This window comes from Apis mellifera, linkage group LG12 (genome assembly GCF_003254395.2).
Source record: "Apis mellifera strain DH4 linkage group LG12, Amel_HAv3.1, whole genome shotgun sequence".
NCBI lineage: Eukaryota > Metazoa > Arthropoda > Insecta > Hymenoptera > Apidae > Apis > Apis mellifera.
Genome location: NC_037649.1, coordinates 926336 through 1371390, shown reverse-complemented (window position 1 = coordinate 1371390; position 445055 = coordinate 926336). Strand labels below are relative to the sequence as shown.

The following is a 445055-nucleotide window of genomic DNA, read 5'->3' as shown; positions in this document are numbered from 1 at the left end:
GCGCCGCGTATTATCGCAAGTATAAAGAACCACCACCACGCGCAGTAAATGGCCCTGATACAAGATGGATTTAGATTGAGCACCGTAGCATGACTAACTTTATTTATCCCTTTTAGGCAGGGTGAAACATATTACTATAAGAATAGCTTCGGCGCAGAATATAATCGGCCCGATTATAATTATATATCTCTTATTATTAACATCGCTAATGAACAGCTGATATTTTATATATTTCGTTGGATATGGAAGATGTGGTTTTTATGGAAAAAATAACGACTGTGTAATTGAATCGATTAATAACCATATATTCATATAATCGATTCATTAAAAATCGATACAATGTAACCACATGTTATGCAGGGTGTCTCGAGAGGAAACCTAATACAGTAAATCCCTATATCTTATTATCGATGTATGCATTATTGATCGTAGTGCGAAAAATGAATATAATTTTCTATTTCTATTATTTCGTTCATCAGAAAATTGTTAAAATTACAATATTGAAAATTTTTATTAATATAAAATGTTGAAAGATTTTTAAGATAAAAATTAATCAAAGATAAATTTTTTTTTAAATGAATAAAAAGCATTTGCTATTATCTAAGGGTTTTACTGTAATTCTAAATATTATCAACTTGTTTGCCAAATCATTTGAATGAATATTATTATACATATTATAAATTTTAATTCATTCATTGACACCTTGTATATCGGTCGATTAAGTATTGATAAAAATTAATACTTGTCGATAATGTTAACACAACGAATTTATATAATATGATGAAGCTTAATGTACTTATTGTAAAATGGTTTTACTCTTATTCTAAAATAAGTATTATCCGTATGTTTACGCAATTGCAATTACGACTCTCTACAAGTCCCTTTAAGGCAGGGTGCAAGACTCGAAATGTATAATTTCATATAAATTTCTACAATGTAGACGTTTGCAATTTACGTTAACAATAAATATTATTGATTCAATGCAATCTGGACTGGAATGTTTATTTTATTTTTAATTATCTTTTTTATTTGTGTTTCTAAATGTAATTATAATTTTTTTTTCAGTCTTTCATTTATTATATTATATTACCACATTCATCTACTGGACAATAACACATTAAGCTATTTAAATAAGCTATTTTATTTAAATTATTTAACAATGTAAAATTTAAATAAAAATTTCATTGATGTTATAAAATTTAATAATTAGAAAATTTGAAAAAATTTTAAAATTAAAAATTTTTAGCCATCTATCAAAAATTTTTAATCAATTTTATGATTTTAAGAGATAATAATTTAAAAGGAAATGATATGAAAGTTATTCAAGAAATTTTATTGTTATATTTAAATTTGTATTAATAATATAATATATTAATTTATATTATTTAATATATTTAAAAGTTTGGAAAATTATTTTAATATTTCTAAAAATAAAAATATTAATCATATATTTATCATTAAAATATTTATCTCTTATAAATACTTATCTCTTTAAATATTTATCTCTTAATTTTGTAAAAAATAAAGAGATTCTTCATCTCACTAGTATTTAATCATTAGTGCCATCTTTGTGAAACATGCTCAAACTTGTATAGTTTTGAACGTCTTTTGCTATTAACTCCATCTGTTTGAAAACTATTGAACTTCTTATACTTGCCGACAATAGAATAAATAAAATCGACACATATTTTTCTTTAAATAGGCTGTAATTTCTTTTGATGTCGTTAATATTCCAGGTAAACAATTAATGCATTATGCGTTATTAGACAATAAATTGTTTAATTGTTGGTAACTATATAAAGAATTTTAACAATTTTTCAGTAGATGGAGCCACTAATTTAAATCTATTAATCTTTTATGGATAATAGAATATTTGTTTGATTTTTCAAAGAAATTAACGCAATTAGTTAATTGTAATTTAAGATAAAAATAGATCATTCAATAAAAAATTAAATTATTTATAATTTAAAAAATAATCAGTAACGAATATTTTTGCATATCAATTTTTGTATTTGTTTTAGTTTTTAAATTCATTTTAAATTTTATATTTTGACTATATTTTTTTATATGTAAATATTGAATATATATGAATACCCTTATATTTAATAAAAATGTCTAATAGAAATATATAAAAATATAAGTTAGAACAAAAAGTAATAAGATGCAATAAAAATCCAAACATGGACAACTAGTATGTATATTTTTTGCATTATAATAACCATTATACATAAATGTTATTACAATATAGAAACATAAACCTTAATATTTCATCCATTAACATTTTACAACATCGTCAGTATGATACACATCTCAGTTTCGAGATTATTATTATGATTTCCTAAGATAAATCTCTTTTCTTGCTTATGCCTTATAAATACTCGTTAACCCATTCGAGGATTCGAGTGAAGGTTGTTCAAGAAAACGTTTACATCTCATTGAATAAAATAATCTCTCATTGCGCGTGATAGCAACGGACAAGATTCAAATTCGTATCTTTTATTAATTAAAATCGTTACAATTCGTTACTTCATCGTTAAAGACTTCGAAATCCATTTTTCAATATTTTATTGGAAAATGTATAATGTGCTGCTCTAGCATACATAGAGTTCTATAGTTTTCAATGATCTAACTTCGAAAAAGAACGATCGCGAGGTTATTACAATCTTTTTTTTTTTACTCGATGCTGGTTACTTATTTTCTAAATAAATATTTTTTTTATCATCATTACAGCAAATCTTCGAACTAACAAACTTTCGAGAGAACGAAATTTATTTAAATAACAATAATATTAAACAATATTAAATGGTCATTTTATTATTTTTTACAATTTATTTATTTATTTTTTTTTTCAATGAAATTTGGTATAAAAATTTTCGAGAAAATTATTTAAACAATATCAATAATACCAATAATGGTATAACATAACCTATTCTGGATCATTTAATTATTTTTCAAAATTTATCTCTCCTATTTCTCGGAAATTTTTATTCCGTTTTGGCGTCATTTTTATTAACTTTTCTTTTAATAATTTTGAAGTATTTCTACTGTATTTATTACTGTTAATAGATCGACCATCCAATTGAAAACACAACAGATTTAAATACAATAATTACATAACCTATCAAAATTCCTTAAAAAAAATTTTTTTACATTTATATTATAAATAATTACATAATGAAGAAATAATTTTCCTTCTATTTTCGATTTTTTTTTTTTTTACGTCTAAAGGAAGACAAGCAGAAGGAATAAAAAAAAAAAAATAAATTTACCTCGCAACTTGGAAATCCTAGTAAATAATTCTCGCATCACATTCTTCGTATATACTTAATTTTTCTTTTCTTTTCTTTTTTTTTTTTCTTTTTTTCTTTTTTTCTGCAACACGATATATGTATAAAGCATTCTGAGCGACATATCGACGTATTTACGTCTTTTCTTTTTCGTATGCTTATTATTACACAAAAATATGCACACGATTGATTGTCGAAGGAGAAAGTAACAATTTTATCTCAATTCTTTTCATTTCTTACGCATCTTTTAACAATACAACATTTTGGCACACAGACTGCTCGCTTATACAGATTCGTCGTGAATATCTCGCACACTGTTACAACGGTATAATTGCCTTTTCGTGAATTTTCTTTGGTGACGTAGAAACAGAGCGTATTAAGAATAATTTTCTTATCCTTGTTTAACCATCGAAACCATCGTTTCGTTTATAACGTTATAACAGGGTGGAATAAGATGAGGATAGAATATTTTTTGATTCAACGATCAGAAAATTGAATTAATTTAATTTAATTATCAATAAATTTGTCAATTTGTCGCAAATAATCTAAAAATTGTTATTTTTATAAACTTTTGTTCAATCTTTTTTTTTTTTTTTTTTTTTTTGATAATTTAATTTTTGTTTTCTAATGATTAGTTGGATAAAAAAAATTTAAGTTTAGATTTGGGAAAATTGAGAAATATTATTATTTTGTAAGAATTCTTTCCCTAATTTGCATATTTGTGAAAATTATTTTATTCATATAAAATGTAATAAAGAATGAATTTATGATGTAAGATTAAGGAAAGAATTTGAAATGATCGATATGATGAAGATTCTGAAAGATCAAAATCTTTGCATTATCATAAAAATTATTAATATTAATATTTCAGAGAAATTGAAAATTTATACAATTCTTTTCACTATTAGAAAATGCTTGTACAATTTTTATCTTTTTCATTCCATTTTATTGTGTAACAGTATTGATTACTATAAAAACAATTAGATAGAAAGTTTATAATTTTTTATAATTTTCAATTTCATTCTATTTTCTTTTTTTTTAATTCTCTCCATTGTAATATCATTGGATCCATTTAAATATGAGCGAAATTTCACTTTTGGATGTTTCGTCGAAGAGATAACTTTTTAACAATTATAATTTAAAAAATCTACAAAATAATTAATACGAGCCCTAAATTTTCTTATAATTTTTGGAAGCCTAGAAGAAATTTTAATGGATCCAAGAATATTAAGATTAAACATCGAGAGTTAATCGTTATATATTAAGCAACAATTTTAATTTATCCTCCTTTTAAGAAAAATTCGAAAGAAGTGAAGTTTTCGAGGGGAAAAACGTTCCAACGTTCCTTCAATTTTCATATAATTCGAGATTTAAAAATTTTTAGATTGTTGAAATGTAAAATTTAATTTATTCGTGTAAAACACGTATTTTATTAACAATTTACGTTGCTACGTCACCGTCTCATTGAGAATATATTATGGAATGTTACAAAAGAAGAAATCAGAGATTTAGAGGAGTCGTAGTGTTCATTAGAAGAAATAAAAAAAAAATTATTTATTCAACGTAGCATTAAAACTCAACACTTTTTATTGTAAAATTTAGAATAACTCGAATATTATTTTTATCTCAGAAATGCTAATAGAAAAGATAACTTCTAACTTCACTTTCTGTGAATAATTTTTTATTTAATTTGTTCAATTTATTTTAAGAGAAGAGGAAGAATAGTTAATTAAGAAAATCTTTCAGAAAATTATACATAAAATTGATGATAAAATATTCATGATATTTTCAAAAATTAAAAATATTTTATTTTTAAACGCAACAGAGTCTATCTACGTCACCTTTTTCCAAATTTACTTTATATTTGAAAAAGTATTCCTCACTATCTTTTATATCTCAAATGAATGGTTCACGTTCGATTAAATTTAATATACTGCCAGTATATTCCATATCTCTTTGAATTATTTCAATATTCAATATCGACAAGTTAATCGAATGCGAAATTAAATATATAGATTTTGCTATAAAATCAATTTCCAGATCCTACGTATATTAGATTAAACATTTCTTAATCCATAAACCTCTTAAATATCCGATTCCCACTTTCCAACATCCTTTTACAATGAGTCAAAATCGCATCATGGTGAGAGTAATCTCTTTTTTTTTTTTTTTTCAGTGATTCAGATTCACACTCGGATTGGAAGATGAGAATTAACGGCAGAAAATGTTCGCATTAGGCCAAATTATTTAATCCGCATCTGCTCGTTCCCCTTGAAACGAGAACGTTAAGAGGATTATTTATTCACATCCGAACCACTCTTAATATGTACACTCACACACGCACGCGTATACATACAGTAAGTACATACATACATACATACATGCACACATACATATATATACTTTATACACAAGCGGTGTAATGTTGTATGCACAAGTGAAATTTTCTTGTTTGGTTGGAAAATAAAAAAACTGCTGGCAGCCATATTGATGCCAGCCTGCCTGTGATGTTAACGCTTCCGTTAGAAAGAAAGTTCTGTAGTCTCTTTTGTTTGATGGAGGAATGTATGATGCAGGGTGTAACATTAATTTCAATATATCCAAGTAAGTTGTTAAGAGTTAAACGTATATTCTGTAAATAAGGTTTTTAAAAATGAGAAAAAAAATAAATGTTAAAATGTTGTGTAAGTATAGGTCGTTTAAAGCTTTATCAATCAAAAATGTGATAAAAGTGATAAAAATATGAAATGTATATATATAAAGGAACAATAGCAAACACACAATTATATTGCTATATAATTTAAGAATAATATTTATGTTCACTCTATTTATTCAAAGGTAATCAAGGTATTATTTGAATTTGTTTAACAAATTAAAATTTTTATTATTTTAATTATCATTACAGTATTGTATTTTATATCCATGATCAGTTTTGACATTTAATAATTTCTTTTGTCTCTCTTAGGATAAGATAATTAGGCTTTTCCTAAATCTTAAAATTTTATTTAAAAGATGAATTGTGTGATAGAATTTCAATCGTTTTATTATATATATATATCTTGAAAAATGAAACATGCTACAAGATAAAATATTTTGAGATAAATGATTGTTGAGACTTCGTCTTTAAAATCATGTTTAAAATAAAGAATAAAAAAAAAGGATGTTGAAAAAGAGTTTTTCACTTTTCAAGGTTGTAGATCTTTTATGAAATGGATATTTATAATTATTTTCCCGCTTCGAACAAAGTAAACATGGTTATTTTTTTTAATGAACAGAAATTTGTCTTCCACGTTTCTTGCATTCTTCTTTTCACATGGAAACGACAAAATTTTTTTATCTGCCATCTGATATATCCATTCATCATATTTATTACATTAGATATATAACAAAATGTTAATTTTCTAGCGAATTTAATGCACGAAATTAAATTGTAATTAACGTTCGATAAAATGTAAATGGATTATTAGATTATTAGATTAAACATAGTGAATTTGCATAATCGTAAAAGTCAATTTGCATCGTAATCATGAAAATATATGTTCATTTCATTATTGTATTATAAATTATTATTACGAGCAATCTTTGTAATTTCAATATTTTATGATTGGAAAGATGAAAAATACGAAGATGGATACATCAAAATAAGGATAAATAACTGAGAATAATCTAAAAAAAAAATTTATATAGATTAATCTTTTTTTTTTCTTTTTGGATATTGCTTCAAATTTTCATTTTTACGAAATAAATAAATAGTATAAAGTATCATTAAAATTATTTCTCATATACCATAGATACAAGAAAAATTATCTACAGAATGAAATTAATTTTAAAATAAAATAATTTTTCAAAGTTACGGTATTCTATCATCTAATGACTGAAATAAATATCAAATCAGATAATGTAAATACAAGAAAAAAGTGAAAAAAATTAATAAAGAAATTAAAAAGAAAATTAATTTAAAAATATAATGAAATTTAAATTTAACATCTATCATTGCAATTGAGATTTAATTTTTTTTTTCTATTCCAATAATTATTATTTTAAAAATAAAAAATTTAATGATTAAATAACTTTTTTTGTTATTGTAATTATTTTTTCAAGAAATATTATATTGAATTATTAGGTATTAATCAATTTTAGATTCCAAGTAGAAAAACCTGATGAATATTTCTTTTAGAAAATATGCTCTATCAAAACAAAATGAAAGTTGTTTCAACAAAATGGCGGCCAATAAGTACGAATCTATAATTATACTTGTAATTCTATAACTTTTCTTGTGTTAATGATTATTACTCGTACAATTTTATTTGCCATCTAAGAAATTGCAATTGAATCTGAGATTTTACTTTTCTATTGTTATGCGAATAAGAAAAATCTTTTTTCTTTTTTTTTTTTTCCTTCTTACGAAATCAATGATCCTTTTTTGCTTCCACTATTTCTACGAGATATAAGCATGGAAAAAATCGATGGTGGATTGTACGACGCAAATACAATTTTCGAAAGCTTCGATATAATACCTCGAGAATTGGCCATTCCTATATAAATTTTCTTTTAAAGAGTGCTATATTTTACAGCTTTAACTTATTTAACTTATCTATCAACAATTTTAAAAGATATTAAGATTCATATTCAGAGATTTTTTTTCAATTTGATAATTTTAAAAATTTGATATCAAAAGTTTGATATTAATTTGTATGGACAATGAAATAATCAAATGATTCGACATAAAAGTAAGAGAAAGATTGTTTTCAAGAATGTATTGAAAGTATTATTAATTTATTTTTTTATTAAGTGCAAATTAAGAAGAAATAAAAAAGAAAACAAATAATATTTTAAACAAATAAAAATGCTTGGTATTTAAATAAAACATTACAAAGATATATTATATCCATTGATTATCAACATAAGAGAAGTAATTATAAAATTAAAACAATATCTTTATATTCATTTATAAAAAGAAAATTTTAATTCTATAAATTAATGATTTTAGTATAGGATTTTAAAAAGAATCATTTATATTATACTTTAATAAATTTCAAACGATATTGTATAATGCTAAAGAAATAGATTTAATGCGAAACTTATTGCCAATAAAAAACTTTGGTTTCTTGTCGTTGAGAGATTAGCTTCTGGTCGTAAAATTTGCCAAGATTTTTTTGCACGAATCGTATCGAATTCCATCAACGTTTATTTTTTGAATTATTATTTGATGAAAACAACGTTGATAATTTAGAAAACCAAATATTGAGGATCAATTAAATTATAATCAATTATAATATAATTTTACAATTTACTTGTGTAGATTATAAAAGTACTAGTAAAATAATACATAGATAAAAAAAATATTATTAAATATCTGAAAATAATTTTTTTTAATTAAATATGATATATGTAGTTTATTATGTATTGTTAATAAAAGATTTGATGAAAAAGAAATGTTTGAAAGATTAATATTAAATTGAGAAGATAATTAAGTAGCACAACTCTAGAATTACGAAGTCTGTTATTTCGTGTATTACTACTTATTTATCCTGTCTTGTCGTTTTAAAGATATTTTTCAAAGAAAATTTATTAAACTTAGAAACAATCGATAAGATAAAATAAAAGCATGAAAAAAGAAACGATCTTGTAACATGTTAACATTTTGTAACAACAAAATTATTAATAATTTACTTTGTTAATTCTTATTTTGCATTAACACGATATTTAGATTTATTTCATAATATTTTGGGAATGGGAGCGTATAAAATAATAATATATAACAATCGCAAAATCAACTTGTTACTTTATATAAACTATTACAGAACATAATAAATAAATAAAATAACATACAAACTTATATAACCTACGATAAACTTAATTAATAAAATTAATTATATATCGCTTTATCACATTTTTCGAAATTATTCATTTCGTATAAATTCTCTTTTTGCATTTAACAATTTAAAAAAAGAAAAATCAGAAAATGTATAAACGAAATTCGTGAATTATTATTTAATTTCTTTGCATATTTATCAAAAAATATTCTCTGAATATGATCTTTAAATTTTTGGAGAATCATTATGCGATAAAAGCCTGTTCGAACTTTCCTTTCTCCTGAGAAGAAGATCAATCATTTCTTGAGGACGGCTGCCTTTAGAATAATAAGAGAAATAGCGTGTGTTTATTAGTAAAAATTCGGCGTAAAAGACGAAGAATTGACGAGATAGAAATTTGGTCGAGTATCGATGGATATCGATTCAATTCATCGAATTACGCTTAATTATCGTTTTACAGTGTGTGATTCCTAATATTTATTATGCTAAACTAAATAATGTTTATTGTAATGTATAATAATATCACTAATAACGCGTATTATTCGATATTACAAAGTATGCACGTATGAATTATAACCTAAAAGGTAAACGTTACCTTTCACAAATTATTCATGTTTCAATCCAATTATTATTTCAATATCATTTTCTTCTCTTTCTGTGTAGACAATATATTATTTTTCTTTTCTTTTCTTTCTTTCTTTTTTTTTTTTTATTTGATCGACTGATAAACCGAGAGATACTTTGTTGATATTCGCGTATACGTTTAATTGAGAACATTGCAGCAAGAGGGCAGATCCATCTTTAATAGATTTTGAGTTATTATTAATACATTTTCTGTATCTAAATGAAGTATGTAATTCTTTATTCTAAGGTACAAATAATTTTTTAAAGATTTTGAATTGTTTTATGAAATAGAGAATGCAAATTCTTTTTCTCTCTTGCATCTAACAAAAGATGATATTTTTGATTAACAAAGTAACCATAAATGATGTGTTGTATTGTCCATTAACTATTGTCTATTATTTTTTTTTATAGTTTAGTAATAATTAAAGACAGCTTCAAATTTGAATAATTTACCAAGAATTTAATAAAATTTTATCACTTATTATGTGAAAACATTTTTGTTTCAATTAGTGTCATTTTTCAAATATTAGAATATTAGGTAATAATTTTATAAATGAATGTGCCACGTTCTTTTGCAAAGTTCTCGAATTCAAATTTTAATTGCACATATATTAGAACATATACTAGAAATAATTGAGAAGCTTTGTAGAAAAGAATTTACAATTATTTTTAATATCTTAATAATCAAGATATTCTATTTCATATATTAAAATATCTTAATAAAACATTTTAAACAATTCTGATAATATAAGAACATATTATATAAGAACAAAGAATTCTCAGAAATAAGTTTTTGAGAAATAAATTTTTCTATAAAATTTATTATATTAATCAAAAATCCCAATTATGTGATATCGAATAGAAAAATTTTTGTTTATATCCTTTTCCAAAAAGTTTCTCAATTTTTATTTCAATTTGTTTCAAATTGAATTAGTTTGTTTCGTATATTTTGCATAATTCGAAGTTAACGAAAGATCAATTTTTTTTTCTTCGAAGAAAATTTTTATCCTTTCACAAATTAATTATCAATTATAATTCTTCTTAAACGAATTCTCGTTCGAGCCATCGGTTTCGACAATAGTTAACGATTCATCATTATTGTAAATCGTTTAGTCACTATTTTTTTTTTTTTTTGGCAAAATTATAGGAGATACCTTTTAAATTATTATTGTATTATTATTTCTAAAAGGCGAGGTCTCAGATGCTACGGCTTACAAGATTACACGACGAAAACATTAACGCTTGTTCAGATCCATCCTTTGACACTTTGACACTGCGACTAAATCTAAAATGGTGATGAGATCTAAAATGGCGGCATCGATAAGTTCGAGCAATACTATCGCGACAAAAGCTGTTCTTTGATACAGTCGACGTTGATACGCATCTTATGGACGTAAAGTAGTTTATTCAAATGAGTTTCAAGGGAAATCAAACAATTTTATCCATTGATGATTCGATCAGGCTTTGTTGTGTTGTAGGTGTTGTTTGCTTCGATTTCAATTTAAAATACAAGTATAAATGTCAACAGGAAAATTGTCACGATTATTATGAAAAAAAAAAAAAATTAACTAAAATTTAAAAATTTCAATTTTTCTTGCATTATTTTTTTATTATTAATTTTATTCAATATCATTATTTTATTGCACGATAACTTTGCTTGAGATCACAAATAGTCAAAATAAATAATCAAAGTACGTATTTGTTACATTATATTCTGTAATTCTGTCATCAAATTTACACTTCAATTTCTGTAAAACTAATTGACAAATGATGATTGCTTCTGTGATTAACATTAATAAAAATTTATAACTGATTTAAATTTAAATCTATTCAAAATTTGAATGCATAAAAATGTATACAAAAACAAAAAAAAGAAAAAAATTCAATTGTGATATTTGAAGAGTAAAACGGATTCTTTTAACATCAATCTAACGATGTTTCATGTTAAATCGTGACGATATTCTTGTTAACCACAATCTTCTTACCAGAATAATATAATTTTTTTCTCACGTGACAACAACAATTATTCTGGCATTTTTTTTTCTAACGATCAATGCTTCGTGTAATAAATATTCAATTCGATTTCTTCACGAGCATCTTCATTGGGGAGGGGGAAAAAATCGAGCAGTTCATCTCATTTAACAACTACTTGCCACGTTTCCTCTAAATTGGAAGACACTTTTGCAACGAAAATATAATAACCACTCTTACATCTCTCGGTGTACAACAAAATCAAATTTACACGATCGAGGATATAATTATAGAAAGAAAGAACGATAGACTAGGATCTATAATTTCGTTTCTTTTTTTTTTTTCTCTCAATTATTTACAATAATTTTTCTCCTAATAATAATAATTAACAAGCTTGCTCTTAATTTGAAATCACGCGAGTAACAAAGAGAGAGGGAAAAATAATTTATTCAATTTCGAGCATTTAACAGGAATCAAAAATATCAAAGTCTTTACACCTCTACTTACTTAATTTGAAAATAAAATTGCAAATATACAATGGCGTTCCATTATTTCCTCCTGGATTAAAATTCATTTTTCGAAGGAAAAAAATATTTCAAATAAAAAATTGCCTTGTTCCTCGCAATTTCAATTTATGCTAGAATCAATGAAATATTCAGATAAATAAAAAATTTGAATCACTTTGAATTGATCAAGTTGCACGCATCAGTTGTTTGAATCTTCGTTTTCTATTCAAATACACACGATTCCATTAATAACAAAATTCACTTTGTGAAATCTCATCCAACAGAATTTGAGATAAGATTTAATTTCGCGATCGTAAATAAAGTAATTTTCATTTGAAACATTCTTTTAAAAAAAAAAAGAACAGTTTAAGAGACGATTTCAAATGGAACACCCTGTATACATATATATATATATGTATCTACAACACACTTTCATTTACGCATTATCGATGGAACAACAGCAAGGTTACACTTTTGTCACTCTTGAATACTGAATTGTTTGGATTCCTTTTCTCAACAAGGAGTTTTTTTAAAATCGAGTTTCTCTTTCTTTTTTTTTTTTTTTTTAACATTCCTTTCTTCGTTGTCGATATTATACGATACGTGGGAAATTCGAAATTCGGTGTACAGCACATTTTTTTATTTTATTTGGAATAGAATTTCTCTGCATGCATCGAACGAACGATACAACGCAGTTTCAAGTAACAAGGCGTTCACACGGTCATCCATATTGCCGCGCCAATAACAACAACAAACTAACAATTGCGACTTGTAATCTATAATCCGTTGCGGATAACTTTTTTTTTTGTGTGGATTCTTATTATTTAATTTTTTTTTTTCTTTTCCTTTCTTTCTAGTATTCTGTATTTGACACGATTGTGCCAGGATGTTTCCAACTGTTAAGAAAACTGCAGGAACAGTGGTTCTCAACTAATTAATGGTGGATTTTTATGAAAAGTATATTTCCAATCTTAATTCTTGTTGATTCAATTTTGAGTAAATGAAAGTGTTACAAGAAATCAATAAAGATATTGATTTTCTTTTCTTTTCAGATAATATTGGAAAAGTATATATATATTTTTTGGCACAATTGTTAAAGAGAAAAGTTTGGCTTCCATTATTTTTAATTTTAATTTTGGTATGAAAATAACCGTTGTGCAAAAGTTGTACAATCTATAAATGAAAATGTAAAAGTTTGTTTAAAAATGTTACAAAGTTCTAGGCTAATATTAAACGCGTTTTAAATGCGTTTAATGGTAGAGTTGAATTGATTTTTGTTTTATTTATGTATTATAAATTTTTCCTTAATTTTTTTGACCGTTTAAATTGTTCACATTTTCATCTGAAAAAATGAAATTTCGAATTATCATAATGTTAATAAGTATTTAAATTGCACGTATTTTAATGCAACTCTATTTATAACTTTGTTTACTTCTAATATAATATTAATATATTCATGAGACATCTTTGGAGGGTTGATTCTAAGAGCAAAAAGAAAAAAGGAAAAAGTTAGTTAATTTAAATGAAATAAAATGGAAACACTCTATCTTTGCCATAAGAATATATTAATATCTATACATTTTTTTTTCTTTTTCTATTTTCATGTATAGATTGTGCTCCTGCAGTTTGATAGGAAAATAGGAAACATCCTGTTGTATTATTGGATTGTCTCAAAAATTCTTTTCATTATTTAAAATGTTATTTTTCATTTTTCGAAAATACTTGTATTTTTGTTAAGTATCTTTTCATAAAATTTATCAATAATATTAGAAAATTATCCAGTTACAAGTTGAATATATCAAATAAAATGGATTTGTTTTTAAAAAAATTTATCGTTTGATACCAAAAATCTGATATAATATTATAATGATTAATGACACAACTAATGATCATTGACTAATGATACTTAATATATTTATTCATTCATTCATTTATTCATTACTTTTATTCTTTAAATATTTGAAATATTCTTCCATAAAACATAACATAAAACATATTTTTACAATTATAAATCATGATTAAAATTAATCAATCGATATAATTTTAAGTCATCTTGAACATTTCGAACAAATCAAAGTTATTTTAGAAAAATAATATATATGGAATATTAATACCATCAATTTGTATATAAATTATATATAAAATTTTAACAAACGACAAAATATTAAATTTTCTAAAAAAATATAATAAATTCGTATAAAAAAAAAAAGAAAAGAAAAGAATTTTTGAGACAATGCAATATTCGATTCCTCCCAGAGAATATCAAATTATACACTCGAATGAAAAAAAGTGAGGTTGGACGTACCTTCGAAATAACGAGGACAGAATTACAGATGTCGACACCATCTTGTTATAGATCTAGTTCGAAGTTTAGTTCGACTCTATCGGCAAAGTGGACAAATTAGCCTCGTGTCGACATTGACAAATAAAATTTGGCCATTTCCTCGCTACACCTAACTATATACGTCTTGGATAAAATGGAATTGTAATAAAACTTTGCCCGCTTTTGAAAAACGATCCTTGATCTCTTCTTTTCTTAACTTCGAAGTTAAGCGATAGTTTTTCTTCTTCTTCTTCTTCTTCTTGCTTCAAACTTCTTCGAAAGACGCATCAAAACAGGCCACTCGTCTTCCTTAGAAAACAGTTTCCTCAGAGTGTCATTGTCGAGTTTTCAGTTACGAAGACTCTGTTGAGGGAATTCAACAGCTCCTCGTTTTCTCTGCGCACTGAAATCGATTAGAATATCACATTGTTAATTCGTGTAATTTCCAAGTGGCGTTATTAATTTTTATTTAATATTTACGTTTCATTTCATTGTAAATATTATTGGATGAAAATGACGAGTGAAATCAGATATGTTGTTAGAATTTTAACTTAAATGAAAATATTATTCTATCAGGAATACTCTTTTGAATACTTTTCTGTTTTTGTTTTTTTAATGTTATTTTCTATTTTCTTATAGAAATATCATTGGTAATAAATATATTGTAGAAAATTAAATTATATTTTTAAGATAAAAAAAATAATTATATTTGTAATATAGTTTTTTTCCATAAATTCTAATTTCACTCGTATTAATAACTTATTAGCGAAAAAGTCCTTTAATATTAAAATTAATTAGATATTCATTTATTCACAGAATCGATACTGTTATTATTTATTCTATTATTCTAATTTTTCCTTTGTTAATTAGACTAATGACTATTCAAATCCACATATTTTTTTAGATAAATTTCATTTATTTAGATAATTCTTATTCAAATAAATTGAACGAACATAAAATTTTTATGTTTTTTTAATTATTACATTATTTGAGATTAATTATTTTAATATACTAATTTTTAGACTGCAGATTTTCATGTAAATATATATATATATATTTCGTATATATTTTTCTTATTATACATGAGTGATATAAATACAGAAGCTTCTATTACGAAAAATAATAAAAATCGTAAAATCCGTTTTATCAATCAAAATAATTAATCCAATTGATTAAATAAAAATCCAAGTAACTTCAAAAAATCAATTTAGAATTTTTAATACACTTTTAATAAGATCGTAGTAAATGATATTTTTCCAGAAATAGATATATTTATCTCGTAATTCAACTTAAAACTCGATTAAACTCTATTAAAATTAAGAAAAATTTAAATCGTTACAACTCTGAAAATACTAATTCCCGGTTAATAAACGAGAGATCATTAGAAGCGCGGAAGCTTCCTCTTTAAAACTAATTTGTTTTTATCCCAATACGACTTCCGGTTCCTGAGATATCATCGTGTAAAGAAAAGAGTAATTTTTAATTCTTTACCATTTGTCCGACTTTTCGCTCGCACGTATCTCTTTACGAGCACGCATCGCAATACGATACTTTAGAAATTCTATTAAAATTAGGAAAACTTTGAACCGCTATAACTCCGAAGATAGTGATTTCCGGTCAACGAATGAACGATTATTGGAAGCGCAGAATCTTCTACTTTGAAACGCATTTTTTTTTATCTCGATACAATTTCCGGTTCCCGAGATATCATCGTGTAAAGAAAAGAGTAATTTTTAATTCTTTACCATTTGTTCGACTTTTCGCTCGCACGTATCTCTTTACGAGCACGCATCGCAATACGATACTTTAGAAATTCTATTAAAATTAGGAAAACTTCGAACCGCTATAACTCCGAAGATAGTGATTTCCGGTCAACGAATGAACGATTATTGGAAGCGCAGAATCTTCTACTTCGAAACGCATTTTTTTTTATCTCGATACAATTTCCGGTTCCCGAGATATCATCGTGTAAAGAAAAGAGTAATTTTTAATTCTTTACTATTTGTCCGACTTTTCGCTCGCACGTATCTCTTTACGAGCACGCATCGCAATACGATACTTTAGAAATTCTATTAAAATTAGGAAAACTTCGAACCGCTATAACTCCGAAGATAGTGATTTCCGGTCAACGAATGAACGATTATTGGAAGCGCAGAATCTTCTACTTTGAAACGCATTTTTTTTTATCTCGATACAATTTCCGGTTCCCGAGATATCGTCGTGTAAAGAAAAGGGTAATTTTTAATTTCCATTTACTGTTTTGTCGCTTGCTCGGATCTCTGATTCGCATCTAATCACTGACCAATGCCAAACAAATGACAGATACAATTCTTGGAAAAGCGTAGTACTCATTTCCAGGAAATATAGGTCACTAGGTCGCGGTCCCATTCATAACTCCCGCAGTGCCTTAAGCGACCTCCGAGTCCTTGTATCTCGGCAACCGATCCAGATATCGGGATAAAACAAAAACTGACTTCAATAGCACGATTTTCTCTATTTCTTGAATAAATTTTTCGCGTGTTTTTCTTTTTTTTTTTATATAAAAAATTTCAAAGTTTCATTATATAACTTTTATTACGATACAAAACACAATATGTTCCACATATTACGACATAGTTTCTGTATATATATAATTGAATATTTGAAGATATTTTTGTTACACAAAAACCCACAGTCTATCAGGAGAATATAAAAATTAACAAAAAAGAAATTATTTTTTTAAATATTGATTCAAGTCTTCTCCGACTTCTCAACTCCGTTTCTTAATCATTTCGAACAAATTTCGTCCAAGTTTAATTTCAGTCTCGAAACACATATTTTCAAAAAATTTCATTTCTTTGAAAATCACTCGTACAATAAATATATTTCAAAATGATAGTTTACGTTTGAGCTCGATGCTCGGCAAGCTCCTTGGAGCCCATAGGCGGGCTCAGAAACGTGCTGTGGGTTAATGTGACCACCACGACAAGTACGGAAGCCACCAGAAGGAAAATAAACGTTCCCACGATGATCATAGTGATCCTTCGATGGCGTCTCGCCTGCTCTAAACTTCGTTCATCCTCCACGATTTTCTGCGCCTCTTTCACTACCGTTTTCAGAGGCCGGACAGAATCCTTTCTACGAGTGGAGCTCGCCCTTCGTACTTTCGTCCTTCTACTCGAGCTACCTCTTCTACCATTCCCTGGACATTTTTTTTTTCTTTTGAATGGCCATTACAACCCTCTTTTGGGTTCTATTATAACACAACTTCATATAACAATATAACAGATATATTTTATTTTATATAATTGTGATTTTTTCTTCATTATTCTTACAGTTAATATTATTATTGATGAAGTTTGTGTTGGTTCAATGAGACCCAAATTCTTACTCTCAGAGATATATAAAATATTATAACCAAGTGCTTAATTGTTTGAAATGTGTGATACAAAAATTAATATTGAAGAAACGAGAATATTAATTTTCATTCTATCGATTACATATCTTTAAAGATTACATATGGAAAATGAATAAAAAATTATTTTAATGTTTCCTGATACACGATTCTCTTTTAAATAATGACAAAATGAAAATAGATAAGTAAATATATCAATCAAATTATTTTTAATTCTTTACTTCTCTTCTAAGAATTATCAATGTAATTCTTAACTTCAAAATTTGAATCAAACAAAATCGAAGAACAAAAATTCCATCCTATCCTATTATTATTGACTATACGATAATATATTATTGAAGAAGAAAGAAGAAAGGTGTGCAAAGACGCGTTTGCGACGAATTAAAAAACACGCCGTCTATTTCGCGTATCGGCATCGATCCATCGGAAAAGTCCGATGACCCAATTGTCTCTCCTACCTAACGGCGTTGGCCTGCCGCTGCCGCAGCTGTTTGCCCTCGAGCGGTTCGACTGAACGACGCTGGAACGACGCCGTTGATCGGCCGCCACCGAATTGCTTCTCCCCTGCCTCGAGATTTTTGACGCGCGCCGCGGTGGTTGCTCGCGGTGGGGCGGGCAGAGACGGTTCAAGCCCTGGTTCAACTCGTTCGTGTTGAACTCGACGCTCTCGATGTAGAAGGAGGCGGCGCGTACTTCTTGGCCGTCCCTTGGACACAGTACGTAGCAATTGTCGATCGATCGGTGGTAATTCAGGGGTCGGGGAGGGGTGTCGTCGTCGTCGTTGTCGTAGTCGTAGTCGTCGCGAGGGATTGTCGTACGATCGAACGGGTTTCCACGATTTTCCTCCATCATCTCTTGGCCCCGCGCTCGACCGTCGTCACCGTTGCTCCACGTATCTGCTGATCGATTTTTTTTCTCTCTTTTTTACTTGCTTTCTCTTACTATCCTCTCTGTTGCGTTTTAATTTTGGGAGAGGAATTTTGTTGGAGGATATTTTTTTTTTTTTAATTTCTATGAGGGAAAGGAATATATATATATTTGAACGTGTTTTTATTTATTGGTCAATTTTGAAAGTGTAAAAAAAAAAAAAAAGCATCAAGATATTAACGTGAAATTAACATGGAGCACGTACTTTCATATTACTTCATATTAAAAATTAAACGAGATATCATTAACACGACGATTTTATTTATTGGTCAAATTAATTTCTCAATGAAGAAACTTTGCAATGGAGAATTTTAAAAGTTTCTTTTAAATACAACGAGAATAAAGTTGAATTGAAAAGGAATTTGATATTTTATTGGCTTCTTAAAAATGAAGGAAAATGTTGATAATTTAGATAATAGGGTTGATTTCATCTGAAAGGAGTTGAAAGAGTTTGTCATCAAGAAAATTGTTCTACGTGTAATGCATTATGTTTTACATATATATATATATACAAATAATGGTTTAGAATTTTTAAATACAGCAAGAATAAAGTTGAATTAAAAAGGAATTTGATATTTCATTGGCTTCTTAAAAATGGAGAAAAATGTTGATAATTTAGATAATAGGGTTGATTTCATCTGAAAGGGGTTGAAAGGGGTTTGTCAGCAAGAAAATTGCTCTACGTGTAATGCATTATGTTCTATATATATATACAAATAATGGTTTAAAATTTTTAAATACAAGAATAAAGTTGAATTAAAAAGGAATTTGATATTTCATTAGCTTCTTAAAAATGGAGGAAAATGTTGATAATTTAGATAATAGGATTGATTTCATCTGAAAGGGATTGAAAAGGGTTTGTTTGTCATTAAGAAAATTGCTCTATGTGTAATGCATTATGTTCTATATATATATATATACAAATAATGGTTTAGAATTTTTAAATACAACAAGAATAAATTAAAAAGGAATTTGATATTTCATTGGCTTCTTAAAAATGGAGAAAAATGTTGATAATTTAGATAATAGGGCTGATTTCATTGAAAGGGGTTTGTCATCAAGAAAATTGCTCTACGTGTAATGCATTATGTTCTTTATATATATACAAATAATGGTTTAGAATTTTAGATGAATTTCTCTGTAAAATAAGAAATCTTCTGATCAAATTTTCCTCATGAATTTAACACGATGGTTATTGAAAAATAAATATATATATTCCAAGTGTAATTACACACACCCAATTTTGAATCTCTCTCTTTGTGCAATAAAATTCTATTGGCTGTGAAATGATATTGCAATTCAAAAAAATGATTCCTTATTTTTATATCATATATTTTTTTCCTATCGTAAAAGGAATCATATAATCTTCTCAATTACTTGATAATAAATTTGTTACAATTGCGCTCGTCTCTTAAAATCGTTATGAATTGTTTTGTTTCCATGAAATTCTTTCTTCTAGCATCTGTTAGTCCACGTTGAAAGAAACAACAAGAATTGGAGAAATAGTTGTTGGAGTGGAAAATACGAGCTTCGTACTATCAACATTAATCAATACAATGGGTGGTCGTAAAATAGGCTGAACAAAGTTTGGTTAGCAACTTTTATTATCCCGACTATTATTTTCTCGGACATTAGCCTATTATTTTATACATCTGCTGTTATTTCGCATTTTTCCAATACGCTTAATATCACGTAAAATTTTATAAAATATTTCTTTAAAAATTAATATTTAAAAAAAAAAGTGAACGAATAATGATAATAATAAAGTAAAAAGTAAAAAGTTCTTTTTTTAGAAAGCCACACAAAATTTTTTTTTTATAAATAAAATGATATGTAATGATTTATGAAAAAATTATTAAAAAACAAATTCAGAATTATATTTGAAATTTATATTTGAAGTTAATTTTTTTTTCTTTTAAGAATTCAGTAGGAAAATTTTTTTTAAAAAGCCATACAAATTTAAATCTAGATTTGTTAAAAAATTATTAAATAATTCTTGAAACTTGAAAAAAAAGAATAATATATTTTTCTTGAATATATTCAGTGTGTTCATATTCATATTTGAAATTATTTGCATTTTTATTTTTTTCAAAGAATTCAAAGAAATCATTAGATCTAAGCTCTCTCGATTTTGATTAATTAAGTTTCATTTTTAATGGCTTTAATATAATTACAAATTTTATTGGATTTTAATAAACTTTTTCGAATGGATGAAAATAATAGATGTTCAAATATCTGACCCATATTTGATAGAAGATTGTTGAAGAAACACGATATTGTATTCCAGATAAAATTCATATTCTTGGAAAATTTATCAGAATAGAAGTTCAATTATAAAATTGTTTATTTGCACTTAAACTCTATATCTTCTAAGCTTTAGAAAATATCAGTAATAAAGTGATAAATTTTAAGAGAGATATGAGATTTTTCAAAAGTGTTGAAAGTATCTTTTTTGCTGAAGCAAAATGGAACATTTTAAATCTGCATAAAGATACAAAATCTTTATTTTGAAAAAATAAAGTGAAATTGAAATTGTAAAAAGAGATTAAATATAATTATTACAAATAATAATACTAATAATAAGTTTTAGAACAATAATTACATTTATTCTTTCAACGTATAAGAAAAATGTATCTAAACAATTATATTTGTCTCCTATTTTAAAGAATGAACAAAGATACGTATGAATTTAAATATTCTCTATTATAAATATTCTTATATTATCCAATTAACGATATTTTTCAACGTGCATTTTTATATTTGATTGTACAAATATTAGAAGAGAAATTAATGATGATAGTTTAACATTTATTGCAACGTTGGATTGAAAAATTCTCTCAATGTTTTTTTAACAAAAGTAATTTCCCTGTTTGTACAAATTTTCCTTGTTACGTACAATTTTAATAACTTTCCAGCAAAATATAATATAATCTCACATATTCAGAAATAAAAATGATATAAAATTTTTAAAAATATAATTATCAAACGTTACTTAAAAAAATTATTAAACATTAAGAATATAAATACATTGAAGATTAACATTAATCCTGAAAAATTTTGAAATGAGAAATAATATTGATTTAATAATTTTAAAAAACACGAGTGAATTTTTATATCTCCAGTTTCTTCTATCTCTGAATCAAAGATAGATTTTTTTTTTTAATAGTACAATATCCAGAATCAAAAGTTTCCTACTAAGAAATATTTAAGCAAGGATACCATTGGGTCAAAAATTACTGGAATTGAAAGAATCGCACTTTTGCAATGACGCAGTGCATTTGAATGAACATTTCAATGGAACTTGTAAATATCCCAGTGGGACGAACGTGACGGAGTCTGACTTGGAACATCTGAAACTACTTTCTCGTTTATTAATTCTAAATGAGCTTCATTAGTGTCATCTAGTGGGATGCTTTGGAAGTTTATTCTTTTGGAAGTTTCCCATATCTTCTACTGCAACGCTGCGGCACAGCTGATCAAAGATTTTTAACTTAATAAATAATCAATGGTATAATATTACACGTCTTTTATAATATATTCATCGTTAAGATGAATTATTAAATTAACAAATTTTTAAAATTAAATCGAGGTAATGTCAATACAAAAACTTTTTTTTTTTTTAAATAAAATTTGTTCAAACGAATGAAATTACTGAAATTATAAAATAATTTCAATTTAGATATTTTTTTTAAAATTAATTTTGATAATTGATATCGAAATTGAAAAAAAAAAGTGAAAAAAGAATCGATATAGCTGCAACTAGGGAAAATATAATTCGAAACTTTTGGCAAATAGTTAACAAGAAATATTTAAATGTATGGAGTCATCGAAAAAGAAATAAGGTTTGTGCAAGGATTATTATTTCAGTTATGAGAAATAAATGGAATTTAATTATAGTTGAAAAATATACTATGATATTATGTTCTGTGTGCACACTTCATTTTGTGTAAATCTTAAACTTAGGAAGCAATTTGACTTACTGTTATTAATTACTCACGATCTACACTGACGCACTGCAGAGTCCAGATACGCTATATCAACAAACTAACTGTGAAGTTATCCATTTACATATCCAAACTTCATCCATTACGCTGAATTTAATCATTTATATATGTTTAATTTAATCAATTGATTATTTTTTCTTACAAGTATCGGAAATAATATGTTTCTTGCAACGAAATCGAAATATTTATGTATTTATATATAAATTTAATTTTTATGAAGATTTTATAACGTGCATCCTTTCTTGAACTGCTGATACTTTTCAGATCCAATTATATTCATCGCTTCTCTTCGAAGAAGAATTGAAGAAAATAAATCAAATAAAATGTTTTCTTTTTTTTTTTTTAAAGAAATATCATATCATATTATATTCTATGAATTCTAGAAATTATTTTATAATTTAAATGTACTTTAAATTGCTGTTAATCTTGTTTATCTTTCTTATCTATCTTATAAATATTATTTTAGAAATTAATATCAATTATTCAATTAACAAAAAGACAAGGAATGTGCAGTAATAATAAAAAATAAAAATATATCCCTTTTTTTGAATCAATAATAATGGTACAGTAATAACAAGGAAAAAAGGAAATCTTTAACTTTTAAATTAAATGTATCACTTTATAAATAGAAAAAATTTTTTAAATCTCGAATTAGAAATAATATTCGACAACGATTTTACTTTTATATTATTATTATATACGTGATACGATAATTGAAGTAAAATTACAAGAATTCAGAAATTCGAAATTCTCTCCGTTTTCTACTTTTACTTCAAATAAAAATATATATAAAAATATCACTCTTCATTTTACTATTTCAACTAAATAAAATAATTTTAAAAAGTGAATAAATTCACAAGTAATTTATTATCACCTAACCTAAAAAAATAAATACCAACAATTCGAAAAATGGATAAATTATTAATCTCCCTCGTTTTTCTCCCTCATTTCCCATTTCCATTCCAAATGAAAACTCTCCATTCATCGCATACATACATATACACATACTTTCAATCATCTTTTCGAGAACCAGCTTTTCGATTGCGACTCGGATTTAGCCTCTGTCGGTAAAAGGAAACTTTCTTTTAAACGGCCTCAACTCAAAAGAAGAAGAAGAAGAAGAAGAATAAGAATGAATGTGTAACTAAGGACAGCTAAATACGTCGTGTCTATGTAGTGGACGTCACCCTTGAGTTTATTGCGACGTGTATTTTTAGCGGCGGATCTAGCAGGCCGCCTTTCCATGTCTCTTCTCCTCCTCCCTCCCACCTCCCTTCCGCGCTGCATACGGCATCCCGCCTATGTGCTCGTGCCTGTTAACTCGCTCATACGTCCACCACCGACATGTCGATAAACACGCTCGGCCAAATATTTAGAAAATCCACGCCTACCGTCCGTGGATTTGAATTATTTGAATATTCGGCCGATGAAGAAGAAGAAGAAGAAGAAGAAGAAGAAGAAGAAGAAAATTCAAAAAGGATTTGTGCAGTGATGCATCGTCGATATATGTATTATCGATTATTAGAGATTCGTGTCTTTTATTTTTCGTTTTCTACTTTTATTGTTTTTCTTTTGCAGCAGTAAAAATGATTGTAAGGATTGGAGATACGTATTTTTTATAGTATTGTGAACTTTTTTTTGCAAAAATAATTTGTTATCAATATGTTCAATATATGGAAAATACATACTTGTATTATTATTTGTTTTTTGTTAGATGTAATTGATGCTTCTGTATATGTTGCATAAAAGAATTGAATGTGTATATAATACACTGTAGATGGAATCTGTGTACAAATAGTTTGAAGGGAGTTTGAGTGTTTAATTTTCTATGAATGCATTGTTTTTAATTAAAAATATGATGTAGATAGAATTTTAAGAATGTATTATAATATATACATTAATATTTTTGTTGAAAGATAAAGGAATCAGGTGTATTATTTTAATATGATTTATCGTGATTAATCTTTCAATAAAACGAGAATTCATCTCCACAAAGAGTTAGAGAAAATAAAATCCTTATTATCGATGCTCGTGATTATTCGTTTCTGTTTTGAAATTGTATTTCTCTTTGTTATTGTAAGACGAGTTAACAACAAGAACATGAGCTGCCTAGCTCTGCTCCAGGATATTTTTTGTCAAAAGGTTTCTTTTTGTAACTTCTTCTTTTTATTTTAATTTTTCTAAAAAAATATAATATGTAATTCATAATACACAAATAATTGTACAAAAATATTAGTTCAATCAAAGTTTCTTTCTTTGTAAAAGAGAAAAATTTGAGCAATGTAGAAAACTTTGCTAGAAAAGAAAAAAAAAATATAAATATGAAAGTCAAGACTTTAAAAAAAACTCTTCTCTTCGACACTTTTATTTTTAATTCTAAAAATAATTATTCTAAAAATAAGGTTTATTAAAGATTACGTACAGGTATAATAATTCAAAAGAGATTTTCAAAAGGGTGAACATTAAATAAGAAATCTTGAGACGATTTGAAAGTCTCAACTATCATTCGAATATTTCAAAATTTCATGAATAATTGTACATTTATCTATCATAAAAAGGAATGGCAGAATTTTCTTGATTGCCTAATATTAAAATTAAAATAAGAAATATCAAATCGCATATTAAATAAAGAACTTTAAAAGGTGAAAAGTTAATGAGTTATTTTTAAGAATATATTGTCCCATAATTAACTCGTTTATTGAATATTGTCACATACAATTTTTATCTTCCATATAAATTAAGAAATTAAAATATTTGCAGAAAATTTGTAGAAAATTTTCTATTCTATCAAGAAATTTAAATCAGAAATAGATTATTTCAATGATATTGTAGATTGCATAAATAAATTAGAAGAATATATATTTTTGCAGAAAATTTATTTTAAGAGATGGATCTGGAAAACTTGTATCAAAATTTGCATTATATAAATATTTTCAAAATGGATCAAGAATATTCATGGAACAAGAGTTGGATCGTTTCAATGATTGATCACACAAATTAATTCGAAAGTTTGTAAAATTGTTGGATCAAGTTTAAGTCGAATCGAGAATATTCGTAAAACAGATTATTTCAGAGAATTAAATCTTCTCGGCGCAGATTGTCTAGTCTACTACATTAGTCGCACGTTTCACTTGGGAAATTGATGGCGAGGAGAGGAAACTGGCTCTAATTGATTCATTCCTCCTCGGTTTTCAACTCTCATTCTATCATGCCAACCTTCTGTCATTCTTTGATTTACAAGTGTGAGAGATGGTGAATTGTAATTTGGAATTTTTAGAAATATTGGTTGATCTGAGATCACGTACAAATTTTTATATTAACTATTTCAAAAACTATTTACGTGGAAGATGATTTTTTTGTGATAATATTATTAATGATATCTATATATATCATTATTTTAATTATACTTACTTAATTTATATTTATTAATAATTTAGAATTTCACAAAGTATTAAAATTTATCTAAAATTACAACATATTATTATTTCCTATAAATGTATAATAATAATAGTAATTATTTTTAAAAGTTACGTGATCCATAATTGATTGCAAGATATTTAAGATAAATAGCTAATGAATATTTGAAACGACATGAAAATTTTGGAATAATTTTAAAATACTTAAAAAAATTTTTTTGCAAGATATCTCACAAATCTTTGATAGATTAATAATCATTTCCTTCTTGACAAATTGTTAAAAAATGAAATAATAATTTCAATTTATAATCCAATTTTTTTTTAGAAAAACTCTCACCATTCCACTTATTAATACCTTCCAACTATAATAATAGTAATTATTTTTAAAAGTCAATTCACGTGATCCATAATTGATTGCAAGATAAATAGCTAATGAATATTTGAAACGACATGAAAATTTAGGAATAATTTTTTTGCAAGATATCTCACAAATCTTTGATAGATTAATAATCATTTCCTTCTTGTGTGACAAATTGTTAAAAAATGAAATAATAATTTCAATTTCATTTTACAATCCAATTTTTTTTGAGAAAAACTCTCACCATTCCACTTATTATTAATACCCTCCAACTATATTCTTAGCACTTTTTTTAATAACAAAAATAAATTTCACAATAAACAACTGAATCAATTTCACCAATTTCACCCTAAAAAATAAAAAATTCCTTCCCATCCCGTCTCTCAAAGATATAAATATAGATTCACAATTTATATACATATATTTTCGTGAGGAAAGGAAATACAATTCTTTTTTTTTTTTTTTTTTTTTTTCTCTAAAAAAAACGCATAGATACCCCGCCAACATAGTAGGCGTATAGGCGTATTTGTATTTCCGGTTGCATTTCATGCGTTGGTTATATCACCTGTTACGCTTGTCGCTCGGTTGTCCCCGTTTCTCCACAACACACTGTTGACATTATTATGCGAATGTCCTTACAACGGCGAAACCTGCTATACGCTAATATTGGTAACGAGTACACGAGTACTATCGATTATCGATATCTGACGCAGTCAGTGCAACGAGAGGAATCACAGAGCAATATCCTAACTCGTAAAGAATTTCGATTTCTCAATCAAGATTTCACTTCCAGTTTTTCGTTTCTCGAGAAAAAAAAAAAATTTTTTTTCATTACGACATCTTTGTTGATTCGTGGCGATTAATAAGGAACGATGATGATGGAATTTCATAGACTTTTCTTTCTTTTTCTTTTTCACATAGATCGAGAATATTTATTCTTCCTCACGAAGATAAGGCTTCACCTTTGGGAGCAAATGTAAACAAAAGCTTCGACCTTCAGAGTCTTGAACTGATCATATTTCTGTTTATATTTCGTTTCACAGATCGTCGTGTGTCTTGACGAGAAAGCATTATATTTACGAATTAATATTGGAAAAAAAATTTTGTCAATAAGAGATGCACCTAATATCTTTTTCGTAAGTGCTTTGTAACATCGGTAAAACAGTTTCTTTAACATTTATTTCGTTCTTTTTTCACAAAAATATTGACAACTTTCTTGATTGATTCATTCGCTCGAGAAAGAAGCAAAAATCGAGTGAATTTTGATAATGAAATAAAATTACCTCTTCTTCCGCGATTCAATAAATATTCAGTGTACAATAATTTCGCAGAAATTCTTATTTAATCGGTCGTCATCCGTTCTTGTCGTTTCGACTCGTTTTCAACGGACGATCAAGCGAGATCGTATCAAGAATATTGCCGATCGCCGGTAAACCGATTTCACGATTCAGATTTTCATTTGACTTCGCTTGTCAATTCACCGCGTGGAGCCCTTCTCTCATTGGATTACGTGTGAGCGATATCGACTGTTGCCCGACCGTTCCACGAGTGATCCGACTGTTGGTGTGAATCAAGCTTTATTCACACCGCGGACGAATCAATCGTTTTACTGTTTTATGTAATTTTATATACGTGTGCGCGCGCGCGTGTGTAATGTACACAGTAAAATCAATGATTTGTTCATTTTTGATACTCAACGATCAGCTTTGTCAATAATCAGTGTGCGTGATGAATTCAATAATTAAACCATTAAGCATTGGAAATCTCGATAGCGTGTTTATATATATATTTTTATCATATATCCAAAAAAATATGGGAGGAGAAAAATTATAGAAAAAAATATTTTAAAAAAGACTTGAAGATTTTTTTATTTTTATTATAATAGCTAATTTTTTTTTTTTTAATGTAAATGTAAATGTCTCCATCTTCAAATTAGAATTTCTTTTATCTCGTAACTTGTGACTCTTTCCACAATTCAATAACAAAGTCCTGTTTATCAGGAAGTTAATCCGTATCAACTATTTTAACTTTTACGATTCTCGTTACTTTTAGCAAACTGAGCGGATCAAGCTCATGTGTTTAGATCCTCCTTTCTAATCTTTCGATTCAGAATTATTTCATTTGAAAAAAAATCTATACAAATATATGTCTTTCAAAAAAACTCGAAAAAATAAACGCTCAAAAAATGCAATTTGGAAATAATTGAAAATATATATATAAAATGTAAAAATATTTTAAGGGAAAAATAATTTCTATAATATTTGTAATAATAATTTGCAAGAAAAATTGATAAAATTTATTTAAAAAGAAGGAAGAAAAAGAATGTCTGGCTGAGAAAAATTTTACACAAAATTCACGGCAGTTGTTAATTTTCTAAATGAAATAATACGTTCGTAAAATTTATTTGAGAAGGAAAAAAGGGGAGGAGGATGGAATATCATCTTGACATATTGAAAGACATTTTGGAAACAAATTTTAAAAAATTTTTAAAATAATCTTCGACCAGCAGTTGAAGGGGAGGATAGAAACGAAATTTTATGCAGAGAAAAATTTGCGGTTCGAGAAATGAAAAAATACGCGAACTGTCGTTAAAGAAAGGCAAGAATAACAAAGAAAATTGTCTAGGTGAGGAAAATGTTAAAATTTATGTTACCGGAATACAACTGTAATTTATTTGCAATGGTAACTTTCGACGTGGAAAGATATGCAACCAGTCAGTTAAAGAAAACAAAAGTGATAAAGGGGGAAACATATCTATGCTAAAAGTTCTGACAAGATTTATGTACTATCTTTTAGAATCAATTGAAATATAGAAATGTTTGAACACAGAAGAGAAATGGCAAAAGGAGAAAGATCTTGATGCAAAAATAAAATAAAAATTATTTTATCCAACTCTGTATAAATTTAAAGAATAGGAAAGAAAGATAAGAGAAATATATAATGTATATACAATTTTAATAACAAATTGTATATATATATAGAAAAATGTGAAACAGGTTAAAAACATTTATCTTCAATGTTTCTCTATTCAATCGTTCATCGAATAACAAAAATGACAAAGTATTTTGGATCAATTCTTGGAATTTTTTTAATAATTCAAATTATTTCTGGATTTATTTTATCAATACATTACTGTCCAAATATTGATATTGCTTTTTGATCAATCACTAATATTATAAAAGATATAAATTCAGGATGATTATTTCGTCTAATTCATATAAATGGAGCATCATTTTATTTTTTAATAATATACATTCATATTAGTCGAAATTTATTTTATTGTTCATATAAATTAAATAGTGTTTGAGGAATTGGAATTATAATTCTTTTAATATCAATAGCAGCTGCATTTATAGGATATGTATTACCATGAGGACAAATATCATATTGAGGTGCAACAGTTATTACTAATCTTTTATCAGCAATTCCTTATATTGGTGATACAATTGTATTATGAATTTGAGGTGGATTCTCAATTAATAATGCTACATTAAATCGATTTTTTTCTTTACATTTTATTTTACCATTACTAATTCTATTTATAGTTATTCTTCATTTATTTGCCTTACATTTAACTGGATCATCAAATCCTCTTGGATCAAATTTTAATAATTATAAAATTTCATTTCATCCATATTTTTCAATTAAAGATCTTTTAGGATTTTATATTATCTTATTTATCTTTATATTCATTAATTTTCAATTTCCATACCATTTAGGAGATCCAGATAATTTTAAAATTGCAAATCCAATAAATACTCCAACTCATATTAAACCTGAATGATATTTTTTATTTGCATAATTTTACGAGCAATTCCTAATAAATTAGGAGGTGTAATCGGATTAGTTATATCAATTCTTATTCTTTATATTATAATTTTTTATAATAATAAATTAATAAATAATAAATTTAATATACTAAATAAAATTTATTATTGAATATTTATTAATAATTTTATTTTATTAACATGATTAGGTAAACAATTAATTGAATATCCATTCACTAATATTAATATATTATTTACAACAACATATTTCTTATATTTTTTCTTAAATTTTTATTTAAGAAAATTATGAGATAATTTAATTTGAAATTCACCATCAAATTAATTTAATTTAAAAATTATTAATTTTTTTTTAAAATCATTTTTTAAATTTTAAGTTAATGAACTCGAATAAGTATATATTTTGAAAATATAATATAGAAATAAAATTTTCTATTAACTTTTTTACTTATTTTAATATAAATTAATGTTAAACTTTAAACACATAATGTACATTTCAAATGTACATTTTAATAATAATAATAATATAAAATACAAATGAAATTCATTTCCAAAACCAAAATCAAAGAGAATAAAAATCTATATTAATTTTGATAATTGAAATAACATGTCTTTTAAATATTTATATACAAATATTTCTACAAACAACAAGTTCAGGAAAAATCTACTTTTTCCCTAACTATTAATCGAAAAATAATCATAAAAATAATATTTCAAATATATTCGCATCTCGATAACGAAGAAGACAAATCCTCCAAGACATCGTCCTCCTCTTTGTTGCAGGGAAAAATAATCAAGCATTATCGAATGACAAAGATCGGATAAATAAAAGAACACGAAGCTTTGAAATTCGACCATTCTCGAGACTTCGTCGAATAAGTAAATTCGACGGCACGGTACACATTTCTGGCGCGCGATGTGCGTCAATGGAGGCGATGCAGGAACATTTGGGGAATCGAGGAAGAAGAGGAAGAGGAAGAGGAAGAGGAAGAGGAAGAAGAAGAAGAAGGCTCGAGGCGCGTACGTGATCGAATTGGATATCGTCTGAACGCATAGGCGAAAAAGAGCAAGGTGGCGGTTGCTATCCGCTTTTATATACGATGTTTTAATGACGCACATCAAAATCGAACGATGGAGAAATGTGACTCGGCGCGCACACACACACATACATACGCGCGCACACGCATAGAAGAAAACACACGTACACAGGCTTGACCTGATTCTAGGTGAGTGCATAATGGTGTAAACGTATCGTGGAAAAGTGTCGAACCGTGAGGGGGAGACGTTATGCGAACGATTTCGCAGGTGCGACCTATACCTCTCTCTCTCTCGATCGATCGATCGATCGATCGATCCGAAAAGTAAGCAAACGAGTGTTTTATAGATGTTTTCGTTTCATGGTTGCCGCATTTATTACTATTTTTTTTTTTCTTCTCTATCTTCACATTTCAGATTTATTTATCGAATTTATATATAATTTTCATTTGAACATCTGATGAATTTTGTGAATTTTTGAATTTACATTTTTTTGGAATATTTATATATATGTTGCATTTTAATATTTTTTTTCTTTCTGGATAAGTTTAATTTTTAATTTTTCTTTCTTTTTCTTTACGATTATACGATTTCTTTCTTTTTTTTAGGTTAGGATTCGATGAATGTCATGCGGTCTCTTTGAAAATTTATTACTGAAAGATACTCTTTTTTCATTTTGATATTTAGTATTTTATGTATGGAATGTTAAATTTAAATTTTGTGATTATTAGATTTTTTTTTTAAGGAAGTATTGTTTAAGTTTGATAAATATTATGTCTTTTTCTGTGAAAAATTTCTATGTCGATGTAATCTATATTTAAATTTAAATTCTCATTCTAAAATTTATCGTTTTGGGATAATTAATCATGGCATTCTCCTATTTCTCTTGAATTGATTTACACATTTTTTTCACTTGAAAATATATAAGCTTGATTATTAGATGTTTTCGTTTTAAATTTATTATCGAAAGATGTCTCTACGAAATACTGCTCAAGTTTTATACACGTTGCTTGAATAACCAAACATTTTTCTTTTCAAGATATTAATGGTATTTATGTATCTAATAATACATAACCATCCTGTATATTTTTCATTATACTAATAACGGCTATGAAATCTCTTTTTCCAATTTTTCCCTTTATACTTATGATGTTTCTAATCTGTTGTATTTATAAATACATGAATAATTCGTGTTATACAAATCTTAAAAAAAAAGAAAAATAAACGAAATCATAAATTTACGAAAGAAATTCAATATTTTTTATTATTATTATTGTCGTTTAAATTTGCGATAAATACTGTCGAAACTTGTCAAAAACTTAAACATCCTTCAAGCTTATCTTTTTTATTTATCGAGTAATTTAAAAAAAAAAATATTTAACTTTGGAAAATTATTCAAATAATTAAGAAAATTCTTATTATGATAAAAAAATAATAAAACAAAGAAATCATTTATAAAATTTATGTAATATTATTTTACAGACAAATGATTGTTCCAAGTAAAAATTTATTGTGTTCGATAAATTTAAAATTCACAAAATTCGATCGTGTGATTCTTGTTTCGGACAATCATCTTCGAAATTAAAAATAGCGAGCGTTGAAGAAATGTTTTTCATTTTCTGGAATCGTATTCTTTTATCATTTCTTTCTTTCTTTTTTTTTTCTTTATTGAAGCAGGAAGAAAATATTTATCTCGACGGAATGGAAATTTCATTTCTCCTTACAAAAGAGAAAAAAGAAAATTACAGAAAAAATCTTTGATCGGCGCAGAACGTTGATTGCTTTGAATTTTCGTAACAAAGAAAAGATGCATTGAAATTACGAAGCTATCCCTTTCAATTTCTCAGAACGTGATGAAATAGTGAGTTCTTCGATAGTATTCTCTTTGAGAATAGGTTTCTTAGTATTGACAGTTTAATAGTAGCATTGGCCATAACTCTATTCCACCGTCTTTCTCATTATTTTGATTTCTTCTCTATTTCGTGAGAACGATCACTAAAAATCGATCAAAAGGAAATTGTTTTGAATAAAAGATTTACAAGTAATCGTAATTTCATCAACTAGATGATATAATACTTTTTAACAATCATTTTGATTCTTTCTTGAAAATAGAGAGATAAATATATTGAGTTTTGTAGAATATAAAATTTTTTGATTCTTCCAATTTAAAATGTGAAAGTATTTATCTAATGGATGGAAGAATAAATAATATTTATATTTGTTTATACTATTTGTTTCTAATATAATAATTGAGTAACTTTCAATGCAAATATTCATTGGCTTATGTCATTATAATGAACTTTTATATTTAGTAATTGTGATTATTAAATAACTTTTGTTCATTTAAAAAATGAAATGTTTATTCAAATTGTGAAAGAAAATCTATTTTTTATAGAGATTACAATTACTTATTATTTTTGCAATTCATGGCATGAATAATAGTTAAAAGTTAAAAATTAAGTAAGTTAAGTAAAGTAAAACTTTTTAGAAACAAATTAAAAATAAATTCCATAATATATGAGAGCACAATTTATTTTAACGTATAAAATGCTTTTATATTTTAGGAACTATGTTTCACTGTTCAACTTTTTATATAGGGTTGAAGAAGTTAGGGGCAAATGTCAGAATGTGCAAGGGTTATTTCAAAGTCATTTTTAATAATGGTATATATTTTTGTATGAAATGATCAAGTACAATGAACCAAGTTCAACTTATCTCATTATTTTTTTTCATTTAATTCAGAATTCAACAATTTTTCAATAAATTTAAAAAACTCTGTTGAATGAATTGTCAAAACTATTTTTATATTGAATCATGTCACAATAAATATTACATTACATATTTTTCAACATATAATAATTAATAATAATTAATATCAATTATTAAGTATAAAATGTCACTGGATCTTATTATTGAAAAATTCTTTTTAAATTTTCAAAAAGATATTTTGAAAACATTTATAGAAATTTAATATGGTATGATTAATTGATTATTATTCATAATTACCTGAAATCTTGAAATTCTTTTTAATTAAATCGTTTATTTTTTAATTTTTGAAACATGATAAATTAAGATTTGTTATAAAAAAAATTTTAATCACATTTTTTAAACAAACAAATAATACTGTGTATTTATTATGTATAAAATAACATATATTTCATTTTTTTAATAATATTTTATCTTATTTATTTTTTAGACTTAAAATTTAAAAGCATTAAGATTCTATCTTGATTCTTATTCAATTATATGATGATATTCATATCAAAGAACATTTTCAATGCTTTTTCAGATAAAGCGAGATATTCAAGAAGTGTGTTCGTTAAACTTGGCAAGAGAAGATGAAATACTCGATCATGATCAATTGAATGACGTTTGTAAAAGATACGTGACTTTGAAATTCAATTCATCGTTCTTTTTTTTTTTTTTTGGTAAAAATTTATCTGCTTAAAATATATTTAATGATATTAAATTAAATTTAATAATGTAATTAATCCTTTTATTTTGTACTTAATGAATTATTCTAATATTACTTTTGCTTTAAAATTTGGCGATTGAAATTTACAATATATATTTCAATTACTTTTAAAATAATTACTATAAAAAATATTCAAATAAACTAATAATTTTGATTTATGTTTTATATTTAAAATAAATATGCATAAAGAGATAAAGATATTTTATATTATATTAAAGCATAACATATGTATGTATATAAAAGAAATATGAAAAATAATTTTTGAATTAAAATTAAAATTTTTAATAATTATAACTATATAGTTACAAATACTTAAAAAAAAATAAGAGAGATATAAATCTATATATATAATAAAAATAAATTACATTTAATTTAATAAATTTTTACAATGTTCTTGTGAATTTAAAAAATTTTTCTCTCTTTCTCTTTGAGAGAAAAGTCATCAAAATCATTTTTTTATCAATATCAACAACAAATTCTCGAAATAAAACAAATATTAAATTTAAAAATTAATTCGATGCCTTTTTAAAATAAAATTATGATTTACTTGAAAAAATCACACAACTTTTATTCCTTTAAGATAAAAGATTCGCTATTATTTTCAATAACTTTGTTCTGGAAAATCATTACAGAAAAATTTCAAATCTTCTAACTAAAAAAAGAAATACTATTTTTAATGTGTTTAATCATCAATATTTTTTTACATATTTTCTAATCAGTCAAATGAAATTGAAATAATTTGAATACAATAATATAAAATCTAAGAGTAATCCTTGTGCTAAATGATTTCTTATTTTTTGGAGAAATAAATTATATTTTCTATTTTCTTTTTTTTTTTGTAAAATACAAGGCTTGTTGTATTCTGAAATCAGTAAATTATTATTTTTCCTTTTGAGTTCATTAATCTCTTAAGATTAATGTTGGTAATAATTTGCATTGATAATTGAGAACAAATCATAGTGAAAACAAGACAATTCAGACAAATAATCAATGTAATAATCCATAGACTTTTAGCATTTTGTACATTGAATCCATTGATCTTCTTTTTTATCAAGAAGTGGAAATTGCAACAAAGAATTGCAACTAACAATATAACATAGAAGTAATAATTCAAAAATGTATTCTTACTATAATTATATTATTAAAGCATGTAATAGCATCATATCTCATATTAGAAACATTCTAAACAGAAAAATTAAATTAATCTAAGAGCAATTTATATAAATTTATATAAATTTTTCATTTAAACAATAACAGAATGTTTATAATACAAAAAACTTGAAACTAATAAAGAAACCAATCAGAACTTACTGAAAGAACTTACCTTTAGTAGTTATATACATGTGTACGAACGAGTATAGATTTTTCTCGACGAAAAAGAAAAATAGATTTTAATAGTTTGTTAATGGAACAATCATATTCAAAATCATATTCATAGTTCCAACTACGTCTTTTTATAAAAATATTATAGATTCTCATACCTTTACTCTATCACACTCTTCACATCTTACGAAATATTTAAATCAAAAATTACAGATACCTTTAACCTAAAAAACGAACTAAGTCCTACCGAATTAAGTTTCTATACTTAATCTAATCAAAAAAAGCCTAATCAAAAAAACAAATTTCTGAATTTTTACATGCTATTTCCCACTGCACCACTTTCGATCTTTCGAATCCGTTTATAATTCCACCGATATCTCAGTTCCGATAGATCACTCGACCCCACTCCAACTGTACAAATAAGCCACAAAGACAAATACACCCATCCTCCAAAGCAACGGCCGTAACCAACCGCAATTGTAAAACTACACGTGACGAATGCGCGAATAGGAAACGTTGCTTGATCGAAAATAGAACATGGACACGAACGAAGCTGTTTCCACTCGTGAGCGAAACATTGGCCAATCCGGTATCGATGCACTCGTGATTCGCTTCGAACTTTTTTTCTCTTTCTCGTTCGATAGATATAGTAAAATAGTGAGATGCGGTTTCTTCACGGGAATCCGACGACTGACTGGAGAATTCGCAGACGTGCGCCTTTAATTTAGAGCCACGGAGCGCCCTCGAGTTTTCACACTGCATACGCCCCGCTCCTGTCTATGTGTACATCGTGTCTGCGTGTATCCCGTACACAAATCCCTGGCCAAAAGTGGCTTTTCGCGTTGGATACCGTTGCTCGAGTGCTATCGACTGGATACACAATCCCACCGTGTTAATTGGCCAAAAAGGTCGCGACTTCGCCGTTTTCAAAAAGTAGGATGTTTAAATTAGTCGATCTAACCTCTCGCGCGTGCTCTTCGAGAATGAATCGTGCACTGAAGATGAAGATCCTTTTCTCGGTATCCTCGTGTGCGTGACTTTTGACGAACAGCAGACGAACAGCGATGTTCAAGATGTTTGAGAGGTTTGTGAGACGTCGCAGAGTGTTTTTATCGATTTTTGAAATTTTAATTAAAAAACAAAAGTTGATTTTCTAAAACAATAATTTTTCTAAAGTAATTATTTTAATTATTGGAAAATTTTCTAATTTATGATATATTTTGGTTTTAATAGATAATGTTTTTAATAGATAATAGATTTTAATTTATATAATTACAATTATTCTTTTTGTCATCTAATTGTAAATTAATAAATATGATCTTATTATTACATAAAATTTGGAAAATAAAAGTTTGAAATTTATAGTATTCTAATATATTATTATTTTTCTTTAGGTAATGAACTATTTTTGATCATCGATTTAACATAATTTTATCGCTTGAAAATGATTCCTAAATATATATCTGTAAGAAAGGAAATCGAATACGTAATATGTAATCGTGATGCATTTTTTGGAACAATATTGTTGCGAATAGTTATGATAGTCAAAATAATGAAAGACTATCTACGTATAATGCAGCGTTCCATAACCTATTAACTGCATACATTTCAAAAAAGAAGATCGCGGGGTTACCGACCAAACAAGATCTATCATCAATCGTGCCATTGTCCATAACCTCTAAAAGCGAAGACGAAAACTAAATTTGTTAAATATTATAATTAACGTATAAATTTTATAAGCAAATTATTCTAAAATCTAAGTGATTGCATTTCTAACAAAAATTTTAATGTAGCTTCGAATATAATCAGATAGCAAATAAATAGAATTATACTCATTAGGAAAGATATTGGTACAGTAAAACATTAACACGGTATGATTGTAACTAGAGGTCATCTCTCTAGAGGTTGCTTGTATATTTTATCGTTAATTCAAAGAAGCTTCTCTGGAGACGTGCCCTAAATTTACTAGATTCTAAACTTCCTTAAGATATTATAAGATCGAGATCGAAATTCTTTTATATTATTGTATAGATATTGCGATATTCTATTGTTTTCTTCTATTGTTTTCTCAATGTATAAAATAAAATATCATTAATATACAATTTTTTATAAAATATTAAAAATATTATTTAATTTCAAATAATTTTATATTCGAAAAAATAGTTATCGAATATTTTCTGTTTACAAGAACAGAATATATTAATATTATCGATTAAAATGTGCTTCGTTATTTTATACATGCTTCAGTAAAAATTTACGATTATATTGTGGATTTCATAATTATCTAAGCAAATTAAGGTTACACGGTTTCAATCAATATTTAACAGTATCGATTCTGAGATTTATAATGATTTTAGTTTTAAACTCTATGTTTTATCGCATAATAAATATTTTAACCATTGTTGAATAAGTATTTTAACACTTGTGTATATTTAACTAAATGTATATATATAATTTAATCATTATCTATTTAAAAATTATCTATTTAAAAATCTTTAATTATCTTTTTTTTATTTATTTTTATTCTATATGATTACTGATATGAAAGAGTATAATAAAACAAAAATTTATTTTTAAAATATAATATTCAATAAAAAAATTTATATGAGTATTGCAGAATCTTACAAGTAAATTACTTTTAAATTTAATTTTACTATAAATTTATAATATTGTTTCTAAATATTTCAAAGTATTCAAATACTTATAAACAACAGTGTATATTATATAAAGTTAGACACGTATAATCAATTCTAGAGACCAAAATAAATATAAAAGTTGGTATAGAAAGATATAAAATTAAGATGTTTATTTACTAAGCAATTGAAAATTGTGTTTAATATTACAAATAATTTAACATTTAACATTTTTGAATACCAATTTTTATTTTTTGATCTCTTCTGATCCTTTAAATATATCCTTTGAATAAAACACTTTTATATATTTTTTTTTTTCCAACTGAATCAACAATATCTTTTCCAATATTTTCAAATTTTAAAATTGGACCAATAATTATTTTTCCAATACAACGAAATCCTATCCCAATTTTATCGCAAATAAAATTTTACGGAAATTGATGAGCAATTTTTTTTTTTAAATTACTCACCCATGTCGTCGATGATTGGCGCCATCCTGAGGGTAACCCCGACCAAGAGCAAAGACATGGTGAGAAGGAGGCAAGCTGTAGCCACGATCGTCCAACGCGCCCGCGGTGGAAGCTCTTCAGGATCGACGAGCTCTTCTTGAGGACCGGTATTGTTAATCTTGCGCCGTTTTCGCTTCCTCTTTCTGCGTGGCCGGTGATACTTCTCCCGAGGTGCCTCGATTTTTTCAGTACCGCTCAAGATCTCCTCTTCTTCCAGCTCATCCGCTATGTTCAACGCCACGTAATCGTCGTCGTCGTAGTGGATCTTTCTGCAAGATATGAAATTTTTTGCTTTCTCGTTATTTTTGTTTTATAAATGTTTGATTGTAATTTTGAAATGAATTTTGAAACTAGTAATGAATGATGTCGCAATAGAATTACATTTTAAGTGTAGTTAAAAAGCAAGTACAATAGAAAAAAATTACAAACGAGGTTATAATATAATAGTATAGTGATTTTTTGATAAGTGCAATATGTGATGTATTCACAAAGTAAGGTTATGTTGTCATGAAAAGATTTCTTGTAAGGGATACAATAGTTGATTATTTGTTTTGCAGTATAGTGATAAATTTAAAATTGCTTTCAGTTATTTGATTACTTGAAAAAAAAAGTATTTAATTTATTTAAAATCTTTTCATCTTTCATTCAACAGATGGAAAAAATATACAAAAAGAATCGTGCTAAATTATGCAATATTATTTTTAAAAGAAAATAAATATTATTAGACTTGTAATTGTATAAATGAAAATGCAGTTAGAATTTATTTATAAAAATTGATTATCTTTAATTTAACAAGTGTTATAATTTTTCATATGAAAATCTAAATACAATGCTTTGTTTCAAGTAAAAAATATCGAATTAAATAATTGTTGAAATAATTTTATCAACGCTACAAAATGTAATAATAAAAAAATGAAAAATTTCGAGATTCGTGATCCACAGATTGAGAATCGCTGTCCCAGTCTATCCAACTCGAAGATTAAAGGAAAGCAAAGGAAAAGCAAATGCCTCATGTAATCGTGAAAAGATACAACTCGTGGTCGTGTTCTCCATTATCCAGTGCAATATCTCACGATATTGAATACTATATTGTAGAGTAGAGATATAAATCTACAGGGAGATCCGTAAATTATATACAATTGCAGGAGTACTAGGTTAAGTTTAAGTGATTCAAGACGTAAAAAGAAATAAAAAATTCATCTTTTCCAAAATAATTATAAAAAGTGACAAAAATTTACATTTATCCAATCGATTTTTTTTAAGCTTTCATAACAATACGAATATATGCAAATACACGGATTCAACTTTACTTTTATTCTTAATTTTCTGGAATTAAAAAAAAAAAAAAAAATTAACACTTTTGCTTCGAGAGTTTTGATCAAAATTAATCTTTCAACTCAATGCAATTTTATTCTCTTTTCTATTTTATATTTTAATTTTTCTTGTATATAATCACTTGTTTTCAGGATATCAGGGAGACACTCTGTGTAAAGTTCCCAAAACTAAAATTGAAATTAATATTTAATAATTTCCTAAGATCTACGCCGAAAATACTTGAATGCAAGAGTGAAACTTTATAACATTGACGAAGTTTCGTTCAACCGTTAAATATTTCAATACACTTTTGCAATCTATGTCTTGGAAGAAGACCCACTATTAGCACAAAGTAAAATACTGTATTATACTTTGCAAACTAAATCGATATTTGTAGTTGCTCGACTAATAAATTAGAAGTTGTGATATCGACATTTGATATGTCAGAATTTTAAACATTATCGAAAACGATTAATTTTATTTAAAGAAAAATTACATTTATGATGATTATATTGAAATGATAAATTTTGATAAAATTTCTCTAAAATTTAAATTCTAGAGATGAAATTAATGAAAAATTTTAAACAGGAAGTTTAATTTTGAATAAAATTATTATCATAATGATCTTATTGAAAGTGAAATTCTAACAAATAGTATAAATAATAATTTCAATCAAAACTTTAATTTAGTGTTTGTTTAAATAGTTCAAAGAAATTTAAGATATAATTTAATACACGATATTTAAAATTTTAATAGGAAATCCGGATTTTAATCACGTGACAGATCGATTTCCTCGAGAAAGATTATTTATATCGTTTACGTATTCTTCAAAGCATTTTTTTTTTTCATGAAATATTTATTAAATTTCGCAAAGAAAATATTCCATGTGTCTCTGGGATAGGTGGAACTATATTGTATATTTTTACATTCATTACGTTTTATTTTTTAATTAAAATATCCTTTATACAACGCATAGATTTGAGACATTTTAAAATTTTGTTTTATTAAATGAAAGATGAAAAATGTATATCGATTATATGTTTCATTGAATTAACAAATAATAAAGTTTTTTAGGATTAATAATATTAACAAAATTATACATAAATAAAATACGATATAAAAAGATAAATATTTCAAATCAAAAGTGTATTAAAAAAAAAAAGATTTCTAAATAAAATTATATATTAATCCTCGAAAAATTTTCTGAATTACATTTGTTACAAAAATAATGGAACCTTTGAAATTGAATTATATAGAAAAAAATATTGCTATTTTATTTGATTAAAACCTCGATATATCTAATTATAATAAATTTTCCATTTAAATATAGAAATATATTGCAACTGTTATAAACAATAAAATATTTTGCAAATTTTATTATTGAAATTTGACAATTCGACAATTGCGAAAAATAAAAAAATAATAAAAATAAAAATAAGTTTTCAATTTGTTACAAAACTAATAAGCTTCAAATATAACCTATAAATGATCAAGAAATATAATTATCTTTATATACCTTGATTTCATTATTGAAATTCTCATTGAATCTTTGTATAAAGCTTTATCGATAAAATTAATCGAATATCAATTTTTTTGATATCAATGAATTAATTCACTTAATGACAACGTGTTTTCTTCGTTAAGAAATTAATGAACGCGTTGTTATATTTGCCATCGTTCCTAATCCTTTAACGGGTTAATCCATAATTAAAAGACGTTTCAACTTTCGTACAAGTGGCTCGATCCAGAAATGTGTCAGACAAAGCCGCCTGATAAAACATCTGACGTATTCGTAATATAGGTCATGCCATATTTTTCAAGTATTACTTTTTAAACTGAGATTAAATGAAGAAAAGCGTATATATATATATACACACGTCCTGTGTATAATCAAGTTGCACGTGTACATATTTCAACACGTCTTATAAACTTGAACAAGAGAAACCGATATCTATCTTATAGGTTATGTTATAGACCGATATCGATAAAATGAAAATGTCAACTCGTAAAATTTAAAGAAAAAAAAAAAGAACCTGAAGAATAATTTAATACATTTTATTTAATCTTCGCGAATTAAGTGAAATTATCAACACTGATACACTTTTATAAATATATAATAAATAAAATTTAAATAAATATATATATGTATGTATATATAGCGTGAGAAAATTCGCGATTGTATAACGAGAATAAAGATTAATGAGGAGGAGTAGAGATGAAATTGGAAGGAAAATCAAGGAATCTTGGAAGAGAATAAGATCGTAATTGGAGGAATCATGATAAAAATATGGATAGAGGTGCTTCAGCGTGCGGCAGCTTGTAAGGGGAGAGGAGTGGGGGAACCACATCATTACATCGAACAAAAGGAGGACTATTGTCGATCTTATGCCAACTGTATACGCTGTATATAAACATATTATTGCTTTGGCTCGTGAAGAAACGTGTTGTTTCTGTTGTCTTTTAAATCTGCTGGAATTGTAAGTGGTATATTCCAATGATAAGTCAGATTTTGGTATATATATATATATATATATATATATATTGAAACTGATAATGTAGAGAGAGATTAAAAATAATTTTAATATTTCTTTTAATTTCGTTCGAGAAAGGTATGAAAGTATTTTTTGAAGAAAATTTCTTAAGAAAAAAAAATATTCAATATGTAAATTTATAAATTAATGTTTCCTACACAAAATTCGAACTATTTATCCGCATGAACGTAACATAATTTCAAAGATAGAATAAAAATAATCAAAGACAAAACAAATTTTAATCGTTAAATAAAAAAATCATACATACTTTTTACGTTACATCGATATTTAATCGATATTCATAAACTTGTTTAAATTTTTCACTGCATAAAATGTATGAATTTCAAATTTTAGTTTTTTTTTTACGATCTTTCATTTCCAATAAAATATATCTTCGCTTTATTAATATAAAAATTAATCAACGAAAATTAAAATTATAATTACAAAAATTACTATGTAAAAATTAAATTAAAAACAACTGAAGTGAAATTTATCTTCGTATGTGCAAAAATCGTGCATATCCTGAGTAACGTTTGAAATGAAAATGAAACAGAAAAAAAAAAAGAAAGAAAGAAAGAAAGAAAGAAAGAAAGGAAGAAAAAACTCGATCGTCGAAGCGGATTGATGAAAAAGTAAATGCCTGCTGGCAAAATAACGTCTCTCCTCTTGATCTTTTCCACGTAACAACCGTCACCGACAATCTGAGTTTCATTACACGGTCGAATACGCTTTGTTCGCCTGGCGATCCTCCTATGAAATGGTATTGGATGGAACATCTAACGAAGAGACCAACGATGTGCAACTACGCACCGACGATGACCCAGTTCTGCAGTATATTGCACTTAAATCGAGTTCCTCCCCTCTCTCTCTCTATCTCTTTCTCTCTTTCTCTTTTCTTCGCAAACACGCCCACGAATGTCTCCTCGTCTCATCCTTTGAAATTGCAATGTTGCAAAGGGGTATTTGTACCAGACGGAAATAAACAGGGTACAGTGTGAAAGTTGAAGCGATATTTCCAGGGTTTTTAACGTTTGAGAATCGAAGAAAAATGTTTGATTATTTTTGTAAAACGTTTCGAATCACGATTTTTATTATTTCTTTATTTATGAAATTTTGTAATTGTTCATGATGAATGATTGGTGGTAATTTTGTTCTTGAAATTATCGTTCATAATCTTTCAAATTTTTATTTTCAATTCAACAAATTATTTTGCTATTTGTGAGTTTCAATAACTTTATCATCCCTAAAATTTTGGGACACGAAAATTGCGAAAATTTCTCGAGTCAAAATTACGAAAATTATTTTATTAAACTACTTCGAAATAGTTTTAATTCTAACCTACAAATTTCACCACTCTCTAAATTACAACGTTGGAATATTGAAATTGCAATTTAATAATAATTTCATAATCAAATTTTTCAATTCGAAATCGTGAAAATTATTTTATTAAACTTTTTTTTTAAATTAATTTTAATCTTAAACGATCATTAATATAATAATAACAACAAATTCTTTTTCTATATTGTAAAATTTTAACGTGACATTTTTTCTTTCTTATTGCATTTCTGATGAATTTAATCATCAGAAGATGATGAATTGAAAAAAATTCGAAAAAAAAATAATTAAATATTATCGAATGACGTATTAACATTTCCAATCATGAATGAAACACTTAATAAATACATCAATGCTGATTAATAATTATCATGATATAATTTGTTTCAGAGATACAAAGCGATTGTTATCAAGGAATAAAGATAATTACGTGCTACAATATACAAATACAATAATTTAGAAAATTAGATCCATCCATAAGGATCTAAAATAAGAAAAATAATTGAATAATAGAAAAATGAGCATCAAATATTATTAAAAAGATAAATCACTTTGTATTCTGTAAAATTAATCGATTTAAAATTTTTTTATTTTTCTCCCAAATCTCCACACTATCCCTAAAATATCGTTGCATAGGTTTAAAATTCTTAAATTTTATCATCATAGAAATTTTCTTGATGATACGAATGATTTGACACGTGTAAACAACACAATAAATAGTACGAGTATTAAACACTTACAATTGAGCGGTACTTTGGGGAAAATATGAGGCACTTCGGTGCAACTGTGGATATTCACAGGAATCGCTGAGAGTTTCTCGAGTCCTTTCAAAGTTTATCAATGCGAGGTCTTGATCACCATCCATCCCGAAAAGCTCTAAACGCGAATCAAGACCGGTCGGCACGTCTTGGATCACGCCGTGAAGGATGTGCGGGCTTTTCGAGTGTTTGCGCTTTTTTTTTGGGCGCCGTGGACTCTCTGACGCCCTCCGCCGTGTTTTACCTGCAACAATGCAACATTTATTTCCATTTATCACGATGAACAAATGCGTTTGAAATTGTTGATGACAATCGAACGTGCAAGTCGATTTTATTCCTCGAGAAATTACATTCAGAAGAAATAATGGTTTAAATTTTCAATCGACAGATCAACACCGAGTCAACACTGGAATTATGAGAGTAAATATTGATCGAGACTCAGAGGAAGAGGAATCTTTGAACTGTGCAAGTGATTTTCAAAGAATTTGTATACCGATCGCTCCCTCAAACCCTTGTGAAAATATTCAAGCATATTAATTTTTTTTTATTCAACAGAATCCCGATTATTGGAATTTCTATTAATGGAACAATCAATTATCATGTTTCGAAGATTTTTTTACCCTTTTGATGGAAAAACAGAGTCGATTTATTCGAATAACTGTGACATTTTCGATTCCAATTTTTTATTATTTCGATAAAATCATTTGAAATTAATAATTTACAAGATATAAAAATTGATGAAATATTTTTTACTTAACGCCAATAAAATTTTTTTTTGTATCAATTACATTATGATCTTTCATCAATAAAATATATATTTTTATTTGGAAAGAGATTGACATCAATAAGACAATTGAAAATGTTGGAAATTGAGTTTATAGAGTAGAAATTATGTGTTTAAATTTTAGGATAAATTTTATGGACGTTACAACGTTATCATTGTATTTATCGATTCAAGCTTTACACAAACTATTTCCTTGACGTAAGCCAACCCTACGTCAAAATATAAATTACATAGGCGCACTTTACATAGAGTGAAATTTATTTTTACGTCTAAGTTAAACTTAGACACATTGGAGGCATTAAAAATGAATATAATGTGTATTTAGAAATTTTGAAATTTCATATAAAAGATATTTATCATAAAATGTACAATCATTACAGAGTAATAGTTTTAGAGCAATTTTTCTATGAATACTCAATTTTATGTAACTTCTCATTTAATGGTATAATAAATTTTATAAACTATTCTAACAAAAGTTAATATTATGATGTATTTGATCTATTTTGAATATGCAGAAATTATAATTTAACAGTCAAATTATCAATCAATAATATATTTCCATATATATATTACACATGAATTATTAGGATTGAAACCTGGTATCGTGAAAATTATTATTATATAAATTATATATAATTATACTTCTATCTCACTATTATTAATTTTGTCAAAAGTCAAATTTTAGAAATTACGAAAATATCTGAAATCGATCAATTTGAATAACTCGATTAAATAACAATGTAATATAATGTGCAAATATGATTCATAAAATTTTCACTCTTTCGAATTTGAAGATAATTATTTGTACGTCACGAAAAAAATTTTTTTCTTTAAAACAATCTGCAACATTTGCAAAATATTCTTGTTTGAGCTGTATACTTTTTTTTCCAACCAGTGTATAACATCATAAAATAAATTCACAATTACTATGTCTCATCACGTTGCGCATTTACGAATAAACAATGGCGTGCTTAATCGTGCACACTCTCTCTCAGTATGCAAAACATGAATAGAACATTGATTAATGATCCATATATCTACAGTTGACAAAATGAATATTTAATTCTATTGCTGGTAAAGTTTCATTAAACACAATTTCCAATTACGATAATAACACGACTGTAAACTGTTTTGAAACTGTTTGCAAAATGTGTATAAAATATCATGTTTTTTTTTTTTTTCGTGATCTTGTTTCGTCCAAAACGAACTCACTTTTCGATACATTCTCGTCACGAGAGAGAGAGAAAGAGACTAGTAATCGGTCGATAATAATTTCACGAAGATCTAATGGAAAGCATGAATATTTGAATTTCTGTTGGAAAATGATTTTCATCAGATGCCCTTAATAACCTTTTTCGTTTGTGGCTGTGTTTGTGCGTGGGTCGATCGTGGGTCATTAGTCCTCTCTCTCTCATCCATTTTTCATTTTCGCTCGTTTTCATCCCACAAATCTCGTAAAGAAATTGTATCGAGTGATTGTCGCCATCTTGACAACATCCATATTGACGATATTTTTACGAATTCGTTTTTGTTCGTTCCATTTTCTTTTTTTTCTTTTTTTTTTTTTATAGGAATGAAATATAAAAAATTGTATTAGAATTGTTTTAAAAGTTACATTTGAGATTTGTTTTCAAAATCTTCATTTTGATTTTAATGATCGATTTTTTAGATATATTTTTTAGATAACTATGCTTATATGATTTAAGTATGATTTTGATTTTGATTTTTTTTTCTAGAAAATTATCAAGTCATCAGATTATTAATTGTAAAAAATAATTTATAATAATAATCGAACTTGTTAATTTTCTAATATTATTAATTAATAAATTTTATAAACAATTTAATAAGTAAAAAAAAATCGAATTTGTGATTAATACATACAATTAATAAATTAATGATTTTTATATTTTTACATTTTTACATTTCTCAAAATATAAATATTTGTGATAAAATATTTTAATTAATAGAATGATATTAATAATATTATATATATTTGAATATAGATAAAATTTGAACAAATTATCATTGTCAAATTTGATGATTTTACTATACTATTATCTAAACTAAAAAAAATATAAATATAATTCTTGGATCATCATCAGCCAATTCTAATATTTACTTGTACTACTTACTTATACTTATACTACTGAACAGACTTCTCACTTTGATTCTTTTCCACTTTGAATCGTCCTTTGATACTTTTGAGTATCTCCTCGAAGAGAATGCAATACTGATTTCAAGTGTCATTAAATTGAATCAGTAAATGAAAACCAATAAATTTCAAAAGGCAATACATTCTTAATGTTAAATTGAAGCGTTAAATTAATAATACGAGATGGAAAAAAAAAAAAAGAAAAAGTGTCATCCACTTCAATTTCGAATAATTTCTATATGCTCCACATATTGATTCGTCCATCGATGCAGTCCACCGAGAGAGAAACTAAATCCAATTAAATGATTTAATATTCGATAATCGCGGGGTTAATTAATGCAAATTTTCTTGCATGCGTCCATTATATTCCCTGCTCTCTGTTCTATTTCCTGTATTATTTCGTTCGTTCCTTTTTTTTCATTCAAGTGAACAAACACAAAACGTTGCAACTTTTCACAAGAATTATTGAACGTTTCAGAATTATGGGACAAAATGGGGAGAAAAGAGTTGTGAAAGATTTTCTTTAAGAAGAAAAATCTTTAAGAGGCGATTTAACCTTCAAACAAACACTCCCTTTTATGGGTATTGTGCTGTTTCAAAGGGATAAAGAGAATTCAGACAAAACACGAGTGAAACAGTCAATCAGACCATTAAAGTCTGCTGTGGAAACTTTTAAAGAGCACCTTGGATATTGTTGCAACCTTCTCAAACTGATCCCCTTTAACATTAATTTGTCAAAGATGCATAGAATAAGCCATACAGATATATTGATAAACGAATAATAATTGATCTTTTATATGAAAATACAGGAAATATATAATATAAATTATACTTCTGTTTTTAATATGATCATATTTTGTATAAGAGAATTATTGTAATATTATACAATATTTAGAGTTTAATCTTAATATGCTTTTATTATTGAAAGAAAAATCTTTGAACTTTAATTAAACTTATTACACAATAAAGTAGAAATTTTAGGTAAAGACAATTGTTAAGTTAATTTCCATCCTTCAACTTTTAAGTGAAATTAGAAAGTTTTTTTAAATACAAATGTGACATTTTAACTATAATAAAATCTCAAAGATGTACAGATTGATTATAAAATAAAAATGTTCACCTAACAACAGGTTTAAAATATTTAAGAAAATTAAATACAAAACAAGCATAATTTCTTTATATTATACATAAAACCAAAAAGAAATCTATGGATCCTAATTCCTCTAATATATGATAGATAACAAATCACTATATATTTTTTTTCAATGCTTAATCCTACTACTTGGCAATACACCTCATCAATTTCACACGAAACCTCTTCTATATCAAAAGAATTCTGGTTGTAAAACGTTCTGAATTGAAGTTCTCTCGTAAGAAAAAGGGAGCACAATCAAGTTATCTTAATGACTCACCATGATGCCCATTGTGCCGGTGATGATCGGTGGCCGCCTCGTCGATGAAGTCGTTGCACGGCGCCGAGTCGTGCCTCCTGCGATGATGATGGTGGTGGTGGTGATGGTGGTGATGATGATGATGACTCTTCCTTCGATGTTGGTGGTTAAGGGAGGAGGAGGCGGTCGACGTCGAGGTGAGTCTGAGCCGGCGAGGGCTGGCCGGCGCGCTACCGGAACGCTTGCCCAAGGCCGAGGATGCTTTGATCGCCTCCACCTTGGTCTCGACCAGGGCGGCGAGGACGGCCTCGAGGCGTGCCACCTCCATACCACTGCCACCATCGTCCGTGGACACTGCCTTGTCAGCGACATCGGATGTGGACGGAGTCACCGTCATCATCTCTTCGCCTATCCGGGCCACATTACGTTCACCGGCCTCGATTGCGACCACTTTGTAATAGGAACCGTCGCGGGACTTCTCCAAGGCCCGCTGACCGAACGGTCACAAAACACCGGAATCCTCCCCCTTCCCCTCCTCCTTCTTTCCACTTTCTTCCGCGGCACTATCCACTGAAAGATCTCGAATGAATCGGGACAACATGTAGCCGACTATCTTCTCTCTTCTTTCATCTTGCGGAGAATCTCTAATCAAGAATAGATTTCTCTACTTTACCGATTGCCTCGCGATTACCGACCGAGTTTCGAGAAAAACGATTATTATTATTATTATTATTATTGGTTTCATCCCTTCGAAAAGTTTTCTCCAAAAACTAATTTTTCTCAACGATTTTCGAAGTTGATTCGATGATTTGATGATGATCGATGCCTGTTCAGTAACAAGAGGATCGTTCCGCGTGCCTCGATCGATGGGGTTCAATGGGAGAAGTTAATTAGACCATTAAGCGACTCGAGAGGTTCCGTTCGACCGAGCCTTTCCAAGTAAATATAAGATAATTTCTTCCTTCTTGGTCGAAAAGATTCTTCTGTCTTTGTTTTGGATTAGATTTCCCTTCTCGAGACATCTAGTTGAGAACAATATTCTCTTTTCTTGATGTTGTTCCCATGAACAACAAAGTTTGTTTCGTACGAATCAATTTATTTTTTTCAAAATTCAAATTATTTATACATCTCCTATTTTCTTTACCTTTTCGCATCTCGTGGCTCGATTTACCACGAATTCGAGGAGCAACTCGAACTGTAACGCCTCGAACTTAATCCCCGTTTAAACACGAATAAAGAACGCGCTCGACGGCCCCTGAATAAGAGCTTTCCGCCGCGACCGCCTCAAAGAATCTTAACCGATCAACGATCCACCGCACTATCTGACGACAGTTATGAAAAAGAGGACGCGCGATAAATCGGCGAGTTCATGGCTGGTTACACACCGATGTTTAAGCGGATTTGTCCCCATCCCAACTCGACACTTTTCCGTCACTCTCACGTCATTGAGTTCTTCTCTTTTCGTCGCTCGAGCAAGACCCATTCAGCTGGTTCACCCGTCGCTTCTTCCAACCGATTGGCCAGAATTAGTCACACTCCAGACACACATCTGGTCGATCGATCATTCGATATTTCCGTTCCACTCGAAAGAGATGGAAGAATTAGTACCGTTGCAATCGGTTCCCCAAGTGTTTGCTTCGAGAGCGATTCAGACAGATCGAGAGAGAGCTACGAAGCGTTGACCGTGGTGACGTTCTTACGGAACGATGAAAGAAAGGAACCGGCAGAAGTGGCGGGGTGACTCGTTCTCGCGTGGCCAACTTCCCTCGACCCTTCCTGCCTTCTCGCGTACCTAATGACCTCGTTCCTTTGTGGAGCTCGAAACGTAGCTTGGTCGAAACACGTAGCCATGTCAGGCAGCGTTCGTTGTGGAACACACCAGTGTTCGTGTCAAGTGTGTTGTCGAAACTGAGAGAGAAAGAGAGAAGCTACCTACTCTAAATTATCACCGAGTATCCACGATGAAGATTCATTCGCGTTATTCTCATCCCTGGAACCTCGTTGACTCGATCGATCACGAGGATAGAGAAATTTGATCACAAGTCGACACATTTCTCTTTTTAGGGTCAACTAGATTGTCGAAGCATCCAGTCACTTTATATATATACATATACATCGACCAAGTTCGTTAATGCAAAACTTTTTTCAAGTTCGATTTTGAAAAGTAATTTCTTCTTCGTCAGCTGAGTTGGATCCTATGCATTCTTATCGGGTGATTGATCGCCTCTTACGTAGGGAGCACGTAATCCCATTTCACTCGCAAATATTCCCACTAAAATATTCTTTCTCTATCGCGTGACGATCGACACGGAGAGACTTGCGAGCTGGTTGCTCGTTAACAGTGTCCTTAACAAGCCCCCAGTGGCGACGAACGAAAGAGGTGGGACGTTGATGGGCAATCGAAACGAGCAACCCGTTGCCTGCGAGGCTCGAGCGCAAGAGTGCTCCTCGTTTGACCTATTAAACTCGGTAAACATTGATGCGGCCCTCGATACAAAACGATCCCGACCGAATCCCCAATTTACACGCCGTGTCCATTAATCACGTTTCGAGACACGCCAACGCATCACGAGCCATCCATCCATCCATCCTCGTTCCAACATCCGTTCTACCGATAAACTAGAAATCGTGTCGCAACGTGTATCGGCCGAATCTCGCTCGTCGAGACGCGAGCCGCGAAATCCGCAGCAATAATCGAGTTACGCACGACGGGTTGCGTCGTTCAGGGGCACTCGTGGCACACGAGTGATTCCCGGCGGATCCATAGCTGGGGTGGCGTGACGAACGTATTTCGGTTGCTCGTGCACAGGTGAAGATTCTTTTCTTTTCTTTTTTTTTTCTTTTTCTTTCTCCTTTTCCTTCCTTTTTCTTCCTTGCGACGGACACGTCACCTCGAGCACGTTGCCACTACGCTGGCTGGCACGTAATTCGCTAGTACGATGCGTGTCGGCGCGGTGGCGCGGTCTACGCACATCCCAGCAGGGGAACTGCGTGCGCGAGTAGTAGCGATCGCCCGAATACTGGGAAGCGTGGTGGAGCAGACAGGGTTGGTAGGCAGGTGGCCGGTCTGGCAGGGATGCGTTCAGCCCTACCCCTTCCTAATGCCACTTCCACCACCAGATGCCACCCTCCTTTCGCCTCCCCACGGACGCCCCCTCCGGCGACCTCCCTTTCTGCCCATAGTGCGGTCACCTTTGCCTGTAATCGCGGAGATTTTTTTTTTTCTTTTCTTTTCTTTTCTTTCTCTTCCTATCTTTGCAAACGGTATTAAGAGGTTTGAGGAAAATTGTGTAAAGGGTGGGATTCGTATTGGGAATTTGGGATATCGAATTTGTTCCAGTAATGATGCAGTGGATTCTTTTTTAAGGTAATGGATGATATTTGTGGGATTTTGCTGGGGATTAGAAAGGTTTGAGGGGATAAAGAGGAAATTAATGAATTTATTTGGTAATGTCGTGTATCTAGTATTTGATATTTGGATTCTTTGGACTCGTTCAAATGTGTATTAGGGAAAAGTTGAATTAATTGTGAATTATTATTGAATTTATTTGGAAATGAATAAATAGATTTGATATTTTTAAGATAAAATGGAGAATAAAAAGGAGGAATCTACTCGATATGAGATAGATTTTGAAAAAGAATATTTTTCCTTTCTTATTCACTTTTGTTTAAATATTGTGAATATCATTAAGGTTTAAGATTAATATTGATTAATATTGTTTGACATTATTGAATGTTTGTATTTAATAATGAATACATTAATTTTTTGTACAATAATTAGCATTAAATAAGTGGAATTTATGATTTTATTAATTAAAATAAGTATTTTATCGTATTGCGAATTATTGAAAATGAGATAAATCTTTGCAACTTGACTTTTCCTTAGATTCCTCACGTACTTTAACCTTTCATTCTTGTCGATATCTCCTTTCACTATTTCAGCAGGAACATGTTCAGCCTATAAAAATCAAATCACAGGATAAATCTTCTGGGATTATCTTTTAAATTGTATCACAGGAAAACAACTACCAATGTTAATGATTTTATTTTATAACCCATTGATCATAAAAATTCTAAATATAGAACACATATCAAATTTTAATTTATACGCAATGAAATTATTACTAAGGGAATTTTAGTGATTCTCTCTGCAATATTAAAATTAAAAATCAAAAATACGTCAGAATTGATAAAAATATTTAAATTAAAGGAATAATTATATTTATAAAATCCTTTTTTTTTCATTTTAGTCTAATTTAGTTTTTATTATATTTAATAATAATCTTAAGAGTTAAATGTAGTATTATAAAACACTTTGTAAAGCCCAATGAAGTATTAATTTTCATTATATCACAATTAATTAACTTCTTTCAAACACTCTTTTTTTACCCTTAAACCAGATAATCGAATGTATAAATAATGTGTAAATAAATTATTCTCTATTTTAAAATTTTTTCATAGTTGTAAACAAAAATTGTATAAAACTTAACAAATCTCAATGTGCTATTTAGTAATTTGAAAAATGTTATTCTAGAACAAATATTATCTCAGAGAAGAATATGCAGAAACAATGTCACAATTGTAAAATTATATATTTATATTCTAATAATCATAATTCTTTCAATATTTCTCTAATTGTGATTATTGTTTCATAATTTTCTAATAATTTAATCGCAATATTATAATAACAATTTATCAAATTAATAATGTTTAACAATATGTAAATAATACAAAGTGTCTGAAATGTAAGAAGCTACTTTAATTGTATTTATTTGTATAAATTAAAAATTAGAATTTAAATAAATAAATTAAATTATAATTAATATTATTTTTCATCATCTTATGTTGAAATGAGGATTGATCTTTTTTGTATACGATTCAATTATTTTTCAAAGCAACTTAAAAATTTTACAAAAATTAAACGTGCGTAAATTATGTGCTTAAATTTTTATGAGAAGGCATCCTTTGTTACATTCTTGTATCGTATGGCGAAGAATCCCAAAACTTTCCACGGCTATGTCGTTTATAATTTAATCCTAGAATTCCTTAGACCATGCTATCCTGCGGTATAAACTTTATATCTAACTACGTCACGCAACTTGTGCGTCATGAATAATAAAAGCTAAAAGAAACAATGTTACAGTTTTATTGGAAAAAATCTTTTCAACAAGATCAAGAAAACATTTCTCCAAATCTTTGAAAATTATTATGATTCAAAATATTTTTAATATTGCAATAAATTATTCCAAAATATATAATTCATGAATAAAAAAATATTAGTATTTGAAGTAATTATATAATAATTTACTATAATTTGTGATTTTCTTTCTTTCAAAATTATATAAAAATGTATTTTTGATGGAATAAAATAAATTCAAATTTTTTACCATAAATTAATTAATACCAGAATTAAATCTTTAACAATTTTTTTTTATTTGCTGCAATAGACTATATAGCAAAACAAATAAGTGTTGAAAATTTTCAATATCAAATTATAAATATTTTATTGTCTTTAATACAATAAATATAAACAATTGTAATAACAGCAAAAAAAATTTTCTTTATGGAATAATATTTTAATTTTATAATATCTTATAAAATTGCTGTTCACTAATCTAGTTCATTACAATTTTTTATAATACCTAATTTTGAAATTTTCATTAATTTATTAATTATCTATTTTATAAGAATAAATATATAAAATATATAAACAACAAACTTCTAGATTATTTAATTTCATTTATGAATAATGTGAAAATACTGAATAATAAAGTACAAAAATAAAATGATAATTATTATCATTCTAATAAAGATAAATAAAGAATTATTATTTGTAATCTCAATTTAGCAACTTTTATATCAAATAAAAAAATATATGTTATAAAAATATATATCACTCTAATAAAGATAAATAAAAAATTATTATTTGTAATCTCAATTTACCAATTTTTATATTAAATGAAAAAATATATGTTATTTTGAAAAACATTCTTCTTGGAAGAAGATTTACATCAATTAAAATTTACATAATAGATAATGTTCATTATATCTATCCAATTAAAAATAATTTAATAAATTGTACATTCAAGATATTTCAATACAAGAGAATTTCCAAAAAATGAAATTACAACATTAATATTAACAAGCTTCAATCCACAAACTTCAAAAAACTGTTTATTCCTTTTAACAATTTTGGAAATAAGATCGGAGGGATAAAACGTGAAAAGTATCTCCATTTTTCACTTTAAGTTATCGTTGCTGGAATTATACTTACATAAATGTGAATATTTTTCACCCTACTCTCTACAATTCTCTCAAAGTTCACGACGTAGCATATGGATGATATTGGCCAGTTTTATCGAATATTTTTTCAAAATAAAGAAATCAAAAAATTTCCATACACGAAATTTATTATTTTGTTGAATTTCTTCTTCTCTTTTTTATATATTTATCATGTTCGATTTTTTTTTTATTTGATTGGTCAAAAAGTATTATTTATTTTTTTTCTATAGAAAAAAGAAATCTATTTTTTTATGCTTATTATTATTTAAACCATTAAATTATAATAATATAATTAAACTATAATATTAAAACTTTAAGCAATAATATTTTATTGAATTAAATTTTTATTCAATTGGAAAGTTGGAATTCTATGTTGGCCATCAATATTCTATCCACGGCACGAAATATGTTAATATTGTTCAATCAGAAATTGTATTCTTTAGAATGTGACATTGTAGAAATACAAATTTATTCGGTATATAAATATAGATAGAAATTTATCAGGAAAATCATTGCGAAATTAATTTGATTCCAAGAACGAGGTCATGTTCATAAATAATACTTTTCTTATCTGAAAAAAAATATGGAAGACAATATTAAGTTCTTGATACACAATTGTACGATTCCTCATTTGCATTTGATTATTCAAATATCAGAATATTCCTAATAATATTATGCAGAATAATAAAATTAATTAATTCAAAAGAACAAAAAAGTCAGCATATATTTTAACAAAAAAATAAATATTCCTAATATACAAACATGAAAATATTCAATTTTTTTTAACAACATGTGTGTATTCTCAAGATATCTAAAAATTGTAATCAGAAAAATATTAAAAAATTACAAATTATTACGAATCATTAATTATTTTGAAAATTCAACACAAAAGTAGCAAATTTTATAAAATCTTTATATATATTTCTTATTGAAAGGAAAATAATTTTTATCACTCATGATATTTTACATTTTATATTATTCAAGTAGAAAAATTGATTGAATCAGTCTCCATCTATATATAATTTTCATTTTTAAATGCCAAATTCGAGATATTGTCGAGAATTAAAAATGGAGAGTTGTTCTAGACTTTTGCAAGTTAAACACGAAAACTTCATAGGATTCCTACCTGTTGCCTCATGCCGACGAATGCAGACTAATTAGAGGAAAAAAAATTTTTTTTTTCAGCATTTTTTTTTTTTAGCATTTAACTCATAATTTGACACTTAAAATCCTGGCAATGTATATAGAAGGAAATAGAAGGATTTTATTTTCTAAATAGAAAATTTTCTACTTCTATTTTTCTTAATATCACATTGATCATTAAATTTTTTTAAATTAATCCTCATTTTATGATTAATGTAAATTTTTTTTAAAACTTGATCTCACAACACGAAGATATAACGTTCTATTAGAGAACACATTTTGTTGAATCTATGTAAAACAACAATAAAATTATTGTTTTAATTTCTTTAAATCGTAATTATTTCGAAATTAAAAAAATATTCTTTGATGTTCTTCTTCTTTAGGAATAGATTTTAAAGAAGATTTTAATTTTTTATTTTAAAATTTCACTTTGCAGCGTATGCTCTTTATGAAATAATGGTAATTCTAAGAGGATGTTCAGACAGTTTTATCAAACAATACACAAGAATGTTTTTATGGTGAAATTAATTTTCAGAAACTTGTTTGAAACAACTCATGGTATAAATGATTAATACTAAATAAGAAATTAAAATTAATAACATTTCCAATCTCTACACCATTAAAAATTAAATTCATTACATTACATTTTATGTAAAAACTCTTTTTATTCAAGATAAATCTAGAAAAGATGGTATTTCAAAGGAGAAAATTTATATATTTATAATATAAAATCACTTTTTACATATACTGTTTTAAAATGTCTTTTGTGGACAGATATGGGAGTTGGACTGATCAATAAAAAGAAAAGAGTATGTTTTTTTAAATTATTATATAAAATTCAATCAAATATAAAAATATAATAAATCAATTGTGTACAATATTTTATTATAAAATCATATATAACAGAAAAAAATAATTAAAATAAAAATTCAAAATTTTATAATGAAAAATTTATATTTATCAAATATCATATTAAAAGGTAATGCAATATTTAAAAATAAAACAAATGAAGCTTTCAGAATAAAAAGTTGGTATAAAATATACATATATTGAATATATTATGAAATATTGTATAACAAAAGAAAACAATAAAAGTATATAAAATTTTATAATGAAAAATTTCAAATATTTATGTACATCAAATGTAAATTAAAAACAAGAAAGATATTTTCTTGGAGGAATATACGATAAACGTATATTAAAAGAGGAAATATATGATAAATGGAGGAAAGTTTGATGTCTATTTCACAAATTTTAACATAGCTAACAGATCAACAGCTCTCAATGCGCAATATCGTGCATACTTTTCCAATATTTTCCAACTTATTCCGTTCTTTGGAAAATCGATCTTGCGTGAATAAATAGATATCTTCACTTGCGTGATATATGTTAAAAGGAAAGGAACGTTCTGTAAATATTTAAATAGATTAATAATCTATTTAAAAATTTAACGATTAAATACATATTTTCACGATATTAACATCACTTTATTATTAATTCGTTATTAAAATTTGTTGAGAAATATTAAATAATCATAGAAATATTAAATATTTTACAATCGGATGAATTTAACAGTTTAATTAAATTGTTTAATTATTTATGAGAAAGAAGTGAACTTTAAAAGGGAAGAAAGTTAAATTTATTATCATAATTTAGATTATTTCATGTTAATTGTGTTCTAATTTTTAATTTTTTAACAATAATATAATATTTCTGATAATTAATTTTAAATCATGCTCAAAATATTAATCGTTGAAAAAATGCAATTTATGTACAATTTGTTTCACTTTTTAGATCTCATAATACTTTAATTATTGTGTCTTTTTTTTTTAAATACAAACTGTCTATTTATGTAAATTTGAGAATACATTTTCTATAAAAGTACAAAATAGAAAAAGATATCTACACATTAGAGATACAAGACAATTATATAATAAAGTATTGTTTATGAGAAGAAATGAAGAATAACATTCTTTTCGTTCTCAGGATTATTTGAATGGAAATTGAATGGAAAATGTTAAATCACCTCTGTGGACAGAATTAAATATCATATATCTATTGTTATTTTCTTTCTGAAATATCAGGACAATAAATAAAATATATCAATCCTTGTCATTCTGTTGTTAATTTTTACATGTGAAGTAAAAAATTATTTCGTATTATTAATATCATATTTCTGAAACATATATATATATAATTTCATATTAAAGTCAAATGAGCTATTTTTTTTATTATATATTGTAGATTATATAATTTTATAAATTAATTTGATAAATTAAATAGTATTGATATAATTATATATATAATATAAACTGATAAAAAAATTTTATTTTTAAATTTGATATTTAATTATTGAAGTTAGTAAAATGTTAAATCAAATAATTATTTAAGAATTAAATAATTTTTTATTGAAATTAATTTATTCCATATGGAATGAAATAAGTAATCTTACCACAATCTCTGTAAAGAGATTTATATTTTTGAAAAAAATATTTATTCAAGTATAGAATGTTAATTAACATTTGCAATAGCAAAAATCAAAATTACAGATATAAGATTTTTATGTAAGAAATACATAAAATATAAAATGCAGAAAATAAAATAAAATGATGAAAAATGCAAATGAAATTTTATTAATTTAAATATAATATCAAATACAAAAAATTGTATAAATATTACATAAATATATATAACTGGTATATAAAAGAAAATATTACCCTATCTCTTATTTATTGCTTCATTTATGTAGATTCAGTTTCTTGTCTCTCTTATTTCAAACTATATCATCAATATATCATTATCATATATTTTATAATTTTTATAAAATAAAATTTTTCATACAAGTATTTATAACTTTTATCGGTTGAAAATAAATTTATATTGACGCAGCAATGAAAAAAAAAAATTTGCCAAATTTATTTTATTTACTGCATAACATTTTTTTCTTTATTCATATTTCTACACAAATTGTTTTGTTTCACTTCTTTAATAATTTATTTTCTACAAAAGAATTGAAGAAAAAAATTCATTAACATTTTTATTTTTTCAGAATTAGAATTTTGAAAAAAAAACACGGTACAAAGTTCTGAGTATTCGGTATACAATAACCAGAGAATGTAATAAAAGAAGTAGTGCAGTGGTTGTTATTCAGAACAAATGAAAAACGTCAAATTTACGACGTCGAGACTATATCGTAAGCTAAAAAAAACAGCGAAGTAATTTTATTGATCGACTTGTGGATTCTGGAATACTGATCGTTAAATTGTTGTAAAATCCTATTTATATTTTTTATGAGGGAAGGGATATTTGGTCTTATGACGTGAAACGTGATATATTTCCAATTTGATTTTATGTTTCAAAATGTTGCAAATTAATTCAAACATGATTTGTAAAATAGCTTTAAAATTAATAAATTTGAAGAAGAAATTAATATGATATGTAATAATTAATCATATAACAATTTATATTTTACAATAGTATATGAGCAGAAAAAAGATATATATACTAAAATTATGTTAATAAATAAATTCATGTAATAAAGAAAATCTTTTTATTTTTCCATTACTTTAATTTTTTTTTTTTAGTTAATTTAAAAAAAATTAAAAAATTTTTAAAATAACTAGAAAAATATAAATTTTATATTGAAATTGTATGTTTTAAAAAAAGGATTTTATAAAAAAAATTATTTTATTCTACATTTTTCATATATATATACATCGTGTAAATATATACATATATGCAAATATTGCATTATTTTTTTATTTTATTATTAAACGTCAAGTGTGGACATATTTTTTTTATCTTTATAATTATCATTTTCTGGATCATCTACCTGTAAGAAAAAAAAAAAGAAGAATGATAAATTAAAATTTACAAAAAGAAGAACACATTCCTTATTCCTTTTTGATGAGAAATTCAAATAAAATAAATTCTATAGAATTATAAAGTATTTTCATAAGAAAATTATTTAAAAATATTAAATAGTATTTAATATTTATACTCGAATTTGATTTATTTTAATTTAAAGTTGAAAATGACTATATTCTATTTATATATTTTTTTTATTTTTTATTTCTCATTTTTTAAATATTGAAAATAGAATTTTTAATATCAATATATTCATAAAATATTTTTGATTCTAAAGCCTAAAACAAAAATTCTTTAAATAAAATGTCGATTTTATTTATTAAATTATAAACAATTTATCTCCATCTCATTTCATTTAATTAGTAAGTTTCAATTGTTCAATTAAAATCATTGTAATAAAGAAAATATTACTTGCAAAATCCTGTATTACTGGAAAAAGTAAAAAGAGTAGAATTATATTTATTTTTACATGTCATTCATCCATTTAAAAAATCTACTTTCTTCAAATTTGTATAATTTTCTTCATATGTATTATAATCTTTTATATTATTTTTATTATTCTTTCTCTTTTTCGAATAAAATAAAAATTGAATGTGTCACTGAATACTTTCACCGATATTCAACCTTTTGATACAATGAAACCACATCCACCATACATCATTCCTAGGTATCCTATAAAAGCAGGCTAACCTCGATTAGGATAGAAATCGATTTTCAAAGTTCCTATTACAATAAGTTTCTATCATAATATATATATCAAACTTCTTCAATTATACGATTAATTGCATCGTGATTAAAATTATACGCGAAATTGATATTCTATATTTGCAAATATAGTTTTAATGTTATAAATTATCATTGAAAATTGATTGAAGATGTTTTAATATTGAATATTGAAAAATTAATGAAATGAAAATGAAAAAATAAATTTTTTCTTAAAAAATTTTTAGATATGAATTAAAGATTAATTTAATGCAAACAATTTAATTTTATAAATATTATTTATTATATGATTCATGTTAGAAAAGTTATATTAAATTTAGTTTAAAAATAAATAGTCTGTTCTTTTAGTTATAAAAATTCTAAAAATTTACATAATAAAAAGCAATTTATCTTTATAAAATTTAATAAGATAAGTATGGATTATGTTAAACAATTTCAGAACAATGAATTATTTATGTTATTGCAAATTGAAACTTGATATTAAAAATAATAATATTAAATACTCAGTTTTTATTATAAATCAATTTCAAATAAAACATATTCCTTAGTTAAGAGATTAGCTCAGAAATGAATTACTAATCTTAAAAAAAATATTGTTAAATAGTCATAATAAGAAAATAGAAAAGAAATAAAATGTATACATACTTGTGGAATGAGATGAAATTGGTTGGCAAGATAATCCTGACTTTGTTTCTGCGAAGATGGAACGGACGGTGATTGTGACGAAGTTTTGTTTCCTGAATTGTTTCTTAATTTCAGAAACAATGAAGTCACCAAAATAAATGGCAGTGATAATATTGGCAATTTCAACTGCACAAAAAATTATTTGGTTATTCATTATGGATATCAAAAACCAGTTACTTTAAAATATATATGTCAACAATGAATGTGAAAATATTGTTTTTAACAAATTTATCAAAAGTATAAAATAATAAATTAAATTTAATTACATTTTTAAAAAGGAACAATATAGAATATTGTACTATCATAGTGTAGACAATTGCTACAATCGTGGCTGCAACCATTTGTCCATTAAACGTATAGAAGAATCCACCTAATGATATTCCTGTCAATAAAGTGTTGAAACCCCAAAAGCCACTATATATTTCATCAATCGATGCTCCAAATATTAAAGCTAAAAAAAGAAAAAAGATATATATATATATATATATATGTATTAGGGGGAAAAAAATTCTTCTTTTATCATTCATTTTGTTATTTTAACAAATAAACAAAAGTTGAAAATCAGAATTTGATTTGAAAAGTTTTTATAAAATCATTGCAAAAAAACTTGAAAATTATTATTTTCATTGATCTTATTCATTTCTGATTATAGCTTAATTTTTGTTTAAAGCAAATAATATTTTTTACTAATTATAAAAATAATTTTATAAACATCATTATATATTCATTTTGTAATACAATAAAAATAAGGAATAAAAAGTCAAAAAATATGTTTAAAAAAAATAAAAATCTGAAATTTTAAAACTTTTGTACTGCAAATAATTTTTAGAGAAAGTATTATTTAAAAAAATAATCATATATTTTTTATTTTTTCGTTCTATCCTATGTATATAGGTTAAATATTATTTACGAATAAAGTAAAGATTTGTAAAAATAATATAATACCCGTCAATGAACCCATAAATGCCCCCAAGAAAGCAAAACTAGCTGCCTTTGGCGAAAAAAGTAGAATAGCCAAATAAACGACGCAACCTGTAATAGCATTTTCGACTGCTACTACTTGCGACGCTGACACTATAACGCCATGAAAAATCTGAAAAGTATATATATATATATATATAATATATGGATCAAATTAGCTAAAAAATTCATAAATATTTCACAGTTAATAAATATTAATAAGCCAGTATTAAGTATTCCAAATTAAATTTAGATTTAAACTGATTGATAACTGTACGTTTGGAAGATAAAAAACGCAAGATTTTAAAAAATATTTGTACAATGATTAAAAATGTAATACATAAAAAGAACATAGTAGATTAACTTTTTTAATATTGTCTAATATAATATAAATTTAAATTTAAATAATATAAATTTTAATTCCAAATTGTAAATCCCTCAAAATTATAAAAAAATAATTTTTAATGATCTTTCACAATTTCTTTTATGTACAATTATTTATTTTTATAGAAAATTTTGTAATGAAAATTTTCAAGATTTATCATTCCAATGTTATATAAAAATTTTATATTTGACAAATATAAAATGACAATTATTTTTTAATTATTTCTTTTCTTTTAAGAAACCAAAAATCTTCTACTGCAAACACTTCCAGTTACCAGTATTTTTAAACAAAGTGATATCGTCACAATTGAAACAAAAAAAGAAACCAAAAAAAAAAATGAAGAAAAAAGAACAATGCGAAGCGTCGCCAAAGATTTCAACGGGAAATATTCGAAAATCTGGAATACTTTCACGTATCGTATGTGTGTGTGTATGCGTTGCATGATTGAATTGTGAAAAGTGGAGCACATACAAACTTTACCATTCCCCAGTCAATGTGCACCCCTGTCGCATTTTCTCCGATGAAACTGACATTGCTTGTCGTCGCATCACTTGTTGCATTGTCCTAAAAACAATGAGAATGCACCGTATAAACAACTGATCGTTTGTGTGTGCGTGTGCGTGCGTGTTTGTGTGAATGCAATACACGTAGTAGGCCGTGTACGTACACGATTCACGATATCTTTGTCTCGAGTGCGCATAACAAACCATGCTGAAAACTAGGCTAGTTGGTCCATTGATATCCACGACCACGAGAGAAAATTCGATGTGAAGTTATTCTTTTATACGAAAATTTGGCAAAAATCTCATCTTGGATCTAATTTATTCGATCCATTCCCAGTGCCATTATAAAAATTACACGATTATTTCTTGGAATGGAAAAAAATTTACTTTTGCATGTTTTCAGATTTTTATAAGCAAAATTTTTCATTTCTGTAAAATAATTTCTTTTTTAATATTTTTAATATTTTTTTTTCTTTTCTCTTATATTATAAATTTATTTTTGTTTGTAAAATAAATATGTATGATGTTTATGATATTAAAAAATTCAAAAATTATTTTTGAATTTATAATAAGAAGAGTTATTTATTGAAAATAAAAATTAAATTATAGAAAATAAATTTATAAAGTAAATGAAAATACAAATTTTTAAGTAATTTTTAAGTAATATTTAAAAATTTGTTGATCAATTCAGATTTTAATCAAAGCAATTTTGATTTAGAATTTTCTTTATTTCTTTTTTTCAATTAATTTTTTATATGTATTTATATATTTTTTTTTAATATTTTATTAGAACTCTTATTTACTTAAATGATTGATTGAATTTATAATTTTTTAAAAGAGATTGATCTTTTTTAGAAATTGTAACATTTATAATAACATTTACAATATATTTTAAAAGGAAGAATCCATTAGAGTATGATCTGTATAGGAGTTAATGTGTAGGATGATATATGATAATTTTTATGCAGCATACATAAATTAACATTTATATAATGAAGTCATTTATCTTCTGGAAATGCAAGAGATTAATTTTGTGTGACTTATTCTTGAAATTATGATTCTTGTTGACAAAAAGTTTATAAGGTTAACTTCAAAACTGAAAAATATTTTTAATACCTTATTCTGCAATAAAAATTATTATATACATATATATATATCATAATCTATTTTTTACATATATTTAAAACCAATGAAAATATCACAAAAATTGCTAAAGTTAGCATTTGAAAAATATAATATTATACATATAAATATTATTTAATTGTAATTTTTAAAATTTAATTCCATTTTTAAAAAATTTATCGAGAGAAAAATCGAAAAATTCTCTCAATGATAATATTTTAAGAAGTATTACTGAAATAAATCCACTGCAATTAACAAAAGAAATAAAGTAAGAAATAAGATTAGCTCTAACACTAGGAAAAGTAAAGAAAATAAAGAAAATGGGTTTTAGATGAATTAAACAGAAGTTTAAACAATTAGGATTATTATCTTATTTCTTCAAACAAGCATTAGAGAATTAATGTTTAAAATTTGTTTACTTATAATGAAAAATAAAATTCTTGTACAATAATGGAAAATATTGAAGATGATGATGTCATAAAGATATCTGTGCATAATTAAATATAAAGAAGCTTATATGATTTATTGATATCTACTTTAATTATCTACATTGAAAGAGATATTTCTTCTTCTTCAATAAATATGCATATGTGACTATAAAAAAAATATTTTTAAATATTTTTACTTTAATGAAATGTTTCTTTTCATAATCATAGTTCATGTTTCATTTCTACAAATTTTTGTAGTTATAATAAAAATGATACTATAAAAAAGTACTATAAAATAAAATGGACTAATTAATTAATATATAAAAATCATATAGTATAATAAATATAGTAGTTTGATTAATTGATAACATAATCATATATTACTTGATATTGTCTTGTTATTAAATTAGTAAAAAATTAATTTATAATATCCATTATTTCATACATCAAATAAACTTCATTGTAATTTTATCATTTTTCTATTACTCATTTGATTCTATCTGTTTTCTTTTTTTTTTAATATTACATGTTTTTCAATTGATAAAATGTTTAAAATTTTCTATTATACTTTTGCAATATTCTTCTTCTGCTGAAAAAAATATTGTACAAGTAAAAACATACAAAATTTAAAAAAATTTTAAAATAACGATTTCTCAATCAATTATTATTCAAATTTTTATTTAAACTTATAATTTAAAAGAGATTTCAAGATTCAAATTTTTTATATTTTTGTGATTTTTTAAATTCTCGAAAATTTAAAGAATAATTTATATAAAAGAATGTTGTACGATATGATTTTTCTTTAACTTAAATAATTCATTATAATAATTTGGATGAAGAAGGAACAAAATACAAAAATTTAATTTAAATATAAACTGAATTTGAAAAACTTTTTCAAAAAATTATAAAATTTCAATATACCTAATCCTTTTGAAGAAAAAAAAGGAAAAGATAAATATTCTGAGTGTCGAAATTTCCATAATTCCAAAAATTAAATTTCATCCCTATTAAAATTCCTCTATAATAATAAAAGAAACAATTTCTCAATATCGTTTCAATTTAAAAACAGATCAACTAATCCAACAACGCTATTTCTCTCTGACAGAGAATAATTTTCTCTTTTTTTTTTCAGCTCACACAATTTAAAGCAAATCTGTTTGAAAGAGATTTAATTCTAAAATTTCGTTAAAATAATCAGAAGAAAGGAAAAAGAAACAAATCTACGATTTCAAATTCAAATTTAAAAATAGATCCGATCCATAAACACGATCCCCATCTCGTTCTGGAAACAAACAATGATGATAGGCAAGAAGTTTGTATTGATCGTGTGCGTGCACCACCGCGACAACCCAGAGTTGGAAAAGGCTTTTAAGCTCCGCAGCTTAAGTTGGATGATACACACGATACGACTAAACACGAAATTATCGTTTTCATCCGTCTTCTACTGGTCATGTGAGCTAATGTCACGAATGTTGCTTCCTGATATTTCGTGATGATGCGAGCGAGATAAAAGATGGCTGCGCTTACTCTGTGAAACGTTAATCAAAAATGTCATCAAATATTCAACAACGTTACAGTTACACCGAGAGATCCACGTAACGAATATTTCTAAAAATAACTAGGTAAACGTAAAAAAAAGAAAAGAAATAAAAAATGTGTTAAGAGGGAGAATTGAAGTAGATTCTACGGTGTTAGTTTTCTTCTTGTTATCATTATTTTTTTTTTTTTTTTTAGTATGTAAAAGTTGCAAAAACATTTTCAAATTCATTATTTTTGTTTTTCAATTGGATCAATCAAACGAAATTTCAATTTTATATAATTTTACTGTTACTTTCATTTTTTTCAGCTTCAAACATGTTTTAAAAATTTAGTTTTGAACGAATGTGTTGAATAATTATATAAATAAGTGATGTTATAGATAAAATATTTTATATGATAGAAAGAAAAATAATAAATGTATTCAATTGTGAAAGGAATTGAAAAAAGAAATATGAATAGATATATTCATTTACTATTAAAGCTATAATTCAATGTATAATTTAGAAATATTACAAATGATGAAAAATAAAGTATATTGTTAAGGTAATTAATAAATTAATTAATAAGCAATTGGAAAGCTAGATAAAATGAGACAGAGTTAGAAAAATAACGTTCTGTCTTCACTTTATTTCATTTAACTTTGTTTCTTATTTAATAAAAATCTATAATTTTGCTAAAAGCTTTTGCATTATACACATTTTTAATAATTACAAGATAAAGTAAATTTGGTTTGGTTCACTGATACTAATTTTGAACTCGATTCAAAAAGAAAGATTTTATTTTCTTGGTAAATCGTTATTCGAACAAATATTTGCAGCCATTTTGTTTCTAAATAATGATTTTCTTCCTTTTAAAATGATCATAATATATTTTTTATTACTTTTTGGCTACATTTCAAGTGTAAAGTACGTAAGTTTCCGAAGAATATTCTTTTACTGCTTCTTGGCTAAATTTCAGAATTAAGAATTTAAGAAATATTCTCTCGCTACTTTTATGTTTTATGTTTTATTATTTTTTTATTTATCAACATTCTGATAAACTATATTTAATAACATACATAAAAAAATTTATATAACGAATTATATTTTTGTATTATCAAATTAATTATATAATGAAATTTCATTCATTTAAATGTATTTATTGAAAACTTTAGCTTCCATACAAATCGATTTGTATTTCTATCAATCGAATCCCTTTGAACGAAAAAGGCAGCAAACTTGTATTGTATATATTCTATGAAATTCAATTCTATGTTCAATGTTCTATGATGAATTTAGACAAATGAAATTTTATTGTATTATTATTATTCAATTTGACACATGTATTTATACATATTTATTTTAGTTATCATATAAAAGAGATAGAAAAAAATGTATAAAATATACAAATATAGATAAAATATCAGAAAAAGAATATATATTACAATATTTAGTATGTTGAAACATGTATAAACTTTCATAATAACCTGGATATATTTCATAATAATCTGGATATATACATATACATTGCTTAAGAAATAGTTATGATTAAAGTAATCAAAATAATAATTTTAATTTAAGATATAAGATATAATTGAAATATATTTTTATAAAAGACAAAATTAATTTTTAATAATTACAAAAAAAAATTTGCTCAAGAATTTAATATTTTTAATGTTAATATTTCTACTAAATTTTTTTTATTCTAAATTTTTATAATGCTATCAGTATTACAATATATATTCTTTTACTAATACATAAAATCTATAATAAGTGAAATAAATGCCAATCGATATCGTTCACATTTATAAGAATAAATAAAACCAACTAATTTACAGAGAATGTTAATCATTCTAATCCCGGATTTTGACATATCTGGTTTCTCATAGATAGGAGTAAGTTTTAATTCGAAATAAAAATAACAAATAAAGAGAGCAAATAATTATTTCAAATAAAATGAGTATATAAAATAAGTTCATGAAACAAAGATATTTACAAATAAGTCCTGAAAATTGTTCTTTAGACAAGAAATTATTTTTAAATAGTTTAATTATTATTATTTATTAATTTTTAAATATTAAAATCATAAAAAATAATTAATTGAACTTAAAAATAATGAAAATAAATTGGATAAAATTAATTCTATCAATAATAAAAAATTTCAGATAATATAAAACTCTTCCAGATTATTATCTCCATATTAGAAAAGTTATGATTTCCATTGATTTTCAATTATAAAAAAAAAGAGAGAGAGAGAAGTAGATAAAGAAACTTTATAAAGAAGGTAAACAAGAATTGTACGTTCATCGTCTTAAAGTAAAATATTTTACCTAGCCTTTTTTCATTTTTATAAAAATTTCAAGTTCTATGCATCTTTTATCTCTTTATAATAAAGTTACAAAACTCATATACGAACTTTGCAAAGATTTAAGTTGTAAAGTAAGACAGTTTAATTTATTTTTTCCTAATAATGATACGCTACAAACTTGTTAAAACTTCTTTCAAATTATTAGATAACAAATTTTAACTAAAAGTGGCAACATAATACATTCGTGTAAATAATGTTACATTTTTAAAGATTACTATTATTATTACTATTATTACAAATTATTATTACTTATTATTACTTATTTAATAATTATTATTAATTATTTATTACTTTTTTTTAAAGATTACTATACAAAATTAACAATAATTAACATAATATACAACAAACAAGATTACTATACTATACAAAATTCACGATTGTATATTTACGTTTTAAATAAAAGAAATAATATTTGAATAGCAAATATTTGAAAATATGAACACTTTTATTAATGCTTTTAGTAAGTCAAAAAAAAAATCCATTTACTCATTAATACTATGTGAAGAAGTGCAAATATGAAATTTTTTCAACTTGTTCTAATTTTTTACATATTAAATATTCAAAAGTATCTGGAGAAATTTATGCTAGAATTCTAACTTGAATTTGAGAAATATTATATTAATCCAAAATTAATTTAACAGTGTCTCTATAGGATTTTAATTAAATTTTAATTAAATTAATCTATGCGGTATCTCAAACAAATATGTATCCACGTATAATATCACGCGTTCTTCAATAAATATGCAAAACGTATATGTATTATTAACAAATGAAACGTGAAACAAATGATAATGTTATTTGGCGTCATCTGCACATATAAAATAATTGATGTCATCTGTAGCAAATGTGGTAATCATTTATCATTGTAAATCCAGATTGTGCCTTTGTATAATGAAGCACATAAACTATAGATGTGGATCCAAAAAATTTGATTCTTAAATTCGCGAAATTTTATGTGATTTCGAAATTTTCAAAATTTTCAAAAGTATCCTGAAACTGATCAAAAGAGAAAGTACGAATTTTTGATTTCTGAAATTTTTCAAAAAAAAACTTTTCAAATTTATATATAAGCCAATAAGAACAAATTCTATTGATTTGTAAAAAAAAAAAAATATTAAATTTTTATCTTTCCTCCATGTTTGCTTATTGAATTGATGAAATCAATATCGACTAAAATAAATCTAGGCATTAAATCTAAACTAAATCTCAACAACAAACTTAATTATCAATTATTATCAATTATTATTTATCTCGATTTAACGAGTTAAAAAATATTAATAAATATCGAGATTCAAAATGTGTTATCTATATAATATGATATCTTTCGTAAGGCAAACGAGACGAAATAAAAAAGAAAAGAAAAAAAAAAAAAATAAATAATCCTCGTGTATTGATAAATAATTTCATATTCGTATTATGTACATATCATAAAATCTCTCAAATGCAAGAATAATATTGGATTTAACGAAATTAATCTTCAGATTATGTGAAATTGAGTTAAGCTTGTGTCCTTTACGGGCTTTAAATTCATTATCTCAAAACAACAACATATTTTAGAAATATACTTTTTTATCTTTATATATATATATATATATATATATACTTACATAATATAAGATAATATCAATATATTTTTCCATGATTAAAATATTTCAAGAGCAATATTAGATATTTCAATGGAATTAATCTCAAAGTCATGTGAACTGTGTCCCTTACGAATACATATACGAATAGAAAAAATTTATATAACTCTATTGAAAAACATTTAAATGATTCGTTATTAAAGAGCAAGCTTAGTTTTAAAAAATAATTGCTTTTATCACGAGCGTAATAAAGATAATCCGAAAGAATTTATTTCTTTCCACGAAATTAATCTTAAAATCGATAAACATCAGTGTAAATATATAATAGAAAAGAGAAAATAATATGATTTCGAATTTAGAATTTATATTAGGCTAACCTTGGATTTTCAAAATGTCCGTTATCGTTATGCGTTGTGCACATAATGATGCAGATAAATCTTATCTTAATAACTCTCTTTTACTACATTGCAAATTGTTGAAAACCGTGTGGACACATTGTATATCGTGCATCCACGATAAATAATAATTTTATCACTTCTTGTATGCATGTATGAATTTGCAGTAAATAACGTTCATGGTTGGTTCATCTATCTGGTTAATTCATGTTGCGTACAATACGCAATACTAATACGCACACCGAGGTACGTTCCACGCTTAAACGATAGGCGTGCGATTAATTATCGACAGGAAATGTAATTAATATTGTGAAAGAATGGAAATTCTTCAGAGATTAATAAAAATTGCATGATGATTAAGCACGTGCTTAAAGAATTGATACAATGGGAAAGCTGAATGCTCAAAAACAAATTCTATTACCATTCTCATAAGTTGCAGTTTCTCCGCCGTATCAAGCCCATTGTGTTTGGCATAAAGGACCAGCAGCAGTGCAAATTCAGCTAGGTTAAACGGCCATGCCATAGCTGGTATTTTATTGTCTCTCATGGATCGGGTCATGTAAACACTGTGAACATTGATCGTTAACTGTAATAAAATTAAGGAAACAAACTTCCATGATTATCTTAAGTGTCCATTTCTTATATATATCTTCTTCGATTTTTCTTGTAAAATATTAAATTTTATCCAATAATAGGAATAAATGTAATTTCAATATTTGATATTTAAGTTCAATAAAATTTAAAATTTTTTCTTCCAATTAAAAAGAAACTGAAATAGAGATTTAAAAGAATTTTTAATTTTTATTTTAACAAGGAGATATATATAATTTTTAATAATAATGTAAATTAAATTTTTATGTATCATGACAGATATTACTTTGAGCAAATTTGGAAATCTGAAAATCTGTACATGTATAATGACAAAGGTGTACATAAAAATGAAATATTCTTAATATAATAAATATAATAAAAACACAATGAAAAAATTTATATTTTTACTTAATAAAAGCAAATAAACTGTAGGAATTTAATTTTGTCATCACTTATTAATATTTATAATATTCAATATCACTTATAATAATTATTAATATTAATGTTATCAAGCAAATATATTATACATATTCATATACTTGCTCTTATATATTTGCTTATAGAATTTTAATTATAGATTTAATTATCGTGTATGATAAATTTTTGCCTATTAATGAAAATTTCTTATTATTTATTATTCACACTTGCCTGAATATCGTCCCCAGAAGTATCAATAATATACTTAAACTGTCAAATGGTCCATAGACTTTCGGTATCAAAGCATAGGATACAGCTCCCACTAATAGTGGATTGAACACGGTCAACCCATTTGCAATATGTTCCTGTGGATCTCGCAACAGCTGCGAATGAAATATCCTTTCCAGAATGTAAATGTGCAAATTCATATGACACGAATGGGAAAAAAACTCGGTAAAATGTACCACCATGCGATCGAATTAATTCTCGCAAAAAATTCCGCATTGCAGTCATTTTGCCTGACACTTGTGTGACACGGTGTATTGTTAATAGCAAAAAAAAAACGAATAATAAAAAATGAAAAATGATCGTATTCCTATGCCACATAATAACAATTATGCAATATAATCATCTTTAATTTATATTGTTATATTTCTCAATTAATATTTTTATTTTCAAGGGAAAATATGATATTTGATATAATTATACGCACCATGGATAGCAGAAGGCCTAAAAATCCGGTGATGGCTGCGAATAATAATGTACCTGGTGAAGTAGCTCCTAAAGAAATTATTATCAATAGACCACTAATTGGATTATTCGAAAACACGACCTGTAAATTTACGGCGATTAAATTTGTACGAATTTGAATCTTTTAACCGATTTGAATAGATATGTGAATGTTTTTTTAAATGATTTTTATATTTATATAAATTGAAAGATACAAATAATTATTTATTTATCGCGTTTACTTTTATTTCTAAATTTTCTTATAATTTTTTTTTTTTAAATAAATTTTAAATTTAAACTTAAATAACATACTTGACCAAAACCTCGTAGCAAAAAGTCAAATAAGCGTACCACGCTCCATAGATAACTTTCTTTTTCTGACAGATATTCTTGCAAAATGCTAAAGTTTCCAATAAAAACTGGCCACGAATAATCCTGTATTTACAATTATATATTTATAAACATACAATACAATGATACGATATAAAAAATAATTTAAGAATGCACAATAAAGAATAATTTGCAAAAAAAAATACATGATTAATAATTGTTTGGAATAATAAAAAAAAAAAAAAACGATAATTGATTCTTTATGAATTGCAAATAATGTACACATTATTTTTCTTCTCCCTCTTACATCTTTTAATTCAATACTCACGTGGCGAGGTGATTCTTTTAATTGTTCATTCACAGTCATCCTGTGATAGAATCGCGCTAAACACTACAAATTCATCTCAAAAGTAAATTCTTTTAACCACGCTATACAAATTCCCCCACCATATGTAAACTAAGGTAATGATAAAGAGCAATGTGTTACTGTGAGTTGTGTCTTGATGAAGCTAGTTGCAAAACGTTAAAATATTTCTTCTGAAAGTTGTGTGTGATAATCTGTTTTAAATTTCTAAAATTTACATCTTTACTTTATATCATTAGTGAAGATTAATTTGAAAAAATATTTTATTATTATTTAAAATGATATAATATGAAATAATATCGATTTCATTTACTCTCAAATACTTTCAAACGAGTATAAGTCGTCTCAAATCATCTAATTTATACATCTTCGCTTCGTACGAATGTTAATTTATGAAAGCATTAGACTATATGAATGACATAGCAACCTATATAACAATTAACACAATTAGCAACTACTTCGTTAAGATATCGTTAAAGAGTTATAATGGTTTTAAAGTAGTTAAATAAACAGTCAATGAAATAAAATATATATAAATATAAATATTTATTTTAGACTACAAATTGTAAAAAAATGTAAAAATATAGTATCATTACTGTTTTCGAATTTTAAATTCAATATTTTCATTAAGTAAAAGTAAGTAGAGATAAATTTAAATATGTCAACAGATTTAAAAATGTAATTTCATTGCCTCTACTTACATTTACTTGATAGTAAGTATATGTTTACCATTTTAATTATATTACAAAAATTTAAACATCGATAATATAATTAGGATGCACAACAAGTAAAGGATCATCTTCTTCGTCTTCGTCTTTGTCTCTTAGATCTGTCGTAGTTAAAGGTATTATAATTTGATCCTAAAATATAATTAAGCAAAAAAGAGAAAAAAATTGAGAACTGAAGTACCAAAAAAAAAAAAAAAATAATAAAATTCGAACAATTTTAAATTAACAATTTTAGTACATACGTGATATGTTAGTCTATCAATAATTTTTTCAATAAAATTTTTTCTTTCCAATAATTCTTCCTCTGAATCTATTTGATCTTGTATTTGGTCTAGATACCATGCAACTAATTCTGATTTCTTTAATCCACCTTTAGCATCCTCTACATAAAAGAAAATATGCATATTGAAATAAATATATATTTATTTATAATATCTATAAACATACCTGAAGGTTCAGTTTCAGCACGAATTTCTTCATTTCTCATATATAACACTAACATGTTGGATAAATTTTTATATTCTTCAAAGGACATTGTTAATTTCTTTTTGGCTACCTCTTGCGATTCTATAAACGATGCGAAGAAGAGGAAATAAATAAGAATCGCTTTTAAATATTTCTATATAAAATATAAAAAAATAATAATTTACGTGGAGGAGTTTCCATTTCGCTGTTATCTATCGCATTAAGAGCAGCCATAAGAGGTGGAGCTTCATTCATATCAACGTCCATTTGCTCATTTTCATCTTCTTCCAAGTCTATATCTGGCTGTTCTACAGTAACAATACTTTTACTTAATAAACGTTTTGCTTCTTTAACATGTTTTACAGTAACTTCATCAGAACATTCTAACTTAGCCATTGCTTCTGATAATCTGATAAGACTTTCTAATTGTCTAACGGTAACTCTCCATTTGCCGGCATTAGTACCGGTCCTTTGTCTGAGCAATGTATAACTATCGATTAAAAATTCTGATGCTTCCTATGAAATTTAAAGAAAATCAATTCGAATACTTTAACAAATGATTAAAATTTAGAAAAGTATTATAATATCTACCTGACTTAATACAGGTTTAAAATGTTTAGCAAAATTAATGTATCTAATGATCTCTGATTGTGTATATACTGTTTCAATGTCTTGAAAATTATCACAATGTAGATCAATAATTCTTTTAGCGATTGCATTATCGATAATTTCGTTGCACTCATCAACTATAATAAAGAATAAATCAAATCTGGACATAATAGGAGCTGTTAATTGGACATTTTGCTGCAAAGACTTTTTTCTGTCATATCGTCCTCCAACAGGATTTGCCGCCGCCAATATTGACGTTCGAGCGTTCAAAGTTGCTCTTACACCAGCCTAAAAATTTATTTATTTATTAATAATATTTTATTAATAAACAACATTTAAAAATTTATATAATTTATTTGTATTAACAAACTTTGGCTAATGAAATTGTTTGCTGCTCCATAGCTTCGTGTATAGCAACTTGATCCCTGACATCCATTTTATCAAATTCATCGATACAACAAATACCTTGATCAGCAAGCATCAAAGCACCAGCTTCAATAACAAAATCAGGCGATTCTTCGTCTCTTACTACAGCAGCAGTTAATCCAGCTGCAGAAGATGCTTTTCCTGAAGTATAAATCGATCTTGGCACAATTTCAGCAACACTTTTTAATAATTGAGATTTTGCAGTACTAGGATCACCAACAAGACAACAATTTATATCCCCTCGTAGCGAGGTGCCTTCCATTGTTGTTTTTGGCACACCGCCAAATAACATTAAAATAATTCCTTTTTTAACTTCATCGTTACCGTGCACTGACGAAAATAAACTATTAACAAGATTTTGATATAGATTTTTATCGCGACTCATCTCATATATACGGTTCCATTCTGCTTCTGACATTCGTTTTTTCATCATTTCTTGAGAAAGTTCTTCCATATTTGTTTCAGTACCACCAAACTATAAAAATGTTAATCATTTAAAAAGATATGTAAATGCAAATATCTTAAGAAAAATATTTCAAGATTAATTTATCATACTCTAAAACTTGTTGGAGTAACACTACAAGCCAAAAATGCTGTTTTATATGTTAATTCACGTGTTCCTAAAGATTTCAATCCTGTTATACCATCTCCATCTTCTGCAGTTTTTCGACGTTTTGCCTTAAGATCAGCTTTTACACCAGGAAGTGAAAGAACTGATATATCTGGTATTACTATCATAGTTCCTGTAAAATCATACCTAAAAAATACGTGTAATATTTAACAATATTTTAAAGAAATAAATAGAGTTATATAAAATCATTTTTAATGAAATACCTATCACCAGCTTGAACAGTTTCAACAGCTTCAGCTCGTAAAATTATTTCAAGTGAACGAGGAATACAACCTCTAGGAAGTTCTGCTTGTGTTTCTTGTACTCTGACTTTTTGAAAATCAATAAATATAGAATTATCAACATCCAATAAAAAACGCCTCCTATTACTACATACTGGATTATGACAAATTGTTGGATTTGTGAACTGCAAATAATTGTATGAATTTGTAACAACTATTATAGTTTTATATATATTTGTATATTAATAAAGTTAATTGCTAAACTATACCTTAAATTGTTGTTCTACATTTTTTATAACAGCATTACAATCCATACAAACAAACGTTCCTAATACTAATTCTGGATGCACAGGATGTGTCCTTATTACTTGGCCAGATATACGTATTAATGTACCAAACTTTGATGCATTTAATTCTCTTAATTTTTGTCTTGTTGGAACTTCCACAAAACTTACATAACATTCTTTTTCTTTACTTAATTCTGCAACATCTTTGACAAAATTACACACTGCTTGACACAAGTATGGATAAACTCTAAAAGATCACAATTCGTTAAAGAAGAACAAATAATAAAATTAATTAAAAGATAAATATTGAATTATATTAAGAAATATTTTGAAATTTTACCTGTAATATTCTTCAACAATAGTTGTAGAAAGTACTTGATTATATTCATCTACATCATCAAAAGTCACTTCTAATGTACTATGTTCTGGACTTACAAGTTCTTTAGCTGGTTCAAGATACTTTACAACTCCATCTTCTTTAAATCTAGTTAATTAAAAAATAATAAATATAATTGATTTATAATGTATCTGAAAAATTTTAAATAATTATTTCATAAAATAAAAAATTTACTCTTCCAAAAAGTCTTGAAATAATTTTTGACACTTGATTCCAACTTCATCAGTTACACGTGCTCTTGTAATTTGCGAATCTCCGACATCCATTTTTTAAAATATTTATTTATCACTTTTATTTACAAAATTATAATTAAACAACGATATTCAACAATGGAACAACAACACGTGAGAAGAAATTGGCGGGAATTATATTTAGGCGAGTTTTCAAAGAGTTTTCAAAACATACGTTCTTTTTATAACCTTTGTAAAAATAAATCATTTCTTTATATAATATTTAAATAATATATTAATACGTAAAGAATTTTACATTACATTTTTAATTTTTAATTAATAATAAGGTACTAGAAAAATTTGAAAAATATCTAGTAAATATAGATAAAGAGAGTAAATAATGAAAGAAGGACAAAGATAGAGTAAAAATTGTGATAACAGCGCCATCTATAGAGTGCCGTAAATGAAACATATATAAAAAGGATAGCAAATAGTAGGCATAGAGATAAGATAAGAATTGATATGTGGCGTCATCTCATACTTAAAATATCTCTTTTAAAAATATTTTCAAGAGATGACGCTAGTTGTTAATTCTTACTCTATCTTATCCTGCTTTCAAAGAGGTATTTTTAATATTCGATAGATAGCAGTAGTAGACAATTCTTAGTATATCTCTATCTTTCTCTTACTGTTTTCTATTTTTTCTATATGTGTTTCATTTACGGTTTTCATACACTCTGAAGATAGCGTTGATTCCATAATTTTTAATCTATCTCTGTCCTTTTTCAACTATCTACTCTTTTTGTTTTATTTGTTGTCCAAACATCATATCAAAAGATTTGACAAGAACATTGACATCTAATTAGCTTTATTATGTTTTTTTCAAACTAATTAAAAATCTTAACAGAAATTTGTTTTATTGAAAAATTATAAGATATTTTATCATTTTTATTTATGATTAATTAATTATTTCTATAATTTTAATTACGATTTCACGACATTTAAATTTAAGTTTAATTTCAAAATCGCGATTATATAAACATGGAATAAAAGAATACATTGTAATTGTATTTTATATGCATTGTGTTGTGGAATGATATATCATCATGCCCTATTTATATCTCTTTTATGATATAATTTTTTGCCTTTCTTTATTTCTCATTTCTATGTAATTTTACATATGATCATAATGACAAGTAATTAAAAATAACATTCTTTCACATTTCTAATTCTAATATTTTAACGAATAATTAATAATTTAGTTACAGTATATTATTTATTAATTTAGTAAATATTTTAAATATTTCATTAATAGCAAATGTTATAAAACAAAAACTTTACGTATCGCAAATAAAATATTCATATAAAAAATTCGTAGAATTTCTCAAAGAATATCGATTATTGAAACACCTTTATAATACGTTTTACGACATACTTATAAAGCATCGTATATTTCAAAAAAAATTTCGTAAAAAAGAATCGTAATGAAGGGTAATTAGAGATTTCATCACATGAAAAAAAAAAAAAGAAGAAGAGAAAGTCAAGAAATCTCTTTTCGTATGTAAATAGATACGTACTTACTTACACGATGTATACACTTCCTGCGACGTACAAGACTTCGCTCTTAGAGGGCAGGTAGTGTTATAGGATATAAAAAGAACTCCAAGTGCATATTGTCGCTTTAGTTCCCTCGAAAATCTTCCAGAATGTTAGTCAGTGTCGTGGATATTCTCGTTTCTTATTTGGTAAAATTAATCTTTCTTCTTTTTTAAACCTTTTCAACTTCTTAGTAAACATATACTGTTTAACTTTATTCTTATACTTCAAAGATTATCAAATATTTCCTATGTATACATAATTAGTGTACCATTTATGTGAAATAGTATTTTTTCAAAATATAATTATCTCAGAATTTTTCTAGATTTTTTTAAAAAAGATCTAAAAAGATAAAAATTAGATTTGGATAAAAACAACCTAGTTCATTTATAATGAAAAATATGCCAAAAATTTAGGATTTTCTAGCAAGAGGAATTCATTCTTAAACAATTTTTCAATTATATAAAGAAAGCTATGCATTCTTACAACAATTTTCATGATTGATAACTATTTTAATAAACTTTGGCCTCCACTATTTTGTATCCAAAATTTGTGCATCCAATCTTTATCTTTATAAAAATTTTTTCCTTTCCAATCACACCACAAAAGAAACATCCTCCCTCTTCCTCTCCCAAAAAAACTCTTTACTCTCAAAATAAAAGCTTCATATGATAAAATTTACTAGAAAATAAAAAGTGAAAAGTGGCAGCATAATATATTCACATTGAGCACAGGGAAAAAACTATCCAATTTAGGTGATGGTTGCACATTTGACCAACGGTGTATTGACAACAGAAGCGCCTAGGAATATCCAACTAGTAACGAATTTACAACCACCGGTCCTTAGTTACCTTCCAACTACGGCCACGGTGTTTCCAAAACTTTCTCGACACGGTGTTTTCACCGGCCAAGCTTTGGACAATGGGCTAGAGGATGGAGACCCGAGTAGAAGCTTAAAGGCCGAAAGGCAAATACAAGCCGGGTATTCGTACCTGAAACCGTTATTGATCGATCAGTTACCATTGAAAGATCAGACGATTAAATCAATCGGCGATAAGCAAAGGTAAGAAATCACTTACTGCTCTTGTCGATTATTCTTATTTCTTTTTTTTTTTTAATTCGATCTATTTGTAATTTTAAAATTATCATATATCGTATTCAATCCCTGATTTCAATCCATTAGCTCGATTGTTCACTTTTCGATTAATTGAATGTGATGGAGGAAGCGATGTGCTTTTAGTTATAAATGAGACGGACATTTAATTGTGAGTGAAGAAGATCGATGTTGTTAAATGATTTATGTAATAATATCCTTTCTTTTCTTTTGTATTTATCAATTTATCAAATACGGATCTTTATTACGTTATAAAGAGAAATGAATTGAAAGAAATTTAATATTTGATATTTTTTTATAAATATCAAATAAATCTTATTTACAGTATCACTGTCTTTATCCATTTCGAATATTATCAATTGTAAGAAATATTCGTAGTTATGATTACAAGTATTAATGTTCAAATTATTTTTAAAATTCTTTGATTTTTAGATTTTATTGCAATTCTGTAGCTCTATCATTTTTACAAAAACGTAATTTTAAATAAAATTTTTTTTCTTTTCCAGATTTGAATCGTATGAATATTTATTATTCATCCAAATTTATATACGAATAATATTCATTAACATTTTGTTTTCTCAATAATTTCTTCGTTATCTTATACTTCCTTTGTCCGAAAATATGGTATACATTTATGCGAAAAAGAAATCTAAAATTAAATATAAAAAAAATATTAAATTCATTTTGTTATCGCGAAATAACTAAATACAAATAATTTTAATGTAATCCAAATTTAATTGAAATGAGAGATTTAGCTTTGTTGAAAGCTTCACGTCATCGCGACGAAGTTTTACCTTATTTATATGAGGAATTTTATAGGAATTTCCTCCTCCTGTCGACATAATTAATTCCATACACGTTTGTAATGTTATCAAGAGTATCTTTCTCTAATTTATTAAATGTATCTTGAACGCATTCAATTCATCAATTGTGTTCGACGAAACTTCGTATCGTTTGATTCAATAGATTTAAAAAATCCCAAATTGAAAATGTTGGTAGTTGTGACTTGAATTAATTATTCCAACCATCGGTAGAATCTGCAACAATAATATATCTTTATCGTTATTAGAGAAACTTTGCAACTTTATTAATAGCATGTTCGTTAAACCGTGTTCTAATTTTTCTTTGTTCTTATGTATACTGTATAATAGATGTTGCAAGATATCATGACTATGTTGTTCATTAATCAATTACTTCGATTTAGCATCTCCTTTTTCTAAATTCGCGTTTATTTAGATTAAAATTTTATTTTTCTTAAGAAAAAAAATTAATTTTTGATCTTCAAATTCCAACTTAACTTCAATAGCAACACCTGTCAAATATGTTAGGTTATTTATCTATGTATTATCTATATAAACATTACCAATATAACGAGTATTACCAATTGCTTTCGAAACTCTAAATAATCCAAGATTTTCTTTCAAATGTATACTATATATTTTCAAACAGAATGATTACAATATTTATCCACCGTCACTGCGAATATTCTTCACTCTCGTCACAAACGTCTACACATTTTTACACGTTTCCTCGAAACACATTCGAATATCCAATATAATTGCCAAAATTACGAAATATATGATTAACTAAAGTAAATCATAACCGATGATAATCGACCTGTGGCCGCGATAAACGCCCGTCTCAATATTTACATTTTCAGGTGGAGCGAAAGCCAAACTTCTGGAGCAACGGCGTTGAGGTTAGGTGAATCATGGCGGTCGGGAAACGAGACAAGGCTGTGGCACGAGGTCGGGTATCGCGCTCACGTACCACGCCGATCGGCAGGATACAGTGTCGTGGAAGAGGTCGGTGAATACGTAGCGGACGATTCGGATGGATTGGGGCATCGTGGGAAGGCGACGAGTCCCCATCGTAATTCGCAGGACATAACGGCGGCCATCAAAGCCCTCGATCGCTTCCTGACCGGGGTTCTGAACGATGATAGTTACAACAGCGTGCTACATCCACCGCCCAATCCTGTTCTGGCCCTCGTCCTGTCTCGATACGGCCGATACGTGCCCGGATCACGAAACTCTCGCGTGTACGCTCACATGGCCGTAAACAATATACACAACAACAAGCCTTTCGGTAGTTATAAGCTGGAGTGCGATGAATTGCCCGTTACGAGATAACGATTAAAGTATTGAATAGCCAATTGAATGGATCGTTGTTTCGTAGAGCGATTATAATTGGGCAGAGAAAAATAAATTTCGTTATTTGTGCGTTAAAAAACAGTATGATAATGATACTTAAATATGATATTGTTTATTTATTGTATATATATTAGAAATAATGCTGAGAAGCGTATCGGTATATTAGTGTTTACTTAATACAAATAAGACAAAATGCTTTATACTTTTTTTAACGAACCAACAACTCTATACGATTTTCCGCGTTCATTCGGTGAATTTCTTAGCTAACCTAAAATGATTTCAATGTATAAAATTTTTATATTTTAATATTTTATGTATCTTTATCACGTAAAGAGAAAAAATTTATCGAATATTAAACTCTATATTTTTGTTTCGTGTGATATTTTAATAATAACATAATTACCAAGATACATCCTCGATTTGTCAGGACAAGTATATAGCGATAAAATGTCGTTTGAAGTTTTTCACCTTTCTTTCTTATTTTACATCTCTATTTTCATCGCTATTCTCTATCGTCAATTTCTTAACGAATAGAAATAAATTCGTTATTTAATAACGAAAAATCAAACTCGTCTTCGTTCGAACTAATTTCATTCCACGCTTCACAAAACTGAAAAAAAACTTTGAAAATAATATTTTTATTTCCACCACTGTCAAATTCGAACCAATGCCGAAAATATAGATATCACGATCTAATTTGAGATCTAAGAAATCTAATCATACAATAGTATATTATACCACCACTTTATAAGATTAGAGGTTAGAACGTAAAGAGGTTAGAAATCTATTCGCGAAACGATATTTTATTTTTTATCGCGTCAAACCGACTGATGTCTGAAAGCCACCATTGAAGCACAAATACTTTTTACTTCAAACGTAACCACACTCCTCTTTTTGTTCGAAAATATCAATTTCCAAAGCGCGTAATCCCGCAACGAATATAATTCAATTCAATCCGAAATGATATTCGGCCAAAACCACCACCAGAGAGCAGCAGTGCCTAATTAACACTTCGCGCGTCATTGACATCCCGTTTAATCGAGAATGCCACCGGTTATCTAAATTCGATGCAACGATTCATAGGTGCAATTTCACTTAGATTAATTCGCTTTTCGTTGATCGATTAAACCGCAATCCCCCACTCCACGGGATAGAAGCTTCATCGAACGTCCGTCGACGTTTTCACTGATTAATTATCCAAACGACACTTCACTACCGCCAACGAGTATTAAAGAAAAGTTGGCTGACTCCTTCGTTGCCCATTCGAAATTTAATCAATATCACACGGATTTACCCTTGAATCTAACGGCAATCGGGGTTGGCGCGCGAAGTTAATTGGAGTAGTTCGAGATGCCGCTCGAGAAACCCCGATTAAGCACTAAACTACTCTCATTACACCTTCCTGTCTCCCAGGAAACCTCTCCAGATACTACTAACTTGATTTCATTGATGAAAGCCGGCCGAGACCGCTCTGTTCCTCCACTCTATATACGTCCATCAAAGTGGTGGCTCCATGTGCCAATAAACCTTTCTGATGTAGCGCGTTCTCCGACGAACTGATTGCTCGATCGGTCAAAAATTCTACGATTATTACCATTGGATTACGCGTAATACAGTTTTAAATAGCTGTTTGCAGTTAGATTTCGTTTAAGTGTGGATTGCGAATGTTTATGCAGATGATAAAGTTTTATGAGTGGAGATTATAAATTTATTAGAGTTTCTATTTTTTATTTTATTTTTAAATTTTTTTAACAGATATGTATATGAACACTTTTGCGTATAAATGTTTGCTATAAAATTTTAAAGACGAAATTATAACATCTTTGAAATTTTGAATTGTAAAAATTAATAAAAGTAAATATTATTATTTTTCTATGCTAAATTGCGACTTTGAAACGATAATTAAATCGATGAATTATTATTAGATTTTGATCACTTATACTTTAATTAAAATGTTTTATCTAAAATTTTGAAATATACAAAGTATTGATACATTCGTGGGATACTTTTGGCCGATTTTAAATATCAAAATGAATACAAAAATTTCGATTGAAATGTATTTATTAATTTATTAATCAATTAAATTTTTATACTTCAATTGTTTATAAGGAAAAAACTTTAACGTATTTTGTATTATACTATCTTTTGAATTTATTTCTTTTGATATTATTAGAATACATTAACATTTTCTATAAAAAAAAAGAATCAAACACTTGCAATATTTTTTTAATCACCATTGAAATATATTATTAAAAAAAATACGTGAAACATTTGTAAAATCCTTTTAATTAATTAAACATTAATTTATCAATATTTCATAAAATTCTATAAATATTTAATATTTATACGAGAATAAAAACTAGAGAGTCTAATTTAAAAATTTGGTTCATTGAAAAAATATTTTCCAAAACGTATGCAATCATTTTCGAATATCCTCTTAATATTGATTTAACGTAATAACATTTTAAAAATTATAACATTTCCAAATAACTATATAAAAATGATACTTCGTATACCTTTTAAGTTAAATTTAACGAGTTAAATTTAACGAGTCGTTAAATCCGTTAAAAGAAAAGAGAAAAAGAAAAAAACATTTTCGTACGCTTAATTGCATCACGATATTTTACGCTTATAAAAGCGTCGATGAGTTTCGAAATAGGGCCTTGTTTTATAAATAAATACGTCATAAACGTAGCAGTCGCGGATGTTTTCGAGAGATCGTTTAATTTTCCTGTCTCCGGTATACTTGTTGCGGGGATCATAAAACGAACGACGAGGGCTTAAGTGGTGCTTGATTGCCGTCCGTCCTCTAGGAAACCAGATTGTCTGAAAATTGTATTTTCAGGACGACAGTCTCCATTAGCTTCTTCGAGCTTTACCAAAGGAGATCGGTTGCCAAGTAATAGCTTTACTAATAGAGCGTCCAAGTACTTGGGCAACCTTATAATTAGTCGACATGTTCCTATAATCGATGCACGATACTTATTTTCTTTCTCTCTTTCTCTTTCTCTTTCCTTCTCTCTATTCCTTTCGAATTCATTGCTGGATGAAGCTTTATATATATATTTATTTTTAAATGAAACGAAATGTAAATCTTCAAAATCGATTAATGACAGGTACGATAAAGAAGCAAGAATTGTAACATTCATTCGTTTCAAAGAGATTTAATTTCCATACAACTTAACAACTTCGATTAATCGCGCTCGCGAGACACTCGATCCCATCGCTAGCAAATATCGAGACACACGTTACTCGTGCCATCTCTAATTAATTCTACATTAATCCTACAGGCAGCGAGAATGTCAAGTGTATTGTCATCCCTTCCCCTCTATTTCTCTTTTCTTCCTTTCTTTTCTTTCTTTTTTTTCTTCCTTTCATCTTTTCATTTTCTCACACATCCCCTTTTTTATTTTCTCTTTCTCCCTCCCTCTTCTCTCCTCCATTTCCCCTTCAGAATTTCAAAGAGAAGTGAGCGGGCATAGAGAATATACGCGGGCCAAGTTTCTCCAGTGTTATACATATATATATATGTATATTCGCATATTGCGTATTGTACAACATTGCCGGTGATTTGAAAAGAAATATTGCGTCGAGTGTGGGGAGGAGAGGGGAGGAAAAATGTAGATTTACAGAAGAAGACGGTGGAAATATTCGAAATTCACTGTTACGTGGGGATAACAAGGGAAGGAGGGGGAGGGGGGGGAGGGAAAGAGGTAATCTTTCACGTACCAGCGAAATACGATGGCGTCGTTCAACAACCGCTTTCTTTTCTCCAGTATTTCTCCCCTTGTTTCTCTTATTTCTTCTCTTTCTTTCTTTTTTTTTTCTTTCTCTCTTTCCAAGAAAAATAACTGGACCGGAATGTAGGACAAACGAAAACGGCTTGTTCGTCATTATTTCAAGCCGTGATGCGCGAATTTCTTTGCATTTTCCTTCCGTTCTGGTAATCTTTCGAATTCTCTCTCTCTATATATATAAATTCTTTCTCTCTCTCTTTCTTTCCTAGGGACTCTTCAAAGGTTGGCAAGCGTGGCTGAAACTGCGGGCTGCGCAGTCTGACATGAGCCCACAGCTCTCAGTCGAACCGCAATAAAAAGGAGCGAGGTTGTAGGAATAAAATATGAGAAATAACGCTCTTGGATCTTTTCCCCGTGACGGGGTAAGGAAGGAAACGAGATGAAGGCGCAAGATGGTGGAGGAAAAAGAGGAGACCGCGATGTTTTGTGAAGGGGAGATGGCGGACAGGTGATGTTATTAAACTTTATCCACCGTTCTATATATCGATCAATTTTTGTTTCCGTTGTTTTATCTCGTTCTATACCTTTTAAATTATAATTTTCGTTCTTCTCCGTTTTTTCATTTCTTCAAAAATTTTTATTTTTATTAATTTTTCCGAGTTTGGAGATAAGTTAGGTTATGTAATGTGCTTTCGTGTTTCGTTTTTCTTCTCCAATTTAAGGATTTTATTTGTTAAAATTGTATTATTATGTAGAAACGTGAATACTTGAAATGGAGAGCTTATTTATATTGGAGATTATAAGGTAACAAGATTTTTCGAGGCAGTGATTGTCAAGTAATAAAGTGAAATGTTATGTAGATGCTTTCTGTATTTTGTTTTGTATTATTAAAAGATTCTGTGCAGTGGACAATAATGGAGTATTTTTATTTTATATAAATTATTGCAAAAACTGAGACATTGAAGTAGAAGTGGAGATAAGAATGACGGAAACGTTGTTATCGTACAAATTTTATCTTTTTTTTTTTGTTTTATTTATTTTATTTTTAAAATCGTACGCATTAAAAATAGAAATGGAGATTTTATTTAGATATGGATGCTATAATTAAATTTTAAAATATCATTTCATTCTGTAACATCGATCAGTTTTTGTTTTTCGTTGTTTTATTTTATTTTTTTTTAAATTATAATTCCATTCTTTTTCATTTTTCATTACCTTTTTTTTTTCGATTTAACGATTTTAAAATTGCATTTACAGAATATAGAAATATAGAAATAAAATTTTATTATAGTAGAAATGAAAACATTATTACATTTTTTCCTTTCATTTTTCATTTATTAAAATTAATTTTATTTTTGAACTTTTATTTTTACTATTAGAGAATTTTATTTCAAAATAGATTCTTCTTTATAAGATTTTAACATTTAAAATTATACTAGTGTCCAAATACTGGAGAAGATTAAATGTACAAAAAAAAAAAATCTATTCAAAATTAAAATTCTATTCAATTCTATTCATCTTAAAATACAAATGAATCAGTGAATCAGAGATACACATACAGCTCTCTTCTCATTCTCCAAATATCTTCAAATATCACTTTATTCTCTGATCATGTTCGAATATATATATATATTTTCAAAGATAAAAGGAGAAAAGGAATAAAAATAATATATTTATAAATCGTGACTTTTATAATACACTAAAATTGTGTATATATAACAACGAATTCCATACCAGAAGCGAGACTCGTAACACGGCGGAATCGATACCATCAGAAGTGATTTATGTCGGGACTTATTGTCGAATAAAAATTGGCCGGTTCTACAGAAACGAGCTTTGTCACCGGCTATTTCTCACCCGAATGGCCCTTCTTAACCTTTCGTAGTTTGCACGCCCACATCTTTGTCAATTTTTTGTTTTATCCGTAGTTCTTAAATTTTCAAAAATCAAAAATAAAAAGCCAAGCCAGTCGACCATATTTTTTAACTCTCTCTCTCTCTCTAGAAAGTTATGCGTTCTTTTTTTTTTTTTTTTTTTTTTTACGTTTCTTGTTGCAAACAAATTTGTTGTATGGTTTTCGAAATGGAATCAAGCATTTTTTTTTATTTTTTTATTTTTTTTTTTTTTTATTCGAAATCAAAATGAACGGCGAAAAGAAGAGCAAACGCTTCGATAATAAAATTTCAAGTTTTTATTCGAAATGGTATAAAAAAGTTGTAAAATATAATAACTCAAACCGTACGATCAAATAATTTCGAATAATTTATCCTTTTATACGAGTACGAATAATTTTAAAGATGTATTTCAAGACGGAGCAAATAAATTTTTTAAAATAACAGGTGGATAGATGAGTGGAAAAAAGTTTACGCGTTTCCCGCCGCGACACGTTGTAAAATAAATATAATCGTATTTAATTTTAATACTTGGAAACGTTCAGAGATATTGCAATTACACACACATAAACACATCGCACATACACGTTGTAATTCCCTGGCCGCTGCTCTCCACGTTCGCGGTTAAATGTTAAATGATTCGTTTTCAAACAGGTTTTACATCTCAGATTATCGTACCGTAGGCGTACTGTGCTGCCACCATGATGCAATAAACACTACCGATTCAACGGAAGTCGCCATGTCGTGACGTTTCAAAGATTTATAGATATTTGTAGAAAACGAACCTATTTAACGTTCACATTGTTCATCGCTGTAAATTGAATCACGGTTAATGTATCGCCATTCAAATAATAACGCGATAAATCTTTGCGTCGTTTAACACTTGCAACCACGTTTCCAACTACGTTTATACGTGTAAAATCAACTTTGATCTCGAGATTAATAATTCAGAAATTTTTCTCGTTTCGATTTGGATTGAATTAGGTTAGGTTGGTGAAACTGAATTTCATCGGGAAACGGTAATAATAATTTTTATTGTTTTGATTAAATAAATTTTTAAAATTATAATTCACCGTGGAAACGAAGATAATTAATAATTTTATCAATCTATTGAATTCCATCGGAAAAGTTGTTCAACTCTTTCGAAATCGATATATTTCACGAATTTTTAAACGAACATAACCTAACCTATATAACTCGTTTATAAAACTCGTGCAATTCTACGCAAAGCTGTAAATGATTCTTCGATTCTAGAATTATTTATACACGTATCATTGGAAAAAAATTTTCCTTTCACATTATCAATGTGTATCTCATTAAATCTATATAATATCATCTCAAAATCGTGAAACTCGTTATTCGCAGGAGACAATCTTCCTTCAAATTGAAACAAGGATCTTCTATCATACTCACGGGTCAAAATAAACGTGTTGATATACGAATTAGCATAGCGTTTCGTTGGAAGGGAGGGGGAAAAGGAACAATATCCATTGAAATTTCGATCGGTCGATACTGTTCGATTCGCAAAGCCCGGGGGACGACCGAACGACGATTTGTTTTGGTGTCGAGCGTTTTGTTTTTCCCGGCCTCGTCCATTAACTTCTACATCAACTCAGAACACGATTATCCGCATCCGGTGATCCGTCTCTATCCGGCGATCCATGTCAGCTTCGAAATGCCAGTAAACGCGTTCGTGTGTGGTGGTGGGGGGAGGAAGGGAGAAAGGGAAGAGGAAGGGAGGAGGAAGGGAATATTGTTTCGCCTGTAAAAAAAGAAAAAAAAAATAGGAAAAAGGAAAAAATGTTATTTAAAATATTTTTTTTTTTTTTGCACGATCATGCATCGACACATACGCTCGCGTGTACAACAAGAATGCGTGTATCAGGGTGGAACGAAACGTAGGAATTCTTATTTGCCATTCATGAGTTTTACCATGTGGGACGAAACGAAACTTGTTTAAAAGTTTTCCATATATCTTTTCAATCTTGATCGACACGTTTTTTTCGAACGAGGTTAAAAATTTTTATTTTTCGGAAACAAGTTTTTATTAATTAAACGGATGTCTCCTTTCATCTATCACGATTCATGTCGATTGTTATTTTCTATTTCAAACGATTCAAACTTTTATTTTTCCATATTGATCTTTGAGCATTGCAGCTATGCATAAATGTTTCCATTTTATTTATCAAAAATCCTGAATTAATTACAAAATTCTTTTACCAATCCATTATTGTTAAATTAAATTTACTTACCTTGTTTATTTACTCATTAAAATAAATAACAAGATAATTATTGCATATACCTATCCTTAACTAATCCTTAAATTAACAATCATTTTTTTCATTTCTTACATTTATTGTATTTAATAAAAATAAATTGTCAACTATTTTATTTATCAAAAATCCTGAATTAATTACAAAATTCTTTTATCATTATTGTCAAATTAAATTTACTTACCTTGTTTATTTACTCATTAAAATAAATAATGAGATAATTATTGCATATACCTATCCTTAACTAATCCTTAAATTAACAATCATTTTTTTCATTTTTTACATTTGTTGTATTTAATAAAAATAAATTGTCAACTATTTTATTTATCAAAAATCCTGAATTAATTACAAAATTCTTTTACCATTATTGTCAAGTTAAATTTACTTACCTTGTTTATTTACTCATTAAAATAAATAATGAGATAATTATTGCATATACCTATCTTTAATTAATCCTTAAATTAACAATCATTTTTTTCATTTTTTACATTTGTTGTATTTAATAAAAATAAATTGTCAACTATTTTATTTATCAAAAATCCTGAATTAATTGCAAAATTCTTTTACCATTATTGTCAAGTTAAATTTACTTACCTTGTTTATTTACTCATTAAAATAAATAATGAGATAATTATTGCATATACCTATCCTTAAATTAACAATCATTCATTTGTTACACGTTGTATTTAATAAAAAGTAAATTGTCAACTATTCAATATTTTAATCATAAAAAAATCTTTTGCCAATTATTCCTTACATTTATCACTTATTATCAAAGATCCCAATTTAATCATCAAAAAGATCCTTTCAATCATATTTATAAATTGACAATTATTCGAACCATCTGTCTATGGTATTAAAAACCTATAAATAACTGAAATGTAGGAAGCAGCAATCATCGTTCCCTCTCCTCGTTCATCCATCACGTTTCACAGGGTATTCTTCGGACGGAGAAAAGGGAGAAAGGGCTGGAAATTCACGGGATTTTCGCGCGATAAGTGACCAGAAGCGGCGCATGCTCGACGATAATTTCCATCTGCTCGTAGAAAAAAACTCGTTCACCGAGGTGCGGAAACTCGTTGGGCCAGCGAGACATCTCGAGGATCTACGAAACGTAGCCCGATTTCGCGCGAGCAGAACAATGGCCAAAGGCAAGGCCACTTTCTTTCCATCTTGACCATCTCTCTCTCTCTCTCTCTCTCTTCCTTCTGTTTAAGTCGGCTCCGTGAAAACGCAGACTAATTTCTCCTGTCTCGCCCCTCCGCCACCCTCCTCGAGAGTCGACGACGACGACGACGACGACGACGGCGGAGTGGCCCGCAGCAAGCTGGAGGGAAAGGGTTACAGAGGCGGAAGGTTGAAGAGGGGATCCGCACAAAGAGCAGAGGAGTGTGCAACAATTATAAACACCGTGGCAATTACAGTGGCCTGGGTGCGTGCATGCTTTCTTCCTTTACTTCTTTCTTTCTCTCTCTCTCTCACGCTCTCCTCCCTCCCCCCTCAACTTGCCTGTGAATTGCACCGGCCGTGGAAGAGACCATGCGCCTGCCTCTTCAACCACGGCCGGATGAAACCACCACCACCACCACCACCACCATCCGCCATCCCCTGGCTGCTTTCACCTTTTACTCGGTTGTAATTGAGCTGGAATCATACAACGATGAGGAGGAACTCGGGTAGAAACGAGTGGCTACTTGGACGCGTCACGTGTGGGATCTCGAGATGCTTTCCTATTGTCAGCTGTTGCGAGTGAGATAGAGAGAGGGAGGGGAGAGAGAGAGAGAGATTTAAGAGGAATATCGAAAGTGACGTGTTTATATATATATATGTATATATGTATAGGGGACGATTATGGACAATTGCGTGGATCGCACGTAAGATGAGTAATTTTACACGTAGTTGTGAGTGGTTTATTTTGGAGAAGGAGGGTGGTGATGTATTCGTGGGAGAAGAGATCTTTTGGAAGATTTTTAGAAATAAATAAGATTATTTATCACATGCAAATTTTGGAAATATTTTATGGTGTAAATTCGTCAAAATTGTATGAATTGTATTTTGGAAATTTTGTAATTTATTAATTGTTAATTATGAGAGAAAGTTATTTTAAATTACTTTAATATCGAAAATGACGTATTTATATATATAGGAGACAATTATAAATAGTTATGTGGATCACACAACTAAGTTGAGTAATTATACATAGTTGTAAGTGATTTGCTTTAGAGAAGGAGGATGGTGATATATTCGAAGAAAAGAGATCTTTTGAAAGATTTTTAAAAATAAATAAATGTAATAAAGATTGTTTATCACATGAAAATTTTGGAAATATTTTATTGTGTAATTTTATTTATTTTATAAAATATTATTTATTAAATATTTTATGGGATAAATTCAAAATTGCATGAATTGTATTTTGGAAATTTTGTAATTTGTTAATTATTAATTATGAGAGAAAGTTATTTTAAATTTCTTTAATATCGAAAATGACGTGTTTATATAGGAGATGATTGTGAATAGTTGTGTGAATCACACAATTATACATAGTTGTGAGTGGTTTGCTTTAAAGAAAGAGGGTAGTGATATATTCGTGAGAAAAGAAATCTTTTGGAAGATTTTTAGAAATAAATAAGATTGTTTATCACATGCAAATTTTGGAAATATTTTATGGTGTAAATTCGTCAAAATCGTAAATTCGTATGAATTGTATTTTGGAAATTTTGTAATTTGTTAATTATTAATTAATTAGTACGAGAAAAAGTTATTTTAAATTTATTTAATATCGAAAATGACATGTTTATGTAGGGGATGATTGTGAATAATTGTGTGAATCACACAACTAAGTTGAGTAATTATATATAGTTGTGAGTGGTTTGTTTTAGAGAAGGAGGATGGTGATATATTCGAAGAAAAGAGATCTTTTTAAAATAAATAAATGTAATAAAGATTGTTTATCACATGAAAATTTTGGAAATATTTTATTGTATAATTTTATTTATTTTATAAAATATTATTTACTAAATATTTTACGGAGTAAATTCGAAATCGTATGAATTATATTTTGGAAATTTTCTAATTTATTAATTGTTAATTAATTAGTACGAGAGAAAGTTATTTTAAATTTCTTTAATATCGAAAATGACGTGTTTATATAGGAGATGATTGTGAATAGTTGTGTGAATCACACAATTATACATAGTTGTGAGTGGTTTGCTTTAAAGAAAGAGGGTGATGATATATTCGTGAGAAAAGAGATCTTTTGAAAGATTTTTAAAAATAAATAAATGTAATAAAGATTGTTTATCACATGAAAATTTTGGAAATATTTTATTGTGTAATTTTATTTATTTTATAAAATATTATTTATTAAATATTTTATGGGATAAATTCAAAATTGCATGAATTGTATTTTGGAAATTTTGTAATTTGTTAATTATTAATTATGAGAGAAAGTTATTTTAAATTTCTTTAATATCGAAAATGACATGTTTATATAGGGGATGATTATGAATAATTGTGTGAATCATAAATTGAGTAATTATACATAGTTGTGAGTGGTTTGCTTTAGAAAAGGAGAGTGATGATGTATTCGTGGAAGAAGAGATCTTTTGGAAGATTTTTAGAAATAAATAAGGTTGTTTATCACATGCAAATTTTGGAAATATTTTATAGTGTAAATTCGTCGAAATCGAAATGAATTATATTTTGGAAATTTTGTAATTTGTCAATTGTTATATAATTAATTAGTACGAGAGAAAGTTATTTAAATTACTTTAATATCGAAAGTGACGTGTTTATATATAGGGGATATTTGTGTGGATCGCATATAAGCTGAGTAATTATACATAGTTTAGTGAGTAGTTTATTTTAGAGAAAGAGGGTGGTGATATATTCGTGGGAGAAGAGATCTTTTGGAAGATTTTTAAAATGTAATAAAGGTTATTTATCACATGCAAATTTTGGAAATATTTTATGAAATATTATTTCATAAAACAGATATATTTTTTCCAATTGTTATATCGTGAAATATTCTTGCGCTATTTTTCACGAAATTAAATGTAAATTCGTCGAAATTGCATGAATTATATTTTGGAAATTCTGTAATTTGTTAATTGTTAATTTTTTGTTTACTAATTTGAAAATATTTTATGGTGTTATAAATTAGTCGAAATCGCATGAATTGTATTTTGAAAATTTTGTAATTTGTTAATTGTTAATTAATACAAGAAAAAATTATTTTAAATTACTTTAATATCGAAAATGAATGTTTACATATATAGAGGATGAATGAATAGTTGTTTGAATCGCACACAACTAAGCTGAGTAATTATACATAGTTGTGAGTGGTTTGCTTTAGAGAAGGAGGGTGATGATATATTCGTGGGAGAAGATTAGATAAAGATTGTTTGCTATGTTTAAAATACACGTATGAAGAAAAAAAAATGTGGCTATACAAATTTGGAAATATTTTATGGTGTAATTTTATGGTATTTGCAGATATATTTTTCCACTTGTTACACGTGAAATATATCTTGCGCTATTCTCCATGAAATTAAATGTAAATTCGTTGAAATAGCATGAATTATATTTTGGAAATGTTATAACCAACTAATACAAAAGAAAATTATTTTATTTAAATTCATATTATACTTTCAACTCTTAATAAAAAGAATTTTCCATTACTAGTTACTTATAAACTATTTTCAGATATTTTTATTTTAATAATTAAGAATATATTGTCAGTGGATAAATCAACAAGGATTATTATGAAAGAATGATAATTTGTTACAATTTGTTTATTAATCTCGAGTTAAAAGTTTAGCAGAAATATAGATGTAACACGGGAAATCCTAAATGGAATCCAATACGCGAGTGATGCAATGAAATTTCAACATTAAAAGGGATCAATGAAATCGAATCAACCAGACATCAATCGTGATGTTTCATGGCCATCAAAATCCCAAAACCATTGTCACGTGTGTGTATATATGTATGTCGTTTACTAACGGAACAATCGTGACACGAGTCATAAATCAGTAGGCAACCATTTTTTGATCCACGTTTGAATATCACGTTTGTTTTATTCGGGACAATACGGCGCAGGTAGAGTTAATGGAACTTCTAATAAAAACCACCGTTAAATCTCACTTATATTCGTTAATAAGACAGAAATTGATGAGGTATATAATTTGAGTGACCGATATGAATTGGCCAACACTGTAATTGATACAATGCCTATCCATTTTCAACGAATTGATCAATTGCTCGTACACTCACTAGATTATTATTAACAAAATTGTTTTGACGTAATAAATAAAGAAGTTGAGACTCGATTAATTGTTTATATTAAGGATAGATGATAATCAAGTTTTATCATATTTATTAAAATAAAATTATAGCAGGAAGGTATTCGTTGAAAATATTATCCTGTGAAATAAATTATCCATTCTTCTGATCAAAGAAAATTTGTAAAATAAATTATGGTGTAAAAAAATATTAATATTTTTATAAGTGAATATAATTTAATTTTTCTCTCTGTAAGACTGTTAATAATTTGGAATATTTATATATATTCTTATTATTTTATCCTTAACAAATTTGTACATCTATATGATAAAATTAAAATATACTTTTAATGGTTCACAATCACACTATTCTCCCAACATCTGTTTACCGTTCCAAATATATTTATCCTTCATCGCGTTCTCTTCGACGGGGTCTCTCGATTATCTTTTAAACCAAGGACGTCGAAAGTAAACAAACATGGAAACACGAATTCGCTCGCGGAGTCATTTACACAAGTGAATGGCAAAACTTTGTTAATAATTCCAGACATGTTTACTCTCCACGCGGAATTAAACAATTCGCAAATTAATTTTATCCGAATTTATCGAAATATTATCGATCAACGAGGCGACAAACCTCGTGTTCGATCGTCCAATAATAAGGGAGAGCGAGAAGGAGGCATCGATCGTCGTGGATCGTGTGCCGCGTGGAAGGCGGTGGAAGGCAAACGTCGTCGCTAATTTATTCGTGGAAGCACCAAGAGAGTACCGGCGACACCCTCTCCAAATTTCCTCTTCCGACGTGTACGCGATTCGATCATGTCGGCCTACGTTATTTTGCCGTCGTCGGAACAGAGCACAGGAACCACTTATATTTGTGTTTATTACGTCGAGATGTGACGTCATTTCCTGAGGGAAGGAGGACGGAATAACCTCATCACCGTATCCCACAGACTCGGCGGCAGTGATTCCCCTCTTTGAATGGAGCCAAGTGGTTCGTGTTCGCTCTCTCTCTCTCTCCCTCTCTCTCTCTTTCTCTCTCTCTCTCGCCTCCTCTTTGTCGTGGATCTCTTACTTTTCTCGCGCTTTTATGAGAGAACGGATTTCGTCAAGTTTCGTTCCATTGTGAGGAAGAATCGCAATTAAAGTTTTTAAGCTCCGTCGACGAGGGGTTAATTTTGAAAAATTAGATGTTTCGTAATCGTCCATTTCACGCGTGAAACATGTCTCTCTGGCGACGAGATTGAGATAATTTCTACGTGAGACGTTAATTAAATCTGGTGGGATTCTTTATTTTTTTTTTTTTTAATTTAGTAATTAAAATTCATATAAGAAGATTTTTTTCCATCAAGAGTTTCATCAAGAAGATGTGAAGAAAATGATGGATATGTGAAAATTGGCAAAGTTAATAAGAAGGTTGTAAAAATAGTGAGAATATTTACAACAATGGTAAAATAAAATATATATGTGTGTTGGAATTTTATTTTTGAAACAAGTGACTTAAAGAAAAATTGTATTAATTATAAAATTGAATAATCAGTAGAAAAATCATAAAGTTGGTAGACTTCTTTCAAATTAAAGAAAAAAATAATAAAAAAATACCTTTATATTTTATTTTCATGAAAAAACAGAACGAATAAATTCATAGCTACTTGTCCTACATTCTTTTAATATACTCTGAAACACCTAATTTAATCAAAATGCATTTAATTTAATCTTTTTCGGTTTTATTAAATAACGTCTGTAATGTTCATTGAAATTAATTAAATAAGTCTCATGATGAACAAATTTTTTTTGTCCTAAATTAGTACAGCTTCTCTTCTCAAATTTCGAAGCATACTTCTTTCGTTGCAAATTTTAGTTTGCAGTCCAACAGATCTACGAGACAAACCTAATTTAACTTGAAAAATAAAACTAAAGTCAACAATTATTTTAAGCATCTAATCTAATCAAGAAAATTGATTCTACAAGCCAAAACAAATATAAAAATATCGATTGCTTATTTATTTATCAAGATATTGGATATTTATGCAAAATAAGAATACAAAAATCCAAAAATTATCCCTAAACTTAATCTAATCCAAGAGAATTTTAAAAACAAAAATATTGATTACTTAGATATTTATGCAAAATACAAATATAAAAATCTATAACTTATCCCTAAATTTATCTTTTCTAAATTTAATTAATCTAATCTAATCCAACAGAATTGTGGAAAAATATCAATTGCTTATTTATTTATCAAATAGACATTTATGCAAAATATGAACACAAAAATCAACTATTCCCAAATAACATATTCAAAAAGTTATACCCAAAATTAACTTAACCTAACTTAATTCAATCACAAGTAATATATTCAAAACTTATTCCCAAACTTGACTTAATTTAATCCAACAGAATTGTAGAAAAATATCAATTGCTTATTTATTTATCAAATAGATATTTATGCAAAATACGAATACAAAAATCAATTGACGTTCCCAAGTAACATATTCAAAAAGATATACCCAAAGATAACTTAACCTAACCTAATTTAATTACATATCCAATATCCAAATTTATTATCCCCAAACTTAACTTAACCTATAATCTAATTCAACAGGATTCTACAAAAATATCAATTGCTTATTTATTTATCAAATAGACATTTATGCAAAATACGAATATAAAAAATCAACTATTCCCAAATAACATATTCAAAAAGCTATATCCAAAGTTAACTTAACTTAATTCAATCATAAGTAACAATATTCAAAATTTATCCCCAAACCTAACTTGACTTAATTTAATCCAATAAAATTGCAGAAAAATATCAATAACTTATTTATTTATCAAATAGAAAATTAATTGACGTTCCCAAGTAACATATTCAAAAAGATATACCCAAAGATAACTTAACCTAACCTAATTTAATTACATATCCAATATTCAAATTTATTATCCCCAACTTAACCTATAATCTAATTCAACAGGATTCTACAAAAATATCAATTGCTTATTTATTTATCAAATAGACATTTATGCAAAATATGAACACAAAAATCAACTATTCCCAAATAACATATTCAAAAAGCTATACCCAAAAATAACCTAACTTAATTCAATCACTTAATTCAATAACATATTCAAAACTTATCCCCAAACTTAACTTGATTTAATTTAATCCAACAGAATTATAGAAAAATATCAATTGCTTATTTATTTATCAAATAGATATTTATGCAAAATACGAATACAAAAATCAACTGATGTTTCCAAATAACATATTCAAAAAGATGTACCCAAAGATAACTTAACCTAACCTAATTTAATTACATATCCAATATCCAAATTTATTATCCCAAAACTTAACTTAACCTATAATTTAATTCAACAGGATTCTACAAAAATATCAATTGCTCATTTATTTATCAAATAGACATTTATGTAAGAAACGAATACAAAAATCAATAACATATCCAAAACTTGTCCCTAAATTTATTCAATTCAACAGCAATCGTACAAAAATATCGATTTATTCAATTATTTATTCACGAATAGACACTCTGCATATTAAAAAATACAAAAACTTACAGACAACGTCCATATCCATATCCATCGATCGCAAACTTTCACGCGAAAATTGCATCGTCATCGCGAACGACGATAATCGAAACGAGGCTCGCCTATTAACTCGTCCAGAACCGAAAGGCCGGTTCACAAATGTTCACGCGTGAGCCGATACACGCGGCCAGTTAACTTGATATTCGTCTGACAGCTCGGTCCTTCCCTTTAACCAACTCGTACCAACCTAGCTATTTGGCCGGCGTGCCTCTAACCCCGGCTATTTAACGTTCCAAGTGCAAAGTGTCGTGCCATTACAGGGTGGCGGGCGCGGCGCTCCATTAAGCAACGTACGGGCCTCGCCGTACAGAGACGCGCGCCGTGTATCCCGCCATGGCCGTGAAACGAACGGAAGGATACGAGGTGTGGGGGTCGTGGCGTGCAGGAATAGCTGCATTTCGTGCCAAGCAATGCCTTTAATTAAACCGAAGGGGGGACGTGTGTTGTGTCATCTCGATGCTGGACCACCGCTTGTATCCAACGGTGTACTTGGCCAGGGGCCCTTCTCCCTGCACGCGAAAATTTCCGCCATTTTGTTTCATTCGCGAAACTTCGACCGGCCAAACCCACCTAACGAGATCTTCCGCTCGAATTCCCCGCAGGGAATCGTTCTCCTCTCTTTCGCTTTAGCCATCATTCTGTTTACATTTGGATAATAAATATATTATTTCTTTCTTCGTTCTACTTTACCGTTGATGCTATATAAATCGTTTTTCATTATGAAATTGGTGTCATTGAATTTTTTGTTTCCTTTCTATTTTGGAAAAGCGATTTAAAATTTTAATTTTTAAATAAATATAATAAATATAATAATAAATATAATAATATAATAAATATAATAAATATAATAATAAATTTAATAATTTAATAAATATAATAAATATAATAATAAATATAATAATATAATAAATATAATAAATATAATAATAAATATAATAATATAATAAATATAATAAATTTAATAAATTTAAATATAATAATATATAAATATATAATATAATAATATAAAAATATAATAAATTTTTCGTTTGAGAATCGAATCTTGGAATAGTCATCAGAAAATTGCAAAATGTAAACGTACGGTGTCTGGTATCAGATTAAAGAAATAAGATTTTTTTTTCCATTCTATTTGGCTGTTCTGGAAAAATATGGATTTACGTCTTCGAGCTTTTAAATCGTTATTACGTGAAATATACGCGTGTAACTGGTAGTAGAATCGAAGAAAAATAAAAAAAATAAATTTTTTTTTTTAAAGATGATTCAGGTTTTTGATCGAAATCGTTATCTGAAAATTATGTAACTGATATATATATGCGACAGTACAATCAGAAATGATATGACTTTGCGTTGGAAATATAAGTTACGGAATGGAACGGGAATGCAATCTCTTTTTTCTTTTTTTTTTTTTTTATTTGAATTTTATTTTTATTGTTCCAATGGTATCTGATCGAATCCGTTCATGCTCGTTACCGTTATTCAACGTAAAAATTCGTATCATGCTACATCCGCTCGAATTTTCTTTTACCTTTTTTTGGAAAAATTTGATTCAGATCGTTGCATGTTTTATATATATATATATATACTTGTGTGAAGAGTGGATAATGAATCTAATTTATAAATGCAGTGTGTTATTTTTTATCTTCTATTTTATTCTCGATTTTAATTTTTAGAAGAATAGAAGGCAAATTCTCATAAAACGATGATGTTGAAGAAATCCAAGATTATTTAATATTTGGCAATTTAATATCGATGTAAGTTTCGTGATTTCGACTTTAAAAAGAGAAGGAATCATAAAGATAGCGTGGATGGAAAAAAAGGAATTTGATTCTTGGTCCACAAAAGATCCTCAACCGCTTTTGCTAATATTTTAATACCGGAGCCCGGAGTTCTTTTGCCAGTTTCGGAGGGCGATTCCCACCATCGCATGCATAATATGCATAATCTTGGATACGTAATAAACGCGTATACTTACAAAGGGAAGCGTTCGTGGCCGGAGCACAATTGAAAGTGATTGCAAGAAATGGATGAGAAACGGTGACCTTGATTGCTTCATTAGAGTTCTATAGAAAATCATTTCCTCCTCTTTATTTACATTTCTTTGGTTGAAATTTTAATTCCGTTACGATATTTCGAGTGGAAATTTTTATTCCTAACCAACAAATTTAGACGAGTAATTTTTCTTTTTTTTTTAAATAGAATTTATTAATAAGTTGGAAGGATTTATTCCGCGAGGAAATGAAAGTTTTTACGTTTAAACTTTAGAATGGTGGAAAAGCTAAATCCTTTCTCCAGTTACGGGGAGGAAAAAAGAAAGTTATTAAAAGAAAGCGATGAAAAGGATTTTAAGAAGCTAAGGTAAGAAAAGAGTTCAATAGCTGTTCGTTTACAATCACAATAAGGTATTTCTATTACATGTATAAAAAAGCATGAAAACAAATTTTATCATTGTCATTGAAATTGTCAGAATTTTCTTAAAATTTTCTTAAGAAAAAGAGAGAAGAGATTACTGTTTAATTTAATTCTTCATGATGTTGAATTATGTTTGAATGATGTTTAAACTTAATCCTTATCTACACTTAATTAATATATTAATTGATATATGATGTTGGATCATGTATCATATCTTTTAAACATTATTAACATATTGTTAACATTCAAAAAATGATGTTTAAACTTAATCCTTATTTATTACACTTAATTGATATATTAATTGATACATGATGTTGGGTTATGTATCATATCTTTTAAACATAACATTATTAACATGTTGTTAACATTCAAAAAATGATGTTTAAACTTATTTACACTTAATTAATATATTAATTGATATATGATGTTGAGTTATGTATCATATCTTTTAAACATAACATTATTAACATGTGGTTAACATTCAAAAAATGATGTTTAAACTTAATCCTTATTTACACTCAATTGATGTTGGGTTATGTATCATATCTTTTAAACATTTTTAATATTATTAACATATTGTTAATATTCAAAAAATGATGTTTAAACTTAATCCTTATCTACTTATCTTAATTGATATATTAATTGATATATGATGTTGGGTATGTATCATATCTTTTAAACATTTTTAATATTATTAACATGTTGTTAACATTCAAAACATGATGTTTAAATTTAATCCTTATCTACATATTTAAATTTATCCTCTATCTACTAAACTTAATCTTTATCTACTTAATTGATATATTAATTGATACATGATATTAGGTTATATATCATATCTTTTAAACATTTTTAACATTATTAACATGTTGTTAACATTCAAAAAATGATGTTTAAACTTATTTACACTTAATTAATATATTAATTGATATAAGATGTTGGGTTATGTATCATATGTTTTAAACATAACATTATTAACATGTTGTTAACATTCAAAAAATGATGTTTAAACATAATCCTTATCTATACTTAATTGATACATTAATGTTACACATTTGTGTAAAAATAGGACACGTATATTTGAATTCCAAAAGATATTTATTCGATATTTGCATCAAATTTCTGAACAGATATAGATAATAGCGCAGAAATGCGATGCAGAAAGTGAACTAAATTCTAGATCGAATATTTCAATAGATGGAGAAACAAAGGATCCGTTTCATCCATAATTCCGAATTAGCATGAGAATCGAAAATTGGACGTGTGTAAAACGAGATTTATTCACCAACAGATGTAGATTAACTACAAGTGCAATCAAGAACGTTTCAACAAACGATTTATTCCCAATGATATAATAAAAAAGAAGAAATTATTTCATCATAAAATTTTATACACCTAACCTAACAAAACAGAAATTTTCCTTCCTCCAATCTTTTCTATTCTAACCTAACTTAAACCCAGAGAGAAAATAAATAAATCCAGAGAGAATTTGAACGAAAATTGCAACGAATGAGTAATTTATTTCTTCCAAACAACTCGATTTCCTCTTGAAAAAAAAAAATCCAACCCAAATTCGACCCTTCAACTTCAACCTCAACTTACACTCTATCTTGGAATTTAACCTGTTGGAGGGAAGAGACGCAAAAATTTCCAGCAAGAAGCGATGCATAAAAGTTTTCTTCCGGATCGACTCTTCTTTTTCTCCTAACCTAACCTAACCTTAACTCAACAGAGACGGCTGGATGTAGAACCGAAAATTGCGGCAAATGAGGAGAGGAGGGAGAGCAAATATCTCGATTTCCTCGCGTAATCGCACCGCATTTTTGTTCGAGGCAAAAAAAAAAAAAAAAGGAAGCACGACCCAAATTCGACTCTTCAACTTCAACCGCACGCTTCCAACACACTCTCGCGGAATTTAACCTGTTGGAGGGAAGAGATATAGAAATTTCCAAGCATTGTCCAAGAATTATGCGAAACTCGTCCGGATTTAGCAAAGTCTCCTTCTTCTGGTGAATCGGATACTTTTTCCCCTCTCCTTCTCTCTCTCTCTCCCTCTCCTTTCTCTCTTTGACAGTCGACTGTCGTCATTAGGACTTTACAAGCTCGACGCGAACTCTTGGAAGGGATACGTGCCGGGAATCTGAGACTCTGCGCGAGAAGAAGAAGAAGAAGAAGAAGAAGAAGAAGAAGAAGAAGAAGAAGAAAGCTTTTTCGATTCTAAAGCGGCCGTTACACATTTTGTTGGGGGGGAGGAAGAGTGAAAAGGTTTCGTGACCTCTTATTCATTGGGAAATCGACGTGGCGTGGCCTGAAAGTAAACCTAAACCCGAAAGACTTGTAAATTTTCCCTTCCTTGCCGTCCCGTAAATACGATGTCGATCGATAATCGCTTTTTTTTTCTTCCGTCACTGCCACGCGAATTTTAATACAAATTGGATTCTTGGAATGGGAGGAGAGGGGATAAATTCGTTTCTCCCGATTAAAATTTAAGGAACCGGGCGAAGTTTGATTGGAAATTTTATTGTTATTATTTGTTTTTGTTTTTATTAATTTTTGTTTGTTTGTTTTTGTTTTTATTAACTTTTGTTTGTTTGTTTTTATTAATTTTTATTTGTTTGTTTTTATTAACTTTAGTTTGTTTGTTTTTATTAATTTTTGTTTGTTTGTTTTTATTAATTTTTATTTGTTTTTATTAACTTTTGTTTGTTTGTTTTTCTTTTATTAACTTTTGTTTATTTATTTTTGTTTTTATTAATTTTTACTTGTTTGTTTTTATTAACTTTTGTTTATTTGTTTTTCTTTTATTAACATTTGTGTTTTTGTTTTTATTAACTTTTGTTTGTTTTTTTGTTTTTATTAACTTTTATTTATTTGTTTTTATTAACTTTTGTTTGTTTGTATTGTTTTTATTAACTTTTATTTGTTTGTTTTTGTTTTTATTAACTTTTGTTTGTTTGTTTTTATTAACTTTTGTTTTTTTATAATTTAATTCATAATTTAAATAAAAACAAATTAATTATAATGCATATTATTCATAACTTTGTATACATAATTATTTAGATTAGTATGAAAATTTAAGTTAAATTTTTGAATTTTTTGAAAATTTAAAAAAAATATTAAACGATTCAATAAATATTTATATATATATAATTATTTATTAATTAATATAATATAAAATTTATATCTCGCGGTTATATAGTTGGCAAGAAATGTTCAATGTTAGTAATCAGTATTTATGAGATATTAATATTTAAAGATCTGTTTAAAACAAAATTCAAATAATTTCTGATAAGGAAGTTTTCCTTTTTCCTACTGCAAAGAGGAAAATTAAAGTTTCTTTTTATATAGAATATACAATTATTTAGAAATGACGTTAATTAATTAAACACTTATACGTACATCATCATATTCAAATATTTAATAAAATATTATCCAAAAATAAAACAATATAGCAAAGAATATATTTATCAAAATAAAAGAAAAAAATATTAAAAAATTTTAAATACACTTTAATTTTGAATTTGGAATCATTAACAGATTCCATAAAATCCACAAATTAAAAAAAAAAATTAGATTGGAAAATTATCAGCACACAAAATTAATTTCAAAATATAATACATACGTAGCATTAATTAATAATTAACAAAAAAATCTTTAACTCGATTCCTCCTTACACAATTACCAAATTTCAACGAAAAAAATTATAATATCGTCCCAACGTCGTCCTCCAACCTTGAATCCGCCATTCAAGGTCACGTGCTCGATAGACATTGTGCGGTACACCGAGTTGTATCGACTGGGCTCGGTGGAAGGAAGAGAAAAAGAGAAAAAAAAAAAAGAGGAGAAGGAAGGAGAGAGAGAGAGAGAAAAAGAAAGAAGTCGAAAGGAAAGAAAGGACAGTTTTACAATGGGCAATCACGGTGCTCACGATTTAATTATGCTAATGCAACGTTAGGCGTCCGGGCAGAGGTTTGCAGTACCCGCTGGATCGACGTAATTGTCGCTGACTTCTTAATAGCCCGAGCAATTATCCCAACGAAGTACTGGGACTTGAGGGGAAGTTAATTCAGGTCGACGTTGGAATACAATTTCGTCGTGTCACTGTAACGATTCGACCTCCTACACGTTATTCACCAGCCAAGAGATTCTTTGGTACGAATCTTATCGCCAAATACCCAGATTTGCTCGATAAAGTTCGTGAAACCCAATGTAAGGACGTGGTAGCAACTTTCGTAGCCCGCTTTTATTTTGTTTACTCGCTCGCTTCGAAATAATTCTGAAAGAAAAAAAAAGAAAAATAAATATCGTTCGATTGGAAATTGATAATCGATCACTCTGATTCAATAATCGTAAAATCATTATTCATTATATTTTCGAATACGTTGATCGTATAATATATGTACACATTGTAGTAATTTTATTACAAAGACAATATTTATTATTTGGAAAATTTATTATATCGTGGCCACGGTTTCAGGCGAATAAAAATCTTTCGTTGGGATATTCTCGTTTCAAAGAGAATTGAAACTAAGAATTTCCTCGCCCCCTTAATTTCCGGTCTCATAGACGCGTGGGTTGTCTTGGAACAACGTCAACCGCACGATACGTGGCAGATTCATGTGGAAATTCGATTTCTATATATATAAGATGTTGATAGCAATCTTATTTAAATTCATATATATTTATGAATGTTTTACCATAAGAATTGATTAATCTATATTCTTAATATTTATAACTTTAATCTAGTGAATTTGATTGTATTAACATCAATTAAATTGTTTATTTTCTTATTGTTATTCTTTTATATGATGAATACAATTAATCAATGATAATTAATTTTATATAAAATTTTTTGAGTTATTATGTTAATTATCTATTAGTTAGGAAATTTCTTACATTTAATTGAAAGGTAAATGTTTTAAAACTTTTATGCTGGAACATGTGATAATTATGAGATTTTTTTTTATTAAAGAATAACTTCATAATTATTTAACGTATGAAACAATAATGAATGTTTTAAAAAGTGATATTATTTGATCCTTTTGCTCGAAATTTTATTATTAAATTTACATGTATCAACATTTTATCCTTTTTATTCGTATTTAATGATTTTCCAAAACATTTATTTTGAACATATTAAAGGATATGCAAACATTATAACAGCTAATATTCATTTGATCGATCAAATAATTGTGTATAATATGTGCTTGATCATACGATATTTTGAAGTTCTTTTGTGAAGCACGATTTAATTACGTAAGTATTTTAAAGCAATGTAAACAATAAATATGAGCATAATTTTCGACGAATTTACATTGATATATTTTCCATGGATATTATTTTATATCCATATTATACATCAATTTGTATAATATATTTGAAGAGTGATGGTTTAAATAATTAAATAATAAACTTTTACTTTGCTTGTTGTTAATTTAACCTGAATGAGAATGTAATAAAAGACACTTTGAAGATCAATTTTATTTCATTATAATATAATAAGGAAAACAAATTTCTATTATTTTTCATATATACACAAAAAAAAAGTAGTATTAATAATAAGACGTTTTTAAGAAATTAATTATTATATTAAATTAGCAGATAATTTTATAACAATTTTAATAAACTTCCATCAAAAAATAAACTAGGATCGAATCGAAAATATCATTTTTTATGAGGACGTACGTTTCATTCGTTTTATCGACATGCAAACAATCCCAAAACCAGAGAACAGGAACATTTGAGATAGCAGAAAACGACAACCTCTCTTGTAAATATTGTACGACTACTACTGCTATTACTATTACCGCCCAAGTTTAATATTTGATGTTTATTTAAAGATATGTCAATATTTTATTACCGCAAAAAGATATTACCACTTCTACAAATGGGAATCATGATACGAATATTTGTTTATCAAACAAATATGTACATCTCTATAGCAATTTATCGGGTCACGTTGTTTTATTTCATTTTCATTATATTGAGAATTTAACAATAAACAATTTTAACAAAAATTATACAAGAAATTTTATTATTTTTCATTTATCTTCATACAACAGGCTCTTCTCTTATATCCAAAAGAATATTTTTATTAATTAAATAAATTCAATAAATAACAATTAACATTATTAACAAATATTATTAAATATTATTAAAAAATAAATTTCTTATTCTTTGGTCCAAATTTAAGAAATTATTCAAGAATTAAAAAATTCTATAATAAATACATTTTTTCATTATGAGATATTCATTTATTTCAAATAAAATAAATAATTTTGCAAGAAGCATTTCTTCTTAATTTCTTCCTCTTATTATAAGATTCTCAATTGAACGATATCATGAAACCCATTTCTAGAATGATCCGTTACATAAACATTGCCATGATTCGTTTATGATTTTCTGATTAAAGTAACTTTCCTTATCGCTTACCCAGTCATCGCAAACCTTATTCTCATTTTCTTTTATCCAACTAATTGGATCGTGTGCCACGTATATCGCGCACAACCTTAACGATTTACAGCGAAAGATGAAACCTTCCTGTATTTCCAATCATCCTCGTGCAGACACATTTATGCTTTTAACGTGGGTGGGCTAAATTCTTACTTATAAATGTCGAGTCGTTGAAGATTTTTAATCTTGGCGATTTTATTATTATTTTAAGTTATATCGTTTGAGCGAATAACCAGATGTTCAATATGAAATCTGTAATTAAAAAAAAATATATTGATAAATACAAATGGATTAAATTAATGATAAAGTAAAGACAAATGTAATAAAATTTTGTATTAAAAATAAGGAATTTATTAAAAAAATTATTGTATTTCAAATCTCTCATTATTTAATAAATTTCAAACGTGAAATTTTTAATCTTTCGAAATGGGTGAATAATCAGCTTATTTTCCTAACCTAATTTCCCTGCAACAAGAATTGTTTTCCTATTTTAATAGTCTTACCAGCTTCAATGTCATTTATCACTTGTAATATTCATTAAAATTGTTGGAATAATTATAATTAACATCCAATTTATAATTTTGTATAATAAAAATTTCAAAAGAGAAAGAAATAAAATTATTATATACGTGAAATTTCTTAACGTGTTCTCCAATCGTAATAATCATTATATACATTCTTTCCTTTTTCTTTATACATTATTAACTTTTATATTTTAAATTTATTTTTAAATACCTTAAGTTTAATTTTCTTTTTTCTTCTATTATCTGCGTTACGTTGTACAATTTTACTTTAGGAGTAAAGTATAATAATAATAACAGGACATGTGGACTTTTCTGCATATTTAAATATTTACGAATAAAAATTTCACGTTTACACTTTCGCGTACTATTTTTAGCTTCATAACACTATGATAAAAAAATTCGTGCAAAAATTCGTGCCGTAAAACACCTGCGTAAAGTTTATTATCACCATTAACAAACGCATACGAAAAGTATGCTCTTGATTTCGATGCAACCGAATCAGTGAAACCAATTTGATTGTGACCCGGCACAAATACACATTTATGACCCTCCTCTCTATTTACATACCATTTCCATACAAATATCGAATGCTCGAAAACGGTTTTAACGAATATCCCTTTTAATATTATGATAAATCTCGATTTTCATTTCATTGCCGCTTCTTCTTTCGACAATACGAAATCACGAACGTGTCGAGTTAAAAGTAGACGAATGGATCGAAAGCTGAATTTTAAATACGCGAAAGTCGAATCTAAAATTTTATTCAAAACTCACCCATTCTTCCTTGCATTCTCCCTTTTCTTTCATCCTTTTCTTTGTAAAATATATTATTTCTTCAAGAATTATTAACATTTTATTAAATATTAATATATAATAATTATATAAATTTTCTGGAATTTTTTCTAAAAGATTAATAAATTAAATTCTTATATTACATTTTTCGTATAAACAAGACAACAAAATCGTAATTAAAATGATTTAAATTCAGTTGTAAAATTTATATCGTTGTAATATTTCCTTAAATTATTTATACAAACTGAAATAATTATAATCTGAATTCTATTATTCATTCACATTTCCAGAGAATAACTTAATTAAAATCAACAGTTAATAATTAACTCAAAATCTTTCATCTTCTTACCGAAAGATATCGAAATACCAAATACTAACCTCATTTCCAGATAGTAACCGAGATCATATCATTGGATCATATCGATATAATCCATCGAATAAACGTTCACAACGAAACGTTAACAACAGTTTAAAAGACTTGAATGACGATAATCTGGCCGGCGTCGATTTCGTAAATTGCATAAACGCTTTATCACGTGTAGAAATTCCATTCTTTATGGGTTCGTGCACCGTATTGAATAACGTACGCACCATTACCTAAGGGGCCTGTAACTCGACCGGTAAACGTCGTCACCCTTTCCCTCTTTGCCTTCTGGTTGTACCAACATACGTGATCCCACGCGTAACCATAGGTTTCATTGATCGTGTACACCGTGTACGCCCGACCATGTATATTGCACACCGTTGACGGACGTTTTATACACACCACGTCTTCCATATACGCGACACTGCCTTTCGCGACTTTGGCAACAAGCGACCACTTGAGCTACACGTGCACTTGGTACTGCACTACGGGATACATGCAGTACTTGTAACGAACAAGATGGATCGAACGTAATCTTGGGAGGTTTGATGACAAAGGTTTGACGATTCGTGGTAAAGTTGTTGTACAAGATAGCTCGATGTGCGTGGAATATAATGAAGACTGGTAAAGAGAAATTTATTTGTAATTTATTGTAGATTGTAGATTTGTTGATAATTACTGTAATTATAGTGAAGTATATGAAATGAAACATTTTCCTTTATGAAAAATATACAGGATAGTTTATTGATAATATAGAGTTTATTAGTAAATTTTAGTATAATATTAGTAAATATTATTAAATTTTAATATAGAGTTTATTAGTTTATTAATAATAGTTTATTGATATATAGAGAGGATGAAAAAATATGGAATATTTTTATAATTTGAAACATGTTTTTGAATATCAAAAAATCAAGTTTGACAATTTTTCAAATACAAGTGAAATTAGAGAATGCTATATCATATTGTATATATATTAATATGATAATATAAATATTGTATATATAATAATTGTATATTGTATTCATTAATATATATTGATCATTAATATATATTGTTAAAATGTCTTTTCTTTCTTCTAAAATTTGATATTTTCTTTACTTTTAGAAATATATCATGTAAAAAGGTTTTATTGAATAAAAATTTTCTTGAAAACTATTTCAATGATATTAATTACTGTGTAATTTCCAAATTATTTGAATATTTGATTCATAAGATATAATTAGAAAACAACATTTAAATTAATACAAAATATATTAATACGGTTCAAATATATGACTTTTATATATGACTATAATAAAATTAGATAAATTAGAAATAAGAATATGCACAAATAATTGTATGTATACTGTATGTATATATACATAATTTTTATTATACAACAATATATGTATTAGATCAAGAAATAAAAATTATATTTTAAAAAATTTATATAATTTTACTTAATTTAATATTCGTTTATATATTGTAAATATTTTATATAAAAGAAAATTATATGAAATTATCAGATAACAAATATAAGATGCAATACAAATTATAATATTCAATACAAATTATATATAAATTTAACAGGTGTTTTATTTCAATTTTACACAATTTGAAATTGGAATTCATTAAATTCTACTAATTGTGTAAATGATTTTTTAATTGAAATGTGAAAATTGATTAGGAAATGTGATTTATTTTTATTTTTATTTTCACGTTAAATTCATGTAAATTACAAGATATCGTGTTACAAAATGGCTATTTATATTCATTCATTAAGAATAATTAATTCCTAAGAATTTGTTTAATGAGTCTTATCCATATATTTAGATATTCAAATGTAGAGAATTTTTCCATTCAAACAAATGACTTTCCATCACGATATCGCTTAAACGTGAAAGTTGTTCAGGAATTTATATGTCATCAGATAGTTTCATGCCTTAATCTCATTCTTGTTTTATGATATTTACATAAACCGAAACATACATTGATTGAAACATGTATTATTATTACAATAATCTGATAAAAACGAGTTTCGAAGAAAAATTATTAAATCACTTTCAATCGACTTTAAATTTTTTTAATTCTTTTTAAATTTCTTCTTCAATAAATTAACTATATTCGATAATATTCTATTCTTCAAGAAGCTGCTACTATACTGTAAAATATAAAAACGACATAGAAATTAAAAATGAATCAATTTTGATCATCAGAATAAATTTTATTGTAAAAATATTTTATATGAATAAAATGGCAAAAGTTTTAACATGCATATTGCAAATATATAAATAATTTGTGAGAGAGCAATCCTTTATTATCTTTATTGAAAAATGTTATATTACGTAATAAAATAGCTATTTATATCCGTTCGTTAAAAATTATAATAATTGCAAATTATTTTGTCGATATAACGATTCAACTATTTCGATTCATGGTCAAGGGATATGGAATCTCATGATGCTCTATTCAACGACGATCATACAATAAAATTATATTCATCAGAAAATACATTTGTCGCAATTTAATCTATTAATTTTATATTTGACTATTGCAACTCATGGCCAATATGATAAATATATTATATTTCATTATTCTTTATTCAATAATGATCATATTTCGATATATGTACAAACACATAATATATATACCTTTTTGACATCACATTCCGTTCAACCAGTCTCGTTCTCGAATCAAGGTTTTTTAAAATTTAAAGATGTATCGATTTTTCTTCGTCCAAATCAAATAAAAAGTTTCATCCACATATAAATCAGTCGAAAATAATAATTGATTCTATCATTTTAATTTGATATCATCCATATCTTATTCGTAATTTCAAATTTCTAAAAGAATATCTTTGTTATTATTGAACACAAATATAGTTTCAACTTTGACGTATATATTACCAATTAATCCTTTAGGAATTATTGTGCACTATGATATATATTCTATATTATTCTCAGAATTATATGATACATTTTTATCGTATATTTTTATCACTATTTTCCAAAATTATCGAAGATAAGTTACGAAAAGTATCAAAAAGTCCAAGTTATTAAAAGGTTATGATAACATTTGTAATGACACATACCGTACACAAAAGAAATTGATCAGGCATTATTTCTAAAGGTTTAAGTGAAAATGTTCAAAATAGATCAAGTATTAAAGAAGATTCTTGAAAATAACAATGGATTTTGATTGTATTGTAAACTTCAGAAATACTTCAGTAATCTAACTTAACTTAACCTAACTTAACATCTTGTATCTTCAGGTAAGAAAGTAAATCAGATTCAAAGGCATCATAGGACGTACGAACTCGGCTCTTTAACATCTCTCTTCTCCACGTACACGTATCCATATAATGGGCTTAAACCAATTCCGGCTAGCTCGTACAAAGTACTCGCTTGGAGCCGTCTGTACCACCCACTTAAAGTATCGTGCTTCTCGATGCGGTAACAACACTGGTACAGCTACATCAGAGATTGCGAGAGTGGCTCCCTGTTAATGGCATTACGTCGATATCGAAAGGTGATATCGATGTCTACCTTATCGGTCGAGGAGTCTTCGAAGAAAGTCACTCGTTAATCAATCGAACGTCGACAGGTATTTACATGGAATCAAGGGATTGACCTCGGTCAGGGTCATTGAGTAATTGACACTAAGCTTCATCGAGTTTGCCGTGCATAAGTAATTCGAAAAATTATTTTCGTCTTGCTTATAAATGTACTTTTCGCAAAATCTTTATGTATAAATAACTAATAGCGTCAGAATTCTATTATTTTTTTCAAAATGATTTTGATTTGAACAATAATTCGTATAATTTATTATAATTAATTATTTTTCTGATATTATTAGCAATCGATTATATCACTTTATACCATCAAAGTATCTATTTTACGTATAAATGATTGTTAATTAAAATCGTTTCACAAAAATAATTAGGTATTTGATAAAATAAATCTATTTCAAAATATAAATTAATAATAATATTAAAGGTAATAAAAATTATATAAAAAAATAATGTTACTTAATTTGCTAATTATAAATCGTATTAAAATTATCTCTGAAAAATCTTGTTTTATTTCAAACCATAATTGCGAATTAATAAAAAAAAAAAAAAGAAATTTAATTTCGATAATGATTTGCAATTTACATGGTGTACGGTAAACTGGTGACTAACAGCTTTAACTTTACCGAGCATTTTCGTCAGCGGGAAACACTGATCCCTTACTCTTGATAAGAAACAGCGAAAACAGCGTCGTATACGTATTACTCAGCAGAGACATGTGTAAGTACATACAGGTATGAACGAGCATACGTAATCCCGCTTTAAGCATGAACGACGACGAGAAACGACGCACGCACGCACTATTGAAAAGAAAAGTTGTATCTTTCGTGATGTGATTCCGATAAGAAAAATGTGGTAAATTTATTTCTTCCTTCGTGGAAAAACGCACGAAGGACACACGGTGGTTTTAGTATGTGAAGCGTGGCCAGTAATCTCGCCGATTTCTCACACGAAGATAAATCGAGAACGTTGTGAAGAATTTTACTTACACCATCCATTTTAAAAAATTGATTTTTTAAAAAAAAATATAAAATACTTCGTTCGATAAATTTTCTTTTTTCTCTTTAGACTTTATTCTACTCAAAAAATTAAAAATATCATTAATGACAGAGGAATTTTTGAATCATCCTTTTTTTTAAAGTATATTTTTATATTTAAAGTACATTTATATTTAAGTTATATTATATTTATATTATATTTATATTACAGTTATATTTAAAGTACATTTAAACATTCTAAACTTTAAAGTAATGTTGTGAAAATCAAGAATTTAAGGATATCTATTTAGAAAGAATGAGTATTTTAAAACAATGTGTTTTAAAATGAAAGAAAGGAAAAGAATATTTCATATTTTCATATGGAAATCATTCCATACATGGAATGATCTCATGCTCAACCATTGTACCACCCATGCAGCCACAGTAATAAAATTCATCATCATCTTATGACTTCCTACACTAAGTAATATGTTACACATACAATTTATTCTGTCATTTTTCAATCGCCTTGAATCACGAGCTTCTGCCACTTCATTATATAATATTACATATAATCTTCATTACATATCAATATGAAATAAGCGTTTAATATACTCCATAAATGGTGATCATGGCCGGAGTCATTGTGCACCGAATAATATATATTCTCATTATAAAAATGTGTCAGCGTGATATAATAATATGATATAATAGCAACCGATGGAAAATTCGTCCCAATGTGAAATTCAATGATTAACTAATATTTCAGAGGTCATAATAACGTTATATATAATCATGAATTTCAATGCACAATGTGGGACGAGAATTAAATATTGATTAATTAATTTATTTACTTCATTTAATGTTAAACTTTAGTTTCACCACAATGATTACACATTATCATAATAATTTAACTAATACACCATAAAAGAGGACAATAATTTACAAACATCATTACATTTGTAAATGACTTTTGGAAGAAAATTCTCAAAATTATGTCACGTAGCTTTTTAAATTATTTAAATATTGAATAACAATCAAGATCAAGAGATAAAATTCAAATGAATCCTCAAAATTGAAACGATAAATATAACCATTGAACAATAATGAAACTAGATGATAGAAATAAAAAAAATAAATGTTTCTAATGTTATTTCTAACATATATTTCAAATATGCAAATGAATATTTATATACACATATTCGCGACGAAGTTGACAGAACACGAGGCAATGATTTTCCTCGCGAATCGCGATTTAGGTAGATCCCATGATCCAGTGTGGGCTTAGAAAACTACCCTCGCCGATTGTCGGCGATTTGCGGTATTTACGTCGATTATCGTCTTCCTGCGATTACAGTACAAAGACCTTGTCCCAGCGATATCCGGACTCTCGTGGTTGCAGCTCTTCGAGAAGGCTGCGATTTTATGCGGTCACTTTGCTCGTTGCAATCGTGATCTGTCTCATAAACCCGAAAATATAAAATTCTCCTTCGTTTCACTTTTTAAATTTAAAGATCCAAATTCAAAATTTCTCCAGGTGTCACTGTATTCCTATTCTGAAACTTGGATAACAGATTTTGGAAAATGGAGAAAAATTGTAAATAATTTATTTGTGACACAAGAAAATTAAGTTGTGACTTAAAAATACGATCTTGTGTATTATTTTTAAAAATAAAAAATCTAATCTCATTCCTCTTAGAAAATGATAGATTGGTAAGAATAATGTGATTCATAAAAGTAGTTGAAAGAAAAAATAAATAGTCGATTAAGAGCTCGAAAGATTAATCATAATTTTTTTCACTTTTTAAATTTAAAGATCCAAATTCAAAATTTTTCCAGGTATCACTGTATTCCTATTCTGAAACTTGGATAACAGATTTTGGAAAATGGAAAAAAATTGTAAGTAATTTATTTGTGACACAAGAAAATTAAGTTGTGACTTAAAAATACGATCTTGTACATTATTTTTGAGGAAAAATAAAAAATCTAATCTCATTCCTCTTAGAAAACGATAGATTGGTAAGAATAATGTGATTCATAAAAGTAGTTGAAAGAAAAAATAAATGGTCGATTAAGAGCTCGAAAGATTAATCATAATTTTTTCTTTTCCATCCCGACACAATATCGAATGTTGTTTGCCGATGACCAGGAAGTTGCCCTCCATTAAAAGAATGCGTGTTCTCGAGACGATCGCTCCTTGAAACGATCTTTCAAGTGTACCACCAGCTTACGTATCGTCGAATGAAATTCTGATTATTATTATTGCTGCGGGCCGAGGTTCGATTCGATACCGCCGCCGTTGTTAAATGCCGATCGTAGACGAAACGCGATATCTCTCGCAGAGAGGTTTACGAAATAGACTTCTCAGTAGACGATACTTGACCCGGATAAAAAAAAACCTACTTCGACGCGGCCAGATTGACATTCTTCGCATGAATTTTCCACTCGAATTGTTATTATTTATTTATTCTTTAAATTTCGAAAGCAATCACCGCTTCGCTTTTCCTTGCTTATTTCTCTTATATTTTATCATCTCTCTCGATAAGTTTTAATACGATTTGTTAAAATTGTTATGTAAAACGAAATTAAACAATCGAGCAATTATTATAGGATTGAAACATTTCTTGAATTCTTTATTTTATTTATTATATACGTACAAAAGATGATCATGAAAATCTGTTGTGTTTGATATAGTTTCGAAATAATTAGGAAAAATTCGTAGAAATTTAAAGATTCGTCTCTTCGAGGTTGGTTCGACTAGGAGCCAAGTTAGCGAGAACACGCTCTTTGTCTAGTCAATAATGATCACGAGACCCCTCGTTGCCTCTTCATCCGACAGATCCGTACAGAGAGGGAAGTATCCACTTGTCTTGTCACCCCAACATTAGCCGCATCGCTTCGCTAAATCGTTCGCACGAAAATAAACAATCAAATTATTCCCAACATTCTTTCATTTTTCTTTCCTCCCTGCTTCTTCTTTTCTTGTTCGTTTCATTTTTCATTTTTCTTTTTTTCTTTTAATTGTACTACCACATCTGTGCGATTACACGGAGATATTGAAAATGTAATGAAGAAAATCTTGGAAAGGGGGAGGAGAAAATTATTTATTCTTCTTCGAATATTTTAATTCGTTTCCTCTCTCTCTCAAATCTATCTATGCATCTGGTAACAGAGTCATAAAGTCTCTGAATTTTTGTATCAAAACCTGTTGTGGAAATACCGTTAGATCACGGATACATATAATTACGTTGATTCGAACGTTTTCAATTCTATATTGAAATAACGTCTTTCAAGAGAGATTTTATTTTTGGAAAATATAATCCAATATTGAATATCGATTTTGATATTAATAATGATAATTGAAATTCGATTAGATTTGATTGAAACAGATTGAAACATTCACTCGTATGTTTTAAATAAATTAAAATATATTAAAATGAAATAATATCTTCAAGATCTTTCAAGATTTCAAATTTTGAAAAATAAAATAGTTTTTAAGAAAGGTATTTAATTAAATTTGTCGAAAGATGTTTGAAAACTAAATTCGATGACCTTATCTTCTTCCTTACTTTGATAAAATTAAATCTTAGATATTAAATAAATTATAAATTGATTGAATTAGAGATTTTTGCAATGACGAAAAATGCTTTGTGAAAATTAATATTTCGAAAATATAATTTCCATAATACTGTATTTACATGTATATTTAATATACACATTAAGTAAGTTGATAGTTTTAATGTATAAAGCTCTGCGATAACATCGAGTTATAACGTCATATTTAACATAGGCAACTCGTGAAATTATTCGAAATTATATATATATATATATATATATATATATAATACATTACGCGAGTAAAACTTTGTACAAATGAAATTAATCCACAATTATTAAATTCAAACATGTCTGCTGATCCAATTCTAATAATAACTTTCTTTCTCGAACTGAAAATCAAAAGCCTCTCACTTTTGAAAAAAATAATTTCAATCCCACAAATACGTACGTCATATAAACGAAACTTTGCATAAATTAAATTCGATCATCCTGATAATAACAAAAAAAAAATTCCCTATTATATTTGTAATTAAAAGCAACATAAATGTAATTATATGTGATCACATCTTCTAATAACACTAACAAATTTACTCTTTGTCAAAAAAAAAAAAAAATATTACGCGAGTGAAACTTTGTACAAATGAAATTAATCCACAATTATTAAATTCAAACATGTCTGCTGATCCAATTCTAGTAACTTTCTTTCTCGAACTGAAAATCAAAAGTCTCTCACTTTTGAAAAAAATAATTTCAATCCTACAAATACGTCATATAAACGAAACTTTGCATAAATTAAATTCGATCATCGTCCTGATAATAACAAAAAAAAAACTTCCCTAACCTGTTATACCTGCAATTAAAAGCAACATAAATGTAATTATATGTAATCACATCTTCTAACGACACCAACAAATTTATCTTTGTCAAGAAAAAAAAAGAAAAAAAAGGATCTCTTTTTTCTGGAAAAAAATTTGTATATACGTCATATAAACGAAACTTTGCATAAATTAAATTCGATCATCGTTCTAATAAAAAAAAAACTTCCCTAATCTGTTATACCTGTAATTAAAAGCAACATAAATGTAATTTATGTAATCACATCTTCTAACAACACCAACAAATTTACTCTTTGTCAAGAAAAAAAAAGAAAAAAAAGGATCTCTTTTTTCTGGAAAAAAATTCTTATATACGTCATATAAACGAAACTTTGCATAAATTAAATTCGATCATCGTCCTGATAATAACAAAAAAAAAACTTCCCTAACTTGTTATAATTGTAATTAAAAGCAACATAAATGTAATTATATGTAATCACATCTTCCAACGACACCAACAAATTTACTCTTTGTCAAGAAAAAAAAAAAAAAAAAAAGGATCTCTTTTTTCTGGAAAAAAATTCGCTTTCAAAAATTCGAAGACGTACCAGGTTTACTACCGCCGTGTCAGCGAAAGTCGTTGAAAACCGGTGGGGGAGTGGGGGTGGGTGGGAGGACATCAAATGCGATATTGCGTTTACCTTGAACGATAAAGTAGGGAGGATCCGATAATGCGTGTTCGTCCATGACGATATAGCGATCAGCTTCTTCGAGGCTGTCATAAAATTAAATGAAGCGTTCCAAGCTCCATTTCCTTCTTCGCTTTTTTTCTTCTTTTTTCTTTTTCAGTATCCTCCCCTTTCTTCACGAAGATTCTCCTCGAAGATCGTGGGACCGTTCTTTAAAATAAACTACAGGGTATTAGAGGAGGGGGAGGGGAGGATTGTAAAATATTTAACTAAGAATCCATCGTGAGATTCTTCCAGCGTCGAAACAAGGAGAGGAAATGAAATTCCCTATAAAAGGAAAGGTATCATCTGTTCTGTTATTGCCGAGGGATCAGAAAAAAGTAATTTCTCCTTTCCTTAAAGGGATGTTTATAAGAGCTTATATTCTCAATCCTTTCCGATTATTTACGAGCCGATCTTCTTATTCTTAAGAAATTTTTTTTCGAAAACTTTGTGGGAGACGTGGGGTTATTTTCTTCTTTTTTATTCCCATTTTATGCTAATGGCGTGTTTAAAATTTTAGAAGAAGAGTAGGATGGGAGGATTCAAATGGACACTTTAATTTATTCGTTTTTAAAATATGTATTTTGCGTAAATGATTATCTTATAGAATAATACAGTAACAATTTTTAGGGAAATAATAGTTGTAAAATTCGAAATTGGAGCAAGAGTAAGATTTCCATATTTATTACACAAAAGTTCAAAAATTGTTTTGTCTACTACATTTTCACGTTTGATGCCACTATTTTACATACAATGAATGCTCAAATCTTAAATATATATATATTAATAAGAAACTTTTCAAATTTATGAATTTTTACAATAAACAAACAGTGTGTGTGAGACTCAATATTTATTAATTATATATTTAACAAAAGATCAGACTTTTTGCGTTAATTAAAAAACTAATTTTTCGCCTTCCGACTAATAAACATTTGTTTACTTTCATTATCGAGAGTAATAAAGTCGAATTATAACAAAGATAACACAATTACAATTACTTCTATTACGTCATCAACGAATTTACTTATAATTCGAAAGAGAGAGAGAGAGAGAAAAAAAATTGGCCATTGTTTAACAAAAAAATAAGATTTTTCTCTTCTGTTGGAAAAAGTTTTCCAATCGACGTCAAGAGGCACAGCAATCAGTATTTACAAATACCATTCTAGCCTCTCGGTATCGGATGCTTCTCTGCCGAAGCGGGATCGTTATGAATACAAAGAAGAGTACGCGGGAGCAGAAGGTAGAAGAAGGAAGATATAAGGTCGAGGACGTGGACGAGGACGAGTCTCGTCGTGTACACATTGTAACGAACGACTATTTTCCGTCGAGCGGAATACAAACTGCACCATTGGCCGTCCCCTAGCCACCCTTTACACGTGCAGACACATTCGCGGGGGTGGCGTCGTGGATTCGTCCACGAAATGAGACGAATCTGCCTCGGTCTGTGTCTCGAAAACGTGTCTCGTACGTTACGCTGTCCTTCCCCCACCACTCGCGTCGCCGTTCGCTCGCTCGTCCCCCCACTCCCCCCCACTCCGCCGCTCCCGATCCCCTATCTCCGTTTCGCTCGCTCGCGTATCGCGCGCCCCCTCTCGCTCGCTCCCGTGTTCCGCTCTACGCGTGTTCTCATCCTTATCCGCAGTGTCCACGTTTTTTCTCTCCGCTGGAGAGAAGAGCACGGAAACGAGGTGCAGGCTGTGTCGTCCCGACTGCGCCTGCTTCCTGGCGGAAACGCGACATAATGCGTCCTCGTACCGCACCCCAACGATGACCAACGTGCCGTGAAGAGGGCATCGGCCGCGATGACTTTTTAATCACGACGCACGCTGCAACTTCACCCCTCGAACCGTAGCGGCAGAGGCTCTCAACCATTGTGGTCCATTGTCGATTCGGTGCCTGCCTCGGATGGGACGCGAGTGCTCTTGCACTCTCTCGTTCAAGCACGTTTCGTAAGGGATCCTCGCGTACGATGTTGTTGAGAGAGAGAGAGAGAGAGAGAGAGGTGTACTCGATGATGTTTCCGCGCGATTGGACAGAATTAGATTTTAATGAATAATTCGAATCTCGTATTTTCGAGCGTTCAGAAAATTTTTTTTTTTTTTATTAGAGGACATTGTTCGACAACGGTTACTTTCACTCTTTCGATTTTATCGAAAGAAATGAAGTTATTTAAAAAAACGAGGATAAAAAGGGAATGAAATATATTTATTTCTGAAAGGAATGTGGTAAATATTTTACGCTTTTTATTACTTCGTTTCTTTTTAATTTTCGCAAGATTTATTGATTTTCTGATAACTGGGGCGTTAATAAAAGTTGCTTATATTATTGAGTAAATGAGAAATTTTACCGCCTCTTTTGTAATGGAGAAATAAATAACCATGAAAAATAAGAAAATACTTTAGAAAGCTATTTCTGTGGGTAGCTGCAAATGATTTTTTGAGATTTAAAAATCGTGATTATATAACTTTATTTTCGTAAAAAACTTAACCAATTACCGATAGATGTTTTTTTTTTTTATATATATATATATATATATATGTATTTCTAACTTCCTTCTCTTTTTACATTTCTTTCTTTCCTTCGCAGAAAAGAAACTACCGATTCTCTTTGGTTACCTATAATATTTCAAATGGAATTGATATTATGTTTCGTAACGTTGCACTCCTACCTTTAATACACGGCAACGTGAAATTGATACTGGAAATCATCGAGACATGTAATTTAACATTCAACAAGGAGAAACGATTTACAGAATAATATGGAAATTTATGTATTGCCAGCGCGGGTATTGAAAAGGAAGGATTCGAGGCGTGCGCGTGCTGCTTCGGTCCTTCGGTTTTTCTAGATAAGAAAAACATCCAGATATTCCGGGCCAAAAAAATGAAGGTAAGATATTGGTGAAACGCCGAAGATAGATCTCTTCCCCGAATGCGTGTTCCGAATGGTTTTCACCGATTAGTCTTTCACCGAGGAAACGAGAGAAACTGTATAAGACGTACACGTATAGCGCTGTATACGAAAAGGCTCTGATTAAATTCAGCTCCGACAACGAGGACAGGAATGCTTTACGCTAAGACGAACGACCGGTATGGCGTTATTTCAACTTTACTTTTCCCCTTTTTCAACATTTAACTTATATCCCCTCGATAACGTTAATGGAAAGTAAGTGCGTCTAGATGACTTCACTGAACTGTTTGGAAAAAAAAAAATTATGTTAGTGCTTTCTATTTGCTCCTCGAGATTCGATATTTCTTCAATAATACAACTCCTTAAAACAAACCAATTGAATTAAATATTTGTCCGTACATTTCATCAGATTATTGATATACTCTTTTTCGATGTATATTCACGTTAATTATTTTCATTTTCGAATGAAAATGTCTTAATTATTAATTATAACGTTTTCTTACAGTTGTTACGATACAAAATAATTTCTATTTCACTTCACAGCGAGAAAAGAATTTTTTTCCGACTCGATGGATATGTTATAACCAAAAATTATTCGAAACGAATAAGATATAATAAAAATTGTTCCAACAATTAAATTAATTATTGAAAAATAAACTATTTTTCTAAAAAAAAAATATTCAATAATTAAATCTTTAGAATAATAACTTACTAAAAAAAGGAAAACCAGACAATCTTAAAATCGAAAAAATTAAAATTATACTTTTTAATGGATAAATATGATATATTCCATAATATATACGAATATCTTGATTTCTATATATATATATATAATGTATATATCTTCCAACACATATATAAATATTAATGATTTAAATATTGCATGAATAAATAAATGTAAAAATACTAATTCAGTTGAACCAATATTGACAATATTCTTATTATAAATCCTAATTGTCTAATAAGCAACAACTTTTTTTAAATCTAATTCAAAATTTGCAACCAATCCAGCAAATAATATATTGTTAATAATATCCCATATAACGATATTCGATATTTCGTTTGTAGATCAAATTTGACGGGTGTTGTGCATCGATGTTGCTCCATCAATTAACATTCCTCTATTTGTTTTCCTCCGTTCCTCCCTTTCTCCTCCTCGTCGTGTATCGACGATTTGTCCGCTTATTAGTTATACGATTAGCAGGTTGCTGCAGCATTCGATTTAGTATACGCGCAGAGGGCGAACAAGCCGAACGTACGTTCCAGGATGTAGTCTATAATCGCTTCCTGTGCCAGCGATTGGACGGTGGCAAGGGGTCGATTGTACGTATCCGTCACGTATATACACGCAGGGGATGTGTTTCAAGGGAAACGATCGATTCGCCGATCGATATTTCCTCATATAACTTCGTTTCGAGGATCGTTTCGTCATCGATCCACGTTCCAATCACGTCGAAAGTCGTGATTCGATGTCGGTATTTAATTGGTTTAATTCATCCGACGCGGGGAAAAAAAAAAGAAGGAAAGAAAGGAAAAATATTCGAACTCGGGTATCAATTGTCCGTTGCGTAAAAATAAAAAAATACGCGTGCTCTTTCTTTTTTATTTTTAAAGTTTAGATGCTTTAAAAACATGTAGTAGTGGTAATTAGGTTCGAGGCGAACGTGTCGAATAATTACGTACGTGACAAAACAGAGTTTTATGGAGAGGATTTGAAGGGGAATGTACGTTTTTTAAAGATTTTTTTTTTTTTTTTTTTGTTTGCAGAACATGGCTCGTTAGCGACAAGTAGAGATTATAAAATTAATCTCTTTTATGTGCGTAATTATTCGTTAGTCACTTTTTTTATGCTTGATTATTCGTGCAAATAATATTTAAAAAAAGGAAATTTTTATCAAATTTCCAAATCAAGAATACAAAAATTACGCATCTTTTAAATTTCGCGCGACTGATATATCGGATGTATAAAATAGTTTTAAAATTTTATTGGATTGCGAGAAAAGTTAATCGCCACGAAATAATCGGGCAGGAGAAAGAGACGGTGATTTTTCACACTCGATCAGCTTTTCATTTGGCCGTGTACGTACCGTTAACATCGCCCTCCCACGTAGCGGAATGAAAGGGTTGGAATTTAAAATAAGTTCGCACAATTTCGCACGGTCCGGTAGTCGCGCGACTCGAACGGTTAACAGAACGAAGGAAAAACAAAAAAGATAAATCGTGTAGCCGAAATCCAGTCGAATGGGGCGTATTGGAGGGGTAAATGGAAGGGCAAGGGAAAAGCAGGGTCGAATCAGTGCGAATGGAAGTGGACGTTAGGTCGACCGATCGTCCTCCACGCGTCCGGCAGCCGGTGGATGAGTCGAGGCCCGAAGACGGCCGAACATGGCCGAATATCGCCGAAGCGACGAACCCTCGGCCCTCGGCACAGCGTCGCCCCACCACATCCAGTCGTACTGCGAATGCCACGCTGTGTGCTTCGTATTCGCGGTATTTCGGTACTTTTCGTTCGTTCCAACAAATCGAACCTCGTTGTGTTTAACCCGTGATCATCGATGAGATACGCGTCGTACGAATCGTCGTTAGACTGACTCGATATCCCAGGAAATACGAGGTTCCTCGTTCTTTCGATGGTTTATAGTTTTTTCGACGGTTAATTCTGCCACTGTTTATCGGTTTCGTTTCTCACGTTCTCTAACCGTAAGCGTGTGCCACGAGACGTTCGAAGGGCAAATATACCGATGATCGAGGTAATCTTTCGCCGTTTACGATAATCTCGAATTAAGGAGAGTGTGGAAAGTGCGCAAAGCCGAAGGAATCGCGATGCGACAGCGCCGGGTGATGCTCCATTTGCACCGGCAACGGCAACAGAAAGGACAAGACGTTCGAAGAGCAAGATAGACGGAAATAGAAGGTTTTGTAAAGAAACAAGTTGGCTCGTGGTTAGATAGGATCGTGGTTAATTCCGAAACGGTCGGGTAGGGGGACGCTGTCATTGCTGTTTGAACATTTAAAACTAGCGCGCGTTTTACCGGAACACTCGTGTTCTGATTGGTGGCACCGTTTGTTGTTTACCAACGTCAGTGTGCGGTCAAACTGGGAACCTCGATTGCTCTAAGGAGAGAAGGAGGGATAAAAAAGGAGAGAAAGAGTCACGAGCGCGTTCCTTGAAGGTAATAGAGAGATAGAGAAAGAGAGAGAGAGAGAGAGAGAGAGAGTGTACAGGAGAAACGCGTGCTCTCGTGCGAGATAAAAGAAGAAGAGGGAGAAGAAGGAACGAGTCTAAGAAAGAGAGGTAAGCAATAACGGGCAAGTGGGCGCACGAGATGCATTCCAGATGGACGATGACGCCGCACAGTCTGTAAGACTCGCGTGGTTTCTCCATTGTATCGCGTTTATCCGTGATTGCCGTGTCAGGACGTATCGACAATCTTTGGGCGGGTTATGACGCGCGCTTAACGCGTTGCGTGTGCACGAATAGAAGCGAGAGCGTGTGTCGATCCTGTGTACAACATGGAGTCCGACACGGCGACCGACTGGTCGTCGCCGAGAAAAGGCTCCCTCGAGACATCGATGCCGAGGAAATTCCGCAAGGATTCCTGTCGAGGAACCGAGGGTGCAACACTCAATTGGGCGATGTGCGCCCTCTGTATTACCAGCTTGGCCGTGTCCGGTCTGCTGATGTACAGGGAACTGGGATTGGAGTCGAGGATCGCCAATTTGGAAACTCGTTGTCAGCTTCAAGAAACGCCGGACGTTCTTATCCAGAGGCTGAAGAGGGAAGTTCAGGAACAGTTGGAGGTGCAGCGGTCTGCGTTGGAGACGAGCGTGTTTCGGATCAAACGAGACGTTTCGGAGTGCAACTGTCCACCAGGTAAGTCTAGTTTCTCTTCTCTTTAAATCTTGCGCGGTATTTCACGTTGGCTCTCTCTCTCTCTCTCTCTCTCTCTCTCTTTCTCGAGAAGAGAAGATATTTGAATATCCGTGAAGAAGGTACTAATTTTTGCATAACTACGAGAATATTGTACGTATAAAATATTATGAATATAATCGTTCGGTAGAACTTAAGATAATCAGAATCTTAAGAAAAGAGATAAAATCGTCGTGATCACAGAAATTTCAAAGTTTTCAAGTAAAATTCGACGCTAATTATGAGAGCTTGAGGAAGGAAAATTTGCAAGCGTTATCTTTTGTTTTCGAACATTCGAGACAATTCTAGGTGAAAGAAAGGAAAGAACGTTGAATGGAATCACTGGTAGATTCTGATATGTATAATTATATCGAAAGTTAGTTTTATTTATATAAAGATCTTTTATATAAGATTGAGAAATTTTAAAAGATAGGTTATTAATTCGTGGATTATAGAAAGGCAAATAATTTGATTTTTAAAGTAAATCTATACTTTAATTTGTAAAGATTTTTTGCAATAATGAAAAGGATTAAACAAAATTCTGCATAATAAAATGCTATTTACTTTAAATAATAGGATTAGCATAGATATGATTTATAATTATTGAAGAAAGTATAAATATTCTTTTGAGACAAAGTGAACGATAAAAGCAAAAGATTTATATATAGCATAAATCAGCCGAGAATCCTTGGTCAATGGATCAGTAAAATAACTATAACGTTTGTCACAAGTCACATTATTATGCTCGTTCACGTGTAATAATTTTCCTTTATTGCAATATTTGTAGAAACTTTTTTTTTACTCATCAATATTATATCTTTATTAATAAATATTAGGATAGTTGTAAAAATATTAAAGAAATTTTCATTACAAAATTTTTGAAATCTTTAAGGATTATTATTTCTATTTTATGTTACTTTGTACAAACACAAATTTTTAAGTTTATAATTAATTATCTTGTTTCTGCTTGATTCAAAATTAAATAATTTCAAAATTATTAAATGATAGAAATCTAAACTTCACACGTATTATAACATTATAAATAAAATGTTTTTCAGTAATTTTTTTAAAAATCATAAAAGAAATGCTGATATAATTTTTCAAATGCTGTCACGCAACTGGTCATCAATAACTAAAGAAATAAAAGATATTCAGATAATTCATTGACATATCACTGAATTTATCTGAATATTATCCGCAAGAAAAAACTGATTTCCATTAAAAAAGACTTTTGACTTTACGTCAAAAAATATAATTTATTGGAAAATATCCACATTATGCAATTCCTTTACAATCATATAACATTCATTTAAATTAATTTCCATTACAGTTATCAAAACATCAAAATGAATTTCATGATATATAAATAGCACAATAGTAATCAAATGTAATCATAATTCTTGGATAAAATATAAATATTCCTTTATGATAAACTACATAATAAGAGATTTCAATATATATATATCAACTTTAAATGAATTTTTGCACAATGTATTCAATTTTGCTTTACTTTATTTAATATATGATTACATCATATATTTAACATTAAACTCATCTTCTTTATTCCACAGAGAAAAATATCTAAACCAATTTTAGTGTTTTTATTAGATTGACTCTTAGGCCAATTGTCTATTCATTTTGCATTATAAATCTTTTTTTTAAAGTTCAAATAACTTCTAATAAAACTTCTTTTGAAGAGACAACTTTAAAGTTAAATATATTTTCATAAATTATTAATTGTTCCTAAGAAATGCCAATCTAACATAAACATTTCTCTTTTTAGAACAAATAATATTATCATTCGCACGTTGCTTGTCCATCCAACGCAAACTTAACACAACAACTCTCGATCGAATTTTTTTTGTAATATCAACTTTGTGTTTATTTTAAAACGTCTCTAAAGATACATTCCACCATGGAATGTATCAATCACTTTCACGGTTAATATTTATTTTCCTCGTCGAGCATTTTCGATTCGCGTTTCGATCTCGTCGACCACTTTCACCGAACTAAACTCCTTCATTATCTCTGCTACTCATTTATCTTCCTTCCGCGCGTCTTTCGCCGCTTCTTTGACGCGAGAAAAAGGCACGCGTGGTACGTTGCAAGCAAGTACAAAGAGCTAGGCGGCTGTACCTAGAGATCCCGTTCAATTGTCATCGTAACGCGAGACGTCTCAGGTTTCTCTCCTCCCCCCAAAACTTTGTCGATAAAGGTTTGTTCGAGGAAAAGTAAGGCTGAAACGTAACGTCGAAAGTCGACCAATCTTACGTATTAATGAGTTAAAAGGTATGAAGAGATAGTGTTAGAAACGTGTTAGAAATAATAGATGATAGAATAATAGTGTATAATAATGATAAATGATATGATAGAAACGAGATATGATGATAGATGAAATATTCCAATTCAAAGTGTCGCCTTTATTATAACACATGCCTGATATCAATATACCAACGGATTGAATTGATCGTAGATTTAATTTGTTGTATATTGTAAAATATATATATATTAAAAAAGACGTGATATTATATATATTGTAGATAATTATTGTTTATTTATCATCAATTAGATTTGTAAAATTAGATATTTTTAATTTTTCAGTTCAAATTTTAATTTTTTTTAAAAATTGGAATTTTCCCTTTTCATTATTGAATAATTTATATATATATATATGTTATAGATATTATAGATAAGAAGTTGAGAGTTAAGTTAGTGATTAAATATATTAAATCTTAAAATAAGAATTAAATTGTAAATTTAAATTATTGAAAATTAAAATTTAATACTAAAATTATTGTAGTTTAAAAAAAACATTAAATTGCAAATTTAAAGATTAATTATGACTATAATAATTTAAGTAAAATTTAGTATTAGGAAGAATGATAAATTTATTATTAAAAGTATTAGTGAGAATAGCTTATGGAACATATATTTGTTATCTTTATCATCTAAAAAGTTTATTTTTAAGAAAATATGTTTTAAAAGAATTAAGTAATTTCAGGTTATTAGTATTCTTCTGTAAATATTAAAAAGAATAGAACTCAATTATAAATTTTTGTTGAAACTTTATCACAAAGATTAAGTTTCATTTAATAATAAATGCTAGTAAAATTGAATATATTGAATAATTAAATATTAAAATTAGAAATGTATATATTTGATACTTGTTATAGAATCTAATTAATAAGAAATAATTTAAAGTATATGAAATAATTATAATAAATATAGTTTTATTTAAATTTAATAATAAAAATTGAATTAAAAATTATTGAGTATGCAAATAATTTTTTTAATGAATAACATTTATATAGCATAAAATGAAATATATAATCTATTAATAATTAAATAAATTAATGATCATGAATTAATATTTAATTATTGAAACTATTATATAGATAGAAATAAATTTAATTAAATGATATTAAAAAAATTTATTTTCAATTCATTATTTCCTAAGAAAAAATTATTCAATTCCAATTTTCAAAAAAAATAAAATTTGAACTGAAGAATTAAAAATATCTGATTTTACAAATCTAATTGATGAAAATTAAACAATAATTATCTATAATATATACAATATAATGTAGAATTTATATTAAAGTGTTTACATAAAAATATTTGCCCATACTGTTTCACAATTTTATCATCGTGATTAACGTGACGTTTTATTTCTCATAGTTCTATTGAACGTTACGTATTCTTCGAATGAATTTATAGTAATTCCTTTTCTCTTTTTCTCTACACCGTACTTTTTTTTCTGTCTTTTAATCTCTCTTTTCACTTACGTAGAATTTAAAACAAAGCTCGTAAGGAGCTCGAAACCTGGAACACTCTGCGCACACGTACGTGTGCGTGCACGTGTGTGTTGAGGCGCAAGGCAGGGAGGAAAGTACGTAGACGCGTGCAAAAAGGAAGGAGAGAGGTGAGCTTTGTCTTGGAATGGAGCAGCTTCGGCACTCCCAAACAAAAGGTCTTGAGAATTTCGATCTTGGAGAATGCTCGAGAGAGCGCCTTTTTTCGAGATCGCCCTTTGCGCCGAGATATCCCCTGCATGGAGAGATCTTTCGAATGTATTTACTGGCTCGTGCTTTGCGTTTTCGTATACAATTTCGTTGTCTACGTTCCCCACTCATAAGGCTAGTTTCCAATTGTACACAATGTTTTAGGAAATTAGGAATGGAACCGTTTCTGAAGTTTAATTTTTGAAATTTTAAATTTTTATTACGCGTTACAGTAAGTAAAAAAGATTGCAAAAATCTTCGTTTGAAATTTTTATTTTTCTGGATATTTGTGAGCAAAATATAATGGATAATGGATCTTTTTCTTTTCTTTGCGGGTATTTAATGCACGTAATAACACAGGATCGAAAATATGCAAAGAATTTTATAGTGGTCGGAGTAAAATTAGGGAAATTAGGGATGGAATGAAATTCTCAACATTCTAGTGTTCATGCTCCACTGATTCCAGGATCGTGCTGTGTTACTGGTTGTTGATATTGCAGTACAGAAATCGATTTTGAAATGCTTGAATCTTGCTAATCACGTTTTTTTACATTACAATTTTTGTGTAACCTCACATTTCAAACAACCTGTTTTCTTTAATATTTTTCTATATAATTTTAAAGGAATGTACGAAAATTGACACATTTCGTTTCTAATTTTCCCTGTTTTTTTAAATATATATTGGGTAGGTTTGAACATATTATCTCTTCAGAGATAAAAATTTTCGCTCACGATATTTATCAATATTTGGCATTTATATTATCGATCGTGGCTTTTTTTAACTTTTATGCCAATATTTTTATTCAAGATAAAAAGTTAGAATGTTTTATCTTCTCGCGAGAAACTTTTTAAATCCTTTATTTTCCTGTCGAAAGCTTTTTAAGATTGTCCTTATTTGCCACGGGTAAAATTTATTTCAGAAAACAACCTCGAAGTTGAAAATGACGTTGGAAATTTTTTGAATTTTATTATCGTAAATTGATCGATTAATTTTTAAAAAATAATTATTTTAATAATTTATCTTTTATTTTAATCTGCTGCAAAATTTGATATCGTTCAGAGAAATGGCGTGAAAATCTGTCAAAATCTGGCAGCTGGAAATGAAATGTCTTATTTGTATTGAAAAGAAATTATGAAAATATATATTATTTGTATTCGTTCATTCTCACTGTCAAAATGTTTGAACAAAACTGACACTTTGTTAATTGATAAAATATTATATAATTAGCCTGAAATATACATATAATGGATACGAAATATCTACAAAATATTCATAGAGATTTAATTGCAAAAATCTACTCAATATAAAATAAGAAAGAAAACTCCATTTCTTTGATGCTCGTAAAAATTTAATTTATTATAAAGAAAAAAATCCTCGATAACTTTTCTAAAAATACATTTCTCTCTTAAGGAATTCAAGTTATAATAAAGATTAATGGATCGTAAATTTTCGTCGGACGAATCGAGTCAAGGTTTCACCTCATCGATCGTGCACCAACGAAATGTCACTGTTCACTTCGAGAACTATGCGAAACCGGCGCTCCTCCGTTTTCGCCAGCCGGCATTCTTCCCGCGAGCACGAGATCGTCCAACGATTCACCTCACGTCCGCCAATCGGTTAATGGCTATTATCAAAGATCGAGCAATGCGATCTGCATTCTCGATGAAACTGCTCCCTCTCTCTCTCTCCCTTTCGCGTTACGACACAACCCAGCACATGCAATTTCTTTAAACTCTTCAATTAAACGGCTATACGGTGCAATAACGTGGAACGAAACATTCTCTCCCGTTATTTATTACCTCTGAAACGTTAGAAGAGAAAAATCCTCGAGGATCAACTGTTCAGAACTGTTTGAGAATCAGACTTGTCATTAATTTATTATTAAATTTATTATATATTTTTAATTTCACAATAATCATTGATCTACTTCTAAATTTTCGAAATTTAAAACAAATTTGGAACTTTGAGCTGGAAAGTTAAAAATTATATTTATTATAGTTAAAATATAATCAATTTTCATTTTTTTCTTGGAGTATAATGGTTTATATTTATCGATGATGAAGTTTCTATGGTTTGGCACCAGATATCTTCGAGTTTCGAGATTCTACAATTCTTTCTTCGCGCGCCTAACCTGGCTAAAATTGTCCACGAGCTGTTTGCGTCCGCAGCAATGTGGATGCGGCATAAAGGTTCCAACGAATCTAATGCTGCGTCTGCACCGATTCGAACTCTAGTGTCGACACCGATACTTTTATTGTTTGTTTGCAGAGCAGCTCTGCTAAGCCAATCGAATATTTGCGAATAGTAGTGAGGATGCGGCATAAGACTTTTGACAAATCTAATACTGCGTCAGCATCGGTTAGAGGTGTAATATGAACACGATATTTCTGCTATTTGCGAAGCTCGTTTTCAAAGCTCTAGCCAAATGATTGCGAATGTGGTTGCAATGTGGATGCGGCAAAAGGTTCTAATGCTGCACTTTTGACTTTGATTTTTAAAGTGGATATCTATATCATTTGCCAAATATCTATATTTTTGCCAATCTACTATTAGTTCTCGCGAAACTAATAAAATACTTGCTAATTGTGAATGCGGCATAAAGATTCCAACGAATCGCATCTCTTATTAGAAATCTGATAGAAATATTTCTATTATTTTTCATATTTCGAATACAAAATTAAAAATACGTTTACGATTTGCAGTGAGAATGCGGCATAAGGATTTTAAAGAATCCAACGCTGCGTTAGAATTAGTTAGAGCTTTAAGTGGACACAATATTTCTGTTATTTGCGAATCGTTTCCAAAGCCAAATGTTTGCAAATTGCAGTATAGATACGATAAAAGATTTTAATGTTTGCAAATTGACTTTGATTTTTAATATGGATAGTTTTATTATTTGTCATGTGGATATTTTTATTATTTGTCAAATATATTTTGCCAATCTAATATTAATTTTCACAAAGCTAATCAAATATTTACAAATTGTAGTGTGAATGTGACAAAAGGTTCTAATGCTGCGTCTGGATTAAATCTTTCACAAAGTTAATAAAAATATTTATAAATTGTAAATGCGGCATAAAGATTTCAACAAATCTAATATCGCATCTGTTCTGATTAGAGTTCTGATATGAATATTTTTATTATTTATCAATAGCTTTCGAACAAAGAATTAAAAATACGTTTACGAATCGCAATGAGAATGCGACATAAGGATTCCATCGAGTCTAATGTTACGTCTGCACTAACTGAGTTACAGTATAATAATGTACATCGATCAGAGTTCTGGTGTGAACACGATACTTCTGCTGTTTACGAATAGTTTCAAAACACAACAACAAGTAGGCGAATAATTCGAGAATAGCAATGAGGATGCGGTATAAGGATTTCCATCGAATCTAATATCGCATCTATTCTGATTAGAGTTTTGGATATTTCCATTATTTATCAATAACTCAGAATTAAAAGAACGTTTATGAATTGCAATGCGGATACGACATAAGGATTTCATCGAATCTAATATTAAACATTTAATGTGGATATTTTTATTATTTGTGAAATATATTTTGCCAATCTATTATTAGAGTTTCTCACAAAACTAATAAAATATTTATGAATTGTGAATGCGGCATAAAGATTCCAACGAATTTAATATCGCATTTATTCTGATTAGAGTTTTGAATATTTCTGTTATTTATCAATAGCTCTCGAACACAGAATTAAAAATACGTTTATGAATTGCAATGAGAATGCGGCATAAGGATTTTAAAGGATCTAACGCTGCAAATTTAGAATTATTTAGAATTTTAATATGGATACTATATTTCTGTTATTTGCGAATCGTTTCCAAAGCTGTAGCCAAATGGTTGCGAATTGCAATGTGGATGCGACAAAAGGTTCTAATGCTGCATTTTTGATTTTGACTTTTAATGTAAATACCTATATTATTTGCCAAATATAATTTTGTTAATTTATTATTACTTCTCAAAAAACTAATAAAATATTTACGAATTGTGAATGCGGCATAAAGATTCCAATGAATCGCATCTGTTTTGATTAGATAGTTTCTGATATGGATATTTCTATTATTTATCAATAGCTCTCGAACGCAGAATTAAAAAAATATTTATAAATTGCAATGCGGATGCGGCATAAGAATTCCACCGAGTCTTCACGCTGTATCTATATTAAATATTTAATATGGATATTTCTATTATTTGTGAAATATATTTTGCCAATCTATTATTACTTCTCACAAAACTCACAAAACTAATAAAATATTTACGAATTGTGAACGCGGCATAAAGATTTCAACGAATCTATCGCATCTATTCTGATTAGAGTTCTAAATATTTCTATTATTTATTAATAGCTCTCGAACAGAGAATTAAAAATGCGTTTACGAATAGCAGTGAAGATGCGACATAAGGATTTCATCGAATTCGATTCCATCGAAACGCTGCATCTGAATATTAAATGTTTAATGTGGATATTTCTATTATTTGAAATATATTTTGCCAATCTATTATTACTTCTCAAAAAACTAATAAAATATTTACGAATTGTGAATGCGGCATAAAGATTCCAATGAATCTAATATCTCATCTATTCTGCTTAGAGTTTTGAATATTTCCATTATTTATCAATAGCTTTCGAATTAACACAGAATATATTTACGAATCGCAATGCGGATGCGGCATAAGGATTCCACCGAGTCTAACGCTGCGTCTGCACTAACTGCACTTCGTGAGCTACAGTATAATAATTTACAATGATCACAGCTCTGGTGTGAACACGAACGATACTTCTGCTGTTTACGAATAGTTTGCAAATACAAGCAAGTAGGCGAATAGCAGTGAGGATGCGGCGTAAGGATTTTCAACGAATCTAACAGTTCGCGCAAGAAGGGAGGCGTTCTTCGTGAGTTATAGTGCGAACACGATACTTTCATTGTTCGCGGACACGTTGTAAACGCAATTATAAGCAAATGTTTACGAATTGCAGTGTGGATGCGGCATTTCGTTTCGAACGTATTCGCTGGTCCGGAAACAACAATTGTTGCCTTCGTTCCCACGAAGAAGAACAATTTCTCTTCCGCGTTGCCTGTGTTTTCGAAATGGGCAAAAATACTACGTAACACAATGAATATTCAGGGGATAGGAAACGAACGTTCGATGCCTCGAAAGATATTAAAATGGATCGCATCTTTTCGCTACGGAATATTCAACGGCGATATTTTTCATCCATCGTTTAATCGTTGTTCGATTTCTTCCGTTTGATTCGGGGGAAATTTATTATTAGCAACAACTTTATTCCTCTTGATTTTATTTTTTAAATAAAACGCATCAGGGAATCAGTTGGAAAAGAAATGGATCTAATCTCCTAAAGGAATGAAAATATGACTGCTTTTTCTCATCTTTATCCGTTTTACCGTCTAAATATTTTTTTGTATAATTAAAGAATTTCAATTATAATATATTCACTAAGTTTTTATTATGATTGTAAATATTAAGGATTTTCTTCGTGTTAAAAAATCTATCGATCTAAAATTTAACGAAATTTCAAAATAAAAAAAAAGGTTAGAAGAATGCGGATTTCCATGTAAATACGATATTCTTCGTTTCATTAATTTCTCACTGCACGACAAATTTAATCGTATCCCAAAATTACAACAATTTTAAATATCGACTTGGACAAACAAACACTCATTATAAATATTGCCCAATATACTGGTTAATAAAAATTTAATCGATTCTAATTAATAAGATAGAATCGAAAGGAACGGTCTTAATACGAGAAATATAGAAGATAGGATTAGTCGATTTTAATACCTGTTAATTAAAAAAAATTTCTCCCCATAATTGAAGGGGTTCTTCCCGAAGAATGGTAGGCAAGAAAGACACAAAAGGTACCTCTTTTCCCGTTTTTCTTCCCGTGCCTTTCCTTGCCCGATCCCTATCCCCGTCTCTCTCCTTCTTCCCCGTGGCTCAGCCTCTTTCTTATCGCTCTTCCGTCCTCCAACAAAAGGGAGGGGAACCAGCGTGGTGCTCCTGACTCGCGGCATCCCCGAAATTGAGATGTGCGAGCTGACGCACGAGCATCATAAATCTTTCCGCCTCCCTCGTTCGAGCGTGGCATATCTATTCTCTGCGTCTCTCCCCGTCTCTCCCCGTCTCTCCCTCCCCTCTCCGTAACGTTTCCGCCACCCGGTATCTTGTGCGTGGGTGAATCTTGATTTCCAGCTGGGTTACGATTTCGATTTTTGTTATTAATTAATTTCTTAAGGGGAAAGCGAAAGTTATTTCGATATATATATGTATGATAAATATTTATTGTATTGAAAATTTCAAACGAGATTTTTAGAGAGAATAAACGAAACGATGTTATTATATTTTTGAATATAATAATATAAAATCTTTCGTTCTAATATAAAGTTAAAAATGCAACTCTGATTAAAAGTATAACTATTGAAATTAATAAATTAATTAATATCCAAATTATTATTTATTAAAATCTTTCGTTCTAATATAAAGTTAAAAATGCAACTCTAATTAAAAGTATAACTATTAAAATTAATAAATTAATACCCAAATTATTATTTATTAAAAATTAGTATAATTAAATCCTAAATTTAATGCACTTTTATGCTAAAATAATTAACAATTTATTTATAAATAATTTACAAATTAAAGTCCTTTCGTACAATTAATTTATTTTTTATTATAGATAGAAACCAATCTGACTTACGTCGATTTGAACTCAAATTATGTAAGATTTTAAAAGTCGGTTTTTATTTATAGAAATTTTAACATTGATTTCAAAAATTTTGACGGATGTAATTGAACTCAATAAATTAAAGTGGACGTTTTAAAATTGAAACGAATCTTTAATGAATTTCTGGAATATTTCTCTACTATTAGTTCAATTTGTTTAAAAAGAGGATTTAAAATTTTCATGTATATTTTATAAATTTGAAAATATACGTTGTTCGAATCAAGTTTAATATTTCTGAAAACATGGAGAATTTTATCGATTTTTGTCTTACTTTTTTTTTCTTGAATCTTGATTTTTATGATTTTTATGTTGTATTAATCAATTTCTTGGGGATTCATTCAAAATTTCAAAAGTTTTCACGAAATCGTTCGATCCATATAAAATGAAATAATAATAAATGAAACGATGTTATTTGGGTTTTTGTTTATAGAAATTTGAACATTGACTTCAAGAATTTTGAAGTCGGATGAAGTGTAATTATTTAAACTCAATAAATTAAAATGAACGTTTTAAAATTGAAACGAATTTTTAATGAATTTCTGGAATATTTCTCAAATTATATATTAGTTCAATTTTAAAAATAGGATTTAAAATTTTCATAAAAATATATGTTGTTCGAATCAAGTTCAATATTTCTGAAAATATGGAGAGTTTTATCGATTTTTGTCTTACTTTTTTTTTCTCGAATCTTGATTTTTATGATTTTTATGTTGTATTAATCAATTTCTTGGGGATTCATTCGAAATTTGAAACCAAGTTCTCACGAAATCGTTCAATTCGTGGTAAAATGAAATAATAATAAACGGAATGATGTTATTTCGGTTTTTGTTTATAGAAATTTGAATATTGACTTCAAGAATTTTGACGGATGAAGTGTAATTATTTAAACTTAAACAATAAATTAAAATGAACGTTTTAAAATTGAAACGAATCTTTAATGAATTTCTGAAATATTTCTCAAATTATATATTAGTTCAATTTTAAAAATAGGATTTAAAATTTTCATAATATTTTATAAATTTGAAAATGAAAATATACATTGTTCGAATCAGCAATCAAGTTCAAAGATGGAGAATTTTATCGATTTTTATGATTTTTATGTTTTGTATTAATCAATTTTCATTCAAAATTTCAAAAGTTTTCACGAAATCGTTCGATCCGTGGTAAAATGAAATAATAATAATAATTTCGGTTTCACCTTCTATAATTTACAGAAATTTGAACATTGATTTCCAGAATTTTGACGGATGGCTCCCCTCCCCCCGATTTCTGATTTTGGAACTGTCGATATTGCATGATGTTGAGATATGGATTATAATTGATGGATAGGTTAATAGAGTTGGACATATTGGATTTTCTTTCCTGACACTTTTATTTATTTATCTGCATATATTTGTTTCTTTGATCTACATTTTTCATCGTTCTTCGTATTCAAGTTGAAATTGAACAATAACGACAACAATAATATTTATTTATCGTAATTACTTCTCCTTATATTTGTTCTCTTTAAGAAAAACAGAAAAGAGAGGAAAGGTAGGAAAGGAGGGAAAAATGGTAAGAAGAAAAGCTCGTGATATCGTTGGATAGACGGTTTTGATTTAAGACAGGGTGAATTAGTATTTGTGCAAGAGGGCGCAACGTTCGTTTCTCCCTGTCCCGGGAAATTGATGGGTGTTGTAAAAGTTTTTATCGAGGAAACGCCTCCTCCCGCTTCGAAATCGATGTAAAGATCCGCTTGTCTTACCTAATTCGAGGCCATTCCTCTTCGCCACTCTTCCCTTCAAATTTCTCCCTTCTTTCTTAACGAATTCTCTGGAATTCTAATTTCCCAATAAAAAAAAAACGCAGGTGGAAAGATCCGTTTTTTCCAAGATGTGATTCAATGCATCAAATTTTTCTTGTTACGTTGCATTACGCAAGAAATGGTTGAATAACGCAGTGAGAATAATATCGAATTATTACGTAAAATTCGTATTACGTGCACCGATATCCAAGATGTGGAGGGGAATCGTGAGAGAGAGAGAGAGAAAGAAGTTATAATTTTATATTTGTATTTTAAGTTTAATTAAAACCGATCCAATATTGAAATCCAAAGAATAGAATTGATGAAAATTGAATATCAATTTTCTAAAAATTGATATTTTCGTGATTCTTAATCCTTCATATGTGTTCTTGGAAAACGAAAATGAAGTCGTTGTATAAATAAGATTTTATCTTATTTTATTTCGATTCGATTGTTTTTAAAAATTTACGAATAATATTACGCACAAGCAATGATTTGATTTCGCATAATTTTATATTTTAATGAATTCTATCTAGCGATTTATCGTTCGTTTTTTCGTTTAATTCACAATTGATATTCGTTCGTTGTGAAAGTTGTAAAGTTTAAAAACTGGTGTTAAAAAAATATTAATTTTTCGATTCTGTTTCCAAATTCCGCGATTAATTAGCGGGAAAATTCACTTGTGACGTTTATGATAATTCTCTTTTATATATTTCTTTTATACGTTGTACATTGTTTCTATTTAACAATAAAATTATAAACTTTTTTTTGTTTTTTGTTTTTTTTGGTTATATTGCTTTTCCTAGAATATGGTATTAATGAAGTTTTTAATTAAAGTCACTTTATGACATATATTTCTGTAGCTAAAACAGCGAATAAATATTGAGATATTTTTATAAAAAAAACGAATAACACGTGTTTCGAGTCGTTTCTTTTTTTTCAAAAAAAAAAAAAAAAGGTTTACGCAAAATATTATTCTCATTTTTAACAAAACAGCGATGAAACAAGCAAAAATTAATTTCTCTTGATAATCGTAAATTATTCTTTCAAATGTTTGTAAAATTATTCTCGTAAATATACGTATTTTAACTTATTCGTTAATTTTATCTTATTTTTTTCGATAAATTTAATTTTTCGAAATATCCAAGTTATAAACATGTTTAAAATTATAATTTCATAATCATAATCATTGATTGAAGAGTTAGAAATGTAATAAATTATAGCTATTTAAAGAACCGAGAACAGCTCGCCAGTAATACGAATGGCTGTGGTGTATTTTAAAACGTCAGAAAGGAAATTTGTCGTTATATTTTATTATACGAGAATTTTACGTGAAATATTTTAGCAATATTTTTAGGTAAATTAGTTTTTATTGGATTGGATGTTACAAAATATTGCTACCAAATTTTTTTCGTTATTTATTGTTTTTATTATTATTTTTTTCATAGAATAAAAACGATAACTAAAAAGGATAAAATGAAATAAATTATCTTAAAAGTGATATAATATTCAAAATTTAGAGATTGAATATGAAAGATATTTGAGAAAATATATTTGAAATAGCTTGATTTGCAGATAAACTAGATACCATTAATATCTAGGTGTCCCTAGATGCAAAAAGTACTAGACTTTATATTTTATTAATTCTCTCAAATATATTTCTTTTAAACTTTAAAAATTTGTCTGCTGTTATTTCAAATACAGGAAAATATTCTCTATACATTAAAATTCTAATCATCTATATTTATGTAACTACTCGTCATTATAGATAATTTTAATATTGAAAGAATATTGATGAAACAGTTTCCTAACATCCAACAAATACATTATGATAAACAGCTTTGAAATGCTACATAATATTTCGTCTCTTCGTTGAATTTTCGCTTATCACGTTTAAAGAAAAAAAAAAAAATCACTTACAAAATGAGGTAAAGTTCGAGCAAGAAAAAAACGAACGATCAAAGAATAATTCCCCCTCTCGATCCACGTGCACTTGTGCCGAATGCATCTAATCTGCATTCTAACGCAGTTTGGAAAACACACTTTTCCAAACTTTTAAGCCGGGAGTTGGTACTCTTGTGAATAGTAACGGCACGGAAAAAAAAAAAAAAAAGGAAAAAAAAGTACGCGAAAAATAGAAAATGGTGGAGAAGCTGGGACAAATTGAATGTTGCATTTTTACACTGACGATGTTGCCTTCAAAAGTTCTTCGAAAGAAGGTGCGATTTACGATTGGCGCACGTGCGTCAAACTCTGCAGCTGGCCAGAAGTTTATGCTGAAGGGCCTCTCTCTCTCTCTCTCTTGTACTGCAAACTGCAGCCAGCCATGTACAAAAGAATGGCCGCCCTTGTTTCTTACCGACTTCTCGAATTCCTTTCTCATCGATGTTATTCACGGCCCACGAATTTACCCGATTTCTGACGTCTCCCTTCGTTCAGATCAGAGATTAACCCCCCTCCTATAGTTGGAATAGCTCTATCCATTATACGAGAGGAAAAAAATTATGGACGAATTAAAATTTCTTTTCTCTCCTCTTAGGATTAAGATACTAATATTGATTAAGATTCTGAATTAATTCCAATTAATTATTAGATATAACAATATAAATTGTATGACTTAAAAATCTAGTAATCCCTAGGTCAATATCTAGGTATCCCTAATAATACGTATATGGATGGATAATTATAAATTCTACGAATTCTCGACTCAAATAAATAATCAAAAATAAAAAGGGTGATGTATATACAGTTTCCACGAATAAAAGTATTTATTATTTATTATTCTTTAATTAATTAATTATTAGATATAAGGATATGAATTGTATGACTTAAAAAAAGAAAAAAAATCTAGTAATCCTTAGGTGAATATCTAGGTATCTCTAGTAATAACACATATATGGATGGATAATTATAAATTCCATGAATTCTCGACTCAAATAAATAATCAAAAATAAAAAGGGTGATGTAATATATACAGTTTCCACGAATAAAAGTATTTATTATTTATTATTCTTTAATTAATTAATTATTAGATATAATGATATGAATTGTATGACTTAAAAAAAGAAAAAGAAATCTAGTAATCCTTAGATCAATATCTAGGTATCTCTAGTAATACATATATAGATGGATAATTATAAATTCTACGAATTCTCGACTCAAATAAATAATCAAAAATAAAAGGATGATGTAATATATACAGTTTCCACGAATAAAAATTTATTATTTATTATTTATTATTCTTTAATTAATTAATTATTAGATATAACGATATAAATTGTATGACTTAAAAAAAGAAAAAGAAATCTAGTAATCCCTAGGTCAATATCTAGATATCCCTAGTAATACATATATGGATGGTTAATTATAAATTCTACGAATTCTTGACTCAAATAAATAATCAAAAATAAAAAGGATGATGTAATATATACAGTTTTCACGAATAAAAGTATTTATTATTTATTATTCTTCGTTTTATTTGAAACGCGTTTTACATATTTTATCTTATCGCACTTTTAAATCCTTCCCTAAATTAACTCTTCACATCTCGAAATTTCGAATCGAGTCGAAAAGTGCAATTCGTCACGCGGTATCGTGAAAAATTAGATTACTTTAATAAATCTTATTGAGGGTAATTCCTCCTTCTCCCCTGAATACACTCGATAATGGAACAACAGATTCTATTACCGTCCTAATATCGACAACTTTGGTTGATCAATGGGTAGGGGGGGGGAAGGTTTGGTTAACTCGGGTGTTATTCGAGACGACTTCCACTCCAAGTGTTCGCAGGGTTAAGAGCTAAGTAGACGAGAAGCTTTGTAGCCGGTCGGTTAGTTTGAGGTTGACCGCTGCAAACGTATACATTTAGCGTGTGCTTTCGTTTGAAGGAATTTCCACGAATGTGTTTTATATACCGTGGCTCCGCTTCGTGAAAGAGATAGAGAGCGGAGTGGTAAATGTTGAAAGAAAAGATGATGGAAGTAGTTTAGAAAGTGGAGATAATTATCCATAAATCTCGTCCAAGTGGAAAAGAGTTAGAGAGAATATGTTTTTAATTTAACTTTTGGTGAAATTTTTGAAAATTGAATCTTAAAATTTTTCATCGTTGAAAATTATTTTGTATACGTAATTAATAAATATTTCTAATAATGTTATAATAATATAATATTGATTGTTATAATTGTGTACGTATATAAATAAATTTTCGCATACGATTAAAAAATATATATAAAGCGCGTTTAAGAGGTAATTATCATCACCGATAAGATTTGAGAAAGTAAATAGTAGTTGGATTTTAATAATTTGTTCCTCTTTCGCCGAAGGATAAGAGAAAAGAAGGTGAAAAAAAAAAATAATGAACGAAGTACGATTGAGGATGAAAACTGGAAGCAATAAAAGGAAAGTAAACGAAAGAAGATTACAAGAGAAGTTAGGATGCAAGTACAAAAGAAATTGTGTAAAAGGAATACAAGTTCAAATTGGAGAGAAATAAAACCGAGAATGAAAATGAAAAGAAAATAGAATGAACAAAGTGCAAGCACTAGTGGTCGATGATTGGATAAAACTAGGGATATCCAATGGTCTAGGTATCCCTAGCAATACACACCGCTTTATTGAAACTAGGAAAGAAATTGTATAAGAAAAAAAAAGTGTTGATAAATTGGAGAAAGAAAACGAGGAAAGAGAAAAGAAACTAGATTGAATAAAATTCCCAATCTAGGTATCCCTAGATAATGCATCCAGTGTTGTTGGCGTTAACAAACCAATCATCCAAGGGAAAAGCAGAAAGATATATTTATAATCGGAGATAAAATCAAAGACAAAACAAAATTGAACGAAACAGAACAAAAAATAATCCATGATAATAAAATTAGATTTCAGAAAAGAAATTATGTAAGAGAAGTTTGGAAACGGAGAAATATAAAATGAAGGAATATAAAAGAAAAATTACAATTTAGAATAGGAATTTAGAAAGAAACGAAGCGAGAATAAAAATTGAAAAAAAAAAACAAGTAAAAGCAGAATCACCGAAGGATAGAAACCGGAAGTAATGAGGAAATAGAGGAAAGGTAAACGAAGAAAAGGGAAAAATAGAATGCAAACGAAAAAAGAAAAGAGTTATAAGATGCGAAGAGTAAAAGGATTTTCGAGGGGAGAAATTTTTTTTTTCACTTATATAGTATATAGCAGCGTATACATATGTATTATATACGAGAAAGAGAGGATAGAAGGAAAGATGAAGCTGTCGATGCGGTGGCGGCGGAAATGTTTGGCTCGGAAGTGGTTGAATTTGCATGAATCGCAGCCGGTCGTTACGTTTCAATGCTTACCCAGTTGCCTTCCGCTCGCTTAAATGTCGTTTAATTAATCGAAACGGCTTATTCGTGTGCACTTTCGACGACCAATCCGCGGTATTTTCTTCGCTCATTGGATTCACGAATTATAGATACGGCTGTACGTGGAAAATGCGCGTGGATATCGAAATAAATTTTCGCAAAATGAAAAATTAAAGGAAACAATTCTCGAGTCTCTCCTCTCCTCTTCCGGTATGCAAAAATGATTGACGATTGAATTTTAATTATTTCTTACATTTCGTAATATTTCCCCTATAATTAAACGTCTTAGTTACAAAACTGTTTAATCTTTATTTTAAAACACAATAAATTATGCAAATAGTAAGAGTATTAATGTATTAATAAATAAACACGATATAACATCTCATCAATCTTAAATATCTTCCAAAAATCCTTTATCCTCATCTTTTTATATTTTGAAATCTAGAAATCATCTTATAAACAACATTTCTGATGACTATAGTGAAAAATATCCTTTAAAAGTACAATATTCCTTTCCAAAAAAATGAATAGTTCAAATTGGAAAATCTCCTATATTTCATTTACATTATAAATAAAATATTCCAAAAAAAATGATCGACCAAAGATAAACGCGGACACGAAATATTGGCATAAATTTTTTCCCGAGCTTTAATGAACCCCGCATGAAAACGTTTCTCATCGTTGGTGAAGCGGCCGCTTGGACTTGGAAGCGTATTTTCATTTGCAATACAGCATTACTCCGTTTTAAATTACCCTTAATACCAGCAATTTCTTCCTACATACGTAACGCTCGGGATTAATTACATTCGAGGGACAGTATATCAAAACGAATTAAAAGGTACGACCGTGCCGACAACCATTTCCCTCCCCCCTCTCTCTCTCTTCCTCGTTTCAATCAATCTGCAGAATCATCGCGTATGTTAACGAAGGTGCGATCGAGTGGCTTCCCTTTTTTTTTTTTTGCAAAACGAAGCCTTCCAGCTCGAATCTCAATGTATCGATGTCCACTTTCGTGAAAAGGGAGAACAGGAGAGAAAGAGAGATGGAGAATGAAAAGAAACATAAAGAAAGAGAGAGAGAGACGATGCCAAAGAACAAAGGAAAGAAAGAGAAATGACAAAATTACAAATTTACACGCGCATAGGAAGAGAAGAGAAGAGAAGAGAGAGAGAGAGAGAGAGAGAGAGAGAGAGAGAGAGAGAGACAAAAGGAAGAAAAGAAAAAAAGAGAAGGAGAAAATAAAGAATAAAGAGTAAAGGAAAGAAAGAGAAATGACAAAATTACAAATTTACACGCGCATAATTAGAGACGAATCGTTGGCAAAATTCGAACTGTGCCAAGCGAGGAAGAGAAGAGAAGAGAAGAGAGAGAGAAAGACAAAAGGAAGAAAAGAAAGAAAGAGAAGGAGAAAATAAAGAATAAAGAGTAAAGGAAAGAAAGAGAAATGGCAAAATTACAAATTTACACGCGCATAATTAGAGACGAATCGTTGGCAAAATTCGAACTGTGCCAAGCGAGGAAGAGAATAGAGAGAGAGAGAGAGAGAGAGAGAGAGAGAGAGAGAGAGAGAGAGTCTATTTCCCTGATTCTGATTGGATTCGAATACATTTTGGGTACGTCGGTGTGGGCTTTGGTGTACCTACACCGTAATATAGCGACCACGTGTACCGAAATTGTCGAATGAATCACGTTTCCGGCGGACAAGTACCCGCCGATTCCACCGATAACGAATTTGAGACCAGTGCAAACTAATCCGGATCCAAGATCAACGGTCCCGGACCGGTTCTAGATGCTTTACTGCCGTCGCTGTACTCGATCGAAAGAGTAACGGAATCACTCGGCTCGAGTTAACAGGACGAGTTAAATCATGGACGAAATTATTTCATTCTTTTCCACGGAGATTCAACTTTTAGAGAATAATATTTTAAAGATAGTTATGATTTCTCACAGAAAAACGTAATGATCAATATATATTAAAATATAAATTGAAAGATTGAAAATCGAAGTTAGATATCATTATCTATTTCTTGAAAATGTAATAAATGTAAGATGGGTTGAAATTAATCTATAAATATCAGAGATTATGGATTCTGGTACGTGAACAAGATTAATTTTAGTATAGTTTTGTAAAGTTTTGAGAATGAAAGAAAAAGTTTTTATATAACGTGATAATTTTAAGCTCAGTTTACAAGAAGAAAAAAATAATTATTAACGATAATTCGTAACGGTTTAAATTAAAGTGGACGTTTTCAGATATTTAAATGCTTCTTGAATAAATTTACAGAATAATTTCTCAAATCAGCGATCAATCGATATTTCTGAAATATTTATGAAAAATATGGTATCGGAGAATTTTATCGATTTTTATCTTCTTGTTTGTTTATTGCGCTATTATTTCGTTGGTTTTGAAAAAGGGTTCAAGAAGAATCGATGGATGGAACAAGATTTATTATCATGGCGGCGATTGATCGTCGAATATTACCATTTATCTGTTTATTTATTTCTTTAATAATCGAGTGTGAATGCTTTAATATCGGTGTAAATTTTAAATCCCTTTTTACGAGGATAATAAACCCGTGATTAATGCGAAAATGAAGAGGTATCGAAGCCATCGATTGTTTCTTTATTTCCTTATTTTTCTCTAATGGCAAGAAGAGGAAAATATTTAAATTTCCAACATCGTTATTTATCCAATAATTCCTTTCTTAATTTTTAAACTCTCCTCTTTCACGATTTAATTTATTTTTTTTCTCCTTTCAAAAATAAATAAAACAGATTCGAGACGATAAAATCGAACCAATTATATAATAACGTACATAATAGATAAATTTTTCGAAATAAAAATTACCATTATAAAATAAATAAAACTATAAGATAAAGATGAAACAGATTCGATAAAATCGAACCAAATAATATACATAAATAATATACATAATATAATATACATTAAATAATATATAGATAAATAATAATAGATAAATTTTTCGAAATAGAAATTACCATTATAAAATAAATAAAACTATAAAATAAAGATAAAACAGATTCGTTAAAATCGAACCAATTAAATAATATACATGAATAATATACATAATATAATATATATTATATAATATACATTAAATAATATATATAATAGATAATTACATTATAAAGATAAAACAGATTCGATAAAATCAAATCAAATAATATACATAAATAATATACTATATATATATAATATATATATATATAATATATATATATACATATATAATATAATATACATTAAATATTATGCATAATAGATAATACATATACATTAAATAATATATATAATAGATAATACATTATAAAGATAAAACAGATTCGATAAAATCAAACCAAATAATATATATAAATAATATACATAATAGATAATACATATATATTAAATAATATATATTAAATAATATATAATAAATAAATTTTTCGAAATAGAAATTACCATTATAAAATAAATAAAACTATAAAATAAAGATAAAACAGATTCGATAAAATCGAACCAATTAAATAATATACATAAATAATATACATAAATAATATACATAATATAATATACATTATATAATATACATTAAATAATATACATAATAGATAATATATTATAAAGATAAAACAGATTCGATAAAATCAAACCAAATAATATAAATGATATACATAATATAATATACATTATATAATATACATTAAATAATATACATTAAATAATAGATAATACGTTATAAAAATAAAACAGATTCGATAAAATCAAACCAAATAATATACATAATATAATATACATTAAATAATATACATAATAGATAATACATATACATTAAATAATATACATAATAGATAAATTTTTCGAAATAAAAATTACCATTATAAGATAAAATAAAGATAAAACAGATTCAATAAAATCGAACCAATTAAATAATGCATATAATAAATAAATTTTTCGAAATAGAAATTACCATTATAAGATTAACTATAAGATAAAGATAAAATAGATTCGATAAATTCGAACTAATTAAATAACGTAATTTATAATAGATAAATTTTTCGAAATAGAAATTATTACGCATTATTCACGTTTGATAATACATCACCGTAATAATAATTTAACAGATACACACATATGTATATATATATATCTTTATATCGGTGGCAAATGTCAAGTTCGGCCAATATCGTAATGTACAAACAATGGGATGATAATGTCCTAGATAAGGTTATACGCGCGGCGCATGTCTCTCATTCATGCATCTGTCGCTCCGCCGGCCAAACACGTTTCACTCGCTCGTCGTAAATCCCGTCATGCGGTATTATCGCGCATAAATTCTCCTATCGTGGACATTTACGATACTTCTCCAATTACTCGTGCCGAGATCACACTTGTGCCGCCTAATAAACACTTTCTTACTTGTTAAGAAAGACCTCGAAAATGCGCCTGTTTTGTGGAAAGAACATCCTTCCTTTCCTCGTTCTACGTATATATATATATTGAACATATTGAGAATGAAAAATGTGAGTGAACTTGACATTTGCCACAATCGGATATCCCAAGTGAAAGATAAATTGTTAAATTATGGTTGTGAAATTCGCGTAAGATAATAAACAGTGGGTTTCGAGTTATAATAATTTTAATTGTGATGGGAGAATAATTTAATAAACGGTGAAGTGTTTTAATATTTTTTTAACGTTAATTTAAAACATTGTCATTTTTCATTCTCTTTTCCTCTTCTTTATAATTCTTTTATATACGGAATTCAAGAATGTTGTGATCGATGTATCATATTTATACATCTCGATTTGTTGTTTTTAATCAGACAAATTTCGAATCAAGTTTAATTTCTTTAAATACATTGTTGGGTAGAATTCTAGAATTTTAAAATTATTCTTCTCATTCGTTTGTTTGTCTGTTTCGTTGATTTCACACGCGATGATATTTGTACTCGATATAATACAAATATCTCGCGTCTCATTCGCACACCAGGGAATCTCTCCGACTTTCTGCGTTCACGGTATACACCACAAATTACGGCTCATGATGTATATACTTCGACGGAGCTTTCCAAAGACGTTTGAAATGCCAAGGCGTGTTAAGAGAGAGTTATTCCTCTAATAATTCTCAAAAGTACTCACTTCGTTACACAATATTCCTTGACACTAAGTTAACTGTTATTGAAATAATGTTATTAAAATAAATAAATAATTTTTAAGATGAACAATAATTTGAACAATAATTGGAAAATTTTCTTAAATAATTAACGAAAGCTATTTATTTGTAATATTCTCGAAATAATCTTTTTTTTGGAAAAGTGGAAAATGAATTTTTCTCCCATTTGCGAGGAGGAATGATTTTTTGAGAGAAAATTCGAGGAGGGGGAGGGGAAAAAAGTTATTTCACAACACAATGCCCACTCGTGATGAGAAATACCCTCGATAGAGTTTCTCTCAAGTGTTTCACTCTCTCAAACGGATTCGCACCCTTCAGGCCTCTTTAATTAACCATTGTTTTCCGAACAATCCCGAACAAAAATTAATAAATTACACCAGTTTCGCTGATTAATATTTTGAAATTAGGCGAATTGTCATCCCGTTGTTTTAAATAACATTAAAAGGAAAATTCAGACTCGTTGCAAGATGTGAGATAAGGTAAGGGAAGACTTGATAAGGTTTTGATCTCAACCCTTTACAACAGTTCTCCAATAATTGGATTGGATTAATCTTAACGCTTCTTTCCTTTCTTTGAAAATAATATCTCTTTGTTATCGTAATTAATATCTTCATCTATTATTATTATTATTTTATAATATATATATATTTTTATACTTAATCATTTGTTTCAATTGTATATAGATTGATATTATAGACACATTATAGACATGTATATAGATTGAAGAAAATGAAGTGGTGATGGGATTGTCAAATTTATTATTATTATTGTGTGTTGTTGATTGCAACTTTATTTTTAATCGCAAAATTTATTTTTTAAGTTTTTTTTTTTGGAATCAAGAAAGGCATAAAATAAAGGCATAAAACACTATTTCTTCTTCATATTCTGGAATCCATCTCGTAATTTCATTTTATAATATATATATATTTTTATAAACAATCGTTTGTCACAATTGTATATAGACATGTAGATAGATTGAAGAAAATGAAGTAGTAATGGAATTGTCAAATTTATTATTATTATTGTGTGTTGTTAACTTTCGTGTAACATTCGATAAAACATTAGAAGCGTGATAAATTTAGTAACAAGTTTAAAGAGACGTTAAAGGAAGGGAAAAAAGTAACGTGTTTCTTTCTCTAACGTCATTCTTTTCGAATGATTAATTGTAATCATATGTGAAATCTTGTGCATCGATATGAATTAATAACCGTGCAATTAATAATTTTAAAACGTAAGAAAACATTCTTTATGAAAGTTCCATTCAAGGATCGATTAAAGATAATTGGAAGTTTATTTTTAATCACAAAATTTATTTTCTAATTTCTTCATTTTTTTTTGGAATCAAGAAAGGCATAAAATAAAGGCATAAAACACGTGCTTCCTCTTCATATTCTGGAATTCATCTCGTAATTTCATTTTATAATATATATATATATTTTTATAAACAATCGTTTGTTACAATTGTATATAGACATGTATATAGATTGAAGAAAATGAAGTGGTGATGGAATTGTCAAATTTTCAATTTTTTTCTTTTTTTTTTTTTGAGAATTAATAATAAAGAAATTCTATTTTTTTTTTGTTTATTTTTAAGTAATTATCTTCGTTTCGGTTGAGAATTAATTAAAACACGTTTGACAAATTTTTAAATTTGGTTTATTGGAAAATAAAATGGAAAATTTAAAAAAGTTTTTAATATTTTTTTGTTTCATATTTGTTGTTAAAATATTATCCTTGATAAAATAGATGTATACTTCAAAGTAGAATTAGGACATTAAGGATCAATTTTTTAAAAATTTTCAGAATTTTAGAATTTCACAAGGAAGAATTTCCGTTTTTCTGAAATTAAAAATGAAGATTTCTAGCTTATTCAAAATATCTTATTCTATATTCTTTTAATCAATTTTATATTACACTATAAATTTTAGAATCGTTTCCTTTTTCCTTTTCACATTGAATATTCTTCTAATCTTATTATTAATTTCAAATTAACTTTTTTTGTGTCTTTTGTATTTGTTATTAAAATATTGTCCCGATAAGATAAACGGAATAATAATTCTAGAATCAATTTCGAAAGATTTTTTTCAGAACTTTAGAAAAAATTCCACTTTTCTGAAATTAAAAATAAAGATCTTTAGCTTTCAAAATATCTTATTCTACATTCTTTTAATCAATTTCATATTTCTACATTTTAAAATCCTTTTCACGTTGAACACATCTTCTAATCTTTTTATTAATTCAAAATTAACAATTGTCAAAATATCGATAATAATTATTCGTACATTTTCGACGAATTTTTCACTAAGTTAGATAAACTAACTCAATTAAAAATTTCACAAAGCTCATTATCGATTCCAAAGCTCTCTCGACCAGCGATCTAAAATAAAATCCCCAACTGCCTACCACGAGGCTTTACATGTTCGCGAATTTTCGAAGAAAAGTTGTTCTCAAAGGGATCAACTGGGACGTGTTATACATCTTTTTAAAAAATTCTCATCGCTCGAATTGCATAAATCAGTTCCACGTTTTCATTTGTCACCCCTTTGTCAACTTTTATTATATGTATTCGAATATCCGTGCAAGGATATCGCGATCATTTACTTCTAATTAATAAAATTCGAATGATATGTTGAAGTTTATCAACTTTATCAATGAAAGACGAGCAAAATTGGATCGATCGTTTTGATTGATTTTATTTAACAAAATGACGAATCTCATATTTTTTTTTTGTTTTTTTGACAAAATTAATATTTTATTCAGATTAAAATGTAATTACATCTTTGTTTATTTCTACATCATATTTTATTTTCCTTCATCTATCATTTATATGTAAAATAATAAAATAACTAATATTTAAATACTTAGTTTCAGTGTGAAGTGGAAGAATCTTTTAAAAATCTGAGAATCAAGTAATCTGTTACTATATCAGAATAAGAGTTTGGATATTTTAATCACTTTGTTCATTTCTACATTATTTCAATCACTTTAATCACAATCATTTGTATATAAAATGTAACACTTAGATAGTGAAGTGGAAGAATCTTTTAAAAATTAATTTATTATATCAGAGTAAAAGTTTGGATATTTTAATTACATGTATCTTTGTTTTCTTCTACATCACAATCTTTTATATGTAAAATATGATATTTAAATAATTTCAATGGAAGAAAATGGAAGAATCTTTTAAAAATCAGAGAATGAAATAATTGGGTTACTGTATCAGAATAAGAGTTTGGATATTTTAATCACATGTATCTTTGTTTCTACATTATTTTAATCACAATCATTTGTATGTAAAATATGATACTTAAATAGTTCCAGTGGAAGGATAAGTGGAAGAATCTTTTAAAAAAAGTAATTGGAATCAAGTAATTACTATATTAGTAAAAATTTGGATATTTTAATCATATGTATCTTTGTTTTCTTTTATGTTACTTTAATCACAATCTTTTGTATGTAAAATATGATACTTGAATAGTTTCAGTGGAATAAGTGAAAGAATCTTTTAAAAATCAAGTAATTAGGTTAATATATCAGAGTAAAAGTTTAGATATTTTAATTACATATATCTTTATTCGTTACTACATCACTTTAATCACAATTATTTGTATATAAAATACAATACTTAGATACTTTCAATGTAAAGTGAAAGAATCTTTTAAAAATTAGATATTTCAATATTTTAATCACATGTATTTATTCATTTCTACATCACTTTAATCACTTTAATCAAAATCCTTTGTACATAAAACATAACACTTGAATAATTCCAATATAAAATAGAAGAATCTTTTAAAAATTACATTAAAATAAATAAAATAAGATACTTGGATAGTTCCAACATGAAGAATAATTGAAACTATCTTTTCTAATCACTCACCACATTCTCCCAACAAAATTCTCTTCCAATACCTCTTTTCACAATTTCTCTTCAAATCTCAATAACTATTCCAACACAAAACAAAATACCCAATTATACAATTCCATTCTGAATACTCCCCTTTACAACTCTCCCTCATTTCTTTCCCCTCGATTGAATCTATACCGATATTTAAACGGAATAACGATTCTCACTCCTGGAGAACACATCCTGCATCTCCTCGTTGACCCCGTTTCCGCTTCCCTTTAGTAAGGTTCCAGGCGAGACATCCATTCGTACGTCTGGCGAAACGGATCCTCGAGGCGTAACAGTTTCTCCTCAGACAGATAGCGCACCGAGGAGGATGCACACATATCCCCCTCCTCCCCCATACACACACACACACACACACACAGTGACGAGCTGTGACGCGTAATGGACCGTTCAAATCCGTCCACGTCGTCGATCTTCAATAACGAGAGATCGTTTCTATGGTTACACGCCGATCAATTGCCATTCGACTTGACTGTTACTCTGCCCCCCCTCTCCTCCCCCTTCTATTGAACCCGAGGAACATCGCGTCGTACGTGTCACGGCGAGTTGGTGGTTGGTGGTTGCCTTCCAGTTCGGCATTCCAACATTCGGTATTTCTGTCCACGGGTGTATAAATATGTGCCACGAGTCTCCTCCACGAGGAGGAAGAGGAGGAAGAGGAGGAATCTCGTATATAGATAAACGAACAAACGGTGTATCCGACCGTGGAAGGTTGATGGATGGAACGAGGTAATAATTTCACTTGGCGGTGTTTTCGAACCGAGAGGCTGTGAAAATACGAAAGTTGTTTGGAGCGATGGATGATGGGTGTGAACGAACACGGTGATGATCGCGGGGAGAAAAGTGTGAGAAGCTTGGTTTCAGGGCTAGTTGACGAGCGATGTTCGATGTCTCTGAGTGATGGATACTTTTTTTTTTTTTTTTTTTTTTTTTAATTTTCTCGACTCGTACAAATATTTCGACGATCGTTAAATATTTCGTAATAATTCGAATCTATGGGAATTTATTTTGATCTCGTAAAATGAATTATTTTTTATTCGATCATGGGTCAGTCATGGGATCGTTTCGCTTCGTTAACTTGTTGTGCGTTGTTTGTTCAATTGTTAATATTTTGATTTGTATAAATATTACAAAAAATTAATAATAGTAATGATAAATAAAATTTCAACAATTTTAAAATTTGTAAATAAATGTTCTATTCGTTGAAATAAAAATTCGTTAATTCGTGAATTTATTAAGGTTATCGGTTACAAGGGAATATTGGTGTATACGTGAAAAGTATACACGTGAAAGGAAAAGATACGATTTACCTTTAATCAAACGTGAAACAATATTTGTTCAAATGTATTCCTTCATACCGATTCATGTACCGATAAAAATAACACAAAGCTGGAAGTATATTTTCTTGTATTCTACCGTGAAAACAAGGATCCGATATATCAGTGGTTCCCAACCTGTTGATCTCTATCTCTATACATATAATATAAGACGGTTAAGTTAAGCTTTAAAAAGCTTGGAAATTTATTCTTTAATAAAATAAAAGAAATAAAAATACAGTACGCAATGTATATAATAAATAATAATGCTAGAGGATTCTTTTAATTTCTAATAAATAATTAATAGATCGATTATTTTTTTGTTCACAGGTAAGCAACAAAAAGAAACCGAATATGGATTATGGATAATCAAGGATCCATTGTTGGAAGATTCATCAAAGGTTTTTTAATTAATATTCTTTCTCTCAAAATTTTAATTTTCCTTTACTTTTTTTCCCAATTTAATATTAATTTGTAAAATAAATCTCCATCGAATATAAAATGCTTAGAAATAAGTAGAAATGAAAATTTAATCTAACCTCTTTGGTAAATTGAAGACTTTGAATCGAAGGGAGAAAATGTTAATATTAGAAGTGGAAAGTCGTTTGAATATTGCCTAAGGGAATAACGATTCTAGAATAAGGTTAGAAAACAGTATTTTAATAAGCTAAGCTAATCCAAATCCAACTTAATTTAATTCCCTCGATAAATTTTTTTATATTAAGCAAATCGAAAGGAGAAAATATCAGTAATCGAAACATATTTTAATTATATGAAAATTATAATTAATCTATTATATATAATAATATCAAAAGTTGAACATTGCGTTCAAGAGAATCATAATTACAAAAAAAAAAAAAAAGAAGAAAACAATTATTCTTTCTAATCGTGAACCTAACCTAACTTAATCTTTTCCATAAATCCACGTTGAGATTGAAAGAAAAAAATATTATACTTTTAATATTAAGTGATAATTATATACACTAAAATAATTCGATCTGGATCGCTATTCTCGATTCTATTCGAGTCTTTTCGAGTATAGTGTCTTGACGAAGGGATGTAGCCATTTAGGAATGCCGCAATTGCCCCCACGTATGCCTGCACGGGCATACAATATCGAATATATAGCGGCCAAAGGAAACTCGTTTTGCCGGCTTCTCTCTTTCTCTTTCTCTCTCTCTCTCTCTTTCTCTTTCTCTTTCAATGCTGATTGCCGAATATCATGGAACAAAGCGATATTATTAAAGGCTCGTTCAAAAGGCTCGCTCACTCTGTTAATTCTAATGAAATTTCTACGCCTCGATGATATCGCTAGGTTTACCTTCACTTTGCATAAATGCTACCAGTTTCTCAGCCGCGATTTTATTTCCTCGCGGCACGAAATATTTTTACGAAAAAGGCAAGCTCGCTTCCCTTCCTGTTGCGATTTAACAGGGATTCAATTAAATTTCGAAATTTAGTAAATCGATTAGATCAAATTTTTTTCAGAAATTATTATTATTATTATTTGGTCAATATTAATCTTCCAGAATTATTTAAAAATTAATGGAATAGATTAATTATGATTATTACGATATAACCTTACTATTAAAATTTTGTATAAATAAATGGAATTCCATATATTATATATTCCATATATATATATATTAATATTCCATATATTCCATATTATAATTTTTATTTCACTTTTCCATTTCTTTTTCATACTCATCGTGCCTCGACACTTGATTCGTGATAATTACTGTTAAGGCGAAAATTAACGACGTAATGATCGACTACGCCGCTTGGATCGTGGCTGTTTTCAACTCATCCTGCACGTATCTTTACCAATAGATAATTTGTCGGGAATCGTTTCTTTTTCCTTTCTTTCTCTTCCCCCCCCCTCCCCTTTACCGCATATATAAAAATTGTTTTTCCAATTAATGTTTTACAACGGGAAAAACAACGGGATGGAACTTTCTCTTTCGCAAAGTTAATTTGTCTTTTATTTACGCGAATGTCGATAAAGAAGGAAGTAAAAGCTACGCATCGACCGAGGGAGAGGGGATAGGGAAGTTATTCGTTATCGCGCAATGCGATTCACGTAGGCGAAGAAACGTTCAGATGGTTGTATTACTCGTGTATTGAATTACGATTGTTCGATTTTTTCTTTCTTTCTTTCTTTCTTTCTTCTTCTTCTTCTTCTTCTTTTTTTCTTCTAACGTAAATATAATAGCTCGTATAATAGTACACGATCGGATATATTTCACTTTAAAGTGTACAGGATATGCATATAAATTTTAGCTTTATTTGTTCATCGTGGGTTACAATTATCGATTGAGTTTTTTTTCAAACGATTGGTATCTCGTTATATATGAATTCAACAACGATATTTTAAATACATTTTACAATTTTATTAACTGTTGCGCACAATTTTAGTGCTGTATATGCAAATTGATTTTTTTTTTACACAATATGTGATTTTTGTCGCTTAAAATTCCCCGAATGGAGTTGAATGGAGCAATATTCGTTGAATACGAGATAAATAAAAATAAATCACGTGTAAATAATTCGTCTAATTATTTTTTTTTTTTTTTACGTTTAATTGACTGAATAAATTTTTTAAAATTTTTAAATAGGTTCAATTATATTTCTCTGTTCTTCCTTTCTTTCCTAGACGAGAAGAGATTAAAAATCGCGATTCAACGAGTTTGGTTAAGATTAAACTCGTTTAAAAATATCGATCGAGGAATAATTAATTTGAAAAATTGAATTAAAGCTTCAATTTGATTTGAGGTATTAATGTGCATTTTATATGTTTATTAATACGCGATATTTTACGATATCGATAAATAAATTCGATCCATTTAAAAATCTCGTTTCGAATTCAGTCGAAAGTAATCGAATCCGTTCACAGTAACTCCAATTCCAAATTTACCTTTGATATAAATATCCAATCTCATTTAACACGAACGTCGGTTATACGATAAAAGCGCGATCGATATCCGGATCAAATCCATCCATTTTTCGAAATTTCTTCAGAATCGATGTAAACAAAATTCATATAATTTTCATTCCAAGAGTTTTACTTATATATATATAGCAATTTGAAAAATAGGTTTTAAAAATACTCAAAATTCTTGTCAATCGACGATAAAATTATAAAAATAATTATAAAATGATAAAAATATTCAAAATTGCAACAATAAAATTTGTCATAAATTAACTTATTGTTATAAAAATTTGTTGAATAAAAATATACATATGTTACATTCAAATAAATCAAATAAATTTTAATAATTTTAGAAAATGTATCGAAAATTTGATAGATTCATCTTTTCAAAAAGATCTATTGAAAAAAAAAATTGCTGTACCAATTATAGTTTAAATATTACACAAATTTCCTTTAATTACCTTCAAACAAATTTCAAACATTCCTTCCCTATCAGTTCAAAACGATCCACTAAGAAAAATCTCTAAACCCTCTACGTACACGTATATATATACATATCACAAATTTACCCAAAGCAAACCCAATTTCAAACCCGTACACAACATAAATATTCCAACTCGATATTCGGTGAAGGCAATAAGAAAAACTTGGTATCGATTTCCCTCCCCTCTCCCCGTAAATATAAGCTCGGAGAAATGGATCTTCTGTTTCTAAAATACGTGGAAAACGACGATATTATCCGATATTGCCGAATTCGAACAGCTCTTTCCAGAAAATATCGGATGAAAATATCGGGAAAAATATACGATCCTCCCACGTTTCAACCAAGCGAGGTGTGAAAAGCGGTATTTGCCATAGATTTATAACTCCCCTCCCCCTCCTCCTGATGATTTATACAGGGAGAGATTTAATGTATCGTAAACAGTAAAGGAATCGCGGATGTATTTATTGTCAACTTGGTGGCGACGGTGCGTCGAAAAAAGAGGAGGAGGAGGAGGGAGATCCTTTCCATCGCGCGTGGAAAACGCGTTTTCACGCCGGTGGTGGATGAGCTTAACTTGATTAATTACATCGCGAAACGGGCAGCCTCGAAGGCTCGGATAGTTTCGTGGGGACAAAACTATCTCTCTTCAACCGAGCGTGCGAGGGTTCAGCTTCACGGAACCGTGGATGTCGAACGAGAGGAGTCCAACGAAACTTCACTATACTCCAGGATAATAGTTCTTTTTTAAAGGACATTTTCAAGCGGTTTCGAATTTTTTCGAAACGTAGTATAAATAATTTTTTAATTACTAGTGAATGAAAATTTGAATGAGACTGGTTTCAGGTTCTTGTTTGTTTTGTTATTTATGAGAAATAGAGAAGATATAAAATTAGGAAAATGTTTCTCATAATCTCTAGATGATTAAAAGATAAAAAAAGTCAGGATGCTAAAGTAAGAAAATTTTTGATGAAGCTTAAAGAAAAGTGTATTATTTTGTTATTATGAGAAATTTTGAGGAAAGCAGCACTTTTGGAAGAATTGATCAATTTAGAAGATATAAAACTAGAGGAAAATGTTTCTCATAATTTCTAAATGATTAAAAGATAAAAAAAGTCAGGCTAAAGTAAGAAAATTTTTAACGAACCTTGATGAAAAGTATATTATTTTGTTATTATGAGAAATTTTGGAAAGCAGCACTTTTGGAAGAATTGATCAATTTAGAAGATATAAAACTAGAGGAAAATGTTTCTCATAATCTCTAGATGATTAAAAGATAAAAAAAGTCAGGATGCTAAAGTAAGAAAATTTTTAACGAACCTTAACATAAAGTGTATTATTTCGTTATTATGAGAAATTTTGGAAAGCAGCACTTTTGGAAGAATTAATCAATTTAGAAGATATAAAACTAGAGAAAAATGTTTCTCATAATCTCTAGATGATTAAAAGATAAAAAAAATCAGGATGCTATAGTAAGAAAATTTTTAACGAAATTTTTAATGAAAAATGTATTATTTTGTTATTATGAGAAATTTTGAAAAGCAGCACTTTTGGAAGAATTGATCAATTTAAAAGGTATAAAACTAGAGGAAAATATTTCTCTTCATATTATTTTATTAATTTTTAACGAAATTTTTAATGAAAAGTATATTATTTTGTTATTATGAGAAATTTTGGAAAGCAGCATTTTTGGAAGAATTAATTAATTTAGAAGATATAAAACTAGAGGAAAATGTTTCTCTTCATATTATTTTATTAATTTTTAACGAAATTTTTAATGAAAAGTGTATTATTTCGTTATTATGAGAAATTTTGGAAAGCAGCACTTTTGGAAGAATTGATCAATTTAAAAGATATAAAACTAGAGGAAAATGTTTCTCATAATCTCTAGATTAAAAGATAAAAAAAGTAAGGATGCTAAAATAAGAAAATTTTTAACGAAATTTTTAATGAAAAGTGTATTATTTTGTTATTATGAGAAATTTTGAAAAGCAGCACTTCTGGAAGAATTAATCAATTTAGAAGATATAAAACTAGGAAAATATTTCTCATAATCTCTAGATGATTAAAAGATAGAAAAAGTCAGGATGCTAAAGTAAGAAAATTTTTAACGAAACTTGATGAAAAGTGTATTATTTTGTTATTATGAGAAATTTTGGAAAGTAGCACTTTTGGAAGAATTGATCAATTTAGAAGGTATAAAACTAGAGGAAAATGTTTCTCTTCATATTATTTTATTAATTTTTAACGAAATTTTTAATGAAAAGTGTATTATTTTGTTATTATGAGAAATTTTGGAAAGCAGTACTTTTGGAAGAATTAATTAATTTAGAAGATATAAAACTAGAGGAAAATGTTTCTCTTCATATTATTTTGTTATTATGAGAAATTTTGGAAAGCAGCATTTTTGGAAGAATTAATTAATTTAGAAGATATAAAACTAGAGGAAAATGTTTCTCTTGATATTATTTTGTTATTATGATAAATTTTGGAAAGCAGCACTTTTGGAAGAATTGATCAATTTATTTGAAATTATCATTGTTTCAATATAACAGGAGATTAATCGAGAATGGTTTGTTTGCTGTACAATTAAATAATTAAGAGAAACTGATTCGTTTCGCGTTATTCAAGTCTTTTTCGACGAGTTGGATCTGGCTAGTTTTTGGCCAACTCTCTCTGGTCGAAAAAAAAAAAAAAAAGAACAGGCTTCCATCCATCGACAGTCGTTCGACTATGAAACCAGGAAAACTCGCAAATGAACCGTGTGTACAAATGGACGATTTCTTTGTTTTTGTGTTTCAATACGGACAATCGAATTTCTTGCGAGCGGAAAGGGAAAAATCGGAGAGATCGATCGACGATTCCTTTGTAGATTTGTGGGGACCTCGCGCTTTATGAGATTACACACAGGTTTCTTGTGAAATGGAACGCATATTGGTGAGGGATTTTTTTTTTTTTTTGAATAAATCGTGCAGGAGGAGAAAGGGGATCATTTTGAGGAGGAAGGACGAGGATCTGTCGAGGGAAAATTGAAAAGAAAAATTCACTTTAAAAAAAAATGGATATTCTTAACAATAATATATAAATCGTATTCTTTTTTTTTTTTTTTTATCGAGAATTCCATTCAGAGGAAAAAAGATTCATGAAATCATTATTTGGAAAATAAATGTCGATATGTTTATTGATAAATTTCTATTTTATAAATAGAATAATATATATTTATATTGATTACAATTATGTTTGCTTAATATACAATTAAATAATAATAATTATTTGAATTTTATAGAATCTGCTATTTTTTTAAATATTGAAAAAGAATATATTGAAAAAAATAGAATTTGGTATTTATAAAACGACTAAGTAATAATAATCATTCTCATTTCAATCCTTCAAAAAGTAACCCAAACGATCCCTCTTTTCTCTAGAAAGAATTTCTCTTTCATTTTTCTTTTTTTCTTTTAAAAAAAAAAAAAAAAAAAAAAGAAAATATATTGCTCGTTAGTATTTCCTATAATTAGACACATGTAACCAATTATATCGGTCAACGCTGCTTTCCAAAATTACATCGGGCAGATTAGTCAAGTTTTTCGAGACGTTGGTAAAAAATAAATTAGAGGTTGGCTTTGGTTTCTTCAAATCTTTGATTCTCTGGTCGAAAAATGATTTTCGAGAATTGTCACGATTATGTTGTTTATAAATTCTTGCAATACGAGTTTCTGATATTTCTTCATTTCAATATTCAAAGTTATATTTATTTACAGGATGTTAATATTGTATTCGAGGTAGGAAGATCGAAGAATTTTTAAAAATGAATAAATAAATAAATAATAATAAATAATATTTTATTTTATGCATTTTTGAATATACAAATATCTTCTAGGAATAAAGTAAATTTCTAATTGAGTTTCAAATCCTATCCTTTATTCTTTTTTTTTTGTTTTATTTAGATAAATGAGGAAAGGAAATTTTAAAAATTATTGTTATGGAAAATTGGTAGTCATTTTTTTTGTAACGTTTTATTAATTATGTGAATGGGATAGATTTATCGTGTTAATGTTTTTAAATGTGAATGGTATAATTTTGAAATTTAGAAAGTTTTGTTCTAAAAAATTATAATTTTTCGAAATGTTTTTCAAGAAATTTAAATAGAGAAATTTTATTGTTTAAAGATGATAATTAATAAGTTTTGAAATGTTTTTTTTAAATGTGAATGGTATAATTTTGAAATTTAGAAAATTTCGATAATTTTTTGAAATATTTTTCAAGAAATATGAATAAAGAAATTTTGTTGTTTGAAGATGATAATTAATAAGTTTTGAAATCTTTTTTTAAATGTGAATGATGTAGCTTTAAAATTTAGAAAATTTGTTGGAAAACAATAACTTTTTGAAATGTGTTTCTTAAATGTCGGATAGCTTTGAAATTTTGGTGGAAAACGATAATTTTTTGAAACATTTTTTAATATTTTTAAATCACAGAAGATTTTAGAAAAGATTAATTATAATCTATTGTACAAATGTTTAATTATTTAAATATTTTACGTTTAAAATATTATGTTAAAAATATTGGTCAAAAATAGATTTAATTAACAATATTTTCTTCCTCTTATAAACTTTATATCTCAAACGTTAATAATGAATAATAAAATAAATGATATAATTTTGACAATAAAATAATTATTTTCTAAATTGAATTGAATCTTATCAGAAGTATCAAAAAATTTTTATATCAATCAATCATTTACTTTGATAAATTATTGAATATCATTTATAAATTCTTGCAATACGAGCTTTTAATATTTCTTCATTTCAATTCAAAGTTCATTCAAAGTTATATTTATTTACAGGATATTAATATTGTATTCGGGATAGAAAGATCGACTTTAAAAATGAATAAATAAATAAATGGATATTTTATTTTACGCAATCTTGAATATACAAATACGTTCTAGGAATAAAATAAATTTCTAATTCAGTTTCAAATTCTGCCCATAACGTAATGTTTAATTTCACACTTTTTCCAACTTTTGCCCATACAATAAATAATTGCTCAAAAGTTTATCTTTATTTTTCATTCACACAATAAATATTTGAACATTCCACCTTGGACCTGAATTTATTTCTTCAAAAACGAATTCCCGCGTAATTTCCCACGAAAAGAAAGCATTAAGACACAAAACTAGGAAAACGTTTCTCATAATCTTTAGATGAAAACAAAAAAATCAGGATGCTAAAGTAACAAAATTTTCAACAAACTTTAATGAAAAGTGTAAAGTACATAAATCCAAAAAAAAAAAAGAGACATCACGCGAGATCCATCAGAAACACTGGCGAGGAGAGGAAGAAGAAAACGCATAAAACGCATGAAAGGATTATCCATTAGAAGGAAAAAAAAAAAAAAAAAAGGAAGAGAAAATTCCTTCATTCCTCGAATCGACGACAGCGACGTCCCTGTTTTCAAACTCGTCGCTCTTATTTCCTTTCCACGAAGATATATATATACGTTTATATACATATACACATACATGCATAAGGGAATGGAGCACCGTTTCCAACAAAACCGTCTCCTCGACAAAACCATTAACCGTTGTCTCTCGATTTAATACGTTTAGCTAACAACGAAATCGAATGAACGGCGGAATATAAAGAGGAGGAGGGAGGAAAAAAAAGAAGAGAAGAGGAGGAGGGGGAGGGGGGCGGCGAAAAACGAGGAAACTCTGCCTTCGATTACACGCAAGAATAAATAGCGAATAAAGGGAGGGAAGTAACGACGTGTGAACCAGAAGAGGTCGAAAGGCATCGCCGGTGCGCAGCCTTTCCAACAGCCTGTCGATTCGCATCTGCACACAGGCAAACCTCATTTTCCACGTACTCGCGTCCTATCCCGCCCCTTTATATACTTCCATTTGCGCTTAAAGCGGCATCCAATTATCGCGAATCTTTATCCAACAGATTCCTTCGTGCCCGTACGTTTTGTTTCCTAAATCCTAAAAGTGTTTTTTATCGAGGCTAAGCTCGTTTCTCGATTTTCGCCAATTTTTATCGAATCATTTAAATCCGTCTTTCGTTGTTATTAAGATCGAAGGAAAAGGAGAGATCGAAGAAGAGGAAGGTAAATTATTGATATTTATACAGTGGTAGATGTACGTGATTCTAATTTTTTTTTCAATATAATGTTATTAGAGGTTTGATGATCGCAATGAAAAAGGTAGAGAAAAATGACGAGATCGATTGATATAAGTAAAAATATTGATTTAAAGGAGTAAATGTAAATGTATGTTATAAATTGATTAATGGTAATTATGAAATTATGAAAAGGACGGAAAAAATAATAAAATTTAGGCAAAATTAAATATATAATAATATTAATAATTATTATATATTTATAATTAATAATTAATAATACTAATTATTGTTTATTTGAAGATTAAATATAATATAATCACAGTGAAAATTGTTGTAAATCTTCTGTAGCAAATTTTTCTATTCACTTTTCATCATTTTTTACGTAGGAAAGGAAGATTTATTGATGCATTAGTTTTATATAGTATTTAAAAATTACTTTTATAGAAAAAAAAAAGTAGTATTTATCGATTTTTTAAAAAGTTTGATATTGTTTGATACGAAAATTCTTATAGAGTAATTTTTAAAATTCTTTCAAAATTTTATCGAAAAGGAAAGTGTAATTTATTTTTAGTTTAATTTTATAAAAATTACTTTTATAAGAAGAAAAGTAATATTTGGAATTGGTTATTTGGAAAGTTTGATATTGTTTGATACGAAAATTCTTATAAGGTAATTTTTAAAATTCTTTCGAAATTTTATCGAAAAGAAAAATGTAATTAAATAGTTTTATAAAAATTACTTTTATAGAAAAAAAAGTAGTATTTGAAATCGGTTTTGGAAAGTTTAATATTGTTTGATACGAAAATTTGTTATGAGGGAGTTTTTAAAATTTTTTTGAAATTTTTTTTTATGAAAAAGAAAAATGTAATTTCTCTTTCACTTAATTTTATAAAAATTACTTTTATAGGAAAAAAAGTAGTATTTGGAACCGGTTTTTTGGAAAGTTTGATACGAAAATTTGTTATGAGGGAGCTTTTAAAATTCTTTCGAAATTTTTTTTTTATCGAAAATGTAATTTTTAGCTTAGTTTTATAAAAATTACTTTTATAGAAAAAAAAATATTTGGAAAGTTTGATATTGTTTGATACGAAAATTTATATTTTATGGAATAATTTTTAATATTCTTTCGAAATTTTATCGAAAAGGAAAGTGTAATTTCTCTTTAAATCTTAATTTTATAAAAATTACTTTTATAATAAAAAAAAGTAGTTATAAATCGATTACTTGAAAAGCATTGATATTGATAACGTCTGATAAATTAAAAATATAAAATTCGTTCCTGGGATACTTTTTTAAAATTCTTTCGAATAAAAAGCTATATAATCGTCCAATATTACCCTTCGAGCTTTTACTACTAAAAATAATAATAATAATTTTATGTCTCCACTTGCGAAAAGTGGACAAGTGCTCCTCCGTCCAAAAATTTTAATAATATGAAACAGTTAGTCGCGAGAATGAAAGCAGCAGAAACGAGCACGACAAATGATCTCCGCTTCTCTCCTCGACATTTTCTCCTCGATTCGAGGAGATTCAAGGTCTGTTACGGATGGTCGAATCGAGGAGGCATGTAAACGGGAGGGATGAAAAACCGGAGGGAGGAAAAATGGTCTGCATAAACGACCTGGACGAACAAGGAGGGGAGAGAGGAGGGCGAAAATTAGAAGAAGGGGAGGAGGGGGGGAGGGAGAAATAGAAAAGGCAGAGTTTGTGCCACGTGTATACGAGGCATCGATCCCTCGACGACACGCCCCACGTTTATTCCATCTTTAACGAGCTCTCATTATCGCTAGATTATCGTACAAGAGGATTTGACGTCGTAATGGGCAGCAATGAATCCATTGACAACGTGGACGAACTAATGACGCTCGTCATTCAACGGCAATCGTCGTCGCCGACATTGAGGTGGTGCCGCCTCGACTCGCTTGTCTTCGTATCTTACCGATCGCTCTCTCAGCCTCTTTCTCTTCACTTTTCACATCCGAGGCCAGTGCCTCTCACGCCTCTCTCTCTCTCTTTCTCTCTCTCTCTCTGTCTTTTTTTTTAAATTTTAAAATCGTGGAGATTTTAAAATTCTTTCGAAATTTTTTCTATTCGAAAAGGAAAGTGTAATTTTTTTTTTTTCTTTATCTTAGTTTTTAAATTAAAATAGAAATTACTTTTATAGGGAAAAGAGTAATATTTGGAATCGATTATTTGGAAAATTTGATATTGTTTGATACGAGATTTTGTTATGGGGAAGATTTTAAAATTCTTTCGAAATTTTATCGAAAAGGAAAATGTAATTTTTCTTTTTTTTATTTTAGTTTTTGAATTAAAATAAAAATTACTTTTGTAGAGAAAAAAGTAGTATTTGGAATCGATTATTTGGAAAGTTTGATATTGTTTGATACGAGATTTTGTTATGGGGGAGATTTTAAAATTCTTTCGAAATTTTTTCTATCGAAAAGGAAAGTGTAATTTTTTTTTTTATCTTTATTTAGTTTTTAAATTCAAATAAAAATTACTTTTATAGGGAAAAAAGTAGTATTTGGAATCGGTTATTTGAAAAGTTTGATATTGTTTGATATGAAAATTTGTCATGGGGGAGTTTTTAAAATTATTTCGAAATTTTTTTTTTATTGAAAAGAAAAATGTAATTTTTGTTTAGCTTAATTTTATAAAAATTACTTTTATAGGAAACAAGTATTTGGAAAGTTTGATATCGTTTGATAGGAAATTATTATGGGATAATTTTTAATATTTTTTCGAAATTTTATCGAAAAGGAAAGTATAATTTTTCTTTAAAACTTAATTTTATAAAAATTACTTTTATAGAAAAAAAAAAAGGTAGTATTTAGAATCAGTTATTTAAGTTTGATATTGTTTGATACAAAAATTTGTTATGAGGAAATTTTTAAAATTCTTTCGAAATTTTGTTGAAAAGGAAAGTGTAATTTTTAGCTTAGTTTTATAAAAATTATTTTTATAGAAAAAAAATATTTGGAATTGATTATTTGGAAAGTTTGGTATTGTTTGATATGAAAATTTATTATGGGATAGTTTTTAAAATTCTTTCAAAATTTTCTTTTAAAAAGAAAAGCTAGTAATTTAATGCTAGTAAAAATAATTTTTTTTTAGCTTAATTTTATAAAAATTACTTTTATAGAAAGAAAAAAAGTATTTGAAAGTTTGATATTGTTTGATATGAGCATTTGTTATTATTGAGGAGAATTTAGAATAGGTAGATTGTTGAACGAAACGAAATCTTTCCTTCATTTCGTTTTGCAGAAGTTGTATAATACAATTTTCTCCTCTCAATTTCCCCTAAAAGTTAACAGAAATGAATCGCGACGAAATATATACATATTTGTGACTATCCTTGGGATACGATTTCGTTGTTAAACGGTGAAATATATAACCGTTATATATTTGTTATTTCTATTCTGTGCGCTTAAATTAGATAGAATAAAGAAAACGAATAATAAATTTGAAAAAGTTATATCCAAAAAAAGAAAAATACAAATACGAAAATTGAATATGAATAATAACGATCATTCCGAAATCTCCTCAAGAATCATCTATTTATAAAAAAAAAAGGACAAATAAATTTTTTCTTCCAACATTCAATTCGGTTTTTACCAAGATTTTTAAAGGATTAATTTAAAATTCATGGCATATTTTCGTCGAGACGAAGAAAATGAATTCTCTAACGAGATCTAGGGGCCAGGTTGAGAGACACTGTTCCAGATTTTTTCCTCGCGCGGATTGTCTTCGTCTCGCTCTATTTTTGTCCGCTTTTTCCCGCTCCCCCTCCCTCCTCTTCTCTTTTTCTTTATTCAATTTTTGTTCTTTACCTCGCACGTGCTTAATTTTCTCTTCCTTTTTCCGATCCCTTTAGTAATTCACTTTTTGTTACGTTCACACGTTTCGTTTCTTTTATCGTTACGCGTGCTTCCTTTCGCTATTGCTTTTATCCTCTACGGTGTTTGTTCCACCGTTTATTCTTATTTTATTCTATTTTTTTTTTTCTATGCATTCGAACGGATTTCCTTTTTTTTTCTTTTGCACTCACTTTCGAAAATTTTGACTTTTCTCACGCGTCTCTAAAAATCTGTGAGAAGGAAAGTTTATTTTTTCGTTTCTTATTTTATTTTCTCATTTTTATCTCGTCAGAAGAAGAAGAACTTCTCGGATCCAATCGTCGAAATTAATTTTTCTTATTTCTTGTATTTCCATTGAATTTTGTATTCGAAAGGATCGAACACGGAAAATTGTTTGAACATTGGTATAATAAACCTGCAGAGTTATATCGTCATCGAAACATGGTGTAAAAAACGGTATATCATTTCTCTTTAAAAGGATAAAACAGGAAAATGGATACTTCTCAACGTCAAAGTTAAACGGTCTCGATTCCAATTTCAACTCGTGTAATTTAAACGTTTCGATCGATCGATGCACTTTTTGATTTCACCAGGAAAAAGGGAAAAAAGGGAGAAGGCATTAAAGAGACGCCTATATAAAAATGACGAGATTTAAAAATATTCTAGATCTAAAAATAACGTGAAATTAAATGATTTGAAAGCGAATAAATATTAACAAACAAAAGTGTTTTGATACATGATGAGGTATAAAAAATTATTCAGATCAATTCAGAAATTATAGTTCAATTGTATCAATATGGATCACTCTTTGTTCTATACGTCATGGATGATGACCAGCTCATGGTTATCACTAGCTGACTCGCTCACGTCACGTGCACGTTCGAAACGAGATGAGGATTGCAAAAGAATTCGGGGAAAAGAGAGATGATAACGCGTGGATTATGTGTCATTCCCTTTAAAGCGATTAAACATTTAGATGTTGTGTAATCGAATATAAAAGATCCCCCGTTATTCGAATCACTTGTTATATACAAAGATTTCTATCATTTACTCCTCTTCCATGCTGTTACATATTCAAATATTTCCTTCCAATACTGTTTCCAAATGTTTCTTTATTCCAATTAATTTCATCATCTATTCTTCCATTCTCTTTTCATCATACAAACATTTAATTATCCCAATCTATTTATTTTCTCTTCCATATTTTATCTTTACGAATGTTCTATATACGTATCATTCAAGTATTTGATCATTGAATGTTTCGCTATGTTTAAATATTTTGTTCCTCAAATTCGTCATTTTTATTTATCAGATATTTAGTTGTTAGAACGTTCAAATAGAATGGTTTTCGTTACGTAGCTGTCTCGCTTTTTTTATCTAACTCAATCTTAAGTTATTTATTTCACCTCAAGTTAAATAAGCTTTCTCGCATTAACCTTTCCATCTATTTTCATTTTTAGAATCGACTTTCCAAAGATATTGCACGAATATATTAATAGACTATAGGAGGTTAAAACAGAGACAGGAACTATGGCGCGACAGAGATGGAGTTGTCTCATTCTTCTTCGTAAACTTCAACCGTTCGCTAACTTGATATAAATAAGCATTGTCCAACCAATTTCCTATTTGTTTCGAAATCGATTGATCATTCAAAAGTATTCTCAACGAATGCACGTAGAAAATTATAAAACAAGGAACAATTTCATTCCAGCCTCGGTCGAAAGGGAAAAACACTCGACTCGATTTTCTCCATATCGAATCGATTCTAAAACCATCAATCCTCTAAAAATATTCCATATCAGAAGGAACAACAAGACTCGATTCCTCATAAATAACCATTACTCGTTTTGATCTCTAGAATGAATTCCTCGAATCTGTCTCGCGAATATTAATAGACGCAGACTATTAGTAGAGAAGATTATAGGATGAAACGAGAAATACGAGTGGCAATCATCGACAGAGACGAAGCAGTCTCAGTCATGAGGAAAAGGAATTATTTCGATCGAATTACGATCATGGCTTCTCGCAATCTAACTTAACCTAACCTAACGTAACCTAACCAAACGTATTCTAACGTGATCTGTAACCTAACCTAACGTAACCTAACCAAACGTATTCTAACGTGATCTGTAACCTAACCTAACGTAATTTAATGTAATCTAACGTGTTCTAAGCTAATCTAACCTAACCTAACGTAATTTAATGTAACATAAAATCCAACCTAATCCAACCTAATCCTGTTCAATCGCATAAGTGCTCAACCCAATTTAACCTAACTTAACATAATCTAACCTAATGATCTAATGTAATCTAACCTAACGTAACCTAACTTAATCTAACGTGTTCTAACCTAACCTAACATAATCTAATCCAATCTAATCCTATTTAGTCGCACAAGTGTTCAACCCAATCTAATCTAACCCTGCTCAGTCGCACAAGTGCTCAACCTAACATAATCTAACATAACCTAACCTAATCTAACCCAACCTAATCCTGTTCAGTCGCAGAAGTGCTCAACCCAATCTAAGTTAATCTAACCTAACCTAACCTAACCTATTCTAATTCTGTTCAATCGCACAAGTGCTCAATCTAATCTAACTTAACCTAATCTAACTCAACCTAATCCTGTTTAGTCGCACAAATGTTCAATTCAATCTAACCTAACCCTGTTCACTCGCACAAGTGCTCAACCTAACCTAACCTAACCTATTCTAATTCTGTTCAATCGCACAAGTGCTCAATCTAATCTAACTTAACCTAATCTAACTCAACCTAATCCTGTTTAGTCGCACAAATGTTCAATTCAATCTAACCTAACCCTGTTCACTCGCACAAGTGCTCAACCTAACCTAATCTAATCTAACGTAACTTAATCTAACTTAATTCAGTCGCACAAATGCTCAATCTAACCTAACCTAACCTAATCTAACCCAACCTAATCCTGTTTAGTTGCACTAGTGTTCAATCCAATCTAACCTAACCTTGTTCACTCGCACAAGTGCTCAACCTAACCTAATCTAATCTAACATAATCTAACCTAACCTAACCTAACTTAACTTAATTCTGTTCAGTCGCACAAATGCTCAATCTAACCTAGCCTAACCTAACCTAATCTGATCTAATTTAACCTAATCCTGTACAATCGCACAAGTGCTCAAGGAATTAAAAAAAAACTGCATTAGTCAACTGATGGAAAACAATACGAGGAAAGGCAAGAGTATTCATCTGACTCAGCGGCCTATTAATCCGCAACTTTCCCCAATCTATCCACGTTCATTCATCCCACATAGATTTCCCGTTCGTTAATCGGATCGAGCTACACGACCCATTACTTATCCACGTTCGTTTCATCAAACCTCGGTCGAGTTAGCATCGTCCATGCTCTCCTCTTCCGTGGTTGACCGTGATCCTGCACATTCTCTCTCTCTCTCTCTCTCTGTTCCACGTTGTCGTGTGCGTGTGCACGCGCATGAATTGCCGCGTGCATCGTTGCTTGTAAGATAACTGCTATCAGATCCTCTTGCACGTGCCGCCGGCGTATCACGATCGAACGCGTTCGAAATCGAAACGAGAGAGAGAGAGAGAGAGGAGAGGAAAAAAGAAAGAAGGGTGGGCGAAAGTGAAACGTGGCGTGGCGTGGGTTGGGAGGGGTTGTTGCGTGTCGCGTGATCGTGGCGTACGCGTCGAGCAGCCGATAATCTTTCGGTTCATTAGGTTTTTGGATCGGCGCCGCGTTGCGGAAGGTTGATCGTTGATGGTGTTGTTATGGAATTAGAATGGACGGGTTGAAGGGGATTGGTTTCGTTGGTTTTCTTTTTCTTTTTTTTTTTTTTTTGTTTTATTTAGGCGAATAGAGAGAGGAAATTTTGGAAATTGTGGAAAATGGTTTTTTGTAACGTTTTATTAATTATGTGAATGGGATATATTTATTGTGTTAATGTTTTTAAATATGAATGGTATAATTTTGAAACTTAGAAAGATGATAATTTTTTGAAATGTTTTTCAAGAAATGTAAATAGAGAAATTTTATTGTTTGAAGATGATAATTAAGTTTTGAAATGAATTTTTTTAAATGTGAATGGAATGGGTTTGAAATTTAGGAAATTTTATCGTGGAAGATGTTAATATTTTTAAATGTGAATATATAATTTTGAAATTTAGAAAATTTCATTCTGATAACTCAAGAAATATAAATAGAGAAATTTTATTGTTTGAAGATGATAATTAATAATTTTTGAAATGAATTTTTTTAAATGTGAATGGAATAGGTTTGAAATTTAGGAAATTTTATCATAGAAGATGTTAATGTTTTTAAATGTAAATAGTATAATTTTGAAATTTAGAAAATTTCGTTCTGATAACTTTTTGAAATGTTTTTCAAGAAATGTGAATAGAGAAATTTTGTTGCTTCAAGATGATAATTAATAAGTTTTGAAATGTTTTTTTAAATGTGAATGATATAGCTTTAAAATTTAGAAAATTTGTTGAAAAACAATAACTTTTTGAAATATGTTTCTTAAATGTCGGATAGCTTTGAAATTTTGGTAGAAAACGATAATTTTTTGAAACGTAAGTTTTTTTAATATTTTTAAATATTAGACAGAAGATTTTAGAAAAGGAACGATTAATTATAATCTAATTGTACAAATATTTAATTATTTAAATATTTTAAAATGTTAAAATATTAAAAATATTGGTCAAAAATAGATTTAATTAACAATATTTTCTTCCTCTTATAAACTTTATATCTCAAACATTAATAATGAATAATAAAATAAATGATATAATTTTGACAATAAAATAATTATTTTCTAAATTGAATTGAAATCTAATCAAGAATATCAAAGAATTTTTATATTAATTAATCATTTACTTCGATAAATTATTGAATACACTAAAAATTTTCTTCAATCTTAATTATATTCCAATTAGAATTTTAAAACTTCAGCTAAATGTTTAATGAAAATTCATTAAAAAATACTGTAATTTTTTTAAACGCATGGGAAGCAAGTACAAAAAAAAAATAATTTAATTTTTTTCATAGATACACCACGAAGAAAAATATAGCGTTGAAACAGAATGGAAGAAGGTATTTGGCCAACGAAAAAAATATTCGTTATCGAATGAATTCACAAAGAAACGAATACGTTATTTGTCAAAATATTTCCCATCTAATATTTTTTCACTTTTCCACGTCTAACTATTTTTATTATGTGCTGAAATTCAAACTATATATTTTTCCTTCCTGCTTAAAAATATTTCCACCTTTATTTTCTTATTCCTGCATTTATTTCGCAAATATCCATAAATTTTACACATTTTTACACATTTATTCAAAAAACTACTCGTTTCGAAATAAATTTTGCCAAAAAACATCTTTCCAACGATAATAGTGAAATGTTATTTTTGCTTTTATTGTTCAACAAAAATACGAAAGAAAGAAAGAAAGATAATAATTTTCTTATCAACGTTCGAAAGTGAATCTGAAAATATTGATATCGATTCACTTGTAGAATACGAACTCTATTATTAAATTGACAAGCAGTCGACGTATGCACGAGGTGCTTGTTGAAGTTGAAGTTTCGTGGCACGTCGTGGTTGTCACCTTCTTTTCAACAACACGTGTGAAAAATATATACTCGAAGCTATACTCGAGGTTCAAAGTGGACGAGTTGCGATATAATTAAAGCGATATCTGATCGAGCGAGATGTTATCGATATTCGATGGGGAGCTCCTTCACAGAGGAGAGATTATTCAAAACGACGAGTAAAAACGTTGTCGAGCGCGAGGATTGAATCGAGAAAATTTTTACACATCGAGTCGTCGAAACATCGATCGAACTTTTTATTCAAAATTGTAACACGTGACACGACAAATTGGAAAATATTGGACTAAGAAAGTTACGTTGATACAAATTTGATCGTAAAAAATTCGATTATATTCGAATATATTTAAGATAATTAGAATAAAGGAACAAGTTTGTCCTCGAATAAATACGTTTTCTTGTTAAATAATAATCACAAAGGATAATATTTGTTTAAAATGATTAGAAATTGTAAGATATGATATGACAATTGGAAAATTATAAATTGGACACCAAACTAAGAAAATTACATTGATTTAAGGATATAAATTTGATTATTCGAATATTTAAGTAATTAGAATATAACAACAAATTTGTCCTCGAATAAATTCTTGTTAAATAATAATCACAAAGAATAATATTTGTTTAAAATGATTAGAAATTGTAAGATATGATATGACAATTGGAAAATTATAAATTGGACATCAAACTAAGAAAGTTACATTGATTTAAGGATATAAATTTGATTATTCGAATATTTAAGTAATTAGAACAAGTTTGTCCTCGAATAAATATGTTTTCTTGTTAAATAATAATCACAAAGAATAATATTTATTTAAAATGATTAAAAATTGTAAGATATGATACGACAATTGAAAAATTTTAGACGCCAAACTAAGAAAGTTACATTGATTGATTTAAGGATATAAATTTGATCGTAAAAAATTCGATTATTCGAATATATTTAAATAATTAGAATAAAGGAACAAGTTTATCTTCGAATAAATATGTTTTCTTGTTAAATAATAGTCAGAAAGAATATAAATAATATAATTTTAAATATTGATTAATAAAATAATATTTAAAATTTTAAGATATGATACAATTGAAAAATATTGGACATCAGATTAAGAAAGTTAATAATAAGTTGATATAAATTTGATTATAAAAAATTTGATTATTCGAATATTTAAATGATTAGAATAAAGGAACAAGTTTGTCTATGAATAAATATGTTTTCTTGTTAATAATAATAATTACAAAGAATAATATTTAAAATGATCAAAATTGTAAGATATGATACAACAATTAGAAAATATTAGACAGAAGTTACAAACTAAGAAAGTTAAATTGATTTAAGGATATAATATAAAATATATAATATATTTGGATTGTAAAAAATTTGATTATTCGAATATTTAAATAATTAGAATAAGTTTGTCCTCGAATAAATTCTTATTAAATAATCACAAGGAATAATATTTATTTAAAATGATCAAAATTGTAAGATATGACAATTGGAAAATTTTGGACATTAAACTAAAGAAAGTTACATTGATTTAAGGATATAAATTTGATTACTTTAATATTTAAGTAATTAGAACAAGTTTGTCCTCGAATAAATTCTTGTCAAATAATAATCACAAAGAATAATATTTAAAATGATCGATATAAATTTATTATTTATTATTTCAGATGATTATTTCAGATTGATAAACTATATTATAAAAATATAAGATTTCTTGGATAATATAAATTCAAGTTTTTAGCTTTCTTAAAAAAAAAATATTGGTCCAATCACAAAACAGCCACAATATATATATATATATATATATATATATATATATATACATGATAATTCATGAATGATCATTAATAAATAAAATGAGAGAATAAAAATTTAACAAAATATAATCAAGCACATATAATCGATAACTCGAACAAAGACCAACTAAACAGAGAGGGAGAAAAAGAAAAATAATGGAGAATTTTTGAAAAGCGAACAGAAATGTGCATATATATATATATATATGTACAATCTTTTTGAATAACATTATATATTTTTTTTTTTATATCATTTTGACAGCCTCAAGTGTGGAATACTTGGCCAGCATGAATCGTTGAAAAATGGGAAATGACAACATCGGTTTTTAAATTAAATTGAATTAACGATTTACATATAATTATTGTACGTAATTCCGTAGCAAATTGAAATGAAAGTTAAATTAAATAAAGGGGATTAAATTAAATAAAGATAAATTTAAAGTGCCGACAATAATTTATAAATTAATATATTTTAATATAGGAATTTATTTATTAATTTTAGGTGAAATTTTGAATTATTAATTATTAATTGATTCAATCAATCGATTGAAAGATTGAATAAAAATTTAGGATTAGATAGCCTATTATGGAAAATTATTAAAAGATTTATTCAATGTTATCATATATATTGAATCATTAAAATTAAATAATATGAATGCCATTTACTATAACAGAGATTAATTTCATAATCCACGATAAGAAATATTTAAGTTGTATTTGTGTATTGCAATATTCAATTAAATGTGAATTCAAATCAAAATTTACTATGTTTAACGTTGAAATATATTTCTCTCTGTTCCTCGCAAGAACGTTACATTGTTTATATTAAATTAATTAATTTCGCGTATACAATTATAAATAAATTAATCATCGAATGAAATTGAATAAAAATTATGAAAGAAAAATTGGCAGACACACAATAATGCAGCAATATTTATCACGTTTCATTTTTCCATTTAATTTAATCAATTTTATTAAATATTTTATCCCTAAATTGAAATTAATCCCAAAAAACAAATTAAAATTACAAATAAATCCTAAAAATATCTAATAAAATCTAATTTCTAAATTTATACTTATAAATCTTCTCGTATATTATCATTGAAATAATATCAATTAATTAATACAAAATACCAACTTCTCACTTATAAATCAAAATATACTCTTCAAATATCCCAACAACTGTTTCACTTCGAGAGCACATCACACGGATGACGAATCGAGAAATCGCTTTTTCTTTCGACCGTTTAACCCTTTCTCGAGGGTTAAACGAGGAGAGAAAGGAAAAAAAGGAAAAGAAGAAATTCATTAGGATTTACATCCCCGTGGATAACACGACGAGAGATTCCTCGAGAGAGAGAGAGAGAGAGAGAGGTTTGTGTTTCAACTGAATAACGAGTGTCGCAACTTGACTCCACCCCCGATTCACCCCTTTCGGTTGAACTCTCTCTCTCCCTCTCTCTCTCTCTCCCCTCCTGGCCTCCTGTAATGTATGGAACGTCAGGCCCACGTCGTTACGCCGCGAGAGGTCATTAGCGAAGTTGAGTGTGGAAAAGTTTGCGACGTCTTCGTGTACACGGCGACATCACCGTTGCCACACTATTTCGTTCTATATCGGATTTGGGAAAATTGGAACCGATTTTCACGACATCGTGACGAATTTGAATATCGATCTGTCAAATAATTTCGTTTCGAATAATTTTCTTGCATATTGATCTAAGCACGCGCTCAGAGCATCGTATTTCGAATAATGGATAAATTATTGTATATCATCATCTCTATCTTCTGTTGTAATTATGAAACGATAATCAAAAAGAGACCTTATTTTGTATTACATTGTATACATTTTGTATTACGTTATATGCATTGTATTATATTGTATACATTTTCTATTACATTGTATACATTGTATTATATTGTATACATTTTGTATTACATTATATACATTTTGTATTATATTGTATATATTTTGTATTACATTATATATATTGTATTATATTATATACATTTTGTATTACATTATATACATTATATACATTGTATTATATCATATACATTTTGTATTACATTATATACATTGTATTATATTGTATACATTTTGTATTACATTATATACATTGTATTATATTATATATATTTTGTATTACATTATATACATTGTATTATATTATATACATTTTGTATTACATTATATTACATTACATTGTATATATTATAATACATTGTATTATATTATATATATTTTACATTATATTACATTATATACATTGTATTATATTATATACATTTTGTATTACATTATATTACATTACATTGTATACATTATAATACATTGTATTACATTGTATATATTTTGTATTACATTATATACATTGTATTATATTGTATATATTTGGTATTACATTATATACATTGTATTATATTATACATATTTTGTATTACATTATATACATTGTATTACATTATATACATTTTGTATTACATTATATTACATTACATTGTATACATTATAATACATTGTATTACATTGTATACATTTTATATTACATTGTATACATTTTGTATTACATTATATACATTGTATTACATTATATACATTTTGTATTACATTGTATATATTGTATTATATCATATTATAAGAAAAATTTTCACTTGTTCCTCTAGGAAATGGGGACAATTAATTCCTTCTATTTTCAGAATTTTCTACTTGTTATGAAACTTTTGTTAAAATATCCAAACTTACTATATATTAACTATATATTAACTATACATATATATATCAAAAGAGAAATTCTAAATATTCTCTCAAAAATATTTCAAAGCAAAATAAATCAAATTCGTCGTTTACAAGGATATTCTCGCGTTGTATAAACGCGTGCCTTTTAATCTCGCGCCATCTCCACGCCTTGGACGGATTTAATTTAAGTTGAATTCCGGGACGAATCACGTGCAACAACGTGCTATATTGCCATTCCTGGGTGACGGTGGTAGACAAACACGATCGGACGAATATTTCTTCCTTCCTTTATTCTTTTCTTATCTTTTTATCTTTCTTCCTCCCCCTCCACGCAGTATTATCCCGCGTTGTAGCAGTTTTACTAACAGCCATCCGTCCCGAGTGTCACCGTGAAAATAAATGCGACGCGAGATAGGGGAGGAGCAAAACAGGAAGGAAGGAAGGAAGGAAGGAAGGAAGGAAGGAAGGGAAGGATGCCAATACTTATGTGCCACATTCTCATCGTCACCCCCTCTCGAAGATAGCACGGGGCCATCGAGATTTCGCGTGGAAGGATAGACAGGAAGGTGTAGCAGCTCGTGGTATCGCTCGATCACCCCAGTTGCCGCCGTTCTTTCAGCTGCGGATACAGAAAGTTTGTAACGCGTTACGTAGAATTGGGGAGAAATTTGAGAACGGAATTTCGCCAATTTCGGGAAAGTTTCGCCGCGAAAGTTGAAAGTTTGGCTGCGATGCGAGGGGAAGAAAGGAAGGAAGGAAGGATTAGGATTTTGCGAAAAAGTATTTTTGTTCGATTTTTTTTCATTGGATTTATAATGAAGAAGAATTGAAATTTTAGAATTTTGAAAAATTTGAAATGAATTTTGTTGAAACAAAAAAAGGTTGAGAAAGGTTAGGAATTAAAATTTTTTTTAGATAACTATTTGAGTATTTAATAAAATCTTAATCGATAACGATAATGAAATCTTAGGATTTTAACAAAATTTGATTTCATTATCAATAATATTTCAATTATATATAAAATTAAAATTTTGTCGAAGAAAAAGAAAAGTTGAGAAAGGTTAGAAATTAAAAGTAATGATGTTTCTTTTTTTTTTTTTTTTTAGATAACTATTTGAGTATTTAATAAAATAATATAATGAAATTTTAGGATTTTAGCAAAATTTGGTTTCGTTATCGATGGTATTTCTCGTAAAAAAATTAGAATTTTGTCAAAACAGAAAAAGGTTAGGAATTAAAAGTGGTGATATATTTCTTTTTTTTTTTTTTTTTTAAATAACTATTTGAATATTTAATAAAATTTTAATCGATAACAATAATGAAATCTTAGGATTTTAGCAAAATTTGGTTTCAATAATATTTCGATAAAATTAGAATTTTGTCGAAATAGAGAAAAGTTAGGAAAAGTTAGGAAGCAAGTTTAAAAGTTAATGATATGTTTCTTTTTTTTTTTTTTTTTAAATAACTATTTGAGTATTTAATAAAATTTTAATTGATAACGATAATGAAATTATCCCGAGAAACGATATTCCATCCCGAAATGCACGAATCGAATTAAATTTCACTCGTAAAAAGAAATTATCGATAAAATTATCAATTGTATAATGAAACTTGAATAATTATAATCGATTCAAAAGTTTATGAAATATCCAACAGCAACATTATTATTATATATTTTCTCTTCCATCATGTTTACAAGTATCGCCTTTGATAGTCATCTAGTCGACAAACAACGAGATTCATATTCAACCATTTTCACAATTTCAAAAAAAGTAACATGAAAGCATCATCTCGTTACCCATTCTCCCTCTTCTCTATTTTCCTTTGTACGCAAGATAAGATAAGATTCTCGAAAACGAGGTAAAAACGGATTTCCAACAAGAATTTGAAACAAGACACGTAGCCCAATTTCAATAATTATTAATAATTGTCAATAAAACAAAAAGAAAAATAGAATAACAAGAAGATCAGAGAAAAAGATATTCTATTCGAACACCTTTTTTTCCTCTTCATCAAGATTCCAATAATATTTTCTCGTGATATTATAAAAGATGAAAAAAAAAATTCCGATAGAAGAAGCCGATACCTCGACACATTGACCCCAATCTTCGCCCAATCACGCATAATCTCCCCATCCAGAGACTTAGAGAAAGACAGACAGACAGACAAAGAGAGAGAGAGAGAAAGTAATTCATAAAACTAATTTCCCTTCTGCTCTCTTCATCCTCGGCTTCTCGGTCGGTAATCAAGATTCCCTCTCTCCCTCAATTAGACGTCTCATCCGACCCGAGACTCGTCGAATCGGAGACTCGCCCGTTCCCAAGATTGCTAATTTGTCGTTAAGTTTTCGATGGAAAGCCAAACGGGTCGGTCGGATAAGGTGAGAGGGAGATTCTCGTCTCTCGACGACGACAGATCCCCCAGAGGAGAGGGTTGTTGCCGCGTGGGTGCCGCTCGTACATCGATGGGCGGATAAGCTACGGAAGATCGTTCGCGGGCTAAGCTCCCAGGCTTAAGCCCTCTCCTCCAACGATGGGTTATATCGCCGACACTTTATTTCGGGACCGTCCTCCTCCACTCTATCAAGATCCAAGCTCTATCGATCGTCCTTTAAGACTCTCTCCTTCCTGTTTTCTTCCTCCACTTCCTCTTGTCCCCGATATTTGGCCACGTATGTGCGTGTGTGTGTGTGTGCACGCGTAAGCACAGACGGAGAACCGAGCGAATGAATTAACCGTGGCAAGCGTTTTGGAAATTGAATTTAATATGGTGATTAAATTCGTCTGGAGTCGGAGGGAGATGTTGATTTATCTTGACGGAGAGAACGTAACGTAACGTACGTTGTTTGTCGTTAATGAAGGGATCAAATTATTATTCGAGTGTTAATGGGAAGATTTGATTTGGTTGGATCCCTTTCGAGGAAATATTAAAAATATTAGTAAAGTGAAATTTTCATTTCGAGGAAAGACGATTGATAATTTTGGAAATTCGTGAGAGAAAAAAGAGATCGAATGTTTAATGTACAAAATCGAGGAAAGATGATTGATAATTTTGGAAATTCGTGAGAGAGAGAAGAGATCGAATGTTTAATGTACAAAATCGAGGAAAGACGATTGATAATTTTGGAAATTCGTGAGAGAGAGAAGAGATCGAATGTTTAATGTACAAAATCGAGGAAAAATGATTGATAATTTTGGAAATTCGTGAGAGAGAGAAGAGATCGAATGTTTAATGTACAAAATCGAGGAAAGACGATTGATGATTTTGGAAATTCGTGAGAGAGAGAAGAGATCGAATGTTTAATCTACAAAATCGAGGAAAGACGATTGATAATTTTGGAAATTCGTGAGAGAGAGAAGAGATCGAATGTTTAATGTACAAAATCGAGGAAAGACGATTGATAATTTTGGAAATTCGTGAGAGAGAGAAGAGATCGAATGTTTAATGTACAAAATCGAGGAAAAATGATTGATAATTTTGGAAATTCGTGAGAGAGAGAAGAGATCGAATGTTTAATGTACAAAATCGATGTCAAAAGAATTCTGAAATCGATGTCAATTGAAAATTCATTGATAAATAATATATATATATAATAATTGATGAAATCAATATATATATCAATATATATATATAATAATTGATTGAAAATCAATTGATAAATAATATATATATATATATATATGTTGTTGATGATGAAATCAACTTGCAAATCGATGCTAAGATCACGTTAAAAATTAAAAAAAGAAAAGGAAAAAATATTTTGCGAATCATCAAATTGTTTGTTCGAAATAATCGTCTCCTTTTCCGTTCAAATTCTTTCCCTTTCTTCCGGATTCGTTCAAGTTCGCGCTCGCGATCTACTCGTGCCCATCGCTACTTGTCATATTTAATCAACGAGATGACGCTATCCTCCGAGTTGCGGCGCATCTGTCGCCAATAGAAGGATAATGGGGTCTAACGGAACCCTGGAGAGGATTGAGAAGCAGCTTAAGGGTAACTTAAGATCGCTTCTCTTCGTCTACAGGTAAGACGAGAAAGTATACAACAATGATACGATATTCTTTCTGTTATTTTTATTTCTCATCGTCGCTTTGATTCCTCGAAGCAATTATCCCAAAAGAATCTTGGAACGAAACAAATATCAGGAAAACCATTATTTCAAAATTTCCAAGTCGTCGAATCTTTTTTATATCTAAAAAAAATTATCTTTCAAATTTCTCATTACAACATTTGGAAACAAGGATTTAATTTGATTTAAAAAAAATTCATGCATGGATCAATATATTTATAGTACATTCAAAAAAAAAAAAAAATAAGATAAAATTTTACAAATCGAGATTAATTTATCTCTTATCAACATTGTTCAACTTCAATTTCAAGCATGGAAAAAAGATCGACTCGGATTAAATATTTTAAATTTCTCGCTTCGAACGTGAATATGGGGGAAAAAAACCGTTTTCGAAATTTATAAAATATTTCGATCATACTGTACGAAGTAGCGTTATGTACGAACGTTTTCATCCACGATTCACTTGTATATACATACATATATATATATATATATATATATATATATATATCTGCACGAATTGATACCTGTGAAAGAATTAATTGCATCGCGCGCCCCGCCCGTTGGCGAGGTGTTAAAAAACGAGTTAACCATTTCGTGTGTGCTATATATCTCGCGAAATTTAATAAAAAAAAAAAAATATATAACTCGAAAAGCTGGTATTGTCCGAGGTGGAAGCGATTTTCCGCCTCTGATAATTCGTTTCGTTATTCGTTTCGAATATGGAAATCAATTTTCCTCCATATAACGTCTCCTGTTTCAAGAGGGAGGAGGGGGGAGAGCAGTTGTTGCACGTACAGTTTTGAGATGGTTCTCGTCCTCGGGGATACCTCGTATAAGGGATATTGCGAGGACCAGGAGGACAAGGGTAGCTGGATGGACGAATTGCACCCCTTTTAATCAACGAAGGACACGTTGGTGTATTTTCATTTTCTTGTAAAACGAGAGGTTGGTTGAAATAAATATGATGTATTATTCGTATTCAATTATTCCAACTGTTTCTTTTTTTTCTTTCTTTTTACTCTTCAATTCTAGGAATGGAATAGATCTTTTTATGAGAAACAGAATAGTGATTGTGTATAGGTTTTGTTGAATTGAAATGTATCTTTTTTGATTCATGTTAAAATGCAGTTTCTTGTGAATTATTTATATAAAAATCTGTAGATTTTTATTTACTTCTTTGATATATATTTTTTACATGTAAATTCTGTTTTGAATATTTGGTAAATTTAATGCAAATCTAAAAATAATTATAAAACACGTGAAGAAAGTCATCTATGGAATCCTGTTTTCATTTTTGCTATCTGAAATAATATGCATTCTTTTTCTTTTACCATAATTTTCATTCCCATTCTGTCGTCAGAGTCTCTAATTTCATTGATATATCTTTTTTATCAATTTTTATCAATTCTTTTGAAGACTTGGCCAATATCCTTAGCTAAATAGGCAAAATATAAAAATATATTTTTTTGGATAGGTTTTGAAAAAATCTTGAAAAATCTTACTTTTTAACTTATTTTTTTTCTTTTACAAAACGCATTATCGAAATTATTTCTCACGTAGATCTATTCGTTTTGTAAAATAATCACTTCTTTTATCATGCAAAATTCACTGTTGAAGGATTATTTAATCATTTATCATATCACGATTGCAAACAAACAACTTGATCTATATAATAATTGATCTATATAAATTAACAAACAAAATAAAATAACAAACAAATCTAGAAATAATAATGCACAAAATCAAAAACCCTAATTATGAATACAAAAGACAAAGAAGCGACTGAGAGGTGTTCCTGTTCCTTTCTGACAACAAATTTTCAGAAAAGATCGATTTTTACATTGAAATTAAACCGAGAAAATTTCTTAGAGCTTTGTCCTTTATCAAGATAAAGAACTGATCGAGAGAAGAGCACGCAGCGTGGAAAAATTTCTTTTCGAAAATTTTCGTTGCCTGTCGAAAATTCGTCCCCTCGATTAAACCGATGCTTGCTTCCCACTCATCGTCTCCGTTTAAGTAAATGTTCGCCAAGAAGCGTTGAAGCGTATCTCAAGGGCTGCTATTCACCCTGTTAAATCTTAATTTAAGTTATGTCGTTTCAAAGGAGGGGGGGAGGGGGAGCGGGAGAAGATGTGGCGCAAGACTTGTCGCTTTCCAGAAATTCTACTTCCATTTCAAACGCGTGCACACCTGTGCACACGCGGCATAGAGAGTATAGGGAACGCGAGACAGTTGGACTATATTTAGCGTGTCACTCGAGATGTCTGCCAGAACATTTTCAACGTTTTATTTATTTCGCAATGTGTATCCCTCTTCCTTTATTTATATTTACTCCAGTGTTTGGAAATTTTCGAAATTTCGGAATTATTAATTACAGAGAGAAACGAGTTTTAATCTTTGTCATAAATAATAATTTTATTCTGTTCCGTTTCGAAAACTTTTCCTTTGGATAAATAAATAAATCGTCCCACACATTTTGTATCAAGTTTTCTTCCCAAATTGAAAAGTTCTTGGTTTCTTAATATAATTTTAAAAAAAAAAAGCTCGTGAAAATTTCGAACGAGAAAGGTTTGAAAAAAAATTTTAATCGCCGTATATTCGGATGAGTCGTGATTGAGATATGGCCGAATAAGAAATTCAATACGACGTTAATTTTGGCCGAATTCCCAGGAAGATATTCGAGCCTGTGATCGACGACTGTTGCAAACTGGACCTAGACGAGATTCATACTCTTCGACTCGTTGCCACCCACGCAAAAGTCCTGAAGTTATCTACGTAACCAGCCTTGTAATGAGATGTAATGCGCCTTTATGAAATGTTTCTACACGCCATTATATGGAAATGAATATTCCATTTGTCTTTCTGAGTCACAAATTTTTTTTTTTTTTTAGTAATAAATTTAAATAACGAATTAGAAGAAGCGTGAAATTGTAAATTGTAAATTGTTTAATTAATATATTGAACAAGAGGGAAAATTTTAAGATGATATCTAAAATAATTGGTGACTTTTGCACGATACTGTACCCATAAGTAGGCGTATAGTATATCGTTTCATCCATGGAGATAATTATACTTGTAGAATTTATATACTCGAAGGTATTAGTGGCTAGTCTGTCGTCCTTGGGATATCGATCGAAACTGACATTTTCGTTTGTGAAAAATGACATTCCGTTTCGTAATTGAAACCACAATTTTATTATTAAAAGAAAAACCGAACGGTCGATCGAGGCGAAAGATTGAAAATATTATTACAAGAGGAAACGTTCGAATCTGATTATTTTCCATTCGAAATTTAATTTAATTTCACTCTAGAATTCACTCGCCGATAATTGATCGTCGAATTACGCACAAGACGTGAGAAACGAGTCGATCGATATTAATTGCAAGGTATAATTGATAAGAGATTTCCTGTCTAGACACGATTAACTTAACGACAAGATTATTGTCCAGTACAACAGATAAATCTCCCTATACGTACGTAGAAAGTCGACGCGTAATTCTGTCCCGATACAATGAACGCTACTTTTGTCCCCTGTAATTAATCTGTAATTATATCTTTACGCGAGCGAGTAATAGAAGGAAAAAAAAAAAAAATATGACACGAGTGTCTTTGCATTATTTTTCTAACGCGTTTCTAATTACAATATATACCCTATTTTCTTAAATAAACGAAACGACCGATGGATAGAAAACAATGGCGAAATATTTTCCTTTCCAATTATTTCATTCGCGAATTTAAATAAAGGTAAAAACATACATTATTCATATTCGGGTATACATTATTCATTTACCTTTTGACACCATTTTTCGGCATTCGTTTCAGCTATTAAACAGCATTAGCATATACCTTCAATTTTTCGATCAATTCTCTTCGATTAATTCCTCTCGTTGATCGCAATTATCTTACCGCGTTTGTCTCGTTTAGAAACGTAACCTATATAATATCTAGTTGCTAGGAAAAAAGGACGATCGATGCGTGGCGACATCTGGTTCCCTCTTGACGAATCATCTTATCTCGTTCGTCGAGCGAAACGAAACACACGCGCTTGACGAAAATTTCACGAACGAAAAAGTTAAAAGATAAAAGCGTATCTTCGAAAACAGGTTTCAAATAATTACAGGTAACAACGATCCAACGTTGGCCTGGAAATAGGAGATAGATGGAAAGGTATCCCCTTTTTATTCGTCGATCCAGAATTTGTCCAGTAGAAAGAGACACATAGAGCCTTAAAAGGGGACGGGCGGTCGAACGCCGGTAGTAGTAGGACACACAAAGGATAAATTGACTTCGCATTCCATGGAAACTTGGCTTCTATTCGGCCACCACCGCAGACCCGATATAGCATAGAAGACCTTTGCGATCACGTTGATACACTGCATATTGTATCTCTCTCTTCCTCTCCATATATACGTATATGTATCCGGTATATAGAGTGAAAAGTAAGTGTACCGCCTTGTCTGGGAGCCAGGAAGAACTCCATTTCAACGTTAAACTTCACTAAACTCGCGTTAGCCCGGGTCAAAGATGTTCAACGTTCAAAGCGTCGATTTTCGGCTATTACGACGTTGCCTGGATGACGTTGCCCGGTCGAAAAGTTTGGGAACGACGTTTTATCGCATCTCGCGCGTATTTACAAGCAGCCGACCAAACGTTATCCGTTAATTTTAGCATTCGAATCGCTGACCCGGTTAAATCGAACGGTTTTTCGGTTTCTTCTTCGGTTTATCGAAATGTGTGTCGATGCTTTCGGCAAGGCTAGTATAATAATACGTTCGAATATAATTGTAGCATTGTATTTTCGTTTGCTTGTTCTATCGAAATGGATAATATTTTTTTCTTTCAAAATTTAACCAAATTTGGAAATTTTTCGAATCATATACAATCTATCCATTACAACACAATTAATTATCTTTTTAATATACTTTCTGCTCTCTGCACTTTTATCCATTAATATCGATATCCCCTAAATCTTACATACACAAATATATACATCTGTTAACGATTTCGTGGCGAAAGGGTGGTTCAACTTGGTCCAAATTCGGCCGAAGTCGTCTTCGGCACGAAAAGGCCGCGTTTTAAAAGACTGGGCCGGCGTCCATCCGGTCAGCCCCGGTTGTGAATTGGAGTTCAATTGGGGATTGACCCCTCCGGCGCAAGACTTCTATAATTACATTTCGCATTCCTCGACGTTACGAGGAGCAACTCGACGCGAGTGAGGAGCAAACGAGCGCGACACCGGCTCGGCCGGCGGGAGGATGGGGAGGGGGAGGGGGGACCGGTTCTTTTGCCCACTCTCTCGCTCTCCCCACCCCCACTCCCTCTCGTTCCCGCCGTCGAGCGGACCCAAGTGATGGAAGAGACGAAAAACTCGCCGCGAACGAATCTCCTAGACCGAGGGAAAATACCGGTGGGACGGCTTATGCCCGGCTTACGCGCGCGCCGCAGCTTTTACCTTGCCTTACAGGCGGCGGCCCCGTTCGGGTCGCCTCGTTCACGGTTGTTGAGTCCGGTCTACCACCTCTACGATCTCGATTTTAATCTCTTGTGTCTTGTGGTATTCTTTTTCTTTTTTTTTTTTGGCTTTTTCATTGGAATGAGACGAGTAATAAGAAATCGTGCGTTTGTATGCGTCGTACAAGTACATATTGGTTTTATGTGAAATGGAATGCTGATATTCTTTTTTTTTGTTAGATCGTAGAGATGAGTGTAATATATGTTGCATAAATTGGTTTTATGTGAAATATAATTAATGTATAATTTTTAAATTTTTTTTTAGGATTATTGGATTAAAAATTTTGATCAATCCAATTGATTTTCGGATTTATACAAATTTTAAAGAAAGTAATGTTTTTTTTCTTTTTTGATAAATCATCAGGTAATAAGCTTTTTAAATTGTTAATTAAAGTTACGAGAATCGTTTAATCTTCTTTTAAAAAGAGAGCAATAAAGTGTGATTTGAATTTGGTTGAATCGAAAAAAAGATATCGAAATATTTGAAAAAAAGAAAAACAAAAGATCGATGAATTAAAAACAATCTCTGGAGCACGAGGTCGATAATTCAATGACCAGTGTGTAGGCGTATTGAACTTTCTCTCACGATTGGGTGCGGTTTCCTTTGAAGGACTTTTAACGATTCTAAAATGATAAAAATTCTTATAACGAAATCGAAACGAGCATCCGTGTCGAATTAGTTTTAAATCGTGCCAATTTCTTATATTATCCTTCGCAATGGATAAATGAAATTTAAAATAGGATATTTTTTTTGTAATTTTGACATATCTCATCTACCATTTCATATTCTTGTCATCGAAAATTCTTGTGATTTCAAATGAAATAAATATTTCAATAAAAAAAAAAACCATTCTCTATAAATTATTCTAACCAATTTATCATTTCAATTTTATATATACATATATTTAATTTAAATTTTATTCTTGACAAATTCATATTTCTAAGTTGACAATTAAGAAGAGAACGATTCTTCCTTCCTCCCTTTCATAATTCCTATATCCTTTCGTTTTACAATTAACGTGTTAAAGTAATTTATAACGCGACTCGAAGTGAAAGTTAAATTATTGCACAGCTTCACATTTTCCTATCCCCCTTTGCGGAGCTTCTTCTCCGCGTGTAAAAATCCCCATTCTAATTATCACCCTTAACCATCATTTATTCTCTCCCGTTTCATTCATTTTTGCCTTCATTTATTCCAACGACTTTATATTCATGAGCAGGTTCATAAACGTTGAAGTCGAATCATCCTTAAAAAAAAAAAAAGAATATATATATATAAAATAAGCTCGAAAGGTTGTGGAAAGAAATTTATAATCAACGTTAAACATTAATTCTTTACGCGTGCAATATATTTCTAACCCCTCTCCCCCTGTTTTACATTTTAAACGCGTATTTAACCGTTTCACCCAGTGCAATACGAAAGGGAAACGGCGCTGTTAAGCCGAACGTGTGGCACCGTAAATCCCATATACGTTAAATCTCATTTATATATATATATTTATATGTGTGTGTGTGTGTATAACGTAATTATTAAAATTTACATCACGTGGATGGATGAAATCCCGTGTCTTTCTGTTTGTGATTCCGTTGATACGAAAGTATTAACGTTTTACAGAGTTATTGATATTCGTACATTTCTACTTTATTGGAAAATTCGCGAAACGTATATTAAAAATGGTAATCGTCTCCTCTTTTTCCCACGAAATTATTAATAGTAAGAGGAAGGGAGAAGCAATCTTGTTTATTGCTTCATTATTTATATATGTATGTATATATAAGATGTATATATAACATTTAATATATTTTATATATATATATATATATTATGAATAATATTAATTTTATATAATTTATTACATCTTCATTTTTTTATTCTTCTAATTTACTTTTACTTTTAACTTTTAATTATATTTTTAACATTTAATTATACTTTTCTTTTATTCAACTTAATTTTTAATCGTTTTAGATTTTATTCAATATTATATATATATAACAGTTAAATTATTTTTCTATTTATATTCTTAAAATATCTTATATTCTTAAAAATTATATTCTTAACATGAAAGAATTTACTATTTCTCGAATCGAAATCAAATTTAAAAAATTTATCTATTTATTATAGTTTACCATTAATAAATATTGATTAGAAAATAATCTTAGAATTAAAGAAGCAGAAGAATCATTTTCGTTGAATGAACATCATTATCGTTGAATCGTATCATATATTTTACGTTAGTAAGAGATTTTCTTTTGGTACAAATGATTTTTAAATAAAATATATTATATTTTTTTAAATATATTTTTTAAATATATAAATATAATAACTAAATCAAAATTATAAAAACTATGAAAAAACATACAAAGTAAATTTTATACGCTTAATCATATAATATTAATTATAAATTAATATATTATAAATTTAAAATTATATTGTTATATAAAAATTATTAAAATTATTAATTTATTTATATAAAATATAACATTTATATAATATTTCGAAATAAATATAAATACTACTAATTATTAATAATATTAAATTTAATATAATTTTACTCGATTATTTTCTCGTATTCGATTAAAATTAATTTCGAGGGAAAATATTCGAAATAAGAGTTGAACTCGAACGAAACAATTGGAAAATTTCGATACAATTGAAGATTAATTTAAACTTGAGCGCTAGAAGCTAAGCTCTATCGTTTTCCAATCCGATAATATTAGCAATTAACTCTAGTTTCAAACCCATTCGTTTAACCGCGATAAATTTCTAAATACGATTCGTGGCTCATAGAGCGCGCCACAGTAAATTTAACGATCAATTTTCCACAGGATTCGTTTCTAAATATGACATACTGCGAAAGGATATAGTTTAAATTGGATGGAAAGAGAGATAGAAAGAAAAATTACCAAAAGAACTAGAATTATAACCTAACCTGTTCATTTTCAACAATTCAACAATTCTTTTTTGCATAAGAAAGAAAAGAATAGAAATCTGAATGATCATTTATTATTTCTCTCTCTTTTATAACTTCTCAAAAATTCTGAGAAAGGAAGCACATATATATTATCACTCCAAATAAGAACAAAGAATCCTTCCCCTTTCCCAAACGTATCGAATGCGATGGTATATCAATTTCACACTTAATTTCATCCAATAAGTATGCCCTCCCCACTTACGAGTCGCTCTCAAGCTATTTCAGCCATGCGTCACCGAATTATACAAACATTTCCTTTCGAAGATAGCCCATCGTGCAATATACACTGTGTTTCCGCGAGACGAGGAAGGGTGCGTGTTGGCGCCTAATTTCGAGGGCTTGGCTCACCGGGGCCCCACCCGTGGCGTTGTCATCGTCGTTGAGATCCCCCCCTCCCTGCCTAACGAGCCGAGATGGCGCCACCGAAAGGAGACGCGTCCGACACGCGAGGACGCGAAAGAAATTTTAATCGTGGCCGAGATATTATTGTCGGTGGTTTTTGAATCTTAATAGAATCGGGGAGATGTTATTACAACGCAAGGATCTTGGAAATAATGAAAATATCGTTCCAATAATTTTGTGGTTGCGTAAAATTTGTTGGATATTCAGATTCCTTTTTACAGGTTAAGTTAAGAAGACTCGTTTACTTTGCACGTGCGAATAATAATAGGAGTCGGAGAGTGTAATTTATTGATCGATTGATTTCTCGAGAAAAATTATAGTGTCTTGTTGTATATCGAGTTATCCTAATAAGGATGATAAGTTATGCTCGTTTCGAAACTCTGGACAGAAAATTTTAATAAGGAGGAGGTGTATATATATCACTATGATTATATGTATATTTCGAATAGATTTATTCGTCTCGCTCCTTATCTCGACCCGGCAAATAAAAGAACGTGTGACATCCGCACGGGTCATAAATTACAGCCAGCGAAAAAGAAGAATGAGAGGAGGGATAGGATCTCTCGCGTGTATTATTGCGATTTTTGACACTTTTTTTATTGCCACCGCTAATCAAAATGATGTTCGATTAATATTCTCATCTATAACTCAATGAATAAATTTATGTGTCTTTTTCGAAACTTTTTGGGCAGGCTAATTTGCCCTCGAATGAGAAATTGTTGAGAAGGAATTTTTGTGATATTTTATTGGAAATTTGTACAATATTAATGATTTTCTTGCTCAGATTAATTGATATCTAAAAATAAAATTAAAAGTGATTAAAAATTCGTTTCTTTTTTAATATCGTTAAATATACTTTCCCAATTGTTAAATTACACAAAAGTTGCAAAAGAAATGGATTTAGTTCGAAAAAAAAATCTTATTTAAGATTCACGGATTTAATCAATTTGATTAAATCACATTTCTATTCGTTTTGTTTGCAACATTTATATTTTATTATTTCTAGATGTTGTATTTTACGAAAATCAATTTGACGGGTTAATTTATATAAATCAATTATTACGATAATAAAAATTATAATAAAAATGAAGTAACAATGATTAAGAAAAAACAACATCAAGCAAATGACTGTTTAGCAAATTGTTTACAATCGTGATATGATAAATGATTAAATAATTCCTTCAACTGTGAATATTGCATGATAAAAAGTGATTATTTTACAAAACGAATAGATCTATCTTTTGTAAAAGAAAAAAATAAGTTAAAAGTGAAGATTTGAATTTTTCAAAATATTCTTAAAACCTATCCAAGAAAAAATATTTTTTTAATTCTTCAAAAGACATGGAATTGATAAAAAAAGATATATCAAAGAAATTGGAGATTCTGATAACAGAATGGGAACGAAAATTATCATAAAAGAAAAAGAATGCATATTATTTCAGATAGCAAAAGCAGGATCCCATAAATGGCCCTCTTCTATTTTATAATTATTTTTAGATTTGGATTAAATTTAACAAATATGTATCCAAGACAGAATTTACATGTAAAAAAAATATATCAAAGAAATAAATAAAAATCTACAGATTTTCAAATAAATAATTTACAAGAAACAAGAAAAAATTTTAATAAATCAAAAAGATAGATTTCATTTCTAAAAAATCTTTTCTCATTTCCTTGCCACGATAAGTATAACAAAGCGAATAAAATCAAAAGATATTTCTCTCCTGTTTATTCTCGCTGATCCTAAATTTCTTCCTCCTCTTCCTCTTCTCGCGGTGTTGCACGTTTAAGGATACCACCTAATAATATCTCCACGTTGCTTTTATTACGAAAACCCGCGTACACAACACGTCCACCTTAAACGTGCCTCACTTTTTTAAAACGTAATCTTCCCGTATGCAAAATTCCACCAAGGTTGCGCAGGAATCTCGAACGATTTTTCCTCGGCGAGGAAAAACGGTGTTAAAACCCAGTCCAACCGACCGAGCTCGTGAGAAATGACGAAGCAATTGTGATCCTCTTCCTGTGCGGAAACAAAATGGAGGCAAGGGTAATTGTAATTTAACGTAATCGTCGTATATTCATATTTACACTGTGTGCATTTCGTGGACGATGATACAACGAATTAACGAATATTCACCATTGTGTGTCGCTTCAACAATGCTTGAACAGATGCTCACGAGTGGTTACACAGGCTTTACTATCCTGTCTCTCTGTTGTTTAGCATCTCTGGCTTTTATTTACTCGTCGAGTTTAACATTAATCTCGATCGAGAGAAATATAGGGAAAATGGAGAACTACGAGTGAGTTGATTCGAAGATTCTTCTCGATCAGATAAATCAAAAAATTCCAAAAGTTAGAAAAAATTCGAAATAATCGATCAGTAACGAAAGATTCTTTTCCTTTTGGTTTATTAAAGATCAAGATAAAATGATGCAACTTGAAAAATTTATAGACGATCAAAAGGGAGAAGATTCAAAGATCGAGATTCGAATACTCTCTCTCCATCCAATTTTATTTCACTCGAAAAAAATCTAAAATATAAGAAAAAATAATAATTTATATATAATAAAAAATAATAATAATTTATTTATATAATAATAATTTATATAATAATTAATAATAAATTGATAATTAATAATTGATAATTAATAATAAATTGATATAATAATTTATTAATAATAATTTATATAATAATTATTTATATGAAATAATAATTTCCCGATGTAACTCGAATGATTAAAATCGAAAGGAACGATTGAAATCCTTTCCTGTTTCCCAAAAGGATGAAGAGAGAAAAATTCAAATTCAAAGGCCACCCCTTCTTTCCCTGCCTGCCGAGCTTAATCGAGGGAAGTTAGGTCGAAATTCCACGAATGTTTCCCATAGACGAGCCGATTCAACCACCGATTCCCCGAGAAGTAGGAAGCTTGGGGCGGCATTTTATCGGTGGCTTCGATAAGGCTCTCCCCTCCTCTTCCAGGAAGGAAGGCATCGCGCCCTTCTTTCCACGCCACGGTTCCGCTGGAAATCGGATTCTTATCGTTTCGGAAGAGAGGCGAATCCGTGCCAGGTCGGGGTTCGAAACGACAACCGTCGGCCTCCCTTCCACCCTCGTCCCGTCTCATCGAAGGGAGCGGAGTGGCGAGGCCGAGATAAGATCCGAGGCTAAGTGATTTTTCGCCTCGGCGAGGAGCATAGCATAGGCAGCCGGTTGCCGCCGAAGGAATTCATTTCGATCGGCACAGATATATCTCGGCTGGAACCAACGTGGTCCGCGTCCAATCGATTCGATCGTCGTGCACACTGTTGCGGCTACAGGATGGCTGTACGGAGCGTGGAACGAGTAAAGAGGAGAGATTTTTAGTTAGAGTTTAATGCAACGAGATTTGAATGCAGCGTCGTTTAATAGGAGTGAAATATTTTTGATTCGAGGTTTTAACGAGTTTAACGAGAGTTTGGCTCGGTAGTATGGCTCGAAAGTAAGAGTGGAATATTTTTGATTCGAGATTTTCACGAGTTCAACGAGAGTTTGGTGTAGTTTGGCTCGAAAGGGGTGAGGAAAGTAAGAGTGAAATATTTTTGATTTGAGATTTTAATGGGTTTGATGGGGTTTGATGTAATGTGGATCGAAAGAGGTGAGGAAAGTAAGAGTGACGTATTTTTGGTTTGAGATTTTGAAGAAATTGAGTTTGAAGATTAATGGTAAGAATGAATCGAAAAGTAGGAATGAAATTTTTTTTAATTTATAATATGATTAACAAAAAATAAAAAAAGTAAGGATTAAATATTTTTGATTTGAGATTTTAAGAAAATTGAATTCGGTGGCTCAAAATGAATAAGATTTTGAGTTTAATGAGTTTAGTGTAGTATGACTAATAAAATTGAAGAAAGTAAGAGTGAAATATTTTTGGTTTGTGATTTTGAAGAAATTGATTTCGAAGATTAAGTAATGGCTCAAAATGGATATAAGAATAAGTCAAAAATTAAGAGTAAAATTTTTTTTTGAGATTACTTGATTTTGAGTTTATAATAAGATTTATAGTGAAATATTTTTGGTTTCAAATTTCGAGGAAATTGAGTTCAAGGATTAATGGTGGCTCAAAATAGATAAAAATGAGTCGAAAAGTAGGAATGAAATTTTTGTTTTTTGAGATTTTGACGAGTTTAATGAGGTTTAATATGATTAACAAAGAATGAGAAAAGTAAGAATGAAATATTTTTGGTTTGAGATTTTGAAGAAATTGAATTTGAAGATTAAATAATGGCTCAAAATGAATAAGAATAAATAAAAAATTAGGAGTAAAATTTTCTTTTGAGATTATAACTTGATTTTGAATTTAACGACGTTTAGTGTAGTATGAGTAACAAAGAGTGAGAAAAGTAAGAGTGAAATATTTTTGGTTTGAGATTTTGAAGAAATTGAGTTCGAAGATTAATGGTAGCTCAAAATGGATAAGAATGAGTCGAAAAATAGGAATGAAATTTTTTTCCTTTTGAGATTTGACGATTTTAATGAAATTTAATATATGGCTCAAAAGAAATAAGGAAAATAAGAGTGAAACATTTTTCTTTTGAGCTTTTAACGATTTTAACGAGTTTAATGAGATTTAATATAGTATGCCTCATAAGAAATGAGGAAAATAAGAGTGAAATATTTTTCTTTTGAGATTTTAACGAGTTTAATGAGATTTAGTATAATATGATTAACAAAGAATAAAGAAAGTAAAAATAAAATATTTTTGATTTGAGAATTTTTAAGGAAATTTAATTCGGTGGCTCAAAATGAATAAGATTTTGAGTTTAATGAGGTTTAATGTAGTATGATTAACAAAAAATAAAGAAAGTAAAAATGAAATATTTTTGATTTGAGATTTCGAGAAAATTGAAGATTAATAATGGCTCAAAATGGATAAAAATGATTCGAAAAGTAGAAATGAAATTTTTTTCCTTTGAGATTTTGACGACTTTAATGAAATTTAGTATATGACTCAAAAAAATGAGGAAAATAAGAGTGAAACATTTTTCTTTCGAGCTTTTAACGAGTTTAATGCGATTTAATATAGTATGCCTCAAAAAAAACAAGGAAACTAAGAGAAAAAACATTTTTCTTTTGACCTTGTAACGAGTTTAATGCGATTTAATAGTAATAATGGCTCAAAAAGAGACGAGAAAATTGAATACAAAATCAATACAAGTTTAATAAAAGATGAACTCAGAACAAGAGAGCGAGATTTTTGAGATTTTGTAGAAATTGTTATTCAGAATGGATAACGAATGATTGAATTGATAATTTTCCTCATTGACACGATTCTTTCTTTTGTAAAAGAAAGAATCGGACGCAAACTAATCAAGGACAATCTCTTAAATCGAATCTCCACCCCCACCCACTCCCCTCCCTTTGCCAATACCCCATCTCGATCCCTGTTGACCGAGATATCTCCCCCCTTTCTTTCTTTTTTTAAATTCCCTCTTCTTCCGCTTCTTCTTCTTCTTCCTCCTCTTCTTCTTCTTTTTTTCACGTCGCTTCCACATTCCAATTTATACCAACAATAAGGACTCATTAGAGAGCATTAATTTACCTCTATACTCGTTAAAGGCTTGAAACTTGAAACGGTCGCCAATTATCTCGGGCGCAATCTCTCTTATTCCACCGCCTCTGAATGTTAATGCATCCATCCTTTGATGATTCCACGCTTCTTGACCCAGTAATTTGTAACAGCTTTTAGAGACAGTTCTTCTTCCTCGAATAATTCTCCCCCCACACCTCGTGCCAGATAATCTCTCTATCTCGCAACGCTTGAAAAATCTCAGGTATATAATCCTGGACGCCTATTATAACCCTTACGGACGCGATTAACGGGCGAGGTAACGACACACCCCACGGTGATGAAGACGTGCCACATGGAAGAGCATTCCTTCTGGACATTAGAGTGGATTAGAAGAGGAAACACGATACGAACGAACGATCAATTTTCCTTTTTTTTTTCTTTTTCGATTGGTTACGAGAAATCGAAATTTCGAATCTGGAATTTTGAAAGTTGGAGATGGAATGGAGGAAATTTGATGCCCGGTGTAAAATATTCTAGGGTTTCTTCGTTTCGTCCATGGAGGCGTATTTCAGATAGTGAAAGTAATTTGATACATTTTGAACGAATATTTGTATAGTATATTGTTTTCCTTCTTCCGAGAAGAAACGATTATTATTTTATTATTAATCTTTAATTTAATTAGGATTAAATGCAGTTAAACTTTTGATGTTCTATAATTTTATGTACAAATGAAATGTTTAAAATAATGTTTAGAATTTTTCAAATTGAATCACTTGAATTCAACGTTATAAATTTATCGATTATTATTTTACTAGTTTGTTATTACAATAATTAAAATTTAATACTTAAGGAAATCAAATTTTTCCAATTGTGAAGATTGAAACTTTTTGAATTCGAATTATATAATATATATAATATATAATATATAATATAATATATAAATAATGTTCCTCGACAGCAGCAAAAATTATAACTTTCGAATTTCTGCAGACGAGGTTCTTTTTCTCTTCGAACTCTTTAACCAGAAAAGAGACACCATCGAAAGAAAAGAAAAAGACGGGAACGTAGAAGATGTAGGCGTGCACGCTTAAATAATAAGATGGTGGGTGAAGGTGACTGGTAAGCGGTATCGAGCGATAAATAAACGGCGATAAACGTCGTGTTGGGGAATGTTCTTCAAGTATCATCTTCCTGATGCGTGGAGAAGCGTAGGTGTCGTTAAATATTCCCCAGGAACAATGTATTTATTTCTTCCTGAAACTCGCAACACAAGGGTTCACAGTTTCACAAATATATTTAGATTAAACTCAGGCCCCCACAACTCATTTACATATTTTCGTAATGTACAATCGTGCGAAGTTTGTACGCAAATGTTTCGAAAACGTTTAATAAAGTATGCATAATATATTATTGAAACATACGGTTTATATTGTAAATTTTATATACTACAGTGAGGTAATGATTTCGTAGCTAGTGACATCTAGTGATTACGTTATGGATATATTTTGTCGAAAATATATTTTCACGATCAAGTATCTCGATGCCAAAAGTTTCGATAAAATTGATTTATCATTATAACGTATTATAATTTTATACAGAGAAGTAATGATTTCTCATTCATAGTGATATCTAGTGACTATGTGCTAGTGACATCTAGTGATTATGGATATATTCTATCGAAAATATATTTTCACAATCAAGTATTTCGATGCCAAAAATTTCGATAAAATTGATTTACAATATTATTACAACGTTATTATAATTTTATGTAGAGAAATAATGATATCATAGTAATATCTAGTGATATCTAGTGAGTATGTGCATCATTGGTACATTCTATTATTTGGTTAATCTAATATATCGTTTTAATGGTGATAAAATGGTTATTTCTCGTTTGCATTTAGTGACATCTAGTGATTATACGTGTAAAGAATCTATTAGATTGGAAATATATATTTTATTACACAAATTTTCATGTAAAAAATTTTATCAATTTCTATGTAAAAAAAATATTCAAATTCGAGTAAATTTTTGTCATTATTTAATATAATTCTTTGATTTATAATTTCGAAAATACATTTCGAATTTTATTGAGTGAAAATTATCGAAACTCCGCTACCAATACATTTGACATAATTGTTACTGACTTGTATCTATCTCGAAATCAGGGATTTATTACAAAAAACAAAAAAAAAAAACTATTGAAATCGAAACTTGATTGACGACAAAAATCTTGGATACTGATGCATTTGGAATAACTACCTGGTGATTTACATTTCAACATTATGATTCTAACTACGAGAAAGTTTATTAAAATCGAAACTTGATCGACCAGAAAAATCATGGGTGCTGACATATTTGGCATAATTGTTGTTGATTTACATTCCAAGATTAGAATTTTTCCACGAGGAAGTTATCGAAAACTTGAATCACGACAAAAATCTCGACTCCTGTCGTATTTGATGTAAAATCGTTTATATTTCAAAATCAGAAACTTTACTTATGAGAGAATCATATCAAAATCAAAATTTCATTATACATTTGACATAATTATTAAATTTTGTCAAACTATCGAGAAAACTCACTACTACCATCGAAATCAAAATTGGAACAAAATTTCAATTGTTATCGATTTTACATTCGAAAATTTTACTAGGGGAAAATTACCAAAATGAACGAGGAAAATTTCGAACGCCGTCACAAAGTGTTAATTCCAATTCGCGCCGCTAGTCGCGACGATAATCCTCGCGATAATTGTTACGTATCGCCTCTCGACACGTTCCACCCCTGATTTCGAATTTCCGAAACGAATTTGAAATTGGCAACACGTGCGCGCGATTATGTTGCGTTTCGACCGATGAACACACAAGATCGATGTAACAGTGTCTCGCAACCTTTTTTTGCTTCATCGCATCAAAATTTTTACTTACAACGCTCAACATTTTATTTAACTTTTATTTTTTCATAATTCAAGATATATTAACTTTATTATTTGTACTTTATTTGTACTTTTGTGTCTTTGTGTCGATGAACAAAAGTGTTTTATCAGTATTATAAAGTACATAATTATAAAAATTGTTCATATAAATAAACAATTTTAACAATTTTAAATACAAGTTTTATTTTAGCTGATATAGACTTAAGCAAGAAATCTTCATAGATTAATTTCAACAATTTTAAAGGTTAAACAATTTAATTAAAAAATTAGATTGACAAGCGCATAACAATTAATTATTTTTATATCACTGTTCAAATTATACTTTAACAAAGGTTAATTAAATTAAATTTCCTAAACGAAGAAATTATAATCTCCAATTTTCTCCTAATTACTTTCCAAGATATTTAAATTATTTTTCCTACAAAAAGATTAAAGATAAATGTCTGTCTAAAATTAAAATTACAACATTTTCACAAATATATATATATATATATATATATATATTTAAAATGTTATATATATTTAAAATTTAAAATGTTTGTGGTTGCATCTATATATATATATATATATATATAATTCAAGATATGTTAATTTTACTATTCTCTTTATTTATACTTTTATATCTTTATATCCATGAACAAAAGTGTTTTATCAGCATATAAATAAACAATTTTAACAATTGTACATGTTTAAATACCAGCTTTATTTTAACTAATATAAACTTAAGCAAGAAATCTTCATAGATTAATTTTAACAATTTTAAAGGTTAAACAATTTAATTAAAAAATTAGATTGACAAGCGCATAACAATTAATTATTTTTATATCACTGTTCAAATTATACTTTAACAAAGGTTAATTAAATTAAATTTAAACGAAGAAATTATAATCTCCAATTTTCTCCTAATTGCTTCCCAAGATATTCAGATTATTTTTCCTACAAAAAAATTAAAGATAAATGTCTGTCTAAAATTAAAATTACAACATTTTCACAAATATATATATATATATATATATATATATATATATATATATATATTTAAAATGTTATATATATTTAAAATTTAAAATGTTTGTGGTTGCATCTATATATATATATATATATATATATATATATAAAATTCAAGATATGTTAACTTTACTATTCTCTTTATTTATATTTTTATATCTTTATATTGATGAACAAAAGTGTTTTATCAGCATATAAATAAACAATTTTAACAATTGTACATGTTTAAATACAAGTTTTATTTTAACTGATATAGACTTAAGCAAGAAATCTTCATAGAATAATTTTAAAAGTTTATTAAAAAATTAGATTGACAAGCGCATAACAATTAATTATTTTTATATCACTGTTCAAATTATACTTTAACAAAGGTTAATTAAATTAAATTTCCTAAACGAAGAAATTATAATCTCCAATTTTCTCCTAATTACTTTCCAAGATATTTAAATTATTTTTCCTACAAAAAGATTAAAGATAAATGTCTGTCTAAAATTAAAATTACAACATTTTCACAAATATATATATATATATATATATATATATATATATATTTAAAATGTTATATATATTTAAAATTTAAAATGTTTGTGGTTGCATCTATATATATATATATATATATATATAATTCAAGATATGTTAATTTTACTATTCTCTTTATTTATACTTTTATATCTTTATATCGATGAACAAAAGTGTTTTATCAGCATATAAATAAACAATTTTAACAATTGTACATGTTTAAATACAAGTTTTATTTTAACTGATATAGACTTAAGCAAGAAATCTTCATAGATTAATTTTAACAATTTTAAAGGTTAAACAATTTAATTAAAAAATTAGATTGACAAGCGCATAACAATTAATTATTTTTATATCACTGTTCAAATTATACTTTAACAAAGGTTAATTAAATTAAATTTTCTAAACGAAGAAATTATAATCTCCAATTTTCTCCTAATTGCTTCCCAAGATATTCAGATTATTTTTCTTACAAAAAAATTAAAGATAAATGTCTGTCTAAAATTAAAATTACAACATTTTCACAAATATATATATATATATATATATATATATATATATATATATATATTTAAAATGTTATATATATTTAAAATTTAAAATGTTTGTGGTTGCATCTATATATATATATATATATATATATATATATATATATATATATATATAAATTCAAGATATGTTAACTTTACTATTCTCTTTATTTATATTTTTATATCTTTATATTGATGAACAAAAGTGTTTTATCAGCATATAAATAAACAATTTTAACAATTGTACATGTTTAAATACAAGTTTTATTTTAACTGATATAGACTTAAGCAAGAAATCTTCATAGAATAATTTTAAAAGTTTATTAAAAAATTAGATTGACAAGCGCATAACAATTAATTATTTTTATATCACTGTTCAAATTATACTTTAACAAAAGTTAATTAAATTAAATTTCCTAAACGAAGAAATTATAATCTCCAATTTTTTCCTAATTGCTTCCCAAGATATTTAAATTATTTTTCCTACAAAAAGATTAAAAATAAATGTTTGTCTAAAATAAAAATTACAATATTTTCACAAATATATATATATATATATATATTTAAAATGTTATATATATTTAAAATTTAAAATGTTTGTGGTTGCATCTATATATATATATATATAATTCAAGATATGTTAACTTTACTATTCTCTTTATTTATACTTTTATATCTTTATATCGATGAACAAAAGTGTTTTATCAGCATATAAATAAACAATTTTAATAATTGTACATGTTTAAATACAAGTTTTATTTTAACTGATATAGACTTAAGCAAGAAATCTTCATAGATTAATTTTAACAATTTTAAAGGTTAAACAATTTAATTAAAAAATTAGATTGACAAGCGCATAACAATTAATTATTTTTATATCACTGTTCAAATTATACTTTAACAAAGGTTAATTAAATTAAATTTTCTAAACGAAGAAATTATAATCTCCAATTTTCTCCTAATTGCTTCCCAAGATATTCAGATTATTTTTCTTACAAAAAAATTAAAGATAAATGTCTGTCTAAAATTAAAATTACAACATTTTCACAAATATATATATATATATATATATATATATATATATATATATATATATTTAAAATGTTGTATATATTTAAAATTTAAAATGTTTGTGATTGCATCTATATATATATATATATATATATATATATATATATAGATGCAGCCACAAACATTTTAAATTTCCCCCCAAAATATCGAGATTGGCCTCCACGTTGGGAAACACTGATCTAATAAATAGCGATACGCGTGCTGAAGCCAGGCCGTCAGTATTGCATACACATGGGAGGAGGAGCGTGGCATTAACCGCGGACGCGGCCTAGAATGCGTTACAAAGCGTTCGATCGGATTAAGCGGCTAATAGCCAGTCTATAATAATAATCCCGACATAATAACGTGGTATTACGCGAAGGATCGGGCTACACCGTATAATTTCGTCGCGGCGTGGTCGTAGCCCAACCGCCAAAAGGGCTAACCTAAATCTCGGTTTCGTACCTCTTGCTCGAGAAAGAAGATGATGATCGGCTATCGCTGCCAAAACCGATTAGCCAGATCGATCACACACAGCCTCTCGATTATTTTCTTTAATATCTCGCTCGTTGAAATAAGTTATCGCGTCGCTTCTTGTTGTCCTTTAGACCTTTCTTGGTTGGGGAATAAATCGATGCGTGGTTAAAAGAATCTTTGTCTTTCGAGTTTAAAATTTATTGGACCGAAAAGTAAGTATATTTTTCTCCACGATATCGTTCATTTGCATTTATAAATTTAACAATCGTAAAATATTTAATTTATCGCGAAATAACGATTTTAACGAAGAATATTAGAAAGTTTTTCGTCTATATTTAAAATTAGATTTAAATTTATGATTCAAACAGAAATATTCATTTCAATGGGAAACAAACATTTAGGGATTAAAACGCTCGTATTTACATTTCAATCTAAAATATTTCAAACATTGTTCCATTTGTGCACACGTGTGTACACAATTTCCGACAAGCGATGAAAAGAAATTTTCTCGTTTCGCTCCTTTTATCTCTCACTCGAAACGAAATCACAATGAAATATCACGCAGAGTTTCGTTTATTCGGAACATCTTCTTTTTACCTCGAACTTTTAACGATTTAACCTTAGCGTCCTTCGCTTCCACGCGAATGCGTTTAAAACGTAATTGAAAAATCTCGTTGCCACTTGGCAATGAATAAAACATAACCTCATCCTTTGAGTTTCCATTGCATCGCGTGCAATTCCGATTTCGTATAATTGCATCATAATCAAATTTATGCAAAATTTATAAATTGGCTGTAATCCTTCCTTCCTTCCTTTTTTTTTTTTTTTTTTTTTTTTTTTTCTCTATTATATCTATCCATCGATTCCAATTCAACGTTTTCCACCTTCGATAACTCGTTTTATTTTTCTTTCAGACAATTTTATACACCGTTTGTGAAACGGGGATGAAAAGAGCGAAAAAACGAAAAGGAGGATTAAGGATAGAAACTCAATTTACGTTTAATCAATTCGAAGAGTTCGAAGGGAGTACAAAGGGATATCGAGGAAAGCGCGAAAGGAAATGCAAAAGGGAAGAAGGGGGGGAGTAAATCGAGGGAGAAAGGAAAAACGGTTTACCGTGTTTTCCAGCCGGTGGTTGGAATATTTCTCATGCTGCCTCGAGAATTCTCGAGGATGTGACAACACGTGTGATTCGAAATTCGGATAAATAATTATCTTAATATCTATTATTCTGAATCTTTGTTATTCAAACGATTGATATTTAAACTAGCATATCTAACATTTATACTTATTATAATTATTCTGGAAATTCATTTCTCTTAATAGATAAAGATCCATATATTTGAAGATTATTTAATTTTTAAATCGTTTCGTGACGAATAAATTTCATTCTTCCAATTATTTTATTAAATGTTCTAATTCCTTGTCTCATTTTAATAATAAAAGAAAATGGAAGAGGAATGGATTGAAATGAAAAAGTTCGAATACAGCAATTAAACGAAATTTTGTGTAGTAATTTTCCAGTTGGCAGAATATTTCTCGTCGTTTCCGGAATTTCGAAAGAGGATTCTGGCAACTTGAATATCCTCCTGGTTAGTTCGAAGATTCGTTGGCCGATTCTCAGCCGTCTAACTTGCATCTCTCGGCTGCCTTTTCGTTTTTACGATCTTACTCCTGCTCGCGGTGTTCCATTCTTCTTACTCTTGTTCGAGACGTTGTACGTAGGCCTGGACGGATTCTGGTTTTCCTTCGGATAGGTGAAGTAGCGATGGGATTAAGCGCGTCGCAAGTTGACGAACAAGATTCGAATCTTTTATAATTTTTGAGCGTAGAAAGTAATTCCAAGTGGAATGAAAGATTAATGGGATGATGATTCGATGATTCTTCTCGTTCACTATATTTGTAACATACGATATTTTTATTTCCAAATATTTAAGAATTTCCATTTTCAAAAGATAGAAATCTATCAAATCTATCAAATATTCTATCAATCCTGAAAAAATCGAGTTATATCGATATTTTCGATCAATCGAAAATATTCTCAAATGTAAGTGAAAAGACACGAGATCATTTTCTCGATTGTTCTTTAAGAATAATTAAGAAGAATAATCGAGATTTCGCAAAATACTCGAAGAGATGAATTTTTTCCATTGAATTTGAATACGTAAATTGAGCTTGATCCCATCGCTAGGTGACAGAGACAGGTCGAGGACTACGCAGAACAGAATCTTTCGTTCGATGTTGTCGCGACACTCCTCCGGCCGTCTCGACGAGTTAGTTGCTCTCAGTCTGTCGTCTTATCGCCGTGACATCGGTAAGAGAATTATTATCGAACTCGATCGGCACGAGGGGAATTTATTAAAACCTGACCGGTGCATCGATCGCTATTTACCTCTCCGTTTATTAGATTCGTTTTTATCGTTCGATATTGACTCTCACTACTTCGATTTATCTATAGAATTCTTGAGATCTCCGTGTCCGGATAAGAGCCTATTTTTCTTAACTCTTGCTTTATTAAACACGTGAACAATAACAGAAGAATGAGATATTTCGTATTTTTTTTTTTATCGTTAAAAACCTTCTCCAAAAGAATGTGAAATCTTTAATTTCTGATATTCTCGCCAATTATTATTTAATATTTTGTTTTAAAAGAATAGAGATTTGTATTATATATAGGATGTCTCGAAAATATGAGAACTCGATTATTTTCCTTTGCAAAAATGTTCATTTTGACTTTGATCTTTTGTGATCATTTGCACATTGTATATAAAAATTAATAATAAATATAATATACAAAAATATATAAAATGTCGAAAGTAAATTTAATCTTTATGATACTCGCAAAATAAAATATATTTTTACTTGAATGTCACTTACGAGTGTTTAGTTAAAGTTCATGGTAGATTTATATATAGGGTGTCTCGAAAATATGAAAACATTTAACTCGATTATTTTTGCAAAAATATTCATTTTGACTTTGTTGGCGAGTTTTTGAAAATATATAAATCTTTTGCGATCATTTGTACAGAAATTAATAATAAACATATATACAAAAATGTATAAAATGTCTAAATTTAATCTTTATTCACAAAATATATTTTTACTTGTCACTTATGACTGTTTAATTAAAAGTTCATGATAGATTTATATATAGGGTGTTTCGAAAATATGAGAACTCGATTATTTTTCTTTGCAAAAACGTTCATTTTGACTTTGTTGGCGAGTTTTTGAAAATATATAAACCTTCTGCGATCATTTGTACAGAAATTAATAATAAACATAATATAGAAAAATATATAAAATATCTAAAGCAAATTTAATCTTTATTCATAAATTATTACTTTATTTCACAAAATATATTTTTGCTTGTCACTTACGAGTGTTTAATTAAAGTTCATGGTAGATTTATATATAGGGTGTCTCGAAAATATGAGAACTCGATTATTTTTCTTTGCAAAAATGAATATTTTGACTTTGTTGGCGAGTTTTTGAAAATACGTAGATCTTTTGTGATCATTTGCATATACAGAAATTAATAATAAATATAATATTCAAAAATATATAAAATGTCTAAAGTAAATTTAATTTTTATTCACAAAATATATTTTTACTTGTCACTTACGAGTGTTTAATTAAAGTTCATGGTAGATTTATATATAAGGTATCTCGAAAATATGAGAACATTTACGAGTGTTTCACTTATGAGTATTTAGTTAAAGTTCATGGTAGATTTATATATAGGGTGTCTCGAAAATATGAGAACATTTAACTCGATTATTTTTGCAAAAATATTCATTTTGATTTTGTTGGCTAGTTTTTGAAAATATATAAATATTTTGCGATCATTTGTACAGAAATTAATAATAAACATATATACAAAAATATACAAAAATATATAAAATGTCTAAATTTAATCTTTATTCGCAAAATATATTTTTACTTGTCACTTATGACTGTTTAATTAAAGTTCATGGTAGATTTAGGGTGTTTCGAAAATATGAAAACTTGATTATTTTTCTTTGCAAAAACGTTCATTTTGACTTTTTTGGCGAGTTTTTGAAAATATATAAACCTTTTGTGATCATTTGTACGTACAAAAATTAATAATAATAATAAATATAATATACAAAAATATATAAAATTTAATCTAAATTTAATCTTTATTCACAAAATATATTTTTACTTGTCACTTACGAGTGTTTAATTAAAGTTCATGGTAGATTTATATATAGGGTGTCTCGAAAATATGAGAACATTTACGAGTGTTTCATTTATAATTGTGTTTAATTAAAATTCATGGTAGATTTATATATAAGGTGTCTCGAAAATAAAAAAAAATTAATAATAAACATAATATTCAAAAATATATAAAATGTCGAAAGTAAATTTAATCTTTATGATACTTGCAAAATAAAATATATTTTTACTTGAATATCACTTACGAGTGTTTAGTTAAAGTTCATGGTAGATTTATATATAGGGTGTCTCGAAAATATGAGAACATTTAACTCGATTATTTACTAATTAACATTTAACTATTTTTGCAAAAATATTCATTTTGACTTTGTTGGTGAGTTTTTGAAAATATATAAATCTTTTGTGATCATTTGGACATATAGAAATCAATAATAAACATAATATAGAAAAATATATAAAATGTCTAAAGTAAATTTAATTTTTATTCACAAAATATATTTTTACTTGTCACTTACGAGTATTTAATTAAAATTCATGCTAGATTTATATATAGAATGTCTCAAAAATATGAAAATATTTACGAGTGTTTCACTTATGAGTATTTAGTTAAAGTTCATGGTAGATTTATATATAGGGTGTCTCGAAAATATAAGAATATTTACGAGTGTTTCACTTATAAATGTTTAATTAAAATTCATGGTAAATTTATATATAGGCTGTCTCAAAAATATGAGAACATTTACGAGTATTTCACTTACGAATATTTAATTAAAGTTCATGATAGATTTATGTATAGGATGTCTCGAAAATATAAGAACATTTAACTCGATTATTTCTGCAAAAATGTTCATCTTGACTTTGTAAATAAGTTTTTAAAAATACGTACATCATTCATGATTTTTATATACATTTATATCATACAAAAAATTAATAATAATATATAAAGTTGTTTAGAAATAATTTTAAAATTGAGGGGAAAAAAAAGGAAAGAATTTCTATAAATCTACTTGTAACGTGCAATACTTTAGATATCTAGATTAAATATTACATGTTATCAATTTTGAACTCATTGCGCACAATTCACAGGTATTCGGAGTCAGGGTGTTTAAAAGCGTCATTCGATTCCCAACAATATACGAACAATTTGATATCGCGGGCCAAATTGATCTCTTCTCCACCTAAACCTCCACTCCGCCTCAGAATTGCGAACTTCGCTCAAATGTGTCAAATTGTGCATTCGAACCAATTCCTCCTCGTCTGATAACCTCGTTCCACGTGGACTAACGTTGGACCGCAGCCAAATTGTGTCAAACAAACAAATACAAGCAAATTATACGCACACTCGATGGATAACAAAAATTCTGATTTTACGATAAATTTTTTTTTAATAATCTAATTTCAATAATTCGATCCACTTGTTGCAAGATAATTATATTCGATATAAGAACATTAATATTAAATGGAAACGTATTATTTTCTTTGAAAACTTACGATTCGCAATTTGATTGATGTTAATTGAATAATGATAGAAAAGAAAAAAAGCTTTTTCTATATCTTCGTTATTTCGGAAAAATGAAGCGAATCATGAATTAACAATGACCAAATCTATAATACAATTGTCACTAGACATGCATTTTTAATAATTTTTTTTATAGTTATATCATTTTTAATCGGAGGATTTGGAAATTGATTAATTCCTTTAATACTAGGATCTCCTGATATAGCTTTTCCACGAATAAATAATATTAGATTTTGACTTCTACCACCTTCATTATTTATACTTCTATTAAGAAATTTATTTTATCCAAGACCAGGAACTGGATGAACAGTATACCCTCCACTTTCAGCATATTTATATCACTCATCTCCATCAGTTGATTTTGCAATCTTTTCTCTTCATATATCAGGAATTTCATCAATTATAGAATCATTAAATTTAATAGTTACAATTATAATAATAAAAAACTTTTCCTTAAATTATGATCAAATTTCATTATTTCCATGATCAGTTTTTATTACAGCAATTCTATTAATACAAATAATACCAAACGTTACGTTTCTATTATCGTTGTTTATCAATGGGAAACGGGATCGTATAATAAAAACGTGCAATAGATATATATAAAATTCTATCTCGAAACAATATTCTTTTTATCCCATCGATCGATTAAAGATGCATCGACGGCAATGTTATAAAATTTCAAAGCAATTGTATTTCCTTTCATCGCGTATCGCGCCCGCTTTCGAAATACGTCGATACGGAAAATACGCGCGTGAAATATTGATGCATCCCGATATTTCCAATATCTATGTGTTCTTTTGTACACATTTTTCTTTTTTTTATATATTTTATCTTATTCCATCTTCTATTTTAATTGGAATTACACACATTTTATCATTTCATATTATAATTTTTAATAAATAGAAATTTTTTAAAATTTGTGTAAACTCTCAAATTGATTGCGAAAAATAAATAAAAATAATCCAGTTAAATTGTTTCTCTTTTTGAATTAGATTTAAAAAAAGTTGTTGCTTATTCAACTCTTAGACAATTTATAATAAGAATATTATCTACTGGTTCAACTGAATTAGTATTTTTATTTGTTCATGCAATATTTAAGTCATTAATATTTATGTGTGTTGGAAGGTATATACATTATATACATTATATTATAGAAATTAAGATATTATATTATGGAATATATTATATTTATTCATTAAAAAGAATAATTATTATTTTTTCAATTTTAAGATTACGTGGATTTTTTAGTGGATTATTATTCTGAAGATTTAATTATTGAAAGTTTTTTTTTTTTAAGAAAAATAATTTATTTTTCAATATCTTATTTCGATAATTCTTTATCTTTTAGTTGTTTAGTATAAAGTGAACCCTTTAAGATCGAGTTATGGAACGTGGAAAATTTCGAAGGGATTTTTCTTTTTTTTTTTTTTTCTAGAACTTGGAACTTCTTTATCTTCTTTATAGTTTAGAAGAAGAAGACGACAAAGTTCAAAGTTAATATCGAGTATTTTAAAGCAAATTTCTTTTTTTTTTTCCCCTTTCTTTCTTTTAGTTTAGAATTTCTCCACTTTTCTCGGCTCAATGTACAAGGTAATAAAACACGTCACGCAAGTTCGAAGCAGCTAATAAATTTTTTAACTCGCGTAATTTTCTTAATCAATTAATTTTTCGATGATGCGTCAAAAAGATTAATATTCGCAAAATTGTTTTATGACTCGTCGTCCTTTTTATGAAAATTTGAAGAAAAGATTATTCCTCTCCAATTTTGTGAGAATTCTGTTTTTAATCTAACTTAACGATCGAGAAAAATTAAATCCACGTTTTATGTAACGCGATGAATAATTGGTTAAAGAAGAAATTGATAAGATTATTCTTTTCATTACTCTGCAATTCTATTTTCGTTTATCTTCGTTTAATCTACTAATGGCAGGGAACGAGTTGAAGCTGATAATTACTACATAATATTTATTATCAGGGACGAGACTCGGAGAAATTATAACATCGTGAACAAAATAAATTGGTTAAAATTGACAAAAATTGTATCTTCAGCCAATCTACTAATGGCAAAGGAAAAAAATTCAAGTTGAATCTACGACATCCGTTACGCAACGATATTTACACAAAATTATGTAATATTTGGTTAAAAGGAATCGATAAGATTATATTATCTTTGCCATTCTCTCTATTTTTATTTTTATCATCAATGGCGAGAAATAAATCGAGTCTTGTTTGTTATGTAATTAAAAATTTAAGGAAAATCGACGAGATATTTATATCTCTATTTCCATAATTTCGATTAATATAATAGGAAGAAATATATTGGGTTGGCAACTAAGTAATTGCGGATTTCACTCATAGATGGCTTCAGTTGAATTTTTAGGTTTGCTGGCGTAGTCCAAATGTAAAACACATTTTGTTATTTGATAGTTGGCAATTCAGTTGTCAATCAGTAAAAAAAGTTTTTTGATCGGTTGCGTAGTTTTCGTTTGAAAAATGGAAAATCAAAAGGAACATTATCGTCATATTTTGCTTTTTTATTTTCGCAAAGGGAAAAACGCATCACAAGCTCACAAAAAGTTATGCGCTGTTTATGGCGACGAAGCTTTAAAAGAACGGCAGTGTCAAAATTGGTTTGACAAATTTCGTTCTGGTGATTTTTCACTCAAAGACGAAAAACGCTCTGGTCGTTCAGTTGAAGTTGATGACGACCTAATCGAAGCAATAATCGATTCGGATCGTCACAGTACAACTCGTGAGATTGCAGAGAAGCTTCGTGTATCGCATACATGCATCGAAAACCACTTAAAACAACTTGGCTATGTTCAAAAACTCGATACATGGGTTCCTCACGAACCGAAAGAAAAGCATTTAACGCAACGCATTAACAGCTGCGATTTGCTAAAGAAACGTAATGAAAATGATCCATTTTTAAAACGACTGATAACTGGCGATGAAAAATGGGTTGTTTACAACAATATCAAGCGGAAAAGATGGTGGAGCAGGCCACGTGAACCAGCTCAAACAACATCAAAAGCTGGTATTCGTCGAAAGAAGGTTTTGTTATCAGTTTGGTGGGATTACAAAGGAATTGTCTATTTTGAACTCTTATCACCCAATCGAACGATCAATTCTGTTGTCTACATTGAACAACTAACGAAATTAAACAATGCGGTTGAAGAAAAGCGGCCCGAATTGACAAATCGAAAAGGTGTTGTATTCCATCGTGACGATGCAAGGCCACACGCATCTTTGGTCACTCGGCAAAAATTATTGGAGCTTGGTTGGGATGTTTTGCACATCCACCATATAGTCCTGACCTTGCACCATCTGATTACTTTTTGTTTCGATCTTTACAAAACTCTTTGAATGGTAAAAATTTCAATAATGATGATGATATCGAATCGTACCTGATTCAGTTTTTTGCTAATAAAAACCACAAGTTTTATGAACGTGGGATTATGATGCTGCCTGAAAGATGGCAAAAGGTCATTGATCAAAATGGGCAACACATTACAGAATAAAGTTATTTAGTTCCATGAAAAAATTGTCTTTGATTGTCTAAAAAAAATCCGCAATTACTTAGTTGCCAACCCAATATATATATATATATATATATAAGTCACTGAAACATCGTGTTATTCTTAATTCAACGTTTATCGACGTATCGATCACGCTATTTATAACTGTTACATCAGTTACACTCGTATCGAAGATAGAGGGGAGATTTTTATTAAAATTATTAAAATTTCGAGTTGAAAGTTGCAAAAGTTTGAGAACGATCGATCTTCGCATCAAGCAGCCCAGCCTAAAAGTCGTGGCGACGACAACGACGACGACCCAGTTATCCAACAACATTGGAATCGATGGATCGCGTCAACACTCTGTTGCACGTCGATGATGTTTCGCCGTTTCGAAAATGCGATATAGTAGACGCTGACCCGATGTACGCAATGTTTATCTCGTAAACAGGACGAGCACGGGCGTTCGATATCTGTTTATAATCCGTGTAAATATCATTGTCATTCAAACGACGGCTATTAATAGTTATTAAATCGAAAATAAACGGGGAAAACATCGGTTAATGATATATATATGTACGCATCGCGATCTCATTTTTCGATTTAATTTTACGCGCATGCTCGAATTCAAATGTTCAAATAATTGGCTAATGGAAAATTATAATTGATAAAGTTGTAGATATTTTTGGAAAAATTTTTCACTTTGATTACTTTTTTTATAATTTTCGATCTCATTTTATTCGATTAAACGTTACGCTCATCCTCGAATTTGTAATTCCAATCTTTGATTCAATATTCTAATAATATTCTAATAATAGTGAAGTTAATGGAAAATTATAATTGATAAAGTTATTGATATTTCTGACAAAATTTTTTACTTTGATTACTTTTTTTATAATTTTCGATCTCATTTTATTCGATTAACGTTACGCGCATGCTCGAATGTATAATTCCAATCTTTGATTCAATATTCTAATAATTGGTAAAGTTAATGGAAAATTATAATTGATAAAGTTATTGATATTTTTGGAAAAATTTTTCACTTTAATTACTTTTTTTATAATTTTCGATCTCATTTTATTCGATTAACGTTACGCGCGTGGTCGAATTTGTAATTCCAATCTTTGATTTAATATTCTAATAATTTGTGAAGTTAATGGAAAATTATAATTGATAAAGTTATTGATATTTCTGGAAAAATTTTTTACTTTGATTATTTTTTTTATAATTTTCGATCTCATTTTATTCGATTAAACATTACGCGAATTCGTAATTCCAATCTTTGATTCAATATTCAAATAATTATTAAAGCTAATGGAAAATTATAATTGATAAAGTTATTGATATTTCTGGAAAAATTTTTTACTTTGATTATTTTTTTTATAATTTTCGATCTTATTTTTCGATGAAATGTTACGCGCATGCTCGCATTCGCAATTCGAATTTTCGATTCAATTTTCAAATAATTGTTGAAGCTAAAATTCTAATTAATAAAATTATAATTATTGGTATTTTTGGAAAAATTTTTTACTCCGATCACTTTTTTTACAATTTTTTTCGAATTTTCAAAGAAAACAATAACAATTCATTCGTGTTTTAAAACGGCAGACATGAGTCGTTACAAAAATAGATTTTAATTAAATACGATAATTGAATATATGTTATTAATATACACTTCCAATATATAAAAAAAAAATACTAATATTAATAAATAGAAAATGGTAGTGTGTTTAAAACATCATCATTTCCTTAGACTCATTTTTTAAATTATCTCGATATCAATTGTCAACGGGTAGAGAAATCACGAAATCGAAGATCGACACGACCCAATTGACCTTTCAACCGTAAAGCTTCAAACTTCCAACTTGTTCCACTTTCCACCGGTTAAAAATAATTTTATCATTCTATCTCAAAACTCGTACAATTTTCGTTCTTTTAAGGAAAGAATGCTTGGAATCGACGAACCATCTGTTCCAATCTGTTCAAAATCTGACCAGACTTCTTCCTTTCTTTTCCTTCTCTCTCCCTCCCCCCCCCTCTCTCTCTCTCTCTTCCATGGATCGCGGCCCGATACATTTCGTCCAACGAGACCGTCCGTTTGCCCTTAAAACGAACTATTATAGCTATATACAATGCAGCTGGATACTGGATTTCCTCGGCTTGATTCGCCTCGACACGGTCCACTGGGTAACCTCAATTTCCCTACAGGTCACACAGTAGGTACCCCTCTCAGGAGACACAGGATTACTCGGGATACCTATTACAGACGACGAACGTAGAACTATCGTTCCTATCGAGCTTGAATAATGCGAACGTTATTCCTCGAAATGAGTTTTGGGTGTTCAGAGTGGGTCGACCTCGCTCTGTTGCTCATATCCGCGATGCACGTGTGCGCGCATGCGCGTGCGCGTGTGTGCGCGACTGTTTACCTATCGTGTTTGCAATGTGTCTGATAATCGATTTGCAAGGTGTTCCGTGCTATTAATTGGGCTGGGATAATTTTGTTAGTTCGATTTTTGAATAAATTCTTGCCTTGTGTGATTTGTAACACGAAAAAGGAAGGAAAGGATTGGCTCGAGTTATGATTTTTCAATTTCAACATGAAAGATTGAGGTTAATGTTCTACTTTATACTTCGATTTCGTTGTATAGCAGGCAAGAATTCTATGAAATTCGAAGAATCAATAATTAAATCAATAAGATAGATTCTTGTAAGTATATATTGAAAAGTATATTTAAAAATTCTTTTTCTTTTTCGTTTCTTTAAATATGGTAAATTTGGCGAACTCTCCATTCATCTTCCCTTCATCTCTTTCTCTTCATTGCGAACAAGGATTGCTTGCAAACCAATAGGATTATATCTGCAATGGTTTTGGATTGCCTGATAAGCAGATCAAATAAATAATTGAATGTAAACCTCTTAACCTGTTAGAATCGCGAATATAATTCTCAATATAAACCGGAAAAGATGGTGGTTTATAAAATCGATAATTCTAAATTTCTAATAAATCCGAGAAATTAAACACGAAAGGTATGTTAATTTTCGAATAAAATTTCAAGATTTTATCTATATTTTATATTTTTCCAATATATTTCAATACTACGAATAATAAAAAAAAAAAAAAAAAAAAGATATTTCATGAAATAATTTTCTTCCCCTACAAATCACTTATATCTATCATTGAAAATTATCGAATCGATGTGGATATTTTCTTTCCTAAAAAATTGCATTTGCACGACGTGTAAATCTGAGTGGGGTGAAGCTATTTTGAACGCGAATTACGGATGGTCTAATTAAGGCAATCTCTCGACCAACGTCGTTAATGATCCAGTAACGCCGTTTACATTACATTACGTGGTATGTATAGTATAGTATATATATATATATATATGTATGGAGTCAAAGCAATGCATGATGTAACTGCTCATTGTCTCGTCTAGCGTGAAGCGAATTATATTATTAAAATTTTGATGATGATAGGATGTAATGAACGATTGGCGTTAAATTGGCTCGAAAATTATTATGCGACAAATTGAGAGAAGAGGACATTGATCAATCATCGTTAAGTATGTGAGATAAGAAGATATAAGAGAAGATACGATGAATTGTATTTTAATTTTTTTTTTTATGCAATTACGTTATATTATCGAACTTGAAACGAATAACAATGCGACGTTTAAAAGAAAATTCGATTTACATTTCTCGGCAGACATCAATCTCAATCGTTGGACGATACATCAATGTGTAATGGATTCAACCTGTAAGAAAAAAAACTTGCCTTGTGATGTTCAGAATACGTAACACACGTATATACGTGTGTGCAATAAATCCTAAGGTGAAGGGAAAAAAGGATTATATCTATCTGGAATAAATTCAATCTGAAAATAAAAATTGTGTGACATCCAATACTGTGTAATAGAATCCACAGTAAGTACATTTAATACATGTGCATATATATCAACTTTTTTTCAAAACGTTTCATATATAAAATTATGAAACATATGTGTATGCACAAATATAAAATATATATGGAATGAAAAGAAATTCAAAACATTAAATATTCCAAGTATCTATTAATTATTGAATATGAAAAATTATCTTGTAACAAAATTTACTTAACTGTATCAAGTGAAAAAAGATTGCTTCGTTTAAGTTACATTTATCTGCAATAAATCCAATCTGAAGAAGAAAAATTATGAAACACATGTGTATGCACAAATATAAAATATATATGGAATGAAAAGAAATTCAAAACATTAAATATTCCAAGTATCTATTGATTATTGAATATGAAAAATTATCTTGTAACAAAATTTACTTAACTATATCAAGTGAAAAAAGATTGCTTCATTTAAGTTACATCTGCAACAAATCCAATCTGAAGAAGAAAAATTATGAAAGATATGTGCATGCACAAATATAAAATATATATGGAATGAAAAGAAATTTATAATATATTCAAAACATTAAATATTCCAATCTATTGATTATTGAATATGAAAAATTACCTTGTAACAAAATTTACTTAACTATATTAAGTGAAAAAAGATTGCTTCATAGTTGCATTTATCTGCAACAAATCCAAAAAAAATCCTGAAAAAGAAAAATTATGAAACATACATGCAAAAACAATAAAATGTACATGGAATGAAAAGAGATTGTTTTATAATGTATTCTAAACGTTTAATACACATTATTTATCACAAAGAAAAAAAATGTTCCTTTTACTATTCCAAGTATCTATTGATTATGAAAAATTGCCTTATGAATGACAATATATATATAAAGTTCCCTTGACCAGATATCAAATGAAGGAAAAAATTGCTTCATCTATCCACAACAAATCCAATCTGAAAAAGAATATGTATGCACAAATATAAAATATATGGAATGAAAAGAGATTGCCTTATAACGTATTCGAAACGTTTAATACACATTATTTATCATAAAGAGAAAAATGGTAAAATATAAAAATACGTATACATCGAATGAAAAGAGATTGGTTTATGATATTCAAAATGTTTGATACATTCATATTCGTGGAACGCACACTCGTATCTATCTACAATAAATCCAATCCGGGGAAGAAAAATTGGCTTACGACGATCGACTTACGTAACGCAATTTGCATACATATTAAAAAAAAAAAAAAAAAAAAAGGAAAAGAAGAAGAAGAAGAAAGAAAAAGTTGCAGCAAAGAGTGTGCACATGATATACAGACAGATATGAAAGGCCTTTTCTATGGAGTACACGAGAGAGAAGTAACGGAAATATTGTGAGACGGGTAGGAAATGCCTTGCGGTGCAATGGTTTAACTCGTTTGCGTGTGAAAAGGAGGAGAACCCTTTAAGCCTCACCGTGGCAACGTTATTGCGAATGCTCCTCCTTTTCCACATACTTGACACGTGTGTATACACACGGGGCTTTTCCACAAGGTTCAAAGGTTGACTGCGTATTTAACGTTGCAGAGTGTCACTTATACCTTTTTGGAGAGTGTCGTCTATTGTTTGTTGGTTAAATCGGTGAAGTGATTGGGTAAATAATATATTTCTTCCCTCTTGTTTTTTTTTTTTTTTTTGAATATCTGTTGTTTGTCTAAAGATTTCCTGTTTTGATAGAGAAATAAAAACAGAAGAAATAAGGGAAAGTGAAGGAAGGTGAGGGAAGAATAAGAATGGAAAAATAGTAGATGTAAATAATTGAAGAATGGAGATGTATAGTAGTTAATAGGTAATTGTTATAATCAATAATGAATAGAGATTTTTTGTTATTTTAATGGAAGAATAGAAAATGGAAGAAGGAATAATGGAAATGGAGGATGAGAATGGAGAAATACTTTTTCTTTTTTTTTCTTTTAAAGAAATAGAAGGAAAAGGAATAATATGTAAATGGAGAATAAGAATAGAAGAATATATAAGGTAATAGAGATAATAGAAAATTAAGGTTATGATGTGATTGGCCTGAGAGAAAAATATTTGAGGATGAAATGGAGTAGATCTGATTAAAATTCAAAGTGGAATGAATATTTAATTGGACAAGTATTAAGTATCTCAAGATTTTTAAATTTGAATATTTTATATCAAATATCACAAAATTTTCTCTTCTTTTTATTTTTGATAATTCTATAGCATTTTTTTTTTTTAATATTTCATCAAATATTTCAAACGAACTTGATTATTTTCTAAACGTTATTGAATTAATTTAAATTTCGAATTGATTTTAAATTTCCTAAAAATTAATAGGTAAGTATTAACAATTTTTATTTAATTATTAATTATACAAAGGGAAAGAAAGAGAGAAAGAGAAAGGGAGAACGTTAATAACAAGCATAAATCATGAAAGTGTCTAAGAAGCACGTTTGGAGCACAAAGGATTAAACTTGGTTCAGTTTGACTAACTACTTTTTTGCTAACTGCTTTTGGACATCTCCAGTTTACTCACTTTGGGAATTCCCTCGTGCAATGATTCAACTATGAAATGTTCCTGCAAATGCATGTAAAATAACCTAAAACAATACTCACAACATCAATTCTTCACAATAATCAACTCTTAATACCTCAAAAGAATTAAACTATATAAAATATTTAACACAAAAACAAAGAACTTAATTCAATTTTAAATTACAATACAATTCTTCAAATAACCAATCCATCTATCATAAAAAAAATCTCATTTTACATACAATTGTTCTTAACATAGAATTGACTGAATCAAATAACTCAAATGATCCTTTAGAGATAAAGATCCAACAGAAAAGATGAAAGAGTCCAATAATCAGAAAACGATTAAAAACCTGACCTGATCAACACCTGATCCCCCTTCGAATCGTCCCACGCGATTAAGGATCTCCCCCTGAAAAAAATCAAATCGCCCCCAAACGAATAAAGCAATGAGTACCACGCATCCCGGATGCGAAATCGTAAATCAGGCGGCAGTTGGTCAGCCGGCACTCTGGTTTCTCTAATCTATTCGAGGCTTGCTGGTGGCGCGCGCCGCACACTTGGCCACACAACTGTGCACACACGTGTAATCTAGGAACCTAGTGTCCGTCGTTCGGCTATTTATAGAGGAAGGAAAAATGGCCCGTGTCGATATATCGATTCGCGCCGACCTCCGTCTTCAACCCCCTCCCTCCCATGTATTGCCAACCGACGCTTTTAAACCGCGCGTTGCACCTCCTGTTTTCTGAATTTCGAAACGGACCTCCCCTCCTCCTCCTCGAGTTTTTATTATTTTTTTATTTTTCGTTACATTTTTAATAGGGATTTTTTTTTATTTTTTTGGAGAGACCAGGGGTGAATACACCCTTCTTCTTGAGAGGAGAGGAAGGAGGAGTATGGAAGGAGCGTTGAACGGGTGGCTGGCTTCTCTCTTTGTCAGGAATTTGTTGTTAGGGGGATTGGATAATTTGTATAATGGAACTGTTGTAGTTTTTTCTTATTTTCTTTTGGATTTCTTCCCCCTCCATTGTTGGATTAATAGTAATTATTTGTATTGTAGATTAGAAATTTTAATAAAATGAAGCGTATTCATTTCATTTTATCTTATCTGATATTCGAGCTGTCTGCTCTATTTCAATTATATAAGAGAGATATATATATATGTAGTGTAGTCGAAGGTAACACCGTTATGGAGATTGTAATAATAGTGTGCAATGAATATTTTATACAGCAGAAGAATGATTGAAATTAAAATGACTTGTGAAAACAATCTCGTCGATCAAGAAAAGAAATTATTTTTATTCTTAGATAAAAGTTAGAATCAGAAAGATCTGTACTCCTGTTTCAAGATTAAACGCGATAGATTTATTGTGTTATTGGTGTATTCTACACTTTTTCTTCAGAAATACTCAAGAATTTTCATAGATGTTCAATTTATTAATTAATTGAAAATGGCATCTTGTTATAACTAATTAATCATGAATTAGAAAGTATACCAAATTCAGTCTAGAATTTCTTAAATACTAAAAAGCCACAATTTTACATTTTATATTTTATATTTTTGGATCCAAGCTCTTGGCAAAATAAATAAATTTTGTCAAAAGAAAGAGAAACAATTTTATTATTACTTATTATTTACAGGCATGGAATGTCTTAGCTGCAAGTTGCAGCAATTATTTTCTCGTCTATCTTGAACATGTGTCGTCCTGGAAAACCGTTTACCCATCCTGCTCTGGTCAGATCACGTATGTGCGGCGTTTGAGAGAAAGGCTTGTACTCGTAGCTTCCTGTGCCGTTTCCTGCGTTGAAACCAACCTGAAACAGAAGAATCAATGTTTATTAAATTTATCATTAATTAATAAAGATATTTCAAAATGGGATGAGTTAAAATTTCTATATTTGATATAAAATAAAAATAAATATGATGGCTGATTCAATTTTGGAAAGATGCCTGTAAGAAGGTCTCCTTAAAGAAACTTTGAACTATAGTGCATAGTTGGAAATCTTGAAATTCAAAAATAATTAACTTGGTTCACAAAGACAAATTCCTAAGGTATGTAATCTTACAAAGTGTGGATCTCAAATTGGATGCATTTTCAACGTTGGAATATAGAAACATTATCTTCAAAGTTTTTCAATTTTGTAAGCGTGGAATTAGATTAGCTGGAGCGAGGATGAGCTTGATTTTTCGTTATGGAATAACGAAATTATTTCTATTCGTTGAGAAATTGATGGAGAGAAGGAAAATAGAGAAAACATTCGTTACTGGGATTAGATAAGGTTTTGGATCTTGGAAATTAAAATATCTTCTCTTTAACAGCAATATAGATTTCAATAAAATTAAATTTCAACAAATTAAATTTCCCTTCTAAAGATAGATTAAAATATGATGTAAAAAATATTTTATACGTTAATTTGTGAAATGAATTTTAGTTTTTAAGAAAAATAGAGAAAGCATTCGTTACTAGGATTAGATAAAGTTTTGGATCTTGGAAATTAAAATATCTTCTGGAAACAGCAATATAGATTTCAATAAAATTAAATTTCAACAAATTAAATTTCCCTTCTAAAGATAGATTAAAATATGATGTAAAAAATATTTTATACGTTAATTTGTGAAATGAATTTTAGTTAGAAATTTAAGTTAGAAGTAAGTTAAGGAAAATAGAGAAAGCATTCGTTACTAGGATTAGGTAAGGTTTTGGATCTTGGAAATTAAAATATCTTCTCTTTAACAGCAATATAGATTTCAATAAAATTAAATTTCAACAAATTAAATTTCCCTTCTAAAGATAGATTAAAATATGATGTAAAAAATATTTTATACATTAATTTGTGAAATGAATTTTAGTTAGAATTTTAAATTAGAAGTAAGTTAATTTAAGTTAGAAATTTAGGTTAGAAATCCATCCAATTTTGATTCGAGTGCAAAAGGTTAGAAATTAAATCAAAGAAGCAAAAGGAAGAATACAAAAAAATCTAAGAAAATGATTCAAGAAAAAAGCCACCTCGAATAATTAAATCTCCATTTTAATAATTCGTTTCGATTTTCAATTGAAAGATACGTGCGTATATGAAAACTTACGAATGCTGAAATACCGCCATCGCCGTGCACAGTGTCGCCACCTGCCTCCGTGTGGCTGGTCCACTCAACGCGCGGATAATTGAACATCGCGTACGTGTTCGCCTCGTCGGTCGCTAGGACCATCTGGAAAGTGTTGGTGGTGTAAAGGGAATTGTCGATGCCACCCGTGAACGATACGTTCTTCCACGTGACGGTGATCGCGTGTTTCGGCACGAAACCTTCCGCCCCGCTCATACCCTCCCGAACGTCCCACTTGAGACGCTCGCGCATCTCCACTCCGAGTTGGTCTTTCCTCGTTCGCAAATCTCGCTCGATCCTAAAAAAATTCCCCGATGAATTATTCAAAAGTATCTTCGAAAGATCAAGCGGTGATTTTTCCTCGTTCTATTCTAAAAATTTCCCCATGAATTATTCAATGAAGTATCTCGATCAAATTGTTGATATTAATTTTATTCTTAAACTTTGTACGTTATATATATATATATATTTTATATGGGTTAATATATAGTTTTTTTTTTATACCACCTAAAGTATACACCTGGCTTCCTCCGATCTCTGTCCGTCGACCATATTTCCCCTATACGACATTTGCTGAAAAATATCCCTATGAAACTGGGGTCATTCTCCTTCGGCCAACATTTGACAGGGAACACGAGAGGGTACGTGTAACGTTCTGGGGGGTCGGTGAACTCCAAGTAACCGTTTATCGATACCTGGAAAGGAGCGATTTTATTTTTACAATAATCGATTATGATTATCGATCTTTTTTTTTTCGCGACAAACATGAATTCGACAAATTCGATCTCGTGGAATGAATGTATATCTTTTTAATGGAAAAAGTGAATATAGTGGAAATGCTTCTTTTTTTGGCCTGGCATCTTTGTTACAGCGAACAACGAAAAACATAACCTCACTCATGAATCGAACTTGAATTTTTCTTATAAATAAACTCTCTTGAAATGCCATCTGTCGAAATATATAATGAACTACACGGTTTAGAACGAAGTTGGTTGGTTAAAAAATGTTTGACTAGCGACGCTCGCGTGAAGAAACGAAATTACTTTCCGAACTAATCTCTCTATATTTTTGTATATTTCTATATATCGATCACTATATTATTCTTTTATTCCATTAAACGCAATATTGATTCGTCCTTTTATATTTTTATTATATATAATAGAAGTAATAGAAATATAGAAAAGAAGAAACGAAATTACTTACAGAACATTCTCTATATTTCTGTATATTTACATCTCTATATATCTATCACTTATGTTATTCCATTAAACGTAATGTTTCGTCCTTTTATATATTTATTATACATAATAGAAGTAGTAGAAATATATATAAGAAATTATATGGTTTAGAACGAACGGTTTGGATAAAAACGTTCCACTAGCGGACGCTCACATGAAGAAACAAAATTACTTTCCGAACATATTTCTCTATATTTCTATATATCAATCACTTATGTTATTCCTTTAAACGTTGATTCGTCCTTTTATATATTTAATTATATAGTAGAAGTAATAGAAATATAGTGTAATATATAATACTAGAAATATATAATAAACTACATGGTTTAGAACGAAGTTGGATAAAAACGTTCGACTAGCAATATTCGCGTGAGGAAACGAAATTACTTGCCGAACATTCTCTATATTTCTGTATATTTGCATCTCTATATATCTATCAGTTATGTTATTCCATTAAACGTAATGTTTGATTCGTCCTTTTATATCATTTACATTAAAAAGTAACATTGTTTTCTAAAGATCAAATCTCTAATAAGAGAAAAATAATTTCGTCCAGCTCGACTCGAGATTAGATCTCGTTGTCCCCAAATAACAAGATCGTCTCTCTCAAGTTGTTATTTCGGGAAAACTCGTCGAAAAGTTAAAGGTTAACGAATGGATGACGAGGAGAGGGACAACTTACTCTGGTTTGATTGAATCTGAATCCGAAAAAGGGCAGTTGAAAATTGAAATTCTTATTGGTCTGAGGTGTCGAGGCTTGAATTTCCTTCAGATAATCGCCCTCGTCATCGTCACCCCCCTTGTCGAAGAACCAGTACATGAACTCGGATCTGATCTCTCTCAATCTTTCCCCCGTCAACACGTAATCCGAGCACCCAACTCGAACTGAATCGTCCTGTGAATTCGGATCTGTGAAGAACACAAGAAGGTTGTATTATATGTGATCAATTACTTCATCGTATAGAACAGATATTACAGTTTTTTTTTTTACTTTGACAATCATTATTTACAATTCAAAAATCTGATTACATTAGTTCTTAAGGAATTATAAAATATTTATGAATACGTGAATTTGATAAAACAAAATAAGGTGATCCAGGTTCGAATTAATGTGGATATTGTATGGAAAATTATGAAAATTTCGTGGAAAGGATAGGATTTACGTAGATTAAACCGAATGTAAAAATTGGAATCGAACGAAATGAAATTTTTTTTAATTCGGATAATATCGGGATATGGTCCAATGATTCGTTTTTCAGTAATTAAGTAACTGAAGGAAATTAAGAATTTTTAGATTAGAATTTAAATTATAAAATATTAAATTAATAAAGTGAGAGTGTTAAAGCTAAGAATTAATATTCATGGAATAGATTTGTAAAGTCATAATTTTAAAAGGCCAAGACAAAATGCAAAATGTTGATTGCTACTGTAAAAATATAAAATTATTTTTAAATAAGTTAAGTTGATAAAGAGACAAAGACAGGAAAACTTCAATTGCTTATAAATAAATAATCTCCTTTCATTCTTCCTAGAATCCTTCAGATATAATACAACTTGTATAACCATTTAAAATTTCAGTATAGAATCAAGAAAGACATTTTCAATTAAAAGAAATAAATAATCTTCTTTCATGCTTCCTAGAATCCATCAGATATAATACTTGTATAATGACTTGTATTATGACATTATATATAGCCATTTAACATTTTAACATTTTAGAATCAAGAAAGACATTTTCAATTGAAAAAAATAAATAATCTTCTTTCGTGCTTCCTAGAATCCTTCAGATATAATACAACTTGTATAGCCATTTAAAATTTCAGCATAAAGTTAAAAAAGATATTTTCAATTAAAAAAAATAAATAATCTTCTTTCATGCTTCCTAGAATCCTTCAGATATAATATAACTTGTATAACAACATTATATATAGCCATCATCTAACATTTCAGTATAGAATCAAGAAAGACATTTTCAATTAAAAGAAATAAATAATCTTCTTTTATGCTTCCTAGAATCCTTCAGATATAATGACTTGTATTATGACATTATATATAGCCATTTAACATTTTAACATTTTAGAATCAAGAAAGACATTTTCAATTAAAAAAAATAAATAATCTTCTTTCATGCTTCCTAGAATCCTTCAGATATAATACTTATATAATGACTTGTACTATGATGTTATATATAGCCATCTAAAATTTCAGCATAGAATCAAGAAAGACATTTTCAATTAAAAGAAATAAATAATCTTCTTTCATGCTTCCTAGATTCAGATATAATACTTGCATAATGACTTGTATTATGACATTATATATAGCCATTTAATATTTTAATATTTTAGAATCAAGAAAGACATTTTCAATTAAAAGAAATAAATAATCTTCTTTCATGCTTCCTAGAATCCTTCAGATATAATATAACTTATAGATATAATATATAGCCATTTAAAATTTCAGCATAAAGTCAAGAAATTTTCAATTAAAAGAAATAAATAATCTTCTTTCATGCTTCCTAGAATCCTTCAGATATAATACTTGTATAATGACTTGTAGTATGACATTATATATAGCCATTTAACATTTTAACATTTTAGAATCAAGAAAGACATTTTCAATTAAAAGAAATAAATAATCTTCTTTCGTGCTTTCTAGAATCCTTCAGATATAATATAACTTATAGATATAATATATAGCCATTTAAAATTTCAGCATAAAGTCAAGAAATTTTCAATTAAAAGAAATAAATAATCTTCTTTCATGCTTTCTAGAATCCTTCAGATATAATACAACTTGTATAACAACGTTACATATAACTATCTAACATTTCAGTATATAAAATCAAGAAAAAAGTTTTCAATTAGAAAAAATATCCTTAGAATTCATCCAAAGTATTTACACATCTCGTATATTTTCCATTAATTCTAACAGACAGGCGACGAGAAACTACGATTTCCTCCTTAAGTCGTACTTCATAATTATCATCATCGACGTTTGTCAGGATATTTTCCTTTTCTTCCTCACCTTTGTCACGACTGCTTCTATCTTCGTTCAGCCCCGTTGCCTCTGATAAACTATTCCACGCTTCGTTCGACGATGATTGTCCACTATTTTCGTCGTTTCCTTGAAAAATCGATCCTTCATACCCTGTGGATTCGTCCAACGCGTTTTCGATCCCCGCCGATATCTCGTTGACCGGCAGCAGAAGAAGAAAGCACAAAGAAACGATGAAGACACGATTTCGCATTTTTTTTTCAAATCAATCGATTTACTGAAACGAGAATCGAGCTTGGTTCAATATAAATAGCGAATTGAGCAGTAATATCGATTATATAAATGTTATCGATAACATTTATCTCCTCGCTATTTAATCTTGTGAGATAAAGATGAGATTAATGGAAAAAGTGTAAATAATAATTTTTCAGTGGGACGAAAAATAAATTGGAAAAAAAGAAAAATGGTGTAAATATTTTTGAAAGAAGAGATATATTTATGAACGTAGATATCTCGTGGATTCTTTTCGACGTTTCCATTTTCTTTCTTTTTTTTTTTTTTTTTTTTTTGGGATGCAAAACGTGACAGGAACTAGCCACATGAACCACGTGTGTGTCACGAGACGTCAATGTCGCGTGTCACGTTACCTCGTAACAGTCGGGTGCTTGCCAGGTGAAATTTTTCTTTTTCGTTTTCGTTGAGAATGAAAATTGCATTTCGGTAAAATCTTTGTTTTATCCTTCGACAAATATCAGAAATACTTACTTTTGAAAACGTTTTTATGGTAGCATATATCTGTTAAATGACGATAAATAAAATTTGGTAAAAAAAGAAAAGGTCACCACCAAAATTCAAATATTGTAAAATAAAATTATCTAAGTAATTTATAGATAGGAATGAAAAGTGATCTGGTATTCGATTATTCGTATATTAAAATTATATTTTTTTCCAGAATCCTTATCATCAAATTTAATGAAAAAAGATTATTAAAATTGTTTAACAAAATTTCAATCTCTTTCGAAATAAAATTTAAATATCCTTGTTTCACAAGAAAATTCAAATATTCTAAAATGAAATAATTTATAATAATTAAAAATTCAGATATGAATGAAACGTGACTTGGATTATTCGTATATTAAAATTATATTTTTTTCCAAAATTCTTATCGTCAAATTTAATGAAAAAAGATTATTAAAATTGTTTAACAAAATTTCAATCTCTTTCGAAATAAAATTTAATTATCCTTGTTTCACAAGAAAATTCAAATATACTGTAAAATGAAATAATTTATAATTCAGATATGAATGAAACGTGACCTGGTTCGATTATTCGTATATTAAAATTATATTTTTTTCCAGAATCCTTATCGTCAAATTTAATGAAAAAAGATTATTAAAATTGTTTAACAAAATTTCAATCTCTTTCGAAATAAAATTTAAATATCGATTTTTTAATCCTTCTTTCACAAGAAAATTCAGATACGAATGAAAAGTGTATATTAAAATGATACTTTTTTCAAAAAATCTCAAAAACCAATACAAAACAATTACAATCATCGTCAAATTTAATAAAAAAAGATTATTAAAATTGTTTAACAAAATTTCAATCTCTTTCGAAAATAATAAAATTTAAATATCGATTAAATTTTTTAATCCTTCTTTCATAAGAAAATTCAAATACGAATGAAAAGCGTATATTAAAATGATACTTTTTCCAAAAAATCTCAAAAATCAATTACAATCATCGTCAAATTTAATAAAAAGAGATTATTAAAATTCAGTTCAACGAAAATATCGATCGAATTAAAGATTAATTAAAAATTTTAATTAATTAAAAATTCTCTAATAAGATATCCAATTACAATCGACCCGTCACAATTACAAATTCATAACGTAACATAAAATTTAACAGAGATTCTTCAGAAACTAGAACGATACAATAAAAAAGAAAAAAGTACAATCCTCCAATGTTCCAATCTCTTAAAACTCTCTTATTAATACCAAAAATTATTCATTCTTCAAAACTTTCTCCAAAATTCTCCAAAAGACACCATTCCTCCCCCCAAAAACTCAACTATCAATATCTCAACAATCTTAAATTCGAAACTAAAACGATACAATAAAAAATAAAAAAGAAAAAACTACAATCCTCCAATGTTCCAATCTCTTAAAACTCTCTTATTAACACCAAAAATTATTCATTCTTCAAAACTTTCTCCAAAATTCTCCAAAAGACACCACTCCTCCCTCCAAAAACTCGACTATCAATACCTCAATAACCTCAAATTCAATTTCCCCTCAATGCTTGCTTCTCCTTAGAAGAACATAAATTCCCCCTCCCCCTCTTCCTCCCCAGCTCTCCAAAAAAACCCCAGCCAAAGAACATCTTCCAGATTTAACCAAATTTTTCGAAATCAGCCTCATCATCGAGAGAAAGAAATCATCTTTCGAGCAATCTCTTCTTTTCTTCATTTACTTACCGCTTGGAATTCGCCCCGATCCCCGTCGGTAAAATCGGTGCCCGCCGATACACGTCTGAACACGGCCGAGAGAGTGACAAAGAGAGAGAGAGAGTACCCTCGATGGAGTACACACCGGAGGGGATACACGAGACGAGAGGGCTGAGAAATTGGTTTCGTTTGTGAAATTCCTCGCCTAGGTGAGGGGCACTTTGGGATGGGACGGTTACGATCGTCGTGAGTGACACCTTGGGAGAGAGTCTTGGAATGGGTGGACGAGTGGATGGTAATGGAATCAGGTTCGATAATAGGAGGAGAGGTGGTGTGTAACGAAATACACGTGGCGAAATTGGGCGAATATTCGTGCAATATCGTTTCTATTCGAATATTTGCCTGTGAACGATCGCTTCGCTTTTTCACAATTCGAGAATGTTCTAAAAAGTTAGTTTCCATATATCCTTTAATTCGAATCGTAATATAAACAAATTCTCATTTAATCTTGGATGATGAAATGAAATAAAAATTTGTTTATTTATTTTCTATTGCAAACTGGTTATTTTCCTTCCTAAACAAATTCTTGTTTAATCTTGCATGATAAAATGGAATAAAAATTTGTTTATTTATTTTCTATTGGAAACTGGTTATTTTCCTTCCTAAACAAATTCTTATTTAATCTTGATGGATGGTAAAATGGAATAAAAATTTGTTTATTTATTTTCTATCAGAGGCTGATTATTTTCCTTCCTAAACAAATTCTTATTTATTTCTTATTAATTTATTCTTATTAATTTTCTTATTTCTTATTAATCTTGATGGATGGTAAAATGGAATAAAAATTTGTTTATTTATTTTCTATTGGAAACTGGTTATTTTCCTTCCTAAACAAATTCTCATTTAATCTTGATGGATGGTAAAATGGAATAAAAATTTGTTTATTTATTTTTTATCAGAGGCTGATTATTTTCCTTCCTAAACAAATTCTTGTTTATTTCTTATTAATTTATTCTTATTAATTTTCTTATTAATCTTGATGAATGATAAAATGGAATAAAAATTTGTTTATTTATTTTCTATCGGAGGCTGATTATTTTCCTTCCTAAATAAATTCTTATTTATTTCTTATTAATTTATTCTTATTAATTTTCTTATTTCTTATTAATCTTGATGGATGGTAAAATGGAATAAAAATTTGTTTATTTATTTTCTATTGGAAACTGGTTATTTTCCTTCCTAAACAAATTCTCATTTAATCTTGATGGATGGTAAAATGGAATAAAAATTTGTTTATTTATTTTCTATCAGAGGCTGATTATTTTCCTTCCTAAACAAATTCTTATTTATTTCTTATTAATTTATTCTTATTAATTTTCTTATTTCTTATTAATCTTGATGGATGGTAAAATGGAATAAAAATTTGTTTATTTATTTTCTATCGGAGGCTGGCTCTATTTTTCCTTAAAGGCGTTAGGCAACATTCGAATCTGGCCCGGGCAGAGAGGTTCTATAATCTACTTGCGAGTTAGTTGCTACCCCCATGGCTGGCTCCTCTGCTAGGTGTTCCCGAGGAGTAGTAAGTACTTGGGTTGTTCCTCGCGCTCGGATACTTTGGAAGTGAAATAGTGTGTATCCTGGCGGGGTACCTGCCAAATATCCAACCGCTGGTCCAAGGAAACTACCCTGGAATATTGTCGAACCGCAAAGAGGTAATCCCGGGAAGTGCAAGACTCGAGCTCAGAATCAACTCTGGCCGACCGCTGTAGACTGTGGTTTAATATCCGACGATCTTTGGAAAGGTTGGTGGTGATAAGAAATCGAGGATGTACGTTATTTGGCCGACCGTTATCTTCGGCCGTAGATGTGAAATCGAGCGTGTGTTTTCGATTTGTTTTCGTATTTATGCCCGTGGTTTTTCATCTAAAAAAAAATTGAAGAAATTTTTTTTAAGAAAGTATATAATTTTGTTTGTGAGACGAAGAGGAAGAAAATTTGAGATTAAAAAATTTATATAATAAACTGGGATTAAATACCCTATTATAAAAAGATAAATAAAAAAAAAAATTTATTTTATATTTATAATATAAATAATAATATATATAATTATATGAATAATAAGTTAATTTTATATTTATTAAAATATAATATTAACAAATTATATTACAGTTTTGAAAGTAATTGTATTAATGAATTATATAGAAAATTTAAATTATTATTAAAAATATATTATTAATGAAACAATAAATGAAAGTTTAATTTAAGTAAAAATAAATATAACTGCCAGTGGTTAAATATAATTATAATTTAATTTTTTTGAGATTAAAAAATTTGATAATAAGGATTAGATATCCTAGTATAAAAAGATAAATAAAAAAAAATAATATAAATAATAATAAGTTGATTTTATATTTGTTAAAATATAATATTAATAAATTATATTACAGTTTTGAAATTAATTGTATTAAAAAATTATATATAAAATTTAAATTATTATTAAAAATGTATGTATGATATTATAATTAATAGAGGATTCTGAATAAATGAAAGTTTAATTTAAGTAAAAATAAATATAACTGCCAGTGGTTAAATGTTTTATAATTATAATTTAATTTTTTTGAGATTAAAAAATTTAATAATAAGGATTAGATATCCTAGTATAAAAAGATAAATAAAAAAAATAATACAAATAATAATAAATTAATTTTATATTTATTAAAATATAATATTAATAAATTATATTACAGTTTTGAAATTAATTGTATTAATGAATTATATATAAAATTTAAATTGTTATTAAAAATATATTATTAATGAAACAATAAATGAAAATTTAATTTAAGTAAAAATAAATATAAGTGCCAGTAGTTAAACTTGATTTATAAATTAATTAATTCTAATAGAAATTTAAAATGTTTTATAATTATAATTTAATTTTTTTGAGATTAAAAAATTTAACAATATTTTAACAGATTAAATTTTTTAATCTCAAATTTTTAATTTATTGATTATAATTGTATCATTGTCTCATAATAAAATTATAGGAGAGAATCAAGAGAGGTATAATTTTAATGTGATAATTTGTTTGTTTTAAAGTAATTGTTTATCAAACAAAATTATTTCCTGTCCTTCCTTCCAAATCCTATGTATATATATATTAACAAATATCACGTGCATCTAATAATATCGAAATCAATTAATTGACATAATTATTACAAAATATTTTTCATTAATTTACCAATATAATAAATTAAACAAATTCTTCCACTTACATTGATGATTTAATAAAATCTTACTACAATCTTCCCAATTTTAATTAACTCTATCTTTCTGAATATTAATTTTACAAGATTAACGAAACACTTAAAAATTATTATCTTATATCTTATTCATTCAACTCCTTTCAAACAAAAAAAAAAAAAAAAAGATACCCACGAACGAATTAAAAAAACAACGTTTATCCAAATAATTCACCCGCTTCTTCCTCCTCCTTTTCCTCCACCTCCTCCTCCTCCACCGATTCACATCTTAATACACAACTCGTGTTATGCAAATGCGTTACGCAAACTTAAATCGCAAAGCAAACAAAAGACACGGCGAACAACGGATAAACGTCGTATAAATGGCACGCACGATAACGAAACAGTGTCCTTCGTGTCCCCTTACCGAATAATACATATCGTATCCAAGCTCGAGAATTTACTTTATACCGGGGCAGTAGAAGGTACGTTAGTTATGCCGACGTACCTGTCGATAACGCGTGTTCTTTTTATCAAAACGTGATACAGGGTCAGACGTCGCGTCTCCCACGCGCCTTTAGCTTCAGCTACTCTGTTCATATATACCGGGTGTGGCGCGCGTCTCTTCCTTCTCGAGATTAGAATTATGGGACGAAAGAACAATTTTGTCTGGAATGGACGTGAAGTGGCAACATTGGGCAACGTTATTCGACCCGATTAACTCGAATTAACCGAGAAATGGAAAAGTTGAGGCGATCACTCGAACCGACGTGACTGGAGAGAAACGATGATGATTCGGTGAAATGGGTGAAATTAAGAGATGATTTTCGAAGAGAATATTTGTAATATTTGAAATTTCGAACGATTCCAGTGAATATTTTTGAAAATATTGATTATTATAAATACATTATTTAAATTTAAATAAATATTTTAACTATTATCCAATTTAATTCATTCGTTTCGTATGAAAAATCTATAAATATAAATATACTGGTTTCTGCTTAAAAGAACAAGAATAAATCGATTTAAAAAATGTTAAATCACGAAATTTACGATTTTTCGAATCTCGCCTGATCTTGATTGGGTATGAAATATGCGAAGGAAAAATAGAAAGCCGAACCTCCTAGAGTGTGGGACGCAGTTAGAGTCGTCATTCCATCTTCGTTCCCTCCATAAATCTTCGAAGCAAAGATCAAACACGCAATACGCAATTTCTATTTTCCTCCTCTTCGAATAATAACCACTCCACACCTGAAATATCGATACCGTTCATCATCGCAACTGTGCATCGAGGCTTCTAAAAACTAAAATTCGAATTATCCTCTCTCAAAATTAACATCTCCTTTCATCCGATCCACGTTTCAACTTTCTCGATTCATTTTCACTTAATCCCACCATCATCGATTCAATTTTCTCTCTTCTCGAATTCAGCCAGAATCTCCTTTTCGAACGTACCACCCGGTATATTATTCCTTCGACCCGATATTTCCCTCGAAACGAAAGCAAAAAGTCCCGATACGACGAACGTTTTCAGAAACCTTTTAAACGGCTCTCGTATCGAAAACGAGATTAAAAAAAAGAGAGAGAGAGAGAGAGAGAGAGAGAGAGAAACGAAAATGAAAAAAAAAAGAAGAAAAAAGCGCAAGGAGGAAGTCAACGAACCGAAGAAACCAAACTCCTCCTCCTCCTCCTCCTCTCGTTTCGCGTGTCCAGGTATTATCGATGATATCCCACGTAGGCGCTCAACGACCGATTATCGTGTTCCCTCCCCCCCCCCCCCTCCTCCTCCTCGAGGGACGAGAAAACAAGCTCGTGAATGATTTTACCCGCGATGAATTTACGAGGCAAATTGTCCAGGATAATGCACACCTTTCGACGCTCGAATGGACAGCTCTGGATCCACACAACGTGGCTGTTTTACACGTTGATTTCAGACGTTGTATTAAATCGTCATTTGTTTGCGTTTCCTTTAAAGCTTGTTTAAATTGGATTTTATCGATTTGCCCGATTATTGAAATTCGTCGGCCGTGATAAAGTTACGTTTGAACGGAGGAAGGCAGGTACTCGTGTTTATCCTCTTTTCATTCGCCTCGATCGTTTCCATGGGTTACAATTAACGCGGGTGTAATCGCGCGTGTTCCGTGAATCCGTGTACTCGACTCGACACAACGCGTGTGCCGCTCTTTTGTCGCCGCGCGTCAAACGCGGTGAATTATCGATTATCGATGTTAATTAAACTTACGTAATTCCCATCTTAATTAAGATGGAAAGAAACGAGGCATATCTCCCCTCCTCCCTCGATTTTTGTCCCGATATTCAATCCTGACAGATTTCTGAGAATCGAAATTTCGTCGAATGCATTTAATTTCGTGGAATGATGAAATTATCCCGAATTGATCGAACAACACTTTGTCTTTCGTCACGATTATATATCGTATATTCATTGAAAATGTGGGATATATAATCTGTGTATTAGTTTCTCTCTCTCTTTCTCTTTCAATGTTCGATCGTTCGATCCTTGTTTCTCGAGCATTTCTTAAATTCACCGCAAGGAGGATGCGATCGAGGCGCGCCGAACGGTGGAAACTGGAACTAAAAGCGAGGTCGCTTCATAGAGTATATTCGGTTAAAGAAAAATATATAAAGTTACGCGTCGCAATGTATGCAAGAAATTTACAATTTTCTGCAAACTGTATTCGATTTAAATTAATTTCGATCTTTTGCACGCAAAAGGGAATCGATTCTGATTTTCTCGATTCCATTGTTCCCTTTTCCGCAAAGATTCGTCGAAAAGAGCGAAGCTCGAAGCTCGCTTCGAGGAAAACCGCTAAAGACTCGTTTATACTCGGAAGGGGAGAGGGGGGGGGGAGAGAGAGAGAAGAGGAAAAAGTGGTCGGTTGGAATTGCTCTCTCGCCTTCCTTCCTTCCCTTCTCGGAAAAATTACATCTCTCGCCGTCTTGTTTCGCGTCTCTCACCTGTGGCGAGAAGACCGTTCGCCACCGAGATCCTTCCCTCGTTAAAATGCAAAGTAAGCGAAAATAAAGGGAAACAAGATGGTGGAGCGCGCGTGTTATGGCAGTTCCCCCCCCTCGTTAAATATGAACCGTTTCGAACGTGCTCTCGAGAGCTGCTCCCCGCTTCGATTAAACAGATTCGAAATTTTCCTATTTGCCGACAGATTTCCCGTAGTAAGCATTCCGCCAACAAGGCGAGCAGTTTTGATTTCTCGTAATCTTCGAGAATATATCTTTGAAACATCGTACATAAAATATTATATTCTTTTTTCTTCCCTCTTATTTTATCCTTATCCATAAAGTATATAAAATTTTTATATTTTTATATAAAAAAAATCATCATATTGAATGATGAAAGTAAAAGAACGTATCTTCACTCGCTTTGAATCGAATCGAATATTCAAACGTATATTATCATCTATCTACACATCGATGCGACAATGATCTCGAATCGAAATCGAAAAGATCGAACGAGAAAAAAGATTAAAAAACACGACTTGGAAACGTATTGAGAACGATGAGAGAAAATCCAGAAGATGCCGAGGTAGAAAGGAAGCATCGATGCGACGGAAGAAAATGATTAAATACGATTCGAAGATTAAAAACTCGAACGATTCTCGGGCAAAATCGTTTCAAACGGCAATCATTACATGCCCATCTCGTGGCACGATAAAAGAAAACTCTCGAACGAGGCGAGAGACCGGCCATCCCCCCTCCGCTCCACCGCTCGAAACCCATTTCCATTGGCCCGAATCGAACCGGAAACGCGGGTGGTGGGGGGACGGTATTGTGGGACGCCAAGACGTCTGTGACGTCTTTATCGCGAGGGGGGAGGGGTAACGAGCGAGGAGCAAGGCAGAAATTCCGGGAACGGCGAGTCCTAATGAATTGCCTACTCCATTTGCTATCCGTGTGCTACACCGTGGCGGCGCACCACGGCGCTGGAATTACTTTCGCTCGATCTGTGCAGCCTTCCGCTAGAATGGCGCGCGAATCCTCGAGCGTTCTTGACTTTGCACCTCGACGCACGATTACCTCTCTCTCTCTCTCTCTCTCTCTCTCTCTCTCTCTCTCTCTCTCTCTTTCTCTCTCTTTTACGAAACGAAATCTGTCTTTTTTCGAATGCTTCTCCCTTCTTCGAAAATAGGAGGAGACTATTTACTCGAGAAGAAAGGAATAAATCTTTATCCATCTTTTCCGATTTTGGAAAAAATATTATTCGATAACGTAGGCGAGTAATTATAAGTAATTTTGGACACAATTGTATGATGATATTAAATGTATTATTGTTTACGTTACAATGCTCGTCTTTCGATATAATTATTTGGCAATCTGGTGTGATTGAGTGGTCAAATCAAAAGTGCATGGAAAAAGAAATAGGAAGAAGCTATAATGATAAATTGATTTTTAATTGAATGATACAGAAAAGGATAATGATTGATTTTTCGAAAAAAAAAGTTATTTCACAATTTTAATTGAAAATAAACGTAAAATTACACGTGTAATCGAGTATTGTACCGATTTTCAATTGTGAAAAAAAAAAAGAAAGGAACTAAGTAGGAAAATGGTGCAAAAAGCTTTTTAATTTGAAAAATCTATGAGAAGATTACATTTTAATAAAATTTGTCCCTACACTTTCGCAAACATTGAATGTATACGTTTCAATGTTTTGAGTAAAATTGGATTTTGTTATTTTTATTATCTCTATTATTTTAAAAGAAGATGATATCACGAATAGAATATAATTTGATATAATTTTCTTCTTTTTATTTTGAATCTGTACATTACAATGATTATTTCTCCCAGAATTGTAAAAATTGCGAAACGGTTCGTTTGAAAAATCTGAAATCTCGATGAAAAATTGAAAAATAGGGGAAAAAATTAATCACTGCACCATTCGTCTTCTTCGCAATATTTTTGTTTTTAAATTTTTCCACAGTAGCAAACAATTTACGTGTATCATATGCATGTGTATTTATAAATATTGATTGATAAATCTCTCTGTATATGAAATTTAAATTGAATTAAACTTTCATTCCCATAGTTTTAACAATTTTAAACAATTATAACGTAAATATTGAATAAAATCTTCCTCTCTTTTTAATTTCAAATATGAGAAAAAAAAAAACAACAAATCTTTGATCACACGTATAAATAATTTAAATAATTTAAAAACGAAGGAGGAAATTTTAAGAAAAAGATGCTCAACATCACATATTTTCGATTTAAATTGAAGCAAATTTAAAAAAAAAATTATACTATAATACGAAGAAAAAAGTTTTTTTGAAAATTTCCCTCTAATCTGTTCTCCTGCACAGACACGGTTACTCTTTGTGGGTAAAACGTAGTTGATATTCCATATGCAAATTACATTACGAGTATTAGTTTTAAAGCGTTCACTGTTAGTTCAAAGAATTCCTTTGTACCAAAGAGAGTTACTCTTGCAACGAACAAAAATCCGGTGTAAGAAATAATTAACAAATTGCTTTCGCGGCTCAGAATATTCAACATGGCGCTAATTAAAATTGCAACATCGCTGAAATATTTGTTTTTATCCACGAATAACGAATATCACAATTTTATGATTTCGTATTCCATTTCCTCGAACCACGCCACCCCTTTCTTCCCCCCTCTTTCCATTAACTTTTATCATCATCTCCACCTCGAAAAATAATCTTCGATCGTGCTTTAAATCTTAAAACCATTCAATCATCTCTTTAAGAACAAAATTTTTTTCGATTCCTCCTTCAAACGGAAAAACGAATGTAAAATTTTGACTCTCGAGTTTTGGAGAGAGAATAAATCTATCTTCCTCTAAATTTTTTCTTTAATAATAATGTTATAATTCGAAAGATCGTTATTTTTCATCCTATTTATATTTTCATTGTTTTTCATTTTTTTACCTTATGTTATAATTATCTTTTCGTTACGAATAAAAAGTGTCCAACTTTCGTTTGGATCTTGAACGGAAACCGTGGAATGAAACACGTGCACCGATATAGACAGCACAACGAACATCAATCACTTTCTTTCCTTTTTCTTTTCTCTTGGTTCATCAGTTAATAGAAGAGAGAGAGAGAGAGAGAGAGAGAGGAAACCCTTTGAGTAATAGAATACGCGCAGGAAATAGAATATATATATATATTCTGCTTTATACACGAGGTTGAATCGACCAAAGGATTAAAGTATTACGGAATAAGTGAAACGTATTGCTCAAATACCATCAAGAATTTCTCCTGTCCCCTTTCCACTTGCTTTTCCACAACGACGGCCATAAATCAGAATTTCAAAGTTATTCTCTCTCTCTCTCTCTCTCTCTCTCCTTTTTATCCCACTCGCGCAGCCTCGGTATTTAAAGTTAAGCCCCGCGTAACGATTCACGGAAAATTAACTTAAGCCGACTAGTCGTCGTTACATTAAGGCACGAGTGCAAAACGGGGTACGGGGGATTCTCTTTAATTGCACTGTGTCTGCCACCGTCGTTCTTTACGTTTAACGCTCTTTGAAACGATACCTTTAATCCTTATCCGTCGCTAAATATTCATACCCGTTTCGCGTCAACAACGTGTTGTCGGCGATGGGTACGACATCTGGCTCGCGCATGCGCGCCGCGCATGCGCCGAGACGCCCCAAGTATATTTCAAAATGGCGGGAAGACACGGCGAAGATTCCATTTATCGTCGAACGAGAAAAATACGTTTTCTGATCTTTCTAGAAATTGCTAGAAGTTTGTGAGTGTGTAAAAAAATTTAAATTAAAAAAGAATCAATTTTAAGAATTATTAATTATCATTTAGTATTGTATTATTTATACGAATCTATCGAGACGTAAGCATGAATCAGACTTAAGTTCACTTAATAAATTCACTGGATAATAAAATTTTTCAAATTTATACATTATTTTATACCATTCTTTCACAGACAACTCTCTCAACACGAATTTAATCGAGATTAACAATGTATCACATCATCGATTGTATTAATTTAAAGAAAAATAAAAAAATAGCGAAATAGGTTATAAAATTAATCCAATCAACAAACAAATTCTTTTCTAGGAAACGATAAAAATCTTATGCATCGAGCTCGATGTTAAAGGATCAATTCCAATGAGAAAGAAACATCAACAAATTTTTTGTTACCCAAGATGTATGAGAGAGAGAGAGAGCGAGAGTTATAAACTGCGGAACACAAGGGGCGCATGCAAATGGCTGATTTTACCCCGTGTCGACGACCGACCGCAAATTTCTTCGCTCCAGACGCGGTGCATCTAGGGGAATACGTCAGACACCAGGAATTTCTTTAAACGAAAAAAGTGTAACGCGTGGTGACGGATTAAGAAATTCCACCGCGGAATTTTCATTCACTCTCTTTCCTCAAATTTATTTTGTAAAAATGATGAAAAGGGATTTATCGGCTTGAATTTATTTGAGTTAGAGAAATTTTATATAATAATAATTCAAATCAAAATGTAGTATATATTTAAGATATAAGATGAACGTCAATAAATTTAATTTTAGAATTATTTATTTTAATATAAATATGAAAGAGAATTTAAAAGTAAATTAAAGTAATTAGTTTAATTGAAGATAGTTTTAAAAAGTGTACAAATCGCCCGTCAATTTCATTAAAATTGAAATAAGTCGAATTTATATGCGAGAAAGAAATAAGATTTATCGTAATAATTTTTTCTCTTTCGTTCAAGCCTCCGTTGAGAAGTTTTTTTTTTTTAATCTCCTTTATTGAGCTACTTTGATTTGGCGCAAGTGGATTGTGGACATTTTTCATGAACACGGAATTTAAATAGAGAACCGTGTCACCTATTTATTTTTGCATCTCACGTGCAAAATCTTGGTACATGGAAGAAAATATTCGTGTATATTTGCGGAGAAATGTACATTCTTGAAATAATAATAAATTCATGGAATTTTGAGCGTGCTACTTTTCTTCACTTTTTTTTTTTTATAATAAAATACGTTTAACATTATCTTGGAAATGAACTTAGATAAATAATGTAACGATATTTATTTACTTAATTTTTGAAATATTATTTCACGTAACAATTTTCTATAATCTCAAAGGTTAATGTAAAAATATAAAAAAGATTTTTGGAAAAATATCGGAATCATTGTTACTATTTCTTTTTTTTTCTTCTTCTTCCAACGATAATATTTTTCCAATGATGAATAGCCTAGAGGCAAAGTAGAAATGCAAAGGTTAGATTTCGTATTCCAGATTCGACATCTTGCATAAAGGGAACGATTTCGGTGGGCCACGGTTAGAACGCAGTTGCCATAAATTCTTCGTGCATGGCCGAGGAAAAGATGGTTAAAATAAAATGAAGTAACGATGGAAGATAAATGGAGGAGGGAAAATCGGGAATGAGAATCAGGATCACGTATACCGCAACTATAATATTCGCTTTTGTTATCGTCGGGTATTCGCCAACTATGCATACGAACGAATGAACGAACGAACGAACGTTTTGGGCTCGTTTTCTCGCATCCGTGGTCGCGTATTGCAACGACATTACAATTTAAACGCGATTATTCGACAAACATCTGCGGTAAAACATTAGGGTAGAGAGTGTAAAATGTAACCAAATATTAATGCAAACGCGATAAACAAAACGTGAAACGTTTATTTGATATTTATTCCAATTTTATTGTGCCAATAAAAAATTGTTATGTTTTAAATTTAACGAAATTAGGAAAAATTGTAATTTAAGTTTCTATAGGTATTTTTTTCGATTTTTTCATTTTAATTTCAATGGTTTATGAAATTTAATGTACTTTCACTTTACTGTTATATTTATTATATTAATATAATATAATATAATTAATTAATATAAGTTTAATATATTAATATATTTTAATTAATTTTAAAAGGAAAAAATCTTTTCAAGTTTCTTGAATAACAACCAAGATATAAATAAATTTAAAGATACTTAATAAAATAAAAATAAAAATACTTTTTTCTATTTATAATAAATACCAAATAATATTTAGTATTTTTTCAATCTTGATTTTAATGATATATGCACATGTAAAGATTGGAACTGATGGAACTAATTATATAATTATATAAATTCTCAAAATGAATTTAATATACTTCCTATTTTTTAATATATTATAATTTTAGAAATTCCAGAAGAAAAAGATCTTTTCAAGTTTCTTGAATAACAATCAAGATATAAATAAATTTAAAGATACTTAATAAAATAAAAATAAAAATATTTTTTTCTATTTATAATAAATAACATGTACCTTTTCAATCTTGATTTCAATGATATATACACAAAGATTGGAACTGAGAGTAATTATATAAACTCTCAAAATGATGATTTTAATATACTTCACATTTTTTAATATATTATAATTTTAGAAATTCCAGAAGAAAAAGATCTTTTCAAATTTCTTGAATAATAACCAAGATATAAATAAATTCAAAGATATTTAATAAAATAAGAATAAAAATATTTTTTATTTATAATAAATAACATTTAGTACTTTTTCAATCTTGATTTTAATGATATATTCAGTAAAGATTACTGAACTGATGGAATAATTACAATAATTACAATAAACTTTCAAAATGATGAATTTAATATATCTCTCATTTTTTAATATACTATAATTTTAGAAATTCCAGAAGAAAAAGATCTTTTCAAGTTTTTTGAATAACAATCAAGATACTTAATGAAACAAAAATTTTCTAAATAAATTTTTAAAAAAGAAAGAGTATATTATATACTTATACTCTTATTAATCCAATAACATTATTTAAGACTATATATATAATGTAGTTGAACAAAAGCATTTATCTTAGAAATCTTAAAAATCCATGCATTCCTCTTGAGAGATGTAACGATTTAAGATGGATGAAACGAGCACGCTTATGAATAATCTTCCTTCTCAAACTAAAGCTTCACGTTCAAATGTTATTACCACTGTACAGACTTTAAAGAACCACATGCAACACATATTCCCTTTGTTCCTCTCTTAACCACGCCAATAATACTTGACTTACAAAGTCTTACCTTATACTTATATACTTACAAAGTGTGCATTGTACATACAAAGCAAGGGGGGAAGGGTAAATCGTAGCAACAATATTCAAACTGCTACATAGAAATTATAGGACAAATTGTAGCTCGTTTATAAAAGGGAATTTCGTATTACCTCGCAGCTTTGTGTTTATCATTCAAACAAATTAGATTAGATACAATTATAACCAAAATAATGAAACAACAATCGAATCGAACTTCTTCTAATATATCTAAGATATAATTAAAAAAATATATATATAAATATGCTTATAAAAATTACAAACAAATTAAAAAATTCTATCAAATACATACAAGTATCAAGAAGAATCATAAATACAGATTTAATATATAAAAACAAATAAAAACAAAATTTCATTCCCCTGTGTTCATTAATATTTCAATCACACCGACAAATAGCCCCGCAGAGACTAAAGCATAGAAAAGATAGAGAATTTCAGAAAAAATATTATTATTTGTCCTCATCCAAAGTAGCAATATTTTATCCAAGACAATTCGCGCTACCTGACTTTCCATCGGTAATATATTATTCAGGGGCACGCAGAGTTCCCAAGAATGCGATTGGCCATGGGCCAAAGACTCTCAACGACTGACTGTCTACGCGACAGCTCTCGACGACAATACCGCGGACGAATGTGCATATCGTGTTTGTATCCGACTTGTCCTCGATTATTCACGACCACCCGCCACGAGTAAACGTGGAAAGCGTGTATATCTCGTCCGATTCGACTTGGAAATCATCCTATCCTCGATTATTAAGGATAATTGCCAATCTCATTTTCCTCTACTTTATAATTCCGATTTGCATTCAACGTGTGTGCTATGACGATATAGAAAGATGTAAAAATTTTATTTTTATTCGTAAAAGATACGATATATGATTAGATATATATATAAGATACATATATATTTTAATAGTATTATAATTAAGACTGTTAATTATTATTCTTTTTTTTTTGTTCACAGGTAAGAAATAAAAGGAGATATGTCAAGGGAAATGTATCGACAACATTTGGGAGGCTAATAATAAAGGTTTTTATCGTTGATATTTATACAATTTTTATTCCTTTTCCGGCGAAAATTTTTAATCAACGAGATTCAAAAAGAGGAAGAAGAAGAAGAAGAACAGAATTCCTGTGCACGAAAGTATAACTGGATATTATTCGTCCGGGGAGGAATGCCTCTCCCCCCTCCCCCTGATGCCGATAAAATTGTTCATTTACCCCCTCCACGATATTGTATTTACCCGAGCCAGGGCAAACTACCGCGTGAAACTTTGTCGGGGAGGCGGAGGGGGAGAGGAGGAGAGTGGGGGGAGGGGAATAGCAGGCACGTGCCACTCGTGAGACTACGATGATATCGCGGAAGAAACTCCATCGGCTAGACCTGCTCTTACACACCCCCGCCTCACGTTTCCCCGAATAATTAAAACTTTGGATAACGAAATTTCACGGTGAATGTGCACTATTCCGCGGGAATAGGAGGAGACGATATTATAATTAACGATTCGTGTCGCGTGATCTTCTTCTTTTTCTTCTTCTTCTCCTATTCAATTTTGTGAGACTAGAGATTGAGATGAAAAAAAAATTTATTTCCAGAAAGGAGGATTAATAATATTGGAATTTTTTTTTTCTTTTTTAATTATTCAAGAAGGCAATATTGAATTAATATTCTTTCTCGATGAAATAAATCGTTCGATACTTTTTATATCGAAATGTATTAAACTTTTGCTCTCCGATCGGTGACTTTCAGCCTGGGATCAATGGTTATTTATTTATTTATTTATGCTTGATTTTTTTTAAAATAGATTCGTAGAGAGGAAATTGACGTAAGAAGAAAAATATGAATAATAAATACGGTGAATGCGAGAGCGTTCGTTATTGGGATTGTAAAGTTTGCTCTCGATAAAATAAGAAAGATGATAAACGATGTTTTATATCAATACTTGCCTTGGTAAACCGAGAATGGAATCTTGGTAATTACTTTATTGCACGAAAATAACAATATACAGTTTAATATTCCACAAATTTTCCCTCTCTTTACATATGTAAAGATACATAAAAATTTTATACGTTGAAATCATTTTAGGTTAGCTAAGAAATTCAACCAACATTGGTTCGTTAAAAAAAGTGTAAAGCATTTTATCTTATCTATATTAAGTAAACACTAATACACTTGTCAGCATTATTTCTCTCTTCTCGCAGACACGTGCCTCTATTAGCAAAAATCCATCTATATATAATAAATAAATAATATCATATTTAATCGATCCACATTGTTTTAACGCACAAATAACAAAGTTTATTTTTCTCTGCACAATTAATAACCATTCTACGAAAACAACGATCCACTCGGTTGGCTACTCGATACTTTCGTTATGTCGTAACGTGGACGGGCAATTCGTCGCACTCATAACTACCGAAAGACTTGTGTTGTGTTTATATTGTTTACGACCGTGCGAGCTGTGTACACGCGGATAGAAGAAAGTCATGCGGAGTCGTTGGTTGGGCCGAGCCAAAAAAAAGCCTGGAGCGTTTGAAGGTTAATTGACTAGCACGTTAGGACATTTATTCCGTAACATTAATTAATTAATTCGATCAATTCGTGATTCGTAATCAAGTCTTGATTAAACTATTATACGATAATTGATTGGTCAAAATGGGTAATTAAAATTAATTGATTCGTTTAAAATTCTTAAAAGTATTCGAATTATTAATTATAAATATGATCCTATTCTGCGATTTTATGTATAGATAAATGTAAATATTTTCGTTTCAACATTTGTTCCAAATAATCGGTTTATTTTAAAAGCAAGAAATTCCACGTTCTATATAAATTTGACGTTTATCACCTGGTTGCACGCTGGTTTCCGGTCTTCCTATTTCTGCAGAACTTGCACTTCTATTCCACGGGACCATTACTCATACCAGGGGATTCCTTTGCTTGCACAAGACGGTCAATATCAATATTTCATGCTGCTTTTAACATCGTTCGCGTTAAAGAGATTCGTATATAAATGATAATTTTTATCTTACGAATAATTCGTAAATATAATTCGTTCTTTCTCGTGGTATACAATTTAAATTCATCATAGAAAAGAAAAAAAAGAAAGAATTTCATCCATTGGCTATGCGTATCCATTTCCAGTAAATTGATTACGATTTTCACGAAGGAGCTCGATACAGATTTTACAAAGTCATCGGAGAACTTCTAACCTAAAGTTCTTTAAAGTCGAGAAAGTTGTCGATCTTATCGAAAGAAGTTCACAGAGAGAATTTCCTCTCTCTAAAAAAAAAAAAAAAAAAAATTCAATAATAAAATTGCTTTTCCCTCCCCATTTTTAGGTTTTTAAACCTAACAAATTCTAATTTATCTTGCCACCATTTTTAAAAAAGTATCCACAATTTTTTAAAAGCATAAATATTATATACTTATCTTGTAATTACTTGTAGATTTACCTTTAAAATTTCGAAATTTAATTTAAATTTTAAAGCTCCCACACACAGTTCTTCAGAACCATTTATTCAAATTTGTCCCCAATTTCTTCTATAAATTATTAATCGACGTCTCACACGTTTCCTTCAAACATTTCGAGATTGAACAAAGTCTAAAGCCTTTGGAATCGTTTTCAATAAAACTGAGGGAGGGGAAGAAAGTCTGGAAAATAGTTTTTTTAGGACGAGCAACTGTCCAATTAGAAGTCGTCTGGTGGGTGTGCGCGCAAAAGTTCGTCCACTCCTAGTATCGCTATGAAAATTCGAGGGGGCGTCTTTGTTCCATAACTCGTTAGTCGCCTCAGTGCGTAGGTCATCGGCAATTAAGTTTGTTGCTCCATGCGTCCATTGTGCACCGTGTATTTTTATCCATCCTTTCGATTCCAAGAACGAAAATACCGACGATATCGTGTTGATATTCAGAGATATTATTTCGTAAAAATTTGTACAAATTTGATGCGAAGGAATCGTCCAACAGGTTGAAATCGAGAGGGATATTTCTAAAATAATTTTCAAAACACTTCGGAGAAAAATCTTTCGAGTTTGATGGATTGCGATATTTCACCGCGGGTAAGCGTGGAAAATTTTAATTGCAAAGAGTTAATCGGCCGTTGCGTGAACTATGTAACTTCAATTTAATTTTCCAGTTACCCTTCTGGGTAACAATACACGCGCGAGAAAATTGGAAAATAAAATAAAACGGAGTTGTAATTATAGTGGCGTAGAAAGCGCTGCGTTAAATAGTAATTTAAACTTATTCGTTTACTTCTGGAAAAAGAAACGTGTGCAATCTGTAACGAGCTGTAATTTGCGCTCAAATTTAAAATACACTGGAGTATTATGAGGACAAAAAGGAAAAAAGAGGAAAAAGATTTATTATTCGAACAAATGAAGTTGAAGTACGATGTAGTCTCGTTATAATTTCGTGAAATTGTTGAAAAATAAAAATTTTTCTAGCTTCTGAACACGTTAACACTCGTAGCGTCATATTATAATAATTTCACGAAACTATTTTTAAGTTTAAAATATTTCGATGTAAAAGTTTCCATCCTCGCCATGAAAAAAAAAAGAAAATTTCCAATCAAATTTTATTCTCCGTTCTTTCTTTTCTTTATTTTAGCTTATTTTATTATCGATTAATTGACGTGTAAACAAATTATCATAAACACAACTTTGTTTCTTTTCTGTCGATTATACAATTTACGTATTAATAAATTAACAAATATCGATATAAAACACGTATAAACAAATATATTTCTTCGAACAATCTATAATTTAACACAAACGAACTAAATACTCTACTAATACTTTCTCACTTTAGCTATTCTCCTTTTCCTCTTCTATCCTTATCTGTTCGACATCCAGCTGCTCGAGAAAAAAGAGGGCAAAAAACGTAAACAAATAAATACGTACGTATTCTTCGCGAATAACCTTCTCGCTCTAGCTATTCTCCTTTTCCTCTTCTATCCTTATCTGTTCGACATCCAGCTTGCTCGAGAAAAAAAGAGGGCAAAAAACGTAAACAAATAAATACGTACGTATTCTTCGCGAATAATCTTCCGACTATTCCCTTCTTCTTCTTCTTTTCATCTTCTATCCTTATCCGTTCGACAGTTTCTATCCAGCTCGCTCAACCTTGTTCGAGAGCGCAAAAAACGTAGAAATTCGTTCGCTCAGCTCCGCATAATGTTTACAATCTCGTTACACGGCTCGATACAAATTGGCTAGGCGAGAAACCTAGTTGAATTATTATTACACGCCCGGATGGGAATTAATAGCGTGATAGAGAGGTGCGTGGCGGGCGAACGGCCATAAAATTGAAAGATTGATAAGAAACGAAAACGATGGAGGAGAAAGGCGAGAATTCGCGCAACACGTGGCCCGGCTTAGTGTTTAAATCAACGGCTCGATAATTTTTCATCGTCCGGGCGTGGAATAATCAGTGTTGCCAACACTGATTTTACAGCTCTTTGCATTTAGACCATTTCGCGTGTCTTTTACATACCGGTCACGGTGGAACCTGGCGGTTGGTAATTTTATGCACGTACATCTATTACGACCGGCTTGCAATCAGTCTCGTTTGTGCCGTAAAACAATGGGGCCGAAGTTGGCGTCGATCGGCCAATACAAATGGCGCCTGTGCATTCTTAACTCGCCCGAACCTATGTGACGGAATTTCGATTAAAACTTTGTTAATCGAACGATCGACCGACTTTTCTCTTAGCACTGGCTAAGATCATCGCGATGAAACGAATAATGATTAATTTAAAAGAGAATTAATCGAGCTCAACGTTGGAATAATTTTCCTTCTATTAGGTTAGGTTAGGTTATACAACGTGAAGAAATACAGCGAAATGGATGAAAGTAATTAATGTGAATATCATAATATTAATGTAAATGGTAGTTAAAGTGTTATCAAGTACAAACTGAGAAAATTTAAATAATAAATTGATAACAAAAATCCTAAAATTTTTTTTAAGTTTAAAAAATTTGGAAAGTGAAAAATCAATTGATATGAATTAAAATGCTTCTTTCTTCTGAAAGAAAGACAAGTTGTTAAAATAAAGAGAGAGAAAAAAAGAGATTGAAATTTGTTCTCGTTTTCAACTCGATTGTGTGTTATTGCCATTAATATGAACGTTGCCCCGACACAAAATGGGAATGCGAGTTTAATTAAACGTTTCCATAGTTACTAATTGCGTACACTTTCTCCAAACCGCGGCAATAATTCTTGTGTGTTAATTACCGTTCATATCTGAGATCACTATTGTGCATTTACTCGGCGATCAACTTGGATTTAGATTTAAATGCGGACGAATGCGCGTGAATTATAATTAAACGAAACGAAATATGGATTATAATTGGAAATTCGCTGCTATTATTAAAACGCGTGTACAAATTGAAAATTCTTCGAGAATAAAATATAAATAAAAGTGTTAAATTCCAATCATTTTCCATCGGATGGAACACTATACAATCCTTGGCCAACGTGGATTTAATTCTTAAGATCCCTAGAATTATCTACCGTTATGCGGTTCTCTGGACAAGCTAATTTAAAATTCAAAGTAGATTACTGCTTGTAGCAAACTTTTTGCCAGTCCAGGTTTAAAACAAGGCTTGTCGTGTAACTCGATTCGTACAAAGAGTCGTAACGCGTACATTTTCACGAATTAATGATCTATTTGAATCTATTCCTTTATCTAGTGTTTCCAATAAATTTTTTAGGATTTATTTTGCATATTCTATTAACTTTTTAAAACAGGGTTTGTGTGCCAATTTTTAGCCTTTTTCGTTGAATTGGCGAGAGATTTGACGCCTTTAGAAAAGAAGGGGTTTAAAAGTTGGGGGAAAAAAGTAATTTTTAAAAAAGAAAGTCTAGTGTGTGACTGGCATATTTCAAAGTCATAAAGAAAAAGTCCCTGCACTCTTTCATTGCCCAAGTTTCTTCATCACGTGCATTTTTCTTTTTTCAAACGAAGCAAAAACATTTTTATTTTTTTCATATTGTTTTAGACGGAATTATTTACGTGATATTATACTTTAGAAAATTTTATTTAAAATATTTTAAATAAGTTTAAAAGAGAATCTTCGAAATCTTTGAACAATTATCCCCTCGAATATATGTAATTTAATAAAAAGAAAGAAAGAAAAAAAAATATATTTTAAATTTCCAAAAAAGTTTTTAAAAAACTGTCATTATCTGTGTTAAAATAAAAATTGAAGAAGTAATAATACTTTTCTCATTAAAGAAAAATAATGATGATAAAAAATAATTTTTGACGTGTATCAAATTGTTTAAAAAATGTACTCGTTAAAATCGAACCATTAAATTTTATAAACTGTTTGAATTTAATAAATTTTCACTTTTCACCTACTATACATATATATTTTTAATGCATAAAATATTTTTTCTATCTCACAGATATAAAGCACGTGTATAAAGACAGATATGAAACTGTCTGATATATCTTGCATATTTTCACTTGAATCGGTCGAAGTAGAAAATTTCGAACCTTACAAATGGATTCAGAGATCAAAAATTGATTAAACGTGTTTGCTAAATGTATTGAATTTAGTGGACGTGTTTCCTTACGTTCCACCTTGCGTTAGTTTGCAAAATTGGATCGCGATAGGAAATAGTTCGCTTGATTTACGAGATCTGAGGGTAAAACGTTGATTACAAGACTCGGCTTGTTAAACGGTAGTCGTGTTACTTATTGTCGATAGATTCGAAACGAGACTCGATATTGCTCGGCGTTCGAAGTGAGACTCGTTTGGTTGGCAACCTCGTTAAAGATTGATAGATCATTGATGAAATCTTAGAAATCTCGTATGGTAGGAACGCTGTGGTTTGGAAATGTGTTGAAAATTTTTGATACTTTTAGAGTCCATGGAGAAATATATTGAAATAAATAGGAAAATTTTAAAAAAATGTCTCATTCGAGATTCGTCAACTTATCAATAAACAGAAAATTTATATTCACGAATCTCTATAACGTTTTGATTCTTCACATTTTGTTTCTAAAATTTCCTTCCTGTTTAAAAATTAAAACAAAGATACAAATTTCGTTTTGAAATCGTCAGATCCATCCAATAATGGTAATTTATTGGTAATTTATCCTCTGAACATTGAAGAGTATAGGATATGTATTTAAAAGAACATGGATAAGAAAACGCTTGCGAGAAAGAGATACGAGGGACGAGTCATCTGGCGGCGAGAAATCGAAACATCGTCATCTTACGTTTTCTAACAATACGCTATAAATACTATTATCATAAATGTTGAAACTAATAGAAAATTAGAAATATGTATTAAAAAATCCTCACATATACGATAATATTATTAAATTTCCAATCCAAATCCTACATTTCCAACATATTATAATAGACCAAAGAAACAAGAACAAGAAACGAAACTCCAATATCACGATTCATCCTCGGGATCGGAATCGGCCCAACTTGACACACGGCTTCGAAACGAAAGGGTGAACAAGGGTGGAAAAGGACACGCGCGCGCCTTTATTCCACGTATGATATATGCATCTAGATAGGCTAGGTTGCAGGATTAGCAAACCTCGACACCGTACCAACACATTGTTACCCCGAGAATGTGGGGGAGGAGGGTACAAGGACTGAACGTCCAGGGAGGGATTATCTTGATTCCACGTTACGAGCTCGCTCGTACACCCTTTTGCACCTGTAGCGCCATCTGCAACCATCCGTGGAACCGTGTTACATTGAAATCCCGCAAAGTCACTTAATGTCGAATGTCGGCCGGTTTAAAGTCGAGAACGTAGCCGGAAACCGGCCAATAAATTCTCGAGATAAGGGGAGGGGAGGGAGGAGGGCGTTCCTATCGCCAAGTGTATGCGAAGGAAACTCTCTGCACAGAGGGTTGCTTAACACACCGAATATCACGTTGTTTCTCGTTGTTCGCGAATCGTTGTTATTCGAGGGAAAAATTTTTCCGAGACGGACAAGGTTTTGAGAATGGTTTCGAGGAAGAGCAATTAACTCCTTAAATTATTCCAAGTAAAATCTATGAAAAAATATTATTGGTTCTATCTTTTATATAATGAAAACTCGAATAACATTTTATTTTACTTTTAGATGTCGATAATTTGAGATACAATTTTAAAATAAATTTCAAATATCCCTCAGTGATTCTTCGAGTGAATTTTGTAAGGAAAACTAATATTTTTTTTAAAAGTTATGAAATATTTCGAAATATCGAATCACACTATATATATTATTAAGTATCCCCAAATCGTTCTATATTATAGTTGATGATAGACTATTGTCAAAAAGAAGAAGGCAACTTACAAATCAAATATGGCGGTCAGATTTTCTTTCACAAATATTACAATACTTTCTTAAGAGACTTTCAGAATTCGGTTCCGTCTTCGATAAATTAACAAGATTATACCATCTTGGTATATAAGCATTGGAAAGCGATGAAACCAGCTGCGATAAAAGCAAGGACTCTCTCGATTTCTGCTGGAAGAAAAAAAAAACGGAATTATCCTTCATCGCGTTATAAATCTTATCTACGAAGACTCCACGTGTTCGTTTGCGCCACACGTTCGTCACGCCATCGAGTTTTCTAACTCGCGATCGTGTCCTCGATCTCGCGTCTCCGTCGCACGCCCGGTGGGACGCGATAGGTCTGTCTTTGTTACGTGATGCGCTTCTGTGACACGTTATCGCGTCCGGATAACCGTGGAGGAATTTCTGTTTCGCGACAGACGCGACACGCGGCGGATTCGAGTGTCGGTTAACGGCTGGGAACTACATAGTTTGAGAGTTCTCTTACTTAGTGCTCCCCTCCCCTCGCTCCGACCGCTTTCCCATTGTTCTGCTCGTTGGAAAACGAGCAATCATTGGATGTTTTACTAGATGTGTTTGTTTCTTTTTCCATTTTTTTTTTTTTAATTTTTGGTTTTTTTATCGTATATATTTTTGTACCGTGTATATTTGGTACAATATGATAGTGCTTACATCGATCGATATAATAGGCCAATGTTTTTAAATGGGACGTTTGGAGAAATCTAACAAAATTGTTAAGATATATTTTTGTAGTAAAAAAAGTAATTAGAAACGAAAATTGAAATTTTATTTATTATTTTATATTTCGTTTTTATTAAATTTCAATCGTTTTATATGAATGTATCTTATATGTCGTAAACATCATCAGAGTTAAATTTAAAGAAGCTTCGATGATTGTTCGTGATTGGATAATGGAGATATTTCTGTCAAGATGAACGCTACGTGGAATCGTAAAATTGAAAATTCAACTATTAAATGTAAAATGTCCGATGGAATGTAAATTATATAATTTCACGTTATTTTATCGATAAATTAATTACAAGTTGATACTAAATCAATGGAAATGGGATAATTGGAGTGAAAATATAAATTTTTCGAAACAATTTGTATTTCAATCTCCGATCGGTATTCCATCGCAATCGTGAATCATCGAAAGAGGATTAATGTAATTCATGCCCCGTTAAATTCGGTATGGAATGACGCGACATTATCTGCTCTTCCTTAATGCCTTTCGATATTTGCAATACCGGTTCCTCGATCGAGATCGAGGCTTAACGTCGATCTCGTTACAATCTATATTTGTTTCTCTAATAAGACGTTACTTTGTGTCTTTTCTGTTTTTTTCTTTTTATTAATTTTAATCGAATGTGCAAGGTTTATTTATGAATCACACGAATTGTTTGGAACAATTTTCAAATTCGATTTTCTCAAAAAAATAAATAAACGAGATTTTAAAATTGTATTTCATTTATTTTCATACGTGGAACAATTGGAAACGAGCCAGATGGCGCGTCTAATCTTGATCGATTTTTTTCAAATGTATTTTTGATTTTCGTGATTGAGCATTTAAACATATCATAAATATTTATTATTATTTCTCTCTCCAAAATTTAATGTTCGAAGCAATCGAACGGTGATCGAATCATTTTTTATTTATGTTTTAAGAAAAGATACTAAAAATATTAAATATCGTATATGCACGTAAGTAATAAAATTTTTCATTCGTAATCTGATTTCGGATAAAACAGAAAACGTTCGAGAATTGAGAAGTTTTCGAAAAAAAAAAAAAAAGATTGAAGTTTTAGATCGTCGAGATTTCTAACGCTCACCCAATTTCTGCTGTTCACGCGTTACTAAATTATAACAATTACGTGCAATGCGCGATATAATTTGAGACGGAAAGCGTATTTGAGGGTTTGCTCGAGCATCTCTCATGCTAAGCTATGAAAGGATTAATTCCAGAATTAGTGGATAATTAGCGCAGTTTGACCTCCTTCTCTGGCTTCTCTACAGCTGCAATTTATTTGAAGATGCTATTAAGTTAACTTCTTCTTCTTCTTCTTCTTCTTCTTTTTCTTTTTCTTCGTTTTTTAATAATCTTCTTACATATTCTCACTCAGTCTGTCTCTTTCTACCATTTTCGTCCATCTTATTCTTTTCGTTCCTCTTCTCTATATTGACACGTTACGTAGAGTAGAGATATCTCGTTTTAATGTTTTTTTCCACTCGGTCGACGACTCGAACGAGGAACTAAAAAACGCTCGAAGCAATAATGGGAGAAGACGAGAAGAAATTGTCGACAAAAAAGTGTAGAGTCTATTCGTCGAATGGACAAAGGAGAATGCTTCGCTAGATATTATACTCTGGCAAATATTATTCAAGTTTAGTAAAGTAAATAATTTAATTTTATTTATATGAATATAATAGTTAAAACTTGAAAAAGTTTAGTAAAGTAAATAAATAATTTAATTTTATTTATGTAATGAATATAACAGTTAAAACTTGGAAAAGCATAGATGTATAAGAAATATATAGTAATATTTAAGAATATTTTATAAAAGTGAGTTAAAAAGTGATTATATGCTCGGTATACTTTTTCTTGCAGGCCAGCATGTGTTAAATCCACATCACTGATCAATTTTCTCGTTAATTAACTTGAAATCGATGATAATAATTTCGACGAAATTTGAATTAAATTCAAATTTAAAAAGAAGATTTCAATTACATATATATTTTATGTAAATTCAAGCATCACAAAAATCAAGATTTTTCTCGAAAAATGAAAAAAGATTCACGACAAACGAAATTATCGACCGAGTAAAAATTTATTTACCTTTGCAGCAGAATTTTCTCTGACGATAATTACAGAGGCATCAAAGTTATAATTGTAGAAGAAAGGTTCGTTTATTCGCTATTTACTCGATCGCTTTTATTATACACCCTCGATAATTTACAGCAAATCGACCATCCCTATTAAACGCGTAATACGATTCAATCAGTCTCGTAACGATTTGTTCGAATCCAGAACGATCCAACCATCGTATCCTCTTACCTTACAAGTAACTTTTCCATATAATACACATCGTGATTATTTACTCTTTCCTCGTATATATAATAACTATATCTTCGTTCTTTCCATTATCTACATTACTCTGCAAAATCAAAAATCTATATAATAAAAATATAATAAAATTACGATTATCATCTAACATCAATATTAATTTAATTTAAATTTTTCAAAAAAGAAAATCTCGCGATTCAATTTAAGAAATGAGATGAAACTAGGAGACTAGGAGACTAGGAGTGGGGGAACGGCTGCTGAAGAATGGAAAGGGAGGGGAGAAGCGAGACGAGCACGCAAACGCCGTATAATTACGCCACACGGAATATTTCCCTCTTCTCGATTCGGTTTCGATCTATAATTCGTCCGTGGTTGCGTGGGACAGGCCGTGCTCACCGTGTCCCACGTCTTCGTGCCATAAGCCTCGGTCAAGAGCATCTTTATCCGCGTATAACTGGTACGCGAGCGGAGCATTCCAATGGCCTGCTGCCATTCGATGCGCGGAGAGGGGGGGAAATCGGACGTTATTACCGCCGCGTACATAAAGTAAACGATAGGCGCTACGATTTTCGCGCGTGTGCAAATTTTATACGATACGGATAAAGGGTAGGCGGCATCCTTGAGCAGCCATAGTACTTGTAAGCTTTGTAACATCGATTTATTTATTAGATTCAATACTTTTGACAATTATGGAAAATGTGTGTGTATATATAGTTTTATTTAATAATCCTCGTAATTTAATTCCATTCGCGTGAAGAAAATCTTTATCAGTTATTACTAATTTACATATATATATATATCTTGTTTCTCGATCGTATACAAATTTTATATATCTGAAAGTTCGTATGAAAGGTAGATAATCTTTTTTTAATACTAGAAATAACATAAATTAATCGACTGGGGTTTCAGGTTTTTTTTCCTCGTTGTAAAATATTGAATGTTTATTTAAACGTGTGATTGAATAATTTTGATATTGAAAAAAATTGATATATAGTTTTTTTGTTTAAATAAAGAATAAGTATATTCAATGTGTATGTGGATACACGCGAACGGAACGGAATGAAAACAAAATACTCGAAGGCGAAATTTATAATGCGCGTTGGAAATAGAAAAGGTCGTATTTACGAGCAATTATCGTGCCAGTCGTGGCAGATACTTCGACGAGCGAATAACGAGCGTGTGGACGATTTAAATTCGCGGATAATAGTTATTGTATTTACTTGTACAAATTACGATATTATTATATACAATAGAAAAAATAATAAATAAAGAATAAATCTTTTTTAACATTAATCTCGATTAACATAACAATATTTTTAAATCTTTAAATTTATCGTAATTTCTCTTCCCTAGGGAAAATGATCGAGATTTCAGAAATCAAAGAATGCAATTTTTAATCGATTTAATAATAAAAGAATATACTAACAAACTTTTAAATAACTTAAATAATAATTAATTTAAATAGCAATATTTTATTTGAACCTTTAAATTTATCGTAATTTCTCTTCCCTAGGGAAAATTTATCGAGTCGAAAATCAAAGAATGCAATTTTTAATCGATAATTTAATAACAAAAAAATATATATAATTAACAAACTTATATATAAACGATAATCATAAATTGCAATTTTTTACTAATAACAATATTTTTCCTGATATTTAAATCTTTAAATTTATCGTAATTTCTCTTCCCTAGGGAAAATTTATCGAGTCGAAAATCAAAAAATGCAATTCTTTTTTAATCGATTTAATAACAAAAGAATATACTAACAAACTTTTATAAATAACAAAATTTTATATAAACCTTTAAATTTATCGTAATTTCTCTTCCCTAGGGAAAATTTATCGAGTCGAAAATCAAAGAATTTTTAATCGATTTAATAACAAAAAAATATATTAACAAACTTATATATAAACGATAATCATAAATTGCAATTTTTTACAAATAACAATATTTTTCCCGATATTTAAACCTTTAAATAAATCGTAATTTCTCTTCCTTAGGGAAAATTTATCGAGTCAAAAATCAAAGAATGCAATTCGTCCTTTTTAATCGATTTAATAACAAAAAAATATACTAACAAACTTTTGTAAATAACAAAATTTTATATAAACCTTTAAATTTATCGTAATTTCTCTTCCCTAGGGAAAATTTATCAAGTCGAAAATCAAAGAATGCAATTCATCCTTTTTAATCGATTTAATAACAAAAAAATATACTAAAAAATTTATATATAAACAATAATCATAAATTGCAATTTTTTACAAATAACAACATTTTTTCCTATATTTAAATTTTCAAATTTATTGTAATTTCTCTTCCCTGGGAAAAATTTATCGAATTGAAAATCAAAGAATGCAATTTTTAATTGATTTAATAATAAAAGAATATACTAACTAGAATATACTACTAAACTTTTATAAATAACAATATTTTATTTAAACCTTTAAATTTATCGTAATTTCTCTTCCCTAGGGAAAATTTATCGAGTCGAAAATCAAAGAATTTTTAATCGATTTAATAACAAAAAAATATATTAACAAACTTATATATAAATGATAATCATAAATTGCAATTTTTTACAAATAACAATATTTTTCCCGATATTTAAACCTTTAAATAAATCGTAATTTCTCTTCCCTAGGGAAAATTTATCGAGTCAAAAATCAAAGAATGCAATTCGTCCTTTTTAATTTAATAACAAAAAAATATACTAACAAATTTTTATAAATAACAATATTTTATTTGAACTTTTAAATTTATCGTAATTTCCCTAGGGAAAATTTATCGAGCCAAAAATCAAAGAATGCAATTTTTAATCGATTTAATAACAAAAGAATATACTAACAAACTTTTATAAATAACAATATTTTATTTAAACCTTTAAATATATCGTAATTTCTCTTCCCTAGGGAAAATTTATCGAGTCGAAAATCAAAGAATGCAATTCGTCCGTATCCAAAAAAAAAAAAAAAAGAGAGAAAAGAAAGAAAGAAAGAAAGAAACGGAGTATTATTGAGTGGAAGGTGAAGGCTTTTGCTCCTCTCTATCGCCATTACGGACGACAGATCGAAGTGGTCGCGGAATCGCGGCCGGTAAATCGGTGAAACCAGCACGAGAACGTGTATTTCAGAGTTTATTACGATCGTTGGACAGGCGAGAGGGGCTTCCCTACGGCGTGGAGAGTGTCAGAGTCAGGCCAATAAAACGGAACAGGAGGGCACGTAGGTGTGTATAACGGATGGCCGAGAACAGATTTGTTTGACATCGTGCTGCGGCAGCACCTAATAATAAAAGATGCTAATATATCCCCGGTGTCGGTGGAAACGGAGGTGGAGGAGGAGCAGGGCTGGAGGAAGATTGGATTTTGCCTCGTTGGTGGGCTGATTCCAGGTTCAACTTGTTGTACGATCCTTGCGAGATCCTGGTTTTCTCAGATTTTCGATCGAAAATCGTGTCTCGATAGATGGGTATGGAAAATTAAAGAAAAATAGAGGAGGATTATAAAAGTATAAGTCGATCGGTTTATTTATTTTTCAATCGAATAACGAAAGGATTATTTAGAAATGGTATACTATGAAATAGAATAATTAGAAGGATAAAGATGATCCACTCGTATTTATTTCCAACCGAATAACAGAAAGAATATTATAATTATTTATTTAAAAATGATGTACTGGAATAGAATATGAAATATTTTATAATTAGAATTTATTATATATTATATAATATTATTTTCAATCGAAAAGAATATTATTAGTATATAATTGTGGGACTATTAGTATTACTGAAAGAGAATTTCCAATCGAATAATAGAAGGAGTATTATAATTGGTATTTAAAAATGATGTACTGGAATAGAATATGAAAAATTCTATAATTAGAATTTATTATATATTATATAATATTATTTTCAATCGAAAAGAATATTATTAGTATATAATTGTAGGACTATTAGTATTACTGAAATAGAATAATTAGAAATGTAACTACTACTAGTATTTAGTATTTAGAAATCATATTGAAATAAAATAATTAATAATATATTAATTATTAAATATCCCAAAAACAATTGACTCGTATTTATTTTCAGTTATATAGTTTTATATAATTTTATAATTATATATTTATTTCCAATAATGAAAAGACTATTAATATTTAGAAATGATATATTGGAATAGAATAATTAGAAATATAATTATTACTAATATTTAGAAATGATATATTGAAATAGAATAATTAGAAATATAAGAACAATCGACTAGTATTTATTTCCAAATAACAGAAGGACTATTGTAACTAGTATTTAAAAATGATACTGAAATAGAATAATTAGAAATATAAAGACAATTAACTAATATTTATTTCCAAATAATAAAAGGAGTTATTATAATTAGTATTTAAAAATGATACTGAAATAGAATATATTATATTAGAAATATAATTATTACTAATACTAATATTTAGAAATGATATACTGAAATAGAATAATTAGAAATATAAGAACAATCGACTAGTATTTATTTTCAAATAACAGAATAACAGAAGGATTAATACTATTATATTACTATTATAATAGTATTTAAAAATAATATAATAAAATAGAATAATTAGAAATATAAGAAGAATCGATTAGTATTTATTTCCAAATAACAGAAGAACTAGTATTTAAAAATGATATATTAGTATTTAAAAATATTTAAAAATAGAATAATTAGAAATATAAAAACTATCGATTCATATTTATTTCCAATCGAATAATGAAAGGATTTTTAGAAATTTATTTAGAAATTATATACTGAAATAGTATAAGAAATAATAGTATTAAGTAATAATAGTAAAAAATAATAGAAAAAATAGTATTAGAAATTATATACTGAAATAGAATAATTAAAAATATATAAGAACAATCGACTAGTATTTATTTCCAAATAATAAAAGAACTATTATAACTAGTATTTAAAAATAGAATAATTAGAAATATAAGAACAATCGATTCATATTTATTTCCAATTGAATAATGAAAGGATTATTAGAAATTTATTTAAAAATGATATACTGAAATAAAATAATTAAAAAAAAATAAAAGAACAATCGATTTGTATTTTTTTCCAAATAACAAAAGAACTATTATAACTAGTATTTAAAAATAATATACTAAAATAGAATAATTAATCGATTCATATTTATTTCCAATCGAATAATGAAAGAATTATTAGAAATTTATTTAGAAACGATATACTGAAATAGAATAATTAGAAATATAAGAACAATCGACTAGTATTTCCAAATAACAAAAGAACTATTATAACTAGTATTTAAAAATGATATATTAAAATAGAATAATTAATCGATTCATATTTATTTCCAATCGAATAATGAAAGAATTATTAGAAATTTATTTAGAAATGGTATATTGAAAGAATATATTGAAAGAAATAATTAGAAATATAAGAACAATCGACTAGTATTTCCAAATAACAAAAGGACTATTATAACTAGTATTTAAAAATGATATACTAAAATAGAATAATTAATCGATTCATATTTATTTCCAATCGAATAATGAAAGAATTATTAGAAATTTATTTAGAAATGATATACTGAAAGAATATATTGAAAGAATAATTAGAAATATAAGAACAATCGACTATTTATTTTCAAATAACAAAAGGACTATTATAACTAGTATTTAAAAATGATATACTAAAATAGAATAATTAATCGATTCATATTTATTCCAATCGAATAATGAAAGAATTATTAGAAATTTATTTAGAAATTATATACTAAAAGAATATATTGAAAGAATAATTAGAAGTATAAGAACAATCGACTAGTATTTATTTCCAAATAACAAAAGAACTATTATAACTAGTATTTAAAAATGATATACTAAAATAGAATAATTAATCGATTCATATTTATTTCCAATCGAATAACGAATGATATACCGATTTTTCGAATCGATTTCTTATGATACGGATGCAAAAGGAATAGATATATAATCACGTTATGAGGAACGATTACCATCGATCTGTCGAGGAAAGATTAACCGTTAGTTCTCGAATTGACAACGATAGATCGAATCCAAAGACCGTCCATTTATCTCTCGTGAGCGGCCGACTAGTCGATCCAACTTGTTTTCCTTACCTTAGCTGGATTCAATCCCACCAACTTTATCGCGGTTAGAGAATCGATCTTCCAATAATAACGGAAGATTGTTCCATCCGCGTTGGATCATTCGAAACGTCACGCTCGAAATTTTCAACAGATTGAAAACGATGTCGGATCGAAAAGTAATTTTTTGTCGCGATTCAATGCGGCTAATTAATAATTATTCCCGTATAAATTGTACGAGTGATTAATTCGCTTGTTAATTTTCCTGTGACAATCGATGACGTAACAAAATCTATATCAATTTCATTATTTCGTTAAGAGGATAATGATTGATTGTACGATTAATTGATAAATAAACCGTGGCGATGAATTAAAATTAATATTTAGAAAACTCAATTTCGTCGTTTTATATTTTCGATTATATTAGATCTAGAAATAAACTTTCCACTCTCCTTTGTACGATTTAATGGAAAAGCAGAAAAATTTAAAATATTCTTTTCATTCCTCTTCTCAAATTTTAAAAGGAAAAGTTTCAATTTTCAAATCTGTTATTCGGGTTCGCAAAAAAATTTTTCACAAAATCTCTGAACAGATTAAACTCAGAATTGTGAAAATAGATTAGAGATTACAAAATTCTTTTAAATAAATATAATTACAATTTTTCATCGAATATCGATCCTCTTTCCATATACATTAATAATTAACATAATCGTCCAATAGTTAAAATTTTTCTTAAATTTTCTTCCAGCATTGAAAACTCTCGTCGAGACATAATTTTGCGGACAAACAAACATGCTGCGCAACGAAAGCAGTATCCAGTATAATGCACAATAATTGAACTGGTAACTGGTTCTTTGCTACCGTCTACAAAATCGTTTCACTTTCGCATCGTTGCAACATTTCATCACTTTTCGCGTAACGAAATTTTCTCCGCTAATGGAGAAAATTACGATACAATTGGAACTGTGAAACGAAATTTAGAATAATAATAATAATAATAACAATTTGAATCCGACTTCGATTTCCAACGGAGAACGCTTTTTCCACGATTCTCGTGCTAACGTTTCAAATCGCAACGTAAACAGAGAGAAGGTTAAAGGAGAGCGAGGAAAGGACGCGAGACACGGCTAAAAGGCTGCACGCGGGAACCGAATGTAATGTTTACACGTCTCGGTTTGATGATTTTTGCACGGCCGTGAAAGGAATGGGAAAAATATGATAGAAATTACACAGATATGAAATACATGGCGGAAAAGAGAGGAAAGGTTCTCGAAAAGACAGGAAATTGAAGCTGCATGTGTGGGTGTGCTTCCTGTGCACAAATTTTTGAAATTGAGTAATTTCTTGATCCCTTGATTATTGAGAATTTTACGATTTTTCTTTTTTTTTTTTTCATTTAGCGACTGATCATTGGTGAATCCAATTGAAATTTTCAACTTATTTTCAATTAAATTAAGTTATCTTTCCAATTAAGAGAATTAATTTAATATACATTTAATTGCGGTTTTTATTTTCAAAGATTTTGCCATTTCATAAATTTTTGAAATTTCTTGATCCCTTGATTACTGAGAATTTTACGATTTTTCTTTTTATTCGATGAATTGTTCGATCATTGGTGGATTCAATGATTGAAATTGAAAGGAAATTTTAGAAGAAATGGAAACATTTTGATAGAAAAATCCATTGCTTATTTTCAATTATATTAAATTTTTATTTTAAAATTTGTATTTTAAATAATTTTGATATTATTTGATATATTTTATAATGAAAAAGTAGTAATTCTTTGATGTTTGGAATATGTCATTGTCGTAGTGAAAAACAACTTTTTTTCATTTCCTTTGATATAAAATTTTCAAAATTCCATACCTATTTATTTAATTTCCCATAATCAATCCTTCGAAACAACATTACAAAATGATATATTAATTTAAGTTCTCTCGAAAATAATCAACGATAATTTTCGAGCATCGAGACTATTCCCATAAAACTTAAAAAAAGAAAAATAGAATTTAACCTGTCAATTAGAAAAAATGAGCGCGCACAATTTACCTCCTCTCTCGTTGAGATCGACAATAAATCCGGCCAATCGAAACGAATTTTTCATCCTCTGAACAATTATCCGATCCGAGGAGAGAACAACAGGTTGAAAACAACAGTCGCAAATCTGTTGAACGAGAGTGGCGCCCTCTCGTTTATCACGCCGTCATAATTCGGAACTCGTGGCTCGCTCGCCGGCATTCAGAATTCAGAATAATTTTCGAAATTTATATAACCGGTTGATAACGAACTCCTCCATGTCCGCCCATAATCAAATGGGCCGCCGACAACGACTGTCGATTACACCCGCCGCTGAAAAATCGATACGAAACAACGAAGCGACGACTGTACCGTGCAACGCCGCGCGCTATATTCAGAGCACGTTCTATTTGCTTTTCATTGTTCTATGAAATCATAAAACGGGGGAGAGGAGGGGAGAGATGGGATGGGTGGGAATCACATTGCGACAGAGTATTGCGACCGTGCGAGCAACAACGTCAAAATAGCGTACACGCGATCTATCAACGTCGCGGTGATAACTGTCCCGAATTTCTGCGTCTCCGAGCATTCAGGCAAAACTCGTCGTCGTTAGTATTGCGCGAGAAACGCTCGCGAATGTGTAACAGCTGTTCCGCGCACGGAAATGCGGTAACCGTTTCGCTGTATTCATATACAGGGTGTCCCGTTTTACGATGATGATTTGGACGCTCGTTCGTGAGAGATTGGAAAGATTAAGAAATGTTTTTTTTTACGAAACTTGTTTGGTTTAATTCATCCGACTTAAAGTAATTTGAATGATTTTTCTATTTATATACAGGGTGTTCTATTTGATTGGATTCGACAGAATCAGAAACATTTCGTGAGAAAATGTTTTGATGGAAATTGTTTGGTTTAATTCATCCGACTTAAAGTAATTTAAATGATTTTTCTATTCATATACAGGGTGTCCCGTTTTACTTGATGATTTGGACGCTCGTTCGTGAGAGATTGGAAAGATTAAGAAACGTTTTTTTTACGAAACTTGTTTGGTTTAATTCATCCGACTTAAAGTAATTTGAATGATCTTTCTATTCATATACAAGGTGTCCCGTTTTACTTGATTATTACTTGATTTGGATGCTCGTTCGTGAGAGATTGGAGTTAAGAAATGTTTTTACGAAACTCGTTTGGTTTAATTCATTGAAGTAATTTAAATGATTTTTCTATTTATATACAGGGTGTTCCATTTGATTGGATTCGACAGAATAAGAAACATTTGAGAAAATATTTTGACAAAAATTGTTTGTTTAATTCATCCAACTTAACATAATTTAAATGATTTTTTTATTCATATATAGGGTGTCTCGTTTTACTTGATGATTTGGACGCTCGTTCGTGAGAGATTGGAGTTAAGAAATTTTTTGACGAAACTTCTTTGATTTAATTCATCCAACTTAAGATAATTTAAATTTGTTATTTATATACAGGGTGTTCCGTTTGATTGAATTTGACAGGATCGAACGTTTCGTGATAAATTAAAGTTAAGGGAAAGAAATATTTTGGCGAAAGTTGTTTTGGTTTAATTCATCCGACTTAAAGTAATATAAATGATTTTTTTATTTATATACAGGGTGTTCTGTTTGATTGGATTCGACAGAATCAGAAACATTTCGTGAGAAAATGTTTTGATGGAAGTTGTTTGGTTTAATTCATTTAATTTAAAATAATTTAAATGATTTTTCTATTCATATATAGGGTGTTCCGTTTTACTTGATGATTTGGACGCTCGTTCTTGAGAGATTGGAGTTAGGAAATGTTTTGACGAAACTTGTTTGGTTTAATTCATCCAACTTAAATGATTCTTCTATTTATATACAGGGTGTTCCGTTTGATTGGATTTGATAGAATCAAAAACATTTCGTGAGAAATGTTTTGATGGAAGTTGTTTAATTTAATTCATCCAATTTAAAATAATTTAAATGATTTTTCTATTCATATATAGGGTGTCTCGTTTTACTTGATGATTTGGACGCTCGTTCGTAAGAGATTGGAGTTAAGAAATATTTTGAGGAAACTTGTTTGATTTAATTCATTCAACTTAAGATAATTTAAATGGTTTGTTATTTATATAGAGGGTGTTCCATTTGATTTGACAGGATCGAATATTTCGTGAGAAAATGTTTTGATGGAAGTTGTTTGGTTTAATTCATCCAACTTAACATAATTTAAATGGTTTACTATTTATATACAGGGTGTTCTGTTTGATTGGATTCGACAGAATCGAACATTTCGTGAGAAAATGTTTTGATGGAAATTGTTTGGTTTAATTCATCCAACTTGGGATAGTTTAAACGGTTTATTATTTATATACAGGGTGTTTCATTTGAATGGATGACTGAAGGGAAAGAAATATTTTGATGAAATATTTGATGAATTTTGCTTGGATCGATTAATTTAATATAAATTAAAACTAATCGTTCCGAATAATATTCATATACAGATGTATTTTATTTAACTGAATTTAATTTATCTAATTTAATATAGTTTAAACAGTTTTTCTATTTATATACAAAGTGTTCCATTTGATTAGATTTGATAGGATCGAACATTTCGTGAAAGATTGGAGTTAAAAAAGAGAAATATTTTGATAAAAATTGTTTGGTTCAATTAATTTTATCTGAATATAGAAGATTTCATTAGAGATTGAAGTTAAGGAAAAAAATATTTTAGCATAAATTGTTTGAATTAATTAATTTAATTAATCTAATCCAAATTATTCACATACAAGATAGATATTTCATGTAATTGGATGTGCTTGAAAATCAACAAAGTTATCGATTCAAAGAAAGATATATTGTTGATTTTCATAATTATATTCATATTTATATTATAATAGAGTATAATAATAGAGGATATTTGAAAGTTAATTTCATATTTGAAAGATAATTATGAATAATTGATTTATAAAAAAAGTTATTATTAACTTATTCATATAATATAATATAATATTACAATATTATATTAATAGTATATTGTACACTGTATATAGTAAAGAATTTCTCAAATCTAATTGATTGGAACTAAATTTTCCTAAATGAGATCGACAATCTTTAAAAGTTTAAAACTCGATTATTTGGAATCCTAGATTGTCCTTTAACTGAACTCCCGATTTATGAACTTGTTTGAACTTTGACTCTCTGATGTTTTTCAATTATGAGTTCTGAAATCTTCTTTCGAAACCTTCGATCTCTCCAATTCCAATCGAAAAACTTCCAAAGTTCCTGATTGACAATTTCGTTAAAAGCAATCTAAATCAAAATCTCCATAATAATTATTTTGAAAAAACTGAATGACTTTGGATTTTTCTTCCAAATCTTATCAGATTCTTTTATATAAATTCAATTCTCTGTATTTATATCGTTGAAGATGTAAAATTTCCAATTATTTAAATCTTGAAAAAATTTCACAATTTTTAGAAAACAATGAAAGGATAGATTCAACGTCCATGATGAATCATGATAATAAATTATTAAAATTTTAATTTAAATTTAAATTATATAAATATAAAACTGATAAATTACTATTATTGAGAAAAAGAAAGGAATACATCCCAATTACCAAATCAAAATGACAATAAATTATGATAAATATTTAAATTTAAATTTTAATTTAAATTTAAATTATATAAATATAAAAAAACTGATAAATTACTATTATTGGAAAAAGAAAGAAAATACATCCCAATTACCAAATCAGAATAGATACAGGTATTGACAAGGAACCAGTAAACAACTATTAACTCTCTGATTCTTTACAAAGGACTTTTATGGTAACAAAATTAAGTAACTAGATATTTTCCAGGTACACTTAAGAGATGCATAAAGTTAACACAATTTATCTATAATAATCCTTTTCGGATTTGAAAGTAGAATTACCACTTTATACAACATTATACCATGATCCACGCTTAAACCAAGTAATTCCTGACTTTCAACCCTCAGCGTGTAATTTCTCTGGTAACGTTACACGATGAATTTGCATAACAAACGCGAAATATCAACTTGATCCGTGTTAATTACATAACGAGATGAAAAAAAATCTGACAAACTCTTCCTTACGTATTCTTAGTCTATGCATACTTGTTATGTGTGTGTACTATAGATACTTGAGAAAATAATATATCTCGTGTGAATTCGAATAATAAAACAGACAATAATTTTTCGATTCAATAATTCAGAGATCAATCCTTGATTTATAATTGTCACTTTGAGAGAAAGTCGATTATCACAATTGTCATGTTTTCATCAGAATAATAATTTCAAATAATGACAGTAGTGAATAAATTTAATTCTTTATGATGTATAGAGAAACATCTCAAAATATAGAAAAATTTGAAGTTCTTATATAATGTATATGTATGGAACAGTGAATTCTAGAGATTAAAGGTTATTTGTTATATCTCTGGTAAATCTGATTTACATTAAATGAAGTGAGATGGAGACAGAAGTCTGATTTTATCTAATATAAATTTAAATTGACTGTAACTTAAAAAATTGACACTGGTCTACAAGTATATTAATTTTCTATATATATAATCAAAAATTAAAAAAGTAATATTCACATATATATGATCTAAGCTAATCTAATCTATAATATATGTGATAGTAAAAATATTAAATTTCCTTTTTTCTTTTAAATATAATTTTTGATGCAAAAGACAAACTAAAACTTTGAACACATGAAATATTCACATATATGTGATCTAACTTAATCTAATTTATAATATATGGATAGTGAAAATATCAAACTTCCACTATTTATTTCCTTTTTTCTTTTTAAATATAATTTTTGATATAGAAAAATAAACTAAAAGTTTGAATACATAAAATATTCACATATATGTAATCTAACTTAATATAATTTATAATATATGGATAGTGAAAATATCAAACTTCCATTATTTATTTCCTTTTTTCTTTTAAATATAATTTTTGATACAAAAGATAAACTAAACAAAACTTTAAACTCATGAAATATTCACATATATGTGTCTTAATCTAATCTAACCTATAATATATGGATAGTGAAAATATCAAACTTCTACTATTTATTTCCTTTTTTCTTTTAAATATAATTTTTGATACAAAAGACAAACTAAAAGTTTGAATACATAAAATATTCACATATATGTAATTTAACTTAATCTAATTTATAATATATGGAAAGTGAAAATATTAAACTTCCACTATTTATTTTTCTTTTTTCCTTTTAAATATAACTTTTGATACAAAGAAATAAAATAAAAGTTTGAATACATAAAATATTCACATAAATATGACTTAACATAATCTAATTTATAATATATGAATAGTGAAAATATAAAACTTCTACTATTTATTTTCTTTTTTCTTTTAAATATAATTTTTAATACAAAAGACAAACTAAAACTTTAAACTCATGAAATATTCACATATATATGACCTAACCTAATCTAACCTATAATATATGTGATGAAACATATTGAAAATATCAAACTTCCACTATTTATTTCCTTTTTTCTTTTAAATATAACTTTTGATACAAAGAAACAAAATAAAAGTTTGAATCCATAAAATATTTAAATTAATAATATTATTTATATTATATTAAAAAATATAAGAGTTGATTTCACGCGTTTAAATAAATTTTCGTACATACAAATTTTTATCAAAATTAAGAATTATTTTTTGAATAAATTATCTTCTAAGATTCAAGATGTGTATAGATTTTTCTGCAAATATATCAAAAATAGTGATGTAATAAAGAGCCGCGAAAGAGGAGAAAATATTGGAAGAGACAGAAACGAGAGAAACGACGGAATTGCTGGTTCCTTGGAAACTCAAAAGTTTCTACCGGTGCTACCGGTTTCTTGATCCTTCGAATATACGATGGCGTCTACTCGAAAGACATTATTTAACTCCTTACGCGACGAAATCTGTTTCGCAGCAGATTGCTCTATGAAATATTATCCTTTGGGAAGCGTGGCAATAAAATGACGCTATTACTATACGTCCATGAAACTTTACGACCATCTTTGTCCTTCGATATTTTCAAAACATTGAAAGCTTCTCCAATTTCCATTATATATCTGAGAGTGGATATAAAATGCAAATGAAAATGAACGAATGTTGCGGTATTAAAGTAGCGTCATTCGAAGAAAGTAATATTTATAGTTAATAAACTCGAATTTCTTTCCTTTTTAACATTTCATCATATCCCAGTTTAGAGTGATAAATATTTTACTCACTGATTCAATTTATTTATAGAAATATTATAATTTTCAGTATTCGTTTTAATTTAATTGTTCGATAAAAATAAAAATTTGTACACGTTTCTTTTTATACATTGATTTTGTACGATAAAATTAATCAGAATTTCATATGAGAATCTTTGTTTCTTAAAGTTTCCTTTGAAAACAAGGTATTTTATTCAAGATTCACTATTTCACGAAGAATTATCTTCTAGATTCTACCATTAATAGATTACCCTACTAAAGAAGTCTAAAACCATCTACGACAGAACATTTATCTTTTAATTTTATCAAACTCTTCAAATTCTAGTATTAGAAAAATCGAGATTCATTCATTTTCATCAATTTTCATATTTATCTAACTCTTTGTTAAGATTTAATAATACAAAACCATTACTTTAAACTTAAACCACAAAATTACCATGATAAATCAAAATTTCAAATTTTGATTCCACCACAATCATGATCACTAAGTTCAAAAGATTTTAAGTTAACTTAAACTATTAATCTTCAAAATTAAAAATAAAAAGTAATTTTTAAATCTTTAATTTATAAAATGATTCATATCAACCAATCATAAAAATATTGGAATCTTGTAAAAAGATTTGTAGTATGTAAAAAGATTTTAAGTTAACTTAAACTATTAATCTTCAAAATTAAAAATAAAAAGTAATTTTTAAATCTTAATTATAAAGTGATTCATATCAACCAATCATAAAAATATTGGAATCTTGTATGTAAAAAGATTTTAAGTTAACTTAAACTATATCTTATAATCTTCAAAATTAAAAATAAAAAGTAATTTTTAAATCTTTAATTTATAAAGTGATTCATATCAACCAATCATAAAAATATTGGAATCTTGTATATTATTTATTAACTTTATGGTCTGGAATACTTGGTTCATCAATAAGACTAATTATTAGAATAGAATTATAAGATCCCCAGGATCATGAATTAATAATGATTAAATTTACAATACAATTGTAACTAGATTTTTCAAAAATTTCGACAAACGATAAATAATCACAACACGTGTCATAAAATTGTACTACTTAAAAGAAAAAGGTGTTCGCTTCATCCGCGACAAACTCGACCAAAACACTTGCTTTTGTCTCGAGAAAGGTTTAAGAATGAACAAAGATGAACGAACGGTTTCCATGCCGAATGATGGGAGAAGAAGGCAAGGGAGACTTCTTTTCCACGTGGAAATTGTAATATAAAACTGTGCTGTGTAACACGATAGCGCCAACGGTTCGCTCGGCGGGTTCGCTTGGCTGTGTGTTAGCCCGCGATGGGATACTGCGCCGCGAACCGAGAATTTATGGAACATCGTGTCACGGTGTCGGAGTGGTAACAATAGAAATGAATGCGAGCCGTTCCACCGAACTGACTACAGTGCCGTTATTAAAGCCCAGCTTTTTATACCTGTAAAACGTTGGCAATACGTTGCGGATTTATCGCCACCGCTGTTCCATTTTTATTCGTTTCCTTCAGAAGCGATAAATCGCCCTCGAAGAAACTCGCCCGCGAACTCACACCTCGAAACTTAATTACGACGCGCCCTATCTCTCTCTCTCGCTCTCTCTCGCTCTCTCTTTCTCTTGCTCTAACAAGTTTTAAACTCGATTTTCTCGAAAACAAAACCACGTGTTAAGAAAAAAAAATTTTATCCGTTAATGGAATAGTTTAATCAACTTTATCAGAATATGAAGTTTAATTATTTTGTTGTTAGATTTTATGTATATATAAAAACAAAAAGAATATTGGGCTATTGTGTCAAAAATATAATTAAACAAAATTTTACAAAATGTAATGTTGTTTTTTAGATTTTAGATTTTATATATATAAAAAAAAAAGAATATTGGGCTATTGTGTTAAAAATATAATTAAACAAAATTTTACAAAATATAATGTTATGTAATGGAATAATTTAATCAGCTATCAAAATATGAACTTTAATTTTATTGTTAGATTTTATATATAAAAAAAAAAAAAAGAATATTGGGCTATTGTGTCAAAAATATAATTAAACAAAATTTTACAAAATGTAATGTTATGTAATAGAATAATGTTAATGTAATGGAATAGTTTAATCAGCTATCAAAATATAAAGTTAAATTATTTTGTTGTTATATTTTATAAAAAAAAAAAGAATATTGGGCTATTGTGTCAAAAATATAATTAAAAAAATATAATTAAATAAAATTTTACAAAATGTTATGTAATGGAATAGTTTCAGCTATCAGAATATGAAGTTTAATTATTTTGTTGTTAGATTTTATATATATATATAAAAAAAAGAATATTGGACTATTGTGTTAAAAATATAATTACAAAATTTTACAAAATGTAATGTTATGTAATGGAATAGTTTTACCAGCTATCAGAATATGAAATTTAATTATTTTGTTGTTAGATTTATTATTGTCAAAAATATAATTACACAAAATTTTACAAAATATAATGTTATGTAAGGGAATAGTTTTACCAGCTATCAGAATATGAAGTTTAATTATTTTGTTGTTAGATTTTATATATAAAAAAAAAAAAAAAATATTGTGCTATTGTGTCAAAAATATAATTAAACAAAATTTTAATGTAATGGAATAGTTTAATCAGCTATCAGAATATGAAGTTTAATTATTTTGTTGTTAAATTTTCAAAAATATAATTAAACAAAATTTTACAAAATATAATATTAATGTAATGGAATAGTTCAATCAGTTATTAGAATATGAAGTTTAATTATTTTATTGTTACATTTTATATAAAAAAAAAAAAAATATTGGGCTATTTATTATTGTCAAAAATATAATTAAACAAAATTTTACAAAGTTCGAATTGAAATTAATATATTTTTGACAGCAAGTAGAATATACTTATTTTTTGAAGTCGTTCAATTTTTAATAATTCTCTTTTTGTTAAATCTTCTTTAAAAATTACAAATTATTTTCAGGAATTAAAAGAAATTTTATTTTGTTAATTTTTAATATTACAACGAAAGAAAATTGGAACGTTGATTTTTTTTCTCGGTCAGTTATTAACGATGGCCATTTTTGCCAAGGGAGAAGGGTGGCGCAAAAATTCAGTTGGTAAAGCGCTATAGAAAACTTGAACTCGCTCTTTTCGTCAAGCGTGTGAAAGGATTTCCTGGAAATGCTCGATGTTGGGTGTATCCGGTACAAGGTCTAGTTAATGGTAACCTCTGGATCCGCCGTGAGGAAGGATGGAATTTCTGTAACGTGTAAGTAAAGGAGCGAGTGGAAACCACAGTTGAAAAGGATCTTAAAATTCTTAAAGCGAGATGAGAAGGATGTTCAAATGGCGAAGAGAACGAATTGGTATATTGGCAATGCATATGAAATTTCGTTTCATTCGAGGTGCTAAATTTCAGCTGCTCGTTTCTAAAGAAAAAGAAATTCAGTGAAAATCAAATAAGAAAGATTAAACGCAATATTATCATAGAAACTTAATAATTTTTATTCGTTTGTAGTAGATAATGTTTAATTAATTTCAATATATTGAGAAATTAATTGAAACGTAATTTGGAATAAAAAAATCCAAAACATAGATTTTGTGCTTAGAAATTACTTTAAATTATAACAATTTAAAGCATTGCTTTCTAAAATCTAAATTTTCAATAAATTTCGTCATCCACAAAATTTAAAAAATTATCATTTTTCTAGATTTTATAAATTCTTCTTCAATAATATAATTTTCCAGTAAATAACTGGTTTCTCATTATGCAAAAATAATTTTGAACAAAAAAATTTGGATTCGATTCAAATTTATAAGAGCAATAACAAAGATAAGAATTAAAATATCAAAAAAACTTAAAACTTCAAAGCCAATATTAATTTTATAAAAAATTACCTTTTACATATTCGAAATAATCATATTGCAAATGGATTCCATTATTCGTATTAAATTATTGACACCAAGTTTCACTTGATTGGAAAAAAAAAAAAAAAATAATCCTACAATTTTTTCCTACTCACTAGTCACTTCAACACGTATTCTTAAAAACACTCGCGAACGACGGAAGGTTAAAGCAGTAATCGTTTTTCTTATCGCTTCCTCGACAATTTGCGACAGGTGACGGTGGCAAGAGCGACGACAACGATACGTCGGACGTGCATCGAGTTCGGATGCACGCGGAACGAGCAAATTCCTCGTTCAACGTGGGTCGGACAGGAATATAATATCGCAAGACAAGAAAATACTGCTACATCTTCCCCCCCTTCCATTAAATTAAGCTTGGCTGTGAAATAAACGTTTCGAATGGAGTACGTTTTCCATGCTGTGTACAGGCCAGGACTGGTCCCCGTTGCTACCTGCATATCCTATCAGGGATAATTGCTCTATTATGCTCGCGCGTTCATAAACTTGAGCGAATAATCGCGCTGGCTGGCTCGCGACGATCGTGAACGTTCAACGTAGGCGCGAGATGGCGGGTACGTCGCATACCAACCTTACTTACGAGCTTTAAAGAGAATTGACTGGATACGCTGAAATATCCCTCTTCTCTCGCAAAGGATGTTTCGCATTAGGCGTATAATTTGGCTGATTTTGAAATTAGGTATTATTGTCGTCGAACATATTATATCGGTGTGTATTTTTTTTTTTCTTTCTTTTGTATATTATAGCAATTTATATATATTTATATATTTGTATATTTATATATTATAGCAATCCTTGGAACGTGGAAATTATGTGTAAATTTTGGAAAACGCGTTGCGTGAAGTGAATAAACGTGCGTTCTAAAAATTATCATACACATGTCGTTATATTTTGGGCGATTTTAAGAACATTTACAAATTATCCATACATTCAATCAAACGAAATTCAATCCGCGGAATGAATTTTGAAAAGGAAAACATATATTTTGCAATTATGGCGTCTGTTAAACGATATATATATTTTATCGCAATTCCGACAGTTTAAATGGCGTATTTTAGAACGGGTTTCCCTCAAAGGAAACGCATTACATAACATTCGATAAACGTCGATACGCTTATCAATCATAAAATCGCGGTCACAATTCCGTTTAAACGCGAATTCACAGCTCGTTGCATTGAGCGTATGTAGCGAAAATTTGATTTCATACAAGCAAATATCAATACACAGAGGGCAGAAATGTATCGTGCCGCGTGTAGATCGTACCGAAATTACTCGCATGAATATGAAATGAAATTGTGACATCCTATAAATTATAAATCTTTAATCGTTACTAGTCCACGGTTTAAGCAATTTCAAATAAATAAATCAGTTCGTGTCGTTTAAATTTGCTTTATGCCGTTCGTTCGAGCATCGAGTTATTTCGACCCGTTTGGTCAATGCAATTAAATTCGCGTGTAAATTTTAAGGAAAAAAAAAAAAAGAGCATAAACTTGAATTGATAGATTTGAAAGAGAACAAAGATATGGAAAATCTTGAGATAATTTCAAGCAACATTTTAATTTGCAAAAACTTTCTTTTTTGTTAACTTGATTAGATTGATTTCCTTATTTTTTGAACATTTTATAGAATGTATCTATCTTAAAAAAGTTCATTTGACTTGGAAATTTTAATTTTAATGAAAGTTTGTAGAATATAATGAATTACATAAAATTTCTTTTTTTCAGAGAAAAAATTTGTTTGAAGGATCTGAATTCTACCATCTTTGTGAATTTCACTCCATATTTTTTATATCTGAATAATTTATTAAAAAAACATTGAAACTTTGAGGATTAATTTTCTCCAAAAATGATATTACAATATATTAAAGATATAATAAAAGTTTCATGAAAATTAGATTTCTTTTGATAATATAAATTGTTATTATAGAATTGAGCAATCAAATCATTATCATTATCATTAAAAATATTTTATCGTTTAAAAAGCGATATCTTTACTTTTTATGCAAACAAATATCTGATCTGAATGATCACAATTTTAACTTGAAAAAATTGATCAAATTAAACTAAGAAAATATCATCAACATTTGGATGATCTGGATGATGGCTTAAACACTTCAATAATTCATTCATATATTCAGAATTTTTTCTCAATCATTTTATACTTTTTTTATTTTAAAAATATATCATCAAACATTAATCAAATAATATTTACAAAACAACAATGTTCGGTTACACATGTTGGAAAAATTTGAATTCATCCATTTCAAACGTTTAAACCGCCAAGCCAAAGTTATTCAAACTAATCAAATCCTTCCTAGCTCATTGAAATAACCAAGTTACTCGAAATACGTGCTATTTGAATAATTGAGCGGTTTACTCGGTTTGGAAAACCAAATTTCGTTCCGTTTGAATTTCAAATACTTGAATATTCCAAGTGCCTACTACTCGAACCATCCACCTGAGTTTACACGTCGTTCTTCAAAACCACGTAAACCGCGTGTGAAAAAAGATTTCTTTTTTTTTTTTTTCTTTTCGACATTCGATACATTCGAATGATAATCACTCGTTGAAATTATAAATAAAATATATTCGAATACGGAATTTTTTTTTAATCATCCTCCTCCTGCTTTCGAGAAAAATTTTATATCGAGAAAAATGAATCTCGATGTTGATATTCCACGCCACTCGTTTTGATTATCGGTTTCTTTTAAATTCGGAGAACGGAGCTTCCATTTGTAATGGAACTTCGAGGTTGAGGGAATTTTTAGGTCAAGTGCGAACAATTTCAATATATGAAGGGTAAAAAAAAAAAAAAATGAAATAAAACTACGGTACAGTAGAATTTATTTCAATCGTGATCATCGAAGATACAGAATATTTTAAATATTTTCGAGTGATCAACGATTTTGGTATTTTAATTTTATTAATAACTCGCAATTAATATTGATACTGCGTGTCGAAAGAGATTTCCATAATTTAATTACAAAAATTTCAAGGGGATTTTATTTTATTATTACTCGATGTATTTATTATTATTATTATTTGATGTTCATAATTTTTTGGTTGAATGGACTTATTAACCTAGATACAATAAATTTCATATTATTAATATATTTAATATTTCGTGTCGAATCGAAGACAAATTTGAAATTTTAAAAAGATAAAGTTTCTTGTTAAATTATTTTTCTCGAATTGCAACATTTGTGGTTGGGAAATTTTTAAATGTTGCAACAAAATATACCAAAAATTCACCATTACTATATATATAACCCGCTTCAATCATGTTTTTCGCCTTCCACCGTAAATTCTACAATCTTCCTAAACTTCCAACTAGGAAGTTGGTAATTCTGTGGAATTATATTCTGGGCTTGCTTCGCACCACTTGAATACCATCTCTAATATAAACGCTTCCGTATACACTACCGATCAAAAGTTTTCTACCGCTAATATATTATTCCACAGAACTGGAGAATTTAAACGTGTTATATCGTTCGATAATCGCCACTAATTATGAATAACTGCATTATCCGACAGATGGCAGAAGCGAGTCAAATATACACCGAATGTTCTGGAACTGGACATCGACTTGATCCCTAGTAACTTTTTCCTTCGAAACTAGCATTCACAATCGTAAAAACAATATTATATCCAATTACGTTCCAATCGATTTTTATTTCATTATATATTCATTATACATTATATATTTTCATTTTATTTCATTGATAAATCGTATATTGATTAAAAAAATAAATTTCAAAATTACAAAAGAAAAACAATATATTTTCATGGAAAACGAAAAGTGCATAATTTAAAACAGAATTAAAAAAAAACTCCATTTTAATATTTTCGTAAAAAGATAAATAAATCGATCGAATAATAATAATCCTCCTCTATTTAATTTATTCTAATATCTTTTTCTTCCTGACCAACAGCGAGGCAAATAATAAACAGAGACGGAAAGATAAGGAGATGTGGCGGCGATTCAAGTCGATGATTCGATAAAAGCCTTCCGCGTGTCCGGGCTCGAAGAAATCCATCGTAATCGACGTACAATTGATTTACCGATTAATGCAGGTCGACGAGCAATTCAGGGATTTTGCCTACTCATTGAGACGGCTATACAGGAGAGGCGGAGGAGAGATGCAGATGTAATTGGATTTTCAAGCGAGATCGATGGTGGCCATTCACGACGGCTTAATTAGGTTTCACGAGTGCCCGTCGAAAATCACGTAGCTGATATTCTGTCAGCCGTTAGCATTTTGGAAATTCTATGCTTCGCTAAATTATTGCGCGACATCCCGATTCCATCTACGCGTGTGCGCGATACAACAGGGCGTTTCAGGGAGTCGGGGCTCTGCAGGAATGCAAGCTATTAAATGAATACTGTTTCTTGAGTTCTTTGTGTAAAATATATACATATGAATGGATGTTTTTATATCTTTCAATATCTTCTTCAGTACAATTGAATTGATAAAATTTATGGAAATTTTTTTTTCTCTTCAATTCATTAAATAAGAAATTGAATGAAGAGAATTAAATTAAGTCAGGTTTAGATTAGTTAAATTAAATTTAACAATATTTTTTTAAATTTATAAATTAAATGATAAGAATGGTTCTTTCTTTTCTTAATATTGAAAAATGATCCTTGATATTTCTTTCTTTTCAATTCACTTGGCATCCAAAATTTATTAAAGAGGTTAAGTTAGATTTGGGTTAGCCAAATGAGTCTGATTATATTTCTTTTTTTTTTTTGTTAGATCTAGATTAAATAAATACTGGATGTAATTCTGAAATCATAGAACGATATTCTCCAAATAATTTTTCTCTTCAATTCATTCAATGTGAGAAATTTAATAAAGAAATTTAAATTAAGGCTTAGATTAGTTAAATTAGATTTAACAATATTTTTTTAAATTTATAAATTAAATGATAGGAATACTTCTTTCTTTTCTTAAATAAATTTAAATTCTTTTGTAACATTCAAATGATTCTTGATATTTCTTTCTTTTCAATTCACTTGGCGTCCAAAATTTATTAAAGAGGTTAAGTAAGATTTGGGTTAGCCAAATGAGTCTGATTATATTTCTTTTTTTTTTGTTAGATCTGGATTAAATAAATACTGGATGTAATTCTGAAATCATAGAATGATATTCTTCAAATGATTTTTCTCAATGTTCATTCAATGAGAAATTTAATAAAGAGATTTAAATTAAGTCAGGTTTAGGTTAGTTAAATTAGATTTAACAATATTTTTTTAAATTTATAAATTAAATTATAGGAATGCTTCTTTCTTTTCTTAAATAAATTTGAATTCTTTTGTAATATTGAAAAATGATCCTTGATATTTCTTTCTTTTCAATTCACTTGGCATCCAAAATTTATTAAAGAGGTTAAGATTTAGGTTAGTCAAATGAGTTTATATTTCTTTCTTTTTTCTTTTGTTAGATCTGGATTAAATAAATATTGGATGTAATTCTGAAATTATAGAACAATATTCTCCAAATGATTTTCAAATGACTTGTGATTTTTTATGATATTTATTTACTTTTTTTTTTTAATGGAATTGTAATCTTTATAGGTTATTTTAATGGTTTCAACCTGTAGCTCGTGAAATGAAAGAAAAATTGTTATTTTTTAACATTTATTTATTTTAGAATAATTAAATTGTTATATTCTGTAAATATATTGGAGTAATCTTATTATTAAATTGAAATCTTTGTAACTTTTCTACGAGAGGAAAAAGGATTACAAATAAATTATTTGAATATTATAAAAGAAAATTGTAATTTAAAAAAATATTGGAATACTATTATATATAGGATAATTTAATTACAGTAAAAAATAATTAATAATTTCTTTTGTTTACAGGTAAGAAATAAAAGGAAACTAACACGTGGATGCTATCAACAATTTACAAGATTATTTAAAGGTTTTTATTACTTTTTTATTTATATTAATTAATCCTTTGTAGTATAATTAAATACTTTAATTATTATCAATAAGTAATTAAAAAGATATTTTGGAAATGACTCAATGATTCCATTTTAATAATTAAATTTGCTCGTTCGATCAATCGATTTTAAAATATTTTAAATAATTTTTGACGTAATTGAAAAAAATTTAAATAATGCGTCATTAAAACGAGATGATCCTATTTCATGAAACGCTCTGTATACGTGCATGAGAGGTGAAAAGTTTGTTAAATTTTCGTAACCATTGTTGCGTATCCTGTCGTGCGTAATTTAAAATTACGCGATGAAAATTCGTATATTCCATGATGAATATGAAACCCTATCAGTATCGAGATTAAAAACATTTATTAAAAAGATTTAACTCGTTGAATATTTTCATCAAGTTTTCTTCTTTTTTAATTTTTACAAATATGTTATTGCATATTATTAAAAAAAAAAAAAAAAACCTATCCAATAATTCTAAAAATTCATAGAATTTTTAGAAGAATCTTACGAATTCTATATTTTAAAAAAGTTTATAAGTTTATAAGATATTTTAAAAAAGTTTAAAAGTTTAAATTAAACAATAATAAAATTTGATTTATTATGCCCGCTACATTACGATACGTTAATAATAAAATAATTTGCTGAATCGAGCGAGGAACATTCGCCACGCTAACGCGATATTAATATCTTTTGAATGAGACATCGAAATAAATTTTATTGTAATTTAACAACAACGGGAAGGAAAATAACGTAAACATGAAATTCGAATCGAACAATTAAATTCGTTCATGAACGAATTCTACATCAAAGTTCAACATTCAATTTTAAATTCATTCCATCTGTACTCATATATTTTTGAAATTTTTAACACGGCCGAGAGAAAGATTGATGTATATTTTTGCATTATAAAAAATTGTGAATCATTAGTTGGTAGATTATGAATTTTCAACCTGTGGGAAATTATAAAAATAATTTTTGAAAAATTGTTGCAACATTTTTTTCTCTTTTAATTATTTAAAAATTTAGATTTAATGTAAATATAAATGTACAATAATATAAAATATGTACCTAGTAACTATAATGTATGTATTTAAAAGAATTTTAATAACCAAGTTATGGTTATTATTTATAGTATAGTCATAATATGTGTTTTATAATTTAAGAAATATTTTAAAGATTTTGAAAATATGCACATTAAGAAGGACAATGATGGTCAAGCAGAATATAATATTGATTATTTTGGTCAGAAATATAATTTATTATTGCATTTCTGTTACTCAATTCTATGGAAATGTTGAAAAGCCTATCATAATTGCTGATATTATTCTTGGCACAAGTTTTAAAAATTGTATGTCATTAATAATAAAATATTCTAAGAATAGATAGAGACTAAGACAAAGTATTTTTAAAGAAACTTTATGAATAAATTAAAATTAAGAAAATTAATATTAATATTTGAATGTTAAATTAATTGAATGAGAAAATGCTTGATAAAATTCTTGATATTATGTATGAACACTAATATATTAATAATAATAATAATAATTTTATTTCATATGATTACAACTAATAAAAAAAATTATAGAATTCCATTGAATTAAAATTTTCGTCAATGTCGGATTAAACGAATTCTAATCATCTGCACTCCAATAATACAAAAAATATAATTGAATCCATTTATCTGAATATAAACCTCAATAATTTGAAAAGTCACGAATAAACAAAACTGTATAATAACAATTAATCGTATAATTAGATAGACTCACGTTACATTGAATTATTTGCCTCCCAACAGGTTCGTTTTACCATATCATAAAAAAAAGTCATCTCTCGAAAAAGCTTGGATATTCGTTTACTATAAAATCGGTCCACGAAAAAGCTGGAAAAAACACCGCTACAGACGGATTATAAAAACCCAATCCTCGAACGTTGGCGCGGAACGTGTGGAGTCGCAATTGGATTTACCGTTGCTGACATCAACGCGCCATCTATATAACAACGGTGCTCGACCCCGTGATTCTGTAACGCAATAAAACGAACACGACCGAACACGTCGAGCACAAGATTCGACCGAAACTCACAAAGCAACAGTGATTCTCCACTGTTTGTCTCTTTCATCGCAAAAATTATTTCGAGAACTAGTAATCCACCTCACGGCGAGCAGCAATCGGTATATAACTCGATAGATGGAGCGCGCGAAGGAATGGAGGGGATTACGTTTCGTTCGTCTAATTGCGAGCGCCAACTTCTGTCTGAAAGCATTCGCGGTATTTCGAGACGGACGACAGTATTAATTTTGCGGAAATACGGTAACCGGTAAATTGTCGAGATGATAAATACGAGACGATTAACATGGTTCGTGTTTTCATGTTGACCAACGTGTGCGTGTGCGTGAAAGATGGTTGTTTTGTTTGAACGTGAAAATGCGGTTTCTAACCTAACACGTAGTACACTTTGGAATTGGTGTGTCTTTATTTTATATACTTGTTATATATATATATATATATATATATCATACGATTTCCCTTATTATCCTTAGCACTGATATCATTATAATCATTTATATTATCTTTATTATTTGCATTATTCCATTCATTCTCGTCGTATTATCTTCGTGTGTTTATCGCGTGCATTTTTGTTACATCGTTATCATCATTCTCCATCTTCGTCCGAGAGAAATGGCTAGGTAAAGGATACGCCAAATGATTAGTTGTAGCGTAAGAGTAACATCAAGTAGTAACTATAATGAATTGTCGAGATGATAAATACGGGATGGTTATACATTGTGTATCCATGTGATATGCGCGCGTGTATATGAAAGATGGTTGTTCTGAACGTTGGAAATATGGTTTCTAATCTAGTGTGTACACGTGCACAATGGAATTGGCATGTCCCTTTTTGATATTTATTCATTATTCTCAATACTACCATATGTATATATAATCATCACAGTCATATTATTATTATCTTCATTATTTTTATTCTTCTATTATCTTTATTTTAAGAAATAGGCAAAGATTAGGTTAATTGTGAAGTAAAAGTGACACTATGTATTTGATTCATTTCATTATTGAATAAATTAATCATTTACAGGTTTATCACAAAGATACGTATGAAATAGAATATAACAATGACAATGTCAATGATAAAGTTATTATCAAAAAAATACATAGGATGTAAATGTGAATAATCATATATTTATTTTGAAGATGTACTAACAATTTAATGATTTTGATTAATATATTTCTTTTATATTTGCATTATTGTATTATCATTGTTTCTTCATTATCCTCAATATCATATGTATTATACAATCATCACAATTATATTATTATTATCTTTATTATTCTTATTCTTCTATTATTTTCATTTTAAGAAATAGACAAAAACTAGGTTAAATGATTAATTGTGAAATAAAAGTGATACTATATATTTGATTCATTTCATTATTGAATAAATTAATCATTTACAGGTTTATCACAAAGATATGTGTGAAATAGAATATAGCAATGACAATGTCAATGATAAAATTATTATCAAAAAAATACATAGGATGTAAATGTGAATAATCATATATTTATTTTGAAGATGTAATAAAAATTTAATGATTTTGATTAATATATTGCTTTTATATTTATATTATTACAAATGCATCCAGTATGAATTTGTATAATCATTGTATTATCATTGTATTATCATTGTTTATTTATTATCCTCAATACTATCATATGTTTATATAATCATCACAATTATATTATTATCTTTATTATTCTTATTCTTCTATTATCTTCATTTTAAGAAATAGGTAAAGATTAGGTTAAATGATTAATTGTGAAATAAAAGTGACACTATATATTTGATTCATTTCATTATTGAATAAATTAATCATTTACAGATTTATCACAAAGATATATGTGAAATAAAATATAGCAATGACAATGTCAATGATAAAATCATTATCAAAAAAATACATAGGATATAAATGTGAATAATCATATATTTATTTTGTAGATGTAATAACAATTTAATGATTTTGATTAATATATTGCTTTTATATTTGCATTATTACAATTGCATCCAGTATGGATTTGTATCAAGTTTCAAATAATAAATTGAAAAACATGATACGATAAAATTATTTAAACTTTAAATTCAATTTATTCTCAATGAAATTGTAAAAGATAAATTCGATGCTTTTGCTGATTTGTATGTGAGAATAGAAGAAAATCATATATGGGAAATGATGATGTTAATATTTATTTAGAAATTTTCCAGTATCAAGAATTATAAAAAATTTTACACGATTCAATTTATCATATTGATCATTTAAATAAATTTATTAGCGATTTGATAATTGATAATTGATAAAATATAGATATTTTATTCATTTAGAAATAAGTGTTTTATTAACACATTTTGAAATATACTTTTAAAATAAATTTTTATTCTTGTGCATTTTGTATCTATTGATTTTATTTTATTTTTTTTTAACCATTGATATAAAAATGACTTTATATTAAACAATAATATTTGTTTTTAACAGACTACTTGCTGTTTCATTTATCTTTCTAGCAAAGGAGAATCCTTAAATCCTGTTACGGCGTAAAATTAAAAAATTATGCGCGAGTTTTCTAGCTCGTACATCCTTTATTAAAACTATCAGTGTTTGCTTATTTAAATTGTTTGAAATAAATGACACGAAACTTTGAAAATTCTCACGAAAATATCTCTCTTAAATTCTTGTTTAAAAATAAAGTGCTCGTATCGTTGATATAAAAACAAAAAATAAATCAATAAATAAAATCAAACATAAAAGAACATACATTTTGTTCAATTTCTTATTTAAACCGTAATTATGCTCGTATTATTGCGATGCAAGAAAAAAATTAGAATATCTGTTTCTAATCACCGAAATCAAAATGATTGAAAAATTAAGAAAACATCAGTCGATAGATATAAATCGAAGAATTAATTTACCAAAAAAAAAACTTTAAAAATCTCTCAAAAGGACAATTATTGCCGATAAAAAAAAAAATCGCACAGCTCATCGATCTTTCATCTCTACAAATTGCATACTGTTTCAATCCTGTGTACACAATTTACCGTTGAAAACGGTGAAAAGCATAACGTTTCAAAAAAAATCGCACGAATTAACTGCGCATTCGAGTGGCGCTTTTTCAACGGAATTCCTCTCAAATTGCAAAAACGGGTATCCAGATATCAACCGAATGTACAGTATCGGACAAAATCGCAATTTCGAAATAACAGGCACAACCCGATAATACAAACAAGACGTAATATTTTTCTCCCTTAATGTCTCTAAAATTTACTTTTTTAAAAAAGGAGGAGGGGAAAAATGATATCTCGTCGATCATGAAAATCGTCGAGGCAAGAGCTGTCATAATTTTATACGCTACTGTATATACGCTGCGCTGTGCACATCGAATGGTTTCCCGCCATTTACAAATAGAGGAGGAAGGCCATGCGACGCGCTCAATTCACACACGGGGTTCGTACGTTTGCGCACAAAAGAAGCGCTCTCACCCTTCGTTTCCTAGTGTCTAATCGCGTGTAATAGCATTTGTAAATGTTTACATATCAATCCATTCGCGTAATACAGAGGGGCAGAGAAAGAGAGAGGATCAATGTGACAGCTGTGAATATATCTATTTTTTTTTTTTTTAATTCGTCTCTCTTTCTGCATCCATTATTTAGCTTGTCTTTAAAACTTCTTTTTACTTGTGCATTTTCATTTAATGGAATTCGAGCAGGTTTTATACAGATTTAATGACATTGAATTGCACATATATATGTATGTCAATGTATGGCTGATGCACGTAATAAAATTCTGGTTTATTTGTTAAATTATAAATAATTTATATAATTATATAAATAAAGTTATATAATAAAGTAAGATGGAGATAGAATTCTGTTACACACATTTCTGTCCAAGAATCGAATCTTGAAAGATTTTCTGTTATATTGCCATTTTGTGTAAGAATTTTGAATATTTGAAAATAATTATTCTAATAAATATTTGATTTCCTAATAATAAAGGAAATGAGAATATACAATTGTTTTGTATATTTTGATTTAAGAAATTTTCACAATAATAAAAGAATTTTTATAATATTGCAAGTTTTAAGGAACTTGTGATTTTTTTTAAAATAAAAACAAAACGAATATACATATATGTTGTTCATTTTCACTTACAATGCAACTTATAATGATAAAAGGGAATTGGAATTTTTAATTGAACAACAGATCAGTTTAATAGGATGTAATTGTTGAATCGGTTCAGAGAAGAAATTCAACGTGGAAAGAACTTAATACACGATCGATACAACACGTATCAGAAGTGGAAAAGTGTGTGCTTAGCCCAGAATGGTCTCTATCCAGGATTAGAAAGAAACTCGAAGCTAAAGGGGTTAAAGAAGGATTGAAGTCGATTGCGCTTTACGAACGATGGTTACGAAGTCTGGGTCAAAAGTAAGTGGGCGATTTAACTGGATTTTATTTGATTGTGCTGAAAAATCCTATCGTTAGTGGAAATGGAATTAATCTGGTAATGTGATGTGTGTACAGAGGTAAAGAAGTATAATTGCAAAACTTAATTTATCATGAAACTTGAAGAAGGAATATTAAAATGGAATAATTTTTTTTTTTTATCAATATTTATGTTATTAAATTAAATCAAACAAAATTATACACGTTTGATTTTATATAATCAAAGATTTTATCAAAGAATATTTTATCAAAGATTTTCTTCTTGATAAACCAGAATTCAGTTTAATCCTTTGATATTTCTTGATTGGTAATTCTACTTGATCCAATATATACCAAGAAGAATTTGAGTTCAGAATTTTGCACGATGATTCAACATTACAAAATGTTTCGTGTTCGATGTCGTGTTTTGAGATACGAAGGTGGTAGTGAACGGAGGAGGAAGTGGATTGACAAGTTCGGCCGACACAGAAGGACACGTCTGTAGATTTCCTCATGGCTATGCGTGAAAATTTCTTATGACACTTACAGCTTCTCGACACTCGGGTGTTATAAAAATGTCTACAACCATGTGTTCCAGCTTGCTCGACCTTTATGGTTATATCCTTACTAGCGATGGATACGAACATCTCGCGAGCAGACTCGGATATTGATCAATTAATTGTTCGAATCAAGAATCGACATATTTTTATAAATGAAAAGAACTATATAATATGAGATATTATAAAAATGAATACACTTATATTGAAGATTTTTTTTAAGAAAAATTTTCCATTAATTTAAAGAATTTTCTTTTATTTTATTTATGCATGTTTTAATGTTTTATATGTTAACTGTACATAATAAAATATTATATTTAATTTATGATTATTTATACATATATATAATATAATTTGTATTTTTGCAAAAATTATTATTCATATCTATAATTTCTTACAATCTTCCTTATATTTATTTACATTCAATTTTTATAATTTATTCTTCGTTTATTGATTTAAAAACTCTTGTTTATTATGATTAGTTTGAAACTACGCACCGAACTCGAACCCATCGCTAACTTTAACAACTCGGCCGTCGAAATATTCCCCCGTTACTACAAATGACTTTTCGCCATCTCTTGGGCACTTTGATCCAACAATTCTGAATTTCTCCTGAATTTCGAATTTTCTAGCGCCGCTGAATTGCAAACGATGTTGAAGCTAAGTTTCTCTTACGAGATCTATGACTCCATTTCTTATCATTCTATTTTACAAAGCGACACAAGCTTGAAATAAATTACATTGAGCAATTATACCGGTGTTTTTTACCGGTTGAAAATACAAAAGTTAAATAAGTTTTCATCAACAGCCATTGTATTCATACAACTGTTCCTTCGCTTTTATCGCGAGTAAAATGACAAACGCTATTTTCAGAGCTAAATGTCGCCGTTGTAAACACACACACCGTCGCTAAAGGGAGGCAAAATCTCGATTTAGAACAATGATGCAGACTGCGGAAAATTAAAAACGAAGAATTCTTTTTTTTCTTCTGCATTTCACACTTTTATATATATATATATGTATATATATATATATATATATATATATATATATATATATATATATATATATTAATTAGTGTAAAAATAGTGTATACAAAAAGTATTTTAAGAATGAAATAAATACGAAATTTAAGAATTTGTATATCTTTATATAAACATTTTTATCAGATATAAATGTAATATTATTAAGATTAAATTTTACTTTCAATTTTTTCAAATTAAATATCTTATCGTTCTTTAAATTCTTCTGCTTTATGGATAAGAATTTTATTCTCCTTTCTTATTTTATTTTTAATTTTCTTTCCTTTTCTCTTTGTTTTTCTCAATTAATTTTTTTTATGACAATATTATTATTATTTATCATATTATCGAGTCAAAAATAAAATTCAATCGGAAATGGAAATTATATATTTTCAATTGTAAAATAATAACAAGATATTCGGGGTTATATTTTTTATGTAACTCGAAACAATGTGGAAAAATTGGAAAACATATCAAACAAATAATTCGGAATTATTTATCGTTCCTCTCTTTTTTTTTTTTTTTCAAATTGAAATATTCCTAAAAATAAATACTTTTTTACCTGGGATATAAATAAAATTATTTTTCTACCAATTCAAAATCGATAAACCAAAATAATAAGCCACGTTTCGTTTCTTATTTTTTAAACACTTAAAAGATATTTTTATTATTTTTATTATTTTTTTATTTTTTTTATTTTTTACATATATAATTGTCACGTATATTATCTAATTTTTTTTTCACATCTCTGTAATTCATTGCAATAACATAATATTCCAAAATCTCTTTTAATATTATTTTTCCTCGCCACACCCTTGCAAACGAGCATCGGTGACTCATTGTGACAAATCTTGGTTCTCGCATTGGACTGGTTTCGAGAGAACGTCACCGAGATAGAGCGAAAATGGACAAGTATCGTGGTGATGGCGCCAAGCCAGGAATATCGTGCGAATTTTCTCTCTAAAACATATTTTTAACGCGTATTTCTCTCCCCTCCCCCCATGAAATCCTCCTCACCTCGACCGGTTTTCTATCCAACTGTATAACTTTGACAGTTTCACCGTGTAACTCACAAGAAGAGGACGAACACGGCCGCCATTATGAGCGTTCAGGGCGTCACCTATCCGTTTTGTATTTAAATTCCAAGGGATATTTCGACGCCTCCACTCGAATCTCCCTTCCTTTTATAATCTTTCGTGTATACCATAAAGATTATATGCCATTGCGTAATTAAACTAAAGTTCAAAATTTTGAAAATAAATATGGAAATAAAAGGAATTATTATTGTTGAAAATTTTGAAAATTGACAAGTTATTCTATTATGGAATTTAAAGAAATCGAAATGAAGGAAATTGAATAACTAATGTTAAAAATCTTGAAAATTGACAATATTCCATTATGAAACTTAAAAAAATCGAAATGAAGGAAATTGAATAACTCTCAATTAAACATATCAGTTGCAGTTATTATAATACTTGCTTGCCAAATTTTCCAATAATATTTTTCAAAAAACCATTACGTACATATTTATACATTTTACATTTTGAAAACTTAGAAAACGCCAATTATTAAATTGCAATTTCTCAAAATTCAATAAATATCTCGATACTTTTCAGAAATAAATAATTTTGATACACTCTCCATATATATGTACATATACATAAGATCGTGTACGTTCCAGTTAGCCAGAACACAAGCTGTTGACAGAAATTTTCCTAACAACGTGTCATAACCGTCTGCGCGACGGCCGCTTTAACCGAATGGCCAATCCTTGGGTCCGGTTTCCGGCAATATTCCGCATAGCAAACCGTACAGGTCACTCGTGCACCGTGATGAATAGGCATCGCGATACGGAACAGAACCCGCTCAAAGGAAAACGTTTCGTCCACGCTGATTTCCTATTCCCTCGTTATTCACGTTTCTGCGTTTAACGGCGCACGTTCGAGGCAAAAGTTCGAGTGCAAACACGCGTGAAAATTGTCTCGAGCACATTTCTCAAGTATATATAATTGATTTGTGAAGGGAAATCTGCGTCCCTTTTTTCGTAACAGGAAATAAAAAACTTTTAGAATAACAATTTTTTATTTTTAAGAAATTCTAACGAATAATTACGTTTAAAGTAGATTAAAGATTAAAATATTTGAGCTATTAAAACTTAGAATAATTCATACTTTATATTTATATTATTATTTATATATTACATTATAATATTTATATATTACATAGAATATATTCATACTTGTTGTTTCCAATAATTGCAATAATAAATTTTAGAGTGACTTGAATCAATTATCCTGTCTCACGACCTTGACAAAAGTACATGTACATCACACGCTAAAGGTAAACACACGCTACGTGTAAACTCGTCGTAAAAACGTGCGCGGTCGAAGCGCTATCTGTACACAACTTTCTAAAATATGCGCGTTCCCAAACGGCATAGAATTCCGCCTCTACGAAAGTTGGATAAAGTTGACAGTTTTCTGGCCGTTCTCTGACGGTCCTCCTCTTCGTTTTAACGCGCGCGTGAAAGGTGAATTGACGAAGAACCGGTTAACGATTCGTGTGTCCCATAGTGTCTATACTTGGCAACCGCGTTTCAGAAATCAACTGTGGGAGAACGACACCGTATATATCCGCATCCGTCCAGTGGATTATTATCTATGTTTGTTCGCGTCTAACTGCTATATTAAAGCGGAAGTCGTATTCGTGCACGGCCATTTCGAATGTTTACAGCACAGAAGAAGAAGAAGATGATTTTTCGTGAGAAAAAAAAAAAAGAATTTCGAGATCATAAATTTTTAAATAGATCGATACGATACGAATTTAATTCGAGAAGGTTTTAAAAATTTTGTTCGCGTGTAGATAATTATCTATCGATTGGAAGTTAGTCTAATTTCAATCCCAGTATTTTGGAATATTTATGAATATGTTTATCGCTCGTAAAATTATTTTATAATCACTTGTTCTCGCAGAATAATAATTCGATCTCATTAGAGTGGCTAAGAAAAATTATTTAACGCGTAATTGGAAATTTATGCATTATTTAAACATGCAGAAATTTATTTGGAACGCGCACGTGATACGCGAAATTACAATTTCAAATTCCAATCTACATATTATGATAATTGAAGAGAATCAAATCTTCGTTTCAGTTTTTCTTTTTTTTTTTGTAACTCTGTTCAACAAATTTTTTAATCTGCATAAATATTTCCAGTCTAATAATCGCCATAGATTTTATGTGCATAAATTCTAAGGAATTATATATAAGGACGGGAAAGAAAAATTCACTTCGACTATACACACATACATATATATATGTGTATATATTCTGAGCGTAAGATAGGAAAATCTCGTTGAGAAAAAAAATCCTCAATCCGCTATAAACACTGATAACACAAAATTTTAAACGAAAAATTTACCACGCAACAATATTTCCCGGGTTAATAAATCTTGGTGGAAAGTAAAAGCTTAGAAGCCCCCCTCCCCTCCCCAGCCAAACCTAGTTCATAAATATAAACAAGCGAGGCACGGTGCGTTGTGTTGTATGCCCGCCTATGAAATTTATCGCGTTAATTTTCACCCAAGTGCACACGCGGCAGAAAATTTTTAAAATCGTTCCTCCTTCATAAACAAAGGCGTTATTACGGAAGAATTTTATCCCAGATTTCTCAGCTCTGCTTTAATTATGCATCATCCCGTGTTAAATTAATATATATCTCGTTAATAAAAACTGGAGCTGGAGAAATTTATGACCTGCTCTACTTTATTGATTAATTATTCCAGTTGATCGAATATTATTATTATTTAAACAACTTAGTAACATTAAGATTAGTAACATTTTATATGGAATAAAAGTTACTTAAATTCTACGATAGAACAGAAAATATATAAAGAAGAATTAATTAATTTTAGAACATTTAATTATTCCAGTTGATCGAATATTATTATTATTTAAACAACTTAGTAACATTAAGATTAGTAACATTTTATATAGAATAAAAGTTACTTAAATTCTACGATAGAACAGAAATCTTTAAAATATATAAAGAAGAATTAATTAATTTTAGAACATTTAATTATTCCAGTTGATCGAATATTATTATTATTTAAACAAGTTAGTAACAAAAAGGTTAGTAACATTTTATATGGAATAAAAGTTACTTAAATTCTACGATAGAACAGAAATCTTTAAAATATATAAAGAAGAATTAATTAATTTTCGCTATGTATTATATTATAAGAAACTTGGACCAAATTTATGCTCATATTAAAAAAAAAACTTTTTCAACTTTCCATTGCGTGTTAAAAATATCGTTGCGCGATTTTCGTAGTGTATTCGAGTTATTTAAAAGAAGAAAATAAATTATATAATCGAGATTTAATAGCTCGAAGGAAACAAACAAGTTTCAATTTTCAAATTTCCACGTATAAACAACAGCGTCGATCGACGAAACCAAAGCGTCAACAACGCTCTCGTTACGCGCGTTATCATTATTCTCTCGATATGTGCGGATTGAAACGACGAGGTCTGACGTAACGTTTCCAATGAACGTTTTATTAATCCCTCCGGTTCACGGAACGTAATAACACGAGAACCTGTTATTAACGCGATACACAATTCTCGTTCGAGGTGACAACAACAACGGTACGAGAAACGTGTACCGATGACTTTACTGTATCAAGCAAGTATCGGATACGATTGTCGAGACTGGATCGAAGGGAGCGTGAACAATGAGGGCGGAACGGGACAAATTGAATGATCGTGAATAAAGGAGAATTCTGGAAGGATGGAAACGAATGATAATAAAATAATTTGTATACAAGAATAATCTACAGAGATTATACAGATACGTATACAGATACGAATTAATCATCTGTTTCGTTTTTTTTTCTATTGTTCTTGATGATATATAAGATGGTGGAAATTTGAATTTGCATTTTGGATTTGTTTTTAATAGAAAATGAAATGGCGAATGAATTTTGTTGTGAATCTTGAAGTAAAATTATCATCATAAAATCTACAAGAAAAAATTTCGATTGTAATAAAGCAATAATTAAATTGGTCACATTAGATCTTGTTTTTTTCTTATATTTCTTTTCTTTTTTGTTCTTCACCGCTTAATAAACGTATCTACGAAACCACTCGGTTCATCCTTCTCACGGATCGAAGAGAACCCGAGACCAAAGTCGACTCAGACGCATAAATACTCTTTCCACCTTTCTTCTATCTACACCTTTCTCCCTCCTCCCCGTTTCAACCTTTGCTCTCTATCTATTCGACTTTATTTCCTCGACCGTATACACTATTGTTCATAAATATCCATGCTCTTTTAGTACAACCAAGTAAGTTTGAATTTTTAATTCTCTTTTTTTAGTAATCAATCAAAAATAGAAATTTAATTTTTAATTTTAATCTCTTAAAGTCTAGTAATCAATTACAGAATGTGAACACTATGTATATAGCAAAATTTAATAACAAATACTTTATTATTTATTATTTATTCTTCATAAGTATGAAGAATAATATGAAGAATATATATTTAATAATACTTTCACGATATTCATTTTCATTTCATTCCAAAGAAATTTATTTCAACATTACAATGATAATTTTATTCAATTCGACTTATATCCATGCTCTTAGTACAATCAAGTAAGTTTGGTCCATTAAACACGATGTTCTATCAATTTTTAACTCTCTATTTTGGCAAGGAATCAATCAAAAATAGGAATTTAATTTTAATCTCTTAAAGTTTAGTAATCAAATACAATGGAAACATTCTATATAGCAAAATTTAATAACAAATACTTTATTATTTATTATTTATTCTTCATAAGTATATTTAATAATACTTTCACAAGTTATTCATTTTCATTTCATTCCAAAGAAATTTATTTCAACATTACAATGATAATTTTATTCAATTCGACTTATATCCATGCTCTTAGTACAACCAAGTAAGTTTGATCCATTAAACACGATGTTCTATTAATTTTTAACTCTCTGTTTTGGCAAGGAATCAATCAAAAATAGGAATTTAATTTTAATCTCTTAAGGTCTAGTAATCAAATACAGTGTAAACATTCTGTATAGCAAAATTTAATAACAAATACTTTATTATTTATTCTTCACAAGTATATATTGCCTTTATAATAATACTTTCACGATATTCATTTTCATTTCATTCCAAAGAAATTTATTTCAACATTACAATGATAATTTTATTCAATTCGACTTATATTCATGCTCTTAGTACAACCAAGTAAATTTGATTCATTAAACACGATGTTCTATTAATTTTTAACTCTCTGTTTTGGCAATGAATCAATCAAAAATAAGAATTTAATTTTAATCTCTTAAAGTCTAGTAATCAATTATAGAGTGTGAACACTATGTATATAGCAAAATTTAATAACAAATACTTTATTATTTATTATTTATTCTTCATAAGTATATTTAATAATACTTTCACGATATTCATTTTCATTTTATTCCAAAGAAATTTATTTCAACATTACAGTGATAACAATTTTATTCAATTCGACTTTTCCAGATAAATCATAACAATTTGATCGTAAAAAAAATCCGCATACTAAAAAATTACTGAAATTTCTCAAATATCACAACAATTATAACGATACAAAATTTCTTTAGTTAATCACCTTGTTTCACATCGTAATCAACATCAAACGTAACGATTCATTCCTAAACCGAATCCAAGATTCTCACCCTCGACAAAAAGAAAACCCCCATTGCTTTTACTTTTGAACCATAGTGTACCTCTCTTCCTCGTCCACGTGTAACTTCACACCCTCCCCACCTACTCTTCCTGCGGAAGAGGAGGAAGGAGGACCTAGTATCGCTATAAACGCGAGGCGCTCTTTTATCTCTGGAACTCGTCGCAAACAAACCACCACCCCTTCCCCTCTCCCCCAATTCGAGGAACGAAAGCACCGTGTTCCGGTTAAACGGTGTTGCGAGGTTGGGCGCTGCGTTCCCAGATGGTGGCGCGCTCTCGCGCCCGGATGGATACGTCTAATTGGGTTCAATGTCGTTCGAAAGAAATCCGGGGATTATATGAGCCGTGAACACGCGGCGAACAATGGCGCGGGTATTCTTGGAATACGATCCCGCCGTCTCTCGCTAATATTTTCAATCTCTCTCGGCGGGGAGTAATCCGGAAATTTATTATTAAATTTGGATTTGGGGGAGGGGCATATATTCTTGAGCATTCTCTCTTTTCCTTTTTTTTTTTTTTTGGATAAACGGAGTATGGTACAGAGAAGGATGTATTTTTTAATAAGAAAATAATAATTTAATAAGTAATTTCTTGAAATTAACAATATATATAAATGAACGGTATGAATATTTTCTAATTCTATTTATGATAAAAATATGTAAAAAAATCAATCAAAAGTTAATCTCTTTAAAATACAAAGAATTTTAAAATTGGAACTAATGATTATGAAATTTGAATATGAATGAACGATATGAATATTTTCTAATCCTATTTATGATAAAAAAAATGTAAAAAAATCAATCAAAATCTCTTCAAAATAAAATACAAAGAATTTTAAAATTGGAACTAACGATTATGAAATTTGAATATGAATGAACGATATGAATATTTTCTAATCCTATTTATGATAAAAATATGTAAAAAAAATCAATCAAAAGTTAATCTCTTTAAAATACAAAGAATTTTAAAATTGGAACTAATTATGAACTGATTATGAAATTTATTTATTGCATTCGATTTAATAGGATGTGACACGAAAATTATGATGTAAAGGATAAAGTTTTGATCAAAAAAAAAAAGGAAACACGATATAAGTGATTATTAGTCACGCGTAATGAGACCTGTACTTTTTCCCTTCCGATATACTACGTGCAATGTGATACACGAGCTCCTTATCGTCGAAGCACGCATACATAACAAACGTATAATTGCAAATATAAAATCAAATTTCGAGGAAATCTTATTAAAATGTATATAATAAATATAAAGGAAAATATTAATATTTCGCTATAAAGTTTTGTATTACATGCACGTATATTATTACGAATGAAGAGGAAAAAAAAAAAAAAAGAATGTCAGATTCGAGATCGTTGGACACTGGAATATTTTTGAACAAAACTGTGGAAATAAAAATTGCAAATATTTATTAAAAATTATTTTCTTCCAGTATTACCGATATGTTGTACAATTCATTCATAAAATATTTCGTTAAAAAAAAAATATATGTAACAATGCTTGAAAAAATATTTTTGTTTCTCCTCTCTCCGCTGAAAATGTAAAAATGCAATTTCACTTTTTTTTTTTTTTTTTTCATTCACACATCAGAGTGAATGTTGAGATATTGATTTAACAAAAGAGATTTTAATTTAATAACAAATTTTATTGTGAATAAATATTTTCAAATGCATGTTTTCTTCTTAGCTTACGATTTTTAAGAAACATTATTGAATTTATTGAATTTCAAAAAGACGTTGATTAATTAATTAATTTCTATCTAACGAATTCTGTAAAACTTTTATCCAATTCTTATTATCTTGCTCGTTAAGAGAAAACCCAAGTTTTTCTCAATGCATTATTCAAGATTTTGCCGAATGAAAATCCGGCAACGTTTCAAATAATCCAAAGTTTTATAGCACGTATCGCTTGTAATGCGATATTAAACTTGTATCGATAAAATAAATCTCTTGTATAGAAAAATAAAAAAATAAGACGGATTAACTTTGATATATGTAATTACTGTGTGTCGTGTGAAATGGATTTTATCTTCCAATTTAAAAAAATAAATAATAAATCAAATTTTAAGAACAAACTAACGATCGAATTAACATTTCGTGTTACAAAACAATTATTGCTTTTTATTTCAAGGAAAAATTAATCATTGCATTATATTATACATAAAATTTCTCTAAAGAAAAATATAAAAATTCGTCCATCACTTTGATGATATCGAAAGGATTATTAAATTGCAATAAACGAAGCATCGCTGCTGAGAAACCTAACCTAACCTAACTCTTTTTTAATTTAATATGACAACAATTGCATCGTTTTAGATTTAAAACATTATTTAATAGTCAAACAGCTTATTTACGATCAATATTACTTTTTAAACTAATTTTTTAAGTTCAACTTTTTCATAAGTTGAGAATATTTTTTTAACCTAACCTAATTCTTTTTTAATTTAATGTGACAATACAGTTGCATCGTTTTAGATTTAAAACATTATTTAATAGTCAAACAGCTAGTTTACGACAGCTAGTTTAAACTAACTTTTTAAGTTTAACTTTTTGATAAGTTGAGAATATTTTTTTAACCTAACCTAACTCTTTTTTAATTTAATGTGACAATACAGTTGCATCGTTTTAGATTTAAAACATTATTTAATAGTCAAACAGCTAGTTTACGATCAATATTACTTTTTAAGTTTAACTTTTTGATAAGTTGAGAATATTTTTTTTAACCTAACCTAACTCTTTTTTAATTTAATGTGACAAGTTGCATCGTTTTAGATTTAAAACATTATTTAATAATTAAACAGTTAGTTTACGATCAATATTACTTTTTAAATTAACTTTTTAAGTTTAACCTTTTGATAAGTTGAGAATATTTTTTTAATTCATAATTCGTACACGAGTCGCTAATGCAGCGTAAAGAATTTAAATACTGCACGGGAAAATAAGATAAGGACAATAATGAGGATCATAAATTATATAAAAAAAAAATTTCTACGAAGGTTGTGCAATGCATAATACATGTATAGGTGTATCAGGGATGCATAAGAAGCGAAGAATGTCGGGTTGGAAATTTTTCTTTGGATCTTTGGGATCCAATATGGATCCCGAAAGTACCGTGTCGTAAGAATATCGGGATTCCCGAAATCTTCCACTATATCCTCCGAATATTCCAGGATAAATATTATATACCTAATATAAAACGCATGGCTGGGATTCTCAAACCGTGAAGTGGTTGCGAATCCTACGTGTTATAAAAGACGCTTTAATAAATCGTAGAAAATAAAATATGAAACGAATATGTAATGCATCAAATATCATATGTATAATTTATATACATATAAAGAAAGATGAGATGAAAATATAAAGATGAAATTTAAATGTAGAGCGTCTAATGCAATCTATTTTATATATTTTCAAAATTTTCATATTAAGAAAATAATCGTTTTTTTTTTTTTTTCACGAAAAAGAGATAATAGTTATTTTTGAAGAAGGAGAAAATAGATATAAAATTTTGTTGGTAAAAAAAAAAAGTCGTGTGTTTCAATTCATTCTATATCGAAATTTCCAATATTTTTATCACTAACAATCTCACGTACAATGTGTATAAAAACTTTCTAAGGATCATCACGATGAGTTATAAAAATATCTTTTCAATTATTGAATTCAAACAATTGCTATTTTTCTTTCCTATTTTTCTTTTTCTTTTTTTTTTTTTTTTTTTTTTTTAGAATAAAAGTTTGAAAATCCTTCTGAATGAAAAAGTACAAAGATATATGAATTAAGCTTTTAATCGATATTTCATCACGATATAACAATTCGATGTAAAAATAGAGATTAAAGTAAAGTATTATCGTAGAAAGTATTCTTGGTTACTAATTTTTATACGAATTATTAAAAAATAATAATAATAATAATAAAATATGAATTTATAAATTTTTAAAGATTGTAAAAAATTTTCAAAATTTCCACTTGATAGTGAATCTATCAATTCTATCAAATTTCGATTCGATTTGGGTCAGTTGTACCAGTCGAAATATGATATGTTATATACCATATGCACAATATTTCGGAAATTCTGATATTCTGTCGCATGATGCATTCAGGGTTATCATTCGAGCATCCATATATCGAGTATACATGTATGTATATGAAAATGTGATGATTTTGGAGTTATTTTGTTTTATATTGTTTTATACGATAGAAGTTTCATTTCCGTTGCACACGATGGTAAAAAAAAAAAAAAAGATAAAGCTTTTTCTGCTTCGTAGTTATCTTTTTTTTTTGTTTCCAATAAAAAATAAATATAACAGTTTAGAAGATTTATCTATTTCATTTTTTTTATCATTTTTTTTAAGATATGAAATATATTTTTTCGTAATACTTCGTAAGAATCTCTGCATTAGATTAATAATAATTTCGATATCTAGGAATCTCCTAGGTATTTTCTTTTTTTTACTTACAACTTCAATATAGTAATTTGTTTACTTTTCTCTTCTTTAAGTTTATACGAATTTTGAAAATTTTCCAAAATCCACAAACTTCAAAAATTTCACGAAACTGTGAATGAGAGAATTTCTTTTAACGATTCCAAAGCGTATATAAATTATCCGATTATAATTGATGCAGTTTCCGAACTGCCCCGCGTAAACGCGTATACGTTGCGCATGCGCAATTCATTTCAGACGGGCACAGTACGCGCGGACGAAATAATCGACTTATCGAAGCACCCGCGACATTCATCCTTTGTCGTCGAATTTGCTCCGCTCGAGTTCCAACATTTCCTCGGCTGTGTAACTTAATCGAGGCACCAAGAGGGCGCTTGTAATCCAACATCGGTGTAATCGGTGGGATCCTCGAGTGACAACGAGTCCTCTCTCTCTCTCTCTCTTCCCCCTCCATCCTTCAGTCTGCCCGAGGTGTGAATCTCGCGAGAAATAAAACGACGCGATAAAAAAAGAAGGAGGGGCGAAGCAGAGAGAGAGAGAGAGAGAGAAGGACACGCGAAACACGTGGGCGATCCTCTCGAAGCGCCTACGTGATTCCGTGGAATTCTCTCGGCCTTTTGTAAACAAGAAGACAAGGGAAGAAGGACAGGGATAAAGTCGGCGGGAGTGGACACACAGCCATTCTGGAACTGCTCGCGTCTCGAGTACGCTTTGGACGTACTCGCGTGCAATCAGATGTATAATATACTTGCGTATTATTGTGTATAGCGAAAAAAGAAGTGTTTTTTGATTGTGTGCACGTGTTGGTTGGAAGAGGGACGAGTTAATTGGATATCAATGATGGGTCTAATTAAATTACTTTCGACGACTTGTTGTTGAAAATATTAATAAATATAATTGGAAATAAGAGAAACGGTCGAGATTATAGGAAAAGCGGATCGATGTAACGTATTGTTTTATTCGAATTTTTAATTTCACTTTCTCAATACCCAACTTTTTGCAATTTTTTTTAGGATATGAAATTGGATCAAAGTAGATGGAAGTATTTGACGAAATTTTATGAATATATTATATTACTGAAATTTTATCATTACTGAGAATTATTTACTGGAATTTTACGAATCGAACAATTTTTCAAATTTTAACAATTTTCTGGGATTTATGAATATTTTTACTCGAAGTAAAAATTGTAAATTTTGTCGTACTTAAGTAATCTTAAGAATTATGTAAATTTTATGAATTTTAATAGTAAGTTAAGCATCTTGAGGATTTTACAAGTCTTTTACAAGAATTTTAGAAACTTATTTATGTAAAACTGGGAGGAAATTAAAAGTAAATTTTATGTGCATTAAAGAGGGAGGAAAATATACAAGTTTTATTTAATATAAAGATATTTTAACATTTTTCAATATGTTTGTATCTACTTTGATGTTAAATTATTTTTTTTTTATTAAAAAGAATACTTTATACAATTTTTTAATTTTAGTTTATTTGTTATTGCATCTGGATATTTTCTCAAGCATAAAGTTTCTTTTCTTGTTTTCTATAAAACGTATATTTTAATATTTTTTTTATTCAAATTGTTTAAACAATTTGATTCGAAGAATAGAAAACAAAAATACTATTCTCGATTGAATATGAATGAACAATATAATTCTAATTGTTGTATACGAGAAATAGTTATAATAATTTAATAATTTTAATAATTTATATATATAATGTTAATTTATATTTATGATTGCCTTAATTTCAAATAATTATTCCAATAATTTAATTTAATTTATTCAAATAATTATTTCCAATAATTTAAATTAAATTGAAAGATTTGTGATCAATAGTTTATTAAACAAATATTTTAAAGGAGAATATTTGGGTAAAAAGAATGAAAAGAAATCTTCTATAGTTCATATCTTTATAATTTAATTTTATTTAACTTAAATGAAACTGTCTTTAAAATAAATCTCAATTGAAAATTATTTTTCCATACAAACTTCTGCATTTATTTTATCTTTTAGAATCAAACTTTTAAAAATGCTTCAAGAATATTTTAATCATCTTGCATATTCATAATCGTTGATGGAAAGTAATTACTCTTATAATCTCTTATAATAATAAATTTTTATTCTAAAATAAACGGAATTTATATAAAATTCAACTTCTTTATTCCTCATCAGAGATAATAAAAAAACTACATTTTACATGCAAAAAAATTTCAGGATCAATTTCTTCTTTTTCAAAGATTTTATCTTGAAACTTTCGCTTCTTAATAGAATAGAATGGAAGAAAAAAAGGTCAATTATATACCAAGTTTATATACGAAGGCACCAAGAAGAATTTTTGTTGGAAACTTTCAAGATTTCAACAGAAGCAAACATTCGAGATATTGAACACGTCACTTGGTTTTAATTATAATCCAGGAGGAGGTAAAAAGTTGATGATAATTCCGATAGCAAAGAACGCAATATGTATATTAGAAAGTGCTCCATTCAAAGTTGCGAACACGCACGTTGAATTCGCTTTGAGCCAGTATTGTATCGACCTAATTAATTCTAGAGGAAAATTGTATTAATTTTTTTTATTAAACTCCTTTGAAAAACGAATTTACTCAAATGCTAATAAACAGATATTAAACTGCAGAAAATCGAACAAATTTTATATATTGCTAATATTTTATCTTATATACATAATTATACAAATAGCTAATTAATTTGGAACAAAAGAAATTTTTTTATCAATCCCCTTCATTATTAACTTCCTAAAATAAATATAATTCTTCTTTTACATAACTATATCTGTTATAAATATATATAATTAAAAAAATATACATCTTCATTTGCTTCACATTTCCACCATTAAAGTAGCTTTAATGTAAAAAATCTTTAAATGTATTCAAGAAAAAAAAATCGTGGCAAAGAATATCAAAAGTATCGAGTAAACCAATATAAGTAAATACCATGTTTAAAATAATATCTCGTCCGATCTTCGTTGCGCAGAGATACAAGGATAACAAACAACTGGCCAATATATAATTTCATATACACGTGCAATTACCATCTTTGCATAACGAGCACACAGAGTTTGGCATCGACTTATCGAGGAGGAAGAGAGATAAAATCACGAGAGGAGGAAGAGAAGCAAGGAAGATGGAAAGGAGAACGTACTTACGTGACTCCTTATTGTATCTCGTTTCCCTTCGCCGCGTGCGGTCCTAGGGACCTCCCGCCGAGAGAATCGAGTCTCGAGCTTAGAAATCGGACCAGAAGGCCCCCGGATCCCGTCTCTGGGATTACAACTTACGACTCATAATCCCACGTTCCAAGTGAATTAATCGGGAACAGGGAGAACGAGTGTGCGTATCGAGCACATCGTTGATCCCAGAGATGTCAATTGTGAAGATGTCCAATCCTGAATTTTTGTCGAGCAAAGAGCAAAGAGGTGAGATTTTACTAATTTTCGAAGGATTTTTATCACGTAGAACGTTCGAAAGTAAATTTTTCGTTTGGTTTTATTAAAATGAATAATTAAATATAAAGTGTTGATAAAGTGTTTGTAAAATGTGAGGTTAACTCAGATTCAATATGGCGGCTGAAGTCGAAGGAGCTTCCCTCTGGCGGATAGATTTTCGATAAGAGAAAACACTTGTAAATGAAACGAGATCTGGAATTTTCATATTTTCGAGAAAAGTTTATGATCTATGCGTTAAAGAATATAGAATATAGAAAGAAATCTTGATAACGTGTTAAAAGAGAGAGAAAAAAAAAGAATATTTTAATTAAAGAAAAATAAAATAAAAATCATACTAATTTCAATGGCTTCCAATTTTTACAAGATAAAAATTTTATTTATTCGAATTTCATTTCCCCTTTTTTTTCGCGCATTTTATTTTATTCCTTTTAGAATGACTTTGCCAATATTGGCTCATTTCAGAATCCTCTCGAGGATGAGATTGGTCTTTTAAGACAAAGTCCATGGTTAAACAACATTATGAAATTTAATATAAAAAGAATTCGAATAATTCGATTCAACGTTGGGGTAAAGGGATATCAAAGGATTGGTAATGTTTCCTTGGTGAAGAGAAGCGAGAAGATCTCGCGGGGAAGAGTTGTTGTTGGTCGAGGAAGTATATTGTCGGATATATAAAAATCAACTATTCTTCTTTGCGGTTATCTGTTACGAAGGTTATTCATAAACCGTCTTTATATCTATCCTTTGTGCCTACAAAAGTGGAGAGATTATGCAGGGCTTAAAGCCAGATGAAAGGCGCCCATGTTAAACTCGTTTTTAGCATTCTGCAGTATTGATTCCACGGTTAATAAAATAAAGTGCCTTATTTCGTTATTCTTCGTTTGAAAGAATGGTTACGAGAATTTTTAACCATAATTTCTTGTTGTTGTTTCTTTCGTTATCGTGGATAATGAAGAAAAAATAAAAAATTAAGTATTGTTACGAAAAACTACAAGGATTATTTAAAACACTTTTTCTTCGTTATTAAAAGTATGAAGGATTGAAAAAATTATGAAGCAAAGAATATTTAAACTATTATTTAATTAACGAAAGTTAAAAATTTAGTGTAGGATTGATATAAGCTTAAAAATAAAATAAAGATAACTTATCTTTAAAGAATGTTTTAATAATTTGAAAATAATTAATTATAATTTTCTATTCTGAAACATAAAATTAAAAATTTTATCATTTTCCCTGTTGTCCATATTAGGAAAAATAAATAAAGCTATATTCTAGATCCTTAATATTTTTTTCTAACTTTATTTAAAGATTAAAAGAATTTCACGATTGTCAAAACATATCGAATTGCCTCGAAAGTTAAATAACATTTATTGTAAATCAAAAGTATTAATCCTTGAATTAATGTTCCAAGCATTACGCTAATCTACCACGAATGGCCTCCCTTCGATAAGTGACCGCTCTCCTCCATATTTGGACAGAGTAGGAATCGCAACGTGTTTCATTATTATAACCGTATAACAATTATCGCATATCCGATAACTTGGCTAAATTAGTCGAAAAGCGATTGACCCACGCGCTTTCCGTTTATCTATCGAGCTTTAAAACAAATGAAACTCAACTTGCCGGGACCGCCATTGGCAATTATGCAATGGCCACTGCCTGGGACACGCATTATGTCCCCCGTAATTGCGGGTTTGTCGTTATCAGAATGATACATTCGGCAGTGGCCGCCGATGTTATCGTCACACACGGCACAGTCCTCCGGGAATTCGTTAATTCCCTCTTACCGCGATGCAACGTGTCGCTCGAGTGAATTGGCTGCGCTACTGCGATTCGTTTCGTCTTTGTAAAACCGCTTTCACAATCATCGACTTTTCTCTCCATTTCTTTCGCAGCGAAAAATTTTTAAAATTAACAAAGTGGTGAAAATTGATTATTTATAGATTCTTTCTTCGAATTTTTACTTACAACATGAATGAGTGTAATATATTCAAAGTTGTTTTCCTTGCAATTTGTATTCACTTCGTTGAAAACTATTCCAACGAATCCGTTTTCATTATGTGAAATCGCTCGAGTATTCGAGCAATGCAGGATGAAAATAGCAGCGGTGAATAGCGCGGTGATTGGTCAGAATAATCTAACCAAGAAATCTCCAGTGTGAAACTGCATTAAAGCCGGGCCCCCTGGCGCCGGAATCGCGGACCGCACACACGCATGCGCGTTAAAACTCGTCCCGTGGAACGTCAGAAACCTAGTATTCTTATATCTTCCTTCGATAAACCGCTTAATGGACATATTATGCGGCGGATGTCCGCACGAGAGAAGCGGTAGCAGCAGGTGATATCGAGTGTTAAGTTTGCTTGTCTGTCTACAACTTTCCTGTTGCGACGAGTTAATAGTTGTGGAAACCAACCCATGCAAAATGAAAGTAATAGATTATTGCTAGGTTATGAAAGTTTAGTTCATATACATTTGTGTGTAAAATACGAGTGAAGTAAAGAAATTTACAATTTTTATTTCGCATTAAACATTATCAAATTGGCAAATTATTAGATTATCGATTCTTAAAAATTGATAAAGTGAAAATGAACGAGAAAAGATTTTATTTTGAAAAATAGGTTAATAGAGAAAGATCGGATAGGTATTGTATTTAATTATCGAGTCCATCAGGAATCATTTGAGAGGCTTGAAAAGATTTAAGTTAATCGTCTGAATTCAAGTGGGTTGAAGGGCAAATAAACCGTTCAAATATCCAAGCAGTTAAAATGATTCAAATAGGTCGGATTTTTTCAAGCTGGTTTGAATAATCAAGCTGTTCGAGGTATTACATGGGTGATCAAGTAAGTACTCGACCCAGTTTGAAAAACCAAGTTTTATTTGATTTCATCTTCAACCACTTCAATAACGTAAATACATTTTCCAGATTCCGTAAAAATTATACTTTGAAGGATTCTCGTTTAAGAGGCAAACGTAATCTCCCATTCTTTATGAATAATCTTGATTTTTCAAAACATATTTCCCTTTTGCTTTCGAACCATCTGTCACGATTGACAATTGTCAAAATGAAATTATTCAGTGATTAATAATTAAAAATCTATTGGATAAATAATAATGATGGTTGGATAGAATAAATCAAAGGAAAATAATGTTAATAAATGTACATTATGTATTATAATTAAATTATTAATTGTTTTAAAATTTAACTGATTTTTTTTATTTTTTATCATCTATTTTTCATAAGAATATAAAATCTCATAGAAAGTTTTGTTATAAATATTATTTTTTGATGGTGAAGTTGGATGGAATAAATTAAAGGAAAATAATGTTAATAAATGTACAACATTATGTGTTATAATTAAATTATTAATTGTTTTAAAATTTAACTGATTTTTTTTACTTTTTATCATCTATTTTTCATAAGAATATAAAATCTTATAGAAAGTTTTGTTATAAATATTATTTTTTGATGATAAAGTTGGATGGAATAAATCAAAGGAAAATAATGTTAATAAATGTATATAACATTATGTTATACATTTTTTTTTATTTTTTATCATCTATTTTTCATAAGAATATAAAATCTCATAGAAAGTTTTGTTATAAAACTTTAACAAAATATAAATTAATTTCCCAATAAAACAAACAAATATGATATTTATTTTATTTAACTTTCATAAATATGTAACGATGCATTTATCAAATATCATAAAAATTATTGTTTAAAAATTCTTTATTTGATTCTTTTTACAACTCGATAAATTTTTAATATATCAAATATTAGAATAATAATTTCTTAAAGATCCTCATTAAATTTCCTCGTTCATTTTAATATTGTCTTCATTTAACAACTTTTGATAGATTCTTAATATTCACGTATCTCTTAAACAGGCTCGCATTCGCTAGAAAGTTAAACCGTCTCGAATATTAAAGGAACTCGAAACGAAAATTTTAAAGTATAATTGAGTTAATAACTATACAATGAAGATATAATCATGCCTATGCACGTACAAGTTCTGCACCTCTAAAATTCCTAATCAAACTTTCTCCCAAGAGGTCTGGAAACTTGTTAGTTCCAAAGCAGCGCATAACAAATTGCCGTTGCGTGCTTTCTTAGACGTTTATCCAAGTACGGATAAATAGAATAATACGACGTTATTTAAATTTCTTCCAAGGCGTTAAGAATAATTTTTTAAAGCGAAGCTCGACTTCAATCTCGTCAAACATATATAAATTTTTTTTATATTTCACGCGATGAAACGTAATTTAATTTTTTAATTCGAAATGATTAATTTTGAAACAAAAAAAAAAAAAAAAGCGTATGCAGATCTGCACATCCCAATTCACAATCAGAACGTTTATTAACCTCGAGATAATTGGTCTGGATTATTGAAAAAAATCGATCGAAACGTAATTATTCTTCGATCTTTTTTTTTTTATCTCTCTTTTGTAATAATAATTTATAACAAGTTAATATTCTTTTTAATGTTCGAATTAAAAAGGAATAAAGAGATGTATATTTTCAATGGAATAGATATATATATATATATCTTCGGCCAGTAGATATAATAGTTGCAGAAACACTGCTTTTATTGTACACCAGTGGATTATTCTCGATGCATATACTGTTACATCACCGCAATCCTGCGATTTAAATTCGATCGTACATTCTGAATTGCATTAGGAAAACAAGTCCATATTAGAAGCAAATAAATATTGAAACAAATAATTACTTTTAATAAATTATTTAATCGTTTAAGAAATTATATTGTAAAATATTTTAATCTATTAAATAAATCAAAATATCTGCAAACTTTATAATTCTCAAATGTAAAAATGTAATACATTAGCTTAGAGATTTCTATCGTATTCCAATATAATATTCTTACAATCTTATTAAAAAAAAATAATAAAGATAAAAAAAGAGATGGAAATTCTTCCTGTTCAAATTGCATTCTCTTTAACTGAAAGTTAATCGTTGTTTAATTTGTTTATATAAATTCTCAACAGAAATTATCAGTCACAGTTAAACAAATCCAAAGCTTTGCCACCAACTGCTTAAACTAACGAAGGATTATCGATATTAATTTCAAGCACAACTTCAGAGAGAATTCTCGAGAGAGAGAGAGGGGAGGCAAGGTATTATCCTTGAAGGATATCTCCTTAAGTCTTCAAACACAATATTGAATCAATTTAACATACTGCTCGAGCCAGCAATTTTACTTTATATACGATTTTAACGAGGGCAGGGCGCGTATCCGGGAGAAAAGGAAGTGGAGAGAAGTGCTTAACCCAGAATGGTATCTATCCTGAACTCGAAAGAAGTTGGAAGCTTCAAAAGGGTTGAAAAAGGATTGAAAAAAGGATCGAAGACGATTGCGAATAGTCAGAGTCTGGGTCGAAAAGGGAGCAGGACGGTTTAAGTATCATTGATCTTATTGGGATTTGGGTTAGATATCCAAGAGAAATTTTCAGCACAGATCGAGATGCAATGTATTATTGGAATTGACATTTTTATCGTATAATTAATTTGTCCAAAATTATTTTTCAAAAGTGTTATATAAATTATTGAGAAAAGTCCATAATTAAATCTCATTTTGCTTTCTATGACTGCATGTTTAAAATAAAAATTATATATTATTATAAATATAAATTTCAAAAGTTTCTTTAAAAATTAAATTCAAATGAAGATTTTAAAATTTATTAAAAATTGAAACGACGAGTAGAGAGATTAATAATTATTTCAACTGTTTATATACATTTTCAATATTTTTTTCTAAATGTCTAGGTTAGATGTCAAAACAATTACAAGCAGATCTCCTTTTAATATCCTTAATAGCTTAAATAAAAGCTTCTTAAATAACTTTGAGAATCCGCACGATTCCAAGAATATCGACAAACTACACCCTAGTTCCCTGGTCGAAGCACATTCGAGGACGAGGAATGATTCAGAGAAAGGGCCCTCTACCTACCGGATGAGAGAAGCCATGCACGAATGAACAAGAATCAGGAAGAAGGAGGAGAAAGAGGAAAGGAGCATCGTCCCTCATAAAAATGAGCACGAAACAGTGAACGAGGATGCAGGCTAGGATCAAGGAGTACCGATTACGTATCTCAATCATGGGAAACTACCGGGGCTGGAATCAGAGCTGGGCCCCAATATAACCGTTGCTGGCCCGCGGCCGCAACATGTGAGGTCCCCGGCTACCTTGCCTCCTGCTCCCCTTTCCTTTGCTCCGTTTTACCGTGTGCCATCCCCCATTTGCTTCTTCACCGCTTTGCTATGGATGCGCCAGTGGTTCTCAATATCTCAATTGCTCCCAAATGTAGATTTTTGGCCAGCAATGAGTAATATAGAGTTTCTCTTGTTTCTGTTTCTTTGTTATTTTGTTTCTTTATTGCTGATTCTTATTCTATTTTGCTTTAATTTTATGAATGTCTAGAGACAGCAATAATGTTGAGAATAATATCAATATAGGATTAACTCTCTTTCCTGTTTCTTATTCTCATTTTGTTTCTTTATTGTCCTCATGATGGTGATTCATAATTTATATGATGGTGAGTCATAATTTATAACGAGCATTTCATGTTTATCATTTTTAGTTAAATAATATTGCTTCCTGCTTTAATCCTATAGGTTTGTCAATGGTTCTCAATATATTAGTTTCAAATGTAGATTTTTGGCCAGCAAAACAATGATAAGGATAATAGCAATATAGAGTTTCTTTTGTTTTTATTTCTTTATTGCTGATTCTTATTCTTTAAGTCATGATGTATATATAAAAATGTTTTAAATGATATTGCCTCTTATTTTTCTTTGTTTTAATTCTATAAATATCCCAGTGACTAGCAATAATGTTAAGAATAATATGAATATAGGATTAACTCTCTTTCCTGTTTCTTATCATTTTGTTTCTTTATTGTTCTCATGATAGTGATTTATAATTTATAATAAACATTTCATGTTTATCATTTTTAATTAAATGATATTGCTCCCTGCTTTAATCCTAGATTTTTGGCCAGCAAAACAATAGTAAGAGTAATGACAATATAGAATTTCTCTTGTTTCTATTTCTTTATTATTTTGTTTCTTTATTGCTGATTCTTATTCTTTGTGTCATGATGTATATATAAAAAAAAGCATTTTAAATAATATTGCCTCTTATTTTTGTTTGGTTTAATTATAAATATCCCAATGACTAGCAATAATGTTAAGAATAATATCAATATAGGATTAGTTGTCTTTCCTGTTTCTTATCATTTTGTTTCTTTATTATTCTCATGATGGTGAGTCATAATTTATAAGAAGCATTTCATGTTTATCATTTTTAGTTAAATGATATTGCTCCCTGCTTTAATCCCTTGGGTTTCTCAGTGGTTCTCAATATATTAGTTTCAAATATAGATTTTTGGCCAATAACTAGAAATAATATTAAGAATAATAACAATATAGAATTTAAAGATTAGTTCTCTTGCCTAGTTTTTATAATTTTGTTTTTTTATTGTCTATCATGATGATTAATCTGTGAGTCACAATTTATACAAAAAGCGTTTCTTTCATTTTTTAATTAAATTTTAATATTTCCTTCCTATTTTTATTTGCTTTAAATATATCAATCCCAAATATAGATTTTTGGCCAATGACTAGCAACAACGTTAAGAATAATACACATAATACAATACAAGATTCAGAAGTTAGCTCTCCTGCCTAATCTTCATAATTTTGTTTTTTTATTGTCTATCATGATGTTTTTAATCTATGAGTCATAATTTATAAAAAAAAAAAGCGTTTCTTTCTAGTTAAATAATATTGCCTTCTATTTTTGTTTGCTTCCCTATTTTAATTCTATGAATGTGGGTTTTTAGCTAATAATTGGCATGTCAATAAATAAATAATAATAATAATAATACAGATTTATAAATTCGACTCGTAAAGAGCGATGATAAAATATAATTCGATTGTTCTGAATAACAATGGGATTTTATTAAAACCCTCTACTACTAAACCCTTCCCTTGTTCTTCTTATTTTGTTTCTATATCGTTGCCAAGTGATTCGCAATTCAAAAGGGAGTCGCCATTGAGAATTGTCATTTTTAGTTAAATGAATATTGCATTTCTTTGTCTCATCTAATCTTTGCCTCTCCTCTTTGCCTCTTCTCTTCAGTGATTCTCAATCTGTGTGAACTGTCTAAAACGATAATTATCATAATTAATTATAATTTTGTATTAAAGAAAGATTGAGAAAAACTTAATAATCTTCAATTTAACCAGAATTTCGTCGATATTGAACAAGAGATTAAAACATATCTTTGAAGTGATATATGTGTATAATATGCTTAGCACTGCAAACGAAACTTCTGTTCATGAATATTACCAGATTCGATAGTCTTGTAACGAATATGATAATTAGTTCAAGTTATCACTGGTATGATTAATCAGTCAGAATTTCATATTCATGCAAAAGTAATAATAATTCATACTATAGAAACGAGAAAACTTTATATTTATTAAAAATATATATTTGCAATAATATCTTGTACAATAATTGAGAAAAATTAATGAATTAAACATTATTAAACTTTGAAAAAAAAAAAAAAGAAATGTAATTTCAAATGATTCGTTCAATAAATTAAAAGGAAAATTTAAGAAAATTTGTGTGCGTATTTCGTGAATCTTAAATAAAATTAATTTAGAAAACATCAACATCATAAAATAAATAATTAAAGATTGCATTAACGTGGTATTTGTACGCGTGTAATTATATAATAATATGTCATAATTTCAACAGCTCGTGAAAGTTATACATGACAACTTTCCTGTGTACCGCCGTGTGTTTTACAAATATTTTTAAATGCGCAACCTATCAAATTTCTTGTAAAATTGATAGATGTGATCATTAATCATTTAGCCACCGCATGATCGATTCGATCATTAATTATTCCCTTTTTTTCGTGTATTATATCTGATCGATTTTAATTTTTATTACATAACATTATCTGTAAATATCGTACGAACATCATTATCAGAAAATTTTAAATATCACAATTTCAAAATTTATTGTAAAATTTAAAATTCGTAATATTTAATAAATTTATAACGCGATGCAATTATTCGAATAAAAAAAAATATATAAACTATTGATCTGTCCAATGAAAAACGACAATTGCTCTTCTGGGACAATTTTTGAAGCAAAATACGTGAAATACGACCGTGTTTGTCGTTTAAATCTCTTCAACTATTCTTTCGTAATAATACGAATAATTTTACTAAAAAAAAAAAAAAATAATATCAATTTTAAATTTCTAACACAGAAAAATCTTTTGAATATATTAATTATCCTCACACAATTTGTAAAAGTTTCATGATAATTTCACCTCGATTTCACAATTCCAAAAAATATTTTAATATAATTAATACAATAATAATTTCAAATATTGAAATTTGACACAAGATAATCTTTCTGTTGGAATGAAGAAATAGTTAAAAAAAAAAAAAACTTCTAAGTAATAATTAGAACAAGATCTAACATAATCAAACCTAATCAAACATTCTCTATTCCATCTCACCGAATAGATCGATAGAATAATACGGAATACTATGATAGAATCTCAATTCGGCGAAATCGGATCATCTGGCTTTAAATACCCGATTACCATTTTGCGCTAAGAAATACTGTCGTTTCGAATGGAATTCGAGGAGAAAACTGTTTTTAAAATATTAAAATTGCATAATATGCAACACTCACAAACAATTGTTAAAATTTGTTAATACATTTTCACGCGATATTAATTAAAAAACTATTTTTAACTTACTTAAAGATATTTTACTAAGAGTATATCATAGAATAATACCATTCATTCAGGAATATTCATTTTAAAAATCGTCATCTCTCTGATATAACAAAATCGTACGTTATTTGTTCATTTGTTCTTAGATAAGTTCAAACCCATCACTACCTTTCCGCTTCACCGCGAATCACCCATCCTATTCATCAAAAAACAACTAAGAAACTTCTATACACTCTATTTCGTCACTTTTTGGATGAAAGCAAAAATCTTACGGCCGAATCGTCGTCAAAGTGTCTTAAAAACTCGCCTCGAGCATCCCGAACACGTCCCTCTTCCCCTCCCCCCTAAATTTCTAAATCCGTCTCTCCCTCTCCCTTTTTCACAAACAAATCGTTATAACGGAAATCAAAGCAAAATCCCTGCCCGTCGACGAGCGTCTAATCCATCCGGGGATCCATCACGATCCCCCAAAGAAGCAATTTGAGCCGGGGTAAAGTAAGTAACGATCAATCTCATCCCGAGAACGGGCTAAGATCCTTGCGAACAGTTGGAAGGCCCCTTTGTATCGTTTCGCTCATTTTCCATCCGCCTGAAGCTATTCTGTAAGCGAAAACGAAGTGTCGTTAAGTTGACCGAGAGAGAGTCCCTTGCCCTTGGCACGGTGCCAAAGCGTCGCGTTAATCTCGTTCTTACGAGGAGGGGTGGGGTGGGGAGAGGAGAGGAGGCTCCCCCTACCCTGGGAACGGTTCCTGCGGGAACAACCGTTCCAGACGAGCGTACGACCGAGTAGGTGAAAAGCGCCAGTTTTATCGCGCACCTCCTCGACAAGGGACGAGTATTTTCGTCGCGTCTAGACGCCTTTCCTTCCCTCACACGCTTTTCCTCGACGTCTGTCTCTCTCGTTTCCTTCCCAAGCCGACCCCCCCCCCCTTAGACGCCAACGATGGATACCGTCTTCATCATCCATAACACGTTAAACGATTAAAAAATTGGAAATAATAAATGTAAATAAAATTTTGATTTGCTCGACTTTTGAGTTAATCGAATGGGAGATGTGTTTTTACTCGTCCATTTGGGATAATGATAATTATGGATTGCAGGTATTGTATTGGTTAATTAGGATTATGATTTGATACTGTGTTTCGCCTTTCCTCTCGTTGTTATCTATTTTCTGTCCAGCTTCTGTCGGCCTCTAGCGGCGTCCTCGAGTACTAAAAAGTTTGGCAAAGCGTATTATTGTTCCACGGATGGGGGAAAAAAACTCGTTTCGAACACTTGTAACTCGAAACTTTCTTTCGTTCTCTCGAGAGAAATAATAAATACGATGAGGAAGATTATCTATCTCGTTGCTTGACGTTGATGCTTGAAAATTTTGGACAATAGGAATACTTTTAGGAATTTTCTCTGATAAATAAGTCTGGTCGTTTCAGTACTGTCACAACTTTTGTTTCGACTCTCCGTCTCACGGATACATTAACGTCGCGTGTACGCATGCGCGCGCGAGAGAGAGAGAAAGAGCGATCAAGAAAGCGAGCAAGTAGTGTTAAGTCGAGAAGGTATATATATTCCTTCTCTTTTCCGGTACAACTTTCCTCGTTACTCGCCGGAATTCCTCGAGTACACACTCTCTGTGGTTGTGCTCGTCATTTGCGGTTTGACGAGAACTCTGAGAAGAAGAAAACTTCTAGTTACATCCGTCAGCCAATGGGAGGCGAGAGAGAAACGGTTGAAAAGTAATGGTAACAACGAGGCGAAATGGAATATATAGGCGAAAAGAGATATCCTCGCTATATAACCATATCTCTCTCTCTCTCTCTCTTCCTCATTCGCCTTCTCTAGTTCACTTTAGTTTTATTTAGTTTCTCCGCGAGTAGAACGATCGATCGCAAGAGATTCTTGCGGTTGTATCATCCATGTCGGAGGTTTGCTTCTTTATCCTTTTGTCCTTGTTCCATCTTGGCTGCCATTTGCCGCTTTAAAGTCGCTGTCGTCTCCCCTCCCCTTATTTTTTCTTCTTCGTAATAGCAGAAAGAGGGAGAGAGATAGAGTATCAACAGATGTCTTCATTACTCTCTCTCTCTCTCTTTCTCCTTCTCTGTCGTCGATAATAATCCTGTGACGAGCGGATGTACCGTGTAACGTCTACGTTACAGTTTTCTTTCTTTCTTTTTATGGCCTCTTGTTTTTCTTGTTTCTTTTTTTTTTTTTTTTTCTTACTCTTTCTCCTTGTTTTGTTTTTATTCGAGGAGGAAACGGTTGAAAGTTGGAAGGTGACGATGATGTAAAAACGAGATGAACAGCTGGTGAAGATAAATTTGAATGGAGGGGGAATCACAACGTAGTTATGACGCGTAGTTATATATTAACAGGGATTCGGATTTTTTTTTTCTTTTTGCCGTACAGATGAACCAATATTATTAAGAGAATTTTATAAGCCTCTTAAATCACCGTTACGAAGAAGAATCAACTTTTAACATCTCGTGAAATTACTTTTACTTCACTCGAACATTTTCTAATGGGAAATTTATTGATGAAACGTATTTTAATAACTATTTCTGTCTATTACGTTTATTCCAATGTCACTCGTGTCACGCGATTAACACGCGAGAATTTAGTTACAAGACATGCAATGAAAATAAATTTAATAAAATTTTATTAAAATTAATTAAATGTTATATCGTATATATACAATATTTATTATATTAAAAATATTGCCTGACATTAATTTTTCCTTCTTAAACTCGAAGATTCGATCCCTTTCTTTCTCGTTTTTTTCAAAAAATTACAAATTCACACGAATAATTTCGATGTTTATTTTCATTTCGTCCTACGATTTCGTAGCACAAAGAAGAGAGAACGAGAAGATTAATTTCTTTCTTTCTTACCAAAAAATTATCCTCTCTCTGAATTCATACGAATTTAATAAAAAAAAATTTAATAAAATTTTATTAAAATTAATTAAATGTTATATCGTGTACACAATATTTATTATATTAAAAATATTGTCTGACATTAATTTTTCTTTCTTAAACTCGAAGATTCGATCCCTTTCTTTCTCTAATTCTATTCTTCTAAAATTACGAATTCATACGAATTATTTCGATATTTATTTTCGTTTTGTCTTACGATTTCGTGGCACGAAGAAAAGAGAAGGAGAAGATTAATTTCTTTCTTTCTTACCAAAAAATTATCCTCTCTCTGAATTCATACGAATTTAATAAAAAAAAATTTAATAAAATTTTATTAAAATTAATTAAATGTTATATCGTATATATACAATATTTATTATATTAAAAATATTGCCTGACATTAATTTTTCTTTTTTAAACTCGAAGATTCGATCCCTTTCTTTCTCGTTTTCTTCAAAAAATTACGAATTCACACGAATCATTTCGATGTTTATTTTCGTTTCGTCCTACGATTAGTGATGTGACCTTCTCTCAAGAAGAGAGAACGAGAAGATTAATTTCTTTCTTTCTTACCAAAAAATTATCCTCTCTCTGAATTCATACGAATTTAATAAAAAAAATTTAATAAAATTTTATTAAAATTAATTAAATGTTACATCGTGTACACAATATTTATTAAAAATATTGTCTGACATTAATTTTTCTTTCTTAAACTCGAAGATTCGATCCCTTTCTTTCTCGTTTTTTTCAAAAAATTACAAATTCATACGAATTATTTCGATGTTTATTTTCATTTCGTCCTACGATTAGTGATGTGGCCTTCTCTCAAGAAGAGAGAACGAGAAGATTAATTCTTTCTTACCAAAAAATTATCCTTTCTCTGAATTCATACGAATTTAATAAAATTTTATTAAAATTAATTAAATGTTATATCGTATACACAATATTTATTATATTAAAAATATTGCCTGACATTAATTTTTCTTTCTTAAACTTTCTTAAAACGTTTCGTCCTACGATTAACGATGTGACACGAAGAAAAAAGAAGGACAAGATTAATTTCTTTCCTTCTTACCAAAAAAATTGTCCTCTCTCTGAATTCACACGAATATATTTCCAAATATATTTTCGTTTTATTCCTATTAGCACGAAGAGATCTCCAAGGATAGAAGAGGAGGAAAATAGAGGGGGAAGAGGTTCCAATGGACGATATTAGCCGGGCGGGAACCAAAAACTTTCTCGTGAGCTTTTTCTCCTTTTTTTACAATCCGGGACACGAATATAAATCTCCTCGCCAGCTGACGAGAGAAGGTGGGAGGGGGGGGGGGGGGCAAAGATGAAATAAGAAACGTGCTAACAAGGAAAGTTGGGAGGGTCGATATCGGCAGATATTGAGGGAAGAACTTGAAAACAATTCTCGGACGGGGTTGTGAAAAAAACTTGGCTAATATTTCCCGGCCCGGAGATAAACTTTGATCGTGGCCTATATACACCATCTGCGAGATTAGATCTTTGAGCAAATTTAAATGATAGATTTTTTTTTTTTTCTTAACCGTGAAACTCTTGCAATAATCTTTTTGTGATTTGTCATATTTGAGCACACTCGTATTTTCTCTGTTACTAACACTTTAACCCTTTTATGCTACTTTTACGATGTGATAGGATTATATTCTCACGATTTTATTCTGTTTATATCTTCACTTCTTTTCAATACGGAATCGAAGCATTGAAGTATTTTCTGAATGAATAATCGTTATTTTCAGATTCTTTTGGAAGAAAGTTAGAAGAATAAGAATATTCCAATTACATAAATTATAAAACTACTATTACTGTAATAAATAAAATTCAATTCGATTGGATAAATATTGGAGAATTTATTATATAATAATAATAATAATCGAAGGATTGAAATATTTTTATTATTTTGAATGAATAATCGTTATTTTCAAATTCTTCTGGAAGAAAGTTAGAAGAATAAAAATATTCATAATTACATAATTACATAAATTATAACACTTATTGTAATAAATTAAATTTAATTCGGTTGGATAAATATTGGAGAATTTATCATAATAATAATAATAATAATAAAGAAGAAAGTTAGAAAAATAAAAATATTACATAAATTATAACACTATTACTGTAATGAATTAAATTCAATTGGATAAATATTGAAGAATTTATCATATAATAATATAATAATAATAATAATCGAAGGATTGAAGTATTTTTATTATTTTGAATGAATAATCATTATTTTCAGATTCTTCTGGAAGAAAGTTAGAAGAATAAAAATATTCCAATTACATAAATTATAAAACTATTATTACTGTAATAAATTAAATTCAATTCGATTGGATAAATATTGGAGAATTTATCATATAATAATATAATAATAATAATCGAAGGATTGAAGTATTTTTATTATTTTGAATGAATAATCGTTATTTTCAGATTCTTCTGGAAGAAAGTTAGAAGAATAAGAATATTCCAATTACATAAATTATAAAACTACTATTAATGTAATAAATTAAACTCAATTCGATTGGATAAATATTGGAGAATTTATCATAATAATAATAATAAAGAAGAAAGTTAGAAGAATAAAAATATTATATAAAATAAATTATAACACTATTACTGTAATAAATTAAATTCAATTCGATTGAATAAATATTGGAGAATTTATCATATAATAATAATAATGATCGAAGGATTGAAGTATTTTTATTATTTTGAATAAATAATTATTTTCAGATTCTTCTGGAAGAAAGTTAAAAGAATAAGAATATTACATAAATTATAAAACTACTATTACTGTAATAAATTAAATTCAATTCGATTGGATAAATATTGGAGAATTTATCATATAATAATAATAATAATAAAACAATCAAAACGTTTAAAAGACTTGACCCTATTCTCTGAGAACATGGTTATAACCATCGTTATTTCTGGAAAGGAAAAATCCTGCCCTTAAAAAAAAAGAAAGAAAGAAAAAACACGAAATCACGGGGCACACGAAAAAACACGGGGCAGAAAAATATCGGAAAGAAAAACGATTTCCGCGGGAAAATAGAAAAACGATTGAAATCCCTACGAGCGTTGGGAAAAACGATTTCTCTCCTCCCGCAAGCGCACAGAATCACGCATTATGGGACGCTTTACACGGGGAATGAGGTTACACGAAATCTTATTACACGACAGACGCAGCGACACAGAGCTAAAACGTTGCTCGAAATTGCGAGGTAGCCTCAGGATCGATTGATTTTTCTTTCTTTTTTTTTTTTTTTTTTTTTTTCGCTTACGTTACGTAACGGTGGACGAGAAATTTTCGAAAATATCCTTAACAAGAGTGGGAGGAGGGAGGGTAACTTCGTTTTTAACTTCCATCCAGAGCTTTTTTTTTTCTTTTCTCTTCTTTTCTTTTCTTTTCTTTTGCGCCTTCTTTGCGTGCGCTAGTAGCGATGGAAGTGAACAGAGTGTGAACACACTTTTGAACGTTGAGATTCTGATTCTTTTTTCAAAAGCGAAGGTGTTTAAGAAAATAAGTTTATAGGAAATATGCGAGTAGTGAGTTTGAAATATTTGTTGATTGTTTTTCAATGCTGTAATTTTTATGCTTAATGCAATAAATTAGGACATGATTGAACAGGTATCTTATGAAATAATTATTATTCTTTTTTTTGGGAATAAAATATAGGAGAATTTGTCAAGTGTATTAAATTTTGTAAAGTTTTAATGAGATGTCAATTTTTCAAAGTTTCATTATTCAATTGCTAAATAAAAGTATTGAATATATTTTAATATATCAGAGGATTTATAAGTAGACTTTTTAAATAGCTATGATTATATCAAATTATATAAGTCATGTATATAGAAAATCAATCAATTGCATTTTTTGAATTTGAAAATTTTTGAATTTTAGCACTAAAATGCTATGAAACTTGTATACATTATTAGAAGTCAATTGTAGAAGGCAAAATAAAATAGATGAAGTGTATTATATCTTAATAAATATCTTAATCAGTTTTAACTGATATTTTTCATTAGTCTCTAAAATTTCCAAAAGTGTCCCATAAATATATTAACTCTTTGTCTAATCAATTCTATTTCTGAAGACTTGTGAATTTTATATATAATTTTAATTATATAAGATTAAACTTAATGAATTCTTTAGTGCCAAAATATAACAATATACAATTAGTACATAACTCTCTAAATATTTCCAAATTTCAACACTAAAATATATATTATAATAAATATTTAATTATGGATTTTCTAAAAATTTCCGATTCGAATTTCTGATGCCAAAACATACAATTATTATTCAATTTTTCACCAAGTAAAATTGAATAGAATAAAAATTTCCAAATTTCAAAATGTATAGATATTTTTCAATAATCAAATGATTTATTAACTGTCTTATAATCGTTCAAATTTAAAATATCAAAAAGGACAAGCCTTTTGAATTTTGGATTCAATTGAAAAATTTCAAACTGTATAGATATTTTTCAATAATCAAATAATTTATTTAACCCTAATAATCATTCAAATTTAAAATATTAAATAGAATGAATTTTTTGGATTTTGGATTCAATTCCAAATTTCCAAAATGTATAGATATTTTTCAAAAACCAAACGATTTATTAACTGTCTTATAATCTTTCAAGTTTAAAATACTTTTTGAATTTTGGATTCAATTGAAAACATTCAAATTTCAAAATGTATAGATATTTTTCAATAATTAAATGATTTATTTAACCCTGTCTACCAAAAAATACCAAATAAAACGAGTCTTTTGGATTTTGGATTCAATTCCAAATTTCAAAATATATAGATATTTTTCAAAAAAATGACTTATTAACTATCTTATAATCGTCCAAGTTTAAAATACTTTTTGAACTTTGGATTCAATTGAAAACATTCAAATTTCAAAATAGATATAGATATTTTTCAATAATCAAATGATTTATTTAACCCTATCTAATAATCCAAATTTAAAATACCAAATAAAACGAGTCTTTTGAATTAAATTCCAAATTTCCAAAATATATATATATACTTTTCAAAAACTAAACAATTTCCAATTTGTCTAAAATACCGTATGAAACGAGTGTTTTTTTTTTTGTACTCTGGATTCAGATTAATCCCATCACTATGCGTAACCTTCGTTACCACCATCTATCCCGAAGCCGAGAGCCACTCGCGTGCTTTCGCTCCCAGCGCCGAAAACTCATTTCCACCCTTCTCCCTGTGTCCTCGCCCTGCTTTTTCGTTCAAGTGCGTTCAAAGTATCGATTTATTGTTTGTTCCTGGTTGTAGGTCCTCCCGGTGAGCCTGGAAAACGAGGGAAAAAAGGGAAAAAGGGCGACCCTGGGGAGCCAGGCCCGCAGGTGAGTAGATCCGTTCCTCCGTTTCGTTACCACCCCTTTGCTCCCCCTCGATCCCGTAGTGTGCACCCCCCGTCGTGCTGGCACGTGCGTGTTTTTTTTTTTTTTTTTTATTTTTTTATTTTTTGTTTCTTTTTTTTTTTCTCCATAACGTAGTTCGATGCATGGTGTGTAGTTTTTGCTAACGATACGTATATGGTAGAATAATAATACAGGAATTCGTGTTTAACTTTTGGTTAACGCAGGGCACGTACTCTCTTATCGGATCAAACTTAAAACTTTGACAAACATCGAAAATTGTGGGTGGATCACTTTTCAAATCTTCCAAATTTCTTGCCTCGAAATTCGTAATTTTATATCACAGCATGAAATTTCATCCTACTTGTCGGTTTCAATCAAAAATCACATTTAACTTCTTTGGATAAAGAAGTATATCCTTATATATATTTATCTTTCTATTATATATATATTTTCTATTTTCAATTAAATCGTGCTATTTTATTTTTAACACGCGTTTTTCATTTTCAAAAACAATAATATCTTCAAGCTATTCGAAGTATCTCATCTCTCTTCCCTTCGAGAGATAGAAAAGAACCAAAACTTTTCGTTAACGAGTACAACAATCTCTTTCGTTTTTCCGACCCAGTGACAAACACAGATTTCGAAACGAGATCTCTGGCTAAAAAAAAAAAAAAAAAAAAGTGTCGCTTTTCATCGGTGCGTGGAATGAAGTTTATTGATCGTCAAACGAAAAAAAGACCGAGGGGGAAGAGAAGGGGAGTGATCCAGCAAAGTTTCGATAACCGAGGTGCGTGCCCCGCGTTTAACCGCCACTTGAGACGATGATCTAATCTAATTTTGGTTGGAATAATTATCGGGTGTGCGTATTTTAACCGGATCTTTTCAACGTGACGCGTCAATCGACGATATAAATTTTTGCTTCTTTGCATGAAGAAGGTGCGTGAGAGCACTTTCTTTTTTTTTTTTTTTTTTTTTTTTTTTTGTTAACCCTTGCCCCCTTATGAACGAGTTTTTAATTTTTTATACCCCTTCTTACAGGGTGTGGCCGGGACGCCGGGCAAGAACGGTTTTCCGGTATATTATTTTTTATTTTCTTTCCATTTCACTTTATTATATTTCACTACTGTCCGCTTCTTTATTTCTTTCCTTTCACATTCTCTCTTTCATTCACGTCGCATTTTATGTATACATCAGCCCACCACCATTCGTCATGTTGTTCATGTTGTTTTTCACGCGTGCACGTTGAACGACGGCTAAATCATGTTTTTAAGTATTAACAATGATTTTATATATATATATATTAATGTGTCAAGATTGTTATTTTATTAACAAGGATTTGATACAGTGTTGCGATACAAAATATTCGAATATTTAAAATTGTTGTAAGTTTTTCTTTCTTTTTATAAATTGTTTTATCATCGATGTTATATAATATATATTTTTACGAAACACAGAAGAAATATTCGAATATGTCGAAATGTGTGACATTTTTTTCCACGTCTCACGTATGTTCTTTTTTTTTTATATCTCGTTCTCCTTTTATTTTTTTCGATGTTTCTCTTTTTCCACACGCCCACTTTGTCATTTATTGTATTCTCCTTCTTCGTTTGTACAATTTGCGCTTTTTTTCCATTCCTCCTCCCTGGATTTTTTGGCAATATCCTTTTTTTTTTTTTTTTACACTTTCCTCCACAGCGTCAAATTTATGGCTATATATATATATATATCGATTGTCAAATCGAAGCTCGACACATATGCTTTCAAATATGATGTTTCGTTTGTGTAAAAATTCGAAAATTGGTGAAAATTTTGCCGAGTGGATAAAGAAGAAAAAATAGTGATTTGTTTTGAAACAAATTAAAAAATATATATATATATACGAGTGCGAACGATCTTGGAAATATCAAACCGATATTTCGAAGAAGAAAAAAAAATCGGTCGCGGATTGATGGACGCGAAATGGGATTGTAAAGAATGGAACGAAAAGTGATTCGATAAAAAAAATATTATTACTCGTATTTTTTAATAAAAACAAATATATATATATATATATATATATATATATATATATATATAAAGATTCGATATATTTTACGTAAATATTCCATTCCTTATTTCGTGATAAATTTTACTCAACTTCTTACGTTATATGGAATAATGTTGAGAACAATTTTTTTGAAATTTTATATTTATGATTCTATTGAATTAATTTAATTTTTCGAATCAAAATTAAAAAGATTTTGAAAGAAATTTGAAAAAAAGAATATAATACTCTCACATTCTTCGATTCTTACATTATATAGAATAATTTTGAGAACAATTTTTTTGAAATTTTATATTTATGATTGTATTGAATTAATTTAATTTTTCGAAATAAATTTTGAAAGAAATTTGGAAAAAAAAATATAATACTCTCACATTCTTCGATTCTTACATTATATAGAATAATTTTGAGAACAATTTTTTTGAAATTTTATATTTATGATTGTATCGAATTAATTTAATTTTTCGAGTCAAAATTAAAAAGATTTTGAAAGAAATTTGGAAAAAAAAATATAATACTCTCACATTCTTCGATTCTTACATTATATAGAATAATTTTGAGAACAATTTTTTTGAAATTTTATATTTATGATTGTATTGAATTAATTTAATTTTTCGAATCAAAATTAAAAAGATTTTGAAAGAAATTTTAAAAAAAAATATAATACTCTCACATTCTTCGATTCTTATATTATATAGAATAATTTTGAGAACAATTTTTTTGAAATTTTATATTTATGATTGTATTGAATTAATTTAATTTTTCGAGTCAAAATTAAAAAGATTTTGAAAGAAATTTGGAAAAAAAAATATAATACTCTCACATTCTTCGATTCTTACATTATATAGAATAATTTTGACAATTTTTTTGAAATTTTATATTAGAAATTTGAAAAAAAAATATAATACTCTCACATTCTTCGATTCTTACATTATATAGAATAATTTTGAGAACAATTTTTTTGAAATCTTATAATTGTATTGAATTAATTTAATTTTTCGAGTCAAAATAGATTTTGAAAGAAATTTGAAAAAAAAAATATAATACTCTCACATTCTTCGATCTTTTATTCCTTTTATATATGTTTCTTTCGTAAACGTCACGTCTGAAAGCATTTTGATGTGCTAGAACACACGAGAACGAGGCCTTCTATCTATCGTATGCCCGCATACGTACGTCACGTCATATCGCAAGGAATGATTTTATTTTTATTTTATTTTTCAAAGGCTGCTCGCCACGGCCTTTTGATTTTTTTTTTTTTTCACACCTTTCTCTTCCCCCCTTTTTTCTATTATTCAAACTTACCAGCGTGTTCTTTCAGGGACCTATTGGGTTAGATGGACCAAAAGGTGAGCCGGTAAGTGCACGCACAAATATATTTTAATATAAATTTTCCAAAAAAGAATTATTTTCTATAATAAATTTCTATAAAGCAAAGATATACATATATATTAATTCGTTTAAATTATTGACGTTGAAATTAATTAATTAATCGACTGGTATTAAAATCAATTGTTGAAATCTGACGAGATATATTATAATGGGCAAACAATCAAAATCTGTAATTATTATTTTATCGAGATTAATATTAGTTGATAAATGTTTGTGATAATTACCACGAGTTAGTATCAAAGTATTAGTGAGTCAATACACAGAACTGTAATGAAACAATCGAAGGATATTTTTTTATAATAATACAAGAAAATGGATGCTTCGTTCTCTCACAAAATTATCCAATATTATCCAAATATTAAGAGTTATAACTCGCTTATATACGTCATCTTCGAATATTCTCTGGTTATTCACAATTACAGAACAGTAATGTTATAACCGGAGTGTTATCGCTGGTTGAACTAAGAAACGTTAATGGCCAATAATTGATAGGAAGAGTAACGCGTTAATTGTAACGGAATATAATTGCATCGAATCGCTCACGATATGGATTTGGATTGAATTAGATACAGGATAAATCCACGATTACTTGATGAAATTCAAAATTCTTTAAAATCAAAAAGAAAGAAATTTGGCAAATTTTCTAATTTTAAGGAAGAAGTGTATTATTATTATTTTTTATCAAGAGAAAATAGAATTTGAATAATAATTACAGATCATGAATAAACGATATATTTGCGGTGAATTTCAACCGCAATTTTTGTATTTATTTTGAATCTATTACGAATAATAGAATGTTATAATAATAAACGGAACACAAAAGTTGGCGCAAAGATTCGGGGAAAATTTAAATGTTATTGGCTGGTCGTCGCATTTATGTTTATGCATTTATGGAAAATTTTAATGTTAAATATGTATGAAGCCGTATATGATATGATGCAAAAATGTATAAAATATCTAAAGTAAATTACACAGTTATGATATATCAAAGGTGGAACGAACTCTGTTCATTTATTTATTTTCCAATTAATTTATCGCATTCGAAAAATAATTTTCAATATTCCATAAATATGAATGAATTATTTTTTTTTTTTTCAATCTTTTAAACATTTCAATTTTTCATAATCGAAAGTTACATATCCATTGCGAATCATTTTATTTTTCGACTTACGATTAAATTGAAATTCGAAGAACGAATTCACGCGTTTAACGCGCGATGATTAAGCGCAAGGAGAACAAGTCAACGATGTCATTCGCTTGCCATTACGACGATACCATGTTGCAGAAACGTGTCACGTGTTCAATTGATCGCTGACAAAATTAAAAAAAAAATATCGATACGTGAGCAGGAGGAAAATTCACTCTTAATATGAACGACCACGTAGAACAAATAATTCGTGAATTAAGATACTGTCAAATACAATTTTCTACTATCTCTTTCTCCTTTCAAAGGAGAGAGAAAAATTTTAAAATAATCTACGCGATAATTTAAATGCTGAAAAAAAATATATATATATATATATATATATATATATATATATATATATCCAAAAATCTACTCGAAAAAGTTGGAAAAGCGGAGAAAGAAATTCCGCGGAAACTGCTCCTCGAACCGGAGATAAAAGGTCACGTATCGGGAATACAAATACACCGGGCGGTGTATATAACATGGTTGTTTCTTCAAACGCGAGGTTCATACGTGACGCGCATGCGCGAACGCCGAATTCCGCTTTAATTGTAAATACTTGGAAGGTCTGATTCGGGCACGGTGATCACGTGTTACAAGCGTGCATTTCGTCGCAGGGGAAAACGCGGAGAAACGGAGGATCGGTGGTTGTGGGAAGAGAAAAACGAGGGTGGAGAGAGAGAGAGAGATGGTACGAGTGCATTGCAAATATCGCGCGATATTTGTTCTGTCTTGATGGTGGTGCGGTTTTCTGGTTTGAAAGAATTTCGATCGAGCTGGTCTCTTTACGAGTCGAGCCTCGCGTATGTGAGTGTGCGCGCGCACGTGTGTACGAGCAGCCACGAAGATAGCCGATGGCCGCCGATACACCGAACGAGGCGTCAAAAACTTGGCTCGAACAGGGGGGATTGAAAAGTTTTCTTAACCCTGTTCGACGCTTAAACTCTCTTTCCAATATCGAGGGAGGAGTCTTAGGCGCTTTATTGTATTCCGTGTTGCAATCTTTTTTTCTCTCTCTCTCTCTCTTCTCCACGTAATTCGTGAAATGGAATTCGTCCCGTCGGAGACTGGCAATTTTTCTTAAAGAGTACGTGATTGTGGAATAAGTAAACTCGAAAATATTGAAAAAGAAAAAAATTCTAGAATAATCATGGTATTGATTTGAGAATGAATAATAGAATAATTAATCTTAATCTCGATTTAAAATAATTCGTTCGTTATTCATTAGGGGCATTCGTCTTCTTTTTCGTTTTCCATTCGAAAAACAAGGAAAGATATATATGACGCGACATATATAATCGCTCGTGCGCGCCGCGTCTTAGACAGTCGATCGATTCTTTCAAATGTGGAATACGAAGCAATTGTTTGAAGAAACCATAAAATATTGGGTTAATATTATTAGAAGTTTCCATTGCGAGCAACGGCTGGAAACTTTTAACTTTTGTAATCTTAATATTCGAAATATATTTAGAATGGAACGAACGTGTTGCAACAGTCGTTATAACAGCGAGAGAAACGGTGTCTTTAAATAGAGATATTTTTTTTTACCCGTTCAAATCTGAATAATTGGAAGAATTTGAAAAATCATTCAAAATCTAGAATCATATATAATTTTGATTCTTTTTCGAATAATGAAATTTGTACGAATTTTAACTCGATTATTTCTAGATTGTTTGAACTGGTTTATTAAGAAATAACAATTTTGGAAAAATTTTGATAAGATTATACACAATTTCTCTAATTTGAATCATGAAATTTGTACTCGAATTTTAACTCGATTATTTCTAGATTGTTTGAACTGGTTTATTAAGAAATAACAATTTTGGAAAAATTTTGAAAAGATTATACACAGTTTCTCTAATTTGAATCATGAAATTTGTACTCGAATTTTAACTCGATTATTTCTAAATTGTTTGAACTGGTTTATTAAGAAATAACAATTTTGGAAAAATTTTGGAAAGATTATACACAGTTTCTCTAATTTGAATCATGAAATTTGTACTCGAATTTTAACTCGATTATTTCTAGATTGTTTGAACTGGTTTATTAAGAAATAACAATTTTGGAAAAATTTTGATAAGATTATACACAGTTTCTCTAATTTGAATCATGAAATTTGTACTCGAATTTTAACTCGATTATTTCTAGATTATTTGAACTGGTTTATTAAGAAATAACAATTTTGGAAAAATTTTGGAAAGATTATACACAGTTTCTCTAATTTGAATCTACGTATAATTCGTCTCCTGAAATTATCTCATCGTAATTCAAATTTCAAGTTATTTATTTCTCTCTCTTTTTTCATTATTATTATTATTAAAAAGAATCAAACGAAAGTCTTATAATTAATCCTTTTCACGCGACAAGCTTTGCTTTGCGTCAAATTTACATGTAAATATATAAAATCAGGGCACGAAAAAAATATCGAAGTTATATGGATTACACGCATCGCATTGTTTTCTCAAAAAATGATACCATTCCACCACTATATTTGATCCACCGCTATTAAAATGAATTAGAATTAAACTTGCTGCTTTGTTACAAGAGAAAAGCATAAAATGCGAGACATATATAAACGAACAAATATTTTTCATTTACGTATTTATTTATTTGTAAAAGGCTATTTGTTTGCTTGCTAAAAAAAAAAAAGAAAAATTGTGACAGGATTTTACATACAATGTACAAGCTACTATATAAAACGTAGAGAATCGTAACTAATAAAAAATTAATAAATAAAAAAAATTAAAAAATTAAAAAATTAAATAAATAAAAAATTAAATACACGCTTTTTTAACTTAGCCATCATATCACGTGATTTATTCTATACATCAAAATTAAATGAATAAATGTTTTCCTTGCTATATAAGCGAAAATAAACACCAATAATAATAATAACAAGCACAGATATATAACTTTCAAATTACACAAATATAAACGCCACTTTCCTATTTCCAAATTTTTTTTTTTTATTCAAACAAAACTACTCTCGCGATACCCGAGAGCGAGTTAAAAACTCTCGCTGTTTTACAAAGAAGAAAGCACGAAAACCAGACTGTGCAAAATATTCGAAAGAAAAACAAGAAGGAAGGGAGCGTAAAATTCGAAACACCAACTCGAAACACAACTGGCGACACGTCGAAGAAACACATTTCGGTTCGAGTGTGTTTTCGCGCGCGTGTAAAAAGTGCGAAAAGTGAGTCCAGCTAAAATTTCCAGGCCGGATATATATATATATATATATACTCGAAATAATAGTCGGTCGGTTTTGTTCCCCGTTATTTTTTTTTTTCTTCTCTCTTTTCCATCCAGATATAACCAGATGTATTTTTTCCTCTTTTTTTTTTTTTACAGGGGCGACCGGGAGAGAAAGGGCAGAAAGGAGAGCTTGGCAGTCCCGGGTTCGACGTCTTTTCCGCAGTAAAGGTATCTAGCTAACGTTATCTAGAGGAGGAGGCAGGGCGCAGTTTAATCAGTTTGTGAACGATGCGCAGCGAAGTAAAAGTATTCGAACGTCGCGTGGTAGGAAATTTGCTCGCCGATCGATTTTACCGTTCGTCGGTACAAATTGCACTTGCGACGTTGGGGAAAAAACACCAAAACACTTGGAGAGGGGATTTATCGTAAAATATATTATCAAATATTATTTTTAGTAATAGAAATAATAATATTAAAAGTATTAACGATAAATCATAAATTTTGAATTGGAAGAAATGAGTAATATAAACTACGAGTGTATATAAACTAAATATTTACGTATATATAAAACAGTTTGTGTGTTGTTTTTCGATAGAAAATCAAGAGATGACTTCGAATTCGGAAGTTTGGAAATATAATTAAGAATTATTTTGCGCGAGTGCAATTTGTTCCGATAAATCGTGTCACATATGTTTATATTTGTACACGATGAATCGATTTCCACCACACCGATTCGAACGCTTTAGTTCTACTAACTGTACTCGCGTGCAACACGCGAAAGTATATCGTTTCTCTTTCGATCTATACGTTTGCCACCCTTCGAGCAACCAATCTCGTCGAATTCTGTACATCAGCAACAGAGTGGATGGATGAGAGAAAAATAATGGAGACGTGAAAGGAAACGTGGGGCAAAAACGTGGCACGAAGGATAAACGATGTATTTTCTTTCAGAGAGAATGTATTTTTATTTACACACCTCGTGATAGATATTAAAAGAGACGTGTTCCAATTGGAAAATATTAATTTTTGTATGATAATTAATTTTTAGTAAAATGAAATTTTATTCCATGAGAAAACTTTTTTTAAATTAAAATTAATTTTTCAATTTTTAATCAATTGTCAAAATTATAAAAATTTATAAAATCAGTATTTATAATATTTTTTTTGTCTCGAAACTTTTTCATTTTTCTTAAAAGATAATAAAATTTCTTGATAACAAAAAAAATCGAGTGAATAAACATTAAAAAAAGTTAATGTGAAGATACTTTTTTTTTTAACACAATTTCGTAATCAATCCCCAAAAAAATGGTTAAGACGAGCCGAATAACGTTATCTGATGAAATTTTCTGATTGGAACAACGTGCAACACGTGTTACGTGTAATCAAGATAATTTCCGGCAGCAATTTTTGTAGAAACTCATGGACAGTGAATCTCGATGTTTCTCGTTAGCTCGACGATTCGAGGACAACGGCTTCGTTCTTAACTATAATTAGCATTTGGTAATGTTTAACGGACATGTAATACAGGCTGCCACTGATGAAACAGACACGGCATGAATTACGATGAGCAGTTGCGCCTAAACGCGAATATTTATATACACGCACGCCAAAGTACGTGTATTTGAAAGAGATCGAAGCTTGATTCTCGATTCAGTAACAATATTCGGTCGATAACACATCGATTTCTCGCCCGATAATTTCGCCATCACGTCGCGATCGAGAGTCCGTGCAAAGCCTCTTCATTCGGTATTTTTAAAAGATACGAAACAATATATAACCTCTTTGTTTGAAAGATAAAATCGTATTATTTATCAGTCATTAATTTATCCCGTTTTGATAAATTTTAAATTAATAAGTCTATATACGAGTAAAGGTATCTTAAATTTTTTGAAATAATAAAAATTTCAAAAGTTATAATAACTCTTAAAATATGATCAAAAATATTGTAAATTATTCTCATTTTTTAATTTACTTTAACTCGCAATCTTTTCCTTTGACAGAACGCAAGAAAAAATTCAGACTTTATAATTGGAATGAATATTGGAATCAATTCGACCAATTCTATTATTATTACTTTTTAAAGTTATTTTATTTAAAAGTTGTAAAAGTTTAATTCAACAAGTTGGAATTCTCTTGCATAAATGAAATATTAAAATGATTTATTAATAAGAAAAAATCATGTTTTTACCAACAAAGTAAACTACTTCGTATTAATTGTAATCGCTCGACGAAACTTTCTTCGAGTCGACCATAACCTCGAAAAAGTTGAAATACTGGACTCTCGATGGCGGCCTGGGCCACCGTCTATACACGTATATATACACACACCTTTATTATTTTCTCACAACGACAACAACACAACAACGCATCGATCTTCGACGATACAGATTAACAATATAAACCATGTTTCCGCCTACGGGTCAATGCACAGGGATTAGGGTTAAAGAGGTCGGTGACGACGCTCCGCGGCGGGACGCTTGGCTATGCGGAAATCGTCGCTCTGAAGGTAACCGGCCTCTTCGGAAGGCGACACGGCCTCGTGTTGCTGTTCACAAATCTCTTCTCGTCGTCGCTACTCCTGCTTCTTCTCGTACCCTTATCTTTCTTCTCATCGCTACTTCTCCCTTCCTCCCCTCTCCTCCCCTATCTGTCTGTCTCTCTTTCTGTGTGTGCGGTGTACCATCTGCTCGTCCATCCTCTATCTCTCTCACTCTCCTTCCCTCTCTACCTCTCCCTAGTCCTCGACTCCCAACGGCTCAATCGTCCATGCGTGTCCACGAATACACCAACCACCATCACGTCTCCAATCTATCTCCCTGTCCTCGCTCCTCCTAGACGCAATCCTATTTCTAGTCGTTGCCTCGTGCGGTTGCTTTCGGTGTAGCGTTCACTCGTTGGTCTCAAGTGCGACGGCGACCGTTCTATTTGGAAGATAAACCGGCGGTTTCCCTTTCCCAAGGATCGACGTGTTTAGGTATGGAAAATGTTGGAGACGTTGGGATGACATTTCTTTCTTTTTCTTTCTTTTAGATGGAGATTTTTTTAATACTTTTAGAACGAGATTTCAAGGCGATTTCGATTCAAGAATAGATTAAATATTGTAAAAACGAGAAATTACATTTATCGCTATTAAATAAAATGCAAAAATGTATATCACATTAAGAATTATTTTATCATATCAGAATATCATTTTCTTTTATTAGTTTTTTTTTAAAACTGCATATCATCTATTTATTTGATTTTTGCGATATAAAATATAGTAATTCGATAAATAATTGGATTTGGATTTTTTTCTTGGAAACTATCTTGCAAATTATCGTATCTCCAACGAAATTTTTTATTAAATAAAATGCAAAAATGTGTATCACATTAAGAGTTATTTTATCATATCATTAGGATATCATTTTCTTTTATTAATTTTTTTAAAACTGCATATCATCTATTATATTTGATTTTTGCGATATAAAATACTAAGTAATTCGATAAATAATTGGATTTGGATTTCTTTTCTTGCAAACTATCTTGCAAATTATCATATTTCCAACGAAATTTTTTATTAAATAAAATGCAAAAATGTGTATCACATTAAGAGTCATTTTATCATATCAGGATATCATTTTCTTTTATTAGTTTTTTTTTAAAACTGCATATCATCTATTTATTTGATTTTTGCGATATAAAATACAGTAATTCGATAAATAATTGGATTTGGATTTTTTTTCTTGGAAACTATCTTGCAAATTATCGTATCTCCAACGAAATTTTTTTCCTGCCAGCGATTCAAAAATAATTTACAAACGTTTCTTCGCATCTCGATCGCATCGCTCATTCTTCCACCTGGAACTGTCACCGCCGCTACTTTGTCGTATTTGGTTTTTGGTTGGTAATGGTATTTACTTTAAGTTACAGTATTTAGGTATATCTCTGGGCATGCCTTGGATACGGAAGAGCAATGAGAAACGAGATATACATAAAATCCCGAGAAAAGATCCATTTTAGGTTCTTCTCTTCCCCCTCCTCCCCCCGCCCGCCCACTCTACCCACTCTACCCACTCTACCCAACCTCTCCCACCATGTTTTTCGTCTGCGTAGCGATTTGGTTTTTACCCGTAGTGTTGACCTACTTCTAGGGACTTCAGGAGCAAGGGCATAATATCTCAGCGCAGACCATCATACAACTGAAAGTAAGTGCGCCTGCTCTTTCGGAGCCCCTCCCCCCTCCCTCTCTTCCCCTATCCTTTTCTTGTCATCGATTCTCCAGACATTCGATTTCGCATTTTTCACGCGATAAAATAGCCGAGAAAATTTCTACAAAGTTTTATTCTACAAATATATCGAATATATATTCGTATGTATGTACTTTTCCATCGTGCATATTATATCGTGTGTTATTCTTTTAGAAAAAAAAAAAAAAAGAAACGAATAAAATTGTAAAAATTGATGAAAGAGAATTTTTAAAAAAAAAAAAATCGTTTATCTGGTGAATCGATATAATAACGGAAGCATAAAGGAAGTTTCGAGGATAAGATGAAATCCTTGAGAAATTGAAATTTCCCTTTATGACCGTTAGTTGTATCGAGAGATATACAATTTACCTTGCACCTTCTTATTTTACAACTTCGTTACCAAGTATCGTTTCATTCTTTTATACCCCCTTCTTCCTCAGGGCCGTGTAGGATAACAGTCTCTGTTTTATCGTGTAAATTTGATAGCAAGGGAGGAGTGCAAGACGTTCAAGTTACCGATTTTATTGTTAACGTGAATGAACACTTGCAGATGTCTGTTGTGTGCACTGTGTTTAGAAAAAATACAATAACTCGGTGTATAACAAGCGAAAAGGTAGTATTCGATATCTTTTGAAATATTCATGATTAAAGATTCAATGATGCATTAAGTTGAGGCGATGCGTTGAATAAACGCCACGTGTATTTTAATGAGGTGAAACTTTGAACACGAGTGTCTTGAATGTGAGTGTTTCTCATTAATGAAATATTTATTAATTTATTTATTCGATGTCACGTTCGTTCCGTAATTGTTAGTGATTATTAGATTGCGGATTTTTATGTAAATGCATAAATTTTTGCATAAACCCTCTTCGAAATAAAACTCTTTTTGACAGTTAAAAATCGAGAAAAACATTCTTGGACACGCGAGTCAATTAACTTTAAAGCTTCGGTTAAAAGTATATTAAAATTGGAAAAACTTTAAATTGTTACAACTTCGAAGATAGTGACTTTTTTTCAACGAATGAACAGTCATTAGAACCGCGAAACTTTCCCCTTTAAAACGCATTTTCGTTTATCCCGATACGATTTTCGGTTCCCGAAATATCATCGTGTAAACAAAAGAGTAATTTTTAATCGTTTACTTCACCGTCCTTTCGCTCACCGTCGAGTTATCGCGAGTTATATCGTAACCTTAGATATTGTATTAAAATTAAGAAAACTTTGAATCGCTGTAACTCCGAAACTACTAACTTTTAATCAACGAATAAACGATCATTAGAATCGTTAAACTGTCCCCTTTAAGACACTTGTTCGTTTATCCCTGTACTACTTCTGATTCTCGAGATATGATCTTGTAAAGAAAAAATAATTTTTAATCGTTTACCATCATTTTGTCTTTCGCTTGTATTGACTTGTCTCAAGTTTCAGACAAGTGACAGACGCGATTCCTGGAAAAACGTAATTCCTAAAAAAAAAAAAATAGTCATCCATTCGTAATTTTTAATTTTAAACGCTATGGAAAATTTGAATTTTTATATCACGGCAAAATGAAATAAAAAAGAGTATCGATGGCACGATTTTTTTTGAATATATTTTATAAGGATAAATATATGAAAGTTTTAATTATGTAAAAATTCGCAATCTCTGATTATATTACACATTTATGTCAATTTTAATATCGAAATATTTAAATTAATGATATAAAATATTAAGATAATTTTTTTCGGTACATAAATATGAAGAATATTAAATGTATTCATAGTTCTTTTCAAGAACATTTTAAATAAGAATCTTAATTTTTATTATTATTTAATAAATATATTTGATAGTAATTTTGAAATATTATTGTGAAAAAATAATTTTTAATGATAGGTTTAATTAGCTGTTTCATAATGAATTTTCTTTTGTGGAATCTACCAGTGCTCAAAACTTCAATTAAATTGGTGATCTGAATATCTTGCATTCTCTCGTTATGAGAATTTAATTTAAAATTATTTGCAAGCTGGATTACAACGAGAGTAAGTAATAATAATAATACGAATAAAATTGTAATTATAATAACTTATAATTGTTGTTTTAAATAAATGTTACAAGTTATGTAACAAATGTGTGAATATTTAAGATTGCTAATGGAGCATTGCTTGTGTACACATCAGGATGGTTTTTAATTTCTCTTCTTTCTCCTACATCTGAGAATAGTTCCATTCAAAAATAATACAATGCAATTTAAACTTATGTTATATTAATTTTTTGAATGTGGAAAATAAAACAATTGAAAAATATAAACATAAAAGCTTTTGTTTTTGCACAGAAACAATACATATAAAAATACAACAATATATTTTAAAATTCATATTCTAATATAAAATAATATAATGAGAAATATAATGAGAAATTCTTTCATAGTTATAAGAAATAATTAATTAAAAAAATATAATAATTTCTAATTTCTAATATAAGTACAAAATAAAGTGCATTGTGTATTTTAAAGATGCTATTGTTGTTAAATTATTATATAAAATTGAACCATTAACTGGATCGCTTTTAATTGGAATTTTCTTTTTATCATGAAGCAATTAATATAAGGAAAGTAATGGACTCTTTATTCATCATGAATGAAAAAAGTTTTAGTTTAATCTAGAAAAAGAGTTAAAGTAGATTTAAAAAATGATGGAGAATTAATAACAGTAAAGTTTTCATTATATTAAAATGTCATAACATTAAAAAAAAAAATCAGAAAATTACATTGATATTAATATATGATTTAATTATTTTCTATCTCATAAATATAAATAAATGGAAAATATCTTATGGTATACATATAATATACTTTTAAAATGTTTTAAATTTTAAAAACTATAAACATTCTTTTATAATTAATATAACAATTAATCATTATTTCATAAAGCAATCACAGAAAGAAAAGAAATTTGCAACCTCCTATGACTACAAAATTATTAAATATGTATACATATAGCGTGTTCTATAATCGATGATTTTGTTGGAAAAAAATATGATTCTACACAAATTCAAAAACAAAAATTCAAAATATAAAAATTTTCATCATCGGAGAAAATTAAATTTGAATGTTCTTTCTTTAAAATTGATGAGAAAAGAAAGAGTCGAGTCCAAGAGTGTAAGAATTTTCAAATTTAATTTCTTGGAACAAAAAGAAAAAAATTATATTAACCTTGCATTCTACTATTTTTCGGTTTGTTTTTTTCACGTAAAAGTGTCACTCATTGTGAGACACCTTATATATGGAAAAAAAAAAAAAAGAGGAAAAATTGTAATAAGAAAAGGTATTCGTGAGACGTAAAGAAGGAAACACGGTCCTGTTCTCTCTGCATGCCATTTTACATCCAATATGTCACGCATATTCAACAACGCACTTGTATGAACGAAAGTGCGCGCACGTGCGTGTATTGCATGTTCCATTATTTCCTGTTTCAGAAATTTTATTACAGTCGTAACTTTTTTTTTTTTTTTTTTTTTTTGAAGATTTATTACAACGTGTTCGCTGTGTATTATTACATTAGATGAATGTAGTATCAAATTGTATGCAAATAGATATATTTTTGTACGATTGCCATATTGTGTATACATATGTCTACTGTAGATAAAAAAAAAAAAAATATCCGTATACTTTGGGTTGACAAAATGCAAAAACAGTTTGAATAGTTTAAATTTTGAAAACCATTCGATTCGATGTTAAAATATATTATTTACGATATTTAAATTTTTTTTTGATAAGAATATTTAACGTTCCAACATTGATTAAATTATTTGACAGATTTTATTATGGTATCGAATAATCCCAATTTTTTGATATCGTCGCTCGATCAAAATTTATTGAAAAAAGAAAAAGAATATTATTTCATTACACTGATAAATAATTTGCATTTATAATTTATCCTGGCATTGATCTCATAAATATTATTTCTGATCGTCATCGTGTCAACGATTTTAATATTCGTGCACCGTTGCCACAAATCAACCAAAGTATCCGGATACTCATGAACGGTAATGTATACCTTGAACGTGTACAGTTACTGAAAGCATTTTTTCATCTTGCTCACGTGCAAAGTGTTTTTACTTGCCAACAACCTCCTACGAGAAGGGTAATTGGAATTTATTTTCCAATTAAAGTGGATAATGATAAATATCAGACAGAAGACATAAGAGGTCCATACTTCATTGAAATAAGTTATAATGTAAAATGTTCTCTTCATAAATTTATAAGTTAAACGTGTGCTCTATACATATACTGTATTAAATCTTTTCTTAATGTACATTATTTAATGCCCATAGCTAGAGTTATTAAAATAGATTATATACCCGCTATATTAGAATTAGTTTTCCTATTTTCTTTTATTTGTACAGTTGTTTTAAAATACAGTTTTAAACGTCGTTTTAATGCTTGTCGCAATATTCAATGTATCAAAAGGAAATGAAAATATTTCTCTAGAAATTGTTATCAAATTTTATTACACAAGTTTACTTGCATCCACTCGAGTTCTAAATAAGTATTTCTGACTAGTATTTTTGCATGATTGCTCTCAGAAATTTAAAACTGTGCGTGGAATAATATGTATGTTTTATTAGATCAATTGATGTTTTTATTTATATATTTATATATATATTTTCTTTTTCAAATTTAATTTAAAACCTTTATAAATTCATTAATAATTATCATATTGATCCATCTTGGCAAACAAGATAATAACTGTTCATCATATTCTAAGAGATATGTAAATATAATGAGAAATTAGTTGGCTTTGAAAAAACATCAACTTCTTCTTCATTCAAAGAGAATGAGATAAATAGGTTCTTCTTTTTGCATCTTGAATCATTACTACAAACTTTACTTCAAACAACATTTACCTTGAAACATGTCGTGTAAGATGAAAGTTCTGATAAGTTTTGATAAAGTTTTGATAAGTAGTTTATCTTTGATTAAGATACTTCTTCTTGCATCATAAAGATATATATTTCTCATTTGCAAAACATATTCTAATTATGGAATAGCTTATAAAATAGACTGAATGAATACCTAATCCATTTATATTTATTATTTAACATCCACTTGGGAAATTTTCATTCTTGATTCTGTTTACTATAGTTGAATTCCGTACATTGAATAGCCTATTATCTTCTATGAGCAAATACACTTGAATATTATCCATTTCAACACCTTTTATATTTACCTGTTTGTCATGTTTATTATGCAAATGTACATGGTGTCTATTTTTATTTCACATTGATATTCAATGATTTAATATTCACCGATGATTATGCAAAATACTTTAAAATCATGATATTGAAATATTTTCAAAATGACATAGGAAAATCTATTTTAAAATTCATTGAAAAGTTAATTTTTCTTTTTTTTTTTTCTTTCAAAGCTCAAGTTTCCCACGTAATTAACGATAAAAAAAAAACAAACGCGTTTCTCATTAATAGTCTGCACTTTGTAAAAATATATATCGTGTACACTTCATTATTCAACTAGACGAGCAGCTTAATAATCTTCTTGCAAGAATCATATATACGTTTAACTATTAACTACAAGTGTTTCAATCCCAATCATATTTCACTGTCGAGATTATAAATTAATACTCAACTCTTTGCTATGATCACGTCGCGCATGGAAAGATCAAGATGAAATATTGTAACTAATTCCCATTTAGCGATTCACAGAACTATTTCGAATTAAAATTTCATTTACATTTGTAGAATCCATTCCATACTTCGATAATATATCTTCAATTTTTTTTATCTTACAACTCGCAGAGGTTAATTGCAATTTATACGTGTCTTTGCATCATTAAATCCCCGTAATATGATTAAACACGCGCGATCAAACGAAATGATAAAAAAATTTATCGAAAACCACGATAATTAATCTCGAAATTTCTCGAAATCGCCTCTTTAATCAAAAATATTTGACGTCGCATTGAACAGTCCATGTTAAATCACCTAAGAATAACCTAACCTAAAAATCTTTCCAAGCGTGCCAAAGAAATATTCAACGCCGTAACAAGGATATCGATTATTCACTTTATCAAATACTTTGTACAATATCAGAACTGTACAAGAAAAAAAAAATTACAAAAATCATCACACTCTGATTAATCTGACGATTGAATAATAGAAAAAGTAATGCAAAACTAAACACGCACAGTTTTCTCGACGCGCTTTCTCTTTCTCTCTGTCTCTGTCCGCAATCCTCTTCCTCCTATTCTTCTCTCTCTCTCTCTCTCTCTCTCTCTCTCTCTCTTCTGCCTCTTTGTAATAAAAACTCACCACCGACGATTTTTCTCCGCTGCTCCTCTTCCCTTATTATTTCCCCCTCCCCACCCCTCTGTCTCTCTCCGCCTGTGGCACAAACCGACGAGTACCGAGAGACACTCCTTGTCGAGGGCTCTCGCCGGAAGAAAGCGGTAACGACGTAACACTGTTGGAAACGTAACAGGGAGAGCCAGGCGAGCCTGGACCACCGGGGCCACCCGGTCCTCCGGGTGCCGAGGGTCTTCCCGGCCACGAGGGAAGGCAAGGAGCTCCGGGTGACGTTGGGCCGCCGGGTGAAAAGGGAACACCGGGATCGAGTGGGCCGATTGGTCCGCCTGGTACACCGGGACTTCCGGGTCCTAAGGTAATTCTTTCATTTTCATGCTCTCTCATTTTCATCATTTGATATTTGGGGAGGGGAGTTGATAAGTTTGAGAGGCTTGATTTTTGGAGAATAAAGATAAAGTGTTACAATTCAAGTTGGATGAAAATTTTATTTTTTAAAAGAGTGAAGAAAATTCAAAAGTATTTGCAACTTGATAATAAGTGTGGAGGAATATTTTTGTATTTTGCAGTTAAAATATGTGATCATTCAGAATTGGAAATAAGGGAATGAATTGTTTGATTGAGAATCTCTATTATAAAATCTAGGATTTTATTATAAATTAGTTAAATTATAAAAAAATGGTACACCGGGACTTCCTGGTCCTAAGGTAATTCTTTCATTTTCATGCTCTATCATTTGATATTTGGGGGAGGAGAAACGAGTTTTTTCGTGGAAGAGGCTTGATTTTTGGAGAATAAAGATAAATTCAAGTTACAATTCAAGTTGGATGAAAATTTTATTTTAAAAATTTGCAACTTGATAAGTGTGGAGGGATATTTTTGCGTTTTGCAGTTAAGGTATGTTATTATAGTTGGCATTGGAAAAAAATTTTGTAACATTATTTAAACTATTTTGTGATCATCATTTGATATTTGGGGAGTTGATAAGTTTTGGAAGAGGCTTGATTTTTGGAGAATAAAGATAAAGTGTTACAATTCAAGTTGGAATGAAAATTTTATTTAAAAAATTTGCAACTTGATAATTAGTGTGGAGGGATATTTTTGTGTTTTGTAAATATGTTATTATAGTTAGCATTGGAAAAAAATTTTGTAACATTACTTAAACTATTTTATGATCATTCAGAATTGGAAATAAGGAATGAATTTTTTGATTAAGAATCTCTGTTATAAAATCCAGGAATATATTTACTTTGCATTTAAATTATGAAACTGATACCAAATTAATTAAATTACAAAAAAAAAAAAAGGAAGGATAAGTTGATAAGTTTTCGTGGAAAAGGTTTGATTTTTGGAGAATAAAGATAAAGTGTTACAATTCAAGTTGGATGAAAATTTTATTTTTTAAAAGAGTGAAGAAAATTCAAAAGTATTTGCGACTTGATATTAAGTATGGAGGGATATTTTTGTATTTTGTAGTTAAGACATGTTATTATAGTTGGCATTGGAAGTAATTGTTAGGGAAGGAAAAAAATTTTGTAATATTACTCAAACTACTCTTGTGATCATTCAGAATTGGAAATGAGGGAATGAATTGTTTGATTGAAAATCAAGTTATAAAATCTGAATAAAAATAATCTGAGAATAAAATCTGAGAATCTGTTACAAAATCCAGGAATATATATTTACTTTGCGTGTAAATTATGAAACTGATACCAAATTAATTAAATTACAAAAAAAAAAAGAAAAAGGAAGGATACTTGAATTGATAAGTTTTTGTGGAAGAGACTTGATTTTTGGAGAATAAAGATAAAGTATTACAATTCAAGTTGGATGAAAATTTTATTTTAAAAATTTGCAACTTGATAATAAATATGGAGGGATATTTTTGTGTTTTTCAGTTAATATATATGTTATTATAGTTGGCATTGGAAAAAAATTTTGTAACATTACTTAAACTATTTTGTGATCATTCAGAATTGGAAATAAGGGAATGAATTGTTTGATTGAGAATCTCTATTATAAAATCTAGGATTTTATTATAAATTAATTAAATTACAAAAAAATGGTACACTGGGACTTCTGGGTCTTTCATTTTCATCATTTGATGATGATATTTGGGGGAGGAAAAATGATAAGTTTTCATGGAAGAAGCTTGATTTTTGGAGAATAAAAATAAAGTGTTACAATTCAAGTTGGATGAAAATTTTATTTTAAAAATTTGCAACTTGATAATAAGTGTGGAGGGATATTTTTGTATTTTGCAATTAAGATATGTGATCATTCAGAATTGGAAATAAAGGAATAAATTGTTTGATTGAGAATCTCTGTTATAAAATCCAGGAATATATATTTACTTTGCATGTAAATTATGAAGCTGATACCAAATTAGTTAAATTACAAAAAAAGAAAAAGAAAAAGGAAGGATACTTGAGTTGATAAGTTTTCGTGGAAGAGGCTTGATTTTTGAAGAATAAAGAGTTACAATTCAAGTTGGATGAAAATTTTATTTTAAAAGAGTGAAGAAAATTCAAAAGTATTTGCAATTTGATAATGAGTATGAAAGGATATTTTTGTGTTTTGAGTTAAGATATGTTGTTATAGTTGGCATAGGAAAAAAATTTTGTAACATTACTCAAACTATCTTATGATCATTCAGAATTGGAAATAAGGGAATGAATTGTTTGATTGAGAATCTCTGTTATAAAATCCAGGAATATATATTTACTTTGCATCTAAATTGAAATTCTCTATGAAGCTGATGCCAAATTAGTTAAATTACAAAAAAAGAAAAAGGAAGGGTACTTAATTGCAAGTTGTTTCTGAATATTTTTGGTATTGGCAAATTTTTAGAATGTTAGATTTTAATTCACTTTGATTTCGATGGTGATTAGTACTTTTGGTATCTAGTATTGGCCAATTGGGTTAAGTTTTGATGGATTGGCATTGCAGACTGTTTCTGACTAGTTTTGACTAGTTTCGTTAATGCTGATTTTAACTTGGTCAAAACAAGTAGAGAATATTGGTATTGTTTAACTAGTTAAACTTGCAATAGGATTGACGACAGATGGCGTTGATAAACTAGTTTTGTCTGGTCGTATCGAGTATTGGAATTGGAATTTGAGTTCCGATCTTTACATGTACATTATTTTATAGCAAAAAGACTTTGTTCGAGTCATCTGGCATTATATTACAATGTTCATGAATTAACATGATATTTTTGAAATAATATAAATAATAAGCCTTCATAAAACTGATCTTCATTCTTGAAATTGCTTGAATAATACATGTAATAAGTATTCTGATTCAATAAAGAGATGATAACTTTTCTTAATTCAAGATACAAGAGAACTCACTCACCCTGAAAATTGTAATTTTAATTGGAAACTTGGTGGCAAAGAACAGCTTTCGTTCTTGCAGAAAATCACTTTGAAAGGATGAAATCAACTCCCAGAGTTTATGAACTCTTTTCTTGTTTTGAATATAAAATACATAAAACTTTATACACATATATATATACGCGTTATTTAGTTTCTTTTTTATTAAGAAGAAACCGTAGCGAGAAGTCAGTGTAAATTTTCATTGTAACTTGAGGAATATTGTGTTGCAAAAAGGATCATCTAGAATTGTATCTTTATCATATTCACTTTAAAGGTATAATTTTTACAAGGATCATTTCTTATAATTCAGCCAACTTTATAATTGTCTGACAAATTTCTTATCCTTTCAATTATGAAATTTAATATTAAACTTTGCTGTTTCTATTTTTAAAAATTTTTTAAAAATCCTAAGATCGTTTAATTTTTTGCTACTTTCCAATCATTTTATCAATCAAATATTACTGACGATTTAATTTTTCCATTGAAACTTCGATAAACAAATAATACTTTTTATTACTGAAGCAATATTCTCACGATATCTCGATGAAGTTAATGCCTCAAACAACTCGATCAACTTCGATTCGAATATTTCGTTGAACGGGCAGAACGGAATTTTCCAAAAATATTAAAGCTTATTAACCACGATCAAAGTATAGAATTCTGGAGAGGAAAACTGCCAATGCTTGCATTCGAGCAAACAGAAGGAAGAGGAGATCCATCGACCCCCTATGGCTGTTCGCAGTGCCTTTGATTAGGCCGATTCCCTTTGATTCCTCTTATTGACCTAATTGGTTGCGATTGTAGAAGCTTCATTTTACAATTGCCCGTTAGAGATACCTTAAAAATCCCTCTGTCTACCGAGGACCTTTCACTTCAACCTCTCCTATTGGACGACTTTACTTTTGTCCAATAGATTTTCCGGTCTCGTTGAGCGTGTATCAAGGATGTTCCAAATGTTTTCTATAATAGATGTAGAAGAAAAAAGAGTGGATCAGTGTGTGAAAATTAAGAGGGAAAGAAACTGAGCATGCTTGTTGAATTTCAATTAAAGATATAAAATGGTATATTTTTGTGGAAATATTTCATTATTCTTTTTATTCTATTTTCTGATATTCCTTTTAACTCTTCTTATAATTCTGTGAGAAATCTAGGGAAAAAATTATGATGCACAATGCTTATTATTGGGAGTTGAACATTCAGAAGGAAATGTATATTCATAAAATTTGTGCAAAATTGCATTCGTAAAGGTTAATGGTAAAGCTTTCCCTGGTTCTCTAATATACTTTTGCACTTAAATTAATTAGCACGTACTCTGTGTGCGTGTCTTTAAAGTTACGTCGTCTAATGCATACACACGTGTGTATTGTGATTCTCACAAAGAATTGAACAACAAGCAATTTAATTAAACAAATTCGTTTCACTTATGTGTCTAAATGATAATTAATTGGAAATAGAATTAAACGTTCCTATTTTATTCGAAATAAATTCGATAATTCAAATGAGATGAAATTGAATTTTGATATAAATTAATTATAATTAAAAAAGTAAAAATATAATGTAAATTTCGTAAAAGGATTTTACAAATCTGATGCAATAATTATTGAACAATTTAACAAATTCGTATCGTTAATGTGATTTAATTTTTCTAAAAATTTTCTTTGATCTCTAAAATAACTTATATTAAATTTCAAGGCTATTTAAAATATCCTAAATAAAATCTATGGAAAAAATTTTCCATTGAATATATCCAATTATAAATAATATCCAAATATTTATATTTCAAAAAAAAAAAATATAATATTTCTACAATATTTCCAAATAAAAAATAAATGCTTCATAATATTTCAAACATTCACCATTCTAAAATAAAATCTCCTCCTCCAAGTAATAAAATATCCAAAATAAAATTTATGGAAAAAATTTTCCATTGAATATATCCAATTATAAATAATATCCAAATATTTATATTTCAAAAAAAAAGTAATATTTCTACAATATTTCTAAATAAAAAATAAATGCTTCATTTATAATATTTCAAATATTCATCATTCTAAAATAAAATCTCCTCCTCCAAATAATAAAATATCCAAAATAAAATCTATGAAAAAAATTTTCCATTGAATATATCCAATTATAAATAATATCCAAATATTTAAAAAAAAAAATATAATATTTCTACAATATTTTCAAATAAAAAATAAATGCTTTATAATATTTCAAACATTCACCATTCTAAAATAAAAACTTCTCCTCCAAGTAATAAAATATCCTAAATAAAATCTATGGAAAAAATTTTCCATTGAATATATCCAATTATAAATAACATCCAAATATTTATATTTAAAAAAAAAATGTAATATTTCTACAATATTTCCAAATAAAAAATAAATATAATTCATAATATTATAATTTCAAACATTCACCATTCTAAAATAAAATCTCCTCCTCCAAATAATAAAATATCCTAAATAAAATCTATGGAAAAAATTTTCCATTGAATATATCCAATTATAAATAATATTCAAATATTTCAAAAAAAAAATATAATATTTCTACAATATTTCCAAATAAAAAATAAATATAATAATTCATAATATTATAATTTCAAACATTCACCATTCTAAAATAAAATCTCCTCCTCCAAGTAATTAGCATTTTTTAAAATTAAAAATGATATATATCAAAACATCAAATGTCCCGGCCAGATTCCCTATCAGACTCGTTAATCTCCTTCCAAGACGTCCATTAATTGAAGCAACGTTATTCTCGGCAGGGTGACAAGGGTGATAGAGGCGACCGAGGTATAACAACGTCTTTGAACGGGGAACCATTTGCAACTGGAGTATTCGAAGGACCCCCTGGTCCACCAGGACCACCTGGTAAGTATATATACATATATATACGTGGTATAATTTAAATTCTCTCTCAGACTGATACTCATAATATATTAATGCAGCATAATAAGACCACATGAAGCGATTTAAATTATGTTTTCTAGGTCTCTTAAGTATATATATATACTTATAAGGTGTCTTATAATATGAGAGATTCATTTTGAATGGAGGAGATTTATAATAAGATGTATATTATTGATGATAAATATCCATGTAACAATGGTAATATAATATAATAGTAATATGTATATAATATAATAATATAATATAATATAATAGTAACAATGGTAATATAATATAATAGTATACAGAATTTTATTGAAATTATTAGAAATTATCAGAATCAAAATTATATATATATATATATATATATATATATATATATATAGTCAAATTATTATATACATTATATATTATAGATGATGTTTATGATATTTATGATTTAATTTCACTAAAGATACTTTTTATATAATAAATGGAAAAGAATATTTGTTATTCAAGATTATATTATTCTGAAACACTTTTGTTTTCTAATAAAATTCTGAGGAATATTAAGTGTTATAGAATATTTATAAGTACTTGGAATTCTTGAAGAACTGAAAACTTGAGAGAAAGTGAACAATTTTGAGTTTGATGACAACTCTGTTTTGTTCTCTTAAAAAATAGCAATTCAAGAAAAATGTTAAATGAATATTTATATTTTTACAAATTTTTTCTATCCTCCTAATTGAAGTGAATGTTTCATCTTATGAGTCATTTTGTACATTCATTTACATGCATAATGTACAATGTACAAATATTATCACATTTTTGTACGTTCCTTGAACTTTATAAAAGATTTCAAGAAAATATGTATTTAAATCTGCATAATTTTTATTGGAAACAAAATTTTCCATCTGCATTTTTCCAAATTGAATTATTCTTTTCAAAGAATTTTTATTAGAATTATAAAAAAAAAAGAAAAGTAAATACAAATATATATAAAAGCGAAATTATATTTAATTGTATCATGTATTATTATTATTAGAGAGAATGTATAAATTTTCGTTTCCCAAAGCATGATATTAGAAAACAGAAGATTCATATTACCAATTATAACAGATTATTCGTGTTCATTTAGGCAGAAAATTTGGGGAACAATATTTGTACACTCATTATCTCAATTGGCCTTTTTTGGATTTTTACTGCATTTTTCCTTCGCTCTACAATCTACTTATATTTCAATCCAAAATACACAGAAAATTAAGCAGAGAAGCTTTACATTTACTTAAAGATTTTCACTCTGGGAAATTTGCTCGTTCAAGCAAAGCAAAGCTACGTTTCCAAAAAGATGGATTGCAATTTATAAATATTCATTGTTAATTAAACCTATAGTTCAAAGGCATTATATAACTTTTTTGAACTATTTTTATAACATATATATATATTTGTTTAAGAAGAATTATTTAAAATTATTAATTAATCGTTTCAAAATTTCATTTGATACAACAAGAGGATGATATTTGTATTATTGAAAAAATGTAGATGAAAAAATTTTGTAAAAATATTATTTTAATACAATTTTTAAAAAGTTCGAGGAAATTTTAATCGAGCCTACGAATATTCTTGAAACTGTTTGCTTTGTTTCGAGGAAGGTTATTTTGGGATAAGCAATTTTCTTCTTCTTCTTTGAGCAAATGTATTCGAAATTTCAATTTTCAAAATATTCTCCGTTTACATTTAATTTCTATTCGATTCGAGGATAATTTCCAAGAATATAATATGATTTGCTTCATAAAAATCGATACAAATCTCTGTTAAAATTCACAAAATGTTGTCAATTTATCAATGTCATTTTTTTCGAATGGTAGAAAGAAAGAAAGTCATGCCTTACGTTGGGTTCAGAGAAATAATTTTACTTCCTCCTTTGACACAGTTAGATGAAAAGAAATGATTGAACGAACAGGATGACTGAAGGCATTAGAGAAGGCTATCTCTCTCTATAGCCTTGGAGCTATATATGGTAAAAGAGCATCGTGTGACATCATTTAACGAAGCAAAGAAGGATATCCTTTAGGAAGAAAAATTCTATTCTCTGAAAAAAAGGATCCACTTTGAAACAAAGCAATTCTTCCATTTCAAATCATACATTTTTTTTAATATTCGTTTCTATGATATATTCGTACGCAGTTAATCAAAATTAATTAAAATGAACATCTTTTGCACATTTATTGCTTGGATACAGAGTGTTGATATATCGAATGATCGATCTTTAAACGATGATAAATGAAATATAAAATGCTATTCAAAAATATCGATCGACAATTATTTGTGTCAAGTTGTAAACAATTTAATTCTTTAGATGGAGATGAATAATAAGCGAGATAATTTAAATGAAAATAAAAATAATTCCTAATAATTCTTAAAATTTTAAAAATTTATAAATTTCATTATTTTTTTTTTTTTTTTAATATATCTCATTCTATCTCCATTTCGATATAATGCAAAATTGATTGATGAATCGATTGGAATTTTTGCATACTTTTATGTTTGTTTAGTCTAAAATCGACTCTTCAAAAATCGCCCACGAATACATTAACACTCTATGTAAATGCAAAAAGATGTTTGCAGTTTCCAGTTTTTGTTTCCTACTCATATTCCATTTTAATCTCTTTTTTGTTAGACTGTCCTAGAAAATGTTATAGAAATATTTTCCAATTTTTAAAACTATTGTATTTATTAAGAAATTGTTAAAAATGTCTTTATTATAATTATTTAATTAAATGTTACGAGCTTTAACAGATATGTATATAATATTTCCTAGGATAATCTAATGATACATGCATTGCACAAACAAATAATCTCAGGATGAAGTATTTCTCAATAGGTAATTTGCAAAGCTATATTTCTCACAATAAAACATGTACACGTTATTCACAAACAATTCAATAACAGATTGAAACCAATCCAACTTTGTACTCTCCTAGTATTTATCCAATATCATTAAACTTGTGGCATTGGTTGTATCATTCCTGGACAAATGAATGTCAAGCAATACATGATAAAATACATAATAAAGCTTGTTGATATAAGTAGTAAACGTTTTTTAACAAAATTAATAAAAATAATTAATACAAATAAACATGAAAGTTTTTTACATTAATTATGTATTTTAAAAACAGAGATTAAAAAATTAATGAACTACTAAACTTTAAACTTTAAATATAAAGAATCATAAAAATTATAACACAGATGAAAAACAACTTAGATACTTTTGATAAAATTATTATTAATTTAAATTACATAAAGCAAATTTTAATCAAAAACTGCAATATATATTTCAAATTATTCTAATAAAAAACAATTATAAAAATTATAACAAAGATTAAAAACATTACTTAGATATTTTTAATAAAATTATTCTTAATTTAAATTTTAATCAAAAATTGCATTCTAATAAAAAAACAATTATAAAAATTATAACAAAGATGAAAAACAACTTACATACTTTTAATAAAATTATTCTTAATTTAAATTACATTAAGCAAATTTTAATAATCAAAAATTGCATTCTAAAAAAAAACAATTATAAAAATTATAACAAAGATGAAAAACTTAGATACTTTTGATAAAATTATTCTTAATTTAAATTAAGAAATTAAATTAAATAACCAAATTTTAATCAAAAACTGCAATACATATTTCAAATCATTCTAATATAAACAATTATAAAAATTATAACAAAAATTAAAAACATCCTTAGATACTTTTGATAAAATTATTATTAATTTAAAATTATATATAAGCAATAAATATAAGCAAATTTTAATAAAAAATTATAGCAAAGATTAAAGACATTACTTAGATACTTTTGATAAAATTATTCTTAATTTAAATTACATAACCAAATTTTAATTAAAAATTGCAATACATATTTCAAACCATTATATTTTTAATTTAATATAAACAATTATAAAAATTATAACAAAGATTAAAGACATTCTTAGATACTTTTAATAAAATTATTCTTAATTTAAATTACATAAAACAAATTTTAATCAAAAATTGCATTCTAATAAAAAAACAATTATAAAAATTATAACAAAAATGAAAAACAACTTACATACTTTTGATAAAATTATTCTTAATTTAAATTAAGAAATTAAATTAAATAACCAAATTTTAATTAAAAACTGCAATACATATTTCAAGTCATTCTAATAGAAAACAATTATAAAAATTATAACAAAGATGAAAAATAACTTGGATACTTTTGATAAAATTATTATTAATTTAAATTACAAAGCAAATTTTAATAAAAAATTATAACAAAGATTAAAGACATTACTTAGATACTTTTGATAAAATTATTCTTAAATTTAAATTACATAAAACAAATTTTAAAAAATTGCAATACAATATTTCAAATCATTGTACTTTTTCTTTTTTTAGAAAAAGAATACACACATATATATATATACATAGAAGGTATCACAATTTAACAACCTTCTTTAATACTGTTTCGTCACGTTTTATTACCGCAACGTTGATACAACTTGATACGAAATAAATACACGTGGAAAAGTGACAGTGAACGAGGAAGCACACTTCGGTTCGAATGGTTACACACGTACAAAGTGAACGTGATCAGATTTCACTAATTCACCGGCGCCCCCTCTAGCGAGAGTTTGCCGCTATCTTCTCGCAGTGGAATTGATTCGCATTAAGGTGCGCCTCCTATTCGATACAGCCTTCATTTCAATCGATTGGAATGCGGTACAGTTAATGCCCCTTTAGAGATGTAACTGTTATTCGAGACCGCGTTTACCATGGGATTATTGTAAATCTACATTCGCGATATTCGTACCGTTAACGAATCGATTGTCTCTCGCTGAATTGGAATTGATAATTAAGAATTTAAATAAGACTCTCGAAAAAATTTAAATATAAACGAAACTTGGCAAAATTTGAAGATTCTTCATAGCTCTTTCATTCATTGCATTTTATATCGATTTTTAATCCATTTTATTGAGATGAAATTTGAGAAAATTCGATTTTTATTTATAATAGATACTTCTTCCTGTTTCTCACCGTCGATTATCGGTTTTGTCTTGAACGAAGTTGAAATAATTGGAACAAGTTGTTTTCGTTGCGCGAGCATTCTTCAATTCGAAAAACAGGGAAAGATCTCGATTTTTAGAATACGAAATATTCTGAGAGCCTCAACTTTTGAATTTTCATTTTTAATTCGAGAGAATCGTTTCTTCTTATTAATATTTTTTTTCAATTCGTCAAAAGCAAACTCTAGATTTTGATATCCATTATTTTTAAATTTTAAAAGAGAATAAATTTTTACTATCATCGAATATAAAAAAAAGGAAAAATTATACCTTTCTTTTTAAAAATTTACAAAAAGAATTTTATTTTTATATAAATAAAAATTGCATGAAACGCAACGCGAGTTTGTTGTGCTCGTTCGTTTCAATAATTTACGAGGAAATGTTTTCACTTCGCGGCGTGATAAATAATTCTCTTCTAATCTCGGATTAGTATTTGAATCCGAAAAAAAAGGAAAAATCGGTGGTAAGCTTTCCAAACAATTCCAATAATGAATATCACACAAGATTTATCACCGGTGTCCCTGATATTTACTCAAACGAAATCTAAAAATGATTGCGTAACCAATGAGAGAAGTTTATCTTAACTATTTATCAAATAATCCGACTTCTGGATTTGCGGTGCAATGAGAAGAAATTATATATACAGGGTGTGCCAAGATTTTTCCATACACAAACGAACAAAAATTCTCAAAAATATGTTGGAAATAAAATAAAAATGGTGGAACTTTCGATCAGACGTGAAATTAAAAAAATCGGCAAATTTTCTTCTTTTCTTCCTTTTCAATATCAGTAAGAGTAATTTTAAAAAACAAATTAAAGTCATCAATCGTTACGATTATATTATTTTCCAGTTATAGGTGAAAAAGGGACACCCTGTATAACTGGGGTTTGCAATAAATCCGCCCACGAAATACATGAGAAGGTAACAAATCAATCGGACAGGGGAACGGTGATCCTGATAGTATATCACGCGTTTTCTGCGCTTTCTAGCGATCATTTGTCCACGTACGTGTGCGTGGAAAGCGCGACAAAAGCGATTTACGGCCGAGCTCGGGTATCAAATGCCTAAGTATAGCCCGTTAGGCCTCGATCCATCCGCTTAATTCCTTACTTTTCCTCCAAAAGTTTTTCTTCGAACGAATTAATTTCTTAATATTTTGTCACGAGGAAAAATTTATGCTGTACGCTAAATTTTGGATAAAATGTAAGAAGTTATTAAATTTATTGTTCGAACGAATTAATTTCTATATTTTGTTACGAGGAAAAATTAGAGATAAAATGTAAGAGATTATTAAAATTATTAAATTTATTGTTCGAACGAATTAATTTCTATATTTTGTTACGAGGAAAAATTAGAGATAAAATGTAAGAAATTATTAAAATTATAAAATTTATTATTCGAACGAATTAATTTTTATATTTTGTTACGAGAAAAAATTAGAGATAAAATGTAAAAAATTATTAAAATTATTAAATTTATTGTTCGAACGAATTAATTTCTATATTCTATATTTTGTTACGAGGAAAAATTAGAGATAAAATGTAAGAAATTATTAAAATTATTATTAAAATTATTAAATTTATTGTTCGAACGAATTAATTTCTATATTTTGTTACAAGGAAAAATTAGAGATAAAATGTAAAAAATTATTAAAATTATTTATTATTAAAATTATTAAATTTATTGTTCGAACGAATTAATTTCTATATTTTGTTACGAGGAAAAATTAGAGATAAAATGTTCGAACGAATTAATTTCTATATTTTGTTACGAGGAAAAATTAGAGATAAAATGTAAGAGATTATTAAAATTATTATTAAAATTATTAAATTTATTGTTCGAACGAATTAATTTTTGTTACGAAGAAAAATTAGAGATAAAATGTATATTAAAATTATTATTAAAATTATTAAATTTATTATTCGAACGAATTAATTTCTATATTTTGTTACGAGGAAAAATTAGAGATAAAATGTAAGAAATTATTAAAATTATTAAATTTATTATTCGAACGAATTAATTTTTATATTTTGTTACGAGAAAAAATTAGAGATAAAATGTAAAAAATTATTAAAATTATTAAATTTATTGTTCGAACGAATTAATTTCTATATTTTGTTACGAGGAAAAATTAAAGATAAAATATAAGAAATTATTAAAATTATTTATTATTAAAATTTATTGTTCGAACGAATTAATTTCTATATTTTGTTACGAAGAAAAATTAGAGATAAAATGTAAGAGATTATTAAAATTATTATTAAAATTATTAAATTTATTGTTCGAACGAATTAATTTCTATATTTTGTTATGAGGAAAAATTAGAGATAAAATATAAGAAATTATTAAAATTATTTATTATTAAAATTTATTTTGTTACGAGGAAAAATTAGAGATAAAATGTAAGAAATTATTAAAATTATTAAATTTATTGTTCGAACGAATTAATTTCTATATTTTGTTACGAGGAAAAATTAGAGATAAAATGTTCGAACGAATTAATTTCTATATTTTGTTACGAGGAAAAATTAGAGATAAAATGTAAGAGATTATTAAAATTATTATTAAAATTATTAAATTTATTGTTCGAACGAATTAATTTTTGTTACGAAGAAAAATTAGAGATAAAATGTATATTAAAATTATTATTAAAATTATTAAATTTATTATTCGAACGAATTAATTTCTATATTTTGTTACGAAGAAAAATTAGAGATAAAATGTATATTAAAATTATTATTAAAATTATTAAATTTATTATTCGAACGAATTAATTTCTATATTTTGTTACGAGGAAAAATTAGAGATAAAATGTAAGAAATTATTAAAATCAAATGTGAAATATATAATAATAATAATAATTCTTCTGATGCCACGTCTTCTTCTCTCCAATTCTAATTACAATTCTAAAAAAATATAATTAAAAAAAAAAAGCAAGAGTTCATTGATCCTGTATCTTCGAATCTCGAAAATGTGTGCAGGAAAAAAAGAAAAAAAATCCTCCTCCAAGATCTTCCTCTCTCCCTTTTCCTTACAAACAAAATCTTACAATTTCCTTTAAAACAAAATCTTACAATTAAGATTTATTTTACTCGTATAAACAATTTCACTTAATTAAATCGAATTATCGAACGAAAGAATTATCAAATTTCCTCGAAATTTAAAATCCTTTCAAAAACGATTGTCACCACTTTTTAAAAACCCTCGAATAACGTACAATATGTACAAGATACAGATGGATATTGGCCACTTAAGAGTCGAGACCGGTTTAAATGGGGAGGCGACTTCTGTCTGGATTCAATCGAACGGAAGAAGGTGAAATATCGCGTATAAACTCAACTGAAACGTTCAACGTCTACGAATTCTACGAATTCCCCGAGACTCCAATAATTAAAGCTTAACCGGGTTAACAATATCAATTTAATCGAATCCGTTTCTTCGAAACAGATGCTAATTCTCGTTCGAAAAATCAATATTATTCAAAAAACATACACACACACATATATAAACACACACGCAATAAAGAGAAATACGAAAGAAATAATATTCCAAAAGAAGAATTTAATTTCCCTTCTTATAATATAATTGATATACAATTCAATTAAATCTGTGCATGATGAGAGAGAGAGAGAGAGAGAGTGGGTGCGCGAAACGAGAGAAACGTGTCATGTTTTATTTTATGCACGTGATGTGTACACGCACACAGGGCCCCAGGGCGAGAAGGGGGAGCTGGGTCCGACGGGACCACCCGGTCTGCCGGGAGAGAAGGGTGCCCGGGGAAAGCAAGGGAAGAGGGTAAGCTTCAGCGAGGTCCTCCGGCGAACGACCACCGACCAAATATCGAGAACCGTACGAAACCGTATCCTCTCTCCTCCTCTCCTTTTTTTCTCGAATATTTATATTATATCTGAAGGAAAAAAAAAAGTATCCTACTTCCTCTCCTCCAAAATATTCTCCTGGATTATATTCACATTATTCTTCTCCCTTCCTTTTATTTTTTTTTTTTCTTTAATTGGGAATTTGTGACAAATTTCCTTTGTGTATTTGCGTATCTGCACGCGATGGAAAGAAAGCATGTAGCTTCTTCGGTTGTTTGCCTCTTACATCACGTAAAGCATGACACACAACTCTGGACGGAACTGGATCAACGTTGATTTCTTGGAATTCTTTGAATTATTGGGATTGTATATATATGTGTATATATTCTTGCCTGATGGGCAAGCAATTATATATATATATATATATATATATATATATATATATATATATATATATATATACAGTGCGTGATATGTATTTGAGAATAGAAATTGGTTTATCTTTGCAGGAAGGGGCTATTAATAAGTTGTTTCTTTCGGTTCGAGTGGGTCAATCTTCGCTCGAGGAGTGGCAATCGTGATAGAATGTCGAGAGTGGCGGCTGGCTCGATTTTTGAAAGTGAAGTTGCTCGAGTGTTTTCTATTCTCAAGTGTGTTTTGTAGAATGCAAAAAATTGATGATAAGTAAATAGATCCATAAATAAATAGATAGATAAAGATAATTGATCAGAGGCTTCCTTGTATCGATTTAAGATTTATATTAAGAATTTTTAAATGGAGCCTCTGAATCTAGTTTTATAATTTGATGAACAATCTTCGATTTTTTGTTCAACATATCTTTAAATATCTTTAGATATACTTTCACTTTCTCAAGTTAATCGAGAATAATAAAAGTAATTAAATCGAAAATAATATTCTCAAATATATTGACTCGCACTCTCGATAATTATTTACTTTACTTTGATTTCTCTTATTTCATAAACAAAAATTTCTTATCTTCTTCTGTTGAGAAAAAAAAAGAGGAAATTAATGTCTAGAATTCCGGAAATGGAATCGATGTAAAAGATCCAGATTAAGAATTGCTTGCCACCCCGGTTGGCGGAATGACGTGACGTTGTTGTACATTCACGCTTTGAAACACCTGCATGGAAATCACGGAAGGAAAGAGAGAGCACATGCACACACGATCTTATCGAGCACGCATGCGAGCATGCGAGCCACACACCGTATGGCACAGTACGATCACCTGCCTCTTCTCATTTAATAAACTGAGAAACAAGTAGCCGTTAAATTGCATTGTCGTTCGTCGACGATGATGGATGGATACGACGACGTCCTTTTTCGCGTCGAGACTAACGCCACAGCCTTTTGCACGCTCGTTTAATTGTCGAGAAATTGGGGGAATAACAATAAAGAAAGGAAAGAAAGGAAATTGTCGAAAACGATTTTTCTTCTTCACCTTCGGAAGAAAATCCTTCTTCTTCTCCTTCAAATGTAAAATTTATGTTTATATTTATACATTTTGTCTCGACGCACGAAGGAGGATTTTCCTCGATCCCGAAGTCATCGTGACTTAATTTGAAAAGAAGAAAAGTCACTGCGAAAAGTAAAAGTAGAAACGTTGGTGGCAGCAAATAACACGTAAATACAATGAACAAAAATTTAAAAACGCCTCCTCGAGCCGCTATTATTTGTGTCACACAGAAGAGATTCGTTAAGAACCGCGAGTTTAAAAGAGAAAAAGGAAAGGAGGATGTTTTTTCCTCCCTTTCCAGTGAGGAAAATACCGAAAAATCTTCTTCTCTCTTCTGACGATGGATGTGACCGAATTACACACACCTGCGCACTGAAAAGAAAGAAAGAAAGAAAGAAAGGATAACAACAAATTAACTCGACTCCATCCATCCTTTAACTTATTATACATGTTTCTTTACTTTTTTTCAAGGTTTCAAAACCGTAAGTATAAGCTCGCATATTTATCAAACGGAGACGACGACGTTCTTTCTCGAATGTAGGAACAAATGGAGAGAGAGAGAGAGAGAAAAGAAAGAAAAAAATGATCGTTTCGAATCGTTAATTAAGTCACCTGGTTCGCGGTCGAGTGGAACGCCGATAAAATCAACGCCGTGCGGCACAAAACTCTCTCGTTTCTATATCTCGTGTGTCGAATGTATCGATATCGAGTCGATCAATCGATATTCTCGTAATCCTCGAGTAGCGAGGAGAAGGTTCGAGAAAGTCGCGACGAGGAATATTTCTATACAGGGTGACTCGTTTGAATCGTCCAATTTTCGTTTTCTTTTTCCCTTCGAATGTGGAAAAAAATATATTGTGGAAATTGTGCAAATTCGATTCGAAATGAGGATAAGTGGAGATAATTTGGTGCAATGGAGTTTTTTTTATATAAATATTTATGTATTTGTTGTGTTATAGATTTTTGTGTTTTAATACTAATTTTTTTTTTTGAGATATGTTAGAAGGAGAAAGGTAAATTATTTAAAAAAAAAAAAAATGTGAAGATTGATTATTATCGAAAATATCTCTGCTTTAATACTTTAAATTATTGTTACTTAAGAGGTTATATTATATTGCAATCAAATTATTTTCTTTTCGAAATATTTTCATTATTGGATTTTAATTTCGAGGGGATGAAAATTTAAATGACTCACCCTGTACATCGTCGAGTTAACCGAGGAGAATTCTAAATCGTAAGTTTATTGGTGGCCTGGAAAGAAAGAGGATACTCAAAGAAAATCGAGCCACTTTTGTTTCAAATTATACACCGTACAATTTCAGAGATACATCGTGCATATATATTTCGTTCGAATTTCCTCGAGCACAGGAATTTTTCATTTACCAATGATGGCCTCACTTGTCGAGGATTTCGTTTCCTCGAGTTTGCAAGAAAAAAAAAAGCGATATCCGACATCACGTGTTGGGGGTAAAAATGAAAAGTATAAAATTTTTTGATCGATTAATGATTCAAAGAAATCGTATATATCCTTAACTGTACAATATCTGTCAGACAAATCTGAATTTTTATTTTGCTAACTTTTTGAAAGAAATAAAGTTTTATCCATTTCTTTGCATTGTATTTATTAAATCTGAAAAATAAAAAAAAAAGATAGGATATTTAAGAAGGATAATGGACAGTTGAGGATTGATTATCAAAAATAGTGATTGATTCCATCATTTATTATTTGAATTTAACTATCAATTGCTTGAAAGAATGGTAATCATTAATGTTAAATTGTTAATTTTATTTGAATTATAATAATATCTGAAGTTGATGTTAGATCTGAAGAATATTGTAATATTTTTATTATTTTTCATCACACTTTTATATTAGATTCAAATTTAAAGTGTTTTAGTGAAATAATTTTGTTTATTTATTATTTTAAATAATCTTATAAAGATTCTTTTCAAAGTAAATATAATTGATTATTCTTCCAAATATTTTCAACATTCTCTTTAAGTCTATGTACAAATTAAATTTATTTTATATCATTGTATTAACAAAATTTTTATTATTATTAATGAAATAACTATAAATTATTAAGAAATAACAATAACTGAAAATTTAAAATTCACTGACAATTCAAAATAACTAATTTAATTAATCGTTGATTAAAATAGAAATAATCATTAATCACAATTGATAATCAGATTAATAGTAATTATTAATTAGTTAAATTAATCCCCAACACTGATCTCTATTAACAAGAGAATACATTCCACAACTATTTTGATGAAGTTTATATGAGAGATAGTTCTCAAAAATATTCTTTTTTCACCAGCCCAAATAAAAACGATTCTCAAAGTCAAAAATATATTTTTTCAAAAATCTAGCCACAGCCAAAAAATTTTATTTTTAAAGTTTCTTTAAACCTACCCACCAAAAACTAACAAATAAAAATTAAGCATTCAGAATAGAATAATTTGACTTCCAATAAACATTTAAAAGGACCAATTCTCAAATAAACTTCGAATCGAATTGACGGATCAATAAATATATTCTCTTGCAAGTTTGCAACTCAATCAACCCTCCACTCGACTCTTTCAACGTCGCAAACTGAACTCTCCGTTTATTCTAACAAATCTGTCCATATGTGTGCTGTGTATAATAACAACGATTGCGAAATTCTAGCGAAATTAATATAAATTTTGGTTAAGGGAGGGTAAGAAATGGTGAAGGTGAGAGAGAGAAAGAAAGAGAACGAAAGAGAACGAAAGATAGAGAGAGAGAGAGAGAAACTGTGTGACAACGCTTTTTTTTTTATCTTATAGTCAATAGTCTTTGGCGTAGTGTACGTAGCTTGTGTAACTAATTTGTGTTTAATGTAGCAAAGTAACACCACACTACTTCTTCCCCGTGTGTGTCGGTACAAATCACTAATAACTAATACTACTACCCCCCGGCTTTGAGGCTCTCGCAACTTTATCGACCGGTGATCGATGCAAGCCTGCGATTGTCGCGTAAGTATCAAACAATAGCCCCTCTACTACTACTATCAGTAGCTTTATTGTCGATTTCGAAAGAAATATTCGTACGTCGTGTCATACGCAGCTAATTTTACTATTGTTTTTCTTTTTACGTATATATATATATATTTTTTTTTGTTTTGATAACTCTAATTCGTTCGTTTTATCCCCTCTTTTCTCTCGGATTGATTGTTAAAGTATTTTCGAATTATCTCTTTTATTAATCGAAGTGAAATACTTTTGGACACTCGTTGCTTGATAAATTTAAAACATTTTCAAATTCGAAATTTATGCTCATGAGAAAGAATTAATGGAGAGGAAAGCGGGGGATAAGTTTCGATAGCTTCCATCCTTCTACTAAATTTGATCCCCCTACTAACCAGACATTGCATGTAACATACAATTTACCCGTAGTAAACTTTTGTGTTTCTTTTTTTTTTCGATTAAACGATTAGTGTGTCTAGATTTATAGTGTATTAAAACCATATCGATCGATTTTGGCAATGAATCATTTCCAAATCGAACAAAATTTCCGAAACAATCAAAAAAAAAAAATAAAGAAAATAGAGAAAAAGAGGAAGAAAGTGCCAAAATCGACCGTCGAATAGATAATTTTCCAGACAAATAAAAACCGAATATCTCCCCTCCTCTACCCATCCTAACCTAAAAATGATTACCGATTAACGCTTCGTCGTAAGAGAAACGAATTTTCAAAAAAAAAAAAAAGAAAATTTAAAGATTTGGAGGACCTGGTTGGACCTGACCTTACAGTGTTGCATTATAGGGTTTCAAGGGTGAGAGCGGTGTGGCATTGATGAGAGGCCCGCCCGGTCTGCCGGGTCCAAAGGGTGATCCCGGGGAACGGGGTTACCGAGGCGATAAAGGAACCAAGGGAGACACGGGCTCACCAGGTAGATTTTCAAGAGCCATTCCTCTGCGAAATTGAAGAAAAAGATGGATGACAATATGAACGATATATATATATATTCGACTGGTACAATCGAAAGAAGGGGTTTTCTTCCCCTCGAATTTCTTCTGGTGGATCTATAATATCTAAAAATCTCGTCACATTTGTCGCAGCCTATTCTTTGAAAATCTGTTCGTAATACTTTTTTTCCTTACCCTTTACGACACGTTATCTTCTTTTCTATCTCGTCTGGATATTCACGATGGTGTGAACGTGCAAGGAAAAAGTCTTCTGTCTCTTTCAATTTTCAAACGCTCTTATCGTTTCGATAATCTTGTTGAGAGGAATCTAATCTCAAGTCGTTTTATCAATTTTCGAAAAATGATTCGAGGGTAATTAGACAATGTGTGTGTGTGTGTGTGTGAAAGAAAAAGAGAGGTTAATAATCGAGTGTTTTCACCTGTAGGGGATGGAAGAATACGAAGGGTCGAGGTGAGCAAGGATCGTTGTTTAATTGTACTAGCAAAGAATCGTAATTTCAGGGCCAAAGGGAGAGCAAGGACATCCTGGTTTACCTGGACTCAATGGAACGGATGGGGAGACTGGTATACAGGGTCCTCCAGGATTGCCAGTAAGTAAATTATACGAGAAAATGTAATTTAAGATTAGTGAAAGAACACTTGCACCAATCTTCGATTAATTATTGGGTTGGCAACTAAGTAATTGCGGATTTCAGTTGAAGTTGATAACGACCTAATCAAAGCAGTACAACTCGTGAGATTGCAGAGAAGCTTCGTGTATCGCATACATGCATTGAAAACCACTTAAAACAACTTGGCTATGTTCAAAAACATTCCTCCTCTCGAACCGAAAGAAAAGTATTTAACGCAACGCATTAACAGCTGCGATTTGCTAAAGAAACGTAATGAAAATGATCCATTTTTAAAACGACCAATAACTGGCGATGAAAAATGGGTTGTTTACAACAATATCAAGCGGAAAAGATGGTGGAGCAGGCCACGTGAACCAGCTCGAACAACATCAAAAGCTGGTATTCGTCGAAAGAAGGTTTTGTTATCAGTTTGGTGGGATTACAAAGGAATTGTTTATTTTGAACTCTTACCACCCAATCGAACGATCAATTCTGTTGTCTACATTGAACAACTAACGAAATTAAACAATGCGGTTGAAGAAAAGTGGCCAGAATTGACAAATCGAAAAGGTGTTGTATTCCATCATGACGATGCAAGGCCACACACATCTTTGGTCACTCGGCAAAAATTATTGGAGCTTGGTTGGGATGTTTTGTCACATTCACCATATAGTCCTGACCTTGCACCATCTGATTATTTTTTGTTTCGATCTTTACAAAACTCTTTGAATGGTAAAAATTTCAATAATGATGATGATATCAAATCGTACCTGATTCAGTTTTTTGCTAATAAAAACCACAAGTTTTACGAACGTGGGATTATGATACTGTCTGAAAGATGGCAAAAGGTCATTGATCAAAATGGGTAACACATTACAGAATAAAGTTATTTAGTTTCATGAAAAAATTGTCTTTGATTTTCTAAAAAAAATCCGCAATTACTTAGTTGCCAACCCAATAAATTGATTAATGATTTGTATATATTTGTCCTGTTCTACGGTATGTTATATAAAATTTATATAAAATTTTTTGTTGTAACATTTTACAAGTTAAATTATTTACGTTACATTATGTGGATCGATTAAGGTGGATTTTCGAGGGATAAAATTTTTTGATATGCGTACATACATTTATTCCCATATTAAATATTTGTACAGGGAATTTCTGGACCCAAAGGTGAAAAGGGTGACTACGGAGATATCGGACCTCCAGGACTTATGGGGCCACCAGGTTTGCCTGGTCCACCGGTATGTAAACCACTCAGCTTATTACAATATTTATTCAATTATATTAGGTAACCAAGAAAATTCTGTCTTTTATCTTCTGTGGAAAAATAAAATTATTCGTGCAATGTCGTTCTAACAAATAATTGTTGCCACTTGAAACGTTAAATATATTGAAAATATTTTTATTAATAAACCATAATTTCCATTTCCAAGAAATATTTTTTGCAACAGTTTTAATTAATTAATCAGTCATTTTGATTAAAAACGACAGAATTTCCTTGATAAAGCAACAACACGAACAGAAGAAAGATTTAACTCCACGTCACGTTGTTCTAAACAGGGTTATCCAGGGTTGAAGGGTGAAAAAGGGGAGAAAGGTGAATCGGTGAGTCGATCCCTCTCGATAATACTTAAACGCGCAGCAGATGGACGATCGGGAAAAAAAAACCCTCTCGAGTCTTTTCACTTTTAAATCGAACGGGCGAAAGATGAGAGATATGTATGTATAATTGACTCCTCCTCCTCTCGATAATAATACCGTTCGTCGGTAAACCCGAGAGAGAAAGAGACAGTCGTTCAATATCCATCAATTCTCTGCTGCGAGTTATCCCGGGGCCTTTGATTCCGACGTGTGACGACGAGTATAATCGCGCGTATCGTCAATCGCCACGGAAGAATCGAAGCCTCGATGATGATAATAAAAACAGTGTGCGTTTTAACGCTCGTTCGACGAATAAAAATCTATATCTTTTCTTTTCATGACGACACACATTCGGCCGGCCGTTCGTTTCCACAGAAATACAAGAAGCTCAGGAGAAGGCAGGTACGTTCAAATGACGATGACGATGTTGATGATGATGATAATAGAATTGTTCCACGACGAAATTTTCGACGAGGAAATAGAGAATAAATTTACAACGTTTGCGTAACGTGAGCTCGTTTTATTGCAGGGTGACGGCACGTTTGAAGTAAACGCTGGTGAAGTGGTGAGTAACGTTCGAACCTTTCGTATTCTGGTCTTGTTGTTTGATTAATAAACGTGTAACGCCAGTGTCTCCCAATTTTCTTCTTCTTCTTCGAATTTATAAAATATAAAAGTTGTATGAATTGTGGGAAGGAAAATTTTTAAAAAATTGGCAATTGAAATTGAATGATTGATTGAATTGAAATGATTCAACAAGATATAAAAATTATATAAATTGTGGGAAGGAAAATTTAAAAAAAATTGGCAATTGAAATGATTCAACAAGATATAAAAGTTATATGAATTGTGGGAAGGAAATTTTTTAAAAAATTGGCAATTGAAATGATTCAATAAGATATAAAAATTATATGAATTGTGGGAAGGAAAATTTTTAAAAAATTGACAATTGAAATGATTCAACAAGATATAAAAGTTATATGAATTGTGGGAAGGAAAATTTTTAAAAAATTGGCAATTGAAATTATTCAACAAGATATAAAAGTTAAATGAATTGTGGGAAGGAAAATTTTAAAAAAATTGGCAATTGAAATTATTCAACAAGATATAAAAGTTATATGAATTGTGGGAAGGAAAATTTTTAAAAAATTGGCAATTGAAATGATTCAATAAGATATAAAAGTTATATGAGTTGTGAAAAAGAAAATTTTTAAAAAATTGGCAATTAAAATTTAACAAGATTTTAATAAATAATAAACGTGTTTTTTTTCTATATAAGATAAGAAAAATTTTAGAAATTGACAACATTGAGGAAAAGACGAAGAAAAAAATGAGGAACAATTTGAAAATAAATCTCTCTAAATCTAAAGTGTCTTTCAATTGCTATATTGTTTCCAAATTTTTTCTTCTTTTGTGAATTATGATTCTTTTTCAATCGTTGTATTTGAACACGAATATTAGAAATTGGGAAAACTTTTATTCTATTAATTATATTCGCATATCATTTGAATGAAGAATTTTGAATTATGAAGAAAATCCCACGCGAGATCCATTGGGAGCCACTGTTCGAGGCACTGTTTATAAATAAAATTTAACCTCTTCTTGAAATTGCACGAGATGAACCCTGGTTGCAGATAATGGGACCACCGGGACCACCAGGCCCAGCTGGCACTCCTGGCCTCCAAGGTCCACCTGGCATAAAAGGCGACCGAGGACACGATGGTGCCAAAGGCGATCCTGTCAGTAATATTAAACAAAAAAATCATTCTATAATTTCAATTTGTAGAATACGTTCATCAACGTTACATCATTACATCAATGATATTATTTTTCTATAATTTTAATGTTACTTCTTCCAAAAGTTAAAACATTCCATGTGACATATCAAAATTAAAATATTTCTACTGAAGAGTTTATCCTAAGATCCTGGAAATGTCTCTCATTACTAAAAGTGGAAAATTTTGAATATCCTGAAGAATGGCTAGAATGGAATATTTTAATTTAAAGGAATATATGAATGGAATCGACAAAAGTTATTACAAGAAAAAGTTTGTAAATTATTTAGTAAATTGAAACATTATCTGTTTCTTTCTTATTTTCACACATTGAAGTATTGTAGTTGAGATATAAACATTATATCGTACGGCATCAACGAGAGGGCGAGGAAACGTGTTTATAACGCGGAATAGGGATATTCTCATTTGGTCGTTTTTTTTACATTACAGGGAGAGAAGGGTGCCAAAGGAGATCCTGGTCCAATGGGACTACCCGTACGTATTTTCCTCTCAAGATTAGGTTTGTAGGTTAGGTAGGTTGTAAAACGCGATAAAATACCAGGAATAGAGTCAAAACGATGGAACCATCCTCGAAATTTATTTATCCCTAAGGTATTAGAAAAGGTATCGAAGAAAAGTGTTAGTTTCGAAGAATATAATGTTGAATGAAAATTAATGATGATTTTTTTTTTCTTTGCAGTAAATTTTTTGCCACTTGTCTCTTTTAAAACAATGCTGTTTGAATATTTTTCTTTTTTTTTTTTTTTGTTTCGAAATAAAGCAAATGAGGGGATGATACTTTTTGTCATATTTTCTAATTTAAATTACCTGCTTGAAGCAACAAATAAAATTTTTATTTTAAATTTCATATATAACGAAGTAATATGAACTTTTTGAATTATCTATTTGTATTATAAAAAAATTCTACAAATTCGACTTTCAATAAAAATGCAATAAATATTGCTAGAATAAAAATACAGAGAAACAAAACAAACAAAATAATATGCTGAGATAATGAGCCAATATAAAAATTTGTTCAAACACGATACATTTAATTAGAGATGGGTCGAAACCTGACTTTTAGATTCGCGAAATTTTCTTCTACGGTCTCAAAACTTTCGAAATCATCGAAACTCGAAATTCTCGATTCTTTTTCCTTTTTCAGAATTTTTCAAATATATTCAGATTCATAGCCAGCCTATTTTCTTTCTTCTACATTATAATAACCTTCTTGTAATTTATTTATTTTAAGTTATTTTTTTTGGATTTCAAAAATTTCAAAGTTAATTACTTATATTAAAAATATTAGACAATAGTTTTCTTTAATTCAATTAAAGATTATCTTTTTAAAAATTTTATTCATTTCTATACTAGAATGAATAAATAGTAATCAAAGATTGTACAAAAAAATTAGAAACATAATTTTTACTAAAAAAGAATCTACATTATGAAACTTTGCACTTTTAAATATAAAAAAAATAGTATATCATAAAGATTAATATTTTTTAAATATACCAACTTCAGAATCAAATTTATATATAAAACATCATGAACTTAAATATAAATTTGATAAAAATAATAATTACAATTCACACAAAAATAAACTTGCCTTGATCAAACTCAAATCCGGTTAAACCCATCGCTAAACTTTTGCTAAACTCGTTTCCCCGGAAGAATTCGGTTTCGAGTTTCGAAGGATTTCGGAGCGACCCATCCCTTCCTCTCTCTCTCTCCCCCCTCCCCCTCCCCAATCGAATCACTGATCGAGGCATCGATCTGTTTCTTTGCAGGGCCCCATGGGACTGAGAGGAGAGTCCGGAAAACCCGGGGATGCCGGGAAACCTGGTGCCATGGTAAGAACGCGGACCTCTCGCTCCTAACGCCATCGTTATTTGGCCTCGCTGCTGAATCATTACATAGGCATTCACTAACGACCAGTGTATAATCTCGAATTGTCGCTCATTCGGCAAGAATATATATTCGGTGTATACTTCTTCAGATCCCCTCCCTCGCCCCCCCCCCCCCCCCCCGATTGATTTGATTGCCTCTCTCGAGTATGTTTGCCTCCCTCCCTCCTCCGCCGTGCCGTTAAAACGTAAAAATTATTATTATTGCGAGTTGAGGAAAAAAGAGAAACGAGATAGAAAGGGATGAATAAGAATAAGAGAGAAGAAGGAGGAGGAGGAGGAGGAGGAGGATGAACAGAAACAATTTCCCGGATGAACGACTCTTTATAGAAAGAGAACTTCTCGATGTCTTGCAAGTCATATCATCGTTTAGCATTTATTGGATATAAGTGTACAAGTCGCGAGGATGAGTGTTGATTAATCGCATTTCGAGTGTCGTGAAGCAATGCCTGGATGGTGGATTCTCGTAGGCTTATCGATTGGAATCTATCGTTCGACGATGAAGGGGCAGCTTGAAGGACCGTCCTTTAGAAGAAAAAAGGGAGGAAGGAACAGGGAGGGGGGAATTTGCAAGCATTGTGATATATATGTATATGTATATCATGTTCTCGAGCCTCCCAATAGAAACGAAAATAGTAAAGGAGAAAGGATTTTGATACGTGTTGTTCAGAGAGAAGAAGAAGAAGGATCGTAGCGAGAAACGTGTCTTAAACAACGTGTGGTTAATGTGGATGATAAGGTGACTGTGTAACTCTTGTATTTATAATGCGGCAGTGTAGCGGCACGTAATAAGAAATATTAAAAAAGAAAAAGATAATTTACTCTCGATAAATCGATAATTTCGATTTTTTTTTTTCGTGTCGATGTGAATGAAAAGAGAAAAGTGAAGTTTCGGGAGAAACGAAGAAGCGTCTTCCAATAGATATTCGATGTGTAAACGAGTTATAAATTATTCGATATGCTTGTCTCCGTTCCTTTTTTTGTTTTTTTTTTTCCGAATTTCTTCTTTCCTCTCGGAGTATACGCAAATATATATACACTCGGTCGGTGCTGTTACATTTAATTTATCCAATATCGGTAATTATCGAGCGGATGATCGCGCTACCATCCGTCCTTTCTAACGTATATAAATTTAACTCGACACTCGTATTTTGTGTATGCGTGCGCGTGTGTATGTGTTCACGTGTGTGTGTGTGCGTGTTGCGTATGGCGCATGCGCGCGCATGCGCCAAGGGATAAATACGTTGTACCGATGACACTGAATCGGGGAAACGCTTTAGCGTTATAAACGTGGTAACGCGGTACGAAAGCTAAGGAAATTTTGCCTTAAAACGTTTTTAAATTTAAACAATTAAACGATATAGATTAAGGTTGATAGATATTGTATAAAATATTTTGCGACACATCAAGTAAAAGCTATCAGAGAAACAGTGGTACTGGACGATGATACATTTTATGATAGCTCAATTATTTTTTACACACTTATTTCTATATTATTTCTTTACACCTACTTTATATTCCTTCTTTTAGTTTATTTTAATTTTCTTTTCTTTTTAAATAATTCGCTTTTTATCGTGGACTTATTTATTTGCATTAAGCTTTTTTTATTTTTTCTATTATATTTTAGTTTATTAAATTAAATGATTTGTACTTATTTTTTTCTTTTTTTTTTTTTACATTGTACTTCTGTTTATTTCGTTGTATGATCAAGATATATTTTTTTCGTTCGAGATGTAACGTATTAATAAAGAAAATGTGTATAATAGAAAAACTTTTTTCATATATATATATATATATATATAAACATTTTATTGGCAAATATAAATTTATCGTATCTTTCGTACCGCCAGAAATATGAACCTGATCGCATTAAAATTTGAAAATATAATAAATTTTTGTATAGAAGTAGTTTATATATTTTAGAATCGAAGAGAAGAGAAAAATCTATAAGATTTGTCTGAAATTATTTTATAATATATTTTGTTATACGCACGTATAAATTTATTCGCACACAAATTTTATTTCAAACTTTGAATCGTTATTTTAAAAGTGATATGATATTTTTAAATAAGAAATTATCATCGATTCATTTTGCAATCACGAGACATATATTTTTTAACTCGAGATCATCTGGAAGAAAATGTTGTTTCTAATTTTATACGTTTTTTTTTTTTAAACATATTTTTACGTTCGCTATTTTTCAATACCCACACTTATATAATCCATTTATTTTTTCACGTATAATGCATGGTATGCTCACGTACAAATAACCAAACGTAAATAATTAATTAACGATATAAATTTATAGATCGATAATTAATTGATAATTTAGACAAATAAGAAATTCGAAGGATAAAATTCGAGAAAGAATTCCGATTCGATTGAGAAGATATAAGTTTATTCGCCTAATTCGTTACACGAAAATAACTGAAAAATGCAAGGATAGATAACAACTAATAAATGGCCTAAAAAGAACGGTACAGAGAAAGATACAAGATACACCTATCATGCGTATAATAACTCACAATGTACTTAACAAATGTGTCAAATGAGTATCCTTTATTTTGTGATCCTAGTCACCCCTCTAATAACACGTTGACACGTTAAATTAGATAAACGAGGAAAAAAGTTGTACAATTTAGAATATATAATAATGGACAGAAACGGGGTTCGCCAAATGTACGTTTGAACGATATTTTCGCTGGCCTCGGTTAGAAAGCGTCTACTAAATAGCCTACCGTTTCGCCGTGCATATCCTAACCTATAAATAGTGGATAAAGATTAATGAGAGTAGTTTTTAACGAAAAGTAATGGAAAACGAGTATATATAAAAGTATGAAGCTCTCGTATCGTGAAAGCACATTAAATGGTAACGCTAATGCGATAATGCGAAGTAATAACGATAAAACAGTGTAAATGAGCGCCCATACACGTGCATATGCACACAAGGGTTTCGAAGAGAAATAAAAAGTGAGAAAGAGAGAGAAAGAGAGAAAGAGAGAGAGAGATAATGATTATCGATCGAGAGACGTGTATGTATGCGTGTGTATATGATATCTATATGCACGTGTACGTGTATATGTACACGTACACGGTTATACGCGTAATGTACGTAAGCATATATACGTGCATGTGGCGACGAGTATATAAAAAAGTATGCGGGGAAGGAATATAAACACATAACATTTTACGTGCGTGCGTATGTGTGTATTGTAAAGCGGCGCGCCTTGGTAATTAACGAAAAGAAAAGAGAAAAAAGAAAAGAAAAGAAAAGAAAAGAAAACAAAAATTATAGAGACGAAGAATACGGCGACGTATTTACGTATATAAGAATTAATTGAATCTAACAATTTTGTTTTACATTGTCCCAATTAATAAACAGAATGTGCATGTGCCTGTGTCCTTTGCTTCTATATGATGCCCTTTCGAAATTTTTTAACGCTTATCCACCAACACACACACACAGATACACACACACACACAGACAGACACACACCTTGTAGTGAAATTACCGCTTTGCATTTTGCTCTGGCTGCGATCCGACGATCATTTGTTCAAAAAACTTCTATCTCTTTTTCTTTTTTTTTTTTTTTTTTATTACACTTTGTTTCTCTTCTTCGCCCTTCTTTCTTCTTTCTATCGAATATCTACATCTTTTTTTCTTCTTTTTCATTTTTTTTTTTTTTTTTTTAAATTATAAGATCATGATCATGAAAGAGAGAGAGAGAGAAAGAGAGAGAGAAATTAACACGTGTTAATTTGCTGCGACCACCACGGTAACGTAAATTGTTGGATCGTTATGCCATCTCGTAAAATTGATTATTATATTGCGAAGATTTTTTTTTTTTTTTTTTCAGTCATAATTCAGGCGTATAATCAACGCGAAATCCGCTGGGTTTTTTTTTTTTTAGTTTTCTACTTTTTCTCGAATTCGATTGAGCTCCTTCTTCATCTTTTCCTTTGCCTAACACGCCCATCTCTTGTACCTTTGCCTGGCTCTGGGAAAAGATTGGTATTTTATCCGTCAAATATATCAGAGTCTGAGATAGAATAAGAGTCTGTACGATAAATGATTAATTTGATTAATTCTTTTTATATTTATATTTGCAACATGATATATTTACATTGCAAGCAATATGATAATATGTTGTATATACATTAATTGTACATTAATTTTATTTTATTTTTCCTTTCACATCAAAGATTTTACATCGAGAATGAATTAATACATTTAATAACATTTATTGAAATCAGAATAACATTGTATGTATGTACAATACTGGTTACATGATAATTTGTCACAAAGTCAATCATTCGTTAATTTTTTTTATTAACCACTATAAATTGATAAAAATATTTGATTTTATTTTTAAACACGTATGCACAAATATGTTATGTTGCACAAACAAATTTATAGATAAAATTAAAAGAAATTTCTGAAGAGCTTGGCAAGGTACAATAACGCTGTGAATGAAGGGCGTCAAAGGGCGTCGTCTTAATAAAAATATCTTGATAATAAATTACACTTGAATCGGCATATTTCGATATTAATTATCAGGTGACTTCGATGAATCTGACAAGGTTTCCTCTGCCTTTCAGGGGCCACCAGGATTAGACGGCATGAAGGTGAGCAATCCTCGGGGAGACCCGTTTAACCATACATTATATTTATGATTTTTGGATCCTCGATTACTACGCTCACACTACTTTCATCACATTCAGGCACATAGATTAAGTCCTGGTTGAAAACATAACGGGTATTGTTCGAGCGTGTACGGGCAGATCACATTATTCGTTATATTTCTTCATACTTGCAGGGTGCACAAGGAGAACCAGGGACAAAGGGAGAAAGAGGGGATCCTGGCCTACCTGTAAGTATCCTCTCCCCAATAAATTGAAAAATTATTGAAATTATAGAAATTTTAATAATCAATAATTGTTACTGAAAAATCATTGCCAAATAACCTTTCAATTAACGTAAAATGGGGTGAAAAGAAAAAGAGAATTTTCAATAAATGTAATTAGATTATTAAAATAGAAGAAACTTTGACGTTCCTTTTTGTTCCATCTCGATATTTCGATCGGTTACCGAGATAAAAAAGTTTTTATAGAGATGCGAAAATGGATGGAATGGAGCGACACATTGTTTTTTCTGCACACTACCTTAAAATAGGCCATTAGGACGAGCGCGAGAGATCTGAGACTAATTGACAAAGATAAAAATAGTAAAGGCGAAAAATTACTCTTTTCTTTACACGACGATATTTCGGCAATCGGAAATTGTATCGGGATAAATGAAAGTGAGTTTTAAAGAGGAAGGTTCTGCGCTTCTGATGATCGTTCATTCGTTGGCCAAAGATTACCAACTTCGAAATTATAGCGGTTTAAAATTTTGCTAATTTTAATAGAATTTCTAAGGTACGTTGCGATAATTCGGCGAAGACGCGCGAGCGAAAGACCCGAATAGGCGAGAACGATGGAGATAAACGATAAAAAATTATCTTTTTCTTTGCACGACGATATCTCGGCAACCGAAAGTCGTATTGAGATAAATGAAAAAGTATTTTAAAGAGGAAGGTTCTGCGCCTCTAATGATTGTTCATTCGTTGACCAAAGATTATTAACTTCGAAGTTATAGCGGTTTAAAATTTTGCTAATTTTAATAGAATTTCTAAGGTACGTTGCGATAACTCGGCGAAGACGCGCGAGCGAAAGACCCGAATAACCGAGATCGATGGAGATAAACGATAAAAAATTATCTTTTTCTTTGCACGACGATATCTCGGCAACCGAAAGTCGTATTGAGATAAATGAAAAAGTATTTTAAAGAGGAAGGTTCTGCGCCTCTAATGATCATTCATTCGTTGACTAAAGATTACCAACTTCGAAGTTATAGCGGTTTAAAATTTTGCTAATTTTAATAGAATTTCTAAGGTACGTTGCGATAATTCGACGAAGACGCACGAGCGAAAGACCCGAATAAACGAGAACGATGGAGATAAACGATAAAAAATTATCTTTTTCTTTGCACGACGATATCTCGGCAACCGAAAATCGTATTGAGATAAATGAAAGAGTATTTTAAAGAGGAAGGTTCTGCGCCTCTAACGATCGTTCATTCGTTGACCGAAAGTTACTATCCTCGGAATTATAACGGTTCAAAATTTTATTAATTTTAATAAGAATTAGTCTAGGGTTTAATGGACTAAAAAAAGATTATTGTTTCTTTTGTTAAAATTTTCTTTCTAGTTCCATCCACCCCACTTTACGACACTTTCCCAAACAATTGCAAACTCTATCACAGCACAAAGTTCGAAGTTGTCCAATCCTCTTATTATCAAAACGGCTCGATGTCCGATCTAACTATTTAACCGTGAACAACGATATTTCATCCGAGCTGAAACTCGATTACGATGTCGTTCGAGACACCCAACGACACATTCTGTTTATCCCCAGGGTACCGATGGAATTCCTGGCGCGGAGGTACAGTGGCATTCGATTATCGCTCGCCCCTCGGTGTGACTGCGACACAGTCTAACCAGCCCGGGGTAACGACGATACATCTGCCTGATCTACCCCGGGGACTGCCCCAAAATTCGTCTCTTTACTTCTTTTGCACGAAAAAGGAGGGGGCTGAAATTAAAAGTTTTGCGCCTTTCTCCCTCTTTAACACACCAAATATGTTGTTGCACGATCATCCCTTTACTCTTGCAAATTTTATCGATTATTTATTATCGCTACTTCAAAAATATTTATTTTTTGAAAAATAATCTTTTGGTTTCGTAGTATTTGCAAATGTTACGAAGTAGTAGATACAATAGTAGTAGTCTGTTTCGATCGAGCTGTTTCAAATTTTATTAAGGCGATTCGAATAATTTGCTTTATTAAAATGGAGAAATTTTTACAAAATTTTTTCAAAATCAAAAGTGGATATAAGATGGAATTAATAGTCAGAGATATTATTTGTTAAAGAGTCAAGTTTTTGTGTACAACAGTGGTTCATTCGTTAATATTCGGACATTGTTTTTTTTTTCTTTTTTATTCCATTGATTGCTTTTTTCAAAACGATAAATTGAATATGACGAAAGTTAAATAATATTTTTATGTAAAATTTTGTAATGCAATTGCAAAATTTACGTTCTAAATTAATGATAAAATAAATCGAATGTAATCCAAAAATTTTATTAAATTTCGCCATTATTTAATTTATTGTACAGCAAAAAAAAATAAATCGAATAAATTTATTCTTCGTATAAAAAGCAATCAATCCAATAACATACCATGTCGGAATATTAATAAAACAGATCACTGTACATTTACGTTAAAAGTGACAATTTTCAAAGCTATGCGTGTTTTGTACATATGCTTTTTTTCTTGGGATAAAAAAATTTCTCGAACATTTATTTAACCAAAACTTTCTAAAAATTTCTAAAATTCTTCTTTGTAGAATCCTTTCGCTTAATGAAGATTAACCTCTCATCCTTCTCTAAAGAAAGTTATTTTCAAAATTTAATTAAATCTCAAAGAGAGGGAGAAGCGCACAATCCTCTCCACTTTGATAAAATTCAAATTCTCTCAAGAATGTACAAAACTGACAAAAAGAAAAAAGAAAGAAGAAAAAAAAGAAAAACAAATCGTCCACAAAAATTAAATCAAAATCAAATCAATAGCTTTCATTTGCTTGCTTCTTTTAATTATTAGTCTTTCACGCATTTGTGATCGTAGTCACATGTTGTATGTTGCCATTTGGGAGCAAGTTTCGCATAGAGAAAAATCATTGTATAACACATATATATATATAGAAAAGTTCTTCTCTCTATATATACAATATCGTATCGTGCATGTAGAAAAGAAACGAAAAGAGAGGCACGACCGTCACTTAACGAATAAATTCTTTGACGTACCAATTCCAGGGACCGAAGGGAGAGAAAGGTGCTAAAGGCGAATCTGTGAGTATTGATGAAATTCGACTAATCAGTTTTAAATAATTGGGCAAGGAAAAATAAAAAAAAAAAAACAATTCGTAGTTTGTGACGAGCGAGCAAGCTCATAACGAGTTCTTCATTAAAAAAAAAAAGAAAGAAAAATTCTCCGATTGACTGAGAAATCTAGAAACAAAAATTCATCACTAATATCATCGATTTACCATTATTAACATAAACTATTATCGATTCACGTTTACCTTACTAATATTAATCAATTATTCATAGACAATTTAATTGTGTTTCGATCAAGTTTCATATAATCTTTAAATTTTTGTAGCACGAATTTAATAATAGGACGGTTTAACATGGATACGAATTACATATTGTGTTTATTGCACAACGCATGTAACGAGGAAAAAAAAAAGAAAGAGAAATCATCATGGATAAATATAGAAATATAAATTAATTTTTACGCGTGTGCTGCCACCAGCGTGATTAAATCGAACTAATTTTAACTTGCTCGAAGAAATGTATTATAACATTTAGTTAAGACGATACCCAAACTCACGTTTCTTTTGTTCTAACGCTCGACGAAAGAAAAATCGATAAAAAGACAATACATATGTGTATATATATGTATATATATACACATATGTATACATATCACGACGCCTTTATCTTGGACCGTTGATGCTCATTTGCACATATATTTTAATCGATTTTATTATTATTATGCATAAAGAGATTTTTTTTAATCTTGTGTGCCTGGCCTTTTTTGCACGTCCGCGAAAATAATTTCGCCTGTACTGTTTAACAACGCCATTTCGTTGCTGAAACGTTTCTCGTGTATGAATACAGGGACCGCCGGGGAAACGGGGTAGGAAAGGCGACAAAGGCAACAAAGGGGATCAGGGTGTACCAGGCCTCGATGCTCCCTGTCCATTAGGGGCCGACGGACTTCCGCTGGCAGGATGCGGTTGGAGGCCACCCCAGGTATCTCTTCTCTCACCACCTTCTCCCCTATTCGTTTCGATTAATTATAATCGTACGGCTTAACCAACTTCGTCGTCGTCGTCGGTTCCTCCTTCTTTCCTTTTCTTTATCCTCCCACATTTATCAAATTTCTTTCTCCATGGTTTGAATTAATTAATCTTTCTCATTTGTCAATCTGTGATAAATTGTATAATTGTGTGAATATTTAACATTTAAGATAGTAAGTATTTTTTTTTTGAAACAATTGGGAAATTGGAGTACACTTGGCATGATTATTTTAACCCTAGTTTGAAATGAATTAAATTTTGGAAATGAAAATATATCAATAATCTAGAGAAAGTAATAGGGTTAATTTAATCATCAATCTTTGCTTTCCTTTCCTCCAACGTGTGAATATTTAACATTTAAGATAGTAAGTATTTTTTTTTGAAATAATTGGGAAATTGGAGTACACTTGGCATGATTATTTTAACCCTAGTTTGAAATGAATTAAATTTTGGAAATGAAAATATATCAATAATCTAGAGAAAGTAACAGTGGCAGGGTTAATTTAATCATCAATCTTTGCTTTCCTTTCCTCCAACGTGTGAATATTTAACATTTAAGATAGTAAGTATTTTTTTTTGAAATAATTGGGAAATTGGAGTACACTTGGCATGATTATTTTAACCCTAGTTTGAAATGAATTAAATTTTGGAAATGAAAATATATCAATAATCTGGAGAAAGTAACAATGGCAGGGTTAATTTAATCATCAATCTTTGCTTTCCTTTCCTCCAACGTGTGAATATTTAACATTTAAGATAGTAAGTATTTTTTTTTGAAATAATTGGGAAATTGGAGTACACTTGGCATGATTATTTTAACCCTAGTTTGAAATGAATTAAATTTTGGAAATGAAAATATATCAATAATCTAGAGAAAGTAACAGTGGCAGGGTTAATTTAATCATCAATCTTTGCTTTCCTTTCCTCCAACGTGTGAATATTTAACATTTAAGATAGTAAGTAGAACTTATTTTGGAAATAATTGGGAAATTGGGGAGTATTTTTATCTTGGAGTACACTTGGCATGATTATTTTTCGATTATTTTAACCCTAGTTTGAAATGAATTAAATTTTGGAAATGAAAATATATCAATAATCTAGAGAAAGTAATAATGACAGGGTTAATTTAATCATCAATCTTTGCTTTCCTTTCCTCCAACGTGTGAATATTTAACATTTAAGATAGTAAGTATTTTTTTTTGAAATAATTGGGAAATTGGAGTACATTTGGCATGATTATTTTAACCCTAGTTTGAAATGAATTAAATTTTGGAAATGAAAATATATCAATAATCTGGAGAAAGTGACAGGGTTAATTTAATCATCAACCTTTGCTTTCCTTCTGAAGAGAAGAACACTAACAAGCGTAGGTGTGTAAACGAGAGATAAAAGTGTCTGTGTAATAAGCTCGACGTGATTGGGGAGTAAAAAAAAAAAAAAAAAAAGAAAAGGAAACTAAGTAGGTGGAAAGGCTTGGATTCTCGTGTATGCTTAGCAGGACATCACTAGCACCTCGATACCAGCTGTCGAAGGTCCTGAGCCTGCAGAAACGGATTACGAGGAGCCGGAAGAGGAATACGAGGAGTATACGGATCCGAATGGAAACCTAGCCGAGCAATAATCGCTCGTTGTGCGCTGCCCTAATCACTACCAACAACCACCACTACCACCACCACTACTATCACCAAAACTACAACCACCAAAACAACCACCACAGCCATCGCCCTCATCACTCGTCTCACCTTGCTCTCCCAAACTAACGTGGTCCTGGTAATTGCAAGTCCCGTAGTTATACTAACTGTGTTGTATGCATGCCAGCTATATATATATAAATAACACCTAAATAACAGAGAAGAAGAAACACGATTTTTTAAAATTATTAAAAATTATTAATCTTGCAAAACTTATTCTCTCCTTATCCCAATTTCGTTGTACTTATGTTGTATGCCGCTGCAAATTAGTATCACAATATTAAAATTTAAGCTTGCTTTGCTTTAAAAAAAGTAAGAAGGATTAAAGAAAAAGAGTGAATGGCAACGATGAAGATGAAACGGCAATATTTCCCTTGGCTGCCTGCTATATTTGCAAAATTGTCCGCTTTGATTAAATATTAACGAGGAAAAAATGAAATATATATCGTTCGAAAATTCGAAAGCGTATGCTTTTTCTTTCTTCTTCTTCAAAGCGATCATATCTTTTTTTATTTTTCTCTCTCTCTTCGTCTTTGAATGAAATACACTACGACAATCTTCATCACATAGTTTTTTTTTTTCGCTTAAAAAGCTTCGAAGAAACATTGTTTGCAAATATTTTACATTAGAATCCCTTTTTTTTCTCTCTTTCTCGATCCCCAGAGAAGAAGGAACATCCTTCACGATTGGCTGGAAGAGGAGGCGCAAAAGGAGGAAGGGCAGTGATACAAGTTAAGCGGTGAAAGAAGATAGTACATATTTTCGAGGACCTGTGTGCGTATACTCCATCGTAGAAAGGAAAAGAGAAAAAAGAAAAAAAAGAAGAAAAAACGGAAAAGAAAAAAGGAAAAAAGGAAAAAAGAAGAACAAAAACAAAAACAAAAAACAAAAAAAAATTTAAATCCAGTTTAACTAACGAACTAATAGAAATAATAAAACTCGAGTTATTTACGAGAAAAAGAAATATATATATTTTTTTACATATATATATATTTTTTTTTCTTTCTTTGGCATATATATATATATATATATATATAATCACGCGTATGCCAGAAATAATCTTCTTGCCATCGGGTGTTGTAAATAAGTGTACTTACAGTGTTTAGCGTCCGCAAATAGTGCGTGTACATAAATACCATATATTTAGAGCTTACTACCGGGAATTCGGTTAGAAACGACATCATCATAATTTTATCGACAATTTGTTTATAATTGTAAACGTAAATACCGGTAATTTATAAATTACTTTAATTCTAAGTGTGTGTGTGAGAGAGAGAGAGAGAGAGAGAGAGCGAGCGAGCGAACGAGAGAGAGAGAGAGAGAAAATACCGAATTATATCAAATATCGTTCGCACAACGTAACATAGCGTTATAGGCAAAGTTCTAAAAACAATAGGCAATTTATTGATCCATTAATATTATTATCAACGTGTGTTCTTTTTTTTTTTTTTTTTTTTTATATATATATATATATAAACACTATACGTGAAAAATAAATTTGTCTCTTCGTTCGTTATATTCGAATGAGATAATTTCGAGAAAGAAAAAAAAAAAAAAAATGTAAAAAGTTTGAGATCTTGTCAAATTGTCTTATCCTACCTTTTTTAACTGGAAATTAATTCGAAAAGGAAAATTGTACCTTTTAAAATATTATAAAAAAAAAAGAAAAAAAAAAATTATATCTTTCGAAATAATGTTACCTTGAACGTATTATATTCTCGAGTAAATTTCCGAGTCAATTAATTATTCTTCTAATCTATTTATTTGTTTGCTAAAGTGCCAACCAAAAGCATTTAAGCATAATTATAATATTATGTATTTATATTATTATAATTTTTTATTATTGATTATTACTTTTATTATACATTATTATGTTTTTAAGATTATCTTTTCTTTTTTTTCTCTTAAATTATGTCTAAAAATCTGTAAAAAAAAAATCTAATTTTTCTGATGTATCAAAATTTGTATTGAAAAATTTCAATCGTCGTGTTCAATCATCTAGGAAACTCGAATTTTATTTTTATCGAAAAAATAATGAGATAAGATTATTATAACGAGGAACGATTAATACTTATCTCCCCCCTCCCCCCCCCCCCGATGTGTGTCATTTATTCGCACAATAAATATGTGCGTACCTGTGTCATTTTATCGCCTTTGGTACACTCTAATAAAATAGTGCATATTTTTGCACATTCATTGAGGGAAAATTTTTATACAAATATCAGTTAATAATGCATATCTTGACATAATTTTTATCTAGATTAGTAATAATAACAACTGTAAAGCAAAGGAGTAACGTGTACACATTGTCAATACTATCAGGTATTGTTAAATAAAGAATAAGTATATATCTATCGTTTTCATATTGGCGTATAGCAAATCCCTGAGATGGAATTGATTCCTACTTATACATATATATATATATATATATATATATATATATATATATATAAAAATAAAAAATAAAAAAGGGAAAATTTATAAATTTATGAGATTAATTTATTACTTGATAATTGAATACGTGTTAATGCTATCTTTTTCTAAACTGAATTTGAAATTCTCTTTTTTTTTTGTAAGTTTTTCTAATAAAAATCTTTTAGATATTGAAACTTTATATTGACTATTTCTTAAAATATACATAGTACTATATTAATTATTATTTTATAATATTTAGTTTTATTATGATTGATTATAATGTACAATGTAGAAGAAAATAGCATATAAAATAATTATATAATCAAAATTATATCTTTTTACAGTTTAAGTAACTTATATTTCTTAAAATATGATTGTACTTTATCCTTTGGGTAAGGTTTTGTTACTAAACATGTTGGAATATTTTCAGGCTGTTCAATCCAGAGTTTATGATGGATGTTCTCATTTGTCAATATTAAAGATAAATTATTTAAACTGGTCTCATCTGGAATCTAACATTAATATAAATATAAATATATCCATATATATAATATGAATATATTATAAATGTCACCATACTCCTTCGCTATTTTAAAAATTGTATACACAAGAGTTATGCACAATAATATGTTCAAATTGACGTCTAATATCTATAATACATATAGTTCCTGGATATACTTACTTCCAAGACAATTTTGTGCATAACATCTAAATTGGCAAGGTAGGCTTGTGTGTAATTATCGTTATAAAAAAGATGAGTAACAGCAGTGCACGCATGGCATGCTTGAGCTATAACTGCGCCAACGGGCCAATTCATTGTCTTCAGAAGATCTCCTCTTACTATCACATATTGAACTAGCACGCTCATCCTAATAATGCAAAAGATATTTAATTTTCTTAGAACATTATAAAATTATAGAATAATATGCAAAAAATTATCGTAAGGCTGATCTTGATGAATTATTAAATTTTGGACATTTGTGTCAATTGTGTCAAATTCTTTTAATTTTCTATATACTAAATTTAATGCAATTTACAATCCTTACATAGTAAGTGCCAAAAATATATATAATTCATATAAATAAGAAAACAATAGGAAGTACTTTTAAAGTATTTATCTATTGAAATATCTGTTTAGTATTATAATATCCAAAAGTAAAATACAAATATCATTGTAATATTCTTTTGGCGTTGTAGTTTAAATCAGATGTATTATTTATATAAATTGTTGTTATTAAAGACAAATTACTCATACAAAAATATTGTGTATAATATGTTACAATGTTCAAAACATATTTCATTTATGTAGAATACAATAACTTTGTACATTTAAAATATTTTTCATTATTATTAATATACCACAAAATATATAATAATACCTGCAATTTTTTTATGAATAAAAGTTTAAAAAAAATTTTAATCATCTTTACTTTTTTTAAATATATTATGTTTTAAATTATATTTTATCAAAATAAATATACACATTCAAATACATCTCATTTATTATTCTATACATATTTATTATATTTACTATATTTAATATATATAATAAAATTTTATTTATTCATTTATTTAACAAAGAATCTATGTTTAGAAAAAAAACTACTTGTTTATAATTGTAAATATTATCAATTAAAAAAATACTGATTATATTATTATTTTATTTTATTTAATTAATTTTATTTATTTAATTTTTAAAAAATAACAAAAATTATAATCATATCAAATAGTTTATGATCTAATTAGATTTAAAAAAAAATACAAAATGAATATATAAATTTAAATCTTTGTTCGAATATAAATAAAAAAAGATACGAAATTTATTTATAGGAAAAATTCATTTAAAGAATTATAAGATTATAAAATTAAATAAAAATATAATAATAACTAAAAAAATTAATACAGATCATTATTTTAATCATTACATGTAACTTTTTATTCTATCTATTATTTTATCTATATATAATTATTCTTCATATATAACTTTCTGATTGTACTTATGAAATTTTTTTTTATATGTAAAATTTTATGACTTTAAAATTTTTTTTATTAATAATATTATTTATTTAAATTTTCAATTATAATATTATTTAAACATATTTTATTTCACACGAAAATTATTATATTATAACTTATATTCGAGATTTTTTTATTGTATTTTATTATTTATAATAAATATTGTTTTTTAAAATACAATTTGTCTTTATTCAAATGCTTTACTATGTATAATATATTTATCAATTAGTTGATAATTTTATAATTTTCATTTATAAATAATAAGATATACACATTTATTAATGTTTAAGCATTCTTCTTCTTTTTGTAAAAACAATCGTTAATAATACCTGTCAAAAAAATAAAACTGATTTTTCTCTAAAAGAATAAATTATACTGATAGAAAAAAAATATAATATTCCATAGAGGGCAGCACTGACTATAGATGGCGCATATGATGTTTTTCAGTTGCAAATATTACATAGAAGGTGAATTCCATCGAACCGGTTAACATTCTCATACGTCTTCGCAAACGAGACTGTTGGACGAATAGTGATTCTGCATAAAATACAATTTTGTTACAAAATAAAAGGTATAAATTTTATATAATTACATTTAATTTTGAACCAATATTTATATGTAATTAATTTTACGTATAATATTTTTAATTTTTATCCGTTTATATATATTTAAATATGATTGTAAACGGAAATTTAAAAATTGTGAAATACTAAATTAGTATAAATCTTTATATATAAATATTAAAAATACAAAAATTATATTTTATTATTATTAAACAGATCGAAATTGTATAGAATTTTGCTTTTATTTGTTTTTAACTTTTTTTTTTTAAATTTATTCGATCTAGTTTCAGAAAGTTCTCGATGGTGCAATAACCACTCACACAAAAGAAATACCTAACGTATACTTATATACGTGGAAATGGTTGAATGATACATGATTATTGTAAATCAATTTATTAATTTTAGAAATAGAATTTAGTTATATTTTATTATATATTATATAAATTATAATATATTTTTTTAAAATATTAGTGATTACATAAAATATATCTTTAATAATATGTTAGAAAATTTCGTAATAGTAAAGACTTCTTAGAAAGACCATAAATTCTTACATATCTTTTTTCACATAATAAATAACATAAGACACTTTTTAGTATATCTTTATATATATATATATGTACATATATATATATTCAATATCGATTAAATTGTATTGACCTGTACAATATAGCAAAAGCGTCTTGTAGTTTTCATATTTTTTTTAATTTTAAGTGAGTATTCCTAAAATTTTGTTTTATTATTTTCAATAAAGAAATGATTATCTTTTGCAATTATTCATTTTTTCCAATCATTAATACATTATTAAATGTATAAATTTTACAAGTTATTTATATCATAATTTCGTGTATATAATCAATTTTTTTTCTTTTTGACATTTTTTTTAGCAAATATAATATATAATGATGATATAGCTAAGACAATTTTATGTAACAATTTTCAGAGATATGTAAAAAGGTTAAAGATAGAATGAATAAGGTTATTTTTATTTTTTACTAAAATAGATGAAAAAGAAATAATTGAATGAAAAATGTAAACAATTTAAAAAAACTTTCGCGAAAATTGAAAATTATAATTTTATAATTAAAAAAAAAATGATTAATTTTGCTATAAAGAAAATTTAAAAATTTATATTAATATTTATGTCACATAAAGAGATGTGTAAATTTTTATATCATTTTTTATATCACAAATAGTTAAATAATTATTTAAAAGAATGAATATAATAATGAAATTATTTAAAAGAATGAATATAAAAGAGATTAATTAAATAGAGATAGAGATTAATTAAAGGATATGCTTGCATTTTATTTTAAGAAAATTAAAACATTTTGTAAATTATTTAGTTTATAATATAATTCTATTATATTATTTAATAATTAAAAATATTATTATGTGAAAAATTTTTCATAAAATTAATTTATTCAAGAAAAATTATATATTTTTTTAAAAAAATATATTAAATTGCATTTTCCAAATACAAAAATATATAAAACTATATAAATATAATACAGGAATATAAATTTAATTTTGTCCTGTAAAATTTCTTTCTATTTCTAATTTCTTCTATCTTTTTTACTATCTACCTTTTTTTCTATCTTTTTTAGAAGTATGTAACTTTAATATGTAATGTTCAATTGAGAAGAAAATCTTATATATTGTATATATTAATCAAGCACAATATATAATGTTTTTTACATTAATAATAAGTAATAATATTGATATTATTATATAGTATTTATAAATAATATTTTAATATCTGTAGTAATTTTAATAAAATATTAATAATTTGTAACTATAATCTAAAATGGATGTCTATTTAAACTTTCTTTTATAATGGAAAATAAAAATACTTTTCAAATAATATTCATGAAAATTTTTTTGCTATTATAGAAACAAAACTTTAATAATGGCCCCACAACTTCAAAAACGTGCACCTGATTTTCGAGGTACTGCAGTTGTGAATGGAGAATTTAAAGATATTTCTCTTTCCGATTATCAAGGAAAATATCTTGTTCTATTTTTCTATCCATTAGACTTGTACGTATTTTAATTCATAATTTTGTATATGTATTTAATGATATAATTTTTTTAATTATGTATCATATATCAAAAAATGATAATTTATTTTGCAGTACATTTGTTTGCCCCACTGAAATCATTGCCTTTTCTGATCGTGCTGATGAATTTGAACAAATTGGTTGTAAACTCATTGCAGCATCTACTGATTCTCACTTCAGTCATTTAGCATGGATAAACACACCACGTAAGCAAGGTGGTCTTGGTGAAATGAACATTCCTCTTCTTGCTGATAAAAGTTCTAAAATCGCACGTGATTATGGCGTACTTGATGAAGAAAGTGGAGTTCCATTTCGTGGTCTCTTCATCATAGATGATAAACAAAATTTACGCCAAATTACTATCAATGATTTACCAGTTGGGAGGTAAAAATTCACATAAAATAATATTTTTACATATCTAATATATAATGTTGTTTTATCTTAATAAATTTTATCTTAATATATTTATAGGTCTGTTGATGAGACTTTACGTTTAGTTCAAGCATTCCAATATACTGATAAACATGGAGAAGTATGTCCAGCTGGCTGGAAACCAGGAAAGAAAACTATGAAACCTGATGTAGTTGGTTCTAAAGAATATTTTAAAGATACATAAATGAAAGAAAGAAAAAAAAAGAAAGAAATTTCTATACTTTATTAAAACTGTCATTTATGTAAAAATATTACATTTTTTAAAACTAAAAACTTGTTTTGTAATAAACATAGTATATGTAATTTAAAATCGTAATATTAATTATATTTTCAATATCAACTATTTTCATTTCTTATAATAAATAAGTATCTTTCATACATTGTGTATTTTATTAATCACTCATTTAAATAATATATGTTTTACTATCTAGTTTTATTTTTGTTTAATGATTGTAAATATATATACAATCGTACATATTTAAAATGAAGATTGTCATTATTAACTATTGAATGGTTTTTGTTAGCAATTTAATTTTGAAAGTATGAGATTGGAAATTATTGAATTGACATCATTAATTACGGATAAAATAATGTATATACATCTTTATGGCTTCTCAATATAACAAATGGACTTATATAAATCAATATTTATATATTTATATATTTATATCATTAAATTATAAAATATATAATGTCTAATAATTGTGAAAATGTCATTGCTAAAACAGGTTAAGAAATTCATAAAATACTTTAATATTATAATAGTAAATTTTTAAAAAAAAAGACGATAAATTTAAAATATTAATATTTATTGAATAATATTTATTATGATTATATAATATTTCATATTATAATATTTACAATTATAATTCAAAATTTGACTTTTCCATTTTAGTTTTAAATGTTAAAGTATTATTATAATCTTTCAAACGATAATTTAATATTCTAATAATTATAATGTCATAGAAACCTAACTAGTTTTAAAATGTGTAGTTTTAAAATCCCTATAATCGTAAAAAAGATTAGGAAACTATATACAGTTCAATGTATGAATAATATTATTTAATATAATTCAATTACAGGATGTGGTCTCTTTCACTGTTTTATTATTGGATTATGCGGCATGTGTGCAATTGCAGAAGCTTGCGTTCTTCCAACTATTCTAATTGTAGTTCCATTCATGGCATGTGATTTAAGCCTAAGTGCAAACCAAGCAACTGCTGTGCACGCTACGTTAACATTAGGTACATATAGAATGTATGTACATAGATATTTTTTAACAATATATAACAAACTGATTGAAATTATTAATTGACAATAAAAAAATATTTATAAAACTAATAATTAATAAGAACATGAGATTGAATATCCTATTCATCAAATCATTTCAAAAAGTTAAATATCAATGCTATAATAATTCAATTTAAAGTGTTGTTCTAAATGATAAAATTAGAGTCATTTTAGAGGAATTTTTTTTACACTTAATACTTCTGATTAGATCTTTAAGTGAAAAAAATAACTTCTAAAAATAACTTCTAATATTCAAACTATATTTATATTCATATTTATTCAATTACTATTTTTTTTTTTTTTTTTTTCATTACTCATGCAACATTAATAAGGATCTTGGATTCAGTCATCAGATTCTCTATTATTACAAAAATTATGAATAGTGAAGACATAATAGTAGACATAATATTTCAAATTTTCAATTCATTGAAAAAAATAGAAGAATATTTCACCGATACGCAATAAAATGATTCATCATTTATTCATTCTATGTCTGACGAATACGTAACTCGATTTCTTATCCAGAAATTATTCCTCGTTTAATTTCACTAGTCATTGCCACTAAATATGAATCAGTCAAGGTCGTGAGATTTCAATTCAATGGAAAATACAATTCCGTTATTTCTAAACTTTCTAATATGTTTATGATGAATTAATATATATATATATATACATATATTTGAAATGATTTGCAGTATATTTTACGAATAATAAGATTGTGTATAGGAATGGCTGTAGGAGGATTTCTATTCGGAATAATAATCGATGCAAGTGGGCGTAAGGGTTCCATTCCTGTCACTATGATCGTTGTATTTTGCGCTACTATCAGTTTATCCTTTGCGCAAACTACATTTCTGATATACATTTCAACATTTATACTTGGATTAGGGTAAGTTTATCTAATCACATAAATTTTTATTTTCGAAATCCTATATTTTCGAATTATAAAATATATTGCTTAATAATTTAAATAATAATAATAAATCTCTAAAATTGTTCGATAATAAAAAAAATATTATCACCTATCTTTCCCATATAACAAATATGTAAAAGCATGAAAATATTCGTTTATTTCAGATTAGCTGGTAATAATGTGGTTTTAAGAGTATATCTAATCGAATTACTGCCCATGAAACGAAGAGGCTTTTGTTTAGTTATTTTGGACGTATTAGGAATCCTTAGTTACATGTCTATTTTAGGCTAGTGTTTTATAAATGAACGTATTTATTACATTATAGAGAGAGAGAGAAGTAAATAAAGAATAAAATTAAAACGTTCAACAGGATTGTCATGGCTGCTAATGCCTTCGATCCTGCTATTCCAAAATAAAAAATTTCGACCAAATTCTTGGCGAGTCCTTACAGGATTAGGAGGTATACCAAATTTGATCATAGCGTGCGCGACCAGTTTGCTGCCGGCAAGTCCAAGATATCTGCTTTACCGGCGACGACACGAGGAAGCATTATCGATATTACGACAAATTTATGCAATTAATAATTCGAAACACGTCGACACTTTCGTACTTTCGGTACAGTTCATTTTCTATCCAATCTGACAAGTATCGAAATCAAATTTTTATAAACTTGATTAATATCCTAAATTTTGCACAAATGCAATACATCCGTGATTTGTTTATAAATTAAATATTCGATGTAATTTTTTTCTTTCTCATTCTAGCTAAGCAATTTGGAAAACTGCGTTAAACAAATTGAAGAGGAGGACGAGGAAACGAACAATATGATCAAAACGATACATAAATTTTGTGTTAAAACGTATAAACGTATTCGAGAAATATGCAAAACGTTTAAATATACTACGATATTAGGAATTTGTACTAATTTTCTCCAATTTCCGGGGTAAAAACATTATTTATATTTTTCATCTTATAATGGAATCCATTAATTTTACTTTACATATATCGAATATCTTTTTTTCTTTTCGAGATTCTTTTCTAAAATCAATTGACAATTTAATTTGTTGTAACAACTAGGATTATGTGGCTTGCCCTGTGGAGCGCACAAATCCTACAGCAAACCGAGAATACACAGAAATCGTCAAGGAAGGATTACGCATGCGCAATTGATATAGAAGACATGGCGTTAGGGTTTTTGCACAATTGTCAAGAGGTAGACATGGATCGTTTTCGAATGCTTTTGTACTTATCATTGAGCTATTTAGTAGCAGAAATTTTATTGGTAATTGGAATCGATGTTGTGGGTAGAAAAATATTTCTAGGTAAACGTATCATCGTCTTATAATACTTAGTTTAAAAATATTCAGAAATATTGTCATGAATATATATATATATTTAATAAAATCACCTTCTTCCTTATCCGTTCATTGCCACAATTTTAAAATTAATTTTATTTTTCAGTGTTTTCGGGTCTAGTGGGAGCAACAGCATGCCTGGGCTTGTTGTTCACAGTTCATAACGTAATACAACTCGTTCTTTCACTGATTATACTAGCAACTTACGTAATTGGTCGTACAACAGCGTCGATAATCTTACTGGAAAATTATTTTACTGGCGTAAGGTTAATTATGAAACAGTTTGTGAAAAATTGATGCGTATATATATATCTATCTCTCTCACGCGCGTGAAATTTTTGTTAAACCATCTCGTGCTTCGTTTCAGGGGTACGATCATCGGTTTATCTAGAATATTTCCATACTTGGTCGGTAGTTTTAGTAAATTATTCCTAAATGTACAGTGCGCTTCTAGCATCATCGTTATGTTGGGAATTTTAATGAGTAAATGAAAGAAAATTTTCCGCTTTTCTCTAATTTTTTTTTTTTTAAATAAAAAAAGATTTTCTTGGGAAAATTTCAACGAGCCAATTGTTGATTCCAGGCGCTGCCGTTGCAGGATCGCGAATGACTGATCTAACCCGGTTACCGATGCAAGAATAACTCGTTAACATTCTTCCATGGTCTTATATAATCTTGATAAATTATGGATTATTACTTTTATTGCACCATGATTGTGAGCATAATGTATTACAAATCTACTGCTACGGAGAGAATAAAAATTTTTTTTTTTTATACAAAAAATGCGATTTACACGAAACTTTCTTTTTTTTTTTAACACGTTATAATTATTATTAATTAACGAAATAAGATTTAACATATTCGATATCAAACGATATCTGATTACACAACACACGATCACTGTGTAAACTACTTATCGTGGAATTCTTTGAAAAAATTATTTCTGATATTTTAAGAAAATGATTTAAACGTGATTGCACGCGTGTTAAATATGTCTGCGATCTATATACACAAACGTTACACAATATTCAAATGCTATATACCGAGAAGCGAGAGGAATGAAATCATAATAGAAATCTACTATTTCAAAGTTCTACTTTTCGAATGTTTATCAAATGTTCCATTACTGAAATAACTCGTTCCGTTCGTACGATAATTTAATACGAAATTAGTATTCCATGCGATCAATATCTTTTGTAAATGTCAAAACGATGTGCGAGATTAAAAAAAAAAAATTTCGAAAAAAATTTTTCACCTCGAAATATTTACGATATTAGAGAGAAAGAGAGAGAGAGAGAGAGAGAGAGAGAGAGAGAGAGAGAGAGAGAGAGAGAGAGAGAGAGAAATATACATAGTTATAATATTTACTTCAAGTCTATAAAAAAGACTCGATTCTGAAAAGTTTCGAAATTTCCAAGTTTCGAGTATCTAGAATATTATCGATATTTCAATGTCAACAGTTTTATCAATCGCTATTAAAATTTTTTCCTTCGTCACGTAATGAAAATAAGTCGAATGATTTCGTGTATTATATTGTATCGCATGATACGTGAAAAGCTATGACCGTAATTGTATTGCAAATGTTCTTCGACAGCAGTGTTTCTCAATCTGATTGCAGAATAATTTTTATCTAATCATTTATTATTTTTTTACATTGAAAAAGAATTAAAAATTTTTATGATATTTTAAGAAATCATTCGTAAAAATAAATCTATAAACGTATCCTATTATTAATTTTTAACTTATCTTTATGTAATCGCAAAGAAATTTTGTTTAATGTCACGTGTCAAATATAATCAGATTGTTTATGTAACAGAATTTTACATAACTTTTCTCAACAACTATATATATATATATTTTAATTAAATATATATATATGAAAGAATTTCACGAAATACGAATTAAAAACTGTTTTACAAAGATAATAATTATCTGATAAGTTTTATATATCGATGTCTTCGATTTATATATTCAAATTAAATATCACGTAAATCGAGATAAAATATAAATATTATATTTTAAAGTTTCTTTCCTCAAGTATAAAGTTCATATTTATATTCACATTAATTGAACGAGATACAATATTCATTCAAATGAATTTTAATTTTCTTCGCGAGTTTTATCTTTAATTTCCATTAATGGCGGTCCCATTTCATTAGAAACTGCAATTTCGTTTCTCACCTCGTCAATCATTTTCGAATTAAGGATATAAACTTACGAGACGACACATTGGATGAAACATCCATCAAGGATAAAATACAACCAAGAGGCATTTGCCATCAACATTGTACAATTTAATCTAATAATACCCGACACTAACAACTACTCGAAAATGTAGTGGAAAATTGATGAAAACAAATTCAGCTCACGAACAAAGTCCCTTGAGGTCACTCGAATGTCATTCTACTTCATAATTAATTTCGTAAAAACTTGCTATAAAAACAGAAAGAAACGAAAGCCTAACGCATCCCAAACGATGTCATTGATCAATTTCGATCAATCCTTTAGAATGATGAAAAATAATATAACGATGATCAAGCACTGCTAAAAAAAGAAGAAAGAAAAAAAATATCGTTCGTACGTCAGCTGAATAATAACCTTAATAATTAAAATTTATACAAACGAAAATTTCACTGGGGGGGCGAAAAAGGGGGAGCAAGTATTCTCCTTCTATAATTTGTTTGCCTATTATAAAAAGGGGTTGCCTCGGAGAAACACACCGCACTACAGAGAGAGTATGCAGACGCGTATAAATACGAACGTGGGCGGCCATTCGAGAGGATACGCGCGCCATAGTTGTTTCCACCGTCTATTTTCGACGAGAACAGGAAGAGCCGTCTCTTTTCCACGGTTATCGTGCGCCACGCGCATGCCCCTTTCGAACGTCGGTGTTCGAAGCCTGGCCGTGTGTCGTTGTATTCGTTGTAAATACCGAATGCCGAATGCTCGCTACCGAAAATAATCACGCGAGGACGTTGCTGCGATTTCGGACCGCTTCTTCTTCCGCGGCCCTCCCGACACAGCCAAAAAATGCATTCCCAACGTGAACCTTCGAGATATTCGCGCTAGAGAGTTAATTCCATCGCCCTCCCGTTATTATATATCATTCCCCACGGGAAACAATACAAAACTGATTCCGTTCGATGTAAAATATCGATCGCGGTGCGCGCGTGTTTAGATCGACAAAAAATGAAGGATCCGTCGAGCGATCTTTCCATGCGAAAATATACGTGAAAAAGAGAGTGGAAAAATGTAGAAAAAATGATTCACTTGGATCCTTCGATTTAGTGAGTTCAAGTTCGGTTCTTAACGTGTCGTAAAGAGATGTAGATGTAATAGTATTTCGGAATTGTGTAATTTGTTGCACGAAAGTTATTATGGTGATATCTTTACGATGATGATTTAGTGATGTGTTAAATATTTAAAAATAAAATATAACGGGGAGAGAGGTGTATTTAATATCGTTCTTTTCAGATTCTATACATTTCCACGAGGATTGTGCGTTTGATTTAAAAATAAATACGAAATAGATTCGAACAAGCCTCGTTACACAGTATTACATCTCTCAGCGTTTCCTCCCAATTCTCTACGAAAATATCCCTATTTACGAACATTCTCAGCGAATAAATTCACTTTACGAAGGTAAAATCGTAAAGATATAATTCTCATCCTCGGAGAAAAGAGAAACACTGTGTGTTGGGAAACACTGAAAAATCACATGTTTACACGCGAATGTATTAAATTTTGGCGCGGAGGGTGGCTAAACCGGTATCTAAATCCGCGAAAGGGAAAGAAGAATGTACTCTAAAATTAAACTCCCCCCGATATATTTAGAGCATCGATAACACAATCGAGTGAGAAAAAAAAGAAAATCACTTCGAGAGAAAAATAAGTAAATATAAATCACCCATACATATATATATATATATATATATATACATATACATATACATACACATATACATATACATATTGTGCACAGAACCAGATGGCTGAGAATGAGAAATTCGGCGATCAAGCGTTTGGGCATGAGAGGAACGGGACTCGTGGATCGTGCCGCAGCAACAGCGAACAAAGATCGCAACCGAGGCCCAGCGCTAGGCCACGCAAAGTGGACGAGGGCGAGTTGCCCGCGCCACCGCCGGATCCGTGGTCCAATCTGTGGCCCAGCCTGCACAATTCTCGCGACCAGCAGGTGGATGCGGGGAGGAACAGTCGGAGCCTGGACGAGGACGAGGACATGATCGCCTACCTGACCGACGATCTCGGCTCCCTGCCGCCGTTCGAGGGGCGGAGGACCCCGTCCGGTTGCCCGTCGAGAAATTCTGCCGCGTCCGCGATGGCTATTTCAAGCGTTTACGCGGAAGACGCTTTCGAGCATTTGGACCGGCTGTACGCGTTCGTGGACCAGATTCTCGAGCTCAGGGATCGAAACGCCAAGTTTTTCAAACGCGTGAGGAATCTGGAACGGTTGAAGGTGTTGAGGGACGCGAACCAAAAATTGGAATACGCTTTCGCGCGCGGGAACGGGGCTGCGACGGCGGGGGGCGCGGGACAGGAGGAGGACACCGGCTTCGCCGAGTCGTTGCTCGACGCTATGCTGTCCAATTGCAGGGATTCCCCGTTCCAGAGGAGGGGGGCGAGGTCTGGGCCGAGGCAGGCGGCGAGGAACAACAAATTGGATATCGACGCGAAGCAGACGTCGGTGGACGAAATTTCTGGAACCGCGCCCAAGGTCTCCAAATGGACGAGAGTTAAGGCCGCGTTCAAGTGGGAAAGGGCTTACACGAACGACACCGAGAACACGGACTCGGCCACGGCCCCCCCCTCCTCCTCGCTGCCCCCGGCCAATAGGCAGAGCCACAGGAGTCACGATGTTGACGCTAGGGAATCGAGCAACACCGCAACTTCGTCGCCTGTTAACGAGAATTGCAACGTGGGAACGCCCGTCCCCCGAACCTCCTCGCCCTCCTCGTCCAACGATGGATTTTACGATTGTACGGAATTCGTGTATCTCCTTTCGTTTCGATCGAATATATCCGCTTTGATTGTTGGACGAACGAAAGAACGAAAGTTGCCTTTCGTATATATTTCGTTCTACTATGATGTTACGTATATGTTACGTAAAGTAGATATTAAAATAAATAAATTAGGAAGGAAAATATATGTATATATATTCTTTAGGAAAAAATTTATTCCGAGATAAACAATAAACAAAATATTCTATGTTGTAGTAACGCGTGGACAACATTGGTGATTTGAAATTGAAATTTTTCTAGGTCAGAAAGCTGGAACGAATCAAATGGATTGCCAATCTTTGAAGAGAAAATCTAATAAAAAAGCGGACTTTGGAAATTGGCATAGCGAATCCCTCGATGATAATATTCTTATGGATACTTTGCAACCCCACGAGACAGGAGTAACAAACGAGGTGACGAATAAAATTCTCCGTAATAATTTTCGAACTAATACAAAAACAAAGATTAAATTTGTTTTAATTATTTTACATCGTATTGTAATTTATTCATTTATCAATTTACACGTATATTTCCATATATACCAATTATTATTCAAAATGAATATATATATATTTTATAATATACATGCGATATAATTTATTATATCAATGGGGAAATACTTTTACAAAATTTTTACAACGATATTTAATTTTTTTCACGGGACGTTCACTCTCGTAATATTATTACGAAAACAACAATTGGTCACGAAAATACTTTTTCTTACTTACTCGTTCGAATATTACAACGTTACGATGAATGTTTTTTACGATACAGGCAAGCCAGCAAGGGAAGCCTTTAATACGAATCACATCGGACAAGGGTGACGCGGGAAAAATGGACGAGAAGGATGTGGAATCGATCTCGAAGAGATCAACCCCGACATTAACGATTGCGATACCTTCGCACGAGGAGGACATAAGATACGCGTCGTCTCCGGAATCGAGCTCGCCGCTCTTTTTCAACGCGAACGCCTCTGCCGGAAATTCTCCACAACACAGGAAGACGTATCGAGACCAATCTGCGAAGAACGATTTTAAACGACAGGTCAGTAAGATTTCTTCTTTTTCTTCTTGTTACGAGTCTCGGATTGGGCAAATCGTCGCGTATTCTTCTCTCGTTTATTATTAGAAAAAAAATCTTCATTTCGAAAAAAGAAAAGAAATTGAAAAAAAATTCGAACAATCTTCGATTCGACGAGATTAATTAATGCGATAATTTTTAATTTTCTTCTTCGACGTTTCAATTATTTTATGCACAGAGTATGACTTTTTTTTTTAATTCTGATTACATCATTTATTTTCCATTACTTTTCTATCGCGTTCTCGAGTAATAGTACATTTTACAGGACACTCTAATTTGTTGAATTCTTGTGAATACAAACTATTACAAAATTGGATCTTTCTTTCTGCACGTGGTGGATGCGTACAAACCATGGTAGAGTACAAAAGAAGCGTAACGATTGATTTTGTAAGGAAAAGTAAAATTATTAAAATATAGATGCGTATTACAATAAAACACGTAAAAGAAAAATTAATGTGTTGAAGAGAGAAATATTTTCCTAAAATTATCTCGAGTATATGTTTATAAAAAACAAGTAAAATTTGTTTAAAAAAAAAAAAAAAAGAAAAGAAAAGAGATTCAATTTTCTTCAATTAAATTTCACACAACTTTCGTTTCGTAGCAATCGTACGGTGGAGAAACATTGATGTCGAAGATGCAGAGGCAAGACTCGAAATGGAACAAGGTGAGGCGAGCATTTCTAACGAATTCAACCCCAAACGTGCCATCGAACCTCAACGTGCCCAGACAGACGCTCTTTCAAGATGGTAATTAACAAACGAAACGACAATTTACTCACGCCACTCTCTTTCTCTCTCTCTATATATATATATATTCCTGTTTTGTTAAAAATTAACGCGATCCTCCTTTCTTCCCGTTTCTAACGCTCAAAACGCAATTGTTCAAATGGGTCAAAAATTTTTCGCTGTTCTTCCGACACCTTCGCGAGATACACTGCAGAGTCGCTTTGTGATAATCCAAAGTTTCGCGTTTCAACGATTCCATTTCGTTCAAACTGTTTTGCGCGTTCTGCGACGCTTTGTCCAATATCTTGGTCGCGTATTTCGCATTCTCGTCGATGCATTTCGCCAACGACTCGGTGGTTTTGCACTTTTTACACGAGAATATCAGTGTCTTGGCTCGGTCGATACAGGCCAACACGTCGCGCTCTAGCTTATCGACGATCTCTATCATCCTATTTATTTGAGGAATCGAGTTCTGTTCCACGTCGTTGAATGCTTGATGGACGTCGTTGCTCAAATACATGGCAGATTTCCTTTTATGGGAACCGAACATTGGATCAAGGGCTAGTAATTTTTGAAGAGTTTTTTTTATATCATGCAACAGCCCTTGCAACATCACCTGCTCTTTGCTCTTTGTCGATTCCATGTCCCGCGCCAATTGATCTATCATAGTCTTCGACGTTGTCTGAATATTTTCCAAAAGGTTTTCCGCCCGTTCCGTTATATCGTCGCATATTTTCTGATACTCCTCGGAAACATTTTTTATATCGCACTGAAATTTGCAACGTTACGTAAGATGTCTCGAAATGTTCATTCCATTTCGAATCTTAATAACTTTTATATGAAAAATAATCGATTTGAAATAAAAATATTTGAAATCTTGCCCGACAGATTAATTGCTTTTAAACTAAACGTTTGATTATTTGAAAATAATAACAGATAGAAGATAAAAAAGATAAGAATACAAAAATTAATGATAACTAATGATGATAAGTAGTTCCTGATATATATATGAGAAACTCAGATTTCATCTTGTTAAAGATGGAAAAGTGGAGATAAAAATTCCATCGCAAACACATCATTATATTTTTGTAATAAAATCAAATAACAAATATCGAAATAATTTTCCTTTCAGATAAATTATTATTATTTAAATAATATTTTTCAAGACGAATCATGAATTATTATTCAGAATAAAAACTTATTTTAAAATCATCCAATATTGATTTGATCTTTGTATTGAATATTTAAATACTTTTCTCTGCTCTAAAATTTCTTATTTTTATATAAAAAAAAAAAAAAAATTCGATCAAATGTAATATTTGACATATTTGTTATCGATTCTATTTCAAATTTGGAATTTTTATTACCAAAAGAGTATTAAAAGAGATAAAAATTTTAGTACGAACGTAGCGATAAAAATACGAATGAAAAAATGAAATTTAAATTTTGGATAGCAATGACATAAAAACGATGGAAAAAAATAGTGGAACATGAATGAAAATGTTCGTTACTTTCGTTGGAGATTGTGGCGAATCTTTACATTCTTTTACTCGTTTTGGGCATTTAGCAAGTTTCTCCTCGTATTCTTTGCATTTGAACGTTACTTTTTCCTTCCTAACATTTTTCCTAAGATTTTTACACGCCTCCCTTCCGCATTGATTATCACGTAATAAAAACTTGAAAATATTAGTGTGAATTCTTCGAGTAATAGGAACGATTAATTTTGTGGCCAACATGCCAAATTCGACATGCCATGGTACGAATGAGGAATACAGCAACTAATCGATATTTCTTGCGACAAAAGAAAACGTGGTGTATTCAAGAAGATTGATATGCACAATGAAGTTTGAAATATATAAAAAAATTTTCTAGTTATTTTCAAAAGAATTATTTAGGGTTTTAGATTTAAAGAATTTGAATTCTTCCCAATGTATGTTGCAGTAAAAAATCTTATTGTATCTATATTTGAATAAAATATTACTGTAAACGAAATTTAGAATTAATTTACTTCAAGAGTTTTATTCTATAAATTTATTTTTATTGTTCAATTCTAAATAAAAATTTTAAGTATTTAAAAATTTTGAATGTGTCCTAATACATATATTAAAATAATAAATATATTTTTGGGTGATGTAGATTAATTTTTTCAACTAATTCTTGTAAATGCTATTAATTAATAAAAAAGAACATAATAAACTAACGCTTTAAACGTATATATTATGTGTATGCATATCCTCAAATTTTTAAATATATTTTAAGTGAATATTCTAGATTAAATCACTGTTTAATTATTACTACCGAAAAAAAGCAAGTCGATAACTTCGTTTCTTATTCATCAGGTTTCGAAACTTCGATAAGCAGCAATTACGACAGCGTGGAAAATATGGAGAAAACGACACCTTCCAATACACCGTCGCAGGACGCGAGACAAGATTACCGCGCCCTCAGAGAGAAACTGGGAACCGAGTTCCATCAAAAGTTGATCGAGTGGGAGCGTTTAAAAAATTTTCCACCCCGAGTTTCCATTTCCACGGGGAAAGAGACCTCCTCGAATTTACCGAGCCCTCGAGAAAGCTTGCTTTCGGAAGAAAGATTGGCACCCGAGTTCAGGAAGAAATTGCAAGACTGGAAACGCGCCAAAAAAATACGAAGAGGAAGTGCCCCGTTTGTGCTGCAACAGAGGCTGAATCGACGTCGTTTAACGGATTGGCAACTTTGGAGATCTCCTTTGAAAACCGAATTCAGGAATAAAGAAATATTTAGTTTCGCTGTTGGTGAGAGCGGAGAGATCGTGAACGATGGGAGGACGCAAGTTTGTGAGGATTACCCGAAAAAAATGGAATCTTGGAAGAGAACGAACGAGAGTAATTGCGATGCGAAAACACGAGCCAAGTCGCATCAACTTGGGATTGCGTCTGGAATCGACGAAAGCGAGTTTCTCGCTTTGGAAAGATTATTGTCGCTTTTTAACAATAATACGAGTAAAGAACGACGAGACAGTGATGTTCAACAATTGGACGAGTGCTTCGATGGAGATTCAAGGTAAGATGCATGCATTCTTATTGTGTGATTGTGAAAGATAAAAATTAAATGAAACTAGCGAGACATCTATTCAAAGCAAGATAAGGTAGAGTAAAAATTGAGGATCAGCGTCATCTCTGGAGTATCTTTAAAACTTACTTGGTATTTAAAGAAATGTTTTTAGTACTCAAGAAATGGCGCTGATGGTTTATTCTTATCTTCTATATCTGTGTTTACTTTGTGAGAATAAGTAATGAATTTTACACTAATGAATTTCCTATCTACAAAAAATATAATTGGCCAATTATATTTCAAGTTCATATTATTTTTTATAAAATATATAATAATTTCCAAAACCACTTTATCTTTCCTTTAACAAAATAATCAAAGGTTTATTTTATTGCAAACATGCACTAAAAAGGGAATCATAAACCATTATAAATACTTACCTTTTTCGTTATGAAAATGAAAAATAATTTATAATTTCTCCATGATGATTGGGCCAGCATGCATTGGCCAGACAACACAACAACAAATTACTACTTATTATTGAAACGAGCACAGTGACAAAGTAGCAACAATGACATCCCATTCTTTGCATCTATAAAAGATCCAAAAGATGAGAAGCCATTCGTTGCAGCCCTCTTCGCGACAGTTTGTCGGGCCTCTTCGGTCTTCTTTCTTCGAGCGCAATGCCCGCTGAAACTTAAAACTAAGCTCGAGATTCCCTAATTGCGAAAACGCGCCTACCTCAGATCAGAGACTGTGACAATCTATCCGGTCCTACCTGCTTATAGCTAACAGGCATACCAGAAGTATACTACCTATCCTACCTGACCCTATATTTAAAAACATGGCAAAGCAGGCGTACCAACACACTCATTCCACGATTCTCACGCATAACGCTCGGGCGCAAATGCCTACACTAGGGAAAGCGTCCCGGGACGCCTCCGTCACCCGAGCTTGGCACACTCACTCACACACTCTAACTTTACGTACCTTTTTTTCCTGAAATCGACTGACGATGGCTAGTGACCATTGCGTGAGGTAAACAAAGATAATAAAGTTTTGTGTATATATTGATTTTAATTGTAAAGTATTAATGTTCATTGAAAAAAATATACATGTTCAACAAATAAATGTTATTTAAATATTATTTTGTATCATTTATATTAAGTATCATTTTCAAATGTTATTAAGTATCATTATAATTTAATAATAATAGGATTAATAATTAATCTTATTCTTGATGAAACGACGCAATTCCACAGCCTAACCAAACACACACAATGTGGAAAGTACATCGTGCACGATACACTAACGCATCGTCAATCGCTGAGAAATTGTTATGAACTGAAGGGTCATCATGCCTATCGCCTTTCTCTCGCTCAAGTAGCACCTGGGCACGTGAGCGAGATCCTGGCAATTGGCATGGAAAGGGTTAAATCTGAAAATCCTGAGCTGAGAAGATATATTAGATAAATAAATTCTGTATCTAATCGAGCTAATGAATTTGCTTTGATTTTGTATCATTTGATCAATATCTCAAATTTTATATTTTAGTTTTTATCAATGTAATGTATTGTTGGAATTTTATAAATAAGAATTATTAATTAAAAAAGAATATATATATATATTAAAAAATAAAGTTGATTTTAAAAAAGTTAAATATTAATGAAAATAGCCTCAGGCGACTTTTCTATCAAAGCACATTTTTGAAAATATGAAAGAGTTATTCATAATTTGTAACTTTGATTTCAAAATCTGCCTGTCGCGAAGTGTCTTCTTGCATATAACATTTCATATTTTTATTAAAACGAGAGGAGAACAAACAATTATTATCTTTACTATCTTGAAAATCAAACAACATATTTAGAATATTACTATAAAGAATAATGATATCACAAATTTATTATCTCTAATGAATACACTCTAATAGGTTTTAATAAATTGAAACTAATATTTAAAAACGCGGTGTACAAGAAGACCTAGCCTAAGCTAATAAATAAAACACAGAAAGAGGAAATGTTGCTACTCACGGGTATAATAAATACCCGCGGTCACCGTGCTCGTGCAAAATTCTACGTATATACAACCAGTCACCCGTGTCGATTCGGACCTTTCATCCTACGACATGATTGAATGACCGGAGGAATCAAAATGCATGCGACTCACCATTAGACGCAAAGAATAGCCATAAATGTCGTAATCCATGCAAGCATGTAACCAATAATCATGAAGTCAAGTAGAGGAAAGTGAAAACTGTAAAATAAAAAATGAAATATCATAGTGTAAAATGATATGATTGTTTAAAAAGATTAAAGTGAGGAAAAATGAAACTTTAAATTGATATATAAATATATATAAAAATAGTCACCTTTTCTAATGATGGATAATCGCCTTATGCTTTAGAAGCACTGAATATTTAAAAAAAAATAAAAAAAATAAAAATAAAAGACTATTATTTGAATTATAATCGATGAACAAACACTGATTCTAATTTCGCGAGTTACTATTATTTAATTAAATTGAATTAGAATAGCTATATTCTAAAAAGTATTGAAAATACTATTACGAAGTAAACACTGACTCTATTGACCGCATTGCACGCGGTTACAAGATTTCTCTGAAAATAAAATTATATAAGAGGATGAAATAAAAAAAGAAAAAAAATAATAATTTAATATTTTTGAAATAATAAGTGTAATTTGTTTAATTTTACTTTTATTTTTATGCTAGTAACGTAATTAATATATTATTTAATAAGGATAAATAATAAAATATCTTTTTATTTGTAATTAAATGTTACCATAATAAGTTACCATTCGATTGTGTCTATTGAAGAATGAACATGTAAAAATGTTCATTATGGCATCCATATTGAAATTTTTATCTTGATAGTTCTTAATCAACTGCCACTCAACTTCTAAAATTTGTAAAATAAATATTTATCTTTAAAATATATTAAATTAGAATTAGTTGTATTAAAACAAGGTAACAATTAAACTGGAATCCTATTTTTGAAGGTAACTCATAACACAAAGTACAGATAACTTTAACGATAAATAAGTTAATCAAGAAAAAAAAGTAAATTATTTCTTAAAAAATTACAAATTATAATAATATTTAATAAATTATTGAATAACGTGTATTAATTAAATAATATTATACGAGAAAGTAAAATAATAATTATGGAAATAAGTATTATGCTATAAATTAATTACGCACCTGAAAAGCAGCCAAACGCCATGATTTTTAATAAAACGATATTCTGCGCCGCGATTTCATCAACGATTTGTTCGATATATCGATAAAAAATCGAATATCGAGAGTGATATGACGTCACGATCATTTTTTCAAAAAAGCTATATTGGAAAAAATATTTTCTATTTTAAACATAATATCAAAATAAATACAAAAATATATTATCAATTTCCAAAATTAAATTATAAAAAAATCAATCTTGAGCGTAAAATCAGAATAAATACTTCGAGCTCAACGTAACATTTAAGAAAAAAATATCGAACTTTTACTTCCATACAAATGAAAACAAATGAAGACAAAAGAAACTTATAGTAATTATTGTATATTTTTTGTTGAAATAAGTGAAATCTTACCATATTTGGATAAAAGTCATCACATGTGCATAACCTATTGCACTTTTGAAGCCATTCCAATAATTAAATGATAATCTATACACATAAAAGTCATAATAATAAAAACAAATGTATAAAATTAAAATAATATTAAAATAAAGTAATAATAATTAAATTCAAATCCGATTTCAAATGTTCACAATACGAACTACCGGCAACTGTAACTATTAATTAATGCACGAACAACGAAGGACGACAAAAAAGTTCAAAAATTAATTCAATATTGATACAACAATACTTGATGAGTGATTAAACACATATATTTCAATTAAACAATAACACTATACACAGAATAATCTAAAAATTATACAATAATATCAAATTTCACATAGAACACCTGTATATGCCGGTTTAACGTGCACTCTTCCCACGATTCTTGACAGCGAACTGACGCCATACATATGATTTGTCTAACCGTTGGACCTTAGAAGCTTTCTGATTGGCTGAAGCAATAGAGAATTTATTCGCATTAATCGCGCGAAAATTAAAGTTATAACATAGTGTATTTTAATTGTTAATTTCTATACAAAAACATGCTAATTAAAAATATAATAGGAATAGATTATTACAATTAACTTAATATTAAAATTATTCAAATTAGAAAGACCGAAACATAATAAATATTTAAAATAAAAATTAATCAAATTTAAAAAAAATATAATATAAAAAGAAAATCAATATAAAATATACTTAAATTAAAGAATACTGAAATATGATAAAAAACAACTAAATTAAAAAAGAAATTGAAAGATAAATAAAGAATCTATATGAAAATTATATTAAATGAAATATAACAGATCTTTATAAATGAATCTTTTATATTAATTTTATATTACTAATTTATAAGATTAAAATAAGAAATTTAACAAGATATATGTTCTAGTATAAAACTATAAATCAATATATATATATTATATTTATTAAATTTCATAGATAAAAGTATTAGAAAACCTAGGAATAAACTAAAATTTAAAACTAACTAAAATAAAACTAAAAAATTTCTTGGAAAAAAAAGAAAAATTAATAAATTCATGAAATTCGAATAAATAAAAAAAATTTAAGTAAGAAATATTGATCTTTAACAGAATAAATCAATATTAAAATGTACAAATGAAAGTTAAATGAAAAGTTATTTATAAATTACCAACAGTTCCAAATATTAAGAAAAAAAATCTAATATGTCATCACAATTTTATTTAAGATCGTATGCCGATGGGACACAAAATTTAAATGACACGAACGAAGTTTTCGTTCGGACATCTGTCGGATCTTACCGGTTCGAAGGTATTTCGCGAGAATTCACGAGAAAACTGTACGACTGGGAACAATATCGTGGAATATCACCGACATCTTCGACTTTCCGCCTTTTAGGACCTTCTTACGTGCCATTCTTAAGGCAGACAACTATGGAAACATCGACGGATAATTCACCGATAACAAGTAAGATTCCAAATTTATTTAATCATATCGAATAAATATAATTATATATATATAATATAATTTATATATATATGATTATTATATATATTATTATATATATATTATTATATATTATTATATATATATATAATATAATTTATTTGATCATATCGAAAAAATATCCCACGTAATTTAAATTAAATGGTAAATTAATTAGAAGTTGGAAGCGACGAACCGATATCGTTCAAAGTCTGCTCTCTGAAGAGGTCGAAATCTGTTGGCAATGTGATCGAGCAAAACGATCGAAATGAACTTTTCATGCGTCGTTCGAACAGTCTGCAATCATTGGATCATCTCACGAACAGGTTAAAAAGCGCTGATCGCATAGATGCTTTACAAGAATCAAGTAAGTTTTATTATTTGTTCCAATTCTAGTAATATTAATAATATAGTAATATAATATAGTAATATTAGTAATATATTTCTAGTAATATAGTATAGTAATATTAGTAATATATTTCTAGTAATATAGTATACGGATTATCACGATTGTTATAAATATATTTAAAAAACTATTTAAAAAAAAATATATTGTTATATATAAAATTAAAAAAGTCATCATTTAATGTTTTTATAATTATTAATTCAATTTAATTATATTTTTTTTTAATTTATCAAGTAGTTTCATAATAGCCACTTTTATTTCAGAGAAACATTCCAAAGAAAATTTTCTACAATATTTAACATTAATATTATTTATTTTCACATTCTATGCAAATTCGCATGGAAAATATTTAAATATGTATCTGATATCGAAAATCCTATTTTTCATTTCAAATATAATTTCTAATCGATCCTCAGAGATCGGAAGACATAGTCGAAGACATAATTTAAAAAAATAAGATGACATAATTAAAAAAATTTTCTACAATCATATTTAACATTAAAACTATTTACTTTCACATTCTATGTAAATTCAAAATATTTAAATATGTATCTGATGTCGAAAATCTTATTTTTCATTTCAAATATAATTTCTTTCTAATTTCTAATTTCATTCCAAAAAAAATTTTCTACACTTAATATTAATATTATTTATTTTCATTCTATGCAAATTCGCATGCAAAATATTTAAATATGTATCTGATATCGAAAATTCTATTTTTCATTTCAAATTTAATTTCTAATCGATCCTGAGAGAGATCGGAGGACATAGTCGAAGACATAATTTAAAAAAATAAGATGACATAATTAAAAAAATTTTCTACAATCATATTTAACATTAAAACTATTTACTTTCACATTCTATGTAAATTCAAAATATTTAAATATGTATCTGATATCGAAAATCTTATCTTTCATTTCAAATATAATTTCTTTCTAATTTCTAATTTCATTCCAAAAAAAATTTTCTATTTAACATTAATATTATTTATTTTCACATTTTGTGCAAATTCGCATGCAAAATATTTATTATATGTATTATATATAATACATATATAATTATATTTTATAATATATTATAAAATATATTTATTATATGTATTATATATAATACATATATAATTATATTTTATAATATATTATAAAATATTTATTATATGTATATTTATAAATATGTATCTTATTTTTATCAAAAATCTTATTTTTCATTTCAAATATAATTTCTAGTCGATCCTCAGAGACCGGAAGAGGACATAGTCGAAGACATAATGGACGATTCGGAGCCGGAAGCGATGATCGTCGACATCGAAGACGTGATAGAAGAAACTGCGAGCCCCCTGGAAAGGGTGCAACCACACCAAACACCCGTGTACTCGGTTGCAGCGAGCGAGACGACGAGCATCGCGGTACCGTTGGGAACTGTCACATCCAGTCACGAACCATCGCCGGTATTCTTGATAGAAATAGAGGAGAATTCGGATTCGAAACGGTGGGAGTCGAAAAAGTGGAATCGAAGGAAAAGCGTCTCGAGCGAGGACAGTTTGAGCCTGGAACAATCCGAAATGGCGAAGTCTTGGGACAACGAGAGGAATTCTTCGAGTAACGTGGATTCGGAGCATTGGTCCTCTGCAAGCTCGTGGAGCAAGAGGGAAACGTTCGATGCGAAGGAGAACGTTGATAATTCGGATCGAGAGTTGGATAAGGATTCAGTGAAATCGAACAGCTCGATTTACTCGACCGATGTCGATACAGAATTTAACGTTGTAAACGAAGGGAAGGAGCAGAATCAGGTTAATTTCGAGAGGTAAAGTCATCTATTTTTGTCTTATAACATTTATGAAAATGAAACATTGTTAGTATTTCCAAGTGTAAAATTTATTAATTTATTCGTGTCACGATGTATAATTTATTTTAATAGATAATCGTGCAATATGAAATAAAAAAAAGTGTGTTTTAAAGAATTAATTATTAAACATTTTAATATAAACTTTTTCTATTTCTAGAGAAGATGTTTCTGTAACATTACCTGAAAAGAAAGATGCACTTGAAAGAAATCTGAAGGAGTCTGATGGTAAGTTGAACAATACTAAATTTTTAAGATTGGTCACGAGTAAAAAATTCCTTTTTGTAGAAACGAACAAAAACAAAGCTATATCAATAAATGAAATCTTGAAATCTCGTTTGATTGATATATTGATATATATATAATTTTAAAAAATTTTTTATTAAATTTTAAATTATCAAAAATCCAATAATTTGTCCAAAAATTATTATAACATTTAAATTTAAATTTTTCTAAAGAAAAATATCTTGAAAAATAAGTTTTATCATAGCACAATCAAAAGTAGCGACCTGTCGATACAATCAGGAGTTATCGATTGAGAAGGAACAGGAATACGATTACCAACAGATAGAAAAGGATGAGAACATCAATGATGAAAAAAATCTTGTCGAAAGTTCGAAATCCAACGAGTATGAAGAAATAATCGTGACCAGTTCTTTTACGAATTTGCAATCAATGGAAAATTATAACGATGAAACGGCTAAGAATTTATTAAAAACATCGATTAATTGTAAATTAGGTATGTTGTAAGATATTTAAATATCATAATTGATTAGGATTTATATCGAATATTTTAATTTATCATAAAGTTTCGTATTTGAAATTAAATTATTATGACATTATATTAAATTTTATTATTACAAAATATATAAAAATTAAACGATTAGAAACGTAAAAATGATAAAAAATATTCATAAAAACTTTTCTCACATTCAATATTGTTCTATAGTTTAATTATAAACTTTTAAATTTTTAAGATTTTAATATATTTATGAAAAATCATTCAGATTTTTTCATTAAAATTCAAATATTTTTACTCGAAAATTTAAAAATTTTTTTATTATTTCTAGAGCAAAGCAAATTTGCAACGCGTAACGTAGATCGTTTCTATACTGATCAAGATCAAAAAAATTCCAAGAAAGCTGAAGAAACTTATACCGTAATCAGGGATGAATTACTCGACACCGCTCATCGAGGCTTATCCAAAATAGACACGAATCGTTATGACTCAAGCAAACCGTGCACCAATTATCCAATCTACGAAAAGGAAAACGATCGTTTCAAAGAAACAACGAGAAGTTCACAATCCGTCGAGAGAAAGAAATGGCAAGAATATCGTAACAACACGGAAACTGCTTCGTCTTCCTTATTATCGAATCCCTCCTCGTTCGAACGTCATCGTGAGCCAACTATTCAAACAACCGCTTACACGGTGGCGCCATCTCGCGACCAACGCTGCTTCGAGAGAATCGTCATCAACGAAGAAACACTGAACAAAATAGTCGTACCGACGGCAACGGGCTGCGTGGAGAAAGCAAACATCTCGAGGTTGCCGATAGAGCGAGCACCAATCGAGGATTCGACGGACGAATATCGATCGAGCAACGATCGTGACGTTCCAGTCAGTCGAGAAACGAGTGCTAAAAAGCAAATCTCCAATTCACCGACTCGAAACGTTTTCATCAGGACGAAGCGTATAATATTCTCTCCGTTCCGACGTTCGGAAGAGCACTCGTCTGGTAAAAAGGAGAACAACGGTAGCGAGGATGATCGCGTGTTTCCTACGAAGAGCAAAAGCAAATCGAGGTCGGGATCGCCTAAAGTGAACCGACAAGACGCCCTCTTGAGGATGTCTCTTTCGTTACCGTGGCCCCTTCGCCCATCCTCGAAGGATCGCGAGACGAAGGAATCGAAAATCGAAGAGGAACGAGCTCCCGTCAAACAGAAACAAAACTTCAAACGGTGCAAGTCTGTGGAAAGCTCTAGGAAATCGTCCGTCGGCGAAAACACGTTCCAAACGAGGCGAGATAGAGACTCGTCGTCGATCGAATTTAAACGTTCTACGAACGAGAATAACGTCGAGAGAGGGAGTGTCTCGGTACAAACGAACGTTGCAAATGAACGAGAAAATCGAGCTTCCTTTAGAGTCAGCTTGCCCAGCTTAAAAACCGAAGAGAAAAGGAAAGAAAATTCTTCTTCCTCCCCCTCCTCCTCCTCCTCCTCCTCTTCCTCCTCCTCTTCCTCCTCGTCTTCCTCGAGATTCGACCCACAATCCTCGGATCTTATACACAAATTGACGATTCTGTCGAACGCAGTGGCCAAACGAGACGGCAGAACCAACGCAATCTCCGAACAATCGTCCGTGGTCGAATCGCACTCGTTGAGAGTGAGACGAGCGAAAGAGGATTTCTTGTCTCGTCGAGGTGGCCCGCTTTGCCATTCGGCGTTGGAGCCTCCGTCCGTGAAACGCGACGATTCTCCAAGAACGTTCGTCCATTTCTACGAGCAGATCTCGGAAAATCAAGAAAGAGTGGGGAGCGGGAAGCAGACGTCGAGTGTAAATTGTGCCTCGAATTCGTTGTTAGACGCGTCGAATGAGAAAGAAGGACAGCAACAGGAGTTGGCAGCGAAAGAGAAGAGGATGGAACATTTTCTGAACGATTACAACGAGTTGTCGAACGGGTCTCGACCCGATCGTGTTAAATCTGCCAGCGCCGGTATGATAAACGTGGATCCGGACACGTTCGTGCGTTTGACCGAAACCAGCCGTGGATGCGAGTCCCTTCCAAGATCGATCTCGAAGCAGCCTCAGCCGTTGGGATCGCTCGCGAAGATCGTCAATAAATTAAAGTTCGCGAGATTGATACGTGGCAAAGATGCTCAGGAGGAGAATATGAGCACGATCTCGAAATTGTGCAGGCAGAGTTTGTTGATCGACGTTAGAAACGACTTTGACAAGTGTTGGGAGTCGGACGATCGTGAGAAGGTTCCTAGAGCGGGTAGCGTTGAGAAAAATAAGAGAAACGAATGATTGTGATTTTTGAATTGCAGTGAGACTTCCAGTATTCGAGTTAGTAATTATATGTGTATATTTTAATCATCATATTTTTTTTTGTCGTTGTAAATCGATGTGTTGATTTTATATCGTAAATAACGATAAGACATACTTGCAATTTTTACGCCTCCATCGTTTTTCCTATCGAGAGGATTGTAAAATAATTTTTGGAGAATTGAATCGTGAAATTATTTGCGTGAGAAATTTTATAATTTTTCCGATATTGAAAAATAAAATATTTTATTATTATCTTATGTCTCGAAAAAATCGAAAATTATCCTATAGTATTCTTCGTTGTTATATATACAAAATAATTAGAAATATATAGAAAATAGGAGATAAATGTTTGAATAATGGAGGTTCTACTGTATCGAGTATAAGTAGTAATTGTTGTTAGAAAAAAAAGATTTTAATAATTTTTTTTAACAATTAATTAGACCAACGAACATGAGAAAGAAAAAATAATTCTTAAAGATATTTGTGCGTACATAATTGTATAATTAAATATATATATTTTAAAGAAGATTAATCCTAATTAATTTTATAACGATTAACAAACGAGAAATAAAATAATATTTTCCTACGTGTATGAACAAAAACTTGAATCAAAAAGATGATATAATTAAACGTATAAGAAAATCCTAATTAATCGCGATCCCAGCCTTTAATCTAATTCCCAACCAGTCGAAAACAAATAAAACCACTATTTCCCTATTACGTCCCGCATCATCTTAAAAACTTAAATGTAAACGAATCAGAGTAGTTGGAGAAGGAGAGTAAACAAAAAGCGAGGGGTCGTATTATTACCGGTGTTTGGCCAAATGAAATTAATACCCCAGGGGTGGTTTCGAGTGGTGGTGCGCGCAGAAACTAAAAAAGTAAGCTCGTGTCGTGTGCGACCAATACCCTACCCCTCCTTTCCTTTCTCTTCCTCCCCTCTCCATTTAACTTTCCCATCCCCTCTCTCTCTCTCTCTCTCTCTCTTCGTCTAAGCGTTGCACCTCTCTCTCTCTCCCTCTCTCTCTCTCTATGGAGCACGAAACACTCCACGATCGCATTAAGCGGATTTCGCTCGATCGACGAAGCGGTCGAACAAACAAATCGGTTGAGCGGCCGCGTCTCGTTTCGTTCCGTTCCGTGGACGATTGTTGAGCGGCGGCGGCCATTGTGCCATCGCGCCGGCGAAGAATAGGCCCGCCTTGGGAAGAGTTTTTGATTTATAACGAGTTTAAGCCGACCCAGATCACTCGGATATCCTCGTTTTCCGTTTTCTCGCAACCGTCTGAATGACTGCGTATACGTGAAATTTTCTTCATTGTTGTTGGACTATTATTTATTGTGAACAGTGATTCGATTTTGTTTAATTTGTATCTAGATTTTCTTTAGCACTTTTAAAAATTTAAAATGCAACGAACAAAGGAGCGAATGAAAATTATTAATGTATCTGGATTTTATTCGTTTTATCTTCATATAAATTCTTCGATAAATTTCTTAATTTCGCCACGATTGAAGAATATAATAATAAATATTGAATATATTATAATTTACAATATGAAGAAAAATTAGTTTTAAAAATTAATTTACAAATTTAATCTTCCAAAATATTTCGCTTTATCTCAGAAAAGCGGTAATTAAGAGATGAAAGCTTCGATCGAGCCGATTTCCACGATTGAATTATACTCAGCCATAGGGAAGATTCCTCGCAAAAAAGGTCCCGATTCCTGTCGCGTGGCAACGTTACAACGTCTTCCCTCCTCCCTGTTACACGCTGTTCCGTGCATACGGCGTTCCCACACCGCGGAACTCGATACATCCTTCCCAACGAACGATGTACAAAGGAGAGAATCTCGGCAAAACTCGATAAAAATCGCGCGACATCTTCCTCCACCATTTGTGGGGGGGAGGAAGGGAGGGGAGAAGGATGAGGCCTCGGTCTTTGGTGACCGAAAAAAAAAAGAAGAGAAAAGGAAGAGGAAAAAAATGAGGGAAATAAAAGGGAGGAGGAGGAGGAATCTCTTGGACGAGAGAACGTAAATATTGTTCAAAGCAATTAATTCTCCGGCGGGCTACCACCTTCGCTTTGTCAGAAGGGTTCGCCTTCTGACAAAGAGGAAGAGGTTGGAAAGCCAGCCCAGCCAGCCAGCCAGCTAGCAAGCCAGCAATGACCAGTGGCCACTGTCGTCAAAATACTCGAGGGGGTTGGGAAGGGAGGAGGAGGGAAGGGGTGAAAAGACGGAGGATAAAAGACAAACGCCGCCTCGTCGTCGTTGTCTGATCGTGGAGATTGCTTTATTTGAGCGCATTTAGCGATGGGGATCGAGAAACCCCTGCCGAATATTTTGTTGGAACCCGCTACCGGTGGAGGGGGAGGGAGAGGAGGAGGGAGAGAGGGGAGAGGCGTAACGCATTAAGCATCAAAATAATGTAATCTGGCGGCCGGGATCGGGCGATAATCGAAGGGCAGAAATTTGTCGGCGAGTTTGCATATTATTCACCTTTTGTGCGCCTTTCTTTTCTCTGTGTTCGAGATTGATCGATCTTCATCAGTTTGGACGCCGCCGAATAATTTGCAAATTTTTTGTTTACTCGTTGAAGCGTGATTATTACTTACGAGAGGAGCTTTAGTTCGTCTTTCAAAGATGGAATTTTAAGGAATTTTATTTTTTAATTGTAATAATTGTTGCTTGTCTTCGAGTGGAATATTTTTCTTTTTTGAAAAGAAGAAAATTGATCGTTTCTATTTAAAAAATAGAAAACTAATTTTCTTTTCTTTCGTGTTGGGGAACAGCTTTCGTTCACCTTTGAAAAATGGAATTTTATGTTTAATTGCAATATTGTTTTCGAATGAAATATTTTGTCACGAAAATTGTAAATATTCACGAATTTGATTTCAATTGGAGAAGAGCTTTGTTTTCCAATAAAAATAGAATTTTAATGAATTTTAATTGCAATTTAATGTTGTTTTCGAATGAAATTTTTTTTTTTTTTTGGGATGAAAATTGTAAATATTCAAGAATTATTTTCTTTTCCTTCAATTGAAGAAGAGCTTTCTTTCATCTACTAAAAATAAAATTTTAATGATTTTTAATTGTAATATTGTTTTCTAATGAAATATTTTTTTTTAAGAAAATTGTAAATATTCAAGAATTATTTTCTTTTCTTTCAATTGAAAAAAAGTTTTCTTTCACCTACTAAAAATAAAATTGTAATGAATTTTAATTGCAATATTATTTTCGAAAGAAATATTCTTTTTTTTGGGACGAAAATTGTAAATATTCAAGAATTATTTTCTTTTCTTTCAATTGGAAAAGAGCTTTCTTTCACCTACTAAAAATAGAATTTTAATGAATTTTATCATTAATTGCAATTATTGTTTTCAATTCAAGAATGACGAAAATTGTAAATATTCAAGAATTATTTTCTTTTCTTTCAATTGAAAAAAAGCTTTCTTTCACCTACTAAAAATAGAATTTTAATGAATTTATGCAATGTTATTTTCGAATGAAAAAGAAGAGAATTATAATTATTATAATAAGAATGGATCGTCTCTATTTCTATTAAAAATATAAAAAATAATTCTCTTTATTTTCACCTCACTTTTTAACTTTAATTTTCCTTTAACAATGTCTCTTATAAGGAATATTACATATTTTCTCCATTGTTACTTTATACACTTAAATTAAATCCAAATTGATACAAATACAATTTATTCCTATTGCAGTTGCAACACGAGCAACTTTTAAAAGTATTGTCTATTTATGCAATTCACCATATCGAAAAATTATTTCGGGCACATAAATCAACTGGCATTTTCAACTCGTCCGCGTGACAAACTTGCGCGATTCAGTTCAATGTAGAAGTTGCATGATTTATTCAAGAGATCGGTCTTCTTCAACTCGGGCTAAATCATATAATATTCATCGATTTGAAATGAGAGGTCAAGCCGCATATATGAATTCGAAAGTAATAAACGAAAAATAAGTGACGAGCAACCGGTGAATAAAAGAATCGAAATTTTTGAAAACGAGAGAGAGAGAGAAAAGAAATATGTATATATTTATTAATAACAAAATAACAAAATACAAAAATATTCCAATTATTATATATATCCTTTCGTAACCCTTCAACGAATAACACATAATTATATTTTTTAAATAAATATATACTACTTCAACCCCTTATTTCACATACAGATTCAAATCTTAATAATCAAAACTTCCCATTTATATATTTTCTTTAAAAAAAAGATTATATATATTATTGTTAAATAACAAAATACAAAAACATTCTAATTATTACATACATATATCCTTTTGTCACCCTTCAAAGAATAACACTTAATAATAATTATATTCTTTAAATAAATATATACTACTTCAACCCCTTATTTTACATACAGATTCAAATACAAATCTTAATAATTAAAGCGTCCCATTTATATATTTTTTTTTAGAAAAAAAAATATGTATATATTTATTGCTAAATAACAAAATACAAAAACATTCCAATTATTATATACATATATCCTTCAATGAATAACACTTAATAATAATTATATTCTTTAAATAAATATATATTACTTCAACTTCTTATTTCACATACAGATTCAAATACAAATCTTAATAATCAAATCTTAATAATCCCATTTATATATTTTTTTTAGAAAAAAGATTATATATATTATTGCTAAATAACAAAATACAAAAACATTCCAATTATTATATATATATATCCTTCAATGAATAATAACACTTAATAATAATTATATTCTTTAAATAAATATATACTATTTCAACCCCTTATTTCACATACAGATTCAAATACAAATCTTAATAATCTCATTTATATATTTTTATTAGAAAAAAAATACGTATATATTTATTGCTAAATAACAAAATACAAAAACATTCCAATTATTATATACATATATCCTTTAATGAATAATAACACTTAATAATAATTATAATATAATATATAATAATGAATAATAACACTTAATAATAATAATTATATTCTTTAAATAAATATATACTACTTCAACTTTATTTCACATACAGATTCAAATACAAATCTTAATAATCAAATCCCATTTATATATTTTTTTTAGAAAAAAGATTATATATATTATTGCTAAATAACAAAATACAAAAACATTCCAATTATTATATATATATATCCTTCAATGAATAATAACACTTAATAATAATTATATTCTTTAAATAAATATATACTATTTCAACCCCTTATTTCACATACAGATTCAAATACAAATCTTAATAATCTCATTTATATATTTTTATTAGAAAAAAAATACGTATATATTTATTGCTAAATAACAAAATACAAAAATATTCCAATTATTATATACATATATCCTTTAATGAATAATAACACTTAATAATAATTATATTCTTTAAATAAATATATACTACTTCAACCCTTTATTTCACATACAGATTCAAATACAAATCTTAATAATCAAGTCCCATTTATATATTTTTTTTAGAAAAAAGATTATATATATTATTGCTAAATAACAAAATACAAAAACATTCCAATTATTATATACATATATTCTTCAATGAATAATATTTAATAATAATTATATTCTTTAAATAAATATATACTATTTCAACCCCTTATTTTACATATAGATTCAAATACAAATCTTAATAATCAAATCTTAATAATTCCATTTATATATTTTTTTTAGAAAAAAATACATATATATTTATTGCTAAATAATAAAATACAAAAACATTCCAATTATTATATACATATATCCTTCAATGAATAATAACACTTAATAATAATTATATTCTTTAAATAAATATATACTACTTTAACCCCTTATTTCACATACAGATTCAAATACAAATTTTAATAATCAAAGCGTCCCATTTATATATACAAATACAAAATATAATACAAAAATAATACAAAAATATTCCAATTATTACATACATATATCTTTTCATAACCTTTCAACGAATTACACTGTAATAATTATATTCTTTAAATAAATATATACTACTTCAATCCTTTACAGATTCAAATACAAATCTTAATAATCGTTCCATTTATATATTTTTTTTTACTATTAAAACACTATTAAGATAATGTTCAACGTATAAAAAATACGTCAAATACAGATCACTCATACCTGTTTTCTTTTCATTCGTCTCGCACACAGCTCGGATCTAAAGAATACGTTCGATAAAAGGGATCATCGTACGTAAGCATTCTTCCATCCTTGAAAGGTGTCGATACACACAAGGTATCTTTTTAATGTTTCGAACGTTGGTGCGTGCGCTCTCGCGAATGCTTCCGGATTATAAACGCAGGTAGAAGGTGTGGTCGATCCTGGTCGATGCAACGAAAAACACGACCGCCCATTGTGAGGGATTCGATGATCCTACGAGTTTGACGTTCAGCTCGTAAATCGGTAAAAGATCCCCTACCTGTGATCGGGATATCTGGTGATTTTTTCTCGAATTGTTTCCTCTAAACTCACGCTTCTCGTATTGTTACGTAATCTAGTCAAAGTGTATAACATCTTTTGATGATCTTTCCTCGATCGTGGCAAAGGAGACGATCGATTTTTTATTTTCTTATATTTTCCTATTAACAGAAGAGAAATTTAATTCTATTGTTGGTAATATAATAATTATTTTCTGGAAATTAGAATCTTCACTTTAGAGATTAAAATAAATAAACTTGGAGAAATTTTTATCATTAAGAAATTGCTTGAAAAAGAAACTACTTTTTAACATTTTACTTATAATCACGTATTTATCTACATGAATGAAAACTAAAATTTATATTTGTAATTGTGATAATATTGTGATATTGGAAAAAAAAGGAAAAAGATGTTAACGAAAAAAGGTTATAGGTTAGGACAATAGAAGTTTTATATTGGGGTTCTTCCGAGTATTTCTCGTCTTGTGTATCTTCCTACTTTTTGCGATGAAAATATACACTTTGTTTCCTTCCACAAATTTTACACTCTTCGTAAAACAAGAATTCACACGTAATATTGACTCTAGCCAAATAGTGTTAATCGTCAAGATGACATCTTTCGTTCCCTTTTCTTTGCTCCTTTAACCGTGCTAATTAAATGTAGCAAATATACTGGTACTAGACTCAGAATATATGTCGATAATGTCGTTCTTTTATTTATCGGTAAAATCGATAGAACGTTCTTCTCCAACACGCGTCGTAAATATATTGCGTAATTCAATTATCCGTCCAACGATCGAATATCTTTGAAGAAAGGAACAATCGAAAGAAATGGAGCGGGATGGAACTAGGAAAGAATCAAAGGTGAAAAGGGAGGGGAGGGGAAGGGAGAAGAGTCATCGTCAAAGAAAGGAGGCTGCAGGTTCTCAAATTGCAATGAAACCCGGCACCGACGCGTCGCGTGGGTTTCGTATGACGACCAGACCACCGATGACGATGCTGTTTTTCTTTCGCCCCGAATATTACTCTTCATCCCTTACGATACAAACTTCGATATTTAGAGGAAACTGTAAACCAAATTACGTGTACGGTGTAATTTTATTCTTTCCATAAATGAAAGACACGTTTTTTTTTCAACTCTCCGAATATTTCGATATTCTTCTCAGGAAAGTGAGAAATTTCGCGGGGGGAAAGGATTATTTTGCAAATTCGAAAAGTTTATAAAATAATTATATTTATCGACACGTGGCCGTTTTTTTTTTCTTTTCTCTCAGTCTCAAAGAGCGCATTAATACATTTGTATAATACAATAAATTATATAGTACCTGACTTGGTCCTCTTTTTCTTTTTTTTTTCTTTTTTTTTTTTTTTATAATACATTATCTCGCTAAAAATCTACGCAATTAAAATATCTTACAACATTTACACAATGTCCTAGTATTTACAAAAAATTGTCTCCACGCTACGTTTCCATAATATGATAAATATTACAACGATAATATTTATGTTTTGTAGAAAAAAATAAAATAATAAACGAGGCGATACACAATTTTATAAGAATCATAAGACGAAATTCTGTAATTACAACTGTAAAAAATAATGTTTCCCTTGTTAATCTTGTGAAAATTTAAGAATTCAATACTCCTACTCTCAATTTCTTCACTGACACTCCGGTTCCTTCCCGGATCGTAATACATCATTGCCAAAGTTCGTCCGACACGACAATTCTCTCTCTCATCCCCTCCCCTACTGAAAAGGCGCGATTACTGCAACAGATCGTAAAGAGCCGTGATGTAGGACTGCGCCATCTGAAGCGTTTCGTATTTCGATAGTTGCCTGTCGTTGCCCAAAGAGGGAAGATACGCCCTCAACCTGTCGAACGCCTTGTTCAAATTCTGCATTCTCCTCCGTTCCCTCGCGTTCGCGGCCAATCTCCGTTTCCTCACGATCGTCGAGCTCACGTATTTCCCCCTTCTCCTAGCCACGCCGCTCCGGTTACCCCCGCTCCCGTCCATCCCCGACCCCACGTGATCCGCGCAGTCGCTCATCTCGGCCTCGTCCTCGCTGTCACCGTCCACGATCCCATCCGAGAAACTGCTACCGTTGCTGATCACGCTCCCTCTCGACGACTGCGCCTTCTCGTGCTCCGTCTCCGCCTCGGGATCCCCGTTTCCATCGGTGGAATCAGCGTCCATACTGTTCACCTCCTCCGTGCCGCGATTCATCGTCGCCGTACTCCTCCTCTTTGCCCCGTACCTCTTGTTCAACTCCTCCATCGAGCCTAGCAAACGGTAGGTGACTGGAGTGGTTACGGTCTCGGGCTCGGACGATATGGACAAAGTTGTGGCGGGACTAACCGAACGCAAGCTCGCGGTTGGACTCGGCGTGTGCCATCCATCGCTCCGGTTCCCGTCGTAAACGATGCACTGAGGTATCGAGATCGTGCTTACCGGTGGCAGGTCGGATTTGCTCTTCGAATAGGCGTAACTCGGTAAATCCAGATACGCGCAGGACACCACCTCGTCCTCCCTCGGTGGAAACATGTATCCGTAACGGAACATCTCTTGTAGCTCCATCTCACTTCTGCTGAATCTTCACTGTATTGTTTTTTCGTACTTTGAGAAGTAAAAGAGGAAGAAGAAGAAGGAAAAGAAACGAAACACAGGTTGCGCCTACACAGCGAGTAACGCAATTATATTTATAGCCGCGATATCGTACCTATATTTGTATATTATCGTGTCGCCGAGTTACGTTTGTTTTTAGATCCGGTAAACGGAATCGAATCCGCGGATTCGTGGTTCAAGGTTTTTCGAAACGAGGTTTTTCACACACTGGGTTGACACACGCCGACTCGGGCGTCGGGGTGATTCTAAAGTCGGCTGGCGCAGTGGCGGGGGATTTATGCGTTTTCGGAGCGAGGCACCCTCGTGCAGCACGTGCCGCTCGGCCAATCAGAGGCGGCCGCCTATCCCCACCGCTCGCGCGGCGAGGCAAAGCCGACCAGCCCCGAGCATGCGAGGGGCTAGGGCAACAGGTGGCATCGGCGCCTCCGTTCTTATACGATCATGTATAAAGTCGCACAGCTATTACCTTCGGTGACATACGCGAGCGTGTATTAATACGTATATACGGGAATATTAAGGAGCTCTATTCAATGCATATTACGCATACATCAACGTAAGCCGTGCGACCGTTTCTTTCTCGATCGAGGCGACATCAAGTACCTTATTTATCGAGATTTTTATCCGATGTAAAGAAGTAACGAGAGACGATTTCCTCGCTATAAATAATTAGCAGTATCGTGATGTAGAATTTCGTTTAAGATCGTGAAACGTAAGATGAGTTTCTTAAAAAGCAGAATATAACTCGCACGCTTTTTGGAAAAATTAAATTTATATAGATTAGAACAAGAGAAAAGCATTGAATACACAAAATTCAATTATGCACTTTCAATGATTGTTCAAAATTGTTGCCTCTGATCTCGATTTGTATATCTCTACAATTTAAATACAATTAATAAGAAAAAAAAAAGAATAGAAAAATGAGTATAATAGAAAAATAAAAAAAGGGATAAAATTAAGTTATTTAAAGAAATAATTATAATTCAGGGTACACGATTAAGCAATCTGAACGGGTAAAACGATCGGGTGAAGCGATTGTGGAATGAGGAACGCGGTCCAGCGCAAAACCTTGGGAAAAGAACGGATCGTATCTTGAAAAGGGTGCAAATACCTCAGGGGCGTAAGGTCCAGTTACATTTTTACTCGCTCAATTAGCGAAAACAGATAGGATAAAGTTTGCGGCGAGCACGAAGGTGGTCCGCAGCAACCCGATCTCTGTCATTCCCTTCGGACACGGCCGTCTTGGATTTCGGGATCGTCCCGCCATTCCCTTAAAATTCTTCCTAAGTAGCGACACGATAATCCTTTGCTCGAAAACCTTTTTTTTTTCTTTTTTCTTTTTTTTTCAGAAAAAAAAAAGAAGTACTCTTCGTACTCTTTCGATCTTCGTGTTTTCGAATTTTTTTTAAAAACGAGAAACGTCGATGATCGTATCTTTCTGTATTCTTTCTATACATCGAGATGGAAACTTTTAAAGGCAAAATTTTTTTTTTGATATAATATGATTTCTTATCGTTTTCATCGATAATCTTCAGGAAATAATAATGTTTCTCTTTACTATGGAAAAATAATTTTTGAATTTGTAAATTGAATTAGATATTTATCCATAATAAAATTAAACTTGACAAGAATAATAATTGGAACTATTTTTTTATTTCCATCGCCAAATGAATAATTAATATTTTTTTAAAAAAATTTTACAATTTTTCCTCTATTTAATTCGAAACAAATTTTAAAATCAAAGTGAAATTTTAATCTCCTCGCAATGCAAGGATATCAAGTTTCTGTCTTTTCTTTTTCATCATTAAGTGATAGTTTGATTATTAAAGTAGAATGAGCATGTAATTAATATGCTCGATGAAATTTGAATTAGATATTTATCTATAATAAAATTAAACTTGACAAGAATAATAGTTGGAACAATTTCAAAATAAAATTGTTTTATTATATTTTCAACATTAAATATACAAAAGACTATCTTTTTTATTTCCATCTAATGAATAATTAATATTTTTCAAAAAACTTCACAATTTTTCCTCGATATTAATTCGAAACAAATTTTAAAATCAAAGTGAAATTTTAATCTCCTGGCAATGCAAGAATATCAAGTTTCTGTCTTTTCTTTTTCATCATTAAATGATAGTTTGATTATTAAAGTAGAATGAGCGTGTAATTAATATGCTCGATGAAATTTGAATTAGATATTTATCCATAATAAAATTAAATCACTTAACAAGAATAGTTGGAACAGTTTCAAAATAAAATTGTTTTATTATATTTTCAACATTAAATATACAAAAGACTATTTTTTTTATTTCCATCGTCGAATGAATAATTAATAATTTTTTTTAATAAACTTTACAATTTTTCCTCCGTTTAATTCGAAACAAATTTTAAAATCAAAATCTTTTCTTTTTCACCATTAAGTGATAGTTTGATTATTAAAGTAGAATGAGCGTGTAATTAATATGCTCGATGGAATTTGAATTAGATATTTATCCATAATAAAATTAAATTTGACAAGAATAATAATTGGAACAGTTTCAAAGTAAAATTGTTTTATTATATTTTCAACATTAAATATACAAAAGACTATCTTTTTTATTTCCATCGCCAAATGAATAATCAATATTTTTTAAAAAACTTTACAATTTTTCCTCCGTTTAATTCGAAACAAAGTGAAATTTTAATCTCCTGGCAATGCAAGGATATCAAGTTTCTGTCTTTTCTTTTTCATCATTAAGTGATAGTTTGATTATTAAAGTAGAATGAGCGTGTAATTAATATGCTCAATGAAATTTGAATTAGATATTTATCCATAATAAAATTAAACTTGACAAGAATAATAATTGGAACAGTTTCAAAATAAAATTGTTTTATTTTCAACATTAAATATATAAAAGACTATCTTTTTTATTTCCATCTAATGAATAATTAATATTTTTTAAAAAACTTTACAATTTTTCCTCGATATCGATTTAATTCGAAACAAAGTGAAATTTTAATCTCCTCGCAATGCAAGGATATCAAGTTTCTGTCTTTTCTTCTTCATCATTAAGTGATAGTTTGAAACGGATTATTAAAGTAGAATGAGCGTGTAATTAATATGCTCGATGGAATACATTTATTATTCTTTTTGTACATTATCTAAATACGTTCGCCATTTTCACGCGAGAAATATATATTCCTCCTCCTTCCTCCTAGGATTAGGATGTAATTTAAAAATTGATTGCTTCCATCTATTATCTTCTTGTTCCAGAACGGAACTGGGACGGAACTAATAATTAGGGCTACGAAATGCAAGCCTCGTCTCCGTCTATCCTTGCTCTATTCAACCATTCAACATTACCTTCCACCTTTTTCCTTACCTGCTTCCCCTCAACCATCCAACCCACTCTCCTATTCTGTATCTTGTCAAAACTTTGCTCGAGACTTGTATCTTCGATTTTTCTATCGATCAATTATTCAACAATTTCGAAACACGAGGAATTCTCGATCAATATAAAAGAGGCTTACAAATTTTTTAGTAAGGAATGGAAAAAAAAGTATGATAAAAAGATAGGAGGTAAAGTTTCGACGAGAAAGGAGAAGAGGAGGGAGGGAAAAAGGAAAGTGTGAGAAAGGAAAAAATGGATAACAACAGAAGGGATATATTCGTTGGAGGCAAAAATGATGGGAGGTGGGTCCGGCGTGGAGGATGCGCCCTGGGCGTGAGCCGAGTAATTAAATACAAAGTGCGCTCATTTGTGAGGCCAGTGGCAAATAACATGTTATCCGACCAGTGGTAATTTATGAGAATTATTGCCGCGCGATGCTTATTCCGTCTCGACCCTCCACGAAGCTCGAACGAATATATCTGTACAAAGGAATTTTATATATATATCTGGGTCCATTCAATGAATATGTATATCTGTAAGGAAATAGAGACGTTTCGCAGGGTGGACGAAGGAATGCGGGGATCTAATTACCATTTACTCCTCCTCCGTTCTTCCCTTTCTCAAGATTTTCCATCTTATTAATAATTCATCTGGAAAGAAATATTGGAGAGAGATTGATTTTTTTTTTCGAGAAAATTCTTGGTATAGTTTTAGGATTACATTCTATTTCTATTTCGTGCGACACGTGGCCGGTATATTGGCCACCAACGAATCTATCTTTTTGCTTTCGTTTCACCACCCTCGAGACGCGAGGGTAAAAATATCACATCGTAAAATAACTTTATTCCGTTCTGGTTTCCTTACTCCGTTTGAACTTACCGCCACGCCGCCTAGTTATTTGAGCGCCCTCGAGAGGGGATATGTATACCATTTTCGAGTGGGTAATCGGTAATCAGTCGCCCGATTTCAAAGAAAAGGGACACGAGTCACAGATAAAGACCAGTTTCTTCGGAAGTGACTTCGGTTTTTCGGGCGAGCCGCGCTTCTGACCGCACTGAAAATCTATATAGGCAAGCTTTGTTGTTTGTTGGCAGATTTTTACGGTTTCGTAGAAACCCTTTGCTCCTTATTTATACACAAATCGCGTTCTTCCTTCGTTCTTTGGCTCGTTATTCCTTTATGCAATCGTCGCAGTTATTATTCTCATATGTTTCACGTGGAAGTGGAAGAAGTATGATCTTGAATGATATAATATAGTCTTTAGAGTATGATCAAATGTGGATTCGAAATCTTTTATTTTACAAAAAGTATTTTATGAATTTATGAACGTGTTGAAGAAATTGAATATTAATCAGTCTGATCAAGTACTCGCTTATTATATTAGATGGTAAATAAATTAAGTAGTAAATAATAAAATTAGGATAGTAAATAAACTTGATGTTGAAGAAATTGAATATTAATCAGATAATCTGATCAAGTACTCACTTATTGTATTGGATGATAAATAAATTTGATGTTGAAGAAATTAAATATTAATCAGATAATCTGATCAAGTACTCACTTATTGTATTGGATGATAAATAAATTTGATGTTGAAGAAATTAAATATTAATCAGATAATCTGATCAAGTACTTGCTTATTATATTTGATGGTAAATAAATTTGATGTTGAAGAAATTGAATATTAATCAGATAATCTGACCAAGTACTCGCTTATTATATTGGATGATAAATAAATTTGATGTTGAAGAAATTGAATATTAATCAGTCTGATCAAGTACTCGTTTATTGTATTGGATGGTAAATAAATTTGACGTTAAAGCTAAAAATTGGAAAGGCAAATAAGCTTATCTTCTTCTTTGGCAGAAATTATTATTCCTTTATGGTTACTCTATCATGTTTTCTTCTATACATTTGATATGGAAGTTGAAGTATAATCTGAAATGAAATTGACACTTGCGCTTGAATTTGAACTTTTATTTTTCAAAAAATATTTTATGAATTTATAGTGCGATGTGCTAAGTAAATTGCTTTTGAATAAGGACAAATAATCTTCTCCAAATTACTTCCAATTTTTAACAAAATTATTTTCTCTCTAATTTAAATATTTCCTGGACAAAATATGAAGATAAATAATTTTGGAGGATAAATTTTACAAAAACATTTGTAAAAAGTGTTGGGAGATTAAATATGGATTTGAAACCTTTCATTTTTCAAAAAATATTTTATGAATATATAATACAATGTGCTAAATAAATTGCTTTTGAATAAGGACAAATAACCCCCTCCAAATTCGTAATATTATTTTATTCGACTTTTAACAAAATTATTTTCTCTCTAATCAAGTATACATTCGAATTACGAATATTACATTGGAAGATAAAATAATGAGAAAATATAGTATAGTTTAACGAATATGTAATTTAATTTCTTCCTTTTTTTAGTAATCACTTCATGATTAAATATGGATTTAAAAATTTTTATTTTCCAAAAAATATTTTACGAATTTATAGTACAACGTTCTAAATAAATTACTTTTAGCTAAAAAAGTAAATATATTTAAAATTAAAAATATGAAATAACTTCCTCCAAATTCGTAAAAACATTACTTCCCTCGACAAAATTATTTTCTCTCCAATCAAAAATTTCTCTTGACAAAAATTCCAGCAAAATTGGAGGATAAATAAGCATTTGATATAAAAAATTTTGGAAGATTAAATATGAATTTGAAACCTTCTATTTTCCAAAAAAATATTTTACAAATTTATAATAATAAATTATAAATATAATAATAAAATATAAAATTTATAAAATTTATAATGTTCTGAATAAATTACTTTTGAATAAGAACAAAAAACCTCTCCAAATTACATTAATTTCTCTAATCAAATATTCGCTCAATAATTGGATGATAAATAAATTTGACATTAAAATTAAAAATATGGACCCCCTCCAAATTCAGAAACATTACACAAACATTACCTTCGACAAAATTATATTCTCTCTAATTGAGTATTCCCTCTACAAAAATATGAACATTGGAGAATAAATAAACATTTGTAAAAAGTATTGAAAGTATTAAATATGAATTTGAAACCTTCTATTTACCAAAAAAATATTTTACAAATTTATAGTACAATGTTCTAAATAAATTACTTTTGAATAAGAACGAACAACCTCTCCAAATTACATTAATTTTTCTAATCAAATATTCACTCAATAAAAATACGAATAGTACATTAGATGATAAATAAATTTGACATTAAAGCTAAAAATATAGAATAACCCTCTCCAAATTCGTAAAAATATTATTTCCTTCGACAATATTATATTATATCTCTCATCGAATATTCCCTCTACAAAAATTGGTAAAAAGTGTTGAAAGATTAAATATGAATTTGAAACCTTTTATTTTCCAAAAAAATATTTTACAAATTTATAGTACAATGTTCTAAATTACTTTTATAATAAGAATAAGAACGAATAACCTCCCCAAATTATTTCTCTAATCAAATATTCATACTCAATAAAAATACGGTTAAATAAATAAAGCGATAAATAATTATTAATTAAAAAATAAAATAATATACGACAGTAATGTTAAATAAATTTTATTTTATTATTCACGATAAATGATTAAAAAAAATGTTCTAAATATTATAAAAATTTAGTTAAAAATATTATCGATTTTCTCGACGTAAGTATTGTAATATTACATTGGATGATAAATAAATTTGACATTAAACCTAAAAATATGGAATAACCCTCTCCAAATTCGTAAAAACATTATATGCTCTCTAATCGAGTATTCGACAAGAATATTAGAGCATCGAAGGGCGAATAAACATTGACACTAGGCGTAAAAATCGTGAAGCTTATCTCGAGTGGAGGGGAGTGCAGTTTTCATCTCGCCTTTCGTTTCGTTTCGGGTAGGTAATCTGGCCGCTTCGTAATAGTCGATGATGCTTAAACACGAATGGCGGCGGCGGCGGCGGCGGAACCACGTCACGGGTGCCCAGACCCCTGGAAAGGACAAAATGAGGAATTCGAAAGCGGAACCGGATAATGCGGTAATTGTATTCCAGGAATCGGTTCGGCACGCACAACTCCTTAACAAGCGAGCCTCCTCTCGACGCGAGCCTCCCCTCCCCCCTCCCCATCCTCCAGACACGGCAAGTTGGGGAGCAACCATAGTTGAGCAAACCATAGTTGATTGCGGTCGATAGACGCAACACACTGCGATCTATCTTTTTGATACCGCGCCAGTTCTTCTCATTTCGGAAGCACAGGTGTCAGACTCGCGGCTGTCACTTTCGAGCTGATTATCAATTACGATCCGCCAGGAAACTAGCCTCTCTTCCATTCTTAGATTCCTAGGAAACCTTTTCTCCTTACGTCTCTAGGAAATACGTAATTTAGAGAACGAATTCTGATCTCAGAAATATTATTATTATTCAACAAAATTTAGATTATCTTAAATTCGTAATCTCTGGTGTTGGAATCGTTTTGGAATGTTTTTTTCGATGAAATTCGATGAAGAAACTATTCTAATTCTAATCACTTTGATAAAAAGATAATCATCGATAACGAAAATTAAAATATACGTCGAACGAAATGGAAGAATAATTTGTATCGGTCGAGCGATCGTAGTTTGCGCAGATCGTACGCGCATCGTTAAGGACGTAATATATGTACGTATAATATGCGTCGAGCCAGCATCCTAATAAGATGGTAGTCTCGTAATTAACTTAAGCCTAATAGAGCGTTTAGTGGAAGATATCTTTGAGGTAGGTCCATTGTATTAGCATAAATCATGGAGGCAAATCTGTGGGGGCATCCTAGATGAGCAACAGTTTATCATAGTTCACAAATGAAGGGGTTACCACACTGTTATAAGTCGCTCGTAATTACGACCATGTCGATGTTTCAAAGGATTTTCCGCCGTGGCGGTCGCTAAGATTTTTCTACGCCGTCGATACCTGGATACCTCTGGGGAACAAAAGGAAAGGGCTGCGAGGAAGAAGGGGGAAAGAAAACTATCTTCTCGTAATATCGTGATATTAATATTTATATAAACAATACATCGAATATAATAACAATCTAATTGATACAATCGAGGGATTATTTCAATTTAGAAAATCGAAAATTTATGAATCAAATATTTATAATCGTAAATAATAAATTTCTTGTTAAAAATATACTCTTACGATGATATTTTAATAGGGAAAAAATAAAAGAAAGAAAATCGATCAATCTCGAAATATGATAAACAATTTCGAATTGATAAATATGAATTACGATTTATAACTCGTAATTATCCTTACTAGTTTTCGATCGTGAGAATATAAAATTCGGCAACATGGATCGATGCGGTTGAACCGGTAACGTGATACCGACCACGCCGCTTAATATTCGGTATAAAAATTGAATATAACGTTACCATTGATTATTGGTAAGAATCTGCATACAGAAGCTAACCAGTGTGCATCGGCTACCTGTGTGGTCCTGGAATATATAAAAAGTACATCTGCAGTGGTTTCCTCGAAGATTCGATACGAGATGTAATGTACGAGAATAAAAGGTACCTACATTATCCTACGAGTAATCGAAAGCGAAGCTCTCTCTCGTATCTTTGATTGATCTTCGTCTTTGCGACAATTTTACAATTTTATTTCGTCAATCAATATTTCGTACAAATTTTCTTGATAAATTCTGTATCAAACTCGGTGATTATCATTACGAGTACAAAGTAACAGTGATCAGTTTGTTCGAAGAAAAATTAATTTTCAACATGTCGCCTAACCTATAAATGCGCGTGGAGCGAATTGGATCGCGTAAAAAGGTAATAAAACTTTGTCGAAAAATATGCTTCTCGTGTCACCGCCCATTCCCTTCCACGGGATTTTGAGTCCAGGGGTAAAACGCGAAGGGATCGGTATTTGGATCCCACGAGATTTCACGGTACCTATTTCCTACGGCATATATATATCTGTGCTAGCTTCATCCGCTGCCCCATAAAACCCTCGTTTTTAGATTAAAATCGTTACGATGGGTATAAGCTGGTTTTCAGGTTTTTGGGCAAGGTTTTAATAATTACACGGAAAGGTAGTCACGGTTTTCTCTCTTTTTCTTTTTTTTTAAAAAAAGATTAAGAAACGAGGAAGAGGAGGAAGAGGAGGAGGAGATTCATATTAAGAATCTAATAGGTTACGAATGATTTACTGTAATAAACCAATGGTTCCAATTTTTATGGAAGTAAGTTTCAACTTTTATCGTAAATAATGAGAATCAAAGGATGGATACAAAACCGTAAGTGTTTGCTTTTCAAAAATTTAAACATATAATATTTTTATATTTAATGTCCTTCATAACACGTCCGCTTTTTATTAAATAAAAATAAGCAAGCTCTACAAGCGTGACAAACAGAATTATACGTATCCCCTGGCAAAATATCCTCTGTGAGGGGCCGAGCCTCTGGAAATCGCTCTGATTAACGTCAATGACGAGATAAATGGTCGAGGCTGGGATGGCTAACCTGTTGTAACAAACGTAACACAATGGTGACGCGATACGAAGGCGATTTTTGGCGCTTCGGTTCGAAAATATCGGGCCGAGGCAATTCAACGCCATAGAAATGCTAACACGCTTTTAAGAAATTATCAAAGAGAGCCGCTTTTGCCAATAATCTACCGTGTCGGATGGAAAAAGAAAAGGGAAGAAAAAAAAAAGGAAAGAGAAAAGAAAAAAAATACGTTATAGCCTCGCGTGCCAAGCGATTTCATCCTTGCGAAACTCTCAGAATGTTACAAATTTAGTATTTAAAACTCCCTCCCTTCCCTTTCCATGTTTATTTTTCCTCTTTTCCTCCTCCTCTCTCTCTCTCTCTCTCTCTCTCTCTCTCTCTCTCTCTCTCTCTCTCTCTCTTTATCTCTAAACAAAGATTCGATTCGCTTGTTGAATAATTTATGTAACTTTTTCGACAATTTTTATATAATTTTGATAATATTTTATGTTTATGATAATAATGTTTTTATTATGAGTGGCTCTATACAGATACAGAGACTTGTTAATTTTTATAATAGAATTAAAAGAATATTTGATCAAATAAAGTAACAAAAGAGAATTCTCGTTATTGAAGATTTCTAATTCTAGCTCGCTTATACACACAGAGGAGAAAAATCTTCGTGACAAGCGAAAAGTGAATAGTTAAATGTTCCAAATTATCGTTATATCATCCTCTGGTTCCGAAATCACTGTATTTATGCAAATAACCGCCGAAAGGAGCAAACAACTTATATTTCGGATCTCCATAATTTGAGCATAAATAATACAAACTCTCAATTCCTGTTATGCATAAACATTTCCTTAAAAATATCTTCAACAATCCAATTTCTATCGATTTTGATTTATTTCTTAAATTTTTTAACGCGAAATTTAACCAAATGTTGTTTTAAAAAAAGAAAAAAAAAGTTTCCAAAAATATTAACAACTTTTAATAGATAAATAATGAATAAATATATATTAAAACGTTAATAAATTTGACAAACGAATATATTTCCAAAACAAGTACAAACAAATTAAATATCGAATTGCAGGAAAAAAAATTCGAAAGAAAAATCCAAATAAATTCCAAAAAAAAAAAACTATTCATCCTATTCGTTCAAATCTCGAATGAATACGAACAAACACAATTTAATCGTAGCGTAATGTTTTTATATATTTTACGTGTTATATTCGTTCGAGAAGAGAAAAAAAAAAGAGAAATGAAACACCGAGTTGCGATTAAGATTAATAAATACCGTTGGGCGAATAAAAAGAATAAGAAAAAAAGAGGAGGAGGGAGGGGAGAAGGCGAAACACGATACGATTTCCGTGGGTATAAAGGTACGAAAGCTTGCCTCGCGTATTTAAAAAGCGTGACCGTAGAGCTGTTGAAGTGGTGGCGGCGGCAGTGGTGATGCTGATTATGGCAGACAACGATCGGAAGCAACTTAAGGGCGGGGAAACGGAATCGGGGACTAGCAGCACGCGCCAGCCACACGCCTCGAGTCTTCTTGGGCCTTTTGCCTTCATCCTCAGACACGTACACCTGGGACAGTTGGCAAGCGAGAGACAAAACCCGGGAATGTCTACACTAGACAGTGTCTGCCTTTCGTTCGACCAAAACTCGAGGAATCGAGGAATCGAATCGAGGAAGTCGAGGGTCGATTAAAAAAAAAAAAAGAAATACAAAAATAAATGCAAAAGCTTTAAACTAAAACAACAAAAAGAAAAAAAGGGATAAACAAAGAGAGAGGGATAACGAAATTTCTCACGAAATATCAATTCTCGTTTTCGTTTCCTTTAAGGAGAATCTTCTTCTTTAAGATGTATGGATATATAACAGGTTGATAAGGTGGAATGCGTTCATTCGTCGAGCTAATGGGGTTAAGATGGCTATTCTTACGAGAGGTAAAGTCAGTAATAACGGAAACGTCGTCACAGCGATCTTTTCGAGGATATACATGATTTCCTCGGATGGTAATTTGGCGGACGGTAGGTAGATTAAACCCTCGAGGCAGCGGGTGCAGCAGCCTGCTTACCGTATGCTCCCCATATGGCTCGTCCTCCCTCGAAAAAGCGACCCGCGTAGGCTCGAGCGCCTATATTCACCCTGCGCTGGCCCACCTTTCTCACTACCCTTTACCTGCGAATCGTTCTAATAGGTGCAACCATATTTTCACTACCGATGCACTGGATTATGCCAAATCACGATGTCATTTGTGGGACAAGGAGATCGGGAGATTCGATTTAGAGCAACCTAACCTCACACAATACGTGCAATATTTTTACTAGTGATGTATAGATTTGTATCGAAGCAATGTGTCATATCGTGGGATAGGGAAATTGGAAAATAAAAAAGAATCGTAATAAGTACAATCGTATTTTTACTAATGGTGTATAGAATTTGTATCAAAGCATTCGTACTATTCGTGGGAAATTAGAAGATAAAAAGAGAAAAGAGATAAAAAGATAATAAATGTAATCGTATGTTTACTAGTGGTATATTGAATTATATCGAAACATCATGTTATTCGGATATAAAAATTAAAAGATCAAAAGAGAATTTTTACTACTGATATATTGGATTGTATAAAGATTGTATCATTTATAGAATAAAAATATCATTAGATTCGATTTAGACGCATTGAGCAACCTAACCTCATACAATACGTGCAATATTTTTACTAGTAGTGTGTGGATTTGTATCGAAGCATGGTGCCATATCGTGGGATAGGGAAATTGGAAGATAAAAAATAATCGTAATAAGTACAATCGTATTTTTACTAGTGGTGTATAGAATTTGTATCAAAGCATTTGTATTATTCGTGGAGAAATTAGAAGATAAAAAGAAAAAAGAAATAAAAAGATAATAGATACAATCGTATGTTTACTAGTAGTATATTGGATTGTATCGAAGCATCGTGTTATTCGTGGAATATGAAAATTAGAAGATCAAAAGAGAATTTTTATTACTTATATTGGATTGTATCAAAGCATTGTGTCATTTGTGATATAAAAATATCATTAGATTCGATTTAGATGCATCGAGCAATCTAACCTCACAGAATACGTGTAATATTTTTACTAGTGATGTGTGGATTCGTATCGAAGCATGGTGTCATTCGTAGGAAATTGGAAAGTAAAAAAAAAAGAAAGAATCGTAATAGGTACAATCGTATTTTTACTAGTGATATATAGAATTTGTATCAAAGCATTCATACTATTCGAGGAATAGGGAAACTAGAAGATAAAAAGAGAAAAGAGATAAAAAGATAATAAATACAATCGTATGTTTACTAGTGTATTAGATTGTATCGAAGCATTATTCAGAATATGAAAATTAAAAGATCAAAAGAGAATTTTTATTACTTGTATTGGATTGTATCAAAGCATTGTGTCATTTGTGGTATAAAAATATTAGTAGATTCGATTTAGACGCATCGAGCAATCTAACCTTGCAGAATATGTGCAATATTTTTACTAGATGTATAAAATTTGTATTAAAACATGCATCACTCGTGGGATAAGAAAATTAAAAGATAAAAAGAATCGTAATAGGTACAATCATATTTTTACTAATGATATATTGAATTGTATCAAAGTGTAGTGTCATTTATGGGAGATTCGTTTCAATTATATTTCCTACTACTGATGATATCAAGTTATGTCAATTAAATATTCGATTTAGATGCAGTGAATAATCTAAATATGTGCAATCATATTTTAATATATCGAATTATGCCAAAACATGGCATGATTCTATTAAATTAGAAAGAAAAAAAAGAGGATCGATTGAGCATCGAAGTTAAATGCAATTTAACCTAACATAATCTATCTTTCACCTGCAAATTATTTCCTGTAATGAATAATACTTTATTTTCAACATGGATGCATTAGATTATTCCAAGTCGTTCTTGGAAGAAGAAAATTCAATTTGATTTAAATGCATCGAGTAAATTATAATAAATGCAACTATATTTTTACTGAATATTGATTATGAAAAAGCATTTGTGGGACAGAGAAAAGATCAAATTGAATAAGGGAAGTAAACTTAATCTAATCTAATTTATATAATAATAATAATAATAAATAAAATATTAAGTACAAAACTTGATTAAATTTTTCAGAAGATGACAATATACGAAACGACTTCCGTTTAAACGGAAACTATTATGGGAAACACTTGCTCGAAATCCTTCAAACACTTGTTCCCTGTATATAAATTATAATCGTAAATCGATCTGAGCCAACACAGGAAATTTAAGCAGTTCTCACGAATTAACGAGTAATTCACGATAACGTCTGACGAGAGACTATCCGAAAACAGCGCCGCCCACATCCGGAGGAGGTACTGTTGGTGATGGTGGTGCGATCAGGTTGATCAGTGATCGGTGTAACGTGTCGGTTTTACTTATATACTTAACTCGCATTTATCCAAAGTGATCTTGAACCTTTTATTGGGTATTCTTTATAAATTCTACGAAATTGTTTCGTTTCATAATTTCGGATAAACATTGAAGACCGTGTGAAATGGGACAAACATCGTGAAAATCGGTCCAATCTTTTTTTATTTTATTTTGATTTATCCTTTAGATAACAATAATTAAAAAGTAACGGATAATATGTAAATAAATCATATATTAGAAAGTTTAGAAAATTATATTTAAATCATAATCGTATCAGATTTGTCATCAGATGTGCTGATAGTCATATTAATTTTTAAAGCTTATTTTTTTATGTTGCAGACAAAATACAAATGAATTCGAAAAGAAACAAATTTGATGCGAATTTATGACTTTTTATACGATTTAAAATATAATTCTTTCTAATAAAGATCAATATAAAGCAAATAATTTTCTGCAACTAATTTTTACTACAAATTTTTCGATTTCAGAAATTATATAGAATTTCTATTAATTACCTCGTAACAACGAAATAAATATGAAAAAATCTACGAAACCAGTTAACAGAATTATATTAATTGCGAAGAATTAATTCTGCCTTTCTAAGGCAAAAGAAGAAAAATTGAAACCACGATTTTAACCTCGACTCTATCCATTACACTGTTCCCTTTCGAACGTTGTTTCTACGCGACAAATAGCTCGAGATGCGAATCGATGGAAGAAAAAAAAAAAGAACAAGGCCAAAAGAAAACCTGTGAACTGTCATTGGACAGTTTTTGTTCGAAAAAATAAATATCGCCTGATCCAATCTTTGGATAATACATGCGCGTTAAAATAGGTGCGAAGAGCCATCTCTGAGACAGCATAGCTGCGAAGATCGGCGAACGATTGTAAGATACTACTGCCTTTCTCTTTTTTCCTTTTTTTTTTTTTCCTCTACCGAACTACGCGCGCACTTTTCTACTTTTCTCTCCCTCTTTCTCTCGCGTGGGAATAGGCACGATCAGATCGTGGAGACAGACAGCATCGGATCTCGAATCTCGAGGAAAAAAAAGAGAAAGGGAAAAAAGTTTAAGGAAATTTAGTGGCGTCAGACTCTTGCTAGTGAGATATTCCAGTTAGCTGAAACATCGAACCACCAAAATCCACCGGCTTTCTATGGGAATGCATAGTCAATGAGACCGCGATGATGGCTCGCGATAAGATTCGACGAATTTCGCTTTACTCCTTCGTTCAATAAACTTTTACGCGATCGAGGAAGAACGTGGCTCTCGAAATTTGTCGCTTTCCAATAACGATTTTTATCGAAATTTATGTGGCATTAATAACAATTAAATGCTTCTTTTTGTATTGTAATTTTTAAAAATATAACATTCTTGCTAGGAGCTAGTTAGTTAATTGTCAAGTGTATTAATGTAACTCAACATATATGAAATCTTTGATAAATTTATCAAGGATAAAAGATTATTGTAAAGATTTTATCATGATAAAATTGCATAATTTTTTCACTTTTCTTTATAATATAATATTCTTTTCTCTTAATAAACAAGATCACGTCTTAAACTGACATTTAAAAGGATTACAAATTTTTCTATTTACAAATTTTCAATTGTTTTAGATTCGGTATTACCTTAATAACAGTGCCAAGATTCGGGATACCTGTCACTAATTCCAAATAATTTTCGAGCAACGCTTACAGGTGTCAACATTCTCGATGAGACATCCGACACCAATGTTCTTCTTGTTCTAAATAGACCGGGTGGTCCTCTCACCTCTTCTGATCCTATCTTTAGACGATCTCGGATCAGCTTCAACGACGAGCTTACTACTTACTAAAGCGGTACACGGATGAGAAGCGGATGACCGGGGTGAAATCGTCTGGGTGTAACATGGAAGAATTACAAGATGCCTCGCAACCATCCCTCGAATATTTGGGATCGTCGTGTGTGCACTTTTTGCGAAAGAGCTAACAAAAGTATCAATATTTCATCAATTACTCGATCTCAATAAATTAGAAAAATATTATATTATATTTTTATTTCAATAATATCACATTTTAGTATTAATTTAATCATCTTCTTGTCACAAACAATCAAACCTCTCAAAATGATATTGGATTTATCCTAATACCACTATTTATTATTATTGATTTGTCAAGCATAATATGTGTATCTTTTCACAAATTTCGTGAGATGAAATTTATCTTGGTTTTATCGAATACAACGATATTCCAGCGTCACGATTCACATACATGCACAGATACACACGTGTTGAAATATATTTAAGAGGGAGATGGGACGCTTAATTTTTACCCGATCACCGTCCATTCTCGTTTTCGAATTATTCTACCGCTTACCAGAATGTTTTTACAGCCTTTTACATTCTCATCGGTGGCGCAGCTATATAACCGTTTCGAGGGTCGTATTGTAAAGTCATGCCGGTCCCGAGCCGGTCACGTGCGCATTGAGCCATCAAGACAAATATATTGAGGAAGAGGCGGTACGCTTATTACAGGCGAACCTCCACTCTTTCTCGGCCACAAATCAAATAACATTTTCGTGTTGGTAACACAACCGAGACATGACGCTTTTTGTAAATCACATGCACACGAGATGACGTTACACGCATCGTGCAATAATTGTGCGTACGATTCGGAGGGGAGGGGGAGTAGGAATTCATTTGAACAGAGATGACAAACTCTCTCTTGAACAGTCGATTCAAAATTATCAAATTAATTAATTAAAAAAGTTTTGTAAATAATTGTAACTGAAAGACCAATCTGTTAATATCATTAAATTATCGTGGAAAAGAAATCATTGTTAAGATTCGATAATTATTTACTATCCAGGCTAATTTTTGTGTAAATTTTCAAATCTGAATAAGTCGATGTACATGAAAAGATTATTATCCATAGTTTATTACGCAAATTGCTTCACACTTGTAGCAGAAATTTTCAAAAAAAAAAAAAGAAAATTATAGAATAAGAACGAAGGGATGGGTTTTTAAAGGCAATCAGGACTACCTAGTTTTACACGATTCCCCTGGAAGGATGGACGAATGATATGGACGGTGAAGAAGGGATAAGCCAGAGGAGAAAATTATCCCGTCAGAGTGTAGAAGGTGAAACGTGTCTCACACTTGCGCGTGTCCGCCCACGCTTGCAACTCGTTACGACTCTTAAGAAATTCACAATACGCGTTTCGTGACCCTGTCAGCGTTTTACCACCTTTAGCATCTTTACATTGTAATCTGATGATAGCAGACCATTCCATAAACGTTAACTGGATTGGACTTTAACAAGATATCGCTTCTTCTTCTTCTTCTTCTTCTTGGTAAATTGTGTAAAATAAAGAAAAAGGTAGATCTTTTTTCATATCTAAATTTTTACGCGTCAATTAAGACACTGAATGAAAAATTGAAAAAATAATTTCTAATATTTTTTTGGAAAATCAATTATAAAATATGAGAAAGGAAATATTATTGATTATTGTAAAACATTGTATATATAATTTCGAAACGTTTGTTGTTAAATTAAGTGAAACTCGATCAAAAAGCGAAAAGTGTGATTTATAAGTTTGAGAGGGACTATCAATCGATTTAAAAATGGAGGGAGGGAGAAAACGATTACGGCGAATTTATACCACGAATCCTCCGCCTCCTGACGCATCTCCTCGGTCTCCTCGCTTAATCTAATAAAGCAATTAATAACTAATAACAACTTAATACGGCCCATCCTCGATAAAGTCCGTAATTACATACTCTTTAATTACGTGTATCCTGTGCACGATCGTGGCTCGGTGTTATTTGATTATCGTTCACGAGAGACCGTTCACGAATTAACGAAGAGGCGGTACTATTTGTTTTCGAGACGCTAAAACCTTGAGAGAACGGATAATTTATCGATGTTTGAACCTTGATCGGCGTCCGATCAACCGTTTAAAAATCCATATATCTAGCTAGGGGATCCAGTAGAGAAAGTACAGGAACGAGAGTTGAACTACTTAAAAATCTCTTATTGAAATTGAGTTACTTTTTCGTTTATAAAAAGATTTTATTCGATATATATATAAAGAATTATTTTTCTAATAATAAATTAATAATATTTCATTTATTGGATCGAGTTATAGTTTATTAAATTTACTTTCGAAAATAGAGGAAACGAATGTTTGCATAAATAATTTCTATTCCACCCTTCTCTCCAGACGAGTGGAGACTCACTGGAGAGAATAAAATAAATAGATCGATCATTCGATCCCGACGATACAGATTCGACGATAAAAAGAAAGAAAGAAAGAAAAAGAAGCACGCGATCCACGTGTAGGTATGCAACGATGCGGATTCCCTTCAAACAGGGGCCGGGATATAAAAATCCCCCGAAACGTGAACGTGCCGGTTCAACGTGACTCGAAGCACAACACTCAAGCACCCAGGAGACGAGTTCGATCGATTCTCCTTCGAATTTCTAGCCCGTACCCTATATATTTAGCATATCCCCCATAACTGACAGCATGTTATTTCACCAACAAATAATACGCAAGAACCATTGTGTATCCGGCGAAGAGCACTTGAGATTGGAGGGCACCCTTAAACGCTTTTAAATACACGCGGAACGGGTGGAAAGGGTGTTGGAGGGCGGCCAACGGAGAGAGAAAGAGAGGGAGGACAAGAGGGGTGAACGTAGAAAACGTGCGGTCTCGCTACCTGCTAAATTGCTACGAACGGCTACGTACTCAGGATGGAGCGAGAGAGAGAGAGCACTTTTTCTCTCGGGACTCCAATTATCGAAAGGTATTGCCGACGATGAGGATTTAAAACGCGGCTTATCTCTAATTAAAATTTTCGTAATCGATCGTGAAAAGATAATCGTGACTGTGAATGAAAATTTGCATTATTATTGATACGATAAAAAGAAAAAGTTTTTTTTTCTTTTTATTCGAAAAAACAATTTTTAACGAGATAAATAATGAGATTGGTGAGTTTTGGAAATTTGTGCAATCGTTGCTTGTCGAATTATTGCTTGGAAATCAGGACCAACGATCTCAGGACCATCGTTCGAATTTTGCTCGGCTTTAACCTCCCTTCCTTTTCTCTTCTTTTCTTCTCCCTTTCGGATCCTTCCACCAAGATTCTCTCTTCGTTTCCTCCTCTGCCTCCCTACGTCCATTCTCCTATTCTATCAAAACGGTTCCCACGACTTTCGACTGAAACTGAATTGCCAACGACTTTCTCTCCATCTCTTTCTTTCTTTTATAATATTACGCGTCACAAGATGAATCTTATTGAGGATTTATGGAAGATTAATTAATTAGAAAAGTGAATCCTTCTTCTGTTTCATTTTATTAAATGTATGAAATTATGATAAAATTAATTTTATTAATTAATTTCAAGATTTTCTATAAAGTACAATGTATATTTGAAAAATAAGGTAGAATTATTGTTCAAATTTTATTTCTTGTTCATTCAGTGATCTTCGATTTTATGCAAATCTAATTTTTCTTAATTCTTTAGCTATTGTCCCGAATGATACTCGAAATGATTTCCAGGCCAATGCTATACAAATCACCGGGACGGTTAGGGCCACCATGATTTCGAGATTATTTTCTACTGGCCGCTCGCTCGAGACTTCTGGAAATCAATTTTTCCCCCTCTGGCGCCAATTAACCAGAGTTTTCTCGACTTCGACGTAGGTCCGTAGGTGGAGAACGGTTTCAGACTCTGGGAAAGTTAATCGTTCCTTCCGTTTTCCTCCTCCGTGTAATCTTCGAATTCTTCGCCCCGATTACTCACCGCGCCAACGATAGCCATCAATTGCGATCGCGTTTGAAAATCTACCTTCTTTCCTTCTTTCTCTTTTTTAATTTTACTACGTAAATTGGAATTATAATTTTTCTCGAAATAATCGTCAAAAAAAGACACATTGCAAATACGTTGTTATCGTTTGTTCGTTTCGAAGCCCAATTTCGATTTCAAAAGATATTACACGATAATGGATATACCATACGTCTTAATAAAGCAATATTATTAATAGACATGGAAGGGTGGAAGTTTCGTGGAATTTATCCACGATATTTCTAATTTAGCCACCTATTCAATACGATGGGAATATTATAATCGGCTTATGTGCATTTAGCCGATCGAGTAGAGGAAAATGGTGGCTAAAACGCCTGTTGTTGTCATTTCTTTTTTGCTCTCTCTCTCTTTCTCTCTCTCTCTACTTTATTCCCTTTTCGAGAAATCGATAGGCAGTCGTTGCTCGACGAGATGAAGGGCTCACAAAAACCACGAAATCACGATAGATCGGCTAGTTAGGAGAGTTTTGATGAATCCTAATCTTGTGAAATATATGCGTGAATAACGAGGGAGGACAGGCATGGGACGGGGTCCGAATTAAAACATCCTTGTCGCCTCGCAAACTAGCGACTAGATGGCGCTAATGCCTATTAGTTAGAAACGTGATGCTCGCTATTACGGATCAATGTAACGTAATTTGGTCGGTTGCAATATAATATTTTAATATATCCGGTCGATTAATAAATTTGCATCCCCGTCTGATCTTCGTGAAATCAAATTTATTGTTACATTTATTTGTTTCTTGCAACTTCTTCTTCTTGTCGTTTATCTATATAAATTAATCGAGTATAGGTTAAGTATAAGTTTTATTTTGTTTTATCGACAATTGTTTTATAAGTGTAATGTGAATAAGCAAAGGATGTTCGAGTGCGGGTCTCATATTTTTTTTAACTACAAATGTTGTGAAATTTCTTTCTAAAAATATATATATATAATAATGATACGATACTTAATAATAGCTATACATAATCGATGATTGTCGGTAAATTACGGAACATCAAAGAGAAGGAAGCTAAAAAAAAAAGAAAAAAAGAAAAAAGAAAAAATGAAACAATCGTGCTTTCTTTTTGAAAACAATCCATTGAATATAAGCGTTACAATGGACCTTCTGCCCGGCTAAAGAGTCCTCATAAAACAACAGTTCATCCAAACCGGAGAAAAAGATTATCGAAGAAGAGGGAAGAAAAGGAGAGGAGAGAACTGCTACAATATAACAATATGGCACCCTCCTGTGTGATCGAGTGCCTCTTCGATTAAGAGTGAAATTTCATTTTCCTCCTACTGTTAGGTCGCTACCACGCTTTCAATTTTCACCCATTATCTTATTATTTCATTATAATAATGATCAATTAATTTTCAAAGAAGTAAATTGTTAAAAGACAATTAGAAATATAATAAAATAGAAATAAAAAAATGTGTATTGTTACATTGAATAATTTATTTTATTTACAGAATCAAATTCTATCAATTATTTAAAATTCCTATTCGTTGTGAGCGACTACAAATCATCTAAGATGATTAATTAATAATTAATTTGGACAATCTTTTTTTCTGCATCGTATAATTTAAATTATACAAATGTTAATAAAAAGATCAATGACTTGGGTACTTTTATTTTGTGTAATAAGATTACAATTTAATATAACCAATTATTATATCAAAAAATACATTTTTCAAACTAATATTTCTTTTCTTTAATCAACAGCTAAAAGCAACAATTTTTCAAATAATTCTCTTGTCCTCCACTGTTGTTATTCATTTTGTGTAACAAGTCGTAACACAAAATTTGAAAATTCAGTTGGTACGAGGATAAGAATATCTCTATCGCAAAATGAATTCAAAGAAAAAGGAAAAAAGAAAAAAACCACCGTTAAATTCCACCACGAGAGATGTATACATACGTGCAACATAAATTACATGGTGCGCATTGACGACCTGGCGCCCCACATTCTGACGCTTGCCAAATTTCAACGTTCAACGAACAGTCTCCCCCCTCCCGATTCCCAATGATTATCCACTTAAATCCTCGCGGAGTCGCGAGTAATTATGCGAGGGTGCGAGGGTCAATTTGATAATTGCATTATTCCGTTGCAAATAATTACCACCTTTCCTTGCCAAATGCAAATCGTTCCAGAAGAATTTTCTGCATTCCTCCACTCTTAATTTGTACAAACTGATCCCTAATTCCTAATTTCCTTTCGATAATTATACGATTATTGAACATAGCTTAAAATAATTAATAAATTCGAACGATATAAATCTATCTTCACTTTTGCCTCTCCAATGATTGATATATTCAATTTTAGACTTTGTACAAGTGATTATTAAAAATATTTGTATTATAATAATCAAAAATTATAATGTATTTATTAAAATTTTGTAGTTATATTTGTATGTATAAATATATCATAGATAAATTTATTAATTTAATTAAATAATAAGAAAATATTTATACATATGAAGGCAAAATTGAAAAGTTGAAATGTAATTACAAAATGATTTTTAATTATTTGTAATGAATATTTGTGCATATCCATATATTTTAGAAATTTGTTTCTTACATATAAAGATATTTCAAGATTGGCTTGTTTATTAAAATATTAGTATCATAGATAAATTTATTAGTTTAATTAAATAATAAGAAAATATTTATACATATGAAGGCAAAATTGAAAAATTGGAATATAATTACAAAATGATTTTTAGTTATTTGTAATGAATATTTGTGCATATCCATATATTTTAGAAATTTGTTTCTTACATATAAAGATATTTCAATATTGGCTTGTTTATTAAAATATTAATATTTTTAAGTAAAATATTTATTATATATATATTTTTATAACGCGTAAAATTTGGAATCATATAGCATGACACTTATACGTTTATTTTAGGTATAATGTATATGTATAGTATATTAGTAGAAAGAATGAAAAAGCAAGTAAGACCAACTGCCTTCGTCTGAGGTTAAAGAGGGGAGAAGCACGCGTCTGCCACGCTCCCAGTGTACACACCTGGGACCAGTTGGCTAGCGAGAGAAATCTTTTTCACCCTAAATACAAACAATAACCAATTATTAACAAATTACAACTGTAAAATTGGAAATATTTTGGAAACGTAGAAACGAAAAATCATGATTTGAAATTACTTTTTAAAATAAACAAAGGGATATTCCATTTTGTCCATGCGATCTTGCAATCTGGTAAGAAGTGATGATTGAAAGTTTCTTAATAAATCTATAACTATATGCACAAATTAATGACAAGTTTGAAATTCGTTGAACTTAAAAAAATATAACTATAAATAATCTTTTATATTTCATCTGCAATCAGTTTTACAAATATTAATTTCAATTTCTCTCCACAGGTCATTTTCAAAAATATTAAATCAACAGGATGAATACTTTGTTTTTCCACTTTTGTATATAATAAGGTTTGAACGAACTCCTATAATTACGTGACGAAGGAAGTAAAATTATTCGAGCGAATGTCCTTTCAATTTCAATGGAAGTCTTCCACTGAAAGAGCAACCGCTCGAAGTTCCTTCCTCCACAGGTTTCAAAGACGTTCAACACTAAAAATACATTGAAATACTATAAATATTTAATTATTTATTACACTATATGATATAATTCTTCACAAATAAAAGAAGGAAAAACTTTTTATATTTTAATTCAATTATTTTTATTTATTTTTATTCTCAATCCTACTATTTCAATAATAATACCTCTTTTTCTTTTCTATTTTTAAAATTATTGACTTCAAATTCGAGAATAATCATTTCACCATCCGGATATTTATCTCGAATCATTCTCAATTATATTAAAGTATAGCATCTGGTTTTTCACATTATAATAGTTGATCCCACAGTATATGGTGGTCTGTTTCCTCAAGTATTAAAAAAGAAAACATTCTTCCAATAAAAATAAAAAGATATCTGTGTACAATTCAATCATTGTATATTGTAAAAAAAAATAATAAACGAGTTTATGATTGTATTAATAAATAATAATATTATTGTCAAAAATTTGCTAATAGTAAATTAATTATACTTTTCTAATTTGTCTTTTAAAATTTTATGAAAGGAAATGCCAATACCAAAATTAGAAAATGCCGAAAACATAGGGCGACGCAATGCTTGACTATAAAGAAGAAAATCGAAACAAACGAACCGCCTATTGGACGCCCTTTGAGACAAGTAAACAAAAATGCCGACAGGAAACTGAAACTAAGCTGAAAACTCGGAATTAAATTCGCATTAATCACATCATATCTTCCGGTTTATTTTCAAATACTAATTTATTTGAAATAAACAATAAATTTATATATATTCTATTTTATACAAGATCTTTAATTAATATAAATTATTTATTACATACCCATCTATTTTTAATAATAATTTTTAAAATTTAAAATATTACAATTTATGGGATAAAATTTAAAATTTAATATTTTAAAATAAATTATTATCTACCTACCTAATTAAAATAATTTGATAATTTTTAACAATTTCTAGCAAGTATATCATTATAAGCATCATTCGTAAGATCGATCCAAATATTTATTATAATTTATTAATATACCTTTTTCAGGAATATAAAATATAATATTTTTATTATAATAATATTTTCTGTCTCTTCGTTATCGATATTAAAATTTGTATTATAAATTTATATCATAAAGTCAAGTTAATCGGAAGTATGTGCATTTTTATATAGTTTTTATGGAGATATTAACGAAGCTGCTTTGAGTAAGAAGCTATATTAAAAAAGGAAATAAAAATGGGCAGCAGGTTGGTGCCGGTTTTGGCGCTCTCTAAAACGCCTGAACCGATGATCATATTCCAGATAACCTGGTTAACCCCTCTAGCCCGTTATTATAATATTTGCCAACCCAAAATATAGTAATTGCTTATTTGCTCGAGCCCAATTACCACAACATACTTACATCCATGAATTTTTCGTTCTATACGCGCAGGATAGCTGAGAACGTTTTTATTATTCATTTTAAATGTCTAGATCGCACTGGTTGTACGATTATATGCATATCGAAGATAATGCATATAAAATATTTTTAGTTTTATTTAATATTATTGTCATTGTTGAAAATAATTTTTATTCTCAGCGTATATAAACCATCAGTTTTTAATTTTTTTATATATTATATCTAGAAACGATGAGAAGATGTCAATTTATCGATACAGAATAATATTTTTTTATTATTGTTATTATTTTTAAACAACTCTAGATCTCTAGAACTGTATTTTTGCTATATAATCTTAACGATATAATGATTTGATTTAAAATAAAATAATTTTAACAATAATTGAAATAATTGTTTAGTTAAATCTTGCTATTGTGATCGAACACTATCTTATATGAAAACATTCACATCGTACATCAACGTTATGTTTTGTGAAATCATTCTAGAAATACATTGTATCGAATCAAGAATATAATTTATATTTTTTTTTTTATTAAAAATTAAAACATTATAATTTTAGAAATAATAGAAATGTTCGATTAACATCCCATATCTTATTTATTTTATGTACGCGCCAAAAACAAATATAAACAAGAAGAATAAATAGTAGGAGTAAATAAAAAGAAGGACAGAGATAAGATAAAAATATTGAAATCAGCGCCATCTCTAGATTGTCGCAAATGAAACATACGAAGAAAGGACAGAAAATAATGAGAGAAGGATAAAAGGAGAATAAGAATTAACAGTTAGTGCCATCTGCTGAATATTAAAGACATCTTTAAAAATAGAATAAGAAAGAATTGGAGATAAACGCTATCTCATAAATAATTTAAAAAAAAAATTTTTTTTTTTCTAACATATATTCGTGATATTCTGGAGATATCGCTGATTTTAATATTTTTACCTTATTTATAATACGATAAAAATATTATTTGCTCTACTCTACAAATAGTCTACAATAGTAAATAATATTTCTTCTATAAAAATATAATGCTCAAAAAACGATTTTGATATATAATTATTTTTACCTATTAAAAATCTTAACAATCCATTTAATTTTTATATTTTTACATTATAAATATATACGTAAATTATATATTTATATCATAAAGCATATTCAAATGAATTGATAAATGAAATTTAAAATTTATTAAATTGTAAATATATAATATTATTTTTAATAAAAACTATAATGTACATATGTAATATATTTTTATTATTTATCGTATTTAGTATAAAGTGCAATAAAACTAATTTTAGAAAAATGAATATCCTTATCTATTTCCTAATTTCGAAAATTAAGGATAAAAGATGTATAACAATTATATAATACAAAAGTTCATTAGAATTGAAAAATAACATTTAAAGTACATTTGATTTTATGGTTTCCATAATTTCAAAAGGCCATCTTCACTATAAGAACATAAAAGGTTTTGGTGTGGATGATGTGTTAAACCTATAACATCTTTTTCGTGTATCTGAAATGTGAAAATAATATTAATAAAGATTAATATTATAAATATATGATGTAAAAATAAATTATCAAAATGAACAAACTTACATTAAGAGTTCTTTCGAGTTTTCCTGATGATGTAGAAAAACAATAAAGCACAAGATCTTCACCAACACAATAAATAAATTCACCACGTGGACTTACAACAGTACACACAAAGTCACCTCCCTCTCGTTTTCCACTAGAGAATGATCTCACTATTTGTCCTTGCATATTCATAATTACTACTGTATTTGAACGATTACACACTACAAAATGTTCTGGATTTCGAGGAAGAAGATGAATGCTATTAACAGTTAAATCTGCAGCTCCTAAAGATTTGTATGTACCTATGCATTCTGTTGTTTTCAAACTCCAAACTTTTACAGTTCCATCTGATGATGCACTAATCAATATAAGTGAAAGAATTTAATAATTATTTAATGAAACTTAATTAATTGAAATATTGAAATTTATATTATACCTTATTAAATTATGTCCATCTGGTGCAAACACTACTTCATTCACAAAAGAAGCATGCCCACGAAATTCTTTTAAAGTTTTTCCAGATTTAAGTCCATGTATTCTATATTACAATTATAAAATATAAATCAATATAAATTGTTTTAATGTTAAAAATAAATTTTCACTTCGATATACTATATACCTTATAGTAGTATCAAATGATGCGGATAAAATTTGACTGTTATCTCTACTAAATTGAAGACATGTAACACCTTTTGAATGAGCTTTTTCAAATCTTCTTAAACATTGTCCACTTTGAACTCTCCATACTTTTATTTTGCCATCTTGCCCACCACCAGCTAACATTTCACTATCACGACTAAAAGCCATTGATAACACAGCTTGCTCCATCATCATAAAATTATCTTGAGCTTGATATTTTAAATCTTTTCTGATTTTACCAGTTGTGAAATTCCATACTTCGATGAATCCATCAACAGAACCAGTAACCAAATATTGACCATCTGGTGAAAATCTTGCACATTCTACATGAGATTTTTGACCAAATTTTATTTGTTTTGAAAGTTGAGTGGGATATTTTTCATCTTCTTGATCTCGTACTGCTGCTTTTCCTCTAAACAAATCTATTGTAGTACCAGGTGGAAGTAAACCTTGATGTTGCTGCCATTTTAATGCTTGTCCTAATAATGCAAGTAATCTACTTGATGGCACAACTGATACTTCACCAGCAAGAGCTGTAGCTATATAAGCTCTTCGTTTTTCCTTTGTACTTCCATCAGGATATGCTTCACGTGGGTCAAAATATGAACGTGCAAGTAAATTTTCTACATAAAAAATGAAAACATAATGTTAAAACTAAATAAATAAAAATAAAATAAAATTAAATCATAAATAGTATAAAATTATTTCTATATAATAACATCTAATTATATAATATTAAAATAAATAAAATTATTATCTTCATTTATCATACCTAAATGTATATATCTTTCAGGTTCTTGTTGTTTCATCATAATCATAGGATCTGTTTGTCGCAATAATGATCGAGCTGCTCCTAATTCTCGTAGTTCAATTAATTCTAGCACAACCTATGGATTATTATAAATATCAGATAAATTATTATAATTATATTATAATATTTTTTATAAAAATTATAAAAAATTTACATATGTAATAAATGACAAACCTGTTCGTATAAATCAATGAGTTTTTTATCTGGTAACTTTAATGATTGTATTGCTTTTAACACTGTATCCCAATGCCCATTATTTATATCTGCTACAAAACCATCTACACTATCTACTGTATTCAATGATACACCTGTTTCTTCCTATATTATATATATATTATTAATAATATTATAATTATTATTAATATTATAATTATATAATATTATATAATTTTATTTGTATTCTTTTCCAATTTATCAAAAAAGTTGACTCATAATAACTTCATTTATAAAATAAAAATATATATAAAAATAATAAATAAGTACCTGCAATGTTTGTAATGTTTTGACAAGATTTGACTCTTTTAGATATTGTTGTATTAAACGAATTACACTAAAATCAAACAATAAAATATAGATATTAAAAACAAATATAAAAATCTTATTATAAATATTATATATAAAATAATTACTCTGCAGATTCAATTTCAATTGACATTTTTTACAATATTTTAAAAATAATATATAAGAAAATAATATTTCTACTTAATAAAGAATGACAATCACGAATAATATTATGCTTGATGCAGTGTTACCACTATTAAATTATAATTTTAAATAATAGTTTCAAATTTTTATCACTAAATTTAAATAAACTGAAAAAAAACTAGATTAGATTTATTCAACAATTTTAAAATATCTATATATCATATAATATATATAAAATATATATATAAAATATTTATAATAGTTTAAATATCTTTATACATCAAATTTCCTATAATATTGCTATATTCACATTAAAGATTATATTGTATAGTTATAGTTTATATTATAGTTTATTATATATATCATAGTATATTATATTATAGTTTATAATTTATATAGTTTAAAAATTGTATATGAATATATGAAAAAATTTGTATATGATATATTTTATTATGTATTTAAAATATATATGTATATATATACTCTCTATATATATTTATATATAAGAGTTTACATTACATAATTATAAAAATCAAAATTATTTAAATTATTATTAA

General features: G+C 29.3%; 14 protein-coding genes and 7 long non-coding RNA genes across 46 annotated transcripts; 9 read left to right on the top strand and 12 right to left on the bottom strand.

Moving 5' to 3' along the window:
- Positions 1–5444: 5444 nt before the first annotated feature.
- LOC113219156 lies at positions 5445–10591 on the bottom strand. The gene is made up of 2 exons (XR_003305870.1): positions 9699–10591; positions 5445–5919 (listed from the first exon to the last, which is right to left on the bottom strand). It is a non-coding gene; the product is annotated as an uncharacterized LOC113219156 (long non-coding RNA).
- Positions 10592–14384: 3793 nt separating this feature from the next.
- LOC100576428 (lateral signaling target protein 2 homolog) lies at positions 14385–53143 on the bottom strand. The gene is made up of 4 exons (XM_006558301.3): positions 49673–53143; positions 45307–45568; positions 39348–39655; positions 14385–14930 (listed from the first exon to the last, which is right to left on the bottom strand). The coding sequence occupies exons 1-4, from the start codon at positions 50049–50051 to the stop codon at positions 14854–14856; spliced, it is 1026 nt and encodes a 341-aa protein (XP_006558364.1). The 5' UTR covers positions 50052–53143; the 3' UTR covers positions 14385–14853.
- Positions 53144–60845: 7702 nt separating this feature from the next.
- On the bottom strand, positions 60846–74045 carry LOC100576458 (urea transporter 2). Its single transcript, XM_006558330.3, has 10 exons — positions 74007–74045; positions 73661–73783; positions 73332–73451; positions 72851–73002; positions 72033–72177; positions 64176–64259; positions 63296–63443; positions 62617–62801; positions 62312–62476; positions 60846–60908 (listed from the first exon to the last, which is right to left on the bottom strand). The coding sequence occupies exons 1-10, from the start codon at positions 74043–74045 to the stop codon at positions 60846–60848; spliced, it is 1224 nt and encodes a 407-aa protein (XP_006558393.2).
- Positions 74046–74619: 574 nt separating this feature from the next.
- On the bottom strand, positions 74620–79647 carry LOC413064 (DNA replication licensing factor Mcm6). Of its 3 annotated transcripts, XM_016915599.2 has the most exons (12): positions 79554–79639; positions 77981–78225; positions 77750–77893; positions 77392–77656; positions 77105–77307; positions 76826–77027; positions 76215–76745; positions 75827–76132; positions 75421–75751; positions 75218–75337; positions 75013–75152; positions 74795–74902 (listed from the first exon to the last, which is right to left on the bottom strand). In XM_016915599.2, the coding sequence occupies exons 2-12, from the start codon at positions 78070–78072 to the stop codon at positions 74795–74797; spliced, it is 2442 nt and encodes an 813-aa protein (XP_016771088.1). In that variant the 5' UTR covers positions 78073–78225; positions 79554–79639. The 3 variants fall into 3 exon arrangements, with proteins under 3 accessions (XP_006558369.1, XP_016771087.1, XP_016771088.1); XM_006558306.3 differs by lacking the exon at positions 77981–78225 and having other exon boundaries at positions 74620–74902; positions 79562–79647; XM_016915598.2 differs by lacking the exon at positions 79554–79639 and having other exon boundaries at positions 74620–74902; positions 77981–78072.
- Positions 79588–83212, top strand: LOC100576488. Of its 3 annotated transcripts, none has more exons than XM_016915353.2 (3): positions 79588–79721; positions 80328–80635; positions 82347–83212. In XM_016915353.2, the coding sequence occupies exons 1-3, from the start codon at positions 79683–79685 to the stop codon at positions 82816–82818; spliced, it is 819 nt and encodes a 272-aa protein (XP_016770842.2). In that variant the 5' UTR covers positions 79588–79682; the 3' UTR covers positions 82819–83212. The 3 variants fall into 3 exon arrangements, with proteins under 3 accessions (XP_016770842.2, XP_026300101.1, XP_026300102.1); XM_026444316.1 differs by having other exon boundaries at positions 79660–79721; positions 80307–80635; XM_026444317.1 differs by having other exon boundaries at positions 79684–79721; positions 80302–80635.
- Positions 81204–84267, bottom strand: LOC113219148. The gene is made up of 3 exons (XR_003305843.1): positions 83243–84267; positions 81481–81723; positions 81204–81335 (listed from the first exon to the last, which is right to left on the bottom strand). It is a non-coding gene; the product is annotated as an uncharacterized LOC113219148 (long non-coding RNA).
- Positions 84268–125140: 40873 nt separating this feature from the next.
- On the top strand, positions 125141–376154 carry LOC551490 (collagen alpha chain CG42342). Of its 15 annotated transcripts, none has more exons than XM_026444367.1 (25): positions 125141–126583; positions 319680–319750; positions 320807–320842; positions 323134–323169; positions 327742–327813; positions 331716–331769; positions 338287–338466; positions 344259–344364; positions 353186–353274; positions 358564–358690; positions 359229–359317; positions 360496–360585; positions 360905–360949; positions 361361–361387; positions 361515–361550; positions 362620–362724; positions 363211–363255; positions 364551–364613; positions 369267–369293; positions 369485–369538; positions 371124–371150; positions 372581–372616; positions 373451–373585; positions 375128–375402; positions 375987–376154. In XM_026444367.1, the coding sequence occupies exons 1-24, from the start codon at positions 126223–126225 to the stop codon at positions 375251–375253; spliced, it is 2037 nt and encodes a 678-aa protein (XP_026300152.1). In that variant the 5' UTR covers positions 125141–126222; the 3' UTR covers positions 375254–375402; positions 375987–376154. The 15 variants fall into 15 exon arrangements, with proteins under 15 accessions (XP_026300152.1, XP_026300151.1, XP_026300150.1 ...); XM_026444366.1 differs by lacking the exon at positions 331716–331769 and adding an exon at positions 330017–330091; XM_026444365.1 differs by lacking the exon at positions 331716–331769 and adding an exon at positions 330005–330091 and having other exon boundaries at positions 375131–375402.
- LOC100577487 lies at positions 203239–204446 on the top strand. Its single transcript, XR_119778.4, has 2 exons — positions 203239–203704; positions 204407–204446. It is a non-coding gene; the product is annotated as an uncharacterized LOC100577487 (long non-coding RNA).
- LOC102655718 lies at positions 214390–220893 on the top strand. Of its 3 annotated transcripts, none has more exons than XR_003305862.1 (5): positions 214390–215439; positions 215562–215759; positions 215982–216086; positions 216170–216656; positions 220811–220893. It is a non-coding gene; the product is annotated as an uncharacterized LOC102655718 (long non-coding RNA). The 3 variants fall into 3 exon arrangements; XR_003305863.1 differs by having other exon boundaries at positions 214394–215439; positions 215992–216086; positions 216210–216656; XR_003305861.1 differs by having other exon boundaries at positions 214395–215439; positions 216210–216656.
- Positions 220767–230868, bottom strand: LOC725498 (protein mesh). 2 transcript variants are annotated; one of them, XM_016915478.2, is made up of 6 exons: positions 230603–230868; positions 226535–226781; positions 224193–224419; positions 222780–222967; positions 222255–222570; positions 220767–220984 (listed from the first exon to the last, which is right to left on the bottom strand). In XM_016915478.2, exons 2-6 carry the CDS (start codon positions 226755–226757, stop codon positions 220823–220825), a joined length of 1116 nt encoding a protein of 371 aa, XP_016770967.1. In that variant the 5' UTR covers positions 226758–226781; positions 230603–230868; the 3' UTR covers positions 220767–220822. The 2 variants fall into 2 exon arrangements, with proteins under 2 accessions (XP_016770967.1, XP_016770966.1); XM_016915477.2 differs by lacking the exon at positions 230603–230868 and having other exon boundaries at positions 226535–226822.
- A 1380-nt stretch (positions 376155–377534) lies between the features above and the next one.
- LOC107965340 lies at positions 377535–378609 on the top strand. The gene is made up of 2 exons (XR_001705196.2): positions 377535–377645; positions 378169–378609. It is a non-coding gene; the product is annotated as an uncharacterized LOC107965340 (long non-coding RNA).
- On the bottom strand, positions 377662–380145 carry LOC725196 (putative peptidyl-tRNA hydrolase PTRHD1). The gene is made up of 3 exons (XM_006558313.3): positions 380084–380145; positions 378421–378607; positions 377662–378250 (listed from the first exon to the last, which is right to left on the bottom strand). Exons 2-3 carry the CDS (start codon positions 378604–378606, stop codon positions 378077–378079), a joined length of 360 nt encoding a protein of 119 aa, XP_006558376.1. The 5' UTR covers position 378607; positions 380084–380145; the 3' UTR covers positions 377662–378076.
- Positions 380146–380199: 54 nt separating this feature from the next.
- On the top strand, positions 380200–383119 carry LOC409954 (peroxiredoxin 1). The gene is made up of 4 exons (XM_003249241.4): positions 380200–380325; positions 382211–382357; positions 382453–382761; positions 382849–383119. Exons 2-4 carry the CDS (start codon positions 382227–382229, stop codon positions 382991–382993), a joined length of 585 nt encoding a protein of 194 aa, XP_003249289.2. The 5' UTR covers positions 380200–380325; positions 382211–382226; the 3' UTR covers positions 382994–383119.
- Positions 383120–383753: 634 nt separating this feature from the next.
- On the top strand, positions 383754–387602 carry LOC107965338 (synaptic vesicle glycoprotein 2C). The gene is made up of 9 exons (XM_026444363.1): positions 383754–384053; positions 384826–384988; positions 385177–385298; positions 385383–385627; positions 385777–385955; positions 386090–386334; positions 386474–386633; positions 386735–386850; positions 386951–387602. The coding sequence occupies exons 1-9, from the start codon at positions 383933–383935 to the stop codon at positions 387007–387009; spliced, it is 1410 nt and encodes a 469-aa protein (XP_026300148.1). The 5' UTR covers positions 383754–383932; the 3' UTR covers positions 387010–387602.
- An 818-nt stretch (positions 387603–388420) lies between these two features.
- LOC725246 lies at positions 388421–407119 on the top strand. 4 transcript variants are annotated; one of them, XM_016915470.2, is made up of 13 exons: positions 388421–389654; positions 389842–390259; positions 390350–391364; positions 391647–391798; positions 392160–392429; positions 393067–393211; positions 395530–396232; positions 401069–401307; positions 401504–401692; positions 402958–403534; positions 403734–403801; positions 404064–404312; positions 404644–407119. In XM_016915470.2, the coding sequence occupies exons 3-13, from the start codon at positions 390356–390358 to the stop codon at positions 406602–406604; spliced, it is 5562 nt and encodes a 1853-aa protein (XP_016770959.2). In that variant the 5' UTR covers positions 388421–389654; positions 389842–390259; positions 390350–390355; the 3' UTR covers positions 406605–407119. The 4 variants fall into 4 exon arrangements, with proteins under 4 accessions (XP_016770959.2, XP_026300146.1, XP_016770960.2 ...); XM_026444361.1 differs by having other exon boundaries at positions 388421–390259; XM_016915471.2 differs by lacking the exon at positions 404064–404312 and having other exon boundaries at positions 388421–390259.
- On the bottom strand, positions 393218–397359 carry LOC107965339. Its single transcript, XM_016915479.2, has 2 exons — positions 396661–397359; positions 393218–393959 (listed from the first exon to the last, which is right to left on the bottom strand). Exons 1-2 carry the CDS (start codon positions 396718–396720, stop codon positions 393297–393299), a joined length of 723 nt encoding a protein of 240 aa, XP_016770968.1. The 5' UTR covers positions 396721–397359; the 3' UTR covers positions 393218–393296.
- On the bottom strand, positions 398702–400458 carry LOC102656061. Its single transcript, XM_006558314.3, has 5 exons — positions 400205–400458; positions 399829–399903; positions 399440–399576; positions 399034–399137; positions 398702–398837 (listed from the first exon to the last, which is right to left on the bottom strand). Exons 2-5 carry the CDS (start codon positions 399846–399848, stop codon positions 398754–398756), a joined length of 345 nt encoding a protein of 114 aa, XP_006558377.1. The 5' UTR covers positions 399849–399903; positions 400205–400458; the 3' UTR covers positions 398702–398753.
- A 7221-nt stretch (positions 407120–414340) lies between the features above and the next one.
- On the bottom strand, positions 414341–416015 carry LOC102656170 (protein atonal). Its single transcript, XM_006558315.3, has one exon. It carries the CDS (start codon positions 415661–415663, stop codon positions 414851–414853), a length of 813 nt encoding a protein of 270 aa, XP_006558378.1. The 5' UTR covers positions 415664–416015; the 3' UTR covers positions 414341–414850.
- Positions 416016–436464: 20449 nt separating this feature from the next.
- LOC100577737 lies at positions 436465–439695 on the top strand. Of its 2 annotated transcripts, none has more exons than XR_001705292.2 (5): positions 436465–437169; positions 437334–437486; positions 437587–437801; positions 438776–439083; positions 439248–439695. It is a non-coding gene; the product is annotated as an uncharacterized LOC100577737 (long non-coding RNA). The 2 variants fall into 2 exon arrangements; XR_407815.3 differs by having other exon boundaries at positions 437334–437501.
- LOC107965385 lies at positions 438748–439376 on the bottom strand. Its single transcript, XR_001705294.2, has 3 exons — positions 439285–439376; positions 439030–439203; positions 438748–438933 (listed from the first exon to the last, which is right to left on the bottom strand). It is a non-coding gene; the product is annotated as an uncharacterized LOC107965385 (long non-coding RNA).
- A 2490-nt stretch (positions 439696–442185) lies between the features above and the next one.
- Positions 442186–444590, bottom strand: LOC409955 (WD40 repeat-containing protein SMU1). Its single transcript, XM_393446.6, has 8 exons — positions 444483–444590; positions 444337–444403; positions 444028–444171; positions 443815–443929; positions 443023–443665; positions 442840–442941; positions 442425–442761; positions 442186–442341 (listed from the first exon to the last, which is right to left on the bottom strand). Exons 1-8 carry the CDS (start codon positions 444506–444508, stop codon positions 442243–442245), a joined length of 1533 nt encoding a protein of 510 aa, XP_393446.1. The 5' UTR covers positions 444509–444590; the 3' UTR covers positions 442186–442242.
- Positions 444591–445055: the final 465 nt, after the last annotated feature.

Bases quoted from the DNA above. Each gene is read 5' to 3' on its own strand.
- LOC551490 (XM_026444364.1), top strand. From the start codon at position 126,223: ATGGAGTCCGACACGGCGACCGACTGGTCGTCGCCGAGAAAAGGCTCC. The intron at 360,586-360,904 runs GTATGTAAACCA...TGTTCTAAACAG, and splicing joins CAGGTTTGCCTGGTCCACCG to GGTTATCCAGGGTTGAAGGG. The intron at 373,586-375,127 runs GTATCTCTTCTC...GTGTATGCTTAG, and splicing joins GCGGTTGGAGGCCACCCCAG to CAGGACATCACTAGCACCTC.
- LOC725196 (XM_006558313.3), bottom strand. From the start codon at position 378,606: ATGAGCGTGCTAGTTCAATATGTGATAGTAAGAGGAGATCTTCTGAAG. The intron at 378,251-378,420 runs GTAAGTATATCC...TATTAATGTTAG, and splicing joins TGCACAAAATTGTCTTGGAA to ATTCCAGATGAGACCAGTTT.
- LOC100576428 (XM_006558301.3), bottom strand. From the start codon at position 50,051: ATGATGACGGTGACTCCGTCCACATCCGATGTCGCTGACAAGGCAGTG. The intron at 39,656-45,306 runs GTAAGTGTTTAA...CATATCTTGCAG, and splicing joins CCCCAAAGTACCGCTCAATT to AAAGATCCACTACGACGACG. The intron at 14,931-39,347 runs GTGAGTAATTTA...AATCGATTTCAG, and splicing joins GCCAATCATCGACGACATGG to TGCGCAGAGAAAACGAGGAG.
- LOC107965339 (XM_016915479.2), bottom strand. From the start codon at position 396,720: ATGCTGGCCCAATCATCATGGAGAAATTATAAATTATTTTTCATTTTC. The intron at 393,960-396,660 runs GTAAGTATTTAT...TGCAAATTTCAG, and splicing joins TCATTTTCATAACGAAAAAG to TGCGATATAAAAAATGTTTC.
- LOC100576458 (XM_006558330.3), bottom strand. From the start codon at position 74,045: ATGACTGTGAATGAACAATTAAAAGAATCACCTCGCCAC. The intron at 64,260-72,032 runs GTAATAGAATTT...CATTGTTTTTAG, and splicing joins AACTGCAACTTATGAGAATG to GACAATGCAACAAGTGATGC. The intron at 60,909-62,311 runs GTATGTATACAT...TTTTTCTTACAG, and splicing joins AATTTCATCTCATTCCACAA to GTAGATGATCCAGAAAATGA.
- LOC725246 (XM_016915470.2), top strand. From the start codon at position 390,356: ATGGCTGAGAATGAGAAATTCGGCGATCAAGCGTTTGGGCATGAGAGG. The intron at 392,430-393,066 runs GTCAGTAAGATT...TTCGTTTCGTAG, and splicing joins AGAACGATTTTAAACGACAG to CAATCGTACGGTGGAGAAAC. The intron at 396,233-401,068 runs GTAAGATGCATG...ATTTTATTTAAG, and splicing joins TGCTTCGATGGAGATTCAAG to ATCGTATGCCGATGGGACAC.
- LOC107965338 (XM_026444363.1), top strand. From the start codon at position 383,933: ATGTGTGCAATTGCAGAAGCTTGCGTTCTTCCAACTATTCTAATTGTA. The intron at 385,628-385,776 runs GTACAGTTCATT...TTCTCATTCTAG, and splicing joins TCGACACTTTCGTACTTTCG to CTAAGCAATTTGGAAAACTG. The intron at 385,956-386,089 runs GTAAAAACATTA...TGTAACAACTAG, and splicing joins AATTTTCTCCAATTTCCGGG to GATTATGTGGCTTGCCCTGT.
- LOC409954 (XM_003249241.4), top strand. From the start codon at position 382,227: ATGGCCCCACAACTTCAAAAACGTGCACCTGATTTTCGAGGTACTGCA. The intron at 382,358-382,452 runs GTACGTATTTTA...TTTATTTTGCAG, and splicing joins TTTTTCTATCCATTAGACTT to TACATTTGTTTGCCCCACTG. The intron at 382,762-382,848 runs GTAAAAATTCAC...ATATATTTATAG, and splicing joins AATGATTTACCAGTTGGGAG to GTCTGTTGATGAGACTTTAC.
- LOC413064 (XM_016915599.2), bottom strand. From the start codon at position 78,072: ATGGATGTCGGAGATTCGCAAATTACAAGAGCACGTGTAACTGATGAA. The intron at 76,746-76,825 runs GTATGATAAATT...ACATTTTTATAG, and splicing joins TTACTCCAACAAGTTTTAGA to TTTGGTGGTACTGAAACAAA. The intron at 76,133-76,214 runs GTTTGTTAATAC...ATAAATTTTTAG, and splicing joins AAACAATTTCATTAGCCAAA to GCTGGTGTAAGAGCAACTTT.
- LOC409955 (XM_393446.6), bottom strand. From the start codon at position 444,508: ATGTCAATTGAAATTGAATCTGCAGA. The intron at 444,404-444,482 runs GTAATTATTTTA...GTTTGATTTTAG, and splicing joins ATTGAAATTGAATCTGCAGA to TGTAATTCGTTTAATACAAC. The intron at 443,930-444,027 runs GTTTGTCATTTA...AATAATCCATAG, and splicing joins TCATTGATTTATACGAACAG to GTTGTGCTAGAATTAATTGA.
- LOC100576488 (XM_016915353.2), top strand. From the start codon at position 79,683: ATGTTAGTCAGTGTCGTGGATATTCTCGTTTCTTATTTG. The intron at 79,722-80,327 runs GTAAAATTAATC...TATCCAATTTAG, and splicing joins ATATTCTCGTTTCTTATTTG to GTGATGGTTGCACATTTGAC. The intron at 80,636-82,346 runs GTAAGAAATCAC...TTACATTTTCAG, and splicing joins TCAATCGGCGATAAGCAAAG to GTGGAGCGAAAGCCAAACTT.
- LOC102656061 (XM_006558314.3), bottom strand. From the start codon at position 399,848: ATGACTTTTATCCAAATATG. The intron at 399,138-399,439 runs GTGCGTAATTAA...TACAAATTTTAG, and splicing joins GGCGTTTGGCTGCTTTTCAG to AAGTTGAGTGGCAGTTGATT. The intron at 398,838-399,033 runs GTAACTTATTAT...TTTTATTTTCAG, and splicing joins TCAATAGACACAATCGAATG to AGAAATCTTGTAACCGCGTG.
- LOC102656170 (XM_006558315.3), bottom strand. From the start codon at position 415,663: ATGGAGCTACAAGAGATGTTCCGTTACGGATACATGTTTCCACCGAGG.
- LOC725498 (XM_016915478.2), bottom strand. From the start codon at position 226,757: ATGCGAAATCGTGTCTTCATCGTTTCTTTGTGCTTTCTTCTTCTGCTG. The intron at 224,420-226,534 runs GTGAGGAAGAAA...TGTTCTTCACAG, and splicing joins TAGAAGCAGTCGTGACAAAG to ATCCGAATTCACAGGACGAT. The intron at 222,968-224,192 runs GTAAGTTGTCCC...GCTCCTTTCCAG, and splicing joins TCAGATTCAATCAAACCAGA to GTATCGATAAACGGTTACTT.